Source organism: Hypanus sabinus, chromosome 12 (genome assembly GCF_030144855.1).
Source record: "Hypanus sabinus isolate sHypSab1 chromosome 12, sHypSab1.hap1, whole genome shotgun sequence".
Lineage (NCBI taxonomy): Eukaryota > Metazoa > Chordata > Chondrichthyes > Myliobatiformes > Dasyatidae > Hypanus > Hypanus sabinus.
In genome coordinates, this window is record NC_082717.1 from 28,369,710 (window position 1) to 28,923,914 (window position 554,205).

The following is a 554,205-nucleotide window of genomic DNA, read 5'->3' on the forward strand; positions in this document are numbered from 1 at the left end:
AAGATTTAATTGGCTCCTTCTACCTTAGGCCACAAATTTATCACCCCTCATAATCTGTTCAGGCCTTTTGAAAATTTACTCCAGTTGGCCTCAGGCCCTTTGCCAATCAACTTTCCAGCTCTTAGCTTCATCCCTCCCCCTCCTGTCTCCCCTCACAAGGGGTGATTGATAATATATCTACGAGATCCTTCCCCCATATACTTTGAAAATTTCAAGTATTAGGTTATTAGCCATTCACTAAATTGCACTACTTGGGTGTGTTTTTTTAAAAAAAAACATTAAAGCCTTTGATTCCTAAAACACAATGTATTTTTTTCCTATCCAGGTAGATTGAAATTAAATGTTCAGAACAAATTAAATAAAGCAACTAAGGAAAACAGAGTTCTGAGTTTTCAGGCTGGTAGTTCTCTACTTTATCTTGAATCTTGTACTTTAGCCATGTAGGAAATAAACAGATTGGACTATTCTTTACAAAGTGATATGTACTGTATGCATTATGCAAAAAACTTGGCAAAAGATTATTCTTGTTATTTGTGCTTCTGCTGGAGATGTCATTTTTTGGATCTTTCTAAGTTGCTTACAAACAAACAGAAGCACAAAAGTCCCGTTTTGGAATCAATTTCAATGAATGTTATTGTGATGTCCTTACAGTAGCATCTACCTCTTCAACCAATATTTCAATAGTATGGCCAGTGATATAATTCACTAGACATTAATTACATCAGTCACAACACCCAAACATGGCACTCCACTGTCAAAAATTCAGATCCATTGACTTCAAATTGTTTGCAGTATTTGCTGCAGTATCACAGCATATTTAACAAACCATGGTATTTAATTTTAAATAATCTCTTCAAGGCTGTCTAAATGAGGTAGGAACATAATAACCATGCACTGGAAAATTTTAATATATTCCTTAAATTCTTCACCTCCTTTTTTCTTAGCATTTTGAAGTAATTAACAGTATAAATAAGAATCTTAAGTAAACTTTTCACAATATTATGATAGAACCATTTACACTAAGGAGTTTTCTGTAAAGATGGTAAGTAAATCTTACAGGCAATAAATGTGCACGACATCCAGGACCTTTGCCTTTTCCATTGAGTGTAGATGGAATAACATCCAGGGTTTCACTTCCAGATGTGCTCAATGCCTTCCTGTCAGGACGCTGGAGCAGGGATCCGATCGCAGACCCAATACTGTGCACACAGTGATATTAATTGAATAACAAATCCTGAGGTTCAAACAAAGTCAGTGTCAAAGTTCAGGCAGAGACCAAAACATCCAGAGAAATCCAAAAACCAGAAATGGGAAACAGGTGGAGTCAATATTCAGACAGAGTATAGATATGAATGCTAGAAAGGCTCAGGAAAATTCACTGGCACAATCTGGTAACAAACAGGTGAAAACACAGGACTGAAATGCACTGAGCAATAAACAGAGAGGCAGATGATAGGTGGAGCACAATGAGACACAGGCAGCAGCAATACAGGTGATAATGAGAAGCAGGTGAGAGATGGAGTACTCAGTAATACAGGGGCCAGAGCAGAGCAGGAGCACATGGCAATACAAAACCACAGACTGACAGCTAGGGGGAAAACAAACAAAAAGACAGAGTTCAACTGGAGGTACTGACAGCCCACCCTCCCCACCATGGATAACTCTTGGTGTCATGGTAGGTACAGATGGGTGTTGGCGATGAAAGTTCCTGATGAGAGACGGGTCCAGGATGTTACGGGCAGGGACCAAGCACCTCTCCTCAGGACCATAGCCCTCCCAGTCCACAAGGTACTGGAGGACACGGCCCCAGCGACGAACGTCCAGCAGTCGACGCATCTTGAAGGCTTCTGACCCATCGATGAGCTGCGGGGGGTGGGAGGGGGTGGTTTGGGGACAGGGCACAGGTGTGGCACATGAAAGGCTTGATGCGGGACACATGGATGGTGTGATGAAAGTGGCGGAGAGTGGAGGGGAGCTTGAGACGGGCGGCAGCAGAGCTAATGACTTTAGCATTGGGAAAGGGGCCGATGAAGCGAGGGGCGAGTTTGCAGGGATCCACCTTGAGGGGCAGGTACTGGGTTGAAAGCCACACACCCTGTTCCTGGCGGTAATGTGGGGCCTTGGACTGATGGTGGTCAGCTTGGCGCTTGATCCGACCAGAGGCATGGAGAAGAGCAGAGTGAGTGTGCCTCCACGTCCACTGACAATGGCGGATGAATGCCTCGGCAGATGGAACGCCAACCTCCTCCTCCTGGGCAGGAAACAGTGGAGCTTGGTAGCCACGGCAGCACTCGAAAGGGGACAGACCGGTGGATGAGGGCGGATGAGAGTTTATGGCATACTTGGCCCAGGGTAGCTGCTGACTCCACGTGGAGGGGTTCTGGTAGACCAGATACCGCAATACTGTCTGTAGCTGTTGGTTGGCCTGCTTGGTCTGTCCATTGGTCTGTGGGTGGAATCCTGAAGGTAGACTCACGGAGGCACCCAGAAGATTACAGAATGCCCTCCAGAAGTTGGATGTGAATTGAGTGCCCCTGTCTGGCACAACATCTATAGGTAAACCATGTAATTTAAAGATGTGCAGTACTAGTAATTTGCCTGTTTCTTTGGCCGAGGGGAGTTTAGGTAAAGGAATGAAATGGCTTCATTAAAGAAATGTGATTGCTTTTTTGTAATGTTTCACTGTTAAGGCTAATGTAACAACTTCTGTGTGATGTTAAATGCTGAGGTAATGGTTTGTCTGCAGCAGAAATGTTTGGGTTATGGCTGGAGATAATTATGCATGTTAACTAATCGGGATTCTGTTGCCCTGTCTGGTGATTCTGGAAGCAGTTGGTTTTGCGGGCTTTTGCCAGAGGGCGAGAGAGGGATGAAGAGAAAAGGTGTGAATGGAGAGATTCGGTAGGCCGCCAGACAGAGTGGAATATGAGTGGGGGTCCGAAGGTTGGCGACGCTCGGAGGAGATCAAATGGTGGAGGGAAGACTACTGAGTGAGCTCAAACTACTGTGCACAGACCGTTTGATAAGATTGGCGCCCTTTTAAAAAAATTTAGTTTCGCTACTAACCATATAGTCAAAGTAAGAGTTATACAGCTTAATCATTTAATCGCATATTATGTACTGTTTGTTACTTCAGGGTACTGGTTTGTAACAGGGGACATATTGCACAGCATCCACCCTAAAGAGATTTCTTAAGTTTGGCCGGGAAAGGGGGTTATCACCCCTGAGATCAAGCCGGTAGGTGAAGTGAGTGTTACAATGTTGGGGGCTACGTCCTGCATTGATTCTGTTGGATGCTGTGCGATTGCCCTGTTTAAATCGGTGCTGGTGTACCTCCGTGGGATTGTGGTTAATAATGAGTGTGTGTTGAGTGGGATGGATATTCGTACCCTGGATGAATTCAGTTTTTGAGTATGGTTAAGGCTGTTGGCAAAGTTGAAACTGTAGCGCGAAGCTTTGATAAAATGGCAGGCTCAGACCTTGTTTTAATTCAGATTAGCACTGACGTTATGGCAGTGGGACTGCCAGCATCTATTGGTGCCCCAGGTAAGGAGGGGCCATGGCCTGTCCTTACTGTCAGGGGGGAGAGACAGGCTGGGTCATTAGCTGATTTGCCCACAGTTGGGGGCAGAGATTTCAAAGACAGGGATCTATCATTTCTGAGGAATGAGGGGAAAGAGTGGTCGGATTTGGAATCTCTAATTAGTCCACGTCCCCCAGTGAAGAGTGAGAATTCTGAGGTAGTATCCGTTCTTACTTCTCTAGCGAATGAATGGAAAAATCAGATTCAAAGTCCCAACTATGGCAGGCTCCCCCGATTCTCTGGAATAACGCTCACCCCTAAAGGGGAGGGGGAGTATGAGACGTGGGCGGAGCGGACCTCTCAGTTGTCAGATGAGTGGCAGTGCTCGGATGAGGAAAAGCAACAGAGATTGGTTGGAAGTTTGAATGGGCGGGCCGTTAACGTGGTCAGAACTGTCAGGCTAGATTATCCTGTAGCAACAGCTGTCAGTTATCTGCAAGCACTGGACAATGCGTTTGGTCCAACTGGGAGCCCAATGGAGATCCTGGTGGGTGTTCAAAATGTGCATCACGAGAAGGGGGAGAAGCTTTCTGCCTTCATTTTTCAGCTAGACAGGCAGCTAAATTGCTTGTGCCGCAGAGGAGTCATTCAGGTGGCTGAGGTGGATCGGTTAAGAATAGACCAGACAGCCAGGGATGCCAGTCCCATGACCTGATTGCGTGGGGTCTCTGACAGTCTTGTAAAATGTGCCCCCCTCCATCTTTTGTTGAGCTGATCAGAGAGGTATGGGAAGAGGAGAACGCGGCGGAGGTATGGGAAGAGGAGAACGCGGCGGAGGTATGGGAAGAGGAGAACGCGGCGGAGGTATGGGAAGAGGAGAACGCGGCGGAGGCGCGGGAGGACTCAGTCAGCAGGGTACAGTCCTCAGTAGTAGCCCCTTGTTGTGAAGTGACCGGGACCAGCCCAACCTGGGAAATGATGAAGGAAGTAGTGACAGAGCTGAGAACTGAGATGTCCTGGGTGTTAACAGCAGGTGTGGACCCTCCGTACGTTAGGACCTGGAGAGACGGGGCCCCACCCCAAGGGGACAGACTACGCAGAGGGCGGGTGGCTGGGATTCCGTAAGAAGAGGGGTGGCTGGTAGAGTGTGCTATAACTGTGGGGAAGACGAACACTTCTGGCAGGAATGTGAGCGGCAGGAAGCCCCTCGGAGAGCGAGCCCCCGGGTGCCTAAGCAGGGAGAAGTGTCGGGAAACTTACAGGAGACCCAGTGAGGGAATGGTCTGGCGTCTCTGGGGGAGCACGTTCCCAGCAACGTACCAAGGAACTCCCAAAAGCGAAAGACCCTGTTCTTGAAGGCTTAGTGGGACCACACTCCAGTGTGCCCCGATGGGTGCATGAGGGACTGGACAGGGACGAGGAGTGGGAGAGCGTTCCTGACCCTGAGTTGAAGTCCATGTGTCAATTTGCCATCACTGTGAAGGCAGAGGACAAGGAGAGGCTGGATTGAGCAGTGGATCAAATGGGGTCTTCTGATGATGCCATACCCCAAGTTTACTGTAACCTGACTACTCAGCTGCCGGAATTGAGTTCTGGGGAAGTGCCAGCTGCTCAGTGAGGTGGTCCAGGCATTGGCGCTGTTTGGTCAGCGGTTGAAAAGGGAGACAAGGCTCAGGCGGAGAAGATGAAACACACTTTGGTGCCTCCATTACTGAAAGAATAGCCTTGTTTGGAGTTGAAGAACCAGATCTTATACTGGGTCATGTCAGCCCCCAGATCAACCTCGGCGTTGCCAGCTGGTTCTGCCCAAGAAGTATTGGAGGATTGCATTGAAGTTACTTCATGATGATTCTGGACATTCGGGGGTGGAAAAGATGGGTTGCTCAGAGACCAATTTTACTGGCCTCAGATGAAGTCGGAGGAAGAGCAATGGATGTAGTGTATATGGATTTCAGCAAGGCATTTGAAAAGGTACCCCACACAAGGCTTATTGAGAAAGTAAGGAGGCATGGGATCCAAGGGGACATTGTTTTGTGGATCCAGAACTGCCTTGGCCACAGAATGCAAAGAGTGGTCATATTCTGCATGGAGATCAGTGACCAGTGGTGTGCTTCAGGGATCTGTTCTGGGAACCTTACTCTTCATGATTTTTGTAAGTTACCTGGATGAGGAAGTGGAGGGATGGGTTGGTAAGTTTGCTGATGACACAAAGGTTGGAGGTGTTGTGGATAGTGTGGAGGGCTTTCAGAGGTTACAGTGGGACATTGATAGGATGCAAAACTGGGCTGAGAAGTGGCAGATGCAGTTCACCCCAGATAAGTGTGAAATGGTTCATTTTGGTAGGTCAAGTAAGATGGCAGAATATTGTATTAATGGTAAAACTCTTGGCAGTGTGGAGGATCAGAGGGATCTTGGGGTCCGAGTCCATAGGACGCTCAAACAGCTGTGCAGGTTGACTCTGTGCTTAAGAAGGCGTATGGTGTATTGGCCCTCATCAATCGTGGAATTGAATTTAGGAGCTGAGATATAATGTTGCAGCTATATAGGACCCTGGTCAGACCCCACTTAGAGTACTGTGCTCAGTTCTGGTCGCCTCACTACAGGAGGATTTGCAAACCATTGAAAGGGTGCAGAGGAGATTTACAAGAATGTTGACTGGATTGGGGGGCATGCCTTATGAAAACAGGTTGAGTGAACTTGGCCTTTTCTCCTTGGAGTGATGGAGGATGAGAGGTGTATAAGATGAGGAGAGGCATTGATCTTATGGATAGTCAGAGGCTTTCTCCAGCGCTGAAATGGTTGCCACAAGAGGATTTAAGGTGCTGGGGAGTAGGTACAGAGGAGATGCCAGGGATAAATTTTTTACTCAGAGAGTGGTGAGTGGATGGAATGGGCTGCTGGTAACGGTGTTGGAGGTGTATATGATAGGGTCTTTTAAGAGACTTTTGGATAGGTACATGGAGTTTAGAAAAATAGAGGGCGATGGGTAAGCCTAGTAATTTCTAAGGTAGGGACAGGTTCGGCACAATTTTGTGGGCCGAAGAGCCTGTATTGTGCTGTAGGTTTTCTATGTTCTATATTCTAATCTGCAAGTCATGCATTCGCTGAATACTGTGGAAGATATTGCCTACGTGGGCAGCTCCTTTGTCCCACTTGCAGAGTGAAGGGCCTACAGTGGGAAAGGCAATGCCGGGCCCCACCCATGAGAGGGATACTAATTTGGAGGATGAAGATCTGGATGTGTGCTATTTGCTGCCTTTTGCTAGCTCCCCATTGATTGACGAAGATACTCCTGGCCATTCTCCCACTGAGTAAGGTGAGGTAGAGGGGGCTATCTGTGGGCAGCCTGGGTTACAGCAGGACTCTGAAGGACAGGAAGTGGGGCCTGGACATGGCTCCAAGTTGCAGGGGGGCATGAGAGAGGATTTGCCAAGCAGGCCCGAAGTATCGCCAGTAACACCTGTACCTGAAGAGTTAGGTGAGGGGGTACGGAAGTCTCAGAGAATTAGGAAACCACCGGATAGGTTGGCCTATGTAGCGCCTGGGGAACAGGGTGTGATCTCTACTGTTTTGGGGAGCTACGTCACTGCCTTTTGCACCTGGATTAGGCTTGGCGTTTTGTAGGAAGAGTGGGTGAATTACCTCAACGTCATGAGGACATGACTAAATTTGGTGGAGAGAATGTAATGGCTTCTCTGTGATGTTAAATGCTGAGGTAATGGTTTCTCTGTAGCAGAAATGTTTGGGTTATGGCTGGAGATAATTATGCATGTTAGCCAATCAGGATTTTGATGATTCGTGGGATTTTTCCAGGTGAGAGAAGGATGAAGAGAGAAGACACGAATGGAAAGATTCGGTAGGCCGCCAGACGGAGTGGAATATGAGCGGGAGTCCAAAGGTCGGCGACGCTCGATGGAGATCGAATGGTGGAGGGAAGACTACTGAGAGATCTTCAACGATTGTGCACAGACTGTTTAATAAGATTGGCGCCCTTTTTCTTTTATATTTTCTTTCTCTACTAACCACATAGTCAAAGTAAGAGTTATAAAGTTTAATAATTTAATCACAGATTGTGTAATGTTTATTATTTCGGGGTACTGATTTGTAACAGGGGGCACATCGCGCAGCATCCACCCAAACCAGATTTCTTAAGTTTGGCCAGGTAGGAGGGTTATCACCCCCGAGATCAAGCTGCTAGGCGAAGCGAATGTTACAACTGACTTGGAGGAATAATCAACTACTGTGAGAATGGTGGTATTACCATCTGATGAAGACCAGTGACAAAATCCAGGGCAATGTGGGACCAGAGTCTCTTAGGAATAGACAGGGGTTGTAACAGACCAGCAAGTGACTGGTTAGAGTTCTTGCCTTGAGAGCAGGCTGAGGCAAAGTTGTGGATGTCATCTCCCATGGAGGGCCACCAGAACCACCAACTGATGAAGGCCTGAGTATGCTTGGCTGTAGGGTGACAGGATAACAGGAAGAATGACCTCACTGTGGACAGAGCTGGGTGCATAAACACAGTTAGTGGGGCATTGACTAGGGGCTGCCTTGTCTCTGTTAATCAGCTTGTACCATGGATTCAATGTCCCATTGCACTGCACCCACGAGACAGTGGGCAGGGAGGATGACATCGGGTACCTCAGGAGTCTTAGAGGAAGGAAATCTTTGGGAGAGGGCATCAGGTTTTCCATTCTTGGAACCAGGTGGAAGGACAGAGTAAAACTGAATCTTGAAAGATGTTGGATGTATCCACCTTCACAATGAATTGCCAGTCGGTGTCAGGTTGAATCAGGATGGGGGCAGAGGTGAAACGTTCGGTCAGGTCAGAGAATGCTTTTTCAGCAGCAGGGGACCAGGAGAATCTGACAGCTGATGAGGTAAGAGCAGTGGTGCAACAAGTGTATTGTAATTTCCGATGAAGCAGCAATAGAAGTTAGTGAAGCCCAAGAAGCATTGCAACTCCCGACGAGGCCAATTGACAACCACCTTGACCCTCTGTTGGTCCATCTGAATGGAACCGCCTGAAATTACATTCCCCAGGAAGGATGATGAAACTCACATTTTTCTGCCTTCACAAAGAGCTGGTTCTCCAGAAAGCACTGGAGAACTCTGTGGACATGACCTGTGTGTTCAGTAAGGGATTTAGAGAAAATCAAAATGTCTTCAAGATACACAAAAACAAATTGGTTCAACATGTCCCGGAGAACGTCATTTACCAGGGCTTGGAAGACAGCGGGGGCATTGGTGAGACCAAATGGCATGACCAGATACTTGTAATGGCCTTTGGTGGTATTGAAGGCTGTCTTCCACTCGTCCCCTTCGCGGATGCGGACAAGATGATAGGCATTAATGAGATCAAGCTTGGTGAAAACTGAGGATCCTTGTAGTAGTTCAAATGCCAAAGTCATGAGCGGAAGAGGGTAACGGTTCTTATCAGTGACTTCATTCAGTCCCCGGTAATCAATGCAAGGAGCCGTCCTTTACAACAAAGAAAAAACTGGCAGCAGCAAGGGAGGAAGACGGCTGGATGATGCCTGCAGCCAGAGACTTTTGAATAATATTCATGGCATCTGTTTCAGAATTAAACAATGGAGACTACAATGGGATGAGGGATGATTTGGCTCATGTAGATTGGGAACACAGGCTTTATGGTGGGATGGTTGAGGAACAGTGGAAGACTTTCAAAGAACAATACAGCACAGTACAGGCCCTTTGGCACACAATGTTGTGCTGACCCTTAAACCCTGCCTCCTATATAACCCTCCACCTTAAATTCCCCCATATACCTGTCTAGTAGTCTCTTAAATTTCACTAGTGTATCTGCCTCCACCACTGGCTCAGGCAGTGCATTCCATGCATGGACCATTCTCTGAGTAAATAAGCTTCCTCTAATATCTCCCTTGAACTTCCCACCCCTTACCTTAAAGCCATGTCCTCTTGTGTTAAGCAGTGATGCCCTGAGTACGAGGTGCTGGCTGTCCACTCCATCAATTCCTCTTAATATCTTGTATACCTCTATTATGTCTCCTTTCATCCTCCTTCTATCCAGAGAGTAAAGCCCTAGCTCCCTTCATCTGATCATAATGCATACTCTCTAAACCAGGCAGCATCCTGGTAAATCTCCTCTGTACCCTTTCCAATGCTTCCACATCCTTCCTATAGTGAAGCGACCAGAACTGGACACAGAACTCCAAGTGTGGCCTAACCAGAGTTTGATAGAGCTGCATCATTACCCCATGACTCTTAAACCCTATCCCTCAACTTATGAAAGCTAACACTCCATAAACTTTCTTAACTAACCTATCCACCTATGAGGCAACTTTCAGGGATCTGTGGACATGTACCCCCAGATCCCTCTGCTCCTCCACACTCCCCTTGGAGTTTGTCCTTCCAAAGCGTACCACCTAATACTTCTCCGGGTTGAACTCCATCTGCCACTTTTCAGCCCACTTCTGCATCTTATCAATGTCTCCCTGCAATCTTCGACAATCCTCTACACTATCTACAACACCACCAACCTTTGTGTTGCCTGCAAACTTGCCAACCCAGCCTTCTACCCCCACATCCAGGTCATTAATAAATAATTAACGACCTGGATGTGGGGGTATTTCAATGAGATTTTTAACGGTGCTCAGGTATATTCCATTTAAAAGCAAGGACAGTGAGGGTGGGGAGAACCAGCCTTTGATAACTAAGGAAATAAAAGAAGGCATCAAACTAAAAGCTCATGCAAAGTAATGGGAAATTAGAAGATTGGAAAAATTTTAAAAAGCAACAAAGAACCACTAAGCGAAAAAAAATAAAGAAAGGGAAGATAGATTATGAAAATAAACCAGCACAAAATATAAAAATGGGTAGTAAAAGTTTTCATAATTGTATAAAGCAGAAAAGGGTGGCTAAAGTGAATGTAGGTCCCTTGGAGGACAAGAAGGGGGAAATGATATTGGGTAATGAGGAAATGGCCAAGGCTTTGAATGAACTATTTTGTATCGGTTTTCACAGTGGAGGACACATCTAATATGCCAAAGAGAAATGTTATGGATGCAATGGACCTTTATACAATAGCAAGCACTTGAGAGGTAGTGCTGAAAAAATTGGGGGCCTGAAGTTAGATCAGTCCCCTGGTCCTAATGAAATGTATCCCAGGGTACTCAAAGAAATGGCAGAAGTTATAGCACAGGCATTGGCAATAATTTACCAAAATTCTTTGGACTCTGCGCAAGCCCCAGCAGATTGGAAGATCGCAAATGTCATGCCACTGTTCAGAAAAGAATGTAGGCAAAGGCAAGTAATTATAGGTCAGTTAGTTTAACATGTGAAGTTGGGAAAATGCTTGAAGCTATTATTAAAGAAGAAATAGTGAGGCATCTGGAAAAAAATGGATCCATCAGGCAGATGCAGCATGGATTCAGCAAAGGCAAGTCCTGTTTGACAAACTTACTGGAGTTCTTTGAGGAACAGATGGATGTTATTTACTTGGATTTCCAGAAGGCATTCGATAAGATGCAGCATAAAAGACTTATCCATAAGATAAGGATGCATGGAGTTCGGGTGATGTATTTGTATGGCCAGAGGGTTGGTTAACTAATAGAAAGCAGAAAGTTGAGATACATGGGTGTTACTCTGGCTGGCAATCAGTGGTAAGCAGTGCTGCAGGGGTCAGTGTTGGGCCCTCAACTGTTCACGATATACATTAACGATCTGCAAGAGGGGGCTGATGACACTAAATTGAGTGGAAAAGCAAATTGTGCAGAAGATATAGAGAGTCTGCAGTGAAAGATATAGATGGGTTAAGTAAGTGGGCAAGGGTCTGGCAGATGGAGTACAATGTTGGTAGATGCAATGTCGTCCACTTTGGAAGGAAAACTGGAAGATCAGGTTATTATTTAAATGGTAAAAAGTTACAGCATGCTGCTGTGCAGAGGGTCTTGGGAGTGCTTGTGCCTGAATCACAAAAGGTTGGTTTGCAGGTGCAGCAGACTATCAAGAAGGCAAATGGAATGTTGGGCTTCATTGCTAGAGGGATTGAATTTGAGAGCAGGGAGGTTCTACTGCAACTGCACGGGTACTGGTGAGGCCACACCTGGAGTACTGTGTGCAGTTCTGGTCTCCTTACTTGAAGCTAATACTGGCTTTAGAGGCGGTGAGAGGAGGTTCACCAGGTTGATTCCAGAAATGGGGGGGGGGGGGGTTCAACTATGAGGAGAGATTGGGACTGGGACTGTACTCATTGAATTCAGAAGGATGAGAGGAGATCTTCAGAAACATATAAAATTATGAAACAGATAGATAAGATTGAAGCAGGAAAGTTATTTCCACTGGTAGGTGAGAATAGAACTAGGGGATATAGCCTTAAGATTCACGGGAGTAGATTTGGGATGGAGATGAGGAGAAACTGCTTTTCCCAGAGAGTGGTGAATCTGTGGAATTCTCTGCCCAGTGAAGCAGTGGAGGCTACCTCAGTAAATATATTTAAGATAAGGTTGGATAAATTTTTGCACAGTAGGGGAATTAAGGTTTATGGGGAAAAGGCAGGTAGGTGGAGATGGGTCCATGGCCAGATCAGCTATGATCTTATTGAATGCCGGAGCAGGTTGCCAGGCCAGATGGCCTACTCCTGCTCCTATTTCTTATGTTCTTAAGAATGGAATGTTGGGCTTCATTGCTAGAGAACTTATGGGAGTCATACAACTGCTATCAGGTTTCTATACTGAAATATAAAGGTCACTCCAAAATGACCACAATAGAAAGCCATGGAAGTGCATTCACAGATGAAACTGCAAAAAAGGTAGCACAAAAGGGAATAAGAAAATGGAAGAAATAGAAGGAAGCTTGATCAATGTAAGTAAGGAAACCAAGTTGAACTCTGCATCATGGACAAACATGAAAGATATTTGAGAAATACAAAATCAATGCTCAGATCAGGAGAGGGAAGGGGAATAGACAGAATGAGCAGAACACCCCTGTGGCCGTTCCCATCAATAATTGGTATACAGTTTTTGGATACTGTTGGTGGGAACAACCTACTAGGGGTAAGTTGCAGCAGTTGCATCTCTGGCACCGAGACTGGACACTCAGCTCAGAAGGGAAGGAGGGAAAAGAGGACAGCAGTAGTGATAGGGGATTTGATAGTTAGGGGGAGACAGATAAGAGGTTCTGCGGAAGAGATCGAGAATCCCAGATGGTCTGTTGCCTCCCTGGTGCCAGGGTCCGCGATATCTCGGATCGAGTTCTCAGTATTCTCAAGAGAGAGGGTGAGCAGCCAGATGTCGTGGTTCATGTAGGGACCAATGATCTGGATAGGAAGAAGGAGGAGGTCCTTCAAAGAGAATTTAGGGAGTTAAATTAGTGCATAGTTGAAGGACAGGACCTCCAGGATTGCAATCTCAGGATTGCTACCCATGCCACGTGCTAGTGAGGCCAGAAATAGGAAGATAATGCAGCTAAATACGTGGCTAAGGAGTTGGTGCAGGAGGGAGGGCTTCATGTCTCTGAACAATTGGGCCTTGTTCCAGGGAAGGTGGGACCTGTTCCGACGGGACGGGTTGCACCTGAACTGGAGGGGGACTAACATTCTTGAGGGAAGGTTTGCTAGTGCTGCTCCGGGGGGTTCAAACTAGATTTTCAGGATGGGGGGAACCAGAGTGTCAGAGCAGATAGTGAGGTGGAAGAGGAAAAAGGTCATGCAAGAGCTGCAAGTATAGTGCATGGAGTAAAGCCAGATCTAGCATATAAAGAGGATTTGAGGAAAGAGAAGCAGAATAAAGGATGTAAAGGTAGTATGGTAGAAGGGCTAAAATGCATGTACTTAAATGCAAGAAGCATCAGGAACAAAGGTGATGAACTGAGAGCTTGGATACATACATGGAATTATGATGTAGTGGCCATTATGGAGACTTGGCTGGCACCAGGGCGGGAATGGATTCTCAATATTCCTGGATTTCAGTGTTTTAAAAGGGATAGAGAGGTGGGAAAAGGGGAGGAGGGGTGGCATTACTGGTCAGGGATACTATTACAGTTACTGAAAGGGTGCGTAATGTAGCAAGATCCTCTTTTGAGTCAGTATGAGTGGAAGTCAGGAACAGGAAGGGAGCAGTTACTCTACTGGGAGTATTCTATAGGCTCCTTGGTAGCAGTAAAGATACTGAGGAGCAGATTGGGAGGCAAATTTTGGAAAGGTGCAAAAATAACAGGGTTGTTATCATGGGTGACTTTAACTTCCCTAATATTGATTGGCACCTGATTAGTTCCAATGGTTTAGACGGGGTAGAGTTTGTCAAGTGCATCCAGGACAGATTCCTGTCACAGTATGTTGACAGGCCAACTAGGGGGAATGCCATACTAGATCTAGTATTAGGTAATAATCTGGGTCAGGTCACAGATCTGTCAGTGGGTGAGCATCTGGAGGACAGTGACCACCGCTCCCTGGCCTTTAACTTTATCATGGAAAAGGATAGAATCAGAGAGGACAGGAAAACCTTTAATTGGGGAAGGGCAAATTATGAGGCTGTAAGGCTAGAACTTGCAGGTGTGAATTGGGATGATGTTTTTGCAGGGAAATGTACTATGGACATGTGGTCGATGTTTAGGGATCTCTTGCAGGATGTTAGGGATAAATTTGTCCCTGTGAGGAAGATAAAGAATGGTAGGGTGAAGGAACCATAGGTGACAAGTGAGGTGGAGAATCTAGTCAGGTGGAAGAAGGCAGCATACATAAGGTTTAGGAAGCAAGGATCAGATGAGTCTATTGAGGAATATAGGGTAGCAAGAAAGGAGCTTAAGAAGGGGCTGAAGAGAGCAAGAAGGGGGCATGAGAAGGCATTGGCGAGTAGGGTAAAGGAAAGCCAAAGCCATTCTTCAATCATGTGAAGAACAAAAGTTTGACAGGAGTGAAGATAGGACCGGTTAGAGATAAGGGTGGAAAGATGTGCCTGAAGGCTGTGGAAGTGAGCGAGGTCCTCAATGAATACTTCTCTTTAGTATTCACCAGTGAGAGGGAACTTGATGATGGTGAGGACAATATGAGTGAGGTTGATGTTCTGGAGCATGTTGATATTAAGGGAGAGGAGGTGTTGGAGTTGTTAAAATACATTAGGATGGATACGTCCCCAGGGCCTGACGGAATATTCCCCAGGCTGCTCCATGAGGTAAGGGAAGAGATTGCTGAGCCTCTGGCTAGGATCTTTATGTCCTCGTTGTCCATGGGAATGGTACCGGAGGATTGGAGGGAGGTGAATGTTGTCCCCTTGTTCAAAAAAGGCAGTAGGGATTGTCCGGGTAATTATAGACCAGTGAGCCTTACGTCTGTGATGGGAAAGCTGTTGGAAAAGATTCTTAGAGATAGAATCTATGGGTATTTAGAGAATCATGGTCTGATCAGGGACAGTCAGCATGGCTTTGTGAAGGTCAGATCATGTCTAACAAGCCTGATAGAGTTCTTTGAGGAGAGGACCAGGCATATAGATGAGGGTAGTGCAGTGGATGTGATCTACATGGAGTTTAGTAAGGCATTTGACAAGGTACCACACAGTAGGCTTATTCAGAAAGTCAGAAGGCATGGGATCCAGGGAAGTTTGGCCAGGTGGATTCAGAATTGGCTTGCCTGCAGAAAGCAGAGGGTCATGGTGGAGGGAGCACATTCGGATTGGAGGGTTGTGACTAGTGGTGTCCCACAAGGATTGGTTCTCAGATCTCAACTTTTTCTGATTTTTATTAACGACCTGGATGTGGGGGTAGAAGGGTGGGTTGGCAAATTTGCAGATGACGCAAAGGTTGGTGGTGTTGTGGATAGTGTAGAGGACTGTCGAAGATTGCAGACAGACATTGATAGGATGCGGAAATGGGCTGAGAAGTGGCAGATGGAGTTCGACCCGGAGATGTGTGAGGTGGTACACTTTGGAAGGACAAACTCCAAGGCAGAGTACAAAGTAAATGACTGGATACTTGGGAGTGTAGCCGAGCAGAGGGATCTAGGGATCCCAGAAAGTTGTCTCACAGGTAGATAGGGTAGTTTAGTAAGCTTATGGAGTGTTAGCTTTCATAAGTCGAAGGATTGAGTTTAGAGTCATGGGGTAATGATGCAGCTCCATCAAACTCTGGTTAGGTCACACTTGGGAGTACTGTGTCCAGTTTTGGTTGCCTCACTATAAGAAGGATGTGTAAGCACTGGAAAGAGTACAGAGGAGATTTACCAGGATGCTGCCTGGTTTTGAGAGTATGCATTATGATCAGAGATTAAGGGAGCTAGGGCTTTATTCTCTGGAGAGAAGGAGGATGAGAGGAGACATGATAGAGGTGTACAAGATATTAAGAGGAATAGACAGAGTGGACAGCAAGCGCCTCTTCCCCAGGGCACCACTGCTCAGTACAAGAGGACATGGCTTTAAGGTAAGGGGAGGGAAGTTCGAGGGGGATATTAGAGGAAGGTTTTTCACTCAGAGTGGTTGGTCCATGGAATACACAGCCTGAGTCAGTGGTGGAGGCAGATACACTAGTGAAATTTAAGAGACTACTAGAGAGGTATATGGAGGAATTTAAGGTGGAGGGTTACATGGGAGGCAGGCTTTAAGGGTCAGTACAACATTGTGGGCTGAATGGCCTGTACTCTGCTGTATTATTCTTTGTTCTTTAGATCAAGAGAAGTGGTCCTGAATGGGAAATATCAGAGATGTTGACATACACATAATGGCAGATAGTTTAATTGATTATTGTATGAGATTAATCCAAGCTGTTCAGTCTGCTTCCTACCAGGTTTTGACTGCTTCGAGTGGTCCATTGGAAAGAGGACACACCCTGATTCTTGGAGAGTGGGTCCTGGTACGAAACCACATAAGGGACCCCCATTTAATTACCAATTCAGCAATGAAGGTAGAAGGTAAAAGTTAGTGGATACACAAACCAACCGCTGCAAGTGATCTCAAGTGACACCAGATTAAGACAAGTGCTGTGAGAAGACTTCAAGCACAAATATAATTATTGGACATTATGGCTTTTATTTTGATATTTGTTGTGCTGTATGTTTACCCATTTCTCCTACTCATTTAGAATCAAAGGGGGTTAGAATTGTTTTTTTTTTTAAATGTACTTTTAATAAGGTAGGAGTTGAATTGATGATTTTTTTAGTAATGCAATTGTAGTTTCACTTACATTTTTTTAACATATATTTTTCACAGTATCTGGTGTTTGTTTCCATATACTGATGGCAAAGCAGTATAGCAATCACATTATGAGTTATCACCATTTCATTTTTCAAGTATTGGCACATGACACATATGCTGTAACTGTGTATCCTTCAATTGGCCCTTTGTTTATCTGAGGAGTTTGCCTTCTCTCAGCATAAAAATGTCCGACCCTATGCAAATCAGCATCTTGACTTTGTCTTTGCCTTGGGTTTCTTCTCTTTAGTTTCATGTGTTCTGTACCTGTGTCTTTGTTTAAACAATTGTGATGAAACAAATTTTCACTCTTTCATGGACTCCTAAAAGAACCCGTGGATCAGAAAATCACCAGATCCCACACACTCGACCCAAAATGTTGATTTATACCTTTTATGTCTATAGATTTTGCTTGAACTGCTATGTTCATTCAGCATTCTATTTTTCATTCTAGATTCCAGCATCTGCAACCTCTTTAATCCTCAGAGCCACTACCTCAATGCCTACTGTTTTTGGTGTTAGTCTTCATTTACAACAAGGCAGTCAGCAGCTCATCAAAATGCAGTTCATCTTGTCTTGCTGTGAATTAACTAATGGTGTAGGGTGGCAGCTGGGTACTTGCAGATGTGTACATGCAGCAGGTACTCCATACAATTTGACTCAAACTGCATTTCAAGCTTGGCTTGCTATTTAAGGAAAGAGCTCATGGAAATGGAGGTAATCTAACAGCATGGGCAGTTCATTGAATAACTCAAAGAAAGCAGGTCATTTTCAGGTTTATAAACAGTAACTAACCACTTGGTACAGGAATAGATTTCCATTTATGACTGACAGGAGCAGAGTGTATTGTGAATAAGTATGCTAATGAAATAGGGACAAGGATAAGTCTTTAAAAGAACACAGAGATTAAACCTGAAGGGAAAACTAATAACAGGTGGGGTGTGATGTGATATGAAGTTCTGATTTTCTGAGACAGAATAGAAAAGCAGAATATTGTTTAAAAATTAAGACCATACCGAATGTTGTACAGTGCTATCATTCTTCAAACTAAGTTAGCATGCGGTTGCGACAAATAATGATGAAGGTTAATGGAAAGATGCCCTTAATTACGAAAGTAGGGAAGTCATTGAGACCACATCTGGAGTACTGAATGTAGATTCAGGCTTAGTTTAAAGAGGAATATGCTTATATTTAAAGAAGTTTAAATAAGGTTAATTCCTTGGATTACAGGGAAAACCTCAAGGGATTTAGGCCTATGCTCAGTTTAGAATAAAAGGTAACATAATAGATACACATTTCTGAGGGGCCTTGACATGCTAGATGTAGAGAGAAACATGGTTTCATTGGAACTGCTCTTGGCTTGTTATATTGATTGAAGTAATTGTAGGTGGTGTGAATGGAGAAGCAGCAGGTTGGTAATGTATACACAACAAATAGGCTCGATTCATAATCTAGATCAGCAATTTGGCTGAAGGGAACAAACGTCACACATTCAACCTTGCTGACATTGCTAAACTAGTTGGGATAGTGAATACAGAAGCTGTGAACAGCTTTGCCAGCGATGGAGAAAAAAATGAAAGACTGGACAGAACTTGGCAGATGGAATATGTGAAAATGTGAAGATTTATCTGTTTTAGTGTTCTGTAATGTAGAATATTCATTGAATTGTGTACTCCTGATGTTCAAAGTCACCTGTATAATGGTTGTACATACATCAATAAAGGCCAACATGCAGGTGTAACAGGTGGTGAGACTCTAATTTTAAGCATTGTGTACAGTTTTAAGGATGTACTCACCATAGTTTGATTCCAGGTTGGATGTGTTGTTTGAACAAGGACTGAGGAGATCGTGCTTCTAGAGTTTAGAAATTGAGATCTCCCTCTGACTGAGGAATATAGGGCCAAAGATCACATTCTCACTATAAAGATTAGGGCATCTAGGACTGAGCTGAGAAGAACCTGTTTTGCTTGGAGGATAAAGACTGTTTAGATTCTCAGAGCCTCCACAGCTCTCTAGGGTAGTCACCAGGTCTGGTCAAAAAATAAAGGTAAATGTAGTTAGACATCTGGATACAGGTACAGGCTGGGTTGGAGCAGCCAGATGGTCTCCACATGCTCCTGTTTATATAATGTGAACAGGATTTCTATCCCGTTCCATTGAGATGTACATAATATTCCTTAAAATAAACTTATCTGGAGCTGTGTGGACATAGTAACAGTTTTAATGATATTGGTGTATTATGTTGATTGACCACTATTGGCAGAGAGTATTTGGTAATTTTTTACAGAAGACTCAACTCAAACAAAGGAATCAAAGTTACCCATATTCTGTATTTAATTTTAGATACAATTGTGCAGATAAAAGCAGTTTTTAAAATTTGAAGCATATTTTCATTTGTATTAAATGCCTGTACCAAAAGCATCCAGCAATTTAATGGAAATTAAATTAGTTTTCTGCATTTTTTTCAATAGTCAATTTGGAAAACATTTCTATTTTCTACAAAACAAACAGCTTCTAAATGTAAAAGGCCAGTTCCATTTGAATATTATATTTGTTTCATAAACTAAGATTCCAAAACACAATTCTCTGATCACCGTGATTGTGATCTACTTGTGCCACATTTATAGACTTAAAGAAAGGATTTGCTGATTTTTGAATATCTGGACATTCTTAAAAAAGGTAATAATCATTAGTAAATCACTGATACAATGTGGCTGCTGTAAATATAAGGTGTAACTAATTTAAGATGTTTTTCAGGAATATTGATGCTAAATATGATCTGGATTGAAATAGTTTTGATTCCCACATTGCTGTGTAGCAAATCACCTTAAAATAAAAGACAGGATAGCAATACACTAACAAAATCAGGCCCCTATTCCCTTCATTCTATGCCCATTCATGATATCCAATTAATGTAATTATTTTAGTTTTCATGTTATTCCTTTAAAGTTCAGAGATGTCCACTGTAGTATCTGGTGATTGATTGAAGACTGCCTTCTTGTAACGTAGCAGCATCTTAGGTCAGTATCGGACACAGCCACTGTGGAAAGAGAAATTAAAATAATTTGTTTGGACTGTACCAAAGCAGTGAACAGGATTAATTAGAAAGGGTGAATAAAAATAAGGCAGGGGACTTGCTCGATTTTATTCTTATGTTAATTCAACCTGTGACAGATGTCATTCTGATGTTGCCTCATTAACCCATATGTTTTGGTCTTGTCCTTGTTTACAAAATTACTGGAAAGATATTTTCAGTATTATTTCAAGAGTTCTGAATATTAATATCCAACCACATCCTTTTACTGCAATATTTGGTTTACCAATGGTGGATAATAGTTGTCTATCCTCTTCATCTCGACGAATGATTGCATTTGCTACACTAATGGCTAGAAGATCTATTCTATTGAATTGGAAAGAAATTAATCCTCCAACTATATTTCAGTGGTTTTCTCAAACCATTTCTTGTTTGAGCTTAGAAAAAATTAGAAGTGTTATTTTTGACCCTTCAGTTAAATTTGAAGAAACTTGGAGACCATTTATTCAACACTTTCATATGAGTTGAATTGTCTTTTCCTAAACCTTACTTATATTATCCTTGATTATTTGGATGGAGGTTCAGAGTTATTGGCACTACTGTATATGTACTTAACATTATTCAATGGCCCATGTTGGTTAGTGTTTTTTTTCTCTTTTTTTTCTGGGGTCTTTTTTTTTCTTTTTATTTCTTTGTTCATCAATGTTATGAGTTTGGGAGGTTATATATTTTTATTATCATATATCTGAGTCTATTTAAACTATTAATTATGTACTCTCAAACACTTTGTATTCATGTTTCATTTATGTTTGTTTAAAATTAATAAAAAGATTTAAAAAGAAAAAAAAATAAGGCAGGGGAAGAGGAGTGGCCATTGTGTGAGTGGCCCGGTGTTAGACAGGCTTTGACTGATCAGGCTTCGGTGAAATCAGGGTTGGGCAAAGAAAGTATTAAGTAAGTTTCTTCTTCCTTCCTCTTCTCCTTTATTCTTCATTTCTCATCGGTTAGGGCACAGTGCAGTGAGAATGACTCCAGGGGCTGTGTTTTGTTCTGTGTGTGAGATGTGAGAATTCTGGGAGACCTGCAGCCTCCTAGATAACCATATCTGCACCAGGTGAACAGAGTTGCAGCTCCTCAGAAACATGTTAAGGAACTAGAGCTCTAGCTCAGCAACTTTGGACTCATATGGGAGATGGAGGAACTGACAGAAGCCACGGAGGGGTAGTCACCCTCGGTTGCAGAGACCAGATAACCAGGTGACTGATAGGGGAAGAAAGAGAAATGGGCAGTCAGTACAGCGTACCCCTGTGGCCATTCCCCTCAATAATAAGTATACAATTTTGGATACTATTGAGGAGGACAACTGACTGGGGGGAGCCACAGTGACTGGGTCTTTAGCATTAAGTCTGGTGCTGAGGCTCTGAAGAGAGGTGAAGAGGACTGCTGTGGTGATAGGAGATTCCAAAATAAAGGAAATAGAGACAAGATTCTGTGGATGCCATGGAGACACCCAGATGGTACGTTGGCTCCCAGCTACCAGTCAAGGATGTTTCTGATCAGGTCTGTGGCATTCTAAAGGGGGAGGGTGAGCAGCCAGAAGTCTTGGTACATATTGGCACGGGTAGGAAAGGTGAGGAGATCCTAAAGAGAGATTTTAGGATGATAGGTAGAAAGCTAAAAGCATGGTGGTAGTGCCTGGATTGATCCTTGTGTCACATGCCAGTGAGGGCAAGATTGGGAGCATCTGGCAGATAAGTGCATGGCTGAGGAACTGGAGCAGGGGGTATGGCCCAGCTTTACAGATCATTGGGACCTCTTCTGGGGAATGTATGACCTGTACAAAAGGAAGAGGTTAAACCTGAATACAAGGGGGACTAATAGCCTTGTGGGCATGTTTGCTAGAACTGTTTGGGAGGGTACTAACTAATTTGACAGGGGGATGGGAACCAAAATGATGTGGCTGAGAATGGGGTTGTTGGTTTACAAACAGAGGCAGTGTGCGGTGAGACTGCTAGCAAGGTCTGGCTGACAATAGGGCAAAATTGCAGTCAACAGGATGAATTGCAATGTAAAAAGGGACAAAATTGAAAAGGGTAATGAATACAGGTCTGAAGGCGTTATATTTGAAAGAACACAGTAGACAGAATAAGACTGATGAACTTGTAGCAGTTACAGATTGGCGCATGACATTGTGGGCATCACTGAAGTGAGGCGGAAAGAAGATTATAGCTGGTAGCTTCATATCCAAGGATATACATTGTATCTAAAGAACACACAGTAGGCAGAGTGGGTGGGGTGGATCTGGTGGTAAAAAAATGAAATCAATTCTTTAGGAAGAGGTGACATAGAATTAGAAGGTGTAGAATCATTATGGATAGAGTTCAGAAACTGCAAGGGTAAAACGACTCTGATGGGAGTTATACAGCACACAGGCCTCCGAACAGTGGCAAAGATGTGGGCTGCAAATTACAATGGGAGATAGGAAATGTATGCTAAATAGGCAATGTTACAATAGTTATAGGGGATTTCAATATGTAGCGAGATTGGGAAAATCAGGTTGTTGCTGGATTCCAAGAGGGGGATTTTGTAGAATGCCTAGGAGATGACTTTTAGAATGACTCATGGTTGAGCACACTGGGGGATCAGCTGTTCTGGATTGGGTATTATACAATAATCAGGAATTGATTAGAGAGTTTATGGTAAAAGAACCCACATGGAACTGTGATCATAATATGATACAGTTAACCTTTCAATCTGAGAAGGAGTAGCTAAAATCAGATGTATTGGTATTGCAGTAGACTAAAGGGAGTTACAGAGGCATGAGAGCGGAGCTGGCCTAAATTGATTGGAAGGGGACACTAGCAGGCACGATGGCAGACTACCAATGGCTGGAGTTTTGGTGAGCAATTTCGAAGCGTCAGGATAGATACATCCCAATGAAGAAGTGGTAGTCTAAAGTCAGGGTGATACAACTGTGGCTGACAAGGGAAGTCAATGCCAACATAAAAGCCAAAGTGAGGGCATATAATAGAGAAAAAACAGTGGGATGTTAGAGGATTGGGAAGCTTTTAAAAACCAACAAAAGGAAACTAAAAAGTCACAAAGGAGGAAAAGATGGAATACAAAGGTAAGCTAGACAATAATATTAAAGAGGATACCAGAAGTTTCTTTAGATATTTAAAGAGTAAAAGAGAGGTGAGAATAGATATTGGACCTCTGGAAAATGATGCTGGAGAGGTAGTAGTTGGGGACAAGGAAATGATGGACAAACTGAGCAAGTATTTCGCATCAACCTTCATGGTAGAAGCAATAACAGTAAGCCTGCAGTTCGAGAGTGTTGGGGGCAGAAGCAAGTGTAGTTGCTATTTCTCGGGAGATGGTGCATAAGAAATTAAAAGGTCTAATGGTAGATAAATCTCCTGGACCAGATGTTCTACACTCCAGGGTTCTGAAAGAGATAGCTGAAGAGATTGCAGAGGCATCTGAAATGATCTTTCAAAAATCAATAGATTCTGTCATGGTTCCAGAAGACAGAAAAATTGCATATGTTACTCCACTCTTCAAGAAGGAAGAGAGGCAGAAGGAAGGAAATTATAGGCCAGTTAGTTTGACCTCAGTGGTTGGGAAGGAGACAATTGGTGGATGTTGTATACTTGGAGGCTGCTTAACAAGTTAAAAGCCCATGGTATTACAGGAAAGATACTATCATGGATAGAGCATTGGCTGATTGGCAGGAGGCAAAGAATGGGAATAAAGGGAGTCTTTTCGGGTTGGCTGCCAGTGACTTGTGGTGCTTCACAGGGGCATGTGTTGGGACTCCTTCCTTTTCTATTATATGTCAAAGATCTGGATGATGGAATTGATAGCTTTGTGGCCAAGTTCATGGACAATACGTAGATAGGTGGGTTTGGGGAAGAGTCAGGTAATGTTGAGTAGGCAGAGAGGCTACAGATGGACGTAGACAGATTGGGAGAGCAGGCAAAGAAGTGGCTGATGGAATACAGTGTAGGGAAGTGTATGGTAATGCACTTCAGTAGCAGAGATAAAAGCGGAAACTATTTTCTTAATGGAAAGAAAAAAAGTCAAAAATCTGAGGTGTAAAGGAACCATGAAGCTTGCAGGTTGACTCTGTGATAAGGAAGGCAAATGTGATGTTAGCATTTACTTGGAGAGGACTAGAATATAAAAGCAAAACTGTAATGTTGAGGCTTCATAAGGCACTGTTGTGACCTCACGGAGTGAATGGCGGCATCTGTCGGTCTCAAGAGACCATGGATCTGCGCCTGGAGTTTCCAGGGCGCAGGCCTGGGCAGGGTTGTATGGGAGACCGGCAGTTGCCCAAGCTGCAGGCCTTCCCCTCTCCATGCCACCGATGTTGTCCAATGGAAGGGCACTAGGACCCATGCAGCTTGGCACCGGTGACGTCGCAGAGCAATGTGTTGTTAAGTGCCTTGCTCAAGGACACAAACACACTGCCTCAGCTGAGGCTCAAACCAGTGACCTTCAGGTTACTAGTCTGATGCCTTGCCCACGAGGCCACGCGCCTCACGGAGTATTATGAACAGTTTTGAGTCTAGTATCTTAGGAAGAATGTGCTGACATTAGAGAGGATTCAAAGGAGGATCACAAAAATGATTTCAGGATAAAAGACTTATCAGAGGAGCATTTGATGTCTCTGGGCCTGTACTCACTGGAATTCAGAAGAAAGGGGAGATCTCATTGAAACCTATCAATTGTCGATCGATAGAGGATGCTTCCCATAGTGAGGGAGTTCATCCCTCAGATTAGAGGGATGTTCATTTAGAATGGAGATGAGGAGGAATTTCTTAAGCCAGAAAGTGCTGAATCTGTGGAATTTGTTGCCACAGGTGGCTATGGAGGCCAAGTCTTTGGATATATTTTAGGCAGAGATTAATAGGTTCTTGAATAGTCAGGAGATAAAGTACTATGGAGAGAAGGCAGGAGAATGGGGCCGAGAGGGAAGTGGTCAGAATTGATAAAACAGTTGACCAGACTTGATGGGCCTAATGGCCTAATTCTGCTCCTATGTCTTATGGCTTTATAATTTATTAACCTCTGTGGAAAATAAGTGCCAAAATTTAAAGAGATGAAGGCAATTTATTTGGGAGCAACAGCACAAGGGAAATAGTAAATAAAAGAGAAACATGAAGTTCAGGTGGTCATATCCCTTCAGCCAGGTAAAAACAAATTTTCTACCAGATATGGCTGAGAGATTTTGCTGCATGACACTGAAAAAATCATGTTGGCATTGCTCCATTTATTGTAGTAGAATTGGCATTTTGCCTCAGATCAGAGGCTAACTGTTGCCCTTTGCAGATACGTGTGTATAATGAGTGTCAGCTGAATATTGTTTTCAGATAACAGATATTGCAGATCTTTTGTGTTTTCGCCTTCCAGGATTAACAGGAAATTTGTAATTGAACACACAGATGCATGTATTGGTGGGGTAAAACTCATTTATATTAATTAGTTTCAATTTTTTGGGAATGCTGAACATTTTACTTCAGTTCTTGACTTCCTTATCTGTGGGGTATTATCCATTTATCAACTTTGACTGCTAATCCTGGAGTGTATATTAAAATATAACATCTCTATTTGGTAGAGACTCTACATTAAATGAAAATCCATTGCTTACCTTGAGGGATGAACATTTCTTGTTTAGCCTGTAAAATCTCACTGGATGTCTTTCTTTAAACTGATTCATACCTTACGAATTATTCTCTAGCTTTACCCTTATTGCTGCAGGAAGCCCTAGTGGTTGTGGATGCAAGTTCAGAGAAATGGCTCTCCAGGATGAATGGGAATTTGGGACGATTGCACCTCCTTTACTGCCTAACAAAGTCTCCACAGTCCTATCCCTCGTTTGATAGATGATAGTGAAATGTTCATAATGAAAGGTTTTTCAAATACACACTCCTGTAGTTCACAGATTTCACAGGGAAGTTCAGGGATCAAGAACTTGAATCTCAGTTAACAATCACAAAAGTAGATGATCTTGTTTCATTAACTTTAATTCTTTTTCAATAATAGGGAAAATAGGGAAAGCATTGAATAGTGCTAGAAATGGATAAATGCAATACTCAAGAGTATTTAAAATATGCTGTTACAGAATTTCTAACGTATAGTGTTGGTGGCTACTTCATCTCCACACACTGCTCCAGAAATTCTATATGGAATATTCAAAACATGCTGCATTCGAATAGTACAGGATATTCATGGAGAGTTGGCACTGTCGTAATATGTAGTATCGGATACTAACCTGATATATATCAAGCCCTGTTTCTCTTTTATCATCTGGGTCTAATTGTTTAAACATTTCTGGAAAAAAAACAGGAATGTAACAGTTTAAGTATAGCCTTTTATCTCATTTTTTGTTTGATAGAATGTGGATCTTAAATATTTGCCGTCCACAACAGTGTAAATGAATATACCAACTAAAGAGGATAAGATCACTGTTAGGAAATTACTTTGGAATGAAAACTTTTACCTAAAGCTGTATTCAAATTGAACATGATTAATTTTAGTTTAGGAGACTCGATGCAGTTTACTTGTAACCACTTGAATAATGAAGGAATGCAGCTATTGCTCGGAGGGCAGAGCTTAGGATGATGGTGCTAAACAGCAACTTCTTTGCTTGCTTCTTCAGAAACAGCTCTATTTCTATCTTTGATATCTCTTTTTTCCCCTTTCAAGGTTCTTTTGAAGTCCCTGACCCGGAGTTACACTGCTTTTGGTTCTTAGCGGGAATGGGACCCACTCTCAGGGCCTCACGACCGGCTGCTTTTTGATATCCCAGGAACGTGGCCTTCAGGGTGCTGGACTTTAGTGGCTCTGGAGATTTTTCTTCAGCGGTTTGTTTGAGGGACGACTGCGCAAGCATGTGGACCAGCATGAAGTGTTTAAAAGGAGACAGAGTGTGCGCGAGAGGAGTGGGCAATAGAGTAGAGGCAGACAGATTAGGAGGGCTTTGGCTCAATGGGGCTTTGGTGATAATGGTGATGCACCATCAATAACTCTTGGAGACTGGAAGTGAAAGATAGGCTTTTATTAACAGCAAAAGGGAGCACGACATCTCGAAGACTGAGGGAGGAGCAGTGCCCCAATCACCTTTATGCAGGGGCCTGTGGGAGGAGCCACAGGAGCAGCCAGCAGAGGGGCTTGTCCAGACAGGTATACATAGTTTACCACAAATGGGTCAAGGTGAGGTAGGTTACTGTGAAGAATAGAAGCAGGAAGTAGGTCTGTGAGACTGGTGTTCTGTGCTGCGTGACAGATGTGGGAAGTCCAGGAATTTCCCAGCCTCCTGGTCGGCCACATCTGCACCAACTGCAGCTCCTTAGGGACCATGTTAGGAAACTGGAGATGCAGCTCAATGACCTTCATCTGGTCAGAGAGAGTAAGGAGGTGATAGAGAGGAGCTATAGGCAAGTAATTACACCGGGACCTCAGGAGACAGATAAGTGGGTAACAGTCAGGAAAGGGAAGGGCAAGAGTCAGATACTAGAGAGTATCCCTGTGGCTGCCCTCCTGAACATTAACTTTCCAATTTTGGAAAGGACCTTTGTACCATTCGCTGGTGGATAGTAAGATAAGAGGCGTTTCTATATTTCTTAGCCCCAAAATCCCTTTTGTACACTTTAATACTACTACTGATTCGACTGGAAGATATTTAATTGTTACTGGTTTATTATGCGAGCAAAAGGTAGCTCTGGTGTGTGTATATGCACCCAATGTAGATAATTCTGATTTTTTTAAGAAACTTTTTTCTGAGCTACCGAATTTGAATGAATATAAGTTGATCAGGGGTGGTGACTTCAATTGTTGTTTAAATCCGGCGATTGACAGGTCACCAACCAATCCGTCACTTCCTAATAAAGTGGCAGCCTGTATTAATTCTTTTTTATTAGAGTATGGCCTGGTCGATATCTGGAGATATAAATACCCCAATGATAAAGATTTCTATTTTTTCTCACACGTTCATCATAAGTATTCTCGAATTGATTACTTTTTATAGATACACCTTTGTTATATTCCGTTGTTGACTGTGCACATGACATCATTGCGTTCTCAGATCACGAGCCTTTAAAGTTAACCCTGAAACTTTTGGATAGCCTCTTGAAAATGTCACAGTGGAGACTGAATCCCGTACTGTTACATGATCCAGCTTTTGTTAGTTTTATTAAGGAGCTAATTTTGATATTTTTTGAATTTAATACAACTGAAGGAATGTGAAACCTGGTTATATGGGACATGTTGAAATCTTTTCTTATGGGACAGATAATCTCATATTCAGCAGCTTTGAGAAAGAAAACTAAAGCAGAATTGTCAGTGCTTATTAATAAAATTAAAGAGATAGATAAAGCGTATTCAGTTAAACCTACTGAGGACCTATATAAAGAAAGGGTCGAACTTCAATCATAGTATGATTTGCTTCTGACCTTTCCCATTGAACAGCAAATTTTTAAATCCAAAAGTTTATTTTATTTACATGGGGGAAAATCTGCTAAGCTTTTGGCGGGTCAGTTAAAGGCTGGGATGGTCAGAAGACAGATTTTAAAAATTCGTAGACCAGATAGAATTGAAACTTTAGATCCTTATGAAATTAATAAGATATTTATGGACTTCTATTCTAATCTTTATAAATCTGAATTCTCTGATAATACAATTACTATGAATAGATTTTTGCAAAGGTTAAATATACTTCAAATTTCGACTCAAGATGTTGATATATTAGATGCACCCATTAAACAAGAGCAGATAGCCAAGGCTATATCCTCTATGCAGTTAGGGAAAGCTCCAGGACCTGATGGTTATACAGTAAAATTTTACAAGACTTTTCATGAAATGCTTATACCACATCTTCATCAAACATTTACTGATTCTATATCCTCTGGGAACCTCCCAAAAACTTTTTGTGAGGCATTAATTACATTGATTCTTAAAAAAGGAAAAGACCCACTGGAATGTGTATCCTATAGACCTATTTCTTTATTGAATGTAGATTTTAAAATGTTCTTCAAGATTCCAGCTGATAGACTTGAGAATATTTTGCCTAATGTTATCTCAAATGATCAAGCAGGATTTATTAAAAATAGGTACTCACATTTTAATATTCGAAGATTGTTAAATATCATGGACTCCCCTTCAGTTAAAGAATCTGAATGTATTGTATCTCTGGATGCAGAGAAAGCCTTTGATAGGGTCAAGTGGCCTTATTTATTTCAGATTTCAGATTTTGAAGAGGTTTAATTTTGGCCCGGGATGCTTCTTTATTAGGAGCTCCCCTTCCTTTTCTGTTCTCCAGAATAGGTAGACAAGCTCTCAACCCTATCATTAAACATACTTTAAAAATCTGGTTTAAGTTTTGTAGATTTTTTGAATTAAATGATTTTTTACTCCTAGTAATATTTATTCTTATTTTTTTAAACTATCAGCTCTGGATAAGGCTTTTTTAATATGGAAAACTAAGGGAATAAATTTTTTTTAGATTTGTTCTTACAGGATTGTTTAATGTCTTTTTTGTAGTTAATGGATAAATATGATATCTCTAACACATTTTTTTACATACTTATAGGTTAGGAATTTTTAACGTGATTTTTTACCGAATTATCCCTTGGCCTATTCTTCAAATTTGGCTTATGCTATCTTTCAGCTTAAACTATTTCAAAAACGATTAATAACTATCATTTATAAACAGTTAATGAACGCTCGCATGTCGCCTAATGATATGGTTCAACGCACTTGGAAAATAGAACTTCAGCATTCACTTTCAGATGATCAATGGAATAAAATATATTATCTTGTTAATAATTCATCTATCTGTGCACGCCATTCCTTAATTCAGTTTAAGATAGTACATAGGGCCCATATGTCTAAAGATAAATTGGTACATATATTTCCTAATATAAGCCCTATTTGTGACAGATGTAACGTAGAGGTGGCTACTCTAACTCATATGTTTTGGTCCTGTGTAAGCTTAAGTAATTTTTGGAGAGATGTATTTAGAACACTACCTAAAGTTATAGATGTGGATGTTCAACTCAATTCACTTACGGCAATTTTTGGGATTATTCCAGAGGAAGTAGGTAGAGTATCTGCTTCCGCTCAACATGTGATGGCCTTTTCAACATATACATATACATATTGGTACCAACAACTTAGTTAGGAAATGAGAGAAGGTCCTGTAAACAAAACTACAAGGAGTTAGAAATGAAGTTGAGAAGCAGGACCTCAAAGGTAGTAATCTCAGGATTATTGCCTGTTCCAAGTGACCATGAGTATAGGAATAGAGTGAGGTGGAGGATAATGCATGGCAAAGGGATTGGAGCAGGGGACAGGGATTCAGATTTCTGAATCATTGGGACATCTTTTGGGGCAGGTGTGGTCTGTCAAAAAGGACAGGTTGCACTTGAATCTGAGGGGGACCAACAACCTGACAGGGAGGTTTGCTAAGGCTACTGGGAAGAGTTTAAACTAGAATTACTGGGGGGTGGGAACTGAACTGAAGAGTGAGGAAGGGCGGTTGGCTCAGAAATAGAGAAAACTTGGAGACAGTGCGAGAGGGAGGATAGGCAGGTGACAGAGAAGGGATGTGCTCAGATTGATGGTTTGAGGTATGCCTATTTTAATGCAAGAAGCATCATGAACAAAGCGGATGAGCTTAGAGCATGGATCAGTACTTGGAGCTATGATATTGTGGCAGTTACAGAGACTTGGATGGCTCAGGGGCAGGAATGGTTACTTCGAGTGACAGGTTTTAGATGTTTCAGAAAGGACAGGGAGGTAAGCAAAGGAGGTGGGGGCATGGCACTGCTGATCAGAGATAGTGTCACGGCTGCAGAAAAGGTGGAAGTCATGGAGGGATTGTCTACTGAGTCTCTGTGGGTGGAAGTTAGAAACAGGAAGAGGTCAATAACTCTATTGGGTGTTTTTATAGACCACCCAATAGTAACAGAGATATCGAGGAGCAGATAGGGAGACAGATTCTGGAAAGGTGTAATAGTAACAGGATTGTCATGGTGGGAGATTTTAAATTTCCCAAATATTGATTGGCATCTCCCTAGAGCAAGTGGTTTAAGTGGAGTGGGGAGTCTGTTAGGTGTGTTCAGGAAGGTTTCCTGGCACAATATGTAGATAAGCCTACAAGAGGAGAGGCTGTACTTGATCTGGTATTGGGAAATGAACTGGTCAGGTGTCAGGTCTCTCAGTGGGAGAGCATTTTGGAGATAGTGATCACAATTCTATCTCTTTTACCATAACATTGGAGAGGGATAGGAACAGACAAGTTAGGAAAATGTTTAATTGGAGTAAGAAGAAATATGAAGCTATCAGGCAGGAACTTGGAAGCATAAATTGGGAACAGATGTCCCCAGGGAAATGTATGGCAGTAATGTGGCAAATGTTCAGGGGATATTTGTGTGGCGTTCTGCATAGGTATGTTCCAATGAAACAGGGAAATTATGGTAGGATACAGGAACCGTGGTGTACAAAGGCTGTTGAAAATCTAGTCAAGAAGAAAAGAAAAGCTTACGAAAGGTTCAAAAAACTAGGTAAAGATAGAGATCTAGAAGATTATAAGGCTAGCAGGAAGGAGTTTAAAAATGAAATTAGGAGCCAGAAGGTGCCATGAGAAGGCCTCGGCATGCAGGATTAGGGGAAGCTCCAAGGCATTCTACAGGTATGTGAAAAGCAAGAGGATAAGATGTGAGAGAATAGGGCCAATGAAGTGTGACAGTGGAAAAATGTGTATAGAACCAGAGGAGATAGCAGAGGTACTTAATAAATACTTTGCTCCAGTAATCACTGCAGAAAAGGATCTTGGTCATTGTAGGGATGACTTACAGAGGATTGAAAAGATTGGGCATATAGACATTAAGAAAGAGGATGTGCTGAAGCTTTTGGAAAACATCAAGTTGGATGGACCTGGATGGGACCGGATGAGATACACCCTAGGCTATTGTGGGATGCGAGGGAGCAGATTGTTGAGCCTCTAGCGATGATTTTTGCATCATCAATGGGGCGAGAGAGGTTCCGGAGGATTGCAGATGTTGTTCCCATATTCAAGAAAAGGAGCAGAGATAGCCCAAGAAATTATAGGCCAGTGAGTCTTACTTCAGTGGTTGGTAAGTTGATGGAAAAGATCCTGAGCAGCAGGATTTATGAACATTTGGAGAGGCATAATATGTTTAGGAATAGACAGCATTGCTTTGTCAAAGGCAGGTCATGCCTTATGAGGCTGATTGAATTTCTTCAGGATGTGACTAAACACATTGATGAAGATAAAGCAGTAGATGTAGCATATATGGATTTCAGCAAGGCATTTGATAAGGTACCCCATGCAAGCCTTATTGAGAAAGTAAGGAGGCATGGGATCCGAGGGGACCTTGTTTTGGGGATCCAAAATTGGCTTGCTCACAGAAGGCAAAGATTGGTTGTAGATGGGTCATATTCTGCATGGAAGTCATTGACCAGTGGTGTGCCTCAGGGATATGTTCTGGGACCCTTCTCTTTGTGATTTTTATAAATGATCTGGATGAAGAAGTGGAGGGATGGGTTAGTAAATTTGCTGATGACACAAAGGTTGGGGATATTGTAGATAGTGTGGAGGGCTGTCAGAGGTTACAGCGGGACAGCAATAGATGTAAAACTGGGCTGAGAAGTGGCAGATGGAGTTCAACCCAGATAAGTGTAAGTTGGTTCATTTTGGTAGGTCAAATATGATGGCAGAATATAGTATTAATGGTAAGACTCTTGGCAGTGTGGAGGATCAGATGGATCTTGGAGTCTGAGTCCATAGGACACTCAAGGCTGTTGTGCAGGTTGATTCTGAGGTTAAGAAGGCATATGGTGCATTGGCCTTCATCAACTATGCAATTGAGTTCAAGAGCTGAGAGGTAATGTTACAGCTATATAGGACCCTGGACAGGCCCCACTTAGAAAGGGTGCTGAGGAGATTTACAAGGGCGTTACCTGGATTGGGGAACATGTCTTACGAGAATAGGTTGAGTGAACTCGGCCTTTTCTCCTTGGCATGGTGGAGGATGAGAGGTGACCTGATAGAGGTGTGTAAGATGATGAGAGGCATTGATCGTGTGGATAGTAGGAGACTTTTTCCCAGGGCTGAAATGGCTAGCACGAGAGGGCACAGTTTTAAGGTGCTTGGGAGTAGTTACAGAGGAGATGTCAGTGTTAAGTTTTTTTACGCAGAGAGTGGTGAGTGTGTGAAATGGGCTGCCGTCGACAGCGTTTCTAGAGCTCGAAAAAAGCAACGCAATGGACTTGTAACATCATAATTCAGTGAGTTGTTTTTTATGTCTCCCCTCTCGCTGTGAAACGAGGTCACTTCTTTTTCCCTTATTAGGGTGAAAGAGAGCCTGTGGTATGTCGAATCCCAGGTGAACGAATAGTCTTTGGGGTACTGCAAGTCTGTGTCTTATTGATGCTTTGCTGCATGATTGAGAGTTCGGAGTGGGGGGGGGGCACCTATGCTTATTTTGCTGGTGGGGAAAGGGGAGCGGTCGTGCCTTGTGTGGGAGGGGGAGGCTGGTGGGGCTTTGGGGTTCTAACATTTAACTGCCATTCATTCTTTTAAGGCAGACCTCTGTTTTTATGGATGTTTGCTAAGAAAAAGAATTTCAGGATGTATATTGTATACATTTCTCTGAAATTAAATGTACTTATCGAAACCTATTCCCATAATCCTGATTGAGAACCTGGGCCTTTGTACCTCCCTCTGCAATTGGATCCTCGACTTCCTAACTGGAAAACCACAATTTTTGTGGATTGGTGATAACACCTCCTCCTCGCTTAGCCCACTGCTGTACTCTCTCTATACCCATGACTGTGTGACTAGGCATAGCTCAAATACCATCTATAAATTTGCTGACGATACAACCATTGTTGGTAGAATCTCAGACAGACACGAGAAGGCATACAGGAGCATGATATGCCACCTAGTGGAATGGTGCCACAGCAACAACCTGGCACTTAATGTCAGTAAGATGAAAGAGCTGATTGTGGGCTTCAGGAAGGGTAAGATGAAGTAGCACATACCAATCCTCATAGAGGGATCAGAAGTGGAGAGAGTGAGCATTTTCAAGATGTCTGAGGACCTAACCTGGACCCAACATAACAATGCAATTATAAAGAAGGCAAGATAGTGACTATACTTCATTAGGAGTGTGAAGAGATTTGGTATGTCAACAAATACACTCAAAAACTTCTATAGATATACCATGGAGAGCATTCTGACAGGCTGCACCTGGTCTGGTATGGTGGTGGGTGGAGGCTACTGCACAGGACCGAAAGAAGCTGCAGAGGGTAGTAAATTTAGTCAGTTCCATCGTGGGTACTAGCCTACAAGGAGTGGTGTCTCAGAAAGGCAGAGTTCACTATTAAGGACCTCCAGCACCCAGGGCATGCCTTTTTCCTCACTGTTACCATCAGATAGGAGGTACAGAAGCCTAATGGCACACACTCAGTGATTCAGGAACAGCTTCTTCCCCTCCGCCATCTGAGTCCTAAATGGACATTGAACCTGTGAACACTACATAGAACATAGAACAAAACAGCACAGTACAGGCCCTTCAGCCCACAATGATTTACCAACCCTTAAACCCTGCTTCCCATATAACTCCCCACCTTAAATTCCTCCATATACCCGTCTAGTAATCTCTTAAAATTTCACTAGTGTATCTGCCTCAACCACTGACTCAGGCAGTGCATTCCACGCACCAACCACTCTCTGAGTAAAAAACCTTCCTCTAATATCCCCCTTGAACTTTCCACCCCTTACCTTAAAGCCATGTCCTCTTGAATTGAGCAGTGGTGCCCTGGGGGAAGAGGTGCTAGCTGTACACTCTATATATTCCTCTTAATATCTTGTACTCCTCTATCATGTCTCCTCTCATTAAAGAGTAAAGCCCTAGCTCCCTTAATCTCTGATCATAATGCATACTCTCTACCTCACAAAAAATGGATTATTTGTGTTTTTTGCATGATTTTTAATCTATTCAATATGTGTACTGCAATTTATTTATTCCTTCTTCTTCTTCTTTGACATTATGTATCGCATTGAACTGCAGCTGCTAAGTTAACAAATTTCACGACACATGCCGGTGATAATAAACCTGATTCTGATTTTATTGTTCACAAGGATTAGTACCTATTGTATTAAATCACATCAGGTGACCACTGTCTGCATTACTACATGTGGAACACCATGATTTGGAATGTGAATAAAGCAATTAGTATAACCCAGCAGCTTATTCCGCTTTCCATCAATATTTTCTTTAACTGAGATCATTTTCTTAGCACTTCTCGATTGTTTTGAACTGATCACAAAACTGCAGATCTGGGAGGGCCAAATCCCTATCTTGGGATGTAGAACTTTGGCTCCTGAAGTATTGCCCTGGAAATTCTGACTCGGGTGTATACCTTGAGGTTGCACAACCAGAGCAAAAATATATGAGCCTAATTTGGGGCACATTGGAAGGAATTTCTTTGACTATTTCTGTATGAAGTCTCATCAGAACTTAAATGGGCAGAAAATAAATATGGTTATATGTGTGTTCAAAAAAAATCACTTTTTAATTGTTAGTCCACCACAGGCCACTGTAACATTTCTGCTCTAATTGTCTTTAAATTGTTGGGACGAGCAGGCGAAGGTTACTTGCCATGAGAATTTGAATCATCCCATACAATAATTTGCTGAGGGTATTGATTAATATCCAGCCAGGAGAGGATAACGATTGTGCTTGGTTTGATTTTAATCAGTAGCCCATGTTTGAATAAATCTGGATTTCAATATATTCTGTTAAAATAAAGTTCAAAAAATCAACTCACTGAGCATGGTTTCCAATCGGATCAAACAGCCAACAAAATCATCAAAGTCAATGACCAGGTCAGAGTTTGCATAACGTGCAACAATGTTCTCAATCACTGTATTGTTCAGCGTGTAACCTGAGGAGGAAAACATAAATTTACATTAATGGTAATTTTATTTCTGTGATATCTGTTTATTCATCAGTATATAAGCATTGTTTTGTCAAGGGCTGCAGCTGATAATCATGGAAACAAAGATGTTGCCTGGATTGGAGAGCATGCCTTATAGAACAGGTTGAGTGAATCCCTTTTCTCCTTGGAGCGATGGAGGATGAGAGGTGACCTGATAAAGGTGTACAAGGTAATGAGAGGCATTGATTGTGTGGCTAGTCAGAGGCTTTTTCCCAGAGCTGAAATGGCTAGCACGAGAGGGCATAGTTTTAGGGTACTTGGAAGTAGGTACAGAGGAGATGTCAGGGGTAAATTGTTTTACACAGAGGGTGGTGAGTGCGTGGAATGGGCTGCTGGCAGTGGTGGTGGAGGTGTAAGCAATAGGGTCTTTTAATAGACTCCTGGATGGATACATGGAGCTTAGTAAAATAGAGGGCTATGGGTAAGCCTAGGTAATTCTAAGGTATGGACATGCTCAGCACAGCTTTGTGGGCCCAAGGGCCTGTATTGTGCTGTACATTTTCTATGTTTCTAAAGATTATGTATTGAAGAAAGGTAAGGGATAAATGTACTTGTGGAGATACTACATTGTGTTTGACTATTGAGGGCACTGAGACCAGTGGAGTGTTGTATTTCTTTGTTCTGCTGTGAACACCTCTAAGAAAATGAATCTCTGAGTAGTATATGGTGACTTTGATAATAAATTTACTTAGAACTTTGAAGTGTCAGCATAGTGAACTCAAACATATCCTTGCTAAACTGGAGAGATGGATTCAAGCTGGGCAAGTGTAATTAAATCCATATTACTTATGCTTTAAATTAATGGAATTGAATGGTAAAGATCTTTTTCCAAGAAAGATAAAGGAAATGTCCATGAGAACCCCATTATGTTTAGAAAAATGGTACACAATTTAGTTTATTTTTATATAGGATACAGATGCTACTGAGTAGCACACACACAATGCTAGAGAAACTCAGTAGATCAGGAAGCATTTCTGGAGTGGATATTAGAGTCCTGATGAAGGGTGTCAGCCCAAAACATTGACTCGTTATTCCTCTCCATAGATGCTGCCTGACCTGTTGAGCTTCTCCAGCATTTTGTGTGTGTTACTCAATTTCCAACATCTTGTGTTACAGATGCTACAGGCAGCCAAGAAGAGGGTATAGCCTTTTTTTGATGAGGGAGGACATAAAAGCAGATGTTCTTGGGGATCATCTAGTAAGGCTCTATGAATAGAACTTAGAAGTAAGAAGTGGTGGATCTAGTTGGATTGCATTCATGCAGCTTCATAGAGCCTGGACAGAAAATAGAAGAGGCAAAATTTATGTATTATCATTGGAAAAAATCCACTACCAAATAACTTGCAGAATATTGATTACCTATACTGTATTTAGTATACTAGTTATCTTCAGTGTTAAGAAAAGCAGCAGAAACAAATGAGGCAATGAAATATAATGAAAAGCTGCTTGACTAATCTCATTGAACTTTTCAGTGGTGTACCACATAATAAACTCATGAAAACTCAGGGAGCATTGCCCAAGTTGTAAAGTAGTTTCCCTTAAGGAGCATGACCATTTGCTCATTACTTATGAGAATGAGAGACTTTTAAAATTTGCAGTAGATTCCATCTTTTAGGGGGATTTGGTGGGATAGTTAATGTTGAGGACAACAATAATCTGGCATAATTGATAATTGACCAGTAAAGTTTAATCTGCATCAGTGAACCATAACATTTCTTTGAAAGCAGATTAGAGGAGTTAAAGAAACAGACTTCTAGTCTATTTCTAGTAATAAACTCAAGAGTAATGAAGTCACAAGCAAATTTATAATTGGATAGGTTCCATGCAAAAATATAAAAGGTGCACTTGCATTGAATCTGGGTTAAACCAGATACTTCTACTGTGTATAGTTCTTATCATCATGTTGTATTGAAAATAGAGGCACTGGGGAGGATCTAAAGGCTTGCAAAGATGTAAACTGTCACCAAGAAATCAAGTTGGGGAACTCAGACAAAAAATATTTACCCCAGATTGTGGCCAGTGGTATTGTCATATTTAAGGTGAAGCTAAATGAGCACATGAAGGGAATAGGTTATATAGATTGCAATGGTTGAGTCAAATGTAGGATTTTCTTACTAGACATTTCCAGTAAAGAAAATACTGTTTCTTAAAACCTTCAGTTAATGACAGCTAAGCAAATACTGAGCATGCTCTTAGATATGGGAAATAAGTAATTCTGCCAGTTGGTCGTGGAAAAGTCCATTTGCTTGCACTAGTGGACTATTCTGAAATTACCTGCTTCTTCAAGTGCCAGTCGCATTTCATGTGAATTCATGGTACCAGATTCATCAGCATCCATCTTCTTGAAGATTTTCTAAATGAAGAAAAGATGAACATTGGCTTTTCTAATCTAAGTTACATAACAAAAGTTTAAAATGAAACCAGATTCCAGATCCCTTGTATGCTGAAGTCAAAGTTGAGTTTATTGTTGTATGGTCATATGTAGGTATAATGAACAGCTTACTTGAATGTGCATTGGCTGAGCAAAATTTCATGAGGCAGGGAAGATCAGGCATCCAGAAGTCACAAAGTAAGCAATTGCACAAATTGAGCTTTTATAAAACAATGCAACTCATGTACCTCCCACTTATGTCTAAATTAGAGTCACCTCCTATGTGTCACATTTGCCAAACTTCTCTCTATTTACAATGGCATATTCATTTGTTCTATGAATCTTTCTAAATTAGTTATTCAATTAGGAAATGATGCATGTAATCACCATCACTATAATGCAGAGTCTTGGGGCTAATTTTCATAGACAGAATTAAACAAATGGATACCTACTCAAACACCTGTTAAAGGTCATCTCAACCAAATGGTGTCAGAGAGTCCTGATAAATGAAGTGTCTGTGGGTGTGTTTTCTTCAAAGCAGCTAATATGAGAGCACTAGAAGATTTCAATGAGGAGACAAGTCTATAGAGAAAAAATAATTACCAGCATCTTCTGTAACTTGTTCAAAAACAGCTTCAATTCCAGTTGTCCAATTTTTCCTGATGCATCTTTCTGTTTTACCATTTTATTGAGGAAAACTACTTAGAGAAGGTATTAGAATAAATGATGCTTATAAAAAGTATTCACCCCCTTGGAAATTTTCACGTTTTACAACATTGAATCACAGTGAATTTAATTTGGCATTTTTTGACACTGATCAACTGAAAAAGACTCTTTCATGTCAAAGCGATCTCTACAATTATAAATATAAAACACAAAATAATTTGCATAACTATTAACCCCTTTAATATGACACACCAAATCATCACTGGTGCAGCCAATTGGTTTTAGAAGTCACATAATTAGTTAAATGGGGATCACCATGTCCAGTCAAAAGTGTTTCAAATTATTGTAGTAAAAATACACCTGTATCTGGAAGATCTAACTGCAGGTGCGTCAGAATCTTGGAAAAAACTCCACCGTAAAGACAAAAGAACACTCCAAGCAACTCCATGAAAAGGCTATTGAAAAGCACAAGTCAAGAGATGGATACATAAAAACTTCCAAGTCACTGAATATTTCTTGGAGTACAGTTAAGTCAATCATCAAGCAATGAAAAGAATATGGCACAGCTGTAAATCTGCCTAGAGCAGACCATTCTGAAAAACTGAGTGACCGTGCAAGAAGAGGAGTAGTGAAGAAGGCCACCAAGAGACCTATGACAGCTCTGGAGGAGTTAAAAGCTTCAGTGGCTGAAATAGGAGAGACTGCATATACAACAACTGTTGCCTGGGTGCTTCACCAATTGTAATTTTATGGGAGAGTGGCAAAGAGAAAGCCGCTGTTGGAAAAAAAAACTCACATGAAATCTTGACTAGAGTTTGTCAGAAGGCATGTGGGAGACTCTGAAGTCAGCTGGAAGAAGGTTCTTATGGTCTGATGAAACCAAAATTAAGATTTTTGGCCAGACTAAACATTATGTTTGGCAAAAGCTAAAGTCCACACATCATCAAAAATACACTATCCCTACCATGAATCATGGTAGTGACTGCATCATGGTGTGGGGATACTTCACTATGGCAGGCCCTGGAAGGCTTGTGAAAGTAGAGGGTAAAATGAATGCAGCAAAATACAGAGCAATCCTGATTCAGTCTGTAAGAGAACTGACTTGGGAGAAGATTTGTTGTCCAGCAAGACAATGACCCCAAGCATAAAGCCAAAGCTACACATGAATGGCTTAAAAACAACAAAGTTAATGTCCTGGAGTGGCCAAGTCAGAGTCCAGACCTTAATCCAATTGCGAATTTGTGGTGGATTCAAAGGTATGTTCACTCATGATCCCCATGCAATCTGACAGAGTTTGAACAGTTTTATAAAGAAGAATGGGGAAAAGTTGCAGAATCCAGATATGTAAAGCTGAAAGAGACCTATCAACATAGACTCAAGGCTGTAATTGCTGCCAAAGGTGCATCTACTAAATACTGACTTGAAAGGGATGAGTAATTAGTCAATCAATTATTTTGTGTTTAATAATTGTAATAAATTAAGACCAATTTGTAGAAATTTGTTTTCACTTTGACATGAAAGAGCCTTTTCTGTATGAGGATGAGGTTTTTCATTCCAGAACAAAGGCGATGTCCTCCTTTTCAAAGAAAGGGGCTTCCCTTCCTCTACCATCAACACTGCTCTCAACCACATCTCTTCCATTTCATGCACATCTGCTCTCACCCCCTCGTCCTGCCACCCTACTAGGGATAGGGTTCCTCTTGTCCTCATCTGCCACCTCACCAGCCTCCGCATTCAGCACACGAGTCTTCAAAACTTCCGCCACCTCCGATGGGATCCCACCACTAAGCACATTTCTCCCCCCCCCCCCCCCACTTTCTGCTTTCCGTGGGGGATCACTCCTATGTGATTCCCATGTCCATTCATCCCTCCTGGAATTTATCCTCGCAAGCGAAACAAGTGCTACACCTGCCCCTCACTACCATTCAGGGCCCCAAACAATCCTTCCAGGTAAGGCGACACTTCACCTGTGAGTCTGTTGGGGTCGTGAACTGTGTGCAGTGCTCCTGGTATGGCCTCCTGCACATCAGTGAGACCCGCCGTAAACTGAGAGACCGCTTCGTTGAGTACCTACGTTCTGTCCACCAGAAAAAGTGGGATCTCCCAGTGGCTACCTATTTTAATTCCACTTCCCATTCTCATTCCAATATGTCCATCCATGGCCTCCTGTACTGTCATGATGAGGCCACACTCAAGCTGCAGGAACAACAGCTTATATTCCATCTGGGTAACCTCCAACCTGATGTCATGAACATTGATTTCTCAAACTTCTGGTAATGCACCATGCCCCCCCCCCCCCACCCCCCAGTCACCACTCTCTATCCCTTTTCCCTCTCTCACCTTATCTCCATCACTTCTCTCTGGTGCTCCTCCCTTTTCTTGCTTCTGTAGCCTCCTGTCCTCTCCTATCAGACTCCTCCTTATCCAACCCTATATCTCTTTCACCAATCAACTTCCCAGCTCTTTACTTCAGCCCTCCTCCTCCCAGTTTCACCTATCACCTTGTGTTTCTCTTTCCCCTCCTCCCACCTTTTAATCTACTCCTCCGCTTTTTTTTCCTCCTGTCCTGCCGAAGGGTCTCGCCCTGAAACGTTGACTGTTTACTCTTTTGCATAGAGGCTGCCTGGCCTGCTGAGTTCCCCAAACATTTTGTGTGTATTGCTTATAAACTTCATTAGAGCTTCCCTCAGCCTCTGCTACTCACGAAGAAGAGCTGAAGTTTGTCCAACTTCTCTTCATAGCACTTGCTCTTACTCCAGGCAACAACCTACTAAACCTCTTCTGCACCCAGTTCAAAACTTTGACATCCTTCCTATAATGTGACCCAAACTAGATGCAATACTCCATATACAGTCTAACTGGAGTTTCATAAAGTTGCAGCAACTTCCTACTCCTGCATTCAATACCTCGAATAATAAAGGCAAATGTCATATGCCTTCTTTGCTACCCTATCAACTTGTGTGGTCACTTCCAGGGAGCTATGGTCTAGGACCCTAAGATCCATCTGCACTACACCACTGTTAAGGGTTTTGCCATCAATGGCGTATTGGCCCCGTGCACTTTGGGAGATCAGCTACAAAACCTCAAACTTATCCAGACTAAACTCTATCTGCCATTTCTCTGACCATATGACAATTGAATCTCTATCCCACTGTATCTTTTGGAAATCTACACTATCCAAAATGTCACTAATCTTTACATCATCTGAAAACCTAACATGATTTTGTTCAAATTATTTATAATGTAAACAAACATCAGAGATTCTAACAAGGTATTTTTTATTCCTTTGAATCTCTCCAATCCTCTGAGCAAATGATAATTTGGGGTGAATGCCTATCCAGATTGATTGGGTCAAAACCAGCTTTTGGTGAGGCTATTTGGCATTTAGAAAAAGAGAGACACCCCAGCGTATTGATTCAGGAGCGCATGGCATAATGGTAAATAAAATTCCTGTTGCAATCTCTTCAATCTCTGTCTGGTCATCTCAGAAAAATAGAGAAAAGAACTTCTCCAAGGAAACAAAACAAAAAAGACAATTAATTGTTCCTATAAAAAGCTGAATGATTGCTGATCAGAGATCTAGATGCAGAATGCCTGCTTGGTAAGAGGACATTAATAATGTTTGCATTGTGATTTTTCTATCAATTGAAAAGTTTTGTGTTCGATAGAGTGAACTATACTTACTAAAAGGATACATCCATTAGACTGATCACATTTCGACAAGTCTGCAAACTAAAGCCATCAGTTTTAATGTCTTCACCTTGAAGAGAAAACATATTCCAGTAAGAGGCTGAGAGAATATATTTAAAGGAACCATAATTACACAACAATATGATGCACCATCAATAACTCTCTCTGAGACGTGAAGTCGAGATATCGGCTTTTATTGACTGGAAGAAAGAACAAGCAGTAGTTGACCACCATACTACATCCTGGAGAATGAGGGCCGGGCTCAGGCCTCAATTGCCTTTATACCGGGGTCTGTGGGAGGAGCCACAGGAGCAGTCAGCAGGGGGCGTGTCCAGACAGGTATATGTAGTTCACCACACAATACAGATGCAATCCTTTTCTTCTACCATGCAAATGATTTGGAAAGACCCATTCTTTCTTTCAGTATCAGCACACTTGGTCTTTATACATGAGAAAGTCTGCAGATGCTGGGAATATAAAGCAACATACACACAATGCTGGAGAAATTCAGCAGGCCAGGCAGTATCTATGAAAATGATTAAACTATCAATGTTTCGGGCCGAGATCATTCTTCAGAACTGGAAGGAAGAATTAAAGAAGAAAGAAAAAAGATGAAGAATAAAAAGGTGAGGAGCAGGAAATGAGGAGAGCTAGAATGTGATAGCTGAAGTCAGGTGGGTAGGAAAGATGAAGGAATCTGATAGGAGAGGAGAGTTGACCATAGGAGAAAGGGAAGGAGAAAGGGATCCAAGGCAGGTGAGAAAAGTAACAGGCCAAATTAGGAAACAGAAGTAGAGGGGAGGGGGACAGAATTTTTTTTAAATCGGAAGGAGAAATTGATATTCGTGCCTTCAGGGTGGAGGCCACCCTGGTGGAAAATAAGGTGTTGCTCATCCACCCTGAGGGTGGCTTCATCTTGGCACAAGAGGAGGCCACAGACTGACATGCCAGAACAAGAGTGGGCATTGGAATTAAAATGTTTGGACACCAGAAGTTTCTGCTTTGGTGAATGGAATGGAGGTGCTGGAAAAGCGGTACCCCAATTTATTACGGGTCTCACTAATGTAGAGGAGTCTGCCTCAGGAGCACTGGACACAAGAGATGACCTCCAGCATATTCACAGGAGAGGCAAGGTTATGTTTGGTGGTAGGATCCCTTTGGAGATGGTGGAAGTTGTGGAGGATAATGTTAGATGTGGAGACGTGGTGGTTGTTAAGGCATGGGAAAATGAGGTGAGTGCAGATGTTTGGGAAATAGAAGAGATATGGATGAAAGCAGCTTCAATGGTGGAAGAAGGGAAACACTGTTGTTTGAAGGAGGAGGACATCGCTGATGACTTGGAAAGGAAAGCCTCATCTTGGAAATGGATGCGGCAGAAATGAAAGAACTGAGCAAAGTGAAGAGCCTTTTGCAGAATGCAGGGTGGAAAGAAGAATAGTCAAGACAACTATGGGAATTGGTAGGCTTATAAAAGATGTCTGTCGATAGATGGAGACAAAGAGATTGAGAAAATGGAGGGAGATATCAGAAATGGATTGTGAATTTAATGACAGGGTAGAAGTGAGAAGCAAGGTTGATGAAACTGATTAGCTCAGCATAGGTGCATGAAGCAGCACCAAAACAGTCATCAATGTAGTGCAGGAAATGTCGGCGAGCATTACCGGGGAAGGCTTGGAACATGGACTCTTCTATGTAACTAACCACCTCAGGTGACATCCTCCTGATAGTCCATGACATTGTTTCTTCCACTTCTTTTTCTCTTAACTGTGACTCTGGTACTGCTGGAGCCTGTGATCTACAGCTTGAAGGTGTGTTTTTGGGCTGGCTGAGCGATCTGGGACTTAGCTGTCTCTGAGAAGATACCAGGAGGCGAGCAGACTTGAGGCTTGGAGACAGGGCACAGGCCCATGAATGACTCAATTTTTTGCTGATTAAAGCATCAAGGAAGATTGAAGCGTCGAGATAAGTGATGTCCAGCTCCATCCACTAGTCTCTCACTTGCAGCTGTCTGTGAATGACGGACTCTCGCTCACAGTTCTCAAGGGAAGGCTCCTGTATTTGAATGATCTCTCTCTCTCCTTTTGCTATTGGATGATGGACTGTCTTTCAATTGGGCCCTTTCAATTTTACTTCTTAATATTTTGTGTCTTCACCGCTTCTTTCTTGTTAATGTTTGCCTGATTGGTTTGATTTTTGCACAGCTGGTTGAGGGGGGGTGAGGGGGAGGGTTTGATGTTCTTGTTGCCATAAGCCTGATCTTTTTTGCACATGGGCCTGGCAAAAGCAGTCACAGCTGGGGCCCATGCAGATGTTCATGGCTACCTCTCAAGTCTGGAGAAAGTGGGAGGAGCCGAAGGTAAGGATGAGAATTGGTTCTGTCAGAAAGGTGGGCGCTGGTGGAGGGGATCTGGCTGGTTCACTTACTGAGAAAGAAACAGAGAACTTCAAGGCATTCTTGAATGAGAATAGAAGTGTTTGGGAAAAGAATATATAGGCACACAGTCTTTAAGCCTTTCTTTCAGTAGAATGTCCTGCAAGACCTGTGGTAGTACTTATAGCTTTTTGTTACAGTCAGATAGAGACACTCATTTCTTCCAAGTCAACTATTTCATATAGTAGAGGAAGCTGAAATTCTGGTTTGTTTATTTCTCTATTGACCATTATGAAATTGTTTGAAACCCATCTGTAAGCTGGGTTCTAAGATTCATGCTGAATTACACTCATCTATAGGTCTAAGCAAATTCAAGGAAAAGGTAGAGTTTGGAGTCATAATCTATAGGAAATTTTGTTTTCTTCCCTTTGGAATGAAAAAAGAAAACTTACTTATTTCACTTAGGTGAAGAAACCTGTTCATGTACTGATCCAAATTTCTTTTAAATGCTGAAATTGAACCTGCACTCACCACCACAACTACCACTTCATTCCACACTCTCACCATTCTCATCCTTTCATCCTTAACCTATAACCTCTAGTTCAAGTCTTGCTCAACCTCTGTAGAAAAAGCCTGCTTGCATTTACCCTATCTATATCTCCCATAATTTTGTATACCTCTATCAAATCTCCTTTCTTTCTTCTACACTCCAGGAAATAATATTCTAACAATTCAACTTTTCCCTGTAACTGAGGTCCTCAAGTCCTGGAAACGTGTGTACATTTTCTCTGCACTCTTTCAATCTAAATCAACATCTTTCCTGTAGGTAGGTGACCAAAACTGCACACAGTACTCCAAATTAAGCCTCACCAATGTCTTATACAACTTCAACGTAACATCCCAACTCCTGTAACAATACTTTCACTTATGAAGGCCAAAGTGCCATACTCACCTATGACACCATTTTCAAAGAACTATGGATCTGTATTCCCAGATCCCTCTGTTCTACTGTACTCCTCAGTGCCCTACCACTCACTATGTAAGCCCTACACTGGTTTAGCCTCACAAAGTGCAACCCTCACACTTGTCTGCGTTAAATTCCATCTGCCATTTTCCAATCCATTTTTTTAGCTGGTCCAGATCCTGCTGCAAACTTTGATGGCCCTCCTCGCTGTCCACTACACCCCCAATCTTGGTGTCACGTGCAAATGTACCATCAGTTTATTCATTCATTCAGAATGCAGGTAACAAATTCAAATTGGAGCATCAGTACCATCAGTGGACGAGCCTACATAATGAATGGGTTCCTTCACTCACGGTTGGATACAATTCTGTTCAGTATTCTTTGCAGCTCAAAGGCAGAAATCTCCGCATCCTGAATTTAAAAAAAGCAAAAAGAAACAAAGTTCAAACAACTGCCACATCATCTGTAGAAACCTGTCCCTATCTAAATGTCACAATCACTCTTTTGCCTCTAATACAGTACTTCTTAAAAGTTGCAATTGTACCTGCCTTGACCACTTACAATGACTGTGCACCTAGGTATTCAGTAGCTTCTCTGTAAAGAAGTTAACTGTAGGGTCTTTCAAATCTCTCCTCTCTTGTATCTGTTCTCTCTACTGGGAGTCAAATTCACAGAAGAGATAGACCATTTAGAGATAGACCAACAGAACTTGCTACACTCATTAAGGGAACTGAAAGAAAAAAAGGGTAGGACAGGAAAATGAACTTCACAAAAGACTCAAAGGGCAGATGGCCTAAGCTGCTCTAATTATTGTGTAGAAATCCCAATTTTACCAGCAATTTGAATGTATTTTACTGCCTTTTCTCATATTTAAATTGTTTTCTGGTGGAATATTGGTTAACCCATTGGAAAAAAATCATTGGCAATTGAATCATCTTTATAAGTTTGACTATAAACCACAGTGGGTTATTGTCATTCTGTCCTAAATATTCTCCTGGGTCTCAAATCAGCTATTCATAAAGTTGCAGAATTTGAAACTGCTCTGCATCTTCACTGTATCTGAACACTTTGCAATTCAACAAGGGACTCAACTAAATAATGAAAATCCCTTGTGTCTTTGTCAAACCCATTTTGCCTCTGCCTATTTCAGATCATACTCATGGAATGTGTCTCTAATAATCAGTAAGGTTAAAGTCACAAAAGATAATCTTGGTGGTAAAGTGTTTTATCTTACCTTTCCCGGTAAATAATCAAGCAAATTCTCGAAGTTCCTACTAATATCATCTTCATCAACCTTTGGAAATTTTTTTTCAGAAAAGAAAATAATTAAGAGCACTTTTAAGTAAATATAGCAAAGAAATAGAGAGAGAGAGCCAGACAGAAATTAACACGTAAACATTACAGTGCAGCAGATCTGGGGATTTATTATTTCCACCACAAAAAATTAAGTAACATCATTCACAGTGTTAAATGCACAAAATAACTGCACACTGCTGAAAGGTACCTAGTCACATCTAGTACCCTGGGACCATCCTCAATGAAACCTCCATGTGAGGGGTAAAGGCCTGTCACCTTTATTGGTATTTCTGAGTGAGTTTTTACAATTTTTTGGAGGATCAAGTTAAAAATCACTGGTTGCTGCATCTTTCTTCATCCACAACGAGGTTGAAAGATCACCTTTGCAGAGTCCACAATTCCATCAAACCATCTACCTGGTCCTTGTATTATTCATAAATTTTTACCCTCACTTCAATGGAATTTAATCCATATTCCCTTTTAAAACAATAGCTTTATGTCCTACACCTGTAACTTAGCTTAGAAGTTATTTGGATTTCACATTAAGTTTACACATTATCATGTTTACAACAATATTAAATCTCCTGACTCCATTCCTTTCAAGACTGTAAACCTCGTGTTTTTGTGTTCATCATGACCTAGAATACTCGATCATGCGGGAGCTTTTTGCTGGCTCACATTTACACTCTTATGGTTGAATGCATCAGTAGCCATGACAGCAGAGATTACCCAAGCCACAAGCAGACTAGAATAAACTATTGTCTCATCAGGGATTAATACTCTCTCATGGAAGAATTCCATTCAATTTTGCCCCAACCATAACATACTTGGCAGGAATTTCACTACTTAGCCCGGCAGCAGCTAAAGAGTACCAAACATTGAAAGAGTTTGAAAATCCCCTAAAAACAGGGCACCACATTGGAGAAGCAGGCACCTAGTCCTCATGGTCATTCCTAATCTTCCTAGTGAATGCCAGAAATTGGGAATTGTGACAATGATAACCTTCGTGACATGGAAAGACAAGCAAAGTGACTAAATGGTTATAAAACTTGGCAACAAACAGAAGATCAGTCAACCTACCTCCTCATCCTCCAGAAATGCACCAACTTCAACATCTATTGCCCTGTAATAAGAAACATGAAGATCATTTCAGTTGACCATCCAGAAGCACCTCAGTCGTAATTAATTTTTATTTTGTTTACTCCAATTTTCTCCCATTTTCATGCTTTGAAGCTGTGAACTGACAAATAAATGCTGGGAGTCCTGCTGAAGGGTCTCGGTCTGAAACATCAGCTCTTCATTCTTTTCCATAGATGCTGTCTGACTTTCCGAGTTTCTCCAGCATTTTGTGTGTGTTGCTGTGGATTTCCAGCATCTGCAGATTTTCTCCTGTTAATAAATGGTGGGATCTTCCAGAAGCACCTCTGTTATGATTTATTTGTTATTTTTCATTTTGTTTACTCCAGTTTTCTCCCATTTCCATGTTTTGGAGCTGTGCACTAACAAATAATTGGTGGGATTTGGTTCCACAGGCCCTAGCAACTCTCTAGTATTCCACTCAAAAACAGTTCTCTGTCAGAAACTGCCTAGAGACTACTTCACAAACAAGAGAAAATCTGCAGATGCTGGAAATCCAAGCAATACACACAAAATGCTGGAGGAACTCAGCAGGCCAGGCAGCATCTGTGCAAAAAAGTACAGTGGACATTTCCTGCTGAGTCCTGATGAAGCTTCCTCAGCCTGAAATGTCAACTGTTTACTCTTTTGCAGCATGTCTCCAGCACTTTGTGTATGTTGCTGCAGACTACTTCAGTCTGGTAGCACTTCAGGCGTGCCAAGTTCTACATTCAGCCAAGAGGTGGAGGCTAGTCAAAAGGAAGTGTATGGCAATCTTTGCTTCCCTACAGCTGCAGAGATTGATTACTTCAGCAATTAATGGAAATTCCTCGACTCTGAAGAGCATGTATTATGTGCAACTCCATTTTGAAACTGAAATGGGAGGAAGCTTGACCAAATACATTCATGAAATGCAATTTAATTCTATCCTGCACATTTTAAAATATTTCTTTCCTTCTGCAACTGGATCCTTGACTTCCTAACTGCCAGACCACAATCTGTGACAATCGACACTGGTGCAGCACAGGGATGTGCGCTTAGTCCACTGCCCTATACTCTCTACATCCATGACTGTATGGTTACAACTAGCTCAAATGCCATCTATAAATTTACTGATGATACAACCACCACTGGCAGAATCTCAGATTGGAGACGAGAGGGTGTACAGGGGTAAGATATGCCAGCTAGTTGAGTGGTGTCACAGAAACAACCTTGTAGTCAATGTCAGTAAGACTAAAGAGCTGATTGGACTTCAGAAAGGGTAAGACCAGGGAACACAAACCAATTGTCATAGAGGGATCAGTAGTGGAAAGAGTAAGCAATGTCAAGTTCCTGGGTCTCAATATCTCTGAGGAGCTAACCTTGATGAAATATCGAACATAGAATAGTACAGCACATTACAGGCCTTTCGGCCCACAATGTTCTGCCGACCCTCAAACCCTGCCTCCCATATAACCCCCCACCTTAAATTCCTCCATATACCTGTCTAGTAGTCTCTTAAACTTCACTAGTGTATCTGCCTCCGCAATAACATATTGGTGCAGCTATAAAAAAGGCAAGACAGCGGTTATATTATATAAGGAGTTTAAGGAAATTGGGTTCGTCAACAAAAGCACTCAGAAACTTCTGCCAATGTACCGTGGAGAGCATTCTTTCTGGCCATATCACCATTGGGTATAGGGGGAGGGGGTAGCTACTGCACAAGGTCAAAGTAAGCTGCAGAAACTTGTAAAATTAGTCAGCTCCATCATGGGTACTAGCTTCCATAGTATCCAAGACATCTTCAAGAAGTGGTGCCTTAGGCAGACAGCATCCATCATTAAAGATCCCCATCACCCAGGACATGAGCACTTCTCATTGTTACCTTCAAGAAGGAGGTACAGAATCGTGAAGGCATACAGTCAGAGATTCAGGATCAGCTTTTTTCCCTCTGCCATCCGATTCCTAAATGGACATTGAACCCATGAACACCACCTCGCTAATTTTTATTTCTGTTTTTTTTTAAATGCTGCTTATTGTTATCTATGGATCCCAGGCATCTTGGTGATATAAATTCTGATTCTGGACATCCTGCTCTACATATTCTTGATTATGTAACTTCCAGTTATTATAACAGCTCAGAGGACATTTCCATCCATCGAGAGTGGACTGGTAGAGGGACAGGTAAAGCTGTCATAATAAAAAACAGAACAGCAGCATCACTTCCCAAACCTTTGAAAGGTAAATTACCATCATTGGTTGCACAATTCACAGCACCTGCTTATTTAAAATTCCTTGACTTGTGCTTTTACTTACCGTATGTCAGCTTGTTTCATTGTGAATACACGGACTGCAAAGTCTCCATCTTTATTTGGCTCAAAAGTGGATGGTACAATGAGGTATTGTCCAGGTGGAAGAGCATGGCGCATCATGACCTCTCGCCGTCCGATGAAGTTTTCTGGTCTAGCACAGGGCGAGTGGGTTGTGAAAAATTCTTTCTTCAGCTGAATACTAGTTTGGTCTTTATACTAATTCATATAAATGAAAGAAAAAAATGATTTAGCTATGCTTATGAAATACTATTTCAGCACAGCATGCAATGTATCTCATATTTAAGATATGGGCTCCAATCTGCAAGTCCTCAGTATAATACATCAATCTACAATGACAACATTACCAACAGACAAACAGAACAGTACAGAAGATTTGTCCTTCTCAATGTTCAAACTTGTCTTCTGTCACATTGGCAAGTTTAATTAGAGATGGACAAGAAAATGCCAATTTTCATCCAATTTGTGTTACAAATGCATGCACTGGACTGTCTTAGCAAGCAACTACATAGCATCTAAGGAATTGACATTTATTGCGGAATACTGGATTAAAAGAAAAAAAGCATGGCATTTATAGTGCAAACTTGATTTAATCAGAACATCCTATAGTACTTTACAGTCTACAACATACTTTTGAACTGCATTAATTCTGTTAACACAGGGAAGAGAAAAAAAAACAATCACAGCAAACTCTGAATTAAATAATGTTTCAATAAATCACAATATTGGAAATACTATTTTTTTAAAATTAAAAAGACTATTAAGTGAAATCATTAAATGTAGAATGTAATGTTGGATTGTCATGCAAAAAGCTGGTATCTCAGCTGTCAACGATACAATTTGTCTGATGCATGATTCCATTGAACAAAACAGAATTCTAGTCTTCAGTGATTTCTGAACTAATTAATGTTAACATTAGAATTAAAAGATAAAAGTAGATGCTTAACAAAAAACCTCAAAGTTATTGGTTTCTTCTCACCCAAAGGTATAAATAGCAAGTTCATGGACACAATAGCCCACACCTTTACTCCACCCACACCTTTACTCCACCCACACCAACAGTTTCAGAAATAGAGACTATCAGATCCACCCGCATGCACTGTCTGGCTGGTGACACAAGGAGTGTTACTGGAAGAAGGCCACTTACCTGATGCTCCATCCAGAGTATCATATGAAAGGGAATATTCTAATAATTCTTCAGTAGCCCTCTCAAGATTGGTTTGAATATCAATTGTGCAATATTCAATGAGTTATAAACTAACTGAATGGTGCCTACATGTAAAAATTTGGTTAAATGTGTATCTCTGGAACATAATCCAACGTACCTCATCAGTGATCTGCAAAATAAAAAGGGTAAATGAGTCTAAAGGCCTTCATAAAAAAGGCTATAAAAACTGCATGAACCATATAAATTGAGCACGACTATGGTCTTCTTTTCAAGTACAGATTTAACATGAAATTCATAGAGGCATCTTAATAATATCAGAACAGGGCTTTCATACAAAGATGTTATTTTACATTGCACCAAATGATGCAAATATATTTACACTAGGAGCAAATGGGATTGCCTGTCCCCATCTGTCCCCACGAGTTGATGTTTCGATTTATATGCACCAAGAATAACCTCGATATACAAAACTGTCTCAAAAATCTTTCAGGTCATTTCACAGAACAGACACACATATTTTGTTCTATCATTAAAATGAACAAAACTCAAACCATTCCACCTTTCTTACATTGCCAGTTTGTGCTGCTAACACTTGTATTACAGCTGGTCAATGTCTAGACTAGACAATGTCTTTACTAGCTCTGGTAGATTTTAGCATTGTAAACATACTTGGAGGCTAGTCTAGGGATGAATGGATTTAATCTCAAGACTAGTGTATTACCAACACCACACCATCATGTGGTATTGTGGCCAGAGATAGCGTACTGTCTTGCCAGCAATTATTTATTGGTACTTCGATCACTTGGGAAATCCTCAAGAGGCAGTGCCTCAAGGAGGTGGCATCCATCATTAAACACCCTCACCATTTGGAACATGCTGTCTTCACATTAATACCATCAGGGAGGAGCTACAGGAGCCTGAAGACCTCTACTGAATGTTTTAGAAACATCTTGTTTCCTTCCACTATCAGATTTCTGAACAGTCTATGAACACTACCTCGTCCTTTACACTGTCAATTTATTTTTGTAATTTATTATCACTTGCTGTCTTGCACTGCACTGCCGTCACAAAGCAACACAGTTCAGCTCATATGAAAGTGTTAATAAACCTGATTCTGATTCTGAGGGTGGTGGAGGCAGGTACTCCGGCAGCACCAGATGCAAACTTGAAAGCAAATTCCATAGGTGGCTTTAGGCCATGTGCTTGGAAGTTTGGAAAAGATAGTGAGGGCTTCAAAGGTTACAGGGAGAAGGCAGAAGAATGGGGTTAAGAGGGAATCTAAATCAGCCATGATTGAATGACAGAGCAGACACAATGGGCTGAATGGCCTAACTCTGCTCCTATGTCTTTGTTCTAAATGGGGTTAGTATAGATAGGTACTCAGGCAGTGCAGGCACCTTGGACCCTACTTCTGTGCTGTATGACTCCGAACCTCATTCTAGAATTTTGAGTGCCAAATACAACTGTACCAAAAATATACCATGGCATAATGGTTAGAGACAACAGCAGATCCCAGAGACTTCATGCTGCATCACTGAATAAGGGAACCAATAAAATTAAAGTACACTTCTTGAAATGATGGAGACAGGGTAATAATAAAATAATCAGGTACAGACCAGTGTAATGATAGGTCCAATTAAACATTGAAATTCAGACTTAAAACATTTTGAATATAGTTCTTCACTGTACAACTTACAAACATACAAATTTAGTGTAGGAGTAAACAGTTGAGCCCATTTGAAAATTTGGTCTTTCATTATCAACACTAGCAATATTTTTGGTAATTTTTTGTGTTGAATTTGTAAATCCCAGAAAGGTACTCTATTGGACTTCATTCATCTTTTAGTTTATACAGCAATAACAGGCAAATGTTGAAACTCGCCTCATAGATAGCAAAGCCTATCTTCTCCCATTTGCTGTTGCCGTCCACTCCCATTTTCCATTGCCGTCTACGATTCTTCTGCATCACCCCAACTAGAAAACCGCACAACTTATCTTCATCATCAGAATCTTCATCTGGTTCATTCAGAAGGATCTTAAATTGAGGATTTGTCCAAAATGTCTCTGTGAATGGAAGCCAAGAGAGATTGACAAGTTGAGATATGCAACAACTGAAGAATGTACACACAACAGAACAATGCATGAGAAAATCTGCAGATCCTGGAGATCCAAAGCGACACATACAACATGCTGGAGGAACTCAGCAGGCCAGATAGTGTCTATGGAAAACAGTAAACAGTCGATCTTTTGGGCCAAGACCCTGCTGCAGATTAGTTTCATTTTCCACTCTGATCTGAAAATGTCTGGGTAATGTGGGATATGAAGGCATGATTATTATGTACTGGGATAGACTGACAATCCAGAGGACTGGACTATCAATCTGGAACCACAAGTTCAAATTCTGCTATGGAAAAAGGAAAACAATTCTGCAGATGCTGGAAGTCCGGAGTAACACACAGAGTGCTGGAGGAACTCAGCAGGTGAGGCAGCCTACATGGAAAGAAATAGACTCGATACATCAGGCAAGTCTCTTCATCAGGACTGGAAAGGAAGGGAAAAAATCTGGAATATGAACGTGGGGAAGGCATACAAGGTAGAAGGTGATAGGTGAAGACAGATTAGGGAGGAGGTAGCCCAGGGAGGGAGAAGGGGATGAAGTGAGAAGCTTGGGGATGATAGGTGGAAAAGGTAAAGGGCTGAAGAAGATGGAATCTGATAGGAGAGGAGAGTGAACTATGAGAGAAAGGGAAGGAAAAGGGGCACCAAAGGAAGGTGAATGGAGGGTGAGGAGAAGAGAAAAGTTAGAGAGGAGCTTGAATGGGAATGGAAGAAGTGGGGGGGGGGGGGGAAGAAATTATCAGAAGTTGGAGAAATCATTGTTAATGCCGTCAGGTTGGAGACTACCCAGATGGAATGAGCTCTTGATCCTCCAACATCATTGTGGCAGTAGAGGAGGCCATGGACTGACATGTTGGAATTGGAATGTGGATTGGAATTAAAATGATTGGCCAAAGCAAAATCCTGTTTGTGGTGGATGGTGCTCAACAAAGTGGTCCCCTAATCTATGTTGGGCTTCACCAATGTAGAGGCTGCACCAGGTGCATCTGTAGATGACCCCAATAGACTCACCTGTAGGACTGTTTTGGGCCCTGAATAGTGAATGGTAACAAGTTAAATTTAATAAACTAGAATAAAAATCTGGTCTAAGTGATAGTGTCTATAGAACTATTAATTGTTCTCAGTCTGGCCTATGTGCACCTCCAGACGAACTGATGTAACTCACTTTTAATGCTGGGTTCAGAATTTTAGAGCATGGAGTTATAATACATCTATATAAAACATAAGCAATAGCTGGAATCTTGGGTTCAGTTCGTGCCACCACAGTAGGAAGGATGTGACTGCAATGAAGAAAGATCAAAGAAGATCACTTGGATATTGCCTGGATCAGAACTCTTAGATATGAAGGTGGATTGGAGAGCCTGGGCTTGTTTTCCTGGGGGAGGGAGTGGGTGTACAAAATTATGAGAAACAATGTTGGGTAGATAATGGGAAGTTAATGAGAAGTTTTATTCTTGGGAGAAAGTGCTTTAGAAAACATTAAAATAAATGTAAGGCGCAGATTTGAAGAATATTTTCATTTAGCAGGCGGTTAAAAGCCAGAACAAACTGCCTGAGGGGATGAGGTACTCTGATAATACTTAGAAACTACTTAGGTAAACACTTTGAGACACTATGACATGGAAGACCATAGGCTATATGCTAGAAATTGAATTACGGGTAGCACATGTAGACAGGGTCATAAAGAAAGCTTTTAGTACATTGACTTCATAAATCTGGACACTGAGCACAGGAGTTGGGATGTTATGTGCAAGAGCAGGTGAGGCAAAACTTAGAGTACTGTGTGGTGTTCTGGTCACCTACCTGCTGGAAAGTTATCAATAACTTGGTAGTAAAAAATTGCAAGGACGTTGCCAGGATTTGAGTGTTGACAGTATGGAACAAGCTATCAGCAGAAGGTAAATGCAAGTTCAATTGTAACATTTAAGAGAAGATTGGACAGGGACATGGATAAGCAAGGTATGGAGGGGCGATGATCTGGGTTCCAGTTAATGGGACTTGACACAAGATCAGGTCAATGAAGAACTAGGTGGATCAAAGGGTTTGTTTCTATATTATAGTGCTCTATGACTTTATAAATTGGGATGAGTTGAGACAGGTACTCTGATGACCAGAACAGACACAGTGGGTCAAACAGCCTGTTTCTGTGCTGTATGATTGTGTTTTAAAAAATTGTTCATATTAATAGCTTAGCAAAGGGCCTGTTTCTGTAAGATTTAGAGAGATACGGGCCAACTGCAGGCAAATGCTTCTTGGATGGGAATCTTGGTTGGCGTGGACCAGCTGGGCCAAACAATATTAACATCATATAAATCTATGGTAATAAGCCTGATTTAAAAGGGCCTATTTTAATGCTCCAAGAATCTATGTAATGGGAGAATAAAATTACTGTCTTACTAATGAGAAAATAGGATAAACAGGAATATCATTTAATAAAGCCAACTAAAAAAAGCATTCATAAATAGAGTCTTGAAACAAAAACCACACCAAAAAAATCGTCTTCTTGTCACTAAATTATCTTTGGCTGAAGCATAAAGAAGATATTAGCAGAGCAGAAGTCTTTGCAACAGTTTGGTTCCAAGACAGTGTTACCAAGGAATACACTGGATTCTACAGAATTACAATGATGAGGAAAATTGTAATTTTATACTTGGGTAGTTTCGACATCCCCCTGCAGAAGATCCAGTTCTCCAGGACCCATTGTGAACAACCACATTCCATTTATGAACTTCATCACTGGCAAGTGTGTCAGGGGTGAGATTGCAGATTTCCACTCGAGAGAAATTACTTAGAAATTCGGAAAATGCCATCCTAGAATGTGGAGATGTAACAAAATAAATCTGAAACTCTCTCAGGACAAAATCCTCACCTTGTCAAAGTATTGCAGACATTTGTGAATTGACTTGTTCCTTATACATTAAACAAGGTGGATTGATATACATAAATTACAACATGGGAATAGTTATTCCACCCATCTGTTCTGGTGCATGTTTGCCATATGGGCAATAGATTTTACCCCGTTTCCCACTCCGTCACTTATCTATTAATCATCTACATGATGCTCTTCAAACCCACCAATTCCCACCCTACAATACATCTCTTAGTTTGTCTATCTCTACTGTATCCGCTCTAATGACAAGAATTTTCCCATCACTTTTTTCAGGATGCCTTTTTTTTTCATGCTTAGCCCTCTACCACCGTTGGCAGGGCTATCAACCTCATCTCTACTTCCTGTACTTCTGCTCTCACCCCTTCTCAGCCCGAACAAGGATCAGAATATTTTGATTTTGCCTTCACCCTGTCAGCCTTCACATTCAATGGATCACCCTCCATAATTTCTGTCAGCTCCAACAGTCTGCAAAGACAGCTTCCAGGGCTGAAATGGTTCACCTGAGAGGGCCCAATTTTAAGGTGTTTGGAAGCAGGTACAGAGGAGATGTCAAAGGCAAGTTTTTTTTAAGAACACAGAGATTGGTGAGTGCGTGGAATGGGCTGCCAGCAGCGGCGGTGGAGACAGATTCAATAGGGTCTTTTAAGAGACTCTGGGATACATACATGGAGCTTAGAAAAATAGAGGGCTATGGGTAACCTGAGATAATTTCAAAGGTAAGGACATGTTTGGCACAGCTTTGTGGGCTGAAGAGCCTGTATTGTGCTGTAGATTTTCCATGTTTCTATGTTTCAAACTCCCAGTTTTCTCCCAGAGAACTGTCGCTTACTGGATTTTCTTTTTGTTTTTCACACCATTGTCTATAAACTCTAGAAGTACCATGCGTGAAAATTCCAGAAGATCAGCAGTTTCTGAGAAAGACAAACTACCCCGTCTGGCACCAACATTCATTCCACAGTTAAAGTCACCATAGATTACATTTCTTCCCCTTGCTGATGTTCAGTCTGAATGACAACTGAACCTCTTCACCATGCTTTTATGCATTGAGTTGTTGCCACATGATTGGCTGATTAGATATTTGCATTAACGAGGTGATGCACCATCAATAACTCACTCTGAGATGTAAGGCGAGATATCGGCTTTTATTGACTGGAAGAAGAAACAAACAGTGAGTGACCACCATACTACATCCTGGAGACTGAGAGGCCAGGTTCAGGCCTTGATCACCTTTATACAGGGGTCTGTGGGAGGAGCCACAGGAGCAGTCAGAAGGGGGAGTGTCCAGACAGGTATATGTAGTTCACCACACGAGGTGTACAGGTGTCCCTAATAAAGTAGCATGAACACATTGGGCCAGAGGGCCTTTCTCCAGTCTGTACAATACTACAAATCCATGACATTAACTCATGTACTCGCATTAGATCTGTGTCATTATATTTCTGGCCTACCTGAGTGCCTGTCTAAATTTCTATTAAGATAGTGATTTCATCTGATACCATTAGCAGCAGAAAACTCCAAATATAAACTCTCTATACAAAAGACATTATTATCAAATCACATTTATAACTCCTTCCTTTCACTTTGAGCCAATGCCCTTTTATTTTTCATGCCCTAACTATAGGATTCTGGGATTCTACACCTCTCATTCTGATATCGCTCTATCAGGTTACCCCTCAATCTCCTTGGATCAACAGAAAACAAGCCCACCCTATCCAACTTCTCGTCATAATTTATGTCTAGGCATCATCCTGGTGAATCTGTTCTGCACACTCTCCAGTACAAACCACATCCTTCTGATAATGTGGCAAGCAGAACTAGAATGGCCTAACCAGTGTTTTAACCTCCCAACTTTTATATTTTATGATCCAACCTATGAAAGCAATTGTCTTTCATCTCCACTCTATCTACCCAAGGTTCCAAATTCAACGAACTATGAACCTGAAATACAAGGTCCCTCTGTTAGTCACTATTACTCCGTGTCCTTACCATTTACTGTAAATAATCTATTTCTATTTTACTTCACATTGCACTTGTTGGGAATAAATTTCATCTGCCCACATTCCACTCAACTTTTCATCTCAGCTACTCCCTTCTGCAGCCTTAGACAAAGTATCCTGTTATTCACACCACCAGCAACTTTCATTTCACCCAGAGCTTTAGTTATAATAATTATAATTATAAAATTCAATTCTAGATTTCCACCCAAGTTGTCATTTTTTTAAATGCCAAATACCAAGAGTCCCTGTGCTGTATAATTGGCTGCAGGCTCCCAACAAGAAAACCATCTTTCCACAATGATCCTCTGACCCCTTTCATCAGTCCAATTTTAGATCTAATGAGCCAACTTAAGTTGCATCCAATGTGCCTTAACCTTCTGGAACATCCTACTGTATGGGACTAGTCAGCTATAATTAAGATTCCTTGACCCAAAGCAAGGGATACCACGTGACCTTCAGAAGTCTTCCAGCATTCTGCTTTTCTTTTATTTCTCTATCATCTGCAGCTCTTTGTTCCAGCTACTATATCAATTGGAAGCCAAGATTTCAATTCCAAAACCTTTCACATGCTTCTTAAAAAGGTTTCTTTGGATCAGAGCTTTATAACACTCACATTTAACCTTAAACTATAAAAACTCACATGCTGGATTTCATAGGTCTCAGATAATCTAGCATATTTGTAATCCAGTATTGCTTCCATGATTCATGATAGTCCATGATAGTCTCCCCTTCACTATCAGTTACCTCAGTGTTGCTATTTGTAAAGTGCCAGAGAACTAAATACTTATAACTTCTTGATTGAGAATCCTGAGTTACGAGCCTCACCAATTCCAACCACATCCACAGCCACCACCAAACTACGGTCTTAACGTTATATAATTATACAACAGGGAAATAGGCTCTTCAGCCAAAGTTGCCCATGCCGACCTGGTTGTCTACTTGAGCTCGTTCCAATTGCCTGTATTTGGCCCATATCCCTCTAAACCAGGGGTTTCCAATCTCTTTTTCTCCATGGATCGATGCCATTAAGCAATGGTTGGGAACCCCTGCTCAAAATCTTTGCAATCCACATCCCTGTCTAAATGTCTTTTAAAATTTGCAATTGCTGCTTCATCCACTCAACACAAGGAACAGTGAATTCCACTCTTGTGACAATCATCCCCTTCTACACATTCAGTTTAGATTCAAATTTGTACTGGCCTTCTGTCTTTCACTGGTATTGAGACCGGATATGTACATATTTGGATAGACATGGACTGATTAAGGATAGTCAGCATGGGTTTATGCATGGTAAGTCATGTTTAACCAATCTTATAGAGTTTTTGAGGAAGGTACTGGGAAAATGGATGAAGGCAAGGCAGAGTTTGTTGTCTAGATGAACTTTAGCAAGGCATTTGACAAGGTCCCACATGGGAAGTGGTCAAGAAGGTTCAGTTGCTCGACACTCAATGTGAGGTAGGAAATTCGATTGGATGTTGGCTTTGTGGTAGAAGCCAGAGAGTGGTAGTAGATGATTGCCTCTCTGACTAGAGATCTGTGACTAGTGGAGTGCTGCAGGGATCAGTGCTGGTCCATTGTGTTTGTCATCTATATCAACAATCTGGATGATAATGTGGTTAAGTGGATCAGCAAATTTATGGATTACATGAAGATTGGGGTATAATGGACAATGAGGAAGAATATCAAAGCTTTCAGGGTGGGAGCATGGTTGAACAAAGGGATCTGGGAATACAGGTCTATAATTCCTTGAAAGTGGCATTACAGGCAGATTGAGTCATAAAGAAAGCTTTTGGCACATATTGGCCTTCATAAATGAAAGCACTGAGTACAGGAGATGGGAAGTTATGTTGAAGTTGTTTAAGGCATTGGTGACACCTAATTTGGAACATTATGCGTAGTTTTGGTCACCTACATAATGGAAAGATGGAAATAAAGTTGAAAAAGTTTACAAAGATGAGGACCTGAGCTAATACGAAAGATTGAATAGGTTAGGACTTTATTCCTTAGATCATTGAAAATTGAGAGAAAATTTGATAGAGATATACAAAATTATGAGGTGTATAAATAAGATTAATGCAAACAGGCCTTTTCCACTGAGGTTGGGTGGGACTACGACCAAAGGTCATTGGTGAAGGATGAAAAGTTTAAGTGGAACATGAGGGGAAACATCTTCACTAAGAGCGTTGTGAGAGTGTGGAACGAGATGCCACCATAAGTGGTGCATGTAAGTTCGATTTCAATATTTAAGTGAAGTTTAGATAGATGGATGGATGGTAGAGCTATTGAAGGCTATGCTCCTGGTGCAGGTCGACAGGAGTTGAAGCTTAAATGGACATGAACTAGAATTGGCATAGACTAGAAGGACGAAAGGGTCTGTTTTTGTGCTCTACTTCTCCATAATTCTATTTGTGATACTCCTTTCAGCTACCCAGCTCCATTTTCTGAAATTCAATTCACAAAGCTCTTCTACTTTACTTCTTTATTGTACTTTAAGACCCAATTTACAATCTACTTCTCACAGTTTATCACCCCTCACTTGTGTTTCTTTCTTTGACTCACCATTTACTTTTCAATTACCATTCTATCAAACACTTTGGGATAGCTTTCTACATTAAAAACAGTAAAATCAATGCAAGCTATAGTACCTATAGCCTGTAACTACTATGCACTAATTTTATTTTTATACTAATCGCGTGGAGACAAGCTAATGCAGTGGTTTCTCTCTCTGTGGGGAGTATATTTTACATTGTTGCATTGTCTTGTTATCTTCCACATTATAGCCTGTTCAACTGTAACATCTTCCAATTTCACCATGAGGTACATTGATCTGAACAATCAGCCTTACTTCCATCTCCACAAGCTGTCATACTGAGTTCTTAACATTTCCAGTTTTACTTCAGGCTTCCAGCTACATACCTGTTTGCTTTGGTAGGCACTAAGCAAGTTATAAAATCAAGACAGGCAGAGGAAGAATTTCATTTTTACCAGAATTCACCGTTTTCCGAGTTGACATTAAGGCGTTTTCTTTCTTCAAGGGGGATCTCTTTCCACTCTGGTGCACTGGAATTAGATGAAAAATGTAAAAGGATAATTATGTTGTCACTATTTACAGGAATGGCACATGAATAGAAATATCATCCTTTCTCAATGGGAGCTCCATTATTTTCCAAGATCTCAAAATTATCTATTTATATGCATGACAATTTAACCAATCTTGCCATATTTTCAGTAATACACTTAGCTCCCTTAAAAGCCAAGACTCAGATTTTAGTCTGGAATTTCAAAAATGGCTTAAAAATTATTTGAAGCCACACAAAATGCTGGAGGAACTCAGCAGGTCAGGTAATATCTGGGGAAATGAATTATCAGTTGACATCTTGGGCCAAGATTTTTCTTCAGGACTGAGAAGGAAGGGGGAAGATGCCAGAATTAAAAAGGTGAAGGGAGGGGAAGGAAGCTAGGTGGAAGGTCATACCTGAAGCTAGGTGAATAGTGGAAGGGTGGGGGTGGGGGGGTGGTGGATATTTTATTTACCAGAAGCAGAAATCAACATTCTTGCTATCAAGTAGGAGGCTACCCAGATGGAATATGAGGTGTTGCTCCTCCAACCATGAAGATGGCCTCATCTTGGCACATGAAGAGACCATGGACTAACATGTCAGAACATTATTGGGAATGGGAATTAAAATGTTTGGCCACCAGGAATTCCTGCTTGTGGTGGATGGTGCAGAGGTGCTCAACAAAGGGGTCCTCCAGTTTACAATGGGTCTCATCATTGAAGAGGAGGCTGAATCAGGAGCACCGGACACAATTGACAACCCCAGAGGATTCACAGGTAGAAGTGCTGCCTCACCTGGAAGGACTGTTAGGGGCCTTGAATGCAAGTGAAGGAGGAGGTGTATGGGCAGGTGGAGCACTTAGGATAAGTGCCAAGAGGCAGATGAAACAGAAGGAATTAATGGAGGGAGTGGTTCTTGTGGAAAGTGGAGAGAAGTTGGGAGCTAAAGATATGTTTAGTGGTGGGATCCATAGTGCAGAGGATGATGTGTTGGATGCTGCAATATTCACTTCAGGGTGCCAAAGCTCCTCTTGATAACTAATCAGAGGCAGGTACATTGCCCAGATCACTTATGGTTGAATGCCTCATGACATCACTGCTTTTGGGAAGACAGGTCTTGGCTTGTTAAATAAATAACTATCTATTAACATAGGACAGAAGGATTCTGAAAAATGCATTTGATCTATAACCATACAATTCCACAAAATAACTTACTTGTCAGACCATCTTCCGGTCCATTCTTTATGGCCCCACGGATTCCTGATCCGCAGCAATTTCTCTTTATTACCTTGATAGCTCACCTACAAGATTAAAACTACATCCTCAATTTGTTTCTACATTATTCAGCTCCAAGGTTACAGTTACTCAGTGCATCTATAGCAAAAATCTGCACTAAGTATATTTAATACAGGAAATTGTTTCAAACAGTTTTTTAGAATTTCAAAGAATAAAACTTGGCATGGACAAAGCAGATGTTACAATATTCATGCAAAACTTGTACAAAGAGGAAATGTTTATAAATCCCTTAAAGCAGGGGTTTGGAACCACGGACCCTCTGCTTAATGGTATTGGTCCAGGACATAAAAAATGTTGTGAACCCCTGCCTTAAAGTCAGCAAATAAAGAACAAGAAGCAGAAAAGCAATTTGGGAATGGGGAAGGGCATGTCAGTGAAATAAATTGGAAAAAAAAAGTTTAAGTATGGCTGGGGAAGTGTTTGTTGCAGGAATTAAAGACAGTGGATTCACACTGTACAGTTAGATGAAATTTTTGATCCACATACTGTATTTACTGCTGAACAAACAGGCTGACAACTTAGAGTGGCCGTGAGTGATAGTGTGAAATTGAGAATGAAATTTAACATGCTCTCTATACTAGAAATAGCACATAGGAGCAGAACAAGGCCATTCAATTCGTCAAGTCTGCTCTGCCATTTCCATTTCCCTCTCAACCATCTTCTCCTACCTTCTCATAACGTTTCACACCTAGACTTTTCAAGAATCTATCAAACTCCACTTTAAATACACCCAATCACCTGGCTTCTAAAGCCCTCACTGGCAATGAATTCCACAGATTCATCACCCTTCGGTTAAAGAAATTCCTCATCTCCATTCTAAATGGATGCCTATCTGTTCTGAGATTGTGCCCTGTAATTCTAGACTTCCCCACTATTGGAAAATCTTCTCCATAGCCACTCTATCTAGACCTTTCAACATTCAATAGGTTTCAATGAGATTCCTCTCCCTCATTCTTCTAAGTTCCAATGAGCACAGGCCCAGAGCCATCAACTGCTCTTCATATGAGGAGGGTGAGGACTGACCTTAGAGTTTTAAAAAAAAATTTAAAAGTAGAGAGTAAAGGGGATTTGAGAGGCAGGTTTATCCACCCAGAGGGTGGTGGGTATATGAAAAAAGCTGCCAGAGGAAATAGTGGGGGTGGATATAATTATAACATTGAAAAAACATTTGGATAGGTACACAAATATTAATGTTTTATACAGCTGCATCATGTCTTTCTGACCCTATATTCAAGGCCCTGATTGATGAAAGCAAGAATGCCATATGCCATGCTTTACCACCTTTCCTACTTGTGATGTCGCTTTCGGGGAACTATATCCCAATGCACTTTACTACTAATGAAATACATTTTAATGAGCAACTCTGATGGCAATTCACATTCCCACTAAATTTCCTCAAACTGTAATATGGCAGTGACCAGTGATGCTGATTAAATGATGCATATTGTCTGGGACACCCACGATAACTCCGCTGCTTGCTTTCAACACAAAGTAATTTATTCTCCTTTTGGAAAGCACACAGAGCTGGAATAAGTATCTGATCTTAAAGATGGCACTCTGATGGTGTAGTGTTCCCTCGGTATTGCAAAGGAGTAATAGTCTGGAATTTATACTTTAAGGATACACCTGATAACAGAGGTGAGGAAGCTGTAATTTCATTTCAGGGTAGCCCCAGGATGTGGTCTAGCCAGATCAAACAACAATTACATTCAAGTTTGTGACAGGTGGACCCAATGATAAGAGGAATTTGCAAGTCATATATGAAGGAATATATGAGTAAAAGTGCTAAATAGATGAGAGTTTGCAAGAAGAGCTGTACCTGACTGTTTTCAGGAAACACTAGATTTAGGAGTACAAGTTAATAAAACACTTGGTTTCAGACTTACTGTTTCTGCTCCAGTTATAGAATAAGCATGACTTCTGACCAGATTCTGCGAAGTACATGTCTGCTTTCCTGCTGAGCTCTTAGTATAATGCATAAAACAACAGTAAACAGTCAAATAAGTCAGTATTAATTAATCAACATTCATTTAACACACAAGTCAGTTAATCAAATTTATTAGTTATATAATGCACAACATCTTGTGCTACTTTATTTTTCCATGAGTAGTACCGTAGATTTTTGCAAATTAAATTACACGAGGCATTTTATGTTTAAGATAAACCACAACAACTTATTTATTGCACCTCAAAAACTGAACAGAAGTGCAGTAACAGAACCTCATGTAATTAGGTCATTTCATCAGACCAACCTCTTAAAGTGAATCCCAACTCAATGTCAGTGGTTTCCACCAGTTACATTTCTCTACACAGGCCCATCCAGAAGGGTGTTGACAGGCTCATGGCCATGCTGTGATGCCAGGGGCATGGTAGCAGAATCCTCCAAATCCTGGTGTGCTAGTTTAAGGCGATCTACCAAAACACATTCAGGTTTACAGCTCTTATCTATCATAAAAATCTTTACTCTCTGTTCCGAAACACAGGATGGGCCATTGTAAGGGGGCCTAAGGGGATGTTGGTCTTCTGAGGCCATCATTGATGCTAGAGGGACAACCTCTGGCCACCTGGTGATATGGTTCACCATGGTAAGGAGATGCATGAAAGCATATGTTGGGGGGGGGGGGTGGTTGGAAGAGAAGGGGCCCAACACGTTCCACATTGACAATGTCAAACTGTCGCTCTGGGACCTCAAAAGGGTTAATGAGGGTCAATGTCATGAGTGTTAATTTTTGCCCGCTGCGACTCCACAAAGGCTGCATTCCAATCACACACATCTTCATGAAGGCTATGCCACACAAACATTAGTGCAACCAACTTCTGTGAGGCCTTCCAGCCTGGATATGAGAGGCCATGCATGGAGTTAAAAACAGTCCATTCAAGTTTACGGGCACTAAAGGGCAACAGTGATCATTGAAGCTTCGCACAGGAAAGAAACCCCAGCTTCCCCAAACTTAATGTCAGCCAACTGCAGACCCACGATAGCTCTACAGCAAGCCTGGACCTCTGGGTCAGTAGCTTGGTTGGCTGTCATGCCAGTAAAGTCAACCCCTGTGCATACAGCCTCAAAGGCTGGCCATGACAGGCAATCAGCCATGGCTTTATTTCTCCTTGATATGGTGTACATCAGTTGTGACCCCCTGATATGTGGGCCAAGTGGAATTGCTGCTGTGCAGACTAAGGGTATTTTGGCCACCATGTACACAAGGGGATTGTGGTCAACAATCACTGTGAAATGGTAATCCTCTAGAAGAAAATGAAAATATCAGACAGCCAGGTAAAAGTCAGAGAAGCAACTAAAGAGCAATAAGGAGAGAAATGTGAGGCAAGCTAGCCAATAATATAAGAGGATAACAAAAGTATTTTCCAGATATATAAAGAGTAAAAGAGAGGCATCAGATCACTGAAAGATAATGCTGCAGAGGAAGTAATGGAGCATGAAGAAATGACAGATGAACATAATTAGTATTTTGGGTCTGTCTTCACTGTGGAAGATATCAACAGTATGTCAGAAATTCAAGTTTCAGGACAGAAATGAGCGTAGTTGCTATTACTCAGGAGAGGTGCTTGCAAAGCTGAGAAGTCTGAAGTTAGACAAGTCACCTGGACAACGTGGTCAACACTTCAGGGTTCTGAAAAAGGTAGCTGAAGAGATTGTGGAGGAATTACTAATGATTTTTCAACAACCACTAAATTCTGGAAAGGTTGCAGGGGACTGGAAAATTACAAAAGTGACTCTACTTTTTAAGAAGGGAGGGATGAAAACTAAAGGAAATTATAAGTCAGTTAGCCTGACTTCAGTGGTTGAGATGATGTTGGAGTCCATTATTAAGGATGAGGTTTCAGGGTACTTGGAAAGACATGATAAGATAAGCCAAGGTCACCATGATTTCCTTCAGCAGAAACCTTGCCTGGCACCCTTTATTCTCACATTTTGCCTCCTGCCAACCAACCATCAGGTGGTGTTGTAACCACTTAGAATGCCCTCCACAATATATCTGTAGAAATATGCGAGTGTTTTGGTGACATACTAATTCTCCTCAAATGCCTAATCGGTCTCTAACCTGAATTGGAATTGCATTTTCGCCCTTAAAATAGACTTCTGTAGGTTGTACCTAGACTTCTTGTATAGGTCTGGATCACCGATCTTGATTGCCACAGATCTAGCCCTCAGTAGACTACAAATTTCCTGGTTCATGCATGGCTTCTGTTTTGGGTAGGCCTGGTCTGATGTCGAAAGCACACACTAATTCACACAGGTCTTGGTGAAGTCAGTGACAACTGTGGTATATTCATTCAGACTCAAAGATAAAGCCCTGAATATTGCCCAGTCCTTTGACCCAAAGCAGTCCTGTAAGCACTCCTTCGTATCCCTTGACTGCAAAGATGAGAAGGAATATCTTTAACTAGAGGTTGGTGAATCTCTGGAATGCATTGCCACAGACTGCTGTAGAGGCTAAGTCAATGACTATACTTAAAATGGAGGTTGACAGGTTATTCAGTAGTAAAGACATCTGGTTACAGGGAGAAGGCAGAAGAATGGGGTTGAGAGGGACAATAAATCCGTCATGACGGAACTGCAAAGCAGAATTGATGGACTTAATAGCTTAACTCTGCTCTTATGTCTTATGATAATATAGAGTTGGCAAAAACTTTAAACCACAATAGAAACCAAGGATGATGTGCTCTAGATTAGGATGATACTCACTTCAGTGGAACAGCCAAGTAGTGACCCAGTTCGCAATGCCATTTGTATGATCTTAAAGAAATTGCTTGGTGCTTCATTTAGTTCATACCGCTCTGAAATTCCTCCTGTAAAGTCTTCAAACCCCTCAGTCACAGATCCCCCTTTTAGTGCTTCATAGGACCCATTTAACCTGGAAAATGAATATTACAATTAATCCTTTGTGAGAAAAGCAGACAAGAAAATTGGTTCAGGAACAGGGCCGTCAGCCCACAATCCCGTCCCACTGTTTGACATGATCATGACTGATCTGGTCCATCTCTTCTTCTCTGCCAATTGAATAATCAAGACAGTATTTCACTTGCAAGGCTCAATCCAACAGGAGAAACAAATTCCTTGCTGAGGAAATGAAAGCTGGTGAGAAATAGAAGAAAAAAACATTCAGACTTGGTGCTGGTGGTGGTGGCTAGGGATGGGAGGTGTGGATCAGTCTGCAAACAGGCATTTCTGGAGCCTGAAGATGCATGTTCAAAGTTTTAGGAACAGCTTCTACCCTCCACCATTATATTTCTGAACAGACAATGAACCAACCAATGAACATTACCTCACTATTTTTTGCACTACTTATTGAATTTATTTCAAATATACATTTCTTATTGTAATTTATAGTATTGCACTGTTATGTTGCTGCAAAAGAACAAATTTCACGACACATGTCAGTGATATTAAACCTGATTCTGATTCCCAGCTCTCAGAGTGGATGGCAAAATAACCAACAGTATGAGAAGTCCACATTCCTTCACTGGACCCCAAGGAGCACTTGTGGCTTTTGTTGCTGAAGAAAAGTTTAAAAGTTGATAACAATGACTCTTCTGGGCCACATCATGTCTCCCATAGGTTTCAGTTTCAGGGTAAGCTGCTGGGGCTTCCAGCTCAGGCCATTGAAGTAAAATTGGAATTAAGATCAGACTGGTCCACTTAACTGTTACAAATCTAAAAGCTCCCAACAATTCCAAAATGATGACTGAACAATAACACTAGTTTATTGTCACCAAACAATTAATACTAGAGCGTACAATCATCACAGTGATATTTGATTCTGTGCTTTGTGCTCCCAAATCTACCCAGAGGGAAGAGGGAGAAAAAGTGTGTTGGCTGGGTGGGTCGTGTCCTTGATTATCCTGGCAGCACTGCTCTGACAGCGTGTGGTGTAAAGAGAGTCCAAGGATGGAAGATTGGTTTGTGTGATGTGCTGGGCTATGTTCACGATCTTCTGCAACTTCTTCCGGTCTTCGAGAGGACAACTTCCATACCAGTTTGTGATGCACCCTAGAAGAATGCTTTCTACAGTGCACCTATAAAAATTACAATGCAAGAAATGTTATGGGAAAGGAAGATGAGCTTAGGGCATGGACCAGCACGTAGAATTATGACATTGTAGTCATTAGTAACCCCCAAGAAGATCACAACATTATCATGATTTGGAAGCTGGTGTGGGACAATGACCAGGAGAGCTATGGCTGGATTGAGGGCTTTATGCTTTGGGTCATAAGGTAGAGGTCAGGCAAAGAGTGGTCCATTGGTCCTCCAGGCTCAGGGGTTCAGCTCAGAGTTAACAACCCTGACTGGTCAAATGAACCTTATGGAAACAGCAATGACAAATCCTATTATATCTGTGGGTGGTGGTATTCCTAAGTTTCCTCCTAAGATGTGCATGGCTAACAGTAGTGAAAACCAAGAGGAAGCTATTGGCACAATGAAGGAAGCACTGAACACCACCAAGTCGAAGATCAAATGGCCAAGGACAGAGAGATGGAGGACCTTTACTGCTGCCCTAAATGTCAATGGCATAATGCGCAGCAAGTAAGTAAGTCATTAGTAACACTTGATTGCAGGAGGAGCAGGACAGGCAGCTCAATGTTCCAAGGTTCCACTACTTTAGACACAATAGAGCGGGAGGGATTACAAGGGGAGGGTGGCATCATTAGTCAGGGAAAATGTCAAGAGCAGCACTCAGACAGGGCAGACTGGAAAGCTCATCTACTGAGGATACATGGGTGGAAATGAGGAGTAAGAAAGGGATGACCACCTTAATGCAATTCTCTTTTAGGCCACCCAATACTGTGAATGATTAAGAAGAGCAAATTTATAAAAGAGCAGACTGTTGCAAGAAACATAAGTTTGTGATAATGAGTGATTTTAACTTTCCACATATTGTCTGGGTCTCTAACACTGTAAAAGGGCAGAATGGGTCAAATGTGTTCAGGAAAATTTCTTTAATCTGTACATAGAGGTCCAAGTATGGATTGGGCAGGTTATTTTTGGCAAAGGTGTACTTGGTAAGTGGAAGGACTTGAAAAGTGAAACTTTGGGAGCGTCAATTTTGAATGTTCTGGTCAGAATAAAAGGCAAGGGTAACAGGTTTAGGGAGCCTTGGTTTTCAACTGATACTGAGGCCCTGGTTAAGAAAAAGAAGGAAATGTCTCACAGGTCTGGGCAGGAAGGAGCAAATGAGGTACTTGAGGTATAAGAAATCCAAGGCAATAATTAAAGAGGAAATCAGGAGCACTAAGAGAGAACATAAGGTTGCTCTAGCAGCCAAGGTGAAGGAGAATCCCAAGGGCTTCAACACAAAGCAAGTACCTGGGTGACTATCAGCAGAGGGAAATAGGCAGCCAGTACGGAAGTACCCCTGTGGGTGTTCCCCTCAATAATAAGAACATCATTTTGGACACTGTTCAGCAAGGAGGCAATCTACCAGAGGAAGCCGCAGTTCATGGGTCTCTGGCAGTGAGTCTGGTGTTGTGGCTCTGAAGTTAAGGGTGGTGGTGGGGGGGGGGGGGGGTAAGAAAAGGTGTGCAGTAGTTATAGAGCATTCGCAGTTAGAGGAGTAGGCACAGGATTCTGTGGACATGAAAGAGATGGATGGTATGTTGCTTCCCAGTTATCTGGATCAGTGTTGTCTTGGATTGGGTCCATGGCATTCTAAAGGGGGAGGGTGAGTAGCCAGAAGTCTTGATACATATCGGCACTAATGACATAGGTAGAAGAAGGAATGAGGAACTGAAGAGAGAATATAGGGAGTTGGTAGAAAGCTAATAAGCAGAACTGCTGGGTTTGTAATCTCTGGATTCCTGCCTGTGCCACAAGTCAGTAAGGATCAGAATAGGGAGATTTGGCAGATAAATGTGTGGCTGATGAACTGGTGCAGGGGGCAGGGCTTCAGATTTCTGGATCATTGGGATCTCTTTTGGGGAAGGTATGACCTGTGCAAGAGGTATAGGTCAGAGCTAAACCCAAGGAAGACCATTATCCTTGTGGGCAGGCTTGCTACAACTTTTGGGGAGGGTTTAAACTAATTTGACAAGGGGATGGGAACCAATGAGGATGGGGCAGTTGGTATACAACTAGCAGGAGTGTGCACTGAGCCAGTCAGGAAGGGCAAGCAGATGATAGGGCAAAATTGTGGTCAGTGGGATGAGTTCAAAAAGCTTGAAAGGTTCATTAAAAGCATGCATGTGAATACAATTCTGATATTTGTCTACTCCAGATAGCCAAGAAATACAGAAAGACCGTAGGTGCTGATGAAAGAAAATACATTAAATCCCCATCCCCTCCAACTGGCACAAAAAAAGAAAAGAAACAGAATTCACAGATCCCGAAAACCACCCGCCCACAGCAAAAACAGCAACAGTAATAGTCCCCAACCTCCTCACTCGCAGAAATGTGACAGTAACAATCCCCGACCCCCTCACATGCAGAAAAGACAGTAGCACCAAACCCCCAACTCCATCACCCCCCCACACAAAAATTAACACATCACCCAACCACCAATCGTCCACAAGAAAGAATACAACGAAAAACCGAAGGAAACCAATATACAGTACAGTTCAATAGTCGCATGAATTTCAGAATATAAGAAACATTGTAACGTGGCAATAAAATCAAAAAAGCTGATAAATACAGGATTGAAGATGTTATATCTGAGTGTATGCAGTATAGAGAATAAGGTATAGACAATAGACAATAGGTGCAGAAATAGACCATTCGGCCCTTCAAGCCCGCACCGCCATTCTGAGATCATGGCTGATCATCTACTATCAATACCCGGTTCCTGCCTTGTCCCCATATCCCTTGATTCCCCTATCCATAAAATACCTATCTAGCTCCTTCTTGAAAGCATCCAGAGAATTGGCCTCCACTACCTTCCAAGGCAGTGCATGCCAGACCCCCACAACTCTCTGGGAGAAGAAGTTTTTCCTTAACTCTGCCCTAAATGACCTACCCCCTATTCTCAAACCATGCCCTATGGTACCGGACTCTCCCAGCATCTGGAACATATTTCCTGCCTCTATCTTGTCCAATCCCTTAATAATCTTATATGTTTCAATCAGATCCCCTCTCAATCTCCTTAATTCCAGCGTGTACAAGCCCAGTCTCTCTAACCTCTCTGCGTAAGACAGTCCAGACATCCCAGGAATTAACCTCATGAATCTACGCTGCACATCCTCTACAGCCAGGATGTCCTTCCTTAACCCTGGAGACCAAAACTGTACACAATACTCCAGGTGTGGTCTCACCAGGGCTCTGTACAAATGCAAGAGGATTTCCTTGCTCTTGTACTCAATTCCCTTTGTAATAAAGGCCAACATTCCATTAGCCTTCTTCACTGCCTGCTGCACTTGCTCATTCACCTTCAGTGACTGATGAACAAGGACTCCTAGATCTCTTTGTATTTCTCCCTTACCTAACTCTACACTGTTCAGATAATAATTGGCCTTCCTGTTCTTACTCCCAAAGTGGTAACCTCAGACTTATTCACATTAATCATCATCTGCCAAGTATCTGCCCACTCACCCAGCCTATCCAAGTCACCCTGAATTCTCCTAACATCCTCATCATATGTCACACTGCCACCCAGCTTAGTATCATCAGCAAATTTGCTGTTGTTATTCTTAATGCCTTCATCTAAATCGTTGACGTAAATTGTAAACAGCTGTGGTCCCAATACCGAGCCCTGTGGCACCCCACTAGTCACCACCTGCCATTCCGAGAAACACCCATTCACCGCTACCCTTTGCTTTCTATCTGCCAACCAGTTTTCTATCCATGTCAATGTCTTCCCCCCGATGCCCTGAGCTTTGATTTTACCCACCAATCTCCTATGTGGGACCTTATCAAATGCCTTTTGAAAATCAAGGTACACTACATCCACTGGATCTCCCCCATCTAACTTCCTGGTTACATCCTCGAAAAACTCCAACAGATTAGTCAAGCATGATTTACCCTTGGTAAATCCATGCTGGCTCGGCCCAATCCTATCACTGCTATCTAGATATGCTGCTATTTCATCCTTTATAATGGACTCTAGCATCTTCTCCACCATCGATGTCAGGCTGACAGGGCAATAGTTCTCTGTTTTCTCCCTCCCTCCTTTCTTAAAATGTGGGATAACATTAGCCATTCTCCAATCCTCAGGAACTGATCCTGAATCTAAGGAACATTGGAAAATGATTACAAGTGCATCCGCAATTTCCAGGGCCACCTCCTTTAGTACCCTAGGATGCAGACCATCTGGACCTGGGGATCTGTCAGCCTTCAGTCCCATCAGTCTACTCATCACCGTTTCCTTCTTAATGTCAATCTGTTTCATTTCCTCTGTTACCCTATGTCCTTGGCCCATCCATACATCTGGGAGATTGCTTGTGTCTTCCTTAGTGAAAACAGATCTAAAGTACTCAATAAATTTTTCTGCCATTTCTCTGTTTCCCATAACAATTTCACCCAATTCATTCTTCAATCGTGGCTATTTTCTCTCTAAGTTTTTGTTCTTTAAGAGTTGTCCCAAATAAACACTGCCCCAATAAACCTATGGCTATTTAACCTGAATCCCCTGTATTTACAATGATAAGGCAACTGAATGTTGAGGGAATGTTATTAATCACCTGTTGATGTTAACTGGATGCTTATGAACATAACAGAAAGCCTGTTTATCTCATGCTGCATCTCATTACTAGTAGATGATCTTGTAGCACAGCTAGGAACTAGTAGGTAAAATTTTGTGGGCATTACTGAGTCATGGCTGAAATTTAATCCTGAGAAAAATGACATAGGATCAGATGATATAGAATTCTTGTGGTTAAGGTTAAGAAACTGCACAATTAAAAGGCCATGATTGAAGTTATACACAGGCATCTGAACAGTAGCCAGGATGTGGACTACAAATTACAATGGGAGGTAGAAAATGCATATCAAAAGGGTAATGCTATAATAGTCATAGGGGATTTCAAAATGCAGGTAGATTGGGAAAATAAGGTTAGTTTTAGATCCCAAGAGAGAATTTTAGAATGAGTACGAGATGGTTTTTTAAAGCAGATGCTGGTTGAGCTCCCGAGGTAAATGGCTATTCAGGATTCAGTGCTGTATAATCAATCGGATTAAGTTAGGGATCTGAAGGTAAAGAAACCCTTAGGAGACAGTGATCACAATATGATAGACTTCACCTTGCAATTTGAGAGAGAGAGAGAGAGAGAGAGAGAATCTAAAGTCAGATGTTTCTGTATTATGGTGGAGTAAATGGAATTATAGAGAGATCAGCTGGTCAAAATTGATTAGAAGGGGACAATCAACTTTAGCAATAACTGGAGTTTCTAGGAGAAACTTGGAAGGTGCAGGATAGATACATTCCAAAGAAGAAGTAGTATTCTACAGGAAGCATGATGCAACCGTGGCTGACAAGGGAAAACAAAGCCAACATAAAAGCCGAAGTTTTTTTTTGTAGAGCGTATAGTAGAGCAAAAATTAGTAGGAAGTTAGAGGATTGGGAAGCTTTTAAAAACCAACAGAAGACAACTAAAAAAGACAAAAAGAAGGAAAAGATGGAGTATGAGTGTATGCCAACCAATAATATCAAAGAAGATACCAAAAGTTCTTTTCTCAGATATATAAAGAGTAAAAGGGAGGCGAGTATAGATATCAGACCACTGGAAAATTATGTCGGAGGGGTAGTAATGAGGGATTAAGGAAATAGCAGATGAATAAATAGGTATTTTGTCATGGGTTCAATGTCCATTTAGAAATCAGATGGCAGAGGGGAAGAAGCTATTCTTGAATCAATCGGTGTGAGCCTTCAGGCTTCTGTACCTCCCTCCCGATGGTAACAATGAGAAGAGACCTAATTTGAAATATTGTGTGAAGTATTGTTCACCTACAGGAAAGATGTCAATAAAATTAAAAGTGTGCAGAGAAAATTTACAAAGACATGAGGATCTGAGTTATAGGGAAAGATTGAATAGGCTAGGACTTAATCCATTGGAGAATGAGGTGAGATTTGATAGAGCTGTACAAAATTATGAATAGTATAGATTGGGTAAATGCAAACACTGAGGTTGGGTGAGATTTACCTGGAGTTCATGGGTTAAGGGTGAAAGGTGAAATATTTAAGGCAGATTAATAGTCTGACATGGACTAGAAGGGCTGATGGGCCTGTTTCTACCTGTAGTATTCTATGACTCTATAATCAGTAGAGCTGTTGCCTCTCAGCTCCAGAGCCCCAGGTTCAATCCCAGTATCTGGCATTGCTTCTGTAGAGATTTCATTATCTCCCTATGATCACCTGGTTTTCCACCAAGTCCTCTGGATTCCTCCCAAATCCCAAAGACATGTGAGCCAATGGTTTAAATGGCTCTAATGAATTGCTGATTGCCAAAAAATTGGGTTGGGAGCAAAGAGTTTGGAAGGGTGGGGTGTGAAGGGGGCAGTGATGAAGAGAAGTGGTGATAGGAAGGTGAGCAGATGGATGGAAAAGGAAAAGTTAGTGGAGAATAAGATTGCTCTATTACAGTGGCACAGGATACATGGCCTCCTTCTATGTCATGTTGAAATAAGAATCACCCTTGTGATTCTCCTCTGGACTCTCCAATGACAACGCATCTTTTCTGAGATATGGGGCTCAAAACTATTGGCAATACTCCAGGTGCGGCCTGACTGAGTCTTATAAAGCCTCAGCATTTTTTCCTTGCTTGTATATCCTATTCCCCTTGAAATAAATGCCAACATTGCATTTTCCTTCTTTGCCACAGACTCAACCTGTAAATTAATCTTCTGGGAATCTTGAACAAGAACTAAGTCCCTCTTTACCTCTGATGCTTGAATTTTCTCCCTATTTAGATAATAGTCTGCATTATTTTTCCTTTTACCAAAATGCATTATCATACACTGTATTCCACCTACCACTTTTTTGCCCATTCTGTCAATTTGCCCAAGTCCTGCTGCAAATATTCAATAAAATTTGATGGGCAATGTAATCATAATTAGTATCCTGAGTAATGAAAATGTTTCGAGGAGCAATTAAAAATAATTTAATACAGAATATTCAATTTGTCTTCTCCTTTTTTACCTGTAGTACAGTTAAGGGTTTTGCAATAGCGACCTGCAGGATATCTTGGAAGTGGAATTTGATATTGCTGTTCAATGTGAAAGAGATTGCCACTGGATGTCAAAGTAAGATAGCCAGATTCTTTCTGACTGGATACTCTCAATGCCAAGCACTTTGGCACGCTTGAGTATTATTTGTCATCCATCAATCAAGGCCTGGCTCTTATCCAGGTCATTGTTCATACAACCGTAACTTTTTTGGTTCACCAAAAAGCCGTGCATGGAACTGAACACTACATGATGATAATACCTCAGTGTCTTTTGAAACAACTTTTGCAATACAGGACAGTAATTTGCTCTCCTATATAAAATAATGCTATTAACTGTGCTAGCAACAAGAGTAGGCATTCTTGGATTTGATTTAGTAGAATAGCACGCTGGGAGAAAAGACAAAGCTATTGATAAATAGCTATGGAGATCACTCTTTTCGTGATTCCCTTGTCCATTTGTCCCTGCCCACTGATCTCCCTCCTGGCACTTATCACCACAAGCGGAACAAGTCTCACACCTGACCATTCTTTTGTCATTCAACACCATTTAGGGCCCCAAAGAATGCTTCAAGATAAGGCAACGGTTCACATGCTTGCCTGTCAGGGTCACTTACATATCTGTGCTTAGTGCGGCCTCCTCTACATCAGTGAGACCCAACATAGATTGAGGAATCCCTTTCCCCACAATAAGGAGGAATCCCCAGTGGCCAACCATTCCCCATTCCCATTTTGACATGTCTGTCCATGGTCTCCTCTACACCCATGATGAGACCATTCTCAGGTTGGAGGAGCAACACCTCACATTCCTTATGGGTATCCTCTATCCAGACATTGATTGCTCTAACTTCTGGTAATTTCTCAACCTTCCCCCTTCTCTCCCTTTCCATTTCCCTTCCTTTCTCCTCATGTACCGATCATTCCCCTTCTGGAGCCCCTACTCCTTTCTTTTCTCCCATGGTCAACTCTCCTCTCTTATCAGATTCTTTCTTCTTCAGCAATCATCTCTATGCTTTGCCCCTCATCCACCCTCTCCACTCACCTACCTTCACCTTCCAACTTGTACTCCCCCCTTGCCCCAACTTCTTGTTTTTTTACCCCTTCCAGTCCTGAGGAAGAGTGTTGGCCCGAAACATCAAGTCTTTATTCTGCTCCAAAGATACTCCCTGATCTGCTGAGTTCTTCCACTATTTTGTGTGTGTTACGCTAGATTTCCAGCATCTGCAGAATTTATTGTGCTTATGATTTATTCAGTGATTTTTGTGACTCTGTAATGGCAGGCATTTTGCAAATGTTACAATTCAGGAAATGCAGGAGGCAATTTGTGCACTTAGAGCTTCCACGCATACTTAGATAGTCTGTTTTAGTTATAGGCTAAATATTTGACTAGGCAATGTTGATCTTAGAAATAGTTCTCTATGTTACCAGCCACTTATGAGAGCAGTTATAGCTTTGTGTTAACATTTCTTTAAATACTACCTCTGATAATGCAGCACCATCCCAGTTCCACCTGGCATGTCTAATCAGTCTTGAGATCAGCTCACTGAGAATTTAAGCCATAACTCCCCAATTCAGCCAGTAGAATCCCTGAACAACTGAGCTATACAAATATAAAAAATGAATCAAATAAAGCAAAAAAGTTATGGGTGAAAATGCAACTTTCTCTTAGAACCATAGAATACTACAGCACAGTACAGGCCCTTCAGCCCTCCATGTTGTGCCGACCCATATAATCCTTAAAATAAAGTACTAAACCCACACTACCCCATAACCCTCTATTTTACTTTCATCCATGTGCCTGTCCAAGAGGTTCTTAAATACCCTTAATGTTTTAGCCTCCACTACAATCCCTAGTAAGTCATTCCAGGCACTCACAACCCTCTGTGTAAAAACTTACCCCTGATGTCTCCCCTAAACTTCCTTCTCTTAATTTTGTACATATGCTCTCTGGTGTTTGCTGTTGGTGCCCTGGCAAACAAGTAATGACTATGCCTCTCATAATCTTGTAGACCTCTGTCAAGTCCCCTCTCATTTTTCTACGCTCCAAAGAGAAAAGTCCCAACTCTGCTAACCTTGCTTCATATGACTTGTTCTCCAAACCAGGCAACATCCTAGTAAATCTCCTCTGCACCCTCTCCATAGCCTCCACATCCTTCCTATAATGAGGTGACCAGAATTGAACACAATACTCTAAGTGTGGTCTCACCAGAGATTTGTAGAGTTGCAACATGACCTCTCTACTCTTGAACTCAATCCCCCTGTTAATGAAGCCTAGCATCCCATAGGCCTTCTTAACTAACCTATCAACCTGCGCAGCGACCTTGAGGGATCTTGCTGCTCTTTTTACAGTACTTACTTTGAATAGGCTTTCTCCAGAAGAGCACTCCAGAATTCGTCCGTTGTATCTGACTTCACAAATATCAGCTTATTTTTCTTCGTGGGAAGCCTGTCATCGATCACCACATCCACCCATTCTCCGTACTGCCAGAACTACACCGGAACATCAGAGATTACTAATGGCTTGCCACAATTTCAACAATGACAAAAAGCCTCAAATATAATATAAATACAGATTTAAAAAAAATCAGGCCACTGATTATAACTTACTTTAGCAACACTCTACTTGCTATGCACACCTTGGAGAAAGTTTTGTTGGAAGAATTTTCAGTGTGTAAAACTATCACGGGATGAACAGAATAGACACAAGCTGTTATGTTTAGTAACTCTAAAACAAAACAAATTGAAAGGAAATACAGAATTGGGAAAGCCTGTCATAGCTTCATCTTAACTCTAATTGAGGCAAGCACACTTAAGCCATTCTTGGGAGTAGGCCAGTGGTGAAGTAGGAGTGTCAGGCTTTGGCTCAAAAGAGGCTTCATCTTGAAAGAGGCATTGGCTCTGGGTAAGCTTTTGTTAAGATTCCTAGTGTAATAAATGGCTGTTGTGTGTTCTTCATGCTCAATGTTGGATTCCTGTGAGACCCAGAGTCTCCCAGGGGACTACATCTGTATGAAGTTAATCTGGTGCAGCTAATTCAAGACCATGTTAGAGATCTGACCTCCCAGGAAATGCCACAGAGACTTGGATATGGGCACTGAGCATAGGTCCATGGTGCAGAAGGGAAAGAGGGAGAAGAGGGGAGTGGTAGTGATAGGGGACTCAATAGTCAGGGGAACAGACAGGAGATTCTGTGGATGTGAACAGGACGTGTGGACGGTACATTGCCTCTCAGGTGTCAGGGTCAGAGAGTGTCTCAGATCACGTCCACAGTATTTTGGAGAGAGGAGGGAAGCAGCCAGATGTCTTGGTATATATTGGTACCAATGACATAGGAAGGAAAAGCAAAGAGGTATGAAAAGAGAATTTAGAGAGATGGTAGAAAGCTGAGAAGCAGGACCTCCAGGGTAGTAATTTCTGGATTGTTGCCTGTGCCACACACTAGTATGGGTAGAAATTGGATGATTTCACAGATTAACGCATGGCTGAGAAGCTGGTACAGGGGGCAGGGTTTCATTTTCTTGGATCTTTAGGATCACTTCTGGGTGATGTATGACCTGTTCAAAAGTGATGGGTTGCTCTTGAACCCAAGGGGTATCAATATTCTCATGGTAGTTTTTTAAGAGTTGTTGAGGAGGATTTAAGCTAATTTGGCGGGGTGGGAACCAGAGTGAAGGGACTCAGGAGAGAATGGTTAGTTAAAAAAAAAACAAAGATAGCATGCAGTCAGACTGTCAGGAAGGCCAGGTGGATGATATCAGCAGGGTGAGTATCAGTGCATTAGGGATGCAGAATCAAAAAAGAGTAACAAATGCAGCACTCAAAGTGTCATATCTCCATGCATATTGGATAAACTTGTTGCACTATTACAGATTGTCAGGTGTGATGTTGTAGCCATCACTGAGTCGTGATTGAAGGATGGTTATAGCTGGGAGCTGAATGTCCAAGGTAACATATTGTATTGGAGGGATAGGAAGGTAGGCAGAGTGGGAGGCATGGCTTTACTGGTAAAGAATGGCATCAAATCAATAGAAAGATATGCTGTAGCATTGGAAGATGTTGAATCCTTGTGAGCTAAGTTAAGAAACTGCAAAGGTAAAAGGACCCTGCTGGCAGTTATATACAGGCCTGTCAACAGTAGCTGAGATGTAGACCACAGATTACAATGGGATATAGAAAAGGTGTATGAAAAGGGCAATGTTATGAGAGTCATGGGAGCTATCTACATGCAGGTCAATTGGGAAAGTCAAGTTGGTAATTGATCTCAAGAGAATGTGTTTATTGAATGCCTACAAGAAGGCTTTTTAGATCAGTTTGTCGTTGAGACGACTAGGGATCAACTATACTGGATTGGATGTTATCTAATGAACTGGAGGTGAATAGGTGAAAAGAACACCCAGAAGGCAGTGATCACAATATGACTGAGGTCAACTTGAAATCTGATAGAAAGAAAATCAAGTGACATAGCAGTGTTTCAGTGGAGTAAAGGAAATTACAGTGGTACGAGAGAGGAGTTGGTCAAAGTAAATTGGAAGGAGCTGCTACCAAGGATGACAGCAGAACAGCAATAGCATAAGTTTCTGGGAAAAATGAGGAAGATGCAGGAAAGGTATATTCTAAAAACAATGAAATACTCAAATGTCAAAATATACAACTGTGGCTGACAAGGGAAGTCAAAGCTAATGTAAAAGCAAAGGAGAGGGCATACAACAAGGCAAAAATAAGTGGTAAGACAGGATTGGGAAGCTTTTAAAAACCTACAGTAAGCAACTAAAAGAATCATTAGCAGGGAAATATGAAAGCAAGCTAGCAAACATCAAAGTGGATAGTAAAACTTTTTTCAAGTATGTAAAAAATAAAAGAGAGATGAGAGTGGATATAGGACTGCTAGAAAATGAGGCCAGAGAAATAATAATGGGGGACAAGGAGATGGCAGATGAACTAAATGTGTATTTTGCATCAATCTTCACTGTGCCAGGCACTAGCAGTGTCCCAGATGTTGAGTGGTGCAAGGGAAGAGAAGTGAGTGCAGTTATTATTACAAGGGAGAAGGTGCTCAAAAAGCTGGAAGCCATCCGGACCAGATGAACTGCATCCTAGGGTTCTGAAAGAGGTAGCAGTAGAGATTGTGGAGGCATTAGTAATGATCTTTCAAAAATCATTGGACTCTGGCATGGTGCCAGAGAACTGGAAAATTGAAGATGTTACTCTACTCTTTAAGAAACGAGGAAGGAAGCAGAAAAGAAATAATAGACCAGTTTGCCTGACCTCATTGGTTGGGAAGATGTTGGAGTCCATTGTTAAGGATGAGGTGATGGAGTACTTGGAGACACAGAATAAGATAGGACAAAGTCAGCATGGTTTCCTTAATGGAAAATCTTGCTTGACGAACCTCTTGGAATTCTCTGAGGAGAATACAAGCAGGATAGATAAAGGGGAAGCAGTAGATGTTTTATATTTAGACTTTCAGAAGGCCTTTGACAAGGTGCCACACATGAGGCTGCTTGCCAAGTTAGGAACCCATGGTATTACAGAAAAATTACTGGCATGATTAGAGCATTGGCTGATTGTAGGAGGCAGCAAGTGGGAATAAAAGGATCCTTTTCTGGTTGGCTGCCAGTGACTAGTGGTGTTCTACAGGGGTCAACGTTAGAATGACTTCTTTTTATGCTGGAATATCGATTATTTAGATGGTGGAATAGATGGTTTTGTTGCCATGTTTGCAGATGATATGAAGATTGGTAGAGGGAAAGGTAGTGTTGAGGAAACAGGTAGGCTGCAAAAAGACTTGGATAGATTTGGAGAATGGACAAGAAAATGGCAAATGTAATACAATGTTGGACAATGCATGGTTATGCACTTTTGTAGTAATAAACATGCAGACTATTTCCTAAATGGGAGAAAATCCAAAAAATTGAGATGCAAAGGGACTTGGGAGTACTTGTGCAGAACACCCTAAAGGTTAACTTGCATGTAGAGTTGGTGGTGAGGAACACAAATGCAATGTTAACATTCATTTCAAGAGTTCTGGAATACAAGAGCAGGGATGTGATGCTAAGATTTTATAAGGTGTTGATGAGGCCTCACCTTAAGCGTTGTGATCAGTTCTGGGCTCCTCATCTAAGAAAAGTTGTGCTGACATTGTAGAGGTTTCAGAGAAGGTTCACAAGGATGATTCTGGGAATGAAAAGGTTATCATACGAGGAATGTTTGATAGGTCTGCGTCTGTACTTACTGGGAATTTAGAAAGATGAGAGGAATTGAGTTTAAGATCCGAGAGGTAACGTTACAGCTATAAAGGAGCCTCGTCAGACCCCACTTGGAGTACTGTGTTCAGTTCTGGTCGCCTCACTACAGGAAGGATGTGGAAACTATAGAAAGGATTCAGAGGAAATTTACAAAGATGTTGCCTGGATTGGGGAGCATGCCTTATGAGAATAGATTGAGTGAACTCAGCCTTTTCTCTTTGGAGCAACAGACAGTGAGAAGTGACCTGATAGAGGTGTATAAGATGATGAGAGGCATTGATTGTGTGGATAGTCAGAGGTTTTCCCCCCAGGGCTGAAATGGCAAAAACGAGAGGGCACAGTTTTAAGGTACTTGGAAACAGGTACAGAGGAGATGTCAGGGGTAAGTTCTTTTACGCAGAGAGTGGTGAGTGTGTGGTATGGACTGCTGGCAACAGTGGTGGAGGCAGATACGATAGAGTCTTTTAAGAGACTACTGGACAGATACATGGAGCTCAGAAAAATGGAGGTCTATGGGTAACACTAGGTAATTTCTCTGGTAAGAACATGTTTGGCACAGCTTTGCGGGCCGAAGGGCCTGTATTGTGCGGTAGCTTTTCTAACTCTTTTCTCCTTGTAAAGAAGGATTCTTCAATTCAACCTGCTCCATTACAATAAAATTTTAAAGTTGAAGTCATTTGATTTACCCTGAAATGGAAAATTCCTTTATAATCAGAGCCAAAATCTTGTCCTTCAGGCACCACTCTGCTTAGAAGTTCATTGTTCAGGGTCAGTGATGCAATAGCAGACAAAAGCCAGCAGTCACCTATATAGTAAACAATAGACAACATCATATTCCATAATCTATGCAATTCCATTTTTTCAGATATCAGTTTTATTTATTTCAAAGTTCCAGAAGCACCCCTGTGTAAAAGAATAGAGTTCTGGCATTGGCTTATACACAATTGACTGAGGTGGGAGAACCTTTGGGTGAGGTGAGGGTGAGGATCGAGAATGGATGGAAGTGTTTACAAGGCAGAAAAAGGCATTTAAAGACTTTGTGGACATTCTCCTAATAAGAACATGAGAAAATAACATTCATAAGAACATATGTGATAGAACAAGTAGGTTTATCCATTGCTTGTACCTGCTTTACCATTCAATAAAATAATTTTCTGGGTATCACTCTCCTACATTGATCACATTTCCTCCAAAATCTTTAATATCAAAAAACCTTTCTCTGTTTTAAATAGATCAATCTTTGACTGTCTCAGACGGTGATCCAGCCTTATCCAGTAAAGTTAAATGTGATCAACTTTCACATTTGTGTTTCTATCATGCTCATCCTAGTGCAGGAGATTTTACCATTACGTGGGTAACCAGCACGGTGGAAAATGTATTCTGTTCACACCTTGTCCATAGGTGTGCTTATATTCTTAAACTTTCTTATATCAACCATAGAGAGCAATCAGTATTTGGACAATTCTTCCTTTCAGATACTTACATAGCAAAAGCAATAATTAACTTCAATTAATTGTAAAACCTAATCCATAATTCTGTTCTTGCAAAGCGTGGTTTTTGACACAATTCTATTTCTGATTTCTCTTTCTGTGCTTTTAGTGTCAACAACTGTTCTTACACTTTCCAAGCAAAAGATCACAGGCTAATTAGATGGCCAGGTTTCTGAAACGAGAACAAAGGATAGATTTCTATCTGATCTGTAGCTCATGGTTTTATTAAATGAACTCTGAGCTGCCATCAGAAGCAGAGATTTTATTCTTATTATTAACTCAGGCTGTGGACATTAGCAATGCCAGCGTTTGTTGTCTATCCACACAGGAAGCAGTTAAGTATCAACTATATTGGTATGTCTGGTGCCACATTTGAGCCACGTCAGGTATGTATGGCAGATATTCTACCTTGCAGGGCATTAGTCAACCATAGGAGGTTTTACAAAATGCAGTATCTTTATGGTCACCATTATCATCATGGTTACCATGATCTCCTTTCCTTTTATTTAAATTCAAGTCATTACATAAATGTGTGTGTGCGTACTAATGTCAGAGACAGAGAGACATAGACTGCACTATTAAGTGCCATTCTTTTCTAGATTTACTAAGTGTCAATGTTGGACATGTAACTCTCTTACCAGAGGCTCATAATGCATTAGCTATTACTGTGAATACAACTAACAGGAACATAATTCCTTACCGCCTAGAAGTAATGATGTAAATACCATTACCAGTAAATAAACAATGACTATGATGGATATAATTTGGGCGAACACAAAACATTAAAGTTTGAATGTGTTCTCGGTGTACTTGTACATCAGTCAATGAAAGCAAGCATGCAGGTACAGCAGGCAGTGAAGAAAGCTAATGGCATGCTGGCTTTTATAACAAGAGGAATTGAGTATAGGAGTAAAGAGGTCCTTCTGCAGCTGTACAGGGCCCTGGTGAGACCCCACCTGGAGTATTGTGTGCAGTTTTGGTCTCCAAATTTGAGGAAGGACATTCTTGTTATTGAGGGAGTGCAGCGTAGGTTCACAAGGTTAATTCCCGGAATGGAGGGACTGTCATATGTTGAAAGATTGAAGCGACTGGGCTTGTATACACTGGAATTTAGAAGGATGAGAAGGGATCTGATTTAAACATATAAGATTATTAAGGGATTGGACACACTGGAGGCAGGAAGCATGTTCCCGCTGATGGGTGAGTCCAGAACTAGAGGCCACAGTTTAAGAATAAGGGGTAGGCCATTTAGAACAGAGATGCGGAAAAACTTTTTCACCCAGAGAGTGGTGGATATGTGGAATGCTCTGCCCCAGAAGGCAGAGGAGGCCAAGTCTCTGGATGCATTCAAGAGAGAGTTAGATAGAGCTCTTATAGATAGCGGGGTCAAGGGATATGGGGAGAGGGCAGGAACGGGGTACTGATTGTGTATGATCAGCCATGATCACAGTGAATGGCGGTGCTGGCTAGAAGGGCCAAAAGGCCTACTCCTGCACCTATTGTCTATTGAATGCTTCTTCTGAGGGAAAATAAGACAATTACCTGTATGAATGCTAACACACCCATGCAAATTTACTGTTCACCAAGAAGCAATAATAAAGCTCACTCCAGTAGGAACTCAGATTGAAATTTTATTGCCAAAATATTTTAAAGTATTACAAATAAAATAAAGATATTATACACACACACACTCACTCACTCACCCATTGGATCTCATTGTTGTGTAATTAATCCAGTTTGCTTCAGAATCTTGTTTAATATCACTGGCATATGTCATGAAATTTGTTAACTTTGCAGCAGCAGTACAATGCAATACATGATAAGCCAAAATCGAATTGGAGAAAAAAAATTGGCACGTACACACATGCGCACGTGCAGGTATACGCACATATACGCTTGTGCACTCAACTGCCCGCACAAGGCTTCACAGTCATGGTAGTCTTTCTCGGGGTAAACACATGTATAAAACAGGTGTCTTTTTTTCGTAAAAGTGAAAATCCTCTTTGGTTAGCGAAAACAGGTACTACTATAGATCTTTCGTAACAGTGAGCTGTCGTAAAGTGAACGTTTGAAAAACGGGGGCCACCTGTATATTAAATCATTAAATTAAGATAGGTGGTGCATAAGCAGAAATTTTTTTAAAATGTAGTGAGGTAGTGCTTATAGGTTCAATGTCCATTTAGGAATCAGATGGTAGAAGGGAAGAAGCTGTTCCTGTATCGCTGAATGTGTGCCTTCAGGCTACTGTACCTCCTTCCTGACAGTAACAATGTGAAGAAGGCATGTTCTAGGTGGGTGATGTGTGTCCTTGATGATGGAAGCTACTTTTCTGAGGCACTGTTCCTTGAAGATATCTTGGATACTATGGAGGCTACTCAGTTCTTTTACTCACAGTACCAAAATGGATCTGTCCTGAAGAACCAGTCCAAGCACAAGAAAAAAAATCCATGCAACATCTGGGAAAAATCTGTTGAGCTTTCTCCGATGTCGTGTGCTTGCTGGCTAACTGCAAGTTGTCTGCACATTCTCCATGAAACCCCTAGTCTGCATGAGGATTTTTGGGCATCTGTATCTGTCCTTCCAAACTGGGTTCTGTGAGTGTTTCATTATCTTCTTCCTCCCCGTTTGCTGACTGTTCTTTTCCTTCGGCCTTGTTTTTGGAAATTTCTTCAATCCTGTGCTCTCTAGAAAATGTCTACTCCTTTTCTCAAACGTCTTTTTGGCCAAAATGTTAACAAGACAAATCTTATAGGTTAATTCAACAAGCCTAACTTAATCAAATGATTTTTTTATTTTAAGCAGCAAAATTAAACACTGAAGTGAAATTATTATCAAGTGTAAAATGCAATTAAAAGAGTACTTTTTTAGATTTGCATTTTGAGATAGTCTGCAAGAAAAATAAGTAAAATGCCCAACAGCTGAACTGTATTAATAAAATAAAGCATGGTCTTAAATCAGGGTATTAGAGTACTGTATATGCAGATAAAAATGGAGATATGAAAAATGGTGAAATTAAAGAGATGAAAGTCTAGCTGACAGAATTACTGTACTTTTAGGATATATGGGTGTATGCGCATTTATGGATAGAATTCCAGACAGGTCTGTATCACTAGTGATAGAAATGAGGTTTAGTGAAATTTAAAATGAAAAAATAGCTGTTTTTATAAATTAAAGCAGTGTAATGTTCAGCATATGTGGCATCATCCAATATAAGCCAACTCCTCAAATTTAACTACTGTTCAAAGAAAATTGACTGAACTGCCCTCATATTCCACACCAGATGTTATTCCAGAACGAAACAGAATAATAGATTCTCTATTGATACAAAATATTTCAATTCTTCCAATTATTCTGTAAAATTAATATTCTTTTAACCTACCATTAAAAAAGATTTAAGCTGGTAGTGAGACATCACTTTGTATTAGAGGTATGTGTAGCAATGCAGACTAATTAAATGATAATGCTTCAAACATTTTGTATTAACATACCTAGAGTCATAGAGACTACAGCTTAGAAATAGACCCTACAGCCCTCTAGTCCATGCCGAACCAATAATCTGCCTAGTCCCATCGATCTGCATCCAGATCATAGCTCTCCATACCCCTCTCATCCATGAACCCATCTTAATCTTAAATGTTGAAATTGAACACGGATCCAGAATTTACACAGACAGCTAGTTGCACTCCCTCACCACCCTTTGACTGAAAAACCTCCCCCTTCATGTTCCCCTTGAACATTTCACCTTTGAACTGTAGTTGTAGTTTCGCCCAAACTTGGTGGAAAGAGCCTGCTTGCATTTACCCACTGTATACCCCTCATAATTTTGTATATCTCAATTAAATCTCCCCTCAATCTTCTACAGAATAAAGTCCTAATGTATTCAACCTTTCCCTATAACTCCCAGCAACGCCCTTATAAAATTTCTCTGCACTCTTTCAATCTTATTTACATCTTTCCTGTAGGTAAGTGACCAGAACTACACACAATGCTCCAAATTAGGCCTTACCAATATCTGCAATTTCAACATAACATCCCAACTCAATACACGGACTTATGAGGACAATGTGGCAAAAGCTTTCTTTATAACCCTATCTACCTGGGACACCATTTTTAAGGAATTATGGATCTGTATTCACAGATACCTCTCTTCTACAGACTCCTCAGTGTCCTACTGCCTACCATCTAAGACATACCCTGGATAGTCCTCCCAAAGTGCAACACATCACACTTGTCTGCACTAAATTCCATCTGCCATTTTCAGCCCACTTTTCTAGCTGGTCCAGATCCCACTAAAAGTTTTGCCAGTCTTTCTTGCTGTCCACTACAGCAGCAATCTTGGTGTCATCTGCAAATTTGCTGATCCAGTTTACCATATTATCATCCAGATCGTTTTATATATGACAAACAACAATAGACTCACCACCCATCCCTGCAGCACACCACTCGTCACAGGCTCCAGTCAGAGAGGCAACCACTTACTACAATTCTCCCACAAAGCCAATGTCTAATCCCATTTAGTATTACATCTTGAGTGGAAAGGGACTGAACCTTCTTGACTAAACTCCCATGCAGGACTGTAATGCAGGACAGGTTTACTTGTCATTTGAAAACTGCTTCCACTGTGCCGGTCATTAATTGGCCCATTGGCTGCTTTGTGTGCCGCAGCGCTGGTGTCCAATTCCTGGTGCCTCAGGCATGTAAGAATAGCACTTGCTGGCTTACCATTAGTTTTTAGGAAGTTGGTTTGATAAAAGACTCCATGATCAACACATATTAAGGAAATAGTAGTCAAAAGTAAGAAAGTGCTAAATGTTATGAGGTGATTAATAGGAAGGAAATGAATGAGGAGCTAACAGGGAATCCTTGAGAACAATTTATATAAGTCAATCAGATCAATATTGGACTATGGAAGGATTTATGAACATTTGGAGAAGTATAATATGATTGGGAGTAGTCAGCATGGGTTGGTCAAGGGCAGGTCGTGCCTTATGAGCTTGATTGAATTTTTTCAGGATGTGACTAAACACATTGATGAAGGAAAAGTAGTAGATGTAGTGTGTATGGATTTTAGCAAGGCATTTGATAAGGTACCTCATGCAAGGCTTATTGAGAAAGTAAGGAGGCATGGGATCCAAGGGGACATTGCTTTGTGGATTACGAACTGCCTTGCCCACAGAAGGCAAAGAGTGGTGGTAGACGGGTCATATTCTGCATGGAGGTCAATCACCAGTGGAGTGCCTCAGGGATCTGTTCTGGAACCCTTACTCTTCGTGATTTTTATAAGTGACCTGGATGAGGAAATGGAGGAATGGTTTAGTAAGTTTGCTGATGACACAAAGGTTGGAGGTGTTGTGGATAGTGTGCAGGGCTGTCAGAGGCTACAGCAGGACACTGATAGGATGCAAAACTGGGTTGAGAAGTGGCAGATGGAGTTCAACCTAATTAAGTGTGAAGTGGTTCATTTTGGTAGGTCAAATATAATGGCAGAATATAGTTTTAATGGTAAGACTCTTGGCAGTGTGGAGGATCAGAGGGGTCTTGGGGTCTGAGTTCATAGGACACTCAAAGCAGCTGCACAGGTTGACTCTGTGGTTAAGAGGCGTATGGTGTATTAGCCTTCATCAATCGTGGAATTGAACTTAGGAGCCGAGGGGTAATGTTGCAGCTATATAGGACCCTGGTCAGACCTGACTTGGAGTTCTGTGCTCAGTTCTGGTTGCCTCACTATAGGAAGGATACGGAAGCCATAGAAAGGGTGCAGAGGAGATTTACAAGGATGTTACCTAGATTGGGGGCATGCCTTATGATGACAGGTTTCAGCTTTTTCTTCTTGGAGCCAAAGAGGATGAGAGGTGACCTGATAGAGGTGTATAAGATGATGAGAGGCACTGATCGTGTGGATAGTCAGAGACTTTTTCCCAGGGCTGAAGTGGTTGCCACAAGAGGACACAGGTTTAAGGTGCTGGGGAGTAGGTACAGAGGAGATGTCAGGGGTAAGTTTTTTTTACTCAGAGAGTGGTGAGTGCATGGAACGGGTTGCCAGCAACGGTGGTGGAAGCAGATACAATAGGGTCTTTTAAGAGGCTTTTAGTTAGGCACATGGAGCTTAGTAAAATAGAGGGCAATAGGTAAGCCTAGTAACTTCTGAGGTAGGGACATGTTCGGCACAACTGTGTGGACTGAAGGGCCTGTATTGTGCTGTAGGTTTTCTTCCTATGTTTCTATGATGGTATATGGATCAGAGAATTTGTGGCATCAGAGGAGAGAGGAGGGTTGTGCTGTTCAGGGGAAGTGGGGTGGGAGGAAGACCCAAGAAGTGATGGTGGAGCCTGAGTGGTGGTGGGGGGGTGTAGAGGGGATTCGGGGGGCCCCCAGCAGAGAGGAAAATCTTGGCATGTAGGTGCTGGCACTCGAGGTCTAGGCTGGAGCCAGAGCTAGAGGCCGTGCAGTTTGCAATCTGAAGGCATCTGGGGTCACAGGAACCTTCATTCACAAAGGTGAAATCTGGGGTTTCGATCTGCTCAGCGTCAATAGAATTCAGGTTGGCAACAATTATATCACTGGTCCAGAGGGGTCCAGGGCCATCAGAGTTGGAAGGATCTGTGCTCTGGGGAAGTCCAATTGAAACAAGCTTCTCATGGGAGGCAGCAGGAACTATGGTCTGGTGGTGTCCAAGGCCAGAGTTGGAGATAGAGGGATCCATGGTCTGGGCACAGTAGATCTTTAGATCTTTCCTGGAAGTGAGGAAGGTGAAAAACCAGCATTTGAAGGCATGGGTCTGGTGGAGGATGAAGTGTCGGGGAGGTCCATGACAGATGGAAAAGTGAGAGTCTGGAACTGTTGCAGAGACTGAAATAATGGAACCAGGTATTTCCGGACAGCAGAGAGGATGGTGCATGGAATTTAGAAGGAGATGCAGTGAATTGGACAAAAGTACCTGGGATTCTTGGTGGGTCCAAACTGGTAGACCTGAAAACAGATCTGGAAGCCATGTGGAAGAAGAATTCCCAGGAAGGATTTGTGGCTGTGGTAGCAAATATGGGTGAGTACATGGGCAAAGAGATGGAAGGCAGCAGTGATTGCAGAGGGGGAGCAGTGAGAGAGGGTCTCACTGAACTCCTATCAAAGAGAAGATTTAAATTTCTTCTGGTTAGGCCTCCCTCAAAGAGACTTCACAGGAGAGCAGCAAATCATAAACATGAGAAAGTCTGCAGATGCTGGAAATCCACACCAACACACACTAAGTGCTGGAAGAGCTCAGTAAGTCAGGCAGCATCTATGGAAACAAATAAACTGTCGACTTTTCAGGCCAAGATCCTTCTTCAGGACTGAAAAGAAAGGGGGAAGATACCAGAATAAAAAGGTGAGGGGAGGAGAAAGAGGATAGCTAGAAGGTGACAGGTGAAGCCAGCTGGGTAGGAAAGATAAAGAGCTGGAGAGGAAGGATTCTGATAGGAGAGGAGAGTGGATAATAGGAGAAGGGGAAGGAGGAGAGGATCCAGGAGAATCTGATAGGCCAGAGGCCAGAGTGGGGAATAGAAGAGGAGAGGGGGAGGGATATTTTTAAAAGAAGAAGAAATCGATATTCATGCCATCAGGTTGGAGGCTACCCAGAAGTAGTACAAATTGTTAATCTTCCACCCTGAGTGTGGCCTCATTGTGGCACAAGAGGACGCCATGAATCGAAATGTCAGAATGAGAATTGAAATTAAAATATTTGGCCACCGGGAAGTTGAGATGCTCAACGATGGGGTCGACCAATTTACGATGGGTCTCACCAATGTAGGAGGCCACATAAGGGGCACCAGACACCAATCGACCACCCTAGCAGGTTCGCAGGTGAAGTACTACCTCACCTGGAAGAACTGCTTGGGGCCCCTAAGTGGAGGTGAAGGAGGAGATGAATGGGCAGGTATAGCATTTTGGCCGCTTACAGGGATGTACCTGGAGGGAGATTAGTTGGGAAGGCTGAATGGACAAGGGAATCATGAAGTGAGTGATCCCTGCTGAAAGCAGAGGAAGGGCAGAAGTAAAGATATGTTTGGTGGTAGGATCCCTTTGGAGATGGATCGATTGGAGGACGATACTGACGGGATGATGTCAGAGCAGAGATGGCTGAGGTTTTCAGAAATAGTTCAAAAGGCACAGGATAAATATGAAGAAGTTGTTCTTAAAAGGCAGGGATAGGCAACTGTGGTTGACAAAGGAAGTTAAGAATTGCATAAAAGCCAAGGAAAAGAGCATATAAGGTAGCAAAAGTGAGTGGGAAATTGGATGATTTGGGAGCTTTAAAAATCCAACAAAAGGCAACTCAGAATCTATAAGAAGGGAAAAGATAATATGTGAGGGTAGATGAGGCAATAATATATAGCAGCATACCAAAAGCTTTGTTCAGTTATATAAAGAGTAAAAGGGAGGTGAGAGTTGATATTGAACCACTGGAAAATGATACTGGTGAGGTAGCAATGGGGGCAAAGAAGTGACAGATGAATTTAATGGGTACTTTGCATCTGTCTTCACTGTGGAAGACTCTAGCAGTGTGCCAGTGGTCCATGAGTGTCAGGGAGCAGAAGTGAGTGCCTTTGCGTGCTAGGCAAACTCAAAGGTCTTAAGGTGGATAAGACACCTGGGCCAGATGGACTACATCCCAGAGTCCTGAGAGAGGTTGCTGAAGAGATAGCTGATGTGTTGGTCATGACCTTTCAAGAATCAGTTGATTCTGACATGGTCCCGGAGGACCAGAAGATTGCAAATGTCACTAAACTCTTTAAGGGAGGAAGGCAAAAGGTAGGAAACTATAGGCCAGTTAGCCTAACTTCAGTGATTGGGAAAGTGTTGGAGTCTATTATTAAGGATGACGTTTCGAGGTACCTGGAGACTAATGAGAAAAATAAGTCTAAGTTAGCATGGTTTCTGTAAAGGGAAATCTTGCCTGACAAATCTGTTCTTCAAGGAAATAACAAGCAGGGTGGGCAAAGGAGAGGCAGTGGATGTCATTTACTTGGATTTTCAGAAGGCATTTGATTAGCTGCCACACATGAGGCTGCTTAACAAGATAAAATCCTACTGCAATACAGGAAAGATACTGGCATGGGTAGTGGAATGGCTGACAGGCAGGAGGCAGCAAATGGGAATAAAAGGGGCCTTTTCTGGTTGGCTTGCCAGTGACTAGTGGTGCTCCTCAGGGGTCAGTATTGGGACTGCTGCTTTTCATATTGTTTGTCAATGATTTAGATAATGCAATAGATGGCTTCGTGGCAGAATTTGTGGATGATATGAAGATTGGTGAAGGGGTAGGTAGTGCTGAGGAAGCAATGCGATTGCAGCAGGACTTAGACAAATTGGAAGAATGGGCAAAAAAAGTGACAGATGGAATACAGTGTATGATAATGCATTTTGGTAAAAGGAACAATAGTGTGGACTATTATCTAAATGGGGAGAAGGCTCAAATATCAGAAGTGCAGAGGGACTTAGGAGTTCTCGTGCAAGACACCCAGAAGGTTAATTTACAGGTTGAGTCTGTGGTAAAGAAAGCAAATGCAATTTATTTCAAGGAGAATAGAATATAAAAGCAAGGAGATAATACAGAACTTTTATAAGACACTAGTCAAGCTGCACTTGGAGTGTTGTCAACAGTTTTGTCCCCCATATCTCAGAAAAGATGTGTTGTCCTTGGAGAGGGTCCAGAGGAGATTCATGAGGATGTTTCTGGAATGAAGGGGTTAACGCATGAGGAACAATTGGCAGCTTTGGGCCTGTACTCACAAGAATTGAGAAGAATGCAGGGGGGATCTCATTGAAACCTACCGAATGTTGAATGGATTAGATAGGGTGTGTGTGAAGAGGATGTTTCCGATGGTGGGGGTATCCAGAACTAAAGGGCACAGGCTCAAAACTGAGGGGCAACCCTTTAGAACAGAAGTAAGTAGGGATTTGTTTAGCCAGAGAGTAGTAAATCTGTGGAATGCTCTGCCACAGATTGCAGTGGAGGCCAAGTCTGTGCGTATATTTAAGGAGGAAATTGATCATTTCCTGATCAGTCAGGACATCAAAGGAAATGGTGAGAAGGCAGGTGTATGAGCTTAAGTGGGATCTGAGATCAGCCATGATGGAATGGCAGAGCAGACTCAATGGCTATATGGCCTAATTCTTCTACTATGTTTTATGGTGGAAGCTGCTGAGGATGATGTTTTAGGTGCAGAGGCTCATGGGGTGGTAGGTAAGGACAAGACAAACTCTATCCCTGTTAAGACAGTGGAAAGATAGGGTGGGTATGGATATTTGGGAAATGAAGGCGATACGGGTGAGAACAGCATCTACAGTGGAGGTGCTTTCTTTGAAGGAGGACGATATCTTTGATGTCCTGGAAAGGAAAGCCACATCCTGTGAACAGATGTGGACATAGATGGAGACTGAGAGATCACGAAAGGGGAGGGTGTTGTCAGAAATGGACTATGTGAATTTAAGGGCAGGGTGGAAGTTACAGGCAAAGTTGATGAAATTGACGAGCTTCGCATGGGTGCGTGATTCAGCACCGAAGCAGACATCAATGGAGCAGAAGAACAGCTATGGAGCATTACCGGGGAAGGCTTGGAGCATGGCCAGTTGCCAACAAAGCCAATGAATAGGCAGGCATAGCTGGAGCCCATGCGAGTGTCCATGGCTATCCCTCATGTCTGTAGAAAGTGGGGGGGAGACCCAAAGGGAAAATTGATGAGGGTGAGGACAAGTTCTGCCAGACAGAGGAGAGTGGTGGTGGAGGGAAACTGGTTGGTTCTTTAATTGAGAAAGGAACAGAGAGCTTTAAGGCCTTCTTGATAGAAGTACATAGGGACTGAATATCCATGGTGAAAATGAGGCAGTCTGGGCCAGAGAATTGAAAGTTACTGAGGAGATAGAGACCATGAGAAGTATTGCAGATGTAGGTGGGAAGAGACTGAACTAAGGGGGATAGAAAGGAATCAATATAAGAGGACATAAGTTCAGTCAGGCAGAAGCCGGCAGAAACAATAGATCTACAGCCAGTCAGATTTGCTTGGAGGTACAGGCGAGCAATGCGGGTTAAGAGAACTGTGAGTTTGGTGGCAGTGGATGCAAGTTCTCCTAAGTTGATGCAGTTAATGATGGTGTTGAAGACAGTTTTCTGATGATCTGGAGTGCAGTCCTCTTCAAGAGGTAAGTATAAGGAGGTATCTGAGAGTGACTGTGAGTCTGATGGTAAGGTTGGGATTGCTGCGGAGAGGGGGTAGGGTCCAAGGAGAGAGAAGTGCTTAAGTTGAGGCAGTTGATGTCTTGTCAGCAATTCGAGATGAAAAAACCCAGAGCAGGCAGAAAACCAGATTGGGGCATCCAAGAAGAGGAGGGTTGGAGACAGGAGACAGGGTCATCAGTATGCCAAAGAACTGGGCTCGGAGACAGAGCCGACAGAAGAAGAAATTGACATTGTGGTGTGTGCGAAGTTCACTGAGCTGCGGCTGGAGGGGGACAAAGGTAAGGCTGAGGACAGAATGTTCTGCATCAGAGAGAGAAAGCCTGGAGGGAATGATGAAGACAGGACAAAGATTTGAGATGGGAGCAGAGGGCGGGGGGGGGGGGGGGAAGAGTTGGTGGTGCCAGAGGCTAGAGAAGGGATGGGGTGTGAAGAAGATGGAGGCTCCAAGAACTCAAAAGGTGCCGGTGGATCCTGAGTGACACAGGGTTGGAGAGTGGTGGTGGGGGAAGGGAAGCCTGGGGCCCCAGTGGCAGCGAGGAAAGTCTTGGCCTGGAGCTGCTGGTGATCGGGGTCCAATCCTAAAATCCTAAAAGTTGTTATTTATGCCCAAGTACCCAGTGACTAATCAGGAGCAAGTGAGTTTGTGTCTCCTATATTAAAGAATGGCAAATAGTGGATGCTTACTGTGGTGATGATGACAGTAAATTGTGGTGGGAGGTCCTATAGTACCTACCTGTACACAGAGTTCAAATATACAACAGGAACAATATATCAGATTGCTGGATTTGTATGACGACTCCTAACTGCACTGCAGAAGGGATGCTATTAATATCTATCCCTTTTGGTGACAAGCAAAAAGACTACTGGGAGAAATTGTCCAGGTTCTTGGGTTTTGGCATTCTGTTTTGCAGGAAGGCAGGAGGGAATAATCTATTTCAGCCAACCTCACCCCATAGTATAGTAACCTCCTAAGGAACTTAAGCATTAGTGATCCCTGGTGGAGAAAGTGCCAAAAGGGCTAGGATTTCCCCAGATATGATTTGTTTTGTTCAAAGGCCTAAACTCTGAAAATGATTTGCCAGCTGACAGGGAAGGGAAAGGAATGTTGGTGTAGGTGATATGATGAACACACTTCCAACCAGTCAGTGGGATACAGTGAATGTGAGCAGGAGCATTGTCCTGGGACAACTGTGTCTATGCCTTGAAGGTGGGCACTGCCTGAACACTGAATGGAACTTATAGGATATGCGGCTCCCGGATCTACCTGTAGTTCCGCACGGAGAGGTACAGCTGCTGCTATCTGGCATATGCCAAACATACACCACTTCAGTGCTATGGATGTTAGTTGAAAGCCACTTCTACCATGCCACTTGTTGATTGGCCTGTTCAAAGGATGCAGTACCTCTCTTCCATTGGTTGCCTTGTGTACCATGGCAATGGTGCCTGGTTCCAGGCACCTCAGGGGTAGAAGAATAGCACAGGCAAGAGACTGGTTGGCATTGCTTTGTCTCGAGCAGCTCATCTTCACACTCAGGTTGCAACCAGGGCTGAAGAACCATCGGGAATGCATGCTGCAGATATAGAAGGGCCCACCTGCACACTTAGCTAAGTATCTGTTGAACGCTTAGTTTTGTAGTTTTGTAACTTGGGGAAACTTAATGAAGTACCAGCTGAATTTCAAGTGTTACTGAATGTTGTAGTTTCTATAAGTTAGGGTGACTTAGATGTTTGGTTGAAAGTACAGTTTGTTAGAAAATACTGTTTGCCTGTAAATAAATGGCTAATGTGTTTATTTGTCTTCTTTCTCACTTGTCAAATCTATGAACCTGCTTCCACATAACAAGGACCTTGTTAAAGGCTTTGCTAGAGTCCACGTAGACAACATCTACTGTGTTACCTTCATCAACTTTCCTGGTAACTTTCTCAAAAATTCTATAAGATTGGCTAGACAAAACCTACCATGCATAAAGCCATGTTGACAATCCCTGATCAACCTCTGTCTATCCAAATAGTTATATATCCAGTCTCTTAGAATACCTTGCCTTTCTTAAAAGCTCTTCTTAAGTAACGGATCAACAGTCCTCTGGCACTTCAACCACAGCTAAGGATGTTTTAAATATTTCTACTAGGGCCTCTGCAATTTCTGCACTTGCTACCCATAGGGTCAGAGGGAAGACCAGGTCAGGTTGTGGGGATTTATTAATCTTAATTTGCCTCCAGACAGCAAACACCTCCTCCTCTATAATCTGTATAGGGCTGCTTTGCCTCACTTCTATAGACTATGCCCATCTCCCAAGTAAATACAGATGCAAAATAAATCCATTAAAATCTCCCCCATGTCTTTAAGCTCCATGCATAGATTACCACTCTGATCTTTCAGAGGATCAATTTTGTCCTTTTCTCACATTTTGCTCTTAAAATATCTGCAGAAGCCCTTGAGATTCTCCTTCACCTTTTCAGCTTGAGCAAACTCATCCCATCTTTTAGCCCCTTCTTGCATTCCTTATACTCAAGAATCTCATTTGCTCCTACCTCCCTGTACCTGCTATGCAACTCCTCCTTTTTATTAACTCTATACTCTCAAGATTTCACTTTTAAAGTCCTCCCACTTACCAAGTATCCCTTTGCCAGAAAAAAACTGTCCCAATCTACACTTGCCAGGTCATTTCTGATACCATCGAAATTGGCCTTTCTCCTATTAACAATCTCAACCCAAGGACCAGATCTATCTTCTTCCACAATTACCTTGAAACTAATGGAATTATGATTACCAGATGCAGAGCTTACCCTGACAAATATCCGTTACCTGCCTACCTGCCCTGTCTCATTCCCTAATGAAGTATCTAGTTTTGTATTCTCTCTCTAATTGGGACTTCTAAAAGATTCCAAATATAATGCAAATTTATTATCAAAGTACATATATGTCACCATATACAAGCCCGAGATTCATTTTCTTGTGGGCATACTCAATAAATCCATTATAGAATAATAACCATAACAGAATCAATGAAAAGCCACATCAACTTGGGCATTCATCCAGTGTGCAAATGACAACATATTGCAAATACAAAAATAAATAAATAGTAATAATAAATAAAAAGACTATAAATATCAAGAACATGAAATGAAGAGTGCTTGAAAGTGAGTCAATGGTTTCTGGGAACAATTCAGTGGTGACACCAGTGAAGTTATCCCCTTTCAAGAGCCTGATGGTTGAGGGGTAATAACTGTTACTGAAACTGCTGGTGTGAGTCCAGAGGTTCCTGTACCTACTTTCTGATGGCAGAAGAGAGCAAGTCCTGGGATTTGGGGTCCCTGATGATGGATGCTTTTGTTTTCTGTAGTTGTGCTCATTAATGGACTAGAATGTGTACTCTACTTTTTGTAGGATTTTCTGTTCAAGGGCATTGATGTTTCCATATTAGGCTCTGATGCAGCCAATCAATATACTGTAGCGATGTGCTACACACAGCGCTGAAATAACGACATGCAGTCGGGAAGTCGTTTCGTGACTAGTTTATTCAAACCTCACGGTGCTGGTATTTAAATCCCTAGCGCCCGCCCTCTCCGGGTGGAAATGACATCAGAGATGCATTACCAAAGTCTCTCCCTGCGCGCTGGCTATTTGCTATCGGTTCGCCTGTGCAGAAAGTGGGTCGCCACATAACCCCCCCCCCCCAGAACCGGCGATACACCCCCCAATGTCCTCAGTCTGGGTCGGACTCTGTTAGGGAGGTCTGCCTCTGCGCCGCGGTGCCTGAACCGTGACTGGCTGCGCCAAGTCCACATGGGCTGGTTTGAGTCGGTCCACTGTGAAAACTTCCTCTCTCCCCCAATGTCCAGAACGTACGTGGACCCGTTGTTGTTGATCACCCTGAACGGCCCCTCGTACGGCCGCTGTAGAGGCGCCCGGTGTCCACCCCTTCGTACAAACACAAACTTACAGTTTTGCAGTTCTTTGGGTACATGGGTCGGGGTCAGTCCGTGCTGTGAAGTTGGTATGGGGGCCAAGTTGCCGAGCCTTTCGCGTAGCCTGTCCAGGACTGCTGTGGGTTCTTCCTCCTGCCCTCTTGGGGCTGGTATGAACTCTCCCGGGACGGCCAGGGGTGCGCCGTACACCAACTCGGCCGACGAGGTGTGCAGATCCTCTTTGGGCGCTGTACGAATTCCAAGCAGGACTGAGGGAAGCTCGTCCACCCAGTTAAGTCCTCTCAGGAGGGCCATGAGAACCGACCAAGTGACGGTGGAAACGTTCCACCAGTCCGTTCGACTGTGGGTTGTAGGCAGTTGTGTGGTGCAGCTGCGTTCCCAACAGGCTGGAGGTGAACTGGGCGCCTCAGTTGGAGGTAATGTGGGTCGGTACCCCGAAGCGTGCTACCCAGGTTGGGATCAGTGCTCGAGCGCAGGAATTGGCAGATGTGTCGGTCAGTGGGACCGCCTCTGGCCACCTCGTGAACCGGTCTACCACCGTTAGGAGGTACCGCGCTCCTCGGGACACTGGTAGGGGCCCACGATATCCACGAGAATGTGGTCGAACCTCCGGTGGGTGGGTTCAAACGGCTGTGGCGGGGCTTTAGTATGCCGCTGCACCTTGGCTGTTTGGCACTGCGCACACATTCTGGCCCATTCACTGACCTGCTTGCAAAGTCTGTGCCACACGAACTTGCTGGAGACCAGCCGGATGGTTGTCCTGATAGATGGGTGCGCCAAATCGTGTATGGAGTCGAAAACCCGCCGCCTCCAGGCTGCCGGGACGATGGGGCGAGGTTAGCCGGTAGCCATGTCGCACAGGAGGGTCCTATTACCGGGGCGTACGAGAAAGTCCTGCAGCTGCAAACCCGAGACTGCGGTCCTGTAGCTGGGTATCTCGTCGTCCGCCTGCTGCGCCTCCGCCAGTGCTGCATAGTCCACCCCCAGGGACAGGGCCTGGACAGCTGGTCGGGAGAGTGCGTCCGCCACGACATTGTCCTTTCCTGAGACGTGCTGGATGTCCGTCGTGTATTCGGAGATGCCGACCAGGGATCAGACATCTTCGTGAACGCAAAGGTCAGCGGTTTGTGGTCCGTGAACGCAGCGAACGGCCTGCCTTCTAAGAAATACCTGAAATGCCGGATTGCCAGGTACAGTGCCAACAGTTCCCGGTCGAAAGCACTGTATTTGAGCTCGGGTGGTCGTAGGTGTTTGCTGAAAAATGCCAGGGGTTGCCAGCGACCCTCGATGAGTTGTTCCAGCACCCCACTGACTGCCGTGTTAGATATGTCCACTGTGAGGGCGGTAGGGATGTCTATTCTGGGGTGCACTAGCATCACGGCATTTGCCAAGGCTTCTTTCGTTTTAATGAAAGTGGCGGCGGACTCATCGTCCCAGGTAATGTCCTTGCCCTTACCCGACATCAGGGAGAACAGGGGGTGCATGATTCGGGCAGCTGAAGGGAGGAAGCGGTGGTAGAAATTTACCATACCCACAAATTCCTGAAGGCCTTTGATTGTGTTGGGTCGGGGGAAATGGCCGACTGCGTCTACCTTAGCAAGCAGAGGGGTTGCCCCGTCTTTAGTAATCCTGTGGCCCAGGAAGTCGATGGTGTCGAGCCCAAACTGGCATTTGGCCGGGTTGATTGTCAGGCCGTATTCACTCAGTCGGGCGTAGAGCTGACGGAGGTGGGACAGATGCTCCTGACGACTGTTGCTGGCTATGAGGATGTCGTCCAAATAGATGAAAGCGAAGTCCAGGTCGCGTCCCACTGCATCCATTAACTGCTGAAAAGTCTGTGCGGCATTCTTTAGGCCGAACGGCACGTGGAGGAACTCGAAAAGGCCAAAAGGGGTGATGAGTGCCGTTTTGGGGACGTCGTCTGGAAGCATCGGGATTTGATGGTATCCCTTGACGAGGTCCACTTTGGAAAAGAGCTGTGCGCTGTGTAGGTTTGCTGCAAAATCCTGTATGTGTGGCACAGCGTAGCAGTCCAGTGTTGTAGCCTCGTTGCCGCATGGTCTCCAGCCCCCTGTTGTTTTGGGCACCATGTGCAGGGGGGAGGCCCATGGGCTGTCGGACCACCGTATGATCCCCAATTCCTCCATCTGCTTGAATTCCTCCTTCGCCAGGCGGAGCTTTTCCGGGGGGAGCCTTCATGCACGGGCGTGGAGGGCTGGTCCCTGGGTTGGCATGTGGTGCTGTACCCTGTGTCTGGGCATGGCTGCCGTGAATAGCGGTGTCAGAATTGATGGGAAGTCCGCCAGGAGTCTGGTGAATTCATTGTCTGACAGCGTGATGGAGTCCAGGTGTGGGGCCAGCAACTTGGCTTCACCCAGGGAGAACGTCTGGAAAGTCTCGGCATGTACCAGTCTTTTCCCTTGCAAGTTGATCAGCAGGCTGTGAGCTCGCAAGAAGTCTGCCCCCAGGAGTGGTTGGGCCACCGCGGCCAGTGTGAAGTCCCACGTGAACTGGCTGGCGCTGAACTGCAGCTGCACTGTGCGGGTGCCGTAGGTCCGTATCATGCTGCTGTTTGCAGCCCTCAGGGTGGGTCCTGGCTTCCTGTTGCGGGTGTTGTACCCCATTGGGGCCAAGATGCTGATCTCGGCTCCGGTGTCGACCAAGAAGCGGCGTCCCGACTGTTTGTCCCAGGCGTACAAGAGGCTGTCCTGGTGGCCAGCCGCCATAGTCATCAGCAGCAGCCGGCCCTGGCCCTGGCCCTTCCAGGGCAGGCGACAACGGTGGGCTTTTGTGTCCCACCGCTGGTGGTAGAAACACCACTGTTCTCTGTCCTCCTCATTCCTGCCTCTGTGTTGTGTGCGCTCCCTTGCCGGGCCTGGTCTGGTCTGCTGTTGGGTACGTGGCCTGGTAATCTGACCGATGGATGCCACACTCTCCCTCTTGGCTTTCCACAGCACGTCTGCCTGGGCTGCCAACTTCCGGGGGTCGCTGAAATCTGAGTCAGTCAGCAGCAGATGTATGTCCTTGGGCAGTTGCTCCAGGAACGCTTGCTCAAAAATGAGGCAGGGCTTGTGTCCGTCAGCCAGGGACAGCATCTCGTTCATCAATGCTGATGGCAGTCTGTCTCCCAAACCGTCCAGGTGAAGCAAGCGGGCACCCCGCTAACGCCGTGAGAGGCCAAAGGTCCCAATGAGCAGCGCCTTGAATGCTTCATATCTGCCTGCTTCCGGGGGCGACTGTATGATATCTGCAACCTGGGCGGCCATCTCCTGGTCAAGGGCGCTCACCAAATGGCAGTAATGCGTGGAATCAGAGGATATCTGCCGAATCTGGAACTGGGCTTCTGCTTGGCTAAACCACACACGTGGTCGCAGTGTCCAAAAAGTCAGCAGTTGTAGCGAAACTGCGTGAACAGATGAAGAGTCGGTCATCTTTGGTCCAAATCCCGTTTGGACCGTCGGGGTCACCAATGTAGCGATGTGCTACACACAGCGCTGAAATAACGACACGCAGTCCGTAAGTCGTTTCGAGACTAGTTTATTCAAACCTCGCGGTGCTGGTATTTAAATCCCTAGCGCCTGCCCTCTCTGGGCGGAAATGATGTCAGAGGTGCATTACCAAAGTCTCTCCCTGCGCGCTGGCTATTTGTGAGCCGGTTCGCCTGTGCAGAAAGTGGGTCACCAAAATACTCTCTACTATACATCTATAGAAGTTTGTCAAAGTTTTGATGTAATGCTAAATTTTCACCTAAATACAACTCCTAAGTAGAAGGAGATGAGTTATACAGCTCTCGTTACATGCACACGCAGGTCAACCCTTTGAATGATTATGCAGAAAGTTTGAAGTTAATAACTCATCTCATTCTACCTTAGGCCATGAACTTATCAATCACCCCTGCTGTGGACACTTTCTGGAGGTCCAAGATCCATATGCTCGACGAGCACTGGACTAAGTTTGCAAATGTAGGAGGGGACTATGTTGAAAAATAAATGTGATAGGTTTTCTAAAATTGACTCCTTCTACCTTAGGCCACAAACTTATCAATCACCTCTCGCAGAGGCACTGCTATGCTTTCTTCGTAATTCCACTTACGTGCTGGGCTCACAATAGGTTCTCCGAAATAATACCAAGGAATTTAAAGTTGCTGACACTTTTCACCTCCTATCCTAGGGTACAAAGGTGGTGATGAATCAGAAGTACAAAAGGCTGTGCCCCTTTGTACTTCTGGGTACTGCTTAAGGAAACTTTCTTGAACACATTTGACAAATTCTTTCCCCTCCAGCCCTGGGAGCCTGAGTCAATATGTGGAAATTTAAAATCACCTACAATCACAATCTTATGTTTCTTACAACAGTCTGCAATTTTTCTGCACAGTTGCTCCTCTCAATCCTGCGGACTGTTGGGTGGTTCGTAGTATAATCCCATTAAAGTGATCATACATTTCTTATTCCTCATTACTAACCATAAAACCTCACTGGATGAGCTCTCCAGACCTGACTGAGCAGTGCTATGACATTTTCCCATATGAATAATATTCCCCCTTTAATCACTCCCACGATATGGCGTGTAAAACAACAGAGCCCCGGAACTTTAAGCTGCCAGTCCTGCCCTTCCTGCAATCAAGTCTAATAGCTACAATGCCATTATTTCACATGCTGATCCATGCCTTAAGCTCATTCGACTTCCCGACAATAATCCCTTCATTGAAATATATGTAGCTCAGAACATTAGAATACCATGCTCAATCTTTTGATTCCTGATTTTGTATGTAGGCTTAATAGATTTTTTCTCCACAACCCCCTGCAATTCTAGTCTTAATTACACCACACACACACACACACACACACACACACACACACACACAACACCAACACCAACACCAACACCACCACCACCACCCCCCAAAGGGGTGCAAACAGTCCCTTCTGTTCTGTACAGGTCCCACCTCCACCCCCCAAAGGGGTGCAAACAGTCCCTTCTGTTCTGTACAGGTCCCACCTTCTCTGGAAGAGAGCCCCATGATCCAAAACTCTGAAGCCCTTCCTCCTCCATCTCCTCAGTCACATGTTAAATTGTATGATCTTCCTATTTCTGGTTTCTCTAGCATAGGAGTCTCGAGGTCACAATCCTGGAGGTCCTGTCCTTTAACTTAGCACCTAATTCACTGAATTCATTTTGCAGGAGCTCTTCACCTTTCCTAACCATATGTCATTGGTACCAATGTAGACCACAATCTCTGGCTGCTAACTCTTGCACTTAAGAATGCTCTGGACTCCATCAGAGATGTCCCAGACCCTGGCAATAGGGAGGCAACATATCAGCCGGGAATCTCATTTTCAAACACAGGACCTCCTTTCCATTCACCTAGCCAACATAAATCACTCTTTTTCCCTCTTCCCTTCTGAGTCACGGAGCCAGACTCAGGGTCAAAGACCCAGTCTCTGTGGCTTTCCTTTGCTAGATCACCCCAGCACTTTAGTTACTCACTAGAAAATCTGGATTCTGTAAACATGCAACTCCCATGTTAATTTAGAAGAAAAACACAATGAATGGAGTAATTTTAGGTATACAAAAATTGAATAAAGGTTATCATTAAGGAATCAACAACTAAACCTGCCACTACAGTGGACTGTGTTTATGTAATGAATGTGGATTTTTGCAATTACAGAAGTTGGAGACCTTCTGTTAGAGAACAAAATGGTAAAATTAATGCCACATTCACTACAGATTTACAGTAGTGTTCTAATAAATATTTGACATTTTTAAATGAAATGTTGCCGAAATAACACTGGATTGGTAAAGTACCACTTTAATGTACTGGGGTGGGCCAAAAGAAAGTGATCAGTGAGTTATAGCGGTACTACTTTGATGCAACGCACAGAAAATGCTGGAGGAACTCAGTAGGCCAGGAAGCATCCATTGAAAAAAGCAGAGTCAATTTTTTGGGCCAAGAGTGTTCAGCAGAACTGGAGAAAAAAAGACGAAGGGTCAGAGTTAAAAGGTGGGGAGAGGGGAGGGAGAAATACAAGGTGATAGGTGAAACCACTGGGGGGGGGGGGTGTGGAAATGGAGTGAATTAAAAAGCTGGGAAGTTGATTGGTGAAAGAGATACAGGGCTGAGAAGTTCTCCCTCTCCTTTCTCAACCTCTCTGTCTCTACCTCTGGAGACAGCTTATCTACTGATGTCTATTATAAACCCACAGGCTCTCACAGCTACCTGGATATACCTCTTCCCACTGTGCTACTTGTAAAAACGCCAGCCCCTTCTCTCAGTTCTTCTGTGTCTACCATATCTATCTCAGGATAAAGCTTTTCATTCTGGAATGAAGGAGGTGTCCTCCTCCTTCAAAGAAAGGAGGTTCCCTTCATCCCTCATCAACTGCATTTCTTCCATTTCATGCATGTCTGCTCTCACGACATCCTCCTGCTACCCTACCAGGGATAAGGTTCTTCTTGTCCTCACCAGCCTCTGCATCCAACATGTAATTCTCAGTAATTTCTGCCATCTCCAATGGGATCCCACCGAGCACATCTCCCCTCACTTTCTGCTTTCCGTAGGGATCGCTCCCTAAGCAATTCCCTTCTCCATTCTTCCCTCCCCACTGATCTCCCTTCTGACACTTAATTTTGCATGCTGAACAAATGCTACCCCTGCCCTACACATCCGCCTTCACTACCATTCAGGGCCCCAAGCAGTCCTTCCAGCTGAGGCGGCACTTCACCCTGTGAGTCTGTTGGGGTTATTTGCTGTATCTGGTGCTCCCAGTATGGTCTCCTGTATATCAGTGAAATCTAATGTAGATTGGGAGACCACTTTGCCAAACACATGACAGAAAAAGTGGGAACTCCCAGTGGCCACCCATTTTAATTCCACTTCAAATTCCTATTCCAACATGTCAGTCCATGGCCTCCTCTACTGCCACACTCAGGTTGGAGGAGCAACATCTTATATTCCATCTGGGTGGCCTCCAACCTGATGGCATGAACATCAATTTCTCGAGCTTCCAGTAATGCCCCCTCTTCACCATTCCCCAACCCCCTGTTCTTCTCTCACCTTATCTCCTTGCCTGCTCATCATCTCCCTCTCGTGCTTCTCACCCTTTTTTTTTCTTCCATGGCCTTCTGTCCTCTCCTGTTAGACTCCCCCTTCTCCAGCCCTGTATCTCTTTCACCAATCTACTTTCTATCTCTTCACTTCACCCATCTCCCCCATCTCCGATTTCACCCATCAATTTTCTCCCTCCCCTTCCCCCACCTTTTAACAACTCCTCATTTTTTTTCTCCAGTCCTGCTGAAGGGTCTCAGCCCAGAATGTCATTTGCACTCTTTTCCATAGACTCTGCTTAGCCTGCTGAGTTCCTCCAGCATTTTGTAAGTGTTGCTTGGATTTCCAGTATCTGCAGGATTTTCTCTTGTTTGCAACATTATATGGACAGTTTTGAAAGGCTAAAGAAAATAAACATTGACATTTGGAAAAAGGAATAAAAATTATCTCCACAAGTGAAAGCACATCTAGCCTAGAGTGTATTCCCTTGCTTCCAATGCTTGGATTAATAAAAGTGAAGAAATACCAGTAGGAGAAAAATAGCACTGAGCAGTTTAGGACAGTAGATTTATCATTACAGGTCTTCAGAGAACCTTTTCCCCAGCTGTATAATATTGGTTAGTGTGAGCAGCAGATCCAAAGATGTAGTACAATCAGAAACCCAGTCCAATCATATACCCATTGTGTATGAATATAGCAATCTTGAAATTGCTCACATTTTACCAAAATTTTTTCAGGGAACACGGAACCATGACATATAGAATCTATGGTGAACTCTGGATAAACTTTGGGAACAGTGAGAATATGGAATTTGTCACAAGGCTTAACTGGAGTAGATAAGTCCAGAGGAAATGGCTGAACAGGATGAGAGTTTGAAGATGGGCAGAAGAATTTTGGGTAATTCCATGGTTTCCAGAGAATAATAAAAAAAAATGGAGGCTACTCAAGAGTGTATTTGAATTGTGAAGTTTAAAGGCAAAATGTGAAAGGGACCAAAAACAAAAACTCCAGTCATCCCAACATTACAGAATGGACTTTTTCCATATTTTGTCATAGAGGGAAAATTCCAGAGGAGAAATGTGAGAGGGGCAAGAAATATGCTTAAAAGGACTCAGCAAGACAAACAACATTAGTAGAGGCAAAGGAAGGCTGAACTCTGGGTCAAGACCCAAGACCCATCAGGTAAAGAGAGAAGAGTTATTGATGGTGATTCACTGGTTATGAATGCAAACAAGAATGGAACAGGCAAGATCAGTCCCACCTATCATCTTGACACATAGGTAATTGCTGCATTCAATCATTTCAACACCTGCAAGCTGAACAAAGAGGGATAGACTACCTTTATCACATTCACAGAATGGCTTTGATCAGCACCATTCATGTACTGCTGTAGGTTTTCACAAATAAAATGGCAAAAGTGTTTTATGTTTCAGGAAAGCCATAGCAACTCATTTATTGAACACCAAAAAACTGAACTCAAAAGCACACCAAAAAACTTTATGTAACAACGTCATTGCATCAGACCACCCCCTTAAAGTGAAACCCCCAACTCAATGTTGATGGTTGTGAATGATGTACATTTCCCTCAATTATGTTCCCTACACAGCCCCCCCACACAAAATTCACTAAAAATTGTTTTGTAATCCTGTCTGAAGCTCGGACAAGCCATCCGGCTTGGGTTCTGTGTTCCATGGGTGGAGGAACCACAGATGTCTCTGATCATCTGAGGTACATTGACATGCTCACGCTCAGGTTGGGATGCCAGAGGTATGACAGTGGAATACGCCAAATCTTGGTGGGCCAATTTAAGGTGATCTACCTAAAAACATTCAGGTTTATCTATCTTACCTATGATAAGTCTTTTCTCCCCAATCCAAAACATGGAAAGGGCCATCGTAAGGAGGTCAGTGGAAATATCAGATGGGCTGCGGTACCTGGTAACCCAGGTGCTGATGAACACCCAAGTGTCTCATATGCTAAAAAGTCTGTGCTGCATTTTTTAGCCCAAACGCCATGCACAGAAACTCCAAAGGGCCAAATGGGGTTACCACAGCCATTTTGGGAATATCCTCCGAACACATGATGGTAGCCCCTAACTAAATCGACTTTGGAAAAAAATTGACTTTCCAGCTAAACATGCTGAAAACTCTAGGATGTGTGAAATCAGGTAGCGCTCAGTGCTGGTGATCTCATTAAGGTGTTGTTTATCACCACAAGGGGACATTCACTAACAGACTTAGGGACCGTACTGAGAGGTGAAGCCCAGGGCCTAGTTGATCAACAGACAACGCTAAGTCTTTCCATGTTGGCAAACTCAGCCTTCACAGTTGCCAGCTTTTCTGGGTCCAGTCTGTGAGTGCAGGCAAGAATTGGTGGGCCAGTTGTGGAAGTGTGGTGTTAGTCCCCATGCTTTGTGACTGTCATGGAGAATGTGGGCTTGTTGAGGTTTGGAAATCCACCCAGCAGTCAAGTAAACTCACATGTGGTGGGGCATGTGCTTGACAGTCATTGTGGGGAAACTACTGAGGTAGCAGTAATGACTGAAAGTCCTTGACATCCACAGACCAACAGTTCTTAAGGTGGACCAGCAGTTCTTAGACTCATCACTCTCACAGCCATGGAATCACTGAGTGATATTTGATGCTTCTGGTAGAAATTTCTCAAAGCGTGAATCAGTGATGACATTTTGCTCCCAAAACGCTGGCATTTTCAAAGCAACTACATTGGCCTACATGCAAAATAACTTTGGAATCGTCCTAGAGCATCAGGTCATCAATGTAGGTTTTCGCAAATAAAACAGTGGAGATGTTTTATGTTTCAGAAAAGCCTGAACAACTCATTTATTGAACACCAAAAAAACTGACTTCAAAAGCACATCAAAAATCTTTATGTAACAACGTCTCTGCGCCAGACCAGCCTCTTAAAGTGAAACCCCAACTCCAGGTCAGCAGTTGTGAATTACGTACATTTTGCCCAATTACATTATCCTACACTATGACAGGTTGCCACATGGTAATTACCTGGTCTAAATATAATGCAGAGCAAGATAAAAATAAAAAAGATACTTAAGTCATTGAGGATAGATGAAGGGTGGGCTAGGGTGCAAGCAATGATACACAAAGTGGACCAAATTGCTCAGTTCTGAACTTCACATTGCATATTACTGTATCAAATATGCATCTCAAATAATCATTTGTAAATGTAACTTACCAAGCTGTCCCTGGCAGATATCCGTACGTGTTGCTCCTTTAATTAAAAATTCAGGGTTTTTACACAGATCCTAAAAATAATAAAAAGGAGATGTAGAAAAGTGGAGAAAAGACCACATTTCTTGAGCAAAGCAAACTGACAGCACAAAATAACAGATTATTGATTATATAGTCAGTGAAACTGCACAGAGATAGACCTTTCAACCCACCGCAATCAAACTGATCTTGTTGCGCATTTGCCCTCTTTGGATTCATATCTATACAACCTCTGCCTATTCAAATACCTGTATAAATGTCACCTATGCAACATGATTATATCTGACTTCATCACCTCCTCTGACAGCAAGTTCCACATATCGACCGCTATATTTAAAAACAACTTTCCTTTCAAATCCCATTTAAAATTTCTTCCACACATTAAACTCAAGCCCTTTTTCTTCTGATATGCCTGCTGTGGGAAAAGGATTCTAGACCAACTCAACCTCTATGCCTCTTATCAATTTTATAAACCTCTGTCAAGTTCTCATCAGACTCCTTCACAACATAACTAAAGGACACCAATCCTGGTGAACCTCTGCACTCTCTCCAGCTAATCAATTCTGTTCCTCTAGTGTGGCAACCAGACCTGCACGGAATACTCCAAGTACAACCAAGCTGGTGTTTGGTAATGTTACAACATAGCATCCCAGCTTTCATTCTATGCCTCATCTATGATGGAGGCATGCTATATGGCTTCTACATCGGAGCTGACACTTTCAGGGAACTATCAACCCAAATAGAGGGACCTTGAAGTTTATTAGCATTTCGTAGCTGTACCTTACCATTTCTATCTCCTCTCATTTGATTGCATCACCTCACATTCGTCACAATTAAATTCTATTTACTAATCTTCCACACAGCTTTCCAGCTGATCCACATTCAACTATAGCCTTAAACAATTTTGCAATTTCACATAATATACAAAATTACAAAACAGGGATCCAACATTAATTCCTGCAGTGCACCATTGGTCTCTGACTTCCAATGAAAAACATCCTTCCACCAAGCCAATTTTGGATTTAATCAGTCAGCTCAATATGGATCCCAGATGCTTTAATCTTCTGGGGAGGACTTCATGTGGGACCTCACTGAAATCCATGTAGACAACATTACCATCTTGCCTTCAATCAAGCCTCTTAGTTACCTCCTTAAAATTACTCAGATCGATGAGGTTGAATCAATGGACACAGAGCCATGCTGATACAGGTGTCCCCCACTTTACAAAGGAAGAGCATTCCTAAGAAACTTTTCTTAAGCCGAAATGGCATAAAATGAAGAACCATTAATTCATATGGGAAAAATTTTAGTAAAAGCAAAAATCCTCTTTGTAATGCAAAAACAGGTTAGTGATGTAGGTCTTTTGTAAAAGCAAAGTGGCGTAAAGCGAACATTTGTAAAGTGGGCGGGGCACCTATAATCCATGCTTGATCCTTGCATATGTACATGTATAAAATTTTATCAATTATAATTTTCCAATAATTTCAGTATATCAAATTTATTGAGCATTACTATCTAATGTACACAATGCCAACACTTGGAGCATTCCACATTAACAATAAAAAGCAACCTACTTTCAACATTAGTGACCCTGTGTATCCATGCTGTCAATTCTACAATTGACATTTTTGAAGTAAGTGACAGCCCAATTTTAAATAGGAATCTTCTGGCCATCAAATTTGGATTCTGGGTTATTATATCACATCAGAAAGATCATATGAAAAGGAACCAAACCTTACTTTTTTAAAAACATCTCTATTGCTTTTACAGAATGAAAAGAAAACACATTAAATCATCCATAGGTTTGAAAGTGCAATGAAGTTAAAGAAAAGGGAAAAATAAAATACAGAAGAAATCAAAAGAAAAAGAACACACAAAAAATGCAAACACCCCGTCATTTAAAAAAAGCAGTCAGTTCAGTTTGTTACTTTCATCATCCTGAATATTGTTCTCCAAAAACTTGTAGATGTCCCAAATTTCCCAAAATTTGCTAAGTTTGTTTTTTGTAATGTAGCTCATCTTTTCTAGAGCAAGATAAGAAGTCATTCCTTTCAGCCATTGTGAAAGTCCAGTGGTTGTTGGTTTCTTCCATGAATAGGCTATGCAGCATTTGGCTTCCAAAAAACAAATATTAAGCAGAGACCTTACATTTTTGGAGGTTACAAAGTCCTTCGGATAAATGTTCAGAATACATAATTTAGGATCAAGGGGCACCTTTTTTCCAATAATCTGACTAATCAAATACAGCACCTTCTTCCAGAACCAGATTATCTGGGGGCACACCCATATACAATGAAACAGAGACCCCTTTTGGTGATTATATTTAATGCATGTGTCTGGAATGTTGGGATTAAAGTGATGCAACCTGACTGGAGTAATGTACTGTCTGGTTATCCATTTGTATTGTAGTAATTTAGAATGAGTGCTCACTGATTGGGTTTGAACTAAGGAACAAGCTTCTGACCACTCTTCTGACAGATTCTCATGCAAATCAGTTCTTCATGCTTGTATATTGTTTGATGACTCTTCACATTTACTTGCAAACAAATTGTATAATATAGACACATGTTAGGCCTTTGACAAGATCCCGCGTGGGAGGTGAGCTAGGAAGATTCAGTCGCTAGGTATACATGGTGAGGCAGTAAATTGGATTAGACATTGGCTGAATGGGAGAACCCAGAGAGTGGTAGTGGAGGATTGCTTCTCTGAGTGGAGGCCTGTGAATAGTTGTGTCCCACAGGGATCAGTGCTGGGTCCATTGTTATTTGCCATCTATATCAATGATCTGGATGTTAATGTGGTAAATTGGATCAACAAATTTGCTGATGATACAAAGACTGGAGGTGCAGTGGACAGCGAGGAATGTTTTCAAAGCTTGCAGGGGGATTTGGACCAGCTGGAAAAATGGGCTGACAAATGGCAGATGGAGTTTAATGCAGACAGGTGTGAGGTATTGCACTTTGGAAGGACAATCTGAGGTAGAACATACAAGATAAATGGTAGGGCACTGAGGAGTGCAGTAGAAAAGAGGGATCTGGGAATACAGATACAAAATTCCCCTAAAAGTGGTGTCACGGGTAGATATGGTCATGAAGACAGCTTTTGGTACACTGGCCTTTATAAATCAACGTATTGAGGATAGGAGTTGGAATGTTATGGTGAGGTAGTATAAGGCATTGGTGAGGCCGAATTTGTAGTATTGTGTGCACCAAATTACAGGAAGCATATTAATAAGGTTAAAAGAGTGCAGAGAAGGTTTACAAGGATGTTACCGGGACTTGTGAAACTGAGTTACAGGGAAAGGTTGAATAGGTTAAGACTTTATTCCTTGGAGTGTAGAAGAATGAGGGGAGATTTAATAGAGGTATATAAAATTATGATGGGTATAGATAGAGTGAATGCAAGCAGGCTTTTTCCACTGAGGTTAGTGGAGAAAAAACCCCAGAGGACTTGGGTTAAGGGTGAAGGGGGAAAAGTTTAAAGGGAACATTCTTCACACAAAGAGTGGTGGGAGTGTGGAATGAGCTGCTAGATGAAGTGGTAAATGTGGGCTCACTTTTAACAATTAAGAAAAACTTGGACAGGTACATGGATGAGAGGGGCATGGAGGGATATGGTCCAGGTGCAGGTCAGTGGGACTAGGCAGAAAAATGGTTCAGCACAACGAAGAAGGGCCAAAAGGCCGGTTTCTGTACTGTAATGTTCTATGTTCTATGTCTCATTCATTTAAATCATATTATTTGCCCAAGGAATAGGCAAAGCCATTTTTGTTTAAAATAGTTTGTTTAGCTTTGATGTAAATCTTTTAGAATGTGGTTAATTATATCAAGATTTTTTAAATGTTTCATAACACTGCCAATGTCTAAAAGTTGTAAGAAAGACTCAGTGGCTTTAGTGAGGAGATAAGGCCCATTACTCAATCAAAATCCCTCATGGCATTCCAGGAACTGGTCCTCAGACAAGCACCATGTTTCAGTGTGGCAGCGGGTCAGCTTAATCAATCTTTAACACATCCACAAAGATCAATTCTGGATGGGGTAATTTCAATGTAATCAAGGTGGTTAATGTGCTCTTGAACACAACAAATTTCAGAAACTTATACAACTCAGGAAGCTCATCAAGAATGCTGTCCTTGCTGGAACACCTGCAAAATTGGAAAAAGAAAAAAATCCCATCATTTGCCCAGCACACCACCAAAATGCATAACTAATTTCAGTCATACACATTGGTAAAGTCTAAAAGCTGTGCAAGTGAAGTCCCTTAAAATCCAATTAATGCTCAGAGTGGATTGTACTGTGTGCTTACAAGTTCAGTTCTTAGTTAAAATATTTTGAAATAAAAACTCCTGATTTTATTGAAAACAATGAAGCTATATTTTTCTGACCTTGAATCAGGGATATGTTAATCATTATATTTTATTATGACTGCAATTTCAAAATTAAACAAAGAACTCCAGAAACAGACGGTGTGTTGCATGGTACAAAAGTCTGATTTGTGCAAATAACTTATAAAGAGTTAAGTGGACATCATCCAATCAATTCACACCCCTTGGTATTAGCATCACCAGTCTTCATTAAAAAAAATTGTTGTTGTTCCTTTTTGCTCCTTGTAGCACATTGGGCGACATTTTTGCCCCTTCAATATTTGTTTTTTTTAAAAATGAGGTTGAGTGGCCAAATCGACACTCAACCCAGCACAAATGGGAAATGTGTAGGGGGCTGGCCAGATTCAAAACTGGGACCATTCAATCTCAAAGTTCAGTGCTGATGCCACTGCACCATCGGCTAACTTCATTAAAAAAGTAGTCAGGACCTCTTGTGAAGGTGAAATTGCATATGGAAATTCCTCTGCTGCATCTGCCCAAAACAAAAAGGCTACAAAACTGCCAGTTCTTTTTTAAAATGTACTTTTTAGATGCCTTGTCTGATATTTCCACCATCATGCCAAGAGAATGCAGTGGCACATCTGCCTCTCAGTTCTAGTGCCTGGGGTTCTATCATGATCTCTGGTGTTATCAGTTACTTCAACTCTGTCTTCACTCTCTTTTTTTTAGTAGCTTAAGGTGATTTGGTATGTCACCAAAGACTCTTTCACATTACTACAGAAGTATGGTGAAGAGCTTTCTGACAGGTTGCGTCACAGCCCAGTGCAGAGCCCGGATGCACAGAATGACAAGAGGTTGCAGAGAGCTGTCACATCAGCCAGATCCATCTTGGCCACAATACTCCCCACCACTCAGCGCATCCTGGAGAGACAGCAACGTCACTGAGAACCTTCATCATTCAGTGTATTGTCTCCTTTCTTATCAGGGAGAGGGCCAAATGATTCAGAACTGTTTCTTACCCTACACCGTCAGTTTTCTGAACAATCCAAGAATACTACTTCTATATTCACTTTTATATTATTTTTGGTAATTAAAACCATATAACAATTATAGTACAGAAACAGGCCATCTCGGCCCTTCTAGTCCATGCCGAATGCTTAATTTCACCTAGTCCCACTGTCCTGCATTCAGTCTATTCTTTTCATGTCCATATACATATCCAATTTAATCTTAAATGACAATATCGAATCTGCCTCTACCACTGCTACTGGAAGCTCGTTCCACACAGCTACCACTCTCTGAGTAAAGAAATTCCCCCTCATGTTACCCCTAAACTTTTGCCCCCTAACTCACAACTCATGTCCTCTTGTTTGAATCTCCCCTACTCTCAATGGAAAAAGCCTTTCCTCATCAACTCTATCTACCCCCCCTCATAATTTTAAATACCTTTATCAAGTCCCCCCTCAACCTTCTATGCTCCAAAGAATAAAGACCTAACTTATTCAACCTTTCTATGTAAATTAGGTGCTGAAACCAAGGTAACATTCTTCTCTGTACTCTCTCTATTTTGTTGACATCTTTCCTATAATTCGGTGACAGAACTGTACACAATACTCCAAATTTGGCCTCACCAATGCCTTGTACAATTTTAACATTACATCCCAACTCCTATACTCAATGCTCTGATTTATAAAGGCCAGCATACCAGAAGCTTTCTTCACCACCCTATCCACATGAGATTCCACCTTCAGGAAACTATGCACCATTATTCCTAGATCACTCTGTTCTACTGCATTCTTCAATGCCCTACCATTTACCATGTATGTCCTATTTTGATTAGTCCTACCAAAATGTAGCACCTCACACTTATCATCATCAAACTCCATCTGCCATCTTTCAGCCCACTCTTCTAACTGGCCTAAATCTCTCTGCAAGCTTTGAAAACCTACTTTATTATCCACAACACCACCTACCTTAGTATCATCTGCATACTTACTAATCCAATTTACCACCCCATCATCCAGATCATTAATGTATATGACAAACAACATAGGACACAGTACAGATCCCTGAGGCACACCACTAGACACCAGCCTCCAACCTGACAAACAGTTATGCACCACTACTTTCTGGGATCTCCCATCCAGCCATTGTTGAATCCATTTTACTACTTCAATATTAACACCTAAAGATTGAACCTTCCTAACTAACCTTCCATGCAGAACCTTGTCAAAGGCTTTACTGAAGTCCACATAGACAACATCCACTGCTTTACCCTAGTCAACTTTCCTAGTAACCTCTTCAAAAAGTTCAATAAGATTTGTCAAACATGACCTTCCACACACAAATCCACGTTGACTATTCCTAATCAGACCCTGCCTATCCAGATAATTATATATACCATCTCTAAGAATACTTTCCATTAATTTACCCACCACTGACGTCAAACTGACAGGCCTATAATTGCTATGTTTACTCTTTGAACCCTTTTTAAACAATGGGAGAACATGAGCAATATGCCAATCCTATGGCACCAGCCCCATTTCTAATGACACTTGAAATGTTTCTGTCAGAGCCCCTCCTATTTCTACACTAACTTCCCTCAAGGTCCTAGGTAATATCCTGTCAGGATCCGGAGACTTACCCACTTTTATATTCCTTAAAAGCACCAGTACTTCCTCCTCTTTAATCGTTATAGTTTCCATAACTTCCTTACTTGTTTCCCTTACCTTACACAATTCAATATCCTTCTCCTTAGTGAATACCAAAGAAAAGAAATTGTTCAAAATCTGCCCCATCTCTTTTGGCTCTACACATAGCTGTCCACTCTGATTCTCTAAGGGACCAATTTTATCCCTCACTATCCTTTTGCTATTAATATAACTGTAGAAACCCTTTGGATTTATTTTCACCTTACTCGCTTAAGCAATCTCGTATCTTCTTTTAGCTTTTCTAATTTTCTTTTTTAAGATTCTTTTTACATTCTTTATATTCCTCAAGCACCTCATTTACTCCATGCTGCCTATATTTATTGTAGTTATCTCTCTTTTTCCAAACCAAGTTTCCAATATCCCTTGAAAACCATGGCTCTCTCAAACTTATAACCTTTCCTTTCAACCTAACAGGAACATAAAGATTCTGTACCCTCAAAATTTCACCTTTAAATGATCTCCATTTCACTATTACATCCTTCCCATAAAACAAATTGTCCGAATCCACTCCTTCTAAATCCTTCCGCATCTCCTCAAAGTTAGCCTTTCTCTAATCAAAAATCTCAACCCTGGGTCCAGTCCTATCCTTCTCCATAATTATATTGAAACTAATTGTATGTTTTTGTGCTGTACTGTGGCAGCAAAACAAATTTCTCAACACATAAATCAATGATAAGAAGTCTGATTCTGATCAGAGTGGAGTTTACATGCTCTTATTACCAAGTGGTCCTTCTTCTCCCACTCTCCATTTCGCAAAATCCAGCAGGTTAGTTAACTATCGTGTGCAGGAAGTGATGATATATTTGGGGAGAATAAAGTGCCACTAATTGAATAGGTTCTTGGTGGTCAGGGCTGACCCGATGGGTCGAAGAGCTCGTTTCCGTGTGACTTGACGGAATTGTCCAATATTAGACCAAGGCCCGAGCTTCCCGCATCTCCGAAAAGTCTGTTGGCTATAACTGGCAAGAGGAAAGGTTACTGCAGTGGTCTGGGTACAAACTTGGGGTGTCGCTCAAGAATTCTTCAAGCACAAGTCATCCCAAGAAAAAAGTACCAAATATATACAGTAAAATAATATTTTATCATGCTTTTAAGATTGCCAATGAGATACAAAGATAACTATATCATATAAAAGTAAAATGGGAATGGAATGGAGAGTGTATAGGCACAGAAAACTTGACACAAAAAGTGAAATTCTATTTTTTTTCCAGTTATACAGATGAACTGCCAATTGTTTTATTGCAATATAAATTACTGTTGTACCTCACATCAATCTCCCCTAAGTTCAGCCTTCCCCTGAAGTAGTTCAAGATTCATGTACATTCATTATCAAAGAATAAATTATACAACCTTGAGATTTGCTTGCTCACAGATAGTCACAAAACAAGAGGTCGAATTTTAAAGAAAAGAAAAAATTAGAAACTAAAGACTAACACTCGATGCCCAAGAGAAAGGGAAAAAAATACAAGTTATTCAAACAATTGAAGGGACCAACAGCATTCTGAACTGAAAATGAAACAGCAGCCGAGGCAGTCTTTGTGGCCTCAGTGCCATGGAGATGAACATCGTGGAGAACGAGGGAAATCAGCTCTTGAACTGACCAACACCTTGTCTTTTCAGTCTAGTTGGGCTGGTGTTTAACATGACCCATGACGGAACAGCAAAAGCAGAGAATTTTGTAGTTATCATCCCCCCCTTAAAGAATTTAGAGCAGGGAGCAGCTCCATTCGTTTGATAGCGGGATTGCAGTAAGGATAAAAGTTGAGTTTCCAGGAACACGGTCTTGCGAAGAAGTCGCCTGTACCTAAATGTACATTCAATTGTTCATGTTATAAATACATTCAGATTAGTTTATCACACACACCAAGGTGAAATTAAAACTCTTGCTTGCACGAGTTCACAAAGTATACTTTGACATATGCCTTGAGATTTTATATTAAAACCTTTTACTGGCATTTAGAAGATATCAAGTTTTTAAACAAACATAAATAAAAAAGTAACTTGGTTTGGGGATTGGAATTGGAGCAATAGAGCTGAGGATAGGGCAGTTGGTTTACAAACAGTGTAGTGAGGTTGCTAGCAAGGGTTGGGCAAAATTGCAGTCAACTGGATGAGCTGCAATATAAAATGGGGACAAGTTCAAAAAGGGTTATGAACGTAGGACTGCAGGTGTTATACAATTTCAAAGGGTGAAGCTAAAGTCAGATGCACCAGTATTCCAGTGGAGTAAAGGGAATCACAGAGTCATGAGGGAGGAGCTGGCAGTTGATCGGAAGGGAACACTAGCAGGGATGACGGCAGAGCAGCAATGATTGGAGTTTCTGGGAGTAAGTTGGAAGGCGCAGGATAGATACTTCCCAAAGAAGTGTTCTAAAGACAGAATGATGCAAACATGGCTGACAAGGCAAAATCAAAGCCAATATAAAGGCCAAAGAGAGGGCCTATAATAGAGCAAAGATTAGTGGTAAGTTAGAGGATTGGGAAGCTTTTAAAAACCAACAGAAGGCAATTGAAACAGTCATAAAGATGGAATACGAAGATAAACTAGCCAATAATATTAAAGAGGATACCCAAAGATTATTCTGATATCTAAGAGTAAAAGAAAGGTGAGAATAAATATTGGATTATGCTGGAGAGATAGTAATGAGGGACAAGGAGTTGGCAAACAACCTGAATAAATATTTTGCATCAGTTTTCACTGCGGAAGACACTGAAAATATGATGGAAGTTCAAGAGCATTAGGAGCAGAAGTGAGTGAAATTACCATTACTAGAGAGAAGGTGCTTGGGAAACTGAAAGGTTTGAAGGTAAGTAACTCACCTAGACCAAATGGCTTACAACCTGGGGTTCTGAAAGAGGGCACTGATGAGTTTGTGTAGGCATTAGAAATGATCTCTCCAGAATCAATAGATTCTGCCATGGTTCTAGAGGAATGGAAATTTGCATATGTCACTCCAATCTTCAAGAAGGGAGATAGACAGAAAAAAGGAAATTACAGCCAGTTAGCCTGACCTCAGTGGTTGGGAAGATGTGAGAGTTGATTGATAAGAATGTGGTTTTGGGTTACCTGGAAACACATGATAAAAAAAAGCTGAAGTCAGCATGGTTTCCTTAAAGAAAATTCTTCCCTGACAGATCTGTTGGAATTCTTTGAAAAAACAAAAATCAGGATAGACAAAGGAGAATCAGTGAATCTTGTGTACTTGAATTTTCAGGCGGCCTTTGACAAAATGCTGCACACGAGGCTGCTCAACAAATTAAGAGCCCATGGTATTACAGTAAAGATACCAGCATGGATAGAGCATGGGCTAATTGGCAGGAAGCAAAGAGGAATAAAGGGAAGCTTTTCTGATTAGCTGCTGCTGACTAGTGGTGTTTGACAGAGGACTGTGCCGGGACAATTCATTTTTTTACATTATATATCAATGATTTGGATGATGAAATTGATAGCTTTGTGGCCAAGTTTGCAGATGATATCAAGATAGGTGGAGGGGCAGTGGTGCTGAAGAAGCAGAGAGGCTGCAGAAGGACTTAGATTCGGAGAACAGGCAAAGAAGAGGCACATGGAATATAGTGTTGGGAAGTGTATGGTCATGTACTTTGCTAGAAGAAATAAATGGAGAGAAAATTTTATAAATGAGGAGCGTTGAGACTTGGAGTTTCTCACACAGGATTTGCTAAAGGTTAATTTAAGGGTTGAATAGGTGGTGAGGAAGGTAAATGCAGGAGGACCAGAATATAAAAGCAATGATGTAATGTTGAGGCTTTATAAGGCATTGGCGAGGCCTCACTTGGAGTGAGCAGTTATAGCCCCTATCCAAGAAAGGACCTGCTGCCATTGGAGAGGTTTCAAAGGAGGTTCACAAAAACGATTCTGGGATTGCAAGGCTTATCATTTGAGGAGCGTTTGTTGCCTCTGCACCTGTACTCACTGGAATTCAGAAGAATGGGGTGTGGGGGGGGGGTGATCTTATTGAAACCTATTGAATGTTGAAAAGTCTCAGAAGATGTGGAGAGAATGTTTTTCCAATGGTGGAGGAGTCCAAGACCAGAAGACAGAGCCTCAGATTTGTGGGACGCTCATTAAAGACAGATTTGAAAAGGAATTTCTTCAGCAAGGGAGTGGTGAATCTGTTGAATTCATTGCCACAGGTGGTTGTGGAGGCACAAGTCGTTGGGTCTATTAAGACAGAGGTGATAGATTCTTGATTATTCAGGGCATACGGGTTACGGGGAGAAAGCAGGAGATTGGCGTTGATAGGGCAATAGTTCAGTCACCATTCAAAGCGGACTCGAGGGACCAAATGGCCTAATTCTGCTCCTATATCTTATAGTCTAAAAAGTTCAGCAGGTACAGCATTGTCGCAGTACTTAGCGCAACGGGAAATTCTCCGAATCTCCGTCATATCCTAGAAGCAAACTCCACGGGTACACCAGTTGCGAATAATTTCTACTTAAATGAGGCAAATAAGTTGAAGTTAGTAAGTAGCTCTCTCGTATTAGATTGCAAACAGCAGAAAAGATAACTGAAACAAATTAAGACATTTAAGAGCAATAATATATTTTAAAGGAAAATTCATACTCCCGGGCGTTTCCATTCCACGTCTTTAGTTTTGTCAGGTCCGAGTTCATTGTAGCCCAGGGATGAAGGACACGCGGGGAAAGACTCATCACAAAACAGATTTCCCGTTTCCAAGCACTGCTGTCGGAGCGCTTCGTAATCCTGTTTGAGAAATTTCACAGGTTGCTCCCAGGAGCCGATTCCGGCCGCACGCTCCCTGCACTTCTTGATACGAGACGCTATTCCTGACATTATGAGAACCAGTCTCAGGAGACACACTACTCAGTTGGGAAGTGCATAGAAATCTGCCTTCACTGGAAGGAAAGTGAAGCTTTTAAAGAGACAGCTGATGCACGATTTTGCAATATCCGCGGCAGTACCTGCAGTAATAAAAGAGGTCCGGGCATATCTGATTTTCATAAACCAACCTACCGCCCATTGCCAAATATAATCTCAACCCAGTCAGAATGTGGAAAGAGAGATGGAATTAAAGCTTGGCCAGCAGGATGAACTCAATTGACAAGATGAATTCATTTCACCCACCACATTGTCTTGTAAAAGAGATTAAAGTCTAATATCAGAGACTAAAACAATTGTGGAAATCACAACAAGAATATTGCTGCCTGCGACACATGTCATGGAGGGCAAGAACAGGATGATCTGGCAAAGGCTGAGGAATTGGTGCAGGTGGCAGGGTTTCAGATTTATGGGTCATTCTGATCTCTTCTGGGAAAGATATGACCGATACAAAGGGAAGGTTTGCAGTGTAAAACAAAAACAGGAACAAAATTGAAAAAGGTGACAAATGTAGGGTTGGAGGTTTTATATCTGAATGCATGCAGCATACAAAATAAGGCAAATGATGTTGTAGTGCAATTAGAAATGGGCAGGTACAATGTTGTGGGTATCACACAGTCATGGCTGAAAGACGATTATGGGTGGGAGCTTAATATTCAAGGATACACAACCTATTGAAAGGCCAGGCAGGTAAACAGAGGAGGAAGAGTGGTTCTGCTGGTAAAAGAATGAAATCAAATCCTTCAAAAGAGGTGACATAGGACTGGAAGGTGTTGGATCCTCATGGTTGGAGGTAAACTGCAAAGGTAAGAAGACCTTGGTGGGAGTTATTTACAGGCCAGTAGGTACCCAGGATGTGGTCTACAAATTACAGCAGGGGATAGAAAAAGCATGTCAGAAATGTAATGTTAGTCATAGGGGATTTCAATATGCAGATAGATTGGGAAAAGTTAATGCTGGATCCCAAGAGAAAGAATTAGTGGAATGCCTTTGAGATGGCTTTTTGCAGCAGCATGTTGTTGAGCCCGCTAGAGGCTCAGCAATTCTGGGTTGGGTGTTGTGTAATGAAGTGGAATTGATTAGAGAGCTCAAGGTAGAGGAATCCTTAGAGACTAGTGATTATAATATGATAGTCTTAATCCTGCATTTTCAGAGAGTAAATCTTAAGTCAATAGACAGTAGACAGTAGGTGCAGGAGTATGCCATTCGGCCCTTCTAGCCAGCACCGCCATTCACTGTTATAATGGCTGATCATACACAATCAGTACCCCGTTCCTGCCCTCTCCCCATATCCCTTGACCCCGCTATCTATAAGAGCTCTATCTAACTCTCTCTTGAATGCACTCAGAGACTTGGCCTCCACTGCCTTCTGGGGCAGAGCATTCCACATATCCAATGTATCAGTATTCCTATGGAGTAAAGGGAATTATGGAGGCATGAGAGAGGAGCTGGCTAAAGTTGGTTGGACAGGAACACTAGCAAGGATGATGACAATGATTGGAGTTCTGGGAGCAATTCAGAAGGTGCAGGATAGATACAGACTTAAGAAGATGCAGTAATTTAAAGCAGGATGATGCAACCATGCTGACAAGGGAAGTCAAAGCCAACATAAAAGCGAAAGAGAGGGCGTGTAATGTAACAAAAATTAGTGGGAAGTTTGTGGTTTGGTAAATTTTTAAAAACCAACAAAAGGCAACTAAAAAACCAGAAAGGGCAGAAAGGGGCAGGATGAAATATGAAAGTAAGCTAGCCAATAATATCAAAAATTATACCAATAGTTTTTTTTTCAGATAGATAAAAAGAGGCAAGAGTAGATATTGGACACCCTGGAAAATGACACTGAAGGGATAATAATGGGGGAGAAGGAAATGGCAGACAGACTGAAGAAGTATTTTGCATCAGTCTTCACTGTGGAAGACACTAGCAGTATGCTGGAAATTTGTGTGTTGGGGGTAGAAATGAATATAGTTGTAATTACTAGGAAAATAGTGCTTGGGAAACTGAAAGGTCTGAAGGTATATGAGTCACCTGGACCAGATGGTCTACACCTAAGGTTCTGAACAATGTTGCTGAAGAGACTGTGTAGGCATCAGTAATGATCTTTCAAGAATCTATAGATTCTGGCCTGGTTCCAGAGGACAGGAACATTGCACATGTCACTCCAGTCTTCAAGAAAGGAGGGAAGCCAATTAGTCTGACTTCAGTGGTTGGGAAGATGTTGGGGTTGATTGTTAAGGATGTGGGATATTTGGAGGCACGTGATAAGACAGGCCGAAGTCAGGATGGTTTCCTTAAGGGAAAATCTTTCCTAACAAATTAGTTGGAATTCTATGAAGAAACAAGCAGGATAAACAAAGGGGAATCAGTGGATGTTGTGTACTTGGATTTTCAGAGGGTCTTTGACAAGGTGCTGCACATGAGGCACCTTGGAGAATAGCCTAAGAGATGGCAGATGAAAAACAGAGTCAAGATGTATATGGCCATGCACGTTGGTAGAAGAAATAAAAGCATAGTCTATTTTCTAAATGAGGAGAAAATCAAAACAAATGAGGTGCAAAGGGATTTAGTAGTCCTCATACAGGATTCTATAGATGTTAATTTGCAGGTTGAATTGGTGGTGAATAAGGCAAGAGCAATGTTAGCATTCATTTCAAAAGGACTAGAATATAAAAGCAAGCATGTAATGCTGAGGCTGTATAAGGCCCTGGTGAGGCCTCACTTGGAGTATTGTAGCATTTTTGGTCTCCTTACGTAAGAAAGGATGTGCTGACATTGGAGAGGGTTCAGAAGAGGATCAGAAGATAGATTCTGAGAATGAGAGGGCTATCATTGAAGGATCTGGGCCTGTAAGTTAAGTTGGTGCTAAACAGCAACTCCTTTGTTTGCTTCTTTGGAAACAGCTCTATCTCCATCCTTAATATCTTTATTTTTCCCTTTCAGGGTTCTTTTGAAGACCCTGCCCTGGAGTTACACTCTGACTTCAGTTCTTTGCGGGAATGGGACCCATTCTTGAAGTTTCATCTGGCCATTGTTCAGCACGTCAAGGGTTCGGCCTGAGAATCCGGATCAAATTCAGAAACCCAAGATCTCGGGGCTCTGGAGACTGGCGGATTGAGGGTCGGTGTCACAGCAGGAGACCCATGTGTTGTCAGGGGAGTCGGGATATCTGCTGTGAGCCCGAAGAGCTGGCATCTTTGTGATCTTCAGGCACAGAGCTCGAAAAAAGCGACCTAACGGACCTTTAACATCATAAATCAGTGAGTTGTTTGTTATGTCTCCCCACTCACTGGGAAAATGGAGACACCTTTTTGTCCCTTATTAGGGAGAGAGAGAATCTAGTTGAATGTCTGGTGTAACGTGAAGTCTTTGAGGTGACTGCAAGTCTGTCTTTGCTATTGTTTTGCTCACGCGTGAGTGCTCGGTGGCGGTGCCAATACTTGCTTTTTTTTGCCGGTAGGGAGAGAGAGGATTGTTGCTCGCTACCGCTTATGCATGGGAGGGAGGAGCTGGGGGGGACTTTAGGGTTCTTATGTTTATCTGTCGTTCATTCTTTGGGGCACTTCTCTGTTTTTGTGGATGTTTGTAAAGAAAAACCATTTCAGGATGTATATTGTATACATTTCTATGACATTAAATTGGACTTTTGAACCTTTGCTCACTGGAATTTAGAAAAATGAGGGGTGATCCCATTGAAACCTAACAAATGTTGAAAGGCCTGGATAGAGTGGATGTGAAACTAATGTTTCCTTTGGTGGGGGAGTCCATGAACATAGGGCACAGTCGCAAAATAAAGGCATGTCCATTTAGAAGAGAAATGAAGAGGAATTTCTTTAGTCAGAGGGTAGTGAGTCTATTGAATTCATTGCCATAGATGGCTTTGGAAGGCCAGGTCACTTGGTGCATTTATGTCAGAGGTTGATAGGTTATTGATTAGTTAGTGGCCAAATGGCCCAATTCTGCTCCTATGTCTTATAGTTTTTAACATTTCTTCCAGATGCATTGTGTCATTTTAATAACATGTATGTGTTTATTTATTTATTATAGTGATACAGTGTTGAGTTGAGCTTCTATGTCCATACTTGGACCAAAGCTATAATGATGTCATGAGCTGAGTGACTTTCCCCTAAGATAAACTGAGCTACTGTCAGCTAAGCAATACTAACACTAACTTGGTTACACTAAGTCAGTAAATTGGTTTATTATTGTCATTTGTACTGAGGTACAGTGAGAAACTTTGTTTTATCTGCCATCTGTACAGGTCATTTCATAACAAAACTGCGTTGAGGTAGCAATTACCCATTCCTTCACATTGTCCATGCTTTCAAGTAGATTATTGGGATGGTAACTAGTTAAGTTGGATTTGTCCTATTTCTTGTTAACAGCACATACATGGGCAATTTGCCATGCTGTTGGATGTATGCTAGTGATAGACCTCATTGTTCCTTCATAGTTACTATGGTCTAAATATTGTAACTGATTGCCTCTGTAAGCACCTACGCTTCCTGAATTGGAGCAGTGGAAAAACCTGGTGTAGGACAGGGCTTCAAGCATTTGGATCACCAGGCTCTCTTCCAAGACAGGTGGGACCTGTACAGAAAGGAAGGGTTGGAGGGATATCAACATTCTTCTAGGGAAGTTTTCAAGTTCCACTTGGGAGGGTTTGAACTTGAGTGGTAGGAGGATGGAACCAGATCAGAAGGTCAGAAGGTGGAAGAATTGATGGGAAGATAGAGGGTATGACAAGTAAGTCTGAAAGGAAGGATAGGCAGGGGCAGGTTAAGGAACATCATGGGCCTGATGGGCTTCAGTATGTTTATTTAGTGCCAGGAGCATTGGAGGTAAGGCAAATGAACTAAAGCCAGAATCAGAGCATGGAACTATGATACTGTGGCCAGTAGAGAGGGACAGGGTTTGCAGCTCAAAATTCCAGGATCTTGATGTGGTCAATGTGATAGAGAGTGAGGTAAAAGAGACAGAGGTGTTGCAATACTGATTAGGGAGAATGTCACTTCTTCACTTAGCGGGGCATATTAGTGGTCTCATCTTCTGAGGCAATGTGTATAGAGAGCAAATACAGGAACAGTGCAATCCCTCTGATGGGATTATACTCTAGGCCTCCCAGTAGCCAGGTGGAGATAGAAGAACAGGTACATATGGAAAGATTGAAAAGCTACAGGGTAATTTTAACTTAACCAGCATTGGCTGGGTCTTCCTTAATGCAAGAGGCTTAAGTGGGGCAGAATTTGTGAGGTGAATCTAAGAGGGTTTCTCAAAATTGAAGCAGCATGCGGATAATCCGCCTAGAAGAGGGGTGATATTGGACCTTTCATTAGGAAATGAGCCTGGCCAAGTGACTTATGTTTCAGTATGAGAGGTTATTGGAAAAAGTGATCACAACTTCTTTAGCTTTAAGATAGCTATGAATAAAGATAAATCTAGAGCAGGGGGAAAATATTAATTTGGGGTAGGGCAGGACAGCTGTAGCATTGTTAGACAAGAGCTTGGGAGAGTAAATTGGGAGCAGCTGTAATTTGTACATCCACACCTGACATGAGGGAGTCATTTAAAGACCAACTGATCAGAGTTCAGGGCAGCAGGAGGCGGGTGAGAGGAAGGCGGTGGTGCATGTGTGAATGTGGTTTGGAACTTGTTGAGGGAAAGAGAGTGGGGAAGGAGCGGGAATTGCTGGGAGGGGGTTGCCTGGGTCTGGTAATGGCAGACAAGGCGAGAGGAGGGGCTGAGGGAAAGAGAGTGGAGAAGGAGCAGGATAGGGATTTGGGATCAGAGGTAGGCAGCTGGGGAGAAACGGATTATTGTGAAGGGAGAAATAAAGGGAATAAGGAGATAGTGAGGGGATGGATGAATGAAAACAAAGACAAAGGGAATAAAAGAACAAGAAATGACAGTGGAGATAGTTCTGAAAGTGAGGAAGATGAACAAGTTCAGAGAGGAGGTGTTGTCATAATTAGGTTTAATGAGAAGGCACAAGGACACATGAAGAAAATTAACCCGTTTGTGCTAACAACAACTCTGGCAAATAAGATAGGGGAAATAGTATTTGCAAAAGTCCTTAATGATGGCAATCTATTAGTAAGATGTGCGAATGAGGAACAACTTGAGAAAGCACTCAAGCTAAAAGAGATTGGAAAATGCAAGGTGGAATATACAGGGAGGGTGGGAGCACGAAATGGTGGTTGTAAAGGAGTGATCACGAGTGTACCAATGAGTATAAACATGGAGGAGTTGAAGAGGAATACCAAAGGCGGGGGTAAGTAATTAATGTTCTAAGACTGAAAACAACAAAGGAGGGAATGAAAAAGGAAAGTGAAACAGTATTGATTGAATTTGAAGAAGAAAGAGTGCCAAGGAAAGTGTTCCTGGGTTTCATGAGTTACCCAGTAAGGGTATATGTGCCAAAGCCATTGAGGTGCTATAATTGTCAAAGGTTTGGACACATAGCTAAGAATTGTAAAAGGCAGAGGAGATGTGCTAGATGTGGGGATGATCATAAATATGGAAAGTGCAGAACAGGAGTGCAAACAAAATGCTGTAATTGTGGAGGAGCTCATAATGTGGCATATAGTAGGTGTGAGGTATGAGAAGGGAGAATAAAATTCAAGAAATAAGAGTGAAAAGAAAGATCACTTATGCAGAAGCTGTAAGAATGTCAAGAGAACAGAATAATGCTCCCAATGACCAGAGAGCAATAGGGATGCAAGAGATGCAGTGAAGAGTAAATGATAGCATTTATGTGGAAAAAAAAAGCTCTAGTAACATTCATTGCAGGAGTCATTAATAGTACGGCAGAGGTAAAGTCAAAAAGTGACAAAATTCAGCTGGTTGTCAAAGCAGCAGTAAACCATTTAGGGTTAGTAGGACTGACATGGGAAGAAGTGAGGGAGAACCTCACTAATCAGTCAAGCCAGGAAGTGTCATAGGTTGGTTAGTACTTATTATGGTGATTCTTTTGCAATGGAATGCAAGGAGTTTACTGGCCAATGGCCAGGAAGTTAAGGACTTTATTAAGAAAATGGTTGTAAAACTGGATGTAGTGTGAATTCAGGAAACTTGGTTGAAACCAGCTTTAGACTTTGTGGTACATGGGTATACAATGATAAGGAAAGATAGAAATCTAGGGGGAGGAGGAGGAGGTTGTGCTATGTTGATCAAGCAAGGTATACTGTATAGAGTACTGGAAAAAGGAGACAATCAGGAATACATAGTGGTGGAAATATGGGAGAGAGGGGAGGGAGTGGTTATAATTAACTACTACAATCCATGTAAAAGGTTGGATTTGGACAGCTTACTAAGGATACAAGGACAAAATAGACATAAAGTAGTGTGGTGTGCAGATTTCAATGCTCACAGCACAATATGGGGGGATCCAATTACAAATTCAAATGGAACGGTAATTGAAGATTTGATGGAAGAAAGGGATCTGGAATGTATGAATGATGGTAGAGGAACAAGGATAAACATAACAACAGGAACTGAGTCGGTATTAGATATTACGTTAGTGTCTAATGTCTTGGCTGGCATCAGTAACTGGGGAGTAACTGGGGAGCTTCAACAGTAGGCAGTGATCACTACCCAGTTTTATGTTCAGTGGGTGAAAGAGTTGAAATAAGACAAGGTGGGGGAGTCCCAAAGTGGGTGTTTGGAAAAGTAGATTGGGCTAAGTTCCAGAAGTTAAGTGAAGAAGCATTGACAAAGATTGACATTTCTGGAGATATAGATGAATTAAAGAGTCAGGTGACTTCAGCAATTTATTATGGCAGCAGAAGGATCTATACCCAGGAGTAAAAATAGGATGAATAGAAAAATAGTGCCATGGTGGACAGAGGAACGTTGTCAGGCTGTACAAAAGAGAAATAGAGCATTCAGGCTAGTTAAAAGAACCCATAATATGCAGCATTTGATTCAATATAAGAAGGCACAGGCAGTGATGAGAAGAACTATACGTCAAGCTAAAAGGGCAAGTTGGAGGAGCTTTTGCAACAAAATAGGAAGAACAACACCTGTGGGAGAGGTATGGGGAATGATTAAGAGGATGGGGGGAGATAGAAGGGATTGGGAGTATCCAGTAATGATATCTGAGGAGGAAACAGCAGTCTCCAGCAGGGGTAAGGCTGAGATCATGGCCAAGTCATTTGTAAAGATACATAGTTCAGAAAATTTGTCTGAAGAAGGGGGGAGAAGGGAAAGAACAATGAATCAATACCCAGGTGTGTTAAACAAGAGGAAAGAAACAGATGATATAATTGATGATCCATTTACTTTGGCAGAAATGGTGAAAGCAAGAAAGAGATCGAGACCAACCTCCCCAGGGAAAGATCTAATATGCTATGTTATGCTAAAAAATCTAGGAGAAGGAGCGCTCTTGAAGTTACTGCATTTTTACAACAGAGTGTGGGAGGAGGGAAGATTACCAAGTGCATGGAAAGAAGCAGCAGTAATTCCAATAAGGAAACCTGGCAAGGTATCCGTCAAAACCCACTAGCTACAGGCCAATAGCACTAACATCAAATATATGTAAGGTAATGGAAAGGATGATAACTGAAAGGTTATCATATGATTTTGAGAAGAGAGGAATGCTGGCAAGTTATCAGAGTGGTTTTAGGAAGGGAAGGAATTCCATGGTCTCAGTGATAAGGTTAGAGACTGAAATAAGAAAGGCCCAGGCAAATAAAGAATCAGTAGTTGCAGTGTTTTTTGACATTGAAAAAGCCTATGATATGATGTGGAAGGAAGGATTATTAATTAAACTGCACAAGATGGGGGTTGGGGGGAGAGTTTTTAATTGGATTAAAGATTTTTTGTTTGGTAGAAAAATTCAAGTTCGAATTGGATCAGAATTATCAAAACAGTACACAGTGGGAAATGGCACACCTCAGGGTAGTGTGATTAGCCCGTTACTTTTCATCATTATGATCAATGATGTATTTACAAAGATACCTGTGGATCAGTTTTTGCGGATGATGGGGCCTTGATAGGGCCTTGATGATGGGGCCTTGTTACTTTTCATCATTATGATCAATGATGTATTTACAAAGGTACCTGTGGTCAGTTTTTGCGGATGATGGGGCCTTGTGGAAAAGAGGCAGGAACACGGAGCATATAATCAGGAAACTACACAGAGCAATTGATGAAGTGATAGAGTGGGGTTATGATTGGGGATGTAGATTTTCAGTGGAAAAAACTCAAACTGTATTTTTCACTAGGAAAAGAATTGAAGTAGGGAAGAAGTTAAGGATGTATGGGATTGAATTAGAAAGGGTTGGATCATTTAAATTACTGGGAGTTATATTTGATTCACGATTAACATGGGCAGACCATATCAGGAAAGTTGAGGAGAAATGTAAAAAAGTAATAAACGTGATGAGATGTTTGACTAGTAGGGAATGGGGAGCAAGTTGTTTAGCATTAAAGAGAATGTATGTGGCTTTAGTAAGATCTGTGTTGGATTATGGAAGTGTAGCATATGGATCAGCAGCTAGGTCTCTTATAAGGAAACTGGATGTGATTTAGGCTCAGGTTTTGAGAGTGTGCAGTGGGGCTTTTAAAACATCACCAGTATCAGCCCTGCAGGTAGAAATGGGAATAATGCCTTTGGAATTATGAAGGATGCAATTGATGGCAAACTACTGGGTTAATTTGCAGGGACACAATGATTCTCACCCTGCTAAAGGAGTGTTGCAGGAGTCCTGGGAAAATGGGAGCTTTCAGAGGGAAAACTTTAGTCAGGTAGGGAATGATATTGCTAGATCATGTGGAGTGTTTGATCTAAGGATAAGTCCTTCAGTAGTTTATCCGGTTGCAGCTCCATGGAAGCTGGTATGGCCTGACGTAGACTGGCATTTGTTAGAGGTAAAAAGGAAAGGAAAGTATAAAACTGATTTGGTAAGTGCATTTAACTGTTATGTGATAGAAAAGTATAGTGATTATACTCAGGTCTATACGGATGGTGCTAAGGAACCTGAGACAGGAGTGACAGGGTTTGGGGTGGCTTTACCAGAAAAAGCAATTGCAATCAGCAGAAGAACATCTGATAAGTTAGCGGTGTATACAGTGGAGATGATGGCAGTGTTGGTTGCATTGCGTTGGGTGGAGAAAACTAAACCAGTCAAAGCGTTGATATGCTCAGATTCATCTTCGGTACTGGCAAGTTTAAGGTCTTCTCACTCAAACAGCCGGCAAGATGTACTTCAGGAAGTCCTTCAGTCAGTCACAAGAGTTGCAAATCAGGGAGGTCAGGTTAAATTTCTATGGGTTCCAGCTCATGTAGGGGTGAAGGGCAATGAAAGGGTGGATGAGTTGGCAAAGAGGGCAATAAAGAAAATATAGAAATGCACATTAGTATCAGTAAAGCAGAGGCTAAGTGAGTAATCTGGGAAAAAATTAACCAAATGTGGCAAGAAAGTTGGGACAGGAAGGGGAAAGGGAGGCATTTATATCAAATACAAAAAAGTGTTGCAGGTACTAGGGTTGGAAGTAGATACAGAAGAGAGGAAATTGTGTGGACTAGGTTAAGGCTGGGGCACTGTGCACTAAACCAAACATTGAAATTGATAGGGAAACACCAGACAGGATTGTGTGAGGAATGTCAGGAAGAGGAGTCAGTAGAGCATGTAGTTCTGAGTTGCAGGAAGTATGGGATACAGAGAGAGATGATGAGAATTAATCTAAGGGAATTGGGGGTGCAGGAATTCACATTAAAAGGGTTGCTGGGCATGGGTGAGAAAACACAGGTCAGGGTATTTTTAGCTTTCTTAAAGGGTACAGGGTTTTTTTTAATAGGATATGATGGATAAACAGAAATAGGGTACTCGGATGGGGAGGATTAAGTGTAGGTTACGGTATGTGTATGTGTGCGATTGGGTGAAGGGAATTAGAATGTGAGTCCATCGCATACTCCGGAGCATAAGGTGGCGGTAATGCACCATTAAGCTGGGTGCCAACCGCCGTAAAACAAGACGGAGAGAGAGAGAGAGAGAGAGTTCAGGGCAGCAATGTTCAGGGCAGTAAGGGAAAAGGGCAAAGATGGTAAGCTAAGGGAACCTTGGATGTCAAGAGAGTTTAAAAATTTGTCAAAAAGAAAAAGTAGCACACGTAAGAAGCTGAAATCAGACCAATCTTTTTGGAATATAAAGAAAGCCAGAAAGAATTTAAGCAAGGGATTACAAAGGCCAAAAGAGGACATGAAATATCTGTGGCAAGTAGAATTAAAGAGAATCAGAAAGCATTTTTGCATACATTAAAAACAAGCGAGTAACTGGGGAGAGGGTAGGATCACCCAAAGATCAAGGACATACTTTATGCTTGGAGTCAGAAGATATTGGCAAAGGACTAAATGAGCATTTTGTGTCAGTATTCACTTGGGAGAAGGACATAGAGCATAATGAGATTAAGGTGGTGAATTCTAATATGCTCGAGTTATACTATGGTTCTTTGTAGGAATGGACCTGCTCTCTGGGTTCCATAATTGGCTGCTGTTCAGCCTCAGAGTCCAGCTCCAATTCGAAACCTAGGATCTCAGGGCTTTGGAGACGGGCAGATCGAGGGTTGGTGTCATGACAGGAGATCCGAGTATCATTGGGGGAGTTGGGATATTTGCAACTGTGTGCCTAGAGACCCAGTCTTTTTTCAATTGTTACAAAGGTGAAGCAACTCTGATGGGCAGAAGGGTCCCGAATCGCCAATACCTGCCCCCCTCCTTTTTGAGAATCGCAAGATCGCTATTATTTCGGGTCTGAGACCCAGGAAATGAGAGAGATACACATCATGAGAGAGAGAGACGCAGAATACACAAGGTTTGGTATGTCTCCTGACATAAGTAGAACGGAGCCACTGATTACTGCCATTGTCTCTTGGAGAAAGAATTGTGTATTGAGTACTGTACTATTCATTGAAACCCCTCAGGGGACAACCAGAGTGGTCTGATTGAGGGATTGCATCATCCCAACCTGATTGACATCTGAGACTCTGTGAGTAAGGATAAAAGAGGGGTCTGGGGAACACCCCTTTAGACGCACCAGGAGAAACGCTAGAAATCCAGTGACAGAGTGTTATAGCGAAAGCCGGTGGGAGCTCGTGTGCGTCCTCCCTTGCCTGGGTGGCGGGCTCATGATGGAAGAACTGTTTAGCTAAAGGAGAGGTCACTCTTAAACAGCCACAACAACGAGACACCTGACGGATCGAAATCATAAAGGAAGGTTGGAAAAACCCGTAGCGGTAACTGTTCCCATTCTCCTATTCTCTCTTTCTCCAACAATTGCAACCCAGTGACACCCAAAAGGGCGGCAGCCTGTGTGAACTGCAGCGAACTTTATATTTCCATCAGACAATTCATTATCCCCTAGACAACGATAGAGCTTATTTCTTATTGATTATTGTTATACCCGCACTTTTAGGTTTAGTATTGACGACGTATATTATCTGTATATTTGCATTGATATTATTTTTGTGTATTTTTGCTAATAAATACTGTTACAAATAGTATCATCAGACTTCAATGGATGTCTCTATCTTTGCTGGTACGTAACCCAGTTACGGGGTTCGTAACACAATCTTCAGGCGAAGAGCTCGAAAAATGCGACCTGACAGACTTCTAACATCATAAACCAGCGAGTTTGTTATGTCTTCCTGCTCGCTGGTAAATTAGAGACATCTTTTTCTCCCTTATGAGGGAGAGAGCGAATCTGCGGTATGTTGAATACCAGGTGAAACACCAAACCCTTGGGGTAACTGCAGGTCTGTGTCCTTGCTGTTGCTTTGCTCACGCTTGAATGCTTGGTGGCGGTGCCAATACTTATTTTTGTCAGTGGGGGGGGGGGGGGGGAGGTGGGATTGTTGCTCGCTGCCACTTTTGATTGGGAGGGGGAGCTGGGGGGGGGACTTTAGGGTTCTAACATTTAACTATAGTTCATTCTTTGGGGCACTCCTCTGTTTTTGTGGATGGTTGCAAACAAAAAGCATTTCAAGATGTAGATTGTATACATTTCTCTGTCATTAAAGTGTACTTTTGAACCTTTGAACATCACATCCCTGCAATTATATTCTATACCTCTAGCAATGAATGCCAACATTGCATTTGCCTTCTTCACCACCAACTCAACCTGAAGGTTAACTTTTAGGGTATCCTGCACATGGACTCCCAAGTCCCTTTGCATCTCTGCATTTTGAATTCTCTTCCAATTTAAATAATCTTCCACCAAAGTGTATAACCATACACTTTCCAACATTGTATTTTATTTGCCATTTCTTTGCCCATTCCCCTAAACTATCTAAGTCTCTCTGCAGGCTCTCTATTTCCCCAACAATACCCGCTCCTCCACCTATCTTTGTATCATCGGCAAGTTTAGCCACAAATCCATTAATCCCATATTCCAAATCATTGATATACATCGTAAAAAGCAGCGGTCCCAAAACTGACCCCAGTGGAACTCCACTGGTAACTGGCAGCCAGCCAGAATAGGATCCCTTTATTCCCACTCTCCATTTTCTGCCAATCAGCCAATGCTCCACCCATGCTAGTAACACCCCTGTAATTCCATGGGATCTTACCTTGCTAAGCAGCCTTATGTGCAGCACCTTGTCAAAGGCCTTCTGAAAATCCAAGTACACCACATCTACTACATCTCCTTTGTCTACCCTGCTTGTAATTTTCTCAAAAATTGCAGTAGGTTAGTCAGGCAGGATTTTCCTTTTAGGAAACCATGCTGGCTTTGGCTCAGCTTGTTATGTGCCTCCAGGTACTCCGTAATCTCATCCCTAACAATCGATTCCAACAAACTGCCAACCACTGATGTCAGCCTAACAGGCTATAGTTTCCTTTCTGCTGCCTCCCACCCTTCTTAAACAGCAGAGTAACATTTGCAATTTTCCAGTCATCTGGTACAATGCCAGAATCTATCGATTCTTGAAAGATCATTGTTAATGCCTCCGCAATCTCTTCAGTTACTTCCTTCAGAACCCAAGGGTGCAATCCATCAGGTCCAGGAGATTTATCCACCTTCAGACCATTAAGCTTCCTGAGCACCTTCTCAGTCATAATTTTCACTGCACAAACTTCACTTTCCTGACACTCTTGAATGTCCAGCATACTGCAGATGTCTTCCACTGTGAAGACTGATGCAAAATACGCATTCAGTTCCTCTGCCATCTCTGCGTCTCATTACAATATCTCCAGCATCATTTTCTACTGGTCCTATATATACCCTCAACTCTCTTTTATCCTTTATATACTTAAAAAAAGGTTTTAGTATGTTCTTTGATATTAGTTGCCAGCTTCCTTTCATAATTAATCTTTTCCTTCCTAATAACCTTCATAGTTTCCTCCTGCAAGATTTTAAAAGCTTCCCAATCCTCTATCTTCCCACTAGCTTTGACTTCCTTGTATGCCCTTCCTTTTGCTTTTACTTTGGATCTGACTTCTCTTGTCAGCCACGGTGGTGTTCTTCTTCCATTCGAAAATTTTTTCTTAATTGGAATATATCGGTCTTGCACTTCCCTCAGTTTTCACAGAAACTCCAGTCATTGCTGCTCTGCTGTCCTTCCTGCTAGTCTCTCTTTCCAGACAACTTGGCCAGTTCTCCTCTCGTGCCATTGTAATTTCCTTTATTCCACTGAAATAGCAACACATTGGAATTTAGTTTCTGCTTCTCAAATTTTAAAGTGATCTCGATCATATTTTGATTACTGTTCCCTAAGGGCTCCTTAGCCTTATCACTTCTGGATCATTGCACATACCCAATCCACCACAGCTGATTCCCTAATGGGGGTCAACAACAAGTTGTTTCAAAAACCATCCCTTCAACATTTTACAAATTCGCTCTTTTGAGGTCCAGTAGTGGCCTGGTTTTCCTAATCCACTTTCATGTTAAAATCCCCAATGATTATCATGAGATTGCCATTCTATCTCCTGCTGTAATTTGACTAAGGTTCATCATAAATCAATCTATCCTTTTTATGTACAATTATACAATTTTGATTTTACAATATTCAACTGTTTCTTAAAGAACTCCAAACTTTTATTCTTCAAAGCCTTAATCAGAAATCTATTTCAAACCAAATCTCATGTATATGTTTCTGATCTATAAAATGTGATTGTGGGGCTTAATTTTAGCTTCCATTCCATGGAAACCCTCTGACTGATATGGTTTGATTCTAAATCTAAACCAAATTCTAAGTATGCTTTTGGTTTTATTGCTCATTCTTGGAATAGGATTCTGTCATCATTCTATGTTAATATGTGTAATTAAGAACAATATGCCCATTGTTAAGGATTGAGATAGAGAATTACAACTCAAAGTAATTGTTGAAAAAGCAGCTGAACAAATACAAATGCAGGCCAGTGAAGCAAACATTTGGATGTTTAAATTACCTGAGGAAGAAATTTGAAATAGGCACAAACTGGACTTACACCAGTCTCTAACATCTAAGTCACTTTCATCACATTTTTTCCTTATTCTGATGTTTGATCTAAACAACAACCGAACCATTTGACCATGTCTAAACGCTGTGTTGAACTTAGTTGCCACATGATTAGTGTTGAGTTGCTGCCACATGATTAGTTGATTAGATACTTTCATTAACAAGCAGGTATAGTGGTATGCCTAATAAAGTGGCCACAGAGTGTAGATGATAAATAGCAATGGGTCCAGTACTGAGCCCTGGGTAACACCACCAGTCACAGGTCTGCAATCTAAAGAATAACCTTCTAGAATCACATTCTGCTTTCTACTATTAAGCCAATTCTGTATCTAATTAGTTAGCTGTCCCTGGATTCCATGTGATCTAACTTCCATAATTCCCTACCATGCAGAACCTTATCAAATGCCATACTAAAGTGCACATAGATCACATGCCCTCATCAACCTACTTAATTTTTTCTTCAAAAACTCCCATCAAATTCATGAGATATGATCTTCCACACACAAACCTGTGCTGACTAGCCCTAATCAATCCATCTTTCCAAATGCTTTTATATCTTATCTCTCAAAATGCCTGCCAGTAACTTCCCAATCACAGATTACTGGTCTATAGTTCCCATCTTTTTTGTAGAGTCACAGAGATATCAGCACATGTCCAAAGAGTCCATGCCAACCACGGTGTCTACTAAGCTGGTCAAAATTCCCTGTGTTTGGCCCGTATCCCTCAAGTCCTGCCCTAAATGCTTTGCAAATGGTACTACTGAACCTGCTTCAATTATTTCCCTAGGCAGCCCATTCCATATGCTCACCACATCCACATGAAAAATACCCCTCATGACCCTTTTAAATCTTTCCCCTCTTACCCTAAACCTATGCTGGGTCCTCTATCCTGGGGAAAGGACTTATTGTCCAACTTACCTTTGCTTCTCATAACTTGAAACATTTCTATAAGCGTTTGCAGTTCTGCTTTACTGAAGGCTCAACATTGGCCACACTCCCAGACATCTAGTCATTGACTATACTCTGAGATCGTGAGATGGTTGTACTATTGTGGAGTCAAGATACATGGAAACAAGTAGGGAAATGGAGTTTGCTCCTACCAAACAGCTGAACAGGCTCTTAGAACAGTTTTACACACAGAATGCTGGAGGAACCCAGCAGATCAGGCAGCACTTATGGAAATTAATAGATAGGCGATGTTTTGGGCCAAGAACCACCTTTTAGGACTGAGAAGGAAGGGTGAAGATGCCAGAATAAAAATGTGTGGGGAGGGGAAGGAAGGTAACTGGAAGGCAATAGGTGAAGCCAGGTTGGTGAGAAAGTTATCTAATAGGAGAGGAGAATGGACCATAGGAGAAAAGAGAGGAGGAGGGAACCCGGGGTGGAGACATGAGCAGGGGGAATCACAGGGAGGTGAGAAGAGGTAAAAGGTTAGAGTGGGGAACAGAAGTGGGAGGGGTGGAATTTTTTTTATTGGAAGAAGAAATCAATATTGATGTCTTCAGTTTGGAGGCTATCCAGACAGAATATAAAGTATGGTTCCCCCACCCTGTGCCAAGAAAAGGCCAAGAACTGACTTATTGCAATGGGAATGGGAATAAGAATTAAAATGTTTGGCCACAGGGAAGTCCTGTTTGGACAGATGGTGGAGAGGTGCTTGACGATGCAGTCACCCAGTTTACGATGGATCACACCAGTGTAGATGAGGCCGCATAGGGGGCACCAAACACAATAGACGGCCCCAGCAAATTTGCAGGTGAAGTGTTGCCTCACCTTTTAAATCTTTCCCCTCATGCCCCCTTGCTTTGTTGTTCCCTTTCCTGGGAAAAAGACTTATATTTACCTCTCATAATTTTAAACTTTTCCCTTATAGTATTTCACAGCTCGGCTTTCATAAAGACTGAAGATTGGCCATGCTCCAAGACATATAGTCAGAATCAGAATCAGGTTTATTATCATCGGCATGTGTCGTGAAATTTGTTAACTTAGCAGCAGCAGTTCAATGCAATACATAATATGCATATTGGCATCGCACACCAATCGTTTAAAAAGGAGAGGAATTTTTCAACGATCTTTTAAATCAAAGCAAAAGCTGTTTTTTTTAACTGATCAGGGAAAACTGGCAAGACTATGCAGGCACGTGACATAGCGCGCTAAAGGTTTAAGAAAAAGACTGCCATTTACAGCGGCCATTGTTGTAGTGGCCGTCATCGGAATTGACCAAGGCAGAGTGGGACGGCTTTGGCCCAACAAGCTTTGGTGAGAACAGGCAGTGGCGAGGTTTGAATGGGGCATGACTGCGCAGGCGTGTGAAATTCAGCCCGTGAGGCAGCAGGAGAATTTTAAAAGCGAGCAGAGGCTGAGGACAAGCTTCACTCCAAGTGAGGTCAGGCGGGGGAAATTTCTTTAATTAATCTACTTAGTTTAGGATTAGGTAATGGAGGCAGCAGTTAGGGCAGTCGAGTGCTCTGTTTGCAAGAGGGAGGGTGAGCAGCCGGATGACATGGTCCATATATGGACCAATGACATGGGTAGGAAGAATGGGGACGTCCTGAAAGATGAGTTTAGGGAATTAGGCATCCAAGTTAAAGGACAGAACCTCCAGGATAGCAATCTCAGGATTGCTACCAGTGCCACGTGCAGGAAGGTTTAGAAATAGTAAGATAGCGCAGATCAACAAGTGGCTGAAGACATGTTGCAGGAGGGAGAGCTTCAGATTTATAGAAAATTGGGCAGTTTTCCAGGGAAGGTGAGACTAGTTCCGTTGGAGAAGATTGACTTCTGAACTGGAGGGGGACAAATATTCTTGCAGATAGGTTTGCCAGAGAAGCTCCAGTGGATTTAAACTAGATACCGGGGGGGGGGGGGGGGAACCTAACTGTAGGAACAGATGTATGGAAGAAGGAAGAAAAAGAAGATAGTAAAGTTGTTTGCATGGTTTGAGATGAACAGAGAGGAAGAGGTGGAGAATTTCTTAAATGCATTTATTTTAATGCTAGGAGTATTGTAAGAAAGGTGGATGAGCTTAGAGCATGGATTGATACCTGGAAATATGATGTTGTAGCTATTAGTGAAACATGGTTGCAGGAAGGGTGTGATTGGCAACTAAATATTCCTGGATTTTGTTGCTTCAGGTGTGCTAGAATCGGAGGGACAAGAGGGGGAGGTGTTGCGTTGTTTATCAGAGAAAATATTACAGCGGTGCTCTGGCAGGATAGATTAGAGGGCACGTATAGGGAGGTTATTTGGGTGGAATTGAGGAATGGGAAAGGTGTAGTAACACTTATAGGGGTGTATTATAGAGCACCTAATGGAGAGTGAGAATTGGAGGAGCAAATTTGCAAGGAATTAGCAGATATTTGTAGTAAGCACAGGGTTGTGATTGTGGGAGATTTTTGTTTTCCCCACATAGATAGGGAAGCCCATTCTGTAAAAGGGCTGGATGATTTGGAGTTTGTAAAATGTGTGAAGGGTAGTTTTTTGCAACAATACATAGAGGTACCAACTAGAAAAGGGGCAGTGTTGGATCTCCTGTCAGGGAATGAGACAGTTCAGGTGACGGAGGTATGTGTTGGGGAGCATTTCGGGTCCAGTGATCACAATGCCATTAGTTTCAATATAGTTATGGAGAAGGATAGGACTGGACCAAGGGTTGAGATTTTTGATTGGAGAAAGGCTAACTTTGAGGCGAAGAGAAAGGATTTAGAAGGAGTGGATTGGGACAATTTGTTTTATGGAAAGAATGTAATAGAGAAATGGAGGTCATTTAAAGGTGAAATTTTGAGGGTACAGAATCTTTATGTTCCTGTTAGGTTGAAAAGAAAGGTTAAAAGTTTGAGAGAGCCATGGTTTTCAAGGGATATTGGAAACTTGGTTTGGAAAAAGAGAGAGATCTATAATAAAAATAGGCAGCATGGAGTAAATGAGGTGCTCAAGGAATATAAAGAACGTAAAAACAATCTTAAAAAAATAATTAGAAAAGCTAAAAGAAGATACGAGTTTGCTTTGGCAAGTAAGATGAAAATAAATGCAAAGGGTTTCTGCAGTTATATTAATAGTAAAAGGATAGTGAGGGATAAAATCGATCCCTCAGAGAATCTGAGTGGACAGCTATGTGTGGAGCCAAAAGAGATGGGGGAGATTTTGAACAATTTCTTTTCTTCGGTATTCACTAAGGAGAATAATATTGAATTGTGTAAGGTAAGGGAAACAAGGAGGGAAGTTATGGAAACTATGACAATTAAAGAGGAGGAAGTACTGGTGTTTTTAAGGAACATAAAAGTGGATAAAAAAAAGTCTCTGGGTCCTGACAGGATATTCCCTAGGACCTTGAGGGAAGTTAGTGTAGAATTAGCAGGGGCACTGACAGAAATATTTCAAATGTCATTAGAAACAGGGATGGTGCTGGAGGATTGACGTATTGCTCATGTTGTCCCATTGTTTAAAAAGGGTTCTAAGAGTAAACCTAGCAATTATAGGCCTGTAAGTTTGACATCATTGGTGGGTAAATAAATGGAAAGTATTCTTAGAGATGGCATATATAATCATCTGGATAGACAGGGTCTGATTAGGAATAGTCAACGTGGATTTGTGTGTGGAAGGTCATGTTTGACAAATCTTATTGAACTTTTTGAAGAGGTTACAAGGAAATTTGACGAGAATAAAGCAGTGAATGTTGTCTATATGGACTTCGGTAAGGCATTTGACAAGGTATATGGACAGGAAAGGAATGGAGGGTTACGGACTGAGTGCAGGTAGGTGGGACTAGGTGAGAGTAAGCATTCGGCACGGACTGGTAGGGCTGAGATGGCCTGTTTCTGTGCTGTAATTGTTATACAGTTATATGATTATAATATATTGAATATACTCTGAGATTATAAGATTTTGGACTATTGAGGAGCCAAGCTGCATGGCAAAATGTACCATATAACTATATAACAATTACAGCACAGAAACAGGCCATCTCAGCCCCTCTAGTCCATGCCGAACGCTTACTCTCACCTAATCCCACTGACCCGCACTCAGCCCGTAACCCTCCATTCCTTTCCTGTCCATATACCTATCCAATTTTGCTTTAAATGACAATATCGAACCTGCCTCTACCACTTCTACTGGAAGCTCACTCCACACAGCTACCACTCTCTGAGTAAAGAAATTCCCCCTCATGTTAACCCCTAAACTTTTGCCCCCTAAGTCGCAACTCATGTCCTCTTGTTTGAATCTCCCTTACTCTCAATGGAAAAAGCCTATACATGTCAACATTATCTATCCCCCTCATAATTTTAAATACCTCTATTAAGTCCCCCCTCAACCTTCTATGCTCCAAAGAATAAAGACCTAACTTGTTCAATCTTTCCCGTAACATAGGTACCCAGGTAACATTCTGGTAAATCTTCTCTGTACTCTCTCTATTTTGTTATCATCTTTCCTATAATTCAGTGACCAGAACTGTACATGATACTCCAAATTTGGCCTTACCAATGCATTGTACAATTTTAACATTACATCACAACTCCTATACTCAATGCTCTGACTTATAAAGGCCAACATACCAAAAGCTTTCTTCACCATCCTATCCACATGAGATTCCACCTTCAGGGAACTATGCACCATTATTCCTAGATCACTCTGTTCTACTGCATTCTTCAATGTCCTACCATTTACCATGTATGTCCTATTTGGATTATTCCTACCAAAATTTAGCACCTCACACTTATCTGCATTAAACTCCATCTGCCATCATTCAGCCCACTCTTCTAACTGGCCTAAATCTCTCTGCAAACTTTGAAAATCTACTTCATTATCCACAACACCACCTATCTTAGTATCATCTGCATACTTACTAATCCAATTTACCTTCCCATCATCCAGATCATTAATGTATATGACAAACAACATTGGACCCAGTACAGATCCCTGAGGCACACCACTAGTCTACGGCCTCCAACCTGACAAACAGTTATCCACCACTACTCTCTGGCATCTCCCATTCAGCCACTGTTGAATCCATTTTACTACTTCAATATTAATACCTAACGATTGAACCTTCATAACTAAATTTCCATGCAGAACCTTGTCAAAGGCCTTACTGTCCATATAGACAACATCCACTGCTTTACCCTCGTCAACTTTCCTCATAACCTCTTCAAAAAATTCAATAAGATTTGTCAAACATGACCTTCCACGCACAAATCCATGTTGACTGTTCCTAATCAGACCCTGTCTATCCAGATAATTATATATACCATATCTAAGAATACTTTCCATTAAATTAATTTAATTTCCATTAAATTTAATGACATCAAACTGACAGGCCTGTAGTTGCTAGGTTTACTCTTAGAACCCTTTTTAAACAACGGAACCACATGAGCAATACACCAATCCTCCGGTACCATCCCTGTTTCTAATGACATTTGAAATATTTCTGTCAGAGCCCCTGCTATTTCTACACTAACTTCCTTCAAGGTCCTAGGGAATATCCTGTCAGGACCCAGAGATTTTTTTATCCACTTTTATGTTCCTTAAAAACACCAGTACTTCCTCCTCTTTAATCGTCATAGTTTCCATAACTTCCCTCCTTGTTTCCCTTACCTTACACAATTCAATATTATTCTCCTTAGTGAATACCGAAGAAAAGAAATTGTTCAAAATCTCCCCCATCTCTTTTGGCTCCACACATAGCTGTGCACTCAGATTCTCTGAGGGATCGATTTTATCCCTCACTATCCTTTTGCTATTAATATAACTGCAGAAACCCTTTGCATTTATTTTCACCTTACTTGCCAAAGCAAACTCGTATCTTCTTTTAGCTTTTCTAATTATTTTTTTAAGATTGTTTTTACATTCTTTATATTCCTTGAGCACCTCATTTACTCCATGCTGCCTATTTTTATTATAGATCTCTCTCTTTTTCCAAACCAAGTTTCCAATATCCCTTGAAAACCATGGCTCTCTCAAACTTTTAACCTTTCTTTTCAACCTAACAGGAACATAAAGATTCTGTACCCTCAAAATTTCACCTTTAAATGACCTCCATTTCTCTATTACATTCTTTCCATAAAACAAATTGTCCCAATCCACTCCTTCTAAATCCTTTCTCTTCGCCTCAAAGTTAGCCTTTCTCCAATCAAAAATCTCAACCCTTGGTCCAGTCCTATCCTTCTCCATAACTATATTGAAACTAATGGCATTGTGATCACTGGACCCGAAGTGCTCCCGGACACATACCTCCATCACCTGACCTATTTCATTCCCTAAAAGAAGAGCCAACACTGCCCCTTCTCCAGTTGGTACCTCAATGTATTGCTCCAAAAAACTACCCTGCAAACGTTTTACAAACTCTAAACCATCCATGCCTTTTAGAATATGAGCTTCCCAGTCTATGTGTGGAAAATTAAAATCTCCCACAACCACAACCCTGTGCTTACTACAAATATCTGCTATCTCCTTGCAAATTTACTCCTCCAATTCTCACTCACCATTAGGTGCTCTATAATACACCCCTATAAATGTTACTACACCTTTCCCATTCCTCAATTCCACCCAAATAGACTCCCTGGATGAGCCCTCTAATCTATCCTGCCAGAGCACCTCTGTAATATTTTCTCTGACAAGCAACGAAACACCTCCCCCTCTTGTCCCTCCAATTCTATCACACCTGAAGCAATGAAATCCAGGAATATTTAGTTGCCAATCTCACCCCTCCTGCAACCATGTTTCACTAATAGCTACAACATCATATTTCCAGGTCATATTTCTAAGCTCATCCACCTTTCTTACAATGCTCCTAGCATTAAATTAAGTGCATTTAAGAAATTCTCCACCTACTCCTCTCTGTTTATCTCTAACAGTACAAAGAACCTTCCTGTCTTCTTTTTCTTCCTTCTCCCATACATCTGTTCCTACACTCTGGTTCCCCTCCCCCCTCATACCTAGTTTAAATCCACTGCAGCCTCTCTAGCAAACCTACCTGCGAGAATATTTGTCCAGTTCTAATCTGGAGGGGGAAATGGGAAATGGGGTACAAAAATGGGTTTTGCCATTGTTTGATCTGCTATGTTCCTACCAAACAGCTGAACAGCTCTTTGAACTTTTTGCTGTACCCCACTATTATTTCTCTTGATCTTAGGTTCTTAATATGCATCAGACATAATGAAGAATGAATGAAGAATGAGAACCATGTAAGAAAGCTGTTAGTGGTAAAACCAATTATTGTAACCTACATAACACACACAAAATGCTGGAGGAACTCAGCAGGCCATGCAGCATCTATGGAAAAAAGTACAGTTGACGTTTTGTGCTGAGACCCCAATGGCAAAACTGAAGAAAATAAGATGAAGAGTAGATTTAAAAGATGGGGGAAGAGAGAGAGAGAAACACAAGGAGATATTTGAAACCTGGAGGGGGAGAGATGAAGTAAATAGCTGAGAAGTTGATTGGTAGGGGGTCTGAGTAAGCACATGGTTGAAGAGTCTGAGAGCAGCAGGAATCACAGAGAGAGAGAGCAGAGAGAGAGGGTTTCACTGAACTCCTGTCAAAGGGAAGATTTAAACTTCTTAAGGGTAGGCATCCCTGGAAGAGACTTTGCAGTGTAGTAATCAAATCACAAACAAGAGAAAACCTGCAGATGCTGGAAATCCATGCAACATACCTACGACTACTCTTGAGAAAGTGGTGTTGACTAAAGATGCTAAACATGCTGTGAAGATGGAGCACCCATTAGGTAAGCAATCTCAGGACAGTTTTGTCACAGAGACAAAACAGCTGTCATCATTTCCAAGAGGACAGTGTGTAACATGGAGAGGGATCTCCATGTACCTGCTTTCTCGTAGCAGAGTTTGCTGGTTTTGGAGATGCTAACAGATAAACCCTGATGAGTCTTTCCATCTTATTGGAAGTGCACGGACTTTGAACATATAATACTGTAAAGGAGGTGAATCCTTGATGAGCAAAGTATTTTGTTGTGTGAAGACACAGATGGAGACAAGACACAAGAAAATAATTTTCACTTTTATTTCTTCTACTGAAGTGCATGACTATACACTTCCCAACACTATATTCCATTTGCCACTTCTTTGCCCATTCTCCTAATCTGTTCTTCTGCAGCCTCTCTGCTTCTACAAATCTACGCCCCTCTACCTATCCTCATATTGCCTACAAACATGCACCTGTGGAACAACTCAAGTCATTGACAGCCAATCCAAAAAGGATCCCTTTATTCCCACACTTTTTGCTGGTATCTTTATTGTAATACCATGGACTCTTAAACTGTTAGGCAGCCTCATGTGTAGCACCTAGTCAAAGGCTTTCTGAAAATCCAAGTACACAACATCCATCTAGTCTCTTCCGTGTTTCCTGCTTGATATTTCTTCAAAATATTCCAACAGATTTGCCAGGCAAGATTTCCCCTTAAGGAAACTGTGCTGACTTCAGCCTATTTTCTTGAGAGATCACTATTAAAGGCTCCACAGTCTCTTCAGCCATCTTTTTCAGAACCCTGTTCTGAAAAAATCCATCTGATCCAGGTGACTTATCTACCTACAAACCCTACTGTTTCCTAAGCACATACTCCTTAGTATGAGCAATTATACTCAATTCTGCACTCTGACACTCTCAAACCTCTGGTATACAGCTAGTGTCCACTGCAGTGATGGCTAACACAAAATATTTAGTGAATTTGTCCACCATTTCTGGTTCCCTAACTTTCTATCTCTCCAGCATAATTTTCAAGTGGTTTGCCATCTACTCTGGCCTCTCTTTTATACTTTATTTATCCGAAGAAACTTTTGGTATCCTATTTAATATTATTGGCTTGCTTACCTTCTTATTCCATCTTTTCCTTCTTAATGACTTTTTCTCGTTCTGTTATTTTTTAAAAGCTTCCCAATCCTCTAACTTCCCATTAATCTTTGTTCAATTATATGCCCTTTCTTTGGCTTTGAGTTCTCTCGTTAACCCTGCCTTTTGAATAATTCTTCTTCTTTGGGATGTATCTGTCCAGTGATCCCAGAATCTCTTGCAATTGCTGTTCTGCCACCATCCCTTCTAGTGTTCCCTTACAATTATTTCTGGCCAGCTCCTCTCTCAGGCCTCTGTAATTTTCTTTACTCCACTGTAATACCCATACATTTGACTTCAGCTTCTTCTTCTCAATTTACAAGGTGTCTATCATAATATTAACACTGGCCATAAGCATTTCTTTATCTTAAGCTCTCTAATTAATTCCAACTCATTGCACAACACCTGATACAGAATGGTTGATCCTCAAGTGGACTAAACTATCCCTTGTCTTCTACCAATTCTCCCTCTTGGAATCCAGCACCAATCTGATCTTCCCAATCTACCTGCATACTGAAATCCCCCATGACATCATTGCCCTTTTGACATGCATTTTCTATTTTCCGTTTTAACTCCCATCTGTGTCTTTTTACCCTTGCAGTTTCTTAGATCTGTCCACAATTTGATTTCATTTTTTTTTATCAAAAGAGCCACTACCTACCTGCCTGTCCTTTTGATAAAAACTGCATCCTTGGACGTTAAGCTCAGAGCTATAATCTTTTCTCAGTCACAATTCAGTGATGCCCACAGCATACATGCCAATTAGTAACTGTGCTTACAAATTAATCTACTTAGTCTGTATACTGTGTGCATTCAAATATAACACAGAGTCCTGTCGGCATCACCCTTTTCAATTTTTGTCTCCCTGTTTACATTGCAACTCATCCTGTTGAATGCAATTTTGCCCTATCAGCAGTCTCTCCTTGCTAGCAGTCTCACTACACACTGTCTTTGTGTGTAAACCAACTAGCCCATCATCAGCCCTATCACTCTGGTTCCAATCCTTGCTTTGAATTCTATTCTTCATGAATCAATCCCAAGGGGCAGTAAAAGATCAATAGAACATCCTTGCTTTTGAACTCTATCATTCATGAATCAACCCCAATGTATAAAACTGCAGTTTAAATTGATTTTGCAATCAAACAGGCATTGTAGTAATTAGCAGACACAAAGTTTATTTGTAATGAACTTTGTTAAATCTTTGAAAATGTGAAGAATAGAGAGTAGAACTTTTGGCTAAGGTTCATCACAAATCAATTCATCATTTTAATGCACAAGTATACTATTTCAGTTTTACAATATTCAACTGTTTCTTAAAAAATTCCAAACATTTATTCCTCAAAGCCTTAATCAGAAGTTTATTTCAAACCAGGTCTCATGTATGTGCTTCAGATCTGTAAAATGTGATTGGTGGCTTGATTCAAGAAATTGCCCATTTTTTTCTCTCTGAGTGTCATGCTTAGGAGAGCAGAAGTAGTGTGTTTGAATATTTTTAAGGTGGAGGCAGATAAATCCTTGTTGAGCAAAGTATAAGTTGTGTGAAGACACAGATGTTGAACACAGAACGGGCACATGACACAAGAGATGTCAGACGGTGGAATCCAGAGCAACAATATGCTGAAGGAGTTCATTTATAAGTAGTTATAAGTGACTATCTTATTGTCAGAGTTTGAGTTTGTTTCTTTCCCGCAAATGGCTTCTTCCTTTCCAACCTACACAACTGAAATGCTTCATAATTTTAAAGATTTTTATCAGGTCACACTTACCGTGGAAAAACAAGGATAGTGTGTTAAATCCTGCATGATAATTCTTCTCTCTCAAGTCTGGTTTCATTCTTAGATATCTGTTCTCTAAATTGTCAGGTACATTTATGGGCTGATTCTTCCTGGTAAATGCAAGCAGTTTGGCAGTAACCAGCCTGAATTTACACAGGTAAATGGAAGCAAAAGAGAGCCAGTCACACAAATATCTGAACATGGAAGTCTCCAACTTAATGACGAACTTTGACAGTATATCTGATGTTGAACCCAGAACTACAAAGCCACTTATTCTGGTGGAGATTTTAAAACTGTTCTGGAAAAAGGCAGAAATAAAAATCAATAGTTTTAACACTATTTATGTTTGCAGCAATATTCTTAAATATTCAAATTTTAAAAAATAAATGGTATTTTCTCTCCTAGGCAAAGTCCAGTTCTATACCTCATCTATAATTTAGATATCAGTCTTTCAGGTAACAGGAGTGTATATGCTATTGGAAGGGTCATTAAAAGTTCAGCATAATATCCTTGCTTTTGTACTCTATTGAACATGAATCAATGTCAACGCATAAACCCACAGTTCAAATTGGATTTGTATTTGAACAAGCATTGTGGAAATTATCGAATTAAAATTTATTTGTAATGAATCCTTGCAAAAACTTTGAAAATGTTGAGGACTGGAGAATGGATATTTCTACTAAGGTTCTTAATAAGTCAATCCATCCTTAAAATGTACAAGTATACTATTTCAATTTTAGAATATTCAACTGTTTCTTAAAAAACTCCATTTATTCCTCAAAGCCTTAATCAGAAGTCTATTTCAAAACCAGGTCTCATGTATGTGCTTCAGATCTGTAAAATGTGATTGGTGGCTTGATCCTCTTCTAAATTTAAACCCAAGTTTATGTATGCTTCAGGGATTATAACTCTTTCTTGGAATATGATTTTGTAAACATTCTATGTTAATACGTAACCAAAATTGATGTGACTAAATAATGTGCTCATTGTTAAAGATTGAGGCACAGAATTAAACTCAAAGTAATTTTTGATAACACAGCTGAACATGTAGAAACATAGGCTAGTGAAGCAAACATTTTGATGCCGACATCATCTGAGGAAAAGATTTAAAATGTGCACCAAATGGACTTCTTCCAGCTTTCATGGTCAAGGTAGCTTTGGTCACATTTCTTGCACATTTGGTCTGAACAACAACTGAACCTCGTAACCATCAGCACAGATGCACCACAAAAAAAGGATCAGTCATGATTGAATGGCAGAGCAGATTTGATGGGCCAAATGGCCTAATTCTGCTCTTCTGTCTTATGGTCTTATGTCTGCATGTTTTTTGCATTGAGTTTCTGCCATGTAATTGGTTATTTAGATAATTGCATTACCATGCAGGTGTAAAGGTGTACTTAATAAAGTGGCCACTGAGTGTAGATGATGGGTAAGAATGAGTCTAGTATTGAGCCCTGGGTAACACCATAAGTCAAAGGCCTGCAGTCCAAGGAATAACCTTCCAGCATCACGCTCTGCTTCAACAATTAAGCAAATTCTGTATCTAATTAGCCAGCTCCCCTGCAGAACCTTATTAAAGGCCTTCCTGAAATCCATACAGATTATGTTTACCACACTGCCCTCATCGATCTTCTCAGTTATTTCTTCAAAAACTCCATTAAATTTCTGAGGCATGGTCTCCCATACACTATCCTTAATCAACCTGTCTTTCTATATGTTTGTATGACTTATCCCTCAAAATGCCTGCTGGTAACTTACCAATGTTAAAGCATACTGGTCTACAGTACCCAGATTTCTCGTAGTCATGGAGATATCAGCACATGTCTAACAGGTCCAAGCTGAACATGTGGTCCACTCAACTGGTCCAAATTCCCTGTGTCTGCCAAATATCTCTTTAAGCCCTCCCTCCATACATCCTTCCAAGTGTCTCTTCATGATTCTATTGTACCTGCCTCAACCATTACCCTGGCAGATCATTCCATATACTCACCATGTCTACATGAAAAATTGCCCCTCAAGCCCTTCTTAAATGTTTCCCCTCTAACCCTAAAACTATGCCTTCTTGTTTTGGACTCCTCTTTCCTGAGGAAAAGACTCATTGTCCAACTTATCTTTGCTTCCCTTTACTTTAAACTTCTCCATAAGATTAACTCTAATAGCTCTTTACAGCCCTGCTTTAATAAAGGCACAAGATTGGCCAACCAGACATCCAGTCATTGAGCATATTCTGAGAACGTATGATTTTTCAACTATTGAGTAAAGCTAACAGGGAGGGAAATAGAATTTGCTAATATCTGATATGCTATGCTCCTACCAAACAGCTGAACAGGCTCTTGGGTCAGTTTGGTGTACCCCACTATTATTTCCTTGTTCTTATGTTCTTATTGTGTATCAAACCATTTGACTGTAGAATGAGGAATATATAAGAAAGCTGTAAGTAGTAAGACCAATATTTATAACTGTAATGCCCTGGTTAAGATTTCTACTACTATGCTGTGAGCTATTTTTACTTTAACAGTTTTCTGCAAAAGCAGTGTGTCCAGTTAGTAAGAGTGTTTTGGCTTCGGCTAAAGGAGCCATTTTGTCCAACTTGGGAATGTTGTAATGTTCTGCCCAGTGAGAAGCTATGGAAGGGAAGATTCAAGAGAGCTGGATGGGATCAGATTTCTGAAGAACAGTAGTGTGATTTGGGGTCTGTTGGCAAAGGCTGCAGAGCAGAGCACAAGGGAAGATGCCTGCAAAATGCCGCTCAAAGGAGAGACAACATTGTAAAAAGAGCTAAGTGTAAATAGATGGTTCAAAGGAGAAGTGCCAATTATCCTGAGTTAGCCAGTTTGTCCGAAATGGTCTTCCAGGGAAGCTCTAACTGTGGCCATTGTCCTTCATGCAGAAAGTGAGTTCAGCATGTGAATAATCAAAGCAAAGCATCCTGACGGCTTAAGAAATGAGTTCCAATGTTTATGTGAACATATGGACTGGTTTAATTGTAATGGGCCATTTTAGTTTTCTTTATTGTTAGCTGTTTGTTAAAGTTGGAAGTATTGGTAAATATATTTCCTTCGTAATTTTTATGCCGGTGTACAATTTGTTATTTTTCGAGTGAATGATAACTTTGCCTGGGGCAGTATTTACACAGCATTCGCGACAATCAATGTTCCTCCCCAGGACGTTCCAACTTTCTTGTTTGGTCAAACCTAAATCCTACCAACCCTAAATGTGTGTTGCTTATGGAAGATGGCCTTCTCACCACTGAATCATGGGGCTGTTAGCAGAGTGAGCTAACGAGCCAGGTTTGTACATGAGCCCTGATTAGGGGGTTGTGTAACATACAAGACAAAATCAGCAGAAGCTGGAAATCAAAGTAATACTCACAAAATAGCAGGAGGAACTCAGCAGGCCAGGCAGCATTTATGGAAAAGAGTAAACAGTTGATGTTTTGGGCCAAGATGCTTCATCAGGACTGGGAAAGAAAGGGATGAGAAATCAGGGTAAGAAGTTGGGGGAGAGGAGAGGAAGAAGTACAAGATATTAGGTGATAGGTGAAACCGAGAGAGAGGAGGGGTGAAGAAAAGAGCTGGGAATTCGGTTGGTTAAAGAGATAAAGGTGAAAGAGATAAAGAGAAAGGGGGAATCTGATAGAAGAGGACAGAAGGCCATGGAAGAAAGAAAACAGGGAGGGTGGAGTGGGGGGAATTACTGGAAGTTTGAGTAATCGATGTCCCTGCCATCAAGTTGGGGACTCCCAGACAGAATATAAAGTGTTGTTCCTCAGTGTGGCCTCATTGCGCAGTAGGGGAGGCCATGGACTGACATGCTGGAATGGAAATGGGAAGTAAAATTGAAATGGGTGGCCACTGGGAGATTTTTCTGGCAGAGGTGCTCGGCAAAGCAGTCTCCCAATCTAAATTGGGTCTCACGGATATACGGAGGCCACACCCGGAGCACTGGATACAGTAGATGACCCCAACAGACTCACAAGTGAAGTGTCATCTCACCTAGAAGGTCTGTTTAGGGCTCTGAATAGCAGTGAGAGAGGAGGTATAAGGGCAATGTGGCACATTCCACTTGCAAGGAAAAGTACCAGGAGGAAGATCAGTGGGGAGGGACAAACGGAGAAAGGAGTCATATAGAAACATAGAAAACCCACAGTGCAATACAGGCCCTTCGGCCCACAAAGCTGTGCTGAACGTGTCCTTACCTTAGAACCACCTAGGCTTTCTCATAGCCCTCTATTTTACTATGCTCTATGCATCCATCCAGGAGTCTCTTAAAAGACCCTATCATTTCCACCTCCACCGCTGCTGCCGGAAGCCCATTCCATGCACTCACCACTCTCTGCGTAAAAAAACTTACCCCTGACATCTCCTCTGTACCTACTTCCAAGCACCTTAAAATTATGCCCTCTCGTGTTAGCCATTTCAGCCCTGGGAAAAAGACTCTGACTATCCACACCACCAATGTCTCTCATTACCTTGTACACCTCTATCAGGTCACCTCTCATCCTCCATCACTCCAAGGAGAAAAGACCGAGTTCACTCAATGTGTAGGGAGCAATCCCTGTGGAAAGCAGGAAGTGGGTGAGGTATAGATGTGCTTGATGGTGGGATCTCATTGGTGATGGCAGAAGATTCAAAGAATTAAGTGCAGGATGTAGAGGCTGGTGGGGTGGTAAGTGAGGACAAGAAGAACCCTATCCCTGGTGGGGTGGTGGGTGGATGGGGTGAGAGCAGACATGCATGAAATGGAAGAGATATTGGTGATGGCAGTGTTGATGGTGAAGGGAGGAAAGTCCCTTTCTTTGAAGAAGGAGGACATCTCATTAGTTCTGAAATAAAAAGCCTTATCTAGAGAGCAGATGCAGTGGAGGTAGAGAAACTGAGAAGATGGCATTTTTACAAGTAACAGAGAGGGAAGAGATATAGTCCAGGTAGCTGTGAGAATCAGTGGGTGTACAAAAGATATCAGTGGATAAACTTTCTCCAGAGATAGAGACAGAGAGATTGAGAAAGGGGAGGGATATGTTAGAAATGGACCAGGTAAATTTGAGGGCAGGGTGAAAGTTGAAGGCAAAGTTGGTGAGCTCAGCATGGGGGCAGAAAGCAGCACCAATGCAGTTGTTGATGTAGCGTAGGAAAATCTGAGGAGTGACACCAGTGTGGACTTGGAACACAGACTGTTCCACACAGCTACCAAAAAGACAGGCAGAGCTGGAACCCATGCAAGTGCCCATGGCTTTGAAAGAAGTGGGGAAGCCAAAGCTGAAATTATTGAGAATGAACACTAATTCCACCAGATGGACCAGATTAATGCTAACATTGCATTTGTCTTCCTCACCACCAATTCAATGGGTAATTAAACTTCAGGGAATCCTGCATGAGAACTCCCAAGTCCCTTTGTACCTTAGATTTTTGAATTATCTCTCCATTTGGAAAATAGTCTTTAATTTTATTTCTTCAACCAAAGTGCATGACCATACACCTCCCAACACTATATTCCACATGCCACTTCTTTCCTTATTCTCCTAATCTCTCTAAGTCATTCTGTAGCCTTTCTGCTTCATCAAAATGACCTGCCCCTCCACCTATCTTCGAATTGTCTGCAAACTTGGCACAAAGCCATCGATTCCATCATTCAGATCATTGGCAGATAATGTGAAAAGAAATGGTTCAAACACAGACCCTTGAGGAACACCACAGTCACTGGTAGCCAATCCAAAAAGGATTCCTTTATTCCCATACTTTGCCTCATGCCAATCAGCAAATGCTCTATCCATGCTTGCATGTTTCCTGTAATGCTATGGGCTCTTAACTTGTTAAGCTGCCTCATGAGTGGCACCTTGTCAAAAGCCTTCTGAAAATCTAAGTACACAACATCCACCTACTCTCCTTAGTGTTTCCTACATGTTATTTCTTCAAAATATTCCAGCAAGATTTGCCAGGCCAGATTTTCCTTTAAGGAAACCATGCTGACTTTGGCCTATTTTATCATGTGCCTGCAAATATCTCAAAACCATATCCTTATCAATCAACTCCAACATCTTCCCAATCACTGTGGTCGGACTAACTGGCCTATAATTTCCTTTCTTTGCCTCTCACCCTTCTTGAAGAGTGGAGTGACATTTGCAATTTTCCTGTCCTCCAGAAACATGTCAGAATCCATTGATTCTTGAGATAACACGACTAATCCCTCCACAGTTTCATCGGCTATCTCTTTCGGAACCCTGCAGTGTCAACCATCTGGTCCAGTTTGCTTATCTACCTTCAGACTCTTTAGTTTCTCAAGCACGTTCTCCCTAGTAAGCACTCACTTCTGCCCCTCTGACAATTTTGACCTTCTGGCATACAGCTAGTGTCCTCCACAGTGATGACTGACACAAAATACTTATTCAGTTTCTCGGTCATTTCTTTGTCACCCATTATTCCTTTTCCACCATCATTTTCCAGCTGTCTAATATCTACTGTCACTTCTCATTTACACTTTATGTATCTGAAGAAACTTCTGGTATCCCCTTTAATATTATTGGTTGGCTTAGTTTTGTATTCCATATTTTCCTTCATTATGACTTTTTTGGTTGACTTCTGTTGATTCTTAAAAGCTTTTCAATCCTCTGACTTATTGCTCTATTACATGCCCTCTCTTTGGTCCTCTGTAAACCCCTCTACTCCACCGTAATACTGATACATCTGGTTTTCACTGCTCTTATCTCATATAATTATCACTGGCCCAAAAGGCTGTTATCATTGTAGTTCTTTCACTCTACCTACAATGATTCTACACCTTCTTATCATATGTCAGCATTTTCAAAAGATTTGAATTAATTTTTACCAATAGAGCCACCCCACCCCATCTGCCTACCAGCCTATCCTTTTGATACAATATGTATCCTTGGACATTACGCTTCTAGCTATAATCTTCTTTCAGCCACGATTCAGTGATGCGCACAACATACATGCCAATCAGTAACTGTGCTACAGGTTCAATTACCTTATTCAATGTACTGCACACATTTAGATATGACACCTTCAGTCCTGTATTCATCACCCTTTTTGATTTTGTCCCCCTTTTCCATCGCGACATCCTACTAAGTGCAATATTGCCCTATTATCAGCCTCTCCTTGCTAGCATCTGACAACACACTGCCTTTGTGAACCAACTAGTCCATTATCAGCCCTCTGTAACAAAACACATTGATGAAGGTAGAGCAGTGTATATGGATTTCATTAAGGCATTTGTTAAGGTTCCCAATGCAAGGCTCTTTCAGAAAGTAAGGAGGCATGGGATCCAGGGAGACCTTGCTTTGTGGATCCAGAACTGGCTTGCCCACAGAAGGCAAAGGGTGGTTGTAGATGGTTTGTATTCTGCATGAAGGTCAGTGACCAGTGGTGTTCTTCAGGGATCTGTTCTGGGACCCCCTCCTCTGTGATTTTTACAAATGACCTGGATGAAGAAGTAGAAAGGTGGGTTAGTAAGTTTGTTGATGACACAAATGTGGGGGGTGTTGTGGATAGTCTGGAAGGTTGTCAGAGGTTAGAGTGGGACATTAATAGGATGCAAAACTGGGCTGAGAAATGACAGATGGAGTTCAACCCAAATAAGTGTGTGAAGTGGTTCATTTTAGTAGGTCAAAGTTGAAAACAGAATATAATATTAATGATAAGACTTTTGGCTGTGTGGAGGATCTGATAAATCTTGGGGTCTGTGTCCAAAGGACATTCAAAGCTGCTGCGCAGGTTGACAGTGTTGTTAAGAAGGCGTATGGCATGTAGGCATTTATCAACTGTAGGATTGAGCTCAAGAGCCGTGAGGTAATGTTACAGCCAAATAAGACATTGTTCAGACCCCACTTGGAATACTGTGTTTAGTTCTGGTCACCTCACTACAGGAAGGATGTGGAAACTATAGAGACAGTGCAGAGGAGATTTACAAGGATGTTGCCTGGATTGGAAAACTTCTGAGAATATGTTGAGGGAACTTGGTCTTTTCTCTTTGGAGTGATAAAGGATGAAAGGTGAACTGATAGAGGTGTATATGATGAGGTGCATTGATCATGGGGATAGCCAGAGGCTTTTTCCCAGGGATGAAATGGCTAACATGAGGGGGCATAGTTTTAAGGTGTTTGGAAATAGGTACAGAAGGGATATCAGGGGTAAGTTTTTCACACAGAGAGTGGTGGGCATGTGGAATGCACTGCTGCTGGCAGTGGTGGAAGTGGATACAATAGGGTCCTTTAAGACCCTCCTAGGTACATGGAGCTTAGAAAAATGGAGGGCTTATGCACTAGAGATATTCTAGGCAGTTTCATGGTCGACACACCATTGTGGGCTGAAGGGCCTGTAATGTGCTGTAAATTTCTATGCTCTATGTTCTATCACTCTGGTTCCCACCCTTGCTTGGAACTCTGTGGTTTCTCATGAAATAATCCCAAAGTGTAAAACCACAGTTTAAATTGAATTTGCATTTGAACAAGCATTGTGGAAATTTGCAGATTAAAAACTTATTTGTGATGAATCCTTGTAAAATCTTTGAAAACGTGAGGAATGGATAGTGGAACTTTTGACGAGTATAATATTTCAATTTTGCAATATTCAACTGTTTATTAAAGAATTCCAAACCTTTATTCTTCAAAGCCTTCATCAGAAGTCTGTTTCAAACCAGATCTCATGTATGTGCTTCAGATTTGTAAAATGTGATTTGATCCTATGGTTTTATTCTAAATTTAAACCAAAGTTTATGTATGCTTTAGGGTTCATAACTCAGTCTTGGAATCTGATTTTGTGATCATTCTACCTTAATATTTAACTACAATTTATGAGAATCAACAATATGAATCAAATCAACATTATTAAAGATAAAGTTACAGCAATATAGTTCAATATAATTTTTGATAATGCAGCTGAACACACACAAACATTGGCTGGTGAAGCAAACATTTTGATGCTTAAGTGAAGAGGTTTAAAATATGCATCAACAAGACTTCTAACAACGGCCATCTTCAAAGTCACTTTGATCACATTTCTTGCTCATTCTGATGTTTGGTTGACAGGACTTGAATATAAAAACAAGGTTGTGCTGTTTAGGCTTGTTTAGGCACTGGTGAGGCCTCAGTTGAAGTACTGTAAGCAGGTTTGGGCCCCTGATCTAAGAAAAGATGTGCTGACACTAGAAAGGGTTCAAAGGGGTATAATTCTGGGATTTTCATATGAGGAGCTCTGGATCTGAGCTCAATGGAATTCTGAAGAATGGGGGGCAGGTGGTGTGGTGGGGAATCTCACTGAAACTATTAAAAAGAAAAAGGCCTCAATAGGGTAAATGTGGAGAGGATGTTTCTTACGGTGGGTGAGTCCAGGACCAGAGGATGCAGCCTCAGAATAGTGGTATGTCCATTTAGAATGGAGGTGAGGAGGCAGCCAACCTCAAAAGACTGCCTTTATTCCAACTCTTTGCCTCTTGCTCATCAGCTACTGCTTTATACATGATAGTATCTTTCCTATCCCTCAATGCAACTTCTCCAGCATCATTTTCCAGCAGTCTGATATCCACTTTCACCTCTCTTTTACAATTTATGTATCTGATGAAACTTTTGGTATCCTCTTTAATATTATTGGCCAGCTTACTTGTGCATTCTATCTTTTCCTTCCTCATGTCTTTTTTACTTACCTTCTTTTGGTTTTTAAAAGCTTCCCAATCCTCTGACCTCCAAGTAATTTTTGCTCTATTTTATGTCCTCTCTTTGTCTTTTATATTGACATTGACTTCCCTTGTTAGCCATGGTTGTGTCATCTTGCCTTTAGAATACTTGTTCCTCTTTGAGATGTATATATCCTGTGCCTTCTGAACTGCTTCCAGAAATTCCAGCCATTGCTGTGTTGTCATCATCCCTGCCAGTGTTCTTTTCCAATCTATTTAGGCTAACTCCTCTCTTATGCCTCTGTAATTCCCTTTATTCCATTGTAAAACAGATATGTCTGACTTCAGCCTCTCCTCAAATTTCAAGGTGAATTCGATCAGATTATGATCATTTACTCCTAAGTGTTTTTTTTTCCCTTAAGCTCTCTAATCAAATCTGGGTCATTGCACTACACCCTACCCAGAATAGCTGTTCCCAGTGGATTCAAACATTAACTGCTCTAAAAAGCCATCTCATAGCCATTCTGGAAATTTCCCCTCTTGGGACAGCACCAACCTGATTTTCCCAAACTACCAGCATATTGAAACCCCAATGACTATTGTAACGTTGCCCAATAGGCATGCATTTTCTAGCTCCCATTGTAATTTGCAGACCACATCCTTACTACACATTGGGGATCCATATATAAATCATGTCAGCATCTTTTTACCCTTGCAGTTCCTTAATTCCACCCACAATGATTCAACATCTTCCAACCCAGGTCACCTCTTTCTAATAATTTGATTTCATTTTTTACCATCAGTGCCACATTGCTTCCTCTGCCCTCTTGCCTATCCTTTCTATACACTGTGTATCCTTGGACATTAAGCGCCCCCCTGTAATCTTTCAGCTATGCTTCAGTGATGCCCATGGCATCATACATGCCAATCCGTAACTGTGCTACAAGTTCATCTACTTTACCTGACAGGGGCAAGGGACAGGAAGGGACAGAACCACCCGAGAGGTAATGGCAACAGCCTGGCTTACCCGACAGGGGCAAGGGACAGGAAGGGACAGAACCACCCGAGGGGTGACAGTGACAGCCTGGCTTACCCAACAGAGACGAGGAAACAGAAGGGAGCTAGGTCCAGGGTGAGCAGCAGGACTCCCGTGATACACTGGTAAATTGGGAAAGACAACCGACAGCATGACAGTATGGGCAAGGCGAATAAGGCAGACCAGTGGGATCAGTGCACACAAGAGAAGTGGGGAAGAAGACCAACTGGACAGAACAGATGCAGAGCAAGCTGTCAACCAGGGCAGAACCAGATCTGGAGCAGGCAGACCAGGTGCCAAGCAGGATTCAGAGCTGGTTAAACCAGCTTCAAAGCATGATCATGATACCAACACCCAACTAGGCTCAGTCCCTGAGCCCCTTATAAACACCTGCTCCCTAATAAGCGACAGGTGTACCTCCTTAAGCCAAGATGATCCAATGGCTCCGGGTGACAGGAGGGCTGGCTGCAAGGCCTGGAGTCCAGAGTCTGCAGACCAGAGCAGGACCCAGAAGGCGGGCTCCGGACTGGACCCTAATAAAGACATAGGAGCAGAATTAGGCCATTTAGACCATTGAGTCAACTCCAAACATTTTTTCACAGAGAAACTGCTGTGAAGCTCTGACTTTTCAATCTTGATTGTGGACCTGATTGAAAATGTAGCTCTCTTTACATACTCCTGCTCAGTGAATGGTTGCAGTGCAAATCAATGCTAACATTGCATTGCCTACCTCACCACAGATTCAAGCTGCAAATTAACCTTCAGGAAATCCTGCACGAGGACTTTTAAGTCCAGTTGCACTTCAGATTTTGAATTTTCTCTCCATTTAGAAAATAGTTTATGCTTTTACGGTACTTCTTCTAGCAAAGTGCATGATCATACACTTCTCAACACTATATTCCATCTGGCACTTCTTTTCCCATTCTCCTAATCTGTCTAAGTCTTTCTGTAGCCTCTTTACTTCTTCAATGCTACATGTTCCTCCACCTACCTTTGTATTATCTGCAAATCTGGCCATAAAGCCATCAATTCCGTCATCAAAATCATTGACATTTAACATAAAAAGAAGCATTCCAACACAGACCCATGTGAAATACCAGTAGTCACTGGCAACCAATCCAAAAAAGATCCCTTTATTCCTACACTTTGCCTCCTGTCAATCAGCCAGTGCTCTATTCATGCTAATATCTTTTCTAAAATATCATGGGCTCTTAACTTATTAAACAGCTTTCAAACTCTTTTGTTCATGAACCAATCCCAATGCATAAAGCTCAGTTAAAAATTGAACTTGCATTTGCACAAGCATTGTGAAATTTAACAGATTAAACATTTGTTTGTAATGAACTCTTGTAGAATCTTTGATAATGTAAAGAAAGGAAAGTGGAATTTTTGATGTAAGTTTATTATAAATCAATCCATTCTTTTAATACACAAGTATACTATTTCAATTTTACAATATTCAACTGTTTCTTAAAGGACTCCAAACTTTTCTTTTTATCTTCAAATCTCTATCAGAACTTTTGTTTCAACCCAGATCTCATGTATGTGCTTCAGATCTATAAAAGGTTAATGTGTGGCTTGATTCTAGCTTTACCTCCACGGAGAACTATGGTTCCATTCATAGCTCATTCTTGGAATATGATTTTGTAATCATTCTATGTTAATATGTAACTAAGCTTTATGGGAATAAACAATACATCCATTATTCAAGATTAAGATACAGAAAGATAGTTCAACGTAAGCTGAACACATACAAGCACGGGCTAGTGAAGCAAACATTTTGATGCTTAGATCAACTGAGGGATAGGTTTAAAATATGCACCAACTAACCAACTAGAACATCCAAACTGATTGCTTTATGCTGAATATTACAAATTTCAAACATTTTCCCACTGTAATATCTGAGCGTATGTTGAATGTCTGTTGAAAAAGCACATTACACACCACATGGAGAGGTTTCAATTTAGAAATATAATACTTTATGTTATATGCAGAGGCTTTGGCTCACTTGGAGCCACCACATTTCTTATCATGGAGTCTTATATACAGCACAGAAACAGACTCTTCAGTCAACCAGAATACGATATATTATTGCTGAGTTATATGACAGGAAATATGTTGTCTTAAGCAGCATACAGTTCAAAGACAAAAAATTACAATGAATTACAGTTCTGTTCAGATCCCATTTAGAACCACACATGTCCTTTCATGCTGCTGGGATCCAAACAGGCTTGACAATATATTTCAAATGTGTTCCTTGTTCTGGATTCTCTCTCCACCAGTTTTGTTCCATTTGTCATCACTGATGAGGCAAGGAGAGCAAGACCAGATTGTTGTCCAAACCTGATGCTTCGCCTAAACTCACTCTTGAGGTAAGACCTGATGTATTGGTTGTTTGCCTTATGAGTTTTTTTTTTAAATCAAGGTGAATTCTGGCCTTAGCCAGCCTTGTGCTGAGATGGGCCAGATATAGATTGCACCAGTTCTGGAGAGTCAGTTAGTGATTACAAAGTTCTCTAAGCTTTTTGCTCTGAAGCAGAAAATGATGCTACTTCAGCATTGTTTAATTAACTACTTCTTAACCCCCAAAATGGTTCAATGCTTTAAAATTTCACTTTATTTTGGGGGCTATGCATTTGGAAAATAAATTGCCTAATATGTTTTCAGTACTTTATTCTGATTATTTAGTTTACAAATTTACGTGTATGTTGTAGCTGTCTCACAACCATAATGACAATCTGCCTCTTGGCTGCTTTATAGCTTGCTACCAAAACCTTAAAAAATAATAGTGTCTGGATGTGCAAAGCTGATAGAAACTGATCCACACAGACTCAAGGCTGTAATTGCTGCCAAAGGCACATTTACTAAATACTGACTTGAAGGGGGTGAATACTTTTGCAATAATGATTTTGTGTTTTATATTTGTAATTAATTTGTAGAGATTTGTTTTCACCTGGACACGAAAGAGTATTTTTCTGTTGATCAGTGTCAATGAAAGCCAAATTAAATCCACTGTGATTCAATGTTGTAAAACAATAAAACATGAAAGCTTCCAAGAAGGGTGAATACTTTTTATAGACACTGTAGGTTGTAGAATCAGTTCAGAGTTGTGGTGAGTGAAGTCATTCATGCTGGTTCAGGAGCTTGATGATTGTTGGGTAATAACTGGTCCTGAGCCTGGTGGTGTGGGATCTAAGGTTACTGCACCACCTTCTCGATGGTACTGGCAAGAAGTGAGCATGGCCTGGATGGTGAAGGTCCTTGATGAAGGTTGAGACAGTGTTCAATGTAAATGTGCTCACTAGTGAAGATTGGGCTGTATGCAAACTTCCTGAAAAATTTTCCAATCTTACGCATTGGTGTTTCCCTATCAGGCTGTGATGCTCTCCACTATGCGGCTACAGAAGTTTGTCAAAGGTTTTGGTAACATGCCAAGTTTACACAAACTTCTACGGAAGAAAAGGCACCATCTTACCTTCTTAGTAGTGTCACCTACCTGCTAGTCTCAGAATAGATCCTCTGATAAAGCCAAGGAATTTAAAGCTACTGACTCTCACCCTTCTGATCCCCTGATGATGGCTGGTTCATGGACATCTGGCTTCTTCTTTCTGTAGTCAATAATCAGCTCTTTGGTATTGCTAATGTTCAGTGAGAGGTTATTGCTGTGGCATCATTCAACCAAATGTTCAATCTTCCTCCTATTTTCCAACTTGCCACCATCTTTAATTTGGCCAACAACAGTGGTGTTATCAGCAAACTTAAATACTGCATTTGAGCTGTATTCCGCCACAGTAAGTATCAAGTTAGTAGAGCAAGGATCTAAGCACACCAAAGACTATGAGACATAGGAGCAGAATAAGGCCATTTGGCCCATTGAGTCTGCTCTGCCATTCAATCATGCCTGATCCTTTACTCGTGGTGCATCCATGCTGATGGTGAGTGGGGAAGTGATATTATGACTAAAGAGAGGAAACTGAGGATCATGTTACACAGGGAAATATCATGGCCCTGGGCCTGAAGATTAGTGATATGTTTCTGGATTGTCAGCTGCGGCTAGACACTGAACTTGTAATAATCAGTGGGTTGTTTGAATTTGTTGTGTTGCCTGCACTAGATTGTACAGGTGCAGCAGGTTAATTGTTCATGCTGACCCATAACTGGTGCTGTTGAATTTAATATTAAGCTCCCACCAACTTTCAGACTCAGAAAAGAGGGAACCTCCACTGAGCGTGTAATGATGAAAATTAAACATGAAAATTGACTTGAAAGCCTGCAACTGTTTTTATTTGGGTGATTTTACAAAATAGTATCAAGCAGTGTTTGGAATAAATAGAGGTACACAGTTAGAGTATGGGTATGTGTTATGGTCCAGTCCGGAGCCTGTATTCCGGGTCTTGATCCGGTCCGCAGACTCCGGACTCCGGGTCTTGTAGCCATCCCTCCTTTCACCCTGAAGCCCAAATAGGGTCATCTTGGCTTAAGGAGGCGCACCTGATGCTGATTGGCTGGCAGGTGTATATAAGGGACTGGGATTGAATCTAGTTGGGGGTTGTTGTCTTTGCTCTTGCTATTTTGACCTGTTTGTGTAGGTTGCCCTATTTATCCTGTTCTGATCTGTTCATCATGTTTGCCTGGTTTGGAGTTCCTACTGTTAATCAACTAGTTCTGTAAGTCTGTTCTTGTAGTCACTCTGGACTGAGCTCCCTTCTGATCCTTTGATTCTGTTGGGTGAGCCTGGCTGGACTGCTGTTGCCTGGTGGAGGACTCTACTCTTCCTGACCCCTTGCTTCTGATGGGTTGTACCCTGCACCTGCCCAGGAGTTATGTGGCCTGCCCAGGGGGCTATCCTCCCAGCATTCCTTGTCCTATAGACCCATCCTCTAGCCTAGCTGAAATCTGGCCTAGCCATGAACTCCAGGATCCTGCCTTGCCTGAACTATTTCTGAACCCCAGGATCACCTTGAATGCCATATCCCTCATGCATGCCATGGTCTCCCCATCTTGTTCTATCCTTTAGTTGTTCCTGTCCTGCCCCTAGTACTTCAGTACCTGCGTCCTGCATTTGGGTCCAGTCCCATGTTCCCTTGTGACAGTATGTGGTCAAATGCATGAGATGTTAGACAGGAGAATATTCTAAATGCTAGTGGAACACAGCAGGCCAGGCAGCATCTATAAGGAGAAGCACTGTTGACATTTTGGGCTGAGACCCTTTGTCAGGACCTGATAAATAAAAGATCCAGATGGTGTCTGGCCACTGAACTATTGTATTGCAGCTGATTTTATCTAAAATTGTGATGGATTTGTGGTTTGGCATTCCATTGTGTCTACACTGCATTACTCAACAAAAAAAACTTCAATTCCTACAAAATAATGGATTTAATTATCAGGGCCAAACTTTTGTCTGATGTCAACCTCCTACTTTTATCTTATTTTGCCAAAAATTCTTGCAACAAATTAAGCATATTATTGATGTTAACACATTGATCTCATATAGGGAAAGATTGTAGTTAGAAGCAAGGGTCCTGCCAATAAAGTCATCAGAAGACAATTTTTGAATGATATTACAGAATGTCAATATCTAGTTTAAGTTTCAAAAGTTCAAAGTAACTTCACTATCAAAGTACATGAATGTCACCATATAACCCTGAGATTCATTTCCTTACAGATGTACTCAATAAATCCAGAATAGAATAATAAACAGAATAGAATCATTGCAAGACTAGACCAATGTAGGCATTCAACCAATGTGCAAAAGACAATAAACTACAAATACAAAAAGAAAGAAATAGTAATAATGAATAAACAATAAATATTTAGCTGTTCACTCCCAGAGCAGATAGAATTACATAAACCACTCTCTACCACAACTGCTGAGGATATGCAAATGAAATTAAATGATATATGCTCATACCTTTTCTGTTCTAAAAAGCTTCCCTAAATATTCTCTCTGCTAATTCCACTGCCTTTACCTCTAATAACAAGTGTGGGGAGCTCACAGATATCTTTGTTACTGACCTTGTGGGCATCTAGCCAGTTCCTTCAGTGTCCCACCCTCCCACTCCCTTAGTCTACCAACAAACTTATGATTCTCATTGCCTTAGCATGAACTGACTTTCTTTTTAATGCTCCACATGCTCTTTTCAAGGTCACCTTGTGAAAAACACGTACTGCTGCTGTTTTCTCTATTTTTTCCTTCAGCAGTTGCAAAGAATCTCAGTTAACTAACTTTCACTCCTGTTTTATGGAATCTGTGGTGGCTGATGAGGTTGATGTGGGATTTGCAGACTTTCCACAGACGGGGCAAGTGGCAGCCAGCAGGGCAGGCAGGGGTTAGGTTTGAGAGATGTAATCCTTTCACTCCTTAAGCAAGGTCTTTCTGTGTTCTTGATACATGTCCATGAGGTACTTAATGTTATCTCACATGTTGCATCTTAATTTGGGCAGTAATGGCCAAATCCCAGGATTCAATGGTCGCTATATCTTAAATAAACTGCTGACATCCACATTTTACTTGCTAGTGCCCACATTACCTAATGTTATTAGTGATCCCATCTCTTAGAGAACCTTGCTCAAAACAGCCATCAAACTCTTCTAAAAAACCTACACTGCAATAATCAAAATTTCTGCCTCATCTCCCAGCTTCTCTTTGAAATTTCTATTGCATCCCAATTTGAGAAACATCTTTACCAAAACTCTTTGTTTAGATTCCCTCCAAAGTAAAACCAGGAGTTGCTAGAAATTCTGTGGGGGGAGAAAGAGAAACAATATCAATATTTTGGATAAATAAGCTTTCATAAGAACACTTATTGGTAAATCACTAATGCATTCCAGTGTCAGAAGGAAAGGAAATGGACAGCCAGTGCAGAGAACCCCTGCAGCCACTCCCCTCAATTACAAGTATACCTCTTTGGAAACTGTTGAGGGGGATGACCTACAAGGAGGGGAGCTACAGTGACCCAGTCTCTGGCATGGAATCTGGCACTGTGGCTCCGAAGAGAAGAGAGGTGAAGAGGACTGCACTGGTGATGAGAGATTCCATAGTCAGAGATTCTGTGGGTGTAATAGAGACACCCGGATGGTGTGTTGCCTCCCATGTGCCAGGGTCAGGGATGTCTTGGATTGTGTCCATGGCATTCTAAAGGTGGAGGGTAGGTAGCCAGAAGTCTTGGTATATATTGACACCAATGACATAAGTAGGAAAAGTCGTGAAGAGAAATTTTAGGGAGTTTGGTAAAAAAGCTGAAAAAGAGTTCCTCCAGGGTAGTAATCTCTGGATTGCTGCTTTTGGCACATGACAATAAGGGTAAAAATGGGATGATTTAGCAAATGAATGCATGACTGAAGAACTGGTACAGGGGCAGGGGTTCAGATATTTGAATCATTGGGATCTCTTCCAGGGAAGGTACGGTCTATACAAAAAGGATGGGTTACACCTGAACCAGAGGTGGACCAATATCCTTGTGGACAGGTTGGCTAGAGTTGTTCAGGCGGGTTTAAACTAATTTGGCAGGGGGGTGGGAACTGGAGTGATAGTGCTGAGGATGAGGTAGTCATTTTATAAACAGAGGCAGTGAGTAGTGAGAATGCTAGCAAGGAGAGGATAATGCCAGGGCAAAATTGTAGTCAACAGGATGAATTGCAATGTAAAAGGAGGAAAAAATTGAAAAGGGTTAATATAGCACTGAAGGTGTTCTATTTAAATGCATGAAGTAAATGGAATAAAGTAGATGAATTTATAATACAGGTACAGATTGGAATGTAAGATGTTGAGGGCATCACTGAATCGTGGCTGAAAGAAGACTATAGCTGAAAGCTTAATGTCCAAGAATACAGATTATATTGAAAGGACAGGCAGAGAGGGTGAGTAGCTCTGTTGGTAAAAAGTTATTAAATCATTGTAGATAGAGCTAAGGAACTCCAAGGATCAAAGAACCCTGATGGAAGTTATATACAGACCCCCAAATAGTAGTAAAATTGTAGTCTACAAATTACAATGGGAGATAGAAAATCCATGTCATAAGGTGATGTTACAATAGTCATGGAGGATTTCAATATGCAGGTAGTTTGGGAAAATTAGGTTGGCCTGCATCTGAAGTGGGAGATTTTCCAGAATGCCTACAAAATGGCTTTACAGAACAGTTCATAGTTGAGTATATTGAGTATTCAGTTCACTATTATGAATTGGGTGCTGTGCAATGAACTGGAATTGATTGGCGAGCTTAAGGAAAAGGAGCCCTGAGGGGACGTGATTATAATATGACGTAATTCACCCTCCAATTTGAGAAGGAGAAGTTAAGGTCAAATGTATAAGTATAAAAATGGAGTAAAGGGAATTACAGAGGCATAAGAGTGAAGCTGGTCAAATTGATTGGAAAAGAACACTGGCAGGGATGATGGCAGAGCAGCAATGGTTAGAATTTCTAGCAGCAATTCAGAAGGCACAGGATATATACATCCCAAAGTGGAAAAAGTATTCTTAAGGCATGATGACATGATCATGGATGAATCATGGCTACAAGTCAAAGCCAAAGACAAGACATACAATAGAGTAAAAATTAGTGGGAAGTTAGAGGATTGTGAAGCTTTTAAAAACCAACAGAAAGCAACAATGAAAATCACAAAGAATGAAAATATGGAATACAAAGGCAAGCTGGCAATAATATTAAAAAGGACACTAAAGTTTCTTAAGATACATTAAGTATAAAAGAGATGTGAGAGTAGATATCAGACTGCTGGAGAAGTATAATTGGGGACGAGGGAATGACAGATGAACTGAGTAAGTATTTTGCTTCAGTCTTCACTATGAAAGACACTAGCAGTATGGTGGAAGTTCCAGGTGTCAGAGGTCATTACTAGAGAGAAGGTTCTTGGGAAACTGAAAGGTCTGAAGGTAGATAAATAAAATGGACCAGATGCTATACATGCCAGGGTTCTGAAAGAGGTGGCTGAAGAGATCGTGGAGGCATTAGTAATGATCTTTCAAGAATCAATTGATTCTGGCATGGTTTCAGAGGATTGAAAAATTGCAACTGTCAATCCACTTTTCAAGAAGCAAGAGAACAAATTATAGGCAGTTAGTCTGACCTCAGTAGTTGGGAAGACATTGGAGTCAATTATTAAGGATGTGGTTTTAGGGTACTTGGAGGCACATGATAAAATAGGCGAAGTCAGCATGGTTTCCTTAAGGCAAAATCTTGCCTTACAAATCTGCTGGAGTTTTTTTGAAAAAAAAAATGAGCAGGATAGACAAAGGAGAATTGGATTTTCAGAAGGCCTTTGTCAAGTTGCCACACATGAGGCTGCTCAACAAGATAAGAAACTATGATATTACAGGAAAGATACTAGCATAGATGGAGCATTGGCTGATGGGCAGGAAGCGAAGAGTGGAAATAAAGAGTGCCTTTTCTGTTTGGCTGCCAGTGACTAGTAGTGCTACACAGGGGTCTTTGATGGGATCACTTCTTTTCACGTTATATGTCAATGCTTTGGATGATGGATTTGATGGCTTTGAAGCCAGGTTTGCAGACAATACAAAAATAGGTGGAGGGGCAGGTAGTTTTAAGGAAGCAGAGAGGCTGTAGAAGGATTTAGAGGGATTAGGAAAATTAGCAAAGAAATGGCAGATGGAATACAGTGATGGGAATTGTATGATAATGCACTTTGGTAGAAGAAATAAAAGTTTAGATTATTTCCTAAATGGAGAGAAAATCTGAAGTGCAAAAGGACTCAGGAGTCATGTAGAATTCCCTAAAATTCATTTGCAGATTGAGTCAGTGGTGATGAAAGCAAATGTGATGTTAGCATTCATTACCAGAATATAAAAGCAAAGCTGAATATTGAGACTTTATAAAGTACTGGTGAGGCCTCATCTGGAGTATTGTGAGGAGTTTTGGGCCCCTTATCTAAGAAAGGATGTGCTAACATTGGATAGGGCTGAAATGAGGTTCACAAGAATGATTCCAGGATTGAAAGGCTTGTCATATAAGGAGCGTTTGATAGCTCTGGGCCTCCACTCACTGGAATTCAGTAGAAAGAGGGGTGATTTCTTTGAAACCTATCAAATGTTGAAAGACCACAATAGAGAGGATGTAGAGAGGATTTTTCCTGTAGTGGGGGGGGGGGGGGGTTAGAGGACACAGCCTCAGATTAGAGGGGTGTTCTTTTAGAATGGAGATGAGGAAGACTTTCTTTTGTCAGAGAGTGGTGAATCTCTGGAATGCATTGCTACAGGTAGCTGTGGAGGCTATATTTCAAAGATTAATAGATTCTTGATTAGTCAGGGCATGAAGGGATATAGGGAAAATGCAGAACATTGGGGCTGAAGATGGAAAATGGATAAGCCATGATGAAATGGTGGAGCTGACTCGATGGGCCAAATGGCTTAATTCTGCTCCTATATCTTATGATCTTCTAGTCTTATGTTGTACTAAGCAGCCTTTAACCAGGTTAACTACATTTTTCACCAGCGCAGCTCCACCAACAAGCAGCACAGCAGGATTTTATTCAATCAATTCCATTCTGTCATCTAACTGAGGACTCTATGCAATAATTGCTCTTTATGTGTCTGCTCTACTAACTCTGATGTCCTTCTAAGGTCTATCCCTAACCCTCTCCAATTTATCTACTACATGCTACTCATTCAAAAAAGTAGGATTTTCCACGTGCACGAATAGCTTCCTGCCAACTTTCTTGACATTTACACTATCTCTATATTATCAGATTGCTTGTCTAGCAGATGGCACTGATATATAGAACTGACCAAATTGAAGTCAACCCTTGTTAAAAATTCCATTCCCTATTGAGCCGACTATCTAAAACAGAAATACACACCTTCTAATCATATTTGTTTCCAAACAGAACTTCAGAAAGCTTGAGGGTACAGGTAATTAGACAGAGTTAATATTTCAGGTCAAAGCTCTTTTCACCAGGACTCTCTACAGTTGTAATCTGACTTGATGAATATCACCAACATTTTCTATTGCTATTCCTTACTCAACACAAATGGGCAGCATTGAGATGTTGAAAATGTTAACTTTTTTAGATGACAATGTCACTGCATCAATCAAGTCCCCTCCGATGCCAACACACTAAGGAATTTTTGGCCTGAACCCATCATTGAAACAGGACAACTTACCAAAAGGAAACAAAATTAACAAATTTATCTTAAAAAAATCACTTCACAATGAAAATAACATAAGCATTTAATAATACCATTTACTACTTAAATTTAGTTTAATAAATTCAATCTCAATCCAAATCTTACATTCCAGCACTAACAGGTAAGCATTCTGTTTTCCATTTAAAATTTGTTATATTAATAGAGCTGTAGAAGTCATAAATAAATGAATGACTAAGATATTATAATTGTAATTTTAGAGTTGCACCTTGTTCTTATTTCAAAAAGGCCTTGGAAAAGCATTTATTTGAAGGTTAGACATTTATATAGACAATATGATTCCTGGCATCCATGGGCAGTAGAGCAAAAAAAAGTCATTTCTCTATCAACTTTATTTGTTTGACATTTTTCAAAAGCATCTGGTCATCTCCTTACAGGACAAGTGAATAACTCTCCAGCTGTAAGAAGTTAATACAGTACTTCATTGGTACAGAGAAATTTATATATAAGATCACAGATAAAGAAGGAAAGATATAGAAGGAACACAGTACATAGTACAGCACAGTATGGGCCCTTTGGTCCACAATGTTGTGCAGATCTATGTAAATAAACATACTCCTCAATCAATCCGACCCTTCCCTCCTACACAGCCCATAACTTCCCATTTTTCTTACATCCATGTGCCTATCTAAGTGTTTTAAATGTTCCTATTGTATTAGCCTCCACCACAAACCCCAGCTGTGCATACAAGGTACCCACCACACTCTGTAAAAAAAAATTATCTCTTGACATAATGCCTAAAAGACCCTCCACACATTACATTAAATGGATGACCTCCAGTAAAAGCCATTGCTGCCCTAGGAAAAAAGTACACAATGTCCTCTCAATCAATGCCTCTCATAACCTTATCCCCCCCGCCATCAATGTCTCTCATAATTGCTCCAAAGAGAAATGCCCAAGCTTGCTGAAACTGTCCTTATAAGATATGCTCTCTAACCCAGACATCATCCTTGTAAATCTCCTTTGCACCCTCTCTAAAATTTTCACATCCTTCCTATAATGAGGTGACCTGAACTGTAGTCTAATCAGTTTTATAAAGCTGCAACATTACCTTGTAGCTCTTGAACTCAATGCCCGAATTAATTAAAGCCAATGCACCAGCTACATTCAAAGCTACTCTATCAACTTTGAAGAATCTAATGACTTGAACCCCAAGATCCTTCTGTTCCTCCACACTGCTGAGAATCTTGCCAATAACCTTGGACTCTGCCTTGAAATTTGATCTTCCAAAGCGTATCACTTCACACTTTCCAGATTGAACTCCATCTGCCAATTTTCATCCCAGTTCTGCATCCTATTAATGCCCTTCCATAACCTATGTCAACCTTCTGCACTATCAACCACACCACCACCATTCATGTCAAGTGCAAACTGACTAACCCATACTTTATCTTCCTTTCTAAGTATTTTATAAAAATCACGAACAGCCAGAGTCTCAGAACAGATCCTTGTGCAACACCACTAGTCAAAGACCTCCAAGCACAATTTGCTCTTTTGCCACCCTCTGCTTTCTGTGCACCAGTCAGTTCTGAATCTATGGAGTCAAGTTACCCTGGATCCCATTCCTCCTAACTTTCTGAATGAGCCTAACATGAGGAGCCTTGTCAAACACTTTATTAAAATCCATATACACCACATGCACCGACCGACCTTCATCAATTTGTTTTATCACTTTCTCAAAGAATTCAATCAAGTTTGTGAGACATAACCTGCCATGCTGACTATCCTTAATCAGAATATGCCTCACTAAATGTTCGTAAATCCTATCTTTAAGAATTCTCTCCAATAGTTTGCCCATCAGTGATGTAGGGCTCTTAGGTCTATAATAGTGGATAGTGTAGAAGGTTGTCAGATTTTAATAGGATGTAGATTGGACATAGAGGAATCTTGAGGTTCACATTTACAAATCCCTCAAAGTTCCCGCGCATATTAACAGGGTGGTATGTTGATCTTCATTCGTCAGGGGATTGAGTTCAAAAGCCATGAGGTAAAGTTGCAGTTCTATAAAACTCTGGTTAGACCACATTGTAAGTATTGTCTTTCATATCTAAGAAAAGATTTGCTGGAACTGGAGAGGATCCTGGAGGAGGTTCACAAGATTGATCCTGGAAATGTGAAGTTGAATATATGAGAACAACCTGTTGGCTCTGGGCCTGTACTCACTGGAGTGTAGAAGAATGAGGGGGAGGGGTGGATTTAATTGCAACCTATCAAATATTATCAGATCTAGACAGAGTGGATGTGGAGAGGATGTTTCCTACATTTTTCATTTTATTTTCATTTTAGCGATACAGTGTGAATTAGGCCTTTTCAACCCTTCAAGCCACATCTTTGGACGTGGAGGAAACTGGTGGACCTGCATTCCACAGGGAGGACATACAGAGACTCCTTACTGTATGGTACAGAATGTGGCTCTGAACTCCGGAACGCCCCGAGCTGTAATGGCTTTGTGCTAGCCACTATGTTGCCATGTTACCCACATGTAGCCTAAGCATAGTGGGGGAGTGTAGGACTAGAGGGCACAGACTCAGAATATCAGAATGTCCCTTTAGAACAGAGATAAGAAGAATTTTTTTAGCCAGAGTGTGGTGAATCTGGGGAATTTATTCCCAAAGATGGCTCTGGTGGCGAAGTCAATAGGGTATATTTACAGAGGAGGTTGATAGTTTCTTGATAAGTAAGGGCATCAAAGGCCTCAGGGAAAAGGCAGGAGAATGGGGTTGAGAGGGATAATAAATCAGCCATGATGAGAAGGCACAGACTCAGTGGACTGAATGGCCTAACTCTGCTCCTACTTTTTAATGATTTTATGCTCAGTTCTGGTCTCCCCAGTGTAGAAGGATTTAGAAGCTTTGAAAAGGGTGCAGAGGAGATTTACCAGGATAAGAGAACATATCTTATGTGGAAAGGTTGAGCAAGTTAGGGTTTTTCTCTTTAGAGCAAAGAAGGATGAGAGTTGACTTGATAGACGTGTATAAGATATTAAGAGGCATAGGTAGCATGGACAGCCAGTGCCTTTTCCCCAGAGATATCTTAAACAAGAGGGCACAATTTTAATGTGATTGGAAGTAAAGGATAGGGGGAATATCAGAGATAAGTTTCCTTACACAGAGAAATGCACTTCCGGGGTAGTGGTAAAGATACATTAGGGAATTTTAAATATCCCTAATATATCTAATGGATGAAAGAAAAATGGCAGGTTACGGGAGAAGGAAGGGTTAGATTGATCTAGGAGTAGGTTAAAAGGCTGGCATAACATCATAGGTCAAAGGGTCTGTACTGTTCCATGCTCCATGTTTTATCCACAATATCACCAACCTTTGAATCATCTGCAAATTCACTAACCCACCCTCTTATTTCCTCAAGCAATCATTTATAGAAATCACAAAGAGTAAGGATCTCAGGACAGATCACTACTAGTCACTGACCTCCAGGTAGTATATACTCCATCTACTACCACCCTTTGCCTTATACGGGCAAGCTAATTTTGAATCCACACAGTCTGTGAGGAAGGGCCTGCCCTTCACAAAGCCAGGTTAACTATCCCTAATTGCTTGCCAAATGCTTGTATCTCTAAGAATCCTCTTCAATAATTTGGTGACCACAAAATGTCTCATCATGCCTCATCCAGGTCAATTATCAGTTTAGGAGTTGATAGAGTAAGATTTATCTTCAGAAGTAGAAGTCCCCATTGCACCAAACTCCATCTGCAGAGCAATTCAAACAAAACTAATACTTCAGATTCTTGACATTAGATTCGAACTCTATTCATTGGCAATCTTCTTTAGGGCACATGACCTCAGCTGGCTGTCCTTACTCAGAAAAATGAGAATAATGAGCTGACAAAAAAACACCTTCAGGAAATCAAAATAAATAAGGGAAGAATTATTGAGGGAGTTTCATGTGTTAGATTTGTGTAAAATTGAATCAGAAAATTACCGGAATCTACCAGAAGAGGTCATAAGAGTTGGATAGAAAGTCAAGTGAAAGGAAAATCAGGCAGGATGTGCAACTGAACTTGTGTCAGTTTACTTGTCTGTCAAAGTTACATCTTATCCTTTACCATTTAACAATGTTGTAATTAAAAATGCTCTCTTCAGAGATGAAATTGGTTCTGCATTCTTGATTATTCACCAGGTTAATTTACTCCTCATAACTCAACAGTCCACTTCCAATGTTTGACATTCAAAGCAAATTTATTATCAAAGTGTGTATGTCACCATACTCTATTCAGAGATTCATTTTCTTGTAGGCATTCACAGGAACAAAAAAAGCAACAGAATCATGAAAAATGACACACAAAAATTGACGAACAACCAGTGTTCAAAAGAAGACAAACTGTGCAAAATAAATAAACAAACAAATAACTATTTAGATAAATAAATAAATAAATAAATAATAGTAAGGACATGAGTCCTTGAAAGAGGGTCCATAGGTTATAGAGTCAGTTCAGTGTTGCAGTATGTTAAGTTATCAATGCTGGTTCAGGAGCCTGATGTTTGAAGGTTAATAACTCTTCCTGAAACTGATGGTGTGGGATTTAAGGCTCCTATACCTACTTACCAATGGCAGCAACAAGAAGAGAGCATGGCCTGGATGGTGGGGAGGCCCTTGGTCATGGAAGTTGCTTTCTTATGGCAGTGATCCTTGTAGATATATCAATTGTGATTAATGACAAATCACATTGTCTATCAGGCATTCCACAGCTGATGCTCAGAGAGCCTTCCTGAATGTAATTGCCCAACTGAAATGGTTCCTTCAAATAGAATCTCTTCCTGTTTCTCATTATGTGGCTGGTTTGTTATCCAGTTTATAACTTCCTCTGTGCTTTCTTCCAGCATTTCATTCCATGTAAAATAGTAAACTGACCTCATTAGGAATTTATGACCAGTAGAGAAACACTGCAGATATGGGCTCAGATTTTGTGGAAAAAAATTCAGCAATTTGAACAGAATTAACCATACTTCCTACGTAAGAGCCACCAAGTTCAGGATTCTTGTATATGCACTTCTGGCCCACTTTTTGCCAGCCTTTTCCTAACTCTACTCCAAGGCTAGACATTTCATGGAACTCTACAGTGCACATCTGCAGCAGTGACATAGCACTTAAGGTATCAATAGAAGTACTAAGTAATTCACATATTTTGTAAATAATTGCATTTTAATTGTATTAGGCACCTTTTGGCATTGCAGTTTAGCTTTAGTTTATTTTTAAGGGATAATTTCTATTTATTGTTTTCTATTTATAGTAACAACTATAGACTGTTAGAGCCATCCAGACTTATCTTGACATGTTTGGTAGTGGCCAAACTGGGGAAGTGTATTTAACTAGCTTTCAGCACTATTTCATGGATTTTATGGACAAAGCTTGTTGTTTCCATATCTTGCAAAGACTTTTACAAATAGCGGCTTTTAACTGATTAGTCATCTGGAACTTGTAGAAAGTTGACACTGACAGGTCTGGAAAATTTTGGTCTGCATTCAGTCTGTAGGTCAGCAGAAAAATTTCATTGATCGCCATTGGCAGAGAATTCTGACCCTCATTTCTTCACTTCTTCGCTCTCATGTTCCTTGCTAAGGAGGTATCATTGAGAAATTCAAAGAAACATAGAAACATAGAAAATAGGTGCAGGAGTAGGCCATTCGGCACTTCGAGACTGCACCGCCATTCAGTATGATCATGGCTGGTCATCCAACTCAGAACCCTGTACCTGCTTTCTCTCCATATCCCCGATCCCTTTAGCCACAAGGGCCTTATCTAACTTCTTCTTAAATATAGCCAATGAACCGGCCTCAAATGTTTCCTGTGGCAGAGAATTCCACAGATTCACCACTCTGTGTGTGAAGAAGTTTTTCCTCATCTCGGTCCTAAAAGGCTTCCCCTTTATCCTTAAACTGTGACCTCTCGTTCTGGACTTCCCCAACATCGGAAACAATCTTCCTGCATATAGCCTGTCCAATCCCTTTAGAATTTTATACGTTTCAATAAGATCCCCCCTCAATCTTCTAAATTCCATTGAGTATAAGCCTAGACAATCCAGTCTTTCTTCATATGAAAGTCCTGCCATCCCAGGAATCAAACTGGTGAACCTTCTCTGTGCTCCCTCTATGGCAAGAATGTCTTTCCTCAGATTAGGAGACCAAAACTGCACACAATACTCTAGGTGCGGTCTCACCAAGGCCTTGTACAACTGCAGTAGAACCTCTCTGCTCCTGTACTCAAATCCTTTTGCTATGAATGCCAACATACCATTTGCCTTTTTCACCGCCTGCTGTACCTGCATGCCCACCTTCAATGACTGGTGTACAATGACACCCAGGTCTCGTTGCACCTCCCCTTTTCCTAATCAGCTACCATTCAGATAATAATCTGTTTTCCTGTTCTTGCAACCAAAGTGGATAACCTCACATTTATCCACATTAAATTGCATCTGCCATGAATTTGCCCACTCACCTAACCTATCCAAGTCACCCCGCATCCTCTTAGCATCCTCCTCACTGCTAACACTGCCACCCAGCTTCGTGTCATCCGCAAACTTGGAGATGCTGCATTTAATTCCCTCGTCTAAATCATTAATATATATTGTAAACAACTGGGGTCCCAGCACTGAACCTTGCGGTACCCCACTAGTCACTGCCTGCCATTCTGAAAAGGTCCCGTTTACTCCCACTCTTTGCTTCCTGTCTGCCAACCATTTCTCTGTCCATATCAATACCATACCCCTAATACCATGTGCCTTAAGTTTGCACACTAATCTCCTGTGTGGGACCTTGTCAAAAGCCTTTTGAAAATCTAAATATACCACATCCACTGGCTCTCCCCTATCCACTCTACTTGTTACATCTTCAAAAAAATTCTATAAGGTTCGTCAGACATGATTTTCCTTTCACAAATCCATGCTGACTTTGTCCGATGATTTCACCTCTTTCCAAATGTGCTGTTATCACATCTTTGATAACCGACTCTAGCATTTTCCCCACCACCAATGTCAGACTAACCGGTCTATAATTCCCCGGTTTCTCTCTCCCTCCTTTTTTAAAAAGTGGGGTTACATTAGCCACCCTCCAATTCCTCCAAGCAATTCCTGCTTCAGCACAGTTCCTTGGCAAAGAGTGCATCAGAAACTCCAGTGAGGTGATACTGGTGAAGAGATTCATCTGAAAATGATAAAGACTTGCTGCTAAGTCTTTGTAATAAACAACCATTAACATTATTTTGAATTGTTTTCCTTACAGCTGTTGCCACTAATTCCATATTCACCCAAGCTCTTTGTCAGGAGGAAGCAGATGTTTACATCTGGTTCTGTATCTTCTGTCACAAAGTACAATCAATTCCAGATTCCCTTTATTACAGTGTCCACTTAGACCTTTTTTTCCTCGGTTCCATGTCAAAACCATTTAAACTGCCTACTCCTATAAACCTTACCACGACCATAGCCCTCCATATCCCTACCATCCATATACCTATCCAAACTTCTCTTAATCATTGAAATCAAGTCACATGCACCAAATGCACTCTGGCAGCTCGTTCCACACTCTCACAACCCTCTTGAGTGAACATGTTTCCCCTCATATTTGCCTTAAACTTCTCAACTTTCACCCTTAACCCATGACTTTTGGTTGTAGTCCCACATAACCTCAGAGAAAAATGCTGGCTTGCATTTACCCTATATATACCTCTCATAATTTTGTATACCTCTATCAAATCTCCTCTCACTTTTTTACATTCTAAAGAATAGTCTTAACCCTATTCATAGATTTTACCTTAGATTTTTACCTCTGCTGTTTGGAATGTACACATTAATGGAAGAATGTTTGTGGCATTGAGAGGCTAAGTTGAAAATGGCTCACCATGTCTATTTTCCCCAGTCCTTCAGCTCTCTATTAGTACTGAATTGATATCTTTTTCTGCTGGTATGTTGAAGATTGGTGCTGCCTGTAAGTTATGAATTGTCTACTTAAACTTCAGCAGCTTGTTAGACAACAGAAGATGAACTTCTCAGATGATCAGATTGCTTAGTGAGAAACTTGGCTACATTGACTTTTCTACCCTTATCAGGACATTAAACTCTTGCACTGCAAGTCGTTGGGAATTTTGAGGAATTGCTCTAGAGGTCTAATAGGAAAAGTGGGTTGAGTAAGAGGCACCACCATTCCTCCTTTCTGATCTATACATTTCCCTCATTTATACAGCAACACAAAAAAAAACAACAACAGATCAGGCAGCATCAGTAGAGGGAGATGAACAGTGGATATTTTGGGCCAAAGACCTGATGAAAAGGTCCTGAAACATGAGCTTTGGCCTGAAACATCAGCTGTTCAGTTCTCTCCATGGATCCTGCCTGACCTGCTAAGTTCTTCCATCATTTTGTGTGTTCCAGATTTCCAATATCTGCAGTCTCTCTTGTACCCTTGCCTTTGCACATTATTTTCCAGGTACATTTGCCAGATGCCTCATTGCGAAAGTCATTTTTATGATTCGCACTGTTATTGTGTTTTGCTGCAGTGCACAACCCTTCAGTGAAAGGTGATGTCGGTAATGAAGAACTGGATAAGCAGTCCAAATCTTTGACTGTACTATCATTTGAATGTTCTGATCGTCAAAAACATTCAAGGTTTTGGGCTTTTATTGCCAGTTAACCCAAACTAGGAAAATAGCTGAGCTGACTTCAATTTTTTTCAGTCTTTTTGTAGGCAGAGCTTGTTGCCCTATAACACCTGTCAACTCCCCAGGAAGAGAGTCACATTTAAAAGACATTGTTGCTAGACAGGAACTTGCCAATAACCTGTTCCTGAAGAGCATTTTGAACTTCAACAGGACCACAGTTCCGGATCTCAGCACAACCTTGGTCCAAACATGGATGTTGATATGACTGAATTCCAGAGCTGAACTTGAAAGTAGCCCCAAGAAAACATCTGACCAAATATGCCATCAAAGAGCCTTTGTAAATCTTAAGCTCATGGGCAACAAGGAGGAAACACTCCAAAGGCTGGAGCCATACCCTGCATAGAGGAAGGTCTTGACCTCAGAACATTAATACAAAGGTTCCTTGGAGTGTCCTAACCTCATTCATACCTCATCAATGACAATTTTTCCTTCATAAGATTAGAAATTGCAATATTAACTGATGTTATCATGGACTTGCTAGTGTAGCGTGATGTAAGGGTTCACTGCTATGTAATGGTTTTTTTGTAATGTTCGCTGCTGAAGTAATGGTTTCTCTGCAGCAGCAATGTTTGGGTTATGGGCAGAGATAATTGGAATGTTGATGCATGTTAGCCAATCAGGATTTTGTTGCCCTGTCTTGTGATTCTGGAAGCAGTTGTTTTTGCGGGCTTTTGTGAGAAGGAGAGGGAGATATTAAGAGTGAAGATGCGAATGGAGAAATGTGGTAGATCGCCGGATAGGGTGGACTCCAAGCGGGGGTCTGAAGGAGCAGATCGATGGGGGAAGATGGACTACTGAAACTGCGTGAGCTCCAACTACTGTGCACAGACTGTTTAATAAGATTGGCGCCCTTTTTCTTTTATATTTTGTTTCTCTACTAACCATACAGTCAAAGTAAGAGTTATAAAGTGTAATTGTTTAATCGCATATTGTGTACCGTTTGTTAATTTAGGGTACTGATTTGTAACAGGGGACACATTGCACAGCATCCACCCTAACGAGATTTCTTAAGTTTGGCCAGACAGGGGGGTTATCACCTCCTAGATTAAGTCGCTAGAAGAAGAGAGTGTTACACTAGACAGATGGATGAATTAGAACATAGAATAGTACAGCATATTACAGGCCCTTTGGACCACAACACTCAAATCCTACCTCCCATTTAAACCCCACCTTAAATTCCTCCATATATCTGTCTAGTAGTCTCTTAAACTTCATTAGTGAATCTGCCTCCACCACTGACTCAGGCAGTGCATTCCACGTACCAACCACTCTCTGAGTAAAAGACCTTTCTCTAATATCCCCCTTAAACTTCCCTCCCCATGTCCTCTTGTACTGAGCAGTGGTGCCTGGGGGAAGAGGTGCTGGCTATCCACTCTATCTATTCCTCTTAATATCTTGTACACCTCTATCATGTCTCCTCTCATCCTCCTTCTCTCCAAAGAGTAAAGCCCTAACTCTCTTAATCTCTGATCATAATCCATACTCTCTAAACCAGGCAGCATCCTGGTAAATCTCCTCTGTACCCTTTCCAATCCTTCCTACAGTGAGGTGACCAGAACTGGACACAGTACTCCAAGTGTGGCCAAACCAGAGTTTTATAGAGCTGCATCACTACATCGCGACTCTTAAACTCTATCCCTCAAATTATGAAAGTTAACACCCCATAAGCTTTCTTAACTACCCTACCTACCTGTGAGGCAACTTTCAGGGATCTGTGGACATGTAGCCTCAAATCCCTCTGCTCCTCCACACTACCAAGTATCCTGCCATTTACTGTGTGCTCTGCCTTGGAGTTTGTCCTTCCAAAGTGTACTACCTCACACTTCTCTGGGTTGAGCTCCATCTGCCACTTCTCAGCCCACTTCTGCATCCTATCAATATCTCTCTGCAATCTTCAACAATCCTCTACACTATCTATAACACCACCAACTTTTACGTTGTCTGCAAACTTGCCAACCCACCCTTCTACCCTCACATCCAGGTCGCTAATAAAAATCACGAAAAGTAGAGGTCCCAGAACAGATCCTTGTGAGACACTACTAGTCACAACCCTCCAATCTGAATGTACTCCCTCCACCATGACCCTCTGCCTTCTGCAGGCAAGCCAATTCTGAATCCACCTGGCCAAACTTCCCTGGATCCCACCCCTTCTGACTTTCTGAATAAGTCTACCGCGTGGAACCTTGTCTTTTTTCTTTTTCAATCTTTTGGTGTAGGTAAAAGTAAGTTAAATAAAGGTGATCATAGGTTAAGAAAAGTAAAGGTTATGGAGCGAATCTGAAACAGTACTCACTCCATGAGCATCTCCTGGTGACCTCGGAACCTTGTCAAATGCCTTACTAAAATCCATGTAGATCACATCCACTGCACTACCCTCATCTATATGCCTGGTCACCTCCTCAACGAACTCTATCAGGCTTGTTAGGCATGATCTGCCCTTCACAAAGCCATGCTGACTGTCCCTGATCAGACCATGATTCTCTAAATGCCCATAGATCCTATCTCAAAGAATCTTTTCCAACAGCTTTCCCACCACAGGCGTAAGGCTCACTGGTTTATAATTACCCAGACAATCCCTACTACCTTTTTTGAACAAGGGGACAACATTCGCCTCCCTCCAATCCTCCGGTACCATTCCCATGTACAACGAGGACATAAAGATCCTAGCCAGAGGCTCAGCAATCTCTTCCCTTGCCTTGTGGAGCAGCCTGGGGAATATTTTGTCAGGTCCCAGAGACTTATCTGTCCTAATGTATTTTAACAACTCCAACATCTCCTCTCCCTTAATATCAACATGCTCCAGAACATCAACTTCACTCATATGGTCCTCACCATCATCAAGTTCCCTCTCATTGGTGAGTACTGAAGAGAAGTATTCATTGAGGACCTCACTCACTTGCACAGCCTCCAGGCACATCTTCCCACCTTTATCTCTAATCAGACCTACCTTCACTCCTGTCATTCCTTTGTTCGTCACATAATTGAAGAATGCCTTGGGGTTTTCCTTTACCCTACTCGCCAAGGCCTTCTCATGCCCCCTTCTTGCTCTTCTCAGCCCCTTCTTAATTCAATTGAATTTATCCATCTGTGCAGCAAGTTGATGATAACTCTGTCATGGGCAGAGAAACAACTAGTAGCAATCATGCCACAAAAAACCGACAATGAACACCTTCATTGACAGAGGGAGTCCCAAAAGTGTTCCATTGCATCACCATGAGTTTAAAATGAGAATGCTATGATCAATATCCTGGAATCACTATTCAGTTAACAGGCTATATTGTTGCTATGGTTACCAGAGCAGGTGCAAGGCATGGAATCCAGTAATGGATGACATTCCAGCCCCTAAAACCTTTCCTGCATCGAAAACATATGTCTGGAATGAATTGTTGAATATGAATATTCATATATTCATATGAATATTGTTGAAGTTGAACTCAGCCAGTTCAATATAACAACACCTTTAGGGATAAAGCAACCCATTTGAAGAAGAGGGCAGGGAACATCATAAAGGACTCCTTCCATCCTGTGCACGGACTGTTTGAACTGCTTCTGTCTGGTAGGCGCTTCAGATCCCTCCAGACTAAAACTAATAGGCACTGGAGAAGTTTCTTCCCTACTGCGGTCACTTTGCTGAACAGTTAACTGCCGGTTAACTGTCGGCTAACTATTACTTGGATTGCACTACTTGTATGTATAATCTATATTTTCATTTATATTTATCATTATTATTGTTATGAGCAGAGAGACAACATCTGTTGGAAGTAAATTCCTTGTATGTGTACAGGTACATGGCAATTAAAGTCTGATTCTGATTCTGATTTGATTGGTAGCCCCATCCACCATGCTTAGCATTCATTCCCTTAACCACTATGTCACACTGGATGCAATTTTTACTATCTATAAAATTGTCTAAGGAACCTTCCAAACCCATGAATCTTACCACCAAGAAGTACGTGGGCAGCAAGTGTTTTAGAATACCAACATTTGCTGGTTTCCCTTCATTGTCACTCATTCTAAATCCTGGAACATTCTGACAGGAGCACTGCAGTGGTTTGAGAAGGTGGCTCACGACCACCTTCTCAAGAACATTTAGGAATAGACAGTAAACGATAACTTTACCAGTAGTGGCAACATCATAAAAATGAATACATAAAAACATTTAAAAAGGAATGAGAAATACTTGAGAAGAAAGGGCCATGAGGAAAGAAGAGTTTAAATGAGAATAATTGGACAGCCCCCTTCCAAGCACAACAGACCAAAGGATTTCCTGCTGCTCAGCTTGGTTTTACAATACTATTATTCTATGTCCTTGAAAATGGCATTTGCAGCACCAACCAATTCTGACAAAGTTCTCCATCCAGCTTTGCAGTCTCCTGAAGTTATGTGTGATTTGTAACATTTTGAAATTTCTCTGAATAGAATGCACATCCTGGTTTGCAGAGCAGCTGTTTGGCCACCAGATGGAGGATATTAGTGATTATTTTCCCTGTGATATACAACAGGGAGAATCATGAATCATGAATTACCAGAATTGGACATGACCAGTTTTGAACTTGGTCACGATTAAGGAATGTCTGAGGTCCCCTATATATCTCCCTCTTCCCAAGTGACATTATGGAACTAGGACTGAATTTCTTTGCTAGTGAATCTCAGCTGGGATGCTATCTGCTCCCAAGGACCTTTACAAACCCCATTTCCAGAAAAGTTGGGATATTTTCCAAAATACAATGAAAACAACAATCTGTGATATGTTAATTCACGTGAACCTTTATTTAACTGACAAAAGTACAAAGAAAAGATTTTCAATAGTTTTACTGACCAACTTCATTGTATTTTGTAAATATACACAAATTTAGAATTTGATGGCTACAACACACTCAACAAAAGTTGGGACAGAGGCACGTTTACCATTGTGTTACATCACCTTTCCTTTTAATAACACTTTTTAATCATTTTGGAACTGAGGATACTAATTGTAGTAGATTTGCAACTGGAAATTTTGTCCATTCTTGCTTGATACAAGACTTCAGCTGCTCAACAGTCCATGGTCTCCGTTGTCTGATTCTCCTCTTCATGATGCGCCATACATTTTCAATAGGAGATAGCTCTGGACTGGCAGCAGGCCAGTCAAGCACACGCACTCCGTGTCTACAAAGCCACGCTGTTGTAGTCCCGTGCAGGTCTGGCATTGTCCTGCTGAAATAAGCATGGACGTCCCGGGAAGAGACGTCGCCTTGATGGCAACATATGTCTCTCTAAAATCCTAATATACACCTCAGAGTCAATGGTACCTTCACATACATGCAACTCACCCATGCTGTGGGCACTGATGCACCCCCATACCATCACAGACGCTGGCTTTTGTACCTTTTGCTGATACCAATCAGGATGGTCATTTCCATATTTGGCACGGAGAACTCGATGCCCGTTTTTTCCAAAAACTAGCTGAAATGTGGACTCATCTGACCACAGCACATGGTTCCACGGTCTTTCGGTCCATCTGAGATGAGCTCGGGCCCAGAGAACTCGCCAGCATTTCTGCATAGAGTTGATGTATGGCTTCCTCCTTGCGTAATACAGTTTCAAGTTGCATTTCTGGATGCAGCGACAGACTGTGTTAAGTGACAATGGTTTTCCGAAGTACTCCTGAGCCCAGGTGGCTATAATTGTCACAGTAGCATGATGGTTTCTTAGGCAGTGCCGCCTGAGGGCTCAAAGATCACGTACATTCAACAGCGGTTTCCGACCTTGCCCCTTACGCACTGAGATGTCTCTGAATTCTCTGAATCTTTTCGCAATATTATGTACTGTAGATGTTGAAAGACCTAAATTCTCTGCAATCTTGCGTTGGGAAATGTTCCTTTTGAACTGACTAACAATTCTCTCACGAATTTTGGCAGAAAGTGGTGAGCTACGACCCATCCTTGCCTGCAAAGACTGAGCCTTTGATGGACGCTACTTTTATACCCAGTCATGATACCTCACCTGCTACCAATGAGCCTGCTTAATGTGGAGTCTTCCAAACCGGTGTTACTTGAATATTCTGTGCACTTTTCAATCTTATTTTAACTCTGTCCCAACTTTTGTTGAGTGTGTTGCAGCCATCAAATTCTAAACTTCTGTATATTTACAAAACACAATTAAGTTGGTCAGTAAAACTATTGAAAATCTTTTCTTTGTACTTTTGTCAGTTAAATAAAGGTTCACGTGAATTAACATATCACAGATTTTTGTTTTTATTGCATTTTGGAAAACATCCCAACTTTTCTGGAAATGGGGTTTGTATTTTGGAGAAGTAACAGCAAAGGTGCTCCAGATAGATTGTTGCAGCATCAAGTTCACACATCAACGACTAAGTGATGGCTGAAAAGGCTTCTGAAATGTTCCATCCCCAAGTGGTATCTGCCACTTGGTCACTGATTGTTGTCACTCTGTTCACCCTTGTTCTTGGCTCTCAGTGGGCTGTCTGCAATGTTGTTAGATTGCATTTCAGTAAGTGGCTGCAGTTTTGTAGATAATGTAGTTCTGCATGATCTGACACCTGAGTTTCAAGACATTAGTGAGTCATTCACTGAAGCTTAAGAAAGGAAGGTATTTAGATTCAACACCTGCAAAACCAGTGTCAGGTACCAAACTGTACCCACTTCACCACACTGTCCACTAACAATGAATGTTCACAAGGAGAATATACACCACTTATTGTGGTTGGGAAGCCACCTCTCAGTGAAGGCAGGCATCAATGATTCGGTCAGGACAGGTTCATTAACATTGTGTATAAACTTTCTTTAAAAGGTCTAATTGCACTCTGAGGAATGTCCTCTAGGTGGCAGTCTACTTACTTCCAACTTTCCCCTGACATTAAATCTAATGTTTGAGAAGGTTTGTCTTTTTCCATTTACTTTGATATTGGTTTTGTCTTGATGATGCTTGGTATTTCATTATTTTTATGTAGATAGTATTTTCCTGCAATGTTTTTCAGTACAATATAAACAATAAGAGAGAAATTTAAAATAGATAGGCCACAAATTACTAAATAAGACAAATAAAATTTGACCTTAAAATTCTTCTCTGCAAGACATATTTACTTTCAATATTTTTGAATAATGTTGTTCCCTTTAAAATTTTACTGATCTAGTGATGCGACTTTGAGTTCTTCCACAACAGTTGGAGAAGACAAATTCCAACAACTAAACATATTTGCACTAAAACTAAGGCCATGGACCTAAAAGGATTGTCATAAAAAATTACCTTACTAATAGTCTTGCAGAAAATTACGTTGACCTGGTCTGGCCTATTTGTATCTCCAGGCAGCTCAACTGCTTTCTGAAGTTGCGCAGATCCAATAAGTTCAAAGGTAATTCCCAATGGACACGAAATGTTGCTTTCTTGAATAGTCAACAGAATATAACTAGAAGACAAAGCTGAGCTGGAGCCTTTGAATCAGAACTTGAATTGTAAGAGGATATAAGGAACTTCCCATTATATTTTACGTAGCAACTGTCTCCCTGTATGGCACATTCTTGCCATAGAACCTTCAACCCCTCAGCACCAATGGAAGCAGTGCTGCCCACATGATCGTCTGATGCCCTTTCAAGTAATAAGCTTCTTTGTCCTCACTAATGGAAAGAAATAAAACTGTAGAAGTTGGAATCTGAAACTAAAACAGAAATGCTGAAAGAACCTAGCCAGTAAAACAGCATTTGAGGAAAGGGACATTAGTCAATATTTTGTGTTAGCAACATTCATCAGAACCACGGGGAGGGTGAACTTTGACTTCCCTAACTTCAGGTACCTTCTTGAATGAGCACTGAATTCTTCAATTTCAAGTAGACTACTGTTTCATCATTTCCTTTTATTGATTTTGTGCCCCTTTCTCATCTTGTTTGTTTTAAATTCCTTGCTAATGATCAGAACTGCATTCAAGCAGAAGGTACAAAAGCTTGAAAACACCTATCACCAGGGACAAGGACAATTCTTATACCATTGTTATCAGATTCTTGAATGGCCCTCTTGTATGATAGGATTTCTTGTCATAGCCTACAATAGGATAATAGAGGTGAACTAAGAAGTGGCAGATGGAATTCAATCCAGACACTTCGGAAGGCTGAATTTTTAGGCAGAATACAGGGTTAGTCTGGAGGAACAGAGAGATCTTGAGGTCTACATCAATAGATCTCTCAATATTGCCACGCAAGTTGATAAGGCAGTTAAGAAAGTGTAAGTATAGTGTTTTGGTATTCATTAGTAAGAGAGTTAAGTTCAAGAGCTGTGAGGTAATTTTGCAACTCTACAAAACTTGTGTTAGACCACACTCAAGGTATTGTGTTCAGTTCTGGTTGCTTCATTATAGAAAGGATGTGGGTGCACTGGAGATTTACCAGAATTAGAGAGCATGTCTTATGAGGTTAAGTTGAAGGAGCTAGGGCAATTCTCTTTGGAGTGAGAAGAATGAGAGTTAACTTGATAGAGTTGCAAAGATGATAAGAGGCATAAATCAAATGGATATCCAGAGACTTTTTGCAGGGCAGAAATGGCTAATGTGAGGGGACGTAATTTTAAGGTGATTGGAGGAAAGTATAGGGGGAATTGTCCGAGAGTGCTGGGAGCAAGGATCACGCTGCCATGAGTGGTGGTAGAGGCAGCCAGTAAATATATTAAGGGACATACAAGAGACTCCTAACTGAAAAAAATGAAGAGCTATGGGGGAATGTTTAGAATGATCTTAGAGTACGTCACAAAGTTGGCACAGCATTGTCAATTTAAGGACCCATACTGTGATGTACTGTTCCATGTCTTGTGTTCTTTATGATAGACGCTTCACCTCACAGTATACCTCATTATGATCTTGCACTTTATTGTTTGCCTGCATTGCATTTCCTTAATAGCTTTTACACTTGATTTGGCATTGCCATTGCTCTACCTCAATACTCTTTGTAAAGACTTGATCTGTAACAGTATGCCAGACAAGCTCCTACTGTATCCTGATTAATGTCAGTAATAAACTAATACTAATAGATTCAATCACTAGAAAAGTGTTTCAGAAGGTTTACTTCCTTCTGAGGTTAAGATTGTCACTGAACACTCTAATGAAATTCTACAAATGTACTGTTGATGGTATCCCAACCGATTGCATCATGGTCTGGTATGACAACTTCAATGTGGAGGAACATAAAGAGCTGCAGAGAGCAGTGGACTCTGCCCAATAAACCAGATATATTCCTTCCCACCACTGACAATACTGCCTCAGGAAAACAATCAAACATCTCCACCAGCTGAGTCACAGCTATCATTGGGCAGGAGGTACAGAAGCCAGAAGTCCAACATCGTAGGTTCAATAACAGCTACTTCCTTTCAACCATTCAGTTCTTGAATTAACCAGCACAACCCTAATCATTACAATTTAGCAACAATATGACCACTTTGATTGTTGTACTAAAATTGACTTTTTTTTTGTTCTGTGTTCCTTTTTGTAAAGATAGTGCATAATTAATGTTTTTCTTGTGAACGTCGCTTATATAATGCTATTGTATGTAACTGTGACGCTGTTGTAAGCAAGTTTTTCTTTGCACCTGTGCATATATTTACTTACCAATATGATAATAAACATGACTTTGAAAAATATCATTTTGCAATTATTCTATATTTCCTACTAGTTTTCTATCCATCCTGCAAAACTTTGGATATTTTGATAATAAATGTGCAATGAACTTCAAATCTTTTTCACTATTAATGATAAGTCTGCTTTGTTTCATCTTATCAAACTTCTGTTGCAGGTCCATACATAGCACTTCAACTGCAATTTCCTCACTGAGCTTTGTTACCTCATCAAAAAACTAAATCTGGTTAGAAATCTCCCTTTTATAGCTTTCCATAGCAGAGAACCTGCAGGTTCATCATCCCGAGTGAAAATTATGCTCCACATCTCAGCCTTAAATACCTTACATTGTACGCTATGACTGTAACTCCTTGGTTCTAGACCTTAAAGCCAGGAGGAAATTTTTCCCTGCATCCAGCAAGTCAAATCTATCAGAATTTTGTTCATTTAATGAGATCTTCTTTTATTCTTCCAAACTCAAGTAAATAAAGACCAATCTCTCTCTACAGACTCAACAGTCCCCAGGAACCATTCTGGTGCACTGAAGATAATTGATTCCTCTGAATCAATCCCTACACTTTTATTTGAATAAGGATGAAACTTTTCTAGTCCTCTAGTACGGTTACCAAATCTGTAGATATTCAGAACATTATTGCCAAGACATCTACTATCTACTCCTTCCCCTCAACAAAGTATGGTGCATTCCATCTGGACTAGGTAATTCATTCTAAGCACAGACTGTCACTCTGTCATCCTTGCTATCAATTTTTACCCCATCCATAATCTCAACTACACTATCCTTTGCTGAGTTTGTATATGAACCTTAAAGAGGAAGAAGAAGCTGCTTGTAATCATTTAGGGCCTCTTCCATTTCCATTGGTGAACAAGTATTTGCTACTTGATTTGTCCCACCTCTTAATAGATAGTGGGGTCAAGGGATATGGGGAGAGGGCAGGAACGGGGTACTGATTGTGTATGATCAGCCATGATCACAGTGAATGGCGGTGCTGGCTAGAAGGGCCAAATGGCCTACTCTCTATTGTCTATTAAAATACATCCAGTTTACTACCCTAGAGAATATTCTTGGAGCACTTTAGTGTTTTTTTTTGTGCCTGCCCTTTACTTTCTTGTTTATTTCTTTACCACTGAGTTTATTCATTTTCTGTAATCAATAATATGCCATCATATTCTTCTCTATATTTTGGCTATCCAGAAAGCTCAAATTTTAATTTTCATTCCCTTTTACTTGATGGGAATGCATCAAGACTCTAAATGTACTATTTCTATCTTAGTCGATTCACACTACTTCATTACTGTCATGTCTGAATCCATTTGATCCAGGCCAATCTGGTTCTCATTCTATTGGAGCTGGTCCTTCTCCAATTAACTACTCTTACATAGAATATCGAACCTAGAATAGTATAGCACTGTACAAGCCTCAGTCCATGATATTTTAACCTACTTCAAGATCAATCTAACCCTTTCCTCCTATATAGCCCTCCATTTTTATTTCATTGAAGTGCCTATCTAAAAGTATCTTAAATTACCCTAATAGACCTGCCTGGTATCACTCTGGACAAAATCTACCACTAACATTCCCCCATTATAATTTCCTCTAATCACTTTAAAATTATGCCCTCTTGTATTAGTCATTTCCTGCCTCGGAAAAAGTCTCTGGCTGTCCTCCCTGTCTGTGCCTCTTATCACCTTATACATCTCCAACAATTCACCACTCACCCTCCTTCACTACAAAGAGAAAAGCCCTTCCTTACTCAAACTTCCTCATAAGACATGCTCTCTAATCCAGGCAGCATCCTGGTAAATCTCCGCTGCATCGTCTCTAAAGTTTCCCCATACTTCCTATAATGTGGCAGCCAGACCTGAGCACAATGCTTCCAGTGTTGTCTAACCAGATTTTTATAGAGATGCAACAATACCTCTCAGTGCCTGAGTTCAATCTGAGATTATATAAGGCTTCATAAGGCATTAGTCAGGCCGCACTTGGAGTATTGAGAATAGTTTTGGGCTCCTTATTTAAAGCATGATGTGCTGGCTTTGGAGGGGGTCCAGAGGAGGTTCATGAGAATGATCTCAGGAATGAGGGAGTTAACATACGAGGAGTATTTGATGGTTCTGGGCCTGTACTTGCTGAAGGTTAAAAGAATAAGGGCCGATTTCATTGAAAGCTATTGAATATTGAAAGGGCGAGATAGAGTGGATGAGGAGAGGATGTTTCCTACTGGGGGGACATCTAAGACATCCCAGAGGATACAGTCTCAGAAAAGGAGGATGTCCCTTTAGAACATAGATGAGAAGTAAGTTCTTTAGCCAGAAGTGGTGAATCTGTGGAATTCATTGCCACAGACAGCTGTGGAGGCCAAGTCATTGGGTATATTTTAAACGGAGGTTGATAGGTTCTTGATTAGTTATGAGATCAAAGGTTATGAGGAGGATGCAGGAGAATGGGGTTGAGGGGAATAATAAATCAGCCATGATCGAATGGCAGAGAAATCTCAATGGGCTGAATGGCTTAATTTAGCTCCTGTGTCTTATGGCCTCATGGTCTAATGAAGTTCAACACAATATATGCCCTGTAAACCACCATATCAACTTGTGAGCAACTGAAGGATCTATGGGTATAGACCCCAAGATCCTTATGTTCCTCCAGACTGCAAAGAATCCTCACATTAAGCTCTGCCTTCAAGTTCAATCTTCCAAAGTGAATGACTTCACAGTTTTCCAGACTGAACACCATCTGGCACTTCTCAGCCCAGTTTTTCATTCTATCAATGACCTATTGTAACCTACAACAATCTTCTACGCTATCTACACAAAATCATCCATTGTGTCTTCTGCAAACTTATGAGCCCACTCTTCCATTTACTCATCCAAGTCATTTATAAAAATCACAAAGAGCAGGGATATTAGAACAGACACCACTAGTCATGGATATTCAGGCAAAATGTGCTTTATCTAATACTACCCTCTAAATTCTATGGGCTATGAACTTCTATGAATCCACACAGCCAAGCTTCCCTTGACCCTATGCCTTCTGCTTTTCTGAATAAGGAACTTCGTCAAACACTTTAACTAAAATCCAAGTATACCACAACCATTGCTCTACCTTCATCAATTTGTTTTGTCACTTTTGCAAAAAATTCATTCAGGCTTGTGAAGCATGGCCTACCCCTCACTAAACCATGCTGACTATCCCTAATCGTAAGACCATGGGAGCAGAAGTAGGCTATTTGGCCATCAAATCTGCTCCGCCATTCAATCATGGGCTGATCCAATTCTTCTAGTCATCCCCACTCCCCTGCCTTCTCCTCATACCCTTTGATGCCCTGGCTGATCAAGAACTGGCTGTATCTCTGCCTTAAATACACCCAATGACTTGGCCTCCACAGTCTCTTGCGGCAACAAATTCCTCAGATTTACCACTCTCTGATTAAAGTAATTTCTCTGCATCTCTGTTCTAAATGGACATTCTTCAGTCCAAAGAAGCCGTGCCCTCTTGTCCTGGACTCCTCTACTATGGAAAATAACTTTGCCATATCTAATCTGTTCAGGCCTTTTAACATTCAAAGTGTTTCTATAAGATCCCCCTCATTCTCCTGAACTCCAGGGAGTACAGCCCAAGAACTGCTAGATGTTCCTCATACTGTAACCCTTTCATTCTGGGAATCATTCTCGGAGAAATCAGACTATATTTCTCCAATAATCCTGTCTCTTAGAATCCTTTCCAATAGTTTGCCCACCACTGACGTAAAACTCACTGTTCTCTAATGCCTGGGATTATCTCTATTACCTTTCTTCAACAAAGGAATAACGTTTGCCACCTTGCAATCTTTTGGTACTATTCTTGTGGCCACTGAGGATGCAAGCATCATCGCTAAAGGCACAGGAGCCTCTGCCCTCACTTCCCATTGCAACCTGGGGTATATCCATCTGGTCCTGGGGATTCATCCATCCTAATGTTCTTCAAGTTTTTCTGGACATCATCTTTCATAATGTTGACATGTTCACATATCGGCCTGCTTTATGTCCCTCTCACTGGTGAATACTGAACCAACGTATTGATTAAGGACCTCCCCTACTTCCTCCGACTCCAAAAACATGTTTCTTCTTTTACCTCTGATCAGCCCTACCCTGAATCTAGTCAGCCTCCTGTTCTTCATGTACGTGTAAAACTCCTTGGAGTTTTCCTTAATCATACTTGCCTTCTCATGTTTCATTCTAACTCCCATAAACTCTTACTTGGCTCCCTATAACCCTCCAGAGCATTTGAAATTTGCTCCTATCTTTTTCAATAGTTAGTTGAAGCATTATGGCATTACGATCACTAAGTGTTCCCCCATTGATAATCATTCTATTTGGCCTGGCTCACTACCCAGAAACAAGTTGAGCAAAACTGCCTCTGTCAATGAGTCAGAAATGACCTCATCAAGAACCCTCTCTTGAAATCTCTTCTGAAATATCTCTCTCTTTTTGCTACTGATGATATTGATATCTCATTATTGTTGGATTACTGATGCTGACCATTATCACTGTTCCAAGCCTTGGCTGAGGCTTGCGTGTGTGTCCTTGAGCAAGGCACTGAACCACACATTGCTCTGCAATGACACCGGTGCCAAGCTGTATGGGTCCTAATGCCCTTCTCTTGGACAACATTGGTGGCGTGGAGAGGGGAGACTTGGGCAACTGCCGGTCTTCCACAAAAAAAAAACCTTGGCCAGGCTTGCGCCTTGGAAACTTTCCAAGGTGCAAATCCATGGTCAATTGAGACTAGCAGAGGCCTACTACTTCTCTGCAAACTTATCTTCAATATACTTCCCTCAGAACAGTCCCAGTAATTTGTAGTCACTTCTCAATTGTTTCTTGAAATTTGTTACCATACGTGCTAACCAGTTAATCTTTCTTGACAAATTGTACTACAAGGCAGCAGCCTATTAAAGTTGGATGAAGTGTAGTTCACTTATTAAATTAGTCTTAGTTTCTTTTAACTCTTGAATTACAAGATTATTTACAGAGTAAATGTCATACATAAATGCCACTGCATCTTTCCATGTTGCCAGAGTAATTACACTACAAACATATTTAATTGCAGCTTTGTTTTGGGGTTGTTTTTCATTCAAATAGAACTGTCTTTAGTTGCAACAAATAAGGCAAAAGTTCTTTGAGAACTTCTCTTAAAACGTTTTCTTATCTCAATCAGCAGCCTCTCTGTTACACAAAAATGTTTCAAAATGACAACAAATTGATAGCATTTTCATTGTACATTAAATTAAGATTCAAGTGAATTTATGGAGAGATTATTTATGCTCAGCATTATTTAATTTCCTTGACAGGCAGTACGCAACCCTCCCATGAGCTGTCGATTTCTGTTTCAATGCAATAGCTTTTGTTTACCTATCTTGCACAAAGGCACGCTGCAACAGTTGATGTCAACATGACCCTATAGATGATCCCAGTCTTATCAGGTGCTGAAGGATGCTGATAATTTATTTTTCAGAGTTGAATTTTTGCATATAAACTTATCATTGAGTTTTCACTGTACTGCTCCATTTTCTTGGCTTCAATATGGTGACCCAGAAGTACTGGCTGGTTAGAGTCATAGAGTTGTATGGCACACAAAACAGGCCCTTCTGCCTTCCACCTTCATGCCAACCCTTTACTCATGTAAACGAAACCCATTTATTTATTTAATTATAGGTACAGCATTTAAAGATGGCAGCATGGTTACAGCCCTTCTGGTCCAACGAGCCGTGCCACCCAATTACACCCATGTGACCACTTAACCTACAAATGCGTATATCCTTTGAATGCGGGAGGAAACTCGAGCACCCAGAGGAACCCCATGTGGTTAGTGGGGGACTGTACTAACAGCGGTGTAACTGAACCTCTGTCACTCTTGCTTTAGTTATGCTATGCTTTCTACTATACCTCTGTGCCACCCTAATTCACCCATATTTGGACTATACATTGGTTATTTAATAGTATCCAAATTAATGCTTCCTAAATGTAGAGATTGTATCTGGTTCCACCACCTCCTTGGGCAGCATGTACCAGATTTTGAACTGTCTGGTGCAAGACTACCCAGCTTCCTGTCACTCAGTGTCCATAAATTATAAATGAAGTAATTGTTAGAGCTGACAATCTCTGCAATGTTTTTAGATGTTAATGCAAAATTAAGACCTTAGATCTCTTTCCCCCTACTACTCTTCATCCATCATTTCCTGTGGCATACAATCTCTGGGAACAGCAAAATATTGATTGTGGCAGAATTATTACAGTTTTAAGGGTCATCAATGAATGCAAAACATCAGAGTCGATGACAACTCCATGATGTAGCCCACAGCTTTCTTTGGCCATAAAGGTTTCAATATCCTTGTGTTCTTTCCAGCTTGACAGAGGGTTATAGTCAGTTAAAATGAAACAATGCTTAAACATGGCCAAGTAGTTAAATAGTTTCTCTCCTGCAGAAAAGAAAGAGCAGTGAGAAAGATTCTTTTTCAGATCCTGGATTTAATTGACAACCAAGTTCAAAGTAAGACTTATTATCAGAGTACATACATGTTACCACATACAACCCTGAGATTCTTTTTCTGCGGGCATACTTAGCAAATCTACGGAACAGTAACTGTAAACTGTAAACAAACTGCTGATGCAGATATAAATAAAAAGCAATAAGTAACAAGCATGAAATAACAATATAACAGAGTCCTTAAATGAGTGTAGCTATCTCCTTTTCTTCAAGAGCCTGATGGTTGAGGGGTAATAACTGTTCTTGAACCTGGTCATGTGAGTCCTGAGGATCTTGTATCTTCTACGTGATAGCAGCCACGAGAAAAGAGCATTGCCTGGGTGGTGAGGATGTTTGATGATGGATACTGCTTTTCGGTGGCAACATTTCATGTCCCACTATTCAGGACATTCACAAAGAAAGGTGTGTAAAAAGGGCCTGAAGGATCATTGAAGACCCGAGTCACCCCAACCACAAACTGTTCCGGCTGCTACCATCTGGGAAGCGGTACCGCAACATAAAAGCCAGGACCAATAGGCTTCTTCCACCAGGTCATCAGACTGATTAACTCATACTGACGCAAGTGTATTTCTATGTTATATTGACTAGCCTGTTGTACATAATATTTATTATAAATTCCTATAATTGCACACTGCACAGTTAGACGGAGACATAATGTAAAGATTTTTACTCCTCATGTATATGAAGGATTGTAAGTAATAAGGTCAATACAATTCAATTCACATGTGCTCAATGGTTAGGAGGGTTTTACCCATGATGTACTGGGCTGAATCCACCACCTTTTGTAGGATTTTCCACTCAAAGGCATTGATGTTCCCATGCCAGGCTGTAATACAACCAGTTAGCACACTTTCCACCACACTTCAATAGAAGTTTATAGGTGAAAGTCCATATGAATGTTGGTAGTCTTGACACCAGATTTTCTGGCAGTGCAGGCTGTATCTAGTAGCTATTATTAAATGGAAAATCAGAAGTTCAGTCCTTGAAAGTGAAGCCAAGATTTTTCTTTCCATCTGTAGGCAACAACTGAGAAGAGGCATTAAGAGGTTCAACAAATTTACAACAATTCATGTGATCTTTAAGGTCAGAGGGCATTCTAAAAAATTACCTGTATTTTAATGGTGTGGACTTGTCCCATTACTTTACAATTTAAATTTCTTTTCACAGACAAAACCTGAATCAAGGACCCATTGCTGATTAAACTGTTAAACTTTGCCATACTTCAGCATGAATGATTAGGCGGATAATCATAAAGGATAATTTTAATATGCTTGCATTGCTTTCATTTGCAAATTTAGTGGGAGTGATGGTATGCTTTAATAAAAACAAGAAGTGATGGAAATATTGAATACAGCATGTTACATCAGTAGATGAAGAAATGGAGTTGATATTTCAGATCAGTGGAATTTATTTATTTATTTAATTACATCTAGAGTAAGCCATTCGGCTTTACAAACCACACCATCCTAGCAACCCCCAACAACCCCGATCTAACCCTAACCTAATCATCCCACAATTTACAATGACTAATTAACCTACCCAGTACACCTTTGGACTATAAGAGAACATAAGAACATAAGAAATAGGAGCAGGAGTGGGCCACCTGGCCCATCGAGCCTGCTCCACCATTCAATAAGATCATGGCTGATCTGCCCATGGACTCATCTCCACCTACCTGCCTTTTGCCCATAACTCTTAATTCCCCTACTATGCAAAAATCTATCCAACCTTGTCTTAAATATATTTACTGAGCTAGCCTCCACTGCTTCACTGGGCAGAGAATTCCACAGATTCACTACTCCCTGGGAAAAGCAGCTCCTCCTCATCTCCGTCCTGAATCTACTCCATGGAATCTTGAGGCTATGTCCCCTGGTTCTCGCCTCACCTACCAATGAAAACAATTTTCCTGCCTCTATCTTATCTACCCCTTTCATAATTTTATATGTTTCTATAAGATATCCTCTCATTCTTCTAAATTCCAGTGAATATATTCCCAGGTGACTCAATCTCTCCTCATAGCCTAACCCCCTCATCTCTGGAATCAACTTGGTGAACCTCCTCTATACTGCCTCCAAAGCCAGTATATCCTTCCTCGTGTATGGAGACCAGAACTGCACACAGTACTCTAGGTGCAGCCTCACCAGTATCCTGTATAGTTGCAGCATAATGTCCCTGTTCTTAAATTCAATCCCTCTAGCAATGAAGGCCAACATTCCATTTACCTTCTTGATAGCCTACTGCACCTGCAAACCAACCTTTTGTGATTCATGCACAAGCATTCCCAATCCTCTCTGCACAGCAGCATACTGCAGTTTTTTTACCATATAACTAATAATCTGCTCTTCCACTTTTCCTTCCAAAGTGGATGACCTCACATTTACCAACATTGTACTCCACCTGCCAGACTCTTGTCCACTCACTTAACCTATCTATGTCTTCCTGCAGACTCTTGGTATCTTCTGCACAATTTGCTTTTCCACTCAATTTAATATTGTCAGCAAACTTAGATACACTACACTTGGTCCCTTCTTCCAGATCATTAATGTATATCATGAGCAGTTGTGGGCCCAGCACTGCCCCCTGTGGTACACCACTCACCACTGACTGTGAACTAGAGTAACTCTCTGCTTTCTATTAGTTAACTAATCCTCTATTCATAATAATACATCTCCCCCATTTCTTTTATGCGGCACCTTATTGAACGCCTTCTGGAAATCCAAGTAAATAACATCCATCTGTTCCCTTCTATCCACTGCACTCATTCTATCTTCAAAGAACTCCAGTAGGTAAGAGGAAACAGAAGCACCCAGGGAACCCAAGGCATTCCATAGGGATAATTGCAGAGGCTCAGTATACCAGAAGCTGGGATTGATCCCCAAACTCTAACACCCTGAGTTGTATTGGCATCATGCTAACTGCTATGATACCTTGTGGCCCGTTTATTAGAATTGGAAGTTCGAAATCAAGTATGTTTAAGATGCAGATTCATGGAAAGGATAGGATTAACATATGATGTGTTGGAAACAAAGCGATTCTGAATGAGATGGTGTTAGTGCTAGTTGAGAGAGGGTGATTAAAAACCATTGGAGTCACAGAAAGATACAGCAAGGAGACAGGCACTTCTACCCACTGGATTGGTGCTAACTGTCATGCATCCATGTTACAGTAATTCTATCATAACTCCTTTTCATTAAATTACAAAAATCCAGATGGCATCCTGACCATTTAATCCAGCTCTGTGATGGGGTATGTTTGTGGAAAGCAAAAGCTGCTGAGGAACTCTAGCGAGAATGCAAATAGCCTGTGTAATTCTGACTATTTTTTACACTCCCAAAATGGTTTATTTCAGGAGTATGAGGTAGTCCAATACTCTTATCATACATAAGGCAGAATGGTCAGCGGAGGTCAGATGGTCACAATGCCATCTTTAAAGGCCATAACTTTCACTAAAATCCAGAAATTTTTATGGTGACTTTAATTGCAGTCGAACACCAGCTTTGCCAAACCAGAACACATTATGTTCTAGTAGTTCAATTACTTTGGCACTGTTTGAAGAGGAACAAACAGTTGTAAATGCATTGACATGTACAGTATTTAAGTATTGTTAAAACAGGCACATGTAAGAGCTTCATGTGCTAATTTGGAACAAAATAGGAGAAAAACTACATGCCAAGTACAGTACATCTTAAAATCATAAGAAGAGCAAGGCTGTGAGCCAGCTGTATAGCAGCCAGCTCTGATAGACCCAGGCAAAAGCTTTCATCTACAGGTGTAAACTTGGATGCATTGACCATGAAAAGATTAACAAGACTTTAAGTAACATAGATAAGTTACAAATGTAATGTCAGGGTTGGAATGATTAGAATCTAAACTAACTACTGCAAATAATTCAACATTTTGCATTTGTTTCCTCCATTAAACTTGTACAATAATTGCCTTGGACATTTTGATTGTGATTGCAAGACCTTGTTGTATTTCGTACTGTGGGATCCAAGAAGCCTGGTTCATTTGTTCATTAGGGAGAATAATGGTGAGGGAGTTGTGTGGCCTCTTTTTGCTACCAAAATTAAAATCAATGCGACAAAGGAAAAATTGCACCTCAGTCACTTAATGCAGGTTGGTACAAACCCCAGAGACATTTTTAAGCCCACAAAGAAAAATTAGATCACCTTTGAACTCCTTAAAGTACCAGAAGAATTAAGTGTTTTAATGAAAATGTGATTCAAGCTATTTATTATTGTTTAGTATTCCCAACAAAGATGAGAGGTGCACGATAAAGCCAATTATACGGCTCAATATAGAATTAAAGCTCTGTTTCCTGTAAAACAATGACATTTGTTTCAGTCAATGATCTACAAGAACACTTGGAAACTATTGATATCACTTTTAGGCAGACTTTGAGAAAGAACTCATGTAAGTTATTAATGTATATGCATATTATGAATTCATGGAAGTCGTTAATGCATTTACCCCACTCCAGAAGTTGAAGTTGGGGCCAATAAGGACTTCTACTCTAAATTTGGAAGAATTCTGGTCTACATTCCAGGGTGAAGGAAGCTGATCTTCTCAGGTGACTTTAATGTCAGGAGAGGAATTGCTACTCTCTGGCAAGGTGTGGAAAACGTTGATGGAGTGGATAAAGCTAACTCAATAGTCCCACTCCTGATAAATGTTTGGAGCATGATCATATCATAATGAACCTAATGGGAATAACCACAAGCCCCATAACAGCACCTCCTGATCCAAGTATTGATTATATTATCATCTGAGCGAGGGACCACAAATGCGTCTGAGTCAAATGTTATGACAGATATGAGTGACTGCTGTCCAGTCTGCCATCTAATTAGGACTCATATCTCCTTCAAACTAGCCCATACCATTAACATCAACAAAAGCACTACAACAAGATGATCAATAACAGCTCTCAACAACCATAAAACCATTTTTTCTCAAATAGCATACATCATCATGTAATGTTATGACAACTATTCAAGCATCACTTGAATAGGATGAGAGAATGAGAGGTGACCTGATAGAGGTGTATAAGGTGATGAGAGGCATTGATTGTGTGGACAGTCAGATGCTTTTTCCCAGGGCTGAAATGGTTGCCATAAGAGGACACAGGTTTAAGGTGCTGGGGAGTAAGTACAGAGGAGATGTCAGGGGTAAGTTTTTAAGAGCCTTTTAGATAGGTACATGGAGTTCAGTAAAATAGAGGGCAACAGGTAACCCTAGTAATTTCTAAGGTAAGGATATGTTTGGCACAACTTTGTGGGCTGAAGGGCCTGTATAGTGTATGTTTTTATGTTTCAAAATTATGGTCTAACAAATCGTGATCACATTATGGGAGTCCCTTTCTCAAAGGAGAGGGAGAGAGGGGGAGAGGGGGAGAGGGGGAGAGGGGGAGAGGGGGAGAGGGGGAGAGGGGGAGAGGGGGAGAGGGGGAGAGGGGGAGAGGGGGAGAGGGGGAGAGGGGGAGAGGGGGAGAGGGGGAGAGGGGGAGAGGGGGAGAGGGGGAGAGGGGGAGGGAGAGGGAGAGGGAGAGGGAGAGGGAGAGGGAGAGGGAGAGGGAGAGGGAGAGGGAGAGGGAGAGGGAGAGGGAGAGGGAGAGGGAGAGGGAGAGAGAGAGAGAGAGAGAGAGAGAGAGAGAGAGAGAGAGAACGAACATATTGTACTCTTGCTGGATCCTCATCCCATGCAATGCTTCTTAATTGAAGCTCTTCCTACTGAAAGAATTATAATTGGAATACAGGTTGGCCATTAGAATCTGTTGAATGAAATTCAGATATCCTCACTGATAAGAGAAATAGAACTTTACTATAACGTAATGTTTTATATTTATTCACTTGTGGGGTGTGGGCATTCCCAGCTAAGCCAGCATTTATTGCCCACCCCTAATTGCCCTTGAGAAGGTGGCGATGAGCTGCTTTCTTGAATTACTGCAGTCCCTGAGGTGTAGGTACACCCCCAATGCTGTTAGGGAGGGAATTCCTTGATTTTGACCCAGTGACAATGAATGAATGGTGATATGTTTCCAAGTCAGCTTGGTGAGTGGCTTGGAGGGGAATTTCCAAGTGGTAGTGTTCTCAAGTATCTGCTGTTCTCATCCTTCTAGATGGTAGTGGTCATGGGTCTGGAAGGTGCTGCCTTAGGAAGTTTGGTGTGTTGTTGCAATGCACCTTGTGGATAGAACACACTGCTACAACTGTTCATTGATGGTGGAGGGATTGGATGCTTGTGGAAGGCAGCCCATTCAAGTGGGCTGCCTTGTACTGGATGGTGTCAAGCTTTTTGAGTGTTGATGGAGCTGCAGTCATCCAGGTGAGTGGTGAGTATTCCATTACACTCCTGACCTGAGTCTCGTAGGTGGTGGACAGGCTTTGGGGAGTCAGGAGATGTGTTACATGGAACAGGATTCCTAGCCTTTGACCTGCTCTGGTAGCCATGGTGTTTATATATAACCATATAACAATCACAGCACGGAAACAGGCCATCTCGGCCCTCCTAGTCCGTGCCGAACTCTTAATCTCATCTAGTCCCACCTACCCGCACACAGCCCATAACCCTCCACTCCTTTCCTGTCCATATACCTATCCAATTTTGCTTTAAATGACAATACCAAACCTGCCTCTACCACTTCTACAGGAAGCTCATTCCACACAGCTATCACTCTCTGAGTAAAGAAATACCCCCTCATGTTTCCCTTAAACTTTTGCCCCCTAACTCTCAAATCATGTCCTCTCGTTTGAATCTCCCCTACTCTCAATGGAAACAGCCTATTCACGTCAACTCTATCTAATCCTCTCAAAATTATAAATACCTCGATCAAATCCCCCCTCAACCTTCTACGCTCCAATGAATAGAGACCTAACTTGTTCAACCTTTCTCTGTAACTTAAGTGCTGAAACCCAGGTAACATCCTAGTAAATCGTCTCTGCACTCTCTCTAATTTATTGATATCTTTCCTATAATTCGGTGACCAGAACTGTACACAATATTCCAAATTTGGCCTTACCAATGTCTTGTACAATTTTAACATTACATCCCAACTTCTGTACTCAATGCTCTGATTTATAAAGGCCATCGTTCCAAAAGCCTTCTTCACCACCCTATCTACATGAGACTCCACCTTCAGGGAACTATGCACAGTTATTCCTAGATCTCTCTGTTCCACTGCATTCCTCAATGCCCTACCATTTACCCTGTATGTTCTATTTGGATTATTCCTGCCAAAATGTAGAACCTCACACTTCTCAGCATTAAACTCCATCTGCCAACGTTCAGCCCATTCTTCTAACCGGCATAAATCTCCCTGCAAGCTTTGAAAACCCACCTCATTATCCACAACACCTCCTACCTTAGTATCATTGGCATACTTACTAATCCAATTTACCACCCCATCATCCAGATCATTTATGTATATTACAAACAACATTGATCCCAAAACAGATCCCTGAGGCACCCCGCTAGTCACCGGCCTCCATCCCGATAATATGGCTAGACCCATTTCAGTTTCCTGTCAATGGTAACTCCCAGGATGTTCATAGTAGGGGATTTCATAATGGTGATGCCACCAAATGTCAAGGGACGATGGTTAGAAACTGTATTGTTGGAGATGGTCATTGCCTGGCACTTGTGTGGCTCAAGTGTTATTTGCCACTTGTCAGCCCAAGCCTGGATATTGTCCATGTCCTGCTGCATTTGGGAATGAATTACTTCACTATCTGAGGAGTCATGAACGGTGCAGAACATTGTGCAATCATCTGTGAACATCCCCACTTCTGGCCTTATGTTGGAAGATAGGTCATTGATGAAGCAGCTGAAGATGTTAGATCCTAGGATATTTCCCTGAAGAACTCCTGCAGTAATGTCCTGAGGATGAGATGATTGTCCTCCAACCACCACAACCATCTTCTTTTGTGTCAGGTATGATTCTACTCAGCAGAGGGGTTTCCCCTATTATCTATTGACTCCATTTTAGCCAGGGCACCTTGATGCTATACTTGGTCAAATGCTGCCTTGATGTTGAGGGCTATCACTCTCACCTCACCTATGGTATTTAGCCCTTTGAATCCACGTTTGGGTGATGAAGTCAGGAGCTGAGTGGCCTTGACGGAACCCAAACTGGGCATCTGTAAGTAGGTTATTGCTGTAGGTGCTGCATGATAGCATGGTTGATGACCCCTCCGTTATTTTGCTGATTATTGAAAGTAGGCAGTAAATGGCAGGGTTGGACTTGTCCTCTCTCTCGTGTACAGGACATACCTGAGCATTTTTCCACATTGCCAGTTAGAAGCCAGTGTTGTAGCTGTACTGGAACAGCTTGACTAATGGTGTGGCAAGTTCTGGAGCACAAGTCTTCAGGACAATTGCCGGGATTTTGTCTGGGCTTCACAGTATCCAGTGCTTTCAGCCATTTCTTGATACCATGTGGAGTGAATCAGATTGGCTACAGACTGACATCTGGGATGCTGGGGACTTCAGGAGGAGGCCGAGCTGTATCATCTACTCGACACTTCTGACTAAAGATTGTTGCCAATGCCTCAGCCTTATTCTTTGCACAGAGCCTCCTCCTCCAGGGAGTTGTTTAAATTTAGGTCTTAGGAATCTCTGAGAATATTGTTATAATACCATAAGATCATAAGACATAGGAGCAGAATTAGGCCATTAGGCCCATTGAGTCTGCTTCACCATTCAATCATGGCTCATCCTTTTCTTCCCTCTCCTCAGCCCCACTCCCCAGCCTTCTCCCCATAACCTTTGATGCTGTGGACAATCAAGAGCATATCAATCTCCATCTTAAATACACTCAAAGACTTGGTCTCCGGACCTGCCTGTGGTAACAAATTCCACAACTTCACCACCTTCTGGTTATAGAAATTTCTCCATATCTCTGTTATAAATAGACACTCCTCTATCCTGAGGTTGTGCCCTCTTGTCCTAGACTCTCCTGCCAAGGGAAAGATCCTTTCCTCATCTGCTTTGTCTGGGCCTTTCACTATTCGAAAGGTTTCAATGAGATACCCCTTCATCCTTCTAAATTCCAGCAAGTACAGACCCTGACATATGATATCCCTTTCATTCCTGGAATCATCCTTGTGAATCTCCTCTGAATCGGCAGTTTTCTTCGGCAGTTTAACGGGGGCACTACTGCGCAAGCACGTGTAAGTCAGACAGTGCAGCAGTGGGAGTATTTAAACAGAACAGTAGACGGAGCGGGTGACGGAGTAGGGGGGGACAGAGTAGGAAGGCTTTGTCTCGAGAGGCTTCGGTGAGCAGAGGCTGAGGACGAGCTTCACTCCAAGTGAGGTAAGGCCGGGTAAGTTCTTTTCAAAGGAGAAAGTTTCAAAAGTTGAGGCAAGTATTGGGTAGGTCATGGCAGCTGAGATCGGCCCTGTGGTTTGTTCATCCTGCAGCATGTGGGAAATCAGGGATACTTCCAGTGTCCCTGACGACTATGTGTGCAGGAAGTGTGTCCAGCTGCAGCTCCTGGCAGACCACATTGAGCATCAGGAGCTGCGATTGGATTCATACTGGAGCATCCACAATGCTGAGAAAGTCGTGAATAGCACATTTAGTGAGTTGGCCACACCGCAGGTAAAGGCTACACAGGCAGAAAGGAAAGGGGTGGCCACTAGACAGCGTAGCTGTAGGCAGGTAGTGCAGGAGTCCCCTGAGGTCATCTGCCTCCTAAATAGATATACTGTTTTGGATACTGTTGGGGGAGATGTCTCATCAGGGGAAGTCAGCAGCAGCCAAGTTCATTGCACCATGGGTGGCTCTGTGGCACAGGAGGGAAGGAAAAGGTGTGGGAGAGCTATAGTGATAGAGGATTCAATTGTAAGGGGAATAGATAGGCGTTTCTGTGGCCACAAACGAGACTCCAGAATGGTATGTTGAATCCCTGGTGCAAGGGTCAAGGATGTCTCTGAGCGGCTTCAGGATATTCTGGAATGGGAGGGTGAACAGCCAGTGGTCGTGGTGCACATAGGTACCAACGATATAGGTAAAACGATATAGGGATGAGGTCCTACAAGGTGAATTTAGGGAGTTAGGAAATAAACTAAAAAGTAGGACCACAAAGGTAATAATCTCTGGATTACTACCAGTGCCACATGCTAGTCAGAGTAGAAATAGTAGGATATTTCAGATGAATACGTGGCTTGAAAAATGGTGCAAGGGGGAGGGATTCAAATTTCTGGGGCATTGGAACCAGTTCTGGGGGAGGTGAGACTGCTATAAACAGGACAGTCTGCACTTGGGCTGGACTAGAACCAATGTCCTAGACCTAGGGGGATCATTTGCTACTGCTGTTCAGGAGGATCTAAACTAATGTGGCAGGGGGATGGGAACAAGTGCAGAGAGACAGAGGGGTGTAAAATGAGGGTAGAAGCAAAAAGTAGTAAGGTGAAAAGTAAAAGTTGCAGGCAGGCAAATCCAGGGCAAAAAGCAAAAAGGGCCACTTTTCAACATAATTTTATCAGGGCTCAGAGTGTTGTAAAAACAAGCCTGAAGGCTTTGTGTGTCAATGCGAGGAGCATTCGTAACAAGGTGGATGAATTGAATGTGCAGATAGTTATTAATGAATATGATATAGTTGGGTTCACAGAGACATGGCTCCAGGGTGACCAAGGATGGGAGCTCAACATCCAGGGATATTCAATATTCAGGAGGGATAGACAGGAAAGAAAAGGAGGTGGGGTAGCATTGCTGGTTAGAGAGGAGATTAACGCAATAGAAAGGAAGGACATTAGCCTGGAGGATGTGGAATCGATATGGGTAGAGCTGCATAACACTAAGGGGCAGAAAACGCTGGTGGGAGTTGTGTACAGGCCACCTAACAGTAATAGTGAGGTTGGGGATGGCATTAAACAGGAAATTAGAAATACGTGCAATAAAGGAACAGTAGTTATAATGGGTGACTTCAATCTACATTTAGATTGGGTGAACCAAATTGGGAAGGGTGCTGAGGAAGAGGATTTCTTGGAATGTATGCGGGATGGTTTTCTGAACCAACATGTCGAGGAACCAACTAGAGAGCAGGCCATTCTAGATTGGGTATTGAGCAATGAGGAAGGGTTAGTTAGTAAACTTGTTGTGCGAGGCCCCTTGGGTAAGAGTGACCATTATATGGTGGAATTCTTCATTAAGATGGAGAGTGACATAGTTAATTCAGAAACAAAGGTTCTGAACTTAAAGAAGAGTAACTTTGAAGGTATCAGATGTGAATTAGCTAAGATAGACTGGCAAATGATACTTAAAGGGTTGACGGTGGATATGCAATGGCAAGCATTTAAAGATCACATGGATGAACTACAACAATTGTTCATCCCAGTTTGGCAAAAGAATAAACCAGAGAAGGTAGTGTACCCGTGGCTGACAAGGGAAATTAGGGATAGTAACAAGTCCAAAGAAGAAACATATAAATTAGCAAAAAAAAGCGGCACAGCTGAGGACTGGGAGAAATTCAGAGACCAGCAGAGGAAGACAAGGGGCTTAATTAGGAAAGGGAAAAAAGATTATGAGAGAAAGCTGGCAGGGAACATAAAAACTGACTGTAAAAGCTTTTATAGATACTTGAAAAGAAAAAGATTGGTCAAGACAAATGCAGGTCTTTTACAGTTAGAAACAGGTGAATTGATCATAGGGAACAAAGACATGGCAGACCAATTGAATAACTACTTTGGTTCTGCCTTCACTAAGGAGGACATAAATAATCTTCCAGAAATAGTAAGGGACCGAGGGTCTAGTGAGATGGAGGAACTGAGGGAAATACATGTTAGTAGAGAACTGGTGTTAAGTAAATTGAAGGGATTAAAGGCAGATAAATCCTCAGGGCCAGATGGTCTGCATCCCAGGGTGCTTAAGGAAGTAGCCCAAGAAATAGTGGATGCATTAGTGATAATTTTTCAAAACTCCTTAGATTCTGGATTAGTTCCTGAGGATTGGAGGGTGGCTAATGTAACCTCACTTTTTAAAAAAGCAGGGAGAGAGAAACCGGGGAATTATAGACCAGTTAGTCTGACATTGGTGGTGGGGAAAATGCTAGAGTCAGTTATCAAAGATGTGATAACAGCACATTTGGAAAGAGGTGAAATCATCGGACAAGTTCAGCATGGATTTGTGAAAGGAAAATCATGTCTGACAAATCTTACAGAATTTTTTGAAGATGTGACTAGTAGAGTGGATAGGGGAGAGCCAGTGGATGTGGTATATTTAGATTTTCAAAAGGCTTTTGTCAAGGTCCCACACAGGAGATTAGTGTGCAAACTTAAAGCACACGTAATTGGGGGTGTGGTATTGATGTGGATAGAGAATTGGCTGGCAGACAGGAAGCAAAGAGTGGGAGTAAACCGGACCTTTTCAGAATGGCAGGCAGTGACTAGTGGGGTACCGCAAGGTTCAGTGCTGGGACCCCAGTTGTTTACAATATATATTAATGATTTAGACAAGGGAATTAAATGCAGCATCTCCAAGTTTGCGGATGACACGAAGCTGGGTGGCAGTGTTAGCAGTGAGGAGGATGCTAAGAGGATGCGGGGTGACTTGGATAGGTTAGGTGAGTGGGCAAATTCATGGCAGATGCAATTTAATGTGGATAAATGTGAGGTTATCCACTTTGGTTGCAAGAACAGGAAAACAGATTATTATCTGAATGGTGGCTGATTAGGAAAAGGGGAGGTGCAACGAGACCTGGGTGTCATTGTACACCAGTCATTGAAGGTGGGCATGCAGGTACAGCAGGCGGTGAAAAAGGCAAATGGTATGTTGGCATTCATAGCAAAAGGATTTGAGTACAGGAGCAGAGAGGTTCTACTGCAGTTGTACAAGGCCTTGGTGAGACCGCACCTAGAGTATTGTGTGCAGTTTTGGTCTCCTAATCTGAGGAAAGACATTCTTGCCATAGAGGGAGCACAGAGAAGGTTCACCAGTTTGATTCCTGGGATGGCAGGACTTTCATATGAAGAAAGACTGGATCGTCTAGGCTTATACTCAATGGAATTTAGAAGATTGAGGTGGGATCTTATTGAAACATATAAAATTCTAAAGGGATTGGACAGGCTATATGCAGGAAGATTGTTTCTGATGTTGGAGAAGTCCAGAATGAGGGGTCACAGTTTAAGGATAAAGGGGAAGCCTTTTAGGACTGAGATAAGGAAAAACTTCTTCACACAGAGAGTGGTGAATCTGTGGAATTCTCTGCTACAGGAAACAGTTGAGGTTGGTTCATTGGCTATATTTAAGAGGAAGTTAGATATGGCCCCTGTGGCTAAAGGGATCAGGAGGTATGGAGAGAAAGCAGGTACAAGGTTTTGAGTTGGATGATCAGCCATGATCATACTGAATGGTGGTGCGGGCTCAAAGGGCCAAATGGCCTACTCCTGCACCTATTTTCTATGTTTCTATGTCTCCAGTGCCAACACTTTTTTTCTTAGATAAGGAGCCCAAAACTGTTCACAATCCTTGAGGTGAGGCCTCACCAGTGCCTTATAAACCCTCAGCACACATCCCTACTCTTATATTCTAAACATCTTGAAATGAATGCTAACATTGCATTTGCCTTCCTCATCACCAACTCAATCTGCAAGTTAACCTTTAGGGTGTTTTGTACAAGGACTCCCAAGTCCCTTTGCTTTTCAGATTTTTGGATTTTCTCCCCGTTTACAAATAGTCTGCACATTTATTTATTCTACCAAAATGCATGACCATGCATTTTCCAACATTGTATTTCATATGCCACTGTCTTGTCCATCCTCTTAATCGGTCAAGTCTTTCTGCAGCCTTCCTGTTTCCTCAAAACTACTGCCCCTCCACCCATTTTATATCATCTGCAAACTTGGTAACAAAGCCATTTATTTCATCATCTAAATTGTTGATGTACAGCATAAAAGGAAGTGGTCCCAACACCAATCCCTGCAGAACACCACCAGTCACTGGCAGCAAACCAGAAAGGGATTCTTTTATTCCCACTCTCTGCTTCCTACCAATCAGCCAATGCTCTAACCATGCTAATAACTTTCCTGTAGCACCATGGGCTCTTAACTTGGTAAGCAGCCTCATGTTTGTCACCTTGTCAAAGGCCTTCAGAAAATCCAAATATACAACATCCACTATATCCCCCTTATCTAATCTACTTGTAATCCCCTCAAAGAATTCCAACTGGTTCGTCAGGCAAGATTTTCCCTTGAGGAAATTACACTGACTTGGTCCTATCTAATCCTGTGTCACCATATACTCCATAACCTCACCTTTAACAACTGACTCCAACATATTTCCAAGCATTGAGGTCAGACTGACTGGTCTATAATTTCCTTTCTGCTGTCTCCCTTCTTTCTTAAAGAGTGGAGTGACATTTGCATACCCCCTTGTGCAACTGAATCCTTGTTTTCAAACAACAATGGTCAAATGACTCACTTAAAATTCCACTTTCTTACTTTAGGATTTCCTACATGCTCAAAAATATACTAATGATAGACTTCTTACTTGGAATACCTGGGAAAAATTCAGACACTGTGACTTAGATTCGCTCAGTACCCCTACCCCCAGAGCAGGTACCATTTCATTGGCCTTTCACTCAATCCTGGATCATCTGGACAGCAAAGACGCATACATCAGGATGCTCTTTATCAACTACAGCTTGGCATTCAATGGTATCATCCCCTCAAGACTAATCAATATGCTTCAAGACCCTGGCCTTGATACCTCCTTGTGCAACTGGATCTTTGATTTCTTCACTTGCAGACCTTATTCAGTTCATATTGGCAATAACATCTCCACAATCTCCATGAACACAGGTGCACCACAAGGCTATGTGCTTAGCCCCCTTCTCTACTCACTTCACATCTATGACTGTGTGGATAAGTACAGCTCCAATGCCATATTTAAGTCTACTCATGACCCCACTGTCATTGGCTGAATCAAAGGCACCGACAAATCAGCATATTGGAGGGAGACTGAAAATCTGGCTGATTGCTGCCACAACAAAGTGTCACTCAATGTCAGCAAGACCGAGGAGATGATTATTTGCCTCAGGAGCAGAAACCTGGAGGTGCATGATCCAGTACTCATTGTGGGATCAAAGGTGGAGAGGATCAGCAACTTTAATTTCCTTGGTGTTATCATTTCAAAGGATCTATTCTGGGTCCAGAAAGTAAGTGCCATTATGAAGAAAATACAACAGTACCTTTACTTTCTTCGAAGTCTGCAAAGATTCGTCTTGTCATCTAAAACTTTAACAAACTTCTATAGATGTGTGGTTGAAAGTATATGGACTGGTTGCGTCACAGCCTAACATGGAAATACCAATGCCCTTGAATGGAAAAGACTACAAAAACTAGTGCATACGGCCTAGTCCATCACGAGCCCTCCACCCACATTAAGCACATCTACATGGAGCACTCTTGCAGGAAAGTAGCATCCATTATCAAAGACCCCCACCATTCAGCCCATACTCTCTTCTCACTACTGCCATCAGGAAGATGGTACAGGAGCCAGAAGGTATAACAGCACTCAACTTCACTCAACCCATCACTGAACTGTTCCCACAACCTATGGACTCACTTTCAAAGACTCTTCATCTCATAGTTTCGATATTTATGCTTATTTATTAATTACTTTTTTCTCTTTCTTTCTGTATTGGCACATCTTGTTACCATTTGCACATTGGCTGTTTGTCTGTCTGCTGGGTGCAGGACAGGCCTTTATTTATTTTGTTGTGTTTCTTGTATTTATTGTGAATGTCCACAAGAAAATGAATCTCAGGATTGTATACGGTGACATATATAGTATGTACTTTGATTGTAAATTTACTTTGAACTTTCATACAAAATCAAATGCCCTCTCATTTCTGTTAGATTTCTTTGTGTATCAAAACCTAGGTGGTCATAACAACCTTCAGATGTCCAGATTGCAACTGAACATGGAAATTTGGATGCTCATAGCCTTCAAAGATGTTTGACACATACTCCATACTATAGAGCTAAGAATTCCAATGCCATACTAAAAACTTACAAGTTATGGGCATACAATTGATTCTAGGCTTCGTTAATTATATGTCAAGGATACTTTACAAATAATTCAATACTGGCATGCATAAGTTGAATCGGACAATATATGGCTTAACGCACACAGCCATAGTTTGCCATTATTCAAAGATTAATGCATTCTCAAGATGTTTAAGGAGGTACCCTCTCAAGGATCATTCCAGTCCCAATTATGATCAGCATAGTGATCTTCATTCTGCTTTTGAAATTATAACTTTTCTCTCATTAGCTTATCTGCTGGGCACTATGGAATTAACATAGTTTCAGTTACTAGTATTTACTGTATTCAACTTCCAATGTCTAGCTTTCTTATTGAAGGACAATCCTGTGATGATTGCAATGGAGAGTTAAACATTCCTTTAATACAGAGGTTCCCAGCCTAGTATTGGTCCATGCATAAAAACAGTTGGGAACCCTAACTTTAATACATTATAAACATTTACAGGTGGATCCTAAACTTTGAGCTCATCGAACACTGAACTATCTTCAGGACTCACCTATTTTGATTTTTAAACGTTTGACCCATTCTTGCTTGTAGCATAAATCCACCAAAGTTATGCTGACTCACAGAGTTATCCCATTACTCCACTAATTTTACCTGTAACTAACTCCAGATTCTGTCACCTATATACAAACCAGGGAACATTTGGCACTGGCCCATTAACCTACCCACCTGCATATATTTGGAACACATGTAACCACATTGCAAACTCCACATGGATAGAACATGAGGTTAGATGTGAACCCAGGTCCACTGGAGTTATGAGGCAGCAGATCCAGTAACTACAGTATATCTCTGTGTCACCTGCATTTTCCTCTAATCGGACCCTTCAGGCCACCAAGTTCATATGTACCGTTTAAAGTCAATTCTATACTAATCACATTTTGTTCTTCTGACATTCCAAGATTCTACCATCTACCTACACAATCAAAACAACTTATGTCTGGACTGATAGTCTATTTAGCCATCTATCAAGTGTAAAGGTGATTACTGCAAAGGAAGAATTCTTTCTAATGATCATTGGGACTTTCTTAAGCCTTGTTAGCTTCCTCAAGTACAGGTTACTGGGCTCCCCTTCTAGATCTCTTCCACACACTCCATAAGTTAATAACAAGTCAGTGACATAAATAACTGACATGTAAAGGGCGGCAGAATATGCCTAGGGAAAGTCAGATGTCATTGAGGAATTCAACTGAGAATGCAGATATCTTTAAAAGTGAGTAACTTCAAAAATAATTCTATTTCCTATCTGATCAAATGGGTGTTAGACCATTTCAGAAAGCTTATGAGTGAACTGGATAACATAAGATTAGTCAATGGAAGCAGGGTGCTGTTTCTGAAGACCACTTATGAACCAACTGCATTTTCACTACAATGCAATAATTTTCGCAGTGATTTTATTTGCCATTGGTAACCCGCACTGCTAAACAAGAGCACTTCTGTTCTGCAAGTTCAATTGTTTTGGTACTATTTGTCACAGAATAAACAGCAATACACTCATCCACATCTATTTAATCTCTGCTGAAAAATACTCATTAAGAGCTTCATGTGCTGCTTTAAATCACAAGAGAATGGCTGCGAGTCATTTGTATAGTAACCAGCTCAGACAATCACCTACAGAACCATTGATTTCACCCTTGAGTTTCCACTACTCTTCTCTCCTCCTTGCAGCCCCCACTTCATTTTTATCTAGAATTTGTGAGAATTTCCACCAACAGCATGTGGTGTTGAAATTAAAGGAAAGAGGGTAAATTTTAGTAGAGTATTTGGGCAATGCACCAAAACATGACTCTAAGCATGAAACATTAATATACCAATGAAAAAAAAGTGACTCCAGTTTGAACCATTGGACAATGCCACTCATTATTAGGCTACAGTTTGAAGCTCCCACCACCGCCAGCCCTCACGTAATTATATCCCTTCTGCCTTGCAACATATTGCCCTTGCTCCAAATTCCAGTTGTGATATTTGTGCCATCTATCTAAAAGCTTCACTCTACATCTCAGTCCACATTTCAGATTTCTAGAATTCACAGCAGTTTATTTCTTTTTCAATATGAATCTCTGTTTGTTAAATAAACCGTATGATTGGGTCAATGGAGACACACTCATAACCTAACTGAACTGATGATTCCCATTTCATACACATATTTCAGAGCAAATTTCAGCTTTGAAGTATTGCAACGAGGCAAGTCTATTACTTTTAATCTCCCTGCAGTTAATTTATGTAGCAATTTTCTAAGATAAGTCAATTAGGGAAAGAAAATGAAGTATTGCAGGGTCACTGGTGCAATGAATACAGAGAAGGTAGTGTTCTTCCTATACTGGTTTTCTGATCTTTCTAAGAAATTTTTTACTCTCAGCAGCCATACTGTCAACAGCCAAACCCCGAATTTCTGAACGTCCCAAACTCCTACTTCATTCTTAAAGATGTATCTTGATACCCTGCATTTCCCATAAAACTTTCTCATCACTGTGTAAAAGTTTGTATGATAGCTCTTCATTTGATTGTACTGCATCATTTTGCTATCTAAGGTGCTAGCTAACTACAAGTCTTGATTGCTTGAAACAAAAGGACAAAGTAGTTGTGTGTTATGTGATGAGGATTGAGTGAAAGTCCTGAGATGGTCAACTTGAGCCAATGTTGTTCAGGAACAGAATATGAAAAATCTCTCCCTCAATAAGAAAGACCTCAGTGAAATCTGACATCTGGTGCGTTACAAAGCATGCCATTGATGTTGATGGTTACTAGAGTACTAATGCAACTGGCTTTTAACTTCTTGATTATTCTGGAGAAATATGACTTCTGTGTGTTCTCCTCCTGCTTTCTCTTTCAGGAACTCTTCAGGTTCTGCATGCCATTTGTTCATTTTGCTACCTCTGTTGCATTCCATTGGGAAGATTATATATATTTTTGTTTTTCTCCATGTTTGCTTCAGATTGCAGAAATCTGCAAGAATTAGTGTTGGATCTGCAGTGTAGGTCTTTTTACTGACTTAAGGGCTTATCCTTAACTAGATACTCCAACTGGAGATTTCTAGCATCTGAAACAAGCATGGAAAGCAGAAAATTATTATTGAATCCTATCAATAGTCAAAATTTGACTATTTCTTTAAATAGCATGGATGGGGATGCTTCCTTTTTGCTGTAATTTCAGCCATACTGGCAGCTGAAATTAACTCCAGGAGCTATGTCAGACATATTGAGACTCGTCTTTGGAGAACTGGGATATTATTAGCATTGCATGCCAAAGGATGTTTTGATCTGGCTATTTGGTGTAATATTGAGGGATGTTAGGTGCACTGGAGACTTCATTGAGGTAGTGCATGTTGTAATTCACAACACAACATTGCTCATACTGGATGTAATTTGATGTTCAAGCAGAAACCACACCACCTGAATTCACTCCAACTTTCCTAAACTTCTTGTTTGCAAAATATTTTGGAGATGAATCTTAAATTGCTTTGGGATTTGATACATTTCTGGTCTTTCACTATAAATGCCATTGTATAACTGAACAAGGGTTAAAATGAAGGAGTTAAGAATGAAGATATTTTCTGGCAGTAATTAGAAGGATATATAACATTTTGGTGTGAGGCCTTTATGAAATGGGGAAAAAATGAAATCAGAGCAAACTACAAATGTGAAAACATATTATTTATCCATTATTCAGGATCCACATGAATGCTATTGGCAAGGCAAACATTTATAACCCATTGTTTTACTTTTGGAGTTAACCCATGGGGTCAGTCTTTATGGACACATCAGATGGGTAAGACTGGCAAATTCTCCCATCTCCCACCCCCAAAGGATATGAGTGACCCAGATGAGTTTTTACAGCAGTCTGGTCGATTTTATTGCCATCATTACTAAAACCAGCTGTTGTTCTCTATCATTAACTTAAGTTGCCATATGGAGAGGTGAACTAAAGTCTTTGGATTAGTAGCATTGTAACTATCCACAAGGTCATTGCTGTACCTGTATTTGACCATAATCATTGCCCTTTAGACAGTTTGAGTTCAGAGCCCACAAACCAGAAAAAATAATATCAGAAGCTCAGGCAAGCTTTGAAAACAAAATGTGCAACTGGAATAGATAAGAATTCCCAGGGGTCAGTTTGGACTCCAGTAACATTCCAAGTCTGAATGATCTCATATTAAATCTGAAACATTTCTGTGATTCTGAGATTCTCTACTTTTCTTGTCATTCCTTTCCATAAACATTGAGCGGGGTTAAGATTAGAAAACTATTTTTTTCTATCTTTCTGTACTTTCCGCACACATTGATTGGAAAACTAACCATTCCATGTTTCATCTTTATACTGTTGTGATTTCTGTTGTGACTATAATATGTACAGTTTGTCAATGTCAGAAGAATGCTGGTTGACAAGGTCACTGGGGAATGGGAACTACTAAACTTCATGCTCCAATGAATAATGGTATTCTTAAGTGTAATCCCAGTGAATGAACTGAATACTTGTACAGGAAGTTGGTCTGTTAAAACCATCCAATTTACACATTGGTCAAAGAGCCACTAGTGTGGTTATACCAAATGAAAAATGTTTCCATACCTGTCATCGATAATCAACTCTTTGGTTTTGCTGATATTAAATGAGGGTTTGTTCTTATGGCACCATTCAACCAGATTTTCAATCTCCCTCTGATATGCCAATTCATTATCTTCTTTGATTTGGCCAACAGTGGTGTCATCAGCAAACTAAAATTTGGCATTGAGGTTGCACTTGGCCACACAAACATAGGTATATAATGAATAGAACATGGGGCTAAGCCCACAGCCTGGTAACTCACCTGTGCCAATGGGGATTGTGGATGAGATGTTGTTGCCAATCTATACTGATGAATTTGCATTTGAGGCAATCGAGGATCCAGTTATGCAGGGAGATACTAAAGCCTCAGACTTGAAGTGATTGGTTTTGAGGGGATGATAGTGTTGAATGCTGAGCTGCAGACTATAAAGAGAATCCTGATGCATGCATCTTCATTGTCCAGGTGTTCCAGAAATGAGTGAAGGGCCAATGAAATGGCATGCTGTTGATCTGTTGTGATGGTAAGCAAACTGAAACAGGTCCAGGTCACTCCTTTGGCAAGAGTTGATATGCTTGGTGACCAGCCTCTCAAAGCACTTCATCACAGTGGATGTAAGTGTTATTGGACAATAGTCATTGAGTTATCAAAGTGATGGTCCCTGGAACACACACAACTGCTCACTGCCTTGATGTGTAGAAGGGATGGGGTTTAAATGAGGATTGAAGAAAAATATTGCTGGACTTTATTTTCGTGCAATGGTTGAGTTTCCAATTTTTCCTACTACTTATCTACTCAATATCCATCTGGGATTAAAATCAGAACTACACCTTCCTTATCTGATTTCATCATCTGCAGCTATTTATTACCACTTCCCATTCCCTCCCAGGCTTGGTCACGATTTCCACTCCTTTCTCTTCTAACTGCTTATCATTTCTCCTCAACTGGATTCATCTATTGTTTGCTTTCTCTTGCTCTATCCCTTCCCTTCACCTCTTTAAACTGGTTATTAGTCAAGTCAAGTCACTTTTTATTGTCATTTTTGCCACAACTGCTGGTACAGTACATAGTAAAAACAAGACAATGTTTTTCAGGACTATGGTGTTACATCACACAGTACAAAAACTACCCAGACTTACAAACTATACATACTTACCCAGGATTGCATAAAGTGCACAAAACAGTGCAGGCATTACAATAAATAATAAACAAGATAATAGGGCAGTAAGGTGTTAGTTCAGGCTCTGGGTATTGAGGAGTCTGCTAGCTTGGGGGAAGAAACTGTTACATAGTCTGGTCGTGAGAGCCCGAATGCTTTGGTGCCTTTTCCCAGACGGCAGGAGGAAGAACAGTTTGTATGAGGGGTGTGTGGGGTCCTTCATAATACTGTCTGCTTTGCAGATGCAGCATGTAGTGTAAATGTCCGTAATGGTGGGAAGAGAGAGCCCGATGATCTTCTCAGCTGACCTCACTATCCGCTGCAGGGTCTTGCGATCCAAGATGGTGCAATTTCTGAACCAGGCAGTGATGCAGCTGCTCAGGGTGCTCCCAATACAACCCCTGTGATGAGGAGGGGGGGGTGGGAGATGGATTTTCCTCAACCTTCGCAGAAAGTAGGGATGCTGCTGGGCTTCCTTTGCTATGGAGCTGGTGTTGAGGGACCAGGTGAGATTCAAGGCCAGGTGAACACCAAGAAATTTGGTGCTCTTAACAATCTCTACCGAGTGGTCGCTCCGTGCCCTCCTGAAATCAACAACCATCTCTTTTGTTTCGTTCACATTCAGAGACAGGTTGTTGGCTCTGCACCAGTCCATTAGCCGCTGCACTTCCTCTCTGTAAGCTGACTCGTCATTCTTGCTGATGAGACCCGCCACGGTTGTGTCATCGGCGAACTTGATGATGTGGTTCAAGCTGTGTGTTGCAGCACAGTCATGGGTCAGCAGAGTGAACAGCAGTGTGATGGTGTTGGAGATGCTGCCTCCAATCCAGACTGACTGAGGTCTCCCAGACAGGAAGTCTAGAATCCAGTTGCAGAGGGAGGTGTTCAGGCCCAGTAGGCTCAGCTTTCCAATCAGTTTCTGAGGGATGATTGTGTTGAATGCTGAACTGAAGTCTATGAACAGCATTCGAACGTATGTGTCTTTTTTGTCCAGGTGGGTTAGGGTTTATCTCCCTTCCAGACTTTCAATGCAGATGAAGGGTCTTGACCCAAAATGTTGACTGTCTATTTCCTACCACAGAAGCTGCCTGACCTACTGAGTTCTTCCAGAATTTGCTTTTGGTCAAGACTCCAGCATCTGTGGTCGCTTGTGTTTTCAATGTGTCTCTATGACAATAAATATGAGTGGCAGTTACTGCATGATTATTTAGAAACTAGTAATGTGTCTCAAAATATTGATGAAATTGTTGATGTCACTACTTTACCCAAAAAAAGTCAAATAACGTCAAATGGGTTTCGATGTGAGTGGTGGTAATCCACAAAGCCAAGCTGAAGCAAAGCAACGAGACAATTAACTAGGGGTGACACAGTAGAACACTATAGATAGCATAATGCTTTATAGCACATCTAGAAGGACAATTTTATTCCCTCTGCAGTCTCTAAGGCATTTGTATGTTCTCCTCATGATCACATTGGTTTCCTCTGGGTGCTCTGGTTTCCTTCCAAAGACATACAATTTAACATTAATAAGTTTGAGGATCACCTAATGGTTCATTTTCATCCACAGAAATCATGCAACTAATTCCTCCATAAAGAAGCCAATTAAGTGACATAGATTCTCATTAAACTTTCTTTGATATTTTCTTCACTATCTGGAATTGGAATATTTGTCACATGTACCGAGATACAGGAAAAAGCTTGCCTTGCATACTGTTCATATGGACCAAAGCATTACACAGTGCATGAACTTGAACAAGGTAAAAAGAAAACGTAGTGCAAAGTGTCACAGCTATAGAGAAAGTGCACTACAGTGAACAATGAGTTGCAAAAATATAACACGGTAGACTGTGTGAGTTCAAGAGTCAGTCTTACCAGATGACCAAGGAACATATAATGGAGAAATCTACCTAGTCTCCCCATAGAAATAAACACTGAAGGGTTCTCCATTTTGTCTTTACCCCAAGGTATTTCAGATATTTATAGCATACATCTAAAGACCTCATCTTTTGTATCTTGGAATAAATTTGAGATCAATAAGTCTAAATTTGGCACTATCACTTTTACATTCATGGGTGTTCATTCAACTTAGCCTCTGTTACCAAGTTACGTGCAAAGGGTCAGCAGGTTATGAATACAAAAAGAAGAAAGCTTCTTTTGAAGATTGGAAGATTAAACCTGATTAAAATAATATTTTTGGTATAGGATTAATGATCCTGTTTTCACCATTTACTGAGCATACTGACCTTGGTGCTTGGTAAGAACAAGCTACAATATAGTGCCAAGCAAAAAATTGCAGTACAGTATTACAAATTGATCAAAACCCTATGTTGACATTATATAATCATCTTTTTCTGTTTTATTTTATATTTTATTATATATACTACCTGAAATGTTAGGTTTAACTAGTTAATTACCTCTTGTGCTGAGATCCCTAACACAACATGAGTGACCTGTCATTGTATTCTCAATGCTTCCAGGAGCAAAGTGTTGCCAGTTGTGTTACTACAGAGATGTCCATTAAGTGAGCATCTCAGCAGCTTCATGGTGGAGTAAGTAAGTTATGTTGACCACGCGCTATGCACCTTGAAGGAGTTTGAGCAGGTTATAGTTTAAAAGCTGCACAGTCAAGATTCCCAGTTATGTCATGGTGTCTCATTAAATAGCTAACAAAAACAGCTAAATAACAGAATGTGTTTCTGGTTCCTATGATCATGGACTGCATCTTCATGCTCCAATTTATCTGAGTATAGGCAGGCAGAATGATGTAGTTTGGTGTACAAATGTGAATAGTGTTTACAAGTACCTGGCCCAATTTCCCATCTGGTGCAATGTGCCCCAGTAATGATCTCCAGTGCAATCTATTCTTGAAGTTGTTCAAGAACAATTTATTTTATGAATAAATTTATTAGCTTGTAAGAAAAAAAAATTCAATTGTCAACTTCTGCTAAGGTTGTTGGAGCTAAAACCACATATACAAAAGCATTAACCCATGCTGACAAATGCAGTCAAGATCAGATGACAGTAAACTGCTCAAACTACCATACCTGAATGGAGAAATAACATTAAATTCTTATTACATCGTCTCTGTAAATGCCACTTGAAAATGTTATTTCTCAATGATCCACTCTTGAAAACTATTTTACAGCTGAAGTACTAATTATGTATTGAAAAGGATGTTAGTTGACTAGTTCTATCATATTTGAACTACCAAATTCACTATTCTCAACCAAACAAAAATATTTTAGAGAAACCAATGTCAAAGATTATTTCAAACTATCAATTCATGTAATAAGTTAATTGGCTAAATCTCATAAAGTACTAAACCAGTACCTTATGCAGTTAGTTATCACAATAAGTCTGGCTGGATTACTGTCCCATAACTATAATCACACTCCTACAGTAAACAGACAATGACATATTCTGTGATGTGAAAGAATTTGTAGTAAAGTTTTATAAATTACATAGAGTGGCATAGCACTGGACAAGCCACAATGAGGTGCTGATCTTGATGCTAACTTATTACTTAATGTCCTCTTTGTAAATTTTCTCTGATCTCGATCCTATCTCTATACATCTTCACTTTCAGTTTCTCCTAAAACTCAGGTTTCCCTTCCCAAAGTATTTCTTAACAATCTCTCAAATATTCAATGAAAACAGTATCCTGGTTGATAGACACATTCTGAAAACTTGACTCCTTGAGCCTCCTTAATTCCAATTTCAATTCCAATTTCTAATTCCAATTTCCTAAGATTAAAACTGAGCACTAGATTTCCCATCTGTCTCATAAAAACAAGAGACTCTACAGACGCTGGAAATTTAAGTAAAATACATAAAATGCTGAAGGAACTAAGGAAGTCAGACAGCGTCTACAGATGGAAATAAACAGTTGGCAATCCAGGCCAAGACCTTTCATTAAGACTCATCAGTGGTGTACTAATGAAGGGCGTAGCCCAAAACATTGACTGTGACAATATGCGCTGGCAATGTTGGAACCCAAGTGTGGAGGAAAGTCAGAGTCCAATGCAGAGATGGCGAGCAGAGTTTATTCATAAGAATTCCAAAAGAGCACTGGTGGCTCAACTGAGCGATACTGCAAAACATAACATTCTCAAAACTAAGATCCTGTGATTAGCACTAATTGGACATCTGCTTTAATAATACAAGTAACATAGAATCCCCGAGCCTATCAAAATAAACCCAACGTATTTAAACAGAAAGCACCAGGAGACCATATTACAAAGAGTGAGTTGCTCAAGAAAAAAATACAAGATACTCGAAACAATTAACAACTCCTGTTAAATAACAATTAACCAATTCAGGTGCTCTAAAAATCTCACAGCCCAATGTTCTATGGTTCCCCTGACAAGCCTGAAGAGTTTTTTTACTTCCCTCCCTATGGCTGACACTTGATAGCCCAGGAAAACCTGGGAACCTTGAAAGCTTGAGAACCTTGCCAAACTTTGAGAACCTTGGTGACCTTGAGAACCTTGCCAAACCTTGAGAACCATGCCAAACTTTAAGAAACATACCAAACTTCAGAGAATCTTGGTGAACCTTGAGAACCCTAGCAACCTTGAGAACCTTGGTGAATCCAAATACCATGGATGCCTTGACCCAGAAAAAGCTTTGAGAACCATTAAAAGTCTTGGATGTATATTAGAGAAACTCAGAACGTTGACTTGAGAAACTTTAAACGTACACTAAAGACACTCAGAACGTAACCATATAACAATTACAGCATGGAAACAGGGCATCTTGGACCTTCTAGTCCATGCCGAACACTTACTCTCACTTAGTCCCACCTACCTGCACTCAGCCATTACCCTCCATTCCTTACCTGTACATATACCTGTCCAATTTTCTTTTAAATAATAAAATCGAACCTGCCTCTGTCACTTCTGCTGGAAGCTCGTTCCACACAGCTACCACTCTCTGAATAAAGAAGCTCCCCCTCGTGTTACCCCTAAACTTCTGCTCCCTAACTCTCAACACATGTCTTCTTGTTTGAATCTCCCCTACTCTCAATGGAAAAAGCCTATCCACATCAACTCTGTCTATCCCCCTCATAATTTTAAATACCTCTATCAAGTCCCTCCTCAACCTTCTACGCTCCAAAGAATAAAGACCTAACTTGTTCAACCTTTCTCTGTAACTTAGGTACTGAAACCCAGGTAACATTCTAGCAAATTTCCTCTGTACTCTCTCTATGTTGTTGACATCTTTCCTATAATTCAGTGACCAGAACTGTACACAATACTGCAAACTTGGCCTCACCAATGCCTTGAACAATTTTAACATTACATCCCAAATCCTATACACAATGCTCTGATTTATAAAGGCCAGCATACCAAAAGCCTTGTGGAAGTGAAATTCAGAACGGAGTCGCAGAACGGAATCTCAGAACATAGATGAGAGACATTCGGAATGTAAGTCTGAGAAACTCAGAAGATGGACTTGAGAATAGATGATATTCTCACTTAAAGCTGACTGATGGCAAAATGGTGATCATCTTCTGATGGGTCTATTATATGATGTGTGCTGGCAATATTGGAACCCAAGTGTGGAGGAAAGTCAGAGTCCAATTTAGAGACAGCGACCAGAGTTTATGTTAAAGAATTCCAAAGAACATCAGTGGTTTGGCTGAGTAACACAATGAGATATAACGTTCTCAAAAACAAGGACCCTGCGATTAGTGATAATCAGGCATTCGCCTAAATAATAAAAGTAACACAGAATCCCCAAGCCTATCAAAATAAACTTAACAAGTTTAAACAGAAAGCACTGGGAGACCACATTACAAAGAGCAAATTGATCAAGAAAAAAATAGATCACAAGGAACTCTAAATGATTAATAACTCTTGTAACAATGTTACAAGAATGTTAATAACAATGAACCAATTCAGGTGCTCTAAAAACCTTGGATCCCAACACTCTCCGCACAAACCCAAAGAGCTCATTACACTGACTGCGTTACTATCTATCTCAGATGCTTTCTAAAGTGTCCCATCATTTTACGAAGGAAAAGTTAATCCTCACACTCCTAAGACAAGTTGCATTGATATTGGCCTGGATTCAGAGACTGGCCATTGCACTCATGAATTTCACCCTCCAGTGCAACCTTGACTCAATGCAATACACCTACCAAGAAAAGCAGGTTCACAGTGGACACTTCTTCCCTGGTTCTATATTCATCTCAGGAGAACCAGGATAACAGGATACAGTATATCAGACTAATATTTATTGACTACAGATGAGCCCTTAATCCCATAATATCAAGTAAATTCATCCCCAGCTCCTGGACTTAGGACTCAAAACCTCCCTTTGCAACTGGATCCTTGACTTCCTGACCAAGAGACTGTAATCAGTAAGGATAGACAGCAACACCTTCACCATGATTATCCTCAAAACTAGTGCCATACAAGTCTGTGTCCTCAGCCCCCACTAACTCCTCATGCATTCAAATGCATAGCTAGACTCTGCTCTAACTCCATTTACAAGTTTTCAGATTACACCACTGTCATGGGCTGAATTACAAACAATAGCAAGTTCAGGATAGAAAGGAGATAGAGAACTTAGTGGCACGGTGTTAGGACATCAACATTCCTCTCAAAGTCCGCAAAACCTGGTCATTCAGGAAGCAGGGCAGTGCACATGCTCCTATTTACATATATGGTGCTGAGGTGGAGATGGGCAAGAGATTCATGTTCATATGTACATGTAAACATCATCAACAGTTTGTCCTGGTCCAACCACATAGACATCACAGCGAAGAAAATGCATCAGCACCTCTGCTTCCTCGGGAGGCCAATGAAATTTGGAATGTCCTTGTTGACCCTCACACGAATTTTTAAAAATGCGCCTTAGAAAGGATCCAATCCAGATGTATCATAGCTTTGTAAAGAACTGTTCAGCACTTGACTGCAAGGCATTGCAGAATTGTAGACACAGCTGAATTGTGGACACTCCTCCATGGAATCTGTCTGCCTCGGAAAGGCAGCCAACGTAACCAAAGACCCCACCCATTCAAATTCAAGTTTAACTGTCATTCGACCATTCAAGAATGCCCATGAACCCATGAATACAGCCAAACAATACAGTGTTTCTCTGTGGCCAAGGTGAAAAACACAGTACCAACAGTCATCACAACATAAGGCTCACATAACACATGTAAGACAGCAGCAAACAAACAGTCACACAAAAAAGTAACATAGCTCAAGTCCCTGAATTCATGAAGAACAAGCTCTCAACAGTCTGTAGACGAATGCATTCCAGGTCGTCTTCTACTGAGTGAACACTGGACGGCAGCGCTATCTCCAGCATGGATGCCATGTCATATTGCCTCTGGCATCACCTCTCCTGGGTGGCTGCAACAGGTGACACTGCAGCATGAGGTCTAGTCCACACAGCTCCCCTGCCATTAGTCCTTCCAATAAATCAATGAGCTGGACTTGTAGCATTCTACATTACCAATGTCCAACATGGTCTTGCGATCATAAGGCATTCTATCCTTTACCCCTTTTCATCGGACAGAAGATACAAAACTCTGAATGCACATGCCAACAAGCTCAAGGACAGTTTATATCCCACTGTTATAAGACTATTGACTCGACCTCTTATATGGTAAGGTAGACTCTTGACCTCAACCTATTTCATCATCGCCTTACACTTCACTGTCTGCCTGCACTGTTCTTTCTCTGCATGTGAATATATTCTGCATTACTACTGATTTTCTCTTGCACTGCCTCAATGCACTGATACTGTGAAATAAGCTGAATGGATTGCATGATAAACCAAATCTTCCCACTGTACTGCAGTACATATGACAATAGTAAATTAACTGTCAACACATTTGAGCAAGAAAACTGGTAGCTGGGCTGCTTGAGAGCATATGGGAAACCCAGTGTACAAGAATGCATTTGTGATTTTCTCTTTTAAACCCAGCCAGAAAATGACAAGGTCAGATCTAGGATTCTTGCATTTTCAGCAACAGCAGCACATGATAGCAATCTGCATGATGCGAGTGCACGCATCTAAGTGGACCACATCCTGAAGACTATTACCTCGGACCATCCCAAATATCAGAACAGGGATCTGAGTATCTTGCCTTCATCTCTGCTGAGAGCATAGAATTGCATTTACTAGAAATGTAAGGGAAGGTAAAGGAAAAGCAAGGCCACCAGATGCCCCCAACTGCACCAGTTTCTGGGATGTAGACACGCAGACTTCCCAGAGGATGGACATCTGATATGGCCTTTTAAGGGTTCAGGATGGTCCTGCTAATTGGTAATCATGTTTTGAGTGCCAAGAATTGAGTATTTAAGGAACACCCAAACTGTGGTTTGGTGCTCAACTGTAAGCCTACTCGTGATATAATCTAGTGTTTGTTTGGAGCTCAGATCCAATGTAATACCATGTCTCGAACCTTGCTTTGGATACCCCTGCATTTGTGTCCAACTCATCCTCATCAAGGACTCTCATCAGAGTATCAATGCACCAACATGGATCCAGTGGGATTTCAAAATCTATTGTCCACTGTGGCCAGCCACAGTGAAATTATTTCCAGACAAGGCCTAGAGGTTCACAACCTCCAGTTCATCAACATTTGCAAGAAGGAAGCCAGGGTTGCTCAGCAGAGCCAGTCTGTCATTCTGCAGAGTCAGTAGATTTTCCAACCCGAGAGACTTATCCTGATTTGGGTTCCTGCTACAGCTTCCTCACCCAATGCTCATTAGTATTTGAACTCCAGCCACCCAGTTTCCTTCAGAGCACGGAAAAGTGACCTTCGTTACCTCTCTCCCAACCGGAAGAGCCGTGACCTGGGCCACCGCGCGTTGGAATAGTAAGTCAGAAATTTGTTGGCATTAGGAGGAATTCATGGCCACCGTAAAGGTGTTTTATCACCCCGCCAGAGCCAGTAGAGCCTCGGACCACTTGATAAAAATTTGACAAAAGGAACGGTCAGCGGCCGAACGTGTGAATGAACTTCTGACCTTGGCCCGGGAAAGTGGTTCGAATGGGGAGACTTTGGCTATGCTATACTGTCACAGAATCCAAGATGAACTGAAGGGTGCCCTTGCCTTGGGAGAGCCCACAGAGAATTTAGAGGTTTTAATCGACCAGTCCATTCATCTCGATAATCGTCTGGCAGAGTGAAAGTGGGACCACTTCAGGAGGTTGGAGTGCACCAGTCCAAACCCAATCTCTATGCATCGCATTTCCACTCCCCAGACTTGGACCATAACCAGCCTGTCGCCTGAACCCATGCTGGTCGGTTGCACCAGACGCTCCACCGATGAGAGGTCCCAGAGCTGGAGTGAAGGTTGCTCCTTTTACTTTAGGGAAGCAGGTCACCTACGGGCTGAACATCCCAGGCTGCAACAATCAGGAAATGGCTAAGACCATCCAGTATCAGGGGGACTGTAATGGTGGTAGTAGTTATTCCCAATCCCACAGGTTCTGCTTTCATGCTGAAGACAGAACTCTCCTGGGGTGAGAACTTGAGGCAGGTGAGGACTTTTGTGGACTCAGAGGCAGCGGGTAATTTTCCAGAGTTAGAAACTACCCATCAGCTCGACATACTGTTGTGTCCCAGTATAACCCATCTGTGGACCGGAGGGAGGAGAGAATCATCACTTGGTCCAGTCATTGTATGAGGGTTTGTTTGGGTGTTGTGTTCTGACACCCAGACCCTCCCATAACTAATGACCAAAAAGGGGGCAGCCATCAGTGCGAGGGAAAAGACCTTCTGGAGACCTAATCCTGTCCTCAAGAGCAGACAAGCCAGTTCCAGCCAACGGGACTGTAGGAGTTCTGACACTGTCTTAGTCGTGACCCAACAGGAACCAGAGAGAGTGAATCTCAAGTTCAGGAAAGGTCCAAGGAGAGACCCAAGCAGTCTGGGAATCTCACCGCTAAGCTTAAGGCTTCCAGCCACCAGGACTCAAGGAAGAGAGAGATTCCTGTACGCCTATCCTGGGGGTGGGGGTGGGGGAGGGGCAAGAACACTTGGAAACGCCTTGCTGCTGTTGCCTGTTGATAAAGAAAGGGATTTGGATTCTGATTCGGCCACTGTTCCCATGAATGAACTTTATGAGTCTAGGGAGGTCTCTGAGGTCTGTCAAATCACCCCATCTTCTAAGAAGCCTCAGGAGTCATTGTCGAAGGAAGGTCCAGAGGAGAATGCAACACTCAAACCAGTTGAAATCTCTTCCATCTACAAGGAATTAGAAGAGGGCTTCAGCAAGGGAAAGGCCTCCATTCTTCCACTGCACTGATCCTACGACTGTGTCATAGACCTGCTGCCCAGTACTTGTCCCCTACAGGGTTGATTGTGCACACTCTCAGGCCCAGAGAGAAGCACAATGGAATAGTATAAAAAGTAGACTCTTGTCATGGGCTTCATTCAGCCCTCTACCTCATCCCCCAGTGCAGGCTTCTTCTTCATACTAAAGAAAGATGGGAGCCCACAGCTGTACAGTGATTATAGGGAATTAAACAGCATAACAAGCAAAACAATCAAAAATCACTACCCCCTTCCAAGCATGAATATGGTTTTTTAGATGCTCCATGGAGAGAGGGTATTCACAAAACTAGACTGACGGAGTACATACAATCTGGTCTGTATAAGGGAGGGCGATGAGTGGAAGACTGCATTCAATACAACAATAGGGCACTATCAGTACCTGGTTATTCCCTTCAGCCATACAAATGCTCCAGTCATTTTCCAAGCCATTATAAATTATGTGCTCCAAGATACTCTCCATAAGTATGCCTTTGTCTACTTGGATGATATCTTAATCTTCTTTTAGTCCATTGAAGAGCACGTCGTTCATGTCAGGGACATTTTAAAGATGCTCCTAGACAATGGACTTTATGTCAAGTTGGAGAGGTCAGAATTTCATGTGACAACTGTTTCATTTTTGGGTTTCAACATCTCCATTACCAATCTCAAAATTATCTCTACCAAGACTCAAGCAGTCAGAGACCACCATCCAGTATCACACAAGTCCAGTGATTCCTGGGGTTTGCTAACTTCTACAGGAAGTTCATCAGCTTGGTGGCAGCTCTGCTGACAGTGCTAACTAAGAAATCTATGGGCCCTTTTGTCTGGATGATTGAAGTGGAGGCTGCTTTTGCAGAGCTTAAGTGGCAGTGCCAGTCAGCTCCCGACAGTTCCCACCTCAGTTTGCCCTAACTTCTCTTCATTGTGGAAGCGGATGCCTCAGATGTAGGAGTTGGTGCCATCTTGTCCCAACGACCACTTACAGATGGAAAACTGCATCTATATGCATTCTTCTATCCCCCGCAGAGAGGAACTACGATATAAGGAATCAGGAGCTTCTTGTGGTTGAGTTAGATTTGCAGTAATGGCATCACTGATTTGAGAGGGCTAGGAACCCTTTTATCATTTGGACTGACCACAAGAACCTGGCTTATATTCAGCAAGCCAAGAGGCTGAATTCCAGTCAGGCCAGGTGGCCTTTGTTCTTTAACTGTTTTGAGTTCATCCTGACTTACTGACTGGGGGTCAAAAAACCAGAAACCAGATGCTTCCAGCATTTTAGTTTTTCTTTTTATTTCCAAAGCCACATACTTTGTCATGGGTTTCCTGCCATTCAAGCAGAAGTTGGATAGTGGTCCATAATTCACATCACATTTCTGGAGAGCATTCTGTAAACTGATAGGGTAACAATAAGCCTTTCCTCTGGGTTTCATCCGCAGTTCAATGGCCTGGCAGAGCAGACCAACCAGGATTTAGAATGTACCCTAACATGCTTGACCTCGGAAAGTCTGAACGAGTGATGTGACTATTTGATGTGGGCAGAGGTCACCCACAATACCTTATAGCATTTGGCACACAGGATCTTACCTTTTGAGTGCCAGTTTGGTTATTCTCTGCCTCGCTTTCTGGAACAAGAGGCCAAGGTTGGGGTCCCTGCAGCTGAAGATCTCATCCAACACTGCAAACAAAGATGGGTTAGGGCAAGAGAGATTTTGCTGGATTCTACCCAGAAAGCAGAGACCAAGGTGAGCCAAAAGAGAAGTCAGAGACCTGCTTTGCAGCCTTGGCAACAGGTCTGGCTGTCCACTCATGATTTGCCTCTCCAAGCGGAATCAACTAAGTTGGTGCACAAGTTCATTAGACCCTTCAGAGTCCTGAGGAGAGTAAACCCAGTGGCTTACACTTTGAAGCTCCCCAAGACCCAAAAGATCAATTCGACCTTCCACATCTCTAAATTAAAACCTATCTGCACCAACCCCTTAGCCGTACCACCATCAGCTCCACTACCACCCAGGTTTATCAAGGGGAAAAGATTTTCACTGTGAAAAGGCTTTTGGACTTGTGTACTGTTTGAAGGATCAGCAATACTTTGTGTACTGGGAAGGATTTGAACCTGAGGAGAAGTGCTGGCTGTCCAAAAGAGACCTCTTGGATCCAGCTCTCAACCACGATTACCATCATCGCCTCTCCCAGCAGCCAGAGCCACCAGGAGATGGCCATAGGGGAGGGGGCCCTGTTACAAGACGCCTCCAATCACACCAGCATCCGGGATTTTGACACTCAAACTCTCCAGAGAATGGATAGCTGACTCAGCCCCTTTTAGGGTTTAGGATCATCCCGCTAATTGGTAATCATGTTTTGAGGCCAAGAGCACGTAAGGGACATCTGAACTGTAGTCAGTGCTCAATTGTAATGCTACTTGTGATATCATCTAGTGTTTGCTTTGAGCTCAGATCCAATGTAATACTACGTCTCGAACCTGCCTACGGATATCCCTGCATTTGGGTCCAATTCATGCTCATCAAGGACTCCTGTCCCAAGTAAAGACTACAGTGTTTAATGACCTCTCATCTGTCCTGGAAAAGAAGTGGAACTGAATGAATAGTAAATGGAGCAAAAGTCTACAGATTCCAAACTCCAAAAAAAAAAGCTGACAACATTATTATCAATATATGCCACATTAAAGTAATTGCTTTGTACCACACTTATGGCTTGACTCACCAGCTATTTAGTGGCCTTTTCTGGCATGTGATGATAAACAGGACAGCATGAATTGACCCCAGAAATAAGTGAGTTCAAAAAAAGAGTCTTAATAATTTGCAGGATTGCTTTGTTTTGTAAATATTGTAAAGTGATTGGAGGGAGGAAGTTGGCCTTTGCATGTGTTTGCAAAATGAGTATATTTGTTTAGTTAATAATGAGGGCATTCTGGTCAGCAGTAAGTGCTACATTCAGCACAACATTTAACTGCTTCATCTTCCCTTCTCAAATTCTCCTGGGATGTGCTGTGCTACAAGTCCAAACATAGAACAGTACATCTCATCACCAGCAACACACACAAAATGCTAGAGGAGCTCAGCAGAGCAAGCAGCATCTATGGAAAAGAGTAAACTGTCAATGCTTCTGGCCGAGACCCTTCTTCAGGAATGGGGAGGGGAGAGGTCAAAATAAGAAAGTGGAAGGAGGGGAGGCAGAAGTACAAGGTGGCAGATGATAGGTGTGTTACGCCTGCAGCCCCCCTCCTTTTTGAGAATCGCAGGATCGCTATTGATTTGGGTCAGGAGACCCAGGAAATGAGAGAGAGACTTGCGGAATGTTTTGACCCCCCCCCCACCCCCGGCGATATAAAAGCTACGGGAAACTGCCATTGTCTCTTGGAGACGGACTTGTGTATTACAATACTGTGCTACGTAGAAGCCCTCAGGCAAAGTGGGCTGGTTGAGGGAGGGATTGCATCACCCCAACCTGATTGACATCTGAGACCCTGTGAGTCAGGATAAAAGAGTGTCTGTGGGAACAACCCCTCAGACGCACCAGAAGAAACGCTAGCGATCCTGTAATAGCGGAAGCCGGTGGGAGGAGGCCACGTGCGTTCGGTTTCATTTGCCCCGGAACCAGTGGCTTTTACCATGGAAGAATGGCTTTTAGCTAACAATGGGGAAACCAACTCCCAACGACTCTCGAAGGGTTGACATAATAAAAGGACTGGGCAAGTTTTAACCCGTCTTTCTCTCAAACCAAAACGCTGCAGCTTGAACGAACTAACAGTGACTTTTATATTTCCATCGGACAATACATTATCCCCTAGACAACGATAGAGCTATTTCTTATTGATTATTATTATACCTGCGCTTTTAGATTTAGTATTGATGACATATATTATCTGTATGTTTGCATTGATATTATTTTGTGTATTTTTATCAATAAATACTGTTAAAATAGTACCATCAGACTTCAATGGACCTCTTCATCTTTGCTGGTAAGTGACCCAATTACGGGGTGCGTAACAGGTGAAACCAGGAAATGGTGAGGGGTGAAGTAAAGAGTTGGGAAGTTCTTTGGGTAAAGAGAAAAAGGGCCGTAGAAGGGGAATCTGACAGGACAGGACAGGAGACCGTGGAAGAAAGGGAAGATAGATACAGAGACTTCATTGACCCCAAAGGAAATTACAGTGTCACAGTTACATTACAAGTGCACAGATATACAATAATAGAAGTAAGAAGAATAAATAAATAAATATTTTACCTTAAACAGTCTTATAGGGAGGGGGGTCTTTCTTCCCTGCCTATAGGTTGATTTATTATAGAGCCTTATGGCTGAGAGTAAGAATAAACTCATAAGCGCTCTTTGGAGCAGCTCAGCTGTCTTAGTCCTAGAAGGGGGAGGAGCATGAGAGGGAGGTGATGGGCAGGTAAGAAGAAAAGGTGTGAGAGGGAAACAAGAGTGGGGAATGGTGATGGGGGGGGGGGGCAATTACCCGAAGTTCAAGAAGTCAATGTTCATGCCATCAGGTCGGAGGCTACCCAGACAGAGCATAAGAAGTTACTCCTCTGACCTGAGTGTGGTCTCATTGTGGCAGTAGAGGAGGCCATGGACTGCCATGCTGGAATGGGAATGGGAAGTAAAATTGAAATGACTGACCACCAGGAAATCCTTCTTTTTGTAGCGGATGGAGCGAAGGTGCTCAACGAAACGGTCTCCCAATCTACATCGGGTCTCACAGAGATAGAGAAGGCCACACTGGGAGGACCCAATACAGTATAGGACCCCAACAGACTCACAGGTGAAGTGTCACCTCGTTGGAAGGAATGTTCGGGGCTCTGAAAGGTAGTGAGGGAGTTGGTGTAGGGGTAGCTCTTAAATAGATGTTCCACATCTCTTTTCAACCATCGATCCTTCACCCTGTCATCCTTTTCCTGCTTCAATGGGTGAACTTATCCAGAACCACATGCAAGTGCTCCCTAAACGACCTTCACTTTTCCATTGTGCATTACCCTGAGTGCATCAGTTCCCAATTATGCACTCCCGTCCTTGCCTAATAACATCATAACTTTCCCTCCTCCAGTTAGATACTTTGTATTTGTCTATAAAGTATGCTCAACAGAGTGATTGCTCCCTTTCCGTTTCTGCCTTCCACCCATACTGACTTAATAGATAAAATCCCCATGCTGTTCTCCCTTTCTGAAGCTGTCATTCTACTCCTGATCAGCAATGCCACTCCCTTACCTTTTCTACCTCCCTCCCTGATGCTTTTGAAATGTCTAAAGCCTGGAACATCCAGCAGCCATTGTGACACCCAAGTCTCTGCATTAGCTACATCATAGTTGCATGTACTGATCCATGCTCTAAGTTTGTCACCCTTGTCCCTGACATTTCTTGCATTAAAATAGACACATTTCAACCCATCCAAGTCAATGTCAAAGTACAAAGTTTGTACATATATACACACACACACACACACACACACACACACACGTGTCATACCTTGAGATTCATCTTCTTGCATTTAAAGGAAAATAAAGAAATTCAATCGGATTTAGAAAACAAAATCTATACATAAATAAAGACTGGCAAGTGGAAAAGAAGACAAATTGTGCAAATAAATAAATAATTCTGCGGACATGATTGGTAGAGTCATTGAAAGTGAATCTGTAGGTTGTGGACTTAGTTCAAATGACTGACATTATTCATACTGGTTCAGGCACCTGATGGTTGAAGGGCAAAAACTGTTCCTGATTCTGGTGGTGTGAAACAAAAGGCCATATCTTCTGCCTGATGGTTGTACTGAGGAGAGGATGGCTTGGATGGTGGGGGTCCTTGATGATGGATGCTGCTTTCTTGTGACAGTGCTCCTTGTAGATGTGCTCAATGGTGTGGAGGGCTTTCCCTGTAATAGACTGGGCTGCATTCACCACTTTCTGTAGAGTTGGGCTGCACCCAATCAGTGAATTGGAGCATGAGAAGAAGTGGCAATTTCACTTACGTCCATGGTTGAAGATTAAAAAAAGACAGTGCTTCTCAGCAGTTTTTGGAGTTGGACTGGCCCCAATCAGAGAATGGGATTAATTAAAAAGGGCAAATAAATAATCAGCAGGCGTAAACAAAGCGGTCATTGTGTGAGTGGTTTTGGCTCATAGGCTTCAGCGAGATCAGGGTTGGGCGAGGCAAGTACCTAGTAAGTTTTTTCTTCTTCATTATTCTTCATTCCTCATCTTTTAGTGCATAGTTAGTGCAGTGAGAAAGGCTCCAGAGATTGTGTTTTGTTCTGTGTGTGAGATGTGGGAATCCTGGGAGGACTCTAGCCTCCCAGAGAATCACATCTACACCAGGTGCACTGAGCTGCTGCTCCTCAGAGAACATGCCAAGGAACTAGAGCTGCACTCGATGAGCTTCAGTTCATACAGAATATTGAGCAACTGACAGATAGGAGCTACAGGGAGGTAGTCACCCCAAGGTTGTAGGAGGCAGGTAATAAGGTGACTGTCAGAAGGAGGAAGGGAAATGGCAGCTGGTGCAGAGTACACCAGTGGTCTTTCGCTTCAATAATAAGTATACCAATTTGGATACTTTTATGGGGAGATGGCAGGAGATTGGGGCTGAAAGAGAAGTGGATCAGCCATGATGAAATGGTGGAGCAGATTCCCACACAGTGTTATCATTCACCTGTGTAAACCAGTAATTTGACCTGAAACATCGGCATTTCCTCTCCCAACCACAGATGCTGCTTGACCTACAGAATTCCTCCAGAAGATTTTTGTTGCTCCAGATTCCAGCATCTGTAGTCTCTTCTGTCCCCTAGTAAATAATTAAAGTTCTCAATCATCAAAGAGCCTTTGTGGTAGGCATTTCCAGTACACCTGGCTTGTTCTATATTGGTAAATCTGAGGCCTAACAATTTATTAGTACAACTCCAAAAAACCTGACACATCCTCATGTTATATTTTTGGCTGCAGATTAAAATACAACCCTTATGTTCTGAAGGGTGTTGAGATAGGATCCCTCCTGAGAAATTGAGGAGACAGACCAGGAGGAAAGACTGGAATGACAGGGACAGGATGGGAATAATGATGAATATCATAGAGTATTTTTGAAACTGACACCCCACTGTACCACCTCAGAGACCAGCAATTCAAAGTTTGAGCAAAAATGTGCTGCAGCATTTGCAGCAGCATAATGAATCTGTTGTAGGGTCTTAACAGAGGGACTCTGTGTACTTTTCCCGCACTTATGGACCAATATGAAGAGCATGACTGAGGTGCTTTCATAACTAAGCTGTTGTGGATTCACAATGAGATGGCTTGCAGCCCATCATTGTCTAATATTTAAAAAGTAACTTGACGTTAAAATATTCAATTCGCTGTAAAGTATTTTGAGCTGTCTTTGGGTGAAGGAATGTGTTAGGATAATGCAAGTGTTTCATATCTTGCAGAAACCAACAATAAAGAGAGTATAAGAATGTAAGAAATAGGAGCAGGTGTAGGCCATCTAGCCCTTTGAGCCTGCTCCGCATTCAGTAAGATCATGGTTGATCTGGGCCATGGGCTCATCTCCACCCATCTACCTTTCCCCCATAATCCTCAATTCTCCTACTATACAAAAATCTATCCAACTTTGTCTTAAATATATTTACTGAGGTAGCCTCCACTGATTTATTGGGCAGAGAATTCCAATGGGGAAAGCAGTTTCTCCTCATCTCCGTCGTAAGTCTACTCCCCCGAATCTTGAGTCTATGTCCCCGAGTTCTAGTTTCACCTAACAGTGAAAACAACTTTCACCTTTATTTGGGAAGCCAGTTGGATGGATTTGCCAGCTGCTATGGGGCTACAGATATTGACTGACACCTGGGAATTCCATTTGCAGCTGCATTTCTAACTTGAGCAGTTTCCAAACTTGGATCCCTGGGCTAACTGAGGAGGGCCTGTTGAGAGTTTATCACTGCAGTTTTAAAAACACATGCATACATTAAACAGCTAGATTTCAAAGACCTTACATTCCATGTAGCCTTTTTAAATATTCACTGTGCCAAAAATTTCACTTAAATTTCCAACTGCAAGTTGTGCCCAGCTTCAGAATGGGCATACATGTCACCTATTCCACAGTACAGGTGTGAGTTTCAACAGTAATTGACGGTGCACAAGATCCTGGAAAATATTAATTACTTCTCATATCTGAAGAGGCACCTCTCAGAGAAGGCAGACAATGAGGGAGATAGTTATCATCACCTTTAATGAACCAGCACAGACTTTGGCTGATTGAAGAGCCAGGTGTTAGAAAATCAGAAACTGACACAAAAATTCATGGGTTATGACCCTTGCTCTCATATATGCTCTTCAGACTGAACTGCTCACAACAGATACCATAGGGCATACCATAGGGCATGATAGAGATTCCATGGACGTTCTCTCTGCAAAGTCCCCCAAATTCAATAGAAGAATAAATGAACCAATGTCAGCACCCTCTCCAAGGCCAGCATCCCTGATGATGAAGCCCTAGTTACACTCAATCAGTTCTATTAAGCAAGTTACAACATTAACACTCAACACCAGGCTCCCAAGAAAATATCTGTACTGGCCTCTGCCATGGGATAATCAGATTATTAAGGTTACCAAGGTTTGAAGGTGCACTCAAACACCCCTCAAAGAAATTAAACATTACTATAAGTTTTCAATACCTTCCTAAAATGTTCTTCATTTTGAGCAGACATTGGCCAGGGATAATCTGTGGGTAATGCCTACTGAAAATGAAGAGTAGCATTTGGGAAGGTATTGAAAAGCTTGAGTTCATGCAACAGATGCAAGCAGTAGAGGAAGCAAAGCACCTCACAGTAAAGGAAGCAAAGCACCACCCAATGGCCCCATCACTTGATTACATCATATAGACCTCAGAACCCATAAAACCAGTGTGAAAGCAATTCAGTTCAATGATGTCCTGATGCAGAGTCCTCACCTGAAACATTGACAATTACTTTCCATAACACAACCCTTCCTCACCTCCTGACCCTGCTCAGTCCACCGAGTTCCTCAAGCAGATCTTTTGTTCCTGCATACTCCCCCCATCCATAATGTTTTGTGTCTCCAGAAGGTAGGTTTTCCCTTGGTTGGTCTTGTTCGATCTTCTTGCTTCTCTTTTGTGGAACAAGTTTCAGGGCTTATACCCTTTGATGACTGAAATGTTTGCCAATGGTTAAGTGCTTAAATTAAAGGATGATCAAAAAAGGAAGAACACCAATAACACTGAGTGATGCAGAGTGTGAATGGATTACAGAGACAGAAATGTGTGAAAAAACACATGAATTTAGAAACAAAGGTGAGAACTTTAAAACTGAGACATTGCTTATTGGGGATCCATTGTGGCTGAGTGAACATGGATATGGGCATCAGAATTGGAATGCTCACAAATTGAGAGCATAGAATGAGAGAGGCTGGCCAGAAATGAAAAAGAATATATTCTGTATGTAACAAATACAGAAAGGAATATTTCAGCAGCAACTAAACCAAGGCAGCAGCTGAAGAGGGCATGTTAATTTGCTTCCAAATAGAAACTTAGGCTATGTCCACACTAGAAAGGATAAGTCCGTAACCGAAGCCTTTTCTCTTCATTTTGACCCTCCACCCACACTGAAACGGTGTTTTCCTCCCACGAAAACAGAGCTTTTCTAAAACGCTCTCCAGAGTGCGTAAATCTGAAAACGCCAATTGAGCTGTTTAGTGTGCATGGGGTAACCAAAGCTTTTTTAAAACCCTGTCATGACATGCCGGAACAGTGGCAGCAGTGCAGAATTTCATTGTTTTCTTGAACGCATCCTCCAACACAACAACAACAATGGTGGACGGCTTCAGGAGACTGTCCCTGAGCAGAATGTTACTGCAGTATAACAGAGAATTTCAATCACCCACACAACCTAACAATTTCAGAACAGACGGCAACAAGACTGAAGTCAGAAGAGTTAGAAATGTGCTCACCAAATACTTTGACCCATAACTTACTGAATAAATAAGTATACACACTTTGCTCTGTTTTCTGTACTTGCTTGTATGAAGGTGGTTTACCTACTTATGCAAGTAATTCTTTGACAACAGATGTGCAACAGCTTAATGTAACATTGTATGGAAATACAAGATAACACCGATGCAGACATGTTTTATACACTTAACAAAATGCTCTATTAATGTATTGCTTGTGCAAACATTCAACAGATGCAATTGTCACTACTTCCAAAATGTCATTTTTAAGTAGTAGCTTATGTTTGGCATAGACATGAAAATGTTAAGGCCAAAAAGGAATAATTGTAAGTTTCACTTTTACTCAGGTAAAAATGAAATCACTTTGCCCAGTAACTCATTTTATTGCACATGTTAAATACAGCAAAATAATACAGAAAGACATGGTAAAAGTAAAGGCAAACAAATGAGGTAACAGAAAATTCATCTTTTGCCCAGTAACAAGCCTTATTGCATTTAGTTGTAGCTGTCATTCCTTTCATCAGTGAAGAGACTATGGCTGTAGGAAATGATTCCAGGGTGACTCCTCTGTGGGAGTGGGGAAGATGTTGGTGGGGCCACCCGGGGGTCTGTGTGTTTGTATGTGTAGCTATTGTAGTAGCTGTGAGGCTGGTATTCATATTCCTCATCATTGCAAATCCCTCTTGCAACAGAGTTAGTCAGTTTTTCAATGTTCATCGTCAGCCAGGTCATACTGTCCGTGAACTTCTTGTCAGTTACCTCCATACGCTCAAGTATTTGTTTTTTTTTTAGTTTTAAGTCCTCCTGCACGAGAGCCAACAGCTGTCCGTTGTTTGGCAATTTCCTTTTAAGTTTTTCTAGTCTATAACTGGACAAATGCACACCAAGTCTTTCACGGCGAGATACGAAACCAAACATGTTGCTTGTTTTCTGTAGATGTGTCCTGCACATGCCCAGTAGGAGCAGATTTGCCCATAAATATCTGTTTTAATGCGGATGATGGTATTTTAAAAAACACTGGTGTGGACACCTATTGTTTTTACATGAAACCAGCGTTTTCAAAATTATCTGGTCTAGTGTGGACGTAGCCTTAGGTTAAACTTATTTGAGAAAAAGTTAACTATGATGTTGTTTTATCTCTTTTTCTTAATGCCACAACAAAGAAACAGAAACACCGAAATTCAATTTGTTTTACCTATTGTGTGTAACCTGTTAAATTGTAGCTTTAAATTACACTGTGAAATTACTTTGTTGCACTTATGCTTCTATTTTAGCACATTCTAACAGATTAGCATAACTCCACTCAAGATAATTCAAAAGAATAGGGTTTGAGTGTCATGTAATTCATAAACAATGAAATAAAATGCATTCAATCACAAACGAAAGAAAGTCCAGATGCTAGAAATCCAAAGCAACACAGGCAAAATGCTGGAGGGTCTCAGAAAGTCAAGGAGCATCTATGGAAAAGAGTACACAGTTAGCGTTTTGGCTGAGACCCTTCTTCAAGACTGAGAAGAAAGGGGGAAGATACCAGAATAGCCTGCCACCTTATTTAAAAGAAGTAAAAAAATAATCAGCACTAAGCCTGGGTTTGAAACTGTTAAAAAAAAAAGGAAAAGCTATTGTAAAGGAGATAGATTTATGATCACTATCTCCAAAATGATCTCCCACTGAGAGATCTGACACCTGGCCAGGTTCATTTCCCAATACCAAATTAAGTACAGCCTCTCCTCTTGTAAGCTTAGCTACATATTGTGTCAAGAAACCTTCCTGAATGAACACTCCTAACAAACTCCACACCATCTAAACCCCTTGCTCTAGGGAGATGCCAATCAATGTATGGGAAATTAATATCTCCTATCACGACAACTCTGTTATTATTACACCTTTCCAGGATCTGTTTCCCTATCTGCTCCTCGATATCTCTGTTACTATTGTGTGTGTGTCTGTGCCCTTAATTCCTGGTAGAGTCGTTGGGGTACCTTCATGACAAGCTTTTTGCATCGATCTTTTTTTGGTGATTGCTCATCGTACAGCACGTCTTGGGCATCTGAAACCTGGCGGAGCCCGTCCCTCTCCAGGACTTTTTTTTTTATAAAGAGGTCGAGTTGCTAGGTTGAGTGCGTGCAAGGGAGCCGGCCGATTCGAAGTTGGGGCCTCTCACCCCGGAGTCCAGCACTGATGCCACTATGCCACCAGCTGGCAAATGTTACTATTGGGTGGCCTATAGAAAGCACCCAGTAAAGATATTGACCCCTTCCTGCTCCTAATCTCCACCCACAGAGACTCCGTAGACAATCCCTCCATGGCGTCCACCTTTTCTGCAGCCGTGACACTATCTCTGATCAACAGTGCCACACCCTCACCTCTTCTGCCTCTCTCCCTGTCCTTTCTGAAACATCTAAAACCTGCCACTTGAAGTAACCATTCCTGTCCCTGAGCCATCCAAGTCTCTGTAATGACCACCACATCATATCTCCAAGTATTGATCCATGCTCTAAGCTCATCCGCTTTGTTCACAACACTCCTTGCGTTAAAATAGACACATCTCAAACCTTCGGTCTGAGCACATCCCTTCTCTATCACCTGCCTATCTTCTCTCACACATTGTCTCCTAGCTTTCTCTATTTGTGAGCCAGCCACATCTTCCTCAGTCTCTTCAGTTTGGTTCCCATCCCCCAACAATTCTAGTTTAAACTCTCTTCAGTAGCCTTAGCAAACCTCCCCGCTAGGATATTGGTCCCCTGGGATTCAAGTGATGAAGTGTTTCTTTCCTCCTAATGATATAACCAAAGAGGAGAAATATTCTTACAAGATTCAGGGAAATAAGGTGGGGACCTAGTGCCACAGGCTTGTCTTCCTGTGATCTTTCTTACCAAAACTTGGCTTGATGTAACAAACAGAAACTCTCATTTGCTTTACTTATAGAGTATTACTTTGTTCAATTACAGTAGCAATTTATAAAAATACTTTGCAGGCAGGTACTCAGCCAGGACCAGACGAGATGTTACTGTGGGAGGCGAGGGTGGAGATTACTGAGCCTCTGGCAATGACCTTTGCATCATCAATGGGGATGGGAGAGGTTCCGGAGGACTAGAGAGTTGCAGATGTTGTTCCATTATTCAAGAAAGGGAGTAGAGAGAGCCCAGAAAATTATAGACCAGTGAGTCTTACTTCACTAGTTGTTGGTAAGTTGATGGAGAAGATCCTGAGAGGCTGGATTTATGAACATTTGGGGATGCATGATATGATTAGGAATAGTCAGCATGGCTTTGTCAAGGGCAGGTCGTGCCTTACGAGCCTGATTGAATTTTTTGAGGATGTGACTAAAGACATTGATAAAGGTAGAGCAGTAGATGTAGTGCATATGGACTTCAGCAAGACACTTAACAAGGTACCCCATGCAAGACTTATTGAGAAAGTAAGGAGACATGGGATCCAAGGGGACATTGCTTTGTGGATCCAGAAATGGCTTGCCCACAGAAGGCGAAGAGTGGTTGTAGATGGGTCATATTCTGCATGGAGGTCAGTGACCAGTGGTGTGCCTCAGGGATCTATTTTGGGACCCTTACTCTTCATGATTTTTATAAATGACCTGGATGAAGAAGTGGAGGGATGAGTTAGTAAATTTGCTGATGACACAAAGGTTGGGTGTGTTGTGGATAGTATGGAGGGCTATCAGAGGTTACAGCAGGATATTGATAGGATGCAAAACTGGGCTAAGAAGTGGCAGATGGAGTTCAATCCAGGTAAGTGTGAGGTGGTTCATTTTGGTAGGTCAAATATGATGACAGAATATAGTATTAATGATAAGATTCTTGGCAGTATGGAGGATCAGAGGGATCTTGGGGTCCAAGTCCATAGGACACTCAAGGCTGCTGTGCAGGTTGACTCTGTAGTTAAGAAAGCATACGGTGCATTGGCCTTCGCCAATCATTGGATTGAGTTTAGGAGCCAAGAGGTAATGTTGCAGCTACATAGGAACCCTGGTCTGACCCCACTTGGAGTACTGTGCTCATTTCTGGTCACCTCACTACAGGAAGGATGAGGAAACTATAGAAAGGGTGCAGAGGAGATTTACAAGAATGTTGCCTGGATAGGGGAGCATGCCTTATGAGAATAGTTTGAGTGAACGCGTCTTTTTCTGAGAAACAGGGGATGAGAGGTGACCTGATAGAAGTATAAAATGATGAGAGGCATTGATCGTGTGGATAGTCAGGCTTTTTCCCAGGGCTGAAATGGCTAGCACGAGAGGGCACAGTTTTAAGGTGCTTGGAAGTAGGTATAGAGATGTCAGGGGTAAGTTTTTTATGCAGAGAGTGGTGAGTGCGTGGAATGGGCTGCCAGTGACGGTGGTGGAGGCGGAATCAATAGGGTCTTTTAAGAGACTCCTGCACAGGTACACGGATCTCAGAAAAATAGAGGGCTATGGTTAACCCTAGGTAATTTCTAAGGTAAGGACATTTTAGGCATAGCTTTGTGGGCCAAAGGGTCTGTATTGTGCTGTAGGTTTTCTATGTTTCTATGTTCTATGTTTCAATATTGTATTGGCTGGTGTGCCATAATGGTGTTGGCATTTAAAGTCATTGCAGACCATTGCAGCATTGTAATAATTTCTAACCCTTGAAATAAGCCAGGTTTCCCACATAAGGATCTAGCAGCTCATCAGTGGTCTACAATTAAAAACTTGGCAGATGTAAGAAATTACAGGAAGAGAGCAAAAACGCAGCTTCTCTCGGAACAATTTTTTGCTGTTATGGCCAGCATTCAAAAAAGTCTAAAACGTTTATTTTATGTATCCTTCTCCTTCATTGAGGGATTTGGCTACATATTTGAAGCAATAGTGTTCTCCCAAAGAGATAACGGTATGCCTTCTGGTCAACCTCTAATAGACTTTATGTACAAACATAGAACAAAGAACAGGACAGCACAAGAACATGCTCTGAGGGACATATTGTTGTGCTGGACCAATTAAATACGTAAACAAATGATTAACTAAGCTAATTTCTTCAGCCTACACAATGCCCATATTGTTCCATTTTCCTCACATTCATCTAAACAGCTCTTAAAAGTCTCTAATGTTCCTGCCTCTACCACCACCCCAGGCAGCATATTCCAGGCGCCCACCACTCTCTGTGTAAAAAACTTGCCCTGCACAGCGTATTTGCAATGGCTCCCTCTCACCTTAAATGGAAAAAGTTATTGTCTATCTATGCCTCTCGTATGTTATAAACTCCTATCTGATCTCCCCTCAGCCTCCACCACTCCAGAAAAAACAACCCAAGTTTGTCCAACCTCTCATTATAGTACATGCCCTCTATCCAAGGCAACAAACTGGTAAATCTCTTTCGCATCCTTTCCAAAGCCTCGACATCCTTCCTATAATGGTGTGACCAGCATGACCAGCAATACTCTGGATACAGCCCAACTAGAGTTTTATAAACCTGCAACATAACTTTCTGACTTTTGAACTCAGTGCTTCGACTAAAATAGGAAAGCACACCATATGCCTTTTTAACCACTCTATCAACCTGTGCAGCCACTTTTAGGGAGCAATGAACTTGGACCAGAAGATTCCTTTACTCATCAACACTGTTGAGGGCAAGAGATTTGGGCTAAGATGGAAAATTGATCATCCATATTGAATTGACGGAACAGACTCAAAAGGCCAAAGGGCTTAATTCTTCTCCTATATCTTATGGTATTGACACTAGTTTTATCACAGAACAATTTACCATAAAACCCTATGGTGTTACAGGAAAGATACTGGCATGGATAGAGAAATGGCTGACAGACAGGAGGCTGCAAGGAGGAAGAAAGGGGGTCTTTTCTGATCGGCTGCCAGTAACTAGTAGTGTTCCTCTGGGGTCAGCAATGGGACCGCTACTTTTCACATTGTTTGTCAATGATTTGGATAATGGAACTGATGGCTTTGTGGCAAAGTTTGTGGATGATATGGAGATAGGTGCAGGGGTAGGTTGTGTTGAGGAAGCAATGTGATTGCAGCAGGACTTAGACAAATTGGAAGAACGAGCAAAAAAAGGGGCAGATGGGACACAGACTGTGGTGGAGGCCAAGTCCGTGGGTATACCCAAGGTGAAAGTTGATAGTTTCCTGATCAGTCAGTGCATCAAAAGATTTGGCAAGCGGCAGGTGTATGGGGTTGAGTGGGCTCGCGATCAGCCATGACCAAATGGCGGAGCATACTTGATGGGCTGAATGGCCTAATTCTGCTCCTATGTATTATGACCAATTAATATACTAACCGGTACATCTTTGGACTGTGGGAGGAAACCAGAGCATCTGCAGGAAATCCATGTCATCACAAGAGGAATGTACAAACTCCTTACAGATGGCACTGAAATTATACTCTGACCACCAATGCCCAAGCTAAAACAGCATCATGCCAACTGCCAACATACTGTGGCACCCCATGGTATAAAAATATCCAGGGGAAACTAGGGTGCATGAAAATAAACAGATTTGGCTGGGTTAAACTCCATCTGCCATTTCTCAGTCCATATCTGGATCTGTATCCCGTTGTATTCTTTGCCAGTCTTCTACGTTATCCAGAACACCATCAATCTTCGTATCATCTGCAAATTCTCTAACCCATCCATCTAGGTCACTTTTATACAGTACATCACAAACACCAGAGGTCCCACTATAGAACACTTCAGAACACCACTAATCACAGACCTCCAGCCAGAATAAGTCTCTTCGACCACTGCCCTCTGGTTTTCACTGTCAAGCCAGTTCTAAATCCAGACAATTAATTCCCCATGAATTCTATTCACCTTAATCTTCAAAAAAGTAACGTAATCAGTTGCTTTGTTGTAAATATACCAAAGCCCTTTGCAGCTAAATAAGTATTTCTGAAGCACAACTTTTGTAATAATACAATATAATGGCAACCCACTTGTTCATAACAAAGTTCCCAGAAATGGAGTGTGAATATGACCAGATAGACTATTCTGGTGATGTTAATTTAATAGAAGTATTAGCCAGGATATTAGCCATTTTCAAAGTATTGTCATAAGGTATTTTCCATCCTCCTAAGGTCATTGGAGGCCTGGCTTAATACCTCATTCAAAAGATAAAACCTCTGAAAGTGCAGCACCTCAGCAGTATGCAAACAATGTCATCCAAGGTTTTATTGTTGGGTATTGAACCAAAATACCAGACCAGGCTCTGTCCTTAAATCATTAAAGTAAATTAAAAGAGGACATGAGTTGAGAGTTAGGGGGCAAAAGTTTAGGGGTAACACGAGGGAGAACTTCTTTACTCAAAGAGTGGTAGCTGTGGTGGAATGAGTTTCCAGTAGATGTGTTAGAGGCAGATTTGATATTGTCATTTAAAGTAAAATTGGATAGGTATATGGACAGGAAGGGAATGGAGGGTTATGGGCTGAGTGCAGGTCAGTAGGACTAGGTGAGAGTAAGCGTTCAGCACGGAGTAGAAGGGCCGAGGTGGCCTGTTTCAGTGCTGTAATTGTTATATGTTATATGTTTTAATGTATGACCATTTGGCACAGATGTGAAAATGCAGCAACTGAACCAAAGCTAATACTTTGTGACTATTCAAGACTTGGAAGCAGTTGGGCACCAGACTACCAGAATTACTTATTTCAAGAGATAACATCTTCAATGTTTTTTTACAGGAGCACAGCATACAGAAAAATGGAGTAGCATGTATTGAATGTAAGCAATACAATTTAAAATTATTGTTAGTACACATAACTACACATTAAAAAGGTCCTACAGTAAAAAAAAGCAATATTTACAAAGCTAGAATGGATCAATTCTAAAACTGTTCAAGTACACAGTATTGAGGTTTAATCATGTAATCAGGATATAGCTTATTCTGAAGTTTATTAGCTGAAAGGTGATGTTGGACAAATATTGATTATTTACTCTGGAACACCCAAGGCTAAGGGGTGACATAATAGAAGTATGTAAAATTATCAGAGGCATTGTTATAGTAGATAGTCTTTTTGCCAAAATCGAAATAACAAATATCAGAGGACATAGGTTGAAAATAAGTGAGAGAGAAGACATGTGCAGGGCAATTTTTGTTTTTCACTCAAATGGTAGATATCTGGAACATGCTTCCAGTGATAGAAAATATGTGATAGAAACATCTAGAGGGCATTTGAACAGGCAGGGACTAGAGGGATTTGGAGCCAGCGCAAGCAGAAAGGATTAGCTAAATTGGCATTATAAACAGCAAAGATACAGTGGGATTAATGGCCTGTTCCTGTGCTGTACTGATCATTTTTCTAGGTAGGCTATTTGGCCCTTTGAGCTCTACTATAACTAATTTTTTTTACTTAATTCCCCTGTGCTTACCTCATGACCATTGATTCCTTTAATAACTCACAATCTGACCCTCCACAGGGAGGACATTACAAGGATTCCCAGCTATATGGCTCAAAAAACTACTCAGTCCTGTGTGACCAACTTCATATTTTAAGACTATGGATACCACAGCTAAGGGAAACAGCATCCATGCATTGACCTGCCAAGCAGTGGGATATCTAAGATATGGCACGTGCCCTGCGTGCCACTTGAAAGGGGGTGCCATGGAGCAGTTTCTATTCAAGTCAGATAAGTCATCCTCGGATAGCGAAAAAAGTATTTTCTTCAGATGTATGATCTGTCTTTGATTATCATGGGTGAGAAGCACTAGGATGGCCTTATTTCAGAGCATTGTTTAAGATGACCATGAAACATTTCTTCACAAAGAAAAAGGAAAGTGGAGCTGAAGGACAGAAGAGACGAAAGATGGAGGCGGAGGAAGCCAAGAAGTTGAGCAAGTTCTTCATGCCCTTCTTTGAAAAGCCTGGATCAAGTAGTTCAACACTTTCCATGAAGTCACCTGCACCTGCTACAAATTTGTTAGAATCCGAAGGTGGATCAAGTACAAATGTGTCACAAGCCAAGAAGGAAGTCAAGTCAGATAAATCTGAGTATGATGAGATTAAGAGTGAGGCTGCTACAGAGAACGTGGACTTGACAGAAGGGGAAGATGATGGCGGTAGTGGTGACGTTGAGTTTATTGATGAGATTTTACCTGACGAGATTGAACCTGACGACATTGAACCAAGCGAACTGGATGGTGTCGAAGAGCCTTGAACTGTCATACCAGAAGTGATTGAACAAAATGACATTGGACTTCTGAAGTTTGACAAGGATACTGGAAAAGCAATTCTGCCTGACGCATTGAGAACAGAAATAATAAAGCTGGGTTCAAAGTATTTCCAGAATAGTGAGGGGCCTTTCCTACCAACAAATAACTGCTCAATGAACAAAACTTGGTTCAAGAGGAAACTAGGAAATGGTTGTGATGAGGAAGTGACTCGCTCATGGCTTGTCTATTCCCCTTCTAAAAAGTCAGCATTTTGTATCTGTTGTCATCTCTGTTCCCGGTCAGACCATCAATCCTCATTGGAGCAGGAAAGTGGATTCAACTAGTGGAAAGCACCTGAAAGGATTAGTATTCGTGATAATGCCAAGAAAGATTGGGAACGCTTCACACAGTGGAAAGAAATTAAGCTCGAAACAGAGGAGTTACTGACATGGTATTTCAGTCACAGATTGAGAAGGAAAAGCAGAAGTGGCATGATATCTTGATGAGAATCCTTCACTGTAAAGAATTCCCTGAGACTCAGAACCTGTCTTTGCAAGGACACAGGGAGTCACTTCAGCTAGACGATGACTCCAATGTGGGAAATTTCCTTGACTTACTTAAACTACTGGCCAACTTTGACCCTGTCATAAAAGAATACCTCACTGATTTGTCAAGTCATCCCAGATCCACATCTTTTCTTTCACTGGGTGTCTAGAACAAAATCATCTACATGATGGCATCCACTGTTCACCAGAGTTTACTGAGAAGCATTTGTAAAGCCAAGTACTGTGGTCTCATGCTCGACTCAACTTCTGGTCAGGCACACCATGAGCAGATGTCAGAAGTAGTGAGGTATGTGAAAGTCAATTTTGAGAGGAAAACAGTCCATGTTAGAGAGTCTTTCCTTGGTTTTATCCAGATAAGCCAGAAGGATGCTGAGAGCTTGGTTGAAGACATCTTGAAACAGCTAGAGAAGGACGAAATGGAGCTACAATGTTGTCAGTCACAGTGCTATGGCAACGCTGCTGTGATGGCTGGACACAGAAGTGGTGTTCATCAAAGAAGAAGTGAGAAAAACAACCTGGCAGTGTTTGTGAATTGCAACAATCACTCACTCAACTTTGTGGGTGTACATGCAGCCAAGCAGGATACAATGATGGTCATGTTTTTTTGAACCATTGAAGCTCTCTACGTGTTTTTCTCTCATTCAACACAGTGCTGGGAAAAACTCAAAAACGCCGTGCCTGTGGTTGTTAAGTCAGGTAGAGTGCAAGGACAGAAGCAGTGAAGCCCGTCAACAAGTACCTTGAAGAAATACTTCAAGTTCTCCAGGACATGATAGACAATGAAAACGAGACCGTGAAACAAGAAGTGACTCAAGGCAGCTGTACAACCATATGTCAAGTTATGATTTTCTGATTTTGCTAGGATTTTGGAACAAGGTACTCATTCGCATTGACCATATTCAAAAGAGGCTGCAGGATCCTAGCATGAACTTCCACAATGCTGCCCTGAATTTGAAAGCCCTCCGAGATCATTTTTATGATGAAAGAGAAGTGTTGGTCAGTGAGTCACTTGAAGAAGGAGTCTGTCTCTGTCAAGAATGGAATATTGAAGTTGAAAGATGTCAGAGACGAAAGAAACAAATGGCTGATGAGAACTTGAGAGACGCTGGGTTAACAGCTAAGGAGGAAATGGAAAGAGTCATGAAGGGAACACTCGACCATCTTCACAGAGAAATAGAAAGGTTCTCTCGTTTGCACAACACTGATGCCAAGTTGGGGTTCCTTCTTGAAGTTGAGGGACTGTGTTACGGCGCCGACAGTAATGACCTAAAGAAGTGGTGCAAAAATTTGGGCGAATTGTACAGCTCTGATGTTGATGGATAGCAGCTATATGAAGAAATTTTGGATTGCAGAATGTTGCTATCAAGGCAGGTCAACATGAAAATATCAAGACCTGAAAAGCTTCTTGAATTTATTGTTCAGTATGGAGATGAGAGCATCTTCCCCAATCTTCACATTGTTATTCAGATAATGCTAACCATCGCAGTTTCCATTGCCAGCTGTGAGAGATCATTCAGCAAGTTAAAACTAATACTTTCATATTTGAGAGCCTCCATGGGTCAAGGCAGACTCTGTGATCTTGCTCTGCTGAGTGTAAAAAGAGAAGAAACTCAAAAAACTGACTTTGATCACATCATAGACCAACTTGAATCTGTGAAAGCAAGGAAGGCGCAGTTATAATTTTCATGTAATGCCATAATTTGTTAATTAAAATATTAAGGGGCTTGACTTGTATTTTTGAGCTGATTTTATGGTAAAGTTAACTAAAAGATGGGTGTCAGATGTTTGGACAGGGCTTGCCATAGGCACTATTTTCCGTAGATACACCCCTGCTGCCAAGTTTTGTGACAAAATTAAATAATCTTTTTATTCTTGAGAGCATGGCTCCAGTCTGTTTAATGTTTCCATGTATAGTTCAATATCTTTTATCTTGTGCTCAAAAAACCTTGTACTGAAGGCCAACATACTACCTTCCTAATTGCATTTCAACTTTCAGTGGTTGTGTACAAGCACTGTACATCCAAGTCCCTTAGAGCACCAACACGTGTTAATCCATTACCATTGAAAAAAAGCTCTACTTTTCTTCTAATCGCCATTAATGACTAAATTTCAAGAAGCAGTAAAATTATTCCTTTTGTACCTTTAATCTCAGGCAGACATTCCTGATGCTCCTCCTCCAAAGTGCCTTGAAAGAACAGATTGATTATTATTAATACATTGTTCATGTAAAGCTTCTCTTCAATAAATTCCTAAAGTTAACTTCTACTATGTATGGTACTTAAATTTTGCTTCTCTACTGCATTACGGTCAGAATCAATAATGCAATATAATGGACTCTTCTAACTGAAGAAAATTACATAATCTTTCTGGTTTATGAAATAAACTAACAACATAGGAACAGATTATTTCCTAATTGATCTATACTAACAGTTCCTAGATCTATACAAAAGTTAATAGCAAATCAAAATTATTTGACATGTTGCTTTCTCATGATTAAGTCATAAATTGTTAAATTGTGTCCAAACTAACTTGGGTTCCTTCAAGTCACCTGAAAGTGAATCAGCAGAAAATCAGAAGTAATGGTTGCTTCTAAAATATTTTGATCTCTTTCCGGGGATGCTTCATGAAAACTTCCAGAAAGTTGTCTGTGCATGTTCCTACCTTCAAACCAGTATGTTTTAAAGGTGCTTTGAATCAACCTTGCAACATTAACTTCTGGGAGAAATCTATAAAGTTGAAACTAAAGGTCCATTGCCCAGTTCTGCCAATCTAAATGCACCATATGTCAGTATATATGACTTCAACCACCCACCCTGCTTACGCACTGCTTGTCCTACTCCCATCAAGGAAGAGTGTACGCCAGGATTACCAGACTTAAAAACCGGTCCTTCCTTCAAGCCATCAGGCTGATCAACACCTCCACCCTATTAACCTTCTTATTGTTCTTATTGTATTCTTGGGGCGTATTGTGGAGTAAAAATAATTTCACTCTCCTTTATACCTGTGTATTTACAAATGGCAGAAAACAATCTAGAATCTTGAAAAGTCTAATGCAGATTCCATCAGAATATTCAAGGTTAGGTTTGGGTAATGTCTGTCAGCTCGCTGTTTCTCCCATGATGAATGCACTCAGGATACTGGTTCCTAAAGGACTGGGATCTGGTAGGTTGCAAAACAGGGCTGAGAATGAAGGAGTGAACAAATGGAAGAAAACAGTTGGCATTAAAAATGATATCCATGCTGTTGTCAACCTGAACTCTCAAGTTTGTCTGTTAGCCAATAGCAAACCCCTACTCAAATATTCTCTTTTCACCCTCCCTGTGTAATACTTGAGAACAGGTAAGGAATGGAATATATTTAACTACATTCAAAACAATCTCAATTAACTTAATATTTCTGGCCTGCATCATGGCAGACAGGAAGGCTCTGCAAAGGTAGTCAAGGACCCGCCATTGAGGACTGGCATAGAAAGGTGCTGGAAAAGGGCCAGCAATGTCATGAAGGATCCCACCCACTCTGCTCATGGACTGTTTGCTCCTCCCGTCAGGATGTATCCCGTCACTCCCATCGGATCCCATGTAGCATCTATTACAGGGCCATCAAACTCAAAAACTATCCCTAAGCTGTAAGGCTGATCCACCCAAGGGCCCACCACCACTACGTAATCATTTCCTGTCAGAGTCACCATATATACACTCTCATGCCTAGTGTCAATTCAGAGGTTCATTTTATCGTCAAAGTATACAATTCTGATATTTGTCTCCTCCATATAGCCATGAAATACAAAAAGACCATGGGTGTTGATGAAAAAAAAGACATTAACTAACCCCCCCCCCCCAACTGGCATGAAAAAAATAAACAAAATATATAGATCACAAAATAAACCCCTTGTTGCCGCAAAAAAACCATAAAAATAATCAATGATCCTCTTAATAATCCCCAAACCCCTCACTCACAGAAAAGGACAGTGGTAGCAGTATCAAATCCCCAACCATCCCCAACACAAAAAATTAATTAAGTTTAATCAATTTATGGACATACAATCACACATACAAGCTATCTTATCTATTTAGATTTATTGTGTTCTTTATCTTATTGTGTTTTTTTGTGCTGTACTGAATCTGGTGTAACAATTATTTTGTTTTTTTCTACTCTTGTGTACTGGAAATGACATTAAACAATCTTGAATTTACTTTCCTCCTTCACAGCCATTCTTTTTCCTTCAAATGAACTCACCAGGCTGATTTCCTAGCTGTCCCGTTTCAGCAAATTTACCCACTGCGGGTGGGAACGATAAAATAAAAATCTATTGTTAGAGCCTGATAAAACGTCGTCAGTGCATTCCCGTCGGACCCCTAAAGTTGGTGGTAATTCACCATCTAATCCAATCCAAGTAAAATTAACCTACATCTTCATGTCCATTAACAATCTCCACTCCAAAGATCCATTCCACTCATATTTATATATAATTTCAACTGAAGCCTTTGAATTCTTATTTTCATGGCATTCTTACTAAAATGGGCTTCCTGGATTCAGTCCCAATAGCATTCTCCCGCCTAAGGATGCAAGTTTTCTATCTCTACTCCACACAATGGGACTCCGCGTTCTCCGCTGAGCAAAACACTTAAGTTTAAAAGTATCTCTTTTCTTACTTCTTGGTTACTGGTTTTAAACCTTCGAACTTCACAGTCAAAAGCTGTGGGATTCACTTCGACTTCAGAGCCTCTACAAGGTGATGCAGTTGAAGAAACCAGAGCATCTTGGAAATGATTTTAAAAGGGTTTAAAAATCAAATTTTGATTCAACACTGAGTTTCATTCTAAATTCAAGGGAACTTGTTTGAATCCCTTCATGCTTGCTTTGCTCCAAATTAATGTTAAAATGTCAATAGTTATCTGCCTTGAACGACAAATATTCATTGTTGTCTCCGGACAAAGTGCCGACCCATATTAAAAAAAATGCAACGCAAGCAAAATGTTTGAGGAACTAAGCAGGACAGGCAGCATCTATAGAAAATGAGTAGACGTTTCGGGCCGAGACACTTCTTCAGGACTCCTGAAGACTTGCTTATTTAAAAAAAAAACAAGTTTCAATAGTGCAAGAGTGAAGACGAGTGCAACCCCTTTCCATTCACACACTGAGCAGGTCGACATCGTTGTTCAGCGGAACGCGAGTGGGTGTTGCGCGCGTGAGCGACGGACCCCGCGCGAGCAGCAGCGCCAGGTAATCGAAGCGGCGCCTGGCCAACGCACTCCGAGCGCGCGTGAGCGACGGGCCCCGCGCGAGCAGCAGCGCCAGGCAATCGAAGCGGCGCCTGGCCGACCCGCTCCGAGCGCGCGCCTCAGCAGCAAGCGGGGACCAAGCACTGCAGGGCATTCCTGATTCAGGGAAGCACACAGCCGCGCGCCAGGTGGAAGTGCAAACAAACCGACACAGTTAATTCAAGTCCCAGATGGCTCCTTCAGCCATTCGACTGGCCTTCTTCATAAGTTGGAATATTTTCCATCACTCCTGCCTGCAAACTTATCACTGCCCCAAGATCTGTCGCTGTTCCACTCAGTTTGTAAAATGCACCAAAGAAACAGCAGCCGGTGTTCCAGCTGCGGTTGTACGCAGCTGTTCTAGTCTGTAAGTAATTGCTTTTTTACTTATAGTTTTCTTTAAACGGAATTGCTTATCAGGGCTAATTTTTCGTGGGTTTAATTGATAATTATGAATGAGAAGTATACTGTCCAAAATTTAGATTTACTAAATGCCTAATTTCCTATTGTATAAGTGTAATACCAAATAAAGTCAGTTCACAACTGTTTATTTTTACTTTCGAAGGATTATTTACGAGGCCAAAACTTATTTCGTAAACTAAAATCGTGGAATCATAACCACACAAAGTGTATTCTGAACAATGGTGCATCATTGCCTGCTTACAATATTGGTCCAGGCTGGGGCTTTTTGGAAGGAGTCTTTCTATTGTTAAATTCTGAATCAGTGCAGAGATGTGCTATTTGTAAATCTCGCAGCAGTCCTAGGTGTTGACATTCACTTAATCAAGAACGTCGAAACCTCCTACTTTAGAAAATATCTTCTACTTCTCATCCCCCTTTTTTTCCAAAAGCGTCACCACATATTTGTCAGTCATGTACTACAAGAGCACTAAAAACTTCCGCGATTGTTATAGAGCTAGAAACCTTAATTTCATGTATTCTTTATTATTTTTTTCTTAATCTTCTAGTTATCTCCAAATTTCTAAACTTGCCTCAGCAGATCACGCTTCAATGTAGCCAACAAGGACACCATAATATTTTAATTATTATTTTGTGCTGCATTGATATAACTAATTTTCCACTTTCTGCCTTCCAGAAAAAAGCACAGCAGCAAATTTTCTTTTGCACATATCAAGATTTGTGTATCTGACCCTAGATTAATCAGTTTCCTATTGCATAATGTGTAACCTTCTTCTGAAACCCTTTCTGATTTTTGGTTGATTTGTGGAGATTCATAGAGGTATACAGCACAGAAACAGCCCTTCAGCCCAATTCATCTATGCCAACTAGTTGCTTACCTTAGCAAGTCCCCCTTGTCTGCATTTGGCTCATATCCATCCTAAACCTTTATCTTTCTACAGTACAGCAACAGGCCCTGCGGTTCATCTAGTTTGTGCTGAACTCAAGAAACTAGGTACTGTTAGAGCTCTCGAAAATTACAAGGGAACCAGGAAGGAGCTCAAGAATGAAATTAGGAGAGCTAGAAGGGGCCATGAGAAGGATTTAGCAAGCAGGATTAAGGAAAACCCCAAGGCACTCTACAAGTATGTGAAGAGCAAGAGGATGAGCCATGTGAGAATAGGATCAATCGGGAGTGAGAGTGGAAATGTGTGTATGGAACTGGAGGAGGTAGTGGAGGTACTTAATGAATATCTTGCTTCAGTATTCACCAGTGAAAAGGACCTTGGCAATTGTGGGGGTGACTTACAGTGGACTGAAATGCTTGAGTGTATAGACATTAAGAAAGAGTATGTGTTGGAGTTTTTGAAAGGTGTTAAGTTTGATAAGTTGCTGGGACCGGATGAGATATACCCAAGCCACTGTGGGAAGCAAGGGAGGAGATTGCTGAGCCTCTGGCAATGATCTTTGCATCATCAGTAGGGACGGGAGAAATACCAGAGGATTGGAAGATTGCAAATGTTGTTACTTTATTAAAGAAAGGGAGTAGAGATAACCCAGGAAATTATAGACCAATGAGTCACATCAGTGGTGGGCAAGTTGTTAGGGAAGATCCTAAGAGGCAGGATTTATGAGCATTTGGAGAGACATAATCTGATTAGGAATAGTCAGCATGGCTTTGTCAAGGGCTGGTCATGCCTTAAGAATTGATTGAATTCTTTGAGGATATAACAAAACACGTTGATGAAGGCTGAGCAGTGGATTAGTGTTTATGGATTTCAGTAAGCACAGTGCAGGGCTTATTCAGAAAGTATTGAGACATGGGATCCAAGGAGACCTTGCTTTGTGGATCCAGAATTGGTTTGCCCACAGAAAGCAAAGGGTGTTTGATGGTATGCATTCTGCACGGAGGATGGTGACCAGTGGTGTTTTGCAGGCATTTGTTCTGGGACCCCACCTGTTTGTGATTTTTTATAAATGACCTGGATGAGGAAGTAGAAGGGAGGGTTAGTAAGTTTGCTGATGACACAAAAGTTGGGGGTGTTGAGGTTAGTCTGGAGGGTTGTCAGAGGTTATAGTTGGGACATCGATAGGATGCAGAACTAGGCTGAGAAATGTCAAGTGGAGTTCAGCCCAGATAGGCGTGAAGTGGTTCATTTCAGGAGGTCAAATTTGAAGACAGAATATAATATTAATGGTAAAACCCTTAGCTGTGGGACGGATCAGTGAAATCTTGGGGTCTGTAGGACACTCAAAGCTGCTATTCAGGTTGACAGTATTGCTAAGAAGGCATATGGTGTGGTGGCCTTCATCAACTGTAGGATTGAGTTCAAGAACTATGAGATAATGTTACATCTATATAAGACAGTTAGATCGCACTTGGAGTACTGTGTTCAGCTCTGGTCACATTACAGGGAGGATGAAGATACTATAGATAGAGTGCAGAGGTGAATTACAAGGATGTTGATTGGATTGAAGAGCATGCCTTATGAGAATACGTTGAGTGAACTTGGCCTTTTTTCCTTAGAGTGACGGAGGATGAGATGTGACCTGATAAAGATGTATAAGATGAAAAGAGGCATTGAATGTGTGGATAGCCAGAGGCTTTTTCCCAGTCCTGAAATGGCTGACACGAGGGGGCATAGCTTTAAGGTGCTTGGAAGTAGGTACAAGGGGGATGTCAGAGGTAACTTTTTCCACACAGCGAGTGGTGGGTGTGTGGAATGTACTGCCAGTGAAGATGATAGAGGCAGATACAACAAGGTCTTTTAAGAGACTCTTTGATAGGTACATGGAACTTAGAAAAATAGAAGGCTATGCAGTAGGGAAATTCTAGGCAGTTTCTGGAGTAGGTTACATGATCGACACAACATTGTGGGTTGAAGGGCCTGTAAATTGCTGTAGATTTCTATGTTTCTAGCTATTATTCCACCTTGTCCCATCAGCCTGCACCTGGGCCATAGTCCTCTCCATTCCTGCCATCAATGTACTTATCCAAACTTCTCTTAAATGTGGAAATTTTGCTGGCAGTTCATTCCACATGCTTGCCATTGTTGCCGTTCATTTTTACTCTCATCGTACCTGTCAAAATATTTTTTTAAACTACCACCTCTGGCAGCTCATTCCATATACCCACTGTCATTGTGTGGAAAACCTGTCCCTCAAATATCCTTTAAATCTTTCCCTTCTCATATTAAACTTACGCCCTCTCACTTCAGACTTTACCACGGCGAAAAAGTCTGTGACTATCTATGTTTCTCATACTTTCATAAGCCGGTATATAAGTCACCCCTCAGTAAACAGATCCAGCCTATTCATTCTCTCCTTATAACTGGAACCTTCCATTCTGGGCAACACACTTCTCTCTAGCCTATGTAACATATATCTTTAATTCCATTGGCCGTCTTCGTTCAATACACAAATACACCATTCACAGTTTTCTATAACTATAAGGTTCCAATTCTTGAACTTAATGCCATTACCTTGTCTACCCTACTTTTGGGGAATAGTGTACTTGTACCTCAAGATCTTTCTGTTCAATAACATTCTCCCATTCACTGTACATCTTGGCTTGGATTTAATTTCCCAAAATGCATTGCTTTGAAATTGTCAGAGTTAAATTCCATCTTATAATTCCTTTCCTGGTGATCTAGCTCCCATTGCAACCTTAGATAACCTTCTTCCCTGTCCACTTTGCATTGCACCTCATCCAATAATAACTTGCTCTTCTGCTATTGTTTAGCCCCCTAAACTGGGAAATAAAAATTAATCTGATAGTGTGCTGCTGGGAACAGACAAGTGATAAAAATAACAGGTTGCCAATCACACTTGATCCTGAAGCCAAACAGCCATACATTACCCATTCCATCCCCTTCAGCATTCCAAATCACCTTTTCCTAACACAATCTTCCATTTTCTCCTGCTACCATTCCATGCAATAGCAGGTGATGTAAATAACAGACATAAAATGCTGAAGGAACTCAGCAAGACAGGTAGCATCTATGGAAAAGAGTACAGTCGATCTTTCAGGCTGAGGCCCTTCAGCAGGATTGATGAAGCATAGAGTTAAAAGTGGGGGAGAAACACAAGGTGACTGGTGAAACTGGGAGAGGAAGGGGTGAAGAAAGCAGCTGGGAGGTTGATTGGTGAAAGAGATACAGGGCTGGAGAAGGGAGAGTCAGATAGGAGAGGAGTGAAGGCCATGGAAGAAAGAAAAGTGGGAGGAGCACCAGAGGGAGGCAATGGGCGGGCAAGGAGATAAGGTGAGAGAGGGAGAAGGAGTGGGGAATGGTGAAGGGCGGTGGCATTACCAGAAGTTTGAGCAATTGATGTTCATGCCATCAGATTGGAGGCTACCCAGATGGAATATAAGGTGTTGTTCCTCCAACCTGAGTGTGGCCTCATCATGACAGTGGAGGAGACCATGGGTAGATGTATTGGAATGGGAATGGGAAGTGGAATTGGGTGACCACTGGGAGATTCTGCTTTTACTGGTGGACAGAGCTTAGGTGCTCGGTGAAGTGGTCTCCCAATTTACGTCAGGTCTCACCAATATACAGAGGCCACGCTGAGAGCACTGGTTACAGTGTATGACCCCAACAGACTCACAGGTGATGTAAATATGCTGTTTTATATTCCTTCCATTGGTCCCAGAGAAGCAGCAATTTGTATTTATTCCTGTTTATTATGTTTCTGTGTGGTGGAGAAGGCAAATGGTGGCCACTCTGAGAACATCTGTTTGAATGTCAGGATGATCCTGAACTTTTAGTTGTCTGTCAGTATAGTCATACAAACCATTCTCATGTTGACTTATCTCTTTCTCCTCCACACTGCTCAAAGACTGAGCAAAGAATTACAAGTCTGAGAACTTTTAACTTGGCATGCTACAGTCTTAAGGGCTAAACATGATTTTTTTCCAACTGTTTCAGAAATTCCAGTCTCACATCCAGCCTTCAATTTGTTTGCTTTCTTCCTGCTATCTCAGGATTTGATTTATCTCCTTCTATTTACATTTCCTCCAGACAAACCCTTTCAGCTCCTTGTCAACAATGCTACTACTCAGTTCACTGTGTCTTTCTGATACTTTTTTTCTATGTCCCTCTGTCAGTTTATTTCATTTTGTATTTCTGAAGAAAGTACCTTGTGATAGACTGGCGGTCCTATCCGGTGGTGGGGGGGGGGGGGGGGGGGGCGGGGTGTGGAGTCTCGTACTCTCAGTTGCTTCACGCCACGGAGACCGGAGATAAGCACAGGCCTGATGAGCCTGTAAGACTCGGGACAGACTTTAATTTGATAGAAAGTCTTTGACCTCAAATGTTAACTCGGTTTCTCTCCCCACAGATGCTACTTGATGTGCTGGATGTTCCTAGCAGTTTCCCTTTTGTTACACTGATCTTGGGTTTTCTCTGATTATCCTGATTAAAACATATATGACAGATCTATATTCTTTTTATATTTGTTCAATGTTATGCATGGGCTGAGCAAGTAATAGACTTGATGAGACAGGTTCATCTTTACTTGGGCCGTGAATGGCCATTCAATATATTGTACCTACTTAAGAAACAGATCTTTCACATATTGATGAGTGTCAGAAATGTATCATACCTTTTGCTTTTTCTCTAATCTTACATTGTCAGCATTATTTACAATATCTCATGTCTATCTCTCGCAGCAGTCAAGCCTTTAATTAGAAGGAATAAATTGAACCCCATTTTATGCTGCATCACCATTATACCAATTCAATATATGCTTAATATATGTCCACATTTCCATCCTGTGCTTCCAGTGGATGGGTCTTTGGACCTGGTCTGTGCTTGCTTGAAATTACTTTTTGGGGTTATTGCTTTTAAACTAAGTCTGATTTTTTTTAAAACACGGAAATGAACAGAATTATCTCTAAGTTTATTAGCTTCATGTGGAATTTTTTTTTCATTTGTCTACTGCTGTGATTTCTCTAATAGTGTGAAGAACTGTTTAGGAATTCAGGGAATGGTAACTGTTCCAGAAACGAGGATATCCTGCTTTTCTAACAGAATGGCAAAGACCTTGTAATTTCTGATACAGGGTCAGTGTAATGACTTTTGTTGTATGGTTGTGTGTGATTGATGAATGCAGATCACATTTGCAATTATTTCAGTTCCTCCTAAAATGACAAACTTCGGAGGGAAGATTCTGTTACATAAATGACAAACTTGTCCCCAGAGTGGAAGTGGTCAGTTTAGATCTGATTATGAGTATATATTGTTGAGATTAGTAAACCAGTACCAAATATAATTTTGTTTGTTCTACTTAGCAAGTTTTATGCTAATCAGAGAGAATTACATCTGGAAAATAAGGATTCTTCATTTTGGTTATTTCCAAATCCTGTATAGTCAGAACTGTACATGGGGAGAAGTGATTTTGTTTTTGGAGAGGATTATGTTCCCTAGCATTTCAGTGACTCTTTCATCTAGATTAATATCTGTGGGGAAAAAAAACTACATCTATATTTCCATACTTCTAAATAGATTGAAGCCATTTGGCCCATTGTGTCCATGTCAACTCACAGAGCAATCCCATCTGTCTCATTCTCCCATTTATTTTTTATACTGTCTATTTTTGCCACATTCCTGTCAATTCTCTTCCCTCCAACCCCTCCGTTTGTGTAACCACATGCCTACATGTCAGGGACAATTAGAATGGTGAGTTACCTAATAACATGGACAATTATGGGATATGTGAGGAAACCAGCACATCCAGGACACACAAACAATCCCAGGAAAAGTGTGCAAACCCCATACAGCCAGCACCAGAAGTCAGGAATGAATCCAGATCAGTGGAGCTTTTGGGTTTGTTGATTGTTATCTAGGCCTCACAATTTAACCCTTTAGCACCATGCCAGATAAAAATTAAAGCTTGACAAGAAAGATCAAAGGAACCTGAAAGTTGGAAATTTGATGTCCTTTTATTTTACAGAATTGTTCTGTTGTTCTGACCTTGTATTCATAACATTATTCCACAACCATCTCCATTGTATTAGACTGCCATTAGTCATAAATGAGTTACAATCCCTTTCAATATAATTTCACTTTACCACTATTAATTCCAATTCTTAAGTGGTCTGACCAGGCAAAAACTGGTATAACTTTCTCACATTGTTAATTTTAACTCCCAATTCTATCTTCGTATCCTCTTCTATTCTCATTTCCCTGCAGGGTAATGTAATTGGTAGAAATGTATATAATTGCTAACCACTGATATTGGGCTGAGGTTCACTTTTACAGGTTGGTCTGACATGATGGCGTAATTATGTGGAGCTTGGTTACCATGTGTTGTGTTCAGGGTTTGGAGTACAATAAATGAGCTGTTATTGTTTATCTTAAACATAAAATGGCTTGTGCCACTTTATTTGCAAAAAACTGCCTAGGTGACCCCAATGCTGTAGGATAGTTCCAGAGTTATTGGAGATGTCGGCCAACACAGACCCTTGGGAGCAAAATGCCATTGCTTTGTTTGTACAAGCCAAGGCCCAATTTGCACTGCAAGAAATCGTTGTCGTCTGCACCAAATTTTACTATGTGGTAGCATCACTCAGCAACTCAATGCTGCAAGAGTGCAGCATCTACTAGAGTGTCTGACTGAACACGATAAATACTGTTCACTGAAAACTTGCCTTTTACAGACTTTTGGACTAGTGGAATCTGAGCACCCCATCAGTTGCTCTCCTGGCTCGGCCTCGAGGATGTTAGGTCATCGGAGGTAATGGACCACATACTGTTTCTCCTGGGAAATCACCATCCCTGTTTTATTTTTAAAGAATTCTTCATGCAGCAAATGCATGATCAAGTTCACATTGCCCTTGCTAATGCGCCCATGAAGGACGAGAGGGAGCTTGTTAAAATGTCTGATAGTCTACACTCAGCTAGGCAACCGTGCATCATTCCTCCTCCTTTTCTTGCTTTAGTAGGCCCAGTCAGCAAGGCCTCCAACATAAGCACATCCGTGGTGGCAAAATGGATAATCTCAAGTCTGTGCTTTTACTACGCTCACTTTGGTATGAACACTAGGAAATGCTGACTGCCTTACAGCTTTAACAAGTGCCATTGCATCAGGACATCAGAAGTCTGTGAACACTGTGGGTTTCAGCTGCCAGGGATGCCTACTTGGCTGCTGGGCAACTTCCAAAAACTCACCAAACCCAAATTTTCCATTAGTTATGTAACATAGGGTTGGGCACCACATTTCCACGACTGGCCCACCAGTCCGTGCCCACGCACATAGACTGGACCCAGAAAAGCTGGCAACTGTGAAGGATGAATTTGCAAACATGGAAAGACATGCCATTGTATGCCTGTTTAATTGCTGCTGGTCTTCAGCCCCCCATATGATTCCTAAGTCTGATGGTGGTTGCTGCCCACCTGGTGATTACCGACATCTCAACGAGCTCATCATTCTCAATTATTATTACCCAGTCCCACACATCCAAGACATGTTTAGCTGGAAAGATAATTTTTTCTAAAGGTGACTTAGTTAGGAACTACTATCAGATGCCCGTATGCTCGGAGGACATTCCCAAGTTCTGATATTCCATTTGGCCTCTTTGAGTTGTTGCACATGCCACTGGGGCTGAAAAATGCAGCACAGTCTTTCCAACATCTGATGGACTGTGTATTAAAAGACTTAGACTTCCTTTTTGTTTACTTGGATAACATACTTGTCACCAGTACAGCCAAATCTGAATACTTATCTCATCTCCGCACACTTTCAAGCACTCAAGCCAACACGGGTTTATTATTAACCATGCTAAATGCCTGTTTGTGTTGTCAAACTTTGACTTTCTCGGCCTTCGCATCCCCACAGAAGGTGGGAAGCCCCTTGCATCAAAGGTAGCTGCTATTATGGGCTATTCACCACCCTGCACTACTAAAAAAAACTACAGGAATTTTTAGGTACGGTGAATTTCTATCACCACTTCATTTACCGAGCTGGTGAACTTAAGCTCCCCCTGTATAGTGCGCTTAAAGGCAATACCCCTAATCACATGCTTGACTGGTCAGTAGCTATGACCAGGGCATTTGCTGATACCAAACAAACTCTTTCCAATGTGACCATACTGGTGTACCCGATCCCAACACACCTATAGCCATTACTACTGATGCTTCAGACTATGCTGTTCAGACGAACAGTTGGTTGGAAACATGTAGCAGTCTCTTGCCTTCTTCAGCCAGCAGCTCCATCCCTCCAAGGGAAGTACAGCATGTTTGACTGTGATTTTTTCGGTCTACATCTGGCTGTCTGCCATTTTCATTTTCTTCTGGAGGGTCATCATTTCACAGCATGCAACCCACAACCCCCTCATGCAAGCAATGGCCAAAATATCAGACCCTTGGTCTGCATGGCAGCATCGCCTCCTGGCCTACATATCCGTGTTCTCACTGATATACAACATATCAAGGGAAAAATAATGCTGTGGCTGATTGTCTCTTGTGGCCAGCCGTTGAGGCCGTACACATAGGGATTGACTATGCCTGCGTGGCAGCCGATCAAACTACGACCCAGCGGTCTCGACTGGTTACCCTCACCTCATAGTACCCGTAAACTGGAGACGGACTGTTTTTGACTCTATGCATCGTCTCTCGCATCTAGGCTGGAAGGCCTCACAGAAACAGGTTGCAGTAAAGTTTGTGTGGCCTGGCCTTTGGAAGTATGTGATTGGACTACAGTCTGTGTGGAGTGCCAGCAGACGAAAATTAACCATCATGTTCAGGGGCCACTGGCACCTTTTGAGGTCCCTGGGTGACGATTTGACCATGTCAATGTAGACATTTTTTGTCCTCTTCTCCCTCCCCATGGTTTCACACACCTTTTTACCATGGTGGACCATAGCACCGTATGGCCAGAGGTCATCCCTCTAGCCTCAATGATGGCTGCTGAAGCGGCTCAGGCGTTCATCAACACTTGGGTTGCTCAGTTTGGCACCCCATCTAACGTCTCCTCTGGCCACAGTCCCCAAATCATTTCAGACCTCTGAGATACAATGACCTGGATCCTTGCTGTTAGGCTGCATTACACCACAGCGTATCACCCCACAGTCCAGTGGCCTATGTGAGTGGCTTCACCGCGCCTTAAAGGCTGCTCTGACGGTTTCCCTGACAGATGTGTGTTGGCATGATCATATGCTGTAAGTCCTACTAGGTCTCAAAACAGCTGCAAAAGAGGACTTGCAGTCGTCCATGACTGAGTTGGTATATGGGCAGCTGTTACAAGTGCCGGGATGTTTTATTCCTGATGCTATGACTGCCTGGTCAGCCTCTCAATAGTGTTCTCCCCCCCCCCCCCCCCCAGTAAATTCAATTCCATTGCAACTATTCCTACTTCCCATCATGGCGTACAGCACTCTTGGGTTCCAGTTGGCCTACACTCTGTCTCATTTGTTTTATCTGACATGATGCACACCAACACCCCCTTAGGTTCCTTACGATGGCCTGTTCTACATTTTGGAACAGAGAAAAGACTTTTATTACAGATAAGAGGGGTAAACTTGAATGTATTTGGGTAGATCACCTTAAGCCAGCTCATCAAGTTTCAGAGGATTCTGGCACCATGACCTTGGTGTCACGACATGACCATGGTTGTGTCAGCCCAGCTCTGGCCGAACTGATCTTCCACCCATGGAACACAGGACCTGAACTGGGCAGCTTCTCTGAGCTCCAGACAGGCTCACAATGTCGGTTTTAGTGAATTCTGGTGGGGGGTGGCAGGAGGCAGCCTGTGTTGGGTAATGTAATTGGTGGATGTGTACATTATCCACAACCACCAGCATCAAGGAAGGAGCTGGTCTGATATGATGACATAATTAAATGAGATTCAATTACAGCGCTCTGTGCTCAGTGTTTGGAGTATAATAAGTGAGTTATTATACTCACTTGTTTTCCAAAACATGCCTAATGACATTTTCCTTGCAAAAACCTACACCACCAACACCCCTTTTGACACCAGACTTTTCTGCAGTTGACTTCTTTTTGTCCCACCATTGCTCACTATGCATCTGTTTACCTAGAGGCTTCCTCTCAATTCTAAAGAGTCACCTTTTAACCCAGTTTTATGAACACATTCTGTACTCTTCCCAAAGCTCTTTGATCAATTCCCCACTCCTTTGCATTACTGAAGCATCTTGAGATGAACTTTATGTCATATTTTAGCTCAAAAATTGGGCATTCAGAATTTGACCAGGCATAGAAATCAATTTTGAGACCTGCACCAAGTACAGGGAAATGCAAAATCTGGATGACTTTGTAGAACAGAGGTTTTTGTGGTGACCCACTTCCCAGCATACTCAAACCGGCTCACAAAATGGCATGCGCCGGCAGAGAGGCCGGCCCCAAAAAGGGCGCCAGGCCTTCTTCATCAGCAAGGGGGAAAGCCCATGCGTGGGAAGGGACTGTGAATATGCCCCCTCTACAGCATTCCTGCCCGTGGAGGGTGGAAACAGGAAGGCTTAAAAGCGAGGCCGTGAAGTTTGAATAAATCTTTTATGTAACTGCAACTCACCATTTGCGTGTTGTTATTCCAGCGCTGTGTGTAGCACACCGCTACAATAAGTGACCCTGACGGCCCAAACGATATTTGGACCAAAGATGAACGACACTGCATCTGTTCATGCCGTTTCATTAAAACTGCCAAGCTTCTGGACGCTGCGATGGAACCTATGGTTCCAGCAAGCAGAAGCCCAATTCCACATTCGGCAGATAACCTCAGATTCCACATGTTATTACTACGTGGTGAGCTCCCTTGACCAGGAAACAGCCGTCCAGGTTGAGGAGTTCATGCAGTCGCCCCCGGAGGACAGCAAATACACAGTATTCAAAGCCCTGCTCATAAGGACTTTTGGACTCATACGGCGCGAGTGTGCTGCCCGCTTACTGCACCTGGATGGTTTGGGAGACAGGCCGCCGTTGGCATTAATGAACGAGATGCTGGCCCTGGCTGAAGGACACAAGCCCTGCCTCATGTTTGAGCAGGCGTTCCTAGAGCAGCTGCCCGAGGACATACGCCTGCTGCTGTCCGATGTGGATTTCAGCGACCCCCGGAAGGTGGTGGCCCAGGCAGATGTGCTGTGGAAAGCCAAGAAGGAGAGTGGGGCATCCATCGCACAGATCACCAAGCCACACGCCCAACAGCAGACCAGACTAGGCCCGGCAGCAGAGCCCACAAAACCCAGAGGCAGGAGTGCAGAGGCTAACGAACAATGGTGCTTCTACCACCAGCGGTGGGGCACAGAAGCTCGGCGCTGTAGCTCACCCTGCAACTTCCCGGGACGTGCCAGGGCCAGCCGCTGCTGATGGTTACGGCGGCTGGCCATCAGGATAGCCTCCTGTATGTCTGGGACAAACAGTCGGGACATCGCTTTTTGGTCGACATCGGAGCCGAGATCAGCGTCTTACCTCCGACGAGTTACGACACCCGCAACAGAGAACTGGCACCCACCCTGAGGGCCGCAAATGGCAGCACAATACGGACCTACGGCACCCATCTTGGCTACAGTTCGGCTCCAGCCAGTTCACGTGGGACTTCACACTGGCTGCCGTGGCCCAACCACTCCTGGGGGTGGATTTTTTGCGAGCTCACAGCCTGCTGGTCGACCTGCAAGGGAAGAGACTAGTCCACGCCAAGACTTTTCAAACGTTCTCCCTGGGTGAAGCCCAGTTGCCGGCCCCACACCTGGACTCCATCACGCTGTCTGACAACGAATTCACCAGAGTCCTGGTGGACTTCCTATCAGTTCTGGCACCGCGGTTCACAGCAGCCATGCCCAGACATGGTGTACAGCACCACATCCCGACCCAGGGACCACCCCTCCACGCCCATGCTCGAAGGCTTCCCCCGGACAAGTTCCGACTGGTGAAGGAGGAGTTCAAAAGGATGGAGGAATTGGGGATCATACGGCGGTCCAACAGCCCATGGGCCTTCCCCCTGCACATGGTGCCCAAAGCAATAGGGGGCTGGAGACCATGCGGCGACTACCGCAAACTAAACAAGGCTACAACACCGGACCGCTACCCTGTGCCGCACATTCAGGACCTTGCAGCAAACCTGCACGGTGCAAGGATCTTTGCCAAGGTGGATCTTTTCCAAGGTAGACCTTGTCCGGGGATACCATCAAATCCTGATGCATCTGGACGACATCCCCAAAACAGCGCTCATCACTCCATTCGACCTTTTCGAATTCCTCTGAATGCTGTTCGGCCTAAAGAACGCTGCACAGATGTTCCAGCAGCTCATGGATGCGGTGGGACGTGACCTGGACTTTGCATTCATCTATTTGGTTGACATCCTCATAGCTAGCAGTAGTCCTCAGGAGCATCTGTCCCAGCTCCGTCAACTCTATGCCCAACTGAGTGAATACGGCCTAACAATCAACCCAGCCAAATGCCAGTTCGGACTCGACACCATCGACTTCCTGGGCCACAGGATTACTAAAGACGGGGCAACCCCTCTGCCCGCCAAGGTAGACGCAGTCTGCCACTTCCCCCAACCCAACACACTCAAAGGCCTGCAGGAATTCATGGGTATGGTGAATTTCTACCACTGCTTACTCCCCTCAGCAGCCCGGATCATGTGCCCCCTGTCACCCTGATGTCGGGGAAGGACAAGGACATTGCCTGGGACGAAGATGCCGCAGCTGCTTTCGTTAAAACCAAAGAAGTCTTGGCAAATGCCGCGATGCTAGTGCACCCCAGAACAGTCGTCCCTACCGCCCTCACAGTGGACGCATCCAACACAGCAGTCAGTGGAGTGTTGGAACAACTCACCGAGGGTCACTGGCAACCCCTGGCATTCTTCAGCAAATACCTATGACCACCCGAACTCGAATACAGTGCTTTTGACCGGGAGCTGTTGGCACTATATCTGGCAATCCGGCATTTCAGGTACTTCTTAGAAGGTAGGCCCTTCACCGCATTCATGGACCACAAACCGCTTACCTTTGCGTTCACGAAGGCATCCGATCCCTGGTCGTTCCGCCAGCAGCGACATCTATCCTACATCTCCGAATACACGACGGACATCCAGCATGTCTCGGGAAAGGACAACGTCGTGGCGGATGCACTATCCAGACCTACCATCCAGGCCCTGTCCCGGGGGTAGACTGCAGCGCTGGTGGAGGCGCAGCAGGCAGATGATGAGATCCCTAGTTACACAACTGCAGTCTCTGGTTTGCAGCTCCAAGACTTCCCCATAGGCCCAGGTGAGAGGACCCTACTGTGTGACATAGCTACTGGCCAATCTCGCTCCATCGTCCCAGCAGCCTGGTGGCGGCGAGTTTTCAACTCCATTCACAACTTAACGCACCCCTCCATCAGGACAACCATCCGGAAGGTCTCCCAACAGGTTCGTTTGGCACGGACTCTGCAAACAGGTCAGTGAATGGGCCAAAACGTGCATGCAGTGCCAAACAGCCAAGGTGCAGCGGCACACCAAAGCTCTGCTGCAGCAGTTCCACCCCACCCGCTAGCGTTTCGACAACATTCATGTGGAAATCGTGGGCCCCCTGCCTGTGTTGCGAGGAACGTGGCACCTCCTAACTATAGTAGACTGGTTCACAAGATGGCCAGAGGCAGTCCCGCTCACCGACACCACCTCCGAATCCTGCGCCAGGGCTTCTTCACCAGCAAGGGGAAAAGCCTGCGCGCAGGAAGGAACTGTGAATATGCACCCCCTACAGCATTCCTACCTGGGGAGTGTGGAAACGGGAAGGCTTAAAAGCGAGGCTGCGAAGTTTGAATAAATCTTTTACGCAACTGCAACTCACTGTCTGCGTGTCGTTATTCCAGCGCTGTGTGTAGCACACCACTACAGTTTCAAATTTTTGTTTTCTTTGTTGCTGGTGGCTTGAAGCCCAGGAAGGAGAAAGAGGTTCAATAAATACTGCATCATTGAAAAGAGCATATGCAGATGTAATGATCACTGTGATGTTTTGGCTACATCATTTTTCCTTTGTTTCAGACAGATCTTTGTTTTGTTTATGATGTTGGTGTTCCCTAGGAGTCCTGCCTGCTGCAGGAATTGTAATTTTTCAGTATTGTTTGAATCAGTATTGCTCTTATCTTCATTACATCGAGGATAATTCTCTCCCTCCTGTGTCACAGTCACAAACTACTCTGTATTCCACACCCTAACCACTCACTGAATTAAAAGAAAACATATCACTTCTGGTGCTTTGCCAGTCACCTTCATCCTACAGCCTTTCTCTTTTGACCCCTTTTGCTGATGGAAACAGTTTCGCTGTAGATATTCCATGATTTTCATAATTATTTCTATCAGATCATCTTATCAGCTAACCCCTTTCAATGAGAGTAATCTCAGTTTATTGGTCTACATGTATGATCGAAGTCCTTCAACTCCAGAGTCATTCAAGTAAGTCTCTTCTACATACTCTGTTAAGTTTTCATATCTTTCTTGAAGTTTGGTACCCAGAATTGTTCACTCATCCTGTTGTGGATGGACCTCTATTTTATAATGGTTTTCCATGACATCCATGCTGTCGTATTTGTAAAACCAAAGTATTCCAAATATGCAATTGACCACTTTCCTATATCATCCTGACACCTTCAATGGATTATGCCCCAGATTTTGTTGTTCTTTTACTGCTTTTAGTATTGTGACTTATAGTTTATATTGCTTCTCCAATCTATTATTTCATTCACATTTCTCTGCTTTAACTTTAACTTGCATCTACCATCTCTATTAGTCTGTCTTTAATGCCCATTGCTATTTGCCTGCTAGTTTGCTACACCTCAAGTTCATGTCACCTGCAAATTGTTCCAAGTCTAAGCATTAGTATTCTGATCTCCGTGCACACCTCTGGGATACAAGATTTCATTAGTACTTTTGTTTCATGTTACTTAGCTAATTTTCATTCCATGCTACCAACTGGTAGAGAAACAAGTATAGATCCCTCAGGAATACAATTAGATCCAGACTTCCAGATGACCAATGTGACAGCTCATCAGATACCCGTTCAAAGCACATCAACAACTTTGGTACATTAGCCCTCTCTGTTAGATCATCAGGAATTCATGTCAAATTCATTAGAAGCAATTTGCCTTTACCAAATTCATGCTAGGTTTTTCTAATCAAACCAACTTGTCTAAGTGACTATTTATAATTAATGTTTCTAGAAATACCTCACTGCATACGTTAGACAATTTGTTCTGAAGTTACAGGGTTTATTCAGTTAACAAGGGTATAATATTTGCATTTTTTCTATTTCCAGGCACTACCTCAGAATCTAAAGAAGTTTGGGAAGTCAAGGTTAGGGACCCTGCAATTTCCTCTCTAACTTCCCTCCGTCATTTTAATGCAATCTAGCTGAGCCAGGAAATTGGAGTGTTATGTTTGATAACTACAAAACACAAAACCAATTGAATGCAAAAACAGAGAGCAGGGAATACACGTCTTAGGTTCGTTTTTAATTTAGTGAGACGTGCACATATGACTTGCTGGCGTAATGTATGCCACTCACATACTTTTACATACAGCCTGTAATGGATGACTTGAAGAACAAAGAATGATTAATCAAACAATACAATATTACTCAAATAGTACTGAAATATTAAATACACAACAGCCAGCATGGACATCATGGGCCATAGGAACAGTTACTGTGTTATGGGACTGTCTTCATATTCTAAGTGCAAGTAGCACTTTTGGTACCTCTTTCTTGACTGATTTAGTCGCTCAATTTATACTTTTTACTGAGATTTCAGCAACAGCTTCCTGCTTGGTGAAGACTAATTAAGAACTTTAATGCCTTACCCATTCCTTCTGCCATCTGAGTAAATTTTCTGATTGACCCCACAATTCCTCTTGCAACCTTTTTCAAGTTCTTGTGCCAGTAGAATTTTTTGGATTCACTCTTACATTTGTCACCTGCCTTGTCTTCCACTCCCCCTCTGCACAGGGGAAATGTCTTCTATATTAGTACACTGAACGAAATTCTCTCTGAATGCAGAGTAAGATGGCCTCAGGTGTCTCCTGAACTGCACATCATTCTCCATAACTTCTGCCATCTACAGTTGGATCCTACCACTAAACCTATCTTTCTCCCCACACCACTCTCCACAGGGACTGCTGTCCATGTGATTCTCTTGTCCACTTGTCTCTCCCCACTGATCTCCCTCTTGGCACTTATCACTGCAGTGCTACATCTGCCCCTGTCCTGAAGAAATGTTTACTCTTTTCAATAGATGCTGCCTGGCCTGCTGAGTTCCTCCAGTGTTTTGTGTGCGCTGTTTTGGATTTCCAGCACCTGCAGACTTCCTTGTGTTTGTGATTGCCCCTACACCTTCTCCCTAACCACCAGGGTTCCAACAGTCCTTCTAAGTAATGGTGCAGGCAATTTTGCAGCTATATAGGACCCTGGTCAGACCCCACTTGGAGTACTGTGCTCAGTTCTAGTCACCTCACTACAGGAAGGATGTGGAAGCCATAGAAAGGGTGCAGAGGAGATTTACAAGGACGTGGACTAGATTGGGGAGCATACCTTCTGAGAATAGGTTGAGTGAAGTCGGCCTTTTCTCCTTGGACCGATGGAGAAGGAGAGGTGACCTGATAGAGGTGTATAAGATGATGAGAGGCATTGATCATGTGGATAGTCAGAGGCTTTTTCCCAGGGCTGAAATGGTTGCTATAAGAGGACACAGGTTTAAGGTGCTGGGGAGTAGGTACAGAGGAGATGTCAGGGGTAAGTTTTTTTTACTCAGAGAGTGGTGAGTGCATGGAATGGGCTGCTGGCAACAGTGGTGGAGGCGGATACAATAGTGTCTTTTAAGAAACTTTTGGATAGGTACATGGAGCTCTGAAAAGTAGAGGGCTATCGGTAAGCCTAGTAATTTCTAAGGTGGGAACATGTTTGGCACAATTTTGTGGGCCAAAGGGCTGTATTGTGCTGTAGTGTTTCTATGTTTCTAAGTGAGGTGGCACTTCACTTGTGAATCTTTTAGCATCGTGTACTATATCCTGATCCAGATTCAGGCCTTCAACATCAGGTCTAGACAAGCGCAATTGTTGATAAATTTAAGTCTTGATTTTTGTCCCAGCACTTCAGAAAAGAGATCATTATAGAGTTGTGATACCTACAATTTCAGTCTACTTGCCTACTGCCATCTTTTTTTAAAAAAAGTAATAATGATTTCAAGATCCCATAATTCCTCTACAGTGGGTCATAATGTGTGAAGCACTCAGCTGAAATGTACCACAACAGTGTATCAGTTAGTGCAATGTTATTATAGCTTGGGGCATCAAAGTTCAATTCTGTGTGAGAAATGTTCCTCTGGGAGCTTCAGTTTCCTCCCACAGTCCAAAGACGTACCAGTTAATAAGTTAATTGGTCACTGTAAATTGTCTTGTGATCAAGCTAGGGTTAAATTGGTGGGTTGCTAGGTGGTGTGGCTCAGTGAACCAGAAGGACCTTTTCCAGACTGGATTTCTAAATAAAAATAAATTTTAAAAGACTGTGACCACTTTTGGCTTTGCTTTTAGCATCATAAGAACCAACCGTTAATGTGGCACTTTTTCCATTCATATGCTCCTTGCTTTTGCCCTTTGTACTCAGTGCCTCTCTGGATCTGACCTTTTAGTGCTTTGTACTTCCTGACTGTGATTGACTCAGACATGCAATGTTGTTATTTTCCTTTTCACGCAGGCTTCAGATATCTGAGATTGAGGGGATAAATTAAATAATTCAGAGTTAAAGTTGTAATTTATGATACATTTACAAACTCACATAGAGGTAGAATTCTGCAGCCATTCGTATGTAGTCCAATTCCAACGATACTTAATGATTCAAGGTTAGGTTTTCCCTTGGAGGAGAAATAAAATGTAAGTTATTTCAGACTGATATTGAATGGTTTGGAAAAATAATGTATTCTTCTTATAGGTAATGTATCTTACCTGTTTAAAAAAATGTGACTATACAGTTTTACATTCTGTACCCATTGTAGAATCTTAAACAAAGCTTAAGATCCGGATTTAAGTCTTCAGTCCTTGTTAAGCAACATTTTTCTTACAGTGAGTATCACAATGTCAATGAATGAAAGTTTTGTGGAGTGCAAATTTTCTGATATGTCCTGACTGAATAGTTTTATTAATTCACAGCTTTTCTGCTCAACCCCTATCTGTTTGAAATCTTTACATTTGCTGCAGCAGCTTTAGCAGGACCTCTCTATATATTTTATTACTTCCTGATGTTTGTTGTATGTATTTTATGCAGGCTCTGAAGGTTATCACAGTGGGGTTTCCAATGTTTAGCAAGAGGTAATTTTGCTTATTTAGTTCTGCATATCAGATATTTGGGGGGGGGGGACAGTAGAGTAATTAGCAGAGCTGTAGTTAAAGAGCTTGGTGAGTTTGTTAGGCACACCTGTTAATGGAAATGTCTAATCAGTCAATCATGTAGCAGCAACTCAATCCATAAAAGCACATAGACATGGTCAGTAGGTTCAGTTGTCATTCAGTCCAAACATCAGAATGAGGAAGAAATTACATCTCAGTGGTTTTGACCATTGTTGCTGCCAGACGGGGTCATTCGAATCTCTTAGAAACTGCTGATCTCCTGGGATTTTCATGCATAATATTCTCCGGAGTTTATAGAGAATGGTGTGAGAAATGAAAGAACATCAGTGATCAGCAGTTCTGTGGGTAAGAATGCTTTGCTAATGAACGACGTTAGAGGAGAATGGTTTAAACTCACTGGAAGGCAACAGGTGGTGTGCAGGAGAGCATTTCTGGATGCACAGCATGTCAAACCTTGAGGTTGGAGTATAGCAACAGTGGAATACAAATATACATCAGTATACTTTGTTAGCTACAAGAATTACCTCATAAAGTGGCCACTGATTGTATATAAGCATGTTTTCTACAAAAAAATTGGTATAGTATTTTAAATCTCAAATATAGTCCCCACCTCCACATGATTTTAAATGGCTAAAAATTACTTTTAAACAAACCCAGAGCTATTCAACTAGACGGTAGTATAGTAGAGTAGTCAGTTTCAATGTATGTACCTTATAAACATTCAAAACCTTTGGAGGCCTACTCATTAGTGCTGCGCTTTTTGAAAATTCTAGCTTAATTTTCAGGACTCTCAAAAAGCAGAATTAGCTGAAATTCCTAATGATTCATGCTGTGGTTTTGGTAATTCGGTCAACATAACCTGCTTTGAACACAGAGAATTGAAAATCAATGCAAAAGATTAGGTAACACAATTTGTGCTGACATTATTTGAGTTTAAAATTCTGCTGTCTTCTTCATGGACGGAATATTGAGCAAATTGCATTATCAACCAGACATTCTCAAGTAAATGACTGACTCACCCCATCATTCTGAATTGAACCTGAAGAAAAGCTGAGGGTCTAAATCGGTACCATGAGCACGAAATGTACAACGGGATTCTGAATCACTTGGAACAAAGTTAATGAAGTTCAGCAGAACAAAAAGGAAGAAATCCTTTGATAGACATGAGTTACACAGCTGAAGTCAACATAATAGAACATAAATTTTTTAAAAAGTGGCCGTCCACCCAAGACCTTTTGGCTTGGGTCTATTAATGAAGGTGTCATGGTGAAACCATTCCATACTAAGATGAGTGTCTCATTTAAGCTGTAACTAGTTCAGGTGATGCATAAGACACTCAATGATCTTGTCACTTTTTGAGATTTCCTAACCATATACCAGAGAATTAGTTTGCTCATGGTGACTTTTAAGAGAGCAATAAACAGTGTATTTCAATAGAGCAATAATTAGTGATTTTTAAGCGAGTACTTGAAGAAACAAATAAAAATATTAGCCATGTTGGTAACTTTATTATAGACAGTCTCTTGGGATTAATGTTAAATTCATTATAGGCAGTCCCTCGGGAATTAATGTTAACTTCATTACAGACAGTCCCTTGGGGATTAATGTTAAATTTATTATGGACAGTCCCTTGGGGATTAATGTAATACAAATGTATTACATTACACCAAATGTAATACACTGGTCTTGATAACTAGTTGAATTTTGACTATGACTAGGTGCAGCATCAATAACCAGCATGTAGGGCCACACACAATCATACTGATCAATATTTTAGTCTAACTTTATCAGGAGACAGGAACATCCCTGCAATGGATTCACTTTTTAAGTAGGCATTCTTAAGTTGATAAAGACTTAGTTTGAGGTGCATACTGGACAAGGGCACTGGAAAAATGTAGAAGCAGATTCACTTTAATAGTTGTCATATCTCCAATGGTAATAATACTTTCTTTGATGCTCACTACTCTTTATTCTACAGTACCTGTGAGCTCAGGCATTCTGGTGAGGGATGACATGGACCAAGTCTTCAATCAGCCAGTGACTGCTGTTCTTCTGACAGCAAACATTCTCCTATTTCACCTTCATTGTAGACTGTCTCATTTCTGGGGAATCTTGGCCTTCTGCTGAAACTTGCTGTGGTTTAACTGTTGGGTCAGTGACAATTTGGAACAGATCAGTCTATGTCCAGGCAAGGAAGAAAGGAAGAGTGATATTAAACTGTTTGCATTAGCAATGTTCTAAGAATCCAAAATCAGATTCATTATCATTGAGACATGTCATGAAATTTGTTGTTGTGCATTAGGAGTACAGTGTAAGACATAAAAATTACAAGTTACAAAAATAAATAAATTGTGCAAAAGAGAAACTCCAGGTGAAGTTCATGGGTTTGTCTGATGGTGGAAGGGAAGAATCTGTTCCTAAAACATTGAGTATGGGTCTTCTAACATGTCCCAGCTAGTGATGGTCTTTTATGATGGATGCTGCCGCCTTGAGAATGTTCTCAATGGTAAGGAGCATTGTGACCATGATGAAACTGTCTGAGTATAATTGAATTGAAATGACTTTATTATTTGCATCCTTTGAATACACGAGGAGTAAAAATCTGTGCATTACGTCTCTGTCCAAATGCGCAATGTGCAATTATAGTACTTCACAATAAATATTATATATAATAAGAGAGTCAATATAACATAGAAATAGAATAGGGTCAGCATGAATTAGGCATTCTGATGACCTGGTGGAAGAAGCTGTCCCAGAGACTGTTGGTCGTGGCTTTTATGCTGTGGCATAGTTTCCCAGATGGTAGTAGCTGGAACAGTTTGTGGTTGGGCTAACTCGGGTCTCCAATGATCCTTCGGACCCTTTTTACGCACCTGTCTTTGTAAATGTCCTGAGTAGTGGGAAGTTCACTTCTACAGATGTGCTACGCTGTCCACACCTCTCTCTGCGGAGTCCTGCGACTGAGGGAAGTACAGTTCCCATACCAGGCAGTGATGCAGCAGGTCAGGATGCTCTCAATCATGCCCCCTATAGAAAGTTCTTAGATTTGGGGGGCCATACCAAACTTCTTCAACTATCTGAGATTTTCACCACACAGCCAGCATGTACAGACCACGTGAGATCCTTAGTGACGTTTATACCGAAGAACTTAAAACTGTTCACCCTCTCAAACCCAGATCCACTGATGTCTACAGGGGTTAGCCTGTCTCCATTCCTCTGTCATCCACAACCAGCTCCTTTCTTTTGCAACTTTGAGGGAGAGATTGCTTTCAAAACACCATGGTGTTAGGGTGATGACTTCCTCTCTGTCAGTTGCCTCGTTATTATTTGAGATTAGGCCAATCAGTGTAGTGTCATCAGCAAATTTAATTAGCAGATTGGTGCTATGGGTGGTAGCATAGTCTTGGGTATATAGAGATTAAAGGAGGGGGCTTAGTACACAGCCCTGAAGGGTACCTGTGTTGAGAGTTGAAGGGGCAGAGGTGAGGGAGCCCACTCTTACCACCTGCCGATGATCTGACAGGAAGTCCAGGATCCAGCTACATAGGCAGGGTCAAGGCCAAGGTCTCTGAGCTTCTTGTCAAGCCTGGAGGGAATTATGGTGTTGAATACTGAACTGTAGTCCAAGAATAGCATTCTCATATAAGCATCCTTCTTCTCCAGATGTGTAAGGATGGCGTGTAGAGCTGGTCAACCCTCTGCAGCCTCTTGCAATCCTGTGAACTGGAGAATCGATACCAGGTTGAAATGTAACAGATCAGCGTGCTCTCCAGCATTTAAAAATTTGTGGCTTGTGACCCTTCAATGAGTACTGGTTTGTTTTCTCCTAATTTTCCTTTCCTGAAGTCCATAATCAATTCTTGGTCATGCTAATACTGCACGTGAGTGTTGTTGTAAACACCATTCAATCAGCCGATCTATCTCTATCTGAGGTTCTTCCAATAACAGTAGTGACATGGGTGAATCATGGACAGCCTTTGAGCTATGCAGAGCAAAACAACCCTGAGTGTAGGGAGAATCAAGCCCATGTTGATTATCATTGAGGAGGAGATGTTATCAACAATTCATACTGACTGTACTCTTCTAATAAGGAAGTCAAGGAGCCCGTTGCAGTGGAAAGTACAGAAGTACAGGTTTTCGAGCTTGTTGGTTAGCATTGAGGGTTGATGGTGTTGAATGCTAAACTATAATTGATAAACAGCAGCTTGATCTATGATTTGCTGTTCTCTGAGTGTTTCAAAGCTGAGTGGAAAGTCAGTGACATTGCAAACACAAGAAAATCTGCCCATGCTGGAAATCCAAAGCAACACACACAGACAATGCTGGAGTAACTTGGCAGGCCAGGCAGCATCAGTGGAAAAGACCAAACAGTGTTGACATTTCAGGCGGAGACTTTAATTAAGTCACTCTTTTCCATATATGCTGCCTGGCCTGCTGAGTTTCTCTAGCATTTTGTGTGTGTTATTCAGTGAGATTGCGCCTGCTGTAGACCTATTGCGGTGGTAAGCAAATTTCAGTGGGTCCAGGTTCTTGCTCAAGTAGGAGTTAATTCTAGCCATGACCAACCTCTCAAAGCACTTCATCACAGTAGAGGTAAATGCTGCTAGACGATAGTCCTTGAAGCAGCTCACCCTCTTCTTCTTGGTATGATTGATGCCCCTTTGAAGCGGGGGTAATGACAACAGTGAAAGCTGATGATGTTCTTGAACTCTTCTGCTAGTTGGTCAGTACAGATTTTCAGTACCCTACAAGCTACACCATTGGGGCCTGATGCCTTGTGAGGGTTCATCGTCTTGAAGGATGTTTAATACGGAGTTGCACACGCCATGGAGATTTGCAAAAGCATTATGTTAATCTCCTTTTCAAAGTGTGAATAGAAGGTATTGAGCTCATTGGGAAATGAAGCATTATTTATATTTTTCTGTTAGTTTTCACCTTATTGGAAGTAATGGCATGTAAACCTTGCCACAGTTGTTGTACATCCAATTGTATCAGTAACTTCACATGGAATTGTTCATTTGCTCTTTGCTGGCCATCCACAAGTCATATTTGGGATTCTTGTAATAGCCCACATTCCTCAGCTCCTCTAGTGCCAGCTTGACATAGGCCTGGGTTGGAATGTACACCACTATCAGGATGATGGCAGAAATCTCCCTTGGCAAGTAGAATAGATGACACTTGACCACCAGATTTTCCAGGACAGGGAAACAGAACTGAGATAGAACTGCCTTATTTTTGCATCATGATGGAATTAATAGTGAAGCAAATATCACTACTTCTGCCTTGATCTGATGTTGCTGTTTTGCCCATAGGGTGGAAAGTGAAACTCTTGGCTGGAGTGCTGTGTCTTGAGCAGAGTGGGGGGGGGGGGGGGGTGAGCTGTGTCTCTCTGGTCTCCGTGGTGGAGGGTGAAGCCCTTGGGTAGAGTGCTGTATCATGAGTGCAGGGGATGAGTCATGTCTCTGTGATCCAATGTACACAACAGTCCTTGATATCTTGATATCCTTCTAGTATTGTAGCCTTGCTCTTGAAGTGTTTTCCTAAGACTGCACAATGGCCAGGAAGATTTACTTCTTCCATTAGAATTCCATTGTACTGAGCATTCTGATGGCCCTTCCCAAAATCTGAATAGGGATGGTCAGCATGGCTTTGTCAAGGGCGGGTCATGTCTTATGAACCTGATTGAATTCTTTGAGGGTGTAACAAAACACATTGATGAAGATAGAGCAGTGGATGTAGTGTATATGGATTTCAGTAAGACATTTGATAAGGCTCCCCATGCGTGGCTCAGAAAGAAAGTATTGAGGCATGGTATCCAAGGAGACCTTGCTCTGCAGATCCAGAATTGGCTTGCCCACAGAAGGCAAAGGGTGGTTGTAGATGGTTCATATTCTGCATGGAGGATGGTGGCCAGTGGAATTCTGCAGGGATCTGTTCTGGGACCCCTCCTCTTTGTGATATTTATAAATAACCTGGATGAGGAAGTAGAAGGGTGGGTTAGTAAGTTTGCTGATGACACAAGGGTTGGGGGTGTTGTGCATAGTGTGGAGGGTTGTCTGAGGTTCCAGCAGGACATTGATAGGTTGCAGAACTAGACCGAGAAGTGGCAGATGGAGTTCAGCCTAGTTAAGTGTGAAGAGGTACATTTCAGTATGTCAAATTTGAAGACAGAATATAATATTAATGGTAAGACCCTTGGCAGTGGGGAGCATCAGTGAGTTCTTGGGGCCCGTGTCCATAGGACACTAAAAGCTGCTGCGTAGGTTGACATTGTTGTTAAGAAGGCGTATGGTGTGGTGGCCTTCATCAACCGTGGGATTGTATTCAAGACCTGTGAGGTAATGTTACAGCTCATTAAGATCTCAGTTAGATCCCACTTGGCGTACTGTGTTCAGTTCTGGCCACCTCACTACAGGATGGATATGGATAGATCGAGTGCAGAGGAAATTACAAGGATATTGCCTGGATTGGTGAGCACACCTTATGAGAATACGTTGAGTGAATTTGGCCTTTTCTCCCTGGAGCGATGGAGGATATGAGGTGACCTGATAGAGATGTATAAGATGATGAGAGGCAATGTTTATGTGGATAGTCAGAGGCTTTTTCCCAGGGCAGAATTGACTAACACAAGGGGTATAGTTTTAAGGTGTTTGGAAGTAGGTACGAGGGGGATGTCCGAGGTAAGTTTTTCCACACAGAGTGGTGGATGGATTGCCAGTGATGGTGGTAGAGGTGGATACAATAGGGTCTTTTAAGAGACTCTTAGATAGGTACGTGGAGCTTAATATGCTGTAGATTTCTGTGTTTCTATGTTTTACCTAATTTATGATGGAGTGGGTACATGTGAAATAGACAATGAGTAGAGACAAATAGCCAGAAAGAATGATAATAGCTTTTAGTTTTGCAGAGATGTCTGGCTTCACCCTATATTCTTTTGCACCTAGAGATCTATTGTGGTCTTTTCCAAGAAGATTATTTCTGAATTTTAACTTACCTTTTTGTTCGTTATGCCACTGGCATTTAGAGCAGCAATGAAGATCCTCCATCTCTATCTGTCCTTGACCATCAAAATCAATTTTGGTCTTGGTCTTGGTTGTGCTCAGGGCTTCCTTCATTGTGCCAGTAGCTTCCTCTCTGTTTTCGCTACCATCAGTCATGTTAGTCCCAGGTGGAGACTCAGGAATACCGTCGCACACAAATGTAGAAGGATTTTTCATTGCTGTATCCGAAACAATTTTGTTTAACTAGTCAGGGTTGTTAGCCCTGAGTGAACCCCCGAATCTGGAGGACTGGTAGACCACTCTTAGTTGGCCTCTACCTTTTGACCTTTTTGGCATGGATGACCCGACCAAGAGTCAAAGCATAAGACCCTGACTCCAGCCAATATAGCTCTCTGGGTCATTGAGACACACAAGCCTCCAAACCCTACAACAAGGTCTTCTTGGAGGTCTCAATTATAAGACAGTATCTTATTCTGCAAGCAGAGATATTACTGAAGGTGGAGAGGACTGCCTTTGACTTAAGAACGCTAAATTTATGGAAGCCTCTACATATGAGAGGGCTCTAATGTTATTATATTCAAAAATCTGGCATTTGTTACTACAAACAGCAGAACTTATTCCGTTCTATTTCCACACTTAGCAATTGTTTCTTTTTTATCAGTCTTATGTGTTTTGTTTGTCATTTTTACAATAAGGTATGGTTACCAAACTGAGTTTTGTGTATTTTTAAATTTGCGTGCAAAGTTGACTTACAGACATCTGAAAAATGGGGAAAACTGGGAATGGCTTGTAATTAGGCCTAAATAATTTCCATCATTTGTAATTAATTTGGAGTCTTCTTCCCCTCTGCCATCAGATTTCTGAATGGGCATTGAACCCATAAACACTACTTCACTCTATTTTTTTTTCCTCTTTTGTACTTATTATTTAGTTTACCTTTTAAAAGTGTTGGCCTGGTGGATAAGGCATCGGTCTAGTGATCTGAAAGTCACTGGTTCGAGCCTCAGCTGAGCAGCATGTTGTATCCTTGAGCAAGGCACTTAACAACACATTGCTCTGTGACGACACTGGTGCCAAGCTGCTTGGGTCCTAGTGCCCTTCCCTTGGACAACATCGGTGGCATGGAGAGGGGAAGGCTTGCAGCTTGGGCAACTGCCAATCTCTCATACAACCCTGCCCAGGCCTGCGCCCTGGAAACCTTCCAAAGCGCAAATCCATGGTCTGACAGGACTAATGGATGCCTATTATTATTATTATTATTATTATTACTTTTAAAGTATATATATTTTAATTTATGGTTTTTATTATTATGTATTGCAATGTACTGCAATTTATAGCAATAATTCCCTGACATATGTTAAATCTGATTCTATATGCAATAATATTGTGGTGTAGTCTTGCATTGTGAGCAATCTGCCTCGATAGTTATTGACTTCATAATAACTTTTGAGTGAGAATGTGTATGTCCTGCCACATGCATGTAAAAGTATTTCAGAGGGAATTAGCATTGTCCAAGGGCAATTACCAGTTAGAGTGTTGAGAAGTGATTAGGAGTGTGTGTACTTCCATCGTGAGCTCCTGGAGGCAGGTTTCAGTCAAAATGATAAAACAACATACATATTTAAATTTGATGATCCAAGGGACCTGCAAAGTTAAACATCTGGGAATTGAACCAGTTTAAAGTTTGCTTAGATCAGATCCCTGTAGATTTAGTTCAATGATTAAAAAATTGACCCCCTAATGTGAAATAAGTGCAATAAAGTACTGATAATGGGAAATAGATTTGTGGTGTTAATGCAATAGTTGATATTGGGAAAGAGATTATCTTGAATTCTGCATAACAATTTTAGCGTGGTTCTGGAGCACAAAATGTGCTAATTCAGCACAACCTTGCAGTCCAACTTATCACAGGATAGCTTTGTGGTTGAATGGGGAAGAAGTGATAGAATGATGTATGAAAACTGCCCATCTAATTTTGGGATTCAGCCATGCTGCTGAGCAGAGCAGGGGTTTTCTTCACTTTTTATCTACCCGTGTTAAACATGTGTCAGTGCTTCATGTTGGTTCTGGTGTGTTGAATAGAGAAAGATCACATTGCAGTACCAACACCCCACAACTTTATTCAACAGGCCTGAAGGTAAATTTGTGCCACTATGGAAAAATTGTTTTATTCCATGAATGGAGCAATGGAACTATGTTAGAACATTAAGTTTACCTTTTCCATCTATCCACTCCCAGCTTCTGCTTTATTCCTCCTCTCCCATCCACCTATCTTCCCCTTCGTCTGGCTTCACCTATCTCTTCCCCTTTTCCCACATTCTTGTTCTGGCATCTTTCCCTTCCTTTCCAGTCCTGATGAAACATCAACTGTTTATTCCTTTCTATAGCTACTGCCTGACCTGCTGAGTTACTCTTATGTTTTGTTCAAAGTACATTTATTATCAAAGTATGTATTCTATATACAACCTTGAGATTTGTCTCCTTACAGGCAGCCACAAAACAAAGAAACCCAATTGAACTCATTTAAAATAAATAAGACTTCATACATACAATGTGCAGAACAAAATCAAATTGTGCAAACAATAAAAGCAAGCAAATAACATTCAGGACCGAAGTTCACAAAAGTGAGTCCACAGCCATGAAACCAGTCTAGGAGCCCATTAGTTGCGGGCCTCAGCCTCAGTTCAGCACAGAGAGAAGAAGACCTTATTGAACAGCAAGCGGAACACCGGCCTGACCCTCGCCTCTGGCCCTGACACCCTGATCTTTTTAGTCTTGCCCAGTATTTAAATTAACCAACTATAGGGTCATTCCTCGCGCTTGGACCCAAGCCCTGCTGATTTGATATGCACTTGGGCCCAGGACCCACCAAATCGATTGGGCCCATCCCCAAACTTTCCAGTCTGGCCCAGTGCTTAAATCAGTCAAATATCAGCTTGTTCCTCTCTCTTGGGCCCGGGCCCTGCCATCTCGATCTGCCTCACCCCAGTTCTGCTGCTTTGAATCGCTTCCATGTCTGCACCAGCAGCCAGAACATTGTCTCACTCCCCGCTCTCAGGCCCAGGCCCTGCCACCTCGATTCAGCCTGTACACGCCATGCCGCAACTCTCTTGCATCTCCTAGACTTCAATTCACACCGCAAAAATGCCAGGTTGTGCAGGCAGTTGAAAAGCTCAACTCCGAAAGGGAAGTTGCAGGCTATTGATTATAGCGATCGTTTTTGAGGAAAAGTGTGATTAATAAAGTCATCAGTAGTTTTGATCACTGACAACAAGTCAACACTGTGCTTCACAAGTGCCATCTTAAATCAAAAAGATTTGTAATTGTCACTCTGGATTTTCAGCATCTGTGGGATCTCTTGATTTTGTGGATGATTGAATCCTCATGGGTTGTGCAGTCTTTGGAAAAGTACCATGCATAATACAAAGTACTTTGTTCCCATTCCTCCACAGAATTACCTTCAGATGAAAATAATAGTAGTTAGAAGTTTTATTTCGTAATTCAGCATAAAAATCCAATAACTGGCAGTGGGATGGGATTCTGAGCAGGAGCAAGTCATAGGACAAAGCAGTCAACAGCAAGAGCAAATTTAGTAATCAGAATAGCCAGGGGCACAGTAAAGGAAGGGAAAGGAATACCAAGATAAACTGCATTTATTTCAATGCATGAGGTTTGACAGGCAGAGACAGACAAACTTGCAGAGTGTGGGTTGGTTCTGCAAACTGGAATAACAGAAACATGGCTAAGAACAGGGCAGGATTGGTAGCTCAATATCCAGGATACAGATGCTACAGGCATGACAGAAGTTCAGGTAGGCAAGGAGGGGGTGCTTGTTGCCTTTTTGATAAGGGAGGACATAACAGCAGTACTTAGCGATGACATTCTTGAGGGATCATCCAGTGAGGCCATATGAGTAGAAGTAGGGAGGGTCACTCCAGTGGAGCTGCATTGTAAAATTTCCAGTAAGTGGGAACTTGAGCAGATGTAAAGAAATTGTTCATAGTTGTAAGAATAATAGTGTTGTATTAGTGGGATTTTAATTTCTCCATTATTGACTGGATTACTCAGGGTGTTGGTTCCTTTAGGTTGTAAAGGAGTGGTAAAGGGGACAATTAAATGCTTGCAATGGCATGCACCTCAAATAGACTCTGACAACCAAGTCCAGCACCTGGCCTTCACGTGTGGCTTAGCTACTAAGCCCAGCAGAACAGTATCTACTGACAGGAGTCAAAGCCAGGTTACTACCACCTTAAAACCAATCACTTAAGGCAGGTAGGGCTCATCAGCTATGGTTGGCAGCTCTTGTAGGAGAAGAAAAACTGTGATCTCAAACTTCTGCTGCCTTGCGGCTATACCCACTCATGGGGAAGGCTTTGGGAGTAAACCCCGCGGGGAAATATCAGGAGTTGAAGTCCCAAGGCAGTCCTACATTGAGTTCAATATTGACTGACAACTCCTGCGATGCTGTTGGTGCCAAACTATATTGGTCTCTGCTGTTCCTTTGGTTTCATCAGATGCATGGAGAGGCTGAGCTTGCTATGTAGGCAACTGCTTGCTCTCCATATTGTATTACCTTGGCTTGTGTATCTAGACAGCTAGGGTGCAACATCCATGGTTGACCCAGACCAAGGGAGGCCTCGCTGAGGGTGTTAAGAGCATGGAATGAGGTGGAATTATGTGATTATATATCCAGGAAGCTTTCCTGAGTCCAATATATAGAGGGCCCATGCAGCAAGGTGCAATTCTTGACCTTCTTGACCTTCTCTTAAGGAAAAGAGGTAACTGAAGTGGCAGTCAGGGAGCACTTTGGCTCTAGTGATCAGAATTCTATTGATTTAAGATAGTGATGGAAAAGGATACACATGTTGTGGTCCCAAACAGGAGCAGGGCTAATTTGGAGGGAGTCAAGCAGGATCTAGCAAAGTTTAGTTGGTTGAGCCAGTTTGAAGGGAAAGGAGTGAATGGCAAGTGATAAACTTTTAAGAGTGTGATAGCAAGAGTCCAAGAGCAGCATGTTCCTATTAGAATGAAAAATAAACCTGGAAAGTTTAGGGGAACTTGGCTAACGAGAGATAGTGTGACCTGATAGAGGGTTTTTAAAATTGGAAAAGGCATGGTTAGGGTAGACATTCGGAATCTTTTCCCCAGGGTAGGAATTTCAAGGACGAGAGAATGTATGACGTTTAAGAGACTACTAGACAGGTATATGGAGGAATTTAAGGTGGGGTGGAGTTATATGTGAGGCAGGGATTAAGGGTCGGCTCAACATTGTGGGCCGAAGGGCCTGTAATGTGCTGTACTGTTCTATGTTCTATAATGTGCTTTTAAGGTCAGGGGGGCGATTTTAAAGATGACGAGATACTTTTTAATGTAGAATGATAGGTGCCTAGAATAGAATACTGGGAATAGTAGTGGAAGCTGGCAGCTTGGTGGTGTTTAAGAGACTTTTAGATAGACACATGAAGGTGAAGGGAATGGAGCGATAATGATGTCAACAGGAAGTTTGGTAAAAACTGGCATCAAGATTGCAACAATGTTATGAGCCATATGACCTGTTCAGTGTCGTTCTCGATACTATAGTTTTATTAAGAGGAAAACGCTGGTTAGGAAAAGAGTAGGCCTCCTTAGCAGTACCACTTGTGTCTTGAGCTGCAGGTGATGGGTGGACTTTTTAATGAATATTCATTAATATTCATTAAAAATTCTACCCATCACCTGCAGCTCCTTGGTGTTTATGGGGGAGAAAATCATGGTTGCTGAAGCAATAAAGGAAGCAAATAGAGACACATATTTTGGAGAGTATTTATATTATTAGGGAGGAGTGATTTGCAGGATTACAGCACATGAAGGTGAATAAATTTGTAGGCCCTGATTGAGTACATCCTAGGACTTTGTATGAGGCTTGAGGAGAAATTTCAGAGGTCCTTGTGGAGATATTTCCTTCATCGTTAGCCTTCAGTGAAGTACCCAAAGACTGGAAATGGTTGAATGTTGTTCCATTGTTTAAGAAGTGTAGCAAGGATGAGGCAGGGAACTACAGGCCTGTCAGCCTGACATCAGTACTGGGGAAGTTACTGGAAAGAATTCCAAAGGACTTGGTCTACCAGCATATGGACAGATAGAGTTGAATTAGGAGGAGTCAGCATAGCTTCTTGCATGGGAAGATGGGCTTGATGAATCTTAGTTTTTGAATATGTTTTCAAAAAAGTAGGTGAAGGTAGGGTAATGGATGTTGTCTATTTGGACTCTAGCAAGACCTTCATTTTTGGCTGGTCTGGGACATTACGTCCCATGGAATACAGGGTGAGTTAGTTGGATTCAAAAGTGGCTTACAGATAGGAAGTGGAGGGTGTTGCTTGAAGGTTGTTTATCAGAACGTAGGCCAATGACATGGTGCTCCACAGGGGTCAGTTTTGGGATCCTTGTTATTCATTATTTATATTAAATGATTGGGATATGAATGCATAAGGCTCGATCAGTAATTTTGTGGATGATACAAAACAAGGAGGTTCTGTTGATTGTAAAGAAAGTATCATAGATTTCAGGAGGATTTTGATCAGTTAGGGAAATGGGCTGAGATTTGACAAATAGATTTCAATACAGTTAAGTGTGAGGTAATGCATTTTGGAAAGTAGAACCAGAGTGGGACTAGTATTGTGAATGGTTGAGCATTGGTGACTGTAATAGAACAGAGGGATATAGGGGTTCAAGTTTACAGTTCACAAAAGCAGCATCACAGGTAGAAAGGGTGGTGAACAATGCATTTAGTAAGCTGGCTTTCATTGGCCAGGGCACTGAGTACAGACGTTGAGACATTCTGTTGCAGTTGTATAAGTTGTTGGTGAGGCCATTTTGGAGTACTGTGTACAGTTTAGGTCACTCTGTTATAGGAAATATGTGGTTAAACTAGATTCTAGAAAGTGTGTTGCTAGCAGGAGGGCCTGAGTTAGAGGAAAGGTTGGCCAAACTAATTCTTTATTCCCTGAAGCATAGGAGAATGAGGGGTGATCTTACGTTTATAAAATGATGACTTTCATACTTCTGGTGGATAATAACAGTCTGTACCTTAGTGTAGAGGAGTCCAAAACGAGGTGGTGTAGATTTAGGGTGAAACAGAAGGATTTACAAGGTACTGGGCAGCAACTTTTTCATGCAGGAGGTGGTGAATACATGGAATAATATAATTTAAGAAGCATTTGGACAGGTAATTGGGGCAAGGCTTAGAGGGATATGGGCCAAACAGTGGAAGTTGGGACTGGATGAGTAGGCACCATGATAGGCATAGAGTCATTGGACTGAATGGCCTGCGTCTGTTCTGTTGCTCTATGGCTCTTTGATTTCTCTCGTTTGTTGTAACAGCATCAATTCTGGTAACTGAGAGACATTGCAGAATAAAATCTTGGTGCTCCATTCCATACATCTGAAGTCTATCATTTACCAAATCATTTTTAATCCATTATTTTTCTAAGTTCCATTTATTAGTAACATAGAAATAGATTTATAAAACATCTTGTTTTTTTTTTAATAAGCGCATTTCCAACTACCAAAATTCTTGACCATGACTTCAAGTCATGGGTTGTTTCTTTCATACTTTGTGGCAATTGTATTTTTCTGTTGAAACATAATGTTACAGAGGTACAGTATATGCCATTTTTGTTGTGAAATGAAGGAGGATGGTTGTTAAGGGTGGCACATCCTGTTCCTTTCTCCTGAGCGATGACCTAATAAGATGTTTAAGTTGTGAATCAATTGAAACATGATGCACCAGATTTTGTTTGTGTGACCATGGGATATCCCAGGATATGCTTTCCATAAAGGAAGTGCAATGGAGATTCGAAGGATATGGTGTAGGGGTAAAGTTTGAATAGATTAGTTTGTATTCTCTAGGGGTTAGGAGAATATGTGGGAGATCTTATTGAAACGTATAAAGCACTTAAATGGCTTGATGCAGGGAGGATGGTTCTCTCTATTGAAGAATACGAACCTAGGGTCATGTCCTGAGAATAAGTGGTAGTCTATATAGTACTGAGATAAAGATGAACTTGACACAGAGGGTGATAAATTTAGGAATGCTCTATTCTGGAAGTCAGTGTTTGTTGAGTTCATTCAGAACCAATACTGATAAATTTCCAGATATTAAGGGAATCACCGAATTTGGGAATAGTGAGGATGGAAAATAATTTAAGGTGATAACTATGATCCATATGAATGTTGAAATGGCCAATTTCTGCTCCGAGCTTGTTCTCATGCTGAAAAAAACTGAATGGAAGTAGTCTAACAGAATGGCATTGAGACTTCTTTGAAAGGCAGCCATGTTTTTGGAAAAGAAGTGGAGAGCATGGACTATTTTAACAACTGCTGAAGCTGTCATTTATGTAACATTTTGTATTGTCTAAAAATGCCATGCGGTATACAAAACACTGTCAGACAGAACAAAGCACAACTGCGGGATCAGATTTTGATCAACATATCTTCCTCTGAGTTCTTTTTCAGAAGTTAGATTGAGAAGTTGTAGCTCAATAACTCAACTTTGAAGCTCACAAATCAAATTCTGTTCTTGGCTTGTTAAAGGTTGAGAATCTGCCTCAGGCACCTGAGACACGAGAAGGGAATTGAATAATCAGCTTTGCAGATATAATGATCCTCAAAATTGTTGTTATACCAGCAGCCAAACCTAAAAGTAGTTTGCTGAGTTCAGATTTCCTGTATGGTTTCTGTAAATGCACAAGGCAGCATTAAGACATCCATTTCTGTATGAACTTTGTTCACTTTATTATGAATATCATGGATTCACTGCTTTTGGGGAAACCAGCAAACCACAAGTGACTTGTGATCATTTGTAAAAATCAAGCATTATGGCTGATTTTTCTTCATTCATGCTTCCTTCTGCTTGAGATCCTGGAAACGATTAGTTTTCAATTTTATCACCAACAAGAGAAAGTCTGCAGATGCTGGAAATACAAGCAACACGCACAAAATGCTGGAGGAGCTCAGCAAGCCAGGCAGTATCTGTGGAAAAGAGTGAACAGTAGATGTATCAGGCCGAGACCCTTCTACGAGACTGGAGGAAAAGGATGAGAGTAAGAAGGTGGGGGGGAGTGGAGGAAGACGTGCAAGGTAGTAGATGATAGGTGAAACCAGGAGAGGGGGAGGGGTGAAGTAAAGAGCTGGGAAGTTGATTGGTGAAGGAGATAAAGAATTGGTGAAGGGGAAATCTGATTGGAGAGGGCAGAAGGCCATGGAAGAAAGAGAAGGGGTGGAGCACCAGAGGGAGGTGATGGATAGGTAAGGAGATAAGGTGAGAGAGGGATATGGGAATGGTGAAGGAAAGTAGGGGTGGGTCATTACTGGAAATTGATGTTCATACCATCAGATTGGAGGCTACCCAGATGGAGCACATGTAGCACTTGTTCCACGTGCAAAGATAAGTGCCAGGAGGGACATCAGTGGGGAGAGACGGATAGACAAGGGAGTCACATAGGGAGCGATCCCCGTGGAAAGCAGAAAGTGGGCGGGAGGGAAAGATGTGCTTGGTGGTAGGATCCAATGGAGATGGCAGAAGTTACGGAGATTTATGTGCTGGGTGCAGAAGCTGGTGGGGTGGTAGGTGAGTACAAGAGGAACCCTATCCCTGGTGGGACGATGGGGTGAAGGCAGATTGTGAGAAATGGAAGAGATGCGGGTGAGGGCATCATTGTTGGTGGAGGAAGGGAAGCCCCTTTCTTTGAAGAAGGAGGACATCTCCTTAGTTCTGGAATTAAATGCCTTATCCTGAGAGCATATGCAGTGGGGATGAAGAAATTGAGAGAAAGGGGTGGCCTTTTTACAAGTAACAGGGTGGGAAGAGGTATAGTCTGGGTAGCTGTAAGAATCAGTGGGTTTATGAAAGATATCAGTAGATAAAGCTGTTACAAAAGGTATCAGGAGATAAGCTGTTATAAAAGATATCAGCAGATACGCTGTATATTAATTTTATTCCTGCTTAAACTAAGTTCATTGCAGTTAGAGTGCTGTCACATGAAACCTAGCAGCCAACTTTGCACTTCCCGATGTTAGTTGTGAGTGGTCATCAAGTTCCTTAAATCCCTGAAGTTCCTGTTTCTCCCATTCTAGAGTATGGAACAGCATCAGCATCTGCCTAGTTATCCATAAAATAGCAGTCAATATCTCTGATACTTTTATTCAAGAAAAACCCTGTACCTTTTTATCTTTATCAGATGTTTTCCACCAAATTTTATCAAGCTACAAATGTGCTTGCTTCCCTGAGGGACACACGAGCAATTGATAATGACTGAGGTTTGGAAACAATGCAAAAAGAGCTGGCACTCCCATTAGTGTGGAACTTTACTCAGTAATAATCTGAGTAAAACAATTACATAAGGAGTGTTAGACTGCTCTGGGCCTGCACTTGCTGGAGTTTAGAAGGGGGGGGGGTGTTCTCATTGAAAATTATTGAATATTAAAAGACCGAGATAGAGGATGTTTTATATGGTAGGGGAGTCTAGGACCAGAGGCACAGCCTCAAAATAGAGGGACGTCCATTTAGAAGAGAGAACAGGAGTAATTGATTAAGCAAAGGGTGGTGAATCTGTGGTTGATGCAACTAGACAGAATAATAGTTTGGCATGGACTAGATGAGCCAAAGGGCCTGTTTCTGTGCTGTATTTCGGGCAATGAATTCTGGACTATGCCCTCTTGCTGTTTGTAACAGTCTTTCATTCATTCTGGCTCTTTATTAATCATCTCTTATTAGTGGTATGCTGTCAATGGAAAATGATTTTATTCACTTCGTCTACCTCTTTCCATTACTGAACACTGCTTACAAATCATCTCCAATCTTTTCTACTCTGACCTCATCTCCAGAAACATTCTATTATTTTATTTTACATTCCATTTTTGCACCTTTCTCCATCCAGTCACAAGAATTAAATGATAACGCTTAAGTTGCAGTCAAACTATTGTTTTATTCAGATTTGGTATAATAATACCTCTATTTCCAAAGCCCACAATCCCAGATACTTTATTCTCAATCTGTCCTGTTGAGGTCTATATACTGTATGTACAGTATGTACCGAGAATTGAGTATACCATGTGGTTTGTTATGTTGTAATAGTCACTGCAGTTAGTTGGAAGTTAACAATCTTCAATCAAGAATAGAACATAGAACATAAAATAGTACAGCACATTACGGGCCCTTCGGCCCACAATGTTGTGCCGACCCTCAAACCATGCCTCCCATATAACCCCCCACTTTAAATTCCTCCATATACTTGTCTAGTAGTCTCTTAAACTTCACTAGTGTGTCTGCCTCCACCACTGACTCAGGCAGTGCATTCCAAGCACCAACCGCTCTCTGAGTGAAAAACCTTCCTCTAATATCTCCCTTGAACTTCCCTCCCTTTAACTTAAAGCCATGTCCTCTTGTACTGAGCAGTGGTGCCCTGGGGAAGAGGCGCTGGCTGTCCACTCTGTCTATTCCTCTTAATATCTTGTACACCTCTATCATGTCTCCTCTCATCCTCCTTCTCTCCAAAGAGTAAAGCCCTAGCTCCCTTAATCTCTGATCATAATCTATACTCTCTAAACCAGGCAGCATCCTGGTAAATCTCCTCTGTACCCTTTCCAATGCTTCCACATCCTTCCTATAGTGAGGTGACCAGAACTGGACACAGTACTCCAAGTGTGGCCTAACTAGAGTTTTATAGAGCTGCATCATCACATCGCGTCTCTTAAACTCTATCCCTCGACTTATGAAAGCTAACACCCCATACGCTTTCTTAACTCCCTATCTACCTGTGAGGCAACTTTCAGGGATCCGTGGACATGTACCCCCAGATCCCTCTGCTCCTCTACACTGCCAAGTAAGCTGCCATTTACTTTGTACTCTGCCTTGGAGTTTGTCCTTCCAAAGTGTACCACCTCACACTTCTCCAGGTTGAACTCCATCTGCCGCTTCTCAGCCCACTTCTGCATCCTATCATTGTCTCTCTGCAATCTTTGACAATCCTCTACACTACCTACAACACCACCAATCTTTGTGTTGTCTGCAAACTTGCCAAACCACCCTTCAACCCCCACATCCAGATCGTTAATAAAAATCACTTTAAGTAAAGGTCCCAGAACCGATCCTTGTGGGACACCAATAGTCACAACCCTCCAATCTGAATGTACTCCCTCCACCACAACCCTCTGCCTTCTGCAGGCAAGTCAATTCTGAATCCACCTGGCCAAACTTCCCTGGATCCCATGCCTTCTGACTTTCTGAATAAGCCTACCATGTGGAAACTTGTCAAATGCCTTACTAAAATCCATGTAGATCACATCCACTGCACTACCCTCATTTCTATGCCTGGTCACCTCCTCAAAGAACTCTATCAGGCTTGTTGGGCATGATCTGCCCTTCACAAAGCCATGCTGACTGTCCCTGATCAGACCATGATTCTCTAAATGCCCATAGATCCTATCTCTAAGAATCTTTTCCAACAGCTTTCCCACCACAGACGTAAGTCTCACTAATTACCCGGACTATCCCTACTACCTTTTTTGAACAAGGGGACAACATTCGCCTCCCTCCAATCCTCCAGTACCATTCCTGTGGGTAACAAGGACATAAAGATCCTAACCAGAGGCTCAGCAATCTCTTCCCTCACCTCGTGGAGCAGCCTGGGGAATATTCCATCAGGCTCCAGGGACTTACCCATCCTAATGTATTTTAACAACTCCAACACCTCCTCTCCCTTAATATCAACATGCTCCAGAACATCAACTTCACTCATATGGTCCTCACCATCATCAAGTTCCCTCTCATTGGTGAATACTGAAGAGAAGTATTCATTGAGGACCTCACTCACTTCCACAGCCTCCAGGCACATCTTCCCACTTTTATCTCTAATCGGTCCTACCTTTACTCCTGTCATCCTTTTGTCCTTCACATAATTGAAGAATGCCTTGGGGTTTTCCTTTACCCTACTTGCCAAAGCCTTCTTGTGACCCCTTCTTGCTCTTCTCAGCCCCTTCTTAAGCTCCTTTCTTGCTACCTTATATTCCTCAATAGACCCATCTGATCCTTGCTTCCTAAACCTCATGTATGCTGCCTTCTTCCACCTGACTAGATTTTCCACTTCACTTGTCACCCATGGTTCCTTCATCCTACCATTCTTTATCTTCCTCACCGGGACAAATTTATCCCTAACATCCTGCAAGATATCCATAGACATCGATCACGTGTCCATTGTACATTGCCCTGCAAAAACATCATCCCAATTCACACCCACAAGTTCTAGCCTTATAGCCTTATAATTTGCCCTTCCCCAATTAAAAATTTTTCTGTCCTCTCTGATTCTATCCTTTTCCATGGTAATGCTAACGGTCAGGGAGCGGTGATCACTGTCCCCCAGATGCTCACCCACTGACAGATCTGTGACCTGACCCGGTTCATTACCTAATACTAGATCTAGTATGGCATTCCCCCTAGTCAGCCTGTCAACATACTGTGACAGGAATCCATCCTGGACACACTTAACAAATTCTGCCCTATCTAAACCCTTGGAACTAATCAGGTGCCAATCAATATTAGGGAAGTTAAAGTCACCCATGATAACAACCCTGTTATTTTTGCACCTTTCCAAAATCTGCCTCCCAATCTGCTCCTCGGTATCTCTGCTGCTACCAGGGGGCCTATAGAATACCCCCAGTAGAGTAACTGCTCCCTTCCTGTTCCTGACTTCCACCCATACTGACTCAAAAGAATATTTTGTTAAAAGGTCTACTTCTGTTTGTTACCTTAATTAGGCTGTGGAAATACACATCCCAATTCAAGGAGTCGTGCATGTACATATCTGTTTTTCTTTGTGTCCACACCCACTTTAGATTTGTATTACCTGGTTGTTCTCATTTCTTCCACTATTTTTTGTGTCAAGTTGTTCTCATATTGTTACTTTTGGTTTGTAAAATTTACAAGACCCTTTAGAGTGTTGTCAAAGCAAAGTTTTACTCCAAACCAGTTTGTTGGAATCAATGACAGAAAGCTCTGAAACAGGTAGCGGTAGAGATTGTGGAGGCATTAGTAGTGACCTTTCAAAAATCAATGGACTCTGGCATGATTTCAGAAGACTAAAGAATTGCAAATGTCACTCCACTCTTTTAGGAAGGAGGGAGGCAGCAGAAAGGAAATTATAGACCAGTTAGCCTGACCTCATTGGTTGGGAAGATGTTAGAGTAAATTGTTAAGGATGAGGTGATGGAGTACTTGATGACACAGGACAGGATAGTACAAAGTCAGCATGATTTCCTTCAGGGAAAATTCTGCCTGATGAACCTGTTGGAATTCTTTGAGGAAATTACAAGTAGGATAGATAAAGGGGATGTAGTGGATGTTATATATATGGACTTTCAGAAGGCCTTTGACAGGGTACCACACATAAGGCTGCTTACCAAGTTAAGAGCCCATGGTATTACAGGAAAGTTACTGGCATGGTTAGAGTATTGGCTGATTGGTAGGAGGCGGTGGGTGGGAAGAAAATGGAATTAAAGTAGTCGTGTTCCACAGGGGTTGGTGTTGGGACTGCTCTTTTTATATCGTATATAAATAATTTAGATGATGGAATAGATGACTTTGTTGTCAAGTTTGTAGATAATATGAAGATTAGTGGAGGGGCAGGTAGTGTTGAGGGAACAGGAAGGCTGCAGAAGAACTTAGGCAGATTAGGAGAATGGGTAAGAAAGTGGCAAATGAAATACAATGTTGGAAAATGTATGATTATGCACTTTGGTAAAAGAAATAAATATGAAAACTGCTTTCTAAACAGGAAGAAAATCCAAAAATCTGAGATGCAAAGGGATTTGGAAGTCCTTGTGCAGAACACCCTGAAGGTTAACTTGCAGGTTGAGTCAGTGGTGAGGAAGGCAAATGCAATGTTAGCATTAATTTTAAGAGATCTAGAATACAAGAGCAGGGATGTGATGCTGAGGCTTTATAAGGCACTGGTGAGGCCCCACCTTGAGTATTGTGAAAAGTTTTGTGCTCCTTATCTAAGAAAAGATGTTTTGGCATTTGAGAGGATTCAGAGGAGGTTCACAGTGATGATTCTAAGAATGAAAGGTTTATCATATGAGGAACATTTGATGGTCTGGGCCTGTACTTGCTGGAATTTAGAATGATGGGAGGATATCATTGAAACCTCTCGAATATTGAAAGGCCAAGACAGAGTAGATGTGGAAAGGATGTTTCCCACGGTCAGGAGTCTAGGACAAGAGGGCACAGCCTCAGGATAGAGGGGTATCCATTCAAAACAGAGATGTTGAGAAATTTCTTTAGCCAGAGGGTAGTGGATTTGTGGAATTTGCGTTGTTGGGTGTAGTTAAGGCAGAAATTTATAGGTTTTTGATTGGCCACAACATCAAGGTTATGGACAGAAGGCTGGGAACTGGAGTTGAGGAGGGTAAAAAATGGTAAAAAAAGATCAGCCGTGATTGGTGGAGCCTAATTCTGTTACTATGTCGTATGGTCTATGGTCTTAATAGAACAGGGAGATTTTAAGAAGATTCAATAAAGCTGCAGATGCTGGAAATCTGAAACTAAAATAGAAAATGCTTGAAACACTCACCAGATCAGATAGCATTTTACATTTCCAATATTCAGTTTATGTACTTTCTCTCTTCTTTTCAGCTATTTTACATTTCAGCTACATGTGCACCTCCTGCAAACATACTCCAATCATTGACTCAGTAGGTAGCACCACCTTGCATGTTATTCAGACTCCTCATCCCCACTAGGTTGCAGGTATTCTGTTTTATTTCCTCTGCCCCTCCCCTATCTTTCTGCAAATTAAAACGTTTCATTTCAAACCCTTCTGTTTTGTTCCAGTTCACAAAGTTATCCACTGGGAATGTTTCTTTCATGACTCCCTCCAGTGGTCTTGTCTGACCTGCTGAGTAATTCCTGCACTTCCAGCTTTCACATTTCCAGTATCTGTAGTACTTTTCTTTCGAAGTGAATTGGAATTGCCATTGTTGAAATAGACACAGTTAATTGGTCACCACAGCTGAAACCAAGACATAGATGGACATGCCTAGTTGCATGTCATTTCATCTTCCCTTTCCATTCCTACATCAACCTACCTGACCTTGGCCTTCTCTATTGCTACTTGAAGAACAGGACCTGATATTCCACCTATAGCCCAATGGCAGAACTTTGACTTTTCCAGATTCAGGTAACCCACTTCCCCATGTTTCTATCCCACTCCTACCAGTTCAGCCTGGTTCTCTCTCTCTCTTTGTTCACCTTTTCTGTCCCTTCCCTCACCCTCTCATTACCAAACCTCATCACCCTCTCCCACCTCATTCCATCTGTCTTTCACCCACTTGCCTATCTTCCTGGATTTCTTCTCTCGTGGTTCGCCTTTCCTATCCCTCTCCCACCTCGTCCCATCTGCTTTCTTCCAGCAGCTTATTCATGTTCAATCTGTGTTTTCAATTGATGCCACCAAGCATGGTATGTCCATTAAAAATAGTGGTGGGGGGAAGGGTTGTAAACAAATAATTGGCTTTAAAGGTAATGGTACAGGAAAGGGAAAAGATGTCATTGCAGGTGATCCTCTGGGATAACAGGATGAAGGGAAATGAATCCAGGGAGTTGTCCCAGTTAGATGGGTGATGGAGGAAAGGAACTGGAGGAACATGGCATGCTAGGCAAGTGTTGAATGATATGAATAGGCAGGGCATAAACCGTGACGGGGCATAAACATGAATGAACAGGTTCAATTATAGATCCGGAGAAATTATGGCTGCATATTTGGGAATTAAATATCTTGCCCATATTTTTGAAAAAAAAGTACTGGCAGCTGTTTAGTCTTGGGCTAGAGACACGGCAACCTGTCTTTCAGCCCATCAGTTCAGCAGCAACTATCAACTACACTGACCTCACTTCTTCCTCTTGCATTGCCCTTTCTCCCAGAATGCAGATACTCATCTGCGTTTGGAGCAACTTGCAACAGCTGAATTGATATACCAACCATTACATCTTTAGAACTGTAGGTTTACCAGAATGCCTAGGGGAAACACAGATAGCCATGGGAAGAACATGCAAGCTTCACACGATTAGTACTTAAGGTCTGGATTAAGCCTAATTTGCCAGCTCTTTGAGATGGTGGGTCTGTGGCCTGCAGTTGGCTAGTGATGCAACACTGAATTGAGATGAACTAAACTGATCAACAAGAGGACCACAACCTTGTTGTGGGGTTTGAAGGCTTGTGTGTTTCAAATGACCTGAAGAGTTATGTTGGCTGAATTCAAGACTTTGTGCTTTGGCTCTTGGTAGGGTCACCCATGACAAACTGGCCAAAGGGTAGAGGCCATGCTAAGAGTGGCCCACCAGTCCTCCAGAATTGAGGGTTCAGCTCAGGGCTAACAAACCTGACTGGTCAAAAAACAATTGTTTCAGAAACAGCAATGAAGAAGAACTTCTATATGGACCTTCATTACTGCCCTAAATGCCAGTGGCATAATGGACAGTAAGGACTAAACTAAATGCCCCTGGACTCCTGGTTTGATATTCTGTGTGTTATTCGCCCACTTTCCATCGTTTGCGCAATTTGTTCTTTCTTTCACGCATTGTGTGTTTAATATTTTCTTTGAACGGACTCCATGTTTCTTTGTTTCATGGCTACCTGTGGGACCATGGATCTCAGAGTCATTTCTTATGGACATACTTTGATAATAAATGTACTCTGAATCTTTTGAACTTTGGTTGTGGTAAAACTGTGCTATCAATAGCATTAACATTTCAAATGATTTGGTAGCATTTTGTAACAACCAATAAGGCAGTAAAATCCATTAATCAGATGGGGATTTTAATCTCTTGTTTATCTGATGCATTCTTTCTCTTCCTATAGAATTTGTTTTCAAATATTAAAAATAAAATGCCAATTGCAATAAAATTGAATTATTTTGTGCCATTGAAACTTCAGTTCAACAAAAGAAGAGGATAGCATTCTTTTATTTAACTTGAATCGCTTGATTCTAAGTTTGTTCTATTTCTAAAGTCAAATCAATCTTTCACTTAGGAAAACTTTTTGCTGATTTTACTGGGACTAATATTGTCATGTTATACTGTATAAATACAATATTCTTACTATTACAATCAGTTAAGTTGTTTACAGACCTGGCCCTAGCTAGTCAGTTTTTCTAAGTTGCTTCCTTCATATCTCTTTCTCCTCTCTTTTCCTCATTACCCTTGCCCTGCTCCTGTCTTCTTCCATGTACTCATCGTATTCAGCTTATGGATAAATTTGTGCAACATGCAAGTAACTACTGCAAATTATGATATTTATGATTGCTTCAGAATGATCCTAACATCACGTTTATTTCAGCATAATCGATGACCTGATATATCTTGATTCACCTTGTATTAGTTGCTTTTATCATCTGCTAAAATGTTTTAAAAATCAGCTTTATTTATCATGTGTACATACAATGAAATGCATTGTTTTGTGTTGGGGGCAGCTGCAAGTGTTTGGTATCAATGTGGCATGCCTGGCTAACCCTAACCATACGTACTTGGAATGTGGAAGCACCCAGCGATACTCACACAGTCATAGGGAGAGCATACAAACTTCTCACTAATAGTGGTGGCAATTGAACCCTGGTCGATGATCTGTGGCACTGTAAAGCAATTGCGCTAACCGTTGTGCCACCTTGTGCTTGGGTTAACTAATGGGGTGAATAATTAAAGTGGATTGTACATGACACAAAGTTACACCTGTAGTTTTCCAGGCTACCTTAAATGATGTTGGAACAAAGAGTGAGGGCATTATGCCAGGTGCCAAATATCTTCACACGTATGTTTTCTTCAGTCTGCTCAGTTACATAACTAACATCGATGTTTTCTCTTTTTTTTCCAGGAGGTTTACCCACCTGCCCCTGAAAAAGATCCAAAGACATTCTTTTGAAGGACTTAGAGATATCATAAGAATGTAAGTTTAAAAGTTTAATTCTGGTTCTGAAATTTTGATAAGTTATTGATGCAAACAGAGAAGGGGTGAACGAAAGTGAGGCGAGTTCAGGGGATAAGCCGAGATAGTGTGTTGCAGTATCCCAGGCAGAGAAGTTACAATGCCTACTGAACTGGCCCAGGAATGAGGTTGGGTCACTCTGGGCATCACTGAATTTGGGGCCTGGGCAGAGAAATTACAATGCATGTTGAACTGGCCCGTATGCGAGGTTGAATCGCTTTGGGCATGTGGTGAACTACATATACCTGTCTGGACACAGCCCCCCTGCTGACTGCTCCTGTGGCTCCTCCCACAGACCCCTGTATAAAGGCAATTGGAGGCACTGCTCCTCCCTCAGTCTCCAGGATGTTGTGTGATGGTCTCTTGCTGCTGACGATGCTTTCTTCCAGCTAATAAAAGCCTATCTCGACTCACGTCTCTGAGAGTTATTGATGGTGCATCAGGGCACCGAGCTAATTTGAAGAGCTTGTGAGTGGCTTTGGGCTAGGTGGCAAAATCTGGGCTTGGAGTGCATTGCTAGACAGTGTGGTTTAGGCCGAGAGCTTTTCATAGCAGCAGTGCCTGGATCCCGGTATGAGGTACAATGTGCTGTTTAGATAATTTACAAACTTTGTAAATGCTGGCCCAGAATTCGGAGGCAAGAGCTGATTTCACTCGGTTGCCACAAACTTCACTCCTCTCTCCAAGGCGTGGAGCCTTTTGCTGTTCCATTTTTGAGACAATTTAAGTGCTGGCCCAGACAGACTGAAAAGACAGGGTGTCAGGATCAGAGGTGAAAACAGATTTTGCTCATTCTCCATGGTGGTCATTGCCATAGCCCTGAGGCTGTGAAGATTGACCTGGCTGCTGTGCTCTGTGCCTGCTAATATGATAAACTGATCAGAGAGGCTTTGGGCCTACTCCAGGCTGCTCCGGGATCTAGATCTGAGGACTCAATTTTGGTTCAGAATGCTGTTGTTTGCTTCAATTGTTTGCATAATTGTTAAATTTTTTCTCTTGTACCTCGAAGGTGATGCACCATCAATAACTCACACTGAGACGTAGGCGAGATATCGGCTTTTATTGACTGGAAGAAGGAACCAGGAGTGAGTGTCTATCATACAAGGTCCTGGAGACTGAGGCCGATCTTCAGGCCGCAGGTCTCCTTTATACAGGGGCCTGTGGGAGGAGCCACAGGAGCAGTCAGCAGGGGCGTGTCCCGACAGGCACATAGTTCACCACATTCACCCCCCCTTTGTTTGAAAAAGTCCTCATGTAGCGAAGGTTCTTACAAGTCAAGCCGATCAGGCGGTCGAATCTGTCGCTGCGATCTACGTAGCACCGGCTGTGACCGCATAGGTGCCGGCAACATTGGCGATTGCACAGGGGATGGGGGTTGCGCGTGTTCTTGCCCACTAGGCGCCGGTGATCCCTCATGCATGTGCGAGGCGCCTGGTATAAATGCGTACGAAACGCCCGGTATACAAGTGTCGTGAGGAGTCTGTGTAGGGCCTGGTGAGTACGGTGTCACCTCTGGTGCAGGGTTCACAGTTACCGGAGAGCCTTCAGGGTAGTGGTCTGCTGCACCTGCGGGTGCCAGGTCGCGGATGGAGACCGTGTCCTCCCGCCCATCAGGTAAGACCACGTAAGCATACTGGGGGTTCGCATGGAGAAGGTGAACCCTCTCCACCAGCGGGGAGTATTTATTGCTCCTCACATGTTTCCGGAGCAGCACTGGCCCCGGGGACGTCAGCCAAACTGGTAGGGTGGTCCCAGTGACAGACTTCCTGGGAAAAGAGAATAGGCGTTCGTGAGGGGTGGCATTGGTGGACGTACATAACAGAGAGCGGATAGAGTGCAGTGCCTCAGGGAGGACCTCCTGCCATCGAGAGACCGGCAACCCTTTGGACTTGAGGGCTAAAAGTGTGGCCTTCCACACTGTGGCATTCTCCCGCTCTACCTGGCCATTACCCCGGGGATTATAACTCGTGGTCCGACTGGTAGCAATGCCCCTAGCTAGCAAGTACTGGCGCAGCTCCTCACTCATAAAGGAGGACCCTCTATCACTGTGGATATAGCAGGGATACCCGAACAGAGTGAAGAGCTGGCGCAGGGCTTTTATGACGGACGTGGCAGTGGTGTCGGGGCAGGGGATGGCAAAGGGGAACCGTGAGAACTCGTCAATAACACTGAGAAAATAGACATTGCGGTCAGTGGAGGGAAGGGGGCCCTTAAAGTCAACACTCAGGCGTTCAAAAGGGCGGGTGGCCTTGACAAGTTGTGCCGTGTCAGGACAGTAGAAGTGCGGTTTGCACTCGGCACAAATTTGGCAGTCCCTGGTCATCGTCCTGATGTCCTCCAGGGAGTACGGCAGGTTCCGAGCTTTCACAAAATGGTAAAATCGGGTGACCCCCGGATGGCAAAGTTGTGCATGAAGGGCGTACAGCTGGTCGAGCTGTGTGCTAGCATATGTTACCCGGGATAGGGCATCAGGGGGCTCATTGAGTCTGCCAGGCCGGTACAGGATATCATAGGTGTAGGTGGAGAGTTCTATCCTCCACCGCAAAAGCTTATCATTTTTGATCTTGCCCCGCTGTTGGTTGCTGAACAGGAACGCAACCGAGCGCTGGTCGGTCAGCACAGTGAATCTTTTGCCAGCAAGATAGTGCCTCCAGTGCCTAACAGCCTCCACTATGGCCTGGGCTTCTTTCTCCACCGCGGAGTGCCGAATTTCAGAGCCTTGGAGGGTGCGAGAAAAGAATGCTACTGGTCTGCCTTCCTGATTAAGGGTAGCAGCCAGAGCGAAATCGGAGGCATCACACTCCACTTGGAAGGGAGCGGTCTCGTCCACTGCATGCATCGTAGCTTTGGCAATGTCCGCTTTAATGCAGTTGAAGGCCGCGCAGGCCTCAGCAGAGAGGGGAAACGAGGTAGACTTGACCAGGGGGCGAGCCTTGTCTGCGTAATGGGGGACCCATTGGGCGTAATAGGAAAAAAACCCCAGGCACCGTCTGAGGGCCTTGAGAGTGGTGGGAAGAGGGAGCTCTAACAGGGGGCGCATACGTTCGGGATCAGGCCCAATAACCCCGTTTTCCACGACATACCCAAGTATAGCAAGGCGGGTGGTACCAAAAACACACTTGTCCCTGTTATAAGTAAGGTTCAGAGCTGCGGCCACTTGGAGAAACCGTTGGAGGTTGGCGTCGTGATCTGGCCTGTCATGACCACAGATGGTGATGTTATCCAGATAGGGAAATGTGGCCTGCAGTTGGTACTGGTCCACCATCCGGTCCATTTCCCTCTGGAAGACAGAGACACCATTCGTGACACCGAAAGGGACGCGCAGGAAGTGATAGAGCCGGTCGCCCGCCTCGAAGGCGGTGTAGGGGCGGTCCTCTGGGCAGATGGGGAGCTGGTGATAAGCGGATTTCAGATCTATTGTCGAGTACACCTTATACTGAGCAATCTGGTTGACCATATCCGCGATGCGGGATAGGGGGTATGCGTCAAGCTGCGTAAACCTATTGATGGTTTGACTATAGTCCACCACCATCCTATTTTTCTGCCCAGTCCGAACAACAACCACCTGGGCCCTCCAAGGGCTTGTGCTCGGCTCAATGATCCCCTCCCTGAGCAGCCGCTGCACCTCCGACTGAATGAAGGCCCGGTCCCCCGCGCTGTACCTCCTGCTTTTGGTTGCCACAGGTTTACAGTCGGGGGTCAGGTTGGCGAACAGCGGTGGGGGAGGGATCTTGAGAGTGGAGAGGCTGCAAGTGTCGGTAGCGCAGCTGTTGGCCTGGTTCTGGATGGGATGTGTGTGTCCGTGTGTGTGTGTGGTCAGTAGCGGGGTATGTGAAGAAGTCCCACAAAACTGAGGATTCTTGACAGTGAGTGGTGGGAGGGGCCCGTCGTATACCATAGTCACACTTTCGAGATGGCTCTGGAAGTCCAGCCCCAATAGCACAGGTGCACACAGATTAGGCATGACCAGCAGTTCAAAGTCCCGATATACTGTGCCTTGCACCACCAAAGTCGCTACACAACCCGCCCGGATGTCTGCGGACTGCGACCCAGAGGCCAAATGGAACCTCCGACTGACCGGCCGCGTTGCAAGTCCGCAGCGTCGCACTGTGTCCGGGTGAATAAAACTCCCAGTGCTGCCCGTGTCAAACAGGCATCCAGTCCAATGCCCCTCCACCTGGATGTCCATCATGGACCTTGCAAGCTGGTGTGGGGCGCTTTGGTCGAGAGTCACAGTGGCCAGAGTTGGATCGCCGTCGGGGTACCCGGTCAGCATCGGAGGGTCGGGGGCGGGGCATGCTGACGCCGACAAAGATGGCCGCTCACATCCGGGGTACCCGGTCAGCATCCGAGGATCGGGGGCGGGGCGTGCTGACGTCGACAAAGATGGCCGCCCACATCCCGGCATGCAAGATGGCGGCCCCCACGTTTCACCCGCAGCGCTGCACTCCGCTCGAGGTTGAGACTTACAGACCTTGGCGAAGTGGCCCCGCTTTCCGCAGCTGGAGCAGGTCGCTTCTCGCGCTGGACAGCGTCGTCGAGGATGTTTCTTTTGGCCACAGAAATAACAAGGCACGAGTTTCTTACGGGCCACAGCCGTGGTCTGGGTCGGGGAGCTCGTGGAATGGCGACTGGCGGCGGCGTTGGCGAATTCGCTCCCGGGAGCCGGCGGTGGCGGGGTCTGAGGCGTCCACGAAACCGGCGGGGAATCGCGCGACTGGACAGCGTCGGCGTTATGCCGCGCAGCTTCTAGAGCGTTGGCCTTCTCTATCGCCGAGCTTAAGGTAAGATCCGAGTTCTCCAGCAGCCGCTGGCGCATGTACACCGACCTCAGTCCCGTCACAAAGGCGTCTCGCACCAGCAGCTCCGCATGCTGTTCTGCCGTGAGCGTCTTGCAGTCACAAGCTCGGACGAGTGTCTGTAGTGCTCGGAGAAACTCAGCGCACGATTCGCCAGGCCGCTGTTGCCGGGTAGCTAAGCGATGTCTTGCGTAGACGGTGTTCACCGGCCGCAGGTACTGTCGTTTGAGGGCGTCCAGTGCCCCTTCGTAGGTCGGCAGGTCCCGGATAAAGGAGTAAACTTTGGAGGAGACCCTCGAGAGTAGGATTCTGTGCATAACGGCGCACGAAGCTCCGCCAAGTACGATTGGAAGCATGCAAGCCAGTGTTCAAAAGCGAGAGCTGCGTCAGGGTCTTGAGGGTCCAAATCCAACCGGTCCGGACGCAAAACGGGTTCCATGTTTTAAAACTTCCAGTCAATAAAATTGATGCACCATCAATAACTCACACTGAGACGTAGGCGAGATATCGGCTTTTATTGACTGGAAGAAGGAACCAGGAGTGAGTGTCTATCATACAAGGTCCTGGAGACTGAGGCCGATCTTCAGGCCGCAGGTCTCCTTTATACAGGGGCCTTGTGGGAGGAGCCACAGGAGCAGTCAGCAGGGGCGTGTCCCGACAGGCACATAGTTCACCACAGAAGGTTGGTCTTTTATTTTTATTTTTGTTCTTTTTTTCTTTAGTTGGGTTCTTTTCAGTTTTTTAATTTGTGGCTACCTGTGAGTAAGCAAATCTCAAGGTTGTATAATTTATACATTCTTTGATAATAAATAAATGAATCTTGAATCATTTTGTGTTTAGATATCAAACGTACATGCATTTCAAGAAATACCTAAACTTCGTATGGGATTTCATGAATTAAGTTCTCCTGGTTGCATTTTTACATCTCTAGTGAATTCTTTTACCACACTGTCCTACTCATGTAATCCATTCATGCCCTGTATTCTTCATTTATGTTCTGCATGTCAGTTATTTTAGTTACCTATCTAAAAGCCTCCTAAATGGCGGCACGACACAGCGCGCGCGGCCTCTCTGGAGAATGGATATTTATTTTGTGTTAAGTAGGGATCCATGCACAATCCTGATTTGATGGAGGCAAATGTGAGAGCGTGGAGGAACGTCTGGAGAAACTTCTGAAATGCCCGCTTCGCTGCCGCTGTTACTGTGCGGTCCCGAATCTCCAGAGGAGAAGGCCTCCGAGACCTCGGCTTTGCTTGTTTTGGTGGCCAGGATGAGATCGAAGGCGCTCGGCAGAGGATGGCGCTCAGGAGGCTGTATCGGAGGGGCTGGTCGGAGGCTTGAAGTTTTTGGACGGACTCAGAGTCTGCTGTCGTCGGGTACTTCCGAGACATTAATTGTCAGTTCCTGGAAGTTGATGGCAGGGAGAGTTTCTCCCTTTTGCTGCCTGATATTGTTGGAATTATTGGAGTCGATTGGGACTTCGAGACTTTTTTTTTAAACCACATCTATGGTCTGCGTTTATCGAATTACGGTATTGCTTTGCACTGCTGTAACTATATGCTATAATTATGTGGTTTTGTCAGTGTGAGTCTTGGTTTGTCCTTTTTTTATCTTGTGATATCACTCTGGAGGAGCATTGTATCATTTCTTAATGCATGCATGCATTTCTAAATGACAATAAACGAGGACTGAGTGTCCTCATAATCTAATAATCTAATTTGTACCTGCTTCGACCATTTGTTTTGGCACCTCATTCCAGGTACTCACTACTCTCTGCATAAAGAAGTTACCTCTCAGGTCTCTTTAATCTTTCCTCTCTTATCTTGTATCTGTGTTCTCCAGTTTTGGACTGCCCAACCTTGGTGAAAAGACTAAGGTCATCCACCTTATCCATACTCCTCATGATTTTATAAAAGGCACTTTAGTCCAAGCAACATCTTCTTAAGTCTCTTCTGCACCCCCTTCAGCCTGACAATGTCTTTTCTATAACAGGGTGACCAAAATTGTACACAATACTCCAAGTGTAGCCTCACCAATGACACATAGAACTGCAACACAATGTTCTTAGTCCTGACTGATGAAAATCAGCATGCAAAAAGCCACCTTCACCACTCTGTCTATTTGGACAGCAATTTTCAGTGAACTGTGCACTTGTACTCCCGGGTTCCTGTGCTTCTCAACAGTTGTCACTGGTCTTACCCCTGGTTTGACAATCCAAAATACATCACCTCACACTAAGTTGAAATCCATTTGCCATTCCTCAGCCCTCTCTCTAACTGATCAAATTCTCTTTCTAAACTTTCATTGTAACCTGCTTCACAATTAACACACTCATTTAGTATAATCAGCAAACTTGCTAATCTTACCATGTACATTTGTATTCAAATTATTTAGATAAATATTGAATAACAGAGCTCCTAACACTGACCCCTGGAGTCCCCTCTTGTCACAGGCCTCCAGTCAGACAATTGACTTACTGATTCTACATACTAATCACATCTCTTAATTGGCATTTGTCAATTTTGATTTGTCAAAAATCAAATTCCATATGGTTTGTGCTTGGCTGCAGATGAACACTGGGAGGACTAAAATCATTGATTTTAATGACACGCATTGTTCCCTCTGATTATACTGTCTACCCTGTTGCTGTGTATCTGATCATTCACTAATTACTGTTGTGATGTGAGTATTATTAAAAGCAAGTTAATACTAATCGGGAAGCTGTGATAGCAAGAAGTGGGATCCGGGGTTGGCAGGGTCTTTACTTCCGCTCTTTTTACTCCCAGTATGCATTGTATATAGTTCCTCCACCCAGGCCGCACGAGGTACCTGGAAGCCTCTGTATTGTAAATATCATTTACCGTCCCAGATAAAGATGCTCTTTTGGCTATCAAGTTGTCGAGTGGTCTTTTTGTAAAGTAGAAGTTACCACAAATGTATACATCAATATCCTGCTTCTTCTCAGAGCTGAGCTTCTAAGTCTATATTCTCTACATCACTAAAACACTACAAGTTTAGTTTCTTAACATTCTCGTCTTTATTTGATATAGCTCTTTGTCCAATTTTTGGAATGCTTTCTACATTGAAGCTTTTAATTGTGCCATTATTCAGGCATTAAATTTAGATGGTTGTTATTCTATGCATAGATGACCTTGCTGATCTTTAAGAGGATAAATTTTGTTCATGAGCCAGTCCTCATCAGGGTATCAGAGGTGGAGAGAGTCAGCAACTTTAAATTCCTCAGTGTTATCATTTCAGAGCTTCTAATTCCATATTTTGGGATGTTTTCTGCATTGGAGCTATTAAATGTGCTATTATTAAGGCATTAAAATAAACACTTAATAATTTAGGTGGTTGTTATTCTCTGTATCAGTAATTGATATACAGTGGCATGCAAAAGTTTGGGCAACCCTAGATCAAAATTACTGTTACGGAATTTCTCACAGAACTAAAAGCCTTTTGCAAGGAAGAATGGGCGAAAATCCCCCAAACAAGAATTGAAAGACTCTTAGCTGGCTACAGAAAGCATTTACAAGTAGTGATACTTGCCAAAGGGGGTGTTACTAAGTATAGGTAGTCCCCGAGTTACGAACGTACAACTTATGGACAACTCGTACTTATGAACCGAGGAAGGAGAATGCCATCTGCCATTTTAAGTTAGATCGTGACGCCATCTGCCATTTTAAGTCGTTGTCGTTGACATTGTGTTGAAACTTTGTACTTGGCTTAAATTTTTCTTAGTAAGATTCACCCTGATCCCCCCCCCCCCCCCACCGTTCCGGTTGGCTGGTGGTGCAGTGAGATCAGTACCGGGCTCAAGAACGGAGGTTCCCCAGTTCGATCCAGTGACAGACTGTGCCTGTGCCGGGTTGATGTCGATCCAGTGACTCACGGACCGTACGTGCCGGGTTGATGTCAAGCTCACAACTCAACCTTGTAAAAAAAAACACTGCCACCTCCAGTTTGAATTCCCATGCGGAATATTGTGGATGATCAAATATGTAAACCCAGCACAGCCCCCACTTGTCCCATTTAGCCTGGCTCAGTGCGGTGGACTTTAGGACCCAGGGATTTCAGTGTCGGTGGTTCTTAGGACCCAGCAGACCTTGGGAGCCAGCGGAGCTTGGGACCCACCACACGCAGTGTTTCTGTTCCATTGATGGGAAGCAATTGCGATTGAAAATAAAGTGGAAATAATAAAGCATTTGGAAAGAGGTGAGACGCCATCGGTCATTGGAAAAGCGTTAGGCTACAGTCGGTCAATGATCGGAACAATTTTAAAGGATAACGGATGAAGTGAGAATAATGGAGCATGTGAAAGGCCCTGCCCCAATGAAAGCTACAGTTATTACTAAGCAACGCAGTGGTTTAGTTATTGGAATACATATGTTTCTTAAGGGTTTTTTATATGCATAGAAAAGTAAAATATATACTATATACTAAGACAAACGTTTGACTAACTGACGCTAAATAATACTGGATGTATCTGTTTTGACTTGCATACAAATCCGACTTAAAGACGGACTCAGGATTGGAACTCGTACGTAACCTGGGGACTGCCTATACCGACCATGCAGGGTGCCCTAACTTTTGCTTTGGGCCCTTTTCCTTTTTTGTTATTTTAAAACTTTAAAAGATGGAAATAAAAAAAGTAATCTTGCTTAAATTATTAAAGAAATGTGTCATCTTTAACTTTATGCCTTTTGGAAATCAGGTCATCTTTTACTCGCTTAGCTATTCACAGTAACAGAAATTTTGACCAAGGGTGCCCAAACTTTTGCATGCCACTGTATGTATCGAATGTATAATTAATTATCACTTGATGCTTTTTCATGGATGGTTCATAAATATCATTTACTCAGACAATTCAATTTTAAGAGAAAATTTCTGCATTTGTGTGTGTGTGTATCAACTTAAAAAAATACAAATATGCGGACATCTCAGCAAAAATCTTTCCCTCTCCGTTACAGGCAGTTCATCCTGTCAAAATTCCAAATTACCTTAAACATAGAGCAATTGTCAATATTAAAATAACTTTGGACATAGGAATAGTAAAAAAAAATGTGGTAGGCTGTTTAACATGAGAGTTTTTCCTCTCTAAGGATCATGATTCTTCCTAAAAGGGCAATAGAAGCAGAATTGTGAAGTGTTTTAAAGGCAATGTAGCCATGTTATCAATTTATCGGGAATAGAATTTTACTGTGGAGACTGGGAAGTGGAATTGAGCTTACACTCAAATCATCCATGATATGGTAGAAAAGGCTTGAAGGGCTGAGAGGCCACTCCTGTGTGATAGGTTTGTTCATTTGCCCATAACTGGCAACTCTCAGTCAGGGCACTACCCACTTGTACTGTGCTGGTGGACTCTTTATAGAACCCATTGAACTCACCCACTGGTCAATTGAAATGTGCAGGTGAAATCAGCTGCCAAGAAGAGTTGAGCAAAGCTTTTGACTACATTTAATTAAATCGATTGAAATGTTTTTCAAAGTAGAACATTTTGGTCAGTATTTATATATTCTGATTGCATTCATCTGATAGACAGATTTACTTTAATTAAACTTCCCTTGTTAATATTTCAATAGGAGTGGTATGGTCGTGTAGTGGATGGCGTCCCGCTAATACAGCGCCAGGACCCTAGGGTCAAGCCCTGCCACTGTCTGTGAGGAGTTTGTATGTTCTCCCTGTGACTGGATGGGTTTCCTCCCATATCCTGAAGACGTACACATCAGTAGGTTAATCATTCACATGGGTATAATTTGGTGTACAGGCTCATTGGGCCAGAAGGGCCTGTTACTATGCTTTATCTCTAAAAGAAAAATTTGGTTATTATCTATACCATTTTACTGAATTGAAATAAAATTACAAACACTTAACTAGTCAGAAACACCTGTGAGGGAGAAAGAGCTAATACTGAGCCAACCTAGCACTCAGCATCAGTAAGACAAAAGAGCTGATTGTGGAATTCAGAAAGGGTAAGACGAAGGAACACGTACCAATCCTCATAGGGATCAGAAGTGCAGTTTCAAATTCCTGGGTGTCAAGATCTCTGAGGATCTTACCTGGTCCGAACAGATCGATGTAGTTATAAAGAAGGCAAGACAGTAGCTACACTTTATTAGGAGTTTGAAGAGAATTGGCATGTCAACAAATACACTCAAAAACTTCTATAATTGTACTGTGGAGAGCGTTCTGACAGACTGCATCACTGTCTGGTATGGAGGGGCTACTGCACAGGACCAAAAGAAGCTTGTAAGTTTATTCAGCTCCATCTTGGGCACTAGCCAACAAAGTACCCAGGACATCTTCAGGGAGTGGTGTCTTAGAAAGGCAGCGTCCATTATTAAGGACCTCCAGCACCCAGAGCATGCCTTTTTCTCACTGTTACAATCAGGTAGGAAGTACAGAATCCTGAAGGCACACACTCAGTGATTCAAGAACAGCTTCTTCTCCTCTGCCATCTGATTCTTAAATGGACATTGAACCTTTGGACACTACCTTACTTTTTTTAATATACAGTATTTCTGTTTTTGCATATTTTTAAAATCTGTTCAATATACATAATTGATTTACTTGTTTATTTATTATTATTATGTTTTATTTTATTAGTTTTTCTCTCTGCTAAATTATGTATTGCATTGAACTGCTGCTGTTAAATTAACAAATTTCACGTCACATGCCAGTGATAATAAACCTGATTCTGATTTTAGTTTGATGGTAAATGTTTTTAATTGTCTTTGACAATTTGAATGTACTTTCAATTTTAAAAAAATAATATTTTACTCTTTTGTTATTTTCATTTTTAGTGGGACTTGAGTGACTTGGAACATTTGTGAATATTAAAAACACTCATTTTAATTCTCAGCTTTGGACATCGTTAAGTTGGGCCTTATTGGTTGTCAAAGTTATTCGGATGCTGCAGCCATCCAGTTGCAATGGAATAAGCCCTAAACAATATGCAGCATTGATGAGTGGCAGTTGGCCTTCCAAAGGAGAACTGCTCTCTGACAAGTACTGTGGAATGAAAAGTATGATCCAGTATAGAAGCAACTAGGAAAGCTTAAATGCTTTCTTCATAATTGCACTCACATGCTGGGCCCAGGATAGGTCCTCCAATATAATAACACATAGTTTCTAACCCTCTCCACCTCTGATACTCTGATGAAGTCTGTCTCATTGATGCACCATCAATAACTCTCGGAGATGGGAGGCAAAAGATAGGCTTTTATTTGCTGCAAACGTGACCACAACATCTTGGAGTCTGAGGGAGGAACAGTGCCTCCAATCGCCTTTATACAGGGGTATGTGGGAGGAGCCACAGGAGCAGTCAGCAGAGGGGCGTGTCCAGACAGGTATACACATAGTTTACCACATTCACCCCACCCCCTTGTTTTAAAAGAGAGTCCCCACAGGCAAAGTTTCTCACAAGTATAGTTACAGGTTAAGTCTATCAGGTGGTTGAGTCTGTCGCTGTGATCTATGTAGCACCGGTGACGATGGTTGTGCTGGCTCCGGCCTGACTTGAGGTGCCAGCCCGTTAGGCATCAGTAATCCCTCATGCGTGTGCCTGGCACCCGGTATGGGAGTGTTGTGAGGAGTCTGCTTAGGGCTTGGTGTGCACGTGGGCCTCGGCTGAGAGGGGAGTGTGCGCGGAGTCTTGTGGGTATATATATATACATCAGTGGGTACGGGGTTCATAGTCACCGTGGAGTGTTCGGGGTAGGGGTTTGGTGCTCCTGCGGGCGCCAGGTCATGGACGGAGACTATGTCCTCCCGCCCATCAGGTAAGACCATGTAGGCATACTGGGAGTTTGCATGAAGTAGGTGAACCCTCTCGACCATCGGGGAGTATTTATTGCTCTTCGCATGTTTCCGGAGCAGCACTGGCCCTGGGGATGTCAGCCAAGCCAGTAGGGTGGTCCCAGTGGCAGATTTCCTGGGAAAAGATGAGTTGCTCATGAGGGGTGGCATTGGTGGATACGCATAACAGGGAGCAGATGGAGTGGAGTGCCTCGGGGAGGACCTCCTGCCAGGGAGAGATCGGCAGTCCCTTTGACCTAAGGGCTAAGAGTGTGGCCTTCCACACAGTGGCATTCTCCCTCTCCACCTGTCCATTCCCCCGGGGGTTATAGCTTGTGATCCTACTAGTAGCAATACCCCTAGCCAGCAGGTACTGGCGCAGCTCATCTCCCATAAACGAGGACCCTCTATCACTGTGGATATAGCAGGGATATCTGAACAGAGTGAAGAGCTGGCACAGGGCTTTTATGACGGACGTGGCAGTGTTATCGGGGCAGGGGATGGCAGAGGGGAACCGCGAGTACTCGTTGATGACGTAGAGAAAGTAGACATTGTGGTCAGTGGAGGGAAGGGGGCCCTTAAAGTCGACACTCAGTCGCTCAAAGGGGCGGGTGGCCTTGATAAGATCTGCCTTTTCAGGACGGTAGAAGTGCAGTTTGCACTCAGCACAGACTTGACAGTCTCTGGTCATCGTCCTGATTTCCTCAAGGGAGTAAGGCAGGTTCCGGGCTTTCACAAAATGGTAGAGTCGGGTGACCCCCGGGTGGCAAAGATCTGCATGGAGGGCGTATAGCCAGTCGAGCTGCGCGCTGGCACATGCTCCCTGTGATAGGGCATCAGCGGCTCATTATTAGCTGCAAACGTGACCACGACATCTTGGAGACTGAGGGAGGAGCAGTGCCTCCAATCGCCTTTATACAGGGGTCTGTGGGAGGAGTCACAGGAGCAGTCAGCAGGGGGCGTGTCCAGACAGGTATACACATAGTTTACCACACTCATGGACCTATGGTTTCCTTCTCCTGAAGTCAATAATCAGCTCCTTGGTTTTGCTGACATTGAGTGAGGGGTTGCTGTTTTGGCACCACTCAGCCATATCTTCAATTTCCTTCCTATATGCTGGTTGATCACCACATTTTGATTGATGTGAAAAACTGGGATATTATTGATATACTGAAGGAAAAATAACAAGGTTCATAGTACATTTTAATTCAGTATACTGAAATAGAATGGGAAATACAATCAATTGGAATTTTATGTTCAGGGCTTAAATAAGAATTAGTTCTGTCTATTCATTCAGAAGGATTAGAATGTACTTAGTATAATCAGAATTCTATGCTTGGGATTACTGAATATTCAAAGTTCAAAATAACTTTATTATCGAAGGGTGAATTTGATACCATATGTTACCTTGAGATTAACTTTCTTGCTGGCATTTACAGGATAAAAAAGGAAATGCAATAGAATTTCATGAAAAAGCTACACATAAAGGGACAAAGACTGATAACCAATGCTACAAAAGAAAACACACAATGTAAATTAAAATAATACTGAGAATATGAATGTTATCTACACTGGTTCAGAAGTCTGATCGTTATAGGGTGCCTGAACCTGATGCTATGGGACCTGATGCCTCTGTACCTCCTTCCCGATAGAAGCAGGACGAGGACATGGCCTAGATGGTGGGGGTCTTTGATGCTCTCTTGTGGCAGTGCTCCATGTAAATAGTGGGGAGGGCTTTGTCTGTGATGGACTGGGTTGTATCCACCACCTTCTGTGGCTTTCTCCATTCCCAGGCATTGGTGGTTCTATACCAGAATATAATGCAACCAGTATCCTAACTCCATAGTGGAGGATTGCGCTGGTGAAGCGCAGTGCTGACTTATACTGGCACCAAACAAGCTAGAAATTACTGTATTAAACACAATTTTTCTCAGATACGATCACTACAATCAATAGCCAGTAACTTTCCTAATGGAGTTGAGCTTTTGAACCATCTATATGGCATTTTTACAGTGTGAACTTAAATCTCAAAGGTGCAGGATGGTTGTAGCAGGGCGGGTACAAACCAAATCGAGGCAGCGGGGCCCAGGTCTGAGAGCAAGCAATGAGCTGGTGTTTGGCCATTGCTGGAGTAGACTTGGAGGCTACTTGATGCGACAGAGTCAAGGCAGCAGGGCCCAGGGTCAAGAACCAGGAATGAGCCAGTGTTTGGACATTGCTGGAGCAGACCTGCAGCAGAAACGAGGTAAGGCAGAGTTGAGGCAGTGGGGCCCGAGCCCGGGTCTGAGCATGAGGCTCGACCTGCTTTAATTTGATGATTTAAGTGCCAGGCCAGAGTGGAAAGGTTGTGTTTAGGCTGAATCAAGGTGGCAGGACTCGGGCCTGAGAGTGTATCAAAACAGCAGGGCCCGAGTCAAGAGTGAGAAACCACCTGAGGTTTGGCCAAAAGGTCAGGGTATCAGGGACAGAGGAGAGGGGCAGTCTGGTGTTCCGAGAGGTTTACTCATCTCTGCACTGAACTGAGGCTGTGACCTGCAACTATCCTGGATCAGTTACAATGATGACTGGTTTTGGGGCTGTGGGCTCACTTTCATGAACTTCAGTTCTGAATGTTGTTTCCTTACTTTTATTGTTGGTACGATTTTGTTTCTTTCCTGCACATTAGGAGTTTGACAGTCTTTTTTTTAATGGGTCTATTTGGTTTCTTTGGTTTGTAAGGAGATGATTCTCAAAGTATGCATACTTTGATAATAAATGTACTTTCAACTTTGATACTCTGCACCTGTGCATCTTTTGGTGACATACTGAATTTAAGCAAACTTCTGAGAAAGGAGAAGTTGTGCCTTCTTTATGATGACACTTATGTGCTGGTCCCAGGATTGATCTTCTGATTTGTTAATGCCAAAGAATTTTAAATTCCTGACCCTCTCCAATCCTGTTTCACTGTGTGGTTTTGAGTGACTGGAATTCTGTGGTTAGATCTGAACTATCTTCAAACCAGCTATGTCCATGACTGGAGAAGGCTTAATATAGTAAAAGATTTATCTTACTTTCATGTAGATTATTATATTCAAATAGATATATCACCACTCGTTTTGAACACCACGTACTGCTGCATATGAGACCAGAACACATTGAGTCAGATAAGCAAGCACGATACTGTCTATCAAAAATATAAAATTAAATGTTTTGGAGCAGCCTGAAAATTCTTCAGCAGAAAAGATTGAAATTGCAATGTAGTGTTAAATTCAGCTCAGAAGATCAGTTGATTTTCATGAAGGTAATGATTTAAGCAAGTATACCAAAGTTTAATTGATCTTTTGTGCTAGTTGTTTATTAGCAGAACTTCTGCTGAGATCGTTACCTGTCATTAACATGACAAGGTGCTCCAAAGGAAGAGTTTACAAATTTCCTCAAATTTACCACATTTCAAAAGCTATAAATTTTCTCCTAAAATTTCAGGTGGACATAGTGGGCATACTATGTCTAATGGCCATTTGAAAACATAAGCACGAGATTCTGCAGATGCTTCAAATCCAGAGTAAAACTCACAAAATGCTGGAGGAACTCAGCAGGCCAGGCAGCATCTGTAGATTGAAGCTTTTTATTTATTACTGCTCCTTCTTCTCACCAGTACTTTTCTTTATTGAAATACTTCCTGTGGCAGCAGTTTCAGTGAAATCAAATACTGAAAATTTTGCTTAAGCTTATAGAGCCTATTTACATCAGATGAGATTGAATTTATTGTCATTTATAAACCACAAATGCAATGCAGTTAAAAAATGAGACAACATTCCTCCAGAATGATATCAACAAAGCACATGACAAAATAGACTACACCAGAAAATCCACATAACGTTTGGCAATCCCCAGTCCAGAGTCCGGAGAGGCTGCTGCGTATTAATATTGCACCACCATCTTAGCGCGTTCCCCGGAAAGGAGCTCCAAATCCACCAGACAAAACAAAGCCAAAAACTAAAGCTACAAGACCTGCACAAAACCACATAGTTACAACAGTGCAAACAATACCATAATTTGATTAAAAATCAGACCATGGGCATGGTAAAAATAGTCCAAAGATGTTAAAAGACTGTAAGTTTTGAAAGAAACCACCACACAGTTTCCACAAGTCCTCAGGGTCCCGATAGACTCGTCATCCCACGCCGACGGCAGAAGGGAGTACCCCCGCTATGGACTTCCACAGCACCACCCGACTCAGCCTCGCAGATGCAGCACACAATGAAAGCTCCGTTGAACCCTGCCTCGCAGACACAGCACACACTGAAAGTGACCTGACCGCAGCAGACTCCAAGTCCGTCGAACCTCCGAGTCTCCGACCATGCCCTCCGGCACAGCTTCTCCGAGCACCATCCACTGCTGAGCGTATTAAGCCGCCCCCGCCAACGGCCACCAGCAACGCGACCCTGAGGACTGGGGGCCTGTTCTTCTCAGCAGAGACCTGGACCTTACAGCAGCAGCAGCAGCAACAAAGAGGGCCTTCCTGGAGATTTCCCGATGTTCCTCCGTGCTCCCACGTCCGTTTTTCATTAGATTAGGATTTGATGTTAATTTCACATTTTTGTTACAAATTTTTGTTCCTTCAGTGCCAAGGTATATCTTTTCAGTATTTTACATAAATAAGATAATTATTATAATAAAACACTTATTTCAGGCATTTTTATTCAACATTCATCTGTATATAATGTTAAATGCCTTCCAAAGAATAGTGGCCAAGGCAAATAATTCACAAAACTTAATAAAGATCCTTTTACTCAATAGAATGCCTCAAGTGTTTCAAGGAAAATTATCAAACAAAAGTTAACATCTAACCAAAAAAGGGTGTAATTTGGGATGTTTATGCTTGACTAAGCCTATGCCTAGTATTTGCCTTTTGGAATGTCCACAGCAAAATAATTTTCAGTGGCCACAGATTATAATGCCCTGCATGTGCCTCTGCAGTGGTCACTACGAGAAGAGTGGGTAATAGATGCTGAGGCTTGTGATAGTCTTGACTTGAGGCAGTTTGTGCTAAGAAACTTAGAATGCTTCCAAGCCTCTTAGAGATGCATAGAAACAGTCAAAGAAAATAAATAGCTTAATGTTTTAAATGATTAAAAACTGTATTCAACTTAATATTATGTATTAAATAAATAATTTCACATGCAGTTTAATTAGGGTCATTTTCTCTGTGCAGATATGTGACTCTGCAGTAGATGCATAAGCCTTGTCAAGGTTTCCAACTAGGAGCAGAGGCACAAGGTAAAAAATGCTGCCATTTGTCTCCAGCACATTTGGTACTTCTCTGCAATAGTGGATAGGCATGGGGATCCAGAATATTCTGATACATGCACTACAGCTGGCGGTCTGAGAGGCCACGCACAGTAGATCAAATGAACTAATGATTGGTCCAATGGAGGCATTTATATGTAAGAAGAGACAAAAGGTGTAGAGGTTTAAGGAGGAATGATGAGGCATACAAAAATGAGATAGGTCAGCTGATTCAGTGCTGTCACAACAACAACTTCACACTCAATGTCAACAAGACCAAGGAACTTGTGAACTTCACACCAGTCCTCACTGAAGGGTCAATAGTGGAGAAAGGGTGACCAGTTTCAAGTTCCTGGACATCAACATCTCAAGAGGTTCTGTCCTAGGGCAAATATATTGATGCAACCATGAAGAAGACATGCCAGTGCCTCAGCTTCGCTAGCAAACGCTGAATTTGGCAAGGCAAGGAAGAATACAATCCTAATGTTATCAAAGGAGATGAGTGTAGATCGAATATTTTTTTAAAAAAAAGGTCACCATGCATATGGTTGGCTGGAAAGCCCACAAAAAGGATTTAAAATTGCTTGAGTTACTTGAATTAAGATCACAGAAACATAGAAAACCTACAGCACAATACAGGCCCTTCAGCCCACAAAGCTGTACTGAACATGTCCTTACCTTGGAACTTACCTAGGGCTACCCATAGCCCTCTATTTTTCTGAGCTCCGTGTACCTGTCAAGGAATCTCTTAAAAGACCCTATTGTATCCGCCTCCACACCGTCGCAGGCAGCCCATTCCACATGCTCACTACTCCGCGTTTTTAAAAAAAACTTAACCCTGACCCCACCTCTGTACCTACTTCCAAGCACCTTAAAACTGTGCCCTCTCACGCTAGATATTTCAGCCCTGGGAAAAAGCCTTTGACTATCCACACGATCAATGCCTCTCATTATCTTATATACCTCTACCAGATCATTGTCACTTCCAGTTGATTGTGTGTCCACAAGATAGAACTGTGAGAAGAACCTGAAAACATTTGTAAGTGTTATTTTTAGGCTACCAAATTGGAGTTGTGATATTGACTACCTATAGGCTGAATTTTGATTTAGAGGCATCATCCTACAAACTGTAGCTTCTCACCACTGGCTTCTCAGTTGACTGGAGGTGAATATAATTGGGTAGTCAAAAAAACAAGTTTATTTGTTTAGCACTTTTCAAATACAACGCATTTCAACATAGAACAAGATATAAAAATCAAACATCTAATTTCAGACAATGTATAAGAAAAAAAATCACACAAGTAGATATAATAAATACAGTGTAGGAGATTCTAATTAAAAACTACAGTGAAAAGAAAAGCTTTAAAAGAGCATAAATTTAGGACTGACTTCAGATCCTCTGCAAGCTTATTTCAGATATGTGGAGCATAGTAACTAAAAGCTGCTTCGCCAAATTTAATTTTGACCCTGGGAACAGTAAGCAGACCTCACCCCGATGACCTGAGAGCTCGGGAAGGTTCATAATGCAGCAAGAGATTGGAGGTGTATTTTGGCTGTATTTTGGCCTTATAAACCAGCAGTAATATTTTAAAGTCAGTTCTCTGATGGACAGGAAGCCAGTTTAGTGATCTGAGAACTGGAGTAATATGTTCTACGTTCATGCTCCTAGTGATGACTCTGGCAGCAGCGTTCTGAATGAGCTGCAGCTGTCTGAGGGATCTTTAACAGAGACCTGTGAAAACGGCATTACAGTTGTCAAGACAACTAAAAAATCCATGAATGTGTTTTACTAGATCGTGCTGAGACATAAGCTCTTTAAGTCTCACTATATTTTAAGATGTTAGTAGGCTGACTTTGTAATTGTCTTAATGTGGCAGTGAAAATTTACGTTGGAGCCTATCACAACACCAAGGATTCAGGCTTGGTTTGTGGTCTGTAATGACATGGATTCTAAGTGAGCACTGACTTTTAATCATTCTTCTTTGGCACCAAAAACAATTATTTCAGGTTTCTCATTGTTTAACTGGAGGAAATTTTGGCTCATCCAATCACTAATTTTTCAGTACCTCTTTTTTTAGTGATTCTACAGTCACTTGATGACACTGTTACATAAATCTGAGTGTCATCTGCATTAATAAGGTAAAATATTTTGTTGCTTTCCCCATGATTTGAGCTGGAGGGAGTTTGTATATGATAAACAGAGGAGGCCCTAGTACCAATCCTTTAGGCACTCTGCATATCATTTTTGTTTGGTCAGTTATGCAGCTACCAACTGATACAAGCTAGTGCAGCCTGAAAATATGATTTAATTCACTTTAGTCATGGGGAACTTTACATACGTCCAATTAACAGAGGAGACAAATTCATGGAATAAATATAAGCTGATTATCTACACTGAAAGAGAAAAGAAGTTCTCTTATTATGTTATGGTGGTGAAGAATTATGGAACAGTATCACCTACTTCTGATGACTGTGGCAAATACTGCACAGACTGCACATTTCACTCCGCAGCAGAATACGTGCATGTGACAGATGCATTCTGTGCTTTAAGAAAGAAACAACTGATAAGAGAAAAAAAATTTTAGAAATCTTTCTGAGCAACAAAATAGGATTAAATTGATATTCATGGTGTAAATGGGTCTTTAGCATGAAGTGACCAACATTTTACAGCGACTGAGAAGATACACTGAAAGGCAAAGAAATGACTAGCAGCTATGGAAACAATACATAATTCACAAAGAAATTATATTCCTTTAAGGAAAATGGTGCATAACTGGCTGACGGCAGAAATGATAGATGATAGTATATGCAATGAGGAGGCTTAAAAGTTGACAATAGGCCTGAGGGTCATGAGCATTTTAGAGTTTAGAGGACCAAGGAATTGAAAACACGAGGAAGGCAGAATGTAACAGCAAGCTAGGAAGAAACATAAAAACAGACTGCAAAAGCTTTAATAGGTATGTAAAAAGAAAACAAGGTTCTTCATAGGGAATTGGGTGCTATATAAATCGGCAGGATCCCAGGGTTGTGATCTCAGGTTTGCTACCCATGCCATGTGCTACTGAGGCCAGAACTAGGAAATGATACAGTTTTACGTGTGGCTAAGGAGCTGTAGAAGGGAGGATATAAGATTTTTAGGTCATTAGGCTCTCTTCCAGGGAAGGTGGGACCTGTATAGAAGGGACGGTTTGCACCTGAACTGGAGGGGACTAATATCTTAGTGGGAAGGTTTGTTAATGCTGCACAGTGGGGTTTAAACTAGAGCTGCAGGGAGATGGGAACCAGAGTGCCAGAACAGTTCATGGAGAAGTTTTGGAGACTGACGTTCATAAGACCTTAGACTAAGTCAGGAATCAAGAGGTTGAGCATGGTACAACTAATGTCCTGGGATACATATGTTTCAATGCAAGAAATATCATAGGAAAGGCAGATGAGCCTGGATGAGTCAGGGCATGGATCAACACCTGGAATTATGATATTATAACCATTAGTGAGACTCAGCTGCAGGAGTGATAGGACTGGGAGCTCAGTATTCTGGGGTTCTATTGTTTTAGATATGACAGATTGGGAGGGATTAAATGAGAAGGGGTGGCCCTACTAGTCAGGGGAAATGTCATGGTAGTGCTCCATCAGGATTGACTGGAGAATTGTCTGGTGAGGCATTATGGGTGGAACTCAGAAATAAGAAAGGTATGACCATGTTAATGGGGCTTTATTACAGACCACTCAACAGTCCTAGCGATTTAGAGGAACAGATTTGTAAAGAGATCACGTACCATTGAAAAAAACATAAGGTTGTTACAATAGGTGATTTTAGCTTTCTATATATCAACTGGTAATCCCATACTGTAAAAGGACTAGATGGGATAGAGCTTGTCATATGTGTTCAGGAAAGTTTCCTTCATCAGTGTGCAGAAGTCCCAATGAGAGAGTGTGCAATACTGGATCTGCTATGAGGAAATGTGAGAGGGCTGGTGACAAAAGTTTGTGTAGGGGAACACTTTGCAACTAGTGACCACTGCCATTATTTTCAAAGTAAATATACAAAAAGATAGGTCTGATCTGTGGGTTGAGATTCTAAATTGGAGTAAGGACAATTTTAATGGTATCAGAAATGACCTGCTAAGTGTGGATTGGGACAGGCTGTTTACTGGCAAAGGCGTACTTGGTAAGTGGGAGGCCTTTGAAAGTGAAACTTTGGGAGCAGAAAGATTGAATGTGCTTGTCAGAATCAAAGGTGAAGATAACAAGTGTAGGGAACCATGGTTTTCAAGAGGCATTGAGGCCCCAGTTGAGAGGGAAAAAAAGGAGGTGCATAGCAAGTATAGGCAGGTAGGAAGAAATGAAGTGCTTATGGAGTATAAGAAATGCAAGAGATCACTTAAGAAAGAAATTAGGAGGGCTAAAAGAAGGCATGAAGTTGCTCCAGCAGATGTTGAAGAGAATCCTAAGGGATACTACAGATATTTTGAGAGCCAAGGGATTGCAAGGGACAAAATTGGCCCTCTGGAAAATCAGAATGGTAATCCATGAGTGCAGCAAAACCAGATGGGGGGGATCTTAAATAATTTTTTGCATCTATATTTACTCTGGAGATGGACACAGAGTCTATAGAAGTGAGATAAAGCAGCATTAACTTCATGGACCCTGTATAGATTACAGAGGAGGAGGTGTTTGCTGTCCTGAGGCAAATCAGGGCGGATGCCTCTCCCGGGCCTGACAAGGTTTTCCCTTGGACCCTATGGGAGGTAAATGAAGAAATTGGCAGGGGCCTAGCAGACATATTTAAATCATCTTTACCAACAGGACAGGTACCACAGGATTGGAGAATAGCTGAAGTTCTTGCATTGTTTTTAAAAAAAGCTGTAAACATAAACCGGGAAATTATAGGCTGGTGAGTCTGATGTCAGTTGTGGGAATGATACTAGGAGGTATTCTAAGCGACCAGATATGAGTTACTTGGATAGACATGGACTGATTAAAGATAGTCAGCATGGCTTCGTGTGGGATAGGCCATGCCTAACCAGTTTTTTGAGGAAGTTACCAGAAGGATGGATGAAGGCAAGGCAGTGAATGTTGTCTACATGGACTTTAGCAAGGCATTTGACAAGGTCCTACATAGGAGGTTGGTCCGAAAGATTCAGTCATTCGAGATTCAAGATGAGGTAGTAAATTGGATTAGATATTGGCTTTGTAGGAGAAGCCAGAGAGAGGTAGTAGGTGGTTGTCTCTCTGACTGGAGGCCTGTGACTTGTGGTGTGTTGCAGGGATCAGTGCCAGATCCATTGTTGTTTGTCATCTGCAGTATATTATATCAATGATCAGGATGATAATATGGTTAACTGGATCTGAAAATTTCTGGATGATACCAAGATTAGGGGTGTATTGGACATCAAGGAAAGCTATCATAGCTTGCAAAGGGATCGGCATCAGCCGGAAAAAAATAGGCTAGGAAATGGCAGATGGAATTTAATGCAGACAAATGCAAGATTTTGAACTTCAGTAGGACCAACCAGGGTAGGTCTTACACAGTAAACAATAGGGAACTGAGGAGTGTGGTGGAACAAAGGTACCTGCGAATACAGGTCCATTATTTGTTGAAAGCGGTGTCACAAATAGATAGGGTCGTAAAGAAGGCTTTTAGCCCATTGGCCTTTATAAATCAAAGTATTGAGTACAGGAGCTGGGATGTTGGTGAGATCTAATTTGGAGTATTGTGTGCAGTTTTGCTCACCTACCCACAGAAAAGATGAAAATAAGGTTAAAGGAGTACATTGAAAGTTTACAAGGATGTTGCCAGGGTGTTGTGGGAGTGTTGAATGAACTGCAGCGCAAATGGTGCATGTGGGCTCAATTTCAATGTCTAAGAAGTTTGAGAAGGTACATGGATAGTAGGGTTATGGAGGGCTATGGTGCCAGTGCAGTTGATGGAAGTAGGCAGTTTAAATGCTTTCAGCATGGACTACATAGGTCGAAGGGCCTGTTTCTGTGCTGTATTTCTCTATGGCTCTAAAAAATACGAGCAAGCGTAGAAGTGGATCCTTTATGGTCAGAGATGAAAATTTATATTCTGGGATAAGGAAATTGTCGAGGAATTAGCAACTACTTTGTGCCTGTCGCCAAGGAATGTACAATAAACTTGTATGAAATACCTGCAATTTGGAGGCAGAGCAAATGAATAAGTATTGCTTAGGAAAAATGTATCAGATAATTGGTGAGATAAAAACTGATCAATCCTAAGGGATGTAGGGTGGCTTCTGAAATGATGGATGTGCTGCCTATCATCTTCTAAAATCTCACAGGTTCTGGAATTGACATGCTTTGGAAGTTTTTTTCTTTTATTGAGATGCAGTGCAGTGCAGCCCCTTTCTGACCTTCGAACCATGCCACCCAACAATCCCCCAATTTAATTCAAGCCTAATCACGGGATAATTTACGATGACCAATTAACCTACCAACCAGTGCATCTTTGGACTGTGGGAGGAAATTGGAACACCCGGAGGAAACCCACACGGTCACAGGAAGAATGTACGAACTCCTTATTGGCAGTGAGAATTGTATTGGGACACCAGGATTGTAAAGCATTGTGCTAACCACTATGCTACCATTGTAACATTAAAAATTAAGATTTTTATTTTTTTAACAAGCCATAATTAATCTGCTTGGTCACATCATGTAATTATTACTTAGACCCCCAAGAGCATGATCTCAGTTTAGGAAGTTTAATCCCTTTTTGCCATCCCTTGCCTACAAATGAACCTATCTGTCATGAAGAAATGGTTGTGAAATTGGATGTACATTGTGTAAGCCTGAAATGGTGCTCAAAACTATGACATTAAGCAAAATCAAAGCTGCAGTAAAGTAAGATATGGTTCTTTCACTGTGCATGTCAGTTCAGTTACAAAGATGGAAATGACATTTTCTCATGAGATTGCACATAAATTGTCAGACTTGCATGAATCCTGTAATTACATCCTTAGGTTTTATGTTATATACAAATTATGATTATTGCTCATGAAGGGGCCATCATGAAATCTTAAAAACTAATTATCACAGGAAAAGGACATAGATTCAGGAATAGATTGTTTAATTGTATGTAAGAGTCAATAACACCTATCTTTTTAAACAATTATGACATTAAACCTGTGATGACCAATACAAGTTATTACTCTACAACCAACTAGCTGCTGAAATAGTGTGGATAACTTTGCTCGCCACTACTCTGAACTGATTCTACAACTTACAGGCTCACTGTCAAGGACTCTTTACCGCTCATGTTCCCTATTTTTTTTATTTGTTCTATTTGTTTTTTGCACATTGGTTGTTTTTCTATCTTTGTTTATGTTTATTTTTTCATAAGTTGTATAGTATTTCTTTATTTACCAGGAAATGCCTGCAAGAAATAAAATTCAAGGTAATATATGGTAACATATGCATATTTTGATAATAAATTTTACTTTGACTTTGAAATATCTGAATTAGCAAAAGGGTATGGTTCAATATTAGTTTTGAGTTTGCAACTCTATGGTCTGTAATTAATGACAATTATAGTAGTTCCTCCAAAGTAAAAATTGTCAATTATCTGTCCATGGAAGTTTTAAAACTTGATCTTAACTTTCCACTGCTCGGTGTTACACAGAGGGATGGTAAGCAAACAAAAAAATTAAAATTGCAGATTATGGAAATCTAAAATAACATTCAATAATACAGCAGGTCAGGCATTATCAGAGAAAGAGAAACCTTTGTGATAAAGGGCCTTTGACTAGAAACACTAACTCCATTTCACTTCCCCCAAATGCAGCATGATCAACTGAAGTTCAAAGGAGATCAGCTTTCAATAGTGATAGCTTCACAATTGCTATTGTGAATCTACTAAAGTTTCATGTATTACAAAATCACATGTTGCCTGCCATGTGGCTGTGGTGAAGTGGATAAACCTGATTAAATGATAAATGAAAGCATTAAACTGTCTAGTTTACAGGTGAGAATTTTTAAATTGGTTTGCTAATTAATCAGATACCAATTTAGGTTTGAAGTCACTAAGGTGGTTAAAGGTGAATGTAACTTCATCAAAAGTCAGGATTTTGGCAGCAGAATTTTGGATAGCTTCAAGGTTACAGAGGGTAGAATGAGCGAAGATAGGCTTCAAGGTTACAGAGGGTAGAATGAGCGAAGATAGGCTTCAAGGTTGGAGATAACACAGGCATGAGCAGCAGATCACGCAAATCAGGAATAGGATTAGGCATTGTTATGGAGGTTATTTGGCAGACTTACAAATGCCAATTTTGGAAGATTACTTTGGGGGTAATGTTAAACCCAGCAATGCAATCTTAAACAGGATCAGGTTTAGATATTGTTGACAGGGATATGGCAAGTGGTTGTGGTACAGAATTTGTGATGATTACAAAGACTACAGTTTTGGTCTTCCCAATATTCAGTTAAGGAAATTCCCACACAGTTCTGGATGTGATAGATGTACTGGAAGGTAGCAATAAGGAAGTAAAAAGGAAAGGATGAGATTGAAGTGTGACCCCTATGTTGATGTCAAGGTTAACCTCATATAAAAGGGTACTGGCACAAATCTCAATTCATAGACCTAGTTTCACTCCGCTGGAAGTATAACAAGAAAATTATTGTTTATTGTCACAGTTTTAAAACTCCCTAATCCATGGAATGGTTAATTTCACTTATTTTTTCTTGTATTTCAGTGATATTTCGCAGAGTGATTCCTTGGAGAGAATTGAAACTCAAGCGTTTGTCAATCTTCAGGACTTAGTAGAACTGTAAGTGGTGTAAATATTATCACTTTGCAAATGCCAGTCTAATAGAACCTTGAAACTAATGTGATTAAAGGAGTCAAGTTGTAAGAATTAAATTTTTAACTCCTTGGGCACGTGAGTTAAAAAATATTGAAAGTGAAGGCGCAGTTCTAACATCTAACTAATGTGCAAGGACATCTCTCCCTCTCGAGAGAAGGGCTTCTAATTTTATTATGGTAACTGAATTGAATCGACTTTATTACTTACATTCTTCAAATACATGGGGGGGTAAAAATCTTTGTTACGTCTCCATTCAAATGTACATAATAAATATTATGGACAACAGGATAGTCGATATAACATAGAAATACAAATACATCAGCTTGAATTAAGCAGTTTTATGGCCTGGTGGAAGAAGCTGTTGGTCCTGGCTTTTATGCTGCAGTACTGTTTCCTGGATGGTAGCAACTGAAATAGTTTGTGGTTGGGGTGACTTAAGTCTCCAATGATCCTTCAGACTCTTTTTACACACCTGTCTTTGTAAATGTCCTGAGTAGTGGGAAGTTCACATCTCCAGATATGCTGTGCTGTCCGCATCACTCTCTGCAGAGTCCTGCGATTGAGGGAAGTACAGTTCCCATACCAGGCAGTGATGCAGCCAGTCAGGATGCTCTCAATCATGCCCCTGTAGAAAGTTTGGGGGGCCAGACTTCTTCAACCATCTGAGGTGAAAGAGGCACTGCTGTGCTTTTTCACCACACAGTCGGTATGTACAGACAACGTAATCCTCGGTGATGTTCATGCCAAGGAACTTAAAGCTGTTCACCCTCTCAACCCCAGATCCATTGATGTCAATAGGGGTTAGCCCATCTCCATTCCTTCTGTAGTCCACAACCAGCTCCTTTGTTTTGCGATGTTGAGGGAGAGGTTGTTTTCTTGACATCACTGTGTCAGGGTGATGACTTCCTCCCTGTAGGCTCTCATTATTATTTGAGATAGTGCCAGTGTAGCGTCAGCAAATTTAATTAGCAGATTGGAGCTGTGGGTGGTGACACAGTCATGGGTATACGGAGAGTAAAGGAGTGGACTTAGAACACAGCCCTGAGGGCAATGTTCCCTCTAATTTTTAGTAGTCAGTGTGCACAAAAATCTTACGTTGTGCAAATTTTTTTCCTGTAACAAAAGGATGTGCGCACTGAATACACACATGGCACAGTTTATGTAGGTTTACAAAATATTTGACATAAAATTGCACAGAATATTATCAAAATAACATACATATATAGAAGCCACTCAGTTTTTCTCTCTCCTGTCTTTGGCATTTACCCATTTTTTGTAAACTCTATCTAGGCTAATAGAACTTCCATCCAATTGATAGTGTTACGCCTGCAGCCCCCTCCTTTTTGAGAATCGCAGGATCGCTATTGATTTGGGTCAGGAGACCCAGGAAATGAGAGAGAGACGTGCGGAATGTCTTGACCCCCCCCCCACCCCCCAGCGATATAAAGTTACGGAAAATGGCCATTGTCTCTTGGAGACTGACTTGTGTATTACAATACTGTGCTACATGGAAGCCCTCAGGCAAAGTGGGCTGGTTGAGGGAGGGATTGCATCACCCCCAACCTGATTGACATCTGAGACCCTGTGGGTCAGGATAAAAGAGGGTCTGTGGGAACAACCCCTCAGACGCACCAGAAGAAATGCTAGCGATCCCATAATAGCGGAAGCAAGTAGGAGGAGGCCACATGCGTTTGGTTCCATTTGCCCCAGAACCGGTGGCTTTTACCATGGAAGAACGGCTTTTAGCTAACAACAGGGAAACCAACTCCCAATGACTCTAAGGATTGACATCATAAAAGGACTGGGCAAGTTTTAACCCGTCTTTCTCTCAAACCAAAACGCTACAGCTTGAACGAACTAACAGTGGTTTTTATATTTCCATCGGACAATACATTATCCCCTAGGCAACGATAGAGCTATTTCTTATTGATTATTATTATACCCGCGCTTTTAGATTTAGTATTGACGACGTATATTATCTGTATGTTTGCATTGATATTATTTTGTGCATTTTTATCAATAAATACGGTTAAAATAGTACCATCAGACTTCAACGGACTTCTCTATCTTTGCTGGTAAGTGACCCAGTTACGGGGTTCGTAACAATAGCTTTTGATTCTCATTAACATATCCAAATGACATTCACCTAAACAGTTTCTCAGCTTGTTTTTCAGTTGATCCGTTAGGCTAAAACCTCACTCACAGTCCGCACTAGATGCAAGAAAGGTTCTCCCAATGTCCATCAACTGTACAAGGTCACAAAACTCTTCATTTTGAAGTACAAATGCCACCATTTAAGCAAAGTTTGAAATCAGTTTGGATTTAATTTTTTCTTGCATGGAAAATTTGAAATCATTAAACTGTATAACTGTTACAGTATTTTCAGCTAGAAAATCATGATATTTTAGACATAAGACATTAACTTGTTCATCAACAAATGTGAAGTCACAATCTGCAATTGTGGAGAAATCAAAAGCTGACCATTCTTGTACCTCATCTTCAGGAAACCTTCCTTCTAAATGAACACAAAGACGATTTATAAAAGTCAACAGCGAACTTGTATCTACTGTGACGTTTTCTTCACGTTGTTGGCTTAGCAAAACTTTAAATTTGTCACTCCACAAAACATCGTCTCCCAGATACTGCTTTCTTGTTAAGTTAGCCTCTCGCAAAATGAAGTGAATCAATTCGTGTCAGGCCACTCTTTTGCAGAATCTTGCACAGTGCAGCCAATTCATCAAAGACATCACTTAAAACTGTAAAGCTACTTTGTATGTGATGTTTATCAATTTCTTGTGACAGTATTAAGCCGCAGGGTCATTTGATCTTCTTCAAAGTATGTGATCAGTGCCTCATAATTTTTTATTATTGCCTGCAATGCAAAGTGTCTAGATAACCATCTGACTTCATTAAGTGGTCTGAAAGTAACAGCTTCATTTTCAGAGGCCTCTGCAATTTCTTTAAATTCGCCTACTTTAACTGCAGATGGAGAAAACATTGTATAGATTGTTCTCATCAAAGTTTCAATGTCTCTGATAACTTGACTTCTTTCCATGCAACACAAATCCCCAGATCTTCATGGTGGACTACACAATGTTGCTGAACTTAAGTGTGGAATGTCCTGTTCAAGTCTTGCTGCAACACCATTAACTCTGCCCAACATTACTGACACTCCATCAGATGTAAACATCAACATTTTATGGAGGTCAAGTTTCTTCTCTTCATAAAACTGCTTGATTGCTGAAACAATAGAAGCAGCATCACAGGCCTGCAGCTGAACTATTCCGCCAAAAAACATTTTATAAATGGTACAATCTTTAAATCTGAATTTGAAGTACAGAATGAGACATTTGTTGACAGATATGTTTGTGGTTTCATCAACTGCTAACGTGTGAAAATTTCCTGATGCTATTTCTTCAGACAGGTTTTTCTGAACAATATAGTTGATAGTCTCCAGAAGTTTGAGTGCATAATTTAGCTGCCTGAGAGTTGAACATACATTTCCATACGTTCATTAATGTGTTGAACTGAATGTAAAGAGTTATTCATTTTAACACCTAACTACCAGTGGCGGCGCTGAGGTGGTGCTTGCTGGTGCTATACCACCAGCAGAAATTACAATAGCACCACCAAGAAATTAACTGAAATTTGACATACAAATTGCAGCTGCTTTCTCTGTACAGTTTTCAATACAGCTTGTTTCCCTAGGTGATCTAGTGAAACAGTTCCCCCCCCCCCCCAATTACCATAGCACCCACGCAGCAATAAAGTTATAAACTCTGTGCTGGTCTAAGGTCAGATCCACTCTACACTTCTGCTTATTCATTCATTGTCAATGTCTTGCTGTTGCTGTCCTCACTCATATCAGTTAAGCTGATCTAAGATCACTTAAGGTGGTGATGTCACTCACTCTCACTAACAAGAGTATGCATACATTGTGCAGGATCCAGGCGCAGATTGATGGTCTCACGAGACTAACAGATGCCACACACACATTGTGCTTTTACAAGCTAGCGTGGGCCTGGCACGTGCATTATTTTGGCCGGCATGAAAAATGGATCGATTTTTAGCAAGAAAACGACCTCATCCAGAGGAATCAGTGCTGTCTCAGCCTGAACCTGTCTCAATTGAAAGTGACATGCAGAAAGAAGTAAGTGGGGATGAGGACAACAGCAGTTCATCGAAGGAATGTGAGGGCGAAGTAGAGAAACAAGAAATGGAGTGGGATTTGGAAGAGAATGTGGATGAAGCTGCTCTTAGTGCTAGTGGGAATACTGTTAGCGATGTTAGCCAGCAGCCTGAGGAGGGACCCTGTCGGCCAGCACTGAGAAAGTACCCTTCGCAACCATTTGACACTCAGCAAAGGAGTTTTATTCATGGCTGATTTGACCTGTACTCCTGGCTGGAATATTCAATCAGAAAAGATACTACGTTCTGCTTTGCATTCAGGCATTTCCTGTGTGGAGGACATGGGTTCCATTCTGAGTCTACCTTCACTCTCACTGGTTACCGCAACTGGCGGAAAGCTACAACAGCTTTCAAAACCCACCATGTAAGTGCAGCTCACAAGTTTGCTATGGAGGCATGGGCCGAATTCAGATTGAGAAAACAAGACAGTTCAAGATTGGGAAATATGTTTGATAAAGGACATGCAAAGATTGTCCAAGAAAATCATGAGTATATGAGAGCGGTGGTTGAAACTCTGCACTCTACTGCGTGCCAAGGCTTTGCCCAGCGAGGACCCCGGGAGGATGATGGATCTGGCAATAGTGGAAACTTTGTTGAGTTGCTTAGTGTAATTGGACAGTTTGATAAGACTGTAGCTAAAAAAAAAGGACATTCCTGGAAAGGCAAACAACACCCATCACGATATCCAAAATGAAATTATGGGTATTATGCCAGATATGATCAGACGTCAAATAAGTGCAGAAATCAAGGAGGCTGGACATTTTGACATCATGTGGATGAAAATAAAGACTTGAGCAAAAAGGAGCAAATATCAGTGGTGGTGTGGTATTTGAATAATGAAACAGTGCTTGAAGAATTCTTGCATGTCACTCCAGCAGAAGGGTTGGATGCAGAGTCGCTTCTTAAAAGCATTGAACAGAAACTCACCCAGTGTGTTATTGATAAGAATGCGTGTATAGGTCAGTGTTACGACGGGGAGGCAGTGATGTCCAGGTGCAATAACGGTACAAGAGAGGTTCAGGAAAGATGTCCCGCAGGCATTATATATACACTGCCATGCTCACAGACTTAACCTTGTTTTAGTGGATGTTGTGAGCAATGTGCAACAAGGCACTTGAAGAAACAGAGAGAACTGGAACCAGCTGCACAGCCCGTGGAGTTGAAGAAATTGTCAGATACACGTTAGGCATGGCAGTATACAGCATTGTGGGCTATAAGCAAATCACTCCCTGCCATTCTAGCTATACTACAGGATATTATAGGTCAATCAAATGCACAGAGGAAAACAGAGGCCGGAGCTGTAAATGGACTGATTGACATGCAGTTTGCTTTACTTATCACTCTGAGGATTTATTCCAAGTCACCAATTTCATGTCAGACCAGCTATGATCTCCCAGTCAGGAGCTTTCATCCGCTGTGGACTTGGCTCAGTCTGTTATTGATGCACTCTCAGCAAAACGGGGAGAGGAATCATGGAGTGAAATTCAGGCAAGAGCTAGGGATCTGTGCATCAAGGCTGGTATACAGAGCAGAGCACATGAAAGGAGACAGGCCCAGCCACCCCACCGCTTACGTGATTTTGTTGTTGAGGCCCAAACAAAACGCGCACCTGTCACATTCTCTGATGACCTTCGCAGGGACTGTTTCTATCCGGTTATAAACAGACTTCTGACTGAAATGAAAAGACGGTTCTCAATTGTGACTGGGGGTGTTCTGACTGGAGTCTCAGCATTGAGTCCCGAACACAAGCTCTTCCTAGACAAGAACTGTCTTTGGCCAATGGCCCAATACTATGGAGTGACTGAAGTGAACCTGACTGCAGAGCTACATCAGGTTCGGCATCTGCTGGAAACAAAGCAAAAGCAAGGACAGACAGTGAATGACACAGTGGAATTTCTAGCTCTAATGAGACCCTACTGTGATGCATTTATAGATTTATACAAAATAATCTGCATATCACTGACTCTGCCTCATGCAAATGGAGTTTCTCTTGCCTCAGACTGCTCAAAAACTACCTAAGGAATAGCAGTGGTGATGCTTGGAACAGCAACTTGGCCCTATTGGCCATGAACAGCCGGAGGACCAAGGCACTTGACATCCAGAAAATCATTGATGCTTTTGCCACCAATCACAACAACAGATGGTTTGTGCTTCTCTGAAAACAACCATGGTGAGTGCTGATGAAGGGTTTCGGCCAGAAGCATCGTTATTACCTCCTCCCATAGATGCTGTCTGGCCTACTGAGTTCTGCCAGTATTTTGTGTTTTTTATTTATTTCCAGCATCTGCAGATTCACTCGTGTTGCCTAATGGTGAGTGCAGTTGATTTTTTTTTTTAATTTGGGCCTAGACAAATGCTAATTATAATTATTATTTTGTGGTGGATACCCCATAGTCCTTATGTTTCCTGCAAATCCTAAAGTATTACATATACTGCTATTAGGCATACTGGTTTTGCTTAAACTTCCAAGTGGTGTTTCTGTTGATTTTTGTTTTAAGTTCAGTAGCCTAATTAATTGAGGTATTGCATGGTCAGAGTACAATTTGTACAACCCCTGGTAAAGCCTTGCATCCGTTGTTTGCCTTATTTGAATTTAATAATGGTATATCTTTTGCATTGTCTGTCCATGTAATGTGAATAGCAGTGGACATTGTGGGTTAGTGTTGTGTTTTTCAGTTGAAAAGCACGCATTTGACGCTGATTGCGGGATTGGTGTGTGATTCATGTTGTGCGCTGTGCATCGGATGCTCTGTTGGTTTGTTTGTTTATGCTCTGTGTAGCCTGGGTTGTCTCCGATGCTATTGACACTGTCGCAATCATATTAGATCTACCAATTGCAGTTGCTTGTGAATCAACAGAGGCATTTATAGTAGACACATACTGCTGGAAACTGACTTTTGAATGCCATGCATCTGGCCTTGTGAACACATATTACCATACAGTAAATATCTCAGCACCATCACTGAATAATTCAACCCCACTGTAGCACCAGCAAGAAAAAAATCTCTGGCGCCGCCAGTGCTAACAACACACTGTCAATAAGAACTTTCATCTCCTCTGGGTTTGATCGTGTTCGCTCTCGTTCAACTGGACTCAACTGTAACACGTGTAGCACTCCTGTAACAGGTAATGTTCTGTTGCCTGAGCTTTTGTACACCATCCAAATGTGATTTACTTGCCAAATGATGCTTCAAGAAGTCAAGTTTCCAAAAATCATTCCTCTACTTTCCACTAGCAAGTTCTCCAGCAACTTTTGCATCATGACAATACAAACAGATAACTCCAGTTTCTGAATCACACATAAATATTTCTCGTAGCTGAATGCTCATGACCTCATGAGCTTTTGGTGCAGCAGTTTCTTTTATTTTGTTAAGCCATTCAACTTTAAACAAATTTGTGCTTTTGCACTTCATGCCCTTCGCTTCTTTTGAATTCATAGAAAACCTACAGCACAATACAGGCCCTTCAGCCCACAAAGTTGTGGCGAACATGTCCCTACCTTAGAAATTACTAGGCTTACCTATAGCCCTCTATTTTACTCTATGTACTTAACTAAAAGTCTCTTAAAAGACCCTATCATATCCGCCTCCACCACCGTTGCCGGCAGCCCATTCCACGTACTCACCACTCTGAGTAAAAAAAACTTACCCCTGACATCTCCTCTGTACCTACTCCCCAGCACCCTAAACCTGTGTCCTCTTGTGGCAACCATTTCAGCCCTGGGAAAAAGCCTTTGACTGTCCACATGATCAGTGTCTCTCATCATCTTATACACCTCTATCCGTTCACCTCTCATCCTCTGTTACTCCAAGAAGAAAAGGCCGAGTTCACTCAACCTATTCTCATAAGGCATGCTCGCCAATCCAGGCAAAATCCTTGTAAATCTCCTCTGCACCCTTTCTATGGCTTCCACATTCTTCCTGTAGTGAGGCAACCAGAACTGAGCACAGTACTCCAATTGGGGTCTGACCAGGGTCCTATATAGCTGCAACATTACCTCTCAGCTCCTAAATTCATTTCCACGATTGACGAAGGCCAAGACACCATACATCTTCTTAACCACAGAGTTAACCTGCGCAGCTGCTTTGGGTAACCTCTGGACTCGGACCCCAAGATCCCTCTGATTGCCCACACTGCCAAGAGTCTTACCATTAATACTATATTCTGCTATATTATTCAACCTACCAAAATGAACCACCTCTTATCTGGCTTGAGCTCCATCTGCCACTTCTCAGCCCAGTTTTGCATCCTATTGATGTCCCGCTGTAACCTCTGACAGCCCTCCACACTATCCACAACACCTCCAACCTTTGTGTCATCAGCAAACTTACTAACCCATCCCTCCACTTCCTCATCCAGGTCATTTATAAAAATCTTGAAGAGTAAGGGTCCCAGACAGATCCTTGAGACACCCCACTGGTGACCAACCTCCATGTAGAATATGACCTGTCTACAACCACTCTTTGTCTTCTGTAGGCAAGCCAGTTCTGGATCCACAAAGCAATAACCCCTTGGATCTCATGCCTCTCTACTTTCTCAATAAGCCTTGCATAGGGTACCTCATCAAATGCCTTGCTGAAATCCATATACACTACATCTACTGCTCTTCTTTCATCAATGTGTTTAGTTGCATCCTCAAAAAATTCAGTCAGGCTTGTAAGGCACGAACTGCCTTTGACAAAGCCACACTGACTACTTCTAATCATATTATACCTCTCCAAATATTCATAAATCCTGCCTCTCAGGATCTTCTCCATCAACTTACTAACCGCTGAGGTAAAACTCTCTGATCTATAATTTCCTGGGTTATCTCTACTCCCTTTCTTAAATACAGGAACAACATTTGCAACCCTCCAATTTTCCAGAACCTCTCGCCATTGATGATGCAAAGATCATCACCAGAGGCTCAGAAATCTCCTCCCTCACCTCCCACAGTAGCCTGGGGTACATCTCATCTGGTCCTAACGACTTGATGCTTTCCAAAAGCTCCAGCACATCCTCTTTCTTAATATCTACATGCTCAAGCTTTTCAGTCTGCTGCAAGTCATCACTACAATCACCAAGATCCTTTTCCATAGGGAATACTGAAGTATTCATTCAGTACCTCTGCTCTTTCCTCTGGTTCCATACACACTTTCCCAATGTCACACTTGATAGTTCTTATTCTTTTACGTCTTATCCTCTTCACATACTTGTAGAATGCCTTGGGGTTTTCCTTAATCCTGCCCGCCAAGGCCTTCTCATGGCCCCTTCTGGCTCTCGTAATTTCCTTCTTAAGCTCCTTTCTATTAACCTTATAATCTTCTAGATCTCTAACATTACCTAGCTTTTCTTTTCTTCTTGACTAGATTTATTACAGCCTGTACCCTATCATAACTTTCCTGTCTCGTTGGAACGTACCTATACAGAACTCCACACAAGTATCCCCTGAATATTTGCCACATTTCTTCTGTACTTTTCCCTGAGAACTTCGGTTTCCAATTTAAGCCAATTTCCTGCCTGATAACCTCATAATTCCCCTTACTCCAATTAAACACTTTTCTAACTTGTCTGTTCCTATCTCTCTCCAAGGCTATTGTAAGGGAGACAGAATTATGATCACTATCTCTAAAATGCTCTCCCACTGAGAGATCTGACACCTGACCAGGTTCATTTCCCAATACCAAATCAAGTACAGCCTCTCCTCTTGTAGGCTTATCTACATACTGTTTCAAGAAACCTTTCTGAACACACCTGACAAACTCCACCCCATCTAAACCCCTTGCACTAGGGAGATGCCAATTGATACTTGGGAAATTAAAATCTCTCATCACGACAACTCACTTATTATTGCACCTTTCCAGGATTTGTTTCCCTATCTGCTCCTCGATATTCACGTTACTATTGGGCAGCCTATAAAAAAACACCCAGTAAAGTTATTGTCCTCTTCTTGTTCCTAACCTCCACCCACAGAGACTCCGTAGACAATCCCTCTGTGGTGTCCTCTTTTTCTGCAGCCACGATACTATCTCTGATCAATAGTGCCATGCCCCCACCTCTTTTGCCTCCCTCCTGTCCTTTCCGAAACATCTAAAACACGGCACTTGCAGTAACCATTCCTGTCCCTGAGCCATCCAAGTCTCTGTAATGGCCACCACATCATATCTCCAAGTACTGATCCATGCTCTAAGCTCATCCGTTTTGTTCACAACACTCCTTGCATTAAAATAGACACATCTCGAACTTTCGGTCTGAGTGCGCCCCTTCTCTATCACCTGCCTATCCTCCCTCTTGCACTGTCTACAATCTTTCTCTATTTGTGAGCCAACCTCCTCTTTCCCAGTCTCTTCAGTTCGGCTCCCACCCTCCAACAATTCTAGTTTAAACTTTCCCCAGTAGTGTTAGCAAACCTCCCCGCCAGGATATTGGTCCCCCAGGATTCAAGTGCAACCCATCTTTTTTGTACAGGTCACACCTGCCCCAAAAGATGAGCCAATGAAACAGAAATCTGAATCCCTGCCCCTGCTCCAATCCCTCAGCCAAGCATTTATCCTCCACCTCATCCTATTCCTATTCTCACAGTCGCATGGCACAGGCAGTAATCCCGAGATTACTAACTTTGCGGTCCTGTTTCTCAACTTCCTTCCTAACTCCCTGTAGTCTTTTTTTTTAGGACCTCTTCCCTTTTCCTACCCATGTCATTGGTACCAATATGTACCACAACCTCTGGCTGTTCTCCCTCCCACTGCAGGGTTATCTTGGACGTGATCTGAAACATCCCAAACCCTGGCACCTGGGAGGCAAAGTACCATCCAAGTTTCTTTCCTGCGTCCACAGAATTGCCAGTCTGACCCCCTAACTATAGAGTCCCCTATCACTACTGCCTTCCCTTCCCTACCTTTCTGAGCTACAGGGCCAGACTCTGTGCCAGAGGCACGGCTACTGCTACTTCCCCCATGTGGGCTGTCCCCTCCAACAGTACTCATACAGGAGTACTTATTGTCAAGAGGTACAGCCAAAGGGGTACTCTCTAGTACCTGACTCTTTCCCCTTTCCCCTCTTGACTGTAACCCACCTGTCTGTCTCCCATGGCCCTGGTGTGACCACATGCATATAACTCCTTTCTGTCACCTCCTCACTCTCCCTGACCAAGCGAAGGTCATCGAGCTGCATCTCCAGTTCCCTAACTTGGTCCCTCAGGAGCTGCAGCTCGACACACCTGGTGCAGATATAACCATCTGGGACCCCCCACATCTGACACTGAGCACAGAAAACTGGCCTCACACACATAGTACCTCCTTCTGCAATTAAAACAGTTAAACCTACCTCTCCTCATCCCGTTACTGCCTAAGTTTGTTGAGCCAAAGTCCTATCACTCTGCTGCCCACTCCGACACTGCCCGCTGGATATGGTGGTCTATTTTTTAAGCCTTTCGAGCACTACTGGCTGACATCATGCGCCTGCACAGTCTCGCCTCTTTTACCCCAAGTGGTAAAAATCTCCCTTTGCTCCAAAAAATCAGCTGTTCACTCGCAGCCTTCTTGCTCCGATTCAACATAGTGAATCAATATTTTTTCCAATAAAAACTTGAAAGCTATCTGCAAGATTTGAAACAGATCTTTGTAAACTTTACAATATGAACACTGTCCGCCAAAGATGGCTGCCGCCCTGATGCAGCTGTACAAACCAGAACAGGAAAGGTGAGGTGACATAAATTAGTGATGTGCATTGTGGTGTTTGAAAAACTGACTAACTAGTTAACAGAAACATTTAGCTAAAAGATTATTTTCAATAAGTATAATTATTAATTACTACATTATTTTAGGTAACTAACCTTTCGTGCACACGTTAATTTCCTTTGTGCACTGGTTGAAAAACGCATGTGCGCGCACAAGCACACAGCTTAGAGGGAACATAGCCTGAGGAGTACCTGTACTACAAACACGAGTAAATCTACATATACTGAAAATCTAATGCCACACATAAAATTCTGGAGAAGCTCTGCAGGTCAGGCAGCATCTATGGAAAAGAGTCAACAGTTAACATTTTAGACCAAGACCCTTTGGGACTGAAGAAGGGTCTTGGTCTAAAATGTCAACTGTTTACTGTTTTCCATAAATGCTGCCTGACATGCTGAGTTCTTCCTCAATATGATACCAGTTTGTTTCCTTAGCTTAGCAGTGAAAGCAAAGGTGGTAAAGAGGGCTGAAGATGTGACAAGCAAAACCATTAATGTTTACTGCAACTTTGCAGCTGCTTTCTCACATAAATCTTTGTTCAAAAAAATTTTCAGAGAAGATCTAACTTTTTAAGTATTGGAGCTAGGTTTGTGAACTTGCAGTTCAATTTCCAAACTTTGTAGATTGGTCTGTCACTTCATCAGCACAGGTGCTGCTAAAGAGAACCATAGCATCATAGAGTTTTACAGTAGGGAAACAGGTCCTTCAACCCAACTGGTCCATGCTATCCAAGATGCCCCGTCCAAGTTACTTTGTTAGTATTTGGTCCATAACCTTCTAAACTTTCTATCTTTTGTCCGACTGTCTTTTGAAGATTGTTACTGTCCCTGCCTCAACCACTTCCTCTGGTAGCTGATTCCACAGAGGTGCTACCCTTTGTGTAAAACAAATTGCTCTTCATGTTTCTCTTAAATCTTTCCCCTCTCATTTTAAACCTACGCCCTCTAATTCTGGACTTCATAATTCAGGGAAATAGACAAAGTGCATTCATCTGATCTGTGGTTAATGGATATGGCAAGGGGATGGGAGGCAGGATGATAGAGCTGAGATTGAGCCAGCAGGTTTACAAGTAGATGATGGGTGTAACATGAATGTAAGGAAGGATATGCCAATGATTGGGTACAAATGCAAAAAGCACAAAGGTTTAAATTGTACCACATAGGCAAAATTCAAAAGGGTGAGGATGCAGGACTGAAGGTGCTGCATTTAAATGTGCGTAACATTTGAAATATATCAGATGAACTTGTGGCACAATTCAAGATTGGTTGGCATGACATTGTGGGCATCACTGAGTCATGGCTGAAAGAAGGCCATAGTTGGGAGCTTAACATCAAAGGATACACTTTGTATCAAAAGGACAGGCAGGATGGCATAGGCAGTGGCGTGGCTCTGTTGGTAAGAGATGGAATTACACCTTTAGAAAGAGGTGAATTCGGTCAGAGTGTGATGAATCTTTGTGGGTGGAGTTAAGAAATTGCAAGGGTAAAAAAAACAGTGTGAATCATATATAGGTCCTCAAGTAGTAGCCAAGATGTGGGGTTGAGATTGCAAAGGGAGCTGGAAAAGCATGTAAATGAGGGTAATGACACAATTGTAAGGGGGGACTTAATCAGGTTGGTGTTGGATCACAAGGAAGGGAATTTGTAGAATGCCTACAACATGGCTTTTTGGACCAGCTTGTGCTTGAGCCAACTTGGGGAAACACTATCTTAGATTTGGTATTGTGTAATAATCTAGATCTTATTAGGGAGCTTAACATGAAGGAACCCTTAGGAGGCAGTGATCATAATATGATTGAATTCATATTGCAAATTGAGAGGGAGAAGCATAACTCACATGTATCAGTATTGCAATAGAATAAAGGGAATTACAGAGGCATGAGAGAGGAACTGCCCAGGTGGATTGGAGGAGGATACTGGCAGGGATGATGGCAGATCAGGGGGGGCTGAGGTTTCTGGGAATAGTTCACAAGGCACAGAATAGATATGTCCCACGGAGGAAGAAGTTCTCAAATGGCAGGGGAAGGCAATCGTGGCTGACAAAGGAAGCTAAGGAGTGCATAAAAGCTAAGGAAAGAGCATATAAGGTAGCAAAAGTGAGTGGAAGTTGGATAATTGTGAAGATTTCAAAATCCAACAAAGGGCAACTAAAAATGCTATAAGAAGGGAAAAGATGAAATATGATGGCAGTCTAGCCGATAATATAAACCAGGATACTACAAGCTTTTTCAGTTATATAAGGAGTAAAAGGGAGTTGAATTTGGACCACTGGAAAATGATACTGGTGAAGTAGTAGTAATGGGGACAAAGAAATGGCAGATGAACTTAATGGGTACTTGGCATCTGTCTTCACTATGGAAGACACTAGCAGTGATGAACTTAATGCATACTTGGCATCTGTCTTCACTGTGAAAGACACTAGCAGTGTGTCAGTGGTCCGTGAAGGACAGTGAGCAGGAGTGAATGCCATTGCTACTACAAAGAAGGAAGTGCTAGGCAAACTCAAATGTCTTAAGGTAGATAAGTCACTTGGGATAGATGGACTACATCCCAGAATCCTGAGAGAATTTGCTGAAGAGGTAACAGATGCATCGGTCATGATCTTTCAAGAATCACTTGATTTTGGCGTGGTCTCAGAGGATTAGAAGTTTGTAAATATCACTCCATTCTTTAAGAAGGGAGGAAAGCAAAAGAAAGGAAACTATAGACCAGTTAGTCTAACCTCAGTGTTTAGGGAAGTATTGGAGTTTATTGTTAATGATGAGGTTTCAAGGTACTTGGAGACTAATGATAAAATGTCAAAGTTAGCTTGGTTTCTATAAAAGGAAATCTTGCCTGACAAATGTGTTAGAATTCTTCGAGGAAGTACCAAACAAGGTGGACAAAAGAGAGGCAGTGGATGTCATTTACATGGATTTTCAGAAGGCGTTTGGTAAGCTTCCACACATGAGGCTGCTGTGGTGAACTATGTGCCTGTCTGGACACGCCCCCTGCTGACTGCTCCTGTGGCTCCTCCCACAGGCCCCTGTATAAAGGCGATCTGAGGCCTGATGCTCGGTCTCAGTCTCCAGGACATAGTATGATGGACACTCACTCCTGGTTCCTTCTTCCAGTCAATAAAAGCCGATATCTCGCCTTACGTCTCAGTGTGAGTTATTGATGGTGCATCAGCTGCTTAACAAGATAAAATCCTCTGGTGTTACAGGAAAGATACTGAGATGGATAGCAGAATGGCTGACAGGCAGGAGGCAGTAAGTGGGAATAAAAGAGGCCTTTTCTGGTTGACTGCTGGTGACTAGTGGTGTTCTTCAGAAGTCAGTATTGGGACCACTGCTTTTCACATTGTCAAAGACTTAGATAATGGAATTGATGGCTTTGTGGCAAATTTGTGGATGATACAAAGATAGCTGGAGAGGTAGGTAGTGCTGAGGAAGCAATATGATTGCAGCAGGACTAAAAAAATTGGAAGAATAGGCAAAAAAGTGCAGATGGAATATGGCATTGGGAAATATATGATAATGCATTTTGGTAAAAGGAACAAAAGTGCTGACTGAACAAACATCAGAGGTGCAGAGTCCTTGTTCAAGACTCCCAGAAGGTTAAGTTACAGGTTGAGTTTGTGGTAAAGAAGCCAAATGCAATACTGGCATTTATTTCAGGGGGAATATAATATAAAAGCAAGGAGATAATGCTGAGCCTTTATAAGGCACTAGTCAGGCCACACTTGGAGTATTGTCAACAGTTTTGGGCTCCACATCTCAGAAAGGATGTGTTATCATTGGGGAGAGTCCAGAGGAGGTTCACGAGTATGATTTCAGGTATGAAGGGGTTAATATATGAGAAGCATTTGGCAGTTTTGGGCCTGTATTCACTGGAATTTAGAAGAATGTGGGGAGGGGGAATCTCATTGAAACCTACTGAATGTTGAAAGGACTAGATAGGGCAGATGTGGAGAGGATGTTTACTATGGTGGGGGTATCAGAGGGCACAACCTCAGGCTTGAGGGGTGACCTGTTAGAACAGAGGTAAGGAGGAATATTTTTTAGCCAGAGGGTGGTGAATCTGTGGAATGCTCTGTCACAGACTGTGGTGGAGGCCAAGTCCGTGCGTATGTTTGATGTGGAAGTTGATAGTTCCCTGATCGGTCTGGGCATCAAAGGATATAGTGAGAAGGTGGGTACATGGGGTTGAGTGGGATCTGGGATTAGCCGTGATGGAAATGGTGAAGCAGACTTGATGGGCAGAATGGCCTAATTCTACTCCTATGTTTTTATGTCCCTCATAATTTTATTCACATCTTTAAAATCATGTCTCAGTCTCCTATATTCTAAGGAATAAAGTCCTAACCTGTTCAACCTCTCCTCCCTCTGGCTGATCAACATCTGTTAATATCTCAAACTTCATAGGGTAGGTCTCTGCAGCTGTACAGCTGCACAGGAGAGAGAGAACCAACAGATAGGCAAGGCGTGCATAAGGTTGTACCTGCTACGATGAGTGCGCTATGCAGATAGCCTATATCTCTGTGTTCAAAGATACTGTCATAGTTTATACAACAGCATGCCACCTTGCTCAATACAGTTAACTCCCATCACTCCACAGGCATGTATGCTGCTTCAGAAGTATCTTCTTCAGTACCTCCTGAAGCGCAACCTCTGCGTGCAAAGTTTCCGTTACAGATCCTTATTTTGCTCTTCTGCAAAGTGAAAGGTAAACAATTACTTTCACGCAAGAATCCCATCTGACCCTGTAATTATGAGAGGTGCGAATCCTGTTCAATAGTTCTATTTAATATCAGAGAATGTATACAATATTGAACCCGAAAATCTCACTCTCTGCAGACATCCTTGAAACAGAAGAAACACCCCAAAGGATGAGTGACAGAAAAACTGTAAGAACCCCTATCTGTAGAAAAACCCCAGAACCCCAAGACCCCAGAAAAACTTTAAGCCCCCATACTCCTGGCACACACAACAGCAATGAGCTTTATCTATCCTCCACACTCTCCCTCCCCTACTTATTCAAAGATTCAAAGTGCATTTATTATCAAAGAATGTATGACTTATACAACCTTGAGATTTGTTTGCTTACAGGCAGTTGCAAAGCAAGGAACCTGAAAGAACCCAGTTTAACAATATATAACCAACCCCCAATGTGCAAAGAAAGAGGGAAAAAAACTAAACTAATGATCCAAATAACGGAAGCAACCAACAACAGCGTTCCAAACCAAATTGAGTCCTTTGATGCAAAATCCCTGAAGCAGCCCAGAGTAGGCCTAAATCCTTGGTATTCAGTTCATCATATTAGTGGAGCAAATCATCGCAAAGCAGCTGGGGGTGGTCTCGTGGCCTTAGCATCGCAGAGAGAAGAGCTCCCAGTTCATCTGGATTGGCACTTAAATTGTCCGAACCCTTCCACAACAATTCATGCTGGGCCTACATTTCACTGCTGGAGAAGCAGTTCTTGACCCAGATTGATCCAACCTCGCCCAACTCTTGACACCCTGCCTTCCAGTATTTCTGGGTCAGTGTCTAGCATAAAGCATCAACATTCCTGCCACCCACTGTGCAAGCAACAGCAAAGTCCCCAAAGAGAGACTGTGGTCCACAGTACATCAAAAACTAGCTATTCATTCCAACATCCTTGACATCCCACAGGCACTCTCTCTCACATACAAGGGGAGACAGATATCGCTCCTTCCACAGCGACAGGGGAGACAATAGTCGCTATTTCAATGTTGCAGTCTAGAACATTGCTTTTTATTTTGAGTTCCCCGACTCGAGAATCAGCAGCAAACTCTCCCTCACCATTGAGAGATTGATCGATCAATTAATTATCAAGTGCAGAGCCCTCTGACAGTCACTCTCGCTGTCTACGATCTTCCAACTCCCACTACACTTCAGTTCGCAACACCAGCAAGAATTCATGTCCACAAGGCCAGCCAGGCCCCAAAGTCACCTGACCAGGCCGAACCTGGACATATCGAAAGAAGGCCAATTGGCGAGCTCTTAGAATGAGCTGAGGGAAGGCATCTACTGGCACCATCTTTAGTACCACCCACCTCTTGTGAAGTACATGGACTACATTTATGTTGTATGACTTCTGAGGGTCACTTCAATTCCTTTTTCAAAGTATTCATAGGTAGCTGCCTTCTCAACCTATTTATTTCAGCCATGAGGATGCAGTGAGGCTTGTAGACCTTTTTGCATGCAGACCTATGAGCCTGAATTTAATTGCTCTGATGGTATAACTGTATTCTTCTGTTAGAAATTTATGGCCCTTGTGAACTAACCACATAAGTTAGTGTTGAATTCCAGGTTATTTGCACAGTGATAAAAATATAATTTCAATGGGTCTTGAGCATTTTCCATGAAAGGCAAATTGGGACTATATATACCATGGTAGTAATCGAGGTAAATGGTGGAATATAATAATCTAGTGCAAATGGTGGGATTAAGTTAGATTAGCATTATTTGTCACATGCACATCAAAATATACAGTGAAATCTGCCATTTATGTCAAATCAAATCAGGACTAGGCTTCAGGTAGCAACATATCATGCCCACAGCTCATTAACCTAAACTGTACATCTTTGAAATGTGGGAAGAAACTGGAGCACCCAGAAGAAACCACACAGTCACAGGAGGACGTATAAACTCCTTACAAGGAGCAGCAGGAATTGAACTCCAGTTGGTGAGTGTGGGTGCTATAATGGCTTCATGCTAAAGGCTGATTTATACTTGTGTATATGGGCTTTGCCGTAGCCTATGCCGTTTTCACTTCTGCATAGGCTCTATGCCGTAGTGAGCATGTGTTGGTGTGCGCCAAAACGCTAGGCGGTGGGGTTTCTATGCCACTGTGCTGAGTTTCTTCGTGAGAGACATGGTTGAGGAAATGCATTTCAATCATTTTCGCATGTCGGCAGGTAGATTTGACGATTTGGTTCATCTGTTTCGCATCAGTGTACAGACATGGCGGAGCAGCAGCAACCGGAAGTGCGTAGGAGGAAATGTGATGCTACCAAGCGGACCAATCACAGTTGTTGTGGACTGCGTTGCCGCGACGCGCGAGTTACTTTTTTGGGGAGGTGCACATCACCCTACGGTGTAGGGTACATGGTACCTATGGCATAGATGCGATGCAGAAGTATAAATCAGGGATAACTGCTACGCTACTGTACAACACTTATACAGGCAAGGGTACATCGCCTGGTAATTAAACTACTATCTCCACTGAACTGAACTGAATTGAAGGAGCATTTTTCATTAGCATGCTGTTGGTTCTTGGCCGTTCAAATTCTTGGCCGTTCCATATTATATTGCATGTTCTACCAAATCTTGCAGTATGCATGGGAAATTTTGCTTCCATAACTCTTTAATGAGGAACAAAAAAGGGGCTAGAAGGCAAAGTAAAAGCAATTTTGTTTTTCAGAACAATTAGCCCAATTTCCAATGTTGATCCTCGGCTGATCCCAAATGTTTACCTGGTGCCTGCCTGAGGTGATCAGCCAATTAATAGGATTAGTGGCAATGCATTTCTCCAGCAGGAAGAAAGTCGACAAACTAGTTTGTATCCTTAAGCCTGCTGCAAAATTTGTAACTTCTTCCATCTGCTCACCAAGTGAATTAGAGCTCCTGAGTTTGAATTTTGTGTTTCAATAAAATAATGTTTTTGAGGAGTCAGATAATTGCCCATGAGGTTTGCTCTATGTACTAGGTCTCCCACCACTGTTGATAGACATGGCTCCAATTTAGCCAATAGAGCAGGAACTCTGGGCATGAATGCCCATCCAGGCTGATTTGCTCTTTGGCAAAAGGCAAAGAGAGGGAATAATGGGGGCCTTTTCTGCTTGGCTGCCAGTGACTAGTGGTGTTCCACAGGGGCCGGTATTGGAACTGCTTCTTTTTATGTTATATGCCATATATTAGGAAAGATAGTAAGAGATTTGAAAGTAGTGGGAAATACACCAGAAGGGAAGGGGAAATACAAAATGATAGGAGAAGACCGGAGGGGGTGGGATGAAGCTAAGAGCTGGAAAGGTGATTGGCAAAAGTGATACAGAGCTGGAGAATGGGAAAGGATCATGGGACGGGAGGCCTCAGGAGAAAGAAAGGAAGGAGGGAACTCCAGAGGGAGATGAAGAACAGGCAGGGTGATGGGCAGAGAGAGAGAGAAAAAAAACAAACAACTAAATATTTCAGGGATGGGGTAAGAAGGGGAGGAGGGGCATTAATGGAAGTTAGAGAAGTCAATGTTCATGCCATCAGGTTGGAGGCTACCCAGCCAGTTTACAAGGTGTTGTTCCTCCAACTTGAGTGTGGATTCATTTTGACAGTAGAGGCGGCCATGAATAGACATATCAGAATGGGAATGGGACATGGAATTAAAATATATGGCCATATATTTTGGATATATACCTCAAGAATGGTTGAAAAGAGTTAAATATTTAATGAATATACTGTTGGTGGCTGGTAAAAAGACTCTTACTAGGAAATGGTAATCACAGGAGAGCCCAACTTTAAATACATGGATGGAAACTACAATGGACATTTACAAAATGGAGAAGATAACAGCATCTGTTCATCATAAGCTGGAACAATTTGATTCATACTGGGAAAAATGGTTTAACTACATAATGCCTCATAGGCCTGATCTTATTCTCACAAATCAATGAATCTGTTGTAAAAAAAGATCACTCCCTACTTGTACATAGTTCTTTCCTTTTGCTTGCTTTTTCTTTCCACTCCTTTCTATAAGTGTATACCCCAGATAAATAATTTGTGGAGATTTTGTGATATATATGATTATATCCGAGACCGAGCGTAGGTATTCAGCAAAACGGTCTCCCAGTCTGCCTCGGATCTCACCAATATATAAAAGGCCACACCGGGAGCACCGGACGCAGTATACCACACACAGTGAAGTGTCGCCTCACCTGGAAGGACTGTCTGGGGCCCTGGATGGTGGTGAGGAAGGAAGTGTAAGGGCAGGTGTAGCAAAAGGCCTAGAATTTCCAGTAGTGATAGAGTCTAGGACCAGAGTGCACAGCCTTAGAATAGAGGGATGTCCATTTTGAACGGAGGTGAGAAAGAGTTTCTTTAGCAGAAGGTAGTGAATCTGTGGAATTTATTACCACAGAGACTGTGGAGGCCAAATTGTTGGGAATATTTAAAGTGGAGGTTGATAGCTTCTTCATTAGTTAAGGTGTTAAAGGTTACAGAGAAAAGTCAGGAGAATGGGGTTGAGAAGGATAATAAATCAGCCACGATTGAATGGTGGAGCAGACTCGATGAGCCGTATGGCCTAATTCTGCTTCTATGTCTCATGGTCGTTTGGTGTTATTTACCTAAAAGAAAATTGGTATAGACGTGGTTTACAGAAATGGTTGAAATCTATCTCAACTGGGTCGTTGCCATTTTCTGGTGTATTTTGATGATCTCTCAAAGGAATACTGCAGAAGATCAACAAAACCCTTAATCTTTCAATTTTTGTATAAATTAGATTTGCTTGCTTGAATCATTGCAACATCTTTTGGAATCAACAGAAGATGTCTGGCACACGCACAAGGCTTGAGGAACAAATACCCTGAAGGCTTTGAAGTTTGAAGTGATCAAGAAGAAAGTAATGGCCTTGAGACAAGTAAATCACAATTAACTAATCAGAAGTAGTTATCTGAGTTACTTAGTTCCTTAAAGCTTTGAGTAGTGTCCTCATGTGGTTCAGGTTTGATTCCAGATCTGCAGTGAATCATTGGACCAACTTGTAGGGATTCTATAATTGACTTAGTTCCTCAATTAAACAAGGTTAAAAATTTATATCAGCCCATATTTCTGCTCTTGACAGCAACTCACCATCTTGAGATGAAAAGTATACATGTGTGGAATTTGTTGTGGTGGAATGAAGCTTGACTCATGCCCAGAGATTAGCCTCACATCTAAAGCATGGACAGTTGGACGTGTCTGCAAATCAAACAAAGTGTCAATACTTGTAGCTCAGGATAGGGCTACAGTTGGTTAATTTGAAAAGTGGGAGAAGTATTCAGTAAGTTCTTATTTTGTCCAAATTGACTGCATTTTCAAACCAAAGATCACTTACAAATGATTAAGCTATTAATTAATCAGATTCTTGTATGCTTCTTTGAATAATATCCATTCTATCGCTTATTGCTCCATTAATTCAAATTTATTCCATCTTTCTCTTTCCAGTTCAATTCAGAATACAAAACATCTGGTGAAAATTGACCAAGAAGCTTTCAGGAACCTACCACGGCTGAGATACTTGTGAGAGGACCTTAATTTGCAATAGAGTTTGAAATGAAAGATTTATACAGCCCTGTTTATATTTAATGTTTTGAGTGTGGTTTCTGCAGCATTAATGATCTTTTATTCAATCTTTATTACAATTTATGTATTAGTTCCTAAAGATTGTAAAAGTAAATGCAGATAAGAAAAATAATCTAATCCAGCTGTTTCATCTTTTCACAGAAATAGAGCCCCTGTACTCCAGCAGATGGTTATAAGGCTTCCTTTCATCTATAAATTAGGAGTATGTTCAGAATTCCCAGGGAAATAGTTCTCCCATTCTCCTACTGCAGGATCTCTGCAGATATTCCACAATTCTCCCTCTATTAATATACCTGGAAGATTAATTTTCTTCAAAAACATTTTTCTGAAAATCATTGCCAAATTTAAAGAAAGATGCTCTTTCTTTATTCTTTTTATGGGTTCCAAATCTTGTATTCTGAGGCTGTACCCCTCTGGTCCTAGACTCTCCCACTACTGGAAACATTCTCTCCATGTCGACTCTATCTTGGCTTTTCAAATGGTTTCCAATCTACCTTTGCAGTTAGATAGTAGAAGCTGTAAGATTTGGAACTACTTTATGCTGCTTGATCTTTCATAAAAAGGAAGTTGGAACAAAATAAGCAACTGGAACAAAATAAGCATTGGATTCTTATTTGAATACTGTATTAGTACAGAAATTTATCCAAAGCTGCCTTGTAATGAGGTAGAGAGAATTCCATGCAGAACACAGATCCTTATAAGATGTTAATAGTAGTACCAGTAAAAAGACGAGAAAAACATAAATAAAAACACAAAATGCTGGCAGAACTCAGCAGGCCGGACAGCATCTGTGGGAGGAGGTAGTGACGACGTTTTGGGCCGAAACCCTTCATCAGGAGCGAAGTAACATGGGATGGTCAAGGGGGGGGATAAGAAGTGGGGGGAGGGTTAAAGTAGAGAGCTAGGAAGTGATAGGTTGGAGGGAAATGGGCTTGGGGGGAAGGTGGAGAATTATGGGAAATAAAAGAGAAAGAAAGGCAGGGCTGGGGGGAGATTATAGTGAGGGGGGAAAAAGAGAGAGAAAGAGAACCAGACTGAAATAATAGATAGGGATGGGGGTAAGGGGGGGGCAAGGGTATCAACGGAGGTCTGTGAGTTGGATGTTCATGCCAGCAGTTAGGAGGCTACCCAGGCGGGAGATAAGGTATTGCTCCATCAACCTGCGCGCGGCCTCATCTTGCCAGTAGAGGAGGCCATGGACAGACATATCGGAGTGGGAGTGGTCTGTGGAATTGAAGTGTGTGGCCACAGGGAGATCCCGCCACTGCTGGAGGACTGAGCGCTGGTGTTCGGTGAAACGATCTCCCAGTCTGCAGCGGGTCTCCCCAATGTATAAATGGCCACATCGGGAGCACGGGATACAGTATATCACCCCAGTTGACTCGCAGGTGAAGTGGTGCCTCACCTGAAAGGACTGTTGGGGGCCTGGGATGGTGGTGAGGGAAGAAGTGTGGGGGCAGGTGTAGCACTTCTTCCATTTGCAGGGATGAGTGCCTGGAGGGAGGTCGGTGTGGAGGGATGGGGGGGGGGGATGAATGGACAAGGGAGTCGCGTAGGGAGCGATCCCTGCGGAAAGCATAAAACCTTCTTTGTAGCATGATCCAGTAATGTTTCCCAAGATCTCAAAATTATAGCATGGCTGGCCCCCAAACAGTTATAGGCTTTTAAAACTTGGGCCTTGTCATCTCTTAAATGCTAATGTCTCAGATTATCTGTCATCACCTTGATGGTGTTCCTGCACTTGGGTCTTCACTTTGATTTCTTATCGACTGAAATAACTAGTATCAAAAGTATCTAATTCATGGCCTAAAAATCTGCTTTTTGTTTCTGCCTTGAAGATACAAAAAGTTAAAATTCTGTATCAGAGAGTGCGGTTATTTTACCAAGTGTTCCTTTCACACCCTATCAAAGAATTAACGATTTGGCAGATTTCATAAACTAACATATTTAACCACAAATGAAAATTGTGCATTCTTCTTGCACAAATTTTTCTGGCAAAGCTCTCCACGTCCAAAGTGCTCTAAACAGCAATTTAAATATAATCTCATCCTCTTTCTCTTATGTGATGTCCTTGGTTTCCAGTATCCCAACTTGCACCATGCAATTAATCCATTCTCTATATTTGCTCATCTGTATAGACACTTAAGATTTTAAATTGCTTTTAAAGTCCTTATGTTTCAGATCTGACATGACCTAAGTCCCTCTCTTTGTAACTTTCTATAATTTTACAGTCACTTTTTAAATTTTCCCTACAATCTTCCAATTATGCTCTCTTCTGCATTATTGAATTTAAACCCTTGCAATAAGCAATTTTTCCATCAGCTACTTAATCCCAAATTCTGAATTCTTTTAGAAATTTACAGACAGAGGAGTCACTTTAAAAAAATGCATCCAATTGATGCCTTTTGAAATCTATCCAACTTCCTTTGAGTATCTGAATTACAACTCTTTTTAAATTTGCACCATTTAGATATTTCATCAGATCTTGCCATTATACCTCCTATACCCAAGTCTGATTCATGTGTGATTGTTATGGGAAAACAACCAGTCTAGAAAGAAGTACATTCAGTTTTCTTCCTCTAACTAACTTGCTCCAAGCTCTTGGTAATTTTAGGCATGTTAATATTAGCAGCAAGTTTTCAATATACCATGTAATAAATTGCTTTTTGAAAATAATAACCCTGCACACAGAATCTACTGCATATATTTAGTAATTTTGTTAAAATAATCTCCATCCTTACCTTACCAATTAGAAGGTAGATAGAGTTGTAAAGAAAGCTTTTGTTATTGAGTGAGGGAGCTGGAGATTGTTTTCATCACTTTTTTTCTATAGGTGATGGGGTCAGGGATTGTTGCTGTTTTTTGTGTGAATGAGGGAGTTGGGGATTGTATTGTTGCCGTATTGTTTCTGAGGTTGTGAGGGATGTTGGGGTCTGCGAGTTTTGTTTCTTTGCTTTTTGTACCGGGGGGAGGGGGAGTTGATGTCCTTTCTTTCATCAGCTCCAATGGTCTCTCTGTATTTTGTGGCTATCTGGAGAAGACAAGTATCCGAGTTGTACCGACAAAATGAACCCTTGAAACCTTCTGGCATATTGGCTTTCATAAACCAAAGTGCTGAGTGCAGGATGCGGGATATTATGTTGAAGCCTTTTAAGAGATTGGTAAGCCTAATTTGGTAAATTGGGTGCAGTTTTGGTTACCTACTGTACCTACAGGAAAGATGTAAATAAGGTTGAAAGAGTGCAAAGAAAATTGGCAAGGATGTTGTCAGATTTGGAGGACCTAAGTTGTAAAGCAATGATTGAATAGGTTAGGACTTCATACCTTGGAATGTGGAAGATTGAGACGAAATTTGATGGAGGGATACAAAATTATACTTATATAGATAGGCTAAATGTAATCATACTTTTCCACTAGCTTGTGTGGGACTACAAGCAGTGATCATGGGCTAAGGGTAAAAGGTGAAAAGTTCAAGAGGAACATGAGGGGAAACTTCTTCATTCAGTGGGTCATGAGTGTGTGGAAGGAGTTGACAGCACAAGTAAAGCATGGGAGCTCGATTTCAATGTTTAAGAAAAATTTGGATTGATGGATGGTAGGGGTATGGAGGGCTATGGCCTGGTGCAGGTCAATGGGACGAGGTAGTTTAATAATTCAGCACAGACCAGGTGGGCCAAAGGGTCTGTTTCTGTGTTATACTTCTCTATGAGAAGTATACATTTCTAGGCTGATGTATTTTTCCCTGTATTCCAGGACAAAGTTGTATGTGCTGAAAGCAAATGAGAATCATGAATGTAAACCTCAATAATGTAAAAGCGTAGAAAATTATAGAGGGACAGATTGCACACAGGTATATTTATATTAAAAGCATAAAGTGTTAGTAAACCTTGTGTATGTAGCATTCTATCTGCACTTCCTCGGCAATATTAGTAAGTAATTTCATGGAAAATATCCATGCCTTGTACTCTTTACCAGATGCATTATCATGCAGGTATTTTCTACTCTAGGCATCTCTTATGAAATTTCCCTTTGGAGTTTCTATACATAGAATCAGTTGACTAGTGCTAATTCCCTCAGATTATGAACATTATCAAAGAAAGGGAAAATGCTGTTGAATGTGCGTACGATTTCTGATTAAACAATGTTTGATATTCCGCTGACTTAGGATTTTGTTTGAAAATACTTCCTACTAAATGTACCTGTTTGATGCTATAGTAGACTCATAAATTTGTTAAACTTCGACATAGTCACCTGCAAGTTAAAAAGAAATAATTGTCCCACTAATTGACTTAGTGATCAATTCATAATTGTTTTTTTAAACCAGGAGCATTTGCAACACTGGGGTAGGATTTTTTCCTGACCTGACCCATATCCACTCTATTGCATCCAGTTTTATTCTGTAAGTATCCTTACAACCTTATCAGTATAATTGAAATGTATTTGATGGGGGAAGGGAGGGAAAGAGTGTTTGCTTTTATTATCCAGCTGAGAATGTAAATAGCCACATACACAAAACACTGGAGGAACTCAGCAAGCCAGGCAACATCTATGGAAAAGAGTATATTTGATGTTTCAGGCCAAGACATAAGGACTGAGAAAAAATGATGAGGAGTCAAACTAAAGAAGTTGTGGGGGGGTTGGGGAGGGAGAAACACAAGGTGATAGGTGAAACCAGGAGGAGGGAAGGGTGAAGTAAAAGAGCTGGGAAGTTGATTTGTGAAAGGGATACAGGGTTGGTGAACAGGAAATCTGATAAGAGAGGACAGAAGGCCATGGAAGAAAGGAAAGGGGGGGGGGAGCACTGGAGGAAGGTGATCCAAGCTATGTACCATATTGAAAATTGTTCCCATGTCCGTGCAATTTCTGCACCATCATTTTTCTGGCTGCCTTCAGTGAAATTGTCAAACTAAAAGCAAGTTTTGTGTTGAAAATACAAGACTACTGAAATTAAGCAGATTCATTTCACTTGAGCTTTTCTCATAGTCGGAGAAAGTGGGCAGTATTACAATCAAGATCCTAGTATCAAAAGAAGTATTGGAAAATAAATTAGTTGCAGTGGCTAGAAATTCCTTCATTAGTTCAGTTATCTCATGCGTTAAGTTGCTGACAGGAGAGATAGCCTGCTGTTACTGCAAATTATTCAGAAGGAATTGAGGATGATTGGGAAATTGTTAATCTGAAATAAATCGAACATACAAAAGAAAAACATATCACCATGTGTGAATTGTGAATGGAAGAATGATTACAAATTGACAGTTATAAACAATCATCATAGCTAAACTAGACCACAAAGTTTATCGTTACCCAAGAAAAATGATGAAAGAAGCTCCAAAAATATCAGAAGACAACAGCAAGGTGAGTTAAGCATCGAGTGAACAGTCTGCGAAGGCAAGGAGGGAGAGTTACTTGTGGAGAAAACCAAGGTGGAAATGAGAGTATTTAAGAATTTATCGTCAATCTTTAATTACCCTTAAACTGAATGTCATGTCCATTTCAGAGCCGGGTAGGATTGATGCAGTTCTGGTGTTAAATGTAGGCCAGACTAAGCAAACTATACTGCTGAATCAAGCTGCCATACTTAAGAAAGATCCCAAATATTCAAGAAACTTGGAGCAACATTTCAGATGCTTTAATAAATTAGATGTATTTTGCATCATAACCTAATCTCCAAGGTTGGTCTCAGCCTGAAATATTGACTATTTATTCATTTTTATAGATGCTGCTTGACCTGATGAGATCCTCCACCATTTTATGTGTGTGTTACTCCAAGGTTATTGTTCATTTTGCTTTTCAAAGAAACTTGAACTGGTCTGAAGAATTAAAAGGAACCTCACAGTCAAGGGCTTCGTAACATATATTTCATGAAGAGAATCCAGGCAGTAAAGAATATTGCACCAGATCTGGATGTAAGAAAATTAATTATTTAGGAGACTGATCTTTCCTTTTAATATCACTACACCATATGCATTCATTTACTTTCACCGCATTGTTTTTGCTATCAATTGTTATTAGTACCATATTTTGCTAAACAGCAGAATCAGAATCAGGTTTAATATCACTGGCATCACAGATTATGGTAGAGGCCAAGTCTGTGCATATATTTAAGGCGGAAGTTGATAGTTTCCTGATTGGTCAGGGCATCAAAGGATATAGTGAGAAGGCAGATATTTGGGGTTGAGTGGGATCCAGGATCAGCCATGATGGAGCAGACTCGATGGGCTGAATGGCCTAATTCTGCTCCTTTGTCTTATAGTCTTGTGACATGTGTTGTGAAATTTGTGAACTTTATGGCTGCAGTACAATGCAATACATAATATAGGGAAAAAACTGAATTACACACATAGGAGAAGTAATTGATAAGTTTGTGGCCTAAAGTAGGAGAAGATGAGTTATACAGCTCTCGTTACATGCACATGGCCTAGTGGATAAGACATCAAACTAGTAACCTGAAGGTCACTGGTTCGAGCCTCAGCTGAGGCAGCGTGTTTGTGTCCTTGAGCAAGGCACTTAACAACACATTGCTCTGCGATGTCACCAGTGCCAAGCTGCATGAGTCCTAGTGCCCTTCCCTTGGACAACATCGGTGACGTGGAGAGGGGAAGGCTTGCAGCTTGGGCAACTGCAGGTATCCCATACAACCCTGCCCAGGCCTGCGCACTGGAAACCTTCCAAGGCGCAAATCCATGGTCTCACGAGACTAACGGATGCCTAATAATAATACATGCACATGCAGGTCTACTCTGAGTGATTATGCAGAAAATTTGAAGTTAATAACTCATCGGGGTGCTTGATAAGTTTGTGGCCTAAGGTAGAAGGAGATCAGTTATTAACTTCAAACTTTCTGCATAATCACTCAAGGAGTTGAACTGCATGTACACGTAATGAGAGCTGTATAACTCATCTGTGTCTACCTTAGGCCACGAATTTATCAATCACCCATGCCGTGGACACTTTCTAGAGGTCCAAGATCTGTATGCTTCATGACCGATGGACTAAGTGTGTAACTGTAGGAGAGGACTATGTTGAAAAATAGATGTGCTAGGTTTTCTGAAATTGATTCCTTCTACCTTAGGCCACGAACTTATCAATCACCCCTCGTATATCAAATGGTTAAATTAAATAAGTAGTGAAAAACATAAATGAGCACACCTTCAGAGTTCCAGGATTTCGTCGCTCTGAGGATGTGCTAATTCTAGGCCGGTGCCCCTGACTGAAGCATTGCAGGAGAACACGGAACATTGGGAACTGCGGGTTAGCTGCCGGGGGTTGTGTGCCCAGAGAGCTGCACCTATTTAGTGTGACTCTCTGTGTGAAGAGCTCAGAAAAAAGTGACACAACAGACTTCTAGCATTGTAAATTAGCAAGTTGTTTGTTATGCCTCCCCTCTTGCTGTGAAACGGGAACACCTCTTTTTCCTCTTATTGGGAAGAGAGAGCGAGCCTGTGGTATGTTGAGTTATTGGGTGAATGAGTAGTTTTTAAGTTACTGCAAGTTTGTGTCTTTATTGATGCCCTGCTGCACACAAGTGCTCAGTGGAGGGTGCTGATGCTTTTGTGCTGGTGGGGGTGGGGTCGTTGCTATGGCATTGCGTGAGAGGCCAAGTTGGGGTTGGGAGGCTTTGGGGTTCTAATGTTCTAACTGTCATTCATTCTTTGGAGCATACCTCTGTTTTTGTGGATGCCTGTGAAGAAAAAGAATTTCAGGATGTATATTGTATTCGTTTCTCTGACATTAAATGCACCTATTGAAACCTAAATAAAAACAAATTTAGTGACGTAGTGTTCATGGTTTCAATGTCCATTCAGAATCAGATGGCAGAGGGAAAGAAGCTATTCCTAAGTTGCTGAGGGTGTCCCTTCAGGTTTCTATGCCTCCTTCCTGATGAAGGGGGCATGTCTTAGATGGTGGGGTCCTTAATGATGGGTGCCACCTCTCCTTAAAGATGTCTTGAATACAACATGTCTAGTACCCATAATGGAGCTGACTAATTTTATCACTCTGTCCAGCTTACTTCGATCCTGTACAATAGTTCCCTCCCCCCTCCCTGCCATACCAGACGAAACAGCCGGTCAGAATGCTCTCCATGGTACATCCATAGAAATTTGAGTATTTTAGGTGATATTCCAAATCTTCTCAAACACCTAATGAAATATAACCACTGTCTTGCCTCCTAAAGAACTGCATCAATATACTGGGACCAGATTAGGTCCTCAGAGATATTATCAGGAACTTGAAATTGCTCACTCCCTCCACTTCTGCTCCCTGTATAATGTCTGAGCAAAGTAAAATCGAGAAGAGTTTAATAGAATGTTGCAACATCTTGGAAGACAGATGATATGACTTTAATGTGCTCTGTATTCTTTGGAAAGGCACAACCTTAATGAAGTCTTGTTTTAATGTTCTGTCAATCCCATCTCCTACCATCTCAAATGTAGGTAGGGTGACCTTTAGAAAATTAGATCTCAAGTTTTTTTTTCACAGCAATTTGAACATTCACAAGTAGTACTGCAACTGGAACATTTGCTACTGGGTGTTCTATTACTGATGGCTAGAGACTGCTGCATAGTCCTTGATGACCTACAAAGGCAAGAAACTTTCTTAACTGGTGCACAGATATGGCTAAAGGATTCTTCCATTCTTGTAACCAAATTATCCAAGTTTAATTTTTTTCTGGGAAATAATTCAGTGCAAAGAATTATTTTATTTACTGTCAAAGCAGCTGTGCAGGTTGACTCTGTGGTTAAGAAGGTATATGGTGTATTGGCCTCCATCAGTCGTGGAATTGAATTTAGGAGCTGAGAGGTAATGTTGCAGTTATATAGGACCCTGGTCAGACCCCACTTGGAGTACTGTGCTCAGTTCTAGTCACCTCACTACAGGAAGTATATGGAAGCCATAGAAAGGCTCCAGAGGAGATTTTTTAAGGATGTTACGTGGATTGGGGGCATGCCTTATGAAGACAGGTTGAGTGAATTCGGCCTTTTCTCCTTGGAGCGAAAGAGGATGAGAGGTGACCTGATAGAGGTGTAAAAGATGAGGAGAGGCATTGATTGTGTGGATAGTCAGAGGCTTTTTCCCCAGGCCTGAAATGGCTGCCACAAGAGAACACAGGTTTAAGGTGCTTGGGAATAGGTACAGAGGAGATATCAGGGAGAAGTTTGTTGTTTTTTTATATAAACGCAGAGTGGTGAGTGCGTGGAATGGGCTACTGGCAACGGTAGTGGAGGTAGATACTATAGGGTCTTATAAAAGACTTTTGGATAGGTGCATGGAGCTTAGAAAACTAGAGGGCTATAGGTAAACCTAGTAATTTCTAAGGTAGGGAGATGTTCGGCACAACTTTGTGGGCCGAAGGGACTGTATTGTGCTATAAGTTTTCTATGTTTCTATGTTATATACCATATGTCTTGTGAAGTCTAAAACCATGGAATTGAAGATGATCTTTGGACAGAAGCCTCTCAATGGGCTTCTTGATTTATTCCTTCCTCAATTCCTAAATCTTTCCCTTGAGACAGAACTATTTGCTTTGGTGCTGGGAATAGATGGAGTTAAAGACAGAGAGTTGTGTGAACATCTGCTTTCAGGAGTTGCATTAAAGAGTGAAAGGAGAACTAAGTGTTGGAATGTTGCTTAGAAGACCCTAGAGCACTGTATTCATGCCAATATATTACAAGACAAAATAGTGCAATTACAAATAGCAATTGAAGTGTCAGATGGTAAGGTTAATGAATTTCATCAAGTTATTGAACTAAATATGTTAAATATCATGAAGATTGAAGAGAACCTGTAGGTCTGTACCACAAGAGACTAACTGATCTCACAGGAATCTCATAGACCTTGGTATAAGCACCAGTCCACAAACCATCAAGGACTTGCGTATAGAAAGGTGCCGAGAAAAGGGCAGCAATATCATGAAGGATCCTACTCACCCTGCTCATGGTCTGTTTGTCCCATTCCCATTAGGAAGGCTATGTCACATCCATGCCAGGACCACCAGATTCAAAAGCAGTTACTACCCCCAAGCCATCAGGATGATCAACACCTCTGCTTATTAACCTACCCCAACCACCACTACATTCACATCATATACCATCACCATATGTACATACAATCAGTCCTTGTATATAAATTATTTGTACATTGTTTTATAGGATTTCTTTTACATTTATGTTTATTGTATTTATTTTGCCGTCTTGTACTAAAGAATGATGAACAACCTGAAATCCTGTAAAACCAAAGGACAAAACTATATATTAAATGGTATGCATGTTAAATATCATGTATGGCATCTAATATTAAATTTTAATTCAAATATTTTGCAAATTTCATCAGTCAACTAATGACAGAGGGACACAATGGTTGTGAAAGCTGCTGTGGAAGGAAACTGAACCAGAGTTTCTCTTATAAAGTGCTGAGTGAATGAATCATATAGTCAAAAAAATCAGTTTGCTAATAAAAACATCAACATGTGGATTTTAAAATAAAACTTCCATTAACAAAGTAAAGGCACTCAGCCAGCATATTTGACTTCAGAAAAGTGAAATTCGAGGAAACATGTCTGCATCCACTATTGGGTTGATAGAAAAATAAATGAAATATTAGAGGACAGGGAATAAGGCACCAGAATGTACTGTTGTTAGCCGTTAAATCAGAAGGCTGCTAAAAAGCCATGAAATACTTGCCTATATTGACTGAGGCACAGAATGCAAAAATAGGGAGGCTGTGCTATGACTAAGTAAAATATTTGTGTGACATTGAGTCACTATCTCACATAAAATGTGACAGCATTAGAGGGGTTGCAGAAGAGACTTAAAGATGTTGCCAGTGCTGGCAAATTTTAGGGAAGCAAAGGCTGAAAAGGATTTAATTGAGTTGTTCAGGAAGAATTTATTTACTTTGGCAGCAAGGTGAAAAATGAGGGGTCCCATCTCCAAGAATACACATTTTTGCTTGATGTTCAGATTTCCTTGTAAAATTAACACAAGAACATCAATTCCTACCATTGTGACATTGGTGAAAAACTGCTTCAACTAGATTCAGACAGGAGTAGAAAATGAAAAAAATAATCATACCAGCAGATATTAGAGGTTGCATTCTTTTAAATTATAATATATACATTCATCTATAAATATTAATCCTGACATTCACAGATTAATAAGACATTATAGATGGTGTCCTTCACTTTCCTTTTCATTTATTTTCAGGGAAATATGTGATAACTTACATCTTTTATCAATCCCAGAAAATGCATTTCAGGGAATGAACAATGAATCCTTGACACTGTAAGTATAACTTTTCCACATGCAAGGTGTTCTCTGCCAATATCATTGACAATAAGTTGAAGTTTAAATTGCATGATGCAATGTTATGTTAATGTGTCTTTTTAGAGAGTTGAGGTTCGGAATTTGACCTTGTGGCATTTCATTTACTAGGGGGTAGGCTAATGAAGAAATGGAGATGTTAATATTTTCCAGTGTTGAAGTACAATTACAATCTGCCTCTTCAATACCATACTACTCAGAAACTGAATTCAATAAACACTGAAACAGATCAGTAGATTTATTAAGAAAAATTATGATCTTATTTTTAAAATCCTGAAACAATTCCCTTTAGATTGGGACAACAAAGATTGTGGATTCAGACATGGGTATTACAAGAAATCCTACCATCATTTCTCAGACTTTCCTCTATAACTTTGACCTTTTGCAGTTGTTTCCTTCTCAACACTGATCTGATTCCACAACCTATAGACTCATTTTCAAGGACTCTACATGTTCTCCATGGTATTTACTTATTTAATCATTATTATTCTTATTTGCGCAGTTTGTCATCTTTTAGGGATTGGTTGTTTGTCATCTTTGTGTGGAGCTCTTCTTTGTTCTACTGTGAATACTCACAAGAAAATGAATCTGAGGGTAATATATGGTTACCCATGCTCTGATAATAAAATTTCTGTGAACTTTAGAACTGGAATCAAATGAGCTTCTTCGGAGTATTCCTTCCAGTCAGGTCCTCAGCTTAATATTTGCTACTTTTGAAATGTGAACTTAAATTATATTAATATTTTTCTTTTTCACCATGAAATTATCTTGCTCCTTCAATTATATCATTTGTAGTATTTGAATTCAATAACTATTGAAATTGAGGTCCATTTGTCAACATTATGAATTTGTTTACAAAATTCCTTAACAATTGCCTTATGCACAGATTGATATACTGGAGCAAATGTTTTTCACTATCTTTGCCTTTAGATTTTCCTGAGTTTAATTCTTGTTTAATTCAAATGTCTAACAACCTGATGTGTCTGCCCTGCACTGACACATCACCCTCTTGCTTCTCAATCAGGATTTGGGTTCAAATCCCAAGACTGGAACACAAAGTCTAGACTAAACACTGCAATACTGAGGAAGAATTATGCTGTTCATGCTGTCTCCCACAAAGTCTGAAAATGCACTCTGCCCAGCTCTGGATTTATCTACCTTAATATGCTGCAAGGCCACAAATAGCCCCTCCTCCTTGGTGATGTGATTGGTCCTCCAAAACATCCCAGTTTGTTTCCCTTATCTTTGGGCAGCCACGATTTTCTCCTCCACAAAAACCAAAGATAATTTTTTATTAAAAACTTCACTCATCCCCTGCAGCTCAAGGCATGGGCGGTCCTACAGATCTCCAAGGGGACCAATTCTCCATTGCCACCTTTGTTTTGCACTCAATATTATTGTGGAACCTACATCCACATACAAAATACTGGAGGGACTTAGTGGGTCAGGCAGCCTCTTATGAGGAATCAGTAGTTGATGTTTCCGGCTGAAACCCTTCATGGGACTGCCATGCACACCTGCTCAAGTTCCCACAGACTATGTGGGTGTGGTCTATAATCGAGCCACACGAGAGTAACCATCTTTTTTTCTATGTACAACCCACATGGCCTCACTAGAAAAATCCCCCAAGAATGTCATCTCCAAGTAGTGGTGTTACATCTTCACATCAAAAAGACAATGCCCCTTATCAAGTACACAACAAAGTCAGCATATGCTGGAACCCCCAAAGCAACACACACAGATTGCGGGAAGAACTCAGGGGGTCAGGCAGCACCATTGGAAGTGAACTAACAGTCAACATTTCAGAGACCCCTCTTCAGGGCTAAAAAGGAAGGAGGAAGATGCCAGAATAAGAATGTGGAAGAAGGGGAAGGAGTACAAGCTAGAAGGTGATCGTTGAAGCCAAATGGGTTGGAAAGATAAAGTACTGGAGAAGAAGGAATCTGACAGGGGAGGAGAGTGGAGAAAGAGAAGTAGGCTGGGCACTGGGGGAGGTGATAGGTAAGTAAGAAGAAATAAGAGGCCTGAGTGGGGAATAGAAGGGGGGGGGGGAAGGGAAGGGATTTTTTTCTTAAACCAGAAGGAGAAATCGATATTCATGCCATCAGATTGGAGGCCTCCTGGAGGGAATACAAGGTGTTGCTCCTCCACTCTGTGGGTGGCCTCATCTTGGCACAAGAGAAGGCCTTGGACTAACATGTTGGAATAAGAATAAGAATTTAAATGCTTGGCCATTAGAAAGTTCCACTTTTGGTGGATGGAGTAGAGGTGCTCGATGAAGCAGTTCCTCCCTCCAGTTTTCGACAGGCCTCACCATTGTAGAGAAGGCTGCATCAGGAGTACTGGGCACAATAGATGAAGCAAGCAGGTTCGCAGGTGAAGTGTTGCCTCACCTGGAAGGACAGTTTGGGCTCTGAATGGAGGTGAGTGAGGAGGGGAATGGACGTAAGTGTAGCACTTAGGCTGCTTGCAGGGATACATGCTAGGGAGGGATGAATGGACAAGGGAGTCATTGGGGGAATGATCCCTGCTCGGGTGGGGGGGGAGGGGAAGAGGCAAAGATATATTTAGTGGTAGGATCCCTTTGGAGATGGGAGAAGGTGGAGGATATGTTGAATGTGAAGGCTCATGGGGTGGTAGGTGAGGACTGGAGGAACTCTATCACAGTTAAGGCAGTATGAAGATGGATGAGCACAGATGTTTGTGAAATGGAGGAGATGATAACTCCTTCTTTTTGAGATATGGGGCCCAAAACTGCTGACACTATTCCAAGTGTGGCCTGAGTAGTGTCGTATAAAGGCTCAGCATTATCTCCTTGCTTTTATATTCTGTTCCCCTTGAAATAAATGCCAACATTGCATTTGCCTTCTTTACCACAGACTTATCCAGTAAGTGAACCTTTCAGGAGTCTTGCACAAGGACTCCTAAGTCCCTTTGCACCTCTGATGTTTGAACATTTTCCCCATTTAGATAATAGTCCGCACTATTGTTCCTTTTACCAAAATGCATTATCATACCTTTCCCAACACAGTGTTCCATCTGCCATCGATGTAGCCATCAGGGAGGCTTTGAGGTAGACTGTGAGGTTCCCTGACTTCCCACATTCTGCAGGAGTACTCCACTGTCTTAACTACCATCCTGCCTATACTGAATCAAGTACTAAATACAAACAGCAAAAATAAAACTTTACTTCTTACCTTTGTCCTTCACTAAACTCATATCTCACAAATTCTACTCCAAGAGGCCATTACTTAATCTTACCTTTTTTTTAATTGATTAAGCTGTCTTGCAATTGAACTTCCTGCTCTCACTATAAGCAAACCACCTAGGCCTCCTGCTCCCCATCATCACATTGGAACTTCTTGAAGCCTTCTGTACTACACTAGCTCACTGTTGCAATATCTGCTCTGCCTGAAGCAGCCTTCTTTCTATTGGCTGCAGAGAATTAGTTAATTAGCCAATTACCTATTAAATAACAGTTAGGTGACTTTCCTTTTTTGAAGACCTGTAAAGTGAAACTCACCTGCAGGCACTGAGACTGGATCTCTTTTAAGCTTATCTGCTCTAAGTCCTAAATGCTGGAAAGTAAATCTTGCCTTCAAGCACCAAGACTCACCTCCTTAAACCTTGCTCCAGGTCCTGAGTAATTTATGCATTTATTTTATTGCAAACTATTTCTCAATCTCTGGTCTCACTGGGTATTTGAAAATTGTTTAAAAACAAATACCAAATAAATACTAGCTATAAATAATGAAATGGTGCAGCTTATGCCATGAGGCAGAGCAAAGCAGAGTGGACAGAATGACTAAAAAGATTCAGGGAGAAGGTGAAACATGAAGCAGGGTGAATGACTCAGGTTGCCCCTTATGAATGAGATATTGTTAGCATTTTAGAACGTAAATGAAACATGGTCCACCTTCATATCAATCCTTCCTCATACATTTGATTAATTAGCATTTACTAACTTAGTTGTGGCTTGTTGGTTTAATGGTACAAAATTTGAATTTAATCAGTTACAAGTATCACATAATTTCTTGGTGAGCAATCTAGTACCTAAAGGGTGACTCAGGTTGTGGTTCTTTAAGGTTGTTGTAACCGGTGGTTGTAGTGGGGATTAGCTCTCGTTACCAATTAAATGCTCCCAGTGGTGTGCACCTCAGATAGCCTCTGACAACCAAGTCCACTTCCTGGCCTTCGCGTATGACTTAGCTGCTAAGCCCGGCAGAACTGTTTCTACTGACAAGAGAAGGGGCAAAGGCAGGTTACTGGTGCTGTAAAACTAGTAGCTTCAGGCATATGGGGCTCATCGGCTATGGTTGGCAGCTCAATTAGGAGAATTAAAACTCTGATCTCAAACCTCCGCTGCCTTGTGGCTAAACCCACTCATGGGGGAGGCTTCGGGAGGGCAGTACAGAGCTGGAGCCCTAAGGCAGTCCTATGTTGCTGACTGGCAACTCCTGCATTGCCACTGGTGCCAAGCTGAATCAGTCTCTGTTGTTCTTTTGGATTCATCAGCTGTGTGGAGGGGGGGTGGGCCTGCTACCTGAGCAACAGCTTGCTCTCCATATCGTACTGCCCTGGCTTGCATACTGCCTTGTGTATCAAGTAGGCAGTGAGAATGCAATGTCCATGGCCAATCCTGACCAACAGAGAGCCCCTGTGACTCAGGAAGTGCAATGCACAAAATACGATACACTATCAAGGTGTCTTTACATAATGCTTTTTTTATTTTAGAAGCGTATGAGTCAATAATCTTGCCAAGTGCTACCACTGGACTTGAAGTGTTTGGACGGGTGTGATAATTACCAAACACCAACAAATTTCAATGGATCAGATGGAAAATGTTTGATTTATTGCCATCATTTTGCCCATGTGATAAGTAGCTATTTGTGAAGTCAGTTAGATTCAAGTGAAGCATGTGCAAGGGGTGGCATTCTCATGTGTGATGGGGATGCGAAGTACAAGGCTAAACTATTGTCATTTTGTTGCTGATGACAGCACCAGCCTACCCATCATCAAGGACATACTGTATATACAGAAAGGTGCTGGAAAAGGGCCAGTAACATCATGAAGCATACCATCCACCCTGCTCATGGACTGTTTATTCCACTCCCATCAGGGAGGAGGCTACATAGCATCCACGCCAGGACTGCTAGATTCAAAAACAGTTAGATTCCCCGAATAGTAAGGCTGATCAACACCTCCACCCACTAACCTAGCCCTCTACATCCCCAACTACCACTACTATATTATTTCCTTCAGGCACCTTATGTACAGCCACTCCTGTGCCTAACATTACTTTATGGACATGCAATCAATCTATCAATAAGTTATCTTATGTATTTCTATTTATTATTTTTTTAATTATTGTGTTATTTGTTTTATTGTGTTTTTTGTGCTGCTTCAGATCTGGAGTAATAATTATTTCATTCTCCTTTATACTTGTGTACTGAAAATGACATTAAGCAATCCTGAATCTTAAATAAAACAAATTTTAACAAAACTTGAAAGCTCAGTGCAATGTTGATGTCTGTTAAGAAGAAATAGTACCTACCTGCTTCAAGCAGGGTTTAATTATACCGGTGCCCAAGAAGAGCGTGGTGACCTGCCTCAGTGACAATCACCCAGTTACATTTACATGCACAGTGATGAAGTGTTTTGAGTGGTTGTTGATGAAACATACATGCTCCTGCATGAGAGGTGAAATGGATTCACTCCAATTTGCTAACCTGAGCAGCAAATCCACAGCAGTTGCCTTGTTTTCACTCAAACCTGGAATATCTGGACAGCAAAGGTGCATACATCTTATTGACTACCACTCAACAATTGATACCGTCATCCCCTCAATATCACCTTTTGCAATTGGATCCTGAATTTCCTCACTTGTAGACCCCAGACAGTTCAAATTAGCAACAACATTTCCTCCACAATCTCCATCAGCACAGGTGCACCACAAGGCTGTGTGCTTAGTCCCTTGTTCTACTCACTTTGCACTTAAGACTGTGTGTTTAAGCACAACTCCACTGCCATATTCAAGTTTGCTGATGACACCATAGTCATTGACCAGATCAAAGATGGTGATGAATCACCATATAGGAGGGAGATTGAAAATCTGCCAGAGTGGTGTCATAACAACAACCTCTCACTCAATATCAGCAAGACCAAGGAACCAATTATAGACATCGGGAGAGGGAAACCAGAGGTCCATGAGCCAGTCCTCATTGGAGGATCAGAGATGGAAAGGGTTAGCAATTTTAAATTCCTGATTTCAGAGGACCTGCCCTGGACCCTGCACAAAAGTGCAATCATGAAGAGAGCACTGTAGCACCTCTATTTTCTTAGGAGTTTGTGAAATTCAGGATGGCATCTAAAACACTGACAAACTTCTGTAGATGTGGAGTGAAGAGTATATTGACTGACTGCATCACAGCCTGGTATGGAAACAACAATATCTTTGAAAAGAAAATCATGCAAATGTAGTGGATTCAGCCCAGTACATCATAAGTAAAGCCCTCCTAACCATTGAGCACACCTACACGAAACTCTGTCATAGGAAAGCAGCATCCATCATCAGTGATCTCCACCTCCCAGGTTATGCTCTCTTCTCACTGCTGCCATCAGGTAGAAGGTAGAAGAGCCTCAAGGCTCACAGGACCAGGTTCAAGATCAGTTCCACTATCAGGCTCTTGAATAAAAGGGGATAGTAACACTAATCTTCACTTGCTCCATCATTGAAATGTTCCCATGACCAATGATCTCACTTTCAAGGACTCTTTAACACATTGTCTCATGTTATTTATATAGTTTGTTATACAGTTTGTTTGTTTTTTGCACATTGGTTGATTGTCCATCTTGCTGTATGCAGTTCTTCATTGGTTCTGTTGTGTTTCTTTGTACTTACTATGAACGCTCACAAGATAATAAATCTTAGGGTATTATCAGATTACACCTATGTCAATATATAATAAATTTCACTTGAACTTTGAAAGCAGCCATCCAATCTGGATACTCTCTTTTCTCCCCTCTCCCATCAAGTAGAAGATTTAATAGCCTGAAAGCATGCACCACCAAGATAAAAGATGGTTTCTATCCCACTGTTAAAAGATTATTGAATGCTTCCATAGTATAATAAAATGGGCACTTGACCTTAAAATCTACCTCATTATGATCTTGCACCTTATTGTCTACTTGTAGCCATTGCATTTAATTCTGCATTCTGTTATTGTTTTACCTTGCCCTACCTCAAATCACTGTGTAATGATTTGATCTGTACAAACAGTATGCAACATAAACTTTTTACTGTATTTTGTGAGAATAATAAACCAATTCCAATTGACCAGAGGAGGCCATTTGATTCCTCAGGTCTGTGCCAACTCACAAGTGATTAATTCCATTGGTCCAGTTTCCCTGCTCCTTTCTCCCCTGCATTCCTGCATGTTCTTTCACATAAGTTTATCAGTTCCCCTTTGATTTTTTTTTTGCCATTAACCTACTCTGAATCCTACTATGGCTGGTTAACCTATCAGCACATCTTTGGTTCATGTGAGAAAACTGCAGCATCCAGTGGAAACCCATGCATTCACACAGAGAACGTGCATAGATAGATTGAGAAAACATCTGGCCAACAAATGGTTATCTCATGAATGACTAGTGATTGGTGTGGTTTGGAGCCTATTGACCTAATTTCCCCTGCAGCTGTCTGAATGAACATTGTACAAATAAATATGTCATAGGTGAGCACTTACGAGCTATTTCTGCATGTCATTTTAGAATAGGAATTGGCTGGATGAAGATCCAGAGTGATGTGATTCCTCATGAAAAAATAATCTTACTGTGTTCCACTGCAAAATCATCAATGTTTCAGTCTATAATATCAAAAATATTAATGCTTTGAAATTTTTTGAGAATGCTCATTTAGTGTCACCTGTGTCCAATGCATGAAAAATGAATAATGCAAAGAAATGAGTTCAATGACCAGATTTCATTAAGCTGGAGCCTGGCTTGTGTACATATCCTTCCATTAATCACACAAAGGCTGGGGTAAAGGAATGATTATTTTGACAGAACTCTATAGGGTTTGCATTGTGCTAAGGAAGAGTTGCTAACAATTACAAGGGATGGAAGATTTCACACAACTGCCTTGGGATTTTCCAGCTCATAGGGCTTGGGACACAGGGCCTACACATCCCAACAGATAATAAACACAAAGTATACTGCAGATGCTGTGGTCAAATCAACACTTACAAACAAGCTGGGTGAACTCAGCAGGTCGGGCAACATCCGTTGAAATGAGCAGTCAACATTTCGGGCTGAGATCCTTCGTCAGGACTGAAGAAGGAGGGGGCAGGGGCCCCATAAAGAAGGTGGGGGGGGGGTGGAAAACCAATCAGGGGAAAGCTCAAGGGGTTGGGGAGGGGAAGCAGGGAGGGGATAGGCAGGAGAGGTGAAGAAGGAATCTAAGGGGAAAACTCTATAGGTAGTAGATGAAGGCAGAATCATGAGAGAGGTGATAGGCAGCTAGAAGAGGAGAAAGAGTGAAAGTGGGATGGGGGAAGGGAGAAGGAGGGAATTACCGGAAGTTGGAAAACTCGATGTTCATACCAAGGGGCTGGAGACTACCCAGACGGTATATGAGGTGTTGCTCCTCCAACCTGAGTTTGGCCTCATCATGGCAGTAGAGGAGGCAATGTACGGACGTATCCAAATGGGAATGTGAAGCAAGCTGAAGCAACAGACGCAAGCTGGCACATGGACCAGCTACTGTAATTAGGTTATTTTTCTGCTACCCAGAGGATATAATAAGCCTTCAAAACCTATTAGCCAGGTACCAGAAAACACCTCATTTATATCATTATCAATACTGAAACATTTCAGATACTGATAAATGACACACCTATTAATTGTTAGTGTGACAACTTGTTGCTGTTCCTTTGAACAGTAGACGATTTGAAGGCAAGAGGGACCCACTATCAAGAGGCAAGATCACTATGTTTTCCTAAGTATTTGGCAAGATTACAAATGAAAACTGACTTTTCATGTGTTTTGTGCTCTTTTCATTTTTCTCCCAGATGTTAATGGCAAGAAAAAATATGGAAAAAGCTTTTATATCAACAATAAAAAGTCTCTGCCGACTCTTAACTATTTTCCACTGAACTTTGTTGTGTTTATGTTTTCTGCCTTGTGTTCAGAATTCTTCAGTGACATTCCAGGTACAATAAAGGAAGTCACTCATATAGGTAAACAACTCTGAGACTTCAAGAAAACATCCATGTCTTTGGAAATTGAGTGCAAGCTGTCAGTCAAGTGCTTCCGTAGGTTAGCTTGCATGTACATATTAGTGTTAGTCCATTAACAATGACTGAAGTTTGTTTCTCAGTTTGTCAGGCTCATCTATACAATACTGTTTTCTAATAACTAGTACTACTAATATCATAGTTCCTCGAGACATAGGTTGAGGCTGCTTAAAACTTCAAATCTAGATTGACTGTTAGAATATCTCCATTGATCTTATTCTCCTTCTTATTTCCTTGTAGTCTATTCTATCCTATGCATCTATTCTTCTGCCAGTTACCTACATTGGAGATCATTTAATCTACCTGCAACTCTTTTAGGATGTAAGAAGAAATCAGGGAATGTGTGGGAAAGCACGGAGATAAGTGCAAACTCCAGGCAGACAGCACACCAGGTCAGGATTAAACATAAGACACAGGAGCAGAATTAGGCCATCTGGCCAGTTGAGTCTGCTCCACCATTCAATCATGGCTGATCCTTTTTTCTTCTCCTCCTCAACCCCAGTTCCCAGCCTTCTCCCTGAAACCTTTGATGCCATGTCCAATCAAGAACCTGTCAATCTCTCCTTAAATACACCCAACGACCTGGCCTCTACAGCTGCATGTGGCAACAAATTCACCATTCTCTGGCTAAAAAAATTTCTCTGTATCTCTGTATTGAAAGGGCACCTCTCTGTCCTGAGGCTGTGCCCTCTCACTTAATACTCTCCCACCATGAGAAACATCCTTTCCACATCTACTCTGTCTAGGCCTTTCAACATCCAAAAGGTTTCAATGAGATTGCCCCTCATCCTTCTGAATTCCAGTGACTACAGACCCAGAGCCATCAAACGTTCCTCATATGATAGCCCTTTCATTCCTGGAATCATCCTTGTGAACCTCCTCTGGACCCTCTCCAATGCCAGCACATCTTTTCTAAGATGAGGGGCCCAAAACTGTCCACAATACTCAAGGTGCAGCCTCACCAGTGTCTTATAAAGCCTCAGCATCACATCCTTGCTCTTGTATTCCAGACCTTTTGAAATGAATGCTAACATGACATTTGCCTTCCTCACCACTGACTCAACCTGCAAGTTAACCTTTAGGGTGTTGTGTACAAGGACTCTCAAGTCCCTTTGCATCTCAGATTTTTGGATTTTCTCCCCATTTAGAAAATAGTCTACACTTCTATTTCGACTACCAAAGTGCATAACCATGCATTTTCCAATCTTGTATTTCATTTGCCATTTTCTTGCCCATTCTCCTAATCTGTCTAAGCCCTTTTGCACCCTACCCCTTTCCTCAACACTGCCTGCCCCTCCACCAATCTTCATATCATCTGCAAACTTGGCAACAAATCCATCTATTCTATCATCTAATTCATTTATATACAGCATAAAAAGAAGTGGTCCCAACAACAACCCCTGTTGAAACACCACTAGTCACTGGCAGCCAACCAGTAAAGTATCCTTTTACTCCCACTTGCTGCCTCCTACCAATCAGCCAATGCTCTAACCATCTTAGTAACTTCCCTGTAATACCATGGGCATCCTCATATGTGACACCTTGTCAAAGGTTTCCTGAAAATCCAAATATACAACATGCATTGCATCCCCTTTATCAATCCCACTTGTAATCTCCTCAAAGATTTCCAAAAGGTTCGTCAGGCAGGATTTCCCCTGAAGGAAACCATGTTGTGACATGAGTAACAGGAGTTGTAGAAAAGCAGACCAAAATGTTATGTTGCTGTACCACTTTAAATGGAATATTACAATTTCAGTGTGATGCTGTTGACATTCTTAAAACTCTTCTGGACTAATGACTGATAAAACAATTGTCCACCTAAGAACCTTTAGTAAAATGTCTTCATTGCCAAAAGTTCCTCGGAAAACAATTGAAGAATACATGCAGCATGACAGAAAATTTAGAAACAAATGAAAAGTTGACTTAAAGTGAGCATAGAAAACAAAATATTAACTTGCTTATAGTAGTTTAAACTTGTTGATGAAGCTTTGCACTTATCTTACAATTCTCATAGTATCCATTCACTAGCTTTCAAAATAACATGAACCAGTCGATAAGACAACTGTGATGTGATATTGTCATACCATCAATGTTGCCTTGTATAATCTAAACAAGCACATCCTGACTTTATAGGTTTTCTCTTCATTTTGAATTTAGTTAATAAAGTAATTTATTCCAATGATGTTGCCTTTTCAGGAAGCTGTATAAAAATGGATTTGAAGATGTGCGGAGCCATGCATTCAATGCAACAAAACTGGATAAGTTGTACGATTTGTTTACTACATCATTATGCAATGTTGATCTGATCTACGCCATATATGGAATAGTTTAAAATACTGGTTCAAATAACTAATATCAAAAACAGTAATACTTTTAGTTTGTTGCACACATCTAGCATTCCATTTTGGCGTCGTTGAAGGACAATACAGAAAAACAGAGCCTAAATCCATGGAGCTTGTAAACCACAAGATAACTCCAAGGTTCTTAATCATAGATAATTAAAATGAAAAAAGCAAGTGTTATACATTAAATTCCATTACAAAATTACTCATTTTCTGAATTCTAACTGTAACCATTCTTATTTTGAATTTAAGACCATCATTGATGCCATGATCTGAGAAAGTACTAGTGTTAAGTTACAAATTTATCATTTGAAAAGATGCAAGGAAAATAAACTAGTGTCTTGCAATCAATAAGTATTTGGAAAAGGTTATGATAGCTTGTGAAAAACAAGTATCATATCTTATGAACTTTCCAAAATAAAACTAGCCTCGGCTAATATTATCATCTGGTTACAGAATTATAGACTACACCAGGTGAAGATTCTGTTTGTGCAAAATTTGTGAAGATCTTATTTATAAAAGGGTTTTCAATTTTGTCACACTTATCAAACAGGAAATCTCACTGTACTATTAAAAATGCATTTTCTATTTTGCTTACTTGTATCAAAAAAATCTCCAATAATGGCCAGTACGTGAGAAAGGGCATTCTTAATCAAATGTACTCTTTCTACTGAGTCACACTTTCTGATCACAGATCAACAAAGGTTTGGTCTAGTGTTTGTTTCCTGCTACCAAAACCCCCAAGAAGCTACAATGTGCAATGAACGAAGGGTTGGAAAGACGATAAGGAAAGTACTGTCCAGTCTATCCATCAGTGTTAGGAGATTTGTGCAATCAAACTCAACACCTATTTTTTTAGCAAAATCAGCCGGCATTCAATCTGGTTCAGCAACATGAATATTGAAACATATAACCTCATGGATCTTTCAGGTTACTTTATAAGTGAATGGGGTCATTCCAACATTTCAAAGTTAAAAGAAGTTCCCTCTCCTTGGAGTCTCAAATGACCTTCCTGCTTAAGCAAGCAATCATCATCCTTTCCTGGAAAGCAACTTCAAAGGCACTCTGAATTAATTACTTCAGGTCCTTTCTTATTGGTAGCCATCCAGTAGAAAATTCAGTTAAATTCTGTCTTCAAATGACTTTTTAACCAGGTATCCAAAATCAACTAACAGTTTGGAAAATAAATCCCAGTCTTAACTGTCAAGGCTGTTTTACATTGTCAAGAGATAATGCTCTAGAAATATTATGTGTAGAAGGGATTTAATCTTAAAATCAAGTGTTAAATGTGATTGTGAACTTACTGCATACAACATGCTCTTGCAGGGTTTGCAGCAGTACTATGCCTATGACGTACTGATGCATGGAGGCTGCAGGCATGAACACTGGGGAGTAGAGCACTGAATTCTTGCCTTCCTCACTTGAGACCCAGGTTCAACTCCTGGAGTGATTCCAATATTCTCCTGACATCAGAGGAAGGGGAAAAATGGGATCTATTATGAAGGAAGTGGTATCAGGGCACTTGGAAAGACTGGACAGAATTGATATGGACAATGAACATTTTTTCACTTTGTAGCTAATGGAATGGATAAAGTTAATCAATGATAGATGCAAATAAACTTGCAGATACACTGCCACCCAAGAGATTTTAAAATTAATGCATATGCTATTGGAGGTTAAAATACTCAAATAAACAGGTCACTCTCGGGCTGGGAGATTGTGGCTGGTGGGCTACCATGGAGATCAGTACTGAACTCCCAGCAGTTCAGAAAATAGAGGAATAACTTTGATGATGGGATCAGGTATCACATGTCTAAGTTTCCTGATAATACAAAGCTAGGTGACAATTTGGAAGTGAGAATGATACAGCGAGGCTTTAAGGGGCTCCAGGAGGGCTAAGTGACTGGGGAAGGAAATGCAGATGGAAAACAATCTAAGAAAAAAGTAAAACTGTTAGGAAACGTAGAGTACTTTTAAATGGTGGGAAATTGAAATGTGCTGACGTTCAGAGTGATGTGTGTGAGTTCACATATGTATCACTGAAATATAATAGACAGATTCAGAAAGAAATTAAGAAAGCAAGCACTATGTTAACATATATTTTAATATGGTTTGAGGACACAAGTGAAAATACTTTCCTCCAATAATACAGAGCACCATTGTGTCTTGAATCTGGAATATTGTATACAAATCTAGCCTCTTTACTGCAGGAAGATTTTCAGTAAGGGAATATAACAGGATTGATGCTGGGGTGGAGAGTATGTCATGTGTCAATACTATTTGTTATTCATCTTGGGGGAGGCATTGTTGAATGTATATGAAAGTTCTTAACAGTAGGTTTAGTCTCAGTGATAATCAGGGAGAGAGATGGTATTGTGCCTATCAAACAAAGTTTATGTCACCAAGTGAAGAAAATAGCTTCTGTCTCCCAGTATCCGGTTGAGAAAGCCTGTGCACAATCACTGAAAAAATGCTGGATCAGCCTCCTGAAAATTTAGAGTCCATATCTGGTTGATATGGTTTACAGGTATGGTTGGTCTGAAAACATTACCTGAAGGTAATGAAGATGTTCTTCTAAAGTGAGATCAGGAATACTGTTGAAGGAGAATGGAAAGTCCAGGAAATAATTGTATTTACCTGACTCAGAAATGCTTGATTAATAAGAACAGGAAGTGCTCTGTTCCCATAAATAATTGTTGTCAAATAAAGATAAAGTATGTTGGAAATGATCAGCAAAGGCCATTCCTTTTCCTGCCTGCAGAATGTATCCAAATTTTACTCCTTTTATATCCAGTATATTTGATTTCCCAAGGATTATGTATGAGTCATATATTTTGCTTAGGACCTAATGTCAGAATAAGAAAAACACTCTGTCAAACATATTTCTACATTTCATAACAAATGTATTTATTTTCTTGAACATTTATTATTGTCTTAATCATGTTATTTTTTCCCCAGAGAACTTAATGATAATAAAAATCTAAGAATAATACACAATGATGCTTTCAAGGGAGCTATTGGACCAGATGTATTGTAAGTTATAGCAGGTTTTCATTACATATGGGATACACACAACATCAGTTTTAAACAACAGATTTAACTCTATTAATCATATTTTTAATTATTATTTACAAAGTAAATTACATTAAAATTGCTAATTAACATTTTTGAACTGCATATGTCCCTAATTTTAACACTTGTACATCTTTATTTTATTTTCTTTTTTTTATAATTTATTTTTTATTGAAGTTCATCATCAAACAAACATTTCCATAAGATGTATTTCAGACATTGTACATATATATCATATAATCATATATATCACAAATCTCTACAAAGTATTTATCTGAGGTACACACTTATAGAAAAGAGTAGAAAGAAAAAACAAGCAAAAGGAAAAAGGAAAGAACTATGTACAAGTAGGGAGTGATCTTTTTTTATAACAGATTCATTGATTTGTGAGAATAAAATCAGGCCTATGAGGCATTATGTAGTTAAACTATTTTTCCCAGTATGAATCAAATTGTTCCAAATTGGATAAAATTCTCTTAAGTTTGATTGGATTTAATAGCCCATTGACATTAAAAGAAATGAATTTTACCTTGTCCTTAGCCATCTGTATTTATCTGTCAATGTATCATTGAAATTAGAATAAAACTTAATCAATCTTCTCCCTGAACAAAAAAGAACCAAGAAACGCAAATAATAACAAAAATGGTAACGAGCGTGTGATTCCAAGGCTGAGGTCTCTAGTAGGTGACCCTGCGTTGAGCTAGAGGAAATGTCTAGCTGTGGGAAATAACCCCTCCTACAAATCCATTATACAGAAAAGATTTCCCTATGTACTCCTCCTTTATCTATCTATATATATATATATATATATATACATACACACACACACACATATTACATACATATATATATTCTCATTTTGTTGGGGAAAAAGGAGTAAGTGAGCGAATAAAGAATAACAACTAAGTAATATAAAATCCACATTATAATAAGTATTTCTCAAGCTAGGTATATCACCGTGTACTTTTGCTTCCGTTTAGCTTCGCAACATTTTTAAAGTTAGCCAAACCTTATGGCTCTTCTGAAGGGGGTGAATTGTCTCCTTTGTCTTTGCTTCATTTTCCTAATCTTGATTGAGATTCAGCATCCAGGGATTAAACCTACTGGACTTGTATGTATGTGCATTTTGCCAGCAAAGTCCTCTGCATAGATAATTTTTATCTCCAAATTCAACATGTGTGCCTTGCAACATGGAGCTCAGAAATTTGCTGGAGGCCAGATGTAGACGTAACTGAACTTTTGCTTGATGACTGGACTCATCAGTGACAGAATTTCACATCTTAGGCCTTCAGTTTAAGTCAGGGATGTCTGGCATGTTCAGCATGACTTAATTCATTTGTATGATGTTGCCAGATTTGATTGAAAGGAGGATGTGTTTTGTTTATTTTTCTTTATCTTACTTTATAGTAACATAGAAACATAGAAAACCAACAGCACAGTACAGGCCTTTCAGCCCACAAAGCTGTGCCGAACGTTTCCTGACCTGGGAAATTACCTAGGGTTACCCATTGCCCTCTATCTATCTCAGCTCCATATACCTGTCCAGGAGTCTCTTAAAAGACCCTATCTTATCCGCCTCCACCACCATCGCTGGCAGCCCATTCCACGCACTCACCACTCTCTGCATAAAAAAACTTACCCCTGATATCTCCTCTGTACCTACTTCCAAGCACCTTAAAAATGTGCCCTCTTGTGCTTGCTATTTCAGCCCTGGGAAAAGGCCTCTGACTATCCAAATGATCAATGCCTCTCATCATCTTTATACACCTCTACCAGGTCACCTCTCATCCTCCAGCGCTCCAGGGAAAAGAGGCCAAGTTTGTTCAAGCTATTCTCATAAGGCATGCTCCCCAATCCAGGCAACATCCTTGTAAATCTCCTCTGCACCCTTTCTATGGTTTATACATCCTTCCTATTGTGAGGCGACCAGAACTGAGCACAATACTCCAAGTGGATTTATATTGTTAATTATTTTCTCAGGGTTTAAGTTATATATTTCTGGTTATTTTGATTATATAAATCTACTTGTCAGAGAAATGTAAAAATATTTCAAAGGCTTTTGACACAACTTGCAGGTAGCCTTCATTCACATAATGGCCACACAATCTAGGTATGCAGCTCTATCAGGACTGCAAGAACCAGGTGTGGGTGGCAGACCTGAGTGTGTATGTTCTGACCCAATGAGATTCCACGTTTAATTTTATACTTAAAAAATATTTCATAAAACATTTAAATAAACCTAATAAAGACTACCTGCATGCATCAATGTTAGTATAGTGGGGAATAGTTATCATCCCCAATTTAATGAAGGTGGTATGGTTTCCCGCTTAATAAATTAATTCTAATGCCTTAAAATAGTAAACTTGTCATGATGGTGATTCAGTCAATGAGGCATTGGTGCTACCTCACAAATATCTGACACCCACCAAAGGAGCCTCCACCAACACTTTCAATGGCTATATACATTTACTATCAGATAGATAACAGCTCTGGTTTCTGCACAGTCATGACTTGATACACATACTGTGGCTACTGCCTTGTGACTATCTGTGCTATTAGTGCAATGCTGTTTTTTGATCCCAGGTGTGAGTGTAATTAAGATGTTTTGTGCTTGAGATGTCATTGTTTGTAATAATTTTTATTATATTCATTGGTCTGTTTACTGCCTGGAGATTGTTTGGAACAGAAATTAGAACAGGGAAGAGAACACAGAGCATGGGACATGACCTTGAAATTTGAATATTCCAAATACAAATATATCCAGAAAGTAATCTTCCAACAGAATGATTGTAAACTGAAACTCTCCCAAGTCATTAAATTGAACATTTTAACATGGAGCTGAGGGATGCTGTTCAAGTATGAGTTTCCTGGACCAAATCCAAAAATCCTGAGTTGAGTCCTAACCTACTTTAAGCAAATAAAAAAGATCTATAACTATTACCTATCTAATCTAATAAGAACTAAGAGGGCAGAAGGGCAGAAGGACTCTTGCACTTAATGCTCGTGGTTCCAAGTACAGTTACATTAATCAGGAAAGGCATGCAGAATAATTTTTGACTCCACTAATAGAATTTGGATCCTTCCAGAAATTTTCCTATCAATAGCATCATACTATATAGATGAAACCAAGAAATAGGCCTTTGCTTCCTTGCATTTTCAGCTTAGTTGAAGAGACTAGTAGCTGTTGGGTACAAGATTATGCTCACGTTGGGGGAGAAGTTTGTCTTTGACAGGACTAAACAAGTATTGAAGTATCAGCTGCTAGTTATACTCACATAGAGTATGCTTGCTTCCCTTTTGTGACCAAGTGTTTAGGACTGAAAGTAGAGAATGATTGACATTATTTTCTTTTGCTTTTGCCAAGTTTTTTGGGCTGGTTTACTATCCGGTTAAAATAGAATTACATTGTTCTGAATTTGCTATGTTGCAAATTTTAGTATTTTTAAAACTCTCGGGTATATAAAGTCATAGCACACATCATTGTTCTCATCTATGAAATAGCTCACTGAAGCTTTTCTGGACATGTGCATTGAGAAATCTGGGTAAATAGACATAGTCAGTTTCTGAAAGGAAAAGAAAAACAAAAGATAAAAAGTAAATATTGGCAAGGTTACACCAAACTATTTTTTAAAGCCTTTCATTATTAACTAGAGTGAAATGAACATTGAAACTCTTCTGGGAAAAATAATCAGTAGTACAACACTAATGATTTTTTATAATTTGCAGATGTAGAGAAGAATAATGGGTACTACTTTCTGGATATGTTTGTATTTAGGATATTCTAACGTAAGGTCACATCCCATGCTCTGTGTTCTCTTTCCTGTTCTAAATGCTGTTCCAAAAAAATTCTCCAGGCAGTAAACAAGCCAATGACTCTAATACAAATTATGGTGGATAATGACATGTATAGCACACAACATTACAATTACACTGCACACTTGGGATAAAAATGAAGGGAGTATTGCACAAGTAGAGAGTCACAAGTAAGCTCGTGGCTGTTTAGAAACCATAGCTGTCATAGAGGAGAAATTAGGAGTAAATTTACATAGGCAACAGTCCCATGTTATTAAATAAGAACAAAAATGTTACAAGGAGATGCAGGAGACCAAGACAGCAAATATTAGATTATTTTTTGTGAACAGTACTCGGGCCCAGATAAATGAAAGTAAAGCATTTAACTATTTTTGTTGCCACAGAGATGTTTCTTCAACTGCACTTGAGTATCTTCCATCTAATGGGCTGGAGTTTATTCAAAAACTGACTGCGCGCTTTACGTACTCGCTGAAAAGATTCCCAGCTCTGGAAAAGTTTGTCAATTTGATGGAAGCAAATTTGACGTACCCCAGCCATTGTTGTGCATTCAAAAACTGGGAAAAATCAAACGGGTAAGTTTTTGTGTCTGTCTATCACCTACCCCTCATCAATCCCTCACCATGTGTCTCTTATGATGATAAAAAACTGACCATCTTTCAGAGAAAGGGCATATCAAATAAAGCATTTACCAGATCAGGAGTCTCATGGGTGTTATCACAGGTCTAATTCCATACTTAGTTTTTACAAATTCAGGCATTCATCCAGTTTAAATAAATTTTCTCAAACCTTCAAACCTTTCTCCTTTTAGTTGTTTTTTTCTTAATGAGTGACTAATTGTATAGTGCCATACATTGTAGAATTATTTAAGGTAGGAGTACTGTCAATCCAACCGAGTCTTTAGAAAGTCCCTGTTCCATCAGCCATGCATCTTATTCTCCATCCTTAAAATTAAAATTACCTTTCTTCAAGAAATTCTTGCAAAATAACTTAAGGTCTTTGAAAAGTCCAAGTACACCAAATACAGTGTCTTTCTTCTATCCAGCATACGTTTCTGTTTTCTCTTCAAAGGAATCTACTCTGATATGTCATGTAGTCTTGTTTTGAATTATGTGCTGGCTGCTTTTCAAAGTAATTAAATATATAGTAAGTTTAATTATAATTAATAAAATGCAGCCCTTAGGTAGTATAAACAACTAACTTGGATCTAATTACCTAGGTATATTAACTAGAGTTTTCTGGCATTCAAGGGAGAGGCATTTAAATTCTTTTTATCCTCCTAAATGATCTAATCAAGGAAATACAAGTTGCCCTGTGGGTGTGGTTTGTAGTTAACTTAGAATCCTGTGATTTTACTGGATCAAATTGGAGAGAAGAGTTTCGGAGATTTTTCTTTTAATCTGTTCCAAATTCTCACCTACAATCTTAAAATATGAGTACCTGCATTGAGTCATCCACAGTAGTAAAGAGTAATTAAAGATGATATTTGTTTTAGCTTTTCCTATTTTATTCTGTCGCAAAAAGAAGTTCTGTTGTGAAGTCTAAACAAATAATCCTTGACAAACCTCCAGGTACTTAGAGATTTTAGGTGCTAAACAGCTGACTTGTGTTCTGATGAAATTAAATTCAATCTGAATTGATAGCCTTAGCCAGTGAAGAAGCAGAGCTTCAGAATACAGCTCTAAGAAGAAAGGCTGACTAAAATTTACATCGTAAGTCATTGTACTTCATTCTCCACAAAAAGTCCATGTGTGGAGCTGGGAAGAATTTGGATGAATTTGGCTGTGGTACCATTAGACAGAGTGCCATCACTAAAGTTTCTTGCAGGTGGATTGATTCAATAATGTGGTCAGGAACAGAAACATAATCTGTTAAAAACCTGTTATCTAGTAGTGAGGAAGTGATAGGGGGAAAAAAAATCACTCTGAACATAGTTGATTGTTACTTTCCCTTCAGACAGAATTCCATATCCATATTTTTATACAACTTTTTGAAGTCATGTGAAGCTCCAACAAGAAAAGTAACTACAGATTATGACTTCATTGCCAGCCAAGAACAAAATAAAATATAAGTATTGTTCTGAACATATTTAATTGGATCATTCTGACCCCCAATGATATTCTTTGTAGGCACACAAACATAATACAAGCATGACATCCTTTCTTGTTTTTGTTAATTTTCCATTTTTTTTTGCTTCATACTGCAGCTGCATGCCCTCTTGTCTAGCAGTATGGTGCCACTGCTATCTGTATGGTTTTTTTCTTTCACAGTACTTTTCAGGCAGAATTTACGTTCGCCTTCCAGTCATCTTCAGCTTCATAAACTTCTTTTTGCATGTTAATCAAAAGGTTGCCTAGATTACTATCAAGAATGCCAGATGACACTCTTTTTAAATATGCAAATTTTATAATCTACTTTCAGAAGTGAAGAACTCCATGAGTAATTTAGAGGATGGCAAGAGGTAGTAGGATAAGTAAGACACCAGATGTGAGTGTCCGTTATCAAGGTACCACCTATGGAAAGCACACTTGCCAATTCCAAATGTGGGGACAACAAAATGGGTACCAGTTTGACTCTTTGTAAACCCAAAAACATAATACATTGCATGAAATCCCTTATTTTTGATCATTTTCTCTCTACTTGCTTTATACTGAAGCTGCACAGTAGCATAGTAGTTAGCACAATGATTTACAATACCAGAGACCCGAGTTCAGTTCCCGTTGCTGCCTGTAAGGAGTTTATACATTCTACCTGTGACTGCATAAGTTTCCGCTGGGTGCTCCGATTTCACCCACAGTCAAAAGATAGACTGGTTGGTAGGTTATGTTGTGTCAGTCCGTGGCCTCCTCTTGTGCCAAGATGAGGACACCCTCAGGTGGAGGAGCAAAATGTTATTTTCCATCTGGGTACCCTCCAACCTGACAACATGAATATTGGCTTCTTCTGGTGAACACCCCCCTTCCTTCTATTTCCCCACTCTGACTTTTTAGTTCTTCTCAGCTGCCTATTACTTCCCCCGGGTCCCCTCCTCCTTCCCTTTCTCCTATGGTCCACTCACCTCTCCTGTCTCCAGCCCTTGACCTTTTCCACTCACCTGGCTTCACCCATCACCTTCCAGCTAGGCTCTTTCCCCTCCCCCCACCTTTTTATTCGGGCATCTTCCTTCTCAGTCCAGAAGAAGGGACTCAGCCCAAAATATCGACCATCGATTCCTCTGCATAGATGCTGCCTGACCTGCTCAGCTCCTCCAGCATTTTGTTTGTGTTGACCTGGTTGCTGGGTTAATTGGTCTTTGTAAATTGTCCCATGATTGGGCTAGGTTTAAATCAGGGAATTGTGAGGTGGTGTGGCTTGAAGGGCCAAATGGGCCTATTCCACACTGTATGTCAGTAAATCAATAAATAAAAAAACAATAACATCTGCCCTAAAACAATAGAACCTCAGAGTCTGTCTTTCAAGCTTAGTTTACTGCCATTATATCTGATTAACATACACAATGTATGATTCTGGGCACCACACTGGTCCCATAATTATCTACCTACAGCTTACAGAGTTGGCTGAGGTCCCCTGGAAAAGCAATGGCCACCCTTACTTTGAAGGTACTCTTTATCATTGGACCCTTTACACCCATAGCTCCAATATGGCATTAGTGGGTGTAAAGCAGTTGGGGTGACACCTGGTTTGAATTTTTTTTTTTTGCTAACTTTTACTTTTGCAAGTAGACACTATGATGTTAAGTGACAGATGGAAAGGGAAGAAAATGAACCTTTGGCAAATTTGGTTTAGGTAACTGCTTGTACACTTGGATGCCTTCCAGCATAATCCAAACAGAGAGGAGCTGCTTGAGTTGTCTTCCTCTCCTTCTTCCTCTTTCACCACCTCAGATTCTGCTGTTACTCACACTATAGCAATTGTCAAGTATGACCTGACATCAGTGACTTATTGCTATATGCATCAGACTACCATTTTGGGCATCCAGTCTGCAAAATACTACAGGATGTCTCGGGTGCCCCACATATTACAAGCATCTTTTCATTATGATCAGATTCTACCACATTTCACATTGATGAGGGCTTCAGCCACAAGTGAGCTGAGGCAGGGATCAAGTTAGGTGATGTCAAAGAAAATTGTTATCTTGGGAACAACATGGATATCTGATCCTGCAGTGAAATATGGCTTGAAAGTCTGAATTATCCAGTTCATGAGCCAGACAGTCATCAGATGGTTATTCTGACATCATTTAAATTGATGACTAGGGAACTGAATTTATAACACAGATCACAGATGATGTGTCCACACTTCACAGTATTTAGCTGAAGAAACAGAATAGTGTAAAGTTCATCCTGGGTGGCTTAGTTAAAACACTCATTTGTGAGAAGCTTGTGCCCCTGTGATGTGAAATTATTTTGCATAATCAGTTCATTTGTATTCATTTTTTATTATTCATTCAAGGGATGAGCACTCGAGGTTGAGCTACCATTTAATCATCCTTGAGAAGGTGTTAGTGAGCTGCGGCAGTCCCTGACGTGTAGGTACATACTCCCACAATGCTGCTCGGGGGCATTTCCAGGTTTTGACCCAGCTATAGTGAAGTGCTACATTTCTAAGTCAGGCTGGAATTTGGCTCAGAGTGTGCCTTAATAGTGATGATATTCCCATGCAATTGTCCTTATAATACGTAGAGTTTTTGGATTTGGAAGGTGTTGTCCAATGAGCACAAATTGCTGCTGCTACATAATCAGTGGTGGAGTGAGTGAACAGCTGTAATTAGGGTGCCTATCAAGCAGGCTGCCATGTCCTGTATTGTTTTGCGTTTATTGAGTGTTGTTGAAACTGCACTCATCCAGGCAAGTAGAGAGTATTTTATCAGTCTTGTAGATTATGGACAGGAGTTTGTAAGTGAGTTATTCTCCGCTGGACTTCTAGCCTCTGACTTGCTTCTTAAGCCACGTAGTGTATGTGGCCACTCCATTCAGTTTCAGATCAATAGTAACCCCCCCAGGATATTAATAATGGACAATTCAGCAATGGTATTACCATTGACTCTCCAGGTATTAACTGGATTTTCTCTTGTTGGATATTGTCATTGCCTGGTACTTGTGTGACATGAATGTTACTTATCACCTGTCAGTCTGGGTCCTGCTGCATTTGAATGGACTGTTTTGTTACCTGAGGCGTCTTGAAAGGTGCTGAACATTGTACAATCATGAGTGACCATCGCTACTTCTGACCTTATGATTGAAGCTGAAGATGATTGGGGACTCTGTCCTGAGGAACCCCTACAGAGATGTCCTGTGGCTGTGATGATTGACCTCCAACCACTACCACCATCTTCCTTTGTGTGAAGTGATTCCAATCAGTTGAGTGTTTTCCCTGATTTCTATTGACTCCAGTTTAGCCAGTGCTCCTTGATGCCAAAAACAGTCAAACACTGCCTTGATGTCATGGACTGTTATTCTCACTTCGAGTTCAGCTCTTTTGTCCACATTTTGTTCCAAGGAAGTAAGAAAGTCAGAAGTTGAGTGGAATCCAAATTGAGTTCCTCTCAGCAAGTTATTTCTAAGCAAGTACCTAAAATGGCCTAGACTTCAGTACTAAATTCACACTTGGACAAACATCTCCCATAACAAAAACATGAGGGCTATAGATAGGGTGAATATGCACAATCTTTTTCTCAAGGTAAGGGAATCAAGAACTTGAGGGCATAGGTTTAAAGTGAGAGGGGAGAGATTTAATAGGCGCTTGATGGGCAATGTTTTTAACCCAGGGAGTGGACAGTTAATGGAATGAGCTGCCAGAAGTTACACTGACACTTAAAAACCACTTGGACAGGTACATGGATGGGAATAGTTTAGCAAGCCAAATGTTAGCAAATGGGACTAGCTTAGATGGCAAGGACTAGTTGGGCTGAAGGGCCTGATTCTGTGCTCTGGGACCCTATGGCACAATGGAAGACAGCAATGTCAGAATTTTGCACAGGGACTATTTTTCTCTGTGGTTAGTCCAGCTTTAACCTGTAGCTAAAGAGAAAAATCATTAAAAAAGTCATTGCTTGAGCCTGGCATTTATAGTTTTATTGCTTTTAACGTTACTCTAATTTTTCCTAGATCTATTAAAAAAAGGTTGAGAAGTGCAAAGAAAGTTGCATTAACTTTATGTAGCTGAAAATCAAAACAGCTTTAGATTTCCAACATTATACAGTATTACAGACACAGTAACAATGGCAGTATGTGTGATTAGATCAGTTGTTGTATTAGAATAATAATTACCTTTTAATGATAAGTTAAACAAAGCAAATATGGAATTATAGAGAGGAAGACTTGAAGAAGTAAATGAGCAACCAAAGAGGCTAATGGATAGCAAAAGCATTTGCTCTGGTTTTGTTATATTGAGGCTATCTTTGGAAGAACATATAATTTATGGCCTTTTCTGTCCCTTCATTGCATGGTGAGCAAAATGTTGAGTCTTCTAATTAGCTTATGGTGGATGGAGAAAGGTATGAAATTATTTGTAGTTCTGTAATTCAGTGACATGTTAATATGGAACTGCAAGATGTATTTATTTTACTGTGGCTTTCCATTCTTTAAATAAAATTTACTTAGTAATAAACTACCTCTTCTTATCTGCTTATAGTTTTGGGGATGACTATTCTCACTCTAATCCACCGTCACAGAAAGTGGGACAATGGAGCATACAGGATTTTTCTGCTGGCACGAAGAAATACTCTTCCTCACAGAACTATTCATATTTCCCTGACAATCTTGACGATGGACATGAACAGTCAGAAGAAATCTATGAAAATGCAGTATCATTTGATTATGGATTTTGCCATGCCAAGGTAGACCTTGTCTGCACTCCAGAACCGGATGCCTTCAATCCCTGTGAAGATATAATGGGATACAATTTTTTAAGAATTCTGATATGGTTCATTAACATTCTTGCCATTGTGGGTAACTTTGTCGTTTTTACTGTTTTGGTGGTTAGTCAGAATAAGCTTACAGTTCCACGATTCCTTATGTGCAATCTTGCTTTCGCAGACCTCTGTATGGGTCTCTATTTGCTACTCATTGCATCTGTTGACCTGAGCACCAAGAGTCAGTATTACAACTATGCAATAGACTGGCAGACTGGTGCGGGGTGCGCCAGTGCTGGTTTCTTCACTGTTTTTGCAAGTGAGCTCTCTGTGTATACACTAATGCTGATCACTATTGAGAGATGGCATACAATTACCCATGCTATGCAATTGGACAGAAAAATACGTTTGAGGCATGCTGTTATGCTTATGTTTGGAGGCTGGGTATTCTCTCTAGTTGTAGCAATATTGCCACTTGTTGGTATCAGCAATTACATGAAAGTTAGCATCTGCTTGCCAATGGATATAGAAACTCCAGTTTCCCAGGGCTATGTTATATTCCTATTAGTACTGAATGTTATAGCCTTTATTATCATTTGTATATGCTATATCAAAATATACATAGCTGTGAAAAATCCTGATTTTGTTTCTAAAAGTAGTGACACAAAGATTGCCAAACGAATGGCGATACTAATCTTTACAGACTTTGTCTGTATGGCTCCCATATCAGTTTTTGCTATTTCAGCAGCTTTTAAGTCTCCACTTATTACAGTTACAAATGCTAAAATTCTGCTGGTATTGTTTTACCCACTGAATTCGTGTGCTAATCCATTTCTCTATGCCATCTTCACAAAAGCATTCAGAAGGGATTTCTTCATTTTGTTGAGCAAGTTTGGCTATTGTGAAATAAAAGCTCAGGTTTATAAAACTGACAACTCAAATTCAAGGAGTGGCACTAAAGAAAGTTTAGGTGCAGTAATCAAGCTAGCAAAATTTGATGAGCAAGATTTGCCAGCCAACACAACTGCTAAATATTGTTGCAAAGAATGTTAGTAACATTTAATATTTTACAGTCTCTTTCCTTCACCACTGAAGGTGCTATCTCATGTGGGCTGCATCTACAGGTATCAGCAACAATCTGGTACCTCTCCTTGGTGTCCATTTTATCAATGTGAGCCTTGGTACACTAGTTAAGGGTTCCAGAACTGAAAACTGATGTAGCAAAGAGAGAAAGGAATGCTGGTTGATTTTCCAGTTCCTAACCCAGGATAGCAATTTGCCAGATGGTAGAGTGAGTGAAGATTATAAAACATTCAAGTCTGAAATCACTAATAGATCCGTTCCCAATTGAATATCAGAATAATTTACAAAAAAAAGCACATTTTTACTGAAAGAACAAAAATAAGGAAATATTTTTTCATTAATACTATTTTAATGCACTTTACACTCAAGGGAGAAATGTTCACCTTTGGTTGTTAAAGCAGTTTAGCAGGTAGGCTACCCTCTCCTGCAGGGTAAGGTGGAATGCCTAACTGAACCTCATTATCATCTCCTGATAGAACTATGCCTGTAACAGGAAAGGAGTCAGGCAGTTACGCCAATGGTAAGTTACTGAGTGGGTTTGTACCTTCAGTACAAACTTAAGTTGACACTTCCCTTCTAGGCACATGAGAAGTACTCTTGCTCTTTCTAATCCCTTGAACAAAAGATCTTACCTGCTCTTATATGGCCTCATGATTACACATGATTCTGACTGTCCTAGCAATGACATGTAACAAATGGGACATATTAAAAAGTACTGAAAGAAACAAGGGAGTGGGGGAAATGAAAGATACTACAATTCCTGCAGTGTGGAACAGATTTGCATTTCTGTTGATCTGGTAACTACTTGATAAAGATTAAATTAAATTTCTGTTTTTAGGAACACTAAAACTGCAAGAAGAGGTTTTTAATTGGCACAAAGAGATTGTTCAATGGTTTTCAATACCAGAAGTGATAATATTCTGCAGTAGATATATTAGTAAGGGAGTAAATGAGCCTTGTGGGGTGTTGCAAATTCCTTGTTCAGCATGAGTTAAATGTAATTAACATAAATGGCAATACAGTTGCTATGATTACCTTCCTATCTATTTCTGTGAACACTAAAAGGGAAATTGGGATTAATCTTAGATTGGTGGAAAGAAACCAGGAAGAGGGTAATGAATTTGGATGAGACAATGTGATCACAATGAAAGACAGTAGGTTCAAAGGGACAAATGGCATTCTACTGTAGAATGTCTATTTTCATTCCAACTCGAAATGTGCCAGAATGGATGAGAAATCCAAACCGCACAGCATCTTAATTATCGTACAGCTTGCTTCAGTGTGGTTTGATAAAACCATCCTGGTAGTACTTAACTGATCAGATAGCATCAATGAGAAAACAGTTAATATTTTTGGTCAATGTCCCTTTATTAGAATAGGGTTTTTCCATCCTCTGATATAATTTGCATAACTTTGACTAGTGTACATAGATTTAATTGGACACCATAATTGCATCTTTTAATTAAGTGCATCATTGACATTGCCACAATTTTAAGGTCATAGTTCTGTGAATATTAACCAAAAAAACCTCAGAACTACAGCCTATTTGCTACAGTCAATATAACCACAGTGAAAGTTTTCGAAGGAACAGTATTTTCCACTTTTGGATTGAGAAAGCTTCCAGTTTTAATGGATGTTGTATATTAAGAAATCAAAAGACCTGATCATATTAGATTTAATATAGTTTTACTCATATAACTACACTCTAGCATAATATGGGAATTAGTGCTCTAAAGGGAGGTCCATGGAATCCTTTTGGTTAAACACATACACACCACCAAATTCTGGAATTTTAAGAGGCGTAATTTATTTACAGTGGGAATGAAGAGGCAGGAATTTGAATTGGAAAAATAGTATTTACATATTAATTCTGACATTGCAGTTGAAGATAGTTGTTCTTGGAATAGCAAGTTCACCTAAAAATAACAACGTCAGAATCAGAATCAGGTTTAATATAACCAGCACGTCATCAAATCTGTTAATTTAGCAGTAGCAGTAAATGCAATATGTGATAATATAGAAAAACAAATAAATAACAGTATGTATATTAAATAGTTAAATTGGGAATAGTAGTGCAACAACAGAAATTTTAAAAGCGAGTTAGTGTTTATTGGTTCCAATATCCATTTAGAAATCAGATGGCCGAGGGAAGAAGCTGTTCCTGAATCACTGAGTGTGTGCTTTCAGGCTTCAGTTCAGGTCCTTCCTGACCGTAACAATGAAAAGAGGGCATGGGGGTCCTTAATAATGGACACCACCTTTTTGAGACACCACTCACAAGACAATCATGATAGACGTCTTTTTCCAATAGTTTAGTTATTTCATTCAGATAAACCTAATTTAACATAATTACTAATTGCTTTTAATTATTATTCCAACTAATCTACTCTGCATATTGATATTCTGTGTGTGGAATTTCCTGACTTAAGTACTAATACTTTGACTTGCTTTACAGGGTGCCTCTTGGTTCTAGTCTAGGTGTTTTAACTAACATAAAAACAGAAAATGCTGACTTGAACATCAACTCTATTTCTCTTTCCATGGATGCTGCCTGACCTGCTGTGTTTCCAATAAATTTCTATTTTTATTTCCAAATTCCAGATTCTGCAATATTTTTATGATAATCTCTAGAAATTGATCTATTCTAGTTAATTGATTAACAGAACATGATACAGTTGAAACAAAATACTACAGATTTTGATTACTTAGCGACACTTTAAAATTCCATTTTTGTAAGTCCTGATGCATTTTAATCCAGATCCAATTAAGGAATACACAAGCTTCAATCTGTCAAAAGCTGGCAGTAGCATGGCTCAGGCCACTGAGATAAGGCGATGGTTATTTTTACAAGTTTGGAATGTTTCCTTATAAGCCAGAAGAAACACAAGTTTTCTTCCTGGGCCATCAAGGATACTATAAAACATACTAACTCCCTCTGAGCTGATCATTTACTACACCCCAATCAAGAACCTCCTGGTGAGCAACCCACTCCTCCAGAGTGCACAACCAAGACATCAACAAGGAAACTTGCAAACAAGTCCACCAAGTTATGTTTATGAACAGTGTAGTCCTTCAATACTGTAAGAGTAGCAAGTACTAAGAGTAACAAATGGGAATGTTGGATTACTCAGATATTGCTCAGTCCACAGAGCAGAACCATGAGGAATATCATAAATGGCATGGAATACTGGCATAACTACATAAATGACACTTTTCCCAAGTTCTGGGTAGGACTCATAGAACAATACAGCACAGGTACAGGCCATTCGGCCCACATTGTTGTGCTGAACTAGCTAAGAAGCAAATCAAAAACACCCAAACACTATCCCTCCAACTTACAGGATGTCCATATCCCTACATCTTCCTCTTATCCATGTGCCTATCCAAACATCTCTTAAAAGCCTCTAATACATTTACCTTCACATCCCCCCTGAACCTACTCCCTCTCACCATCAGTGCATGCTCTCTGGTGTTAGACATTTCAACCCTGGTAAACAGATATTCCCTGTCTGCTCTACCTATGCCTCTTATAAAGCTTTATCAGATCTCATCTCATCCTCTGCCACTCCAGAAAAAAATAACCCAAGTTTATCCAGCCTCTCATGATAGCATATGCCCTCTAACCCAGGCAACATCCTGGTAAACTCCTTCTCCAAAGCCTCAACATCATTCTTATTGTGGAGCAACCAAAACTGTAAACAATACATGTAGCCTAACCAGAGTTTTATGAAGTTGGAACATAACCTTTGACTTTTGAACTCAATGTCTCAACTAATAAAAGCAAGCATTCCTTAAGCCTTCTTAACCACCTTAGTGACCTGTGTAACCACTTTCAGGGAGCTATGAACTTGGATCCTAAAATGTCTCTGCTCAGCAGCACTGTTAAGGATCTTGCCTTTAACAGTGTACCATCTCCTTGCATTTGCCCTACCAAGGTGACAAATGTACATCATTTTTACCTGAGTTAAATTTCACTTGCTATTTCTCTGTCCATACCTGCAATTGATCTATATCACGCTGTATTCTATCTCAGTCTTCTACACTATTCAGAATTCCACCAATCTTGGAATTATCCACAAACTTATGACCCACACCTATATTTTCATCCAGGTCATTTATATACATCAGAAACAGCAGAGGTCCCAGCACAGAACATTCAATAGCAAACAGGCAGCTGGAAGTCCTGCCCCAAAGCCAGACTGACTATTTGAGATTTCCAACATTGACAACTATAATGTTACTGGTAGAATTTACTATAACCAATAACTTTCAGATTAAATACAAATAGGCAACTTCTTTAGATTTAAATATATTTAGAAACAATTCTTCAGTCTATTTACCTTTGGCAGAAATGTTAATTTTGTGGAAGCAGTTTACAGTACACAATAATGATACTCACAGGGGTCTGGATTCTGCACTTAAGAAATGATTGAAAAGGAAGTAACTAGTCTTGAAGTGTTTTGACAGGTTGGTAGACAAATGTACCAATCATTTTGCACACATTTAGACAAAAGAAGAAATAATTTCAAGATGTTCAACACAAAATCAGAATTAGAGAAAATAAGTTCAAGAAGCTTGAAAGAGTTTATGCAAATAACAAAATACCTTTATTTTGTTAAGTAGTTTAAATTAGGTGCATGAAGAATTATAGGCTGGAAAAAGTGAGGTGATGCAAAAGCAAAATAATATGGATCTGGAAATCTGAAATAAAAACCAAGATCTGTGGAAGAAGAAATTAACTTAATAGTTTGGATCAATGACATTTCATCATGCTGAGAGTAAAATTAAGATTCAGATTTTAACAACAGAAATGGGGCATAAGAACATGAAACAAATGGATTGGTTGCATTTGAGATTAAGTGAGAAATTGAATGGTTGCAGAACTAGATGAGGAGAAGATCAATCTAAATTAGAACCACCAGAATAATCATTGAAATTCCAAAAAAAAAACATACATGATGTAAATATGAAATGTAAAGATAATTGCTGGAATGTGTTGAGTCTAGAGGCAGGATGATGGGTGGGCTTGTCCCATGGAGAATACAGGCAGTAGTTTTGGAATGCTGAAACTTGAAGACAGTGCGACATTTCAAACAGAATATGAAAGAAATTTTGCCTAGAATAGACCAAGAAACTGAAGGCACCATGCAATTGAATGCCAACTTATATAAGAATCAAGTTTATTATCATCTTATATGACTTTAAATTTGTTTTCAGCTGCAGTATAGTCCAAAGATGTAAAATTAGTAAAACTCATAAAATAAATAAATAAACAAATGAATAAATAGGGCTAGAATGTAATAATGAGGAATTATTCATAGATCATTCAGAAATCTGCAGGCAGAGAGGAAGAAGCTGCTTCTGAATCTGAGTGTGAGTCTTCAGGCGCCTGTACTTAGTTCCTGATTGTATTAATTTGGGGGGCATGACCCAGATAGTGAGGGACCGTAATGGTGAAAAGTCACATCTTTGAGCCATATCCATTGTTTGTTCAAAATTGAAAGTAAACTTTATTACTAGGGTGCATACATATCACCCCATTCAATCCTGAGATTCTTTTTTCATATGGGCATACTTGGCAAATCTATAGAACAGTAACTGTAAACAGGATCATTGAATAACAAAGTGTGCAAATGCAAATATAAATAAATATCAAGTATGAAATAACAGGATAAAGAGTCCTTAAAGTGAGACCATCAGTTGTGAGAACACCGGAAATAAAATGAGTGAAGTTATCCCCCTTTTTTTGTTCAAGAGCCTAATGATTGAGGGGGGATAACAGTTCTTGAACCTGGTGGGGTGAGACCTGAAGCTGTACCTTCTACCTGATAGCAGCAGCGAGAAAAAAAAGCATGGCCTGGCTGGTGAGGATCTTTGATGGTAGATGCTGTTTTCCTAGGGCAATGTTTCATGTAGATGTGTTCAATGGTTGCAAGGGTTTTACCCGTGATGTACTAGGCTAAATCCACTTCCTTTTCTAGGATCTTCTGCTTTAAAGGCATTGGTGTTCCTAAACCAGGCTGTAATGCAGCCTGTCAGCACACATTACACTACATATCTATGGAAGTTTGCAAAGATTTTTGACAACATGCCAAATCTCCGCAGACTCCAGAGGAAGTAGAGGCATTGTTTTGCTTTCTTTGCAGTCATATTTCTATGATGGTTCCAGGACAGGTCCTCTGAGACAGTGACATCCAGAATTTAAAGTTACTGACCCTCTCCACCTCTGATCCTCCAATAATTTCTGGATCATGGTCCTCTGGGTTCCCTCTCCTGAAGTTTACAATCAGTTCCTTGGTCTTATTGACATTGAGCGAGAGGTTGTTGTTACGACACTACTCAAACAAATTTTCAGTCTCCCTCCTGTATGCTGATTCATCACCACCTTTAATACAGCCCACAACAGTGGTGTCATCAGCAAACTTGTATTATGGTGTTGGAGCTGTACTTACCCACACAGTCATAGTTGTAAAGTGAGTAGAGCAGGGGGCTAAGCACATATCTTTGTGGTGCTCCTGTGCTGATGGAGACTGGAGGAGATTTTTTGCCAATCCAAACTGACTGGGGTTTGCAAGTGAGAAAATCCAGGATCTAATTGTGCAAGGGGTAGAGTCCCAGGTCTTGGAGTTTACTGAATGGTTTTGAGGGGACGATGGTATTAAATGCTGAGCTGTAATCAATAAAGAGCATCCTGATGTATGCATCTTGGCTATCCAGATATTCCAGGATTGTGGGAAGAGCCAGTGAGATGGCATCTGCTGTAGACTTGTTGCTTCAGTAGGCAAATTGGAGCAGAACCAAGTCACCACTCAGGAGCTGATGTGCTTCAACACCAGCCTCTCAAAAGACTTCATCACTGTGGATGTAAGTGCCACTGGGCGACAATCATTGAGGAAGGTTACCACACTCTTCTTGGGCACCAATATAATTGAAGCCTGCTTAATACTGGTTGAAGAAGGAATGTTATCCAGGATACATGGAGAATTCTGTGCTACCCTTAAGTCAAATTCTTTGACAGTCACTTGAACTAGCTGGAATAGCCAAACAGATCTATTAACATCTTATCTGAGACTAACAACTGTAACAAGGCAACACTCCTTAGCAATTGCACAAGATTTTCACACTATATGTTCGTTTTGGGCTTTTTGATACACTGGCAAGATATTAACAATAATGCTAAGCTAAATATGGAAAGGGGCTCAAGAGAAAAATATTGATGACAGTCTCTCATGTAAGGATTTTCAAATTACTAAAGTGACTATTACACTTTCTACTTACTCACTAGAAAGTATTTACTAACTTTGTACAACAGAAATAATATTTTTACAAATTTAGTAGATGCTTTCAAGTAGGTGTACAAAAGTTGCTTGAAAAATGTGATCTCTATTTTCAAAATAGACACCGAACAGCAAGCATAGGAACAGGCCCTATGGCCCACTGTGCCAGTGTCTACCAAGATGCCACTATACCTGTATCCCTCTATTTCGTGAGTCTGTCTCATGCCTTTTAGATCCAAAGTCAATTATTCTGAAATTATTTCAGATTTTTTTTGCAAAAAATTATTGCAATGCATAATTCTATTTCCCCAGAGTTAAGTTTGAACATTATGATGCTTGTCAGTTTGTTTATTTCAGGGTTCTGGTAGTTCACTGGTGAAACTTAATCATTGTGTTAGTACAAAGCCAGATGGCAGTGTGTGTTCTGGGTAGTATGTAGAGACATAGAGAGGCTGAAGTGTTTAGATGAAAACATCACAGCTGATGAAAATATGAACAATATTATTCCCTTGGACAGAAAAGCAAGATATATTTAAAAAGAGTTAAATTTAAAGGTGTCAGTATTCATAGGGACCTGCTCATCTTTATCTATGAAGAAACTAAAATTAACATGCACATTAATCAAGCAATTAGGCAAGTGATATGTTAACCTTTATTTTAAGAGGATTCGAATAAGAGTAAAATTTTATAGCAGAGTTACTTACAGCTTTGGTAGACCACATGTACAGGCCTAGACACCTTATCCAAGGAAAGACAAGCTTGTAAAGGTTTTTCAGTCTGATAACCTATTAATAGGGAGGTTATTCTATGAGAGAGTAAGCAGACTGAGTCTACCATCTCCGAAATTTGGAAGAAATGTACAAAATAGTGCTCAGCAATGTATGATTACAACCAAGGGTTACAGTTTCAAAATAAGAGGTCAGTTATTCAATAATGAGATGAAATAATTTTTCCTGACCTAGGTAATCTTTGGGTTTGTCTACCCAAGAGGACAGTGGAGGCCTATTTGTTGAGTACATTCCAGTCAGCTGTCAATAGATCTTTGAATATTAGTGGAATAAATGGAATTAAGTAAATGGAACACAAAATACTTGAGGAACTTCAGTCATGAAGAAGGGTCTTGGCCTGAAACATTGACTGTTTATTAATTTCTATAAATGTCACCCAACTTGCTGAGTTCCTCCAGCATTTTGTGTGTGTTTCCAATATCTCCAGATTTTCTCATCTTAAGTAAATGGAGTTGGGGTAAGATCAGCCATGACTCTGCTGAATGGTAAATCAACCAGAAGGTGCAAATGGCTTATAGTTACATCTATATTTACATTCATAATAGTCTAGGTTTCTGCATATATACAGCTCCATAACCTCTAGTGTAATTTGAATTTGAGATTGCTTAATGTTACATGTCTCTTTATATCCAAACATAATTAGCAGGCACAGATTTAAATCTTAAGAGTCACAGCAGACAGCTTAATTTTGGCAGTAATCCCTCCTTGTTTAGATTGCAGTATTTTTTTTAAATTGCCATTATTGGAATTATCATAAGCATTGATCATCTCGGAGTTAGAAATCTTATCAAGTGCTGTGCTGGTGCAGCTGGTATCCAAAGGATAATTTCACAGACTCATTAAAGTGCCAGATGAGGACCAATATAAAGTTCTGTTTTTCTGAGCTATCAGCTCCACCTAATTAGATATGACTGTGTACATGAATTCTGGATATCAGGAGCAGTGATTATGCCAATATAAGGGCAGCTTGTAGAGTTTTACTCCTCGAATCAGTCAGTGACTGTGTTGCATACCCCCATTGACTTTTATTTGAGATCATGGAGAATGCCTTTAAAATACATGTAGAAATGGTATCAAAGACTAATAAATTAGTCACAGTTTCCCAATTCCTAACTATACACATACTAAAAATTAAGCATTAATGCAAGAATGTCAATAAAAAATAGAATAAATACCATGGAAGTGACACTATTCATTCCATATTACATGGTATTACTATTTAGTAATGCAGCTTGTCATGACAAGCTAGAACATTCCAACTTGATAGAGTGATCAATATGAAACAGTAGTTACAGCTATTCCTGTGTCTTTCATTCATTTCATATATGATTAATAAACTTTTCCCCCCACCAAGTGACAAACACAAATTTGCAAAAGAAAACAGAAATCCCCAAAATAATTAACAATATCAGGGTAAAATACTGAGCTTGTCATGTTAACAAATTATAACTAATGAACTTTGCAATTGCCTTTGGAGCAACATTAATTTTGATTGTGCAGGATGTGATATTTATTGGATTACAAATCATAACTTTTTGATATGAAAACTGTATATATTGTGTGTGTGAGAGGGGAGAGAGGGGGGGAGAGAGAGGGGGGGAGAGAGAGGGGGGGAGAGAGAGGGGGGGGAGAGAGAGGGGGGGAGAGAGAGGGGGGGAGAGAGAGGGGGGGAGAGAGAGGGGGGGAGAGAGAGGGGGGGAGAGAGAGGGGGGGAGAGAGAGGGGGGAGAGAGAGGGGGGAGAGAGAGGGGGGAGAGAGAGGGGGGGAGAGAGAGGGGGGGAGAGAGAGGGGGGGAGAGAGAGGGGGGGAGAGAGAGGGGGGGAGAGAGAGGGGGGGAGAGAGAGGGGGGGAGAGAGAGGGGGGGGGAGAGAGAGGGGGGGAGAGAGAGGGGGGGAGAGAGAGAGAGAGAGAGAGAGAGAGAGAGAAACACCTAACAAATTTTACCTAGTTAATTTGTTGCTTTTTTCTGGCCATTCTGAGAAGATTGTTTTTTTAAAAGCTTGTATGTTTTTTTAAAAAAAGCAAAATCATTTTGCAAATGTGATAAAGTGGCAGACTTGTACATTAAAGTCTGAATTTGTTAATGAAACAGTTAGTCATTTTTTAAATCCAAACAATTTATAGAATATCATAATCAGAAATTATTTTATGATCTGGTTAAAGAATTCATGAGAAGAGGTTCCCAAGGGCACAAAAAACATGTTCACAATTTGATTACGCCTTAAATGGATGCAATTTAACACTTTCACTTTACAAAGCATATACTTTTTAAATTTTGCACTTTTTTTGTTTCAACTCAAATGTATTAAGTTTAAAAATTTTCATATACTCAGGAAAAAAAGTCCACTATTAAATCCTGCCAAGGGAACAAACAAACTAATTGGCAATATACACTGTCTATAAAAAATGTGATTGATATTTTAATGAGAAATTCTGCCTTTCAGAGACACTCATTTATAGCACATCTTGTTGCTTAAACAAAAACATATGTTAATAACTATTGCAATTTTAATTGACGTGAAATAAAGTGATCACAAAGATTTACAAGACTGTATCCTAACATGCACTGCTGCTTTTGAGGGAAACAAAAAAAGGGGAAAAATGCATAAGACGGTAAGAAAGAATTTGTCTACAGTCACACAGGATACATGTTTTGCTGCAGGTTTAAAACATACTTTCTGATTTAGCTTGTGCCTGATATAAAAAATGACTCATAGTATCATCTATTTGGCCTTGGAATACAAGAAATAGGAATGTCAATCAGCACCTCAAACATGCTCCATCATTCATTAAAATTATGACTCATCTAGTCTTGGCCTTATCACCATTTTCCACACCTCTTCAATATACTCATCAACTATCTTATAGTTCAAATATCTGTCCATTTTCCCCCCTGATTATATTCAATAATTCAGCTTCACCAGCTCTCTAGAATGTAGAATTCCAAAGAGTCACAATCCTCTCGGGGAGGAATTTTTTACTTCTGCCTTAAACAGGCAATTCTTTATTCTGAAATCATGTACCCCATTTCCAGATACAGTCACGAGATAAATATCCTCTCAACATCCACATGAATAGCCCTAAGATTCTTAGGTTTCAATTAACTTTAATTTTTCTAAGCTCTTCCCCTTAACCTGTTCATATGTAAATCCCTTTATCTCAGCATTAACCAAGTGAACCTTCACTATGCTACTTTTGGAGACAACCTGTATATTAGTGATCTCAGCTTTGCCCTGTAAGGGTGTGTCAGGATTCAGCTTTTTTTTAAAATACATAATCCATGCAGCTTGTAATAGAGTACAATAGAGTCATAGCCAATATCATATGATTCTTCCCAATTATTTTCAATACTTGCAAGGTTACTCAGTATTTCACTAGACTTGCAGACCACTTTGTACTGCATTTTTTAAAATCATATGACTTCATTTAAATAATTTGTTTTTTTTCATTCTTCCTTCCAACAGGAATAACATAACATGTTCTCACATTTAATTTCCAAACTGCTTATCCATTCACTCACATCCTTTTGTAGGGTGTGCTCCTCTTGCTAAAACCACCTTTATGTACCATCATCAAATTTGGTGACAGTATAATCAGTATTTTCACCCAAATTATAAATAAATAGCTGAGATCCTACCAGCAACTGATTGCGAATCCAAAAATTGCCTATTTATTCTGTGACACATAAATGTACACGTACACACACACGTCATTCTGCTGTCATTGCACTAAGTATGAACACTTCAATGTCTTCCCCAGTATATTCTAATCCTAAAGGCTTTATGATACCTTTCCCACCATACACTTCAAATATTCCACTTCCTTGGTAATGGGGATGTGTAAATATTGTTTACTTACTGTATTTAAGGTAGATACTACTGCTTATCTTGTAATATGATTGTAACTATATTGTGGGATATATCATATTCTAATGCATGTGTAGTTTCAAGTTAACTTTGTGGGTAATTAAAAATGATACTTTTCTGTAAAAATGTTTTCTGGTAGATCTTTTTGTAAATATTGGTAGTTTTCTTTTTGCTTATTGTCCTAATTTTTGTAAGTTTCATTTTTTGATGCACCAAATAAACAGCCTTGCACAAAAGTGCTAAGCGACTACTACATTTTCTTTCTCCGATAATAAACCATGTATCATAATATTCCATTTTTTTATTTAGCTAAATCTCTATCCAGATGACTATATTGCCCCCCAAATGCTATAGTCTTATCCTGTGATCGATCCACCTTTCTTGCCCAGCTCTTTTTGTAATATCATCTTTGAAGTACAAATATATTACATCTAATATTTATATCTTGTTTTTATTTCACCAACAAGGAACTGTTTAGCACAATAAGATCATGTTGACCCTACTCAAATGATCATTTTTGAAATGTCCTGTTATTAAATTTAATCCTGTTGTTGGATTAAATACCCCTTGATATCTGGCTTTCCACTACACTCTTCTTGAATGACTGTGTTACATCGGAGATCTTCAAGTCCTGTGGTACCATTCTACAATTTTCTTACTGAAGTGGAGAACTGTCAAAGAAATCTGAACTAAACAAATACACTAGTCTAAAAAATTTTTAAGCTTCAGTATAACTCTTATAAAATATTATTGACATTTTGTAAACCTGTTAATAAATACTGAATTGACTTTGTTACTTACATCCTTCATTTCCAAGTAAAAATCTTTATGTTACAGCTCCATCTAAATGTGCAATGTATAATAATTTATAATAAATACTATGTATAACAGAACAGTCAATATAACATAGAAATACAATTGTATCAGCATGAATTAAGCAGTCTGTTGGCTTGTTGGAAGAAGCTGTCCTGGAGTCTGTTGGTCCTGGCTTTTATGCTGCGGTACCGTTTCCTGGATGGTAGCAGCTGGAACAGTTTGTGGTTGGGGTGACTCGGGTCCCCAATGATCATGCATGAAACATGATATACATTTTGAAATGGACAGAGCAGAATTCCCAAACCACATCAGAAATACTGAAGATAACATAATTCATGCATTCATGTAGGGTTATCTCAAAACTGATTTACCCACAGCAGCCAACCCTATCCACATCCAAATAGTATCAAAGGATCAGGGGCAGAGAAGATTAAACAATGGAAAGAAAGATCAAATTGGAAAATACAATTACATCAGCCTTCAGTGTATAAGAATCAGTTTTCAATAGGATTTAATCAAACTAACTTTGAAAATTGAGTAAGGGTATTAATAAGGGATAGTCTATTTAACATTAAAATAAAATAGCCCAAATGAAAGATAGATAATAAAATTAATAGACCTCAGCCAGGTCCAAGAATTAAATACAGTAAATATCATGCTCAGTGGAGTAGATACAAGGATACATTTTAAATTTAGATTTTTTTTAAAAAATCTGATTAATAAAAGATTTCAAATAAATTTGCAGATGGCTCCAATTTTAATGGGGATTTTGAATGAAGTTACGTGTTGCACTAAAGCAGTTCATTTAAATACACTACAGCATATTGGTAAGATTCAAACATTTTCTTCTTGAAAGTTCCATACCTTGCAAATGGACCTTTTTATGAAAGAACTGGATCAACTTAAATAAGCAAAGCAGCCATTTCTCAGTTTGTAATTGTGCTCCAAATACATGTTCTCTCATGATCTGGATTTGCACCCAAATCCCAGCCGCAGAACCAAGAGGGTGAATCTACTTTGCTATCTGTTATCATTTGCTTTTTCACAGAATTAAGCAAAAAGAAAACAATGGAATGCCACAATATCAAGTGAAGAAATTTGCGTTTTTATTTTGCTTTTGAGTACTTTATTCACTAAAATAAAACACAAATATAACTTTATTTTAAATATTTCCTAAGGTTAATGATTTACAAATGATCAAGAAATGAATCAAAACCAAAATGATCCTAACAATAGTATTTATTGGGGGGGGGGGGGGGGGGAACAGCAAATTATGGAGGAATGGCAAACAATCAACATGCATCACAACTCTAATGACATCTTCAATGCAAGATCCCAGCACTACTGCTTCTAAATGGACAAAAAGAAAATCGCAAATATGCTCATCATTTTATGTCAAGAGCAATCAAAAACAGATCAGTAAAGTAAGCAAAATATCAATGTATGCCACACCTTTATAGGAAATTAATTCCTGGCACTATAACAAAAAAAAGGTACTGGGACCCCTTAACTATTAGATTTCTGCTTCTTTGATCTAGCGCAGAAGGTGGGCAATATGCCCTCTTGGCAGTATGGCACACTAAAATCAGAGGATAAGTTAGGGGAAGACAAAAAGGAAAGAAAAACTAGTTTGAACGAAAGATTACATCCTCTGACAAAGATCAATGTTACAGAATTCCTTAGGGACTCGACTTTGAAAGATGTTCAGTATAGCATTACACAAATTAATTAATAAATATTCAGCATATTTAATTCAAAAACTGATGTCAGCTATGGAACAACTAATGTAGTAGTATGGATGGAATAGTACGGATGAAAAAAAACTGATCAGTCTGGACTTGCAGCAAGAAGTATTCCTTCATAGTCCACCCATAAAGCATGACTGATCGTAAAAAGAGCTCCCTAATAAGAAAACCATCATATACTTTATGGGCATTAAATAAATCTTCCAAACGTATGAAGACCAAATCCCTGCCAGTGGTCCTTTGAAGAAAGTACTCTAATATTAAAGAATGCTTGTGAAATTGACAGATGACATATAAATAAAAGTACATGCTAATTTTAACAGGTGAAAACAGGTTAGAAAGTACCTACTCAAAAAGTCATCTCTCAATTTGCACCCTATTCTTACTCAGTAGCTAGTAATTCTTCAAAAGACACTGTGTAATGGCATCCTATACATCTTTAAAATTTTATTTACCCACAAGATATAAAATTTTACATAACACTCATTTCCTTCTACTTATAGAAATCTTCTTTCAACTCAATGTATGCGGCACAATATAATCCATCTGTTTTCTTACACCCAAATATGTGTTTGTATTTTTTTCAAAACAAAAGATTCCATTATAGTTTGCCAGTTAAGTGACTTCTATTTTGAAGGAACATGCATTATAGCAGGTGTAATCAATTATACCGTATGTAAAATATCCATTAAATCAAAAGAATAACATTACGAAACATCTTTCAAACTAAACAATGGGAATGGGAAGTTGAAAGCCACCACCTATTCAAATCATTTGTAAATGTCTCTCACAATGAATGTCAAGCTGCTTCATTGAACTTTCTTACACCTACCATTCTGCATCCCCAAAGGCTTTAGAGAACACATAATCTCTCCCATTGTAGGTCATTATTCCATCCTTAAGATAGAATTTCCATTTGTTTTTACTCCTATGAATCTTGATATAAAAGAAAACAATGTTATCTGTTAGTCAGAAACAATATATCCTTCCAAATAATTGCTTTCAAGTAATAAAAACATGGCAAATTCATACAGAAAACATTGGTGCAGCAGAAAATATAAGTTTTGTCTTGAATAATGCAATGGATAGTAAATACTACAAAATCTGAAAATACACATTTGCTACTTCATATCTTTTGGCAGAATTGGGTGTTCAATCAAAGGACAACATCAAAAAACCTGTAATAGAAGTATAAGCAAGCTCACAAATGTACATATCATTTTTCATAGCCTCAATGTCCCCAAGTGTATAAAAGATAACTAATTTTATTTGAAGTGGTAGCTGTGGTTTGGTTAGTAAATGTGATAGCCAGACTGTGTTTATTAACCTCTCAGAATTTGTAAACTAAAATGCATAATTCATATGCTGGTGGGTTCAATGTTGGCATGAACTTCAAATAAGCTCCAACGATGGCAGACATTCTCAGTTCAATTATGGCGAGGTGCCAAACTATCAACATCGTTACTTATAATAAAATCCAAAATTGAAGCTGAAACTCTGTTTACCTGACATTGAGAAGACTACCATATTACTCGGTGAATGGATTCATTCTAAGGTAATACTTCTACTCAAACAAAACTAATGATGGGCTATTCTCCATTCATTTCATTTTCAGTGGCTAGGACTGGAATTCCCCTTTTCAGCTCACATGGTGACCATTGTAAATCTGCATTAAAGGATATCAGAGGCAGGCACTGGGATGTGAACAGAGTGAAGGAGTGAAGAGGGAGAGCAAGATAAGAGAGAAAGGAGTTGGAGAACAGACATGGGTGAATAGACCATAAGATATAGGAGCAGAATTAGGCCATTTGGCCCATCGTCTGCCCTGCCATTCCATCATGGCTGATCAAATTTTCCTCTTAACCCCAATCTCCCTTCTTGCCTCTGCCTTAAATATACCTAAAGACTTAGTCCCCACAGGTGCCTGTGGAAAAGAATTCCACAGATTCACTAACCTCCGGCTAAAGAGATTCCTCATCTCTGTTCTAAAAGGACACCCCTCTATACGGGGACTGTGACCACTGGTCTTAGACTCTCCCACCATAGGAAACATCCACTCCAAATCCACTCTGTCAAGGCCTTTCACCATTTCATAGGTTTCAATGAGATCACTTCTCATTCTTCTAAATTCTAGTGAATACAGGCCCAGAGCTAGATGCTCTTCATGACAAACAATTCAATCCTGGAATTATTTTTATGAGCTTCCTTTGAACCCTCTTCAGTTTCAGCACATCCTTTCTAAGATACGGGGTCCAAACCTGCTCACAATATTTCAAGTGAGGCCTCACCAGTGCTTTATAAAGTTTCAATATTACATCCTTAGTTTTATACTCTAGTCCTCTTGAGATGAACACTAATATTGCATTTGCCTTCCTCACTGCAGACTCAACCTGTGAAGTAAACATTTTGGGAATCCTGAATAAGGACTTCAAAGTCCCTTTGCACCTCACTTTTCTTTTGCATTTTCTCACCATTTAGAAAACAGTCAATCCTTTCATTCCTTCTACCAAAGTGCATGACCATACACTTCCTGACACTGTATTCCATTTGCCACTTCTTTGTCCATTCCCCTATTTTGCCCAAGTCCTTCTGTAGCCACTCTACTTCCTCTAAACTCTGTCCTTCCACCCATCTTCATATCATCTGCAAACTTTGCAATAAAACCATCAATTCCATCATTGAAATCATTGACCTATAATGTAAAAAGAATAGTCCCAACACAGAACCCTGTGGAACACCACTGGTCACTGGCAGCCAGTCAGAAAAGGCTCCCTTTATTCCCACTCTTTGCTTCCTGCCAATCAGCCATTGCTTTATCCACGCTAGAATCTTTCCTGTAAAGCCATAGGCTCATAGCTTGTTAAAAAGCGTCATGTCTGGCACTTTGTCAGAGGCCTTCTGAAAATTCAAATCCACAACATCGACAGATTCTTTTTTGGCTATCCTGCTTGTTATTTCTTGAAAGGATTCCAACTGATTTGTCAGGCAAGATATTTCCTTGAGGAAACCATGCTGACTATGGCCTATTTTATCATATGCCTCCAAGTACCCCAGACCTCATCCTTAATAATTGACTCCAACATCTTCTCAACCACTGAAGTCAGACTAACTGGCCTATAGCTTCCTTTCTTCTGCCCCGGTCCCTTCTTAAAGAGTGGAGTGACATTTGCAATTTCCCAGTCTTCAATCATATTGCAATCACTTTCATGGGTTGACTTTCATTTTCAAGGGTTCTTTAACATTTCAATTCTAGTTCATTGCACAACACCCAGTCCACAATAGCTAATCCTCTAGTGGGCTCAACCATGCGCCATCTTGTAGGTACTCTAGAAATCCTCCCTCCCGTAATCTAGCATCAACCAGATTTTCCCAATTGTTACAATCCAGCAACAATGAATATATGATTCAAACAGGGTTTTTATAACAAATAAAACATTTATTAAACACTGCTAAAAAAAAACCCAAAAAGTAAATAAACAACTAACAACTGGAAGTCAACTGCGATACGGCAGTTCAAACAGTTCTTAAAGCGAGAATGCGAAAACAGTTCTTAGAAGTGGTAATGCAAAAGTCCAAAATGATTTACAGTCCATTAAAGGAGAGGCTTTCTTTGATAATAAATTCTCTTTCGTGGAGTTACTGCTGTTCCCAGTTGAAGTATGCTATTCCCCGGAGGATTTATGATCGAAGGAAATAAAATGGCTTAAAGGCACTGACCTTTCTTTGACGAAACCTTGCATCCAACTCACTGCTCTTTTGGCAAAGCAGAAGTTAACATGGACATAGGTTACTAATTCCTCATGTGAAGATTAAGCAAAGGTCGAATCTGTTTCACCGTCGACATTAACTCTCTTCGATCTTTCAGCTTCCCGAACTTGGACGAACCTTCACTCTCCAACTTGATTTTAACTTGTAGTACGGTAGCAAAACTGCCGGCAATAACCTTTGACTTAAGGCAGAAAGTAAAACTCCACTTTTAAATAAAACTGCGTCATAACATCAGAATACGCAGCAGCATGGAGTCACTACCAAATTCAACCACGGACTGCCCATGTCACAGGGTGGGGTTCTCCTTTTATAACCGGTTGAAAAAACTATCACATGACCTCTCACTGGTGGGAAAATGAAATCACTCCCCCATCACAAGACCATTACCTCATGTCCAGCTTAGCTTCAATTACATCATGGTCATGTGACAGGTACAAGATACCCACGAAAACATAACACAATCAACTTGTACATGGAAGTCTCCCATGATTATTGCAGCATTGCCCTTTTGGCATGGATTCTATCTCCCATTGTAAATTGTAGGCAATATCCTTACCACTGTTTGGGGGTCTGTATACAACTCCAGTTAGGGTCTTTTTACTTTTGCATTTTCTTAGCTCTATCTACAATGATTCAATACTTCTAACCCTATGTCACCTCTTTCTAACGATTTGATTTCAATTTTTACTAACAGAGCAACGCTGCCCCCTCTGCCTTCTTGACTATCTTTTTGATACAATGCTTATCCTTGGACATTAAGCTCCCAGTTATAATCTTTCAGCCATGATTCCATGATGCTTACAACATCACACCTGACAATCTACAACTGTACTGCAAGTTCATCTATCTTATTCTTTAGAATGTGTGCATTCACATAGAGCACCTTCAGACCTATATTCACCCTTTTTGACTTTGTTGCACCACGCTAAACCTTTTGAAACTAAACTTTGTCTGAGGTCTTACCAACGTCTGCCTCCACAACCTCTCCAGTAATTACTCTGGCTCTCTGGTTCCCATCCCCCTACAACTCTAGTTTAAACCCCACCATGCAACAAACCTTTCCACTAGGATATTAGTCTCACTCCAGTTCAGGTGCCAACCATCCCTTATGTACAGGTCTCTTCTTCCCTGGAAGAGAGTACAATGATCTAAAAATCTTGGGCCCTCCCTCTTACACCAACTCTTTAGCCACAAACTAAACTGAATAATCTTCCTAGCTCTGGCCTCATTAGCATTTGGCACAAGTAACAATCCTGAGATCACAACCTTGGAGGTCCTGCCTTAACTCACTGAACTCCTGATGCAGAACCTCGTCACTCATCCTACCCATGTCTTTGGTACCTACACAGACCATGACTTCTGGCTGTTCACCCTCCCATTTAAGAATATTGAGGACTCAATCCAAGATATCTCATACCTTGGCACCTAGGAGGCAACATACCATTTGGGAATCTCATTCTCATTCACAGAACCTCCCGTTTGTTCCCCTGGCTAATTAATCCCCCATCACCACAGTGCGTCTCTTCCCCCACCCCCTTACTGTGAGTCACAGAGGCAGACTCAGACCCTACCACTGTGACTTTCCTCTGCTTGGTCATTCCCTTCCACACCCCCACCTGCACCCCACCCGACAATATCCAAAGTGAAATATCTGACGTTGAGATGGCAGCCACTGCCCCCTTAACCCCTTTCCCCTTCACCTCAGGTGCAACTATCTCTCTATATGTCGTATCTATCACTCCTTCTGTCTCCCTAATGATTCGGAGTTCATCCAGTTCCAGCTCCAACTGCCTAATGCGGTTTGTTAGAAGCTGCAGCTAGATGCACTTCTCACAGTTGCAGTGGTCAGGGACACTGGGGGTCTCCCTGCCTTCCCACATTCCACAAGAGCATTGCACTATCCTGCCTGTCACCTCTACCTAGCTGAGCAGACACAAAAGAGAAGAAAAAAAATTTGAGCTTTTCTTTCCCTGGTGGCAAGTAGAGGGGATTGGAGACAAAGAAAGGCAATGGAGAATGGGAATGGTAAGAAAGGAATGACGTTGCAAGATGGATATAGTAGAGGGAGCATGTATAAAAGTGCTGAAGAAAGTATGGACAACTGCATGTGTACATATACCAAACTGACTACATGTGACTACACTACATCTAGAATCTGGAACACATATAGATTGACATAATGGCTGATCCTTCCTATAACATAATTTCCCATTTAATATTGTTCAAGGTTTCACCAATATTGTGCCTCATGATACTCAATGTCAACAGGTTTTTTTTCAGGGTCCTCAGACAGAAAATTGGCTGACTGTGATAAAGCTCTGAATAGCAACAAATTCCGCAGATCCACAAATCTCACTGGTATACAAAGGACACACTGGGAGAACCAGATACAGTAGATGATCCCAACAGACTCATAGGGTGAAGTACTGATCAAGAGCGTGTTAAGTGTCATGTTTGTAGGTAGGAAGGGACTGAACAGTGGGGGGGGGGGTGCATAAAACTGAGTTGGCGTATGCAATTAAGAGTTCAGTGGGGTAGGAACAAGCAGAAACAATGTGTCTACCTGGACAGGCAGGTTTATGGATCTTGGACAGGAGGTAGAAACAGGAGGTGTGGGTTGAGGGAACTAAGAGGTTGGTGGCGGTGTGGGAGGCAATGGCCTGGTGCTCTTTAGTGGAGTCCTGTTTGAGGGACAAGTATGAGGTGGTGTCTGACAGTTGCTGCTGAGCCTCAGCAAGGTAGGGGTCAGTCCATCAGACTACTACAGAACCCCACTTACCTGCCGGTTTGATGGTGAGGTTAAGATTTGTACAGACAGAGTGGAGAGCCAAGCATTCAGAAGGAGTGAGGTTGGAACTGGAGAGCGGAGTGGTGAAGTCGTGATGGTTAATGTCCCATTGGCAATGAAAAGGTCCAGAGCAGACAGAAGACCAGAGCGGGATGTCCAGGAATAGGAGGGTTGAAGGAGGGGTCATCAGTGCAGGGTGGAGAGTCCTTGCCAAAGTAGGCACAGAGATGGAGGTGGTGGAAAAAGAGTTCAGTGTCATGGTGGGCACAGAACTCACTTAAGTGTGGGTGCAGGGGTTGGATAGATTTTTCTGCCTTAACCATATATTGAACGCTTTACTGACATATTGGAAGAATCATTATCTGTTATATATCATCAATTGTCAGATTATTATTGTCAAACATGCGTTGGTCCTGAGGAAGCAGTCAGCCATTATTTTTAATCCCAACATAAAAGTTTAAGAATGCATACTTAAATGGGATACAAAAACATATATAGCCTAATAGGGGCACATTCAAATTTTCAAATTACATTCATTTCCTCCTCTTTTCTCTTTCTAACCATCCTATCAGTTTGCTTCCCTTCAGCAAACTTCCATGACCCTTACCACATTTCTCCCACCATCCTCAAATACCTCCCACTCCACCTAAATTCAGGCATCTTTTCCAACCCTTTCAGGAGTGGACAACCCCATCAGAAACATGGAGAGAGTTCATATCGCTCCACATAAATGTGTTACCATTTGGAAATAATATTTGGAATAATATTGAAGGGGAAATGAAAAGAGCAGCAGCACTGAGCAAGGAGAACATTAGATGGAAACATAGGTATTACATAGAAAGGATGCAACTATGGATTCCACATATCCAAGTTAAAAAAGTAAAACAAGATGCTTACAAGTTGTTTGGGATAGCATCCACAAGGAACAAACCCAAAGTAAAATTAAAAAGTGGTGTTGAAGGGAAATCAAATGGGATATAGAAAATCAAAATGTTCCAAGAAGTTTGGTAAGTTAGTTACAAATGGATAGAAATAGAATAGAAAACAGAGGATGAAGTTACAATGGAGATTAGATTAGTAAAACAGTAGCATACAACATCTGTAGAGGTAAAAGCAAGCAATATGAAGACAGTGAACAATGAGACTGTGGAAGAAGATCTAAGGCTGAGAGCATGGCTTGATGTTTAGAGGACAAAGAACACGAGAAAGGAGAGAGAATGTACATGAAGAGACTGCTAGAAATTAGCTAATATACTACAAGCTCAGGTCTTAAAGAATTGGCTTAAAAGTAATGTCACAAATTAGAAAACGTTGACTAGATACTTCTTCCATCTGTTGCAGATCAAACCTACCATTTCCTCATGCTTCTTCTAAATATCTACCACAACTTTCCATGTCAACCAGATGTTGGAAAGTCAACATGACCCCAACATTCTGAATCACTAATCTACAAAGAAGCTGACTAGAAAATTTATACAGCCCCTCTATTAAATTATATTTAATTTATTATTCTATTACATCTATTAGAAATACTAATAATGTATGACACCAACAATGCTATTTTATGTCATGTTGATATAGTCAGTGACTTATATTATTGAGCAAGTGACCTATTTAACTTGCCTGGTCAAAAGGTGTTCCACAAAGCCATAATCAAATTATGTTTGTTGACAGATTAGAAAAGCAAATATTGGGGAAGATGATCAGAAAGCCGCATAGTAAGGTGCCTTAAAGAAATAAACAGAGTGGCAGAGGTTCTGAAAGGAAGTATCAGAGCTTACAGCCTTGACATCTAAAACACAGCTAACAAATCAGGGAAACTTGACAGGTCAGAAGTAGAAGTTGTTGGTATCTGAGAGTTGTACAGTTAAAGAAGATTCCACAAAATGGATTTAAAAAGGAGAAACTTAAAATTAATGTACTACGGTAGATAAACAAACCAATATATACTATTCCAACTATCTTTCCTTTCAGTTAGTCCTGACGAAGGGTCTCAGCCCAAAATGTTGACAATGTTTCTCCTTATAGACGCTGCCTGACCTGCTGTGGTCCACCAGCATTTTGTGTGTATTGCTTGAATTTCCAACATCTGCAGATTTCCTCATATATCCTAAATTGTGGTTTGATAAAAAAAAATTTGGTTCACCTCAAATCTTCAATGGTAAAACAAAGGAGGTTGACCAAGAGTATGCTGGATAATTCAAACATTGAGGCAAAAACATTCAACGATTCTGGTCAAGAAAGTGAGATTGAAAAGGGGCAGTAGTAAAGTACAGGTGACCCATGTTATTTGGAGGAGGCAGTGGCTGCATTGTAAATTCTGTAGTCCAAAAGACCATACTGCAGTAGTTGTATGTATTTCCTTTATTTAAAAGGGAGAGGTACGATGGTGGCCAATTTGAAAGACCTTTAAGCGATTTGAGGATGTATTTATTTTGAAACAGATAGCTTCAAATCTTTGCACAAAAACTGGCACTAAAAACAGAATTAACATACAAGAATCTGAACTGCCAATATTTTCTGCTACCTTCCAAATGAACTGGATAATTTATCATTGTTATGGTTGTTATTAAATAAAGCAGAATCAATGTTTGATGGGTGCTATAAAAACTGAAAATATTTCACTGATGCAGTTATACTGTCATAAATATTCCAATTATTCTATTCCCCCCCAAATGTTACTTTTTCTTTCATGACCCAATAAATAGTTTAGAGATTAAATAGAGAACCAAACATGCATTCTGATTTCATCTGCCCATACAAGTTGAAGGGCAGCCAGTTCTGCAAAATCTCTTGTGCTTAAGTTTCTTTTTAAATTCTTTTTCCTTCCTTCCCAATGAATAAATGCCTGGTTTCTTTTTCCACCTTGACTAGCAAAAGTGATAAAATTGGGAATTTGTTAACAAACATTGGGTCATAAAATGACACCTTTTTTTTAAAAAAAAACACTCAACCACTGACCATTATTTTTAAATTAAAATGCAAACTTTGAAGCAAATATGAAAACTGAAATAAAATGCAGTATTTAAATGAAGCAGAAGCATTTACCTTATCATACTGGCAAACCATTACATTTTCTGTATCAAATAGATCAGGCACTTCCTGTTCACTCACATCATCTCCTGAATTTAAAGGATCCTTTGGGGGCAGGGGGAAATAAAAGTACAAAAATTAATCCATCCTCCATTGATTCCCAAAGATTAATCACAAATGAAATTTCCGAGAGCTATTTTTAAGAAATGGAGTATGTTTAGATCAAGGTCTCCAGCTTATAATCAAGATTGGAGAGTAAAAGGTAAGAGGACTGCATTATTTGGAGCCTGAGGTGAACTTAGTCCTTCACAAAATTTTAAACAATACTTTAAATCTAATCACTGTGCAATACAAAGGGAAAAACAAGTTATTTAGCTGTCTTAGACATGAATACTGCTTAGCAGCCAGCAATCTTTAATGACTGATTATTTCATATTTTTCATATGAAAAGCAGCAAGTCCTTACAAATTAAGACAGCAAATCATCTCAGGCACTAACCCAAAAGAAACAGCAAAGAAAATGCAAGAGTATTCACAAATTCTTGCTAATTGATATCTCAATTAGGAAGACCTTCCTCCCGTCATAAATAAGATCACAATGTTACACAAAAAAAATCTCCAAAGTCAGCAATGTGAAAGAAAAATTGTTGCTTCATCCATCTCTGGGGTAGGCAGTGGGTGATACAAGATTCACATGTTAATGTGATTAACTGAAGAAATTCAATTCTATGGCAGGGCACTTACAAAGATTTCAGTGGAGGAGTAAGACAAACAAAGACATATGGGCGCCTTCCCTATTATGAATAAAGTAATTATTGACAATTTCAGGATTTCACATTAAACTACACATATGCATCTCTGGAAGCTGCAATCAGAAAACATACAATTTTACCACTCTTACCCCAGTTCAGGCCTATAATTGTGGAAGTAGAACTAACTGTTATTTGCATCACATTAAACTGATGGTTCCATGTACAGTTGCTGCCTATTGCTAAGGCATATTCCAGTGGAGTTGGGGAAAATGAAAACCTTTTACGTTCTGGCTGAGACTGACAAGAGGTCAGTTGTTTTTTTTTTAAAACTGTAATACAAGTCTCAAGAAGGCATAAAAACATTACATTTCATGAAGATAACTTGTACTAACCTTTTTTGGGAAGGGGGGAGGAAAGCGGGAGTAGAGCAGCAATGTGTTGAGAAAATCTGTTTACATAACAACCACAGAATTGTTGACAATCAAACAGTATGATAATGATCAGAGGCAATTTTGCTAACCAAAAGCATTAGGTTTTTCCAGACTTTAAATTAATTCCCTGAAGTAGATTCTAATATTTCTTGAAATTGCTATCTGCATGAATTAAAAATTATTACATTCAACTAAAATTTTAGGACAGCTAAGACTATTTCAGCACTCTGGTGTATGTGTGATGTATTCTAGAAAAAACTAAAGAACTAACATAACATTCTGTGCCATAGTAACAAAATGATTGTAGATCACCATTTCCAACAATCTTCAAATGAACCCTTTTGTAGGTCTTCACCTCAGGCCAACACTGAAGCTCCAGGTCACTTTCATTTCTCAACTCAGTCACCCATGTGACCTACATATTATATCATACTATCTGAAAACACAATGGAATGCCTTCAGCAGTCTGCATCACAATCTTAAAACACAGGAGGAAGGAAAAGTATAACACATTTATTTTTAAATCAACTAAAAGATCTTGTATAGATAGCGGAATAGTTACACACACATTAAAACCTTTCATTGCAGAAGAACACGCACTGAAGTCAAGATGGCCTGGATGATTACCAGAAATCAGTAAAATGCCTGTGAAATATTACTTTTTAAGCAAAGAATGTTTTTCTTTTAAAACTCCCTGCCTAAACAACAAATTCTTCCAAACTCTCATCACTGATACATTATTAAAAGTTACAACCCATATGACTGCATACTAAAGGAATGGATTCATAAATCCATGCATTAAACTTGAAGTATTTGATAATGTAAAGGAATCCAACTAACTCGCTTAAAAATTAAATCTATCTAATACATTATAGACAATCCACTGCTATCCAAAACACCTGCAAAACCTGTTCACTTTCGAATGCCCCTCAATAGTCAATGGTAAAAAAATTTTGGTGAAAGGCTCCAATTTATCTCTATTTTGTACAAAAGCAAAACTGAACACAAGACTAAAATGTCAAAAGAGCTATTTGTATCAAGCTTTTTTTAAACCGTTCCCAATATAATTATCACAAAAACAAAAAAGGTAACTAATTATATTTTTCCATTATTTTCCATATTTTTCCATGTTTGCATTATTCAGTCCAAAGCAGAGGGGTTTTAAAGGAAAGATCATCTTTAAATATAAAGGTTCTAATGTGTCCCAACATACCTCAAAATATCAAGAATACTAAAGTTTCAAATTTACAAACACCTAAAGCAAACTGATTGAACAAAAATATAAAACAATTTTCTACCTTTAATTTCTTAAAAGAGTGCTGTCAAAAACTTAGCTTCCATTTTCAATAGAAATGTTTGAAAAGTACTACTGGGCTAAAAATAATACAATCATATCACAGGCAGCAACCTTTCACTGCCTACAGTTATTAAACAGGACAATTTTTTGTTCTGAACAAAGTTATAACTGAATGGGAGGAAAAAAAAATCACTCATGTGCATAGTGGATGTAGAGGTCAATAAATAAAAAAAAATGTCTGGGGGACCACACAGGATGGAAATACTCCAAGCAAAAGCGCTAACTATACAGACAACAGGATTAAGATCAAAAGGCAGGAAAAATACATGAGAATAATAATAGTCCATTGTGTTGCTCTTGCAGATTCGGGTCTGGATTTTCAGATTGCGGTTATCTCATTTCATAACATAATATAAAAACAACACTAAATATATAGATAGGTCACCATTCATTGTCAACACCACATTAGCAAAGAGTGTTGAAAGTGTACGATGGGAGACTGATAGAAGTAGTAAAGAGAGAAAAGAACCAGAGGATTTCCAAACAGGAAGACTACAAAATATTTTTTAAAACTGGAGAATTCCATTCAGGAGGAGAACTGCTGTAAGAATCAGAAGGTACACTGTTCAAGACAAACAAGAATTCGTTAGTGTGATGGGCTATTTGTATTGCTACCTGATATTAGGCTACCAAAAAACCTCAAACCATTAAAAGCTACAGTATGTTGAAGTATTATTAAATAAAACAGCTAAGCATTTTAGAATTAATAAAACAAGAGTCTGATCAAAGATCGGTATTAATGTTGTGACCAACACACAGAAATGTAGGTTAGAGCAAGTCAATTCTTACATTGCCAGGGGACTCAGGGAAGATACTGAAAGTTAAATTGAATATGTAACAGTTGCTGATAAATCTGGATAAAGACAGACATTCATTTAGAGCTGCAGATCAGGAGTATAACTAATTTACCAGCAAGTAAAGACAGAATATTTGACATATTTACTTCTTCTCTGGTTTCTTCATTTGGTTGTTTATCACTGTCATCACTGGAAGACTCATCACTAGAACTATTATTTTCATTATAACCTTCAAGGGCTTTCAGGTCTTCCGCATCAATAATCCCAAGAATATCATTTTCTTCCACTTCTCGTAGATTACCAATTTCTTCATCAGAAGAAGTGTCATTGGTCCCATCCAACTGTGGGACAGATAATGTTTCACCCATGACTTGTGGCTCCTCTGAGGCTGCTGTAACCATTAACATTGCCTCATTAACCTTAATAAAAAAACAGCAACATTTCATTAACTAAAATATAACAAAATTAATAATGTGACAGTAATATTAAATCTCCTACTAGATTAACGTGTTAAAGATTAGTGCTTAAAGACAATTACATTGTAGAAAATTCTTAAGTTGCCTGATTCAATAATTTGTATTCTTCGTGGAAAACAGAGAAACTTTGAGCATTTTTATTAATTTTGGTTGAAGTTATATATTTGAGGAACTTTTAAGAAGCAAAATCACTGAGAAAACTCAGGCAAACTAGCAAAATAGTAGAAAATAGGTATATGCAGCAACTGTAGGATACAACCATTCAGCATTAAAGTTGCTAACAAGTATGGCTTTATTTGTCATTTAACAAAATAGTCTCTAATTTCAAAGTTTCAAAGTAAATTTATTATCAAAGAATGTATAAATTATATAACCTTGAGATTTGTTTGCTTACAGACAGCCACAATGCAAGAAATCCAAAAAGAACCCAATTAAAAAAATAAAGACCAACACCCAATGCACAGAGAATGAAAAAAAAACACAAATCATGCAAACAGAAGTGAACAACAACTGTCTGAATCACAGTGAGTCCTTAGATTTGAACCCCAGAGTAGCCCAGAGTAGGCCCAAAGCCTTGGTATCAGTTCATATTAGCAGGTATGAAACACAGTAGTCAGGGCAGTGTTCATAGCCTCTGCCAGGTACAGAGACAATTGAACATCACAGGAGAGCAAGCAAAATTGGCTCTCGCCTCTGATCCCGACCCCATCTTCCAGTTTATCTGGACAGACATTTAAATTGTCCAAACATCAAACCATACCGCACACTAGGACCTGGGCAATGCTGCAGCAAAAGTCTCCAGGCCTGGACCTCGCTGCCCAATGACTTGCCTCAGGCCCAGATTTTGCTGCCCAGCCTGAAGCCACCCTTAATTTTTCCAAATTAACTCAGCACCCCGAGTGATCCAACCTTGCATCCGGGCCAGTTCTACGGGCATTGGAACTCCTCTGTCTCAACTTCACCTCTCCAAATGGTTCACTCCATCTGCGTCAATTCAAGGCAACACACTAACTGTCACATCTTACCTTCTTCAGACCAATGACCCCACCACTGTACACTAAGCCACCATTTCACTGTGCACCATCTTCTTCTCTGGGGGAGATTTTCTCCCATCATTAGCTCCATGTCATCTTTTACTCCAACTATATGCACAACTTTTTCACCCGGGATATCCTGTCTTTGAACACTGCAATCTTGAAGAAAATAATTCTTGAATAGGGAATGCAGTTTAGTGATCATTCAACACAACCATTTCCTATGTTGCAGAATAGTACACTATAATTTTTTTTTACTTCTCCCTTAATCCAAAAAGGTCAATGTTTGCCTTTTGATTAGAAACGTGGGGGAAAAAAATCTTTATTTTAGTCCTTCGTAAGCATCTATATTCACCTCTCCTTCCTGAGCATTGAAATGTAGTGCAATGATACACAATGGCATTTCTAATGCCTCAACACCTGATAATTTGAAAGAAGTGTACAACATTATGTATTAATTTTTAAATTTTACTGAACAATTGTCTTAGTACTCGTACCTGGGGTGCAAACTGCTGAACCGCATACCGATCAGAAACACACTGCGATGTATTCTTTCCTTCATTTTGCACAGATGAATGATTTTGAAAAAAGAGTGTACGTGCTATTGGAATTCTCTCTGAATGTTCAAGCTGGCTTGAGGCTGCTTGTTCTTCCAAAGATTGCTGTAACTTTGCTGGTTGTGTGGATACAAATTGATGTTGAGTTATTGATCCTGTATTTGCAATGGGTTGCCTCTGAATAATTAACTGAGGCCCTGTTTGGACTGCCATCCCAGACTGCTGTAAAACAACTTGCTTCATTGCAACCTGTTGTTGAACATACACATTTCGTGACATGCCAGGTTGTTGCAGAATGGACTGGCCAGCAACCTCAAAAGGCTGGTTTGCCAACAACCGCTGATGTGAGGAAACCTGATCTGAATTGGAGTGCTGTATCACAGATGTTTGATCTTGAGAGGTCTGTTGAATGACATGTGTTTGTCCAGAGTTTTGCTGGATGAGTGCCGTCTGTCCTGTAACTGTGTTAACTTGGCGAATGATGTGGTGAACAGGCTGCTGAAAATACTTCTGACCAGCAGGACCTTGGGTTACCATAACTGGTACATTGACTTTATACATATGACCTGAAAAATAGAAAGATTAAAACAAATAAAAAATCTGAGCGAATATTAAGAATAATAAAGAGGAAGATAGTACTAGAAAGAACAGTCCCAAAAACACCTTAGCAGACTAAATAGCACCATTCTAAATAGCATCTTCCATGACTCCAAGGACAACAGGGATTTCTAAAATACACAAAATAGAAGAACAACTAGCTGGGATTTTGGACACAAGAGGTACAGCAGATATTGAAAATATGGAGCAACAATGTACCGGAGGAGTTCAGCTGGTTGGGCAGCATCTAAGAATGGGAATAAACAGTTGATATTTTGGACTGAGACCCTTCATCAGGGCTGGAAAGGAAGAGGGAAAGAAGACAGAATAAGGTGTGGAGGGGGTGAAGTAAACAGCTGGGAAGTTGATTGGTGGACAAAATAAAGGAATGGAGAAGGGGAAATCTGACAGGAGAGGACAGAAGACCATAGAAGAGGAGGGGGAAAGAGCACCAAAGGAAGGTAATAGGCATCTTAGAGAAGGTGTGAGAGGGTAACAAGAATTTAGAGGGAATATTTTGCCTCCATGCAAGTTAATGTACTGATCCATGAGCACCATACTGCTCATTGCGGCAGGTTTCTGAAATATCAAAAAATATTATTCATAATTAAATGAATCAAGTACAAACATTGCACAGTTATAAAACCAGTGAAAACCAAGCATTATCACCTCTAATTATTGCAAACAAAAACAGAACTTAAGTTTAATATCGCCCATAGAATAGATGAATTTAAAAAATGATGGCCAGTAACTAAAACTATACTCTACTGTATACTAGCTGTCAATGACTGTAAAACAATTCTAACAGTTAAGTATTTCAGATAGTCAGTGAAATTTAAAACAAGTAGATGCCAAGTATAATTAAAACATTAAACAGCAATTCAAAATACTAAAATAAAAAATAAAACACTTAATCACCCAATTCACTACTCCCTGATGAGCAGCACTGCAGATAACAAAGCTGTCTCTTAGTTTTAGTGACCTAGTCTCTGTGTGGTTCATGCAGATTCCCCCCCCCCCCCAATATACTCAGGTTTCCTTCCATATCCCAAAGACCAGCCGTTTAACTGGATAATATAAATTATCCTTAGCATAGGTGACTGGTTTGGAGGATTAGGTGTTGTTCAGGATAATGTGAGAGGGATGTTACAAGGGAAATAAGTTGGGGCATTGGATTACTCTTAATAGCCAGTATTGTATTGATGGGCTGAATAGCCTTGTGTCATAATGAATATTAAAATATAAAAACAAATTAATTCAACAGTATTGTCCTTCCTCTGCCAATTCTCATTAATCCTCAGAAAGTCACTGTTTTGCCAGTGGGCCTCAAAATAGTTAGCAGCAGATCAGACAGTGAGATACACTGAGCTTCAGGACACTTCAGATTTCAATATTTGTTCACATGCACCAGGATTAAACTTCCAGAAGCATAAATGTTTGATGAATACGATATTAGCATTAAGCATTGATAGCATTCTCTCTTTTTGAAAACTAAATGAAGATTTATTGTTATAACAAAGCTGGTTCCTTAAATTTAAATTTGTTTCATTTAAAGCATCTCAAACCTTTTACACTTCTATGGCTATGCAAGTTTGCCATTGATCATTCATTTCTTCAGCCAATTTGTTTTCTTCACAACCCTCTCTTATTTTCTTGTCCTTTCTTGGTAGTTTTTGTTGTGTTGAATACATAAGTATTAAGGATGAGGTCTCAGGGTACTTGGACACAGAAGATAAAATAGGCCATATGCAGCATAGTTTCCTTGAGGGAAAATCTTGCCTGCCAAATCTGTTGGAATTCTTTGAAGAAATAACAAGCAGGATCAACAAAGGAGAATCAGCTGATGTTGTGTACTTGACTTTCAGAAGACTACTGACGAGGTGCCACACACGACACCACATGAGCCTATGGTACTACAGAAAAAAATTCTAGCATGGATAAAGCAGTAGGAGGTAGGCAGGAGGCAGTGGGAATAAAGAGAGCTTTCTCTGATTGGCTGCCGGTGACCAGTGGTGTTCCACAGGGGTCTGTGTGGGGACGGATTCTTTTTACATTATATGTGATGCACCATCAATAACTCTCGGAGACGGGAGGTGAATGATAGGCTTTTTATTAGCTGCAAGAGACAACCACACAACATCCTGGAGACTGAGGGAGGAGCAGTGCCTCCAATCGCCTTTATACAGGGGTCTGTGGGAGGAGCCACAGGAGCAGTTAGCAGAGGGGCGTGTCCAGACAGGTATATGTAGTTCACCACAATATGTCAATGATTTGGATGATGATATTGATGGCTTTGTTGCAAAGTTTGTACAGGATATGAAAATGGGTGGAGGTGCAGGTAGTTTTGAGGAAGAAGAGAGGCTAGAGAAGGAGTTAGATTAGGAGAATGGGCAAAGAAATGGCAGACAGAATACAGTCAAGAGAAAATCTGCAGGTCCGAGCCACACACACTAAATGCTGGAGGCACTCAACAGGCCAGGCAGCATCTATGGAAAGAAAGTAGAGTCGACCAAAGCCCTTTAGCATGACTGGAAAAAAAAAGCAGAGGAGTAGACTTAAAAGGTGGGGGTGAGGGAAGAGAGAACCACCAGGTAAATAAAGTGAAACCTGGAGGGAGAGGGAAAAAGTAAAGAGCCGGGAAGTTGATTGGTGAGATGAGGTGGTGTGAGAGAGGGAAAAGACAGAATACAGTAAAGTACAAGGTCATGCACTTTGGGAGGAGAAGTGAAAGGGTTGGCTATTTTCTAAATGGAAAGAAAATACAAAAAACTGATGTGCAAAAGGACTTGGGAGTCCTTATTCAGGATTCCCTAAATGTTACTTTGTAGGTTGAGTCTGTGGTGAGGAAGACAAATGCAATATTCGCATTCATTTCAACAGGACTAGAATATAAAAGTAAGGATGTAATGTTGAAACTTTATAAAGCATTGATGAGGCCTCACTTGGGATATGATGAGCAGGTTTGGACCATTTATCTTACACAGTATGTGCTGAAACTGGAGGTGGTTCAAATGAGGTTAACAAAAATAATTTCAGGATTGAATAGCCTGTTTTCTGAAGAGCGTCTGATGGCTCTGGGCCTGCATTTGTTAAGAATGATTTTTGGGTTTAGGACATATATATTTAACAATTGAGTTTAGCTACCAGTCTTCATGTCTGAAAATGTATTGTGCATTTAATATGGAGTGCAGCTCCTAACAATGGGTTCTTAAAAGCTATGAATCCCAGTCCAGAAATACTGATTAAGATTCATTTCGATGTCTGTGGTGTGGATGTGAATCAGAAAGTGTGAAGGTTGTATGTAATTTCAAAGAAAACATTGTCCATACGTTGTAAATATGGAGTTGTCCTTTGATATTTGGCACATAAAATATCAAGCACCACGTTGGGCCAGCGAGACCTTTCCACCGAAAGGGTCTCCATATAATGCCTGCTTTTCCTTGTTTTGTCAAATAAAGAACCTGCTTTGTATCTACCAGTAATTTTCTCTGGTGATTTCATTCAAGCAACAACATTTGGTGTCAGGAGTGGGATACCTTCGTGACCCATCATGTGGCCAGAGATCTAAGTGGGTGGGTATTCTTAAAAATTAGCACTCACACTTGCATCTGTTCGGATCGGTGGTACACAAGGTATCATGAATGTGGAAAACAGAACTGGTAGATATAAAAGTAGTGTGTGCCCCTGCATGCGTGTTTATGCAAGACCCCAGAGTGGGGGTGTGTATACTCATTCGGGGAGCTGCATTTTAGTGTACACGTTTTGCGAGTGATGCAAAGTAACACAGCAGGCATCATGAGTTCAGGTGTTCAAAAGTGGCAGTTCGTAGAGTACACATTCTGCAGTTTTATATATGTGCTGTTTAACTGGTATCCGTTTCTTATATTTTGCCTAGTGTGGGAATTAGTGTGGAGATATTCCAGGGAAGAGGTTTTACCCAGATATATCTGTCAGGATGGCACCTATTGAGGTCAGGCAACATCAGGTACTGATTTGTGCCACAAGTTCACTGACCTTTTTTGAATACTACAGTCATTCAAATAAAGTGCCCTTACACTCATTGTGTTTTTAAGATCTAGTAATCATTTACTTGTTTGCATTTGACTTTTCTTCACTCCACTCTTTTCTCTTTTTTATCTTTTTCTTTACCTTTATCCATACTTCTCTAATCTGTTGAACCCACTCCCCTACTATTTAGTTTACAGCCCTATCCACAGCCCTGGTTATGCAATTTGCTAGGATTCAGGTCCCATCATGGTTCAGGTGGAGCCAGTTCCGTTGGTACAAGTCCCTCCTTCCCCAGTGAATCGCAAATAGATTGGTATGCCGCTAATGTGCCAAGTCTCACAAAAAGCTCATTTTTTAAACTCTGCTCTCCGACCTGTGCGAAGCTATCTCCCTCTTCAAATCAATTGGTCTGCTGCTAATGCTGAAGTTAATTCATTTTAAATGCTCTTCAGTTGAACTGTTTGGTTGAGGATGACTTTATATCTAACTGTGGTTACAAGAAATGTCAACCTTTCTAATTTCAGTCACCTAAATTTAAATAGAACTAATTTCAAAGTTTACTTCTCAGTCTATATTATTGCACATACTGCAGGTATGAATGAATCAGTAATTAAAATTCTATCTAATCTGAGATGTTCCTTCTCCTTCACACAGAGTGGAAATAAAAGAGCAATTCTGACTCATAAAACTAAGAAAGAAAACATTGCTTGAAAGCAGAAAAATCAGTCTATATAAATAGATTTTACAGAACAATAAATACTTGCCTGAAGCAGTCTGCAAGGTAACGCCAGCAGGGACCTGGATTGGAAGACTTATGGCTGAGGATAGTGCAAGAGCACTTGAGGTTCCTGAAGAGTTCTAAGCAAACAGAGTGCAGATCGTTACAACAAAAGGTTGTAATATTCCACCAGTATGTAAAACAAATTACTTGGGTCTTGATGAACAGTCTTCAGATCAGACTGAAGCTGTGATTTTATATTATTGATAATCACTTCATACAAATAATATACACTTTTATAAACTAAGTCAGTACAATAGCTCCAAATCTAAACAGGGTTAGAGTGAGGAATTTCATGAAGAAAATGGAAATGAACCATGGAAATGAATATTCCAGAAAGCCCGTTCTACTTTTAAGGGATACATGGGTGCCACGGTAGTGTAGGTGGTTAGCACAATGCTTTACAGTTGCAACAACCCAGGTTCAATTCCAGCAGCTGCCTGCAAGGAGTTTGTAAGTTCTCCCTGTGACTATGTGATTTTCCTCCAGGTGACTCAGCTTCCTCCAACAGACCAAAAACATACAGGTTGGAAAGTTAATTGGTCATTCTAAATTGTCCTGATTACGATTAAATTGACAGTTACTGGGCAGCATGGCTCAAAGGGTTGTAATGGCCTATTCTGCGCTGTATGTCTATATGTGGACTAGACCATTTCTAAAGTAAATAAAACATCAATGAAAGTTGCAAGTTTTTTTTTTTGTTTACGCTTTTCCACGTGTGAAATGTAGTAACGCAAGGACGATTCCAAGCAGTGGTATGCTTTCACATGCAACACACACCTTTGCTATTTATAATAGATATTCAGTTGCTTATGACCTGAACCATCAGCAGGTTATGAAAGTGTCTGTGAAGCTACATTGTCTCATCTTTAATAAAATCCATTCCACTAAAGTTCCAGGTTGACATTCAATCCACTAATGCCCCTGCACACCACCCCTCTCCCAAAATGGCTATGACCCAGCTCATCATTTCTTAAGTTTGCAGCCTTCCCCCAACTCCTCACTCCTAAAACACATTCCTATCTACCATCCAACACATCATCCTCTAATGTTCCTTTATCTGATTTTTATTACCCAGTGATCATACAGTGGCATGCAAAAGTATGGGCACCCCGGTCAAAATTTCTGTCACTGTGAATAGTTGAGTAGAAGATGAAATGATCTCCAAAAGTCATAAAGTTAAGATGAAATATTCTTTTCAACATTTTAAGCAAGATTAGTGCATTATTTTTGTTTTGTATAATTTTAGAGTGGAAAAAAAGGAAAGGAGCTCCATGCAAAAGTTTGGGGACCCCAAGAGATTTGAGCTCTCAGATAACCTTTACTTGCCAAAGGGGGTGTTACTAAGTACTGACCATGCAGGGTGCTCAAACTTTTGCTTCAGGCCCTTTTCCTTTTTTGTTATTTTGAAACTGTAAAAAGATAGAAATAAATAAGTAATCTTGCTTAAAATATTAAGGAAATGTGTCATCTTTAACTTTATGCCTTTTGGAAATCAGGTTATCTTTTACTCACTTAGCTATTCACAGTAACAGAAATTTTCACTAGGGTGCCCAAACTTTTGCATACCACTGTATGTTTTGCCAACATACATCCCAATTGTCAACCACTCTCATCACTGTATTAATCACACTCACATAACATTATTATAGGCCCAGTTCCACTACCCTAATATCACTGCAGACCACACCCCAATTAATTCACAGCTGATCTTCTCTCCTCCTACAAATTTCACCTCCATCCTCTTGTTCCACATGCTACCACCTTCACTTCCATCCTGTCCTCCCCTTGGATTTGACAAAATTAACATGTTGCAGCACATGAAGGTTATTCTTTAATTTTGTACAACCGATCATTTTGCCCAATTGTTTAAATGTGTTTGTAACTGCCAACCAAATACTAGGCTTATCATAAGCTGTTATACTTTCAGACTGAGGAGTACAAATAGAAATAACATGGAAAATTTGTGCCCTCGAGTGTCAGTTCGATAACATGGCACACATGGACAAAATTACTGTAGATAACTTCATTCCCAATCCTCCCCAAATACATTGTATGTTACTAGCATGGGTGGAGCATTGGCTGGTTGGCAGAAAGCAGTGGGAATAAAAGGATCCTATTCTGGTTGGCTGCCGGTTAACAGTGGAGTTCCACAGGAGTCCGTGTTGGGACCACTTCATTTTTTTTTCCACAATGTACGTCAGTGATTTGGTCTACAGTATTAATGGATTTGTATCATTGGCAAATTTAGCCACAAAGATAGGTGGAGGAGCGGGTAGTGTTTGAGGAAACAGAGAGCCTGCAGAGAGACTTAGATAGTTTAGGGAAATGGGCAAAGAAGTAGCAAATGAAATACAATGTTGGAAAGTGTATGGTCATGCACTTTGGTGGAAGAAATAAATGGGCAGACTACTATTTAGATCAGGAGAGAATTCAAAATATAGAGGTGCAAAGGGACATGGGAGTCCTTGTGCAAGATACCCTAAAGGTTAACCTCCAGGTTGAGTCAATTGTGAAGAAGGTGATTACAATGTTGGCATTCATTTCTAGAGGTACAGAATATAGCAGCAGGGATGTGATGTTGAGGCTCTATAAGGCACTCCTGAGACCACACTTGGAGTATTGTGTGCAGTTTTGGGCTCCTTATTTTAGAAAGTATTTACTGACATTGGTGAGGGCTCAGAGAAAATTCACAAGAATGATTCCAGGAATGTAAGGGTTATTGTATGAGGAATGTCGGGCAGCTCCTGGGCTGTACTCCCTGGCGTTCAGGAGAATTGGGGGGGGGGCAGGGGGGAGATCTCATAGAAACATTCCGAATGTTAAAAGCCTTGAACAGATTAGATATGGCAAAGTTATTCCCCATAGTAGCGGAGTCTAGTACAAGAGGGCACAACTTTACGATTGAAGGACGTCTATTTAGAACTGAGATGTGGAGAAATTACATTAGTCAGAGGTGGAAAATCTGTGGAATTTGTTGTCATGAGCAACTGTGGAGGCCAAGTCATTGGGCATATTTAAGACAGAGATAGATAGGTTTTTGATTAGCCAGGGCATCAAAGGGTATGGGGTGAAGGCAAGGGAGTGGGGATGACTAGAAAGATTGGATCAGCCCATGATTGAAGAGTGGAGCAGACTCGATACGCCAAATGGTCTACTTCTGCTCCTATATCTCATGGTCTCAAATTTAAAAGAGCAATAGAAAGAATTCAAATTAATATAGCACTTACCGGTTCTACAGATGTAAAATTCTGAACACTTCCACCAGCAGGAATCACAACAGAAGCTTTGAAAAGAAAAACAAGATTTTACTACATAATTTTGCAACCTGTACAGCTTAATACACAAATTGTAATTGACATCGACAAAGAAATTTAAATAGGAATATGTTGCTGAAGGTTATATCCTGGAGATGTTCTTAGAATAAAATACAGTATCACTTTTTTGTACAATTAATAACCTGGAATCAAAAATATTTCCCTCTAATTGAAATAGTGGAAGCTACTAAAAAGAACAAACAGATTTAGGATGTTTCACACCAAATGTGATGCCGTACAATAGAGCCACACTTCAACACAGCTGCCTGCACTTTTTAGGGCAACAAATCATAAAAGGAAGTCCTGTTTGACAACCTGATGCTAACCAGATAGCAGATACATGCAATATAGCTGCTGCAGAAGAAAGGATGAATTGCAAGGGGGGGGGGGTGGAAAAGAAGAAAAGAGAGAGATGTCCAAGATTCATTCCAAGTGACATAGAATCCTTGGAAAAATAGACATGGCTGATAAGATATCCTATAAGACAAGTTGGCTGTAGACAGGCCAACAACACAATAACGACAAAAGTCTTGAAAAAATTGTAAGCAGCAAGAGAGCTGGTCATTGACTTGACATAGGAGGTACAGTGCACATGATTCACTCTTCATCAATGGTGCTGAAGTTTAGAATTAAAATTTCCTAAAAACAAACAAACATCACCATTAGCCTGATCTGGTCCAACTATGTAGATGCCATGGACAAGAAAATTCACCTCTTCTTCCTCAGGAGACTAAAGGAAAGAAAATGCCTATCCTTGTACCTTTTTTTAATCAATACACCAGAGAAAGCATCCTAAATTTATGCATCACAGTTTGGTATGGTAACTGCTCTGCCTGTGACCACAAGAAACTACAGAAAGCTGTGGCTCTTCTCTCCACGGACTCTGTCTATACTTCTCACTGCCTCAGTAAAGCAGTGAAGGATCCCACTCACCCACCCCAGAGAGTCTTTCTCCCCACTCCCATTAGACAGAAGATATAAAAGACTGAAAGCACATACCATTAGGCTCAAGCTTCTATTTCGCTGTTAAAAGATTATCAAATGGTTTTGTAGTACAACAAGATGGAGTCTAAACTGCACAAATCAACAACATTATGATATTGCACCTTATTGTCTACCTGTTAGCACTTATTCAGTAGCATTTTATTCTGCATTCTATTATTGTTTTACCTTGTACTGTGTGATGATTTGATCTGTTTCAACAGCATGCAGGACAAGATTTTCCACTATACTTCAGTACATGTGACAAAAATAAACCAATTCCAATTCCAAGCAGCAATTTAGAAGTCCAGTTCAGGTCTTTATGAGATATGTTAGCACAAATCACAGACACTGAAAATGCTGCTCTGTCATATACAGACACAATGGATTGCAATTAATTTGGAGTGCATTTGGCCCAATTACAGGGCTGTCCCAATTAGTCGAAGTTTTGCGGAAATAGTTTAAAGGTATAAAAAAGACAAACTACCATTTAACTGAGTTACAAATTATGTATTTAAATGAAATAGTACTACAGTACTATAAAACCATGTATTAATTCATAATAGCTACTATTGGAGGTATCCAATGTATGCTACTATGTTCTTTTGATTGACTGGAAACAATCATTAAGGCAGCTCATACTACTCTTCTTGGGCACTTGTATAACTAATTTCTTTTTGAAGCAGGAAGGGACTTCCGACTGTAGCGGTGAGATGTTGAAAATATTTGAATAGTCTCACCAGTTGGTTGGCACAAGCTTTCAGAGCCTTATCAGGTACTCCATTGGGCCTGCTGCCTTACAAGGGTTCACTCTCCTGAAAGACAGCCTGACATCAGCCTCCAAGACAGAGATCACAGGGTCACCGGGTGCAGCAGGGATCTTCACTGCTGTAGTTATGTTTTCCCTTTCAACGTGGGCATAGAAGGCATTGAGTTCATCTGGTAGTGAAACATCGCTGACTTTCATGCTATTTTGTAGGAAGTAATGTACTGCAAACCCCGCCAGAGTTGATGTGCATCCAATGTTGTCTCCAACCTCACTCAGAATTGTTTCTTCACTCTTGAAATAGTCCTCTGCAAGTCATATTTGACTTTCTTGTACAGACCTGGGTCACCAGACATAACTGACACAGATCTAGCCCTTACCCTCAGTAAATAATGAACCTCCTGGTTCATCCATGGCTTTGGAGTTGGAAATGTACAGCAAATTTTCATAAGCACACACTCATCTACACAAGTTTTAATGAAGTCAGTAACAACAGAGTCAAAGATGAATCCTGGAATACAGGCAGTCCCCGAGTTACAAACGTCCGTTTTACGGACAATTTGTACTTACGAACGGAGGGAGGAGAACACTGTCTGCCATTTTAAGTCAGATCACAACATCGTCCACCATTTTAAGTTGGATCACGATGCTGTCCGCCATTTTAAGTCGTTGCCGTTAACACTGTGTTGAATGTGCAACTTTGTACTTAACTTAAATATTTCTTAGCAAGATTCACCCTGACCCTACCTTTTCCAGTCAGCACCACCCCCACTTGTCCCATTTAACATGTCTCAGTGTGGGTGGACTTTAGGACCCAGAGCAGCACAAGACCAACCACCTGCGGCTGCTGCTGTATTTTTTTATTAAATGCAACTGTGAACAATAGCCAGATCAGAAATGCTGATTAAGTCAACTAGCTCCTGAAGAAAACTGATAGGCCAATCAGACGGTTCACTGCTGCTCAGCGACAGAACATAAAGTCGGCAGTTTTCTGTTCCATTGATGAAAAACGATCGCGATTGAAAATAAAGTGGAAATAATAAAGCAACTGGAAAGAGGTGAAACGCCATTGGTCATTGGAAAAGCTTTAGGCTACAGTCGGTCAATGATCGGAACAACTTTAAAGGATACAGGTAAAGGATAAAGTGAGAATAATGGAGCATGTGAAATGCCCTGCCCCGATGAAAGCTACAATTATTAGTAAGCAATGCAGTGGTTTAATTATTGAAATACATGCATTTCTTAAGTGTTTTATATGCATAGAAAGGTAAAATATATACTAAGACAAACGTTTGACTAACTGATGCTAAATAATACTGCAGGTACCTGTTCCGACTTATGTTCAAATCCGACTTAAAGATGGACTCAGGAACGGAACTCGTTTGTAACCCGGGGATTGCCTGTACAGTCCAGTCCACCAATTCAAAGCAGTCCTGTAAGCATTCCTGTGTTTCCCTTGTCCATACTTCCTTGGTCCTCACTTCTAGTGCCACGGTCTTCAGTCTTCAGTATACTCAGGGAGTAGAAGTACAGCCAGGTGATCAGACTTTCCGAAATGCATGCGTGGAATAGCACGGTAGGCATTCTCAGTGGTGGTCTAACAGTGGTCTAAAAGTGGTCCAGTGTGTTGTTTTCTCTGGTAGTACAAGTGATTTGTTGGCGGTAATTATTTAGTGACTTTTTCAAGTTGACCTGGTTAAAATCCCCAACCACACCCAGAGTTGTTTCATGCGCTTTGATCACATTGCTCAGATCAAGAGCCTGTTTGACATTGGCCTGAGGTGGAATGTACAATGCTACCTAAATGAATTCAAAAATCTCCCGCAGCATGTAAAACGGACGCCACTTAATTGCGAGATATTCCAAGTCTGGTGAGCAGAATTGGGACAAAACTGAGATATTTGTGCACCAAGCAGAGTTGATCATAAGGCATACACCTCCACCTCTGCTTTTGAGAGATTCAACAGTCCTACCCTGACAGTGAACTTGTCAATCGGAATCACTGTATCCTGTATGGAAGGGGTTAACCAGGACTTTGTGAAACAAAGGATGCAAGCGGTCCTAATGTCCTTCTGATAACAGCACCCTACCTCTGAGATCTTCAATTTTATTTACTAGAGATTACATCTGACAGCAAGACAGTTGGTATTGGGAGTGGAAAACCCCATTTTCTTAAGCGTATCTGTATCCCTGACTGGCGGCCACATTTCCTTTGAGGAGTCCAGTGAGAAATACGGCCACAATTGGCATTATTTCCATCAGTTTTAAGCAGCAATAGATTATTCAATTGCATTAAGACATCTTTATTAATCGTACAGATCTTGGAAGTAGTTCTAATTTCAGTAGTATTAGACTGAAACAGGAATATTTAATTGCATCCATCATGCTGTGCTGCACAAGACACTGTCATCAAAGCTCCCCAGAAGTCTTGCGTGCTGGGCCTTGGGCAGATCCCTCTGAAATGATAACACTGAGCAATTTAAAGTTGTGGCTATCTCTACCTCTGATCTCCCAATGCGGATTGGTTTATAAACCTCCAGTTTTCTCCTCAAGTCAATAATCAGCTCCTTAGCCTTGCCAATATTGAGTGAGAGATTGTCGTTGTGGCACCACTCAGCCAGATTTTCAATCTCACTCCTGTATGCTGATTTGTCACCACCCTTGATTCAGCCAATGACAGTGGGGTCACCAGTAAACTTAAATATGGTGTTGGAATTATTATAAGAACATAGGAAACAGGAGCAGGAGTAAGCCTTCTGCCTGTCAAGCCTGCTCCACCATTCAATAAGGTCTTGGCTGATCTGGCCATGGACTCATCTCCACCTACCTGCCTTTTCCCTATAACCCTTAAATTTCCCTACTATAGCAAAAATCTAACCAACCTTGTTCTTAACCATACAGTCATAAGTATAAAGCAAGTAGAGCAGAGGGCTGGACACACAGCCTTGTGGTCCACCTGTGTTAATGGAAATTGAGGAGATGTTCTTGCCAGTCGGAAGTGACTAGAGTCTACAAGTAAGGAAATTCAGGATCCATTTGCATAAGGAGGTATTAAGGCCAAGATCTTGAAGCTTATTGAGTAGCTTTGAGGGAATGATGGTACGAAATGCTGAACTGTAGTCGATAAAGAGCATCCTGATGTATGCATCTTTGATGTTCAGGTGTTCCAGTGTATGGTGTTAGTACAGCCTGAGAGAAGAAACAATGAAATGGCATCTGCTGCTAATCTGTTGTACAGTAGGGATCCAAGTAGCTTCTCTGGCAGTACTTGATGTTTCATCAGCAACCTCTCAACACTTCAAAGAGGATGGAAGTGCTACTGGATCATTGAGACAGTTGGCACGTTCTTCTCAGGCACCAGTATAACTGAAGCCTGCTTAAAGTCTATGGGTACCCAAGACTGTCAAAGCAAGAGATTAAAAATATTGGTGAACACTCCAACCAGTTAATCAGTACAGGTCTTTAGTGCTTGGCCAGATATTCCATCTGAGCTGGATGCTTTCTGTGGGTTCATCCTCTTAAAGGATGCTCATGTGATTTCACAGTGTTGTCGGTGGCTGTGGGACTTTGTGAAGCTCTCCATGTTCTGACAGTCCAAGTGAACACAGAAGGCATTGAACTCATGTGGGAGCAAAGCCTTGTTGTCAGCTATGTTGATTGGTTTCACTTTCTACAAGGTAATAGCATTCAAGTTCTGCCACAGCTGTTGAGCAACCTTCAGTGATTAAGTTTCGTTTAGAATTACCACTTCATCAATGAAGTGGTCTTTCCAGAGCTCATACCCAGACCTCTTGAATCTTGCTTGGTCACCAGACTTGAACGCCACTGACCTGGCCCTCAGAAGACCGCGGATCTCATGGTTCATCCAGGGTTTCTGTTTGGGGAGGACTCTAAATGATCTTGTGAGGTCACAGTCATACTTTATAAAGTCTGTGACAACTATTGTGTACTCATTCAGATCCTCTGTTGCGTCCTAGAACACGGCCCAGTCCACCGACTTGAAACAATTGGTAGCCACTCCTCTGCCACCTGTGATGCCCTCTTTGTTCTCATTATTTGTGGAGTCTTGCTTTTTAGCCTCTGCCTATATGCAGCTAGGAGAAGGACAGCCAAGTGATCATATTTCTTGTAATGCGGCCTGGGCATGGAATAGCCCAGATCACATCCATTGAGCAGGACCAGGACAGGATCAGAAACCCTTCATAGCCCAAGGGTGAGGATGAGACCTTGAAGTATCACACACGAACAGATTATGGAACATGGCAGCAGGCACAGAACTGTGTCTACCATTGGAGTCAGATCGGTTGGGTCTTCACCTCAGTTTATTCCCCCAAGATGTGTTACTCTGGATTTACAGCATCTGCAGAATCATGAGGTTATGACATGAAATTTTGTCTTTTGTGGCAGTAGACCAAGATCTATAGACTACAAAAAAAGAGGTAGTGTCCATTCAGAAATCTGCTTGCAAAGCAGAGGGGAATAAGCTGTTCCTAAATATTTCAGCACCAATGGAAACCAAAAGGAAAAATTCCATAATGACAGCAAATCAACTACCTTACCCGTTAGGAATAACTTTAGTGACACAAATTTTTGTAAAAAGCTTGCATTCGAACGAATCACACAGACTGAATTACTATTGTTTGCGCTTGCTGCCATCTACAGATAGAAGCAATCCCTTTTCTGCAATTTCTCTATATTTCCTCCTTGCCAACCAAACAGCACTGCTGAAATTGAATATTTAATCATTATCCCTAATCAGTCATAATTTTTATTCTATTACAATTGTACATCAAGTTATAATTGTAATTACGTAAAAAATACAATCTTATAATTCAAATTGAAAGCAATTAATCTGTGAGATACATCTATTCACAGTGATTATGTTGATGGCAAAAATTAAATGGTGGTTTTCATTTCAAGAAGTCAGTATATGAGAACAAGATCGTTCAGGATTGGAAATAAATTGACTTCCAGAAAGGATACATTGTAGTGAATGGAAAGGTATTTGTCCCTTTTTTAAAAAAATTATGATCCTCAAGAACCTATACAAGGTAATATATCTTACTGATACCCCTAATGAATTTACCGAAAAACCGCAAGATCCAAATACAAAACTTAAAATATTTTTACTCAGGAAAATATTATTTCCAAAAGAGTACAAATAATGATAATGTGTTGCAGGCAGCATGCTAATAGCAAAAAAAAAGCAGCCGCCCCTCATAAATGGTGAGAACATTAATAAACTATATTTACCTCTTTTGGCTAACCGATTGATACCTCGAGTTCAAGTTACTGTTTAATAATCAAATATTCAATATAAATCACAGAAACTATGCTTCCATTATTGTTATAACCTAGATGCCCCTGGCAGCATAAAGCTACAAATTTGGTTAGCTATCCAATTATTGAGCTTAAAACACAGAAGAGATTCTACAGATGCCAGATCCAAATCCAGAGGAACAATCACAAAATGCTGGAGGAACTCAGAAGGTCAGGCAGCATCTATCTAAAGGAACAAACAGTCAACATTTTGGGCAAAGACCCTTAATTAGGGCTAGAAAGGAAAGAGGAAAGAAGCCAGAATAAAGTGGGGGGGGGGGGGGGGAGGGGAAGACTAAAAAACTCTCTTGCATATGGCAGTTGATACAGCTCACAATCTATACTCTCACCTGTTCTGCAATCCCAACTTGTCTCCAGATATTAGGCCTTTTGCTCTAGAACAGCAGATTAATGCAGCAAAGTCACTTCTCAGTTTCAGCAACCGAGGTTCAATCCTGTACTTGGTACTGTCTGCATACAGTTTGCATATTCTACAAGACATGTATTTGCATTGGTGTACCAGTTTATTGCTATATTCCAAAGGTGAATAGCTTAGTAGATTAATTGGCAACGGAAAAGGAGCCCTAATGACTATGAGAGAGGCAAATTTTGCAGATTACATTGGGGTTATGTGGGTAGAGGAGATCTAATTGGAATGTGGAGAATATAAACTGAGATTAATAAAGGATATTTCTAACTGAGTGCTTGAGGGCTAGCACAGACTTGGTCAGTCAGAGGAACAGTTTTCATGATATATGACTTGATTACTTCTCCACTGGCACATATACGCATTAAACACTCATTCAAACCCAGGAGCAAATATATTGTTTATTTCTTTTTTAACAGCCTGTTTTTGTGATAATATTGGGAGCACAGGGTCTCAGTTCAAATGAGCCATTCTTTTTAGTTCAGGTTTTCCTCCAATATGATCAACTTGAACAGAGATAGACTGAGGTAATCAAATGTACCTAATGAAGTTTGCAGCCTGGAAGAGAAGCTTCAGTCCTCATACACCAAAATGTGCTCTTAAATTCAGCAAATACATTAATATAATTTCACCATGGACAAATATAATAATGATCCCTGTATTTTGTTTACTGCGGGCCCCTTTCTGAAGTCCTTTTGGACCATGTAACCTATTTTGGATGAGATAGTAAACCAAATTCACATTTTTCACCTTAAAGCAGAACAGTCAAGTTACATTATATTCTGGCTAATATTTATCATTTAAATCAAAATTAATTGAAACTCACCTGAGGGTGGGTGTAATGCTTGATGAGTTTTTTGATGAAGTTCCAGCATGATTGGCTGGTGATTATTCTCTCTGAACAAGCCTTCCACAGCTCTGGATTGGAGAAGCTTGCTCTCCCAAAGCTTCATTACATGAAAAAAAAGTATTAAAATTGATTAAAACAGGATAAAAGTTCATTTGATTTAAAATAGTTTACAAAATAAACGAACATTTAATAAGCTACTGAATATACAAGTAGCTACTCAATAGTCTATGATTGTCTCACCTTAATCATGAATTACTAAAAGTAATTACCCATTAATATGCCAAACTGTAATATTGTTAAATTACAGAATATCTAGAAACAGTGAACCAAGGTGCATAGAGACAGGCTATGGAACTGTTAAAATCTGATGAAAAAACAGAATGACTTATGGAAAGGTTGAAAGCATTTTGAAAAAACTAACTTTCAAAACCTTCTACAAACAGCAGTTGATAATTATTACCACTAATCTGAGATTGCTGTATATTGTTAACTAAATATACAAGGATAGAAGATGAAGCCAATACGTTGGTTTGCAAATAACCTTTGATTTACTGAACAATGGGAAAAAGCTAAAGGACATATTTACGAACATTTCTCTGCCCAAGTACATTAATTACAAAGTTAATTTATTATTGAAGTACATATGTCATCAAAATGAGATTCATTTTCATTTTCTTGCAGGCATATTCAATAAATCCAATAAACATAACAGATTCAATGAAAGACTGCACCAACAGGGTGGACAACCAGTGTTCAAAATACAACTGCAAATACAAAAGAAAAAGAAAGAAATGAGCAAGAAATATCAAGAATAGAGGATGAACAGACTGGAAAGTGAATCCATAGGTTGTAGAAGCAGTTCAGTGATGGGGCACATGAAGCTGAGTGACACTACCCCCTCTGGCTATTGGAGTATAAAAGTTGAGATTGTTTGCTGTGTAACCAAAACTATGCAGTCAGCTTTGAAACTTGCTATTTGCTGTGCATGTACCCAATTTAGTAGGAGAATGAAATATTAAGAATGTAGAAGACAATGGTGGGTTAATGAGAGGTAGCTAAGAGATGTAGATTAGAACATGATTAAGTCAATGGGTAGAAACAATAGTGGCGGATGTACTTGTGATACGCAACTATAGACCGATTGGATATGCTAATACAACCAAACCAGGAGATTGCTATAAAAAAAATGCTATGTCCAAGGATCGGTGGTCAATCAGCGACTAGCTCAATGACTGTCTCAGCTTTGATTTGCAAATTAAAGTTTAACCTTTCTTGAAGAATCTTCTGCGTCTCCTAGTCATTTGTGGGGCACGAGAAACCACGACAAAATTGGCGACCGTGGCAGGACCAGAAAGAGACCTGCAGAAAGGAAACGGCAGATTGGGGACGCTTCCCAGTCCTCTAGGGACCCCTACAAGGCTAACAGAATTAAGGGTGCACCCAAACAAAAGGTAAGTGCTTTTTGCAACAATTTGGTCTAAGAATTCTGTTGGTTTTGGGGAGGTCTTGGAGTCTCAGAAGTGTGGAACCACTGCCGAAGGGTCTCTCCAGTCCAAAGAATCTGGCAGAATTGGGGGTTAACAGGAGGCTCAGAGGATTGATCAAGAACACTGCAGTGAGGGCAAGTACAAATAAGTTAATAAGAAGTTAAGTTAAGAAAAATTCCACGTGGTGTTGGTAAATCCCTGTGGATACCGCTTCATATGAAATGAAGGGCTGAACAGGCAGGGAAAGGAAAATAGAGAAAATCCTCATGAATACCGCCTTAAGAGATAAGGGTCTGAATAGACAAGGTGCGAAGAGAAAGATTCTGTGGATACTGCTCTGAATAGAGGTCTGTACAGGCAGAACAGAACAGGAAACAAGGACAGTCCAATATATAGTTTAAAGCACTGGTAGATAGACGAGGCATAGAATTAGAGTAAATAATATTATCCAGTAAACGAACTGTGAATCTCTGAAATACCTTAAAAAGAGAGAATAACATGACAGGTAAAGGAACAGCAGTAGAGATTCTGAGCAAAAAATTCCCGATAAATAAATATGAGATCACAAAAACTTCAGAAAAATGGGAAAAAAGAACCAAAAACCTGGTCACAAAGTGGCCAAGAGAAGGAACGTTTGATGTAAGCTTGTGTGAAGAAATGGAGCCACTAATTAAAAATTACAAACCAAAAGATAAATCTAAAAGAGGGCAAAAAAGAGAACGAGAAATGGGAGTGCTAAAACTCTTCAGAACAGAGGGAGAAAGGCTGAGGAGGACAGGTAGAATATTGATTACAAGTGAGGAAGACACTGAGGTGCTGGAGAAACAGCCTGTTAGAGAGAGAGAGCGGAAGGTACGGATGCGAAAGAAACAGAAAAGCCCCCTCCCTATAATGAGGAAGGAACCCCTAAGCAGTACCCCCTGCTGCTGAGGACAGTAAACATGCAGGGAGAAGTACAAGTTTGGGATAATGAGGAGGAAAAAAAACAAAATGAGAAGGAAAAAGCGGCGATATGGAAGGAGATATGGCAGAAAGGATAAAGGTGGAACAGGCAAAGAGAGAAATGAAAGAAGATTGAACTGATGAAATACTTGAGAGAGGAAAAGGAGAATGAGGAGTATCGGTTATACTATAGAAATAAACAGACTAGAAAAGAAAGTGGCTCATCAGGGCAGGAAGAGATGAGGCATTCAAGAAGAAGTGGAAAAAAAGACAGGAGATGAGAGTCTAGAGAGAAGGGAATCAAGCACGAGTAAGGATCATGAGGAGTCCCTGCCACAGGTGTACAGACATGGACAGGAAGAAAGAGAAGGTGACTCATTGGAGGAGCAAGAGTTAAGTGGAGAGAGAGAGAGCGGATGTGAGAATTTGTGGGGAAGACGTAGGAGGCAGAAGCCTAGAAGAGCAGAAGGAGGCGGTTGGGGAGCATCTTGCGGAAGTAGAGAGAGAGCCAGATAAGTTACTGAGAGGGGATTGCCGGAGGAGATGTGAAAAATACTCCAGGGGCCAACCAAGTATTGAATCAAGACAGAAAGGAAGGACTCCACAAGGAGACCGAGGGAAGAAGAGGACCCTGGAGAAATTTGTGTGGGAGGCAGTAAAGACATACCCTGAGACAGATGGGGAGTCAGGTGAGGAGGAGAGCCAGGGCAGGTGGGAAGAAGGAGGAAGAATGATGCCATTGTTAGTTAAAGGATCAGGACAAGAGCAGTATATCCCTTGGGGATCCCAGGACCTAGAAGGGCTGAAAAACACTCTGCCCAATCTACATGAAGGAGCAGGGAAATGGATTAGAGCCTTTGAAGAAGAAACGGCGGTACGATTATTGGCTATGGCACTATTGATAAGGTTGATGGGAACCTCCAAATTTAACAAAATAATGGAAATGGCTGGCATAGTAAACTCGAATGACCCGAGAACTGATGGAGACGGGTTTGACAGAGTGAGGCAGAGGATATGGCAGGCCCTCAGGAAGCTTTATCCACCCAAAGTGGACCCCAAAGCCTTAAAAGGGGATCCACTGGGAGACACTGAAAACCCAGCAGCCTACGTAGAAAACCAGTTGAAAAGGTGGAGACTGAGCAAGAGGTGGAGAATAGCTTATTTATGACCTCACTGTTCCGACATAGCATTTTGGATGCAATGCCTCCACAAGTAAAATCCAAACTGGAGGAAGTGGTTGGGCTAATGTCAATGACCCCACAAGAATTTAGAGACCACGTAGTCCATGCGGTTGAGAAATACCGGAAAGACAAACGAAGGTTGGCTGAGCAGCAGGAAGAGGTGCAAAGAAAGTTAATACAAATGCAGTTTGAAGAACTCAAAAAGAAGGAAAAAGAGAAAAACAAAAAGAAGCTGCCAGCAACCACCGGTCCGAGTACAGCCATCGAACTGGACAAAGCACTGCTATATGGAGGAACCAATCATACTGTAAGACAAGGGCTGGAAAACCCCATGCCAATAATCGTCTTTGGAGGAGCATTCCCACAAATGCCCTATCAGGAACAGACTAAATTCAAACAGCCGTGACAGGCCTGGAAGTCCCAAGGAGGGGGACAGAGGAGCTATGGGCAGAGGGGACCAGTGAGGAAACAGGGGGAAAGAGAGGTAGAGAGATTGTGCTGGGGATGTAATCAGCCAGGTCACATGAGAACAGATTGTCTGTTTACACCATGGCCTGTCACACACCAGCAGAAACTGATAAAAAGGGAACTAAAGTTTACCAAGGACCAGCCCCCACAGGCCCAAGCTGACCTGTGAACCCCTATGCGAGGTATTAGGGGTGCCCCGAGAAATTGAGTGGGAAGGGACATTACCCAATGATAACAAGGGAGGCAGACGAGGAACCCATAGTTCAGGTTATGTTAGAAGGGCAACTGACACCAATGATGATAGATACTGGAGCCATGTACACTTGTGTACAGCCACAGTATGCCCTTCACCTTCCCATGTCAGGAAAGTTTACTAAGACGGTAGGGTTCTTGGGGAAAACACAGTTGATACAGTGCACGGCTCCAGTGCGATTGAGAATGGGAAATAAAGGAATTGTTTTGCCAGTGCTAGTATTTAAAGGAACTCCGATTAATTTGTTAGGCAGAGATGCCTTATTGAAACTGGAATTAAAATTAGAATGCACCAGAAATGGGCTGAGTGTGGAAAGAGCAGGGGCTCAATTGATAGTGCGAGAAGACAAGAAGGCTAATGTCTTTTGGATAGGAGACATCGCAGATCAGATTCAAGAAACCTGGGAAAAATGGAAAAAGGGCGTGCAGGATATATTACCCAGGGCTGTAATGCCCAAATCTGAGCTACATTGTACAGTGATTTTTGACGAGACTCAGAACAGGGAGTTAGAAGAGAGATGGCACCAGGAGGTACCAGGATGGTACCCAACAGCACCTGGAAGGGGAGGCTGTGATAATTGGAAAGCAAGGGGCAGCTTTACAAGTTAAGTGGAACACCTTTTTAGAAAAATGGTACAGGATACCGGAGGCTGCGCCCCACGTAACGTTGTTGGTAAACAAGGGATATCAGTCTAAAGACTTAGGACCCTTAGTTAAGAGTGCTGAAACCGTAACAGTGTGGAGGAAAATCATGCCAGAGGTATGGATATCAGAAGACAACAATTGCATTAAAATAATGGTAAGTGTAGATATGGTAGGGACAGTGAGAGAGGTCAAAATAACTCCCCAACCACACCTGCCCTTGCTGGGAAAGGAAAGAGGCAAGCAGAAAGATAAAAGGTTAGATGAGTTGCTGTCTATTCTGTGGTCACAGCATGACACGGACGTAGGGAAAATAAAAACAGCTAGTCCGGTGGAAATAAGGCTAAAAAGGGGAGCAATTCCACCCAGGAGACCACAATACCCTCTAAGACCAGAAGCAGAAGAGGGAATAGCATCAACAGTGCAGGGGTTGCTTGAAATAGGAGTGCTTAAAAGAACAAACAGTCCATGCAATACCCCATTGCTGCCAGTCTTAAAAGCAGATAAATCTAAGTGGAGATTGGTGCATGATTTGCAAGCAGTAAATGATGCGGTAGAGGACTAGCCAGCGGTAGTCCCCAACCCACACACGCTTTTGACTAATGTTCCACCAGAAGCAAGTTACTTTTCAGTGATTGATTTGTGTTCAGCTTTCTTCAGCATTCCTCTAGCTGACCAGTGTCAGTATTTGTTTGCATCTACTTACAGAGGTGCTCAGTATACCTATACCAGAATGCAGCAAGGATTTAAACATTCACCACGTTTTTAATCAGGTGTTGAAGGCAGAGTTAGAAGGCATGCCATTGGAAAGTACATTGTTACAGTATGTGGATGACCTGTTGATTTGCTCCCACAGTAAGGAACAGTGTGAGCAGGACACTATAACTCTGTTAGAGAAGCTGGCATACGGAGGACATAAAGTATCCAAAAAGAAACTGCAATTTTGCATGCAGCAAGTGGAGTACTTAGGCAGGGTAATATCCAAGGGAGTGAAGGCAATAGCACCAGATCAGATTGAGGTGATAACTAAGGCCCCCAAACCCCAGACTGTAAGGCAGATGACGACGTTTTTGGGGATGGCAGGGTACAGCTCAGATTGGATAGGAGAATATGCTGAGATTGTGGCACCTTTGAGAAAGATAACGAAAGAAGCAGGACATACAAATTTGAAGAATGGCTTACAGTGGAATGAAGAAGCGGAGATAGCTTTCAATGCTATTAAGCAGGAATTGCAGTCAGCACCAGCATTAGCTTTGCCTGACTACGAGAAGGTTTTTCATTTGTATGTATCCAACCGACAGGAGGGTTATGTCACAGCGGTTCTAACACAGGAGACAGGCACAGGAAAAGCAAAGCAGCCGATAGCATACTACAGTACGAGACTAGATGAGGTGGCTCAGCGGTTTCCACCCTGTTATCAGGGATTGGCGGCGCTGTACAATGCATATGAAAAGGCATCATCTGTAACCCTGGACTATCCTGTGACTCTGTACACACACCACAAAGTAGCAGAATTGCTGGAAAGAGGGAAATTTGTGCTGACGCCAGCCAGGATAGCAGTGTATCAGATGCTATTGACATTTCCAGACATAACTATACAGCGATGCACTACCAGTAATATAGCCGATTTTGTCCCTTTGGGCTATGAAGGAGAACCCCATGATTGTGTAGGGAAGATGATGACATTTGCCAAATTGAGAGCAGATTTACGGTCAGAACCACTAGAGGATGCAGATAAAAAGGTTCTGTTCGTAGATGGCTCTTGTTATAGGGCTTATGATGGAAATCATGCAGGGTTCTCAGTAGTGCAGCAGGATCAGTCGAGCTATAAGATTATTAGGCTGGAGCCCTGTCCCCAACCATGTTCCACCCAACTAGCGGAAATCAAAGCCCTGACAACTGCGTGTGAAATGATGGAAGGTGAGAAAATAGACATCTATACTGATTCGGCATATGCTCATGGAGTATGCCATTTGTTCGGGGCAGTGTGGAAGCAGAGGGGTTTTAAAAAAAGTAATGGAGATCCCATACAACATTGTCAGCAAATTCTAGACTTAATAAAAGCCATAATGAAACCTAAAGCATTGGCTATAGTAAAATGCCAGGCACATAAAAAGGGAAATGATGTAATAACAAAGGGAAATCAAGCTGCGGACGAGGCAGCCAGAAAAGCGTCTGGATGTACATCAGCTGTCATTGCCCCCCAGGTAAGCCTAACTCCAGAACCTGACGTAAAGGACCTAATTGAAATACAAGGTAAGGCAATTTTGGCAGAACAGACAATGTGGAGAAAAAGGGGGGACCAAGCAGAACCCGGAAGGCTTGTGGAGCACAGAAGACGGTTTGTTGGTAGCGTCCACCCCTCTACTGACGTTTCTGATTTCAGAGGTGCATGGGATGGACCATTGTGCAAGGGGGGAAGTGATAAAGAAGGATGGTTTTTGGCCACCTTATTTTCAGGCTTCAGTGGACTTTGTCTTGTCACAGTGTGAGGTATGCACACAGAATAATGTTCGGAAGGGAATTACAACCCCAACAGGTCACATTCCTGTACCTGAAGGACCATTTAAGCATCTAGTGATCGATTATGTAGACATGATAAAGACAGTAAGATGGAAAAGATACATGCTGGTAGTAATTGATCGATTTAGCAGATGGGTGGAGGCGGTACCTTCAAGAGATCAAGGGGCAAAGACAGTGGTAAAGTTTCTGACAAATGAAGTGATCCCAAGGTTTGGAATACCTACAGAAGTTAGCTCAGACAATGGTTCAGCTTTTATCCAGAAAGTGGTCGAACTGGTACTACAGACACTGAGGTTAAAGCAAAGATTTGGATGTGTATACCACCCTCAGTCGCAGGGCATGGTAAAGAGAATTAATGGAACCCTGAAAGCCAAACTAAACAAAATTTGTGCAGACACTAAACTTAATTGGGTCGATGCTTTACCGTTAGCATTGATGAGTTACCGCATGCAAACTAATCGAATGACATGCCTGACACCGCATGAGATGCTCACTGGGAAGCTATCATACCTGTGATAGGGGTAAGCAAAAATGTTGAATGGATAAACTATATATACTACAATCAACAGAGATTCATCAATTACACCGATGATGCACTGGAGGCCTTAGGGCAACAGCTGGATGCAACTAGCAGGATGGTGTGGCAAAACAGACAGGTACTGGATTGGCTTTTGGCAGAAAAAGGGGACGTGTGTGTAATGTTTGGAGAACAATGCTGCGCTTTCATACCGAACAATACTAGCCCAGAAGGGTCTTTCACCAGAGCAATGAATAAATTAAAGAATCTGCGGACAGAGGTCAAACAGAATGCAGGATTTGAACATCAGTTCTTTGATTGGTTAGAAAGTAGACTCGGAGGATGGGGAGCATGGCTGACTAAAATAGCAATAACTGTCAGTATTATATTGTTGAGCTGTGCGCTTGTGCTGTGCTGTTTTCTTCTTTGTCTCAAATCTCTTGTAGTGCGTGCTGCAACCAAACAAATTCCAATGCTCGTGGCAATTACTGAAGCAAGCTTAGTGGAGAAAGAAACACCGAAAATGTATCGTTACAGCCTACAACACCTGCAGGATGAACAAGAGCAAAAGGACAATGTGGGAGTAGATTGTAAGGGCTTCTGAGTCTTTTTCCCTGTCTCAGGTACAAAGGGACAGGTTTTTGGCTCAGCGGCCCAGGGTAACAGGGAGAGAATACTTTGAGGTCTTGGCACAGAAAATTATAGTTTAACCCGAGATTTGGGAATAAGTGCTTGCGTTTATTGGGGCTTTTGTGCGCAGACTCTTAGTCTTTTCTCTGTGTGAGACCCTCTGGGTCTCAAAGGGGGGATATATTGGAGTATAAAAGTTGAGATTGTTTGCTGTGTAACCAAAACTATGCAGTCAGCTTTGAAACTTGCTATTTGCTGTGCATGTACCCAATTTAGTAGGAGAATGAAATATTAAGAATGTAGAAGACAATGGTGTGTTAATGAGAGGTAGCTAAGAGATGTAGATTAGAACATGATTAAGTCAATGGGTAGAAACAATAGTGGCGGATGTACGTGTGATACGCAACTATAGACCGATTGGATATGCTAATGCAACTAAACCAGGAGATTGCTATAAAAAATGCTATGTCCAAGGATCGGTGGTCAATCAGCGACTAGCTCAATGTCTGTCTCAGCTTTGATTTGCAAATTAAGGTTTAACCCTTCTTGAAGAATCTTCTGCGTCTCCTAGTCATTTGTGGGGCACGAGAAACCACGACATGGCTAAAGAGCCTCATGGTTGAAGGTTAATAATTGTCCTGAGGCTCCTGTACCTTCTTCCTGATGGCAGCAATGAGAAGTGAGCATATCCTGGGTAGCAGAGGTCCCTGATGATGGATACTGCTTTCCTACAACAGCACTCCATGTAGATGTTTTCTATGGTGGGGAGGCCTTTACCCATGATGGATTGGGCAGTGTCCCCTACTTTTTGTGGGATTTTCTACTCAATAGCATTGGTGTTTCCATACCAAGCTGTGATGCAGCCAGACAATATATTCTCCACCACACATCCACAGAAGTTTGTCAAAGTTTTAGATGCCAGGCTGAATCTTTGCAAACTTTCAAGGAAGTACAGGCATGCCGTGCTTTCTTTACAATCATGTGCTAGCAAACAGCTATAGGTGGTGGTGTTCTCATTTACCTTCCACCCTTGTTCATCTTGTTAATATTGCTTATAACTAGAGAGATACTTTGCCAAGAAACTGTAATGCATTGTATGTATAATGTATACTGCATTGACAGTGCATTAGTGATGGATAGAAAGAATGCTTAGAGTAGTGAATGGTGCCAATCAAACCAGCTACTTTGTCCTGGATCGTGTCCATTTCATTTTTAAAACGTGTGCACATTCATCTAGGCAAGTGCAGAGTCCATCATAATGTTACAGACTTGCACCCAGTAGAGTGGAAAGGCTTTCGGCATCTGGAATCTAATTGCTAACTCCAAGATACCCAGTCCCTGACCCGCTCTTATAACCACAGCAATTATTAGGTGGTCCAGTTAAGTTTCTATCATCCCTTGAAGAGTGAAGTTGGGTGACTCATTGAGATAATGATACTAAAGGTTAAAAGTAGGTTGTTAGATTCTCTCATTAGCTCTTTGTAAAATTAACAACCATTAAATTTCTAGAACTCGCTGCATGCAGACATGAATTGCTTTGGCAGATTTCATGAACTTTAACAGTCACTTGAGTGGGGCTTTTTCCAAATATTTCTGGGAATACATATGAAATCCAGTTCTCCTAGCTACTACTTTAATTGCCCTTTTCAAACATTTCTATCAGGTTCCTCAGACATAATCTACACTTCAATAACTCAAACTGAAATTACCTGATCAGTTGAATTCTTTAAGGCAATTACTCACTTTCTCCTTAACTTTCCAACAATATTTTGGTCATAGATCTATAAATCACTAGCTCTAATGTTTTAAATAGTAATTTTGGGCACTGTACTTTGTAAAGTTGTGATACACAACTTTCCAATCTAACTGGCAGTCAAAGAATCATCAACCATTGTTGAATCTGGTGAGTTTGTGATCCAAAAGGGTTCTTTGGAAGTCGAGAATGAGGCATAAAACTTATTGTTTAAAGTTTAATAATGTTATAAGAATGAAGAATGAAAAGTTGTAATCCTCCTATACTAAAAGCTAACTCACACTAAAATAAAACTACTCCAGTGGTAAGAATAGGCTATGAAACAGCCAGATTCAGTTATGTGACTCTTGCTGAAGAGAAACTTCCAGAAAAATATGGAATCAGCTATACAGCTGGCCCCCATTTTTTGAATGTTCTCTTTACGACAGCTTGCTGTTACAAAAAACCTACATTAGTACCTGTTTTCACCAACCAAAAAGGATTTTCGCTTTTATGAAAAAAAAACGCCCACTTTATGCATGTGTTTACCCCAAGAAAGACTACCATGACCGTGAAGCCTTGCGTGGGCAGTTGTGTGCCCATACGTGTACGTGCGTAGGCGTGTATGTGCCGATTTTTTTCTCCTGAAGCAGTCTTCCTGATTTTGATAAGTAAAACTGCACAGTACATACAATATTTGAACTTTATATATGCTATATATTTATCATGTCATTCCTGCTTTTACTATATGTTAGTGTTATTTTAGGTTTTATGTGTCATTTGGTAGGTTATTTTTTTTTGGGTCTGGGAACGTTCAAACACTTTTCCCATATAAATTAATGGTAATTGCTTCTTCACTTTATGAAATTTCGGCTTACAAATGGTTTCGTAGGAATGCTCTACCATGGATAGCAGGGGAAACCTGTACTACAAAAACCGAAAAATTGATGAAACAATTTTATATGTGATTAAATAACAAAGAAAATAGGAAATGTTAAACTGCAAGAAAAATTGCAACTTCACACTCAAATTCAACACCATCTGCAATGTTTTCACATTTCCTTAAAAACATTGAAAGGGAAACCATCCAATCATGGGGACATGACACACTTCAAAGTTTGAAGTAAATTTTATTATCAGCACACATAGATGTCACCACATACACCCTGAGATTCATTTCATTTTCCTGTGGGCATATTCAGTAAATCTATAGTATAGTAATTATAACAAGGAAAGTAGTATCATAGGTAAGGCAGATAAGCTCAGAGCATGATCTACAAGCATTTCGGATCTACAAGTATTTAGGTAAACAGGGACTTATTAGGGAGAGTCAACATGGCTTTGTGCATGGTAGGTCATGTTTAACAAACCTATTAAGAGTTTTTCGAGGAGGTTACAAAGAAAGTGGATGAAGGGAAGGCAGTGGATGCTGTATACATGGACTTCAGTGAGGCCTTTGACAAGGTCTCAAATAGGAGGTTAGTTAGGAAGAATCAGTTGCTAGGTCTACATGGTGAGGCAGTAAATTGGATTAGACATTGGCTCAATGGGAGAAGCCAGAGAGTGGTAGTGGAGGATTGCTTCTCTGAGTGGAGGCCTGTGACTAGTGGTGTGCCACAGGGATCAGTGCTGGGTCCATTGTTACTTGTCATCTATATCAATGATCTGGATAATAACGTGGTAAATTGGATCAGCAAATTTGCTGATGATACAAAGATTGGACACTGAGGAAGGTTTTCAAAGCTTACAGAAGGATTTGGACCAGCTGGAAAAATGGGCTGAAAAATGGCAGATGGAGTTTAATACAGACAAGTGTGAGGTAATGTGGTGAACTATGTGCCTGTCTGGACACGCCCCCTGCTGACTGCTCCTGTGGCTCCTCCCACAGGCCCCTGTATAAAGGCGATCTGAGGCCTGACGCTCGGCCTCAGTCTCCAGGACATAGTATGATAGACACTCACTCCTGGTTCCTTCTTCCAGTCAATAAAAGCCGATATCTCGCCTTACGTCTCAGTGTGAGTTATTGATGGTGCATCAGGTATTGCATCTTGGAAGGAAAAACCAAGGTAGAACATACAAGGTAAATGGTAGGGCACTGACGAGTGCAGTAGAACAGAGGGATCTGGGAATACAGATCCAAAATTCCTGAAAAGTGGTGTCACAGGTAGATAGGGTAGTAAAGAGAGTTTCTAGTACATTGGCCTTTATAAATCAAAGTACTGAGTATAAGAGTTGGAATGTTATGGTGAGGTTGTATAAGGCACTGGTGAGGCCGAATTTGGAGTATCGTGTGCAGTTTTGGTCACCAAATTACAGGAAGGATATTAATAAGGTTGAAATAGTGCAGAGAAGGTTTACAAGGATGTTGCCTGGACCTGAGAAAATGAGTACAGAGAAAGGTTGAAGAGGTTAGGACTTTATTCCCTGGAGCATTGAAGAATAAGGGGAGATTTGATAGAAGTATATAAAATTATGACGGGTATAGATAGAGTGAATGCAAGCAGGCTTTTTCCACTGAGATTAGGGGAGAAAAAAACCAGAGGACATGGGTTAAGGGTAAAGGGGGAAAAGTTTAAAGAGAACATGGGGGGGGGGGGGGGCTTCTTCACACAGAGAGTGATGGGAGTGTGGAATGAGCTGCCAGATGAAGTGGTAAATGCAGGCTCACGTTTAAGAAAAACTTGGACAGGTACATGGATGAGATGTGTATGGCAGGATATCGTCCAGGTGCAGGTCAGTGGGACTAGGCAGAAAAATGGTTCGGCAGAGCCAAGAAGGGCCAAAGGGCCTGTTTCTGTGCTGTAATGTTCTACGGTTCTATGAATCAACACCTGAAATTATGACATTGCAGCCATTACTGAGACTTGGTTGCAGGAGGGATGGGACAGGCAGTTCTACATTCTGGGGTTCCGTTGTTTTAAATGTGATAAAGCGGAAGGGATTAAAGGAGAAGGGGTGGTGTGATTAGTCAAGGAAAATATCACAGCAGTGCTCAGTCAGAACAGACAGGAGAACTCAACTCGTGAGGTTTTTGAATGGAATTGAGAAGTAAGAAAGGTATGACTACGTTAATGGGGCTATATTACAGACCATCCAACATCCCTAAATCCTAGGGATTTAGACTAACAAATTTGTAAAGAGATCACAGGCTGTTGCAAAATCATAAGGTTGTTATCATCACTGTTGCCATTAGTTCTGATGAACGGTCTCAGCCTGAAATGTCAAATGTATTCCTTTGCATAGATGCTGCCTGGTGTGTTAAGTTCCTCCAACATTTTGTATGTGTTACTTGGATTTCCAGCATCTGCAGATTTTCTCTTGTTTGTGGTTGTTATAGTAGGTGACGTTAACTTCCCACATATTGTCATGGGTAACCCTAGTTTGTAAGGGGAGAGGGGGGAGAGGGGGGAGAGGGGGGAGAGGGGGGAGAGGGGGGAGAGGGGGGAGAGGGGGGAGAGGGGGGAGAGGGGGGAGAGGGGGGAGAGGGGGGAGAGGGGGGAGAGGGGGGAGAGGGGGGAGAGGGGGGAGAGGGGGGAGAGGGGGGAGAGGGGGGAGAGGGGGGAGAGGGGGGAGAGGGGGGAGAGGGGGGAGAGGGGGGAGAGGGGGGAGAGGGGGGAGAGGGGGGAGAGGGGGGAGAGGGGGGAGAGGGGGGAGAGGGGGGAGAGGGGGGAGAGGGGGGAGAGGGGGGAGAGGGGGGAGAGGGGGGAGAGGGGGGAGAGGGGGGAGAGGGAAAACTGCTCGAAAGATTGATGTTATGGTTTCACTGCCAGCTTGTTTACCTTTTCCCGAGGTCACTTGCCTGCTTGTAAGGTTCCTGCAGAAAGTGGAGGGCAGAGCAGGTTGATGGACAGCTGGTGTCCAACATGTGGAGATTAAAAACCAGGTCTGCTGTTACACAGACACACCACGAGGCACACAGTGCGGACACTGAACAAGCTTTGTTGCACCCACAAGGAGGTGGGGTTTTGGAGGATCAATTCGTGGAATCGATCAGTGGCTCACAGTGTGAGAAGGTGCGACCGGTGGGGAATTATTTGTGTGTCCACCCTTGCTGGGTGATAATTCCCCCACTGAAGAACGGTCTTACGTATCATGGTCATAGTCGGTGACCAACAGGACTTCAGAAGACAACGGGAAGATCGACTACACCAGCTCACCTCTCGCTCTCTCTCTCTCTAACGCTACTCAACTACATACCACAAACTGAACTGAACTCTCTTCATCATCGTAAGACTCTATCCATTTACCTCTAGGTTTGAAAGAACCTAGTTTTGTTCCTATTTCCATATATATCATTGCTAACCCATTCAACATATTTGCATTTATATTACTGTATTGCTTAGTTACTAATAAACACTATTAACTTATAGCAATACCAGACTCCAGAGGGTTTTCCATTTCTGCTGGTTCTTTAACCCAGTCACGGGGTATGTGACAAAATTGACTGGGAATTCCATACTGTAAAAGGACTAGATGGGATAGAATTTGTCAAATGTGTTCAGGAAGGTTTCCTTCATCAGTGTGGAGAAGTCCCAATGAGATAGTGTGCAATTCTGGAACAGGGCAGGTGACAGAAGTTTGTGAAGGGGAACATCTTTCATCCGGTGATCACAATGCGATTAGTTTCAAAGTAAATATGCAAAAAGATATTCTTGGTCAGCAGGTTGACATTCTAAATTGGTAAGCATGGATTGGGTCAGGCTTTTTTCTAGCAAAGGTGTACTTGACAAGTGGGAGGCCTTCAAAAGTGAAGTTTTGAGAGTATAAACCTCATAGGTTCCTGTCAGAACAAAAGGTAAAGTTAACATGTATAAGGAACCTTGGTTTCCAAGAGACAAAAAAAAAAGGTGCACAGCAGGTAGGAACAAATGAGGTGCTTATTAAGTATAAGAAATGCAAGAGAACACTAAAGAAAGAGATCAGATGGTTATTAGAAGGCATGAAGTTGCTCTAGCAGACAAGGTAAAGGAGAATCCCAAGGGATTCTACAGATATGTAGAGAGCAAAAGGATTGCAAGGAACAAAATTGGTCCTCTGGAAAATCAGAATGGTAATCCATGTGTGGAACTAATAACAGATGGGGGAGATTTTGTAGGATCTTCATTCTTTCTTTTTTTTGCTTCCATTAATTTCAATGAAACCAAATCCTGAATTTGTTATTAATTAAGTATTCTTAATGTACAGCATACTATTGTCTTCCTCAACTTTAAATAACTTCAAAATGTAATTGACTATTTTAAATTATGATTCTCAGTTTTTACTCAAGATGACAGTATTTCCTAATAGAATAGGAAAACAAAGATTATCTGCTTTATATAAAAAAACCACTGAAAACAGCATACCCAAAAATTAATTTTCTTTATCACTTGTTTTTCTTACTCTATTAAACATGTATGTGAAAACATCTGTGAGCCACTGAAGTTATTAAAGATTTTATCCTCCATCCACTCAAAGATTACATTTGAGAAATTCACTACCGCTTTAACGCTCATCAATTAATACAACTGTTACTTTGAAGTTATTCTTACATTCACAGAGATGTTCCATGAAATTTAAGATATAATACACTGGTCACTGGCGATATTAGCTTACAATTTTAGATTCTAACCAAAGTTTCTTTCATTCATTAGAATTTACACACAACTTTATTACAAGACACAAGTAGTTTTAAAATATAAAAGTTAAACATCTTAAAAAGATATGCTTTGGTAAGTAAAACAAAACACTTACCTGCTTTAAATCCTTAAGAACACGATCATCAATGCCTTCTTCAAGAAAAAAGTCATGCACATTGTTGATGACATCCTCAATAACAGATTTATAAAGTTTTGGCTAAAAGGAAAAAAATAAGACAATTTCATTAGCACTCAAGACTTTTACATTGGTATTCATTCCTTTCTCTCCCAGAAGACTGCATAAGGCAGCACAACATAATTACAACAGGGTAAAATGTCTTCAGTTCTGATGAAGGGCTTCAACCCAAAACATTAACAATTCCTCTCCACCCCCCCCCCCCCACCCCGCCCAAAAAAAAATGCTGGTTGACCACAGAGTTCCTCCAGCACACTATTGTTCTGGGCATATTACTACTGTATCTAACCATTTGCTCAAACAGCATTATCAAAGAGCCCATCAAAATTTTGCAACTGAGACCTCATATACATGAACAGTGTATAATACTCCAAAGCAAGTTTTCTTTTCTCTGAACATTTAGGTGGAGATGCAATAGCCCATGCACTAGCTACATTTGTGCTTTCTGCAGATTGTATATAGTTGGAGGAAGTACAAGTGCAAATAATACATTCTTAGACATTCCTCATATGTTCTCTATTTTATCCAACATTACAGATGGATTATGTAGATATTATCACTTTGCTGTTGTGGAATCTTGCATCAGATTTACTAAAATTCCTTCAATAGAGTAAAATTGCTCATTTATTTCATTGCTCCTCATAAATTCTTCTCTTTTGTCTTAATATTGGGCCCCTGACATGACAAATGTAAACACAGCCCAAGACACCAACCCTTTAATTGTGTATTTACTTCTGTGCATTCCTTCCTCTCGAAAAAATATTAAAAATCACAGAAGTTCGTCAAAATCTTGATATGTACTTGCTCAAAGGCGCAAAGCTGATTTACGGCACGTTTTAAAGAGCTCAATTTAAAGTTTAATACATCTCCCTTATGTCGCCGTACTTTCAATAACGCAATCTCTAAACTTATAAAGAGCACTTCACAGTCGAGGATAGTTTTGTCTTTGATTGTTCGACACGACTTCTGCAGTATAAATCTCGTGTTGTTAAACAACGGCAGTACAAGGGATATAACACAAAATTGACATGGCCTTTTTAATGCCTATCAGATGGGAAGCAGGGTTACAATGTAATTGTCAGGCTTTGAAAACACAAAATAAGTATACTGTACAACAATTCTGCATTACCTCAAAACCAAAGACACATACGATGTGAAATTTCCTAAATTTTGTCCCATATCCCTGTGATTTTTAAACCACACCCTTGAACGTTTGAACTTCAGTCTGAAAGAAAAATCGGCAACGCGCAAATGAGGGTCTCGACTATAAACACTGCGTACTTACCACCAGAAGAGCATTCGCCGAATAGGCCATGTCCTCCCCTCTGGGCCCCGCCTGAACCGCCGCGCCGGTAACTAGGCTCGTGAGGTCATATCACCTGAAGCCGTGACGTTGACTGCAGGGTGGGCGGGAAACCTGGGTCGACGCCGTGAGGAGATGGCGTTCAGCTGCTGCCCGCAAGAACAAGGTACGATTACAAAGAGTGGGCAAAGGACCCATCAGGGATCGTGCAAGATGATGGGTGGGATGATGGTGAAGACGACTATATTGCCCACCTCATCATAATCGTAGTTGCGGCAAAATCCACAGGATGAAGGAGTAAAAGCGCCTTCATTATTTGGAGGATGCTGTTGACTGATAAAATTCTGTTCCCATTCTGTGCGAAGATAAGAAATCTGTGCCCTAGTTCAAGATGGGAGTAGATCCATCAGATGCCATCTGCATTGAGGGAAATAGGCAATTTTGGCAACATGAAGGTATTTTCACATTTTAATTATCAAAGTTTAGTTATATTACTTGAAAAGTGGTTTTTCACCACTGCAAAATGTATGGGGAAAATACTTAAATAATGCACTTATTAAGGGACTTAATGGATTCTGACCCAATGATAATGAAGGAACTCAAATAGAGTTTGGCTACTTGGGGAGGGGGTGGAGAGGAGCATTCAGGCGCTGACATTAAACAGCGAAAGTTTGCTGCCCTTCTGATCTTCAGACAATGTGTGTGACAGGGGTTTCAGAGATGCTGCAAGAAGCCTTAAGGGATTGATAAGTTTTGTAGATCATGCATAGTGTAAACATGCTGTTACATTGGGCTGTAAAGTCTAAGATCAGAATTAGACCTTTTGGCCAAATGAGTCTCCTCTACCATTTCATCATGGCTGGTCCATTTCCCATCCCAACCCCATTCTCTGGCCTTTTCCCCGTATCCTTTCACTAATCAAGAACCCATAAGCCTCTGCCTTAAATACGCCCTTATCCTCGTTATATGCCTCTTCAGACTATGCGGATTTGCCGTTATGCGAGCAACTATTTCGACCAACGTCTCCTTATGTGCGTCCAAAACTATGTGAGGAGCTCTGCTTTCCTGCCAATGCAAATCCGGGCGAACGCCCCAGAGTCGGAGTCGGGCGAACGCCTCACAATCTCACTCCCACCAGTCTCGCATTGGTTTTGGCAAGCTGTGGATGTGCGATCTTGCGCTCTTAAACTTTCGCTGGTTTTACCTACGGTGCAGTGATTTTGTGCTTGAAATATTTAACTATGCCTCCTAAGCGTCCGATTTCATGTCCTGGGCCATCAGCCGAGCGGCAGAGAACCGCTTTAACATCTGAAGAAAAAGTTGGAAATTATAAACAGCGCGGCATCAGGTAACGCAGCTCTGGGACGCTACTGCCGGGAACAGAATTTTGCTTTTAAAGTTCTTCTGTTGCTTGACAATGCCCCAGCCCACCCTTAACATTTGGGCAGCATTCGTCGTAATATAACCGTGCGTTTCCTGCCGCCTTACACAACATCGCTGGTTCAACCACTCGACCAAGGTGTGGTCCACATTCCCGCCGTATTTTTTTACGGCGAACTATCTCTCAGATGCTACAAGCAACAGACGATTTTGAAAATCCCGGGAGTTTACCGGCGGTGAGGTAATGGTGGAAGTCGGAACACTTGGCACAGATGAGGATGGACATGGACTCAAGTTTAGAACGGAGTCAGCATTTCAGTCGTTCCCTGCCGTCAACCCTTCTTCCCTACAAGCAAACTTCTGCTGAAAAATAAAATGCTGCCAAGCAAACAACCCTCACCACTTTCTTCAAACCGGTGTCAAATCCTGCCGTCGTTCTGTGAGTCTTCCTTCACCCCTTGCTGCGCTCGATGTCCACCTTGTCCATGGACCCCACAACACCCACTCTTCTCCCGGAGCGAACACACCTGCCACTGTTGGGGAGTACTGTACACCCGAGTATGTTAACTTATTATGAATTATTACATTGAATATTACCTTAAATTGATGAAATATAATATAAATATTGCCTAGTGGTGCTGCTTTTGTGTCGTATTGGTATGAAAATGTGAATAAGTTACACATAAAACATACTTGGGAAACCCTCCAACGCATCCCTATTTTCTCCATTTAAATAATTATTCACGTTATGCGTCGCATTTAACGAGGATAGGGCACAGCCAAAGACTTGGCCTCCACAACCACCTGTGGCAATGAATTCCACAGATTCACCATCTGATGCCTGAAGATATTCCTCCTCATCTCTGTTCTAAATCCTTCTGTTCTGAGGCTGACCCTCTATTCCTAGACTCCCCAACTATAGGAAACATCCTCTCCACATCCAATCTATCTAGGTATTTCAACATTGGATAGGTTTCAATGAGATCCCCCCCTTCAAAATTCCAGTGAATGCAGGCCCAGAGCTATCAAACATTCCTCATATGATAACTCATTCATTCCCAGAATCATTCTCCTGAACCGTCTTCAATGTCAGCACATACTTTCTTAGATAAGGGGCCTAAAACTGTACTCCAATACTCCAAGGGGTGGGGGGGGGGGGTCTCACCAGTTCATTAGAAAGCTAAAGCGTTACATCCTTGTTTTTTTTTATTGTAGTCTTCTCAAAATGAATGCTGGCATTTTGCCTTCCTTACCATCGGCTCAACCTGCAAGTCAACCTTTAGGGAATCCTGTACGAGTATTCCCAAATCCCTTTGCACCTTGGATTTTTTAACTTTCTGCTCATATTGAAAATTGTCTACGGCTTTATTCCTCCTACCACACTACTTCCTGTAGAAGTAGTAGAGGCCAGTTCAGTTGTGTCATTTAAGGTAAAATTGGATAGGTATATGGACAGGAAAGGAGTGGAGGGTTATGGGCTGAGTGCGGGTAGGTGGGACTAGGTGAGATTAAGAGTTCGGCATGGACTAGGAGGGCCGAGATGGCCTGTTTCCGTGCTGTGGTTGTTATACGGTTATATGGGCATACACTTCCTGGCACGGTATTTCATCCACTACTTCTTTGTCCAATCTCCTAATCTGTCTAAGTCCTACTGCAGCCTTCTTGCTTCCTCAACACGATCTGCCCCCCAACTATTTTCATGTCATCCACAAAGCCATCAATTTTGTCATTGAAATCATTGACTTATAGCGTAAAAAGAATTGGTCCCAACCAATGTTCCCTCTAATTTTTAGTAGTCGGTGTACACAAAAATCTTATGTTGTGCAATTTTTTTTCCTGTGACAAAATATGTGCACACTGAATGCACACATGGCACAGTTTATGTATGTTTACAAAATATTTGACATAAAACTGCACAGGATAACTATAAAGTAACATACATATTTAAGTCACTCAGTTATTTTTTCTCTCTCCTGTCTTTGGCATTTACCCATTCTTTGTAAACTATCTAGACCATAGGTGTCAAACTCAAGGCCCGCGGGCCATATCCGGCCCGGCGTACAATTATATCCGGCCCGCGAGATCATTTTAAATGGATCTATTATTTTAATTATTAATGGCCCGGCGATATGAAGCCTATGATTGTAAGTTAATACCAATCATAAAAATAATGTTTGCTCAGCAGTCTTCTTCATAAGAAACGGAATTTGTGAAGTGAAACACTTTGTAGTTATAGCAGAGACTGAGACACATGAGAACAGGCTGAAAAAACGGAGGCAATGAAAGCTGCGTTCGCACGCGCCCGACTTATCCGGCCCGCATGAAGCTGCATTTTGCCCAATCCGGCCCGTGACCTAAAATGAGTTTGACACCCCTGATCTAGACTAATAGAACTTCCATCCAATTGATAGCTTTTGATTCTCATTAACATATCCAAATGACATTCACCTAAACGGTTTCTCAGCTTGCTTTTGAGTTGATTCATTAGGCTAAAACAGGCATGGGCAAACTACGGCCCGTTAAGCTTTTTAATCCGGCCCGCAGAACTTGATGAAATTATATTAATAAACCTTGTTAACGTTTTTTCCCCGCAATTCTGGCGTTTTCCCAATAGATGACGCACTCTATATACATTTGTGGCGACCCATTTCCTGGCACATCCGAACCGGCTCACAATTAGCCAGCATTCCGGCTGAGGGAGATAGCCTGCGGGGATTTGCGAGCACAGAGTTTTGGAGCCTCTGCGCCATGGGGGGGCAGGTTGAGGGAGGCTTAAAAGTGAGGCTGGGGATTTCGAATAAAGTTTTTTTCTTCGACTGCAGTTACCGACTCCGTGTCGTAATTTTAGCGCTGCATGTAGCACACCGCTACACATTGACCTTTGTTGAGGTGCAGCGTATTACTCCACATTTGCACTTTACTCTTTGTTCGGCTCGACCTATTTGTGTGAACAGGCGTTCAGCGTCATGAACATCAAAAAAGCCAGCCACAGATCCAAGTTAACTGACCAACACCTCAGATCCATCCTGAGAATCGCCACAACAAAACTAAATCCAGACTTTGATGCACTGGCTAAAAAGGGAGAACAACAACACTGTTCCCACTGAAATTAAAAATAAGTTTCTTCATTGTGTTATGTAAAAAATGCATTTGAAAATATTTTTTTTAATAAGCCTTACATGTTACATGTCATTTCTGTTAAGTGATGGACATGAGTAGTGCGCAGGTGCAGGTACGTTCTCAAAATAAAAAATGCGCTCCAGATCAAATAACGTGCTCCGCATACTGGCGCGCTGTCACTGTTGTGTCTTTGTGCTGGTCGTTGTTGAGTTTTGGCACAGGACAATTGAGTAAGAAGGAGCAGGACAAGTAGACCTGCATCTCCTACCGTTTTTGAAATAATGACAGTCAGGAGGAGAGTGATGATGATAATATCTTGAAGGATAACAGAATTTTCAGTGCTTTAAAATAATAACTGTTACTATTAAAAAAAGCTGTATTTTATTCATTTAATTTCAGTGTTTTAAAAGTCATTTCAATAAATAGCTAAATACCATGGGACTTCAAAGACAGATATTTTGTTGTAATGCATTTGTTCGTTTTCAATTGAAATTAAAGCACATGTTTTCTACATATCCCAAGATATTTTCTATATCCTATTCAGAACCCTGAAGCATAGTCCATCTGGTGCAGGAGACTTGTACACCTTCAGACCTTTCAGCTTCCCAAGGAATAGCAACTGCATTTACTTCTGCCCCCTGACACTCTTGAACTTTTGTTATACTGCCAGTGTCTTCCACAGTGAAGATGGATACAAAGTACTTATTTAGTTTGTCAGCATTTTCTTGTCCTCCATTACTACCTCTCCAATGTCATTTTCCAGTGGTCCATTATCCACTCTCACCACTTTATTTAACCCTATATATCTGAAAAATCTTGGTATCCTGTTTGATATTATTGGCTAGCTTACCTTCATATTTCATCTTTTACCTCCTTATGACTTCTTAAGGCTGATATATACTTGTGCATCGCATCGATTCCATAGGTAACGCATACCCTACGCTGTAGGGTGATGTGCACCTCTCCAGAAAAGTTACTCACATGTTGCAGTGACGCAGACCACAACGACTGTGATTGGTCCACTTGGCAGCATAGCATTTCCTCCTACGTATTTCCGGTTGCTTCTTCTCCACCATGTCTGTAGGTTGTGCGTACACCGATGCAAAATAGATGAACCAAGTTGTCAAATGTACCTGCTGACATGCAAAAATGTTTGAAATGAATTTTCTCGTCCATGTCTCTCACGAAGAAACTCAGCGCAGTGGCATAGAAACCTCACTGTCAACTAGCATTTTGGTGCACACCAAATCATGCTCGCTATGGCATAGAGCGACGCAAAAGTGAAAATCAGCCTTTAGTTGCCTTTTGTTGGCTTTTAAAAACTTCCCAAATCTCTAATTTCCCACTACCGTAATTGTTTCTGTATTACATGCCCTCTCTGAACTGCCACTAAGACTGTGCTTGAATAAGATTTGTTAAGAACGGGTTCTAAGTTTGACTGTTTGGGAGCTATAGACGCATAACACTGTTAACTTCTGTTTAAGAAATTAGTTTATTTAATTTTTTATATTTTTGAGTAGATGTAAATAAATATAGTGGTTTTATTGTTAAAACCTGACTCAATTTGTCATCTCTTGCTGCTGGTACGTTACGAAATCGTAACATTTTGTTGACCAATTAACACTAATGTTTAAATATGCTAAGATCACTCACGCTTAAGTAAGTTTGAATACACTTGGGTTGCTTATCTTGTTATATCATTAGTTTTAGATTTATTAGTTTGAGTTGATTTTTATTTCCTCCATCCTTCAAATACATGTGGAGTAAAAATCTTTGTAACATCTCCGTCGAAACACAAGGCATGTTTTGACTATGCAGAAAGTGGAGGACCCACAGAATGATCTAAACCTGAACGACAGTGCATCAAATGTCCATGCTGCAAGTTCTGCAAGCAGGGCATCTTCTGTATCACGCATTAAAATGGAGGCTAATTTAGCTGCACTAGCCACACAGTAACAATCATTAAAGGACAAACAGCTGTAAGGACAAGAAGAGCAGATCAAAGATTAGCTACTGAAAAGAAGGGAGCAACTACTGAGAAGGAGCAGTCTAGGTTGCAGGAAGAAATTGATGTATCGATGGCCAAAATTAATGTGCTAAGGATTTTAACTGAGGAGGGCACTAGAAGTGTTTCAGTAGGACAGTCCTATGGTGTGAGGCCCTATATTGATAAGGCATAGATAAAACCCAACACACTTTATGTCAATATTGATTCATTTGTTCCCCAAATGTCTAAAACAAATTAGTTTAGGGTAGTGGTCACCAACCCTTCAATCTCAATTGACTAGTCGATCTTTGAGACTTTCTCAGTAGATCCCGGGAGGGAAAGAAATGAAAAATAAATACACAAATACTGTTGAGAGATTGTTTCCGGGTTGTGGGGTTTTCGTTCCATTCTTTCTGCCCAGTGTGCATGCGCATAGGTCCCCCGCACTACACAGTGTAATTCAGTGGTCTCCAACCACCAGGCCGCGAGGAAACAATATGAGTCAGTTGCACTTTTCCTCATTCCCTGTCACAGCCACTGTTGAACTTGATCCCATGCGAAGTCATCAGTCGCCTAAATGTGCAGCCGGCGGGAAGAGCCGATGCTACGGCCCGGAGCACGGCTGGCGGGAAGTGCCGATGCTGCTGTCCCGGAGCGCAGACAGATGGGCGCTGCCTTTGAACCTGTTTAGCACACCGAATGTTCGTGGGGAATCCAGTGCTAAAATACTCGCAGACAACCTAATTCAGGCTCAAGGTTTCGTAAGTATCAGAGCAGCTACCTCGCTGCAATCTGTGAAACTAACTTTTGTCAGTCAATAGATCCTACAGGGGGGGCGGGCATGGACCTCTCGATCTTCTCGTTCAGTTGGTCGCTCTGTCCGGACTGCAACCGCCATGGCCCTGGCATGGGGACCTCCGGCCCTGGCATGGGGACCTCCGGCCCTGACCTTGTCCTCTCACCCCACCCATGACCAGCCGCACCTGGCCAGGGCGCCTGGCGGCAGGCGGGCAGAGGATGGAGTTCGAGCCTGGAGGCTGTCTAATGAGGTAATGAAACCCTCAAAACTGCTTCAGTACCTTGAGTCCAAGCACCCTGCACTTAAAGACGAACCCGTTGAGTTTTCTCCGCAGAATAAACGTGAGCAGGGCAGGACAGCAGCTAAGTGCCGAGAGTCGCAAAGGTCATGTTTAACACACCCCCCACCGTCGGCCGGTCTGCAAGAATATTGTCAATATTAAATATTAAACCAGTCCATGGTGCAAAAAAGGGTGGGTAGCCCTGGTGCTTATGCAATATTTCTACCTCTGGGTTGCGGGGTTTTATTCCAGTCTTTTCTGCCCCAGTGCGGATGCGTGTGACTAATCAATTTGGAGTCATTTTCGCCTTTCACTAAGGCCGAGGTAGTGGATCTTGGGCTTAAAAAGGTTGGTGACCACTTGTTTAAGGTGGTTACTGTCAGCCCAATTAAGAAGGCAGTCTGAACTTGTGTCAATTCTAACAGCTTAAGTGCTCATGGGGACATTAACTTACAGCATGGAAACACTCTTGTTTTAGATGATAGAGCTAAAAATAGTACTGTGGAAGCCATGAGGAGCTAAAATGAAATAACAAACTTATTGGTACAATAACAGTGTATTTCATCTCTACGTAAAAGAGAGATTCAAATCGTCGATGCTGATCCATTGCAGTATCGTGCATTAATGAGGGCTTTTAAGAATAGTTTCAAAGACAAGACTGATAACTATGGTGACTGCCTCTATTTCCTTCAACAGTACACTGGAAGTCATGCTAGAGAGCTTGTCATGTTAACCCTAAGGAAGGATAGCTAAAGCCCAAGGCTTTACTAGAGGAACATTTTGGTATTGAACAGAAAATTGCATCAACGTACATGCAAAATACTTATCAAATCTGAAAATGTGAAAGCTCGTCAAGACTATGCTCTTTCTGTTAGAAATTGTTGTAATGCCAAGGGAGAAGTGCAGTACAGGCGAGAACTGGACATGCCTGCCAATATGTCAATTGTTATAAAGAAGTTGTCCAATCTACTTTGGGAATTCTGCAAAACTGTTGAATGGTCACTACCGGATTAGTATACCTTTGAGAAGAAGGAATTTTACATGCCTGATGATAGTGTTTCATGACTACGGTTTCATTTACTGTGGGTGTCACTTTAAAATGCCTGGATGAGGTTGGACTATGACATCAGTATAACAAGCTGCGATAGACCGCTGGGACTTCCAAAAAGGGGAGAGAGAGGGAGAGAGGATGTAAGTTTTGGACGGCAAGCTGCTCGCAGAAGCTTGCTGTAACAATGGGTAAAGTCTGGTACTTTCCCATGCCCAAAGGATTGGGTTGATCAATGGCACACAGTGCACATTGCATGTGTGACTGTCACTTTTTATGATCTATATGTGGATTTTGTTGGGAGTATCCTGTGGTAACCACTTGCGCTAGGGTATATTCTGTGACTGTCACCTTGTGGTATTTCTACGTGGATTTCGGGATGACTCAACGAATAAGATCTTCGGCGACTGTTACTTCGTTTTCCCAGTGAGAAACCTGTGGAATTCTATGTGATCGCCACCTCTCCACATTTCAACATGGATTTACCAGTCCCTCCCCTCACTTATTCCGTGGATTACTGGACCTTTCTAGTTTGTCATCTTAAGACTTTAAGAACTGTTCCTAAACTTGACAGTTTGGGAGCCACACACATAACACTGTTAACATGTTTATTTTGTTTAATTTTCTATATTTTTGAGTAGATACTAATAAATATAATGGTTTTAACATTAAAACCTGACTCATTGTGATCTATTGCTGCTGGTACGTAACATAAAGAAGAACAACATGCTCAAAACCTAAGGAAGAGGTTTAAGAAAGATTTGTCATTTCACACTGACTATGCAGCTTTCTTGAAGAACATCAGCTCCAAAGGTAATGCCAAAAGGGTGCTTGTGAAGGATCTGGAACACAGTGATAAGAAGGCCTGGCATATTCCACTTCATGGTGATAACTACCCCAGAAAAGGGGAAACTTCATGTTATGTTTGATTGTGGAGTAACTTCTCAGGGAATATCAGTTAATTCTCAGCTGATACAGGGACCAGATCTTAGTAGTTCACTGAGGTGAAGGAGAATCCTAAGGGAATTCTACAGATATGTTAAGAGCAAAAGGATTGCAAGGGACAAATTGGTCTTCTGCAAGATCAGAATGGTAATCCGTGTATGGAGCCAAAAGAGATGGGGCAGATCTTAAATATGTTCTGCATCTGTATTTATTCAGGAAATGGACACAGAGTCTATAGAAGTGGGACAATGTAGCATCAACTCCATGGACCTTGTGGAGATTACAGAGGAGGAGATATTTGCTATCCTGAAGCAAATCAAAGTGGACAGATCCCCAGGGACAGACAAGGGGTTCCCTCGGATCATACAGGAGGTAAGTGCAGGAATTGCCGGGGCCCTAGTGGAGATATTTAAATTATCCTTGGTGACAGGAGGGGTACCAGAGGACTGGAGGATAGCCAGTGTTGTTCCCCTGCTTAAGAAAGGTTCTAAACATAAATCAGAAAGTTATAGGCCGGTGAGTCTGACATCAGTTATAGGAAATTTATTGGAAGATATTCTAAGGGACCAGATATATAAATATTTGGATAGACATTGACTGATTAAGGATAGTCAGCATGGTTTGTGCATGGTAGCTTATGTGTAACCAGATAGTGTTTTTCAAGGAAGTTACAAGGAAAGTTGATGAAGGCAAAACAGGTGATGTTGTCTACATGGACTTTAGCAAGGCATTTGAAAAGGTTCTGCATGGGAAGTTGATCAAGAAAGTTCAGTTGCTCAGTTTTCAAAATAAGGCAGTAAATAACAAGAGTATTATGAGTATCATGCAGATAGAAGAGGAGGTGTTCACAGTAATGCATATAACCCACACTTATTGTCTTGGACCTGTTTGAGGAAGACAGTTGCCTGGATTCTTGGATTTAAGAACCTGTTCTTGTTTCTTAGAAGAGGAAACGCTTGAATATTGTTCTTGCTCAGTCTGACTTAGATGAAGAGCAATAAGGGTATTCTTTGGGGAGTGAGATTGAGAAGGCCAAAGGTCAGATTTGCCAAGATTGTTTCTCAGTGGGACTGAAATGGAGACGGTTGGTTTTTGCCAAAGAAAGGTTTACAGATGAATTCTTGAGTTTGCAAAGGGTAGAAAGTATGAAAAGGAAAAGTCATCTTTTCAAGCTCAATTCGGTACTTGAAAATGGTGTCTTGAGAGTTGGTGGATGGCTGAGTCAAATCAGGTTTCATATCATCAGCAGATGTGAAATTTATTTTTATGCAGTGGCGGTACATTGCAATACATAATAAAAACTGAACTACAGTAAGAAGTATATGTTTTTAAAAAAAGTAATGAGGTAGCATTCATGGGTTCAATGTCCATTCAGAAATCTGATGGCAAAAGGGAAGGGGTCCTGAATCATTGATTGTGTCTTCAGGCTCCTGTATCTCTACCCTGATGGTAGCAATGAGAAGAGGGCATGACCTGGCTGATAGAGGTCCTTAATGATGGATGCCACCTTTTTGAAGACGTGCTGGATGCTCAGGTAGTTAGTGTCCATGATGGAGCTGACTGAGTTTACAACTTATTTCGATCCTTTGCAGCAGTCTCCCACAAACCAGTTGGTGATACAGCCAGTTGAAATGCTCTCCATTGTACATCTGTAGAAATTTGTGAGTTTCTTTGGTGACGTACCAAATCTCCTCAAATTCTTAATGAAATATAGCTGCTGTTGTGCCGCCTTTGTAACTGCATTGATCTGCTGGGCTCAGGATAGATGATTAGAAATGTTGACACAGAGGAACTTGAAATTACTCTTTCTTTCCACATCTGATCCCACTAAGGATTGGTGTGTTGTCCCTTGACTTGCCCTTTCTGAAGTCCACAATCAATCCTTTGGTCTTTGTCACACCTCACTATCAAGTGTGCTCGGTGAGGGTCACCAGTTGAGGAACAGATGGTAAGATGGAACAACACCTTAGTGCAAGAGGTTCTATTTAGTGCTGGGTGGAAAAAAGCTGCCCTAAGTTGTGAAGAAAAATAGTATTTACGAAGAGACAAATGAAAACAAACATGTACGTACAAAAAATTACAACGTGTGCAGAGGCTTTCTCCACGACACACTTTGTCATTAATTTTCCAATGTAACTATTCACCAGATGTCAAATTCAACCTCTTCACCCTCTAGCAAACCTAGACAGGGGGTTTAAATCTGCCTGTGTGGGGTGTAGTGCCCCTGTTCCCATTAACTCAGGCATTATTTTAAGATGCTCCAAACTGTCCCTCGGGTCTTGTTATGTAATGGTGTGAGTGAAAGTTAAGTGAAACTGTTTGAAATTCCTGTGTCTATGATTCTTATTTTTCAATTATAAACCAGTAGAGCATGTTAACTGAAGGGATTGTTCGAACAGCCAAGCTTGTGATTGTTTTACATTTGGGGTGTGTAAATGGTGAACTCCCAAGAACTACAGAATGAGAGGGCAAAATGCATGAACTACTGGGGAAACTAGACCAGGGACAGAATGAGAGGTCTGACTAACTGGGCAAAGGGGCAAGGTTAGCAAGAGAATGAGCATTGACAACCTGTTCTGTCAAAAGTCTTACTGACTTTGGGTGCAAGGTTGTTGCTATGACAACATTCAACTAGCTGTTGCCCCTGTATGCCTTCTCATCTCCATCTGAAATTCTACCAACAATAGTAGTGTTGTCAGCAAATTTATAGATGGTATTTGATCTATGCCTAGTGTAATGCGCTTTAATGATTCACTGCTAATGTAATGGCTTCTCTGTAATGTTCACTGCTGAGGTAACGGTTTCTCTGTAGCAGCAATGTTTAGGTTATGGCTGGAGACTGCAAGACTGGTATGCATGTTAGCCGATAAGGACCCTATTCCTGAAGGCTTAGTGGGACCATGCTCCAGTGTGTTGCTCCAGTGTGTTGCTCCAGATAGAGGGTATTTACTCTAAAGCCATACGCGACACCGGGTTGCAGGTCACATTACTGTACCATTTGTTTTACAACCGGTATCTGAAGCATTTACCCTTGACACCATTCAGTGCACTGGAGATTTGGGGTCTCAGTGCTGGTGATTATCCGTATGACTGTTAACTGTCAGAGAAACTGGAGTTCTCGGAGGCCGATGTGGGAGTGTCTGAGGTTCGTGATACATTAGGGCTGGTTTGTCCAGACCCCGATGAGAGAGGCGGCATTTCAACTCTTGTGAGGAGGCTCATGGGGCACTGCAAGGAGAAGGCTGTTGAGAGTTTCCTAGGGACATTGTCCATGCACCCGGTGTTTTGGGCTGCTTTTGAGGAAGCATGTGGCAGCATAAGGCCAGATACCGAATTTAAATGAGGGTATGGCCCGGGGAAGTAGCGAGAGTGATGGGGACCCCCAAATTTCCCGGAGAGCCTTAGGGCGAGGCCTTCTTAGTGGAAGACCACGAGAGGGAGTCGGGGTTTCCTGCTGGGGTACTGGTGAGGCCCGAATTGCAGAAGCCCTTGGTTGTACAAGCGAGCTGGATGGCTGTAATTATCAGGAACACTACGAAGAGAGAGGTCTCCTTCAAGCGGGGAATGCCCCTGGTGCATCTGTTCCTGGTGATGGTAATGTCTAGTGTCCCTGTGAGACAAGCCATGGAGAAAGGATTGGAAGAAGGGGGGAAGTTGACTGCTGAGTCGTTCAACTTTGGGGAATACTTGGTGCCACCAGGTTGGAAAAGGAGGCTGGTAGAGAAGATGTTGAAGCTGGAAGGTGTATTTTCCATTGGTTAGTTTGATGTAGGTTGTTCCAAGAGCACTCATCACACTATCTGGGTGACAGAGGACACCCCGTTTAGAGAGAGGTTGTGGCGACTGGCCCCTGCAGATGTGGAAGATGTGCAGCAGCATTTATGTAAGTTGAAGGAAGCTGGGATCATTACTGAGTCCTGAAGCCCCTGTGCATCCCCAATAGTGGTGGCCCGGTAGAACAACGCATGTGTGTGGTCTATAGGACTCTGAACAGGCGCACCATCCCTGACCAGTATACAGTCCTGAGGGCGAAGACGCACTGGCCTGTTTGAGTGGTGCGAAGTGGTTCAGTGTGCTGGATTTGAGGAATGAATATTACTAGATCCCAACAAAGAAAAGATGAACTTTGTGTCCCCTGGGATTCTTCCAGTTCGAAAGGATGCCCCAGGGCATACCGGGAGCATCTGCAATCTTCCAACAGGTCACATAGAAGATAGTGAGGGATATGAACTTACTTGAGGTGTTGATGTATTTGAATGACCTCATAGTATTTGGATCCACCATGGAAGAACAGGAAGCAAGGCTACTGAAGGTGCTCGGCTGACTGAAAGCTGAAGGGTTAAAACTTTCCCTGGACAAGTTCCAGTTCTGCAAAACATCTGTTAGCTATGTCGGACACATCATCTCACGGGTTGGAGTAGCTACAGACCCGGCTAAGATTGAGGCAGTGACCATTTGGCCAAGGCTCCAGACTGTGAGCGCTATGCGCTCGTTCCTCGGGTTGTGGTTAGTATCGGAGATTCATGAAGGGCTATGCCAAAGTGAGTCACCCATTGATCACCTCTTATGTGGTTAACCTCCCTTGGGGGAAAAAAGGACAGGAGGGTGGAGTATCTTAACTTGTCAGAGCACTTTGGAAGGAGGTGGGATGTAAAATGTGAGGAGGCCCTTCAGTGGCTGAAGGAGCTGCTGACCCAGGCGCCAGTGCTGACTTTTGCGGAACGCCGATTGCTGTATATACTGCACACAGATGCCAGACAGGGATTGGGGGTGTCCGGTATCAGGATCAGGGCACCGGGTTGAGGCCCGTGGCGTTTTTCAGCCAGAGTCTTGCCCTCCAAGAGAAACTATCCCATGCACAAGTTGGAATTCCTGGCGTTGAAATGAGCAGTACTGGATAAGCTGAGTGACTATCTCGACGGGGCCAAGTTTGAGGTGAGAATGGACAACAACCCCCTAACTTTTATCCTAATCTTGGCGAAACTGGATGCCACAGGACATTGGTGGTTGGCAGCATTGACTGCCTATGATTTCAGCCTGAGGTATAGGCTTGGAAGCCAGAAATTGGTGCTGATGCTTTAACCCAATGAATGCAGGAGGGATACTGCGAGTGCCACCAATGACCAAATTTTCGATGTAGACTTTTATAACAACATTTGATGAAAAGTGCTTGAACTCAGCTATCATTGTGACAATATTTCAATGTTGAGGGATCACTGATGACAAAATACCACTAGGTTGAATATATGTGTTGTACTTTATATTGGCCACTTTTCAGAAATGCTTATTTTAGGGTAGTGTTGAATAATAGTGTTGAAAAATGAATAATAGCACACATGAAGCTACCACTGGTGCAATGCTATCACATATTTTCTAACTCCAGAGACATACAGCTTGCCAAAAATCACTATGAGCTTTATTTCCCTCACATGGTACCGACCAATCCTACTGGCTCAGGGACTAATTAGGCATCTGGTTCACTGTTACAACCGTACACAAAATGAAGCTACTGGGTACTCGCTACGTTACTTGATGTTTGGGCACGAGGCAAGGTTGCCCATTGAGCTTTGTTTTGTGACTGACGGGGGTGACTTACCTTTGAAGACTTATCTGAAATATGTAGAGGGTGCCCCGTTTACAAATGTTCGCTGTACGCCACTTTGTTTTTATGAAACACTTACATTAGTACCTGTTGTTGCTATTGGAAAGAATTCCAAATAAGTTATTTGTTTTTACAAAAAAAGCGCCAGCTTTAAATTTGTGCTTACCGCGAGAAAACTACCATGACTGTGAAGCTTTGCACGTGAAGTTTGTCATAAGGTGGGCGTTGAGAGCGGACCCAAATGCAAGAGACAGACACTGAAGTACTAGGAACAAGACTAGGTGTGTCAAGCAAGCAGGGGAAGTGGGGAAGAAACGACGCTCGACAAGATACAGGCCCTGGATGAAACCAGGATACTGTGCCTGGGCTAGGACTAAACTAGGAAAGTGGGACTTGGACGAGGAACTTGAACAGGAACGTGGAACTTGGACAAGGACTCCGACTCCGGAACCTGGGTCTTGACTCAGGCTCGGACGCTGGATCTTGGTGAGGACACAACGTGGCAAGGCAACAGGACTGGAAGTGGGAGCAGGATGCAGGACTCGTGTGCTGGATGAGGACATGAAGCTCAGAATTGAACTTAGGAGACTGGAACACAGAGCCTTGGTCTTGGGAGACAGGAGTGCAAAACACAGAGCCGGGACCCCTTCTTGGGAATAGGACATAGGACCGGGGCTCATACACAGAACACAGAGCCAGGACCGCTCCTTCAGAACAGGACGTACAGCCAGGATTCATACACAGAAAGCTGAACACGACGAGACAGTTCTCAACACTAGCTGGAGGCAAAAGGCCAGACCTACCTAGCGAAGGCGAGTACACAAAGAGACAGTTCCAAACAACGAAAGATGGTTCCTTATCTGGACACAGCACGTCTCAGGCGAAGCTTCAGCCAAGGGTTAGAGAAAGAAGGGGAAGGGAAGGGTACAGTCCAGCCTCAGGGTAAAGGCAAAGACAGCTTGGTTTACCCCACTGAGTGCGAGTACGGGATACTGAGAAGACAAACCAGCACCTACACTCGAACCCAGGACCAACTATACTACCAGCCCCAAGGTGAGCAACAGGTCCCTATGATTAAGCCCAACTGAAGCAAGGGATTCCCAGAAGACCCAGAGTCTGGAGTCAACAGACCATTGTCACCCCTTAGGACCATTGCCCTGGGCCCTCTCCACACCAAAAGGATTGCTGAGAAAGACAAATGAAGCTACTTTAGCCACCACCTTGCAGGAAAATGTAGCAGTAGAAGAGCAACTCTCAGGAAACTCTGCTACAGTGATTGATGGAATGAACTTGGTCCAAAGAGTGAAAGGTGATCAAGTTACTTTCAGAAGAATAGTGAAAGATATCGCCGGGTGAAGAGACTGGTCATGAGCTGCAAGCTGTCAGCTCTTCAGTGTCAACAAGAAGAAGCAGATGGCCGCCTACTTCTCCACGATGCCTGTGCCACAAGAGAGGGATACCGATCTGTAGTGATCTGCTCAGAAGACACAGATGTCTTTATCATTTCTTTAGCATTTTGTGACAAGATTATGGCCCCATTGTTCCAGAGGTGTGGCACTAAAACCCGTAGAAGGCTTGTAGACATCAGCGAGGTTGTGGCCACTGCTGGCATAGAGATTTGTAGAGCTCTCATTAGGTTGCACGCATATACCGGATGTGACACTGTAAGTGCTTTTGCAGGCAAAGGGAAAACAAGTGCCCTAAAACTTCTGACCAGCAACAGGGAAACTCAAGACACATGGGTCAGCAATGGAACCTGGCCGCAGAACTGATGGATAAACTGGAGGCATTTACCTGTCTCCTGTATGCCCCAAAAGCATTGACCACCAAGGTCAGTGAGCTCTGGTATCACCTTTTCTGTGCCAAAAAAGGTGAAATGGAAAGTCATCAACTCCCACTATGCAAGGACTTCTTACCAAACCATGCACAGCGAGCCAGCTACCAGGCTTTTATATGGAGAAGATGTTTGGCGAAGGACACACAAGTGCCAAGTCCTGTTGGCCGAGGTTGGAAGATGGAGAGAGAAGAGGAAGCTGAACAGATGGTGGTGCACTGGATGGAAGGCCAGCCAGCACCCGATGCCATCCTGGATCTACTGGCCTGAAACTGTCCAACAAAAAGGTTCACTCCCAAGACGTATGTGCGTTGCAAATGGCCTCAGCTGTACTGACGTGTAGACTGACAGACTGTGAGAAGCAGGCATCCACCTGAGAGAGTGTGGAAAGTTCAGATGAAGTTGTGGAAGATGTTGAAGAGTTGGAAAATTATTATGATTATTAATAGGTTATGAAAGTATGGAAAACAGTCTTTGATTAAACATATTCATTTTACAATCAAATGTGGCCTAGGTTATGGCACTGTGGCACCCCACATTTGAATTATTATACTGTAATTCTATATGCTATGCTGAAAGCTTAAGATTGTCTTGATTTGATACAACAATATGGAAAACATCATAACATTGCTAAAACTCCAGAAATCTCTCCAAATGAGGCTTTTTATGTTTTCTGCTGTGCTGATGTTAATATGGAATATATACAAAATGTGATTACTGATTTGAATTCCTGAATATATTCTCTACAAATCCATGATTATATGTATCCTGGGGATTTTACTGACTTTTCCAAAATAAACAACAGACAAAGATTTTTTCTTAAAATGAAATAATTCACTCTACTGAAATTGGGCACTGTACCGCGAGTGCCACCAATGACCAAATTTTCATTGTAGGATTTTATAACAACATTTGATGAAAAGTGCTTGAACTTGGCTATCATTGTGACAATATTTCAATGTTGAGGGATCACTGATGACAAAATACCACTAGGTTGAATATATGTGTTGTACTTTATATTGGCCACTTTTTAGAAATGCTTATTTTCGGGTAGTGTTATAAAATGAATAGGACACATGAAGCTACTGCTGGTGCAATGCCACACATATTTTCTAACTCCAGAGACATATAGCTTGCCAAAAATTACTGACCTTTATTTCCCTCACATGGTACCGACCAATCCTACTGGCTCAGGGACTAATTAGGCATCTGGTTCACTGTTACAACCGTACACAAAATGAAGCTACTGGGTACTCGCTACATTACTTGATGTTTGGACACGAGGCAAGGTTGCCCATTGAGCTTTGTTTATTGACTGACGGGGGTGACTTACCTTTGAAGACTTAACTGAAATATGCAGAGGTGTGCCCCGTTTACAATGTTCGCTGTACGCCACTTTGTTTTTACGAAATACTTACATTAGTACCTGTTGTTGCTAACGGAAAGAATTCCAAATAAGATATTCTCTTCTACAAAAAAAAGCGCCAGCTTTAAATTTGTGCTTACCGCGAGAAAACTACCATGACTGTGAAGCTTTGCATGGGCAGGTGTGTGCGCATGCGTGTACGTGCTGATTATCATAAGGTGGGCGTTGAGAGTGGACCCAAATGCAAGAGACAGACACTGAAGTACTAGGAACAGAACTAGGTGTGTCAAGCATGCAGGGGAAGTGGGGAAGAAACGACACTGGACAAGACACAGGCCCTGGACGAAACCAGGATACTGTGCCTGGGCTAGGACTAGACTAGGAAAGTGGGACTTGGACGAGGACCGTGGAACTTGGAAATAGGAACGTGTAACCTGGACAAGGACTCTGAGCCAGAGACTGCACAGGGACCCGGAACCTGGGTCTTGACTCAGGCTCGGACTCTGCAACAGGACTGGAAGTGGGAGCAGTACGCGAGACACCTGTGCTGGATGAGGACATGAAGCTCAGAATTGGACTTGGGAGACTGGAACACAGAGCCTTGGTCTTGGGAGACAGGAGTGCAGAACACGGAGCCAGGACTGCTCCTTCAGAACAGGACGTAGAGCTGGGACTCATACACAGAAAGCTGAACATGACGAGAGAGTTCTCAGCACTAGCTGAAGGCAAACGGCCGGACGTACCTAGCGAAGGCGAGTACACGAAGAGACAGTTCCAAACAATGAAAGACGGTTCCTTATCTGGACACAGCATGTCTTCGGTCTTGCTCCGGCAGTAGAACTTGACAGCGAGGCTCCAGGCGAAAGGTAGCAGGCAAGGCCTCAGCCAAGGGCTACAGAAAGAAGGGGAAGGGAAGGGAAGGGAACAGTCCAGCCTCAGGGTAAAGGCAAAGACGCCATGGCTTAACCAGCGTAGGTAAGGACAGGAATGGACAGATTCAACTGCAGGGTAATGGCAAAGGTGGCCTGACTTACCCCACCGAGGTGAGGGTGGGATGCTGATAAGATGAACCAGCACCTACTGTCAAACCCAGGACCAATTATACTCCCAGCCCCAAGACAATTAAGCCCAACTGAAACAAGGCACAGCCAAATGACCTGGAGTCCGGAGTCAATGGACCGGACTGTGAACCAGAACGTGGACTTAACAAACTGGACCATGACACTGGTTTTTTTCTCTCTACAAATCAGTTTTGGCTAAATCTTCCTGATTCTGGTAAGTGAAACTACACTATACATACATTATTTCTACATTATATAAGCTGTGTATTTATTAGATCATTCCTGCTTTTACTATATGTGAGCATGATTTTAGATTTTATGTGCTATTTGGTATGATTTGGTAGGTTATTTTTTGGGTACGGGAATGCCCAAAAATTTTTGCCATATAAATTAATGGTTGTTGTTTCTTGGCATTATGCCATTTTGGCTTACACTGTACCTTCAGATAGCGTGGGATACCTGTATCTGATATGAGGAGAGAGCTGGAAAGGGCTGGGGTTGTGGCTGCCAAGTGGAATTGAGGAAATAAGAGGAGGTATGTTCAAAAAGTGAGGTTCTCCTGCCAGGAGACCGAGTCCTCATAAGAATTTGGGGCTACTTGGAAAGCACAAGTTGGCTGACCCCTGGGTGACCACACCCTATGTGGTGGAGAGTCAGATGCCAAACCTACCAGTTTTTCAGGTGAAACCAGAGGATGAGAATGGGCCTGTCAAGATTCTCCATCAGAACCACATGCTGCCGCTGGACAAAAGGTGCAGGTAGATCCAGAGCCCGACTTGGAGCCTACACCTAGTAAGAGGACTCTGCGGAAGTGCAGGGCGACTGCAGGGCCCACAGCAGGAGAGGCTGGGCCAGCCCCTGCCCATGAGAGGAATACTGGTTCAGAGGATGAGAATCTGGATGTGTGGTATATGCTGCCTTTCACTAACTCCCCATTGATTGAGGAAGAGATTCCCGGCCCTTCTCCCACTGAGTCAGGTGAAGTGGGTAGGGGCTATCTGCTGACAGCCTGGGTTACAACAGGACCCTGAAGTGTGGAAGCAGGGCCTGGACACAGGACAGAGGCTCCGAATTGCAGTGGGGCACAAGTGATAGGTCGGGGGAGGACTCACGTCTGAGCTTGAAGTGTTAATGAGAATGTATGGCGGTCTCAGAATTAGGAGATCACTGGGTAGGTTGGCCTATGTAGAGCCTGGGAAACAAGGTGTGATCTCTACCGTTTTGGGGAGCTATGTCACTGCCTTTTGCACCTGGATTGGGTTTTGTGTTTTGCAGGAAGGCTTGGCAAATTATCTCAACATCATGAGGACATCACTAAATTTGGTAGGGGGAGAGTGTAACGCGCTGTAAGGATTCACTGCTAATGCAATAGTTTCTTTGTAGTGTTTCACTGCTAAGACCAATGGAATGGCTTCTCGTAATGTTTACTGCTGAGGTAACGGTTTCCCTGTTGCAGCCATGTTTAGGTTATGGCTGGAGATTACAGGATTGTGGTATGCATGTTAGCCGATAAGAGATCGTTGCTCTGTATTGTGAATCTGGAAGTAGATTGTTTGTGGTCTTTGGTCGAGGAGAGATGAAGAGGGAAGACACGTGTGGAGAGAGCTTGTAGAGCACCGGATCGAGTGGACTGGGATCTGAGGGCCCGAAGGTTGGCGACGCTCAGAGGAGATCGATGGTGGAAGAATGGCAAATGAGTGAGCTCCAACATGCACTTTTGACTTTTCCTTGAAATTGGCCCCTTTTTTACTTTCATTACTAATCTTATATTCAGATTAAGATTCATAAAGTTCAATCATTTAATTGCATATGGTGTACTGTCTGATATTTTGCATTGTGGGTTTGTAGCTGGGCAGTACATTACACAGCACCCACACAAATGTGATTTCGCAGTTGGCCAGGCCAGAGGCTCTTTCCTCCCAGATCAGTGGTCACCAACCCGTCGATTGTAATCGACTGGTCGATCTTTGAGACTTTCCCAGTAGCTCCTGAAAAAAAAAAGAAAAATAAATACACAAATACTGTTGAGAGATTGTTTCCAGGTTGCAGAGATTTAGTTCCTTTCTTTCTGCCCAGTGTGCATGCACATAGCTCCCCCGCACTACACAGTGTACTTCAGTGGTCCCCAACCACTGGGCCGCGAGGAAATGATGTCAGTCAGTTGCAACTTTCCTCATTCCCTGTCTCAGCCACTGTTGAACTTGAACCCAAGTGAGGTCATCAGTCGCCTAAACGCAGTGATACCCTCGCACCAGTGTTTGCCTCACGCGGCCGGCGAGAACTGCCGATGCTACTGGCCTGGAGCGCGGACAGATGGGCTCCACCTCTAAACCTGTTTAACACCAAGTGTTCGTGGGGAACCCAGTACTAAAGTATTTGCAGACAACCTAATTCGGGCTCAAGGTTTCGTAAGTAGCAGAGCAGCTACCTCGCTGCGATATACTGAAAGTCATGCCTCCAGCCAAATTTTTGTCGGCCAATAGATCTTACAAGGAGGGCGGCTGCGGGCCTGTCACACTCCTCGCTTGGTCGGTCATTCTCTCCGGACTGCAAACACCGCAGCCCCAATATGGGATCCTCCGGCCCTGACCTTGTCCTCTCACCCCACCCACAACCAGCTGCACCTGGCCAGAGCGTCTGGTGGCAGGCGGACAGAGGCTGGAGTTCAGGCTGGGAGGCTGACTAATGAGGCAATGAAGCCCTCAAAACTGCTTCGGTACCCTGAGTCCAAGCACCCTGCACTTAAAGACGAACTCGCTGAGCTGGCGGAAAAAACATGAGCAGCTAAGTGCCGAGAGTCACGAAAACTAAATTGTGGAATAGACTGAACATAAGGAACATGCTTCGAGTATCGCTGAATTCCTGTCGTGTTTAACACCCTCCCCTCCACCATCGGCGGGTCTGCAAGAATATTGTCAATATTAAACTGGACCACGGTGCAAAAAAAAACGATGGGTACCTCTGGTGTTTATGCATTATTTCTACTTCCGTGTTGCGGGGTGTTACTTCTGGTCTTTTCTGCCCCATTGCGCATGCATGTAACTAATCGATCTGGGGTCAATCTCGCCTTTCACTAAGGCCGAGGTAGGGGATGTTGGGCTTAAAAAGGTTGGTGACCACTACCAACAGGATTGATTCCATTAGATGCTGTGTGATTGCCCTGTTTAAATCTGTGGTGGTATGGATGCTGCTGGGATGGAGCGGTGGTGTGCCTCCGTGGGGTTACAGGTAATTAATGAGTGCGTGTTGAGTGGGGTTGATATTCATACCCTGGATGAATTGTTGGTTCGATTTTTGAATATGGTTAAAGCTGTTGGCAAGGTTGAAATTGTAGCACGAAGGTTTGATAAAATGGCAGGCTCAGACCTTGTTCTAGTTCAGACTAGTGCTGACATAACGGCGGTGCCCCATGGCTTGTCCATACTGTCAGGGAGGAGGAGAAGGGAGCTGAGCAGACTGGGTCACAAGCTGAGGGGTGGAGACTTTAGAGACAGGGTTCTATCGTTTCTGCGGAGTGGGGGGAAACAGTGGTCTGATTTGGAAAGTTTAGTTAGGCCCTGTCCCCCAGTGAAGGGCAAGAGTTCTGAGTTGGAATCAGCCCTTACCTCCCTGATGAATAAGTGGCCCAGTGCACAGGCAGCGGGTCCCCACCGGAAGCTAAGTATATTCTCTGGAATAACGCCCATCCCTGAGGGGGAACAGGAGTAAGAGACCTGGGCAGAGCAGACCTCTCAGTTGTTAGATAAATGGCAGCGCTCTGATGACGTAAAGTGACAGAGATTAGTTGAAGGTTTAAAGGGGTTGGCCGCTGATGTAGTGAGAGCTGTGAAAACTAGCCAAACCCCCGCTAATCAAACACATTAGAGAGAGCTTTTGGCATGACAGGGAGCCCACTGGAGCTCATGGCAGGTTTTCAAAAGATGCGTCAGGAGAAGGGGGAGAAGCTTTCCACTTACATTTTTTGGCTCGAGAGGCAGCTAAATTGTTCGTGGCACTGGGGGGGTCATTCATGCGGCCGAGGTGGATAAGATAGCCAAGGGCGCCCAGACCCAGGACATGATTGCTTGGTGACTCCGACAGTCCCATAGAATGTGCCACCCCCCCCCCCCCTTATTTGTTCAGCTGATCAGGGAGGTGTGGGAGGAGGGGAACGCATCGAAGGCGCAAGAGGGCTCGGTCAGCAGGGTACAGTCCTCGGTTGTAGCCCCTTCTGGTGAAGTGACTGGGGCTAGTCCAACCCGAGGGATGGTAAAGGCGATTGTGGCAGAGCTGAGAACTGAGTTGTCCCGGTTGTTAACAGCAGGTGTGGACCCTCCATATGATAGGACAGGTAGAGAGGGCCCACCCACCAAGGGGACGGACTACGCAGAGGGCTGCATATGGCCAGGGTTCCTTGAGAAGAGGGGCGGTCAGTAGCTTCTGCTATAACTGTGGGGAAGAGGAACACTTCTGGCAGGAATGTGAGCGGCAGGAAGCCCCTCGGAGAGCGAGCCCCCGGGTGCCTAAGCAGGGAGAGGTGTCGGGAAACTTAGAGGAGACCCAGTGAGGGAATGGCCTGGTGTCTCTGGGGGAACAATGTACCAAGGAGCTCCCGATAGCAAAAGACCCTATTCCTGAAGGCTTAGTGAGACCATTCTCCAGTGTGTCGCTCCAGATAGAGGGTATTTACGCTAAAGCCATTCTCTGGGTTGCAGGTCACGTTACTGTACCATCCGTTTTACAACCGGTATCTGAAACATTTTCCCTTGACACCATTGAGTGCACTGGAGATTCGGGGTCTCAGTGCTGGTGATTATCCGTACGACTGTTAATTGTCAGTGAAACTGGAGTTCTCAGAGGCCGATGTGGGAGTGTCTGAGCTTCTTGATACATTAGGGCTGGTTTGTCCGGTCCCGGCTGAGAAGGGTGACGTTTCAATTGTGTAACATACAGCTCGAACCACATCATCAAGTTCCTCGATGATAGGACCGTAGTGGGTCTCATCAGCAAGAATGACGAGTCAGCTTACAGAGAGGAGGTGCAGCGGCTAACGGACTGGTGCAGAGCCAACAACCTGTCTCTTAATGTGAACAGAACAAAAAAGATGCTTGTTGACTTCAGGAGGGCACAGAGCGACCACTCCCCGCTGAACGTCGACAGCTCCTCGGCAGAGATCATTAAGAGCACCAAATTTCTTGGTGTTCACCTGGTGGAGAATCTCACTTGGTCCCTCAACACCAGCTCCATAGCAAAGAAAGCCCAGCAGCATCTCTACTTTCTGCAAAGGCTGAGGAAAGTCCATCTCCCACCCCCCCCCACCCCCATCCTCATCACATTCTACAGAGGTTGTATTGAGAGCATCCTGAGCAGCTGCATCACTGCCTGGTTCAGAAATTGCACCATCTTGGATCGCAAGACCCTGCAGCGGATAGTGAGGTCAGCTGAGAAGATCATCGGGGTCTCTCTTCCTGCCATTACAAACATTTACACCACATGCTGCATGTGCAAAGGACCCATGCACCCCTCATACAAACTCTTCTCCCTCCTGCCATCTGGGAAAAGGCACTGAAACATTCGGGCTCTCATGACCAGACTATGTAAAAGTTACTTCCCCCAAGCCATCAGACTCCTCAATACCCAGAGCCTGGACTGACACCAACGTACTGCCCTCTACTGTGCCTATTGTCTTGTTATTTATTGTAATGCCTGCTCTGTTTTGTGCTCTTTATGCAGTCCTGGGTAGGTCTGTAGTCTAGTGTATTTTTTTCTGTGATGTTTTAATGTAGTTCAGTGTAGTTTTTGTACTGTTTCATGTAGCACCACGGTCCTGAAAAACATTCTCATTTTTACTATGTACTGTACCAGCAGTTATGGTCAAAATGACAGAATAAAGTGACTTGACTTGATTGACTTCATCACTGTAGATGTGAGTGCTACTGGACAATAGTCATTAATGCACTATTACTGGTATGATTGTTGCCCTTTTGAAGCAGGTGGAAACTTATGGCTGTAGCAATGAGAGATTGTAAATGCCTTTGAATAAACCAATCAATTGTTTTGCACAAGATTTCAGAGCTCTATCAGGTCCCCCGTTGGGGGCTGTCTCTTTACAAGGGTTCACCCTCTTGAAAAATGATCTGACGTTGGCCTCCAACACATACACTATCACTGGGTCACCAAGGCTACAGATTATTTTATAACTGTAGTTCTATTTTCCCTTTCAAAGCATGCATAAAAGGTGTTGAGCTCATCTGGGAGTGAATTATCACTGCCATTCATGATGTTAGGTTTCGCTTTAGGGGAAATAATAGCCTGCAAACCCTGCCAGAGTTGATATGTACCTGATTCCACCTTAAACCTCAGTTGGAATTGTTCTTTTGCTCTTGAGATCACCCCCCGCAAGTCATACCTGGTTGCCTTTTATAATCCTGAATCACTACACTTGAATGCCACAAATCTGGCACTCAGCAGACTGTGAATCACCTTGTTCATCTGTGGCTTTTGATTTGGGTATGTACAGTGTGTTCTCATAGGTACACATTCATATACACAACATTGCCTGATAAGTCTAAACATCCTGGTATACAGGATCTTCATATCTCAGACCTAATTCTGAGGCATGTACATCAAGAGATGGGACATGGTGGCCATAACCAAGTTATCCAAGTTGTACCAAAATTACTGGGGTCCCAGGGCTAGTATAGCCATAAGACGAATCCTGTCTAAGTGTGTTGTTTGTCAATGGTTGCAAGCTGCTCCTGGAAGCCAGCACATGGTGGATCTAACTCTGGACAGTGTCTCTCCAGATGAACCTCAGTTTACGTGTGTAGAAGTGGACTACTTTGGACCTTTTGAGGTGAAAAGCAGAAGGGGAACATTGAAGAGGTATGGGATCATATTTACCTGTCTAGCTATTCAAGCTGTTCACATTAAAGTGCTGTCTTCTTCAGACACAGATTCCTTAGTTAATACACTTCAACGCTTTATAGCCAATTGATGACAGGTTCGTGGAATGCACTGATAATGCAACAAACTTAATTGGAGCTGAACATGGGTTGAGAGAAGCCATTGAGAAGTGGAATCATTTACGTATCAGTGATATCCTTCAGAAAGATATTACCTGGATTTTTACTCCCTGACTGGCTCATGTCTTCAAGGACCTTGGAAGAGATTGATCAGGTCTGTGTGAAGGGCCCTCAATTCCACCACAAAGATACAGAATCTTGACGAAGAGGATTTCCACATAGTGTTTTGTGAAGTAGAGGCTATTATCAATGGTCATCCAATTACTAAAGCATCATCCGATCCCTATGATTTGGAAGCATAAACACCCATTGCTTCTGAAGACCTCAGCATGCTTACCACCAGGAGAGTTCAAAGGAAGACATTCATGCTCATCGTAGATGGAAGCAAGTCCAATACATGTCAGACTTGTTTAGGAAACACAGCTAAACACAGGTCTAAGGCACAATTTTCTCCAGGAGATATTGTGCTTATAGTTGACAACATAGCACTTCAAAGCTCATGGACTGTGGGAAGAGTCATTTATGTCTTTCCAGATAGAAGAGGATTTGTGTGGCAGGTGCACATCAAGACAAAGAACAGCTGTCTGAATCTGCCTATAACCAAGATCTGCCTTCTATAGGAAGCAGAGGTTTGAGGAGCTGCAGCTCTAGAAACTTCGTGATTGTCTCGACAGAGAGTGGTAGTAAAGATCACTCTGTACTTTGCAAAGCTGATGGAGACCTATACACACAGACTCGAGGCTGTTATTGCTGCCAAAGGTGCATCTACTAAATACTGACTTGAAAGTGTTGAGTAATTATGTAACCAATTAATTTGTGTTAATATTTATAATAAATTTAGACAAATTTGTGGAAATTTGTTTACACTTGACTCTAGACTCTTTTCTTTTTATCAGAGTAAAAAAAAAGCCAAATTAAATACAATGTGATTTAATGTTATAAAACAATAAAACATGAAAACTTCCAAAAGGGGTAAATAATTTTTATAGGCACTGCATCTATTTTCTGTCAGTCTTACTGTATTTTGTATTGAGCTTTTATTATGGGTAATTTTTCATGTGAGTGGGCATGGTATAACTGAAGAGTATAATTATGTATTTATGCTTTGTTTTCAGTTCAGTTTTAGTCTGGTTAGTGCAGGGGTGGGCTGGAGGAATGATTTGTGTTTTTTGTTAATTGTTTAACGTTAACATTTAAGTACGCTAAGACTGCCAATACTTAAGTACGTTTAAATATGCTTAGCCTGCTTATTTAGCTATATTGTTATTTTTAGTTTCGTTAGTTTTTTTATTGTTATAAGATTGTTCCTCTCTGTTGATTTTCTTAATAAATAATTGGATGTACTTTCTTTGACTTAGAACTTTGTTATTTGTGGAGCATGTCATACAGCGTCAATAACCCATGCTTAGTCTATGAGCGGTTTTTGTTTGTTTTAAAGTAACCGCTACAATATCTATAGGTCACTATCGAATTGTTGAATGTGAAAACATATGTGAAGAACAGATATTAAATTTGTTTTAATCATTGCACTTTTGAATAAGTTACTTTATCAATAATGACCATTTTGGCTGGGAATTATTTCAGAGTTGTCTCCAAATGTCACAGTGACTTCATGAAAAATGAGACAGACTTTTCATTTGTTTGTGTATAAGCTTCATTTGTGGATTCAGTATGTCATGGAAATCTATGGGGACAGATCAGAAAAAAGTAAGAAAATATATGGTCTATGATATGTGATCAGTTCAGTTATTCAGTAAAATAACCTGAATAATATTGCCAGATTATTGTAGCAGCAGCAATAGCAAGTTAGTACAGATGTTTTTCAGGCTGATGACATGAAAGTAATGATGGTGTAATGAATCATTTTCTTGCTTGTAGAAATAATTTAATACAACAAATCACCAGTTAATTAATTACTAATTTACCAACAAGCACAGTAATGATCAAATATAAAGAGAAATGGAGTTGTTTGGAATCACAACAAATAAAACAATGCAGCACAGGAGGCCATTCAGTCATGCTAGTCTTCCACAAAATTATCCAGTTAATTCCGGCCAGCTGCTCTTTATGCATACCCTGTATACATTTTTTGTTCCAGTCAAGTATTTATACAATCCTCTATTGAATGCTTCTATTAAATCTATCTGCTCTTATTTCCAGATAACAACATCCTCCTGTGTTTGGAAAAATAGAACCTTTTGTCATTTTGGGTTATTTTGCCAAAAAATTAAAATTCATGGTGACCAAATATTCTGCCTCTGAACATCTATCATTTTTCCCACTTGTTCTATTTTGCTTGAAAAAAGGTTTCCTGCATAACTGCCATTTCTCCACACTGGTATTCTTGAAATAAATATAATTTTTTTGATTATCGTTTGACTACATGGGAATCAAGGACTGTGGGAAGAAAACAGGAAGCTGGTATGGAAGCCAAATTTAGATCAACCAGGGGGAGAAGCTTCAGTAGTCAATTTGGCCCATTTCTGTTCCTAATTCTTATGCTGTTATATCTGTTATGTTCTTGTCCCCAAGGCCACGTCATCCTTCATAATGTATTGTGTGCAGAGACTAATAAAATATCTAATGGAACTGAATTATCTGCAAGCTTGATGTCTTGTGTGGTATCCTCTATGCCAGGGGTTCTCAACCTGTGTTCATGGACCTCTTGGTTAATGGTAAGGGTCCATAGCATTAAAATGTTTGGGAACTCCTGCTCTGTGATTTGAACCACAATATGACACATTTCCACATCCAGAACATTCCCAGCTCCACTCTAGCCTCTGCTCATCAGCTGCTGAAATCATTATCCATGCCTTTTCTTCACCACCTGACCAGAAATAGGCAGCACAGTGGTGCAGGTAGTTTAGCTGCTACCTCTCAGCCCCTATGATTTTTTTTTTTTGCAGAAAATTGTACACAGTAATAACTTTGGAGAAAATTAAGTAGCATTGGAAAAAGCTTAGGCTTATAAATGACATTTATCACAGTATGATAAAGGGAAACTGTTTAACTCATCATTCAGTCCTTCAATTTAACAGTGAAATTTGATGAGGATGAGATTTTGCCCTTTATCCTAGACCTAGTCCATCGCATGAACTTGTAGATTGCAGCATCTAGCCTCATGCCCCTTTTTATCTGTTTCTGATACAAAGTTCCAGCTCAACTGATCTTCTGTGCCTAAGAAACATCTTGCAAGGCAAAAAGGATTTCAGACTGCAAGTGCATCATCTTCCCCTGCATGGATGACTGCTTTTAATAAATTGCCATTTAAAGTCAGATCCATTCAACAGCTATTCAAACAAGATTAACAATTTTGAAAAAATCAGCAGTTAAAAATTTAAATGCTCGGAAGTGGAGATAGTAGTAAATGAACGGTAATGTATTTCCAAGTCAAGATAGTGTATGACCTGGAAGAAATTCTGTAGATTTGTGTTTTACAATGAACATGCTGCACTGTCCTTCCTAATTGGGAGCAACCGAGTTTGCAAGGTGCTTTCAAGATGACCCTTCAGTGCATTTTGTTGATGTGCAATAGAATATCTACACTAATGAAATGTCTGTGAATTTATTTATTTATTTGGAGATATGGTAAAGAATAGGCCCTTTTGGCCCTTGGAACCGCACCACCCAGCAACCCCTGCCAACCCCAGTTTAACCCTCACCTAATCATGGGACAATTTACAATGACCAATTAACCTACCCAGTACATCTTTGGAGTGTGAGAGGAAACAAGAGGACCCAGAGAAAACCCACACATTCCACAGAGAAGATGTACAGACAGACTTCTTACAGATGATGCCCAGATTGAACATAACAATGATACCCCAAGCTATAATAGTGTCACGCTAACAGCTACACTACTGTTGTGCCCATAAAGTGGGCCTCTTTGCCTTAAACGTTACTGAGCTGGAATCTCGCTCTTCTATGTAAATGGAGGATATTCCAATATACTCCTGTCTTGTTGATATCTCTGGGGTGTCAGGAAATGAGTCAATTATCACGGGATGATCAGCAAATGCCCTTTTTTTGTGGGCAGATTATCTATCTAGATGGTCCAATTGAGGTATCTGGTCAATGGTAACCTCCAGGATATTGCTTATGTATACTTAGTAATGATGCCATTGAATATCAGGAAGAATTTGATTAGATTCTTCCTTTTTGGCGATGATATGCTGTTGTGGTACAACTTGCCACCTATTAGCCCTGGCCTGAACGTTGTCTACATCTTGTTACATTTGGGCATGGACTGCTTTATTTACAAATGCATTATGCAATCATCAATTAACTTCTCCACTTCTGACCTTGTGATGGAGCAAAGTCATTGTTGAATTTTATGAGGCTTTTGGACCAAAGTACAACCCTGCTGAATTCCTGCAGTGATATTACTGAGGCTGGGATGACTCACCTTGAACAAACACAACCGTTTTCCTTTATAGATGTATAGGTTCAACTGTCGGGATTTTTTTTTTCTTTTGATTTCCATTGACTTCACTTTCACCAGGGCACCTTGATACCATACTTGAATCCTGCCTTAATGCCAGGGGAATCACTCTCACATCATTTAGAATTCAGCTCTTTAGCCCCTGTCTGGTCGAAGGCTGTTAAGTTGTAGAGATGAATGATAGTATCAAAATCCAAAATGAACATTGATGAACAGGTGCTGTCTTGTAGCACAATCAATGAGTACTTCCATCACCTGGCTGCTGTGAGAGTAGCTTGACAGAACAGTGACTAGCTGAATTGGATTTGTCCTGCATTACATTCAGTGTGAAGTACAGTATCGTTAGAATGATCATAAGGATTCCGATGATACAGCATTAGAATGACTTTATTTAAATTGGTTTCTTCAAATAAAATGCTAGCAAGCCCTCCTCTGCCTTTCTCCAATTATTCTGTAAAGATCTGCAGAGCAATGGCCTCCCACATGTATTCTCACACCCCAACAATGCAGTATAGAATTTCCCTTCCTCCACCATTAATGGTGCCCTCAGAATCAGAATCAAGGTTGATATCATTGGCATATGTCATGAAATTTGTAGTTTTGCAGCAACAGTACAGTGCAATACACATTGATAAAAATGATAAATTACAATAGTGGTGGCTACTTCTTTGCTTGCGAAGATCAGGAGGGAAGTAAAGTCCTCAGGAGCAATGGCACAATCGTTGGTGACTATAGAGGTGCACCTTCTCCATTGCAGTAGGACTTTTTTTCTTCCTGCCTGCACTGAGTAAGGGTTGGTGCATGTGGTTCAATTCAACTCTTTAAGCTGTGGGCACATTCCACAAAGGGACAGCAAGCTGCGACAACTGCAGCGATCACAAGGCTGTAGGTTGAGTATTGGAGTTTTCCTCCTCCTATACAAACTGCCTGGTAAGGCTAATGAGTCTCATCTACCCAGGTTTGGAATTGAAGTTGTCCTTCTCCTAGGCTGGCTGCCAACCAAGGCTGATGAGCACTGCCTGCCTGCCCAGTTATACTGCTGAACACTAGGTTGCACCATAACATTGCAAACTCAGTAAGAACAAGAATGCTATGTGAAGGCATTACTATGGGCGCAGTAGTGTAGGAGAGGCCATTTACAAGTGACCTCCTGCATATCCAGCCAAACCGTGATCCTGCAGTGATCACTATGCCTGAAAAGGAGAGGCTGTGGAAGACGCTTCACCTTCCTTAAGTGAGTAGGATGTCCAGGCCAGGACTCATCTGGATAAAGTATATATACAAAAAAATTAGTGCAAAAAGACAAGGAAAAAATACTGAGGAAGTTTTCATGGGTTCATTGTCTATTTAGAAATCTGATGGCTGAGGGAAAGGAACTGTTCTTGAAACATTGAGTGTGTGTCTTCAGGTTCCTGTACTTCCCCCTTGATAGTAACAATGGGAAGTTCTGGGTGGTGTGGGTTCTTAATGATGGCTGCCGCCTTTTGAGGCATCGGATTTTGAAGTTGTTCTTGATGCCAGGGAAGCTAGTGCACATGATGGATCTGGCTGAGTTTACAACCTTATGCAGCTTTTTCCTGATCTGTGCAGTGGCCCCTCCATACTAGACAGTGATGCAACCAGTTAGAATGCTTACTGTCTGTAAAAATTTGAGAGTGTCTATGGTGACATGCCAATTCTCCTCAAACTCCTATTAAGATACAGCTGCTATCAACCCTTCCTTGTGTTGTATGAATATAGAAATTCCTCCTCATATCTGTTCCAAATGCATGTCCCTCTATTCTGACACTGTGCCCTCTGGTCCCAGACTCATCCACAATAGGAAACGTCCTCTAAACATCCACTCTATCTAATCCTTTCAGTACTCAGTAGATTTCAATGAGAACCACCCCCCCCCCCCACACCCATTCTTCTAAACTCCAGCAACTGCAAGCCCAGAGCCAACAAACACCGTTCATTTGTTAACCCTTTCATTCCTGGGATCATTCTCGTGAATTTCTCTGAACTTTCTCCAATGCCAGCACATCATTTCTTAGATAAAGGGCCCAAAACTGATCACAATATTCCAAGTGCAGTCTGACCAGTGCCATATAAAGCCTCCGCTTTATATACTTCCTTCTGTATTCTCTCAAAATGAATGCTAACATTGCATTTGCCTTCCATACCACCAACCCAGGCTGCGAGTTAACCTGTAGAGAATCCTTCATGAAGATTCCGCGGTCTCTTTGCACCTCCAGGTTTTGAATTTTCTCTTCAGTTAGAAGATAGTCCACATTTTTATTCCTTCTGCCAATATGCATGATAATGTACTTCTTTACACTATATTCCACCTGCCATCTCTTTTCCCATTCCGCCAAACTGTCTAAGTTCTTCTGCAGACACCCTGTTTCCTCAGCACTACTTGTCTCTCCACCTACCTTTGTATCATCTACAAATTTGATCATAAAGCCATCAATTCCATCATCCAGACATAAGAGGTGAAAAGAAGCGTCTGCAACACCAACCCTTGTAGCACACCACTGGCCACCAGCAGCCAACCAGAAAACACCCCCTTTATTCACACTCTTTGCCTCCTGCCGGTCAATCAATTTCCTAATCATGCTGGTATCTTTCCTGTAATAGCATGGGTTCTTGTTAAGTACCCTCATGTGTGCAACCTTGTCAAACGCCTTCTGAAAATCCAAATAAACAACATCCACTGATCTCCTTGGACTGCCCTGCCTGTTATTTCATCAAAGAATTCCACCAGATTTGTCAGACAAAGATTACCCTTAAGGAAACCATGCTGGTTTTGGCCTATTCTATCATGTGCCTCCAAGAACCCTGGAACCTGATCCTTAGCAGTTGACTCCAAAATCTTCCCTATCACTGAGGTCAGGCTAACTGGTCTATAATTTCCTTTTTTGTTGCCTCCCTCCTTTCTTAAAGAGTGGAGTGTTGTTTACAATTTTCCAGTCCTATGGGAACCATCCAGAATCTAGTGATTCTTGAAATATCATTACTAATACCTCCATATTCTCTTCAGCTACCTCTTTCAGAACTCTGGGGTGTAGTTTATCTGGCCCAGGTGACTTATCTACTGTCTCTTCAGACTTATCAGCTTCCCAAGTACCTTCTCCTTAGTAATAGCAATGACACTCACTTCTGCTCCCTGTTGCTCCCGCATTTCTAGCATACTGCTAGTGTCTTCTACAGTGAAAACTGATGCAAAATACTTATTAAGTTTGTCCACCATTTCTTTGTTACCATTACTGCTTCTCTGACATCTTTTTCCAGTAGTACAATGTCTACTCTCATCTCTCTTACTCTTTATATACAGTATCTGGGAAAACTTTTTGTATCCTCTTTTAAATTATTGGCTAGTTTACCATTGTATTTCATCTTTTCTCTCCTTTTGCTTTTTAATTGGATTCTATTGGTTTTTAAAAGCTTTTCAATCCTCCAGGTTCCCACTAATTTTTTGCAATATTATATGCCCTCCCTTTTGCTTTAATACTTATTTGACTTGTTAGCCATAGCAGCCTCATTCTCCCTTTGGAACACTTATTCATCTTTCACCTTCTGAATTGTTCCCAGAAACTTCAGCCATTGCTGACCTGCTGTCATCCTTGCTGGTTTCCCCTTCCAGCCAATTTTGACCAGCTCCTCTCTAATATAACTATTTAACAATTACAGCACAGAAACAGGCCATCTCGGCCATTCTAGTCTGTACTGAACGCTTACTCTGATCTAGTCCCACTGACCCGCACTTAGACCATAACCCTCCATTCCTTTCCTGTCCATATACCTATCCAATTTTACTTTAAATGACAATACCGAACCTGCCTCTACCACTTCTATTGGAAGACCGTTCCACACAGCTACCACTCTCTAAAGAAATTCCCCCTCGTGTTACCCCTAAACTTTTGCCTCCTAACTCTCAACTCATGTCCTCTTGTTTGAATCTCCCCTAGTCTCAATGGAAAAAGCCTATTCACGTCAACTGTCTATCCCCCTCATAATTTTAAATACCTCTATCAAGTCCCCTCTCAACCTTCTATGCTCCAAAGAATAAAGGCCTAACTTGTTCAACCTTTCCCTGTAACTTAGATGCTGAAACCCAGGTAACATTCAAGTAAATCTTCTCTGTACTCTCTCTATTTTGTTGACATCTTTCCGATAATTCAGTGAACAGAACTGTACAAAATACTCCAAATTCGGCCTTGCACAATTTTAACATTACATCCCAACTCCTACACACAATGCTCTGATTTATAAAGACCAGCATACCAAAAGCTTTCTTCACCACCCTATCCACATGAGAATCCACTTTCAGGGAACTATACACCTTTATTCCTAGATCACTCTGTTCTACTGCATTCTTCAATGCCCTACCATTTACCATGTATGTCCTATTTGGATTATTCTTACCAAAATGTAGCACCGCACACTTACCAGCATTAAACTCCATCAGCCATCATTCAGCCCACTCTTCTAACTGGCCTAAATCTCTCTGCAAGCTTTGAAAACCTACTTCATTATCGACAACGCCACCTACCTTAGTATCATCTGCATACTTACTAATCCAATTTACCACCCCATCATCCAGATCATTAATGTGTATGGCAAACAACATTGGACCCAGTACAGATCCACTAGTCACCGGCCTCCAACTTGACAAACAGTTATCCACCACTACTCTCTGGCATCTCCCATCCAGCCACTGTTGTATCCATTTTACTACTTCAATATTAATACCTAACAATTGAACCTTCCTAACTAACCTTCCATGCGGAACCTTGTCAAAGGCCTTACTGAAGTCCATATAGACAACATCCACTGCTTTACCCTCGTCAACTTTCCTCATAACCTCATCAAAAAATTCAATAAGATTTGTCAAACAGTCACAAATCCATGCTGACTGTTCCTAATCAGACCCTGTCTATCCAGATAATTATATATACCATCTCTAAGAATACTTTCCATTAATTTACCCACCACTGACTTCAAACTGACAGGCCTATAATTGCTAGGTTTACTCTTAGAACCCTTTTTAAACAATGGAACCACATGAGCAATATGCCAATCCTCCGGCACCAGCCCAGTTTCTAATGACATTTGGAATATTTCTGACAGAGCCCCTGCTATTTCTACACTAACTTCCCTCAAGGTCCTAGGGAATATCCTGTCAGGACCCAGAGATTTATCCACTTTTATATTCCTTAAAAGCGCCAGTACTTCCTCCTCTTTAATCGTCATAGTTTCCATAATTTCCCTACTTGTTTACCTTACCTTACACAATTCAATATCCTTCTCCTTAGTGAATACCGAAGAAAAGAAATTGTTCAAAATTTCCCCCATCTCTTTCGGCTCCACACATAGCTGTCCGCTCTGATTCTCTAAGGGACCCATTTTATCTCTCACTATCCTTTTGCTATTAATATAACTGTAGAAACCCTTCAGATTTATTTTCACCTTACTTGCCAAAGCAACCTCATATCTTCTTTTAGCTTTTCTAATTTCTTTTTTAAGATTCTTCTTACATTCTTTATATTACTCAAGCACTTCATTTACTCCATGCTGCCTATAATTATTGTAGATCTCTCTCTTTTTCCTAACCAAGTTTCCAATATCCCTTGAAAACCATGGCTCTCTCAAACTTTTAACCTTTCCTTTCAACCTAAAGATTCAACCTAAACATAAAGATTCTGTACTCTCAAAATTTCACCTTTAAATGACCTCCATTTCTCTATTACATCCTTCCCATAAAACAAATTGTCTCCATCCACTTCTTCTAAATCCTTTCGCATCTCCTCAAAGTTAACCTTTCTCCAATCAAAAATCTCAACCCTGGGTCCAATTCTATCCTTCTCCATAATTATATTGAAACTAATGGCATTGTGATCACTGGACCCAAAGTGCTCCCCAACACATACCTCCGTCACCTGACCTATTTCATTCCCTAACAGAACATCCAACACTGCCCCTTCTCTAGCTGGTACCTCTATGTATTGCTGCAGAAAACTATCCTGCACACATTTTACAAACTCCAAACCATCCAGCCCTTTTACAGTATGGGCTTCCCAGTCTATGTGTGGAAAATTAAAATCTCCCACAATCACAACCCTGTGCTTACTACAAATATCTGCTATCTCCTTAGAAATTTGCTCCTCCAATTCTCGCTCCCCATTAGGTGGTCTATAATACACCCTATAAGTGTTACTACACCTTTCCCATTCCTCATTTCCACCCAAATAGTCTCCCTAAATGAGCCCTGTAATCTATCCTGCCAGAGCACCACTGTAACATTTTCTCTGACAAGCAACACAACACCTCCCCCTCTTGTCCCTCCGATTCTGTAACACCTGAAGCAAAGAAATCTAGGAGTATTTAGTTGCCAATCACACCCCTCCTGCAACCATGTTTCACTAATAGCACCAACATCAGATTTCCAGGTATCAATCCATGCTGTTCGCTCATCCACCTTTCTTACAATGCTTCTAGCATTAAAATAAATGCATTTAAGAAATTCTCCACCTCTTCCTCCCTGTTTATCTCTAACAGTACAAAGAACTTTACTGTCTTTTTCTTCCTTCTCCCATACATCTGTTCTTACACTCTGGTTCCCCTCCCCCCTCATATCTAGTTTAAATCCACTGGAGCCTCTCTAGCAAACCTACGTGCAAGAATATTTGTCCCCTGTAGCGGTGTGCTACACGCAGCGCTGCAATAACTACACGGAGTCGGTGAGCTGCAGTTGCAAAAGAGATTTATTCAAACTTCGCGGCTCGCTTTAAAGCCTTCCTGATCCCGCCCTCCCTGGGTGGGAATGCTGTAGGGGGCACGCATTCACAGTCCTGTCCCCGTGCGGGCTTTCCCCTTGCTGGTGAAGCAGGTTTGGCGCCCTTTTTGGGACCGGTCTCTATGCCGGCGTGTGCTGCTTTGTGAGCCGGTTCGAGTGCGCTGGGAAGTGGATCGCCACATAACCCCCCCCCCGCCCCAGAACCGACGATGCACCCCCCCAATGTCCACAGTCTGGGTCGGACTCTGTTTGGGAGGTCTGCCTCTGCGCCGCGGTGCCGGAATCTCAACTGGCTGCACCACGTCCACATGAGCCGGTTTGAGTTGGTCCATCATGAAAACCTACTCTTTCCCCCCAACGTCCAGTACGAATGTGGACCCGTTGTTTCTGATCACCGTAAATGGCCCCTCGTAGGGCCACTGTAGCGGTACCCGATGTTTGCCCCGTTGTACAAAAACGAACTTACGGTTTTGCAGGTCTTTGGGTACGCAGGTCGGGTTGTGCCCATGCTGCGAAGTGGGTATGGGGGCCAGGTTACCGAGCTTTATCGCGTTGTCTCCCAGGACTGCTGCGGGTTCTTCCTCTTGCCCCCTTGGGATGACCAGGGGTGCGCCGTACACCAACTCGGCCAACGAGGTATGCAGATCTTCTTTGGGTGCTGTGCGGATTCCAAGCAGGACCCAGGGAAGCTCGTTCACCCAGTTAGGCCCTTTGAGGCGGGCCATGAGAGCCGACTTCAGGTGACGGTGGAAACGCTCCATTAGTCTGTTCAACTGTGGGTGGTAGGCAGTTGTGTGGTGCAGCTGTGTCCCCAGAAGGCTGGCCATAGCTGACCACAGGCTGGAGGTGAACTTGGTGCCTCTGTTGGAGGTAATGTGGGCCGGTACACCACAGGTGGCAATCAGTGCCCGGGTGCAAGATTCGGAGGTGGTGTCGGTGAGCGGGACCGCGTCTGGCCATCTTGTGAACCGGTCCACGATAGTCAGGAGGTGCCATGCTCCTCGTGACACTGGCAGGGGGCCCACGATAACTACATGAATGTGGTCAAAACGCCAGCGGGTGGGGTGGAACTGATGTGGCAGAGCTTTGGTGTGCCGCTGCACCTTGGCTGTTTGGCTGTGCATGCACGTTTTGGCCCATTCACTGACCTGCTTGCAGAGTCCGGGCCAAACAAACCTGTTGACTACCATCCGGATGATTGTCCTGATGGAGGGGTGCACTAAGTTGTGAATGGAGTCGAAAACGCTGTGCCGCCAGGCTGCTGGGATGAGGGGGTGGGGTTGGCTGGTGGTGACGTCACAGAGTAGGGTCCTCTCACCTGGGCCTATGGGGAGGTCCTGGAGCTGCAAACCGGAGACTGTGGTTCTGTACCTAGGGATCTCCTCATCTGCCTGCTGCGCCTCTGCCAGTGCTTCATAGTCTACCCCCTGGGACATGGCTTGGATGTTAGGGTGGGAGAGGGCGTCCGCCACGACATTGTCTTTTCCTGAGACATGCTGGACATCCGTCGTGTAATCGGAGATGTAGGACAGATGTCACTGCTGGCGGGACGACCAGGGGTTGGACACCTTCGTGTACGCAAAGGTAAGCAGTTTGTGGTCCGTGAACGCAGTGAAGGGCCTACCTTCCAAGAAGTACCTGAAATGCCGGATTGCCAGGTTATAGCACCAACAGTTCCCGGTCGAAAGCACTGTATTTGAGCTCGGGTGGTCATAGGTGTTTGCTGAAAAACGCCAGGGGTTGCCAGCGACCCTCGATGAATTGTTCCAGCACTCCACCAGCTACTGTGTTAGATGCGTTCACTGTGAGGGCAGTAGGGACGTCCGTTCTGGGGTGCACTAGCATCGCGGCGTTTGCTAAGGCTTTTTTGGTTTTAATGAAAGCGGCAGCGGACTCCTCGTCCCAGGTAATGTCCTTGCCCTTATCCGACATCAGAGCGAACAGTGGGTGCATGATTCGGGAAGCTGAAGGGAGGAAGCGGTGGAAAAAATGTACCATACCCATGAATTCCTGAAGGCCTTTGATTGTGTTGGGTCGGGGGAAATGGCGGACCGCGTCTACCTTAGCAGGCAGAGGGGTTGCCCCGTCTTTAGTAATCCTGTGGCCCAGGAAGTTGATGGTGTCGAGCCCGAACTGGCATTTGGCCGGGTTGATTGTCAGGCCGTATTCACTCAGTCGGGCGCAGAGTTGACTGAGGTGGGACAGATGCTCCTGACGACTGCTGCTGGCTATGAGGATGTCGTCCAAATGGATGAAAGCGAAGTCCAGGTCGCATCCCACCGCGCCCATTAACTGCTGAAACATCTGTGCGGCATTCTTTAGGCCAAACGGCTTGCGGAGGAACTCGAAAAGGCCGAAAGTGGTGATGAATGCCATTTTGGGGACGTCGTCTGGATGCATCGGGATTTGATGGTATCCCTGGACGAGGTCTACCTTGGAGAAGATCCGTGCGCCGTGCAGGTTTGCTGCAAAGTCCTGAATGTGCGACACAGGGCAGTGGTCCGGTGTTGTAGCCTTGTTCAGCCTGCGGTAGTCACCGCATGGTCTCCAGCCCCCTGTTACTTTGGGCACCATGTGCAGGGGGGAGGCCCATGGGCTGTCGGACCGCCGTATGATCCCCAAATCCTCCAAACTCTTGAACTCTTCGCCAGTCGGAGCTTGTCCAGGGGAAGCCTTCGAGCACGGGCGTGGAGGGGTGGTCCCTGTGTCAGGATGTGGTGCTGTACGCCGTGTCTGGGCATGGCTGCCGTGAACTGCGGTGCCAGAACTGATGGGAAATCCGCCAGGACTCTGGTGAAGTCGTTGTTGGACAGCGTGATGGAGTCCAGGTGTGGGGCTGGCAACTGGGCTTCACCCAGGAAGAACGTTTGAAAGGTCTCGGCGTGGACCAGTCTCTTACCTTGCAGATCAACCAGTAGGCTGTGAGCCTGCAAAAAATCCACGCCCAGGAGCGGTTGGGCTACGGCGGCCAGTGTGAAGTTCCAAGTGAACTGGCTGGAGCTGAACTGTAGCGGCACCGTAAGGGTGCCGTAGGTCCTTACTGTGCTGCCATTCGCGGCCCTCAGGGTGGGACCTGGTGCCCTGTTGCAGGTGTCATAACTCGTCAGAGGTAAGACGCTGATCTCGGCTCTGGTGTCAACCAAAAAGCAGCGGCTGGCCCTGGCGTTTCCCGAGAACTTGCAGGGTGGGCTACAGCGGCGGGCTTCTGCGCCCCACCGCTGGTGGTAGAAGCACCATTGTTCATTAGCCTCCTCACCCCTGCCTCTGGGGTTAGCGGGCTCTGTGGCCAGGCCTGGTCTGGTTTGCTGCTGGGAGCGTGGCCTGGTGATCTGTGCGACGGACGCCCCACTCTCCTTCTTGGCTTTCCACAGCACGTCCACCTGGGCCGCCACCCTCCAGGGGTCGCTGAAATCCGCGTCGGACAGCAGCAGGCGTATGTCCTCGGGCAGCTGCTCCAGGAATGCCTGCTCAAACATGAGAAAGGGCTTGTGACCTCCGGCCAGGGAGAGCATCTCGTTCATCAAAGCCGACAGTGGCCTGTCCCCCAAACCATCCAGGTGCAGTAAGCGGGCAGCTCGCTCGTGCCGTGAGAGTCCGAAGGTCCTTATGAGCAAGGCTTTGAATTCTGTGTATTTGCCATCCGCTGGGGGTGACTGTATGAACTCCTCAACCTGGGCCGCTGTTTCCTGGTCGAGGGAGCTCACCACATAGTAGTAACGTGTGGCATCCGAGGTTATCTGCCGAATGTGGAATTGGGCTTCTGCTTGCTGGAACCATAGGTGAGGTCGCAGCGTCCAGAAGCTTGGCAGTTTTAACGAAACTGCATGAACAGATGCAGCGTCGTTCATCTTTGGCCCAAATATCGTTCAGGCCATCGGGGTCACCAATTGTAGCGGTGTGCTACTCGCAGCGCTGCAATAACAACACGGAGTCGGTAAGCTGCAGTTGCAAAAGAGATTTATTCAAACTTCACGGCCTCACTTTAAAGCCTTCCTGATCCCGCCCTCCCCGGGCGGGAATGCCATAGGGGGTGCGTATTCACAGTCCCGTCCCGCGCGCGGTCTTTTCCCCTTGCTGGTGAAGCAGGCTTGGCGCCCTTTTTGGGACCGGTCTCTATGCCAGTGCGCGCCGCTTTGTGAGCCGGTTCGAGTATGCTGGGAAGTGAATCACCACACCCCCTCCAATTCAGATGTAAACCTTCCCACTGGAACAGGTCCCACCTTTCCTGGAAAACTGCCCAATTATCTATAAATCTGAAGCCCTCCCTCCTGAACCATGTCTTCAGCCACGTGTTGATCTGCACTATCTTACTATTTCTAACCCCACCTGCACGTGGCACTGGTAGCAATCCTGAGATTGCTATCTTGGAGGTCCTGCCCTTTAACTTGGCATCTAGCTCCCTAAACTCACCTTTCAGGACCTCCTCACTCTTCCTACCCACGTTATTGGTCCCTACATGGACCACGACATCCGGCTGCTCACCCTCCCTCTTGAGAATACTGAGAACTCGATCTGAGATATCTCGGACTCTGGCACCAGGGAGGCAACAGACCATCCGGGATTCTCGATCTCTTCCACAGAACCTCCTATCTGTCCCCCTAACTATTGAATCCCCTATCACTACTGCTTTCCTCTTTTCCCTCCTTCCCTTCTGAGCTGAGGGTCCAGTCTCGGTTCCAGAGATGCAACAACTGCAACTTGTCCCTGGTAGGTCGTCCCCACCAGCAGTATCCAAAACAGTATACTTATTGTTGATGGGAACGGCCACAGGGGTGCTCTGCTCTTCCTGTCTATTCCCCTTCTCTCTCCTGACAGTCACCCAACTACCAGTCTCCTGACTTAGGGGTGACTATCTCCCTGAAACTCCTGTCTATTTCTGCCTCTTGGGAGGCAGATCATTTGGATGATCCAAAGTTCATCCAGTTCCCTAACAGGGTTTGTCAGGAGCTGCAGCTGGATGCTCCTTTTGCAGGTGGTGTCATCAGGGACAACAGTGCTCACCCTGACTTCCCACATACTGCAAATGGAGCACTTAACTGCCCTAACTGCTGCCTCCATTGCCTACTCCTAAGCTAATTAGATTAACTAAAGGAGCTTACCCGGCCTTACCTCACCTGGAGTGAAGCTTATACTCAGCCTCTGCTCGCTTTTTAAATTCCCCCTCTAATCTCAGAGGCCGACTTTCACGCACTTGTGCAGTCATGCCCAGTTCAAACCTCGCCTCTGCCTGTTTCTCACCGAAGCCTGATTGAGCCAAAACCGTCCCACTCTGCATCAGTCCACTCCGATAATGGCCGCTGTATATGGCGGTCTTTCTTTTAAACCTTTGGCGCGCTATGTCACACACCTGCGCAGTCTAGCCTCTTTGCCCCGATCAGTTAAAAAAAAACAGCTTCTCTCCGAGCTTCTTTTACCTCTTCCCTCTCCACCTCTTGCTTCGATTTGCCTATATAATTCCCTTTACTCCACTGTAATACTGATACATCCAATTTTAGCTCTCCTTCTCAAACTGTAGGTTCAATTCTATCCTATTATGATCACCGTCTCCTAAGAGTTCTTTCATCTTAAGCTCCCTAATCAAATCTGGGTCATTCAGTTACACCCAATCAAGAATTTCCAATCCCCTAGCTGAAACACAAGATGTTCTAAAAAGCCGTCTCATAGGCATTCCCCACCCCACCCCCAGGATCCACCAGCCTAATTTTCACAATCTAACAGCATATTAAAATCCCCCATGATTATCCCATTCTCCTTTGTAATTTGTAGTCCACATCCTGCTGCTGTTCAAAGGCCTAGATCTAAATTCCATCAGTGTCCTTTTTTACTCTTGCAGTTTCTTGAATCTACACAAAAGGATTCTACATCTTCCTGTAAGTCACCTCTTTCTAAGGATTTGATTTCATGTTTTACCAACATAGCCACACCAGCCCCTCTGCCTACTTGCCTGTCCTGTTGATACAATGGGTATCCTTAGATGTTAAGCTCCCAACTATGATTTTTTAGCCATGACTCAGAGATGTCCACAAAATCATACCTGTCAATCTCTGATTGCACTACAAAATCATCTACCTTATTCCATGTACTGTGTTGGTTCAAATGTAACACCCTCAGTCTTTTTGATTTTGGCCTACTGTTACACTTTAACTCATCCCACTGACTTCAATTTTACCCTATCATCTGCTTGTCCCTCCTCATAGTCTCACTACACACTGCATCTTCTTGTATTCTAATTTACCCATCCTCATTGTATTACTATGGTTCCCATTCCCCTGCCAAATTAACTTAAATCCTCCCCAAAAGCTCTAGCAAACCTGCCTACAAGGATATTGGTCCTCATTAGGTTCAGATGTAACAAATCCTTTTTGTACAGATTATACCTTCCCCAGAAGAAATCCCAGTGATCTGCAAATCTGAAACCCTACCCTGTTCATCAATTCATCTGTCAAATCATCCTATTCTTACCCTCACTGGCATGTGTCAGAGGAAGCATGTCAGAGATTACTAACCTGGAAATACTACTTTTCAACTTTCTGCCTAACTCTCTATATTCTCTCTTCAGGACCCTCTCCCTTTTCCTATCTATGCTGTTACCAATATGAACCACAAATTCTGGCTGACTACCCTTCTATTTAGAATGCCATGGACCCATTCTGAGACATCCCTGACCATGGAACATGGGAGGCAACATACCATCCAGGTGTCTCTTTTACATCCACACAATCTGCTTTCTTATCCTCTTATTATGAAATCCCCTATCACTACTGCACTCCCTTTCTCCCCACTTTCCTTCTGAGCCATAGAGCCAAGCTCAGTGCCATAAACCCAGTCCCTGCAGCACCCCTCTCCCCCCCCCCCAGTTGTCCCCCCACAACAGTATCCAAAGTGGTATATTTATTATTGAGTGGAACGGCCACAGGGAAACTCTGCAATCTCTGCCCATTCACTTTTCTTCTCCTGACAGTCACCCATGTACCTGTCTCCTACAACTTTGGGGTGACTACCTCACTGTAGTTCCTGTTGGGGGGACGTCACGTGATGACGTTGGGTCGAGACGTTGGGATTCCAGCTCCCTCGCAAAAAGTAATGAAATAGGGTTTAAATGAAGAAGAGTTAACAAATATCTATTAGAAACTATTTATAAGTAACTCAGGATTATCTTTTGATATGGCTCCTAAACTGAAACAGAAGAAAGTTACTACTTCGAAGACGGCGCAAATCGGCGGGGAAAAAGGCCTAGCCGTCTTGGCGAAGCCTCGGACTCAAGTTGGATCTTCTCCCGACGAAGTGCATGGCATTTCTGATGTTGCGGGAAAAGAAGTTGCAGCAATGTCGGCGGTCTCTAAGAAGAAACGGCAAGAACAATGCATGCACGAAAGTATGCATGAACAGATGTTAACAAAACTACAAGCTTCAACTATGGTTGGAAGTGAAATTGAAAGTGAGTTGGAAGTTGAAACAGACTCTTTGGGAAATCCAGAAGAAAAAGAAGAAGAAAAGAAGGAAGAGATTAAAGGAGACATAAAAGATATCCTGATATATATAATGAATGAATTAAAAGTTATAAGAACAGATATGGCGAATGAATTTAAAGCTATAAAAAATATATAAGAAGCATACGGGATACACTTGATAATGTGGTGGAAGAACAAAAGAAGATGGATAATAAAGTTAAAGAGATGGAAGTAAAAATAGAAGAAATCACGGAAAGAATAGATAAGATAGAATACGATAAGCTTGCCTGGACAATAGAAAGAAAACGGATGATGGAAAAAATGGATGCGCTTGAGAACTCTAATAGACGAAATAATATCAAAATTGTTGGTCTTATGGAAGGTACAGAGGGAGGAAATCCAATAAAATTCTTTCAAGAATGGATTCCGGAAATTTTGGAAATGAAAGAAGGAAGTCAAGTAATTGAAATTGAAAGAGCACACAGAGCTTTAAGACCACGACCTCAACAAGATCAAAATCCAAGATCAATTTTGATAAAATGTTTAAGGTACCAAGATAAAGAAATTATCTTGAAGGCAGCTACTCAAGGTGCTAAAAAGAGAAATGGGCCACTGATAGTAGAAGGGAAAAGAGCTTTTTTTTTTATCCAGACATAAGCTACGATCTGTTGAAGAGGCAGAAGGAATTTAATCCAGTGAAAAAATCTTTATGGGAAAAGGGCTATAAATTTTTATTGAGCTACCCAACAAAACTGATCATTTTCCTGGATAATGGAGAAAGAGGATTCTTCGTTGACTACTGGAAAGCAGAGGAATTTGTACAAGAATTACCTGATGTCCATGAAGAGGACTAAAGAATTATAGAAATGAAATGGACTAATGATGAAGACTGAAACAAGGTTGGACCTGATGGACATTTATAAGAAAAAAAATGGTCGAGGAGTATTAATAGAGAGTAGAGACATTAATTATTTTTTTCTTTTCTTTATTAATATATTTTTCTTTTTTTTTTGCGGGGGATCTGGGGGAGCTCCTGATCGATAGCTGCGAGTTTCATGTGTACAATCATGGCGATTGCCATGACCCGTAAAATTGGGGGGAGGGGGGGTAATGTTGTGTTCTTTTTATTCGCAACATTAGTGGGGGGGTATTTTGTTTTTTTTCTTATATATTATCTTTTTTCTATTTTTCTTCTTCTTTGCCTGGATGATTGGGGAGAGACTCATAGCAACATGGAGAATTTTAAAGAATTCCCAAAGTACTATGAATGATTAATTTACTTAATTTTTTTAAGTTTAAATGTTAATGAATGGACCTGTGAAAAGAAAAAGAGTTTTAACATATATTAAGAAAATGAAAGGAGATATAGCTTTTTTACAAGAAACACACTTAACAGAAACAGAACATAAGAAATTAAAGAGAGATTGGGTTGGAAATGTCATTGCAGCTTCATTTAATTCAAAATCGAGAGGAGTTGCAATTCTGGTTAATAAATCCTTACCAATTAAAATACAAAATGTAATAATTGATTCTAGGGGAGTTATGTGATTATACATTGTCAAATTTTTTCAGAATTATGGACTTTTATGAACTTTTATGCACCAAATGAAAATAATGCAAAATTTATACAATAAGTTTTTTTGAATTTGGCTGATGCACATGATAAAATATTAATAGGTGGAGATTTTAATTTTTGTTTAGATCCAGTTCTGGATAGATCAACTAAAGGTGCTATAAAATCGAAAGTAACAAAACTAACTTTATCATTAATGAAAGATTTAAATCTGATTGATATATGGAGAAAAATTAATCCAAGAGAAAGAGATTACTCATTTTATTCAAACAGACATAAAACTTACTCAAGGATTGATTTTTTTTATTATCAAAAAATATTCAAGATAGAGTGAAAAGTGTGGAATATAAAGCAAGAATATTGTCAGATCATTCCCCCTTGATAATGACAATGATAATGATGGATAAGGAGGAATCGATTTATCGATGGAGATTTAATTCAACTCTATTAAAACATCAAGATTTTTGTGATTTTATGAAAAAACAAATTCAGTTTTTTTTGGATACCAATCTACCTTCAGTTAAGGATAAAATTGTATTATGGGAAGCGATGAAAGCATATTTAAGGGGTCAGATTATAAGTTATACATCTAAAATTAAAAAGGAATATGCAGCAGAAATAGATCAATTGGAAAAAGATATCATAAAGTTAGAAAAAGAATCTCAAAGATAAATGACAGAAGAAAAATGAAGACAACTTGTTAATAAAATATAATACACTCCAGACATATCGTACAGAAAAAGTAATTATGAGAACTAAACAGAAATATTATGAATTAGGTGAAAGATTGCATAAAATTCCTGCTTGGCAGTTGAAAACAGAACAGGTTTCTAAAACAATAAATGCAATTAGAACAAGTGTAAATAAGGTTACTTTAAGCCTTTAGAAATTAATGAAACACAAAAAATTTTATACTGAACTATATCAATCAGAATCACAAAATAAGACTGCTGAGATAGATAAATTTTTATCACAAATAACCCTTCCAAAATTAAATTTGGAAGAACAGAAAGGATTAGATATGCCCTTTACATTAAAAGAGGTTGAAGAAGCTTTAGGATCACTTCAGAGTAATAAATCCCCAGGAGAAGATGGTTTTCCTCCTGAGTTTTATAAAAAAAAGATTTATTAATTCCTCCTTTTATGGAATTAATATACCAAGTGGAAAGAATGCATAAACCTTCGCAATCTTTTTTAACAGCGATCATAACTGTATTGCCACAAAAAGATAGAGACCCTTTAAAACCAACATCATTCAGGCCTATTTCTTTGTTGAATACAGATTATAAAATACTAGCAAAAATTTTGTCTAATAGAATATCTAAATATTTACTAAAATTGATACATATGGATCAAACAGGTTTTATTAAAAATAGACAATCAATGGATAATATAACTCAGTTACTTAGTATTATTCATCTGGCACAAAAAAGAGAGGAAATGAGTGTGGCAGTTGCTTTAGATGCAGAAAAAGCATTTGATAGATTGGAATGGGATTTTTTATTTAAGGTATTGGAAAAATATGAGTTCTGAAAATCTTCTATACAATGGATTAAAACTTTAAATACTAATCCTCAAGCTAAAGTAGTTACAAATGGTCAGATTTCAACACCATTTTGCTTAACGAAGTCAACTGGACAAGGCTGCCTATTATCACCTGCTTTATTTGTATTGGCAATAGAACCATTAGCAGAATTAATTAGAACAAATTCAGATATTGGGGGCTTTAGAGTTAATCAAGAAGAATATAAGATTAATTTATTTGCTGATGAAATTTTGATTTATTTAACAAACCCATTGCAATCGTTGCAAAGATTATCTTTTAGATTAGAAGAATATGGGAAAGTATCAGGCTATAAAGTAAATTGGGATAAAAGTGAAATTTTACCCCTCAGCAAAGGAAATTACAATCAATGTCGATTAGCAACTCAATTTAGATGCTCAATGAATGGGATAAAATATTTAGGTATTAGAGTTGATAATGATGTAAAAAATTTATAAAAACTGAAATTATTTGCCATTATTAAAAAAAAGAGGATCTTGATAAATGGATGATGTTACCAATAACATTAATAGGTAGAGTTAACGCTGTAAAAATGAATATATTTCCTAGATTGCAATATTTATTTCAAAATTTACCAGTACAATTACCTCAGAAGTTTTTTCAAGAACTGAATAAATATGTAAGGAAGTTTCTTTGGAAAGGTAAATGTCAAGAATATCATTGGAAAAATTGACATGTAAATTTGATCTAGGAGGGTTACAACTTCCAAATTTTAAGAATTATTATAAAGTAAATCAACTTAGATTTATTGCGTCTTTTTTTGATGAAGAAAAATCGGCATGGATTAAAATAGAATTGGATAAGATAGGAGAAAATATACCAGAAGATTTTATATATAAATGGGAATCCAAATGGATACGGGAAAAAAAGAATCTCCTATATTAAAACACTTGATTGATTTATGGAATAAGGTAAATGTAGATGATGAGATAAAGAAATCTTTATTAGCAAAAAGAACTTTAATTCAAAATAGGCTTATTCCTTTTACAATGGACAATAAACTTTTACATAATTGGTTCCAAAAGGGGATTAAATATATAGGTGATTGTTTCGAAGGAGGTATATTGATGTCGTTTGATCAATTAAAAAATAAATATAAAATATCAAATAACACTCTTTTCTGTTATTTTCAATTAAGAGCCTATTTACGAGAAAAGCTGGGACAAACAATGTTGATGCCAAAACCTAGTGAAATAGAAATATTGATTCAGAAAGGAAGAGTTAAAAAATTTACATCTTGTATGTATAATTTGATTCAAAAGCAAATAATTAAATTAGGAATTCATAAATCAAGATAAAAATGGGAATCTGATTTGAATGTTAAAATTGATGGGAAAAACTGGTCAAGATTATGTTTTGATAGTATGAGAAATACAATAAATGTTCAACTTAGATTAATACAATATAATTTTTTACATCAATTGTATATAACATCACAGAAAATAAATAGATTAAATTCAAATATGTCTGACCAATGTTTTCAATGTAATCAAGAAATTGGTACCTTTTTACATTCTACTTGGTCTTGTTTTAAAATTCAACCATTTTGAATAAATTTAAGACTTTTATTGGAACAAATTACTGGAGTACAACTCCCACATAGTCCACTATTATTTTTATTAGGAGACATTGAAGGGACAATACCAAAACTTAAATTGAACAAGTATCAGAAAAAATTTATAAAAATTACATTGGCAGTAACCAAAAAAGTTATCGCAGTTAGTTGGAAATCTGATTTATATTTAACTATGGATCATTGGAATAATGAAATACATAGTTGTATTCCATTTGAAAAAATTACATATAATTTAAGAAATGAATATGATATATTTTTGAAAATTTGGCTCCCATACTTACAAAAGATAGGATTAAATACATAGGTTCTTTGAAGATAAAATTATAGTAATTGGGGAAAGTAAAAAATAAATATCAAAATTATTTTGAACTCCATGGAGCATGTGGGGATCTTCCAATATCCAGGCAATCTTTCTCTCTTTCTTTTTTTTCTCTTTAGTTAAGGGTTAAGGGGGGGGGAGGGTTAAGGGGAGGGGGGAGGGTTAGTATTATCTTTCTTACTATTTTACTATTACATTCATTCTTTGTAATTTCTAAAATTTAATAAACAAATAAATAAATAAAACTGTAGTTCCTGTCTGTCACCTCGTCATTTTCCCATATGAGCAGAAAGTGGTCCAGCTGTAGCTCTAGTTCCTTAACATGGTCTCTAAGGAGCTGCAGTTCAGTGCACTTCATACAGATGCAGTTATCACTGAGACTAGAGGTCTCGAGTTCCCACATTTCGTACAAAGAACATACCATTACTTCAGACCCATTCTTAGCACACTGGCTATGTATTAACAGAAAAAAAATCTTACTAGAAACTTTATTATTTACTTACTTAGAACCTTTACCAGTGCCTGCATAAGCCTGCTCTCCCCTAATCTTGTTGAGCAAAAGCCTGACCACTCTAATATTAGCCCATTCACAGAAAAGCCACTCCGCTTAAACACCCCTTTTTATTTGCCCCACTCTGATTTCAGCCCACTAAAAAGAGACAAAAGCACTGGAGCACTGCATCACCAACAAATGACCTTTTGTGCTAATTTCACCCCACCAAAACGAGCTGTAAGCATCGTAGCTCTTTTTAAACCTCCCACTGCATCACCAACGAATAACCTCCCATGCTGATTTCAGCCCATCAAGTCAGTCTGTGGCGTCCTGTACTGCTATTTTGACGCTGCTCTCAGGTTGGAGGAGCAATTCATATTCCATCTGAGTAGCCTCCAACCTGATGGTATAAACATTGATTTCTCTAACTTCCAGTAATTCCCCCACCTCCTTCCCTCTTCCATTCCCCAGTCTTGTTTCCTTCTTCCCTCTTCTCCTCATCCACTTGTCACTTCCCACTTCTAGAGATGCCTGTCCTCCTTTTTTCTCCCATGGTCCTCTCTTATTCATTCCTGATTCCTTCTTATTTAGCATTTTATCATTTCTATCTATCACCTCCTGGCTTCTTACTTCATACACCCCACCTGCCTTCCTTCACTTATCACCTTCTAGCTTGTATCCTTCCTATTCCCCCTTTCAACCACTCCCTTATTCTGGCTTTCTCACCCATCCTTCACAATCCTGATGAAGGGTTTCGGCCCATGCTGCCTGACTTTCTGAATTCCTCCACCATTTTGTATGTGTTATTCTGGATTTCCAGTATCTGCAGAATCCCTTGTGCTAGTGAAGAACGCTGATTGACATGAAGTAAGCAGCACAATGTTTGTGGATACAAACCAAACTCAACCAAAAAATTATGACTTTTCTATACAAAATAATACCTTGGTGAATCTTATATATTTACAAATAGTAAGCCACTCTGAGTGTTTTCACGTTTTCTTTGTTTAAGATTTAAAAATAATAACTTGTCCATTATCTTTCACTTTTCATTTATTACACTTTCAACACTTGATTTGACATTGAATTGATTATTCTAACTCTATTTCTTCAGCCTTTAACAGTTCATTAATTTGATGAGTTTAGAATTGCCTTCACAATACACAATGTTCTTCAAAGCGAACCTAAGAAATAGGGGAGGAATGGGCTATATGGTCTTTCGTGCCTGTTCCAGCAATCATGAGGATCATGGTTAATCTTGTACCTCCTCTTTAGTGTTAAGGATGCAACACTTTATCATGATTCGCACGCACACACACTCAGTACCTATAAAATGTAGCAAATATCTTTGTACAAGAGGCTGGCTTGCTGTTAAAGATTTCTTTTCTAACATTGACAGGATCTTCTCCAGCACCCACCCACTACAGAAGAAGCCCTTGAGAAATACTGTAAATCTTTTCTGTTCTTTAAGTTTGGTTTACATTAAAATGCCTCAGATTATGGATGGAGCTTGCCTTGTTTTGATTGTGAGCTTGTACCACATCCCAGAAGTCATCCATGGAACAATAAATGAAATACTTTTGAGCCAAAGCATTCATGAGAGAATACATGAAAAGTCTAATTGGTGTATCAGATGTGAGACAACATAAATATTATACTTAGCTTTTAAAATTCAATTCCAAAGAAAATGAAGTATTCAGTTCATTTCACTAAAGTCAGCCAATTGCATAACACCTTTATTTCACGTTGGCAGATAAAAGGAGAGGAGCACAGTATAATAATGTTTTTCTACATTTTAAACATTTATAAAAGCAAACCGTTAATGATCCAGTCATACTATTTTATGAACACGAAGTCATGTATAATGAATAGAAAATGCTATTCTAAGGTTGTATATCATGTCATTGTCACTTCTTTAGTACAATATACTAAGCTTAATTATAAACAACTAGGAATTTTCAATATAAGAACACATTTTTTCATTTCTTTGCATACAACTGGCATTTCAAGGATAGCTTAATTTTACATTTGGTTGACTATTGTCTTGAACCTACAGAAAATTTCATTTTGAATTGGCAGTAAGGAAGAGCATGAAAGAAGCAACATGCTGTTGGTTATTGTTCTGAGCTTGAAGCTGTCTCTTGGTGATACATCGGAGGTTTGTGATCTTAAGGTGCAAATGCTGAAAAGTAGATCTAAAAATATGTAGAAAGGGTTCTTCTCTGAAGAAAACATGAGCGATCTCATTAATGGGCACATTTCTTTAAATCCAAATTTCATGATGACATGTATCAATTTAGGTATTTGAAGCACAAAAGTACTGGAAATGCTTGGGAATATAAAATTAATATCGAGAATTCTGAAAATGCTCAAGTCAGGTGCCATTTTTGGAGAGTGATACAGTTCACATTTTAGGCTGATGACCTTTCATTAGAATTAGGAAAGGTTAGAAATAAAAGGATTAGAATTGCAGAAGTGAATTAGGGGTTGGAAGAATAAAGGACATATCTGCTAAATGTTTAAGAGAAGTCGAAGAGAAAGGTATCTGGTGTTAGCTGAGAGGTTGGGGAAAGATTTGTTAACAATGTTCAGCTGCTTGGAGGAAGTGTAAATGAAAGGAGATAAATAAAACATTGAACAAAAATGCTGAAGCTGTGTAGTTGTTCGAAATCTGCAATAAAACAAAGAATGCTGTTAAGTATTCAGGAGGTCAGATTGCTGAGTATCTCCGATACTTCCTCAGCTGTGATTAACAACCCTTCACTGTCATATTTCAGCTGGCACTATTATAAGTTGTGTCAATCAATCACTCCTGTTTCCATCCAACCAATCATTCTCTTTACCTGAGCTGCTGCTCTGAAAATGTTGTGTTTTGGTTTTTCTTTAAAAGCACACATTTTCCAAATAAGTCACATGTGAATGGACCACTCACTTTTTGTCTTTTATTTCTTTACTCGTACCTCTTTTCACTCCTTGTACCTAAAAGGCAATTATTTTTTTCTTTTACAAAGAATCCTTTAAAAACATTTTTTCTCACAGCCTGTTAAATCCACATCACCCTGGTTTCAGAAAATATATACAGTACTGTGCAAAAGTCTTAGGTGCATGTATATAGCTCGGGTGCTTAAGGCAGTTGCACAGTATGGTACTGTAGTAATTTTATGTACTGCACTATGCTGCTGCTGCTGCATAAAAAATTCATGATGGGTGATGATAAACCTGATTCCGATATGGGTCTCTATTGTGGACTGAGAGTGGGAAGAGGGCAGGGAGAGGGGAAATCATGGTTGGGGAAAGGGAAAGGGAGCAGGAAGCACCAGAGAGTCATTCTATAATGATCAATGAACTAATTGTTTGTAATCAAATGACCTTGCCTGGTGTTTCAGGGCTAGGTGTGTCTGCACCTGCGCTGTCCCCCAGCCTGGCATTCCTTCCTGCCACCTGCCCCACACCCCTCTTGCAGAGCTCCACCCTTGATATTCCCAACATCCTTTGCTCCTGCCAGATTTGCAAATGCGTTCTCAGCTCCATGTTGACAAATACAGTACTGTACTTGTCAATGTGGAGCTGAGAATGAGAAATACAGTACTGTACTTGTTAGCTACAGCACCCTAACTATATATATGTAGCTAAGACTTTTGCACAGTATTGTAAATTTTTGTATTTGTGTGTTATATTTGTGTTTTATGCATTGTTTGTAATTAATATCTTAAATCTTAAGTTATTCAGTTGTATTCCTATTGATTTTTTTTCAAATATGATATTTCTTGTATGTTATTGCAGTAATGGGGATGATACATATAGTATATTAGTGCTGGAGAACTAGAGTTATCAGCAGACACTTCCCACATTCATTGCACCAGACAGATTAAAGGCTCCATAGCAACATTAATATTTACAGGTATTGATAACTAAAAGCACGATAATCTATTGCTGAGTTAGGACGTATAGAGCAAAAGATATCATTTGTTATTTGTGCTGTTGCATACAAATATTGCACTGTTCTCAGTATAGTGATAATTTTGAGTACTTAATGAAACTAATATTACTTTCCTTTCATAAAATTCTGCATTTAATATTTCACATTTACTTAAGAAAAGATCAGTTTTGATTACAGATTAGACCACTGTCTTATGTAGGAAAGAATTAATGATTTAATAACTTATCTACAAACTAATACAGTACATTCAATAGTTTGCTGATTTTCAATGTTGCCAACAAAAGAACAGAGAAAAGCATTTTTTAAAATAGCATCATCTAAGAATTACTGAAATCATTAGGTTAATGCTACCAATATTAAAAATGAATACGGTTAATGTTAAGCTTCAGATAAATAATGCATGCTATAGAATTAATCCATAACCTTAGGCGATAACTGCTTACCAGCTAATGTCACCAAGTAATCCAAGCTTATAATGTTTAATGCTTAAAATTGTTGACCAGTCAGTCGAAAAGTGGATAATTGAACATTTCAACTGGTATTTATTATCATAACTCACCTTAACTACTGCTTTAGTTCCCCATATTCTCAATTTCTTTATGATTCAGAATATCTCATCACACAAACAGAAGTTCCAAAGAAAAAAATTCATCCCAGGCTGACCCTTCAAAATAGAGCTAAACAGAAGTCACTAGTGATACTAAATGAATATGCATTCATCCCTGTTTATAAAATAGCTCAGCATACTCCTTTCCCAAAAGTTAAAATTATGAAGCAATTCAGTAAGTAACACATTTAATACTTTATAATTAATGTTTTCTTATCTATTACAGTGAAATTTTCTTCTAATATTTAATTATTTTAATTTTCTATGTTTTTACGATTGTATTGCATGGAAGCATCGGTTTAACCCCATTTTCAAATATTACACACATCTGAGTAAATATTTGTAGGTCCTTTACAATGTTAATGAACTAAGTGGACTGCAAAACACTAATTTCTGCAATCATTTATTGCAATTTCCCCCAAACTTTAATAATCATTGTGTCCCTTTTCTACCACAATATAGGAGGTCAGTTCATCTATCAGGTCTCTGCTGGCTCTCAGAGTAATACAATCATCTGCTTCCCCCTATTATTTTTTCTTTAACCTTGCTAATCTATTCTCTCATACCCTTCAATTCCATTGATCCTTTTTCAATTTATTTATAGTAGGGGTAATTTACAGTACCCAGTTCACTTACCAACACATTTTGGATCTAGGAGGAAACCAGAGTTCCCAGAAGAAACCCATGAGTTCATGAAGAGAGCATGCAAACTGCACACAGACAGTTGGAAGGTCAGAATTGTACTGGTGTCATTGGTGCTATGAGGTTAAATCATGAACTGTTAGGACTGCTAGTTGTTTCAACAAAGATTAAGAAAGGGATGATTATTTCAACAAATTGTAATTAAAGTCCAAAGGGGAAATGCCACATGTGAAGAAACATTGTTGACTGATGAATATTGGCCAGTGTCACCACATAAAGAGATGAGGCTTATGTGGCACATGTCAAAATAGTGGGAATTTATCACTCCTGCACTATTTAACTGAGCTCAGGAGAGACAATTTAACACATCTTTTAGATACATTCACTGCAGGATAACATTGAGGACCTAAGGGCAAGATTCCTGTATCAGAGGGGAATGAGGGATTACTGTGTTTTGTGTTTTATGGAGACATGGCTAATTCAAGGTACCCCATATTCGACAGATCAGACCTGAGGGCTTGTTGATCCACAGGATGGAACAGACGACTGATTCGGAGAAGGCAAAAAGTGGGAGTCTGTGTTTCGTTATAAAATCTTCTTGGTGCTCAGATGCAGCTGTTTTGTCCCACTCTTGTTCTCTCAGCCTGGAACATTTAATGTTCTACTTAACAAGAGAGTTCACCTCTGTGGTTCTGACTGCAGTTTAATTGCCACCAAAGGTTAAGCAGGCACTTGAGCTACTAAGTGCCATGATCTGCCTGCCCCAAGGCTTCAATCAGGTTTGTTTGAATAATCTGCTCAGTTATCATCAATGTATCACCTGCAGTCCCAACACATTCAACCACTGCTATACTACCATAAGGAATGCCTACTGTTTGATCCCAAGAATGCATTTTGGGTATTTCTGATCACTTGTCTGTCCTCCTCCTACCTGCAAACAGGTGAAAGATAAAGAGCAAGGCTCCAGAAGTAAGGACAATGGGAGGCAGAGGAGTGGCTATGGGATCGTTTCAAGTTGGTAGACTGGCTGTATTCAAGGACTCCTCAGAGGATCCGAACAAATACACCACGGTTGTCATGTAATTTATAAAAACAGTCTCAGATGAGTGTGTTCTCACAAAATCATTCAGTCTTCCTCAACCAGAAGCCCTGGATGAAATATGAGATCCACAATCAGCTGAGGGCCAGATCAGCGGAGATCGGGTTCCTGCCGAAAGGTTTTGACCTGAAACATCGACTGTACTTTTTTCCATAGATGCTGCCTGGCCTGCTGAGTTCCTCCAGCGTTTTGTGAGTGTTGCAAGGGCCAGATCAGGTCTGGCAATCAAGTAAAATACAGGAGGTCCAGATACGATCTCTGGAAAGCCATCTCATATATGAAGTGGCAACTCTGGACCAAACTTGAATCACTGAATGATACTGAACAGCTGTCACAGGGCTCCCTCAGAACTCACACAGCCCCTGACAACCCTGTGATTTCAGTGACTGAGACCAATGTACTAGCTGATTATTGACTCTAGGAGGAGGAAACTGGGGTTCCATGAGCTGGTCCTCTTCACGGGATCAGAAGTGGAGAGAGTTAGCAAGTTTAACTTCCTCGGAGTTATCATTTCAGAGGATCAGTGAGTCCAGTGCGTAAGTGGCATTACCAAAAAAACAAAACAGTGTCTCTACTGTCTTAGAAGTTTGATTTTGACAAACCTCTATGGTTGTGCAGTGGAGAGTATATTAACTGGTTGCATCATGGCCTGGTAAAGAAATACCAACACCAAAAGCCTACAAAAAGGAAGTGGATACAGCCCAGTCCATCACAGGTAAAGCCCTTCCCACTATTGAGCACTCCTACATGGAGCACTATTGCAGGAAAATAGCAACCATCATCCAGGACCTCTACCATCCAGGCCATGCTCTCTTCTCGCTGCAGTTATCAGGAAGGTGCAGGAGCCTCAGGACTCGCACCACCAGGAAAGGAACAGTTATTGCTCCTCAACCATCAGGCTCTTCAACTGAGGGAATAGTTTCACTCAACTTTACTCACTCGATCACTGAACTGATCCCACAACCTATGGTCTCACTTTCAAGGACTCTTCATCTCATTTTCTCAATATTTATTAATAATAATTATTATTATTATTATATCTTTTTGTATTTGTACAGTTTATTGTCTTCTGCATATTGGTTGTCCATCCTATTGGGTGTAGTCTTTCATTAATTCTATTCTGCTTCTTGTATTTACTGTGAATGGGCACAGAAAATTAATCTCAGTGTTTTATATGGTGACATATATGTACTTTGAAACTAAATTTACTTTGAACTTTGAATATTGTATTTGCTTAGGTCTAAAATAAGTTATTGGTGTCTTTGATGTACTGCAAAGGCCTTTGCCTGTCACATTAAGCTGTAAGGTAATGATTTTGCAGCTCAGTTTAATAGTATTGAATAGTGCAGCACAGAATTTTCCTTTTGCAAGTTACTGTTAGATCTTTTGCAGTCAGTATTCAATATCATTCTCTACCTTCCCTCAAGTTCAAATTCAAGTCCATTGAACAGTCATCTGACTGTAAATGTATACAACCAAACAAAACAATCTTCCTCTGGACCACAGTGCACCCACAAAATTTATATTACACACAGTACATAAAACAAAATATTACCATAAATCGATAAAAATATATTTCAGAATGCATGGAGTTTTCAGCACAGGTAAACAGTACAGTAATCAGCTCACTATCCGAGTGATGAGAACTCACTGGTGACAGAGCGTTCTTTAGTCTCACAGCCTGAGGGAAGGTCGCAGCAACAATCTTCACTCAATAAAACCAGGAATTAATAGTGGTTTTCAGGAAAAGGAAGTCGAAGGAACATGTATCACAGTCCTCATCGAGGAATCAGAAGTGGAAAGGGTGAGTAGTTTCAAGTTCAAGTCAACATCTCTGAGGATGTATCCTGGGCCCAACACATTGATGCTACTACAAAGAAGGCACGGCAGAGGTTATATTTCTTTAGGAGTTTGGAGAGAATTGGCAGGTTGCCAAAGATACTCAAAAATTTCTATAAATGTGCCATTGGTAGCATTCTAACTGGTTGCAACACCAGCTGTTATGGAGGGGCCATCGAACAGGATTGGAAGAAGCTGCAGAAAGTTGTAAACTCAGCCATCTCAGTCTCCTCAGAAAATGTGTATGTTGCTGTACCTTCTTGATAAGTGAGGAGGTGCTGTGGATATTGAGCGCCAGAATAATAGTGGCTTTCTTGAAGCCTGCAGAGATACTGGATATTTAAGATGTCCGTTAAGACCTCTATTATCTAGGGCACACAGTCCCTCGGCACTTGACCGGGTATGTTGCCTAGCCCTGCAGCTTTGTGTTGGTTTGCCCTGGCTCGGATCCTCCTCAACTCAGCGTGCCTGTTCCACAGAGGGAGAGGGGAGCTTTCTTCAATGTCACATCATTCAAATGTGTCAAATCATGCATTGAGGGCATTCAGCCTATCAGTAAGGGAGGAATCACTGTCATTGATGCCCAAGATGGATTTGTAATCAGTTATGGCTTGGATACCTTGCCACAAGTGTCACCTGTCCCTGGTGCCACAAAGGTGTCTATAAGCTTTCAGTGAACACTCACACTTTGCTTTCCTGATGGTACAAGAGAGCATAGCCCTTGCTGACTTTAGAGTCATCCTGTTCCCCGATCTGAACTTCAGTATGTGGATGACACGCCATCACACCAACTCTGAAGAGGATTTCCAATGTATCCTGAATACCTTTGTCAAAGCAGATAGTGCTCTGGGTCTTGTCTTGATTTAAAAAAAAACGAGAGAAATCCTATATCAGCCACCACTGCCCAACCAGCCATTTATCCAGCCTTGCACTGCCTTGGCAGCATTCTCTTCTCAAAAGCAGATATCAACAGAGATGAACCACCACCTGAGTAATGCTAGTGGAGCCTATGCAGGATTAAGGAACAGAGTCTTTGAAGACTACAGGTCTAAACAAAACTTCTGATCTATAGAGCTGTCATACTTACTACATTACTGTCGGAGCTTAATCATAGACCACCTACAGCAGGCATCTGAAATCCCTGGAACGATACCACCAAAGATACTAACGACACACACAAAATGCTGGTGGGACGCAGCAGGCCAGGCAGCGTCTAAAGAGTTTTGAGGATCAGCTGGAAGAACAGACACACTAACATCAATTTAGGCTACCATGAACAGTGTCTCCACCATGATAAAACAATGCCAATTCCAATGCATAGGGCATGTCGTCCGGCTGCTTAACTCGCATCTCTCCAAACAAATCCTTTACTCCCATTTGAAGGAAGGTCAGTGAGGCCCTGGTGGGCAAATGAGATGTTTCAAAGATAACATCAAAATCAGAATGAAGAAATTCAACATTACATCTAAAAACAGGGAAGAGATTGCACACAACAGATACACCTGGAGGAAATCTGTTCAAGAGGGAGTGGTACATGAGAACAACCTCCACTGTGCTGCAGAGAGCAAGTGGCAGCTGTGAAAGGAGGCAATGAACAACCAAAATTCCCAACCATTAACAACAACCACTACTTACTTTTGCCTGCACTGCACCAGAATATATGGATCCTAACTAGCCTCTACAACTACCTGAGGTTCACTAATAAACACCATGAGTCTCTCTGTTGTTAATCCTTTAAAGTGGCATTTACTTATCTCTCCTCATTTACTCAATAAAATGAGAGATAAATAACCTGAATGATACTTTAAAAGAGCAGCTGGTTTGCTATATTTACAGGAACCTTGATTCAATCCTCTCCTCCAATATCGACTATGTGGAGCTTACATATTCTCTTGTCAAACTGCATGGATTTCAGCCAAGTACTCTGCTTTCCACCCAACTCCCAAAGAAATTCAGGTCGATTAACTAATTGACCTTTGTAGATTGCACATAGCGTACAGGAAGATGAAGAGAATATGTGTATAATAAAATATGATTAGTGTAAATGGGATGGGGTAGATTTGGTAGGCCAAATAGCTTGTTTCCCTGCTGTGTAATTCTATGACTCTCTTTGAGAAACCATCATATTTTTCCTCTTTAAATCACCAGATGTGTGTCAATTTCAAACCCCTTACCATTTATTACAGTTTTAAATTTCATGATCATAAACTGTAATTTATTAAATATCAAAAAAGTAATTTATGAAGTAAAATTATTCCCTCAAAGGTTACTACCATAGCTAATTGTAATTACTCTCCTCAACTATTGATGAAAAAAAACTTGAAAAAAAAGAACTGTGGGCTGTGGTGAGATCCTAATCACTGCATATTCATGGACCCTGTCACCAGGTTGAATGAGAAATACAGTAAAATAGGAAATATCAAAAAGAGAATCTCCACCAGTTCACTATTCTCAGTTCTGTCCTTCCAGATGCAGAGGATTTATATTTGGGGCAGCTACCCATTGAGGAGTTGGGGTGGAGACAGGTGCTATTACTGTGCAGGAAGGGCCAGATGTTCCTACAGAATAGTGTGCTCAGTTTTACTAATTCCGTTTAACTTCTCGAACATTCAAGTAACCAAGATACTACCATAATTTTAAGACTATAGACTATTTTTGTGACAACATTGTGCTGGAGGTTGTGCCATCTATAATGTTCATTGGGTCACACAGTCTCCAGGTTTCTCCGGATCTTCTCCCTCGATTCTAATCCACTTCTTTTCAATTTCAACCTGTAGTGAAATACATTCCAGAATAAATAAGGGGGAATTACAATAACTCCTAGAATGATAAAAAGAGAAAGCTAGCCTGCATCTGCTTCATTTGTTGAATCCTTTCATGGGTTTGGGGTGGATTAGAACAGGTTGGAAGATAAATTAGTGACCAAACCAGTATGGTTTAACTTCAGATAGAAGCACCTTTGTTTCATCACATATAAAGAATCAACAATAGAGCTATAAGTAAACCATCCATTTCAAGTTGGGTTAAATCACAAGCCTATGTGCGTATTGCTAAGACCTGTATTCAATTTTTTCCCAATATTATCAATAATCGAGAGGTCCAATGATGTAACATTAAACACAAATCAAAATAGGTTGATTGTGAGACATCATAGTGAAATTTTTGCTAATATGCAATGTTAATATCTAGCTGAAAAATAAAAATATGCTTTTTTGAATGAAGTCAACTGAAGATAGTTCGCGATGGTCTAAATTTGGATCAAATGCACAAATCGCATTAGAAATATTGGATAGCTTTGCTGGAAATTGTAGGCCATTATGAGCACTAATTCAATAATTTTACTAATTTCAATTGTTTTTTTAAAAGTTCCATCAAACACCATGGTTAGCATTATTTTGGTAGAATTGCAATACTTTGTGTGATAGTAATTCATTGAGCTAGATACATCTATTTCATTTTGCAGTCTGTGGTTCAAATGAAAATAAAATGCTCATAAGCAAGAAATAAATAAATTTGTTGCTCTGATGTTTAATGAAACTGCTTAAAATCATGATCTTGGAGAAACTAATTCAAATAATGGACACGTGATACCTTACCACACGTTTTCTTCGGGCTATTAACATGGAAAATAATGTTCAATGTACTAATTCATTATTTGAAATGTTTACACAGCTGAAGTATGGACATTTACATTTTATGCTTTGTTTCAAATATTACACAACATTTCAACTTTGTCAACTTCATGAACAATTAAAACAATACAGAAGTGCAGTGGGAAATAGCCAAGTAATATTGTATTTTTAATTTCTTTTTAATTCTTATTTTGCCTTCTATTAGTCAGAGTCTACCTCATACAAGTGAAGTTATCAAAACACTTTTACTACTCTTAATGACATAAAGTCTGAATTTTACCTGAAAATTAACCAAGTGACAAAATAAAATCTGGCAAAATCAGGAAATTTCTGAGAAAATGGGCACAGTGGTATTTTTGGAGCAAAGTACCGTGGATTTTGGATACCAAACCAAAAACAGAAAATGCTAAAAATGCTCAGCAGCATCAATGGTAAGAGAAAGAAAGCTAACCTTCTTTGTCAAGAGCCCATCAGAACTAGAAGACTGAAAACAAACAGTAGTTGCAGCCAGGGGACAAGTGGGGAGAACAAAAGGAAGGACTCTGATTGGGTGCAGATTTCTCTTGCAAACACAGGCAATGCATCACTTATCCTTTCACTTCTTCCCAACACACAGAACCCAGGTGGAGGTGAAGCAGCAATTCCCTTGCACTTCTTTAAGTCTACTATACTTCATTCAGTGTTCACAGTGTGATCTCCCCTACACTGGTGAAACTAGATGTGGATTTGCTGATCGCTTCTTGGAGCATCTGCACTCAGTTTGCCGGGCTGACCCTAAGCTTCAACTCCTGCATTCTACCAAATTAAGACCATGAGGCATAGGAGCAGAGTTAGGCCATTTGGCCCACCAAATCCGCTCCATTATTTCCCTCTCAACGCCATTCTCCTCCCTTCTCCCCATTATCTTTTATGCCCGGACTTATCATGAACCTTAAATGTACCCAGTGACCTGGTCTCCTCAGCTGCCTGTGGCAATAAATTCCACAGATACACCCTTCTCTGGCTGAAGAAATTACTCTTCATGTCTGTTTTAAATGGACATTTTGATTGACAGTCTCTGATCCTAGACTCCCCCAACAAAAGAAACGTTCTCTTCACCTCCACTCTATCTAGGCTTTTCAGCATTTGATAGGATGTAAAAAATAGTCTATGCTTTATTCCTTCTGCCGAAGTGCGTGACCATACACTACTTGACACTGTATTCCATTTCCCACCTCGTTGCCCATTCTCCTAATGTGCTTAAGTCCTCCTGCACTCTCTGCTTCCTCAACACTACCTGAACCTCCACCTATCTTCATATCATCCGCAAACTTGGCCAAATCATCCAAGTCATTGACATACAATGTAAAAAGAAGCAGTCCTCACACAGATTCCTGTGGAATTCCATTAATCACCAATAGCCAATCCAAAAAGGGTCTTTTTATTCCCACTCTTTGTCTCCTGCTAACCAGCCAATGCTCTATCTATGCCAATATCTTCCCTGTAATACCCTGGACTCTCATCTTGTTCAGCAGCATCATGTAGAGCACCTTGCCAAAGGCCTTCTGAAAATTCAAGTACAAAACATCCACCAATTCTCCTTTGTCTATCCTGTTTGTTATTTCTTCAAAGAATCCCAACAGATTTGTCAGGCAAAATTTTCCCTTAAGGAAACCATACTGACTTTAGCCAATTTTGTCACGTGCCACAAGTATCCCAAAAACACATCCCTAACAATCAACTCCAACATTGTCGGCTCAACCACAAGCTGCTTCAACAAGCCATTTTGGAGACATTCCACAAATTCTCTCTCTTGGAATCCAGCAACTTGATTTTTCAAATTTATCTGCATATCAAAATCCCCCATGACTAAAGTAGCATTGCCTTTTTAACGTGCTTTTTCTATCTCCTGCTTTAGTTTGTAGTTTGGCTACTGTTCGAAGGCCTGTAAATAACTGCCATTAGGGTCTTCTTCCAATCCTCTGACTTCTTTCTAAAGATTTGATTTCACTTTTTACCAGCAGAGCCACTTCTCCTCTGCTTACCTACTTGTCCTTTCAATAGACTGTGTATCCTTGAATATTAACCTCCCTACTACAGTCATCTTACAGCCATGATTGTCTGATACCCACAACATCATACTTGTGCTACAAGATCACCTATCTTATTTTTTTTCTGCATGCATCAAATATAACACCTATAGCTATCATTACTATGCAGATAAATTTGGATAATTCAGACTGATGGAATGAATGCACTTTCTTCAATCTTGGCATTCATGACCCTCTTAACATAAAACCCATACAAGAAATTTATCATAAATAGGCAGGATTTATCTTTCAGAATGCAGGAGCTAAAGTACTGGCTAAATTCACAAACACTATAGAAATAAACTGAAGCAAAGATGAGTTTCTGGAAGAATTCAGGGGGTCAAGCAGCATTTATGAAAGAAATGCTTCGTGTCAAAACCCTTCAGTCTAGATGGAGGGTCTTGACCCAAAATCCTGACTGTTTTCCTCCACAGATGCTGCCTAATCCCCTGAGTTCCTCTAGCAGCTTGTTTTTTTGCTGTAGACTCCACCATCTGCTTTGTGTGTGTGTCCTCTCCGGGAAATAAACTATGGTTTAGGGGTTTAATTTGATTTGGCTTAATAAGAATATTTATCAAGAATTATAAATCATTTATTAAGAACTATAAATAAACATTTAAAACTGCTGGAAATACTCCATATCTACAAAGGAACATTGAATTAACATTAAGAGTCAAGGAACTTTCACCAGAATGCTGGCCTGTATAATGAGTTGTTTTTAATGAGGAAAAAAAAATAAGAGGAGAAGGAAAACCTTGTTATCAAACCTCCACTGTGTTGCAGTTATACCCACCCATGGGAAAGGCTTTGAGAGTAAACCTCAAGGGAAAAATCCGGAGCTGGATTCCCTGAGGCAGTCCTATGTTGAGTTCAACACTGACTAGCAACTACTGCAACACAGCTGATGCCAAACTTTTATCAGTCTCAGCTGTTCCTTTGGATTAATCAGCTGCGTGAAGAGGGAGAGACTTACTCTCCATATCATACCACCTTGGCTTGTGTATCATCTGAAAGCTAGGATGCAACATCCATGGCTGATACCGACTAACTAATAGCCTCCTTTTAATGAGACTAAACCCACTTACAAAATAACAGTAAAGGTAAACTATAACCTTAATCTTGCATTTTATGATCATTATGCCAACTCAGACCACTTGATTTACAGAAATCAACAGGAAAAACTTTTGCAAGGAACATTGGTCTTCCAATGATAGATTTCTAAGTTCCAGGTATGATCAATAATTTTCATTTACATAAATAATTTTAATTTCATGGTTCACATCCTCTCAGTTTAAAATATGCTAAGAGTTTAACCGTGGACATGGTAATGAAAATAAACTGGATAATAAATACTATGTTATCCTTTAAAGTAGAAGTTTAGCTTTTCTCTGTAAGGGTATTTCTCTGCAGGAAGGATATGCTGAAGGTGCAAAGGAGGTTCACCATATTGTTGTTTGGGATGGAACAGCTCAGTATGAGGTGAGAATGGAGGGACTGCGTCTTTTTTCCCTGGAACAGAAGAGGTCAACTGGGGACAAGATTGAGCTATATAAAATTGAGCCAATGTAAGGGAATCATAAACCCTTATTGCTCTTCAGTAAATAGATCAAAACAGAATAAAGATATCAAGGAAAAAAACAATAAAATAAAATATAACTTTTCATATTGTATTTTCAGCTAATAAATGATATCTGAAAATGATGGAGTGGAGAGTTCCATCATTTCGTCAACACTTCAGAATGCCTCATTTCACTTTAGCGAGTGCTATAACTAGCAAGTCAACAGTTTTAAATAAGAAAAAGAAGGGTTGGGAAGCAGTGGGGTTTCCAGGGACAAAATTGTAAACTTTAGGTGCTTGGGAACTGTGAGTATAGCCACTAGTAGTGGAACAATTTGATTTATAAATGGTCAACCTTGTTTTGTAAAAATATATTGACAATTTACCAAACAGACAAATTTCAAAGAAGATGGTAATACAACTGACCTGGTAGTGGTATCGAGCTTTTAGGTGAATGTGTTTCTCTGGCTGAATATCACTCTCTGTGCCAAATGACTTCACTTTCGCTTTAGAAGCTGATGAGTCAGGCACCTCAAATTCTACAGCGACAAATGGCTCCCATTCTGAAGGTATTTCCTGATCTGAACCCAGCTCAAGTTTGCAAGAAAAACAATGTGGATAGTCAGACGCTGTAGAGTAAGATGAGAGAATTCATTATTACACCATCAATCTTGTTTTGTAAAAATGAGGTGAGAAGGATTGAGTTGACCTTAATGTTGTTTAAATACAAAAAATGTCCATCTGCATGACAATTGTCAGCTAATATGATTATATATTGTAATTACATAAACATTCAAACAAAATGCCTTCTATTAAAATAATAAAAGTAAAAATCCAATTTTACTCATTATTTTATGCTAATACTTCCTTTTTGAAAGTGTACAGTAGATTCTGGTTAATTGGGCCATCGGTTAATCGAAGCAACTACTAGCTTGGGAGATGTCTTAAAGAACAAAATATAATCAGATAAATTTAAAGCATGCTTATTTGGGATAACATGCTGCTTAATTGGGGCAGGAGACTGTTACCGAACAACATCTAACTAGTGTCAGTCGTGTGTACTTACATGGCCGTTAGACACTACATTGTGCTTAGATTGAACAGTTTTTAAATAGCGTCATTCACTAGTGTTTATGTTCAAAGCAGTGATTTTTGTCACTGATAATTGGTGAGAAATAAGCAGTAAGACAATTCAGGCATGGTTTTGCTTACTGTGTTTTCAAATATTTAGACATGAAGAAGTGAGAAAAATGAAACAATTCCACTACAATGAGTTAGGAACTACAAAGAATTTAATGGTATCAACAATCACCTTGAATGTTACCATGAAAATGAGGATTTGGAGGATGCAGTTATGGAAAGGATTGTATGAAGGCAGTCCATGTTCTGTACTACTAGGTATGTGCACTGATTTTGTTCCTTTACGGTCAATCAAAAGATCACGACAATGTACACTGAATTCCTTCATTGATAACTATTAGGAACTAATTCACAGTTTTATAGCATTGTAAAGTATGGACAGTGTTCTATTTTTTATGTATTTCTTTTAAATACATAATTTGTTACTGTTAAAATTAGTTTGTGTTTTTATACCCCTTTAACTATTCCCATGAAATTTCAGCTAATTTCAGGAGCTGCTTAATTGGGCCAAAATGAGCTGGTCCCAGTGTGTCCCAATTAACAAGAATTCACTGTACATTGATCAATATTTTATTAATTGCCACATCTATGGTGCATTCTGTTTTCCATGATACAAGTAGTGAGTCACTTTGATTTTACTTTCTAATTGTTCCTCCAATTCTGATCTCTTGATCATTTCCAAATCTAAATGCTCCACCAGTGATATTTATGAATTTAGCTATCCAGTCCACAAACTTTGCAAATCCCTCTCTCCCAAATATTACCATCTCTTTACTGTTGTTTCCTTCTTTAAAATGCTCTTAAGAGATATCTTTAGTTACTGTGCCACTTGTGCCTCAGTATCAATCTGATTTGATAACCCTCTGGGAAACCTTTGTTTTGTTACAATAAAGACATAATTTAAATACAATATGCTATTAAATTAAAAGCAGCAAAGAGGAATTCCATCTTTTAAATTCCTTGTCTATGTCCATGAGTTCCACAATGAAATGGTAAAAATTTAGGCCTCCCATTACTGTAATTTTAGTTTTAGATGCCATCTGAGTCTGAGGGTCCAATCAATCCCTATTGTTCAAACTTGCAGAGTCTGCATTATGTGGTTAGAGCATGATCAGACTCATGTTTTCACTTCAAGACACGTATGAAAAGTACTTTTTAAATACAGAAATATACTTTCAATTAGAAAGATAGAATTTACAAAAAGGAGCACTAGGCAGGACAAAACCTCAATTATTCAGTAGGTATAGTTTAGTCCTTTGCTGCTTTGCATTGGAAGATTATAATCATAAAGTAAGTTATATTCACTAAATTATTAAAAGAAATACTTCAGTAATTATAATCTTCCTCTGCAAAGGTAAATAAAGGATATTAGTCCCTCTTCTCCAATATAATCAATAATTTTCACTTTAGCAAACACAATTTAAAATTAAGTTTGAGTGTTCAGTATTTTAGTCTGTTAATTTGATAGCGTGTGGCATGTGTAAAATGTAATATTATGATTGGAAATCAGTATCTATGTGTACATTACTGGTTAATATTCACCAGTAGTTCCTTTTTCTATACACTAACTTAGCACAATTGTACTTTGCAAAAATACCTGCATTTTTGTCGGGTAGACCATCAATCCTCCAGACAATTGCCCTGAAAGCATGTTCATACTTAGCTGTTCCAATTGTAACTTGCATAACTGGTTCACCACCCGACATGCTAACAGAACCAAGTCGAGCATTGCGATTCATTTTAGCCTTCAAGGACTTCTGTCTGAAGAGATGCACAGTGCGAAATATTTTGGACCAAGCCAAAGGAACAGGAAAGCGAATCATCACATTTTCACAGTACTTGGAAGGCAGCATGTTGTGTAGATTGGAATAAGCAGAGGACATGACTAGAAATGCCTGCAATTCTGTGTAGGCACCATGAACTGTGACCACACCCTTTAGCACAAAGGGAAGCTCAGGATCATCATTGACTGTTTTAAAGCGCATCAATTCCACTCTACAGGCATCAGGAGGAGTAAATCGAAGGATTCTGGATTTCTCAAACTCATTTTCTTTCACACACTTATGGACACGGTAATCACAGATCTGAATCCATGTGCTATCCATATCATTTTTGAAGTAACTATGGTCTTTAGTTTGAAGCTGCAAGTCATTAAGAGTTAAGAAACATTCAACATTGCCATTAATGAAGCACAAACAATGAATGTGAGTCATCACTAAATTTTCAAAGAGTTTTCCTTCCTTTGTAAATGTACCCCAGAAATGATCTGTTATCTCAAGTGTCATTTCTTGCTCTTCGTAAATCTTCCTTCGCTGTGTTGGGAGAGGTAGCTTCATTAGTTCCTCCTCAACTGCGGCAATGAAGTCTGTGATGTCCGTGTAGTCAGTTGTTCCAAACTTCAATACCTGCTCAATCTCTGCCTCATGAAGGACTTCGGGTTTCGGATGATACTTGCGTTTTTCTGTGAATGACACGTGTTCAATCTTCACCGTGTGAATTTTACCTGATTCTTTGTAGTTCTCCAACTTGGGTTCTGAAAGTCTGCAGTAAGGTTGCAACTGGAATTCTTTGAAGGGTTTCTCAAGGCCCTGCTCATAATATAATTGTAAAATACCACCATCCAGGAGCTTGAGATAAATTGGACCCCATTGACGAGAAGACATCATGTTTTTCTTTTCAGGAATCCTCATCATTAAAGGCCACCCATCTTTGCATTCACGTTTGAAAAGATCTCTACCAATAGATGATGGCATTTGTGTAATTAACAGCTTGCTTCCTGATGCTAAACCCTGAGACAAATGGAACTCCTCTGCTTGTATTTTCTCAAGCTTTTGGCAAAGGGCCATCAGAGAGGAATTGTTCTGAACTTGATGGTGTCCTCTTATTTTGGGTGGATGGTTTTCATGGTGAAATATGTTTGCTGCATTAATGCCTGACATTTTATTAAGGTGGTTACCCTCCTGTTCACACTGAACAGCATCAGTCTGTAAAACACATCTCTGATTCCAAAAAGGGTTGGTGTATCCATTCTCGCTATTGTGTGACTTGAAGTGATTGGCTTTTGATTGTTCCTCTATCTTAAAAAAGTGATTATCCTTGGGTGAAGTCGGTGTAATCGGAGTCTGAAGCCCATAGGTTGGGGTGCAAGGAAAGCTTGAGCAATGTGGAGAAAGAGGTGTGCTACTTTCAGAGGCAGATCTCCAGGCTGTTTCATGTTGAGAGGAAAGACTTAACACCAAACCATTGGATCTGAGTCCTTTGAGCCCACTATCTGATTCGAAGGACCCTTTTGGTGATTGGAAAGCACAATCATCATCAAAAGTAACCCAATTTGGATAACTGGCAGAACACATGGTTAATCTGATGTGCTTAATTCATAAGAATCTCCTCTTTTCACAGTTCTTGAAGATAGATTGCAACTTGCCTCGCTGAAAAAACAACCAAAAAAAGATTTTAAGTTTCAGTCGGTAATCCAATAGTTCTAAATGATAACAAATACTAGATTACACAGAAACAGAAAAATAATGATCCTTTCTTGAATTTTAGTGGCCTTAAATGTCTAATAGCAGAATATCACAAGATGCTTTTCCTAGGTTATTGCTGCTGTGATTCAATATTCAGCTAACCATTAGATGGCTCTCAGGCCTAAATTAACACTTTTCATGACTATTAAAAATAGATACGCTACAACTGAAAAACATTCTTCAGGGACAGCATTGAAAACGCAATTATCTCTGTAAACAGTCTCTAAAATCATCTAAAATTGTTTAGTAGTATCTATATTTATCTTTAAAAGTTGAATCCATTTAGTAATTGAGATCCATGATAATATTCCAAAAACTGCCACTCAGGAAACGTTACCAAAAATATACTGCTGGATAAATGGATGGAAAATACTACTATACATACAGTGGAATTCCTCAAAATAACATACCAAACTTTCTGTGGAAGAGCTCCAATAACTTTTCATTCTATGTGAAATTATGTCAAACACATATTATCCTTTGAGTAATGGTGCTGTCTGGTGACTGTATTATTTCTGTTCGGAAGTTTGTTCATGAGTTACATATGCTTATGACGCAATTATATAATTGCATGTGTGATGTAAGCATATGTGGCAGTTTTTAATCTTTACTAAAAGTGTGAGCAGATATTCTGGAGCTTCTGATGTTTCCTCATGATTATTTAAGATGATGCTTCCCAGCCCTACAATAATACCCCTCCTCTGAATATACTACTATTTTTAATGAGGAGAGCCAAAAGCTAACAACATGCATTGGTGCAAAGAAAAGAATGAAGTATTTGTCAATGTTTGCTGTGTAATGGAGCTGACCAGACAACTGAAACATCCAAGCCATCCCTAGTCAGGGACAAAAGGGGGGAGAGAAAACAATTGTGACATTGAAGATTTGAAAATCACAGGTGCACAGTAAAGCCATGACCATTCATCAAGCAGCAGCCATTAAAAAGGCAACATTAGTGATGCACCATCAATAACTCTTGGAGACGTGAGGCAAGATATAGGCTTTTATTGGCTGGAAGAAAGAACAAGCAGCAAGTGACCACCACACAACATCCTGGAGACTGAGGAAGGGTCTGTGCCTCCAATTGCCTTTATACCGGGGTTCGTGGGAGGAGCCACAGGAGCAGTCAGTGGGGGGGGGGGGTGTTCAGCCAGGTATATGTAGTTCACCACAATTAGCAACAAACACTGGCAATAACAGGAGTAATCACAAGAGATTTAAACATAGTGCCTTGTAGCATTGTCACTATTCAGGGAAAAAAAACAAGATAAAATGTGGCTTAAGTGCAGACAGGATACAAACATAGAAAGCCTAGGACCTTACGTTCAGTCACTTGAGTTCATTGGATATAAGCAGGTGTAGAATATTTCCTTAAGAGAGTAGGGGAAGGTTGGTTTATTTACATAGATTGACTCCAATCTCGCTAGTTTACTAATCTGGCAGCCCCACAGAAACAGAATTCTTGTACAACAGCTAATATTTTGTCACATGAGATATTCTTGAGAAAATTGGTGTCAAATGTACATATTTGTTTGGGTCTCTGTACAAAGCAATGGTATCAAAGATACATTTTTCTCTCACATTAATTAGCTTCAAATAATGCAGCTTCAAGGTCAGTATCCATTATCATGGAACATGTGAAAAGAAAAGCATCTTACAGTTATTTGGCACTGACTATAAGCTATCTTTGTTCATTTCCAACTCTAGCCCCATACAATGCCACAGGATAACAGCATGGTGGAGCTGTTGATATATCGCAGACTCTGAGTGCAGATGGGTTGACTGCAACCCAGCTTAAGGGAAAGAGTGGCAGCATAATAGTTTGAACAATAAAAGCAAAATTATGATTGACATGCTAACAACTCATTGGGAAGAGACCAAGAGAAGCAGTAAAAACAAGGTATGAAAGTAATGAATACACATGAAGTGGGAAGTAATGATAATACTGCAGTACAAAATTATATCTTGTTCAAATGGAGAAAAAAAACAGTCAGGATATCATACATTCTTTAGATCAAGAAATCATTGCAGTACCAGAGTCTCAAACACAGTCGAAAAGCTCCAAGCATCTGATGGAAAAAAATAGATGTAATTCCTATATACATGTGAAATAGCCTTTCAAGGGGGAAAAACAGAGTGATCTATCTATAATCAGTTGGCCGGTGGTGTAGTGGCATCTGTACCGGCTTTCGAGGCAAGTGGTTCCAGGCTCAAATCCAGCTGCTCCATGTACACTTTCCATCCATGTTGGGTTGAGCATCGAGCTAGCAACTCAGCCTCATAAAAAGCAGACAGAAAAAACGCTAAAGAAATGGCAAGGTTGTCGCCCGATGCTCTGAAAGGCACGGAAACAAAAAACAAACGATATCTATAATGCAAATGAGAACATCTTCAACAAAGGCTCATGTTCTGAAGACCTTGAATTTTTCCAGGATTTCATTTAATGGATTGTCCACCAGCTCTACAATAATGTATCAAAGATCACCTCTAACCCCTATCCAAAGCTCCATAAAATATATCAAAACAATTTGCTCTCCTGTAGTCTGGACCTACAATTTTTTTAGTGAATTGTAACAATCTGATTTTGTCCCAAGAATTCAATTTCATTCATCAGAAACTTCAAGGAAGGCAAAGTTCATCTTATCCGTCTAAAATTCAATCTTTCACCTATCATATTATCCTCTCCTACTCTTAAGTTCATATTTCAGTATTACATGTTACAAATTCTTTAATTTTAGCCACATTTTCTATATAGAAAATAAAAAAGATTAGAAAAGAGTAATTTCTTTGAGGAGATGAGAGCAATTGAGCTAAATTGGGATGTCATATCTGCAGTGGGCATTTATGTAATGCCACATGTGTAATGGTCAAATTGAGAATCAGAATCAGATTCAGAGTCAGACTTTAATCGCCAAGTACCTGTGCACATACAAGGAATTTACTTCCAGCAGATGTTCTCTCTCTGCTCATAACAATAATAATGATAAATATAAATGAAAATATAGATTATACATACAAGTAGTGCAATCCAAGTAATAGTTAGCCGACAGTTAACTGGCAGTTAACTGTTCAGCAAAGTGACCGCAGTAGGGAAAAAACTTCTCCAGTACCTATTAGTCTTAATCTGGAGGGATCTGAAGCGCCTCCCAGACGGAAGCAGTTCAAACAGTCCGTGCGCAGGATGGGAGGAGTCCTTTATGATGTTCCCCGCCCTCTTCTTCAACCTGGAAGAGTACAGGTCCACAATAGAGGGCCACAATTCAGGTTTGGCCATGGTCTGTTATAGGAATTTAATATTGTGTTACTAGAAATCAATAGTCTGCACTTGGGTGTTTTCATTTTTGTGAAAACTATGAATACTCAGTCTTTAGCACAGTTCGAGTATTCAAACATGACTATTAGTTGATGCAAAATCAATAACTCTCGGAGACGGTATATGTATGTCTCAGACAGGTATATGTAGTTCACCACTTTAGTACAGGGCTGATAGCAAGTCATTTGCTCATTTCTGTCATTTCAAGACAAGGGTCAAAATAAGTTTATTGTCATATGCATAAGTATGTTTGCACAAGTGCAATGAAAAACTTACTTGCAGCAGCATCACTGGTAATCAGCAACAGATAATCAGCATTCACAAGAAAAATATAAATTAAACATAAATTATAAACTATTTGTCAGAAGCTTCAAGAAAACTGATTAAGATGGTGTGATAGGGTGATTGTCCAGAAGAATCACCTCTGGAATCAACTCCAGATACAGTAACGTTTATATCGTTCAAGAGAAAGAGAAAATCCCAGAAAATAAGATATTCTACCTAAGCACTAAGGAATTTTGCAGTCTCTCCTATTTGAACCATTATCAGCTCCAGAATTATGCCTTTCTAAAAGCAAATTTGACCAGATATCTTAGAATATACTTACTTCTCTAGAAACGAAAAGGATTGTTTATCTTCGATTAAAATTGTTCTGATTTTAGTGCACAATCTGAAGTTCTTGTTTTAGGTATCAAATGAAATATTGAGTTGTTTCAATATAGATAATTAATTATTTCACATTTAAGCCTTATTGCAATGCAGCAAGACCCGTTCAGAGGCTAGGATGGGCCTCTTCCAGTGTTGTCTGCTACCAATTAGCAGTTAATGCATGTGTGAATTCCATAAATAATTCCTCTCAAAACTTTCCCCATTTCTCGGTCTGACCATCAACAGTGATTACCCCATCGTCAAGGACATCTTCAAAAGTTAGTGCTTCAGTAATGTCCCATCCATCATTAAGGAGCCTCACTATCTGAGACATGTCCTCTTCGGACCACTGCATGCATGGGAGCCTGAAGACCCAAACTCAATGTATTAGGAATAGCTTCTTCACCTCCACCATCAGATTTCTGAACAGCCCATGAACCCATGAACACTGGCTCACTATCCCTCTTTTGCACTGTTTATTTTTATTTTTATTGTAATTTAAATGACTTTATGTCTTGCACAGTAATGTTGCCACAAAACAACACATTTCATAACATGTCAATGATAATAAACAAGGTGGTCCCCTGGACACTGTGGGAGGCAAGTGCAGAAGTTGATGGCACCCTCTCAAAGATATTTAAATCATCCTTAGTGATAGGTGAGGTACCAGAGGATTGGAGGACAGCCGATGTGGGCATTCTCCAGGAACAGCTTGGAAGGCAGAGCCTCTGGGGTGTGGCCCTATGGATGACCGATTCCACATCAGTGCTGCCTACTGAGGCCTCGTGGGAGAAGGAACATCAGTGTCGCTTTCCCTCTCTCTCGTTTGATGGTGCAGAAAATTTGCTGCTATTTCTCGAGTCGGAGAATCTCAGAATAAAAAGTGACGCGGCAGAATGACACCATAACGGTAACTGTCAACTTCGCCTTTCACTGTGAAATGTGTGATAGTGAGAGGGAGAGCCTGTGGGATAAACAATAGTGTTTTGCTATTGTTTGGTGGGTGGTTAGTGCTGACCCTTTTTTGCTGAAATGGATGGAAAGGAGTTATTTTGATATATTGATGCTTGCTGCTGCTTGCACAGGGATGGGGAGAGGGGGCTTTGGTGTTCTAATGTTTATCTGTCGTTCATTCTTTTGGGGTTCTTCTGTTTTTGTGGATGCCTGCGAAGCCTAAATATACTGTATACATTCTATCATAATTAACAGAACCATTTGAACCATTTGTTGGTCTGCTGTTAAAGAACAGTTCTAAAAATAAACCAGGAAATTATAGGCTGGTGAGGCAGACATTAGTAGTGGGAATGTTATTGGAAGGTGTTCTGAGGGACTGGATATGTAAGTATTTGGCTAGACATGGAATGATTAAAGATAGTCAGCATGGCTTTGTGCATGGTAGGTCATGTCTAACTAATCTTATAGAGATTTTCAAAGAAGTTACCAAGAAAGTTGATGAAGGCAAGGCAGTGGATGTTGCCTACATGGACTTTAAGGCATTTGACATTGGTCAAGAAGGTTCAATATTCAGCATTCAAAATGAGATGGTAAATTGGCTTTGTAAGAGTAGCCAGGGAGTGGTATCAGATGGCTGCCTCTCTGACTGGAGGCCTGTGACTAGTTGAGTGCCACAGGGATTGGTGCTGGGTCTGTTGTTGTTTGTCATCTATATCAATGATCTGGATGATAACGTGAACTGGATCCGAAAATTTGCAGATGACATCAAGATTGGTGGTGTGGTGGATGGAAAAGAAGGCTATCATGGCTGCTACAGGGTCTAGATCAACTGGAAAGATGGGCTATAAAATGGCAGGTGGAATTTAATGTGAAGTGTTGCACTTCAGTAGGATCAACCAGGGTAGGTCTTACACAGCGAACGGTAGGATATTGAGGAGTGCAGTAGAACACAGGGATCTGGGAATACAGGTCCATAATTCATTGAAAGTGAAGGTTAATAGGGTTGAAAAGAAAGCTTTTGGTACATTAGCCTTCATAAATCAAATTATTGAGTACATTAGTTAGGATGTTATGTTGAAGCTGTGCAAGGGATTGTTGAGGCTTAATTTGGAGTATTGTGTGCAGTTTTGGTCACCTACCTACAGGAGCGAAGGAAATATGGTTGAAAGACTACAGAGAAAATTTACAAGGATGTTGCCATATATGGAGGACCTGAGTTATATGGAAAGATTGAATAGTTAGGAACTTTATCCCTTAGAACATAGAAAATTGAGAGGAGATTTAATAGAGATATACAAAATTATGAACGGATATAGATAGGGTAAATGCAAATCAGATCTTCACATAACTCCTCAAACTGGATAAAGAAAACCCAATTAAATAACACAAAACATTATACTTGTTTGTTTAGTTATTGAGAAAAATGATCCATTATTACATATATTTGTTGGGAAAAGGTATGTGAACCTCTGGGGTAATGCCTTCTACAAAAGCTATTTGGATTTGGGTGTTCCAATCAATAAGATGAGATTGGAGGTGTGGGTTGTAGAGGTGCCCTGCTACATAAAAAAGACATACAAGGTCAGGTTACTGACAGCCTGCTCTTCTCCAGAAAGATCTGTTTACGCACACCATGCCACAATCAAAAGAACTTTCAGAGGACCTTAGAAGACAAATTGTAGAGATGCATGAAGCTGGAAAAGGCTATTAAAGCATTTCTAAAGGTTTGATTGTTCCTCAGTCCACAGTTTCAAAAATTGTCTACAAGTAGAGGAAACTCAGTAATGTTGATACTCTCCGTAGGAGTGGGCATCCTGCAAAGATTACACCAACAGCTCAAGGTGCAATGCTGAAGGAGGTGAAAAAGAACCCAAGGGTAACAATAAAAGACCTGCAGAGATCTCTAGAACTTGCTAAAGTCTCTTTTCATGTGTCCACTATAAGAAAAACACTGAACAAGAATGAAGTTCATCAAAGGGCACTGTGGAGGAAACCACTTCTCTCTAAAAGAAAAACATTGCTGTATGTCTCAAGTTTGCAAAAGACCACTGGGATGCTCTACAATGCTTTTGGGAGAATGTTCTGTGGACAGATGAGCCAGAAGTTGAACTTTCTGGCAGAAATGCATATTGCTATGTCTTGGAGGAAATAGGGCACTGCATACCAGCAACAAAACCTCATTCCAACTGTGAAGCATGGTGGAAGAAACACCTTTGCTGCCTCAGGGTCTGGACAGCTTGCAATCGTTGGGGGAACACTGAATTCAAAATTGTATCAAGCCATTTTACAGGAGAATGTCAGGGTAGCAGTCCTTCACCTGATGCTTAATAGAAGTTGGATAATGAAACAAGAAATGATCCGAAAGATAAGAGTAAATTAACAACAGAATGGTTGAAAAAGAAGAAAATCTGTGTTTTGGAATGGCTGAGTCAAAGTCCTGACCTTAATCCTATAGAAATATTGTGGAGGGGCCTGAAGCAAGCAGTTCATGCAAGGAAGTCCACCAACATCCCAGGGTTGAAGCAGTTTTGAAAGGAGGAATGGCCTGAAATTCCTCCAAGCCCATGTGCAGAACTGATCAACAGTTACTAGAAAGGTCTGGTTAAATTTATTGCTATACAAAGGGGGTCACACCAGTTACTGAGAGCAAAGGTTCACATACTTTTTCTAACAAATATTGGATCATTATCTTTATCTAGTTTTAGGCCATGTGAAGATCTAATCACATTTCAGGTCATATTTATGCAGAAATAGAGAAAATTCTATAGGGTTCACAAACTTTCTAGCACCACTGCAATTGGATGTTGGAAGAATATAGAATCATGGACACATACTGTACAGAAACAGACCCATAAGCCCACCGAGACTATGCTGACCATTAAGCACGTGTTTATGTTACCCTACATTAATCTTATTTTTTAAAATTTTTCCCACATTATCATCGTTAAGTTCTGCTGCTCCCCTGCAAAGCAGGGGCAATTTACAGTGGCAAATTAACCTACAAACTGGCATGAAATTTGAATGTAGGAGGAAACCAGCGCACGCAGGAGAAACCCACATGATGACAGAGAAAACATGCAAACTCCCCTGTGTAGTCCCAGAGATCACGTCTGAGCCTGAGTTTCCTGCACTGTGTAGCAGCCATTCCACAAGATGCTCCACTGTACCAGTCTACCTTGTTACTTATTATCTATTTAACATCATCAATTATTCTAAACATGAATTTCAAAATATTTATCACGTAAACTTTTTTAGGATTTGGAAGCTTTAAAGAGGGTGCAGGGGATATTTACCAGGATGCTGTCTGAAATAGAGAGCATGTCTTACAAGTAGAGCTAGATACATCAGGGACATATAAAAATCACTTAGATAGGCGCATGAATAATAGAAAAATGGACTACGAAGGAAAAGGTTGGATTGAACCCTAGAATAGGTTAAACGGTCGGCACAACATCATGGCCGAAGGGTCTGTACTGTGCTGTATTGTTCTGTAGTTTATGATAATGCTGTTTTTAACAGATTCCAAGTGTTCAAAGTTTGCAGATGTCTTGACATTCACTAATATTCAATGGCTCAGAGAGCAGTGACAGGCTTGACAGTTGGAGAGCCAGGTGCTTGGGTCTGACTGGCAATCAAAGCTTTGTTGTGAGTTCATGCAGCTGCCTGAACTGACAAGACGCCTTTGCTGCTCTAGGTCCTGCCAAAGTGCTGGGTGTGAGGTGGAAGCATTATGGTCAGGAGAGGAGACTCATGATAATGGATCAAAGAAAATCAGTCCAAATATTACAGATGTAAAGCCACATTACATCATGGTGCAACAGGCTGGACCCTTTCTTGCAAATTAATGAAAGCATTGCTCTTCCATGTTTGCAGGTAATTAAATAGCAACCACTTTCTTTTGTGTCAAATTTCAATTTACAATAGCAGCGCAGAAATACCAAGGAGAGGAAATGAATAATAATCTTAATATTCTCAGTGAAAAAAAATCTCCATTTAGAGCTCTAATGAAGGTCCTCAACTTTCTTTGACCAGTTCTGTTTCTATTTTGGATTTCTGAATCTATTTTGTTTCATTACTAGCTTGGAGTAGGTTTGATTTTTGCCCCTGCTGTTAAAGCTATTTTCCTGGTTTCAGAATGATAATAAGCTAAATGCTTTTCTGTTTTTCTCTTTCTGGCTACAAGCTGAAGCAATGCAAAACGTGCAAGTCTCCAAGGAGTACAAGTTCTCCAGCAATGAGATATATTGAAAACATGCATACATACAAAACAAGAAGGATGATCGGTCCTGTGAACTAATACCATATTCCAACATCTTTAGGATCTAAGTTGATGGATGGGGTGATTGATTCCTCTCTAGATAAATGAATTTGGATAATCTCATCCAAATATCTAATGATCCTTGTAGTGAGATCATAGCAGAGACTAGGAAAAGAAAACAGTAAAATTTCAGATCTGGCTGCTCTGCTTAAGCTATATTTAAGACAAACTGTTTAAAGAGAGGTTCAGGAATTTTTATGGGCATTTATAAAAATATGCATGACTGACAGGAAGCCTCTACCACCAGCCAAATATTTTGGGAATTCACAGCAGGCCTACCCACAATTTTCCATCTAGTGAAACAACAACAAATGGACAGGAAACTGTAATTGTTGGGTTTACATTAAACTCAGTGAAGCTGCCAACCAATACACACATTCAGAAATTCTGCCCCTTTGCTTTGCATTGATCTAATGCAATGTTTGGTCTGTGAACAGTTTCTGTTGATACGGTTGACATTATTCAATTCAATAAGCACTGTAGAAAAGATTAAGATACCACCTATCCAGGAAACAGCCCTTGCATCTAACTTTACCTAATGCTGTAAACATATATTAAAGATAGCTTTAATTTTTCTGCTTGAATAAAATCAGTAAAATGCTGAATCTTGCCTTTATAAAAGATAATAATGTTACTGATGAACAGGGCAGCTAATCAATTTATTACCTCATCATTCAGATTATTACAATGTTAACAGTTTGAGTATATTCATTTTCAAGCCCCTAATCTCACTGCTACTGCAAAAATACAAAGACTTCTCTGAAACTACTTTTTTGGGATTAGGTTAAGTAAAATTGATCTATTATTTCTGTTTTAATTGCAGGTTTTCAGGATCTGCAGTTCTTGCTTTTCCATTATGTGATTGGGAAATCATGGGAAGGATTTTAAACTTTGAGAAGTTATGAGGATGGGGTAAGCACCCAGACTTTCTCAAAGCAAATAACTTGTTTAAAAATATTAACAATGAACCATCACTGTTTAGAACCTGGAGATGCAGTATTCGAATACAGGGTCTTGACCTAAAATATTGACTATCCCTCTGCCTCCACATTGCTACTTGACCTACTGAGTTTCTCCAAGTACTATTTAGAACATTGTATCTTTGCTATTTAGGGAAGACTAAAACTCTTTTAACAAAATTCAAAACTGACTTCAGAAGAACTCATACCACACTCTACATGGGTGACATGGCAGTGGAAACAGCAAGCAGCTTCAGATTCCAGGGAGTGTATACAACCTCTCATGGTCTCAGAGCACAGTTAAGAAAGCTCATCACCGTCTCTACTTTCTGAGGAGGCTGAAGGTAGCCGGACTTTGCACATCCATATGCATGCCCTTGTAGAGAACATCACTGCATGGTATAGAAACTGCACTATGGTGGACAGAAAAGCTCTACAACACCTAGTCAAAATTACCCAATGCATCACCAGCACCAGCCTGCCCACCATCAAGGACATATATACAGTAAGATGCTGGAAAAGGACCAGTAATATCATGAAAGATCCCACCCACTCTGCTCATGGTCTGTTTATCCCACTCCCATCAGGGAAGAGGCATAGCATCCAAACCTGGAACACCAAACTGACAGACTTAAAAATAGTTACTTTTTCCAAGACATAAGATTGATCAACACCTCTAATTCCACTACTACTATATTATTTCCTGTCAGTCTCCTTATGCTTCATTCTCTCTCTCTCTCTCTCTCTCTCTCTCTGTCTCATGTATATATATATATATATATACACACACACACACACACACACACACTATCTTATGTTTTTATATTTATTGTGTTTTATTATAATTGTGCCTCCTCTGATCAGGATTAACAAGTATTTCATTGTCCTTTACTCTTGTGTACAAGAAATTACATTAAACAATTCTGAGTCTTGAAAAGATTTTTTTTCTTACTGTTTAGCAGGCTGACTGAGACAATGTCCATTCAAAGATAGGAAATATGTTTAAAGGTAAAGCACTTGCTGAAGTAGGCCTTGAAGATCTAAGAAACTATAAAATATCATTATAGCAGTAACTGCTGCAAGCAAATTGCTACTTACCCAAATAAAATAATGAGAAGAGAAAGACAGGCACAAAGAAAGAAAGACTAGAATTACAGCAATTAGACCAACAAAGGGTAAAACAAGATAAATATTAGGTTGGAGACACAAGAGGCTACAGATGCTGAAATGTGGAGCAAAAATTGATCTGCTATAGGAACTCAAGCAACACACACAAAGTGCTGGAGCAGCACTGTGGCCCCACGGGGGACTGTCCTGTCTCCCTTTCTCTTCACCATCTACACCTCGGACTTCAGCTACATCACAGAGTCTTGCCATCTTCAGAAGTTTTCTGATGACTCTGCCATAGTTGGATGCATCAGCAAGGGAGATGAGGCTGAGTACAGGGCTACGGTGGGAAACTTTGTCACATGGTGTGAGCAGAATCATCTGCAGCTTAATGTGAAAAAGACTAAGGAGCTGATGGTGGACCTGAGGAGGGCTAAGGCACTGGTGACCCCTGTTTCCATCCAAGGGGTCAGTGTGGATATGGTGGAGGATTACAAATACCTGGGGATACGAATTGACAATAAACTGGACTGGTTAAAGAACACTGAGGCTGTCTACAAGAAGGGTCAGAGCCATCTCCATTTCCTGAGGAGACTGAGGTCCTTTAACATCTGCCGGACGATGCTGAGGATGTTCTACGAGTCTGTGGTGGCCAGTGCTATCATGTTTGCTGTTGTGTGCTGGGGCAACAGGCTGAGGGTAGCAGACACCAACAGAATTAACAAACTCATTCACAAGACCAGTGATGTTGTGGGGGTGGAACTGGACTCTCTGATGGTGGTGTCTGAAAAGAGGATGCTGTCCAAGTTGCTTGCCATCTCGGACAATGACTCCCATCCACTTCATAATGTACTGGTTAGGCACAGGAGTACATTCAGCCAGAGACTCATTCCACCAAGATGCAACACTGTGAGCGTCATACGAAGTCATTCCTGCCTGTGGCCATCAAACTTTACAACTCCTCCCTCGGAGTGTCAGACACCCTGAGCCAATAGGCTGGTCCTGGACTTATTTCCAGTTGGCATAATTTACTTACTATTATTTAATTATTTCTGGTTTTATTTTGCTATATTTCTACTCTATTCTTGGTTGGTGCAATTGTAACGAAACCCAGTTTCCCTCTGGATCAATAAAGTATGTCTGTCTGTCTGAACTCAGTAGGCCAGGCAGTATCTATGGAAAAGAGAAAACAGTTGACTTGTCGGACTGAGACCCTTCATCAGGACGATTTGTCCTGATCATGTCCCAATGAAGGGTCTCGGCCCGAAATATCGACAGTACTCTTTTCCATAGATGCTCCCTGGTCTGCTGAGTTCCTCCTGCATTTTGTGTGTGTTACTTGGATTTTTTAGTATCTACAGTTTCTTATGTTTGCTGTAGGAACTGAATGGGTCAGACAGCATCCGTGAAAGTTAGTGAAACTGAACCTTTCCAGTCTTGACCCTTCATCTGAAATGGTAGTATCAAAAATCATGAATTATCTAGTTGTTCATTTGAACGTTTATGCCCACCAATTATGCTCCCGAAGCTTTGATTTTCTCCAGTGAGAACAAATCAACCATTTATTTCCAAATGAGACTACACCCTGTACAGATGGTTGTGTTTCAGTGATTACCCTTCACAGACCATATCACCCACCTATTGGTACTGTGGATGTGGTCATAACCAAATCTGACGCTGTTCTCTGCCCCGCAGCAATGACTGTCAATAATCAGTGGTTCGGTTGATTACACACTCCCTAACTCAAAGGGTACAGAATAATAGAGAAATTCTGCAGATGCTGAAAATCCAAGCAACACACACAAAATGCTGGAGGAATTTAGCAGGCCAGGCAGCATCTATCGATAAAAAGTACAGTCGACAATTCAACCAGACCCTTCAGCATTTTTATTGGGTACTGAATAATCACTGTTTTAGATAAAATCATCTCATTGCAGACAAGAGTCAAATTTTCCAGTGTTCTTTACCTGACATTAACATTCTTTCCTGACTTGTACTCAATTATAACTTCTGTCTCTGCTGTGACTGCCGTCTCTAAACAACATTACAGACAGAGATGTTTAAAGTAATTATAGCTTGGAACTCAGACATGGCACTGAAATTAAAGAGCCATCCTTAGCTTTCATATCACACCCACAAAAATGTTTTTATTCTTCCCTCTATCGAACAATATGCTTACTGTTCTCAGGCCTCTGTAACTACTCGCATCAGGCTCCCTTACCATGTAAAAATATCTGCTATTTGATTAGAATCATGTGTGATATCAGGTTCAAGAATGGGACAGGAAATACCATTTTTTGCGCAACTGCAACATGCTTTCGTTCTCCAAACCCCTTCGCCAACATGCAATGAGCATTATTGCATCCAATCGTGTCTTGGGCACACAAAGGAACAGTATTTCACGGAGGTGACATTTTTCATGTTAAATGTTATTGCAATAAAAATGATCCAAGTTATTTGAAGATCGACCCTATTAGTGACCTCACGTTATGCTTTTAACTATTTAGCCGTAGAGCTGGTAAGTGGGGTTATTTAAGATTGTACATAATGGTCAACACAGGCAACTGAAGAACCCTTTTCTGCACCTTATGACTCCGACTTTCATACTATTCGTAAGTTATTCAGAACGCGCCTTAAACGTCATTTGACAAAACTAAATTCTGCCATTGTACTAACAGTAAAAGCCTGACATTTATTACACGCCACTTGACAACAGTTTATTCCTAATTTTAAAGAGAAAATGCTGCGTCTATACCCTCGACAGATCCACAGGTTAAAAATAGCGTGTAACTGAGCTCGACGCATCAGATGGCCCGGAGTTTGGTTCCGAGCTGAACCAGAGCTGGATTCTACCATCCAGGACTTAATAGGTTATGGCGACTGATTTTTAGGCACCTTCCCAAGAAAGCGTCCAAATGCATTGCTTTACACAAGGTAACTGCCGTCTGTGAATGAGACCACGAAGGATGAAGCGGCTGCGTGGACCCATTGAAGCTTGGTATTCATGAAAGGAAATCGATTAAAAATTGCAAAATTATTCTGGATACTGAATGAAGAATTCCATCTGTAAACTTCTCAATAATTCTTTTTTTCAGTTTTTCAACCTTTCCAATTTGCGTTTACATCTATTTTTATCCGCGGAATAACAGAAACTGTGAGCCTGTAATATGCTTGGCCTTAAAACTACAGAGCAAGTTCCTAAATTCCGCGGAACTGTTTTCTGAATGTGAAATTAATGAAACATATGGAACACAGCAGAGGTACTTACACAGCAATGTCAGTTATCAAACTTGGAACAGCAATTAGACTTTAAATTTGATTTACATCACCAACAGTGCCATTACTTCTTCCAGGCGCTGCTCTTTAATGGAGAGAGAAATAAACTGCGAATCACAGTGGATAAAACCCCAGGAACTTCTCAAAATGGCACGCGAAAGCTCTACGCTTCTGCCCGAGCTGACACAGAGGTCATCACTCTGCTCCGGGCTACAGCGACTGAGGCAGACCGCACATTACAGACAGCGGTGGCAGGCAGACAGGCTTCCAACGAAATGTCTGAAGGAAAAACACATCCTTTAAAAAAACATATATTTAATTGCGGGGGTATTATCTTCCCGCAGGCAAATCTGAAAACATTCAATTAACTCAGTTATGTTCTCTCTTCCTGTTTTCTCGAGTTCCAGTCCTTCATTTGAAATACCCCGTGTTTAATCAAAACATCATAACAGTGAAAGTTTAGTTTTTTGGCTTGTTCTTCACGGTGACGGTGCAGGCACTTTCCGAAAGTGACTGACAGTCCACGGGGCACATTGATTTGCAACGGTGAGAAATACGGTTGGTTGCTTAGCCAGACAGTTTAACAAAGAAATAAGTTGAAGAGTTCGCTGTCAGGGGTTTGCTACTTTCATCTGAAACTGGGGGATATCTGCTGGCTGAAAAGAGACACAAACACGGTGCTGGATTGTGGGAAGCGCACAATAAAGGAAGTTAACAACCTCCCACAAAAAGTTAGGCACTGTGAGGTCTCCTGAGAGTCCAGGCCGTGTAGAGCAGTGGGAGGTTTGATTTGGCGCTCTTGTCTGGAGCTTGTTTTATTCTGTTTTGTAGCTAAAGCATCAGCACAATCTGTCCTCCGAAGCTAGCCGGTGTATTCACTGAAGCGGACGAGGACATTAATGAGCTTATTGATCTGTCATACACTCCTCCACTGAAAATCTGATCTTAAATACCAAAAGCGTTCTTTAAAATCAGTTGTAAAACGAGCGGTGTAACTTACCTTTCTCGGTCTTTATTAATTCTGCAATGGGAAGAGGCGTTAATCTGGTTGTCAGATAAACAGATTTCTGGACTCCCAGTAGTTTAAGCACGAATTACACCGATGAGGAATGTAAATTAAACAGCTAAGATAAATATGGACTTTATATTTTATCTAAAAAGAGCTAGACTCAGGAATTGTGACCTTGTTACAATTTTATTGATGTAGAAGCCCACCTGATTCATATGCTGTGTTTCCTTACCTGGTCTGACCCATTTGCGACATCTCACCCACTATTGAAATTTACTGTCAACTGATTAATCCTCAATTCCAGACAATTGGAAGTGGGCAATAAACGTCAGAGACTCACAGTGCGATAAAGCACAGAAACAGGCCTTTTGACCCACCGTCCACTTGTCAGGGGTAATGGTAAGAGCAAATACATTAGGTCCATTCAAAGGGCTCAATAGGCAGGTGGATGAAAGAATGAAGGGCTATGTGGGAGGGAAGGGTTAGAGTAGGTTAAACAGTTGGCACAAGTTCATAGGTTGAAAGGCCTGTACTGCATTGTAATCTTCTATGTTCTAATGTTCTTGGGACTGGATGTACTTATACCTTAGAAAAAAACATGGACCTATTGGGGATACTAAGATTAGTTTTGTTCAGGGGAGGTCCTGTCAAAGAAATTCCACTCAGCTTTTTGAGGAAGTGATTGAAGAAGATTGGGTAGCGGATGTTGTCTAAATAGACTTCAGTAAAGCTATTGACAAGGTCCCTCAAAGCAGATTGGTCTAAAAGATTAAGGTGTTAGCTGGATGAAAAAATAGCATGGTCATACAGGTATAGGCATGTTTTTTTCCTGATGAATGTGATTCAGAGGAAAAAGCATGCAGTCTGATTAATAAGTGTGCAGATGTCACTAATGTTAGAGGGATTGTGGATGATGATGAAGGTTGTCAAAGGATAGAGCAGGATATAGATCAGGTGGAAAACTAGGAAACAAAAATTGCAGATGGATTTTATCCAGGGAAGTTTGAGGTGATGGGGATTGGGTGGCATGAGTGGTTCAGGTAGTCAAGTAGAGAGTGGTCACTTGCTGGGGCCAACACATAGACAGGTTGGGCTGTTTACATGTAGTTTCACTCTGTGACTCCAGCATAACACTATTACAGTGCCAGTGATCAGGTTTAGCTCTGCCACTGTCTGTAATGAGTTTGCATGTTCTCCCTGTAACCACGTGGGTTTCCTCTGTGTGCCTTGATTTCCCCCCACATTCCAAAGATGTATGAGTCAGTAAATTAATTGGACAAATGAACACAGTGTGGGGTGTGGAAGGGCAGCGTGGCCTCATTGGGCTGGAAGAGCCTGCTACCATACCATATCTTTAAATAAATATATATAAACTGATTGGCCGCTCAAGAGATATGGTTTGCAATGTGATGTGACCATGAGACATATACATCAGTCAATCAGAAGACATTGGAGGTATGTTAATTGATCTACAATACATCAAAGAGACAGCACTGGCTAAGTTACTTGCATGATTATAATTGAGATCAAGGAAGCTTTCAGACCAAACTGATTTTGTTACCTAGTGCATCAAACGTAGTCATGGGCATATTTGCTCTTACAATAATTGAAATATTTATGTATTCAGAGAACCAGTCCTCTGAAGACCAGTTCTTGGTCTTCAGAAGCTTTTAGACCATTGATGTGAATTATTTTGTCCCAGCAGAAATGTTTGAACATTAGGAAGTGTCGCCCTTTGTAGATATATATCTCAATGGCAGCACTGTCAGACTCAAAATATTGAAGGAAACAATGTCATTTTAGCTTTTGAAATTGTAAGGAATCGCCTGCTGTTGCCTTTGTTCTTAAGAATGTAAAATCTTGATTACTTTGAGTCTTCCTCCAAGAGGATGCCTGTTTGTCACAATGAATGAAGACCATTTATGTCAATAGTTTCAGTATCTCCAGTGATTCAGGTCCCATTCACAACAGAGAAGTGTCAGAAATAATCCAAATGAATTTAAAGGTAGAGTGGAAGTTGGTGACATAATGTGATAAAAGTAACAAGTCCCACACAAATTTAAGCAGTAACGCCAATATGGCCATCAATATAACTGAAATAGAATTAGGGGCGGGTTACCAGATTAGTTTGGTATATGGATTGTTTCACACGGTTAAAAAAAAGACAGGCATAGTTAGGTCCCAAGTGAGTGCATTTGGCTATATCTTTGACTAGTTGAAAGTGGAAGTAATCAAAAGAGAAACTGTTGCAGATGAGAATAAGTTTTGCCAGTTAGTTGAAACTGCTGCTAAAAGGGAACTTTCGTCGGTCCAGATAAAAGAGAACTAAAACATTCTTGATAGGAGGATAGAGATGTTATGAAGACTGGACATCCATGGCTAAGATGTGGCAGTGGGGGCTAGGGATCTGGAAGTGGTTAAAATGGTCTTGAGCTTAAGAGGTGTCCTAGGTATTGGTGGGAAGGGATTGGATAAAGGGAGACATGACATGATAAGTTTGATGAGGTAAAAATAGGTTGAAACAAAGGGTCTGTTAAGATAGTCCTGTTTGTGGATCTTGCGTAAGAGAAACAGGGAATGAATGGTTTGGGTACTGTCAGACTATGGAGGGGACTCCTGATGTGACGAGATCTCTAACTTTGTATGAGACAGTGGCATGATAATCATCGGTAGTTCATGGTCCATGGAAGGTACAAGGTATCTGAGAGTTATTACCTGGCTCTACAAGGAGGTGGTCAGTCTACCAGACTACAATGGCACAGTTCTTTTCTGTGGGTTTGATGATGATGATGATGGGATTGACATCAAGTGACTGGATTGCCACATATTCAGAGTGGGCTAGGTTGGAGTGGGGAAAGGGTTTGGAGAAGTCAACTTGGTTGATGTCACATTAGCAATTGGAAATGAAAAGTTGAAGAGAGGATATAAGGCCAGAGGTAGGTTTCCATGAGGGAGACAGTGGAGATGCAAGAAAGGGTTGTCAATGTGGGGGTATCCTTGCTTAAGAAATAACTTCAGAAGTGGAGGCAATGGAAAAAAGAGCTCAACGTCAAGTCAGAGACAAAACTTGTTGAGTTGCAGCTATAGACGAGACTTCTGCAGAGGAAAGACTGCTCAGTGTCAGAGGGGTGATTGGAGAGGGAGATAGGAGAGGAGAAACGGTGAAGACAACACAGGGTTTGAAGCTGGGGTGAGGGAACAGATCAGAAAGGGGCAATAGGAAAGAGGGCTCAGGGGGGAGTTCAGAGGAGAGAGGGGAGGGAGAAGGGTAAAGGATGGTGAGACTGTGAGTAGGGTATGGGATAATAGGTGTGTGCGGTGGAGTGTAGTGGGATCCATGGCAGGGAAAGGGTGAAGAAGCATCTTGTGGAAGGGGGGTCAACCTTGTGAAAGTGTTTGTTTTTCCATGTAAACATCTATTACTCTCTCTTCCCCTCTCTGTTCCAGCTCTGTGGTCTCCCCACTTACCCCAGTTCTGCCAGACCAGACCCACAATTCTTCTTATCACAAACTGGAACTTAATGTACTTGTGTTGACCCAGTCACAATTTATAGCTTGAGACATACCTCATCTGTCAAGAGAGGGAGGGAAGGAGCTATTCATTTCCTCTTTGGTGGTTTTATTATAATAATTGTAAGCAGAATCAGTAAGGTACTGAGATAAGTAAGTGCAAGGAAATGGCAAAATACCACATGATACATAGAACATAGAATAGTACAGCATATTACAGGCCCTTCGGCCCACAATGTTGTGCCAACCCTCAAACCCTGCCCCGCACCTTAAATTCCTCCATATACCTGTCTAGTAGTCTCTAAAACTTCACTAGTGTATCTGCCTCCACTACTGACTTCGGCAGTGCATTCCACGCACCAACCACTCTCTGAGTGAAAAACCTTCCTCTAATATCCCCCTTGAACTTCCCTCCCCTTTCCTTAAAGCCATGTCTTCTTGTACTGAGCAGTGGTGCCCTGGGGAAGAGGCGCTGGCTGTCCACTCTGTCTATTCCTTTTAATATCTTGTACACCTCTATCATGTCTCCTCTCATCCTCCTTCTCTCTAAGGAGTAAAGCCCTAGCTCCCTTAATCTCTGATCATAATCCATACTCTCTAAACCAGGCAGCATCCTGGTAAATATCCTCTGTGCCCTTTCCAATGCTTCCACATCCTTCCTATACTGAGGCAACCAGAACTGGACACAGTACTCCAAGTGTGGCCTAACTAGAGTTTTATAGAGTACTTGTTTTATAGAGCACCAAGTACCTGTGACAGAATGAGTTTTTTTTTGCGAAATACTGAACAATTTCTTGATCATCTAGCTTATATTTTGCCTATATTACTTTCATAGTTTTTGGTCAGTAAATTGTTAATAGTCACATAAGGATCATTGAAAGAGTACCTCACAATCTATGTCCATGTTTTCTTCCAAGGTCATCAGACAACTTAACCTCATTCCAATAGCCAGCTGGGGTTTGCCTCAATATAATTTCCAGTTGAATTATCTAGATCTTTTCAAATATGTGGCTTTCAGCTCGAGGTAAAAATTTATAAATAATCTTCCATATTTCCTGGTACTAGGATTCAATTTTCTTGATGGTAGAATTTAATATTAAGGATCCTGGATCCCTACCAAATCATGAGGCCGAATTTCTGGGAAAAAAAATTGAAATATTTCAGGAATTTTGTTTTCTACGGCCTGCTCATTTCCTTCCATTTCCATATGATCTGCCAATTTGCTGGCTTCAGACATTCATGTAGAAAAGGTTAGTACAGACATTAAACTAGACAGTTTAATGTCTAATTTTCTCTTCCATTGCCCTGAAGCGCTCTGTTCCTTCAGAATTGTCAAGGATACTTGTTAATCTTTTGTAGATTTCTAAAAATGCAAATCATCTGTTAGACAAAGAAGCAAGTAAATACAAAGCACTTGGCCATGAGTTTTCAAGTTGGACCCAACATCATTTTCCACAAAATTCCTTTGGTATATACTTACAAGCAAGAATGGCCTTAGTTTGGGAGCTAAAGAATGACAGGAAAAGGAACTGAACTCTTACACAACTCTGACACACATTATGTAGCTGAAGGGCAGGTTAACGGAAATAGGATTTTTTTAAAAAGGACCTGGGAGCTGCTGTCAAAGCTAAGCCTTAATTGCACTTAGTAGTGAGCTGCCTTTTAGAAGGGCTGTAGGCCTTCTACTTCCACAGTGCCATTTGGCAAGTGGCTCTGGGCTTCAGGTCCAGCAATAATGAAGGTCTTGCAAAATATTTCAGAGTTAACATATACAACCTTAAGGGAATCTGCAGGTACATTTATTGCCTTTTTCTTACTTGGCGGGTAGAGGATGAAGGCTTAGGGGAAATGGTGGAGGGAATGTAGACTATGTTAACAGTTCTGTCAGTTTAACTAATCCTATGTTTGCGAGGAGGATTTTGCTAAGTCTAATGGCAGGGAGAAATTTTTCCATATCCATATTTGGCACCAACATTGAGATCTGATGATCTGTCCAGTTTTACTCCTTTGTTTGAACAGGAGTAAGAATGGTACAACTGAGTGATTTGCCGGGCTACCTCAAAGTGTACTTAAGCCAACTACATGGGGTGGGTCTGGAGTCAAATGCAAACTAGACTGGGAAAAGAGGACAAATTTATTCTTACTGGATATTAGCAAATCAGATAGGTCTTTATTGAATTGAATTGGCTTTATTACTTACATCCTTCATATTCATGAGGAGTAAAAATATTTACATTACATCTCTATCTAAATGTTCAATGTGCAATTTATAATAAATAGTATGTACAAAATATTATTGGTCTTTATGCCAATCTAACAGTTTGCATGTTTTTGTTATAAAGATTAGTTGATACTTTTTATCCTTACAAATTGTTAACCACATTCAAATTCAAATTATAATTTGGTTATTATGTCACCATGATATCTATCAAGTGAGATATTGACTATTGATAAGTATGATGGTGGCATAATAGACAACTTTTTCACCATAACTTTATAAATGGATAGTTTGGTTACTGTTGTAAGAAAGAAGTAATTTAACTGTAAAAAATGCAGAAAAGATTTACAAGGATGTTGCTAGGACTAGGGGACCTGAGTCAAAGGGAGAGGTTGGCCAGGCTGGGTCTTTATCCCTTGGAACAAAGGAGCATGAGAGGTGACCTACAGAAATATGTAAAATTATGAGAGGCATAGATAAGGTGGGTGGTAACAGTCTTTTCCCCAGGATAGGCAATAGAGATTTAGAATGAGAGGGGCAAGATTTAAAAGGGACCTGAGGGGTAAATGTTTTACACAAAGGGTGGTGACCAAGATAGTGCCAACAAGCAATGTGACCAAAGGCAACATCCTTCAGACAGTTCACAAAACTTCTTCTTTCACTTTCTTCATTTACTTCAACTTTTTCTTTCAAAAGTGGTTCTGCTACTGCTGGAGCCTGTGATCTACATTGGGTTATGTGTCTTTGGGCCAAATGAGCAGTCTGGTGCTTTGCTGTCAGTGAGGGAGTTCGGAGACGTTTGAGTGAAGGTAGCCAAGAAGCCTGGAGATCGGGCACAAGCCCGTGATTGACTCAATTTCTTGCCGATTAAAGTGTTGAGGAAGACTGAAATCAACAAGGATGAGAGCGGAAAGCTGGTGGTGTTCATCACCGTCTACCTGCATGTAAATGGTTTCTCTCTCTCCCTTTCTCACTGCTCCCAGAGAAAGGTGCTTACGTATGAACGGTCTCTCTCTCTTGCACTCACTCAATGCTGCCAGAGTCCATAGGTATTGGGCAAGGTTTAATTGATGCAGTTTGTGAATTGGATTCTGTAGCTCACATTATGATTTGTTTCTGGTCGCTCTTTCTTTTGTTGCAGTTTTGTGTAATTTTGATCGGGGTGGACTGGCGCTCCAGCTTGCACATAGCAAGGAACTGGACTGAACTGAACTGAGCTGAATATGCCGGGACTCTTTTAATGTTTTTGTGATTTGGTTGTTTTGTACTCTGTTTTTCACTTTTTTTTACCATTTACATGATTTTATTTGCACATTAGAGGTTTGACTTTTTACTCTGAACAGGTTCCAATGTTTTCTTTGTTTCGTGGCTGTCAGTGGGAAAACAAATCTCAGGCTTGTATACTGCATAAGTACTTTGATAATATATGTACTTTGAATATATGGAATGAGCTGTCAGAGGAGGTGGTTGAGGCAGGTACAGTAGTGACACAAAAACTACATGGAGGGGTGGGGCTTCAAGGGAGATGAGCTGAACTTAGGGATTTGGGACTCGCTGGCTGGGTACCATGGTCAGAAGGACTCAATGGGTTGAAGGGCCTGTGTCCATCTGTATTGCTCTATGATGCGGTAACCTACTAGGCAAAAAAAACCCTGAAATTCACAACTTAATAGGCTATTTGAATACCTTGGTGTTTTACAACATAATGCTGCAGCATTAAATTTAGAATGTTTTGGTTAATTGAAGAAAAATCTGAAACATTGCCAATAACTGTACTCTTATTACCACAGCTAGTGGTCATGGGAAGCAAGTCTAACATTTTCCAATTACATAGCAAATGACATGGAGGCCAATTATAACATATGTAGCATCCAGGAAAACAGCAACAGATCAGTGGTTAGGAAGTCAAATAATGTTACATGATCTATGTGGGTTCATGTCAGATTCAATGCATGGTAGTGTATCACCTTAAATAGTACTAAATAATACTGTACAAAGTTATGAAAACTATGGACTGTAATGATAATGTTGCAGTTTATACATCTGATGTAAAACAGATGGCAAAACTATTGCCCCAGCATGAGTGAGAAAGAATTTTGTCCATTTCAGTCATATTAAGTAGTATGCTGGGATCTTGCCAATTTTGTATTTAGCAAAGAAAAGTAAATCAAACATGTCTTGTATACACAGACATTTTAAAAATATTTTAGGTTGAGACAAAACAAAGATTCAAATCAACAACTTGCATAGATAGCACATTTCACAATAAAAAATAGAAAATATAGATGGATAGTGAACACAAGATTTTGTGTCAAAAGTCAAAAAGGAAAGCAAGGTAGAGAGTTATAAGTGTTCAGGTCCAGAACACATGGCTCAGGAGATCCAGAATAAGAGCGAAGAGTGAAGGAAGGTTAATAAAGCAGCTGAGTGCAGTGGTCTCAGCTGTTCAGGGAGGTGAACTCATTCTATGGCATAAAGCATATATTTGAATGCATGCAGTAAACGGAATAAAGAAGAACAACTTGTAGCACTGTTTTAGATTGGCCCATATGACATTGTGGGGCATCACTAAATCTTGGCTGAAAGATTATAGCTGGGAGCTTAACATCCAAGTATCGAAAGGAAAGGCAGGTAGGCAGAGGGTTGAGGTGGCTTTGTTGGTAAAACATGAGATCAAATCATTTGAAAGACATGACATAGGATGGGAAGATCTAAGATCCGTTGTAGGATCTTAACTGCAAGGGTAAAAAGACGCTGATGGGAGTTATATACAGACCTCTGAATAGTAGCAAAGATGTGGTCTACAAATGACAATGGAAAATAGAAAACACAAGTCAAAAGGGCAACGTTACAATAGTCATGGGGTATTTCAATATGCAGGTAGATTGTGAAAATCAGCTTGGTGCTAGATTCCAAGAGAGAGAATTTGCAAAATGCCTACAAGATGACTTTTTAGAGCATCTTGTGGTTGAACCCACTTGGAAATCTACTATTCTGGACTGAAATTTGTGCAATTAACCAGAATTGATCAGAGAGCTTAAGGTAAAGGAGCCCTTAGGAAACAGTTATCATAATAACCCTGCAATTTGAGAAGGAGAAGCTAAAGTCAAATGTATCAATATTACAGTGGAGTAAAAGGAATTACAAAGGCATGAGAGAGAAGACAGCCAAAATTGATTGTTAGGGCACACTAGCAGGGATGACAGCAGTGCAGCAATGGCTAGAGTTTCTGGGAGCAATTCAGAAGGCACAAGAGAGACACATCCCAAAGTAGCAGTATTCTAAAGGCAGAATGACACAACTGTGCATAAAAGCCAAATAGAGGACATATAATAGAGCAAAGATTAATGGAAGTTAACAGATTGGTAAGCTTTTAAAAAAAACATAAGACAACCAAAAAACTCAGAAAGGAGGAAAATATGGAATAGGAAGGTAAGCTAGCCAATAATATTAACGAATATACCAAAAGTTTCTTCGGATATATAAGAAGTAAAGGAGAGGTGAAAGCAGAGATCAGACTGCTGGAGAGGTAGTAATAGGGACAAGGAAATGGTAGACAAACTGAATAAGTATTTTGTGGAAGACACTAGCAGCATGCTGGAAGTTTGAGAGTGTCGGGGCAGAAGTGAGTGAAGTTGCTATTACTAGGGAAAAGAGTTCCTGGGAAACTGAAAGGTCTGAAGGTAGAATGTTGTTGCATGAATGAAGTAACCAGAAAGAAGTACTGGTACACATGAAGCAGTCACTTTATTTTACAAAATAAGGTACACCAGGCATCATATTGGAACCTCTTTCGATAGAAGAAGATCTACTTCACCCAAAACTACTAGATGTTTTATATGCTAAAGATCAAAGAAAAATTGGGGACAATTCAAACAAATCCATATTTACAATTCTTCCTTTGAACTTCATGTAACAGTTTCATGCCTGGATTTTCCCACTGTCACACAAAAAATAAGTGTTAATTACTGCTGTGTCCAGGCAATGGAATGTTGATTGTGTTCATGCACATGTAGACATTTAGTTAAGTGCCTGTTTCCTGGTTTGTCTGGTATGCATTTTACTGTTCTGAGCTGCATTTTAAATGTAATCTTCAACGCATATTCATATTTGAACATTAGTGGCTGAAGTTAATTAAATTTATTTGCCCAGGGTTCTAAAATAGGAGCTTGTGAAGGCATAAGTAATGATCTTTCAACAATCAATAGATTCTGGCATGATTCCAGAGGACTGGAAATTTACAGATGTCACTCCACTCTTCAAGAGTGAGAGGCAGAAGAAAGGAAATTAAAGGCCATTAGTCTGACCTCAGTGGGCAGGAAGATGTTGGAGTCAATTGTTAAGGATGGGATTTTGGGGTACGTAGGCATAAGATAAAATCAGCCGAAGTCAGCATGATTCCTCAAGGGAAAACCTTGCTCATCAAATCTGTTGGAATTCTTTCAAGAAATAACAAGCAGGATGGACAAATGACAATCAGTTGATGTGTATTTGGATTTTCAGAAGGCCTTTGAAAGGTGCCACACATGAGACTACTTAACGAGAGCCAATATTATTACAGGAAAGATACTAGCATGGATAGAGCATTTGCTGGAGGCAAAAGTGGGAATAAAGGAATCCTTTTTGGATTGTTTGCTGGTGACTTATGGTGTTCTACTGGGATCTTTTTACGTTATATGTCAATGATCTGGATGATTGTATTGATGGTTTTGTGGCCAACTTTCTGGACTATAAGGAGATAGGTGGAGGTATTAAGATATGAAGATTGAGTCTGTGGTGAGGAAGGCAAATGCAGTATTGGCACTTGTTTCAAAAGGTCTTGAATATAAAAGCAAGGATGTAATGTGCATTACAAGGCATTGGTGAAGTTTTACTTGGAGTATTGTAAGCACTTTTGAACCCCTTATCTAAGAAAGGATGTGCTCATGTTGGAGAAGGCACAAAGGATGTTCACAGAAATGATTCTGGAATTGAAAGGCTTATATAAGAAGTGTTTGATGGCTCTGGACTTGTATTCACTCAAAATCAGAAGAATGAGGGCAATCTCATTGAAATCTATCAAATGGTGAAAGGCCTCAATAGAGTGATTTGATCGATCTAAGCACCAGGCCAACTTGGAAAGAATTGTGGCCCAGAGCGTATCAATGTGACTGGGCCTAGGTTCTAGTTCAAGGAATGACCTGATGTCTGGACAATTTAAGCGCCAGGACAGATGGATTCAAGAAGCAAAGGTTGGGCCAGTTCTGCCTGCTGCTCTCTGACGATTATTCAGCTCTGCACTGAACTGAGGCTGAGGATGTGGCCTGCTCTGGACTTCATGTCTATGGACTCACTTCAGATCTGAATGCTACTTCCTTACTTTTATTGTTTGCACAATTTGTTTGTTTTCTTTCTGTACATTGGGTGTTTGATAGTCTTTTTTTAAAATGGGTTCTTTTTGATTTCTTTCTTTGTGGCTGCCTGTAAAGAGACAAATCTCAAAGTTATATAATGTATACATTGATAATAAATGTACTTTGAATTTAGTAATTTTATGTTTTGCACTGTACTGCTGCAAAAAGATTCATAACACGTGAGTAATGATAAACATGATTCTGATACGAGTCTCTTAAGTAGGAAAAGTATAGGGAGAGAGGAATTATGGTTGGGGAAAGGGGGAAAAATGGGGAGGGAATGAGAAACACCGGAGAATCATTCTGTAATAAGCAATAAATCTATTGTTTAGAATCAAGTAATCTTGCCTGGTGTCTCAGGGCTGGATGTGTCTGCAGCTGCAGCAACCTCACACCCCCCACCCCCCACCCTGGCACTCCTTCTCTGCTACCTGTCCAACTCTCGCCATTCCCAACATCCTTCCCTCCTGCCAGATTTATAAACTCACTCTCCACTAACATACTGTGCAAAAGTCTTAGGCACCCTTGCTATATACAGTGCTTATAAAAAGTATTCACTCCCACCCCCACCCCCACCCCCAGGGTGGCTGACATAGGAGAGACTGTTCATACAACTGTTGACCATGTGGCTTCACCTGTCACAGTTTTATGGGAGAGTGGCACAGAGAAAGCCGCTGAAAAAAACTCAAATTAAATTTTGGCTAGAGCTTGCCAGAAGGCATATGGGTTACTCTGAAATCAGCTGGAAGAAGGTTCTTATGGTCTGATTAAACCAAAAATGACCTTTTCGGACAGACTAAATGCTATATTTGGTATAAGCAGAACACTGCACATCATCAAAAACACACCATCCTTACTGTGAACCATGTTGGTGGCTGCATCATGCTGTGTGAATGATACACTCCAGCAGACCCTGGAAGGCTTGTGAAGATAGAGGACAAAATTAATGCAGCAAAATACAGGGAAATCCTGGAGGAAAACCTGATGCCGTCTGCAAGGGCACTGCGACTTGTGAAATTTGTTTTCGAGCAAGACAATGACCCCAAGCAACAAGCCAAACCTACACAGGAATGCCTTAAAGAAAAAAAACAAAGTTAACGTCCTGACACACACACAAAATGCTGGTGGAATGCAGCAGGCAAGGCAGCATCTATAGGAAGAAGCACTGTCGATGTTTCGGGCCGAGACGTCGACAGCGCTTCTCCCTATAGATGCTGCATAGCCTGCTGTGTTCTACTAGCATTTTGTGTGTGTTGTTGCTTGAATTTCCAGCATCTGCAGATTTCCTCATGTTTGCTCTCAGGGAGCAAATTTGGGTTATTCCTTGTAATCAAATTTCAGATCCTAAGCAGTCATTAAGAATATGTATTGGTGCAGTTCGAAGAAAAATATTCTATGAATAACATACAAACATAGAATTACAAAGGCACTATGACATAGATTAGTTTTCACTCAGTCCAACTGTTCTCTTTTCCTTGTTGTTTCCATCTGCCCAGTATTCCTGCTTCATCTAGTTTAATACATTGTCTGTTCTTATATTCACAATGTGCAGCCATTTGTTGTCTCCATTAACCACCTGTCAGCCTCTCCACCTGCCCATCAACCCCTCTTTACCTGGACTTATCTATTATTTGCCAGCTCCCATCTCACACCCCTTCCCCCTCCCTTTTGACATTGGCCAGCATCCTTCTTCACTTTCGTCTAGTCCTGATGCTGGACCTCAACCCAAAATAAAGAACCATAGTCTTGAGTCCTTCTGCTACCAGATACAGAAAGATATCTTCAGGAGTCACTTGAGCGGCAATGGTTTAAAAAAGTTAACACTAAATGTATTGACCAGACTTCAAAGTACCAAGTACATTATCAAAGTATGTATACATTATACAACCTTGAGATTGGTCTCCTTACAGGCAGCCACAAAACAAAGAAACCTCAAAATAACACATTGATAAAAAAAAAGACTGTCAAAGACAATACGCTGAGAGAAAAATATCATGCAAACAATAAAAGTAAATAAATAGCATTCAGAACTAACGTTTTATGAAAAACACAAAGTCAGACATCACTGCAACAGCCACAGTTCATAACAAACCTGAGTAAATGTTGCAAGACCGCAAACACGAAGCCAGACATCAATTCAGTTCAGTGCAGAGCTAAGAAAGCATCTCGAAGCAGCGAGCAGTACCTGCGCTAGCCTCTGGCCCCAACATCAGCACCATCCTAAACCCTGCTACACTAAGAATGTACAGTATAACGATATTGCACTGCATTTATTTCACTTTTAAGTTGATCTTTGAAATAAAAATACCACTTTGTCTTCACAGATCTGCTGAGCTCTTTTAGCAGCTTGTGTTTTGCTCCAGATCCCAGAATCTGAAGACGCCCTTTCCTTTCTACTGCTCCATACTTCACATCTGCTGATTTATTTACTGCTGCAGAAAGAACCAGATGGAATGCCCATTACTTTTTGTTCAGCTTTACTGGGTGCTGCTTGGAAATATTGTACAGCAGCCAAAAGAAATGCTTGTTCTCTTTCTGGGGGGGGGGGGGTGCACACAACTGGCCTCCATTGTTTTTCCCTCAACATATTAAAATAAGCGCATCAGAACATAGCAGGAAAGATATCTTCTTTAAGGAAACTTCAATGCCAACATTGAACCCAGCAGATACATTACTGAGTCACTCCAGAGTTTAAATCTCATTAATTCTAATGGATTTATTGTATAGAATCCTAAATATACCATATTTTTGCCAGAATGTATTGTAACATTTTCTAGGGCATGCAAGTAAAAAAAACCACAGCTGAATCCTGTCCTTTCTATTGATATAATTTTCTGGAGTTAATGGATCAACTTAAGTTAAAAATATGACTGATGACAGAGTCTGCTTATTGAAACAGGTTCATAGTAACCCCTACTTTCATTAAATTTGGGATTGAGTTTAAAATTCATTACTGGAATGGTTAAAGGCTGTTAGGTAAAAAAATTACATGATTTCTAAGAAAGTCATTAAGTTATAAACCAAAATATAAAAATACAATACTAGAATTAGGCACAAATAATAGATGTTATAATTGTGATCCAGCAATTTATTGAAGCAAGCTTATAAGCAACTTAATACCATAAGCCAGCATTAATGAACTGAATATACATTATAGTGGTCAAATTGGTAAAATTATTCAAGTAACTTCTTAGATAACTGACAATTAGTTATTATCAAAATTATCAAATGATTAACAAAACTTTTGTAACCTGCTTTTCATGAGTACAGTTGACTACATTTCTATTTGTGTTGACATACTATTGTAAAACTAATATAATGCAAATAGTGATATACTCTGGGGGGGGGGGGGGCGTAGAGACTTTTGGATGCTATTTTACCCGAATTTTCTGGGTAAAGAAGTTTCATTCTTTAATCCTAATCAGCTACATCCATTCTGGTTTCTTAACATCAGTCTACTTGCAACTCTGCCATTCATCCAGTTACACACAGAGGGGTTTAATTTGGTTTTGATAATTCTGCCGCAAGAGATTAGATGCTAGAAAATACAAAATTTTATTCAATAAAATTACATTTAAAAATTATGTTAATTATGTTAAAAAAAAACCACCTGCTCCAAGTCTGTAGATGGTGCAAACCCCTCAATTTTCATGAGAAAGCTTCAGAGATTCACAGAGCTCTACAGCACAGAAAAAGGCCATTCAGACCATCTAGTTCATGCTGAGCTAGTCTCATTGACTTGCAGATGGACCAAGTCTCTCCATCATCATCATCATGTTCAAGTGCCATGCCCAGTTTGAGCTTTGACTGCTATGGCCCACACACTCCTGTTTTGGGTCAAGTGGATCAATTCATTGGTATTCCTTTCCAGTTCTCTGGCTGCTGTCTCCATCATCATTTGTCTTTGCCTTCCTCTTGCTTTCTTCCCTTCTATCTTTCCCATAATTACTGTGCATTCTAACTCCTCTTCCTAATCACTTGTCCAATGAAGTTACGTTGCCTTTTCATGATTTCATACATTATTTCTTTTTTTGTGCTTGCTCTGTTCATGACATCCTCGTTAGATATTTGTTTCGTCCATGATATTCCTTGCATCCTCCTCAAAAATCACATCTCTGCGGCTTCAATTCATTTCCTCATGTTACTAGATATTGTCCAACATTCTGAGCCATATAACATAATTGGATAAACGTAACATTTCAGTATTTTGAGACAGGTTGTTTAGTGTTTAATGCCTAGTTTAGTGTTGGTCAGTATACTCTTCATTCTCGTAAAGGTGTCTTTTGTCATCCCTATTCTTCTTTTGATGTCCATGTCGCACCTGCCATCTGATGTCACCCAGCTTCCTAAGTAGCAAAAGTTCTGTACTTGTTTTATGTCTTCCCCGTTTATTCTCAGCCTGCAGATAGGATTCTCCTGCTTTCTGGATATCACTATACGTTGTCTTTTTGCAACTGATAGATAGACCCATTTTTGCACTTTCTTCAACAACTGTATCAATTAAGTTTTGTAGTTCTTCCTCCATACTTGCAATTAACACAGTGTCATCGGCATATCTGAAATAATTGATGTTTTCACCGCTAACTTTGATTCCCAAGATTTCTAGTGTTTTTTGTAATATTATTTCACTGTACACATTAAACAAATCAGGGGAGGAAACACACCCTTGTCTAACATCTCTCTTGATTTTCGTAAACTGACTCACTTTTCCATCTATTCTTACAGTGGCAGTTTGTTCCCAGTACAGATTTCCGATTAGGCGGAGGTCTTTAGAACCTCGATCTAGAGTTTCCTGTAATAATTCAAATAACTTATTGTACTTCATTTTATCAAATGTTTTTGTATAGTTGATAAAAACAAAAATCTTTTTGCACTTGAGTAGCTCATTCTGATAGTATCCTTAACATCAATATCACATTTCTTGTACCTTCACCTTTCACAAAACCACATTGTTCTTTACCTATCTCAGCTTGTATTTTACTTTTAGCTCTTGTCATCAAAATTCTTTGAAGTATCTTAGTGATATGACTCATTAAACTTATGGTCCTATGTAATTCACATTCTATTGCTCCCGTTTTCTTAGGAAGAGTGATAAATACTGATTTTTTCATCTCTTCTGGTATTATTCCAGTCTCATAAATGTCATTGATTAAATCAGTAAGGTTTTCAATTCCATAATCTTCAAGGGCGATGATTTGTTCTATTACTAATTCATCAGGACCTGCTGCTTTTCCTTTCTTCATTTTTTTTATTGTATTATGAACTTCAGATTTTAAAATACTTGGACCTTCAATGTTCTTAATTTCTGGTTTTTCACTTTGATCGTCTTCAAACAATTCCTGAATATACTCAGTCCATCTGTTCATAATTTTATCTTTTTCCATGATAATGGTACCGTCCTTTACTTTCAAACATCCACCTGAAGAACAGAGGAGCTTTTTACCAGTGATATTCTTGATTTGTTGATGCAACCTTTTTGGATCAGTAATATGGATTCTTTCTAGTTGCTCACATTCCTGGTTTAACCATTCTTCTTTGGCCTTTTGACATAAGCTTTTTTATCTTTTTTTATCTAAGAACTTATATTCTATAGGATTTGCTTTCTTCTGTCTCCTTTCTTCCATTAGATTTTTGATTTCATCTGTCATCCATTTATTCTTTGTACTTTTTTTCTTTTTTAGGAATCACTGACTTTGCTGATTCTACCAAGGCATCCTTTAGAGAGTTAAACTTCATTTCCTCATGATTGCTATCATCTTCAACAGATTTTATTTTTAGATTTTGAAATCTATTACTTACTTCAATTGTAAATTTTTGTCTTAAGTTTTCTTCTTTAATTAATTGCGAGTAGTCAAGGCATTGTTCAGGTTTTTGCTTCTTTAGTTTTTTATGTTTTACTTTTACATGACATATTACTGGGTTATGGTCACTATTAGAGTCTGCACCTGGATATGTTTTGCATTGAGTCACTGAGTTTCTAAATCTTTGGTTTACAGTAATAAAGTCAATTTGATTTCTGGTGTTATCACTTGGACTTTTTCAGGTCCACAAACATCTTGGATGGTTTTTAAAAGTAGGTATTCATAATGACCTGATTATTCATCTTGCACCATTCTACCTCTTTCTCACTTCTTTCATTTCTTTCCCCTAGTCCAAATTTTCCTATGGTATTTCCATCAGCACCTTGTCCTACTTTAGCATTCAGATCTCCCATGACAATAACAACATCTTCAGATTCGCATCCATTCTTTGCTTGTTCAAGCTCTTCATAGAATTTATCTATATCCTCATTTGTTCCAACTGTTGCTGGTGCATATACCTGTATATTTACTAAATCAAATGGTTATCCTCTGAATCTAACAAGGAGCACTCTTTCTGACATTGCCCAATGTCCTAAAACACTTTTTGCCATGTTTTCATCCATAAGAATTCCTACTCCATTAGTATAGGATGTTCCACGAGAATAAATGAGTGTTTTATTTCTATTCTAACATGTTCCAGCACCTGTCCAATGAACTTTGCTAATTCCCATGATGTTAATCATTAGTCTATCCATTTATCACATTGCCCAATCTTCCTGCTTGATATAGCGTTCTTACATTCCAAGTGGTAATAATTTTCTTTTGTGTTACTTGAATTTTATGAGCAATAGCTTGATGACTGTTGGGGATCCCCTGCTGCCCAGAATCAACCCTACCAAGTGAAGTATCTTCAAAATTGTCTTGAAAATCCTCTTGACGCTGTTATTGTGCGATACAGTTTTTGAGTTTGACCATGGTTTTCTTAGCAAATAGATTCTAGGAAACCTAGTATCTAGCAACAGTGGTTTGCTGTTGCCTTCTGTTGGGCGAAATGAAGAAATCACCATTTCTCTTCCCAAATGTTCATTCGCCTATATTATAGCCGTTGTCATTTGAGGTCCGAGCTCATCCGCATTCTCCATCATAAGTTCAGCTACTGAACCTGCTGGATCTGCCATTGGCCTTCACTTGTATCCTGAGCAAGAACCCTTGGAGGTGCTACTGTTCTAGGTCAGAGCGGCAGTGGGAGCAATGAATGACTAAGGGTTAACTCCACTTTCCCCAAAGCTCTGAATGTCCCCAGTCAGAGCCTCATCACCGGTTGCAGTTTAAAGTCATACCCAGAGCCATTCCTCCATTTAAATATTTCACCTATCATCCCTAAACCAATAACCTCTAGTTCATGTTTAACCCACCTTCAGTGGAAAAAGCTTCCTTGCATTAATCCTAAAATCCATCATTTTGTATACCTCTATCAAATCTCCCTTCATTCTCCTATGTTCCAGGGAATGAAATCTAACCTATTGAATGTTTACTTATAACTCAGGTCCTGGCAAAATCCTTGTAATTTTTTACTGTACTCAATGAAACTTATTGATGTCTTTCCTGTAGGCTGGTGACCAGAACAGCTTGCAAAATGCCAAGTTTGGTCTCACCAACTTCTTATACAACTATATCATAGCATCCCAACTCCTGTACTTAATATTGTGATTTATCCTTTCTTCTCTTTCCTTAATTAGCCAATTGAAACATTTCTACCCTATAGCAATCAGAAATGATAAATGGGAAATTTTAATATTTACAATCATCTTGCATTTTGTTTTTCACCTCTCATAATGCTGTACCCAAGCAGAAATGGAAATACATTGCATTTATAAAACTTATCATACTAGCAAGGAATATCCGTAGTATGGATGAATAAAGAAAATGGAAGGATACATAGGAGAAAAGGGTTAGATTTATCTTGAACTAAGTTAAAAGGTCAGCATAACATTGTGGGCCAAAGGGCCTGTATTGCACTGTGCTGTTCTGTTCTATAAAAAGAGTTCTTTCTGGATTCATCGCACAAAGTTTTATATGAACTTAATGCTTTTAGGCCTTTTCAGTTTAGTTTCAAAAGATCTTATCCTAGGTCCTGAAAGGTCTTTACTGCATGCAACAACATACTGAATATTCTTACTATTCAGTGTTCATTCAATATGAAATAATGAAAATACACTGATGACCAAATCACATTAATTTTTCCAATTATAATCAGTGACATATTAGACATACTAGACATATCCAAGGTAACTCAGTGAATGAGCAAATTAGCTACGTGAAGGAAGAAAGTGGAATAGATTGAGGAGCAAGGCAGATAAAACTGCTAGAGTAATTAATTTAGGTTTTAAAATGTATCAATAGAAACATTTAACTTAATGAAAATATATTACTAACCAATTTAAAACACAAAAGCAATTTTAAAATAACTCCAGGGTAAATTATTTTACACAGCATGTGTACTTAATGAATGACTAGGGAACAATACTTCTGTTTGAATAAATTTCTGTTGTAGAAAATGAAAATCCAAACTATCAAAGGAAGCACACAGGAAGAATAAAATGGGATTTGTGCAGGACTGGTGCATATGGATGTACCAAAGGGTGTTTTTACATGCTATATGACTTTATGATAATAAATATTGTCTGTGAAAGTCTGCATAAATATTAA

The 554,205-nt window shown here is 41.2% G+C and overlaps 4 protein-coding genes and 1 long non-coding RNA gene across 8 annotated transcripts; 1 reads left to right on the forward strand and 4 right to left on the reverse strand.

Moving 5' to 3' along the window:
• Positions 1 to 19,002: 19,002 nt before the first annotated feature.
• On the reverse strand, positions 19,003 to 121,208 carry LOC132403324 (calpain-2 catalytic subunit-like). Its single transcript, XM_059986775.1, has 21 exons — positions 120,948 to 121,208; positions 109,296 to 109,365; positions 83,095 to 83,213; positions 78,520 to 78,653; positions 67,765 to 67,933; positions 64,946 to 65,023; positions 62,979 to 63,064; positions 61,691 to 61,765; positions 56,469 to 56,629; positions 53,583 to 53,764; positions 51,680 to 51,718; positions 50,519 to 50,730; positions 48,188 to 48,230; positions 47,046 to 47,105; positions 46,165 to 46,222; positions 42,482 to 42,546; positions 38,724 to 38,792; positions 38,024 to 38,102; positions 35,579 to 35,695; positions 25,995 to 26,053; positions 19,003 to 19,720 (listed from the first exon to the last, which is right to left on the reverse strand). Exons 1-21 carry the CDS (start codon positions 121,176 to 121,178, stop codon positions 19,697 to 19,699), a joined length of 2,130 nt encoding a protein of 709 aa, XP_059842758.1. The 5' UTR covers positions 121,179 to 121,208; the 3' UTR covers positions 19,003 to 19,696.
• Positions 121,209 to 148,533: 27,325 nt separating this feature from the next.
• Positions 148,534 to 159,998, reverse strand: LOC132402464 (uncharacterized). Its single transcript, XR_009514910.1, has 3 exons — positions 159,921 to 159,998; positions 159,347 to 159,462; positions 148,534 to 148,564 (listed from the first exon to the last, which is right to left on the reverse strand). It is a non-coding gene; the product is annotated as an uncharacterized LOC132402464 (long non-coding RNA).
• An 868-nt stretch (positions 159,999 to 160,866) lies between these two features.
• On the forward strand, positions 160,867 to 384,672 carry LOC132402725 (lutropin-choriogonadotropic hormone receptor-like). Its single transcript, XM_059985690.1, has 11 exons — positions 160,867 to 161,301; positions 297,489 to 297,560; positions 324,175 to 324,249; positions 346,393 to 346,467; positions 350,855 to 350,929; positions 357,735 to 357,812; positions 369,341 to 369,409; positions 372,445 to 372,519; positions 376,755 to 376,943; positions 378,325 to 378,388; positions 383,042 to 384,672. Exons 1-11 carry the CDS (start codon positions 161,276 to 161,278, stop codon positions 384,272 to 384,274), a joined length of 2,031 nt encoding a protein of 676 aa, XP_059841673.1. The 5' UTR covers positions 160,867 to 161,275; the 3' UTR covers positions 384,275 to 384,672.
• Positions 384,673 to 398,310: 13,638 nt separating this feature from the next.
• gtf2a1l (general transcription factor IIA, 1-like) lies at positions 398,311 to 448,331 on the reverse strand. Its single transcript, XM_059985692.1, has 9 exons — positions 448,302 to 448,331; positions 446,936 to 447,037; positions 430,808 to 430,928; positions 422,402 to 422,457; positions 419,158 to 419,251; positions 413,729 to 414,354; positions 411,868 to 412,140; positions 408,401 to 408,490; positions 398,311 to 399,732 (listed from the first exon to the last, which is right to left on the reverse strand). Exons 1-9 carry the CDS (start codon positions 448,329 to 448,331, stop codon positions 399,625 to 399,627), a joined length of 1,500 nt encoding a protein of 499 aa, XP_059841675.1. The 3' UTR covers positions 398,311 to 399,624.
• A 52,333-nt stretch (positions 448,332 to 500,664) lies between these two features.
• LOC132402726 (stonin-1) lies at positions 500,665 to 533,884 on the reverse strand. Of its 4 annotated transcripts, XR_009515049.1 has the most exons (6): positions 533,558 to 533,884; positions 517,064 to 518,894; positions 514,753 to 514,955; positions 503,440 to 509,838; positions 501,873 to 501,919; positions 500,665 to 501,611 (listed from the first exon to the last, which is right to left on the reverse strand). XR_009515049.1 is itself a non-coding variant. In XM_059985691.1 (4 exons), exons 2-4 carry the CDS (start codon positions 518,817 to 518,819, stop codon positions 509,764 to 509,766), a joined length of 2,034 nt encoding a protein of 677 aa, XP_059841674.1. In that variant the 5' UTR covers positions 518,820 to 518,894; positions 533,558 to 533,884; the 3' UTR covers positions 500,665 to 509,763. The 4 variants fall into 4 exon arrangements, 1 of the variants encoding a protein (XP_059841674.1); XR_009515048.1 differs by having other exon boundaries at positions 500,665 to 501,919; XR_009515047.1 differs by having other exon boundaries at positions 501,873 to 509,838.
• Positions 533,885 to 554,205: the final 20,321 nt, after the last annotated feature.

Excerpts from the sequence above, each read along its gene's own strand:
- LOC132403324 (XM_059986775.1), bottom strand. The coding sequence starts at position 121,178 with ATGTCAGGAATAGCGTCTCGTATCAAGAAGTGCAGGGAGCGTGCGGCC. Across the intron at positions 56,630-61,690 it reads TCGGAAAACGGTGAATTCTG|GATGGCATTTTCCGAATTTC; the intron begins GTAAAAATGAAA and ends TCCACATTCTAG. Across the intron at positions 53,765-56,468 it reads GGGATGTCGAAACTACCCAA|AGACATTTTGGACAAATCCT; the intron begins GTATAAAATTAC and ends TTCCATTCACAG.
- LOC132402725 (XM_059985690.1), top strand. The coding sequence starts at position 161,276 with ATGCTTCGCCTAAACTCACTCTTGAG. Across the intron at positions 350,930-357,734 it reads ATTGCATCCAGTTTTATTCT|GGAAATATGTGATAACTTAC; the intron begins GTAAGTATCCTT and ends ATTTATTTTCAG. Across the intron at positions 369,410-372,444 it reads GCAACAAAACTGGATAAGTT|AGAACTTAATGATAATAAAA; the intron begins GTACGATTTGTT and ends TTTTTTCCCCAG.
- gtf2a1l (XM_059985692.1), bottom strand. The coding sequence starts at position 448,331 with ATGGCCTATTCGGCGAATGCTCTTCTGGTG. Across the intron at positions 430,929-446,935 it reads TTCTTAAGGATTTAAAGCAG|CTTTGGGAGAGCAAGCTTCT; the intron begins GTAAGTGTTTTG and ends CATGTAATGAAG. Across the intron at positions 399,733-408,400 it reads TGGTTTGCCAGTATGATAAG|ATTCATAGGAGTAAAAACAA; the intron begins GTAAATGCTTCT and ends TTTTATATCAAG.
- LOC132402726 (XM_059985691.1), bottom strand. The coding sequence starts at position 518,819 with ATGTGTTCTGCCAGTTATCCAAATTGGGTTACTTTTGATGATGATTGT. Across the intron at positions 514,956-517,063 it reads TCTACCCGACAAAAATGCAG|CGTCTGACTATCCACATTGT; the intron begins GTATTTTTGCAA and ends CTTACTCTACAG. Across the intron at positions 509,839-514,752 it reads AAGCTCGATACCACTACCAG|GTTGAAATTGAAAAGAAGTG; the intron begins GTCAGTTGTATT and ends ATTTCACTACAG.